Source organism: Lampetra planeri, chromosome 6, assembly GCF_965212315.1.
Source record: "Lampetra planeri chromosome 6, kcLamPlan1.2.h2, whole genome shotgun sequence".
NCBI classification, from domain to species: Eukaryota; Metazoa; Chordata; class Hyperoartia; order Petromyzontiformes; family Petromyzontidae; genus Lampetra; species Lampetra planeri.
Genome location: NC_136112.1, coordinates 10,523,838 through 11,100,553, shown reverse-complemented (window position 1 = coordinate 11,100,553; position 576,716 = coordinate 10,523,838). Strand labels below are relative to the sequence as shown.

Genomic DNA, 576,716 nt, shown 5'->3' with positions numbered 1-576,716 from the left:
TAGTACCCAGGTTGATTCACATCTATAGGAAGCCCTAAACTGTACATAAATAAATGTTGCCGCTCAAATGTTTTTTTCATCGAAACTTTGTCAATATTTTTTTCCACACAAAGAAGTTAGGTAAACTGCCTTTTGACAATCTTAATTTTTGGAGCTTTCGTGACTGCAGGAAAGAACCAAAGAATAATGCCTTTTGACACTTAGTGTGCTTATTGCCTATATATTACCAATTTAAGAAATCAAATAAAAACATGTGGAGAGGTGCATTCAAAAGAATAGAACATTCACATATCCGAGCGGCCTGTGGAGAGCTGCCTCAATATAGCAACGTGCTGACAAAACGCGAGGCAGATGGATAACTTTACAACCAGGCAGAGTGACAGAGCATCAAGACCATAGGATTATGAGCAAAGAGAGCCACCGATTCCCGCTTCCCATAAGCCACAAATCTTGAGCTGCCATCCTTGGCAGGATGTTTCCATATTTTTTTTGTTCACTCGAAATGGCCACGTATGTGGGCTGAAATTCAAAATTCTCTTCGTCTGATTTCACTTCACATCCTGGCACAATTCCTAACGTCAGTTGTCGGGCCAAGCAAATAGACCTTACCAAATATGGAACAAAGGTGTTTTAAGTTGGATGTATAACGTAATTGTATGTTGAATTTAATACAAAGCATTTTGTCAGCAACGCAGTGTTAATATTTTATATAGTTTTAAGCTATTTATCAAGGCACTGCTGGATGAAGGTCTCCCCATTCCTGTTGGTCTTGAGCATCGCTTCGACCATACTTCACCATACTGATCAATGTGGATTGGTGAAGGGGGTACCCTGCAGAACTGGCTCAGGTATCACTCGCCACTACTGTTGACAGTGGCTGGGATTCAACGTCAGGAAACTGTTCATAGCACAGTGTGATAATGTTCATAGCACAGTGTGATCATGTTCATAGCACAATATGCACAATGTGCTATGAACACTGATTTATTTGTAGTCTCAGGAGTATTTCTGCGAAAGTCTTACTTGACGTGATTTTGGGAAAGACTCGTCCTACTCATTCGATAATTTAATAAACTCAACCCCATCTCCATATGCTCCGTCTTCCAGGCTCCGTCCATAGTAAATCAAGAACTTTGCATTAGCTACATCCAGTTGCATATAATTTTCACAATTGCTTACGGAACTTCATTTTCTGTATTCTACACATTATAGTACCTCTAAATTTCCCAGTCCGAACGTTAGATTGAGTCTATTATTTGCTCATTATATGTCCAAGAAATCTAACAATCCTTCCTAGAATTATTCTTGTTATCTTTTTGACATAATACTCATCTTGTTTGCCTATTAATTTTTTTATATCCTTCTTTAAAAAATAAATTTTCAGCCAACTCAAAATGCAGACTTGACTCAACTCGAGTAAGTTGTTGCATGGGAACCTGGTGTAAGAGGCCATCAACTGTATACTGTACACTGTCAATTGTCTAGAATGTATAAAAGAACACATTTAACTACTGGATATTTTCTTCTTGGTTTTTTCCGGTAAAGTCACGTATAAGGGAAGTAATAAAATAATAAAAATAAAACATAATAAAATAATTCTCACGACGTTTCGGCTACAACGCAAGCAGCCGTCTTCAGGTGAAGAATGAGACACTGCCAAGCTAGGAGCTTATATATAAGCTGGGTTGGAGGTGAAAGAAGAGCGCCTTAACAAAAGAATGTGAATATCAAGAGGAATTTAGCATATTCATGGGAAATGCGTAGGAGGTGGGCGGGGGAATTTCAAAGTCATATTATGCCCATGCGTTATGCAGGATCAGCAGCACCAAAGGGAGGGGGCAGGGCGTAGCATTAACAAAGGGAGGGAATGTTAATAGTATGTAGAAGCAATGAAACATGTGAATGGGAGAGTGGTGGCAGGAGACCCGCAGTGGAGCAAATAATGCATTCCCTGTGGAGAACACAAGATACACAGTTAATGCCAGTGAGTGGACTGCGGTCTGAAAGTCACTGTAAACGTGAACAACAATCAGTTAAGATCAGAAATTGTTTATTACGTCCTTCCAATGATTGCTGAGCCAGAATCCATCTTCTCGGTTGAAATTGTCTCTGTGTTTGTATATGTGGATCGCCTCATGAACGAATCTCTCATGGTAGCCAGATGGCTTGCAGGGAACCTCTGTCTTGTAGAAGTCAATGTCATGTGAGCCCACTGAATTGTAACAGTGATCTGCCACAGCTGAGGTGTTTGTCCTACCGTGTTTCAGGTCTGCTTTATGTTCACGGATGCGGTCCGAGACATGTCGTTTGGTTTCTCCAATGTAACTGCTACCACAGAGGCAACTTAGTTTGTAGACGCCAGGGTACTGTATGTCTGGAACCACGTCTTTTACTGGACATCTGTGAACCTGCTGGACGTCTGTGAACAAGAGCTTTATAGCTCATTGGATTCCTCCAGTATAAATCAATATTATGATTCTGTAACTATTCTATTCTCGTACATTCAACTAATAGTCTGATAAAAAAAGTTAAACAATGAACTCTCAATTGAGCCTCATGCACTACTTGATTTGCATGAAAGCTAAAAAAGACAAATGAGAACTTGAATTACAATTGTATAGTCTATGCTCAAGTACATTATAACAAGCTGCCTATGCCATCAGCCACGTCTCCTAAAAACACACACAGGCCTGCTGCTGCACCTGATCAAATAACGAGCTGCTCACCTGCTATTGCTCTGAGCTTGCAAGCTATTCGAGTAAAACCTCTCAAAACCAGACTCGAGTAAGTCGGAATTTCGCACAAGTCGAAAGGTCACATAAGTAAATGTCGTCGGGATATTTTGTTGTCAATATCAAATTTGTCTTTGTGCTCTTCGCCTTTTACCATTTTTTGGTCTAACACTGGTGATACAAGGCCATGAAAGGATGCTCTCTGGGACAATGCATGCATTATCAAAGCATGTTTGTTGCGTATTTTACCACAAGCATGTGTGATTAATGCAGACTTGATGCCTTTGTGATAGGTGTCTATTTGGTATTTGAACATCTTAACACCTACATTATTGCGGGAAAGGGCAAAGCCTATACACTTTTTTTCATCATCGAGGTACACTTTTAAACATTGGGAAATGTAAGATGCTATCCCCCCGTTCATTGTAATACACACTGTAAAATTTGTGTTTGCACACTCACAATTCAAAAAAATGTGTACCTCTGTTGTATGGCATTTTGGTGAATATCTTCCCTTTGACGCCACGTGCTCTGGCAAGTACTCTCTCAATACAAATGCATTTTAAATTGATTTAGCAAACAACCAAAGTGCATCCTTAAAACCCATTAGAGAGATTATTCAATTCCATTTTCATTTCTCTGCTTTCCGTCATATTTTTGCAGATTCTGGAAGCTTGTCTTATGATTTTTTTTTACCTTACTTTCGAATTATGGGACATTGTTGATTCTTAGCGAGTAGTTTCATCTTGTGGTTATAGTTCTTGCACTGTTTCTTTATCGTTTGCATAGCACGAGCATGTGATTCATTTGATTTTCTAAGGATAATACGTTATTGGCAATCTGTGTTTTTTCCATGAATATCAAGTACATTTAATTTTAATTTCACAATATGGCCTCCTCTGCGTCCCTTTTCTAGGCTTCTCATTTCCAATAAACATGTCCATTATCTTCATATCACTGTTAGCTGCAAACTGCAAGACTTTCTCTTCTCTCATGTGTCTCTGTAATGACAAATGTACCAATCATCTTTTCGTCTCTGCTCAACTTACCTACCTTTGCATTGCAGTCACCCATAATTATTTTTTTGGCGGTGTGTTTTAATCCTCAAAAACAACACCACAAATGATCACAACATTTAAACATTTTCATCAGTTGTCCAGTGAAATGACGAGAGCGTGATGCTAGTTGTAATCGGTGGAGGTTCAAAAGGTAAAGAAAGGCAGCCTTTGCAAAATGTGAATCCATGAATGTAAAATGCAAATATACCCAGTGTCACTGAAAGTCATTCAACCACTTCCTAAACTTCGATTTAAAGCTTTCGTGACTGCAGGGATTCATCTGCTTGGTTTTTTCGGTAAAGTCACGTAGAAGGGAAGTAATACAATAATAAAAATAAAACATAATAAAATAATTCTCACGACGTTTCGGCCACAACACAAGCAGCCGTCCTCAGGTGAAGACCAGGTCTGTCGAGGCGACAGCGTCTAAATGAAACACCACCACGCTTGGAGCGTCTTTTTAAGCTGGGTTGGAAGGGGGGGAAAAGTGCGCCTTGACAAAAGAATCTGAATTCGTTTAGCATTAGAAGAAGTTACAGCAGCAGATGTTAGTGTAAATGCGTTTGGTATTACCTTAGAGTCGCGGCATCTCTTCAGAAAGGTGAGAGACTCGATTAGCTGAGCCTTCTTATCACGGAGCTTGTTGAAGGATCTCAAAGTTATGTGGAATCCCTCCCCGTAGAGGCAGTTAAATTTCGATTTAAAGCTTTCGTGACTGCAGGGATTCACCTTCTTGGTTCTTTCGGTAAAGTCACGTAGAAGGTAAGTAATAAAATATTAATAAAATAATTCCGATTCTTTTGTCAAAGCGCACTTTTCCCCCCTTCCAACCCAGCTTAAAAAGACGCTCCAAGCATGGTGGTGTTTCATTTAGACGCTGTCGCCTCGACAGACCTGGTCTTCACCTGAGGACGGCTGCTTGTGTTGTGGCCGAAACGTCGTGAGAATTATTTTATTATGGTTTATTTTTATTATTTTATTACTTCCCTTCTACGTGACTTTACCGAAAGAACCAAGAAGACATTTCCTAAACCTCTGATATAAAAAAGACATGTATTGCAGTACTTCTCTAAGAGAGTGTGTTTCTCATTTATATATACATCCACAGCAATGTGACATGACCATCCAGTTATTATGGAACCGTTGTCTAATTTTCATTGATGAAAATAATGACATCCATCAGTTATGGCAAAACAAAATGCAAGGGTTAATCATAAAAAAGTGTGCTGCAGATAAATTAATTTCAACATCGTATGTTTGTCATTGTACAGAAAGGGTTTAGAGCCGTACTCTCAATTCAATGAATAATAAACAAACAAAACGTACCATGATAACCTGTGACTCCACACCAGCAATGGAATTAGCTGAATGCTCGCGAAGCATATACGCACGATGTTGTTGAACTGTACACTGTTTCCAAGTGACATTACAAACTGCAGCTCTCTAAATGGCACAATATGGCTCAGCGCATTGGATTAATAGGAAGATAATTCAACCAAGTAATCCTTGAAGAAATCGGTTTCACATCTGCAGCTCGAGTCTACTTTACACGTCATAAATTAGAACACGCTCTGAAATTTAATCAACCACAAACAATAGGTTTATTTGTATTCCCGAACCCCATTATTTATTCTACACTTCATTTTGAATGATATGTGGCCAATGCTGTATGCCATAGATATTTTCATGCCAAGATTGTTGACAATTACATCTGGTAGTTCAGTTGGGAGCCTGCATACTTTTCAAAGACGCTATCCCATCTGGAGGATGGAAGCTCTCTGTACTGATGTAATAGAGTTCACGACTCTTGGACGCCGGAGTTGGAGGCACACGGGTTTATTCACACAGCACAGTTGTGGCATACAACACTAGAGGGGGTGTCGGCCCCCTCACCCGGCTAGCTGGGGATACACGCGCTAGCTACTTCCTAGCCTGCCTCCTAGTCCTCCTCTAACGGGCTAGGGGAGGCTATCTGGCCCGACACTGGTAAGTCGGGCCCGGTACCCTGAGTCCCAGACCAGCGCTGACAAGAGCACCGGCTCTGGATCTCGGGACCACGCCGCTGGCTCGGTCCTGTTCGGCCCTGATAAGGACAGCGAACCAGGGGAGTCCAGGGCTCTAGCTAAGACGTCTTCAGTCTTCACTGGTTAGCTTAACAAGAACCCCGAGCCCTCCGCTACATCCCCTTTTATACCCAACCCCCCGCTGAGTGGTGGGGCCCCGGGGGATCATAACTCCGAATCAGCCCCCACGGGGTACCTGGCGCGGACGTCGTAGAGAGCACCTCCCCGTGCACTCACGTAGCCCCGCCCACTGTGTTTGTTTGCCATAAGCTGCCATGCATAACGGGCTCTCTCTCTAACACCCCTACATCACCCCCCCCCCCCCCCGCATAGCTTGCAGCCGTCCCGGCTGCCAACATACAAAAAAAATGACAATAAAAGCGCATTTACCCCCTGACCGCGCGTGTGCCTCACTATTTTTCAACAATAACAAGAACAACAACAAGAACACAACAAGAACACAGCAGCGAGAAGAGAAACAACCCGACGCACCCCCCCCCGAATAAATACAAATTCCGTAAAAACAGCCTATATACAATTTGCAGGGAATCCACCACACAACAACACATGGCGAACCCAACATATGTACATCCAATGAGCAGGGAACACACCACTCACACAACACACAATGAACACAACCTATGTACACATGTTCCGGCCTCACAACAGTCTGCGCATTTTAGCGCGCGTCCTTGCAGCGGGCCCCTCACACGGGGTAACCCCGGGTGGCGGACCATCAGGTGGCAACTGTCCGTCTTGGAGTGAGTCCTCATCCGACGCCGCGTGACCCTTGGCATCCCCAGGAGGGGTGATCGGGCGTGAGCCCATCACTCCGGATGCACCTGGAGGTGGCACAGCCGGCAAGGCATTTGATGAGAGCGACGGAGACGGACCCAGCGAGTCGGTCGACCCCCCACATGTTTGGCCACACGTGTGTGAAGTGGGGATGTGTACCGCAACGAAGGGTTTTAATCTAGAGGGGTGCACGAACCACCGCCGCTTCCCCCATTTGATGCGCACGCACTGCGGGCGCAAAACCTCGACCACCTCCACAGGGCCCCGCCACGGCCGCACCAGCTTAGAGGAGGTTGCAAGTGGCACCTGGGGACAGTGCAGCCATGCCTTGTCCCCCGGCTTCCACTGCAGCACGTGCGCCCGACCCAGTCTGAGCCGCTCATTCGCTTTCTGACGGAGGTCAGAGTTTTGCATGGCAGCATCCCGTGCCTCTGTTAATTTGGCCAGATTAAATTTTACATGGTCAGCCAATTTAGTTTTTCCCTGCGGCGCGGGGATCTGCAGCTGGGCACGAACAGGCGGGTCAGGTTCGCGGCCGTACATGAGGTAGAAGGGGGAAAATCCCGTAGCTGCATGGGGGGCCATTCGGTATGCCACCAAGACCCCTTGAATTTGCAGGTCCCAATCGGTCTGTGAGTCCGAAACCTGCTGTAACAACATTGATGTGATGGTGCGATGCAGACGCTCGACCATCCCGTCAGTTTGCGGTTGATACGGGGAGGTACGAATTTTCTTCGTGCCCAGGAGCTCACAGACTTGTTGGAGTAGTTTGCCGGAAAAAATTTTGCCCTGGTCGGTCAGCAGCCGCTCCGGAGCACCTTTGTCCAGGACGTATCCCTGAACAAAGGCCTCCACGATGGCTGCTGCCAACTGGTTGGCAAGGGGCCAGGCCATAGGCCAGCGCGTAAAATACTCCACACCAGTCAACAAATATCTATTGCCCCTGGGGTGGCGGGGAATGGGCCCAAAATATCCATCAAAGTCCTGGAGAATCTCCAACCATCGAGACAATTGTCCCGATGGTTGTTGAACTCGCAGGGCGTACTGTAGTGCCGCATGATCTGTGCGGACGGTGAAATGCCGACGGTACAGATATGGGTGATACTGTTGGATGAAATAGACAATTGCCAACAGTTCCCGACGGGTGACACAATATCTCTGCTCCGCAGGAGACAACACCCGACTACCGTACGCGACCACCCGTTCCACGCCGTCAACCACCTGGGAAAGCACGCCCCCAATACCCGTGTTGCTCGCATCGGTGTCAAGCAAAAAGGGCCTAGAAAAATCGGGGTAAACCAAGGGAGGAGCTTTCACCAGAGCGTCCCGAAGGGAGCGGAAAGCAGCCTCCTCCTCCTGTCCCCAGTGGAACCGAACCCCTTTTGACGTTAAAGCGTGTAGGGGTTTCGCAATCGTAGCAAAATCCGCGACAAATCGTCGGTAATAGGACGCGAAGCCAATGAAACTCCTGACCTCCCCCACCGAGGTGGGAGTCGGCCAGGAGCTGACGCACTGCGTTTTGGCGGGATCGGTAGCAATACCTGAGCGTCCCACGATGTGTCCCAAATAACGCACCGATTCGCGTAAAAGATGACATTTTTGGGGTTTGAATTTCAAATTAGCAGCCCGCATCTTTTGGAAAACCGCCCGCAACCTCTGGAGATATTCGTCAAATGTTTTACTAAAGACGATAACGTCATCCAAATAAATCAAGCACGAGTCCCATTGCAATCCAGCCAAAACTAATTCCATCAAACGCTGGAAAGTTGCCGGCACTGAGTGGAGTCCCATTGGCAACCAGTTGAATTGGAACAGGCCGTGCGGTGTGCGGAAGGCAGTTTTAGGCTTTGAATCATCGTCCAGAGGAAGCTGCCAGAATCCCGAAAGTAAATCCAATGTGGAGAAGAATCGCGTTCCCGCCAAGGCGTCAAGTGATTCGTCCATCCGTGGGAGCGGGTATGCGTCGGCCACCGAAATTTTGTTAAGGCGCCGAAAATCAACGCAAAACCGCAACGAGCCGTCCTGTTTCTTAACTAGGACGATCCGCGCTCCCCAAGGGCTGGTGGAAGGAGAAATGATGTCGGCGGCTAACATGTCATCAACAGCCGATTTGACATGGTCCTTTTCGGCGGGACTTAACCGAAAAGGATTCTGGCGTATTGGCGCGCTGTCACCCGTATCAATATGGTGACGCAGCAGATGAGTGCAGCCCAAATCGTATTTGTCCCGACTGAAAACGTCGGAAAATTCCCGCAGTAGTGTTTTAAGCTGTTGACGCTCTGAATTTGACAGGTCCGTCGATCCCGCACAAAGCGCCTCGAGCCACCCTCACGTGATTCGCGACGGGTTCCTCACAGGGCACCGGCGTTGCGTGAGCAAGCACGGTCCCCTGTGGGACCACCACCGTCTGCGAGCCCACATTGAGGACCGCAATGAAGGGGTCTCCGTCCCCTCTCACTATGGTCTGGGCCGGAAGTAAATGAGGTCCACTAACCCCGGCCCTAGACGGCCCCAGCAGAACCCCCTGGGCCCCAACGCCCTTAGCGAAAGGCCGCCGAAGTTTCAAAGGAATCAACATTTGTGCCCCGGAGGAACGCGCACCGTTCTATCTACGAACGCCGGCACCATCGCGAACGCCGTCCGACTCGTAACGGGGGATGGTAGAAACGCCATGCGTCGGCCCGACGGGAGCTCGATGCATCCCTGGTCGATTAATATCCTAATCGGCATTTTGGCCAGGAAGTCCGTCCCCAGCAGGCACGGAACCGCCAGCGAGGAGGAAACAAAAATCGGCCCAGACAATTTAATATCCCCGATACAAATTTGGGCTCGAATTTGTCCAATGATGCCAAGTGAGCCCCCATTAGCAGCATAGAATGGCACGTTAACGGGCATCAAAGGACGGCTCTGGACAGGGAGAATATTGTAAATCAATTCCGAAATAATGGTCGCCGATGCTCCCGTATCGACCAGGATGCGCACTTCAACCCCGTCGATGTGCCCCACAACGGCAAACGACCCCGACGATGCGGCTACAACACGATGGGCCAACACGGACCACTGGCTGGGTTCGATATGAGTACCCAGAGTGGTGCGTGTTGGTGCGGTGGTGCGCGATATCGACCCCCCCTTCGCCGCGGTGTTTGAGTGTGTGACGGGCGTGTGCGTGGGCCAAACATGAGGGGTGCCGCGACTCGCCGGGTTATGATGACGGAGCTTGGGAAGAGGGCCGGCGTCCCGTCGAGGTGTCGTCCCCCGCTGCCGAGGAGAGCGGCACCCCGAGGCGACATGGCCCCGGATGCCGCAGTTGTAACAGCGCGGGAGCGCTGGCGAAGACGATGGATGGTCGAGATAGCTCGAACCGCCCCGGTCCGCCCGTACTCCCGCTCCCTGCTGCCGTTGATGGTCGATGGCACAAATCTCTTCCACCGGGAGGGTGGCTGCAGCCACGGCACGCCCGCTCGCCGCCTTGCTGGCCTTCCGTCGTTGCGCGAGCAGGTTTGCGTGGAGGAGTCGTGCCGCTTGGAGGGAGCACATCTCCGCGTCGTCTTGTGCGACGATGACGATCTCCAAGTCATCCGCCAGCAGGAGTATCTTTTCCGTGACCATGGCATCGACACCTTCGATGTCCATCCGTGGAAAGGCCGCCTTCGCCAGTGCCAGGAGGCTTGTGCGGTACGCCAGGGGCGACTCCTTTGCCCCCCGCTGGCGATCGTAAAAGAGTTGCCGACAGTCCGACGGCGGACCGTAGACCGCAGCCAGCAGCTGCATCGCCGTCTGCAGCGTGGAGCGCCTCTCCTTCGGTGCCGATGTTAGAGTGGCAAGGGCGTCGCTGTCGAGGAGTGCCGGCAGCGCGCGGAGAGCCTCGGCGTCCGTCCACTCCGCCATTTCCTGGTGAGCGAGGAAGCGCCGCTGGAAGCCGCCCCAGTCGCCTTCCTCGCCCACAAATTCTTTGAGTGGAGGTAGCCGCTGATGTAACGCGGCGGCTGCCGCGGAAGGTCGCACTCCCCCGTCTCCCCCACCCGGTTGTGCCGCAACTCCGTCTCCCCCACCCGGCTGTGCCGTGACTCCGTCTCCCCCACCCGGCTGTGCCGCGACTCCGTCTCCCCCACCCGGCTGTGCTGCGGCTCGAACAACCGATGGCATCGCCGGTCGCACCCGTGGTGACGTGCCGTCCGTTGGTGATGACGCGGCAGGTACTGTATGCCCGCCGTTGGACTCGATGCCCAACCCGGCCACGCCCTCAACAGCAGCTGCGGCGATGGCAGGATTTTCAAAATGGTGCTCCATCGAAATGGCGGGAAGGCGCTGTGGTCGCCGGCTGCCGTCGCCCCGTGGCGATCCAGCAGCCCCCAGCTGTGTGATCTGGTCCAGCATGGCGGCAGCGGCGTACAGCGGCTCCGCCAGCTTAGCGTGCGCCTGCCTCAGCCCCTCTGTCGACGGCTCTCCATTCTCCTGTTGCTGCGGTGTGGACGCATCCGACCCCGACTGCTCCGTGTTTTCTTCAGCCGTCCCGGGCTCCCCGACTGCAACGGTGTCCTCCCCCTCCGGTACCCTGACTCGAGCTGTCCGGCGCGTGTCCATGTTCGTAGATCTTTACTTCTGACACCAGATGTAATAGAGTTCACGACTCTTGGACGCCGGAGTTGGAGGCACACGGGTTTATTCACACAGCACAGTTGTGGCATACAACACTAGAGGGGGTGTCGGCCCCCTCACCCGGCTAGCTGGGGATACACGCGCTAGCTACTTCCTAGCCTGCCTCCTAGTCCTCCTCTAACGGGCTAGGGGAGGCTATCTGGCCCGACACTGGTAAGTCGGGCCCGGTACCCTGAGTCCCAGACCAGCGCTGACAAGAGCACCGGCTCTGGATCTCGGGACCACGCCGCTGGCTCGGTCCTGTTCGGCCCTGATAAGGACGGCGAACCAGGGGAGTCCAGGGCTCTAGCTAAGACGTCTTCAGTCTTCACTGGTTAGCTTAACAAGAACCCCGAGCCCTCCGCTACATCCCCTTTTATACCCAACCCCCCGCTGAGGGGTGGGGCCCCGGGGGATCATAACTCCGAATCAGCCCCCCCGGGGTACCTGGCGCGGACGTCGTAGAGAGCACCTCCCCGTGCACTCACGTAGCCCCGCCCACTGTGTTTGTTTGCCATAAGCTGCCATGCATAACGGGCTCTCTCTCTAACACCCCTACACTGACATTGAGAAATCTCGGTCCATGCTATGTTTAGTCTATGTTGCCATGCTCCTTGAAGGGTAGCACCAGCATGTACAGAACTAGTTTTCACACCCGAGGTGTTTTCATTTCTTCAGCTTTGAGAAGATGTATTGCAACCCAACAAATAAACTTACATTTCACAAATGTTCTCCCTGTGTTGCATCTCCTGAGACACCTCTGTATGTGTTATGCATGTATACTTAATAATTCGCCAATAGTTGTATTTGGGAGGATTTAATAGTCCTTTGGTGTTCTTTTAGTCTCATGCTGATCATTTGTCCTGTATGGCTAACATAGCATTTGCCACAGGAGCAATTAATCCTGCACACACCTTCTGTTTATAGCTTATTTTATCCCTCTATTTAATCCATTGTATTACCGAAGCACAATGTATTACTGAAGGTATGATGTTGATTACCCTATGAATAACCCAACCGGTAATGGATATCCATTGTAAATCATATGCACAAATACCCCCCAGCCCCTGGCCTTCGCATCTGATTATTGGTGAATTATTTTCACCATGACCTATACATTTTATTTGTTTCGAATTTGAAGGGTAGTCAAGATGTTACAAGAAGAAAATAAAGACATATCACCAATGAAACTAGTTATTCAGATTTTGTAAAAGTAAAACAAATAATTGGAAATCTGTCAATAAAGCAACCAGAGAAAGTGGAACAATTATAATGCACATCGAATGACGAAAGTAGCCGAACAAGTTGGCGCATTCCATTTCTTGCACTGATTTTACCTTATTTTGACTGGTCAGAGCCTTGGATGCAACCAGCAAAACCAAGAAAAAGGAATGTCATATGTGGGCTTTTAATTAATTTTCACGATACTGTATCGTCTATTTTATCACATATAGGAATAAGCACTTGGGCGGTGACTCATGCGCTATACTTCACTTGGCGTGAGCAAGCATGCACTCACATGGGCGCCACTGTAGCGAGATGTTAACTACCTCACCTGGTATACAGGAGCTCCTGGGTTCCATCCCGTCCCTGATGCCTGTATATTTGGAATTTGCATGTTCTCCCCGTGGTCACGTGGATTTTTATATGCAATATATAATTACAACATAATGTGTTCAGATATCCCAATAACAACTCAAACTGATGGCTGTGATAACAGATCCGCTAAAACATGTACACGTATTTTTACACAGTATAAACAACATTTAATACTTTTGTATCAATAGTTACTTCCATTACTTTGTACGTAACATAGCAAAACTGCAAGTATTTCACATGGTGGAAAATAGTATCTAGTAGACTTACTCAGAATAAGTTTGGTTCCTATAGCAGTTAGAAAATAAGTTGTTTGTATTTCAGTGCAGGTGTTTGAGATGGAGGCTTGGAATTTCATGGCAAGACAGGACAACCATTGCAGGCAAGTGTTGTAGATATGTTAACCCAATTGCAGAAGGCTGTGGGTTCGATCCCAACCTTGACGCCTGTATATTTGGAGTCTGTATGTTCTCCATGTGGTCGCAAATATTTTTCTCCAGGTCCTCCAGTTTTTCCCTCCACATTTAGAACATACATTTACAGTATTTATTTCTAGATTTGAAGCTTTCGTGACTGCAAGGAATCATATTCTTAGGTTTTTTCGGTAAAGTCACGTAGGTAAAACATCAAAATTAATGAAAATAAAATAAAATAAAAACAAAAATCACGACGTTTCGGAGGCAACACAAGTCTCCGTCATCAGGTGGGACCGTCACAGCCGAATTAGCTGCATCAAGCAGCTGCATCAAGCAGCTAATTCGGCTGTGACGGTCCCACCTGATGACGGAGACTTGTGTTGCCTCCGAAACGTCGTGATTTTTGTTTTTATTTTATTTTATTTTCATTAATTTTGATGTTTTACCTACGTGACTTTACCGAAAAAACCTAAGAATATTTACAGAATTTGTCTGGTATAAATTTACACATAAGCCACTTCGTCGAGCTATCATTAGTGGCCACGTCGATTCTTAAAAAGAGCTATGTAGCTCAATGGGCTTTACTTGGTAAAATAATACTAGTTTAGTACGTAAAAACAAATTGTGCGTTGTTAAGGTAAGGTGTGGCCCGCAATTCCTTGCTCACACCACTGCTGGAAAAAAGGTATTCACTCGTGCAAACTTCGAGAGTGTTGTTTAATCTTCTATATTGACCAAATGTGTTGAAAGATGTGGAAGTACCCACACTTAATCCAAGCACACGTGACCTGCCAATTTACTTACTGTGGTTGCACCCAGAGGTGGGTGCGGGGGTGGTGGGATTTGAGAAATATTACCAGTTGTTTCGAATCAAACCTATAATATTTGGATTACAAGTCCAGTATGCTAACCATTATACAATGGCAGCTCGCCTCATGCAATTAACACAATATATATTTACACATATATTAACCACTGGTATTACAGATATATACATGTTTTTGCTGAATTATGGTGCAGTAGTGAGTGCAGTGCTATGAATCTGGAAACCTACGTTTCATTCTTGGCCACTGGTAACATCAATGCCAAAAGATATCTGAACCGGCCCCTCGTTCTGGCATTCCTCCAGCATAGTGAAGGCTGGTCAAACGTCTAATGACCCAGAGGGATCTTCATACAACAGAGATTGACAAAGGCATGGACATTATCAATATATAATTACATGTATTTTTATTTGACATCATTCTGACAATAAAGTACTGTTCACCTCAATAGTTCTAAGAAACTGTAATCGATTTATAATATTTTGCTACTAATGATTAATTTTTATTTACGTGGAGAAAAAAAACACGGAAATGCTATGTAATTTTAAAATAAAATATTAATACGGAATTGAAAATTCAAGGTTATGGGGAAATAACGTTGGCAAAGCTATGAAAACAAAGATCATAACATTGTGCCTTATAGCAATGTATGCACAAATAACAAGCATTCACTTGTAATTAATTTAGTCACTTTTCGACATGCCCATTGAGCCTGGTATTCTTTGAATTGACATAACCACTTGTATCAGATATATGAACGTGTCATTAAACAGGAATTTCAGATGAGCTGGCCTAAATTGTTGACATGTTGCTGCAAGGCATGTACAGCACATGGACATGTGGATTTTTGCTTGCAAGCCGCTGCGGTTCTAAGAACGTTCACTTCGTAAATGGCTCATTACTCCCCCAAGGCAGAGCTCAGTTACCCAATGATTAAGGTGATGTTCTTTGTGAACATAACCTCAGATCCAGTGGGTTATAGGTCTATGTGGAATACAACTATTATTTGTTTCCCCTTTTTATATCTGCTACAAAGCACTTGTGTCAATGGCTATATTGTAAAAGTCACCGTGATGTACTGCCACAGAAGGGTCTACATTTACAAAGACTCCATAGTATAAGACATACTCCCACAAAACGTCTGATACATTTTTCAGAGCACTTGCATCTCTCAGCAAACCAACTGTGATGTTTTATTTACAAAGTGAGCTCGGTCACTGCATTAACTATTTAATCATGACGCGACAACTTAAATGCTGCACTAACATTTTGATATCATACAAGCATATTTTGCAGAATAATTAGCCACAAAGCCCATATCTCATAGATGCCAAGCAAAAATTAAGGCAAACTCTTCATAATTGTGGAATCAAGGTCACACATATTATTGTGCACTATAGTGGAGTACATTATAAATTGCCATGTGGCCTTGACAAGTTTTGTTGACTATTCACCCTTAGAGTGTCACGCACATTTGTGTACAAAAGGAACACAACTCATTGTACCCTTTACGTTCGTTTGCATGGAGGCTACAATGAGTTTGACAAATGTGGACGCTGATCTACACCCGGATCTCTGCAAAGACGCCAAAATATCTCTAGCAGATGGAAAGAAATCTAGGCAGCTTGCCATCAGCACCCAGGCTGAAATGGACGTGCATTTTTTTCGCATATCGTCCATCTGTTCATTCATTAGCCAGCTGGAAAAAAAAATACTCAATCGCATAAACGCTCAGGAAAAGTGGTTTTACGAATCTGGTCGTTCACGTTTGAGATGGCATCATGTTATGATCGATAAATATAACTAATGCTTGCTGGATAACACATGTGTTGAAAGCCTAATGGCTGATGGACTAAAATATTATTTTTTTACACGGCGAAACGGGCAGAAGCATTTTTTTGTATCGCCATAATGCTCCACAGGAGTTGGGTAAATCATGGCAGTGAAATATTAAATAATGATAAAAACAACTCTCAACAGCAATATGACCACAGAGCAACAAAGTAAAACAAACAAGGAAAGTATGCAACGGATTATCCGAAGCCTGCTTTCCATGTTCCATGAATGTGTTCTACTCATGACCATTATTAAAAATGAAATACAGACACGCAAAAAAATAGGAAAACAGCCAAGAGGAGATGCAGTGATCTATTCAGAATGTATTTTTTGTTGGCAATCAACCACCGACAGTGCTCGTGCCCTGTCTCATGCTGACAAGGAAGCAGTGCCGGATTATATCATATCAGCAAAAGAAGCATATGCTACGGGCCCCGCACTTTCCAGGGCCCCGTGCTAAATTGTTTTAAGCTATCAATTTCGCACTATGAGACCTCCTTTACCAGTGGCAAAATATAGTAATAGGTTTTTACCCTTTCAACTGGTACAGAAACTGACACCTTTATACAAGGCATCATGTTTGCAATAACCACAGTACAAGCAGTCAAAATGCAAACAAAAAGAAACTCTGATGATGATAATGATATGCACTGTCCTTGAAGTTGATTGGTCCACACCTGAGACAGCATTTCTTAGAGCCTAGTCTCTATTGGTGTTGGACCAGATGACGCCAAAAGGCGTACAACTCAAAGACAGCGCACTATCAGAGTTTTGAGAGCTCGGGGTAAGCATTTTCACTATGAGACCTCCTTTACCAGTGGCAAAATATAGTAATAGGTTTTTACCCTTTCAACTGGTACAAAAACTGTTTCTTTTTGTTTGCATTTTGACTGCTTGTGTTGTGGTTAATGCAAATATGATGCCTTGTATAAAGGTGTCAGTTTTCATGAGAGGTGGCAGCAGCTTGCGGAGGCCTTCATCCAGCAGTGGATTAAACATGGCTGAATAATGACAAATAAAATAATACTACATAAATGCTGTCGTTATTGATTTTACATTTTAGCACCCACATGTCAACGAACACTCATGACGCTTGTTTTCGTGACACATTAACTTGGTATTAAATAGGTGCACCATTGGAATTACCAGCCTGATAGATCGGGTCACATGTATGTGAGCTTTTCCAAATATATATTTTAAATCCTGATAAAAGTAGCATTTCAAGACGCCTCTGGTGCGAAACGCCAGCTGGAGGTGAGAAAAGATGGTAACAATTGCTCCTGACGAAATACAGATAAGCCTGTTTGCCATATTTCTCCAGTGAATCTTAAAAAAATTCTCAAACTAAAAACATATCCATTCAAAACGGTGTATTATTAGGGGATACCTTGAAAGGCGTATTTCTTGTTCTCGTATTCATTTTATTTCCTGAATATAACCTGTTATATCTCGACTGAGTGTTGTACCATAAATGCTCCAGCAAGAGGCAGTATTACACCGTAAGATTTACACTGCGGTGACATTTCAAAATAATGACCTCTCGTGTTATAATATCACGTTTTACTTTAAATGGTCGTGTAGAACCACAAAAGCTTTCCATGTGGATGCATTCGGAGCATTGTATCGTCAAGCTTCTGATAATTAGATTATTATCGACAAAGCGAGACCTTGCAAGATGGACAATGGACGAATGTAAAGCTGGTGGCCTTGGCATTGATTGGTGACCAGTCTAGGACTAGTCTTTCCCCTGCACCCTCGATCATAACGGTAGGCCACGTACGGTGTGAAATAAGTTCAACATACATATAGTGAGTGGAGGTGAGGGAGCTCAAGATGTGTTTTGGTGAGTCATGTTTGAGGATGACATTGAACCAGGTGAAGCACTTTCACCCACGTGCTTTTTTTTCAATTAGCTCCTCCAAGATCGACAGTTGTGTCGATCTTGTTTTTTTTAGTTTTTATTACTGACAATCGTACGATGCTATGTACGATTGCCAGTAATAAAAATAGGGGCTGTATAAATAATACCGCTTCTGACGCACCGAGACATTCTTTAGATCGACAGCTGCCACCCGTGACAAGCGAGCGTGAGACGCCCGCCGAATTCGCGAGATTTCATCAGAGGTCTGCAACGCTCAGCGGATGATTAGTGTTTATTTTTCTCAACGGGAATGTTACAAACGTGCAGAGGTGTGGACTCGAGTCATGTGACTTGGACTCGAGTCAGACTCGAGTCATGAATTTGATGACTTGCGACTCGACTTGGACTTGCATAACAATGACTTTGTCCCACCTATGAGATGTGGACTCGAGTCATGTGACTTGGACTCGAGTCAGACTCGAGTCATGAATTTGATGACTTGCGACTCGACTTGGACTTGCATAACAATGACTTTGTCCCACCTCTGCAAACGTGCACTCAAAAGGTGCGCGGCTTCTCCTTCCTTTTCATCTGTGTATTTATAATTTAAAAAAGGGATGCAGCAGCACACACACGTACAGTATAAACATACCACAGTAAATCGGAATTACAGTACTTATGTAGAACATCACGTCTGTCTATTTTTTAAGAGTAAACAACAACAATATTGTATTTATCAATCAGAGGTCAGATACAATTGTTACAGCACAGCGTACTGAGCCGAACTGCTTTTTTGTATTTAGTTTTTGTCCTTCCCCCGCACCTTGAATTAACACGGTTGGCTACGTACGGTGCGAAAGAAGTTCAACATACATATACAGTACTTAGCTTCCACAAGACGCTCTTTGGGGATGTTACATGTATAAATTATAATAATTAAAATACTGCCACATTAAAATGGCATAATTCTTTCAAGTATGCTAGTTATTTAGCGCAATATTTCAAATAAATTTTCTTAAAATACTTCGCGATTCCATATAAAGTACTGCTTTACCATACCTACAACACATTTACTGGCAAGAAATAAAATAAGATGAGACGTGAGATCAGTGATGTATTTTGATTCTAAAGTGACTACTTTGAGTGTGACACTTTCAATACTACATCAGTCGCAATTAAGCATTCCTGACAAGAGGAAATTGGAAGTAACTATACTTAAACCAGCAAAATGTAATCTACGTCATTCATTCATGACAGACTAAATACAGAGGCCAAAGGTTATAAACGGTATTGTTATGAAACTGTAATGAAGCTATATTTAAGTAATAATAGGCTTGCATCACTATTTCCATATATACACACTACACAGTAAATACTGTAAACACAGAATTTGAAAAATATAAATATGTAAATGTACAATGCAATGCATCAACTGAGAGATGAATCTGCTGGTTTTGCTATAATGCGATTCCACACAAAAGCAGGTCATGCCATATTCGCTCAGCCCAATGTCCTCGTCGAACACAGAGTAATCTCGGTAAATGGTGTCTCCTAAATTACCTCCTGCGTGGCTAGTCACCGACAACTGCATATTGCCAGTCAACGTGACGGATAAAAATAATGACACACTGCTTCCACCTGTCCGAAAATGAGATTGAAAATAATAATGCCTTCAAGCTGGGGACCGGAGAGCACCATGGTACAATTCCAAAGGTGTCACTGTGTGGAAAAACAACCAATGTATTGTTGCTGTATTGTATTTTAATATAATGCATACCATCCTGAGTTTAATTCCCAGTTAAAGCGAACAGCAGTGGTGAAAGTTATCGGAGCCGGTCTTCACAAAACCACACTGACCAGCTTAGTGAAGTATGATAAAACAGTGCTCATTACTTGCACAACATAGGAAGGCTGTAATAGCAATACTGTGTACACAAAACCTCATAGTACAGTTATGTATTCATTTTCCATTGGCTTATTATCTCGATTGTGGATTAACCATTCTTGCGAAAAACAAATGAAACATGTTACGCGAGTGCTTGTTTAATTATGAGCTGCTCCTCACCCGTCGAGGTTCAGCGACTCAATCAGTGCCCACGTGACCACACAAATAACTATTACCTTAAGCAATAATAACCCTGAGGGCATTCATCTTCACCTCTAGTCTACATCGGTAAACTAAATGTTGTTCATCTAATTTACGTGTGTTTTGCATTATCTGTGTTTTTGTTAAACCCAGACCACCCCTTTCCCAAAAAAAGAGAGTTGGCTGTTCAAAATATATAGCACAATAGATAAACAAACAATATTTCCATAGAGCTGTCTCTCCACGTTAAAATGAAGACAATGCAAATGATTGAATCGTGAATATCATCGTGAAGTCGCACACGCCGTTAGGCAGCACTAAAGAAGAAGAATCCCCTTCGTTGTTGATTATGTATTCTGCTGCTTTGCTACACTGTTTGGGATGCAATCGTTGAAGGGACACACTGACCTGAATTATTTAAATATTCATGGTTATGTTTTTGTTTTAAGAACATCTCCATACCTGATCATCTTCTGTATAAATTTGCATGATTACCTCGTGCTTATGAGTAATTTACAGGGTGCCACTGCACTCCAAAAATCAATACAAGTGTCGTGAGCGACTTCCAACACACGTCTAGTAGAAGGCTTCTTATTTATTAGGAGCACACAGGGCGATACACTCCGTAACGTGGCTACACCTAGGCTGTCCAAACACGCAGCCCATCTCTGTCCCATGCTATGCAGCGGCGACGGAGCTGGTCTTGGAGAAGAACAGCCACGGGGTCGAAGACGAAGAGATGACGATGGCAGCGACGTAACCAGGACCCAGACCCCACGCTAACAGTCCCGAACCAAAGGTTCGGTGCTCCTTATATCTGCCTGGCGCGGCCAAGCTCCACCTCTGGCCATGCCCCCTTTCCAGAACCTTCGGGTGAGTTCCCGGAGCTTCTTGACTGACTTCACCCTTGACCTTTACCCCAGATACGCCCCTTCATAACAAGACATTATGTATAGCAGCTATAACCGTAATTACCCCTACAGACCGGCAGGTGTTACCCTGTCATTACACAAGGATCAGAAACCCAACAGTGGCCATGGCCTCAACATGGCAACTGCACATTTATTACGTAGTGTCATGTGCATACGTGACTTGATAATGTATCAGGATTAATGATAACTATTTTATTTTAAATACAATTGTAACTTATATGTAGAGGGTGACTTGAAAATGTAGCATCCATGACTGAAGACTTAATTGGACAGCACTGGGTGGTTACATGCTCACAACATCTGTTCTGCCTTATAGACTTGTGTGAGTCATCTCTTCAATGGCACACATGCATTTACACGGTGCCACCTGAGATGTTGCATTGCCAGCATCATGGCAGACACATACAAGTTTAGGGGGAATCAAGTGTCACGTTAAAGTTTATTTGTTTAACCCTGTAAGAACTCAATAGACTAGGACACATACATTTTCAAATGCGATATAAACACATGTTACCACTGCCTAGCGTGTGTACGTATAGTTTTGTCTTCCTCGCTCAAACTGCTGCTTATTATAGTTATTTAATAAGGGATGATACCTTGATGGACACTATCTATTAAACAAAGCTATAGCATATATCGAAGCTATTGGAGAGGTAAAGCAATAACGTGGTCCTACAGTGCTAGTGTGTGTGTGCCAGGATGTTTTAATCCATCTTACGGTGTGGCCATTCGTTCTTAGCGACTCTGCTGGGCTTGCACACACATCCCGGCTCCTATAATTCACATTTTATCACGTCTATTTGTCGCGCCTGACCCAAAAGGTCATTCTCAATCCACACAATCAAGTCTTTCTCACCAAGATAGCACAATTCTAGTTGACATTTGAGCTGCCTATCAACATCTTTAACAGCGCAACATAATCAATACAGAGAATAAAAAACTATATTTATAAAGAAATCCCTGCATTTTTTTATTGTAAGTTCATTCTTTTGGAATGAGCAAACGGTTTATTTTTTACATGAACAATTATTGTAGTGTATACGGTAATGAAGTTCCATTTTGAAAATAATCGCAATTAATTAGCTTTTAAGTGTAAAAAAATCAGCTTTGATGGGCAAGGAATGGTCCTTGTTTTCCCAAAATGAACACAACAAATGATTGTCATACAAAATTAAAGTAGTTATTCATGTGTACAAAAGAAAATACATTTTGTAGACTCAAGTAATGAATATATTGTAAAGCTTACAACGCACAAACAGTGACTTCGTGATAGCCTTCGTGCTATAAGAACGAGGCAAATACAAAATGCACTTAACATAACGGTACTCACAACGTGTATGCATGAGGTGTTGAATAATAATATAATTATAATAATGTTGCCACTTAAACCATTCAGTCCTGCTTGTAAAATCCTCGTCTGGAAGAAAAGATGCACAATTACAAACGCAGAGGAGAAGAGACGCTCTCTACTAAGAGCCAAACAAATACCAGTCACGAAAGCTTCAAATCAAGTTTGACCATACTATTATATTAAGCATAATGTGCTCCACTGTCATGATGAGCAATTTTAGACGCCTCTGGCATATTGAACTAAAGTAATACACCTGTGCACTGGTATCGCGTGTTGTATTGGTGTGGCCATAACGTGACCAGGTGGGTGGGCATATCTATTGTGAGTGGATACACCTGTAATACAGCGGTAGTGTAGCGGTTAGGGCGCTGCGCTAAGAACCCGGCAACCCGACTTCGATTCCCGCTCACCGCCAACCCTGGTGACGAATATCTGAACCGCGGTCCTTGGGTGTCCCCTATGAGGACTCAGCGTCAAATGAGTATCTGGTGCAGTGGTCAAACATCGCCACTGGAAAGACAAAGGCGGTCAGGCGTGGTGCTGGCCACCCCACCCCCCTCGTGTCTCGTCCCGGCCTTCATATGTCCTCGCTTCACTGAACTTGCCCCACCAGTCTGTTAAGACTATATACGGGCGATCCTTGTGTTTGGTACAGTAGTTTGCCAACTTGACCAGAAATTGATTTAATAAATACACAGTAAATCAATTACTGCCACACAAAAGAAACCCAAGGCATTAATTAGGAGTCCTTTATGAAGCCAATTAAAAATGCGACCATATGCAGTGCTCTCATTGGTCTAAACTCTAAAAGATACAAATACTTTTCATAATGGGTAATTGGAAACTATTAATTTATCATCTTTTTGAAAATTAGGTATATGCTTACCAACACATCTCAATTGTTACATGCTTCAATATTAAAATGAAATTATATGTTTTGTTCCTTCCATTAAAAACTATATAAAATATGTATTTAAATTTGTCGCGAAAATATCATGTGTGTTCCTGCATGAATGTATATCTCTGTAACATGAACCTACAAAAGGGACACATAAACACGTGATATCAGTCATTAGAGACTACATACAATATAATTGTTACTTATTCATATAACACGTTAAAATCATAACGTGTTTTATTAAGCTGTGATATTTTTCTACAGCATGTGTGGCACATTAGGAATGGACCACTCTTTTAATTATTTCCTCGTGCAGCAAGGGAGTAAAGTGTGGTTTTGTGAAAGTCCTTATGTGCTGTGCAACACATCAATGCACGTGTGTAAACCGGCATGCGATAACTGAATTGGGCCTGTGGGTGGCTGGCAGGGTTATTGATTAACCAGACTTGTACACCAGTCACGTGGTTAATGGCGACTCGGTTGAGGATTGCTGTGTGTGACACACGTGCTGTTGCATTTTAAAGGTAAAGGACCCAAAGGGTTTTTTTGATCGTTATAGAAATGTTATAGACTTGTTCTACACTTCAAGCTTGGCTTTGAATTGTTAGTTTGTGATATATTCAATAGGAGGGGTTTTGGCACTATAAAGGATGATGTACTGTAGTTAATACTTGTAATTCTCTAACCATAATACTGTTTATTCTATAACCATGCACATGCACCCAGAGTATGACTACTTGCAATGCTATTGAGAATAGAACACATGTAAAGTAGTAAGTTGTACAATGGTGACAAATACAGTACGTATACTGTACACATACAGTACAGATAATGGGTGTGAGATACTGATATAAGTGGATGGTATAGATAGACATACAGCTTAGGATTAAAGTAATATTCTAATAGTGAAGTGCAAAGGTTACTGCCAAAGACAAAGGTGGGTTTGCAGTCGTAGAATTGGGTTGAAGAGAAACTGTTATTGATTAACCTGACGTGTACACCAGTCACGTAGTTTATGGCGACTCGGTTGAGGATTGCTGTGTGTAACACGTGATGTTGCATTTTACAAATTTACCACAATAAATGTGTTTGCCCTCGATTTGGAGCACCTGCCCACGTCTTTCATTTCGAGCGTAAAACATTTTGGCGAGCCTGGCAGGAGAGTTTCTCAGAGTTCACTGATGGGGATCAACTCTTCCAACGAGACAGACCAAGCAATTGTACAGGCAGCATATGTAAAGACAGTGCAAGGATCTGACCGGTATTCACATAATGGCACTGGAACAGCTGCAGGACAAGACCAGTACTGCTTTGAATCAGCTGCAGAGAGCCCAGCTCATGGAAACATGCAAATATTTGAAGTGTTTTCATGATGATGAGACTAGTGAAGATAAAAGCAGACGGACTTTGATTCGTATGGCAGAAAGAGTACTCGATTAAGTTTAAGACTAAGAAGAAGATGATGAACCTTGTACATAGGTTCAAAACCTGCTGTCCTTCATTGAAACAATACAGCAGAAAGACAAAGACAGCAACGGGAACAGGTAAAACACTGCCACCATCAAAACTCTCTGAAGATATGGATGGTGAAATACAAGAGTCACAAGAAGAATCCAGACAAACCCTTGAGGAAAAGAAAACCTCAAGTGAAGGTGGAACAAAACCTCAGCAGCATTGGATCCCCTATGAATGACCAGACTAGGAAATGTGCCTGAAGTCACAATACGGAGATAATTCAGGATCTGCGGGCAGACTGGTGAAAGAGGGCAGAAAGACAAGTTATCTTGCACCAGATCGACACAGGAACCCGTAAGGGCCATGCTGAGTCTGACATCATTGCGGCAGTAGTCAGAGCAATCAGTCCTGGTCTAAATTTGAGGGGCATGCAGATATAAAACTGATTTGACTATTTACAAGTTAAAAACACATTTTGAAGGGACATTATAGAGAAGAAAGCACATCTGATCTCTATCAGAAGTTGATTAACATCTCTCAGCAGCCAAGATAAACTGCACAAAACTTTTTATTCTGAACTATCGAATTAAAGGACAGACTATTATTTGCATCTACAGAAAAAGGAGCGGATGACCAGTACAATCCGGATTTGGTACACAGGAAATTCCTGAGAACGATTGGCACAGGATTGCTCAGTTACCCCATACAATTCCAAATAAAGCCCCATTTGGATGACATCACTGTCACTCATGAGATAGTGATTTAAAAAGTCAATGAAGCAGCCAGCTTGGAACTTGAGAGACAAAAAAAGCTCAAACAGAATTTGGCTCCCAAAATGACTATGATGAATCAACTGCAAGCTGATTTGAAGGGTAGTAGGAATGGCTATCAGCAGGACTCACATGGACCATTTAGGGTGGTTCCAACACCAAATCAACCATACAAAAATGGAAATTCCAGGACCAAAACAGAGAAGGGCAACAAAACATCAGCAACTGAAAGGCCATGTCGAGATGAGATTGAAAAGATGGTAAGCGAGTTAAGGGCTGAAGTTGCAGTGATCAAGAGGAGGTAGCAGGATGATGTCACCCCAGATACCAAGCAAGGACACTGGAAACAACCAGCCCAAGATGGAACAATGCGACCAAGAGGCTGTAGGATGTGCCAAGAGGCGGGAGCAGGTGGTACATGTGACAATTGTTTCAATTGTGGCCAGCCGGGACACCTGGTCCGTGGATGTCGAGCCTTTCGACAGCAGCAGGGAAACTGGCGAGAGTTGCTGCAGGGGGGCCAGCAGTAACCTACACGCCAGGCTCCCAAGGGTGTCAGTACTGTTTATGTGAAGAGAATTATGTTTCAAGACTGCAGAAGTGCCAGGGTTGTTACGCATTACAGTACTGCTCGAATACCTCCCAAAAACAACACTATCAAGAGCACAAGGTACTCTACAGACCAATCAACACATTACAGAAGGAAACAGAATGTGAAAAGACACCAGAGTGGAGTATCACAAATATTGGCAAGGTTGGCTTTTTCAGGCCTAAATGCAACAACAGAGTGTTAAAGTTAATTGGGAAAAGATGCATGGTGAAGTGCTTACAGGAACACGTATCAACATCTGCCCTTTGGGACACAAGCTCAAGCCAGTGTTATAAATGAAGCATGGCGAAATGAGCATCTACCTAAGTCAAGAGTGAGACCAGCTGAAGAGCTCTTGGGAACTGGTACAATTACTGTAATGGCAGTTAACCAAACAGACATACCATTCACAGGCTGGATAGAGTTGGCATTCAGATTGAAAAGTAATATGGGGACCAGTCAGTGCGTTCTCATTCTAATGCTGGTATCCAGTGACCCCAGGGTTGCAGAATATCCCATGATTGGTTTTAAAGTCATCGAGGACATCAATGGGCTGGTAGAAGGAGGAGAGCCAATTGTGGACCCGATTAAAGTGGGGGTTGTGGGTGCGGCTTTCTCCATCACTCTGGGAGACACAAACGTCCTCATTCACCTGTTGTCTCTTGGTAAACGGGACAGTGATGGTGGGGCAGTCAAAACAGGCAAACAGAGAGTGGTGCTACCACTAGCTCAAGCCACAATGATTCGAAGTCGTGCTCATTTGGGACAGATGTAGGGAGATTAAGTGATGCTGTTTGTCTCTGAAGAGAAGTCCCAATGACCAGATGGTTTACAAATCAACGAGGTCCTGGTGACGCTGAGTAGAAGCAACTCATTCTGCATACCAAACTCAGTGATCAACACGAGCAAACACAGCATCATACTTGATCAGCGGGTCACCCTAGAACACTTACAGCTGGTGAAATCTGTGTATCCAGCAGCAGTAAGACATGTGGTGTATCACCAAGGCACCCCTATTCAGAATCAGACATGCCAACAAATACAGGGTGACCACACAACTGGTGGAGCAAAAGCTAAGGGGCTGCAGTTGAGGCCAAAAGTTCAAGAGAAAAGTGAAAAATGGGACCCACTGGTAAAACTGAACCACATAACAAATGAGCACCAATATGATGCTCAGAGAGGAATGCCATTCTTTTTCTAGGGATGACAATGATGTTGGGAGCATACCTTAATTTAAAATGCATATCACCCTCAAGGATAGGACTCCAGTGCAAAAGACGTACATTGCAGTCCCAAAACCATTGCATAATGAAGTTAAAGAGTATCCGCAAGACTTGATCAATCGAGGCTGGGTGACAAAATCAAGATCATCATATTCTTCACCCATTATCTGCATAAGGAAGAAAGACAGAAACCTGAGACTATGTTGTGATTACCGAGAGCTGAACCGGAAGTCTGTTCCTGACAGGCATCCCATTCCAAGGATCCAAGACGTGCCTGACAGTTTGAGTGGGAGTTCTTGGTTTTTTGTTTTAGATCAAGGGAAAGCCTACCATCAAGGCTTCATCGATGAAGAAAGTCGCCCCCTCACAGCTTTTATCACACCATGGGGATTATATGAGTGGGCGCATATTCCCTTTGGTTTGAGTTCAGCACAAGCAAAATTCCAGAGGAGCATGGAGGACTCCCTGTCTTTCCTTTGGGATTAAATCTGTCAGCCTTACCTGGATGACAACCTTGTTCACAGCAAGTCCTTTGAAGATCATGTGCTGCATGGACAAATGGTCTTGCATCGGTATCAACAGCATGGTGTCAAACTGACAGCCAAGAAATGTGAGTTGTTCCAGAGCAAGGTGCGATACTTAGGCAAAATTGTATCGAAAGATGGCTATACTATTGACCCAGCAGAGATTGCCCCAGTTCAAACACTTAAAGCAAGGAAGCCTACAAGTGGGAGAGCTCAGGAGATGCTGGGATTTATCTCTTACTACAGGTCGAATATACAACACTTTTCAAGTATTGCCAGGCCACTGTATGACTTGCTTTTAACAACACCTAAGTAATTTCAAAACAACAGACAGTGAGTTGGAAACGGAGGAAGGATTTGACAGAGGTTACTTCAGTTGGCCAAAAACTGTTCAGCAAGCTACAGTAATGCAAGACACGGAATCACCATTGAACCCAGAAACTGAAGAATTCCACCCTCACAAGACAGAAGGTGAACAGCAGTTATTGGCAGCAGCCGAGGAATATGTATCACCAACTGGTACAGAGAGCAGGGAGACAGATTCAGAGAGTAAATATCAGTTAAATCAAGCAATTGAGGGACAGATCTTGCCGAAGGGATCAGAATAAAGTGAGACCGATTTGGCTATAAAGTTGAGTCCAGCAAGTGAATCTGCAAGGGACTTGGAACAGAGTGATAAAGAGGATGAGAGTAGTCATCACAACAGGAGACTCCACCCTCAAAGAGAAAAGAGGCAGCCAAACACACTCACCTATGACAAGTTGGGCGAACCTACCATCGTGAGAAGGAACCCGATAGCACAGGGGATAACTGTTGGTTGCTACTGGAGACCATGGTGAAATAAGGGACTTTTGACTACACAATGGGTCATCAGGACAAATTTTAAGCTGTGGTCATATGGTTGTTAAGTTGTTTAAGATTTATTTTTCGTAAGTGTTGTGTTTAATATGTTCAGAAGGGGTATTGCTTAAGATGAAAAAAATGGTGAGGTAAAGGTTTAAAGTATGTTGGTAGGCCAATAAATAAGTACGTAAGAGCTAAATTCCACAGGGCCTTAACAAGCTGCAAAGGATTTTATCCTAACAGGTACTGGGAAAAGAATCCTAACCATTTCTGGTCAGTAAAATGTGAAGCAAGGTTTAATAATACCAGAGTGTTTGATAATTCCAAAAGCATAATACAATGCTTGGGCTCCTGTGTCTTTGTGCACAAAGAGTTGGAGCTCACCCATAATGGAGAGCTTATGGAGTGGTGCTATCTTGGAAGGGATATGATTCCTAGAGAAATTGTTTTCACGATTTCATAAACTCCTTTCATGACCAGTTTAAGGAAAATTACTGCAAAAGGTTTGCAAGGGGAAAAATGGAGTTTCGAGATGACACTCATTCTGTGGGGGAGAGTGTGGCACATTAGGAATGGACAACTCTTTTAATTATTTCCTCGTGCAGCAAGGGAGTAAATTGTGGTTTTGTGAAAGTCCTTATGGGCTGTGCAATACATCAATGCACGTGTGTAAACCAGCATGCGATAACTGAGTTGGGCCTGTGGGTGGCTGGCAGGGTTATTGATTAACCAGACTTATACACCAGTCACGTGGTTAATGGCGACTCGGTTGAGGACTGCTGTGTGTGACACACGTGCTGTTGCATTTTACAGATTTACTACAATAAATGTATTTGCCCTCGATTTGGAGCACCTGCTCACTTCCTTCATTTTGAGTGTGCGACACATGCATAATTAATAAGTGTACTCGATTGTTTAGTCTGTCATCAGTATAAGAGGAATGACACATTGAGTCAAAATATTCAGATTATCCCCCAATAATAAGCCAATCTGTTACTAATATGCACAAAGCCTTTAGATGTCAATTGAGCTTTGAAAAGGTCTTGCAGAATTCCGAAGCATACTTTGTAAAATAAGGCAACTGCATCAGTTAATATACGAAATCCAATTAAGTGCTTTCACAGCAGGTCACAAGCCTGCTAATCCACAGTGTTAATCCCCAGGGACAATCATTGACATTTTGAGGAAACGTTTTATGATTTTATCACACCTGTTCACCAAGCTGAGAGGTAGATCGCATACAGCAAAGATTTAATTAAACTATTTAACAGGTCTTCCAAATATTCTATTAGTTATATGACATACTATATCTGTGAGTGGTGGTGCAGTGGTTAGTGCCACTGCACTAAACACTATTAACTTGGCGAACAGAGTTTTATTTCTGTCATCAGTGGTGAGTTATAGCTGAACTCGGCCTCTGATACTGGCACTCCACCAGTGTCGTGGAGTATGGTAAAACAAAACATGGGTATTCAGACACTATGCTATTAATCTGGCCGCCTTAGATTTCCGGCCATGAATAACATTCGTGGTAATGTATGCTGAACTTGACTTAAAGCTTTCATGACTGCAGGAATTCATATTATTTTGGTCTTTCATAAAGTCACGTAGATAGGTTCAAAGAAAAAAACAAAAGAACTACGACATTTCTAAACGCAAACTGTTTATAAAGGTTTGAAATGGGCGTAGCCCAAATGTCAGCAACATGGGCGGGGCAGCTAATTTTAAGGTAAGTGGTGGGCAGCGACCGCGACAGTGGTGGGTTGTCAACCAATTAAAGGGCTGCCAGGTAAAAATGAGCATGTTCATGTAAAATCGGTGAGCGGCCTCCATGGCAAGCGCGCTGAGGTGGCTATGTTAATGTGAGAGATTAGCATGTCAATGGCAGATCTCAGAGTCACAAGCTCTAGGTCAGCGCGTGAAGGTGGCTGTGTAAGTATGAGAAACTTAACCTGTTAATGTAAAATCTGAGAGCCGAAAATAACAACTAACATTGGTAGGTGGTAGGATGGGAACATCACAGCTAGTTAAGACTTAAACTGGTTGATAACGTTCTGCCAATGATTGCTTAGTTTGTACGCATCTTCTCGGTTTAAATTGTCTGTGTCTGTATACATGGATGGCTTCATGAACGAATCTTTGTTTATAGCCAGTGGGTTTGCAAAAGTACCTTCGTCTTAGAGAAATCAATTTCGTGTGAGTCCACCGCATTAAAACAATGATCAGCCATGGCCGAGGTATTGGTCCTACCCTGTTTCAGATCTGCCTTATGTGCACGAACACGGTCCGAGACTTGTCGCTTAGTTTCCCAATGTAACTACTGACACAGACACAGCTTAGTTTGTAGACGTCGAGGTATTGCATGTCAGAGATCACATCCTTCACAGATGCATTTTATGTACTGTGTTAAATCGAACCTGGATCTTGTGTGGCTCATGATGTATGGCAGGGTGATGGTTGTGATTGGGTCCTCAGATGGTTCTTTCCTAATGGTTGGGTTGATAGCTTTATGGATTGTATAATCTGAATATCCATTCATCTTGAGGGCTTGATGTACGTGTTCCAGTTCACTGGCTAGGTGGTGATGGTCATAAATACATCAAGCTCGATGGTGTAGAGTTTTGATGGGGGAATTTTTCTGCGATGGATGGTGGTGGGAGTCAGGTTTTAGGTAGGCATCCGTATGGGTGGCTTTTCTATAGACAGAGTGTCCTATTGAGCCATCTGGTCTTTTTTCGATTAAAACATCCAAGAATGGTAACTTGCCATCCTTTTCCACTTCCATGGTGAATTTGATGGCTGGGTATATGGAGTTTATTTGGTTGAAGAATTGGTCCAGAGCTGGTAGGCCATGTGGCTAGATGACGAACGTGTCATTTACGTACCTCTTCCAAAAAGGACGTAGGGTGGATGCCTGGATGGCATCTGTCTCAAAATTTTCCGTGCAAATATTGGCTACAACTGGGGTACCTTCAACTTGTTTGTAGAATGTTCCATTCCAGGTGAGAGGACGTCCACCATAGTGATAGAGCAAAGGAAGCATTTCATGCACAGTCCGATATATACATTGGTTACATCACAGGACCATGGGACATGACGATACCTCGGTGAGGCCTTCATCCAAAAGTGGATTGATCATGGCTGATGATTGTCTTCAAAAGAATGCGGTTTCACTCAATAACGAAAAACATCGGCGTTAACATAAATTGATATCAACACTAACAAGCTATTATACATCGCAGATCGTGATACTATGATACCAAACTCAAATTGGGGTTGTGTATGCAAGAAAGCATGTACAGTTTTAATACATAGGGTAAAATTGTGAATTTCACTAAATTGTGAAGCAGTTGACAGCACTGATCAATCCATCACCAGCCCAACGTGAAGAACTGCATGCACTGTCATTTAACTGTCAATGAAAATAAATACTGTAGTCACTTTTTTTCTACGCAACATTCATCACAATATGGCTCTTTCCCAATTGCATGATGTTTTTAATAAGTGTAATGCGGGCGTAAGCGACCTTCCGGATGTGACGTCACGGGGGGTGGAGTCATGTGACGTGGGTGGAAGGTTCGGGTCCTTAAGCGGGTAAACCGGAAGGGGAAGTCAGTCGGGGTGTGAGCGGAAAAGAGTGAGGCCACGCGGGCGGGTGAGAAGAGGGGGGGCACCGACGGCTATCGGGAGCCAACCCCGAAGACAAGAGGAAGCTGCGGAGTGGTGTGCAGCTGCAGAGGAGACAGCCAGAAGGGCTGCGTGTTAGAGGCAGCGGTGTGGCTGCCAGGAGGAGCTGCGGAGAGAGAGAGAGACAGCACGAGGCTGCCAGGAGGTGGAGAGAGAGGAGTTGCAGCGAGTACAGCCAAGGGGGGCTGTGTGAGAGAAACAGCAGCGGGGCTGCTGTTGTGGATCGGGCCGACATTGGAGTCAGCACCGTGGAGAAGCTACAGAGTAAAGACAGCCGTGTGGGTGTACAGCACGAACCGAATAAAGGACACTGAGCCAGACATCGTGGTCCAGTCGTTTATTACATAAGGAAAAAACAATATATATACCCATATCAAAACATATCTTTCAAACAAAGTCCACGCTTGACATGTTTCACTCATTAAAGGACATGCTATGCGATCACACTCCTGTAATAGAGATATAGGAAAGACAACTCCGGAAACACTTTATCTTAGGGGCCGTTCATAAATGGCGTCACGTGATTTTGGACAATTTTTTAACCCCCCCGCCTTCGTCACGCGGCGCATTTTGATGTGACGTCACATTTCTCACCCCCCCCCTCTCGTCACACAGCGTCACAAATGTCTGACCCTCGTCCTAGGTGCGTGACATCATTTATGTACGGCCCCTTATTACCTATTAATACAATTCTAAAGTTGATATGACAAGTAATTTCACTAATATATAGTTCGATTAATGCTTGTCAATATATTTTTCTGGGGACTTAAAAACTAGGTCGTGCATTACAGTAGAACTACTATTTTTCGGTAGGGCATTATTCATCTTGTGCTTGAGAGCATGGAAAGAGTGCAATGGTGAAAAAAGCCTAAATGATGTGTAGACGACCTGCTAATGTGCTTTCCTACCAGATGTGGAAAAGCGACAGTGAAAAGAGCACCACAAAATATGGGTTATGCTGATCTGCAAGTTTTGTCAGTGAAGGTATGTTTACACCTCTCATGCAAATTGTGCTTTCGTATAAAGGCCATGCGTTTTTTTACATGCATTGAATGTTAAAATGTCATCACTGTCAACATTCTTAAAACAATCATTACATATATATTGTATGTAAAACCATATCCATATTTAAACACACAAAAGCCTCAGCAGTTTAAAATAGGACATGCCATATTTGCTTAAGATTGCTAATGTTCATACCACTTTTTTTGTTTATTGCGTGCCAATCAATCGTTCAAGTGTAATTTATTACAAGCACATGCATACACACGTGTTGCAAATCTGAAGTGACAAAACGCGTGAACCAGAACAATTCTCCAGGTTATCGTACCTGGTTGTGGAGCAACACATTTATACGGGACAAAAATCACCGCTGGATAATGTTTCTTTCCATTGCTTTGAGAACTCATCCTTGCCACCTTTGGAATCGTCAATGTCTACTGGGAAAATGTAATTTCCACTCCCAAGTCTGAAGGTTGATGCCACTGTACATCAGTCATTGATGGCTCCTGGGAGACATTTTTGGCAGTTTATCACAGCTTAGCAGCACTCAACACCGAGTAGACCGCATAATACAACTGATCGTTTCCCACTCTCCATACTATAATTGATAGTTTCTGACAATTGTCGTTCCTCCATGAACATAATCCTTACTATAATACGATCATGTATTTTATAATTTACGGAAGTATTTTTTACAACGTTGATCTCTGTTTCAAACTCAATGTATACAGTAGTTTGTTGTCAGAAAATAAGTTTGAAATTATTGTTTTGATCAAGAGGTCAGTGCAGCCAGTGTCACTGATGTCATCTCTTCCTTCCTGCCAGATCCCACAGCTGTTGGACAATTGACCCCCCTCACTTCAAATGTCCGCATTTGCAACCTTTGCAATGAACATTCCACAAAAGACAGTGTGACATGTTATTGAACCTGGAGTGAATTTCATACGTAACCGCCATTGACAACAATTTGCATAATGACTGTGCAGATAGTAAGGCCCGTTATATTGGGGTCTCAGTGGGCTCCAAGAGGTCAAGAAATATAGGACTATGTTGGCATTGATGGATTTTGTTGTTAGGAGGAGACTGATGTGTAGTGTTGGAAAAGTGAAATGGGCAGTCCTATCTTTCCCAAGGAAGAATTGGTGAGACCATAAAATCAAATAGTGTTAATGGCGACATGGGAAAAGATTTTCAAAAAATAGTATCGACACGAGGAAACCTTTTAATATAGCACAATATATTTGTATATTTCTGCTGTCCTTCCCCGCACCTCTGATTAGCACGGTTGGATACGTACGGTGCGAAATAAGTTCAACATACATACATACAAATACAGCATAATTGTAAAACAAAATTAAATATATTCGCATTCAATACTTTTCCTCAACATATTTGTAGGCTGTATAAAGAAAATGTCTAAATAGGACAGGACTATATCTTACAAAGCAATATTTCGTGGTTTCTAGAACAAATTCAGCAATTGAATTGGTGTTCTTAATTAAATTTTCTTCCTTTTAAGGCAATTGTAACATGATTAAAAATGATGCATTACAACCCTGGCATTCAGTATGTTGCGGATGATATTTCTTACTTGAAATTGTATGGTAAAAAAATCACACCTGAAAACTCACGAAGGAATGAGATGATCAACATTTTAGATATACCATATGCTTCCCTCATAATCTCTCAATAAATGTTTCCATGCTCAATTGCACACATCAGTCATTATGCCCCAAAATATCATGAAATTAACAAATGTAATGTGTAATATACTCTTCAGTAATCACTACTCACATAAATGTGCTGTGCAGGTAACTCTGGCCCCATTATGTTTTGTAAGCATCAGTCAATAAAAAAAAATTGTGGTATTTTGTAAATCATGCGTCATCTGGTCCAACCCATGTGAGACTAGGCTCTAAGGAAAGCTGTCTCGGGTGTGGACCAATCAACTTCAAGGACAGTGCACATTATCAGAGTTATGTTCTTTTGTTTGTATTATGACTGCAGGTATTGCGGTCTATTCAAACATGACTCCTTGTAAAAAGGTGTCAGTTTTGTTGCCAGATAGAAGGGTAAAGAATCAATTATCATATTTTTACTGGCAAATGAGGTTCCCATAGTGTAGTTACAGAATGTTACCACCCCACTATTATTTGTCCAAGCATAAGTAAACATAAATACATCTAAAAACAATCTGTAGCAGGCTTATATGTATTAACATTGGCGTTAAAGTAAATTATGTACTAAATGTGTATGCAAATAATGTATACACTTATATACCATTTGTTATGCTGTTGGAATATTGCAGGATTATGACCTTTGACTTTTGTTAAAAAATCCAGTTTTTTTGTCAGCTGATCCACATTTTCACACATACCAATGAACAGTTCTGCATGGTGAATAAATATGAATACACATCTAATTTATACCCCATTTAATACATGATATACATATGATAAAGCAGCGATAGGGTATGACAATTTAAATTTAAATTAGCACGACTCTAATAAAAAAAAATCATAATTAAGCAACTACCATCTGGAACAATGAATCTTGAAATAAAAATAGGATTTTTTTTAATTAAATATGTATATTATGCCAGGTAAGGTCCATATCATATGAGTATAACCCATATGATGAGTAATTACATCCTTAAATTTCGATTTAAAGCTTTCGTGACTGCAGGGATTCATCTTCTTGGTTCTTTCGGTAAAGTCACGTAGAAGGGAAGTAATAAAATAATAAAAATAAAACATAATAAAACAATTATTATGTTTTATTTTTATTATTTTATTACTTCCCTTCTACGTGACTTTACCGAAAGAACCAAGAAGATGAATTACATCCTTCTTAGGCCAATTACAGTGACAACATTCATAACGTCCCTTACATCTCTGTGGGAACATTTCACCAAATTCTCTAGCAGATATCCTGGCGACTCTCACCAGCTGCTACAACAACACCATATTTAACATCCTCAAAACACAACAGCCATCGGAGCTCAGTTCCCTGCATTAATCACCAAACACTCAATACATATGTAACGACATAAATGGGCCATTCTATGGCGACAGTGGATGTACTATACACAAGGGCTCACTAGAGGGCAGATTCCAGATGTCACAGAGGTCGGGTCAGGACATGACACCCTGGGTGAACCCGCGAGAGCACGTGACCGGACGAGGAGGCACGGGGGCCCCCAGAAAGGGGCGAGTGGGCCACGTGATGTGAACGCAGACTCTTCGCGAAGGATCGAGAAGGGGGGCATGACCAGAGGTGGAGTCCGGTCACGCCACAGGAGATATAAGCCGAGCCCCGAGAAGAAGTCGTCTTCTCCGATCTTGTCATGCCGCCGCCACGAAGCCGTTCAGCAGGCGCCGATCTCCGACCTCGCCACCACCAAGCGACGGAGCCGACCCCGCGTCCCCCTCACCTCACCTCACCTCACATGAACACACCCGCACGCATTTCCCCCCCCCCATAGAGCTCCGAGGGGAGGTCACCTGGCCGACCGGTTTTTATCCGAGAAGCCCTTACCGGGATTAAACTTTCATGGTTTCCGGCGACCAGGGAATTGGACGACCTCCCCCGATGCTACTTTGCACCGCGGCGCTGCGACCGGCCTTAAGATTGCAAGGTCGCAGCGAGGGGCCACTCGGCCACCGCGGGTGAAACGCATCCCACACACCCCACACACGCAAGTATCGACGGGGCAGGCAGAGGGAATAAGCATTGTGATGGAGGAGCATCATTAGAAAACACGCAGCGCATCTGAATTGCATAATCAGGCACCCCCGCACAGGGAGCGGAGGGACGGCATAACTACGCTCGGGCACGCAGGCACCATTGTTAGGGGAGTTAAAGGATAAGGCTGTTAGTATGAGTAATCGGGAGAGCGCGGTCACGCGGGTAGCCGTGCACAAATTCCCACGGCGCACCTTTGTGACGGACGCCGCCGCATAAACTGCGATAATGGGGGGGCCTGCGTGAGAAAGGGATTGATTGGAATTTGCGCCGCGCAGGTTGAGCATTAATTAGCATATCAAAAGCGGATTGATTGGAATTTGCGCCGCGCAGGTTGAACATTAAGTAGCATATCAAAAGCGCCCGGAACCGCGGTGCGCGTGCCAGAGGGTCGCGAGCCTATTGTCCAGAGCCGCATTCCCTTTGAGGTAGGGAGTATAAATAGTGGGCGCAAAGGGGAAATCGGGCTCTCTTCTCTCCAGCGCAAGGCGACAGGACGCTCTCCAGTCCAGCGACCCGAACGTCCGTGAGACGCATCGAGGCACGCTGCGAGTACGGGATCAACGAACCACCGTGGGCATCTAACAGGGAGTAAGAAGGTGAAGTAGGGTATCGTAAGCCGATAAATAGGGAATAGGTCCAGGGGAAATAGGATAGGCCAGCCTCGTCGACTCATACTGACATAACATTAAATTACCAGGTAACAGATAATAAATCATCAATAGCGAAGCGTGGTCTCGCGTGATCTTGTCGTGCAGCGTGAGCGCGTGGGTGAGCGTGTGTACGCGTGTGGTACTGTGTATGCGTAAGCTCGCGGCGTGCGTAATCGGCGTACCCCAGGTGCGCGATCATAACGTGAGCGGCCAGCGCGGTGCAGAACGGCGCAAGAGTGGGTATCGCGTTTGGAGCTGTATGTACGTGTGCGCGCACGTTCACGACGTGTATAATACAGGTGCGCGATCCTAACGTGAGTGGTCAGTGTTGAGTGAGTGCCGCGCAGAGCTGTGTGCGTGAGTGCGCATACGTTCGTTACGTGTCGGATACGGATGCGCATTGGTAACATGCCGCACAGGGCTATAGACGGGCACACGCTCGCAGTGTGCGAGAGCTGTACGTAGCGGTGTAAAGAGGGGGAGTGTGGCGTTTGATTGATGATGCTGTGCGCACGTATGCTCGCAGCGTGGGAGCGCGGCGCGAGGCTGTAACAGTAGGGGCGTCGCGTTCGAATGCCGGCGAAACCGTAGCGGGTAATAGGGAGGTGGGGTAACGACAACGAAATAGAGGATGCAGGTGGGAGGGACCCCGGGGGCCAACGGCCCTCACAATCTTCACTCTTCAGTACGCAATGACACGACGGCGAGTCGGCAGTTCTAGTTCAACCATACAGTGAGGAAAAAAAGTATATGATCTGCTGCTGATTTTGTACGTTTTCCCACTGACAAAGAAATTATCAGTCTATAATTTTAATGGTAGGTTTATTTGAACAGTGAGAGACAGAATAACAAAATCCAGAAAAACGCATGTCAAAAATCTTATAAATTAATTTGCATTTTAATGAGAGATATAAGTATTTGACCCCCTCTCAATCAGAAAGATTTCTGGCTCCCAGGTGTCTTTTATACAGGTAACGAGCTGAGATTAGGAACACACTCTTAAAGGGAGGGCTCCTAATCTCAGCTTGTTACCTGTATAAAAGACACCTGGTCACAGAAGAAATCAATCAGATTCCAAACTCTCCACCATGGCCAAGACCAAAGAGCTCTCCAAGGATGTCAGGGACAAGCTTGTAGACCTATACAAGGCTGGAATGGGCTACAAGACCATCGCGAAGCAGCTTGGTGAGAAGGTGACAACAGTTGGTGCGATTATTCGCAAATGGAAGAAATACAAAAGAACTGTCAATCTCCCTCGGCCTGGGGCTCCATGCAATATCTCACCTCGTGGAGTTGCAATGATCATGAGAACGGTGAGGAATCAGCCCAGAACTACACGGGAGGATCTTGTCAATGATCTCAAGGCAGCTGGGATCATAGTCACCAAGAAAATAGTTGGTAACACTACGCCGTGAAGGACTGATCCTGCAGCACCCGCAAGGTCCCCCTGCTCAAGAAAGCACATATACATGCCCGTCTGAAGTTTTCCAATGAACATCTGAATGATTCAGAGAACAACTGGGTGAAAGTGTTGTGGTCAGATGAGACCAAAATGGAGCTCTTTGGCATCAACTGAACTCGCCGTGTTTCGAGGAGGAATGCTTTCTATGACCCCAAGAACACCATCCCCACCGTCAAACATGGAGGTGGAAACATTATGCTTTGGGTGTGTTTTTCTGCTAAGGGGACAGGACAACTTCACCGCATCAAAGGGACGATGGACAGGGCCATGTACCATCAAATCTTTGGTGAGAACCTCCTTCCCTCAGTCAGGGCATTGAAAATGGGTCGTGGATGGGTATTCCAGTATGACAATGACCCAAAACACACGTAAAGGCAACAAAGGAGTGGCTCAAGAAGAAGCACATTAAGGTCCTGGAGTGGCCTAGCCAGTCTCCAGACCTTAATCCCATAGAAAATATGTGGAGGGAGCTGAAGGTTCGTGTTGCCAAACGTCAGCCTCGAAACCTTAATGACTTGAGGAAGATCTGCAAAGAGGAGTGGGACAAAATCTCTCCTGAGATGTGTGCAAACCTGGTGGCGAACTACAAAAAACGTCTGACCTCTGTGATTGCCAACAAGGGTTTTGCCACCAAGTACTAAGTCATATTTTGCAGAGGGGTCAAATACTTATTTCCCTCATTAAAATGCAAATCAATTTATAAAAATTTTGACATGAGTTTTTCTGGATTTTTGGTGTTATTATGTCTCTCACTGTTCAAATAAACCTACCATAAAAATTATAGACTGATCATTTCTTTGTCAGTGGGCAAACGTACAAAATCAGCAGGGTATCATACATTATCAGAGTTATGTTTTTTGTTTGCATTATGACTGCAGGTATTGTGGTCTATGCAAACATGACTCCTCGTAAAAAAGGTGTCAGTTTTGTTGCCAGATAAAAGGGTAAAAAAACAATTATCATATCTTTTTTACTGGCAAGTGAGGTACCAATGGTGTAAATGCTTACCCCGAGGTCTCATAGTCTGATGGTGCATTGTCTTTGAGTTGTACGCCTTTTGGCGTCATCTGGTCCAACCCATGCGAGACTAGGCTCTAAGGAAAGCTCTCTCGGGTGTGGACCAATCAACTTCAAGGACAGTGCATACATTAGAGTTATGTTTTTTGTTTGCATTATGACTGCAGGTATTGTGGTCTATGCAAACATGACTCCTCGTAAAAATGGTGTCAATTTTGTTGCCAGATAAAAGGGTAAACAAAACAATTATCATATGTTTTACTGGCAAATGAGGTACCAAGAGTGTTGATTGTGTTAAAGAATAAACGTGTTGCCTCCCAGTCTTGGTGTGCGCCTGATTAGAACCCACTACACATGTGTAGTGGCATAGAATGGATCACGATGGTGCGTAGTGCTGGGTACAATCGAATAAGGAAATATGGGTGTAGTAGCCAGCACAGCAGTGGGTCACTAGGGTGCGTGGTGCTGGCTGCTGGCAGAGAGGGGCATATGACAGAGCATGGTATAGCAGTTATCCTGCCATCACAGCAGTTAATACCACATAGTGGATCACTATGGGGTATGCTACTGGCTGCTGATGGAGAGGGGCATGTGGGGACATGTCACCACGGCTGGCTGGCAAAGCACATAATGGACCGCAGTGAAGGATGTAGGGCAAAGGCGACCGAGGGGACAAGGTGAGCATGGCCCAGGACCTTCTGGAGGGGTCCAGGAGGGGGCGTGGTTAAGGGCGGAGCTGGGCAGGTGGCACATGGAGGTCGGCCCAGGACCTTCTGGAAGGTTCTAGAAGGGGGCGTGGCCGAGGGCGGAGACAGGCCACACTGAAGGGTATAAAAGGGAAGCCCTGAGGCTAAATGAGGGCTGTCTACAGGTGGGATGGAACCCGAGGTGCTACGTCTTCATTTTTGTCTTCGTCTAATGTGTTGTGGGTCAGACAGCATGTTGGCTGCTCTGACCCGTAATTAGTTATCTCGTTTGTGAACAGTGTGTAAGATATATAGTGTAGAATAAACGTTGTTGCCTCCCACAGAAGTGACTCACTACACATGTGTAGTGTCAGTGCGTCTCTTCTGCTCGTTATCTCTTCTCCTCGACGCTCGAGGCTTGTGTGTGTGTGCGGGTGGCGTGCGTTCCGCACACACTCAGTTGGAGATGAGGTGGTCGCAGGAGGCACCGTCCTCCCCTTTTATTGTTGTTGAGTTCAGGCCACTACTCGGGTTCTCTCTCTCTCACAACCACGCTGCCGTATGACCCGTCCCAGACACGACCCTGTCCGTGTTGCACCGACGGCATTGACAGCCAACTACTGTCTCGCCACACAATGATCGGGCGAAGGCGGCAGCAACAAGGGCCGCGACGACGACAGCGACAACGAGACGAATCCAATCCCAGAACCGGCTGCCCAGAGCTCTCCCTCTCCGCTGCTATATTCTCTTCGGCATGGCTTGGCTCCGCCCTAGCCGCGCCTCCCTTGCCTAACCTTTCAGAGGGTTCCAGGGGCATCCCAAAGAAGTCTACCATGACCCTTGCCCCAGTTAATCTTCCCTGTCGGCACACCCGCGTATATGCTCAGCGGCATGTGCACTAAGTGCTCACCTGGAGTTGCAGCTGCTGTACAACAGTCATCGTTATGTCACTACATCACCTTCCCTCTGTTAAAAAAAACGCCGTCCCGGCTGTTAACACAGCAGCAGCAACTGGCAGGGAGGCAGGGCAATCCCCTTAACTCGAAGAACCTCAATGAGAAAAAAACATCCCTCACAATCCCGCAATAACCGTGACATCTTCTGAAATTAACAACACGTTCCACTGCTACCCAGTGCCCACCCGATAATGAACCAACACTCCCTTACGTGGCGTCCCTGAACTCGCGAATCGGCACTCTCTTACAGCCCCCCATCCGCGAATCAGCGACCCCCCCACACACAATGCGGCACCTCGAGCTTGCAAATCGGCACATCACCTCCATCACCCTTTGACCCAGGCCTTTAGCCCCAACACCCCTTCACCCCCGGATCCCCTCTCAGTGCAAGGGAGAGTCCCCCCAATCGGGGGATGTAGCTCACATGATCCGGGACAAGGCGCCGGTCATCCCTGTCCCAGCGGGGTCCTGCACCTCCAGAACCCGGAGGGCCAAGAGATGATGTAGACGGAGTCTTTGGCTCAAGGGCGTGGCCCCTCGCCACTCGGCATTGCCCACCCGGGTCTTGTCCCCAAGGCCTCACACTTGGCGGTCTCGGTAGGCCTCAGAGACCTGGTCTGATGGGGCTTGAGTTGACTGTGCCGGTGGCCCAACGAGCACGGGTGACTCCACCGATGTCACTCGTCACCCTGACACTCCGCAGCAGTGTGGCCCGACTGACCACACATGAAGCATTTAGGCATGGGTCTCCAAGGCAGAGGGAGCTGTTCCCGCCACGGGTCCTCCTGTGGCGGTTTTGACTCTTGAGCCCCCCTACTCTCCACCGCTGCCACCATATGTTGCAGGCTCCACGCTGCCGCCTCCCACCTTGCCTGCTGCTGTTGCTCCTCGAAGACCTGGATGGTTCTGGCCATCGTTGAGGAATAAATATCTGTGCCGATGGCGGAGGGCAGGGCAACGCTCAATCTCCTCGCCAGCCCCCACAACCTCTTTGCCACGCGAAGATCGAGCACTCCCTCACCCACGAGTGGGTATGCCTCACGTCCCAGCCCCAGCAGCGCTTCCCGGAAGGCCTAGAATGTCTCATCCTCCATCCGCTCCCTCTAAAGGAACCTTGTGAGAGCCTCCCTTGCCAGATCAGGAATGGCCTTCTGCAGCTCCGTCACTCACCGTGCCTCCTCCGCGCGCTCCCGCGCTCACCTCAGAATGGCGCTCCTTGGCCACGGGAGGTTCTCCGATGACAAAATGGCGCCCACCATGTGCGTGGTCCCCGGTACGGAGCCCCCTGCTCCCGCTCTAACGGAAGCCCCGGCTCCATTTTTTTCGCTCCCTTCCACGTCGACCCCTGGGGTCCGCGTCTCATGCCAGCCCGTGCCCTTCTCCACATGGTGGCCTTCCACTACGGGAAAATCTCGTCCGTTCTCCCCATTGACATGCAGCTCCAACTTTTTCTCCGTCGATGTGCAGCCTCTGTTCTCCTTCTCTCCGTCGACGTGCAGCCGCTCTCTCTCCGCCAACGTGCAGCTTCTTTCTCCATTGATACCCAGAAGTTCTCTCTCATTCGATGCATAGCTGCTCGCACAGTCGACACCCAGCCAATCTCTCTCTCCGTTGACGTGCAGCTTCTTTCTCTGTCGACGCCCGGCAGCTTTCTATCGGTCAACGCGTAGCCGCTCCTGCCTCCTGGCGTAGCTGCTCCCGCCGTCGACTCCCAGCCGCCCTCTCTCCGTCAACGTGTAGCTGTTCCCACCTCCTTGCGTAGCCATTCCCGCCATCAATGCCCAACTGCTCTCTCCTCGGCGGATGCGTATCTGCTCACCCCGCAAATTTTGCATAGCAGCTGTCCTGCCAATCTGCGGCAGATCCTCCGCTGCCCAGCAGCCACAGGCTTCGTAACCAGGTTTCTGGATCCCGGGGTTGTCAGAGGGTCGACTGTCTCGCTGTCCTTGTCCCGATGACATTACAGGTGGGTTTTTTTGTATACCCCACTTCTGACACCAAACGTAATTGTGTTGCATCTCTTCTGCTCATTCTCTCTTCTGCTCGACGTTCGAGGCTTGTGTGTGTGGGTGGCATGCATCACACACACACTCAGTCGGAGACGAGGTGGTCGCAGGAGGCACCGTCCTCCCCTTTTATTGTTGTTGAGTTCACGCCACCACTCGGGCCCCCTATCTCTCACGACCACGCTGCCGCACGACCCGTCCCAGACATGACCTTGTCCGCGTTGCACAGACGGCATCGACCAGGACAGCCAACTACTGTCTGGCTGCGCAATGATTAGGCGAAGGTGTCAGCGATGAGGGCGGCGACGACGACAGTGACGACAAGACGAGTCGAATCCCAGATCGACAGCCCAGAGCTCTCGCCCTCCTCTGCTTATATTCCCCTCAGCGCGGCTCGGCCACGCCCTAGCCGAGCCTCCCTTCTCGAACCCTCCAGAGGGTTCCAGGGGCTTCCCCACGAGGTCTACCATGACCCTATCCCCAGTTCCTCTGCCCTGCCGGCACACCCGTATATATGGTCAAGGGCGTGTGCGTTAAGTGCCCACCTGCAGTTGCAGCTGCTGTACAACAGTCAGCACTATGTCACTACACATGCATACTGATGCCACAATGACACTGAGGTCAATGCTGCATGCACCTAGACAGAACATAAATATTTTTTTACAGATTTACTCCACTGTACTTAACGATCCTTGTAGTTTCCATTGCAGTTTCTTGTCCATATACTCTACAAGCAGGCAACCTATCAGCATTTTAAAAAAAAATGGACACACTGCTGATGACATTCAGAAAGTTGGAACAAGTCCAGGATTAGCCTGCTTGAATAAAGTCTGTTTAAAAATGGTGGTCCAAAAGTCCTTTTTGCTCATGGACCTAACAATGATTATATTCCTTGGTGATTAAGCTGACTTGATTTTTTAAAATCAATAATTTAACATAAGGCAGTTAAATAAGAATCCACTGTTGAGTGCTGAAAAGGCCAATTATTGCTCCATTGTTTCACACACTGTATTTAGTCGTGGTCTTTAAACGATAATCTTACAAGGACCGTCTAAACTTGGTGACAATAATAACATGGATGGGAGTGGAAATAGCATGGGGTGGGAGACATTTCTCGATGGAATTTAGATGCATGCATTGGTTAGGTATGTAAATGTCAAATGGTTTTCTGCAATGAAATGTACCGCATTTTTCATCCTCGTGTAGGTACAGTTAAACATGACTAAGCGACCTTGGGGTCAAGTGTGCACAAATGGTATTGTACAATAATAATTAAATAAAATTGTGTCACATTGTCAACTGAAATTAAATGATCTAGTATCTACACACACAATAATGTAAAAATCCTGTGTAAAATCAATATACAGCTAAATAACATTTAACTATTTATTCATAGAAATATTAAGTAATCCTAATACTGTCAGCTGAAAGTAACAATTATTTTGGACGAGCATTCCTACTAAACAAAATAAGAACATCACAGCAAAAAACTTGATCTGCAACCATCCGCAGAAAAAATACACAATTTGCCAGGGACTGAGCACCCATCAGTCAAGATATGAACAAGATGTCATGCATCATCAAAATAACAGATAAAACAGGTCAAAACTTTGCAGACATAGAAAAATTATTTTCTTAGAAAAACTGTTTCTCTTTGTAAGTAATCGACTTCATTTTCTCCCTTGCCAAATGTTTTTATTTATGCCATATATTTGTTACATTTCTGGACATAATCAATTTTGAAATAGCGACCTGACCTAAGTGGCTGGAATTTTATGAACGTACGTATGTTTAAATTATTTCGCACCATACGTAGCCAACCGTGTTAATCATAGGTATGGGGAAGGACAACAAACTAAGCACAAACAGCAGTTCTAAAGAAATGAGTTTTGAATCTAGATTTGAAAGTGCATAGCTCCAGTGGCTTTCTAATATCGGAAGTAAAGAGTATTACAGACGGCCACAGAAGTGCATCTAAAAGTGTGCGATGCAGTGACTGTCTTTGTTCGATGGCTCGCCAAAGCGACTGTAAGGATGACGAGTTTGCGTGATCGTTGATGTGTATTGACGAGATCAGCAAGGTATTGCGATGACGATAGTTGGATTTCTGTAATATCTGTTATTTTAATTTAAAATTGTATATGCAGAGCTGCCCAAGTGGCTCAGAAGTAATATTGCTGAGCTGACACTGCTGAGATCCTAGGTTAAATTATTGGGAGCCAACTGTGACTGCACATGAAAAGCATGCGATTTACAATTGTTTTTACAATTACATTTTCCTAAATGCTAGCTCTGATAAATAAAGTATCTGTTAGATTGGCACATGATTGGTACACCTTGACTCTCAAATGCAGAGTAGGTAAGAATAATGTAGCCATCTACTGTATGGACTAGATATTACGTGAAAAGGTCTCAGAGGTAGCTCTGTGATATCCGCTTCTGTGGGCCAATCTCTAACATACAGAGGTCAAATATCCTGACATGATGAAGCTAGCACAGTCGGAATAACATGAGGGTAAAATGACAGAAATGTATAATGAGGAACGTAATTTTACAATGCGGGATATGGGTTGTGACACAAATGAATTCATGACAGGTTTTCAATAACATTGCACGTACATAACACCCCCCAGAAACAATTGCTCAGAAACAGGAATGGGAACCACTGATTCAATGCAAACTCGCAAAGCAGCAAACAACAATGAACACCAGGTAATAGACGCGTAAAGATTTGATTGCAATAAATTAAGTATCAAAGACAGAGTGAAAAGTAATCATCATACAAGTCTTTAGCAATAAAGTGTTGAGTTATATTGGTGCATTCTTTCCACGACCTATACATTTCCTTAGTTACGATTTGAGGGGAGGTCAACATGTTACGATAAGAAAAAAATATATATATCACCAATAACACTACAATTATTTATATTGTTTAAAAGTATTTTTTGATTGAAACTTTGTCAAGAAAGCAACCGTAGCCAGTGGAACTATTACAATGCACATCTAATAACAAAGTAGCTGATACAGTTGCTGCATTGCATTTCTTGCATTGATTATACCTTATTTTAACTCTCGCCAGATCCTTGGATACTGCCACTAAAACCTAAGGTAAAGCAACATCGTATGCGGGGTTTCCATTTAGTTTCATGATGAAGTTCATTCTATTACAAGTATGAATAAGCAAGTGGGTGGTGATTAATGCGCTTGTCCCTCACTCGGCGTGAGCAAGTATGCACTCATTCATATGGGTCCCACTATGGCGAGATGTTAACTACCTCGACTGGTATACAGGAGGTCGTGGGTTCCATCCCGTCCCTGACGCCTATATATTTGGAGTTTGCATGTTCTCCCCGTGGTCGTGTGGATTTTACTCAAAAATATGCATTGAGTATTTCACTGATATTAATGTCCACATGATAAGCCACTTCGTTGAGTAATCATTTGTGGCCAGGTCGTTTCTGAAAAAGAGCTATAAAGCTCAGTGGTCTATATCTGGTAAAATAAAAAAAGTTTATTTTATAGTTGAGTTTATATTAACGAGTTCACTGGTAGGGTCTGTGGGTTAATAATACTACCTCATGCATTTCCTACCCCACCTGCTACCAGCACCCCCCCCCCCCCTCATCCCCTACGTCCTTCCCCTGCTTGTACGATACACATTAATACGCTCGCCATTGAAAGACGATTATTTGCCAAACTGTGAACTGGTTTATAGTAGGAATAGGCCTGTTGACATGTACTACCTCAGTTTCTTGAGGGTTTCCCATGATTTTATCATTCGGGGGTCTCCCTGATTGAACCCTTTGGAGTTGACATGGATGTGTATGCGTGAAATTGAATATAGCAATAAATATATTCACCCAGTGAGAGAATTTGCAATAGAATTAAGAAAGTTCAATGTGACAAGGGAAACATAGATTTGGCTTTCCATAATAACGTGATGTGTTTATCTAATATTTACCTATCCCAACATTGCATGAGAACAACGGCGTTTCCTGTACCCAAACCTATTTTGCAGCGTGTTTCATGAAGTCTCAGAGTGTAAACACAACGACTTTGGAACTAAGATGCTGAATAATCTATGGCACCATGCAGTACACCAAGTCAACCATGAACCACACACAGAACTAGAAAAGTTAAATCAGCAAAGTAAATGGAAGGTGGTCAAGCGTGATATATATACGTTACTGTTCTCAAAAGAAAAATGGAAAAACTTACCAAAAGATAAACTAAAGAGAAATGGATGAAGGCCACCCACTCAGTCAACTCTCCACGGTTGTTGGGTCACGTGCTTGGGTTGTATGCTGACAAAACCAAACTAAGGATGAAATATGCTAAGTGAGCAAAATACAAATTAATCAAAACTCCATCTGAAAAAAACAAATAAAGGCATTGTTACGTAATTCTCCTCTGTATTTTAATGACATCCAATGCCGTTAATGCCGTCTTTAAATATGAATCCATATTATATACCAGCTGCTAACGGGTTTTTTTCCCTCGCTCTCTAAATAGAAGCTTCATCCTTCTTATTTACATTAAAATATTATCCAATGTTCAGCCGCACTATTGATCAAAGCAAAACAATGAAATGTGCAGTGTAGTCAAATCACTGTAGTTATAACAGTGTGTAATCATGAAACAACGTTATTTATCACGAGGTTCAGGCACAGTCAATAGTGAATGTATTAACTGAGCTGAATGCTCATCCATATTGGGCTAAAAACTTGTGATCCAAAAAATAATAACATGAATCGCTAACCTAATTAAATCCAAGTTATGCTAATACTATTCTCAATGGACAAATACTTCTCGTACAAAAAAATGTACATTTCCTGTCCATTGAAATTAGGTATCCTCTTGGCCATTTTCTTCAACTGTACAATTGTAATATAATGTGTTGCCTACAACTTTGATGGCTCCTCTGCCCCTGTCCTGCGAGACCCTGTGAGTGTGATTTACATATTTTCGTAGGATCACTGGCATCTCTTCATTCCGCTCGCACCTTGGATCTAGAGCAGACTTTAAAGACATTTCAGATCTGCCAAAGTAGCTCTAAAAAATCAGCAGCTGTGGGCTGGATAACAGTGGTGTCAGAACGTCATCACGTACCAGTGCCAAGAGTGCATCAAGGTGAGCATGTCACTCCCAGTGTGGTGGTGCATGTGCATACTAAGGCATGTATGGGCCCACAACTTTATTTTAATTTCGATGATGCGTCTACTTATTATCGTTTGAAACATACTAGTACCTTCATCTGGTTCTCAGAAACAATGGCAACACACTGCTCTTGCTTTCCTTTTTACTGCTTTTGTTTCTGATGTTAATTGTTGTAAATGCTGTCCTCATATCTGTCGGCTGCCACCTATCACACTCTAACGCAGTCTGTCCCAGACTTTGTGCTGTCAATGTGTGTGCCTCTTTCTTTGCTCCCTTTGCCTCTGATATATTCAATTATCTTGTATGTCTTCTTCCCCTCTCTGTTTATCCCACAGTTTATATTTGTTACTACTAGATAGCAAGTTACACTTTACTATTTAAGCCGGATTCCTGTACATATTACCTAATGGAGTGAATCTCCAAGAATTGAATTGTGACTGAACTGAAGTTCTGCTCTAGATTCAAATCTAGATTGAACACCCATATCGATTCTATTTATAATTTTAACAAATCAATCACCCATAACTCCAAAGATACGAATTGCTTATAGGAAGGAAACACTATTTGCCACATTCATCACGGCTAGTGGATGCAAAAAAAATTCCATCAGACATCTACCTGGTAATATAAACCCAATGTGTGCCCTTTCACCTATGTTTGGCTTCATCAGGCCAAAACAGGGCTCTCTGCCAAGTCTCAATGGCACATTGCCAACATCACACCCAACATTTCACAGTGAACATGGAAAAGTTTACCAAAATATCAGTGCAATAAGCTAGATCTATACATAAGAGAGAGAGATGAATCTAGATACAAACTGCCCAATTTATAGCATAAGCTGTTTAGTAAAGGTAGGACATGATTTATTCAATATTTGTAATGGAGGGTGAAATGTATTTTATCATTAAAATACATCATTGGCATATTTTATAGGGTCATTGAGAGGATCAAAAGCCACCAGTTGGTAACATTTCATATTATTACAATTACGGCTGAGCCGAGAGAGGATTTCTCAAAGATAAATGTGAATATTTATGCTTGCTTAAAGCACATTACCTTCAAAAAGAAAGGTTTATAATCTCATGTAATCCTTATTTGACCCTGATAATCATCTTCTGAAAGCCACATATTATGCCTATGCATGCCAATTGAGGGCACAGATTTTAAGAATTGTATCCACTACTATCATATCACACATATATATAGTTCATGAAGATTATAAGAAATCAAATAATTGACATGTTTAATGTCACCCAATCACATGAGCAAGCTGGATTCAGACAAGGTACTTCTATCATTGGCAAATTCCATTATATCACATAGTGTGCATGCATACGATAACCCAGTTTGTAGCTGTGATCTTTAAATTGCTGTACTTAAAATGTATAATTTTAAAAGTCTGAAACGGTGGTGTTTTAAGTAATAATTTGTATTTATTCACCAAACAGGAGTTGAAACGGATATCCCTCTAATTATGAGGGATGTCGTTTTCGTTATAACAGTATGGAGGCAAACGTTGTGTGCAAAGGTTCTATACAGTCCATGACAAGGAGCACCTACGTGAAGAAATACTCCTGTCGAAAATGACAACCTCAGTTGCAGGTTTTTATTTTATTTCCAACACTGAGATTGAGTAAAAATCGCGAGAACTTTTCAGGAGAATATGTGCACAGGACTAATCAGAGCAAAACACGACTTACTTCATTTTAGCATGCCACAGATGACAAGCACATGGAACGCTGAATTATTGCAGACAAAAATGTAATGTGTATTCAGATAATTGGTTACAGAGAGTCCATGATGCTATCACACAGGCCCGTGTGAAGAGTTGAGTTGCCATCTCATTTATTAATGAAGAAGTCAGTGCTTTTGCTCAATCTTTATCCATATTTTAAGATCTCAATTATTTCTGTGTTGAAATTGTTTTTTTTTGTCTCTTTTTTACAAGTGTGTATTTTCGAGGGGAACAGTTCGGGTAGTTTTAGGTGTATTGCATTTTTATGGTCACGTGGCTTGGTTCATATCTGATTCTGCAGATCGGATTTCAAAGCATTTTGGACGTTCCGCAGTGCCTAGATAAACCCCACAAGTGAGAGGGAATTACACTCTAATGTCTACATGAACCGTTTTCTTTTTTTAAACCTACTTTGCTATGCTGTCGTCTCCTGTCCAACTCGCATCTTATTCAGCTTTGGAGTCTCACAAATTTCTGCATGATCCACCAACCCTATCTGGAAAGCACTTAGCTACACAGCCTGCACCATGGCATTACACCAATTTTAAGAATTGATTCGTGAATTGACTCATTGCACCTGCCACACCTATTGAATTCCACATTCTCCACTACAAAAAACTACTGATTCGCAAATTGAATCACGATTTCTACAGTCATGCTTGTCCCGAGACATGTAACGATTCCTCCGAATTAATTCAAATGTGACAATTCGAATTGCAATTTAATTCAAGATTGTATTTTATATTTGCCAGACTACATGTACCATTAACATAAATACACCGTACATCTCGTTTTGTCAATCAATTGCTGCATGAGGGCCTCTGCATGCCATGTGGGTCTCAGGGGTAATTTGACCATATTTAACCACACTGGTCATTTTGGATCTATGAAGGTGACGTGAGTGCAGAACCGTGGATATTCCTGCACTGCACTCTACTGTCCACGATGCCTATTGCACTTGTATTATACGCATGTTCATCGCCTCTTCATTCCAGCACTATCCAGCCTCAAATATCCTTAGCTTCCAAGATCTGATAAGATTGGGCATATTCTTGGCAATTTGCTTGTCGGCACTGCATTTGCATACAATTTGGTATAATTTATATATATATATTCTTTGGGTCTTTCGGTAAAGTCACATAGATAGAAAAAAATAATAACAATAAAATAATAAAAATTAAAATAAAGAGAATAAAACATTATAAAAATATCACGACGTTTCGATCGCAACACAAGCAATCGTCTTTTTTCTCCGGATGACAATTGCTTGTGTTGCGATCGAAACGTCGTGATATTTTTTATTATGTTTTAATCTTCTTATTTTCATTTTTATTATTTTATTGTTACTCTTTTCTTTATTTATGTGACTTGACCGAAAGACCCAAAGAATATGAATTATTGCAGTCACGAAAGCTTTAAGTCATTTACATACATTTTAAAGCACGTTTCGCATGCACAATTTTACTTTGACATCGAAAGTGTCAAAATCTACTTCATTTGAATCCATGATGCAGCCCGCAACCAATGGGACGTCGAACCAGGGGCGTAGCCCTGTGGCTGCATAGCAACATCTGGAAGGTTCCAGGGGGTGAGGCTGATGATTGGCTGCGTGGTATCACGTGGGCCAGGTATTATAAGGGTGGAGAGAGACAGCTCGGGGAGAGTATGGAGAGGGGCTGAAGAGAGACCACGTCTGTGCCTCCTGCACGCCAGCGGCCACGTGGCAGGCCGGAGGCTGTCTTCCACACGCCATCAGCCAGCAGTGTGAGGGAGCGAGGAAGCGAGCGAACGCCACGCTCAAAGAACAGGAGTAACGGGGAAAAAGGAACTCAGCGTGTGAGGGAGCTGTGTAGTGAAGAACGAATAAAGAAAAGACAAAAGACACGATATCATCCGGAGCGGATTTATTACACATGCATTTAATTGTACAATGAAGAAAACTGTACATGTGCAATGTAGAATGATTATATCTATAAGTATTCTACAGCAACATTTATCTCAAATAATGGACTCTGTGTTGCCCATCAGAGATATTTCTAAGCAACACTTTCTGTAGTTTCAGCAAAGCACAGGGCACGATTCACCACCCAACGTTAACAAGAATGTTACCCTAATATTAGTGCTGGGCCATCCAAATATTTAAGTAATTAATCACACTGTTGATTATCCGATCAATTACTTGACTTCGCAGCACTGAGACGGCCTTGCTGAAAATCTACAATGATCTATTGATGGCCATCGACAACAGCAAGTTATTCGCATTGTGTTTCCTCGATCTTACCACAGCATTTGATGGAGTCGACCATGTTCTGCTGCTGCAGCGTCTTGAGAGAATCATCGATGTTTTTGGAACTGCATTGTCATGGTTTCATTCATACTTAACGGGCAGAACCTACAGTGTTTCACAATAGCCAGTTGTCAGTCATTGTTCAGTGCCACAAGGCCAAATAAGAGGATTTTTTTAATTATCTGATGGGTACTGAAAGCATCACCTTTGCAATCGAAAGTGAGATCAAATCACGCTGATTTTATTTGATTGCATTGCATCAAAACTGAGATTAGCCTAAATAAATAGGCACGATCGAAATACAAATCCTAAAATTGTGAAGTATGTAAATGTATGAAAAATACACAGTGTCAGTGTATACATTACAACTTGAATAAACTAGTACTGGGTGATTAGTCTGACTGTATACAAGTGCCTATAACACGGTATGGCAGCTCCGCTTTTTTTGTCGGATTTATGCACGCCTGTTGCCAATGATACGGAATCGACGACATGTTCGGTCTCGCTGCACGTGGTGATCTCGTTGTTGTTACACGAACCCCGCCTCGGGACGCATGGCGACCACCCTCTATCAGCAGTGCATGGAATTCTCTACCTGGCAAACTGAAGAACAAAAAACCTTGAGAGTTCAACCACTCCAAGAGAGGTGATCTTAAATTTAATTTGATGAACACAGCTTAACGAGACAGCAATGCGCATTCAATATGCTTTTAGCATGATTTTGCGTTTCTTACATGACTACACTACATTATGATAATTGGGGGGAAAGTCTCACCTCTGTTTGCATATGTGCCGCTGGACGGGAAGTTATGAGCGGTGGTGACATCGAAATCATCAGCCGTATTGCATTTTCATTGGCTGGTGTGGGGTTTCCCACCTTCAGGAGGAATAATGTCGTGTGGCAGCTATTTTCTAAGGGATTCAGCGTAATCGACAAGGATAAAAAAAAAGTGAATTAACTGTTTAAGTCGATCAAGGAACTTAGTCAACTAATTGTCCAGAAGTAGTTTATCTAATGTGTCATTTATACACATTTTCTGTACCTTCACATACTTCACAATCTTAGAATTTGTTTTGCATTCGTGCCTATTTATTTAGGTTAATTTTAGTTTTGATGTGTTGCAATCCAAAAAAATCGACGTGATCTGACCTCACTTCCGATTGCAGAGGTGATGCTTTTGGTGCCCATCAGATCATCAAAAACTAATCCGGTAATCAGGACAGATTTTGTGGAAATTCCAATATTGTACAGAACCAAAAGTTCACCCCTAATGTTTACATATTGAAAGGATCCTAGAACTTGGTTAAATATACGACAACTTCGACTAAATTGCAACTGTGCACATTGCTGTATTTGAGTTTGAACAAGGACGTCAAACAGCCACAGTTTGGCACGGAGTCATCATCACAGTGCCCTCTGCTAGAGATACGGGCGCTTAGAGCCCACTTGCAATGTGTACGGCTTGCTACGAGGAGCTGATGGGACAGACCCAGGTGTTGTAGATTAACTGTCTGAGATGATTGGTAGATGCCTCTTTCCCTGCTCCCTCTGTCTCTGATATGTTCAATTGTGTTGGATGTTTTCTCCCCCTCTGTTTATCCCACAGTTTATATCTGTTACAGTTTATATCACCTGATGAAGACGCTTGTGTTGCAACCGAAACGTCGTGTTCTTTTATTAGTTTATATAGGTTTATATAAGTAAGTAAATTGGCAACGATCTCCAGAGTATGCATTATCATGGGTGCTCTTAACTGCTCGACTTTGTGTTGAATCTTTAAAAGGATAATTTAGAAGTAAATTCTACGAAGCATTTACATCTAAAATACCTGGCAAAAAAATAATGCGCCTGAGAATATCATAACAATGGACAGGATGGATGCTTGTTTCATTGCGAAAACATCATCACAATCACTGCTGGGCACCGGTGGCAATGCACGCCTCTAATCCAGCATTGTGGAGGTGAAGGTCGGTGGATCAAACACAATTCATCCCCTGGCTTGCGAGGACATGAAAGTACGACATGTGGCTTTTAAAAGCATGGGGTTTTTTTTCCGGGTGCTCCGGTTTCCTCCCACATGTGTAACACCCATGAATGGAGTTGACAAAAACATCTACCAATGTAGGACCACAGATTCGGCAATTGTTGGCGCCATTCCTAGCTGTTTCCCCACTTGTCTGTAGTTTCCTGTTCCTTTGAATCCCCCCACCCTCTGACAGTGATTGAAAACCGTACGTGTGATAATTTATAAATAATTCGTATTTTATTATAAACCATATTTATCGTCGTCAAAATGTATTAATTACCTGCAGTTATGATAACAATGTTGTTGTTCGGACCTGCTGTTAAATGTTTCTCGATTCAGGTCTTTCTTGGCATCTTTTTGGGCATAGTATAACAATTGTGTTCAATAAAGACATCCCGTTGTAAATGAGTAAAGATATATTTTTTATGCTATACAAACTTATACAAACTCAATCTATCCTATACACACACACACTATGTATGCATGTGGTGTTGGTATCACTGCGCACATCTTTAGAAATTGTACTTTAAATAGACCTTGATAAGTGCATGTATCAGTGGCTAAATTATATTACCATATTCCTGCCTAACCCTTTCATCAGCTTCTGTGACGATGGGGGCCAATGAAGTCCCAACACTTATGTCTGTTCTATACTAATTTTTTTTGACTGTTCATTTCTAAACGTTTCTGCTCCATGTCCTTCGTCCGTTTGTCTATCCAGAACATTCTTGGTCTTCATCTGCCTCTTGTTTCTTCTACTCCTGTATGCAAAGTGTATGGTTGTCTTTCTAGGTCCATTATAAAACCTCTTGGATAATAATTTACTCTGTGCAAAAGTATCAGCTTACGTGTTAGTATTATCACTTAAATTGTGCTGACCTGACTAAACCTAGTTCCATAATAAAACAACATATTGTGAAAAATGTGGCGCTTGGTATTTCAATGTGCAATGCAATACATATTCCATTTCCATAGGTTTGTAATTCTCCACGAATTCTATTTCAAATGTCAAAGAAACGATGCACTATAATAAGTGACTCAATAAACGTGCATAGCCCACGGGTGACAGTGCTATTCACAACGGTATGTAAAATGTCGTTTTTTTACAGGAAAAGGTCACAGCTAAGAAACAAATGTGTGCACTCAACTCAATTATCTTTTGGCTCACCTTTTTACTCGGGCATCCGAATTCCATCACAAACTCAATTGCGTGAAATGGCTTTGGGAGTAAAACGCTCCCACAGGAGGGAGCAAACTGCACACATTTACACTCACTGCAAAATGCACGCAAACGGGAATTAACGCTTAGCTTCAACCCCCTCCCAAATATGTCGATAGACATTTAATTCATCAGTTGCGTTTGTTTTTGTGCATCATTTTCAAAACATATGACTTAAATAAGTGGTTATATGTGCTGTGTGTCAGAGGTAAAGCGTGAAACATCTAGGTGGTGCAAGATTACCGTGCTATAAATAAGACTTACATGACAGCCTAAGACAAGGGTCAGCAGGTCACATACACTCTATCTGCTTCAAACGAAAGTAATTCAAGCACTCACAATGACTTATGGAGTAAATTGTTTCATGTCAACCAAACAAGACGTAGGTTTGACACTTTTAAAGCTCTTCCTGGGAATAAAAAATATACAGTATAGGTAGAGTTTCATTGCCCTATTGTTTACACTTCTGGTTATTTTAGCGGCTTCTCTCACCTACCTCTATAATGTCTATTCAGGTTGTGCCGCTGTATGTTGTTCGGTGTGATGTACTATGTTCACTCCAAGTGCTGGAAACCTCTTCAGGAACGGAGTCTGAACGCATCAGAGAGTTATACAGCACATCCACGATAACCTACACAATAGTTACTCTCACCTACTCGATTAATCTGATACTGAATATTATTGAATTATTGAAGGATACAGTATATATGTGATTGCTGATTAACTTATTAAAAATGTACTGCACTTCATGCAAACGGCAAGGCATTCTATCTGCTCAACTACCTGCGTTTCATTCCTGGCCATGGCTAACATAATTGGTCAGCCCTTGCCACCCACTAACTTCACCAACCCACACTGTCCAGCATGGTGAAGCAATGTCATATAATCTCAATGGTCATGACAAAAGGCTGTCCATTTGTATTGATTTGGAAACAACAGTGGCCTTTCTGTTTAAGTTAATTTAATGTGTTCCATTTTTACTTGGTCACTCACCAGCTTATAAAAAATCTCATCACTGGCTTATACACAATACAGTAATCCTCACTATTGCAATGAAATAAACATCATCAATACTTAATCACGCTTTAAAGTGGCTCATGATGCCGCTGTTAATTGATTAGCTTTACATTTTGGACAAAGAAAATTGGCAGATCAATATAATTATACTTAAACAAACATAAAATACGCTGGCAGCCGTCACACATCCATAAAAATGCCAGTGAAATAACATTGCACTGTTTATACAGTATTTCATATCTGCAAATCGACAATTTGTTATTAAGAATTAACTGGTTTCTAAAATGGTTCCTTCTCTTTAACCTAATGCAGTACACATTAAAAATTCATGTTACTTTCGAGAGTGTGTAGATTTCAAAGCTTTAACCACAAAAGACTTCACAGTAGCCCTTAATTTTAACATTGTAATGGACATATGGTGGGGTGATGGCGTAGTAGTTAGCACATTGTACTTGAAAAACCAGCAAGCCAAGTTCGATTCCTGGCCAAAGCGAACATCATTTGGCGAAGGACTTATGAACATGTTCCACAGTTGCGATCCCCCAACCACACCTCCAACCCCCAAAGCCTCTATCCAGCAGTGGATTGGCAAAGGGATATACATAATTACTGTTATGAGTGGAGATGTCAGTAGCAAAAATAAAATAGAACTTAGACATATGCAAAATTTAATTTTAATGCATTTTAAGTAGAAATAAATGGTACTATATTGTTACATAAACACGTTTTGGGCGCAATAACCCCCCGGACTCTCTACAAATGAGTGTACATGCTTTGCAACTTAATTTTTGGTTATACAGCATCATCTTTGCGACTGCAATCTTCACCGTTGTTTTAAGTAAATGTTTTGACTCTTGATCATCTCCCATAAATTCCTTTAACTCCAATGGAACTTACATATATATAAATAATAAGCCAAAAATCCACTTGTCAAAATTACAAATAAGATGGCACGAATATGATTTGAGGCCATGCCTTGTTTTTGCTCTTCGTGGAATTTGCTGCATGATTACACAGATGTGCAGAAATGTATACACACACACACGAACGTGTAGTTGCACTTATGTATGTCCACAAATAATGAATTTATGAAATGATGATCCTGAGCCATTTATGTTCATTAATTCCAGTGCATGTTTTCAATTAATCAGGGAATATCAAGTAGCAGCAAGTCCACTTTTAATACTTAATTTATTCATTTAGTGAAATAATAATTATGTTTCCAGCATTTATTACTGTGTAAAACAACTACTTTTGATATACTAATTAAGCGGGCATTCATATTTCTATATATATTGTCAATGTTCGGACATTCAGATTAGGACACTTAATTCATAACTGCTGGAGGTTGACTCAGCCCATAATCTTTATGAGGTTGATAAAATAGGTACAATGTTGTTGGTAATAAAGCAGTGGTTCTCTTCTTCATAATGTCGACCCCGCCATATTTTAAATGACATGAGATTATGTACACTTGTGCCTCATTGCAAATGATAACATAACATGTATTTAAGTTTTAGCAATGTAGCATTAAAACAAGTTTTTTCCTAACAATAAATGAAACGTCGTGAATTAATTTATTTTATTTTATACCTACGTGACTTTACCGAAAGAACCAAAGAGTATGGATCCCTGCTGTCACGAAAACTTCAAATCTACAATAAATGTAACATTAAGTGAGATCAGTTAAGACTAAAAATGTATTAAGAAATTGCACCTATTTTGAATATCAGGCTCCACGATATTCTTATTATTTCACTTTTCACATGTTATTTTTTTTATCATTAAGGCATTTACAATACAGCTAATTGGTTGTTATCAACATTTGTATTAACATATACCCCAAAATATTGCAGGTGAGATATTCAGTATGATTATTTAGTAGAATTCGTCATAGTGAAGTTCGTTGTCTTGTTTTCGAGTTAAATAATTATACTTACCAACATTACCACAGTTTACAAAACATCGTGAGATTACTTTTTTTAAATAATGCTACAGTGAATATTTACTTTTAAAAGTTGTGAACTTACACTTTAGCATCAATGGTTAACTTTTTAAATCCATAACACGTTAACAAAATTAGTACGGTATGTACTGTATTACATTCATGCCCAATGCAGGTGTGACAAATGCAGTTAATTAAAGGATAATTTTTGTGCACTTCACTTTGATTAAATTTGTAATGCACAGACTGGGGCTAAGTTATTTTTTTACAAAATAGTTTCTCTAGAAAGCACTCAATTAGATTATTTGCAGTGCAGTATGTGTTACTTCTGAAGACCAATTAAAGCAAGAAACAATCAGTGGCAAAAGCCATTCCCCTTAAATATTTATTCACTTTACCACTTGAAAGGAATTATCAAAATAAACATTTTATATGTCGAGTAGTTTCACCACTTTAGATTTACTAATGGTATGAATAAGGTTAATTCGTCCAAGCAGATGAGTTATTTTTTCACAGGTTAACCCAGTTAAGCATTACTAATATCGCCATGAGCTAAATAATATGATAATTTTTAAGTCAAATTATTAAAAACACATTATAAAAGTATCATTATATTCCTCCTGAAATAATTACGTACAGCTCCAAAGCATTGGACCCTTTTTACCAGCATTAAGATGATAAAAAGAAGAGGCTTTATCCTTTCTGATAATTATGCTGGAGATGTTAAGATGTTCAAACACCACATATTACAAGGTATTAAGTCTGCATTAACCACACACTCATAGTAAAACATGAAAACAAATATACTTTAATAATGTATGCATTGTCCTTAACTTTTTTTTATTTTACCAGGTAAGGCTCACTGAACTATATAGTTATTTTTCAAAAGCCACTTGGCCACAAATTAGAGCTCAACGAAGTGGCTTACGTGGACATTTATAACAGCCAAATAGTATTATCATGATATTGTAAAATTCATGGGATAGTGTAATCAATAACTATTGTTTTACGATCCTGAGTATGCATTTAAATCCTTATTATATGACATTGCCTTCAACAATTGTGCTCATAATTGCAGTACAATTGTTAGAAATCCATAAAGGTCCAGCCATTTTTTCATTTTTTGTAAAATAAACCACTCAGGGACAATGATATGTTTAATTGATGACTCTATAGCCATATGAAAGACTATAATTTGAACTGCCTAAATACATAAGCATCGAGTGATGCGGTCTCTTCAACATTTGGAGTTTAGTTTCAAGTTGATTCTTTGTTTTATTCAGCTGAGAGGAAATCACTTGAAATATGTGTGACAAAAATCATCCATAATGCCTAGACACATTTTTGCTCTCCTGCTTAGTTATGCATAGTTCTACCAGCAAATGATGATATCCATACATATTACAGCACTCTCATTCTTTGACATCCAATTTGCTCCAAATATTAAACTGGCTGCAATTTCCTCATGCCACATAGCACATTCAGCATTGAGATTGTGCGCTACATGTTTGTGGTAATGAAGGTGCACCTCCAAAAAACATTGAATCAGGAATAAATTGCTACAATACTGGCAAAAGGGAACCAATTGATTATTAAAAATATATATATATATAACTACAGTAGTAATATGCAGGAGTGTAACAATGCATTGATTAAATCAAATACAGTTATCCCTCGATTTACGAACGTTCGATTTACAAAATTTTGTGTGAACGCAATTGACACATTATGGACACTTTTCGATTCACGAAATCGAATTTCTGCGTTAATGAAATTTCACTACAGCACGTGCAATGAGATCATCAAACAAGAAGCCACTCAGGAGGCTGCATCGTCCATCCACAACAGCGTCATGGTGTCCCTCCAGTGCAAAGTAGAGCTTCCACATGACCTTTCCAATATTGATTTGAAGCTTTCGTGACTGCAGGAACTCATACTCTTTGGTTCTTTCGGTAAAGTCATGTAGGTAGAAAACATAATAGATCACGACGTTTCGATCGCAACACAAGCAACCATTTACAGGTGAAAAGAGGGGGAATCTGCTGAGGCAGGCTGTTGATAAAGGTTTAGATATGGGCAAGACAGCTAATGTTAATGTAGGAGCGAGCAGGAGAAAACGAGTGGGAGAGAGAAAATGTAACACAATATCCAGGTTCGATTCAACACAGTACACAAATTACGTGATTTGATCCCATCTGTGTAATATGTGATTCCTGACATGGAATACCCTGGTGTCTACAAACTAAGTTGTGTCTGCGGGAGAAGTTGCATTAGGGAAACGAAACGACATGTCTCGGACCGTGTTCGCGAACACAAGGCAGATTTGAAACACGGCAGAACCAATACCTCTCTCTCTCTAACTTAGCAATCTTTGAAATACGTAATCATGCGTTAATTGTGTGTCGACCGACTCTCTGTGTTGCATTACATCACATTTCGATATTTTGCGAGGTTATTTAATTTTAGTGTGTCTTTCTCCTAATTTTCAAGCTTGCGTGCCGTGCCACGTCGTCATCTTACTTGCGCAGCAGCAACACGTTGCCGTCCACTCATTGATATGCTAATTTTGTCTGCCCCCTCCCTCTCTCCGTCCCCGCCCCCCCTCCCTATATTTAAGGGACCGTCACAGAAACGACCCCTCTCTCTGTGCCGATATGTGTCCTCTCTCTGTGTGTCCTTGTGATGTCTGTCTGTTGTATGTCTGTCTATAGTTTTCTAGTTAGATTTGTGTTGCTATTTCTCTTATGCCTGATGATGATTGCTTGTGTTGCAATCGAAACGTCGCTATTACTTTAATTCATTATTTTATCTTTAGACGTGACTTAACCGAAAGAACCAAAGAATAATTCCTGCAGTCACGAAAGCTCCAAAAATTAAGATTGAACCACTTCTACGGGGAAGTTTTAAGCTTATCTTTTTTCTCTCTCTGGCTATTTGTTCTCTCTGCCTGTGTCCTATCTTTGGAATTTTCACACTTAAATTCTAACTTAGCAATCTTTGAAATACGTAATCAACCAGGCTATGCGTTAATTGTGTGTTGACCGACTCTCTGTGTTGCATTACATCACATTTCGATATTTTGCGAGGTTATTTAATTTTAGTGTGTCTTTCTCCTAATTTTCAAGCTTGCGTGCCGTGCCACGTCGTCATCTTACTTGCGCAGCAGCAACACGTTGCCGTCCACTCATTGATATGCTAATTTTCTCTGCCCCCTCCCTCTCTCCGTCCCCGCCCCCCCTCCCTATATTTAAGGGACCGTCACAGAAACGACCCCTCTCTCTGTGCCGATATGTGTCCTCTCTCTGTGTGTCCTTGTGATGTCTGTCTGCTTGTATGTCTGTATATAGTTTTCTAGTTAGATTTTTGTTGCTATTTCTCTTATGCCTGATGATGATTGCTTGTGTTGCAATCGAAACGTCGCTATTACTTTAATTCATTATTTTATCTTTAGACGTGACTTAACCGAAAGAACCAAAGAATAATTCCTGCAGTCACGAAAGCTCCAAAAATTAAGATTGAACCACTTCTACGGGGAAGTTTTAAGCTCATCTTTTTTCTCTCTCTGGCTATTTGTTCTCTCTGCCTGTGTCCTCTCTTTGGAATTTTCACACTTAAATTCTAACTTAGCAATCTTTGAAATACGTAATCAACCAGGCTATGCGTTAATTGTGTGTTGACCGACTCTCTGTGTTGCATTACATCACATTTCGATATTTTGCGAGGTTATTTAATTTTAGTGTGTCTTTCTCCTAATTTTCAAGCTTGCGTGCCGTGCCACGTCGTCATCTTACTTGCGCAGCAGCAACACGTTGCCGTCCACTCATTGATATGCTAATTTTCTCTGCCCCCTCCCTCTCTCCGTCCCCGCCCCCCCTCCCTATATTTAAGGGACCGTCACAGAAACGACCCCTCTCTCTGTGCCGATATGTGTCCTCTCTCTGTGTGTCCTTGTGATGTCTGTCTGCTTGTATGTCTGTCTATAGTTTTCTAGTTAGATTTTTGTTGCTATTTCTCTTATGCCTGATGATGATTGCTTGTGTTGCAATCGAAACGTCGCTATTACTTTAATTCATTATTTTATCTTTAGACGTGACTTAACCGAAAGAACCAAAGAATAATTCCTGCAGTCACGAAAGCTCCAAAAATTAATATTGTCTTTTCCAATACCAAGGTACTCTGCAAACCTTCGGGCTACCATCAAAGATTTGTCCATGAAGCCATCCCGATTTATAAACACAGACATAACTTTAACCGAGAAGATGGATACAAATTAAGGACGTGATCAACCAGGTAAAGTTTTAACTACTTTGATGTTTCCTTCCTACCTGCCAATATTAGCCAACTCTCAAATTTCCGAGCCTTAGCCGAGCTCGCCCTTGCCGAGCTAACATTTACATTTACAAGCAAGTTTCCGGGCCCTAGCCGAGCTCGGCCCTCGCTGAGCTTACATTTACATGCAAATGTCTCTATCCCACTCGCTCTCTCCTGCTCGCTCCTACATTAGCTGCCCCGCCCATCTCTAAACCTTTATAAACAGCCTGCCTCAGCAGATTCTCCCTCATTTTCACCTGAAGACGGTTGCTTGTGTTGCGTTTGAAACGTCGTGATCTATTATTTTTTCTACCTACGTGACCGAAAGAACCAGTCATTCCAACATGCATATGTTTTGGTCAGTACCCTGTCAAGGTTAAATATTATTAATTAATTATTATTCAATCGTTTTCATATTTACGTTCTCTATTTTTTTTTGTATTTTAGATTTAAGAGTAAAGTTGGAATGACCGTCTGTAATGCATCCCTAATGTTTTCTATTAAATTAATGGGAAAAGCCATTCCGACTTACGGAATTTCGCTTTACTTGTGTTTGTTGAGGAATGCATCCCTTTCACAAATGGAGGAATACTTGTATTATGCACAAAATAAGCACTTCAAATCATGAGTGTAATTTAAGTGTGTGTGTGTACCCTCTATCTCATGGTTTCATGTGAACACTGCTGCCACTACAGGCAGCTGTATTCATACCAATACAAATGCATTTCATTCTGGTGCCGAATCCAAACCCCACATCATGACAATTCGTCAAGGGATGGCAGGGGACAAATTGTTACGGAACTCATTGGAGAAAATATAAAAGAAACAGTGAAAGCAATAAATAGTTACGGGTTAAAGACGACAGTGTTCACACAAAAAGGAAATTAACCTATGAGCAGTGAGCTATAAGAGTCAATGGTGAGTCAATGGTGAAAATTCCACATTCATATGGCAGAGCTCATGCTTTTGTAATATGAAAACCACTCTTGTAAAGCGAATGGTATTTTACCTTTGAATAACAGCATCTTAGCTGCTACATTGGATTTTTTTCCCGAAGGTATGAACTAGTTTGATAATTTGGGGGCTGATTCGTGAAAGTGATTTACAGTATAATCGTAAATCTAGAAAAACTAGTCACTTCTAAATCTTTTATAGTAATTTTGTATTACTTTAGTAGAAATACATGTTCATTTGGATTCATATGTTTTTTTTCTGACTTTATGTGAACGAAAAGACACAAATTCGCTCGTTTTTTTCATTGAAAATAGGTAAATTTAAAAATGTCACTGTCCTGGTCACAAAAGCAAAGTTTGTGGGAATAATAGCCATTTTCTGTACATTTGAGGCATAAGAAATTAGGAAATAACACACTACATAGGAACAAAAAAATATGTTACACAGTGTAATTGTATCTTGTATTTACCATTTTGGTTGTTAACATTAAAAGAGTATATTCACCTCCATTAACGATTACACTTTAAACCAATTCTCAAGCTTTACAACACTAATCGATTTTTTGCAGCATGTCTGTGTGTGGCAAAGTGTTGTTCAACAATGACAACTTTAATATTATTTTCATTGGCATTCAGGTAACACCTTGCACATGTTCATGGGTTTGTAATCAAGTGTGAATTTTGACATCTGTATATAGCCATAACATTGGTCGTGAAAGCATACGTGTTAAATTGATCTGTATATAGCATTGTCTATGCAGAGCTATCGTATTAAAACATGAATGCAGTCAGAATTAATATGTAAGATGGGTCTTCCGTATTTCACTGCATATTTTAAAGCTCAAGCCGTTTTTGTTCCACTGTGAGAGAATGAGACAATGTTATCCTGCTTGCTTGCACACATGAATCAGACAAACAAACTCATGGACAGACGCCAGAGTGACAGATGGACATACAGATCAATATATGGACAGAAAGATCAGATTTATGAGCAAATTGGTATATGGGACACATGAGCACAGGAGAAGATGGACAAAGAGACAGACAGCCATTAGACAATGAACCAGACAATAGGGTCATCAAATAATACATTAACATATAACCAATGAACACGTTTTTCGACTTAAGCTGATCTTAAGTTCACTTTCATGATTCACCCACTGTAAAATGGTGAAACAACAGAAACGAAAAATGTCAATTGGCATAAAAATTACAAGAAAGTAACTTTTAAATATATGAGCAATTTCCTCCCTGAAATTGAAATTGATTTCAGATTCACTGCATGCAATTTGTCCAATGGCCTGGCTAATCACATGTGCTGCTTGAGTGCCATGCGCTAGTTTATGTGCGTTGTAAAATCAAGGTACGATTATCCATACAGTGCTAGAACTCGTTTTTTTAACGTACAGTATTCATAACCGATAAATTAATAATAATAAAACCAACTATGCTATAGTGGGTAGGTTTCCTTTATACATCTACCAGACAGTAAGCTAGCACGGATAGCATGTTAAGTAGATGTGTGCTTGCGAAAAGCACCTCCCCACAAAGTAAGCGTACGCTATAAAACATTCGTGTTTTATTTGTCCCATTTTTTGTGGAATTGCTTTCTAATTTGCCGCTTTGATCTACTGGCATTCTAACCTGGCCCATAAAATGTTAATGTTATTATGAGCAGGCAAATTAGATTTATATGGTAGCATTACAATTATCTTAGTTGAGCACCCCTCAAGGCATAATTCAAATAGCATGACATCCGCATGTGATGAAGATCGCTTAGATCGCAGTTCTTCATAAATGTGCAAGCAGAGTGTTATCAGAGAATACTCATGAAACCAGTTTATCTCCCCCCAAAATTTCTCACACCCTATAACAAAATAAAAACGTTCTTTGCTCACAGCTGCATGTCACTGTCGTATTTTGGCTGAAATACTTGGTATTCAAGTCGTGGGGTTCTTTCTAAATGTCTCACAGATTAAACGTGCCATATTATCTCACACTTTACGCCGAGTTCAAAAGCTGTCCTTCAGAGGTGTTCTTTTGGACCATCCTTAATTTTCTGTTCATGCTTGATCAAATCTGACGATGATTCACAGCCCTGTCAATCCACTGCTGGATGAAGGCCTCTCAATGCTGTGTTGTCATGGGGGTTGCTTGACCATTCTTCACCATGCTGGTCAGTGATGGTTGATTAATATATCACTAGCCATTGATATTAGCCATTTCCAAGATTCAAATTCAGGTCACTGTGTTCATAGTACAGTGCCATGACCATTATGCCACCACTCCCACAATCTAATTTGCACTCAATCACACTTTGCGCTCATATATTACTTCATATGTCAGAAAGATCTTTCAAAAATTCAAACAAACGTTTATCATTTTGACAAATGGCCATTCTGAAGTTATCTTATTTACATGTAAAATTGGTTGATCGATGTGTGCAATATTTTTCGATACACTTTCCTCTTACAATGAATAAAATCGCTTCAAATTCCTGCTCATGAAATATACCAAAAAAATTGCATCATCTTTTTTTGAACTTTACAAAAAAAATACATCTTGGATAGGAATATTATTCTGTGCATTTGCCTAGGTTTTTTTCAAAACAAAGAGATAGTTTCTGGCCTTCCCAATAAACTGCAAGATATACAGTATTATACTCTTTGGTTCTTTCGGTAAAGTCACGTAGGTAGAATAATAATAATAATAATAGATCACGACGTTTCGATCGCCACACAAGCAACCGTGGTTGATATTTTGGTTGCTTGTGTGGCGATCGAAACGTCGTGATCTATTATTATTTTTCTACCTACGTGACTTTACCGAAAGAACCAAAGAGTATGGATTCCTGCAGTCATGAAAGCTTCAAATCAAAATATACAGTATTGTCTAATATTCTGAGATACCCACAACAACGTGTTGATGCAGAGTGTATAATCAGAGGTCAGACTCTTTCCATTTCACGTTTATATGACAATTATCTCTTCTTTTTATTCTCCTTGGGTCAGACACCGGCACGATACATTGGATATTGGCAGCAATTAAACAAACCTGCTTGCTTGCCGTAAAAAATGTCACGAGGCTCACCGTGCCATTAAAAATATGAAAATAAATACACTATAAAATATTTTTTTATAAATCGTTATTTCATTGAAGGAAGCGTTTTTGCAAGATAGCTCTCGCAAAAATGATCGGGTCACACCACGGCAGACTGGGACATGGCAGGCAAAACATTTTGAGAGGAAGGGACCATTTTACACCGGCTCTCGATACGGTGTTCTCAGCAAGGAATGTGTTACGGAAGCCTTTATAACTGCCGCAAAAGCAGATGGGCTGTCAGGCTCAACGTCCCCTCTAAGGACGGTGTGCTTATTGATAACGAAGCTGTAGGACATTATCAGGGCAGCCGAGGTGATAGTGGAAATCAAGAGACCTCAGTCTTGAAGGCAATCTATGACCAGGAAATGACTCAGTGTTGCTGAATACCTTATGATGAATGTCATTTTCCAGTATCATTAAATGTCCACTAATTGAAAATAGTTTTTTTGTGCTCAAGCCTCTTTATCTGATAACAAACAAATTGACTAGTCACAATGTGTTCAGGCAAATAGTAACCATAATAAACATGATTTTTAGATACACATTTTACCACTGATATATGGATAGTTTGGTTGAGAAGATATATTATAACTTGATTTGAAGCTTTCGTGACAGCAGGAATTACTCTTTTGTTCTTTCGGTAAAGTCATGTAGAAAGAAAAGAAATTAAATAGAATACGACGTTTCGATTGCAATACAAGCAGTCGTCATCAAGTAGAACTACATTTGAGAGAGAGACAAAACACAGACACGGAGACACACAGACAGACACACAAGCAGAGAGAGACACGCAACATAGACACACAGAGACCCAATGTCTCTGGTAGGTGGCCTTAAACAGAGAGGGAGGGGGGAAGAGCGGTGGGTCTGCTGCAGCAGAGAAATTAGCATGTCAATGAGAGAGTTGTGTGGAAATCTACCCTGCGGCGGCAGGGGGAGAGAAAGGCCCAGGAAGTCTGGTATTGAGAGAACAAACTTAGCAATCTTTTTGAAATTATAATGCAATGCAATGCAGAGAGTCGGCTAACACACGTTCTCCAAAGATTGCTAAATTAGAGCTGTGTGGAAATTTACCCTACTGCGGCAGGGGGAGAGCAAGACCCAGCAAGCCTGGGAAATTTTAGAGAGAGTTGTGTGGAAATCCACCCCGAAGCGGCCAGGGGAGAGAAGGAGCGAATTGACCTTTGAGAGCCTGGTAAATTTTTAGAGAGAGAAATAGGCAGTTTGAGAAAACAAACTTAGCAATTTTTTTGGAAATGTAATGCAATGCAACGCTCGGCGACCATCCCTTCGGTTCCCCGTCTCGACTGAAATCCCCCGTCCACGCCACGTGCATTGAGCTCCCCGCCACCATAGACGCCGTGACGAGTGACACCAGCTGCACAACCACCGCCCACAACAAGTCCAGCTACTCCGACACCTTCCTCCAGCCATCTTCGGGCTGCTGGTGCGGAGATGTTGCCTCCGCACCGATCGTCTCCAGTGCAGCGACCTCTCCCGCCGAGGTTTCCATAACCGGGACCACGGCTTCCGGGGTCGGCGGGTCTTGGGTTCCATTTTCATCATCGTCGGAAGGCGCCACCGGTGGGTTATGCTTCTTCTGATGTTTAGACATCTTCTGTTAACTTTCTTCTTAAACCACTTCTGACTCCAATGTAATGAACTACTTCCGTGACACGTGATGTAGAAGGTACTCTTTATTCACATTCGGGCACACCAAAGGCCAACTTTATCCTCATCCTTCTCCGAGTACACACGTAGATATTAGCATCCCTACAGGCTACACGTGGTCGATCCCACAGCATGGTTCCATCGGCCCACTCCCGGCCTCGCCGCTGGTTGACGGCATGCCGACGAGGGTGATGGAACTTCGCAGGAGATCTTCCACATGGCCGAACGACGGAGAGAGATGACGGCAAGCAGTGACGCAGTCCGGACCGAAGGCTCCCCACACCGACCACGAGTCCTCCTCCACCTCTGCTTATATTGCCGCAGGCGCGGCTAGGCTCCGCCTCTGGCCACAGCCTCTCGTAGAACCTTCTAGCCGGTTTCCGGAGTATCTCGGCCAGCCCCGTCCTTTACCTTTGGCCCAGATACCTCTCCCTTTGGGATTGGATGATGTTTATAGTGGTGCCTGTGCCCATGCTTCCCTTTTCCAACCAGTAGATGTCACTATGTCATTACACATACATTTACACAGGCATGCAGGTACATACACACACCCACACATATGCACACCCATTACGTGCAACGTAATAATGAATAACAGCAAAATATCACTCATCAGAATATCAATATAGGATTATTACTTGTGTATATGTAAGAATATGTTTTTTACAATTCAGTAGTTCTCATCCATAATGCTTCCTCTTGCTCTCTTTGTAACTGGTGCTTGTGTAATGTAGTAACTCGGCGGGAGACGACTTCACGGGTAGCACACTCTTTTATTTCACCAACTATAGTTACACGGGTGACTAACACCAGCTATAGTTACTCGGGTGACCAACACCCACTTAGTTACACGGGTGGCTAACACCAGCCTAACCCACACGGTTCTCCTGGCTACACCAATACGGGCTCTTACGCCCCGTAGCCTCTCGGAACACCCCCAGCCGGGATGTCCGTCTCGACTCTGGGTCCCACAGTCCCGACCCACATGGGCGTCGGACCACGGGTCCCACAGTCTCGCCTCCGAGCCACACAGGGCCCCGGTCCTGACAAGGACAGCGGGACTAGGGGTCTCAGGGCACTACTTCTTCAACTCCGTCTTCAATCTTCAACTGGTTAACAACAACCACGAGTGCTCCCGCGCGTCCTCTTTTATGTCCATCCTGCGGACGTCGCTGAGAGCACCCATCCCATTTGACCAATCACTGCGCGCTGCCCACGATCCCCTTTTCTCACCTCGTGTCAGCGCGCACAATCCCCTACGCCGCGCCGCCCCGTACTCACTCACTCCCGGCGCGCGCGTCCACACCACGCCCACATGCGTGCCCAACCCCGCACCCCGCGCCGCCCCGTAATCCATCACTGTCGGCGCACGTCAACACCACCACTACACTTGTACATTAAACGCATTAAGGTTTAGCAATAAAGTTATACAAAAGAGGCTTTAATTGTTGGATACACACAAATAGAAAATATAGGTAAATGTGGGTACATACAAAAGTATTCTTATTGTTGTTTGCCGTTGTGGTATATTTGTCATTTCCACAATGCTCATCATCAATATTCTAATTAATATCCGACTGTCTATTTCATGATTTACAATATAGTGTTCTGTTATTTTTTCTTCTGTGCTCAGGCAATATAAAATGGGGGTAATAAAAATAGGTCACATTTACTGTTGCAATTTAAACCTCCAAAAGGTTATTTTCACCACCCAATACCTGTATTGATTGGGAACAGAAGTGGTGTAAAATAACCACTTGACATACGACGCAATCCGTGCACAACACTAATTCTAATCTAAACTCTAACACTCGTGCCAACATACAACTTAAAGCTGACTCTTAGCAATAACCTTATGGCTGGGTCAAATGCTAACCGTAACACTGCACACACAAAGTCAATGGTCAGGAACAAAGGCTGTAGGCTCCCATCATAACAGTTGTACTTTTAGTTTAATATACCTCACGGTAAAATGCATGGGTCTATTAAGAGGGTACAATGATCCAAATAAGTTGGCATGTATATATGGATTTGTTTAATCATACACATTTCTCATTTATATTTTTATAATACACAAATATAAACAATGGTCATACCCATAGACTCAGCAATCCTTTGTTATGAATACACGAGGACACATAAATAATTAGACATTGCAATACTGTACCTTAGTATATATGTGTAATAACTTAAAACAAACGTAAAACAAACTGCAATTACAGTATATATTTATTTATTATCCGTCAAGTTCAGGAAGGAGTAGGCGCCGGATTTTCAAAAACGCTGGACAATCGCATCATTTGAAATAGATTTTTTTTGTACATTTTTATATGACATGTTTTAGGTGTTGATTATCTGTTTCTTAATGTTTTTAATGCGTTTGCTATATGGAATTGGCATAAATAATCATACGCATAGACAAAAAATACCGTACACATTTACTATATACTACTTAACACTCAAATCTTGCAGACTTCATGGGATGATGTACGCACTACGCTCTTATTTCAGCAACACGTGTTCGACGATAGCCGAACTGATGCAGCCTTGAGACCGGTACTCCGGCGAACGCCGAATTACACGCGCTTTTCGCCAGATTGCACTGTATATTTTCTGTTTTTATCTCTGTAGTTATATATACGTGCAGTATTTTCATTGTTTAAGTTTTGTATGTAGTGTATAATGTACTGTATAAAATATTCGACATTGACGCACATGGTGCCGATCACTGGACTGGCCTTTGGAGCGGTTTTGCCGGTTTCGCCGGATCGGGCCGGGACCGCTGGATAATGTTGGAAGTAGCCGGATAATCGATGACCAATTGTGCTAATGACTTTGAAATAATGATGCTACTAGTCCATTGTATGCTTGTCAAATGTATGGATAGATGAAGTTGTTGCCTGAGTGAAATTATTCAGTGAACAGTGAATAACAGGTTCATTAAAAATAATAACAGGGGTTATGTTTTGCTGTCATTGAGATGATATTTATTTCATTTCAGTGATAGCAACAAACCTATGTTATTATTTGTAATTAACATGTTATTCATATGTATGGGTAAGTCTATAAAGCGTTATTCACTATAAGAACATTTATTCTGGTACCATCGATGGTAAGGATTCTTCGATGTCTATAATTTTTGATACTTATATATTTTCAAGAATGTTCTTGACTATATCTCGGTTTAGCTGACATACCAGAGGCTCAACCAAATGCCCTATCTTTCGTAATTTTCATTATAGTGGTGTATGTATTTGATACTTACTTAGCAGTATAACTCAAGATCAGATTGCATTCCACTGGTCAGCACACTTGTCTGGAGGCAGTGGTTAGATTCTTGCAGTTACTTAGTCAATTTTGCAGGGAATTAATGAAGAGCTTCAATTTCTGTAAAATTAATACAGTACAATAATCGGATATTGTAAAGCAGGACAGTAAAACGAACTGCCCATCATACACCAGCGTCACGACAAGTTTTAAAATGTACTCTCTAAAACTAATATGGCAACATGTAACTACTGTACTGTGGAGAAATATAATGCATCTCAATATAATTGTATCTGTTTACATGCCAGACAAAGATTTAGAGCCCCTGATCGACATACCGAGCTCAAGTCCACCCATCCATCAAGCAAGATAAATTCTTATGTAATTACACAGTACAACCTTGATGCATGTTTTTAATTGCTGGATATAATTTGCATGTGACCACCTTTTCTTGAGCGTAAATGTGGATAGAAATTAAGCATGTAATGCTGAATCAATTAATTTCCAGAAATTATGTTAATACTCACGATACACAAATCATATGGTGCATGTCAGAATTCAGTATATTATTTGTATACAACGTAAAGATAAATGTGCAGCCCTGATATTACGAATGCCACTCTTGGCAGAATGCTTCCAGGAGAGAAAGCTCAAGAGGGAGTATTTGGCCTTTGTCTTGGCAGTACTCACACTTTATCCCACCACACATAACCTGCCGATGAACTTATGTTGTACCCATCTATGCTGCTGGGTGGACATAGGCGGGGTGGATGTACTTGCACTATTGTTCCAACTGCCATGCCGGTAGTCCGAATCGAACCGACGACCTCTGGATAGGACATCCAGTGTGATCACCATTACACTAAGACAGCATCTTCAATGTTTAAAAGTGATGCGAAATTGGTTCACCTATTCGCATCACATAGCCACGTGGAAGCTCCACATTCAAAACAATGGCAACAAAATTGACTTATGAACCTGAATGACCTATGAACCTCAATCGTGACAATTCATTTAATCACAAGAGGGTTGAACCATTCCATGCCGAAAATAAATCTGTAGAAAATTTTTAATAGAGGAAGAGAAATAAATTGTTCCTCTGTGAGTGCTCCAAAACAATACAATTATCGTCTAGATAGATATGAATGTGGTGGTAAAGTATTCATTCTATGCAATTTGAAATTCTGTGGTCAATGTATTGTTCAGTCGGAGTGACTTTTTTTTTTAAATCACGCAAGGACTACACGCCAGTGGGAAAAAAAAGTGCAATCTCTATTCAATAAAAAAGGAAGGGGTAGTGAACCTCAGCATGAAATTGTTACTTTGCTGCTTAAAGGAAAATATAGACCAAAAATACATATTTCATGAATTAATCAATAAATTCCAAATGAATGTATAAATATAGAATTCGATACCAAAATTAAGTTCTCATAGTTTAAATTGATGGCATGGTGGGGAGTCCTCATTTCTTTGCCAAAGTGCCCTCAACCTTTCAAAAGTTTTAATATAAAGGCCTGTGCATGCCATTGCACAATAGTAGATGTGAATATTTGATTTTCATCATTATTCAATATGAATTTGCATGCCCATAAAGAAGCCATATTTGCACGCAAATATACACACCTTTTCTACACACTTTCAAAACCATACAGTGAGGGAAAAAAGTAGTTGATCCCCTGCTGATTTTGTATGTTTGCCCACTGACAAAGAAATGATCAGTCTATAATTTTAATGGTAGGTTTGTTTGAACAGTGAGAGACAGAATAACAACAACAAAATCCAGAAAAACGCATGTCAAATTTTTGATTAATTGATTTGCATTTTAATGAGGGAAATAAATATTTGACCCCCTCTCAATCAGAAAGATGTCTGGCTCCCAGGTGTCTTTTATACAGGTAACGAGCTGAGATTAGGAGCACACTCTTAAAGGGAGTGCTTCTAATCTCAGCTTGTTACCTGTATAAAAAACACCTGTTCACAGAAGCAATCAATCAGATTCCAAACTCTCCACCATGGCCAAGACCAAATAGCTCTCCAAGGATATCAGGGACAAGATTGTAGACCTACACAAGGCTGGAATGGGTTACAAGACCATCGCCAAGCAGCTTGGTGAGAAGGTGACAACAGTTGGTGCGATTATTCGCAAATGGAAGAAACACAAAGGAACTACCAATCTCCCTCGGCCTGGGGCTCCATGCAAGATCTCACCTCGTGGAGTTGCAATGATCATGAGAACGGTGAGGAATCAGCCCAGAACTACACGGAAGGATCTTGTCAATGATCTCAAGGCAGCTGGGACCATAGTCACCAAGAAAACAGTTGGTAACACACTACGCCGTGACGGACTGAAATCCTGCAGCGCCCGCAAGGTCCCCCTGCTCAAGAAAGCACATATACATGCCCGTCTGAAGTTTGCCAATGAACATCTGAATGATTCAGAGGACAACTGGGTGAAAGTGTTGTGGTCAGATGAGACCAAAATGGAGCTCTTTGGCATCAACTCAACTCGCCGTGTTTGGAGAAGGAGGAATGCTGCCTATGACCCCAAGAACACCATCCCCATCGTCAAACATGGATGTGGAAACATTATGCTTTGGGGGTGTTTTTCTGCTAAGGGGACAGGACAACTTCACCGCATCAAAGGGACGATGGACGGGGCCATGTACCGTCAAATCTTGGGTGAGAACCTCCTTCCCTCAGCCAGGGAATTGAAAATGTGTCGTGGATGGGTATTCCAGTATGACAATGACCCAAAACACACGTTAAGGCAACAAAGGAGTGGCTCAAGAAGAAGCACATTAAGGTCCTGGAGTGGCCTAGCCAGTCTCCAGACCTTAATCCCATAGAAAATCTGTAAATGCAGCTGATGGTTCGAGTTGCCAAACGTCAGCCTCGAAACCTTAATGACTTGGAGAAGATCTGCAAAGAGGAGTGGGACAAAATCTCTCCTGAGATGTGTGTAAACCTGGTGGCCAACTACAAGAAACGTCTGACCTCTGTGATTGCCAACAAGGGTTTTGCCACCAAGTACTAAGTCATGTTTTGCAGAGGGGTCACATACTTATTCCCTCATTAAAATGCAAATCAATTTATAACATTTTTGACATGCGTTTTTCTGGATTTTGTTGTTGTTATTCTCTCTCACTGTTCAAATAAACCTTCCATTAAAATTATAGACTGATCATTTCTTTGTCAGTGGGCAAACGTACAAAATCAGCAGGGGATCAAATACTTTTTTCCCTCACTGTATATGCAAACCAAATAGTGACATTAATACAGTAATTTTTATTCCTTATCCTGACAACTTCCACTCAGCAATACAATTCGCATGGAATATAAACAATAATGCAGGCTCTCTTTTTGGACAGTAGACTGTCCCAATAAGGAAATAGATACTCTCTCCAAATCTGGATGTTACAACTTGTAGTACACCTCATCTCACCCTGCCCATAATCAAGAGGACAATTTTATCTTATACCTGTTTACACTTGGCACTCACGCAATGACGATGCAATTTAAACACATTTAAGGATTTACTTGTGAACCAATAATGAATAGACAGTAGACATGCCCACCAAAGGGGTCTGTCACTGCTCTGTGAAACAGCAATATCAACTGAAGGACAAAAGTAATGGTGCCATTTGAATGCACATACCACCCATAAAATCTTGGCAAAAACCCATCCCGTTTAACCTCCACATTTTAAACAGTGACATAAATACTGTAACTATTTCAATTAACTAGTTTCTATACTTTTTGCAGATGACATCCACCTCTAGCTACTACACCAGTGTTATTAGTGCAATTTACAGGACATATTGGGAGTCAGGGAAGCTACAACAACAAACACACAAATCAGAACATACAGATCATGATATTTTGCCTTTACAGGATCACCTGCAAGCATTGTGGCCTCAATTGAGGCCTAGATTGTATATTTGCCCAACAAAGTGCAATTTTCATGCCAATCGATGGGGTGTGATTCAATTGAGGGCTAATGATTGCATCACTATTGAGACGCGATTGCAATGTTAATTGCATAAGGTCATTATTTACAGTGAAGGTTCACGCTGTTGCACCTGATTGAGCGAGGTTGACATTTTTGTATCCAAGTGTGGTCGCAATGAAATATGCATCCCAATCAAGTAAGCAAGTTAGCCATTCGAGTACTGTAGGCATAGCATGCATATGAAGTTACAAGTTAGAACGTGAATATTTTCTGATGCTCGAAAACCCACAGACAAGAGGCCAGAACCGCCTACCCACAATTGTCCAAACCCTGTGGCCCTAAATTATACTCACAATTCCCACCTATTGGATTGTTTGGCCAACTCCATTAATGTGAGAGAAAACTGGAGCACCCGGAGAAAACCCATGCATACAAGGGGGGAACACTCTATCCCATATGGATGGAACAGATGGAGCCTCCACTTTTCTGTACAACCTTCTCCTGGCAATCCACGATGTGGCGATCACAGTGTCCCATGGGAAATACATTTTGCAACATTTGTGTGATCCACCGACCCTCGAATCTAGTGTTCGATTAATTACAGGCGTGCACCACCACATGAGTATACATATGTATGTAGTATGGAGGTGTGTGGTTATATATTATTGTGAGTTTGTGTGGGTATTAATGTATCAATGTGTGTCTCTGTCTTTACAAATCTGGATCTACATTACCGTAGTGTCAGTAGTGGCTTGTAAAATGCCAAGGAAAGGAAAGAGTAAGAACCCACCTGTAGCATCTTCAGAAGAAGAGAAGGAAGACGACCAAGGGGTCCCCCCAGCAGCCCCGGGAACCGGGGTCCTGGTGACGAAACTCGTGGGCGCATAAAAAACGGTGCCGGTGACGGGAGAATGGAAAGAGCTGGTGGCAGAGGCAGATCAGCCGTCACTGAGTTGGTGGCGACGACGGTAGCGGCGACTTCGAGGGCTGGTGCAACCGGGGATGAGCCACAAAGTCGTGCAGGGATGGTGGAGCAGCCGCCTGCGGTCGGGGTTCCTGCGCTGGGGACCACACGGTCGGGGACGGCCACCATTTTGCGGGAGGCGACGCGACCGACGGCCACCATTTGGGGTCCTGCACATGAAGCAGCAGAGGCGGTGTCAGCTCGGGCGGCGAGGTGAGGGGCCACCGATCGACCACAAAGATTGCTTTTGATTAAATAATATACAGCGGCAGTGGGGGTTTGGAGTGCCTTCACCTGCCGGTTGGAGCAGCGCACCGGTCCGTTGGCTGGACAGAGGAGGATGCCTTGAGAGCTTTACCTACGGCTCGATGATGATGGCCTCGCAGCGGTCTGTGCCATCCCTGAGGAGAAGAGGGCTACGCTTCAGGATGCCTACAGATGTCTGCAGTAGATGTCCCACTGTCAGCCCTGCGTGGTGCCTGCAAGCATACAAAACCTTGCGAAAATGGGCTTGGGTGGCTCCATAGACCGGAAAGTCTCGGATTTGGGACGAGTGGACTGGCCGACCATCAAAAATTGTCTTGGAGCCGTCGGAGGAAGAAACAGAGTCTACGGGGGAGGTGACAGTAGTGGATCGCGGAGGGGACTGGCGGCGAGGAGAGACGCCAGGACGGCACTGGGAGTTGCGATCCCAGCTCGAATTGGCACTTTCTACACAGGCGCCCAGGCTCGCCTGCTCCGCTGCAGCCAACTTCAACACTTCACGCCAGGATGCCAAGATTCGTGGGGACATCGTGGAGCCCCTTGCATCCACCGCCTTGTCGACAGCCACGGCCCAGCCCAGGTGAGTCGCGATGCACCAAACACCCGACCGCTGAAAACCACCTCAAGCATCAGGGTCATCGGGTGTCATAGAGGCCAAACTCGGACATGCAGTGGCGAAAGCCAGCATGCCGAGGAGTAGCAGCGGCGGCTGGTTAATCGGGAATGGTCGGATTTTGTGTAAGGTGTGGAATTTTGTGTGTTAGGGGACACGGGTGCCTTGGCTACTTTTGATTCTGAAGTTGTATTTTGTTACGTGGCCCTTTAAAATAATGGATTGTTGTGGTTCGCTTATGGTGATTGCGTGCGTAGCGGAGAATGGGGGAGTTGGGGTATTGTAGCCCATTTCAGATTGAGGGGAGATTGAGATATGGAGCCAGTGTTGGGTTTAAGATGCCGGCTGTGGCCTATGTCTTGGGGCACGGATTTCTGAGCAGGATGCCCTTGTAAATTGTTGCCAACCAGGGTTGTGGTCGGATGCCATCGGGGCCACGAATGTTATGTGGACTTCCCGCATCAGCGAATAGAGTACTTCGGTTCAGGTTATGTTCAAGGAATCTTTGGAGATATCCCACCGGACATGCAGGTAGTGGTCCCGTCATGTTGGAGCAGACGGTTTGACCTGGCGGGCCGGAGTTTGAGGTCCTCCTTGGCTCGTCTGGAGCAATGGGCGGTGGGCTCACACTGCTCAGGAGTAGTGGTCCGGTTGCGTTTGCGTTGTTGCGAATGGTTTGACCTGGCGGGCCGGAGGCGGAGTTCCTCCTCGGCCGGTCTAGAGTGGGAGGGCCGTGGGCTCGCATCGCTCGGGGTGCTAACACTGTTAAAGGGAGATTAGGAACCGTTCCTGCAAGTCCCTAATGTGGTATGGAATTAGCGGTGGTTCAGGCGGGAACGGTGTTAGACCGTGAGATGTTAGCGGGGAGTGACGTGTTCGGATCCACCGCGGAGTTGGGTATGGGAGAGGTGAGGCATGCTGTGGAAGCTGACGAAGCATGGAAGGATGAGTTGCGTGAGGTGAAACCTAAGTTGTCCAGGGTACAATGGGTTAAGTGTGATCCTTGTTGAATGAAGTATGGCCGTGGAAGTACACGCCTATTGATGTCCGATGGGGTCCGGCCTCGGGAAGGAAGAGACCTTCTTTGCCAGTAAACCTGCGGGTCATGCTGGATGATATATCAGAAGTATGCGAGGCAGCTAAGGAGTAGTAAGGGATAGAGCATGGCTCATCTTTTTATGATTGCCATTGCATACGTCCCTGAAATTGCACTGGCCAGGGAAATGGCCAGTGGAGGTCATAGAAATTTGACGACCGCGGTGTGTGCGAGAGCGAGTGGGATGTTGCCGCTGGGCTGTCCGAGAGTCACGCTTAGGGCCGTATGTTCATCCCCGAAATGGGTTATTCATCCCCAGTGTTTGTGCGGTTGGGGTCTGGGGTTTCGGACGGGCCAATGTGGTTGGCCTTAGTAATTGGACGCTGAGGGAAATGTGTTGTACCACCCGCAGTTTATGAATTCCTGACGTCAGGGGTGCCCCGAAGGCCCGCTACATATGAGCGGCCACCGGCAGAGGACCTGTCATACTCTCCCGTGAAGGCCTCAGATGACCTCAACCCCCCCCCCCTCCCCGGGCTTGAGTGCAAGCCCTCTTAGCAGGAAAAGGCCACAAATCCGGACCGACGTCAAGAACTGGACATTTCGGTGACGGATCGCCTGTGGAATTGTAGTTTGTGTTGTGTGTTGAAGGTCGACCGCATGTTCAAAATGTCCATTGCTTGTCGTGGCAATCACGGGGATTGCATTGCATGTGTTGTCCTGTTTTTGGCATTGTTCTTGTTGTTGTCATGGTCCTTCTGATGAGTATGATTTATTTCATTTCCTGCTCTTCAGTCCTAAAACATTGCTAATGCGTGACATTGCATTAAGCGTACGGTTCGACCTGAAAGAGGCTAATTTGAAATTGTGTTAGCTGGGACGGTTATGTTTTTAAGAGAGGGGAGGGGTGATGTAAGGACAGTACAGGGTGATGTAGGGACAGTACAGCTCCCCGTGGCCATGGTTACTAACTAACGTACCGGGAACAGACAGGGTCACGTTAGGGTAATGTGGGATAATGATTGATGCGACAAGCGTTGACAGGGTCGCGTGAGGGGAAACATGGGACCTAACGGTCATAAATTGTAATAAAGGCAGAGACAGACAGGGCCGGGTGCGGTGAGAGAGGGTTCGGGAATAGGGGCGTGACCGGGTCGTGAGAGAGATAAGAGCGGGCACGAACCGGGGCTCTGGGCTGCTGTTGAAGGGGAACTGCGGTCGCCGTCGTCACCTTGGAGCGGGTCGTCTTCATCATCCTGGAGTGGGCACCTTGTAGTCTTGGAAGGCTAGAGTTATGTTGTCTCAGAATAGAGCTATCTAAGTTACCCAAGTGTATATAGTCACTCGTGGTTACTCGTTAAGTTATCAGTGAATCGGCGGACTTTATTCATAATAAATATACATATAACTGAACAAGACGGTGTCTCTGAGAGCTACATTATAATTGTACAGTGCCATAGTGATATCGCATTGTACTATGAACCCAGTGACCTGGGTTTGGTTCCTTGTCACAGTTATCATCAGTGGCGGGTGATATATCAACCAGTCCTGGGACTTTCCTATGTCGATTCTTCCTTGAATGAGTACCTAGTGCAGCTTGTAAGCATCAGCACTGGGGAGACAAAGATGGCCAGATGTAGTGTTGGACACACAACACCCTCATTTGCAGTGCCGGCCATAATTGGTACAAGCTAACATTAATAATTGGTGCAAGCTAACATTACTTATACCACTAGTCTGTAAAGTGCTAAATTGTGGAATTTTTCTTTGCTTTTGTGAGATAATGTGTGTGTGCTCTTATTTGTGGGAATTGGTAGAGCCGCAGTTAGAGCACTGCACTATTAAACCAGCGACCTGATTTCGATTCCTGCTCATGGCCAACACCAGTGACGATTATCTGAACCGGTCCTGGGCCTCCCCTAGGTCGACTGAACCTCAATTAAGTACCTGGTGTGATGTGTACATTTCGCCACTAGGGAGACAAATACGGCGGGGCGCTTGCCACCCCACCCCCTTGTACGCGGTGCCGACCTTCATAGGTGCCCGCTAACGGCACTTGCCCCAACAGTCTGTTCAGGCTAAACGGGTGATATGTCTTAGTCTTATTTGTGTATGAATGTACATTGTATGTAGATGTGTGTAGTTCTCATTTTCAAGTTGCACCGTCCTTTGCAGCAGTATTGCATTGTTTCTATTGCACTCGGTTGTGTAGTATTTCACCTCGGATGCAAGCCAGAGCAATTTAATCAGACTCCTATCAGTTGCTCTGAAATTACATTCTCAATCTAGGTCTTTGTTCAATATCCAGTCAGCTGACCATGCAGACATGTCTAACCAAAGGCTAGTGGTGGCCATAGCCCCATTGACATCTGCGGTATCACTGGTTTCTAGGGGAAACGAGGCTCAGCAGAGACACTATATTTATCAAAGGTAAATGTGCAGCCTTCCGATTACCATGGTTGGCTATGTATGGTGCAAACGAAGTACAATATCCATACAACCCTCCATTTGCTTCCTTGTGCCACTGCTGTCCTCTATAGACACTCTCTAGAGTAGTGGTTCTCAACCTTTTTTGGCTACTTTACTGCGTGTTGCATTGTGATTCAACAGTGCTTCCTTGCCTGACTTAACATGGTTCTGAGAAATAAACGTTTGGTTACTGAACTTCAATATTTGAACCAAATGTCAATTTTGTGAGGTATCCTAACTAGCTAGTAACTGCAAGCGAAAACAATGAACGGACGCTCTGCATGCACGTCGTAATTTGTTCGTGCTCGCTGGTTACTCTTGGAAACCCGAATTGTTTACGATGATTTAGGAAGGTCTTTTATATTGTTCTAGGTTAAAATATGGACATCATTTTTTATCCTAGTTATGTTATATTGCCATATTCCTCCATGATTATTCACAAATGACTCATGTGTGATAATCTCACGCATTTATTAATCGCCTCACGTACACCCCCGCCCCCCCCCCCCCCCCCGGGACATTGCCACATATTGTACCTCGGGTTGAGAACCACTGCTCTAGAGGATATTTTGGCCCCCATTTCCATGCTGGCTGGATGTTTTAGAAGAGGTTGGATTGCCCACGTATTATCCCACTACACGTGACCCACCGATCGTCCAACTGGTCAATCCATTTTCACTGCTGGATGGACGGAGGTGGGATGGGATATACCAAAGGTGACCATTTTTTTTAAACTGCCGCACCGAGCGATCGTATTGAATCGGTGACCATTGGATTGCAAGTTCGGAGTGCGAATCTTTACACAAAGACAGCCATCCCTTGTAACCTTACTTTTAGGTTGACATTTAAATACCATATATACATGTATAATATTCTGCACAAAAAATACTCATTCTGTCAATGCAGTAATATGAATTACTTACCTTATGTGTCCCCTACAATATTGATGACAAATATTAATTTGGTTTAACACAGATGCTAATTAAATTTAGTGAGTAGTGATTGTCATCAATTTAAATGCATATTGGACCTATATAATTGACCCAATGTTTTGCCTTCGAATGCCACATTTATTTTACACTTTTTTTTATCAATTCCAATAATGCGTCCAATCTTTGTTTACATCCTGTACATTCTGTACAGTATGCCATGACAATGATTGTTTCCTGTTGTGATGGCTCCCAATGTACCTTGGGACCAAGCCCTTGAGTCCATTAAAGAAACATTGCCATTGCGAGACAAAAACAGCATTACCAAAGCACAGCCATACTGAGTGCTTTGGTCATTAGGAGTCTTTGTGTCAAAGTCTTGTGTCTAATCCATACAAACCGAGTAATTACCACATACAAAGAATGAAATTTAATATGGTAATAGATTGTATATCTTGTACATATACTGTACAGCCAGTAAAACAAAAATGGAATTGATGTATTGTTTTATCATTTCCCTTGAAGTTAAGTAGGTATAATAACAATTGTCACTTGAGGCCCCTTCCACAAAGCTCAAGGTCCTGAGTACATTAGTAGTCAATTATGTTATCACGTCACCTAGCCATAACGATTATGCTGTTATTGTTTATATTGCTTGGCGTGATACAATAGCTTTTGCGATTGTGGGGTTGTTGTTTTAAGCAAGACGTCCATATTCCCATTAACAGATCGCTTCAAAAAGGAAAACATTCCATCCGATAATATGTTTGAAACAATGTTTCTTACAGGTTGTATCCACTCATACATCTTGTTCAAATCCATGTCTAACCCTGTCACAATTAATTCATTTTATTGACAACCAAGGTAAGGGTATTTTAGCCAGGTCAGGGGTCTTGTTCACAAAATACAGATTTAAACTGAGGTTAAGAGCTATACTGCCATACATTTTTCGTCCACAAAGTTGACAGTGCAGAGCTTTATCAAGTTATTCTGCAAGGATGGAACAATCCTACAGTATTGTAAAAATTATAAATATGACAATTCCAATACCACCGCACAACATGGCAAGCCATTACACGCATGCTGGATTGTACCTTCTGACAACTTTGTTGAGCATGAGCTAAGCTGGGGGGTACGGAGAAAAGCTTCAATGAAAGTGTTACTTACCTTAGTTATTTCCAATATATATGTTAATGTTCTATCATCTGCGCCTAATGTGTTGTGATTAGTTTCTCAGCCTTTGTAAGCTAGAGTAGACAATAATTATTCATCTAGATCTCTATTTTTACCGAGTTTCCTGATTCGGGGCATCTAAGTGAGAATGCGAATAGAGGATATGTTATTCATGCTATCTTTGATTCAGAGCTCTGTGTGGGAAAGATGGGGTCTTAGGCACGGTTTGGGAAGGGTCAAGGTTAGGGTCATCTCTCCTGGTTTTCCAAGAATCACCCACATCTTGAGGAAGCTCTACTGGGAAATTTCTAAGGCTGCCAATGCATTCCACATTTGGTTCTCCCCCTCTTCCAAGAATATATATTCTTATTTATATTATATGTCCAGCTTTCTTTGTACCTTAAAAGTGGCAACCCTAGTCAGAAGAGAATACTCATTTTTGGCAATATTTAGTATTCCAGAGCGTTGCATTCAAGGCTGGGACTTTCAGAGCCAAGGCCAAGATTCAGGCCGAAAGCCACAACGCTGTGGCCGGGAGCCTTTTAGGTCGAGGCCATTTGTCAAGGTCACTCAAGGCCACATCCTGGATTGTAACAATTCATTTATTATTTGTTTTCCCAAGGAAAGCCTCCATGAGTCTTGACTCTTTTTTTCCGAAGGCTCTGCCAAGTTTCACAGTAGTGTAATGCGAGCGTAAACGGCCTCGCGGATATGACATAAGAGGTGGGAGGAGTTGGGTCACGTGGGGAGAGGGAGAGCTTTTAAGGGCAGGAACCGGAAGGGCTGGAGGAGAGTGTGGGAATAAAGACAGGAGGAGGCCACGCAGGGCAGGAGGTGGAAAGTGGCGTGATCGCCACAGGTCGGGACTCGGCACCGTTGGCCAGCGGTGTCCGGGCACGGAGGAGACGGAGAGCCAGCAGCGGGGCTGCATAGAGAGCCAGCAGCAAGTCTGCAGGAGCGACGGCAGCAGTGGGGCTGCCGAGCGGGAGACGGAGGAGACTCTGAGTGAGACGCCGTGCGGGCAAAGTTGTATGAACCACAATAAAGGACAACGGAGACAGACCCAGTGCAAGAGTCCTTTATTACACTGATGTCAGAAGTGAAACGGCATGTCAAAACAGCTCAGAAGAAAGAATATCCCCGCACCATCGTCTGCTACATCTTCCGACGACGGCGACCTTCCTCAGGCAGTGGGGCTGCCAACAATGGAGGAGGAAATCGAAGCGGGAACGAGTGGTGGGCCGGGGGTGCAAGAGGTCGCCGCGTCGGTGGATCCGCCCGCGCCGGAGGACGCTGACCAGCGATAGAGACAGATGGCGGCCCAGCTGGAGACTTTGAAGACCGTCTTGGCGCAACTGTGCGACATCGTCACGCTGGCGACGGCGTCGGGGAGGCCCGGGGGTGATCGACAGACCAGGGCCTTGCCTGCGCCGCCAGCGCCCTCTGCCACGCGGCGCGAGGACGCCATCTTGGGCGTGGCAGGGGAAGAACCGCGGGAAGCCGCCATCTTGCGCCCTCCGCGGCGGGAAGTCGCCATCTTTGACACGTTGCGGTGCGACGCCATCTTGAATATGCCACGCGACGCGCCGTCTGCGGAGGACGGCGGAGCGAGGACCCGCAGCCGTGACTTGACAACAATTAAATAATTTTCGATTGGAGACGACTGGAGTGCATTCGCCTGCAGATTTTTGGCGGCGGTGCACTCCACCAGATGGACTGACGCAGAGGCCCTGGAAGTTCTGCCAACTCTTCTCGACGATGAGTCGGTAAGATTTTTCCGTTCCATCAAGGCCGAGAAAAAGAAGACATTGAGAGGGGTTTTTGACGAGATGGCGGATGTGTACGAGCCACCGGATGACGCTCACCGACGATTCCTTCAGCGCCAGCGGGCACCCGAAGAGTCGCCGGTGGCATACAGGGGTGCTGTCTTGGAATTGGCCATGGCCGCATACCCTGAGATGGAGCCTGACCTACTGGAACCCCTGATTTTGGGCAAAATGCTTGAGCTGTCGAGAGATTTGGGGATCCCTATGCCGGTGTGCGGCCATAAGAAGTTGACGTCTCGGGCGGCTGCGAAGTGTTTGGATGCCCAGTTTAATCTGCGCCGTTGGAAGCAGGTGACAGCATGGACGGGGGGCTCATCGTGGAAGGGGGTGCCGTGGGTTGGGATCCCAAGAAGGCGGTGTACGTTCCTGAAGGGGGGGGGCAGGAATTGACGGCCGCCTCTGCGCAGTGGCCTGCCCGCGGAGGACCGGGGCCATGATCTGCGCCGCCGATGCGGGAGCATCGAGATGGGGGGAGTGCTGTGCGTCGTAATGACATCGAGTGTTTCCGCTGCGGTCGCAAAGGCCACTACGCCAGGGATTGCTGGGCCCGTATCCCGGGGCCACCCCAGCAGAAGGCCTCGACCACAGACGTGCCGCAGAAGGACCCTCCTGGACAGGCAAGTTGGTGCGCACCAGACACCCGGCAAGGCTTGGCACATCATTCATCACCGTTGCCGCGCGATCCGGGTGTCGTTAACAACGGGAGGCCACCGACTGGCCCACGTCGCTCGGTAACGCAGTGGCGTAAATTGGCATGGCAGGTTGTTGCAGCCGCTACTGCTTCGTCCACTGTGCCGGGTTCTATACAAGGGGTTGACGTGCGCATTTTAGTGGACTTCGGTGCGTCCGCGACGATTATATCTGATGTCATTTTCCATCTGTTGGGCATCCCGCCGGACACAGTGTGCCTGGTTTACGATTCCTGCGTAGCAGCGAACGGGGGAAGTATGGGCATTGTGGGCCAGGTGGACGCCAATATATCCATCGGGGGGGTATCAGCCTCGGGGATTGTGTTGATTTCGAGGTCCCTTGCAGTTCCGTGTTTGTTGGGAACTGATTTTCTGGCCAAAATGCCCATTCTAATAAGAGTTAATCAAAATTGCATTGAATTACCGGGGGGTCGAAAAATTACATTTTTGCAGTCGCCCTGGGGGCGACCCGCTCCGGTCTGCCAGGTGCAGGTGCTGTCCGAAGTATCTGTTGATATTCCACCTGGTTCACAGATGCTTATCCCCTTGCGATATCGGAAACCGGTGCCTGGTCGGGAAGGAGCACCTGGGGTTTTGTTATCGCCGTCCGCAACCATAACGGGCGGATCGGCGCTGGTCGGGGCGCAAACTATTATCCGGCCGGACCAGCAGCCATTTTTGCAGGTGCTTAATGGGAGTACGGAAAATGTTTGCGTGCCGGCCGGAACGGTCGTGGCCCATGCCACAACAGCGTTCACGGCCCAGGACCATCTGGGCCGCCGGGATGTGGTTGCCGGAGTTTCGGGCCCTGCGCCGAATTGTGCGCCGAAAATTCTTCCCTGACCGGGGAACAGCGATCCGCGCTTCGTGCACTATTGTTGAGTTATTCCGATGTGTTTAACTCCGACGATTTGGACTTGGGACGCACCTCCCTGCTTTCCCATCATATTGACACGGGGGACGCTGCTCCAATTCGGTTGAACTCGCATCGGATGAGCCCGGCGGAGCGAGACCATGTCCGTGGAGCAGTGGATGAAATGCTGGCTGCGGACATAATATCTCCGTCTAACAGCCCATGGGGCGCGCCTGTAGTCTTGGTCAAAAATAAAGACGGCAAATTGCGATTTTGCATCGATTTTCGCAAATTAAACAAAGTGTCCGTGGCGAATGCGTACCCCCTGCCGCGTATGGATGATTCCCTCGATGCATTGTCGGGGGCGAAGTTCTTTTCGACGCTGGATCTCTCTTCGGGATTCTGGCAGCTTCCCCTCAATGAGTCCTCGCGGGAAAAGACTGCTTTCAGTACGCCGCAGGGTCTATTTCAATTTAATTGTCTTCCGATGGGGTTCAATGCTGCCCCCGCCACATTTCAGAGGTTGATGGAGCTGGTATTAACGGGGTTGCAGTGGGAGACATGTCTGATATATTTAGACGATATTATCTACTTTAGCCGCACATTTGACGAACATCTACAGAGACTGGAGGCGGTGTTTGCCAGAATGCGCTCCGCCAATCTGAAATTTAACCTAAGAAATGTCACCTACTGCAACGGTCCGTGCGCTATTTGGGACATATAGTCAGTGCCGACGGGGTCGCCACGGATCCGGAGAAGACGGCGTGCGTCCGCAACTGGCCAACCCCGGCCACGGTGGGGGATGTGCGTAATTTTTTGGGGTTTGCCTCATATTACCGTAGGTTCGTCCCCAATTTCGCAACGATCGCGAGGCCTCTGCACCTCCTTACAGGTAAAGGACGGAAATTCAGTTGGGGACCGCCAGAGGAGGCGGCGTTTAAGGGCCTGCGCGATCGTTTGGCAACGGCGCCAACATTGGACTATCCCGATTTTGATCACCCTTTCATTCTGGACATGGACGCGAGTGACACGGGCATTGGGGCCATGCTGTCACAGTCAAAAGGCGGTGTGGAACGTGTGGTGGCGTACGGTAGCCATGTCTTGTCCCCCACCGAGACTCGCTACTGCGTCACTCGCCGTGAACTTTTGGCTATCGTCTATTTTCTCCGCCAATTTCGGCCGTATCTCTACGGCCGTTCGTTTATTGTGCGCACGGATCATGCGGTTTTACAATAAGCTCTGAAGGTAGACCAACAATCTGGCCAGCTGGCACGATGATTGGACACTCTGCAGGAGTTTTCCTTCCAAATTCAACATCGGAAGGGGGCGCGTCACGCGAATGCGGACGTGCTCTCCAGGTTACCGCAGGGATCCCCTTGCGCTTGCGCGTCGGGGACGCATAGGTGTACGCCGATCCAGCAGCCCCCTCGGCCTATTGCGTTAGCGGTCGAGGTGCCTGAGGCGCCAGTGTGCCTGGGACCGGCCGATGGGGTTCTGAACCTTCCACGGGCAGTGTGGATTCGTGAACAAATGCTTGACGACTCGTTGGGGACCCTGCGGAGTCGAGCTGCAAAGGGAGGGGGGGACTGGTTTCTGGGGGGACGCCGGGGGCCGCTCTCCGCGACGGACTGCTGATGTGGAGGGAGGGGTTACATGATCGCTGGCGTCTGGTTGTACCGTTGTCGTTACGGTACGAATTGATTAGGACTCTGCATTGCGACACGCTATTACACCTGGGGGTGCAGAAAACCTTGTTGATGTTGCAGCGAGACTACTTCTGGCACGGCATGACGACGGATGTCGTCGGGCACGTCCGCGCGTGTCCCGAGTGTGCCCGGCGGAAGCCGCCTAAACACCCATATGTGCCGCCGATACAGTCTATTCAAGTGTCTCGAATTAACGAGTTGGTGGCGTTGGATATTTTGGGACCCTTCCCGCCATCTGCTAAGGGTAATACATACTTGCTAGTTAGGGTGGAGTATCTCTCCCGCTGGCCAATGGCCTGGCCCTTGACCAGTCGGCGGCATCCATTACGGACGCCTTTCTATTTGGATATGTCATGGACAAAGGGGCGCTGGAGAGGCTGCTCACGGATCAGGGCCGACATTTTTCTTCTAAATTGTTGGGGGAGGTGTGCGCTGCTCTGGGGACCAAAAAGATCCAGACATCTCCCTACCACCCGCAGACGGATGGCATGGTGGAACGACTAAATCGGACTCTGTCCGCCATGCTGTGTCACACGGTTAATGAAAAGCAAGCTGACTGGGATTTGCACATCCCTGGGGTACTCTCGGCATACCGGATGATGCCTCACGCGTCCACAGGATATTCTCCGTTTTTTCTCATGCACGGTCGCGAAAACGTGCCGCCAATGGATGTGCAGTTGGGAACAGGAGTGAGAGGACCTACTAAACCTCTCCCGGATTACATTCAGGATGCCGTTCGCCGCGTCGCTGAGGCGCGGGAGGGGGCCCGAATGGCTACTGCCAAAACCCAGGCCCGAAACGAACGTTGCGCTTGACGCTCGAAGGGGAAGTGCCCCTAGAAGGTGGGGGACATGGCTTGGCTGCATTGCCCGCAGGTGCGAGCAGGGACCTCCCCTAAATTACATAAACCATGGCAGGGGCCTGTTAGGCTCATTGAGGTTCTTAACCCGCAGTCCGCGCGCGTTCGGTTCGGATCTCGGCGCTGGTACGTCCATACGTCTCGCTTGAAACCATACGTGGCCCCTCGAACGGATGCGTCATCTCCTGATGTTGCCTTGCCGGTGTCTGTTGCTGCCAACGCACCCTTGCCTGTGCCTGTTGACCCTGCAAGAGCGCCTGTCGTGCATTCTACAGACAAACCGGCCGTGACACTGCAGGAGGCAGCGGACTCTGCTCTGGGTGGGCCTACCACGGGGCGGCGGGGACACCTGGCCCCACCGCCCCTCCAACCCCACCACAGACACGGTTACGGGACGCCCCGGACTCTGGTCCTTCGGGGGAACGGGACCTTGGCATTGGCGGGCCTCCAATAGTGACAGACGGTTTTGATCCTGTCGCTCCTAAAACCCCGTCGTGTTCTCGGTCTGCAGGGGAGCCGCCGCTCGTCCGGGATGGGCCGGCGACCCGCACGCGTTCGAAGTCCCTTTCTTTTCGTTGATTGTTGTTCTCGTTCTTGTTGTTATTGTTATATTCGTTGTATTCTCCGTTGTCCGTTCACGGCTGATGGTTGGTGTTCGCTCGCATTACTTGTTCTGTTTCAGCCGAGGACGGCTGGAATTTTCTCTACCGGGGAGGGTGGTGTAATGCGAGCGTAAACGGCCTCGCGGATATGACGTAACAGGTGGGAGGAGTTGGGTCACGTGGGGAGAGGGAGAGCTTTTAAGGGCAGGAACCGGAAGGGCTGGAGGAGAGTGTGGGAATAAAGACAGGAGGAGGCCACGCAGGGTAGGAGGTGGAAAGTGGCGTGATCGCCACAGGTCGGGACTCGGCACCGTTGGCCAATGGTGTCCGGGCACGGAGGAGACGGAGAGCCAGCAGCGGGGCTGCATAGAAAGCAGCCGTGGGGCTGCAGGTCGGGGATAGAGAGGCTGAGTGAAGAGCCAGCAGCGGGGCTGCATAGTGAGCCAGCAGCATGTCTGCAGGAGCGACGGCAGCAGTGGGGCTGCCGAGCGGGAGACGGAGGAGACTCTGAGCGAGACGCCGTGCGGGCAAAGTTGTACGAACCACAATAAAGGACAACGGAGACAGACCCAGTGCAAAAGTCCTTTATTACAGTAGTGATGTTTGCTATGCATAATCGCGATTGAGTAATTTTCAAGTAATGTTGTTAAAATTTGGAAAATTTAGACCATGACGTTGACACACAATGGCCTCCTCTTGCAAATGATCTCACATGGACATCAATGCAGACCATGAAGCAGGTGTGTGTTGTTACGCAAAATGGCGAATGCGCTGCTAAACCAACCTCTAGACTGAGGTCAGTGTCAAGGTGGGTGCGCCTAGGCCGAGGTCAACGAGCAATTACAGTAATTGATTGAGCTACGTCATGGTAAGCGGTAAATCTCATTGCAACATGAGGGCATGTTTAATGTTCCTACTTCACAATAAAATTACTCTGACAAAAAATCACAAGAAAAATGTAACAATAAAAAGACAGAACCTCACATTGCCCAGTCACAGGTTTTCAGCGGTTATTTGAAATGATAAATTTTCCACAGATGGAGGATGGATTTCCCATGCCTTGAGATCGTGGCGATTGTTTGAGCATACTTGACCACGCTCGTTTTTGAGCGTTGAAGAGAGGAAGCATGGATATGGGAGCACAGAAATACGCCACAATAATATCTTTTGCTGCACTTTAGGCTGCTGCCCTTGACATGGGCTGCATCAAACAAGCAAAAAAATGAAATGAAATAAATAATAACACAATTACTTTTATATACTTATACATTGTATCAAACCCTGGGTGCCAGAAGGTTGGAGAAACGGTAAACCTCACAGATGTTCCACCACGTAGACACAAATATGAATCAGTCCAAATCCAGGGGGGCACATTTACATGACCTCAGAACCCAGAGGGTGGAATGGAGGTGGATCTAGAAATGTATCAAGCTGGGGGGACTTGTAGCTTAACCAACGCGGGGGCTGCACAGTACAGGACACACACCAGTCACGGAGGAAAGCGTGCTGCTGGCTTAGCTGATGTGGTTTGCACAGCGTTGTCAAAGCCAATCGTAAATAGAGCGTTTTCAATTGGCTGCATTGCCATTCTGGTATCAAAGTGGGATCCACGTTGCAGTGATAAGTACAAATAACTACAATTTAAACATGAGTTATGTGTAAAAGTCTTCTGGGGATTTTCTGAACATTTTATAAATTTTGATATTTTATCATGGTTATTTGAAATTTCGTGTGACCAGTTTGAAACACCTCAGAGGCTAACGTCAAGGATGAGAACTGAGAAAATGTCAAGATTTTTATTTTCATAATTTAGAATGTTTTATTTTGGATCATCAGACTAACTGTGCTGAAGTTATTTGTTTTAGTCGAAAAATATGTTTGTGCATTTTGTTTTGGTTCAAATTGGATATCAAGTAAAAAAAACAATACTCTTTAACATCGACAAATGACAGATTTGCGCCATTTGGTGTCTAAGTAAAACTCGTAACCTCATACTCTGCAAATGTACTGAAAATGTATTCAACAACTAGTCATGCAAGTGCCACACTTTCCTTGTAATTGGAATATATTTTGTTGCGAATTAATGGAATCGAGTGACCACTTTGTTCCATAATCCACGGTGCACCGCATCAGCGCCAATGTTTTCTCGCGGATTATTTGGTCTAATCTCCGCGGTGCCTCGCAGGTTACAGGATCCACGGTGATATTGCCCCTGCCGTATCAGTGCGGATTGTTGAATTTCTGTTGTAATGTATTTTGAACAACTTACCACACAATTGAGGGGGGGGGGCATGGCTTGGTGTTATTTAGCAAACAATTAAATGCACAGCACACGGTAATAAAGTGATTACTCTTCAAAACACACAATACTTTTATTTAGGTCACAAAAAGCATCAATATCTTAATGACTTGTACGTTAAAGTCATTAAATTCCATACAGCTTAGAGAGGGGAGGACGGGGGGAGGGAGAAGGATAGCGCGAGAGAAAAGTGACGAAGTGTAAGCACAAGTTAACGAGCGAGCGACACCAAAAATAATGATATACAGAGAAATACAGGCAGAGAAACGGAGAAAGGTTTTCTTGGAATTCATCAACACTGCTGAAAAAACCCCATGTACACTATATTAAGTATACATTATGGAAACATAAGACAAGATTAAACATGTAAACAGAATAGTACTGTAAATTAAACCACATACTGTATTTCAATAACAAATCGATGCTCAAAAGTTAGTGATTTTTTTTGCTACATAACGTATGAAATAACAAAGTATTATATAATTTACAACACTGAATAACTGGCTGTTATGAAAATATATCACATTTTTGGGTGTTAGATAACCATCACAATATAACAAATAGCATAGACCTCATCTCAGCTCAGTTTATACAATGTTAAGCTTTTACATACACTATCATCCCATGCAACTCCAGCTTCCATATGCTATTTACATTTATAAAAATAACCTGTACACTCAAAAGCTTGAAAGTGTGGTTTTTTTCTCTCATTATTTTTACAGAACACTTCCTTAGGCCATAACAAGGGTGAATGAGGGGGGAAGGGGGGGTCCACCAACTCTTTTCTAATTCCATTAATCGCTCACAGCCTCACTTAACGTACACCTGTCTAAAGAACACAATTATTCTAAAACACCCGACTGATGCCAAGAAAGGTGACGGATAACTTTGTTTTGACGGAGTACAGGTGGGGAGGTGGGAGGGGTTGGGAGAGGGTTAGGGTTGGATCGGTGAGTATTTAATGCAAGGTGCAGTTCTTTCACGAAATGTCTACATAATTACCAAGGGCTAGTCTTAAATCACCAAAAATGTGATCAATGCATGTGCATCGGACCATTGGGAAAAAAAGACAATCTGGATGCACGGAAACACGGCAGAATGCAGTGCACGCGTGTACAAGTCCGCAACAAATCCACAGTGCTTGCATTTTGTGACGGTGTCACGGCCACATCGGGACTCCAGCCACGGATCATTAACCACCATCACCGTGTATACACGCGTTGCCATGACTACACCATGTACAGTATACGGTGGAAAAGCATTCCGTGCACAGTGTTGTCTGCGACATGGTTACTTGAAGCACTGAATAAAATGTTGCAATCGTGGGCACTCAAGATAAAATGGGAAATATAAAACGTTTGTGTATGCCAGCCTTCCATTGTTCATCTCCTTTGGATATCCACTCCGAATAAGTATTAAATTACATGCCCAATGCAGTCTCTTGTTTTTTCCTGTTTCCTCCGCTCCTTTTAAAAGTCTCCACTTGATGATCTGCGTGCTGCAACGCATCCACCAATACACGATGCAGAATGGCACTAACCAGCAAATATGAAATACAATACCAAGGACAAACTTATGATGATTTCTTTATAAAATTGATGTACGGTGTGAGATACAACTACTTTCTGAACTCGCACATCTCAATGTCCTTATCCCTAAAGGAGCAGTGCCTTGAAATGCCGCTCCTTGGCGGAGGAAGCCTTTGTGGGACATGCTGCTGTCTCCTGGAATGGGAGTACATCTGGCTCACATCTATTGTCCACAAGCCGTTGTGGTCAATGTGCTCGTATTCGTGCGAACTCTCATTGCACGTTTCGAGGTGACAGCTTGCAGAGCTCACGTTGTCCTTCTGAGCCCGGACATGCTCACGGCTGGTTCTCATGCACGTCCATTCCTTGGTCGGGTCAATCTCATCCTGGGTTTGTGGAGCTTCCTTACACCGTCGCTTCAGAGCAAAGAAAATGCAGTTGATGTGAAAAACGACGATAGCGAGGCAGAAGACGCCGAGTAAAGTGTACATGCCAATCTGAACGTCAGAAAGGCCGGGCTCCACCTTGTTATCAATGCCATCATTCTCGACGCTAGCCATATCGTCTCCACCATCCTGGTCAAAATCTTCATCCTTTGAATCATCGTCGTTCTCGCCGCTCGACCTGCTTATGGGCCTTTCATCTTCACTCGATGGCGCTACGTTCACAACCTCCAATCCTTTCTTCCAGGTCTCACGCTGGGATTGCGTTGGTCTCGTATAGGTGACCACTGATTTTGATACACTTTCCTTTTCCATCCAAGGGACCGCTGTTTGCGGAACTTTGGTGAGGCGCTCCAAGCTATCGTCTCCAATTATATAATCGTCGCGGCTGTCAAAAAGATCTTCGCTGTCGTTCCCGAATCTGACTCTTACGTTAACCACTGGTGACACGAGTGTGGTCTTTCTGTTGGTCTTTTGACAGGCTTCAGAGATCATAAATTCTGCTTTCAGAAATCCACCCTGCCCTTCACCTTCTGCGATGACCTTGGACCACATGAACTGCTGATCGTGGGTAACAGAGACCACACGGTCATCAAGGGAGCGTAGCAGCAGAATATATTCCTCCGAATTAAATACATCAAGTGGAACCATTGTACCATCACTGAACTGTATCCATATAGCAAATGCCGCCTCCTGTGTGGGGAAAGAAAAGTTTTGGTTAAAATAAGGAAAACAGATTAAGCAGTCAAGACATATATTGCTCATGTAAATTGAATTACATTTATATTATATTTTAAGGTCATAAAATTCAGCATATGACCAGAGTTTTTTTTTTACAAACACAGCAAATCGAAGATTTTTGTGACAATGGCACATCTTATCACGTATCCCCCCCAGCCACGCAGCACCATCCCCTCCAATTAAAAAAATGCCTAGATGTCAATTGAAACACCCAGCAATATTTTCATTGCAGTAAAGCAGAATTTCAATCATTGCATATGTATTTTGTATGCGTATTATAAGCAATATCAAAACCCTAATGATGTGTTGGTGAGAAATATGTTGATACAATGTCAAACAATGGCCACTATATTCTGCCAGCTTGTCCATAGTCTGTAAAAAAACGTTCCACAACCATGGGCATCATACCCCAAAGGCAGTTGCTATATCATCACCCGAGTTGCCCGTTTTGTGATGTGGCTTTTTCTGTTGTTAGACTGGACAATAATTTATGAAATCCTACTCCTCAAAATATACAAGTGAATGCAAAAAAACGTTATAAAAACGCAATTTTCACAGCACAGCTGAGGTTTATAAATGGCAAGCAAGAGCAGTGGAGTATCCTTTGTCTCTTTGGTATTTTCGGGAGATAAGTTTTCATTGGGAGCGGGAGATCAGCTGACGGATTGGTTCAGCATCCGCAGTTTTGCGGACACAGTACCGTTCCGTGGTAGTGAAGTGGGAGCTGATTTCTCGAACAAAGCTCACGGTTTACAGGTCGATCAACATTCCCACCCTCACCTATGGTCATGAGCTTTGGGTAATGACCAAAATGATGAATACTCATACAAGAGATCCTTTCATATGTATACACGGTAAGGATTTGTGCATTTACAAACTTAAATTTTTTAGGAATTGTACACCACAGGATGCAAAAATAGGAGTACAATCAATCCTTTCATACATACAAAATTGACTATGTGTAATGCAAAGGTTATTCAAAGCTTTTTAGAGCAGCTTGTGACGGAATAAATTAAAAGTAGTAAAAAAAGCATATTGCGTGCTTTTCTACAGGTACGATATATTATACAATGACCTCTTGTTTTATTATTCCACTCTTGCTAACACATCTATATATATAAAAGGGAAATTTGTGAATGTGTGTCTGTTCGAAATGTTTAGCATACTTGCCGACATGCAACAAACTTTAAATTTAGCATGTGGGTAGCTTCCAGACTGTACACAATGCAAAAAGTATACAAATAGACTTTTGTATTTTGAGGGGGGGGGCGCAATAATGGATATATTTTGCACGGCAAGAGAGCGGTGACGTCACATGTGTGATGTCACCCGCATGCGGGAGCGTCACACAGTGTGCCTGCTGACGTCACCCATCCCCCTCACCCTCCGTGTAGGCCGTGTATTAATCCAAAACAAGAATCCAAGTCCCGGGCGAAGCCGGGTAGTAAAGCTAGTTCTATATAAATAAAAAAAACAATGCACATTTTTTTAGACCTACATCTTTCAAGCAAGTTGGCTTTCCCACCTTAAAAGTATATCTTAATTTTACGTGATAATGCAAACTACGAGACATGTACTTACACTGACTAATTGCTCTCTGAAAGTAATTACAGACATAAATGAGGATGTAGGCAAATCAAATAAACAAAGCACGTGGAACAGCAACGCTGATGACAAAAATGAAAGTCGTGCGGGAAACCAATACTTAATTTCATAGATTATATAACACCAATTCTTCACGTGTTATCTTTTCGACGGGCTTCTGTGTTAATGTTGGTATTATCTGCATTGACTTCTACTTACAAACACCAATGATTGACCATTGAGAATGAAAACCCACGAAGAACATTTGGCTCATGTTCTAAGCCAAAATTGATCTCGTATTGTTTTTTAGTTACATATTTTGACGTCATTTACTCAAATGCGCTGGGTAGCTTTCAAAAAGTGTCCACACCATTATATTCAGTGTACTGCAGCATTAACGTGGTCAGTCAATTATTCTGCACAATATGCATGGGTATATAAGCGTATTAGATGCTGTATTGACTGGGAAGTAATTTTTATGTAATTTACAAGTCAATTTGAGGCATTTCATAAACTAACACAATTAATTTAATACATCATACGCTCATGTTTCATGAGCATTGTTGAATTCCATCGTTGAAAAACACAGTATATCCCTGCTTGAAATTGTACCAGTAATAATGACAATTTGCAGCAACTCGTGCTGCTTTTTTATGCCACGTAATTCTACTTAATTATTGTAAGCCCTTACAAATAGCATTGACAGCTATTCAGTTGCATATAATGTATATGCATTTATCTGTGCATCCTGAAACATGCACGAGGAGTTTTGGAGGCTGAACCGTGTGCATTTACAGGTGTACGGTTGCATATTGCAGAAATATAAAGTGGGAGAAATGGTACTGCGGATGCATAATTTACATTCCAAGGAGCTAAACACTAAGGTTGGGAATGTATTTTAACCAGAGATTTGTTTACGCATTCTGGTGATGCGTACACGTACATTTCATTCAACATTTTGATGGAGCGAGTCGCAAACTATGCAAAAAAGTTACATGCATAAAAACTTTAAGCTCTATAACGACAAATATAATGACGGTCAGCACCACAACAACTTATGTTGCATTTCAATGAATACAGCAGAATGATGGCTAAAAAGTATATATCATTTGCTTTCTTTATTTTAGCCTTCAAAATGCATGGTTTAAAAAATATTGATGACATTATTGCAAGTAATGGATTGAGTAATTGTGGACATTAAATTAGCGGTAGCAACTGTTGAAACTTAATAACAATATCTCAATCACGTAATTATGCCTCAATCACTCTTCTGGTCAAAAAGGCAAACATAACTGATATGTACAATTACAACACTGTGGCCTTAAAAAGAAAAGTATAAAATAGGCGACGTTTGGCCGTCCTTCATAGCACATACATATCTCTAGGCCTCGGCAAGGTAAGGTAAAAGTTAAAATGTAAAAAAAACAAGCCTACCTTTACCTTACCTTTTACCTTAATACAATACAATCACTCTACCCTACCTTTTACCCTGTAGCAGGTAAGGTAAAAGGCGAAAGGTAAAAAACAACGAGCCTACCTTTTACCCTACCTTTAACCCTTACCCCATACAAATGATCCGATTACAGGGTAATTACAAGGGAACTACTACACATGAAAAAAGGTTTATAACGGTACATGCTAGGTAGAGCACTTTATTCATGTAGAATACTCTCGATTCCAATTTTACATGCTTTCTTTGAACTCACACTGTCTGTTGTTGTTGTCGTTGTATCCTCAAATCTTGTAACTCAATTTTAACCCAATTCCCAATATGGTATTGACTGCAAACTTGGTATACTTATGTCATACTGATGACAATATATTCTATAATAAAAATATATATATATTTTAAACATTATTTTTTATATGTTATGTTTCGGCTTGGGTCTAATTGTCCACGCTCAACTAACGTTGGCTGTAATTGGCCACGGTCCCTTACGTTATGGCAAGCTTCGGGGCCACTTCCTGGAGTCGTGGAGTTCTGCCATTACTAGTACATTTCATACAAGTGTAATGCGAGCATAAACGGGGTGGTTATTGGCCTCCGCGCCAATCACGCGGGCCGGAGCATTGGGGGGCGGAGCCGGGTCGACGGAGCGTGTGGGAGGAGCCACTGCTTATCTCGGCTCCAATGGGAGACGTGGGCAGTAAGGGAAGGAGGAGTCAGGGTCACGTGATGGGAAGGATATAGGGAGAGAGCCAGAAGAAATCGGGAGTTGGAACGGAGTGAGAATAGGGGGGAGCCACGCTGGGCGGAATGGGAGCAGCGGCGCCATCTGCCACGTAGTGTGCAGCGACGGGGCTATAAGGGTGTGAAGACTAGCCGAGTATGCGGGGCTGTCAGATTCTTCCGTTCCATCAAGGCTGCGAGGAAGACGACGCTGAAGGGAGTGTTCGAGGAAATGGCGGAGGCTTATGAGCCCCCGGACGACGCACATCGCAGATTCGTGCAGCGGCAACGGGCACCAGAAGAATCGCCAGTGGCTTTCTGGGGCGCTGTGTTGGAGCTGGCTATGGCCGCATATCCGGACACGGAGCCCGACTTGCTGGAGCCTTTAATATTGGGCAAGACGTTGGAGCTGTCCAGGGATTTGGGCATCCCCATGCCGGTGTGCGGCCATGAGCAGCTGACCTCCCGGATAGCGGCTAAGTGCTTGGACGCGCAATTCAACCTACGCCGGTGGAAGCAGGTGATGGCCTGGACGGGGAGCCCCAAAGTCGAAGGTGGTGCCACCGGGTGGGATCCGCCCAAAGCTGTCTACGTACGGGACGAGAAGGGGCCTGAGGAGCTGGCGGTAGCATGGACCCAGTGGCCTGCTCGAGGGGGAGCGGAGTTGCGCTCGGGCCCACCGATGCGGGATCGGCAAGATAGAGGGGGTGCCGGACGACGAGCCGACTCGTCATGCTTCCGCTGCGGCCGTCGGGGGCACTTCGCCAGAGAGTGTTGGGGTCGCTCTCGGCCGCCGCTCCAGCCGGAGGCCCCTGCCGGGAATGCGACGCGGAAAATCCACCATGACAGGCAAGTCGGTACGCATCAGACACCCGGCAAGGCCTGTCATCTCATGCATCACTGTCACTACGCGGTCCGGGAGACATTCCTAACGGGGGGGCGCAAAGAGATCCGCGTCGTTCGCTCACGCAGTGGCGGAAATTGGCACGGAGGGTGGTTGAGGCCGCTACTGGGTTGTCGACTGTGCCTGGCTCGATCCAAGGGGTCGACGTGAGCATTTTGGTTGATTCGGGTGCGTCCGCGACCATTATCTCCGATGTGATATTCCATCTCCTGTCCATTCCACCGGGGCGGGTACGACCGGTTTACGACTCGTGCATAGCGGCGAACGGAGGGAGTATGGGCATCGTGGGTCAGGTGGACGCGAGTATATCGGTTGGGGGTGTTTCGGCTTCAGGGACAGTGTTGATCTCCAGGTCTCTCGCGGTGCCATGCCTATTGGGGACCGATTTTCTGGCAAAGATGCCCATTCAGATAAGAGTGGATCAGAATTGTATCGAATTGCCGGGGGGCCAGAAAATTTCCTTCTTGCCGTCACCGTGGGGCCGGTCCGCTCCTGAATGCCAGGTGCAGGCGCTGTCCGAGGTTTCCGTTGACGTTCCACCTGGCTCGCAGATGCTTATTCCGTTGCGGTATCGGAAGCCAGTGCCGGTAATCGAGGGCGCGGTGGGCGTGTTGTTGTCGCCGTCCAAAGTGATTACGGGTGGCTTGACGCTGGTCGCAGCACAGATGATTGTTCGGCCGGGTCAGCCTCCGTTTCTGAAAGTTTTGAATGGGAGCGGGGAAAATGTCATCGTGCCGGCCGGAACGGTTTTGGTACATGCCACGACTGCTTTCACGGCCCATGACAATCGGTGCCACCGGGGCCTCATAGGGAGGGGTCTCTGCCTCGACGGCACAGGATAATCGATGGATTGCCGAGTTGTGCCAGGAAAATGCGTCTTTGACTGTGGACCAACGGTCCGCGCTTCGCGCGCTGTTGGGGAAGTATTCGGATGTTTTTAGTTCGGACGATTTCGATCTGGGACGTACCTCGTTGCTCTCCCACCATATTGATATGGGGGATGCCGCTCAGATTCGGATGAACCCACACCTGTTGAGTCCGGCGGAGCAGGACCACGTACGCGGCGCAGTGGAGGATATGCTGGCCGCTGACATTATTTCCCCGTCCAACAGTCCGTGGGGCGCTCCGGTGGTCCTTGTGAAAAAAAAAGGATGGGAAATTCCGATTCTGTGTCGATTACCGCAGGTTAAATAAGGTGTCGGTTGCGGACGCATACCCCCTGCTGTGTATGGATGATTTCCTCGATGCCTTGTCTGGGGCGCAATTTTTTTCTACTCTTGATCTCTCGTCGGGATTCTGGCAGCTTCCCCTGGATGAGTCCTCGAGGGAAAAGACGGCTTTCCGTATGCCGCAGGGCTTGTTTCAGTTTAATTGTCTTCCCATGGGCTTGAACGCCGCCCCCGCGACGTTCCAGCGATTGATGAAGCTTGTGTTGACCGGTCTGCAGTGGGACACGTGTTTGATATATTAGGATGACGTTATCGTCTTCAGCCGCACGTTTGAGGAACATCTTCGGAGATTGGACGCGGTATTTGCTAGGATGCGTTCCGCCAATTTGAAATTTAAGCCTAAAAAGTGTCACTTGTTCCAACGATCCATGCGCTATTTGGGCCACATAGTCAGTTTGGACGGCATGGCCACGGACCCAGAGAAGAAGGCGTGCATCCGAAACTGGCCGACTCCGGCCACGGTGGGGGACGTGCGCCAGTTCGTTGGGTTCGCTTCCTATTACCGCAGGTTCGTTCCGAACTTTGCCACGATCGCTAGACCGTTGCACCTCCTTACAGCAAAGGGACGGAGGTTCAGCTGGGGGCTGACGGAGGAGGCGGCGTTTCAGGGCCTATGCGATCGTTTGGCGTCAGCGCCGACGCTGGACTATCCTGATTTTACTCGGCCTTTTATTCTGGATACTGACGCTAGTGACACCGGGATTGGGGCCATCCTGTCCCAGTCTAAGGGCGGCGTTGAACGCATCGTGGCTTACGGTAGCCGCGTGCTATCTCCGGCGGAGACCCGCTACTGCGTTACTCGTCGGGAACTCTTGGCAGTAGTGCATTTTCTTCGTCAATATCGCCCGTATTTATACGGCCGTAAGTTTATTGTGCGCACGGATCATGCGGCTTTGCAATATTCCCTGAGGGTTGACCAACCGTCTGGCCAATTGGAACGATGGTTGGAAACCTTGCAGGAATTTTCGTTTGACATTCAGTATCGTAAAGGATCGCGTCATGCAAACGCGGACGCGCTCTCCAGATTGCCGCAGGGGCCCCCTTGTGCCTGTGCTTCGGGCACGAATAGGTGCACGCGGGTTCCGCAGCCCCCGCGGCCTGTTATGTCCGCAGTGGAGGTGCCTGAGGCTCCCACGTGTCCGGAACCGGCTGATGGGGTTTTGAATTTGCCGCATTCTGTATAGGTTCGAGAGCAATTGCTCGATGAGTCACTGGGGGCCTTGCGGGGTCGGGCCACGAAGGAGAGGGGTGGGCCACTGTCCGAGGGGACGCCGGGAGCTGCTCTCCGTGATGGCTTGTTGTTGTGGAGGGAAGGCTTGCACGATCGCTGGCGTCTTGTTGTGCCGTCGTCGTTGCGATATGAGTTGATTCGGACTCTGCACTCTGAGAAGTTGTTACATCTCGGGGTGCAGAAAACCTTGTTGACGTTACAGCGGGATTATTTTTGGCACGGCATGACGACTGATGTCGTCGGGCACATTCGGGCATGCTCCGACTGTGCCCGGCGGAAGCCACCTAAACACCCATATGTCCCACCAGTGCAGTCCATACAGGTGTCGCGGATTAACGAGTTGATGGCATTGGATATTTTGGGGCCCTTTCCGCCGACCGCTCGGGGGAATACATTTTTGTTGGTCGGGGTAGAATATCTTTCCCGCTGGCCGATGGCCTGGCCCTTGGCCGACCAGTCAGCGGCGTCTATCACGGAGGCCTTCCTGTTCGGATATGTAATGGACAAAGGGGCACCGGAGAGGTTGCTCACAGACCAAGGGCGAAATTTTTCTTCCAAATTGTTGAGCGACGTGTGTGCTGCACTGGGGACCAAGAAGGTTCGGACGTCTCCCTACCATCCGCAAACGGATGGGATGGTTGAACGGCTGAATGGGACCCTGTCGACCATGCTCTGTCAAACGGTTAGCGAAAAGCAGGCTAATTGGGATTTGCATATCCCTGGGGTGCTGTCCGCATACCAGATGACGCCACATACGTCGACAGGGTACTCACCGTTCTATTTGATGTATGGCCGCGAGAACGTGCCGCCGGTGGAAGTGCAACTGGGCACGCGGGCGAAGGGTCCTGTCAAGCCTCTCCCTGAGTATATTCGGGACACCGTTCATCGCGTGGCAGAAGCGCGGGAGGCGTCCCAATTGGCTACGGCCAAGACCCAGGCCCGGAACGTACGTTGTGCACGGCGCTCGCATGGTGAGTCCCCCTGGTAGGTGGGGGACATGGCCTGGTTGCACTGCCCACAGGTACCGGTGGGGACCTCCCCTAAGTTGCACAAACCGTGGCAGGGGCTGGTTGTGCTTATTGAGGTTCCTAGTCCGCAGTCCGCGCGTGTTCGGTTCGGATCGCGGCGCTGGTTCGTTCATACGTCTCGATGGAAACCCTACTTGGCCCCACAGGTGGATGCGTTATCTCCTAATGTTGCCTTGCCGGTGTCTGTCGCGGCCGACACGCCACTGACCTTGCCTGTTCAACCTGCAAGCGTGCCTGTCGTGCCTCCTGTAAACGGACCGGCTGTCATCCTGCCGGACACAGGGATTGCTGCACCGGGTGGGCCTACCACGGCGACGGGGACACTTGAACCCGCTGCCCTTCCAACCCCGCCATGGGTGCAGTTGCAGGAGGCCCCGATGACGGGCCTCTCTGGGGAACGAGACGCTGGGATTGACAGGCCTCCACCAGTGGCGGACGGTTCCGGTTCCGCCGCTCCTAAAACCCTGTCCAGATCACGGTCGGTGCAGGGGCCGGGCCACGTGCAGGACGGGCCGGCGACCCGCACTCGTTCGAAGTCCCTTCCCTTTCGTTAATTTTTGCTGTTCTAATCTCCGTTGTGTCTTGTGAGTCCTGACTGTTATGTTTTGCTCGCATTATTATTGTTCTGTTGCAGCCGGGGACGGCTGGCTTTTTCATCAGGGGGGGAGGTCATGTAATGCGAGCATAAACGGGGTGGTTGTTGGCCTCCGCGCCAATCACACGGGCCGGAGCATTGGGGGGCGGAGCCAGGTCGATGGAGCGTGTGGGAGGAGCCACTGCTCATCTCGGCTCTAATGGGAGACGGGGGCAGTACGGGAAGGAGGAGTCAGGGTCACGTGATGGGAGCGATATAGGGAGAGAACCGGAAGAGATCGGGAGTTGGAACGAAGTGAGAATAGGGGGGAGCCACGCTGGGCGGAACGGGAGCAGCGGCGCCATCTGCCACGTGGTGTGCAGCGACGGGGCTAGAGGGGTGTGAGGACTAGCCGAGTGTGCGGGGCACACGTAGCTAGGAAGTGACTAGCGGAGTGTGCGGGGCACACGGAGCGAGCAGTGTGGCTGGCACGTGTGCGGGGCACACGGAGAGAGGGAGCGGAGCGGCCACCAGCGGAGGGCGGCCCACACGGAGCGTGCGCGGAGGGGTGCGGTACGAAGAACCTAATAAACGACACAACAGAGACAAGAAAGCCTGACCGAGTCGGTTATTACACAAGCGTGTTTAAAAAAAGTTTTTTAAATATTACTTATTAAATGGAGGCCACGGACTGCGCCACGGAGCTTTTAGCGGTAAACAAGGTACCGTATTTACCGGGTAATACTTCGCGCTACCTTTACCCTACTGGGTAATTCTTCCAAGCTACCTTTACCCTACCCTTTACCTTACCCCTTGGCATGTCGACACCTTTACCCTTTACCTTTACCCTTTTACCCGGTAAAAAGGGTAAATTACCTTACCTTGCCGAGGCCTACGTATCTCCAATTTGCAGATGACATCGTCATTAAAACAATGAAAAGTAACCACTGGATTTCTTTTATTTTAAATATAATTACAAAGTATGACAATTTTAAACAAATATCAAGTACCATCGCAATAGAACACAAATAGTGCAGCATTCCTATTTTCTGTGACTACTGTATGACTTCTGATATCCATCTGCCAATCCGCAATTCTTCCAATCATCTGAGATTTTGTGAAAAAGGGGCCACTAATGGGTGATGACTCTCTCCTAGTAAAAGCAACTACATTCTTCCTACTGTGTATGATTGTCCATTGATAATAGCGTTCATGACGATTCTATTATAGCATTTGTTAATACTTTCAGGAGATAAATGCCAATGTTGAGGTTTTGCAGTCACGAGAGAACTTCAGAAGAGCATGACGTTTTGGTATGCCTCTAATGAATGAGCATAGAGTACAATTGTTTACTACATCATGAATAGTTTGCATTGCATTTCCACAATCACAAAGTGGGTAGTTTTTAAATGATTGAAATGTCTTAAAGGTTAAATTATGATGATTATAATAATGAATGACTGATGACAATCATGACATGACAGTCAATGTTACATCCCAGTACCTGCCATCTTGCTATCTCTGCCATCCAATGTTTAATGAAAATTTGTATAATAAAATAGTCAAATGTTACTGTCATAATTGCCAGTCATAACCGCCATAACGGCTTAGTGTGCAACTTGAACACATTGCTTGGAGTCCAACAATGTATTGTACCCAGGTGGTAGAACATTATATAAGAAGACCTTAGAGGTTGGGTGCTGATTGCAACAGCTGTTGGATAATCAAGGTGGTGATGGAGATAAATACAGCAATGGGGGAAGATGAAGAAGAAAAATGTGGATCATCATCATGATACAGACATAAAAAGAAATAATGTTTAATGATGTTTGGAAGAAAATAAGGATGTTGTTTGTCTTAATTGGTGGTTGCAGTCACCGCTCATGCCACCGCACCCATAAGGTACATCACACACAACACCACGATATATTTCGATTTAAAGCTTTCGTGACTGCAGGGATTCATCTTCTTGGTTCTTTCGGTGAAGTCACGTAGAAGGGAAAAAATAAAATAATAAAGATAAAACATAATAAAATAATTCTCACGACATTTCGGCCACAACGCAAGCAGCCGTCCTCAGGTGAAGAAACAGGTCTGTCGAGAAGACAGCGTCTGAATGACACGCCCCAGGCTTGGAGCGTCTATTTAAGCTAGGTAGGAGCGGGAAGGTGCGTCTTAACAAAAGAATTTGCATATCAATAGGAATTTAGCATATTTATGGGAAATACTACTTGTGAAGTGCGTAGGAGGTGGGAAGGGGGTTTAAAGTCATTATGCCTGTGCATTATGCAGGATTAGCAGAATCAAAGGGAGGGGGTAGGAGTAGCATTAATGAAGTAAAGGAATGTTAATAGTATGTAGCTGCAGTAACTCAACCACCACGTAAACAACTAAAGTATAAACTACATAGTATCATCAGTATACTAAATATACTCTCCAATAAGCTGATCTACTAACAGTAAGTAATACATTATGATTCTATGTCGCAAAATTATAATATGCTTCCAGCTAAACTTTATTCTCTTACATCACACGGGTCTACCCCCTACTATATACTGCCATAGACAAACCCAACATTAAATTATATACTGTATTACTATACACCACCCTATACCTTATACATTGTAATATTACACTATGTATTATGCTACCCACCCTACTGTATATCACACTGCTGTATATTCACTATACAATTACGATACTATATATTAATTTATACATTGTATTAAACATTACAATTTTATACTATTTATTATTATACAATCCGCTATACACTATACCATTGACCGTCGCGTGAAAAGATACTAAGAGGAAGCAACGAAATATGTAAATGGGAGAGTGGTGGTAGGAGGCTTGCAGTGGAGCAAAGAATCCATTCCCTGCGGAGAATACAAGATATATAGTCAATGCCAGTGAGTGGACTGCGGTATGAACGTCACCGTAAACGTGAACACAATCAGTTAAGATCCGAAATGGTTTATTACGTCCTTCCAATGATTGCTGAGCCAGAATCCATCTTCTCGGTTGAATTTGTCTCTGTGTTTATATATGTGGATTGCCTCATGAACGAATCTCTCATGGTAGCCAGATGGCTTGCAGAGAACCTCTGTCTTGGAGAAGTCAATATCATGTGAGCCCACTGAATTGTAACAGTGATCTGCCACGGCTGAGGTGTTTGTCCTACCGTGTTTCAAGTCTGCTTTATGTTCACGGATGCGGTCAGAGACATGTCGTTTGGTTTCTCCAATGTAACTGCTACCACAGAGGCAACTTAGTTTGTAGACGCCAGGGTACTGTATGTCTGGAACCACATCTTTTACAGACGGGACCAGATCACGGATTTTATGTACTGTGTTGAATCGGACCTGGATCTTGTGTTTTATCAGGATTTTGGAGATCTTTTTTGGGACCCCAGCAATGTAGGGTAAGGTGATGGTTTTGCAAGGCTCCTCAACAGGATCCTTCTTGATGGTTGGAGTAATGGCTTTTCGGATTGTGTAGTCGGAGTAACCATTAGCCTTAAGAGCTTGGCGTACGTGTTTGAGTTCACTGGCAATGTGTTCCTGGTCGGAGATGCATTGGGCGCTATGGTATAGAGTCTTGATGAGGGAATTCTTCTGGGATGGATGGTGGTGGGAATCCGGTTTTAGGTAAGCATCCGTATGGGTGGCTTTCCTGTGGACAGAGTGGCTCATTGAACCATCAGGTCTCCTTTAAATTAGGACATCCAAAAAGGGTAGATTGCCATCTTTTTCGACTTCCATGGTGAATCTGATGGCTGGGTGTATGGAATTGATGTGGTCGAGGAATTGGTCTAGAGCAGGCTGGCCATGTGGCCAGATGACAAAAGTGTCATCTACGTACCTCTTCCATAAGGTCGGGCGTAGAGTGGCAGTCTGGATGGCGTCAGTCTCAAATTTCTCCATGAAAACGTTGGCTACAACTGGAGAGAGGGGGGAGCCCATTGGGGTGCCCTCAGTTTGTTTGTAGAAAGTTCCATTCCAGGTGAAGTATGTGTTGGTTAAGCAGTGTCTCACCAGGGGGGGTACCCCAGTATCCAGTCCTTGATGAACCAAGTTTTCAATGATTGCGATGGTGTCAGGTACAGGAACTTTGGTGAATAAGGAAACCACATCAAAACTGACAAGCAGGTCATCTGGTTTCCTTGCTCTGCTGCAAGCCTCCTACCACCACTCTCCCATTGACATATTTCGTTGCTTCCTCTTAGTATCTTTTCACGCAACGGTCAATGGTATAGTGTATAGCGGATTGTATAATAATAAATAGTATAAAATTGTAATGTTTAATACAATGTATGAAGTAATATATAGTATCGTAATTGTATAGTGAATATACAGCAGTGTGATATACAGTAGGGTGGATATAATAATACATAGTGTAATATTACACTATGTATTATTCTAAGGTATAGGGTGGTGTATAGTAATACAGTATATAATTTAATGTTGGATTTGTCTATGGCAGTATATAGCAGGGGGTAGACCCGTGTGATGTAAGAGAATAAAGTTTAGCTGGAAGCATATTATAATTTTGCGACATAGAATCATGATGTATTACTTACTGTTAGTAGATCAGCTTATTGGAGAGTATATTTAGTATACTGATGATACTATGTAGTTTATACTTTAGTTGTTTACGTGGTGGTCGAGTTACTGCAGCTACATACTATTAACATTCCTTCACTTCATTAATGCTACTCCTACCCCCTCCCTTTGATTCTGCTAATCCTGCATAATGCACGGGCATAATGACTTTAAACCCCCTTCCCACCTCCTACGCACTTCACAAGTAGTACTAATTCCATATCTGAATTTCCCATAAATATGCTAAATTCCTATTGATATGCAAATTATGTTGTTAAGGCGCACCTTCCAGGTCCAACCTAGCTTAAATAGACGCTCCAAGCCTGGGGCGTGTCATTCAGACGCTGTCTTCTCGACAGACCTGTTTCTTCACCTGAAGACGGCTGCTTGTGTTGTGGCCGAAACGTCGTGAGAATTATTTTATTATGTTTTATTTTTATTATTTTATTTCTTCCCTTCTACGTGACTTTACCGAAAAAACCAAGAAGATGAACCACGATATATGTTTTTAGATGGCAAATGCATCCCATGACTTGCAACCACCATAGGTGTGGTGGAGTACAACGCACTAAATTAATCATATTAGCAATAATTGTGAATAAAATAAGCAGGTCAGAAGAGTTTTCTCCATATATATGGTCTGCGATTTTGAATCCTCACACCACGGATGTCCCTTGTAAAATAGCCTTAGCTCAATGGGATCATCTGCGTAACAAATAACATTAACTTCTCTGCGACAGGAGCTGTATTCTGACAGAAGCTCATTAATGTATGTTATGATAAGGTATATTATGCGAAGGTATGTATGTTATACATTTTATGTTAAAGTAAAGAATGCCGAGGTATGTTACGGTAAAATGTTTTTGTTTCCCCACTGTTTTTACGACTGCTTCTCCCCTCACTCTGCTCAAATTTGAGATTCCTTTAAACCTTCTCTCCCAAGTTATTTTAGCCCTCAAATCATATCTATTACACATGGCATAATGCTGCTTCTTTCGAATCCCTGGATGTGTTGGACCTTGAGGCCTATTCTCAGCAACTGATTTAAACACATCTTAATTTTTCCATGCCAAAAAATTCCATCAAACTATGGGAACAAAATTGGCAAAACTAACACTCATTATGATGATGTTTCTTTCATAACACATTAAAATGTGGAAAAAAGTTAATGAAACAAATAATGTTTATGTGTAGTAACAGATACACATGTAATACATTTTACATCAATCTGTAAAGAGCTTAAATAGGTGCAATATCCTTTTCATAACACTTATTTAATCACTGCTTTTACCTTCAGAAAAATCATTGTATAAATGTTCCCCTCTCGCTGATATATTAACAGGAGTGAATATACATCTCTGTTTGCATTTTTCACTCAGCAGACAAAATGTGGCTAAATGGAAGTGAAAATATATAACATTCTATTTTAATGCTTAGAAATGCAAATCTAGCACATTTGCAAGTATTACATTTTCATGTTTAAATGAAGATGATGTAAATACGTTTCAGCCACTGTCAATCGATAAAAAGATGAAGGCCGCCCCACATCTGTGATTTTTTTATATATATAATTCTCCACATTAGTTTGTTTGTGTTTATCAAGGAGGCTGAATACAGAACCAGATTTCATAGACGCACTTCACCTATTTCAATTCGTTTGACTTAAAATGTCACGAGCATTAAAACCTTCCGAGAAATCAGCTTACATCTGAATAAGTTGATGACGTATTTGTAGGTCACTTCAACATTCGTTAATACTTGTGAGCGTAGGGATTAAAGGATCTATAATTTCCTTCTCTTTTTATACAATGTAATCCGAACTTTTTCTCCAGACTTAGGATATAATATTTCATTATGCTGCATATGGGGTGGAGTGGTGGCACAGTTGGTGAGCAGTGTCCTATGTATATAGCTACCTGAGTTTGAGTCCTGGTGGTGGCGAGTAATATCTGAACTGATTCTGGGTTCTCCTTTTACCAACCACACTTATTAGCTTGGTGAAATATTTTCAAATAACCCCCATAACTGACAGTGTGAAGTCTTCATCCAGTAGTGGATTGACAAAGGGCTTAAAATTATGTTTTTGTGTTTTTAATGACATTATAGTCTTGCTTATCATGCACACAAATCTTTATTTCGTTAAACCTTTTTAGATTATCTTTTGCTGTGTACTCTTTGTAAATATTAGTAATCTAACCATTGCAGTGGGGCTTGTTAATATAGAATAATGGTTACGATGGCAACCAAATGCACGCATGCAAAACTAAAAATATAAGATAATGTCACTCTTGGAAAGGCTTCAGATATTCGACCTTTTAGGCTCACACTTTTAATGTTGGCAAAGATATGACATTTGGCATTCTGTGAGTTTTTTTACATCTACATAATCAAACCAACAATCATTGCAAATATTTAATCAACCATCACGAGTCCAGTTGGAAATGCTACCTCCCTGGAAATATATAAAAAAATAAATTGCTGTAATCCACCGACGCCACCTTGCCAATAGAAGCATCAACAGAGTGAAAATCATTTCCAATTTGTTCCGGCTCTTTCCCCGGTGGTAATGAGCAAGAAGGTTCTTTACAATCATAGTCAGTAAACATTGGGAATTAAAAGATATGAGTAAAATTTCCAGTTAGTCAGCCCAACAATAGCAGACCAGAGGTAACATCAATTATGCTTCTAACCCAAGTGTAGTCTTCCAGCTTAGGCCGTGTAAAGCATACCTTCTATCATATTTTTACCACCACACACTATTGCAGGCATCTTCAACCCCTGAAACCCTGGAGATCCTATAGTAGTGTGAGGCAAAATCTGGATAGACCACACACTCCACCAGTTGCCCAAGTTGGAAGATCACACTTGGATTACGAGTGGCTGTGAAAAGCTGTGTCCTAAATGTGTGGTTCTACCTACGACATCCAGCCTCATCCATTTCATACAACTCTAGTTTTGAAATTAAAAACGAGTTGACACACTAATCTGAAAGAAAGTAAAAAATTATAATCCAATAGTAAATTTATACTGTGCCTCATCTAACTGAATGCTGGCACATATTTGTTATTCAGTTGGTTATTCACGAAACTGTTGCTTTTGTTTTATGAGGGAAAAGGTTTTCAGTAACATGTTTCTAGAGGTCACCCATTAAAGTGTCAGTGCCCTGACAGCCAATTTACCATCTGCCTCATGGAGGGTAGAGACAATGTGTGTTAATGTCAACAACATAAACCATCATGCTTTGAATATTAAACACTGGGAAAGGATAAATATCACGTCAACATCTTTTATGATAAAGACATGACATTATTTTGACTATCACAGGATGTTCCTTTTTCAGTTGGTTTTAAGACATTCACATGTTAATGAATACCTTAGATATGATATTTAAATTAAGCTTATAAAACAATCACCATTGCACATTTTAAACTGCACTTGGCATAGTGTTTATTTTAAAAGATGATAGAATGTCAAACCAATCTTTTGGAAAACAAGCTCTGAAGGTTAGAACTATTTTAAAAAATATGATGCAACAGTGATAATTATTCTCAACTGTAGCTCTCTTACTGTCCATGCATTTGCTCTGTTATCAACTGCTATTTTGCAAATAACACTAAGTGTCCAGGTGCATCCATACATGACTGTGGATTTTTCCTCACCGGTCGTTAAAAGGACACATTGCACTCCCAAAGGAAGGCCATAAATTTTCCGCAATGCTGCTAAAGGGCAGCTAATTTTAAAATTCAATACTTCTAGTTTTGCTAAAAGTTCCACTTTGTAAAACATGATTTCAGCAATTATGTGATTATTAACTAGACGACAGTGGTGATGATGACTCTGACTATCATAGCCACATTCTTAGTGCTAGTTTATTGAGGGAGGCATTGAAATGGGCAGCAAGTTTTGCAACCAAGGGGTGGGGTCTAACAGTGAATTGTGGAAGTCGAGTGCCAACTTTGCAACAGCTGCCTGATATCGTAGTAAAATACATTTAAAAAGGCAATGATGAAGCGTGGTTGTGCCAATGTTATTAACCATAATGACCTGTGGCTATGACCTGTGATCTGATTACGATTATAATCATGATGAGGAATAAAAAAAGATATTGCTGTGACCATTACTCTCATGAGACACTGCTGCCATCACTGCTGTCGACACAAAGACTAATAATGATGATGCCGCTTGTGGTCACCGTAACTGTCAATGCCATCAATAACTTACAATTATCATGATTACGATGGATAAAAATTATGATGGCATGGATCACTGCGACTATGGAATGGGTAGAAATAGATGCAACCCCATTGCACAGTGGTCCTCGTTGTCAATGACACAACTGCTAATGACACAAATGATAAATATGATCATGACGGGCAATGATGATGATGATGGATGAATATTATGACGACTGTCATTGTCACCACTGCTACTATATCTGTTGCCAGTTACTGTTCTCACCACCTCTGTGGATGCTCCGTATATTACGAAATCAACAATCGCTATCGCTGCTGCCAATTGTAGGACTGTGTGGTAGGGGAGATAATTACACACACTTCCCAAGCATATTTTAAATGATCCATGTAGTAGCTGAATGTGGATACAATTAACGAATAAGGGAAAGTATTTGCTGTAAAAAAATGTTTTTATATGGACAGCAAGAGTCATGCAGCTTAACCTTATGATAATCCGAGAGGATGTCCACTGGTGAGATGGAGCAATGAAGTCAGCTTTTGATACTAGCGGGATTATTACATTGCAGGATCATGAGATATTTTGGTGGCTTAGGGAGTCCTTTATCCAACAGTGGATTGACCATGGTTGATGATGATGATAAATCTATTATTATTGGAGTTAATAGGTTGCCTATTACATTTTTTTCAAGCATTACAAAACGAAAATGCTTCTTGTCAACAAATGTGTTTTCCAAAAATGATGTGCCCTGACCTCATTATGTTTTACGAGTGGCCCTAAGAGTGTTTCTTAAGCAGCAATTCACGTAATTGTGAAGCATGCCTCAGATGCTGGCAATGTATTTGTAAAATTTCCTATGGTGTTTTTTGTTGTTGTGCCTTATATATATGTAACTTTCATGTATTTATTTCGAAAATTATCTCACGAAAAAAAAAATTCCTGATGAAATGCTATTTTAACTCTTGTTTTACAAAATTGCAGTGAAAGGGTTATTTTTTTAAATTGTCTGTACTACTTTTGCAAGTGTGAGAGTGAGCGTTGGAAAGCTAAAATCTCACGAAAACATTTCAAATTTTTGTAAACTTAAAATGGTGACTTTAACATCATTAGCATACTTATCTGTATGTTTATTTGATCCTTTTGTAAAACAATGTTCGGCATAAAATAGATGTTTGTACCCAATGGAAATAGTGTGCAATTTTAAATCCTCATCCTTTTGTTTGAAAAGATAAGATGTTGAGACTTTCATGTGGGTGAATTGTGTAAGTTATTAACTGCTTACAAAGTCACATCACCGTAATAAAAGCACAGAACAAAGCTATTGCACACTACACTATTCAAACAGGTTTAAACTACTCATGAAAGTAAAATAAACAATTGGGATTCTCATAAAAAAACAAAGAATTCTGCGCTATTGAAATATAATAATGGCAATGCATTATGCTTTATGTAACTTTAAGTGCCCATATAACCAGATGAAGTGCCAGTGGCTGACTGAGGTTTTCGAAAGAATATGGATGAACGGTAAAGTCTGTCTTCACAAGGAACCACATACTTGTTCAATGGTTTACAGCTATAGTGCTTGGAGTAAGCAGTACCCATTGGATTTGCTTTGTTTTTGCATTTTTTAGTTATAAAAAGATAAATTGATGTGTACCACTAAAATAAGCATATATTTCAATAATTATCCCTTAATCAAATGTGAAGAGGGATAGATGTGTGAGCCAATGTGATACTCAATGTGAGCTAATTCTCATTTCTTCTGGCACACCGCAACCAAAGCAGTTCCTATTTTTGTTATGTATGTATATATAACTTCGTTCGTATCCTATCTAGCCAATGATGCTGTAATGCGAGCGTAAACGGCCTCGCGGATATGACGTAACAGGTGGGAGGAGTTGGGTCACGTGGGGAGAGGCCCGCAGGAATTGACGGCCGCCTCTGCGCAGTGGCTTGCCCGCGGAGGACCGGGGCCGCGATCTGCGCCACCGACGCGGGAGCGTCGAGATGGGGGGAGTGCTGTGCGTCGTAATGACGTCGAGTGTTTCTGCTGTGGTCGCAAAGGCTACTACGCCAGGGATTGCTGTGCCCGTATCCCGGGGCCGCCCCAGCAGGAGGCCTCGACGACAGACGTGCCGCGGAAGGACCCTCCTGGACAGGCAAGTCGGTGTGCACCAGACACCCGGCAAGGCTTGGCACATCATTCATCACCGTTGCCGCGCGATCCGGGTGTCGTTAACAACGGGAGGCCACCGACTGGCCCATGTCGCTCGGTAACGCAGTGGCGTAAATTGGCATGGCGGGTTGTTGCGGCCGCTACTGGTTCGTCCACTGTGCCGGGTTCTATACAAGGGGTTGACGTGCGCATTTTAGTGGACTCCGGTGTGTCCGCGACGATTATATCTGATGTCATTTTCCATCTGTTGGGCATCCCGCCGGACGCAGTGCGCCCAGTTTACGATTCCTGTGTAGCAGCAAACGGGGGAAGTATGGTCATTGTGTGCCAGGTGGACGCCAATATATCCATCGGGGGGGTGTCAGCCTCGGGGATTGTGTTGATTTCGAGGTCCCTTGCGGTTCCGTGTTTGTTGGGAACTGATTTTCTGGCCAAAATGCCCATTCTAATAAGAGTTAATCAAAATTGCATTGAATTACCGGGGAGTCGAAAAATTACATTTTTGCCGTCGCCCTGGGGGCGACCCGCTCCGGTCTGCCAGGTGCAGGCGCTGTCCAAAGTATCTGTTGACATTCCACCTGGTTCACAGATGCTTATCCCCTTGCAATATCGGAAACCGGTGCCTGGTCGGGAAGGAGCGCCTGGGGTTTTGTTATCGCCGTCCGCAACCATAACGGGAGGATTGGCGCTGGTCGGGGCGCAAACTATTATCCGGCCGGACCAGCAGCCATTTTTGCAGGTGCTTAATGGGAGTATGGAAAATGTTTGCGTGCCGGCCGGAACGGTCGTGGCCCATGCCACAACGGCGTTCACGGCCCAGGACCGTCTGGACACGGGGGACGCTGCTCCGATTCGGTTGAACTCGCATCGGATGAGCCCAGCGGAGCGAGACCATGTTCGTGGAGCAGTGGATGACATGCTGGCTGCGGACATAATATCTCCGTCTAACAGCCCATGGGGCACGCCTGTAGTCTTGGTCAAAAAGAAAGACGGCAAATTGCGATTTTGCGTCGATTTTCGCAAATTAAACAAAGTGTCCGTGGCGGATACGTACCCCCTGCCGCGTATGGATGATTCCCTCGATGCCTTGTCGGGGGCGAAGTTCTTTTCGACGCTGGATCTCGCTTCGGGATTCTGGCAGCTTCCCCTCGATGAGTCCTCGCGGGAAAAGACTGCTTTCCATATGCCGCAGGGTCTATTTCAATTTAATTGTCTTCCGATGGGGTTGAATGCTGCCCCCGCCACATTTCAGAGGTTGATGGAGCTGGTATTAACGGGGTTGCAGTGGGAGACATGTCTGATATATTTAGACGATATTATCGTCTTTAGCCGCACATTTGACGAACATCTACAGAGACTGGAGGAGGTGTTCGCCAGACTGCGCTCCGCCAATCTGAAATTTAAACCTAAGAAATGTCACCTACTGCAACGGTCCGTGCGGTATTTGGGACATATAGTCAGTGCCGACGGGGTCGCCACGGATCCGGAGAAGACGGCGTGCGTCCGCAACCGGCCAACCCCGGCCACGGTGGGGGATGTGCGTCGTTTTTGGGGTTTGCCTCATATTACCGTAGGTTCGTCCCCATTTTCGTAACGATCGCGAGGCCTCTGCACCACCTTATGGGTAAAGGACGGAAATTCAGTTGGGGACCGCCAGAGGAGGCGGCGTTTAAGGGCCTGCGCGATCGTTTGGCAACGGCGCCAACATTGGACTATCCCGATTTTGATCACCCTTTCATTCTGGACATGGACGCGAGTGACACGGGCATTGGGGCCGTGCTGTCACAGTCCAAAGGCGTTGTGGAACGCGTGGTGGCGTACGGTAGCCGCGTCTTGTCCCCCGCCGAGACCCGCTACTGCGTCACTCGCCGTGAACTTTTGGCTATCGTCTATTTTCTCCGCCAATTTTGGCGATATCTCTACGGCCGTTCGTTTATTGTGCGCACGGATCATGCGGCTTTACAATATGCTCTGAAGGTAGACCAACCATTTGGCCAGCTGGCACGATGGTTGGACACTCTGCAGGAGTTTTCCTTCCAAATTCAACACCGGAAGGGGGCGCGTCACGTGAATGCGGACGCGCTCTCCAGGTTACCGCAGGGATCCTCTTGCGCTTGCGCGTCGGGGACGCATAGGTGTACGCCGACCCAGCAGCCCCCTTGGCCTATTGCCTTAGCGGTCGAGGTGCCTGAGGCTCCAGTGTGCCCGGGACCGGCCGATGGGGTTCTGAACCTTCCACGGGCAGTGCGGATTCGTGAACAAATGCTTGACGACTCGTTGGGGACCCTGCGGAGTCGAGCTGCAAAGGGAGGGGGAAGACTGGTTTCCGGGGGGACGCCGGGGGCCGCTCTCCGCGACGGACTGCTGATGTGGAGGGAGGGGTTACATGATCGCTGGCGTCTGGTTGTACCGTCGTCGTTATGGTACGAATTGATTAGGACTCTGCATTGCGACACGCTATTACACCTGGGGGTGCAGAAAACCTTGTTGACGTTGCAGCGAGACTACTTCTGGCACGGCATGACGACGGATGTCGTCGGGCACGTTCGCGCATGTCCCGAGTGTGCCCGGCGGAAGCCGCCTAAACACCCATATGTGCCGCCGATACAGTCTATTCAAGTGTCTCGAATTAACGAGTTGGTGGCGTTGGATATTTTGGGATCCTTCCCGCCATCCGCTAAGGGTAATAAATACTTGCTAGTTGGGGTGGAGTATCTCTCCCGTTGGCCGATGGCCTGGCCCTGGCCCGACCAGTCGGTGGCGTCCATTACGGACGCCTTTATATTTGGATATGTCATGGACAAAGGGGCGCCGGAGAGGCTGCTCACGGATCAGGGCCGGAATTTTTCTTCTAAATTGTTGGGGGAGATGTGCGCTGCTCTGGGGACCAAAAAGATCCGGACATCTCCCTACCACCCGCAGACGGATGGCATGGTGTGTCACACGGTTAATGAAAAGCAAGCTGACTGGGATTTGCACATCCCTGGGGTACTCTCGGCATACCGGATGACGCCTCACGCATCCACAGGATATTCTCCGTTTTTTCTCATGTACGGTCGCGAAAACGTGCCGCCAATGGATGTGCAGTTGGGAACAGGAGTGAGAGGACCTACTAAGCCTCTCCCAGATTACATTCAGGACGCCGTTCGCCGCGTCGCTGAGGCGCGGGAGGGGGCCCGAATGGCTACTGCCAAAACCCAGGCCCGAAACGAACGTTGCGCTCGATGCTCGAAGGGGAAGTGCCCCTGGAAGGTTGGGTACATGGCTTGGCTGCATTGCCCGCAGGTGCGAGCAGGGACCTCCCCTAAATTACATAAACCATGGCAGGGGCCTGTTAGGCTCATTGAGGTTCCTAACCCGCAGTCCGCGCACGTTCGGTTCGGATCTCGGCGCTGGTATGTCCATACGTCTCGCTTGAAACCATATGTGGCCCCTGGAACGGATGCGTCATCTCCTGATGTTGCCTTGCCGGTGTCTGTTGCTGCCGACGCACCCTTGCTTGTGCCTGTTGACCCTGTAAGAGCGCCTGTCGTGCCTTCTACAGACAAACCGGCCGTGACACTGCAGGAGGCAGCGGACTCTGCCCTGGGTGGGCCTACCACGGGGCGGCGGGGACACCTGGCCCCGCCGCCCCTCCAACCCCACCACAGACACGGTTGCGGGACGCCCTGGACTCTGGTCCTTCGGGGGAACGGGACCTTGGCGTTGGCGGGCCTCCAATAGCGACAGGCGGTTTTGATCCTGTCGCTCCTAAAACCCCGTCACGTTCTCGGTCTGCAGGGGGGCCGCCGCTCATCCGGGACGGGCCGGCAACCCGCACGCGTTCAAAGTCCCTTTCTTTGCGTTGATTGTTGTTCTCGTTCTTGTTGTTATTGTTATATTCATTGTATTCTCCGTTGTCCGTTCACGGCTGATGGTTGGTGGTCGCTTGCATTACTTGTTCTGTTTTAGCCGAAGACGGCTGGAATTTTCTCTACGGGGGAGGGTGGTGTAATGCGAGCGTAAACGGCCTCGCGGATATGACGTAACAGGTGGCGTGATCGCCACAGGTCGGGACTCGGCACCGTTGGCCAGCGGTGTCCGGGCACGGAGGAGACGGAGAGCCAGCAGCGGGGCTGCATAGTGAGCCAGCAGCAAGTCTGCAGGAGCGACGGCAGCAGTGGGGCTGCCGAGCGGGAGACGGAGGAGACTCTGAGCGAGACGCCGTGCGGGCAAAGTTGTACGAACCACAATAAAGGACAACGGAGACAGACCCAGTGCAAGAGTCCTTTATTACAATGCTATAACACTGCTAAAAAACACCACTAGAATAATATCAGGAAGGAAATAAAGCCTGATGTAAAGTAGACAAGAACTGAAATTAAATACTAAATGACACCCTTCAATATACATTTACAATTAAAGGTTCTACATCATGGGACCTCCTTTGCCAGTACCAAAATATAAGAATAGGTTTTTCCCCTTCTTTTCTGGCAACAAAACTGAAACCTTTTAAAGAATAAATATTGCTATATATCATCGCAATTATTTATACTTAAAAATACTAAAGTAAATAGTGAATATAGTGGACCACTGTAAATCTTCAAAACATTTTCGCAGAGCACCATGCACTAAAACAAATATACCGTGTTTTGTTAAAAAAATCGTATCTACAACCATTCTGTGGACCACTTCCCATGGCCTTGTCTATCAACAACCACAGATTGTGAACCACTGCATTTGATTGTATTTTGGCCTACTTTCCCACACTGGCCAGATGTCTTAGAAAAGGTTTAAGTGCCTGCACCACTTTGCTTCACCACATGGGACTGGCACTTTGCTCACTGTGGTGGCCAAGGGCGCAGGACTTGAATAAACATGCACCATCGTTTCACCAACTGCTGCACTGGAGAGAACTGGCAACCTCTGGATTGCCAGTCGAGTGTGCTAACAATTACACCACAACAACATCCCGATGTGAAAACACTTACAATATTCCGATAACTTATATGCTCTCACCTGCTTGGGTGTATGAAGGACATGCTGGGTGTAGGTGAATGCACTGACAATGTTGGCCTGGTATAGGCTGGGCTGCAGGCTCAGAGAGATCCCTGACACAAGCATGACGTGCAGGCGGCTTATGGTGACTTTTTCTTCACCCACTCGCACTGCTTCTTCTCCAAGAACTGCACTGGACACCGGGGACACCACCTGGACAACACAACGGGGTGGGACCAAATATGTCTCTCATCTTATCGACTGTTGGTGGACACTGACAAGATTACTTGCGTGGTGTGTGTTTTTGCATGCAATCATGGTGGCCCGTGGAGAGGGATTTATTGGAATGGTGACCGTAATTTCAAGTAAGTAAGCACTGTTTCACGTGAGGTCGCTGAGTTGTTATAGCAGTGCGGAAATGAAACATGAAGGACTGAGACTGCTGAAGTGTTCACAACATGTTTCAGTTAACAATAATCAGTTGCAAGGCAGCGGAGTTGCTCAAATGAAAAGTGAGAATCAGGGCAAAGTATAGAAGTAAAGAAGTTTGTTAAAAGAAAAAAGGGAAACTCAATAAACACAAAGGCATGTACCTGTTTGTAAAACAAAGTCAAATGAGGCATATATAAATCTGTGTTGACAATCCGTGCGAGTTCAAGGTTAGTTAGAAACACCCACCAAAATGTTGGCATCAACACTTTTAAGGTAAAACATTTGTTTCTGGCAGAGTGAAATAGACAAAAACAACTTGTTGCACACGGTCGCCAAGGAAGCTGCATGAGATACAAATATGCTTGATGGTCTCAATGTATTGACCTATGAAATACAGTCATTGCAACATTGCACTGCTGGGCACTGATGCCTCGTTTCATGTAAACATTGAGCAGTTTAGTGAGTTCACAATTGCAGGAGAAAAAAATACGCTTGGTTCATTGGTGAGCACTTTTGAAATGTACCCCAAGGCATTGCTAACACCAAGTGGTGCATTAGCTGGCCAATGAATCATACAATGCCAGCTGTTATATTAAATACACTAGAGTAAAAATTTGGTGTTAATAGTAAGAGCTCCAAATTACAAGGGTGGTTTGTACCAATCATGATTCATTCTGTGAATTCATACCATTAGTGGTGTGGGGGGAACAATATATATTCATAACATGTTACCTATTACATTGCAAATAAGCTCCAGTTCTGATTTAATGACAGTATGTGCCATTTGATCAACCGAAGAATACAAGAGCGTGCAACGATGCACAATCTCATAACGCTTGTATTAATACCAGTGTAACAAGTTGGAAAATACAATCCATCAAGGCATCCTCCCAATGCGCATATAAAGATACGCGCAAGCACACGGGAACTAGAAATCTACCAAGTGTTACAAGTCAGCAACGGTTTCCTTCGTGATGAATAAAGGCACTGCACGCACTACTAAACACTTCTCATGCCACACATGTCAGGTGCGCGTGCGGAAGCTTAATTCCACGAGCAAGGTTCCAAGGCACATGTATTCATTATATTAGTAAGCGGTTTAATGTTAACATTCAAAATATATATTTTTCAAACTATTTCAGTTGCCAATCTTATTCCAAACTTCTCCAGATTCCAAGCAGTGACAATGATAAGCTATGTTGTAAGTTTTGTCATAATTTGTTTCTGAATCTTGCAGTTTAATTTTTTTTTATATATGAAGGGTCGTCGCATGCAGGGACATTTGCCAGGTGGAGGAATAAGTGGCCTATTGGCTCCCTAAAAATATATTTTGTTCGAATATTCTTTTCCATATTTACCTTCATAGTTACATTACAAAAGAAATACATTTTCTTGAGACAGAAAATTATACAAAAAAGTACATTTACATCCTGTCATCCAGCTGGGAGAATCATTAATGTAGGATGACTGCAATGAAAATATAATCTTGTTTCTACCCTAGGGGAAGTTACAAATATTGGTCTCGTGGAGATATATATACCTATCGCCGTTTCCTCTGCAACCAGAAGCCCCAAGCCCACATTTTTTTGATGAAATTGAAGCTGTGAGGGATCTTTAACACCAGATAAAATCAAAACAAATGTAGTTCATCTAGAGAAAACATTTAAAAAGGTCTATAGTAAAAAATATACGGTAGCGGTTTCTTCATTAGGGCGATTGGGCGACGCACCACCAATGTTATTCAACCACAGAGTCACGCTAGCCGTCACTGTGCCTCTGGATATAGTCCAATCAGCGTCATGCTACGTTCTGTGGAGTACCGCCTCTTTTTGGGCGATTTCCCTCCAGCTGAGAATCGCCCCGAGTGGTCCCATAGACTTACATTCAAAGATTATTTTTTTCGAACGGGGGCGCTGAAATGCATTCTCTATGGCTTCCGGGAGGGCTCGCCCTAACGTGCTTACGTCATCATACGTGCTTACGTCATCATACGTAAGCACATTTCATCCAACAATATAATTTGTCACCACCTAGTGGAATCTTTAATAAAATAAACTTGAGTGGTTTGTTTTAATAGTGAGTATAGAAACAAACAAGATGTATTGTAAGAGTCACTTTATTTTTCATTAATATTAAAGAAGTGAAGTTGCCTTTATATGCTTAAGCTGTTAATTTATCCATTGCATGGGTGGACCTTATCCTTATCAATCATCCAGACATTTGCCCCCCGTGAGAGATTTTGCAGGAGCCGCCACTGTACGGTAGTGACCATTAATAAATTAATACAGCAATATATGTAAATGTATCCAATGATTCATATTCTCAGGTTTTTTCGGTAAAGTCACGTAGGTAAAAACATTAAAATTAATGAAAGTAAAATAAAACAAAACAAAAATAAAATTCACGACGTTTCGGAGGCAACACAAGTCTCCGTCATCAGGTGGGACCGTCACAGCCGAATTAGCTGCATCAAGTGAAGCAATGATTCAAGATGTAATCCCTTATAAGCAAGTTGAAGGGAGGTGGAGAGGGGGGGGGGAGCTTATCAGGCTGTGGTAGCCAATGAATGGAAACGTATCGGGAGGGAGGAGGAGCGGTGATCAAAGACTGCACGCAGTGCTCAACACAATGAATGGAGACGTGTCGGGACGGAGGGCGAGCGGCGATCAAAGACTGCACGCAGTGCTCAACACAATGAATGGAGACGCGCCCGGACGGAGGGCGAGCGGTGATCAAAGACATCACGTAGTGCTCAACACAATGAATGGAAACGTGGCGAGCGGTGATCAAAGAACAATGAAGAGATTACTGTTAAACACTGTGGATGTTAACACTCGGTGAAGTAAATTAAAATAGTGCCTGTCAGATAAGATGGTCCAAAAAGTGTAATTAAGTCTTTTTTGCGTGGTTAATAACATCTTTCCAGTGATTACTGAGTTTGTACCCATCATCACGGTTGAAATTATGTCTGTGTTTGTATATTTGTATGGCTTCGTGTACAAACCTTTGATGGTAGCCCGGAGGTTTGCAGAGAACCTTGGTCTCGGAAAAGACAATTTCATGAGAGCCCGCCGAGTTGTAGCAATGATCGGCAACGGCCGAAGAATCAGTTCTGCCGTGTTTCAGATCTGACTTGTGCTCGCGGACACGATCAGCAACATGACGTTTTGTTTCTCCAATGTAGCAATCACCACAAATGCAACTCAATTTGTAGACTCCAGGATACTGTAAGTCAGGAACGACATCCTTCACAGATGGAATCAGATCACGGATTTTATGCACTGTACTGAATCGGACTTGGATCTTATGTTTGTTTAGAATTTTGGAGATCTTTTTGGTCACGCCTGCTATGTATGGTAACGTGATAGTTTTGGTCGGAGTTTCATGTGGTTGTTTCTGTGTGGTGGGAGAGACAGCTTGGCGGATAGTGCGGTCAGAGTATCCGTTCATCCTGAGGGCCCGATGTACATGTCTTAATTCATCAGTCAGGTGGTGTTGGTCAGAAATGCCATGGGCTCTGTGGTATAGCGTTTTGATGAGAGAATTCTTTTGAGATGGGTGGTGGTGGGAATCCGGTTTCAAGTAGGAATTTGTGTGGGTGGCTTTCCTGTAGACAGAATGTCCCAAGGATCCGTCAAGCCTCCTCTTAAACAGAATATCCAAGAATGGTAGTTTACCGTCTTTCTCCACTTCCATGGTGAATCTGATAGATGGGTGTCTAGAATTGATGTGGTCCAAGAAGTGGTTCAATTCTGGGAGGCCATGTGGCCAGATGACGAAAGTGTCATCCACATATCTCTTCCACAGGGAAGGACGCAGGGTGGATGTCTGGATGGCGTCTGATTCAAACTTTTCCATGAACATGTTGGCTATAACTGGTGACAAGGGGGAGCCCATAGGGGTACCCTCATTCTGTTTGTAGAAGGTGCCATTCCAGGTAAAATAGGTGTTGGTGAGGCAATGCCTAACCAGCGCAGGTACATCAGAATTCAATCCATGTTGGACTAAGTCCTCAATTATTGTTAGGGTGTCCGGTACTGGGACTTTGATAAACAAAGATACTACATCAAAGCTGACGAGGATGTCATCAGGAGATAGTACCATGTCCTTAACCATAGAGACTAATTGGGTTGAGTTGAGTACTGCCGAAGAGGTCTTGCCTGTGAAGGGGAGCAGAGTATCTGATAGAAAACGGGCTAGTTTGTACGTCGGAGAGTTTATCGTCGACACGATGGGTCGTAGCGGGGTGCCTTCTTTATGGATTTTGGGAAGACCATAGAGTCTGGGAGGTCTTGCCGCCGATGGGTTTAGAGAGGGACGTTTGCTTGGTTCGATTAGGGAAGTCGAACTCGTGATGATACAATCTAAAAACGGTACTGGCCAAAGGACTAAATTTCGCCGTCACCCCTAAATATATACCAGTAGAGGATATGATTTCTCAGATTGATGTAGCCCTCAGAGGCATAGGACACATCCATGCGGATGTAGCAAGAGCTGAAATAGCTACTATTCTTAAGAATGCTAAGAAACCCACTAGTAACATCAGCAAAATCGAACGCTCTGAACTCGCGAATTTAAAAAAGAGAGATGATATAGTCATCCTCTCGGCAGACAAGGGCAATGCCACGGTCATCATGGATAAAGATTCATACAACAACAAAATCCTGGACCTGCTTAATGATGGGAGTTACTCCAAAATTAAAAACGATCCCACTAAAAGCCTAACGACAAAAACCAACAGTATCATCACGAGTTCGACTTCCCTAATCGAACCAAGCAAACGTCCCTCTCTAAACCCATCGGCGGCAAGACCTCCCAGACTCTATGGTCTTCCCAAAATCCATAAAGAAGGCACCCCGCTACGACCCATCGTGTCGACGATAAACTCTCCGACGTACAAACTAGCCCGTTTTCTATCAGATACTCTGCTCCCCTTCACAGGCAAGACCTCTTCGGCAGTACTCAACTCAACCCAATTAGTCTCTATGGTTAAGGACATGGTACTATCTCCTGATGACATCCTCGTCAGCTTTGTTGTAGTATCTTTGTTTATCAAAGTCCCAGTACCGGACACCCTAACAATAATTGAGGACTTAGTCCAACATGGATTGAATTCTGATGTACCTGCGCTGGTTAGGCATTGCCTCACCAACACCTATTTTACCTGGAATGGCACCTTCTACAAACAGAATGAGGGTACCCCTATGGGCTCCCCCTTGTCACCAGTTATAGCCAACATGTTCATGGAAAAGTTTGAATCAGACGCCATCCAGACATCCACCCTGCGTCCTTCCCTGTGGAAGAGATATGTGGATGACACTTTCGTCATCTGGCCACATGGCCTCCCAGAATTGAACCACTTCTTGGACCACATCAATTCTAGACACCCATCTATCAGATTCACCATGGAAGTGGAGAAAGACGGTAAACTACCATTCTTGGATATTCTGTTTAAGAGGAGGCTTGACGGATCCTTGGGACATTCTGTCTACAGGAAAGCCACCCACACAAATTCCTACTTGAAACCGGATTCCCACCACCACCCATCTCAAAAGAATTCTCTCATCAAAACGCTATACCACAGAGCCCATGGCATTTCTGACCAACACCACCTGACTGATGAATTAAGACATGTACATCGGGCCCTCAGGATGAACGGATACTCTGACCGCACTATCCGCCAAGCTGTCTCTCCCACCACACAGAAACAACCACATGAAACTCCGACCAATACTATCACGTTACCATACATAGCAGGCGTGACCAAAAAGATCTCCAAAATTCTAAACAAACATAAGATCCAAGTCCGATTCAGTACAGTGCATAAAATCCGTGATCTGATTCCATCTGTGAAGGATGTCGTTCCTGACTTACAGTATCCTGGAGTCTACAAATTGAGTTGCATTGGTGGTGATTGCTACATTGGAGAAACAAAACGTCATGTTGCTGATCGTGTCCGCGAGCACAAGTCAGATCTGAAACACGGCAGAACTGATTCTTCGGCCGTTGCCGATCATTGCTACAACTCGGCGGGCTCTCATGAAATTGTCTTTTCCGAGACCAAGGTTCTCTGCAAACCTCCGGGCTACCATCAAAGGTTTGTACACGAAGCCATACAAATATACAAACACAGACATAATTTCAACCGTGATGATGGGTACAAACTCAGTAATCACTGGAAAGATGTTATTAACCACGCAAAAAATACTTAATTACACTTTTTGGACCATCTTATCTGACAGGCACTATTTTAATTTACTTCACCGAGTGTTAACATCCACAGTGTTTAACAGTAATCTCTTCATTGTTCTTTGATCACCGCTCGCCACGTTTCCATTCATTGTGTTGAGCACTACGTGATGTCTTTGATCACCGCTCGCCCTCCGTCCCGGCGCGTCTCCATTCATTGTGTTGAGCACTGCGTGCAGTCTTTGATCGCCGCTCGCCCTCCGTCCCGACACGTCTCCATTCATTGTGTTGAGCACTGCGTGCAGTCTTTGATCACCGCTCCTCCTCCCTCCCGATACGTTTCCATTCATTGGCTACCACAGCCTGATAAGCTCCCCCCCCCCTCTCCACCTCCCTTCAACTTGCTTATAAGGGATTACATCTTGAATCATTGCTTCACTTGATGCAGCTAATTCGGCTGTGACGGTCCCACCTGATGACGGAGACTTGTGTTGCCTCCGAAACGTCGTGAATTTTATTTTTGTTTTGTTTTATTTTACTTTCATTAATTTTAATGTTTTTACCTACGTGACTTTACCGAAAAAACCTGAGAATATGAATCATTGCAGTCACGAAAGCTTCAAATCTAGAATGTATCCAATGAATCAGTTAATAACAAAAGCATGTGCACTTGAACGCGGTGCAATACAATGTAGACAGGGTGAACACATGTGAAGCTTATGTAGCTATGATTGCTGTCATTATTACTGGAGTGTACTCTGATCACATTATCACTGCAGACGATGAACGAAGAATGAAAGCTCACTGGAATATTATGGGACAACGTTATCCATCTGTGTTGCTCAATATGCTGTCTAGCACAGAAAGTACTAAGGCCTAAGCGGTTGAGTAAAGTAAAAATGCTCAACACAAGTATCGTCATCAGATAGCTTTAAATCAAGATTATACTTGAATCTCATTCGTACTGTTTGTTTACCGCTCGTTGTCTTCCAGCGGAGTTGTAAATCTTTTCCAGTGAAGGCTTTCACAGCCGGAAACAGGAAAGCTCCACATTGTGCATGTGTCCGATTGCTTGGCTGGCATATTCTGGATGTGTCTGACAGCTTGCCCACAAGTACGATCATGGGCCCTCAACTCGGACTGTCAACAGATGACTTGAATTGGCTGAAGGGTTCAGCCAACGGCGTGCAGTCACGTGCTTTATACATTGTGTACACATTATGGGTGACTTTCTGAGATGTCCGCTTTCAACGTATAGAAAAACATACAATGAAAGTCGGTCAAAGGACATCCTTCCCTGTACCGGGTATATTCATACACATAACTCTTACTTCCTGTCGTGAATAGTGATGTGCAGTACAGGGAAATAAACGAGGGTTTTCTTAAAGGGTTGTGAATATGTAAAAGTGGTTTTGGCAGGACCCTGTTGGTAAGTTCCGAAGCGAATTCGTAACAGTGTATTGGACGTGAAAAGGATGTTAACGCACATGGGTTTGACACGCTATATGATCCTTATGGCGGTACCCCGGAGTACAAATAATACAAAATGGCCGAGGCAATTAAATTTATTTTTTCTGGGACACTATTCTTTCCAGGGGTTTACTTAACTCCGCGACTGGGGTACCAATCAATCCGAAATCAGTGCTACTCCGCGATGTCGAAACGCAGCGAGGACGATTGCGCTGAAACCCAGAACGCTCGTATGCACCATAGTGCATCGTGTACAGCTCGTCGAGATGAGTCGATTGCCACATCACCGACCATCAACAGACTAAAAATGACTGCATCACGGACATTATGCAAGAGCTGGGGTACTATGGTACCACGGGGTACTGCCCTAAGGTTCATATAAGTATCTGAGCATATAATGCGAGCTGTAAGATTGTGTAGAAAGAGTTATTGACCAATATGAATCGTGCCCGGAGATTTGCTGGCATGGTCGAACAAATTGCCAGTGAGAGCTGCAGCATGTGGGCCTGAAGTGGGGAATTCTAAATAAGTGTTGCAAACTGCCCCTATTTCAGGACAAGGAGTCAATGCTTTTGTACATTTTCAAATCATAGCCTTAGAGAATTCAACAGGATACATAAGCGGGTTTCAAGAGAGCTTCAGGGACATGGGATTAAACTCTTAGGTTTTTTCGGTAAAGTCACGTAGGTAAAATAATAATCATAATAAAATAAAATAATAATAAATGAAAAATAACTAAATTAAATCACGACGTTTTGGAGGCAACACAAGTCTCCGTCTTCAGTTGGGACCGTCACAGCTAAATTTGCTGTATTATTTTTTTACCTATGTAATGCGAGCAAGGATTGAGGGGGGCGGAGTCTGGGTCACGTGAGGAGAGGGAGGAGTTAGGGTCACGTGGGGGAGAGGATTTAGGGAGAGAACCGGAAGGGGATCGGGGAGTTGAAACGGAGTGAAACGGGAGGAGGCCACGCTGGGCAGTACAGGGAGGGTGGCGGGATCGCCACGTGTTGGGAGACCTCGGCGCCGTCGGCCAACGGTGTCAGGGCGCAGGGGGCTAGCGGGCTGTGGAAGGCTGGCTGCAGAGCGGAGCAGTAGTGGGGCTGCAGAGCGGAGCAGCAGTGTGGCTGCAGGGCGGAGCAGCAGTGTGGCTGCAGAACGGAGCAGCAGGGTGGCTGTGGAGGATCGACGGAGGAGGAGCGGGCCTGAGCGAGGACGCCGTGGGAGAGAGATTACACGAACCCAAATGAAGGACAACGGAGATCGACACTGTGAAAGAGTCCTTTATTACACTGGTGTCAGAAGTGAAACGGCATGTCAAAACAGCTCAGAAGAAAGAATGTCCCTGCACCATCTTCTGCAGCATCTTCTGAAGACGACCTCCCTCCAGCGGTGGCGCTACCGACGATGGAGGGGGGAAGCGACGCTGGGACGAGCGACGGTCCGGGGGTGCAGGACGTTGCCGCTTTGGTGGGTCCATCCGCACAAGTGGACACTGATGAAGGATGGCGACAGGTGGCGGCCCAACTGGAGGCACTTAAGGCGGTGTTGATGCAGTTGTGCGACCTCGTGACGCCGGCGACGACTTCGGGGAGGCCCAGCGGGGAACAGCGGGCCGGGGCCTTGCCGACGCCGTCAGCCCTCTCCACCACGCGGCACAAAGCCGCCATCTTGGGCGGGGCCGAGGAGGAACGGCGGGAAGCCGCCATCTTACGCCCTCCACCGCGGGGAGCGCCATCTTGAACACGTTGCGGAGTGACGCCATCTTGTCGCTGCCGCACGAGTCACCATCGACGGAGGACGGCGGAGCAAGGACCCGCAGCCATCATTTGACAACTGTTAAAGAGTTCTCCATCGGCGGCGATTGGAGCGCGTTCGCCTGCCGTTTTCAAGGGGCTGTACGATCCGCCAAATGGACGGACGCGGAGGCCCTGGAAGTCCTACCAACACTTCTCGATGACGAGTCCCTCAGGTTCTTCCGCTCCATCAAGGCCGAAAAGAAGAGGATGCTACAGGGGGTCTTTGAGGAAATGGCGGACGCGTATGAGCCTCCGGACGATGCTCATCGTAGATTCGTACAGCGGCAACGGGCGCCTGAAGAATCGCCGGTGGCATTCCGAGGCGCCGTTCTGGAACTGGCTATGGCCGCATATCCTGAGACAGAGCCTGATTTGTTGGAACCCCTCGTATTGGGCAAGATGCTGGAATTATCTAGAGACTTGGGGATCACCATGCCGGTGTGCGGCCATGATAAGTTGACGTCCCGTGCTGCAGCTAAGTGCTTAGATGCCCAATTTAACCTTCGACGGTGGAAACAGGTGTCAGCTTGGACGGGGGGCCCCATCGTCGAAGGCGGTGCTACAGGGTGGGATCCTAAGAAGGCGGTCTACGTTCCTGACGACAAGGGTCCGCAGGAGTTGACGGCCGCCTCTGCCCAGTGGCCTGCTCGAGGGGGAGCGGGGCAGGGGTCCGGACCGCCGACGCGGAGCGTCGGGACAGAGGGGGTGCCGCGCGCCGAAACGACGTGGTGTGTTTCCGCTGCGGCCATAAGGGCCACTTCGCCAGGATTGTTGGGCTCGCATCCCGGGGCCGCCCCAGCAGGAGGCCTCGGCCACAGACGTGACGCGAAAGGACCATCCAGGACAGGCAAGTCGGTGCGCATCAGACACCCGGCAAGGCCTGTCACCTCATGCATCACCATCGCCTCGCGGTCCGTGTGTCATTAACAACGGGGGGCCGCCGATTGACCCGTGTCGCTCGCTGACGCAGTGGCGGAGATTGGCACGGAGGGTGGTTGCGGCGGCTACTGGGTCGTCCACTGTGCCTGGTTCTATTCAGGGGGTCGAGGTGCGTATTTTGGTGGACTCCGGTGCATCCGCGACCATTATCTCAGACGTCATTTTCCATCTCTTCGGCATTCCGCCGGGGAGAGTGCGACCGGTTTATGACTCTTGCATAGCGGCGAACGGGGGAAGTATGGGCATTGTGGGCCAGGTGGCCGCCAACATATCGATTGGGGGGGTGTCGGCTTCAGGGACCGTTTTGATTTCCAGGTCCCTCGCGGTGCCCTGTTTGTTGGGGACCGATTTCCTGGCAAAAATGCCCATTCAAATAAGGGTTAATCAAAATTGCATTGAATTGCCGGGGGGTCAGAAAATTTCGTTCTTGCCGTCGCCCTGGGGCCAGTCTGCCCCTGTCTGCCAGGTGCAGGCGCTGTCCGAGGTATCTGTTGATATTCCACCTGGTTCGCAGATGCTTATTCCGTTGAGATATTGGAAACCAGTGCCTGGCGTTGAGGGAGCGGCGGGGGTTTTGTTATCACTGTCCACGGCTATAACGGGCGGGTCGGCGCTAGTTGGGGCATTCCGTTTTTACAAGTGCTGAATGGAAGTGCAGAGAATGTTAGCGTACCGGCCGGAACGGTTTTGGCTCACGCCACGACTGCGTTCATGGCCCATGACGACCGGGGCTGCCGGGACATGGTAGGGGGGGTTTCGGGCCCCATGGGGCAGGATGATTGATGAGTTGCCGAGTTGTGCGGGGAGAACTCATCCCTGACCGGGGAACAACGGTCCGCGCTTCGCGCCCTGTTGCTAAGCACATTGATACGGGGGACGCCGCTCCGATTCGGTTGAACTCGCATCGGTTGAGCCCGATGGAGCGGGATCATGTTCGCGGCGCAGTGGAGGACATGCTCGCTGCTGACATAATATCCCCGTCTAACAGTCCATGGGGCGCGCCGGTAGTCCTTGTGAAGAAAAAGGATGGGAAACTGCGATTTTGCGTCGATTTTCGCAAATTAAACAAAGTGTCCGTGGCAGACGCGTACCCCTGCCGCGTATGGATGATTCCCTCGATGCCTTGTCCGGGGCGAAATTTTTTTCAACGCTTGATCTCTCCTCGGGATTCTGGCAGCTTCCCCTGGATGAGTCCTCGAGGAAAAAGACGGCTTTCCGTATGCCGCAGGGCTTATTTCAGTTTAATTGTCTTCCGATGGGCTTGAATGCTGCCCCCACCACTTTTCAGCGGTTGATGGAGCTGGTGTTAACGGGTCTGCAGTGGGAGACATGTTTGATATATTTAGACGATGTCATCGTCTTTAGCCGCACATTTGACGAACATCTACAGAGATTGGAAACGGTGTTTGCTAGGATGCGCTCCGCCAATCTGAAATTTAAACCCAAAAAGTGTCACCTACTGCAACGATCCATGCGTTATTTGGGACACATAGTCAGTGCGGACGGGGTGGCCACGGACCCAGAGAAGACGGCATGCGTTCGCAACTGGCCAACCCCGGCCTCAGTTGGGGACGTACGTCGCTTCCTTGGGTTCGCCTTATATTATCGCAGGTTCGTTCCAAACTTTGCTATGATCGCTAGGCCCTTGCACCTCCTTACGGGGAAACGGCGTTTGAGGGCCTACGCGATCGTTTGGCGACGGCGCCGACATTGGACTATCCGGATTTTGATCGCCCTTTTGTTCTGGATACGGACGCTAGTGACACCGGGATCGGGGCCGTTCTGTCACAGTCCAAGGGCAGCGTGGAACGCATGGTAGCCTACGGTAGTCGCGTGCTGTCCCCGGCAGAAACCCGCTACTGCGTTACTCGCCACGAACTATTGGCTATTGTCTATTTTGTCCGCCAATATCGGCCGTATCTATACGGCCGTTCGTTTATTGTGCGCACGGACCATGCGGCTCTGCAATATGCCCTGAGAGTTGACCAACCATCTGGCCAACTGGCACGATGGTTGGAAACCCTGCAGGAATTTTCCTTCGAAATTCAATATCGGAAGGGGTCGCGTCACGCGAACGCGCTCTCCAGATTACCGTAGGGGTCCTCTTGCGCTTGCGCGTCGGGTACGAATAGGTGTACGCCGGTTCAGCAACCCCCTCGGCCTGTTGTGTCAGCTGTCGAGGTGCCTGAGGCTCCAGTGTGCCCAGGACCGGCCGATTGGGTTCTGAACCTGCCGCGCTCAGTATGGATTCGCGAGCAATTGCTTGATGACTCGTTGGGGGCTTTATGGAGTTGGGCTGCGAAGGGAGCGGGGGGACTGCTGTCCGGTGGAACGCCAGGGGCCGCTCTCCGGGATGGGTTGCTGATGTGGAGGGAGGGGTTGCACGATCGCTGGCGTCTGGTAGTACCGTCGTCATTACGGTATGACTTGATTCGGACTCTGCACTGGGACACTCTATTACATCTCGGGGTGCAGAAAACGTTGTTGACGTTGCAGCGAGACTACTTCTGGCACGGCATGACGACGGATGTCGTCGGACACATTCGGGCGTGTCCCGAGTGTGCCTGGCGGAAGCCGCCTAAAAACCCATATGTGCCGCCGGTGCAGTCTATACAGGTGTCTCGGATTAACGAGTTGGTGGCGTTGGATATTTTGGGATCCTTCCCGCCATCTGCTAGGGGCAATACATTTTTGCTGGTCGGGGTGGAATATCTTTCCAGCTGGCCGATGGCTTGGCCCTTACCCAACCAGTCAGCGGCGTCTATCACGGACGCCTTCCTGTTTGGATATGTAATGGACAAAGGGGCGCCGGAAAGGCTGCTCACGGATCAGGGGCGAAATTTGTCTTCTAAATTATTGGCGGAAGTGTGCGCTGCTCTGGGAACCAAGAAGGTTCGTACGTCTCCCTACCACCCGCAGATGGATGGCATGGTGGAACGGCTTAATCGGACGCTGTTGGCCATGCTATGTCACACGGTTAATGAGAAACAAGCTGATTGGGATTTGCATATCCCTGGGGTACTCTCCGCGTATCGGATGACGCCTCATGCATCCACAGGGTATTCTCCATTTTTCTAATGTACGGCCGCGAGAATGTGCCGCCGGTGGACGTACAGCTGGGTACGGGGGCCTCTCCCCGAATACATTCAAGACACTGTTCGATGCGTCACCGAGGCACGGGAGGGGGCTCGATTGGCTACTGCCAAGACCCAGGCACGGAACAAACGTTGCTCCCGGCGCTCGAATGGTAAATGCCCCTGGCGAGTGGGGGACATGGCCTGGCTGCACTGCCCGCAGGTGCGGGCGGGGACCTCCCCTAAGCTGCACAAACCGTGGCAGGGGCCGGTTAAGCTTATTGAGGTTCCTAAACCGCAGTCCGCGCGTGTTCGGTTCGGATCGCGGCGCTGGTACGTCCATACGTCCCGGTTGAAGCCCTACGTGGCAACGCTGACGGATGTGGCATCTCCTGAAGCCTTGCTGGTGTCTGTTGAATCCGACGCACCTCTGCCGTTGCCTGTTGACCCTGCAAGCGCGCCTGTCGTGCCTTCTACAGACGAACCGGCCGTGACACAGGCGGATGCAGCGAATCCTGCTCTGGGTGGGCCTACCACGGCGACGGGGACACTTGACCCCGCTGCCCTTCCAATCCCATCACAGACACGGTTGCGGGAGGCCCCGGACTCGGGTCTCTCTGGGGAACGGGTCCTTGGCGTTGACGGGCCTCCAACAGCGGCGGGTGGTTCTAATCCCGTCGCTCTTAAAACCCTGTCGCGTTCTCGGTCTGTGGGGGGGGGCGTCGTTGATTGTTGTTCTTGTTATTGTTGTTCTTGTTATTGTTGTTCTTGTTATCGTCTTGTTATAATCTCCGTTGTCCGGTGATGCCCGATGGTTAAAAAGTTGCTCGCATTATTTTATTCTGTTGCAGCCGGGGACGGCTGGGTTTTTCATCAGGGGGGGGGTCGTGTAATGCGAGCAAGGATTGAGGGGGGCGGAGTCTGGGTCACGTGAGGAGAGGGAGGAGTTAGGGTCACGTGGGGGAGAGGATTTAGGGAGAGAACCGGAAGGGGATCGGGGAGTTGAGACGGAGTGAAACGGGAGGAGGCCACGCTGGGCAGTACGGGGAGGGTGGTGCGATCGCCACGTGTTGGGAGACCTCGGCGCCGTCGGCCAACGGTGTCAGGGCGCAGGGGGCTAGCGGGCTGTGGAAGTCTGGCTGCAGAGCGGAGCAGTAGTGGGGCTGCAGAGCAGAGCAGCAGTGTGGCTGCAGGGCGGAGCAGCAGCGTGGCTGTAGAACGGAGCAGCAGGGTGGCTGTGGAGGATCGACGGAGGAGGAGCGGGCCTGAGCGAGGACGCAGTGGGAGCGAGATTACACGAACCCAAATAAAGGACAACGGAGATCGACACTGTGAAAGAGTACTTTATTACACCTACGTGACTTTACCGAAAAAACCTAAGAGTATGAATCCTTGCAGTCACGAAAGCTTCAAATCTAGAACATGGGATTATGGTGCAGAATAATTAGGAAAGTGATTGTGAGTTAGTACTAATACGTTTAAATCTTTAGGATGTAGTACTTGATGTTCCTTGAACAAGTTGGAGTGATGTATATAGGCCGTGCATACGTTTTTTTAATTTAATCGCTCAGTTTTTGTCTTGCGAAGCTATCATAGAATAGATTTCGTGTCGCTCGGGGGAACGCTGCAGAATACCACTGTGTCCGGCCTTTGTAAACTATGAAAAAGCATTCGACTGAGTAGAAATTGACGCAGCTATCAAAGCTCATGAAAAACCAAGCCATAAATAAAAAGAAAATCCGAAAAATTTTAAATAAATTACAAAACAAAATTATGACACTGAGATTACATAATGATAGTACCAAAATACAATTTAACAGGGAAATCAGACAAGGTGAAATTTATTTGCACGTTATTCACGCAACATTAGAAGATTTTTTTGGCATACTGGATTGGAGAATTAAGGCGTTAATATTAATGGCAAAAACATTAACTATCTCACAATCATGATAATGCCCAATGGAAATGAACAGTAGGATATGTTAGAAGGACATAATAAAGAAGGCTGAAAAGTCAGGCAGCAATGGTCAGTCATGAATGTGGCTGATCATTGAAGTGTAATTGATGGGCAGTCTCTGTGGGTTTGCCAAGATTAATCACCTTTGTTGAGATGGCTAAAGGTGTGTGAGCGAAGTGAAGTACAGCTGAGTATGTGATCACTAGTGTTGGTTGACAACTGGGTTTTGTTTGGTCATAGCCTTGAGCAACTTTTGACTGTGATGGTTAACTGCAGAGTGCCAAGCTTGTTCGGTTGAAAAGTGTTACAGGCCTGAGAATGCAGCACTTATCCAGTCAGCGGCTAATACCCAGCTTGTGTGTAAGTATGTAAGTGCATGTACTATTGTCACTTTGTGATCATAATGAATAGTCTATGCCTGTTCTGTGTCAGAGGTGTGCTTTGCTTTATGCCTGTGGTGCACCAGGATCTGTTGGTAAAGCGGTGATGGTGAGGTTTAATTGGTGACTTCATACATTTGCAGTGCATTTGTGATTCGAATTTGGTGTGCACCCAACAAAGAATAAGGTTGCCAACTTGTGACTGTCAAGTGTGATAATTACAGCTTGGATTGAACCAATAAAAGTAACTGCTCTAAGGTTAATTGCCAGGGATAATAAGTACTTGGGACCAGAGTCTTATGCAATAGAAACATTGACAGTCGTGTGGTTTTCCTCATTCAAGGGATGAGTGTGAGAGTCCAGGTGTGGGTTCGGTGAAGAGGCTGCTAAAAACATCGCTATGAACAAGGCAAGGGACCACGCGATTATCTCATCAGGTGAGCACCGAAAAAATCGGTGCACTTGGCGAGGTGTCTTCCCTATATTCTGGCTTGGGGATCTGGGACGGTTCATTCATCACATTTATAGTGAGTTAGAATATTCCCACAGTCTTGTCACGAGCCTGAGATTGGAGGAACCCACTATGCAAGTTCCTCCTCAGCGGTGGATCCAGAGGGGGATATGGGGGCTGATCGATATTTTTTATTTAATTCACTCAGCATTTCAAAACCTCCCTCCTCCCAACATGGGAAGTGTCTAGATCCGCCTCAATTCCACCATCTGGGTTCTGAGGTCACATAAGTGTGCCCCTGGATTTGCACTGATTCATAGTTGAGTCTATCTGCTGAAACAGCTGTGAAGTTTGCCATTTCTCCTACCTTCTGGCACCCAGTGTTGCTACTTATTTTTAGAAGGGACGGAAGCAGCTCAGGTTTACTTTTCTTGAAGACAGTACATATTTTGTATATTCTCATCTCGTACATAATTCTGCATCATTAAGTGTGCCTTTGCCTAGTTCACACTGAGACACTCACACTATTGGCATTTTTGTTTTCATGTGTAATTTTGCATGACGTTTGGTTTTGTATTCCGTTGACATTTAAATGTTTATTTTATATTTCTATGGTGTGAATTTCCACGGTTGTCAACCACATGCGCATCTCTTTCTTGACTGCAGGCCAAACCTACGTACTTTTCAGTGTAATCTGATCACCTCATTAACCATTACTATGCTCGTATAAGCACCTTCATTTACCCCCATTATCTTTCATCATCCTGTTGTGATTTCAGATAACTTGCTCCCTCTCTGTTTACTTCTTTATGTTGCCCTCCACTTTCAGTCGATTGTCCAATTCTAGTTATTTATAATGGGGACATAACTTTCATCGTAATGCATATCTATGGGTTTTATTGTCACTAAGAATCAGTCGAAATTCCCCAACCTGCTCAACTTAATTTTTGTACTGTAGAATGTTTCGGTTTTTTTCTTCCAGAACTTAACATCATTCTCCCTTTTGCATTTCATCTACTGAATTAACTTCGTACAGACACATATCTTGCAATATAGAGTGTGTCCATGATAAGCAAGTTTTTTTTTCTATTTGGGTTCCTGTGCTAATTTTCCATATTCCATCATTTTAAAAAGTTGCTCTTCAATCCCTGCTGGCTGCAAACTCGAGTATATGCAGTCCTTTAATTTCTCTCTCCACAACGCAAAATGTACAAGTTACACGTATCTATACTCCTTTTACCAACAATTAAATCTCCCATTGTGTTTTTTGTATGTCTTTCAACATTTTGCATACTCCTCCATCTCTACGGTTTGTTTTTGGGACAAATATATTTTATAACTGAGAAAATCAATCTGCAGTGCTTTTATTCATTAAACTTGGTATTTGATTTTGAGAGACTCTAAGAATCCCACTACATAATTACTGACAACTGTCCTTCTGTGGCAGTATAGGCAGCCATCTTATATATATGGAATTGTCACATTTTCTCCTACCTCACTGAATCCAACTATATCCAAAAATATGTTGCATGTCCCAAATTATACAACTATTCTTAATACTCAGTTTTAAGACAATAAAACAAAAGCCTACACAACCTAATAATTGTTTTTTTACCCTTCTATCTGGCAACAAAACTGACACCTTTTTACAAGGAGTCATGTTTGCATAGACCGCAATACCTGCAGTCATAATACAAACAAAAGACATAACTCTGATAATGTGCACTGTCCTTGAAGTTGATTGGTCCACACCCGAGACAGCTTTCCTTAGAGCCTAGTCTCACATGGGTTGGACCAGATGACGCCAAAAGGCGCACAACTCAAAGACAATGCACCATCAGAGTATGAGAGCTCGGGGCAAGCATCTATACTATGGGAACCTCATTTGCCAGTAAAAATATGATAATTGGTTTTTTACCCTTCTATCTGGCAACAAAACTGACACCTTTTTACAAGGAGTCATGTTTGCATAGACCGCAATACCTGCAGTCATAATACAAACAAAAGACATAACTCTGAACATGTGCACTGTTCTTGAAGTTGATTGGTCCACACCCGAGACAGCTTTCCTTAGAGACTAGTCTCACATGGGTTGGACCAGATGACGCCAAATGGCGCACAACTCAAAGACAATGCACCATCAGAGTATGAGAGCTCGGGGCAAGCATCTATACTATGGGAACCTCATTTGCCAGTAAAAATATGATAATTGTTTTTTTACCCTTCTATCTGGCAACAAAACTGACACCTTTTTACAAGGAGTCATGTTGGCATAGACCGCAATACCTGCAGTCATAATACAAACAAAAGACATAACTCTGATAATGTGCACTGTCCTTGAAGTTGATTGGTCCACATCCGAGACAGCTTTCCTTAGAGCCTAGTCTCACATGGGTTGGACCAGATTACGCCAAAAGGCACACAACTCAAAGACAATGCACCATCAGAGTATGAGAGCTCGGGGCAAGCATCTACACTATGGGAACCTGATTTGCCAGTAAAAATATGATAATTGGTTTTTTACCCTTCTATCTGGCAACAAAACTGACACCTTTTTACAAGGAGTCATGTTTGCATAGACCGCAATACCTGCAGTCATAATACAAACAAAAGACATAACTCTAATAATGTGCACTGTCCTTGAAGTTGATTGGTCCACACCCGAGACAGCTTTCCTTAGAGCCTAGTCTCACATGGGTTGGACCAGATGACACCAAAAGGCGCACAACTCAAAGACAATGCACCATCAGAGTATGAGAGCTCGGGGCAAGCATCTACACTATGGGAACCTCATTTGCCAGTAAAAATATGATAATTGGTTTTTTACCCTTCTATCTGGCAACAAAACCTTTTGGCGTCATCTGGTCCAACCCATGTGAGACTAGGCTCTAAGGAAAGCTGTCTCGGGTGTGGACCAATCAACTTCAAGGACAGTGCACATTATCAGAGTTATGTCTTTGGTTTGTATTATGACTGCAGGTATTGCGGTCGATGCAAACATGACTCCTTGTAAAAAGGTGTCAGTTTTGTTGACAGATAGAAGGGTAAAAAAATTAACCCGTAAAAACAAAGTTTTTCACTATAAATCCTTAATATGCGTGGCGGCTAGAGTCCTCTCGTCCTCTGGCTTGAGATGGCTGCCACCTATGGGTCAGATGATTGCCTGCCACCATTAGGCAATTGGTAATTACATATGCATTTTTTTTCCTAAAAGTGTAAAATTTTGGAAAATGTTTTGTCACGAAAATTAATTGTCACGCACAACGAGTCTGTGTGCAAAATGTCAGCTCGATTGGATCACGGGAAGTGGGTAAAAAAAACGACCGAAAGATTTGCACGGTTGTAAGCGCGCAAGCAAGCAAGCAAGTGAACTTAATATAAAGGATTAAAAAAAAAAATCGCGACGAAGGTGGGATTCGAACCCACGCGTGCAGAGCACAATGGATTAGCAGTCCATCGCCTTAACCACTCGGCCACCTCGTCTCACACACTCGAACACGCAAGCACATACAACCAGAACCAGGATGAAGACTTGCACGCACATATATACAAACAGACCCCCCCACACACACACAGTCATACCATTATTTTTTCCTAAAAAGTGTAAAATTTAGGAAAAAATTTTTCACGAAAATAAATTGTCACGCACAACGAGTCTGTGTGGAAAATGTCAGCTCGATTGGATCACGGGAAGTGGGTTAAAAAACGACCGAAAGATTTGCACGGTCGTAAGCGCGCAAGCAAGCAAGCACGTGAACTTAATATAAAGGATTTAAAAACCAATTATCATATTTTTACTGGCAAATGAGGTTCCCATAGTGTAGATGCTTGCCCCGAGCTCTCATACTCTGATGGTGCATTGTCTTTGAGTTGTGCGCCTTTTGGCGTCATCTGGTCCAACCCATGTGAGACTAGGCTCTAAGGAAATCTGTCTCGGGTGTGGACCAATCAACTTCAAGGACAGTGCACATTATCAGAGTTATGTCTTTTGTTTGTATTATGACTGCAGGTATTGCGGTCTATGCAAACATGACTCCTTGTAAAAAGGTGTCAGTTTTGTTGCCAGATAGAAGGGTAAAAAACCAATTATCATATTTTTACTGGCAAATGAGGTTCCCATAGTGTACCTACACAACCTGTGTATACAAACTGCAACTTGCCTAAGTCACACCAGAACATGTTTAGGATTAGAAAGATTAAGTCAAACCCAAAAATATTTATATAGAAGTTCCTAAAAGTAGTGGAAGCAACATCCTCAGATGTCATGATTGACTGCCTTATTTACTTGCTGTGTTTTCCTATCAGTTTCAGCACACGCACAGTGTTAGAATTCTCCACTGTTATCAAAATTCCCACAGCCTCAGAGAAGACACTCATGTTCCGCTCCCCATCACCTGAATTAAGGGGGGGGAGAGAGGACACTGGAATTGCACAAATGTGCAGCCAGGCAGAAGTGCCGAGCCGGCTGAGCCTTCATCTGCCTCGCTCACGTGAAACGGATACCTAGAAGGACCGAATCCTCCATCCTGCTGGTCTTCCATTAGCCGCGCTTACATGAAACGGCCGCGGTGAAGGCTCAACCACCTTCACTGCCTTAAAAATATATCAGATACCCTCATATAAAATGGCCGCTCGTGAGGGAGGATGAAGAATTGTATGGCAAGATGGAGCTAGAGGGGCAGCTCAATGGTCAGTAGGGCTATGCCTCATCCTTTTTGTGTTTAGTTTGTTGTCCTTCCACTGCACCTCCGATTAGCGCAGTTGGTTACGTATGCTGTGAAAGAAGTTCATCATACATACAAGAGCAATTTCTCTTAGCTACTTATGCCTACCTGCAGAGAGCAATTTCTCTCAGCTACTTATGCCTACCTGCAGAGAGTAATTGATATATATTTTGTTTGCACCTACCTATCCATCACCATTATTCCCCTTGCTGAGAAAGATAAGTCAAAATTCAGATTTTAAGGAGTGTCGAGGAAGCTAGCTCCATGATGAGTAAGTATGTGATGCAAGAGGAGGACATCCAGATCGTTGTGCCATGTGTGGATGCGGCTGTGGTTTCAAAGGTGTTATTTGAACATCTGGCAAACCAGGAGAGATTTTTTTTTCTAGAGGCAATCAGACCATATTCACAGGGCAATCGAGTTAACAAGAACTACAGCAGTAGTGGTCACCCAGATGGCGGCCAATATGGGATGGTCATTGAGCAACCCGTGATCTACTTGGCCTCACTGGCGAAGTAGATCATGGTAGACATTGTGAATCCCCTGTTGGTGCCTCAACATATTCTGCCGAGAGATGATCTAATGTCTCACGGCCAAATGTTGTGCCCAGAAATGAATTGTTTTAATTCGATGACATGGAATATTGAATGCCAGACATTTAGAGGTTTAGGCTTGTCACATCCATTTGTGGAATTACTAAAATTCCCATTGGAAGTCAACATCCATGGTATACAAATGCCACTCGAAGGCATTATACATATAAATGCTTGTGAAAGAGGGAGTGGAACAACAACGTTGTGGCCTACCTGATATCGTAAATCACCCTAACAATAATTTTTACGTGACAATCGGCCTGTTTTTGTCACCATTTTGTTCACGAACGTGATTTCATTTTTGCGAATATGATATCACGATTGCGACCGGAACAATACTCACTGATTTGACGTCACGCTTACTGAGTTTCCACCTCACCCTCTTTGTCCGCGGGGACCTCGAGTATTATCATCGTGGCTCATGCTTGAAAGACGTTCCACACCCCTCATTTTACACAGTGAGAGTTGCACTAAGCTATACACGATATTGTCCGATTGTTTGTCGAATGATAATTAAAATCAACATTTTCAATTCTCTGAGCCTAATTAGCCGAAAACAAAACATTTACGTGATGTGTTTTTTTTATGCAGTCATTGGTGGTCAGACTGAGGTGGTCGAGCCCAGGATCTCAGAGGTATCACCTCCGCACTAGGACCCAAACCACAAACAGGATTTAATATATATACTAGCAGTAATGTATGTTGCAATTTTTTCGCACTATACATAACCAAACATGCAAATCTGACGTGCGGGGAAGGACAATAAACTAGTATTTGTCAGTACAGTATTTGCATGCATTTGTGTTTACTGTATTATACAGCCATTTGCACACTGGCGACATGAGTTTGATCCCTAGCCACACGATTAACATCAGTGCCAAAAAATATACACCAGTCCTCGGCTCACCCCCTTCACCAACCTGTTCTGATCACAATGGTGAAGTATCGTCAAACGACCCTCAAGACAAATACGGTGTGGGACGGCCTTCATCCAGCAGTGGATTTATAAAAAGCTATATGTTATTATGTGTATATTTATTACTGCTGCTTTACCAAGTGAGAACTATACATTGTCTGGCAATGATTATATATGTTGTATGTATGTTGTACTTATTTCGTACCATACGTAGCCAATCGTGCTAATCGGACGGAGGTGATTATACATTCTAAAACCAAATTGTATTGGAATAAAATGTTTCCAATGACAACTCATGAGCTAGCCAGTAGAAGACCCAAAATGCTAATGCACAATGCATAAATGTAATGCAAATACGTTTAATTGCAATAATAGTTCATTGTATTCAATGTGCAACATTACAATTTGGATTAAACATATTACTTTCAGTAATTAAAGTATTCAAATAGATTACCAACTTCTTGACTGTAAGCAAAATTCCAAGACAATTAAAATGAATAATATGAATAGTGGTTAGTGTTTGCACAATAAGCATATTTAGTTTAAGGTCTGTTGAAAAAATAAATGTCAGTACTTTTCTCTTTCCCTGCATCATTTAAATTCCTGCTAAGCATAAATGCTGAGATGGCGACTTTAACTGTTAGCTTTAATGACTTGGCAGATAAGGCAAATGGTCATGAAAACGCAGCACCCAGAAGAATTGCCAGGGAGACAAACTGTTGTTTAAAAAAATAAATCGACAACTTGATTGATGTAAGCCTGGCTTTGTACACACAATATGCTGCTTTCTTTCCTCTCCCATGTACAATAAATCTCATAATATTCTGTGTAAAAGTGTTTCCATTTTGTGGGACTGATAATATTCCAATGCACTGAAGCTTGCAAGAAATTGTTCATGCACTCAGTAAATTTTAAACATTTGAAAAGCCACTTTTTTATAGTCTCGCCTTCATAAATTGTATATTGCCAGCCAATGAGGCTAAAGGCTATAAAATATGAAAAGAGTACTTTGGTAAAAGTAGTGAGATCTTATTCTTTTCTGACAATTGCTTTGATAGCTGCATTTGCCAGTAGTAAATCTTTATTGCTGTTAAGTTTAAAATGTGTTTGTACTCGCATGGTAAGCCCACAACGTATATTCCATGCCCAATAGATGAAGAAATAGATATTTCCTCAAACAGACTTGTATGTATGCATGTTGAAATTATTTCGCACTGTACAGCCAACAGTGCTAATTCGATGAGCAGGCAAAGGACCACAAACACAAAAAGCAGTTTTAAAGAAATCCGTTTTCAAACAAGACTTCATGCTTCATCATGGCACTCTGATGGAAAAAATATTGTTGGGGTGATTCAAATTAGCCCTTTAACTGACGCCCCTGTCAGGTTGGGTGGGAAGTAAATGGTTTGTGACCTCTTTCAGTAACCAGCAGGGGGGTCATCGATCATTTCTCATTGCAATTTAATAAAATCAATCAAGTGTGCAACCAGCCAAGTTAGTTATCAAAAATAAATTACTCCCTTCTGAAGGGTGAAGTTCATTGCAAAAGGCATTCGGCCTCTAAGTGCAATTCCTCAAGAAAAAAAAACCTTCCTCTAAATACAGTATTTTAAATAAACAGCTTCAGCATTGATCACCACGAATGACAGAGTTCATTTTGGTAACAATCCATGGTAGTATTTAATTTTGTTTTATGAATATCTGACTGAGTTTGCAGTGGCATGAAGCTAGTCATCAGTAACGCCCAAGTTCTAACAGCTAGCCATCAAGAAAGCACTGATGTCACCAGATCGTATAACTCCTAAGCTGATAGCTAATGATATAGCTAGAAAATAGTGTAGGACATTTGTTCTAAATCATCCGGTGCACAGGGCTGTTGAAAGGTATATGAGTGGTTAATGTAGCTGAATGTCTTCAAAATGTTTCGTCAGTTTCAGCTGGGTATTGTGGACAAGTTTGAAGCTCTCACAAGCCAAGCAGAGAAATGCTAATATTCGATGAGTCGACCCGAGACGGAAGTACACAGCGGGAGTTATGCTGACATTGCGGGATGTAACAGGAGTCGCCTTGACACAGCAGGGCATAGCACGAGTCATGCCAACACAGTGTGAGTCATCCTGACATGGCAGAACACAGCGAGTCATCCAGGCACAGCTAATCATCCAAGACTAACAATTATCATCTACATCCATCCATCATCATCACCACCACCACCGTCGTCATCATCATCAACATCACGACCCCACATCAACGTATAAGAAACATCAACAAAAAAGAGTCACGTGTTTTTGATTAAATATATATCCCTCCACGAGGACCCACATGTGATTCAGGGGTATTTCCCAGGCAATGTGCGTTTATTCCATAGCCACGGATAAGCACGGATAATAGGAGGGATTTTTTTTCCCCGACACTTCCAAGTGGCTTCCTATTATTCATGATAATAGGAACGATTGTCTGACATTTAAAGGATGACTTCCTATAATCTAAGCCATCACGTGGATGAGAGGTAAACCATAGCGCACGTATAATAGGACAGGGCACAGGTGATAATAAGCACAGACAACTGAGAATCATCTTTGTTTTTACAGTAGGGAAATACAATCGAAGAAGTAGGCAGAACCCCCCTGCATAATCCGTGAGCTAAGAGATTCTCACAAGTGTGGGAGAGAAAAGTTCACTTGCGCACGTAGGCTTTTTAACGACCAACATTATCCATAATATACTTTTTAGGTTAGATTGTGTAAATATGAATGTGTCGTTAACATGCTACCACGCGACACAGCCGATTAGTGAGGTTTGTCAAGTAAACAAAACATGCAAATTTGTTACAAGTTCAGCACACCGGTGTGTTCGAGCGTAAACCCACAATATTTACCATTCAAGTACGACGTTTCGCCAGTGATTACAACCAGCCTCCTCAGGTGACAGCCACATTTGTGGAGAAATGCTCCTGTTCGTTTTTAATCAAATTGAAAAGTTCACGTCTAAAAATTAAGTGTTGCCTCCGAAGCAGACACTGCAAAGGTCATTAGATTCTCTACTTACAGGGTCTTTATAATTCTGCACAAACATTCCAAGGCTCATTGCGCTTAGCTAAATCACCCTGCACATACTTTTCACTTTCATGCTTAGGTTTTGCTATGGGTATTCACTTAAACCAGAATTCATATATCACCTGTGACAATTATTAAAAGTTGAAGAGTTCTGCATTTTATTATTATTCAGGCTATATATCTCTTGCAAATGAGCTCTTAAGCAAATTATAATGGATTTTGTTCTAATTGATTACACTGGACATGTGTGGCAATTTAAACAATCGGTCCAGGTTTCTTAAATCTCATCACATCGGTCCAACCATCAGTATAAATGGGTACACCACAGTCGATCGGCAGGTCATGTGTGGTGGGATAAAGTGGGGGTACTTAACCATCTTCAAAAACGTCTGGTCTGCATGGAAAACGAGGCCAAATGCCATTGAAAGGGTCTCTGCATAGCTCCCTCTAGCGGAGACCATTCCACCAGCAATTGTGTGGGAAATCATTGCAGGGCTATACCTTTACCTATTTTAATTAAAACAGCTTTGGTTATACCACGATTTTGTCCTGTTCACACGCATAAACCCATTGTATTGTAGAACTGCTTAGATATATTGAGTGTGAAAAAACAAGTTGGTCATTGGGATGCTGCACAATGTATGAATTACAGACCAATCAGTGACCAAGCTCGTGAGTTAGCAGAAAGGCAAATGAGTATACGTGAGCAAATTACCAATGACTCAATTAGCATTACTGCCAAGATCACACTTATATTAGCTTCTAGCTTCTTGTGTTTTGGAACTATTTCTATATTTTTTACCAGGTAAGGCCCATTGAGCTCTATAGTATAGCTCTTTTTGAGAAGTGAACTTGCCACAAATAATATTTCAACAAAAGTGGCACATCATGTAGAAATGTATAGCATCCAAATACTCTAAATACACTTGATAAAAGTAAACAGTCCTGGTTATTCATTTACCACTTGTCATCATTGAATTTTTTATTCATGTATTTATACCATATCCAAATTCACTTGGTTTAAAATTAGTTTTCTGAAAATGGATTTGCACTTGTCTACATACCCCAATATTAACACACCAAAGTACGTACAATATTTATAAAATGTGAATCAAGTGCATTCCTGTATGCACATTAACCAGTTGCGAATACTGAGTGACCATATCAAAAAGGTAATGGCGCAGGGCTGCAAGTGACCTGTCGATACACTGTGGTGTACTGATAACACGAGACGGAGCTCTAAGAAAGTATTTGTTTTGCCTATCCTTCCACAATTAGCAGATATCTTGGAAGAGTTACGAATGCCCACACTATAACTCTACCGCAAGTGACCTGTCGATCCACTGCGGTGTACTCATAATGCTTTTTGGATGGATCACGGCATTCAAGAAACTTTCTCACGAATATGCTCACAATTGCACCGTGGTGGCGTCCCCTCAGTGACGATAGGAAAATGGCGCTTGTCCCTTTAAAATATATGGTTTCAGAAAAGTTCCACACAAGAGGCGATGTTATATTTGGCCCAGCTGAATTCCCCCCAGCGAGAGGACTACACCCAGCAACGCAATGACCCGAAATGCGATTTCATCCCCCAACAGAAACAATTCAAGATAACTGAACCCTAAGCGGCTGGTTGAGAATCCCACGGCGAAGGGAGTCCAAGTGGATGAGCACGAACAGTGAAAAATGATACTGATGGCAGTACTGTTGTTTGCGGTTTTAGCACTGTATTGTTCTGTGTTTGGTTTGTACTCGTTTGCTCCCGTTCCCCAGATATCCCTTGAAAGAGAGACTCACAGTCTCAATGGGTCCTTACCTGGTTTAAATAAAGATTTGTCTGTCTGTTTACACAGGCACATGCCTGTCAGGTGATGTACATAAAGGAAACCATATATATAAATACTGTTTATTTTAATTAAAAAAAATTTATTGTTCAAATAAGTTAACAAAACGTACCTACATCCATTGTCACTTGCTTTTTGCAAGTGATAAGATGGCCTTTTTTAATACTTCAGTCAGCCAGCCCTGGCTATGCAACAGTGACATCCCAAAACGATGTTTGTCTGTTTTAATTGCTGTACGCTTGTGACACCGGAAACGTTACCAATGGCCTACATGTAACACAAAGTCTGAAATAACAGCTGTCGGTAAAGCCTTGTGTATCGAAGCCTTTCAAGGCACACGGACTAAAATGTCAAGGATACCACACACGCACTGGCTCTGCATGCTAAATGGCTATGGAGAGATGAGAAGCTATCACTGGACACAGCAGCTGAATGAATAATTAGAGTCGATAGCTAGAAAGGATATAAGCTCATACTGTTCAGTCATACTTTTGCTTTCAGAGATGTTCCAGCAATACAATGTCAGAAGTTGTTAAATGAGTACTATATCGAATGTACTGCATGACCGTATTTTCTGGGGGGAAAAAGTTATTTACACCAACGCTGAAACCACACACAAACAACACAATAACATGATTTCATCTGACAACATGGCCATGTTTTAAATATTTTTTTTATTTAAAAAAAAATCTATGGATATATAAAAGCTGTTCCAACGTTGACATACATTCCAGTATCACTAGATGCAAAGGTACAATTTTATGTTAAGAGTGTTATGCGATTTTAAGGGGCGGTGGCGTGGTGCTTGGCGCACCATCCTATGAACATAGCTTTGTTCAATTTAGTGCCTGGCCATAGCTAATATTCATGGAGAGTGATATTTGAATCAATCCCGAGTTCCCCATTCACCAACCCGCACTGACGAGCATGGTTAAGTTTTTTGTTTACCAGATAAGGCTAGAGAGCAACTTTTCAGAAGTGACCTGGCCACAAATGATAGCCCAACGAAGTGGCATACCATGTGGAAATTTATGGCAGCAAAATATTCTGAACGCATGTTTCTAAATGTGGACGGAAAAACCGGTGGACCCGGAGAAAGATCCACATGACCACAAGGAGAATATGCAAACTCCAAAAATATAGGTGTCAGGGTTGGGATCGAATCCATGACCTGTGTACCATGCGAGGTAGTTAACATCTCGCCACCATGGCACCCTCAAAAACACGAGGGTCATCTCAAAGGCACGAAAGCAGAGAACAACACAATGATCAGGTCTTATTATAGGAAACGGTACAAGTAGTGTTCACTACCATGGAAATCAAGAACAAAAGAAGATATGTATGAATGTTGAACTTCTTTCGCACAGTACATAGCCAACCAGGCTAATCAGAGGTGTGGGGGAAGGACAAACTAAACACAAATAACTGTTTTAAAGAAATTCGTTTTCAATCTAGATTCAAAAGTACATAGCTCCAGTGGCTTCATAATCTCGGCAGGAAGAGTGTTTTAAACGTCTTTTAAAATAGATTGAAAATAGTAATGAGTACTCACCTAGTTGAAAACAAATACAATAATGAATGATTAAGTAATTTGTAATCAATTAATTTAATAATCATGGTCAATGGAAATAATTATGAAAATACATCAGTGAAATGTGCATCATACACAAAGATAATCCACAGAAAAAAAGCAATATTCTTTACATAAAGCAGAAGGAATGTTTTTTCGTCCACGTGTAATATAAAAATAGCTTGCAAACGAAAGAGTTAAAATTCGAGAATTTCATCAATGCCGAATTTCTAAGTCCACCAGTTCACGGTGACTAAAAACATAAATTAGTCATTCCGCTACATCAGTATGGATTAAATTCTGACATCTATAATTGCTTGCTAATTTCCATTCCATTCATTCCTGACACTTCCAATACAGTGGAAATAACTGTTTGAGCATGAGCTGTATGGCCATCTTCCAGATGACAGCCCACTGAATGATCATCAATCAACCATTTCAATAACTCACAATGCACTAACTGCCCTAAAGGAATGCAGGGACAACATTATGTTTTTCCTATACTCTGAGATGGTAAGCCAGCATTTTGCTGCAGACAACTATTAATGAATGTAAAATTAAGCGATATTTTTTCTTTGTTCCAAAATATCGTAAAGTATATTAAGTAAGACACGTATTTAAAAAAAAAACAGAATAAAATGTGCCGCTTTTATAGATCCTTTTATATTTGCCATTTTACATTGAACAGTGCCAGGTCCTTTTTTTATTTGAAGCTGGTGATCCGCTGATGGTGCACCACAAAGTGTATTAATACAGCGTTGCTGACATTTGAAAACAATAAACGTTATCAGATGTATCCTTCTGCATCACTTTAACAATGCATTATGTTTAAGTATCTGAAACTAAATAATTCGTCTCCTCCTGTATTGATTTGCAACAAGACAATATCTAATGACCAGCCTATGTAAAAAAAAAAGTATTTCTCTGTTCTAAATACCATGGCAGAATCCAGTAGAAATTTTAGATTTTTCCAATTTACATGCTGCAACAAAACGCCATGCACCCTGTCGACATGTAAGAACATAGTTAAGCACAACCGTATGCCGTATTGAGGAATAACACAGAATGGTCTAATTTACAGCCGTTTATAAATCCATTGTAAGGAAATGGCATCCCCATGCCTTGCCAGCCATTGTTGTTTAATCATAGTTCACGATGCTGGTCATTATAGGTTGGTGAAGGGGAGAGCAGCTCCAGGACTGATTTAAATATTATTTGCCACTGATGTTAGCCATGGCCAGCACCTGTAATGGTTTACCTTATGGAAATATGTTCAGGGTGTTTTAGCTATACAACCAAGCAAGTGAATAACGTTGAGCCTTGCAGACCAATGCGATCCAAAATCTGGAAAAATACAACTGAAGTGTAAAATTACATTCTGCGCAGTTTTATTTTCTCGTGGTGACTATTCTCTTGAGACTGGTGTATTCAATCTAAGGCCTGCTTTGTTGGCTGAATACTCTGCGGCGAGAAGTAGATAACTGAACCACCTCCCTATGATGACACGTTATAAGCCACTATTTTATGATGTAATTATTATATCACAATGCAATTTTAATAGGACAATACGACACATTAAAGGCAGGAACTCTTTGACTTTTATTTTTCGATTTAAACTCTTTGACTATTCAAGTTACTAAAATGTATCAATGACCCTTTAATATCTTATAATTATAGAAGTAACCCAGTTATAAGACTCCACCCATCACCACTAGTTTAATTGTAAAACTCTGTAAATAAATGATCTCCAATTAGCATGGTTAGCAATGTACGGTGGGAAAGAAGTTCGACAAACATACATCTAGGCGCATGTTAATTTCTTAATACATACTGCTACACATACTTTGTAAAAACCTGGTTTATGCACGTTACCATGAATGAGCATCTGCTGTAACATGCTGATCCACACATAAGTCGCTAAGCCTCTGTAATTGATAACAAAATCACAACAGCGGATGCATACAAACATGGAGACAGTTACTCAGCCTTATTCATGTTGGAAAGACCATTCCAAAAAACATTCAGCTACAAATCTGAGTAAAACGAATCTCTTAATATAATAACGTTCAAAAACGAGTATTGCAAAAGCACCTGTGTATGATGAGCAGTCAAAATTAACCACAGTACAGCATAATGGGAAAAGGACATTTGAAAAAACGCAACTTTTTGATAATTGCTTGAACTGACTGGAACTAATAACAGTATCTATTCTGTTGCTTGATATGTTTTCTAGATTTTGACACATTTTGAGAACTTGCATAAAACGGAGTGATTGAGCTCAAGTGGATCGGAAATGCGGAGGCCTCTATAGGAGTGTGATGGATTGTCGTTGCGCACCTCCAGCAGCTACACTTGCAATGGAGAAGACTACACCCATCAGCGAAACGGTACTCTTATTATTCCAGTTTAACACAGGCTTTCGCGACCAATATTATCCGTAAGAGCTCTTTTTGGGTTATATCACAGAAATATAAATGTATTGTTAAACCCGCCACCACCTGACACAGCCAATTAGTAAGGTTTGTCATGTAAACAAAATATGCCAATTTGTTACTCGTTCAGCACACCGATGTGTTGGAGAGTAAACACACAATATTTACAATTCGAGTGTGGCATTTAGCCAATAATTAAAACCAGTCTTATTAGGCAACAGCCAGAAATCTCATGATGCCAATGACAACGCTTGTAATGATGCATTCTGCGTGATTTTGTGTTTTATTTTTAAATAATTCAACAATTTATATTTCATGTAACCAATTCCATTGAACTCTACAATATATCGAAAAATACATTGTGAACATGATGCTGCTTGCATAGCCGCCATACATTCTTATTAATTTGCAATCCCAGTATACTGCCAATTTGCTGTGCATGAACTAAATATGCCGCATCACTCTTCGATAGGGTACCCCACTGTACACCAATATCATTGAATGAAAACCATATCATCTGACACAAATAAAGATACCTTCCACATGCACAAGATGCATTTAGTGTTAATTAGCATAGTTCTATTAAGTTATAAATATAACAAACATGAGAGGATGGTAAAATAAAGGGCAATGTATGGTTTATTTATCACATGTGGACTGAAGTCTTAAGGTGTGCAATAATATCACCTTACGATAAACAACCTGGCAAGGATAATGTATTAAAATGTACATTTCATTACAGTGAATAGTATTTTCCCGTATTTACACTACTGTATTTTAACATCATACAATGAAGTGAATGGGCAACAGTTGCATACTAAATGCACCTAGGCTGTGGAAACTAATCTAAGTTGTGGTGGCTATAATGTCCTTCAAAACGAAATGTATACGTATTAAACAAATGCAAGTGATTTAAATTCTAATTTGAGTAAATTTTTACGCAGGCATTTCAAATCAGCAATTACGTTCCACAACCCAGTTTTATAAAATAACATAAAACGTTTGACTTCTTCAGTGAGTAAATAAATAAAGTCACCAATTTTAAGGACACATCCTCCATCAGCCTTCATCCTCGGTTGACTACCATGTGAGCGGATAAGCAATTCTGATTATTTTTTATCAGCTATTGCACTTTGTAGTGAAATCTACAACAGCCACTTTCATAACATTCATGCCCGGATGACTTGTATCATTATGGATACATTACAGGGAGTCCATCATCACTAAGTCTATATTACTCGTAAAATAACTCATTTTTTCAAATGTACATAGTTTCACATGTCAGTGTATATTGGAGGATGCATGGTTTGGGCATGTTTTAGATGAATATTTAGAATGGTTCGCATTAACAATACAATCAAGATATGATCCGATCTAATATATGATTCTACAAATGTGATCTGTATCGTTTTATATTTGAAACTGAGCCATTGGTATAAGGTTTTAATCAATGTGTAGTTAAAATAAACTATTAAACAAAACAATTTTTTATCTTACCAGGAAATAATGCATTACGCGATTCAATTAATTACATAATGATGCAATTGTGTTTGAGGTACGCGATGAACCCATACATCGTACCTGGAGAATACCACGTTCAAAATAATCAAATATCAGCACAAACCATAATTGCTGTGCTGTCTTCTGGCCATCACGAATCCATGCAAATTCGGAATTATCATGAATCTCAACATAAGATTCGAAACGTCGTAGTTTTCTGTTATTTTTTATTATTTTCTTTGAACCTATCAACGTGACTTTACCGAACGACCCAAGAATATGAATTACTGCAGTCACGAAAGGTTCAAGTCAAGATTTAACCGCATCTATGGGGAGGATTTCCACACAACTATTAGATCTTTTCACAAACTTCGAGAAAAGAAGGCCCACCTGATCGAGTCGCTCACATTTCTGAAGAGATGTCGTGACACTAAGTTAATACTGATCACCTTTACACTGACATCTGCTGCTGTAACTTCTCCCCAATGCTAAACGGATCTTGTTCAGGGCTGGCCTAACCCTGATCTCAGAGAGAATAAGATTGCTCCGATTTGAACTAGACAATATAGACAAGATTCTCCTGATATCACACTTAACATTGACGGAAAAACATGTCTACATCTGATTGGGAACATGTAGACAACATGACAGCCTCTTCAGCCGCATCAATATCAGCTAAATGCAAAGATAACCTGATTTCCAAGTTCAACCTCATTTCCAAGAAGTAGCCAGATCCACACATCAAAAAGTTAGACGTTAACAAGATTGTTATCAGAGTAGCAATCTAATTTCAGACAGCCTATAATCGGTTCTAGCCAAAGGGTTGCATTTTGCAGTCACCCCTAAACATATCCCAGTTGATATTATTGCCCAGGTCGACGTAGCCCTTAAGGGTTTGGGACACATTACTGCAGACGTGGCAAGATCGGAAATAGCTGTAATCCTCGAAAACGCAAAGACACCTATTAGCAACATCAGTAAAGATGAGCGCTTTGAGCTTTCGCAATTAAAAAAGAGATATGACATCATCATCCTCTCAGCCGACAAGGGCAATGCCACAGTTATCATGGACGAAACCACATACAATAACAAAATTCAGGACCTACTTAATGATGGTAGCTATACCAAAATTAAAAGAGATCCCACCAACCGCCTCGTTACGAAAACCAACAATATCATCACTGATTCGACATCTTTAATCGAACCCACCAAGCAGGTTTCCTTAAAACCCTCTGCTGCTAGACCACCCAGATTGTATGGCTTACAAAAAAATCCATAAAAAAGGGACACCCCTTCATCCAATCTTCTCCACCATTGACTCACCCACCTACAAACTGGCACGATTTCTGTCTGAGACCTTACAACCATTCACTGGTAAGACCACCTCAGCTGTACTCAACTCAGCTCACATGGTATCGTTAATTAAGGACATTCCACTATCTCCAGGTGATTTGCTCGTAAGTTTCGATGTGGTCTCTTTGTTTACCAAAGTTCCTGTGCTTGACACCCTTGCAATCATTGAAGATTTGGTCCAACAAGAACTGAATGCTGATGTACCGGCCCTGGTGAGACACTGCCTCACCAACACTTACCTTACCTGGAATGGAACATTCTACAAACAAGTTGAAGGTACCCCAATGAGTTCTCCCTTATTTCCAGCTGTAGCCAATTTTTGCATGGAAAATTTTGAGAAAGATGCCATCTCGGCATCCACTCTATGTCCGTCCTTGTGGAAGAGGTACGTAGATGACGCGTTCGTCATCTGGCCACATGGCCGACCAGCTCTGAACCATTTCGACAATGACATAAATTCCATGCACCCACCCATCAAATTCACCATGGAGGTGGAAAAGAATGGCAAGTTACCATTCTTGGATGTTTAATCGAAAAGAGACGAGATGGCTCAATGGCACACTCTGTCTACAGGAAAGCCACCCATACGGATGCCTACCTAAAACCTGACTCCCACCACCATCCATCCCAGAAGAATTCCCTTATAAAAACTCTACACCATAGAGCTCGATGTATTTCCGACCATCATCACCTAGCCAGTGAACTTGGAAGACTTGCACCAAGCTCTCAAGATGAATGAATATTCAGACTACACAATCTGTAAAGCTATCACCGCAACTGTTGGGAAATAACTATCTGAGGACCCAATCAAAATCATCACCTTGCCATACATAGCAGGGGTCACTAAAAAGATTTCCAAAATCATGAGCAAACACAAGATCCAGGTTCGATTTAACACAATACATAAAATTCGTGATTATATCTCATCTGTGAAGTATGTGATCCCTGACATGCAATACCCCGGCGTCTATAAGCTAAGCTGTGTCTGCGGCAGTAGTTACATTGGGGAAACGAAGCGACATGTCTCGGACCGTGTTCATGAACATAAGGCAGATCTGAAACACGGTAAGACCAATACCTCGGCCATGGCTGATCATTGTTTTAATGCAGTGGGCTCACACGAAATTGATTTCTCCAAGACGAAGGTACTTTGCAAGCCCACTGGCTATCAACAAAGATTCGTTCCTGAAGCCATCCATATATATATAGACACAGACACAATTTCCACCGAGAAGATGGGTACAAACAGCAATCATTGGAAGGACGTTAGAAACCAGTTTAAGTCATAATTGGCTATGATGTTCCCATCCGACCACCTTCCGATGTTAGTTGTGCTTTATTCCCATTTCAAATTTGCACTTTCACAGTCACTTCGCGTGCCGACCCCTTGGTTGCGACTCTGCAATCTTCCATTAACATGATAATCTCTAGATTTAAAGCTTTCGTGACTGCAGGGATTCATCTTCTTGGTTCTTTCGGTAAAGTCACGTAGAAGGGAAATAATAAAATAATAAAAATAAACAGAATAAAATACAAATACAATTGTATTTTATTATGTTTTATTTGTATTATTTTATTATTTCATCTCTCTTTAACATGATAATTTTCACCTGGCAGCACTTTGATTGGTGGAAAACGAACCCCCGCTGGGCTCGCTGCCGAACACTTACATTATAATTGGCTGCTGACATTTGGGCTACGCCCATTTCAAACCCTTATAAACAGTTTCCCTTGGAAGCTAACCCACCTTTTCCTGAAGATGACTGCTTGCGTTGCGATCGAAACGTCGTAGTTTTCTGTTATATTTAATAATTTTCTTTGAACCTATCAATGTGACTTTACCGAAAGACCCAAGAATATGATCTACCAACTCCGTCTCCAAAGTGCTGGGTTCGGATGTGATCTGAGCTAAATGAAATTGGCATCATCTGATCTTAATTCCAGTCACATGTGATAATAACACAAATTGAGTCAATAATAGCACAAATTATTCATCATTCAAATATAAAATCAAAGAGAAACAGCGTATACATAATATTGCATTGCATTACATATTCTGCAACAATGTCCCATTTCCACATAACAGTGTTGTCCTTGGAGAAAGTATTTATGTTGGTTGCATGCCTTGAAATATAAGTTTACTAATGAGCTATTGATTTTAGAAGATGTTCTACTTCACTATAAATGCAAATTTTCCTTTACCAGAAATTATTAATGTAAATATTGTTCCACACAAGACAATGGCAGCAGAATGACTCCAATATTCTTTAATTAGACCACGATTAAGTATACAGTGACCACTTTCTACTGGGACGGTTGAAGCTATAAATTATCAGATAAGCATGATTACATCAATTTAAAACAGGGAGAGGAATTTTTGTATTTATTTGTGCACATCCATCAGTGACTGGGCAGAAACCATTAAACATTCTACAATTAGAGCCCTCAAGAGATACTTCTCTTATTTCTAATGACTTCCTTTGTTCTCAACAGCTGATTTCCTATTGTTAGTGTTAACAAGTGAGTGCATTGAGATTGGCGGGAGACGTGAAATAAATTGATGTTTTATACATATGTAGTGAGATCAGGGATGTCACTGTATGGTGCCGGTCCTACATTGTGGACAGCACTGTGTGTGGGTGGCTGTGTGTAATACCAGCTCTAGCGGGGCTTGGTAAGCACTGGGATAGTGCGGGCACCACGCACAGCGTGTGGTGGGGGCTCCCACGAGGGGGAGGGGGTGAGTGTCAGCCCAGGGGCAGGGTTGCCCCGGGCCATGGTACTCTGGTTGACCCAGTAGACACGTGATCCGGAGTGTCCACACAGGGGGCCCCAGGTGGGGGGGCTAGTGGGTGATCACGTGTCCGGGGAGAGCTCTTGAGAAAGATCGAGAGGGAACTAGAATACTCGAGAAGGCGAGCGGGGCCAAGGGCGGAGCGGCCCCGACCGTAGGATGATATAAGGCGGGTCCCTGAGAGGGACCGGGGTCGCTGCATTCTACAAGCTGGAAGCTCAATACCTACAAGCGGGAAGCTCTACATCTCAAGCTGGAAGCTCTTCATCTTACGAGGCAACTACGTGGTTGGAGACCCGAGTGAGGGTCCGACCCTTCGTAGAAGTAACTCCTCTGTATAGTGTAGTTAGCTGGGTGGTCACCACCCTAGGCTGTATCGGGTAAAGGGGCCGTTACCCCTTTGTGTTACGGTGTTACAATAAATGTGTTGCCTCTAAAAGGAACAACATCTGCGACTCAGTTGGACTCACTACACATAATATATGAATATATATCCCTATTTATCGCAGTGTTTATAAACGGATTTTCCAATATGTTGCCCAACTTTATTACGATATGCCTGCTTAGTGCCATTTGTTCAAGGATGGCAGTATTTTCTGACTTTTTATTGACCAGGATTGTAAAACTTTCTGGATTTAGGCATGGATGTATTTCTATATGTATCGTACATGTGTGAGCCTCGCGGGTTGATTGATTTGCAGCTAACCAGCACTGACCTCGTGCGAAAAATGTAAATTCAATCTCCTGCTGGAGAATAACACCCTAGCACGAAAAAAATATCAAGGAAAAATTGTACTATGAAGAAAAGTGCTCACTCCCTTATTCAAGCTGCATGCACTTTCTTGACTTTCGTCTGCTGAAATATAAAGTGTTATGTAAATGATAGTGATTGATTAAGATAAACGTGGATGTACAAATTAAGAATAAAATGCAGTTAAACTGTTACTTGACACCCATTATCTCTGACTCAGCATGTCCGGATGGTATGGCCAACCCACAACACTGCTTCTCATTATTCCATATCTGCTTTCCTCTTACCTGTTATTTTGTGTATAAAAGAAAGGAGCTGCAAAACAGGTGCTCAATTATTCACATTATAATCATCTATTTTACTACTCCAGTCGCTGCCACCGTTACCACCTTCGAAAATTTACGACGCAGACAATGGTCGTCAATCACCTTGGTCGTCTTCACCAGTCAGTGCTGCAGCAATGACTCACTGGGGTGGGCATTGAAGCGGCACCCAGACAGGTCGGGAGACCACGTGGAAGACATCAAGAGGATGATCGAATATTGCAACAGGTGCGAGATGATGAATATGGGTAAGTTAAATGAAGATGGAGAAGATTAAGATGAAGAAGATTATGATGGTAGAAAATTGAGGATTTTGTCATGTTCACTTCCACACCTCCGATTAGTATGGTTGGCTACGTATGGTGCAAAAGAAGTTCAACATACGTACATTTCCAGTTTCTGTCTATACTACGACAACCAATATGTGCAGCACATTAGACTCTGCCCTGTTATTAATTCATTCAAATAGCCATGATTAATGCTAATAATTGTCACGGTTCTGTGGCATGAACTAAATTCATCCTTTTCTGTGCATTTTTTAAAGCTAACATACAGTGAAAACGGGAGTTTTAATGAAGATTTCCTGAAGAAAATTGCTCTTAAACAGTAATGGGGTCACTACAAATATACTTGTTTCATGATATTCGTTGTACAGTATGAAATAATGTATAAATATAATTAAACGAATATTTTTTTACCTCATCATCTATTCCAACCCTTGATTAATCCATCGGCCTGTCCTTATGAAAACAATGCATTTGGTATTGTTCTAAGCAAACGACATGTCTCGGACCGCATCCGTGAACATAAAGCAGACCTGAAACACGGTAGGACAAACACCTCAGCCGTGGCAGATCACTGTTACAATTCAGTGGGCTCACATGACATTGACTTCTCCAAGACAGAGGTTCTCTGCAAGCCATCTGGCTATCATGAGAGATTCGTTCATGAGGCGATCCACGTATACAAACACAGAGACAATTTCAACCGAGAAGATGGATTCTGGCTTAACAATCATTGGAAGGATGTAATACACCATTTCGGATCTTAACTGATTGTGTTCACGTTTACGGTGACTCTCAGACCGCGTTCCACTCACTGGCATTGTATTCTCCGCAGGGAATGGATTCTTTGCTCTGCTACTCTCCCATTGTCATATTTCGTTGCTGCCTCTTAGTATCTTTCACACGACGGTCAATGGTACAGTGTATAATAACAAATAGTATAACATTTATATGCTTAATACAATGTACAAAGTAATATATAGTATCGTAATTGTATAGTGAATATATAGCAGTGTGATATACATTAGGGTAGGTAGAATAATACATAGTAGTGTAATATAACAATGTATAAGGTATAGGGTGGTGTATAGTAATACAGTATATAATTTAATGTTGGGTTTGTCTATGGCAGCATATAGTACGGGGTAGACCTGTTTGATGTAAGGGAAAAAAGTTTAGCTGGAAGCATATTATATTTTTTGCGACATAGAATTGTAATGTATTACTTACTGTTAGTAGCTCAGGTTATTGGAGAGTATATTTAGCATACTGATGATACTATGAAGTTTATACTTTAGTTTTTTACGTGGTTGTTTGGTTGCTGCAGCTGCATACTATTCACATTCCTTCCCTTTGTTGGTGCTGCCCCTGCCCCTGCCCCCTCCCTTTGATGCTGCTAATCCGGTGTAATGCGGGCGTAAACGACCTCCCGGAAGTGACGTCATGGGGGGAGGAGTTACGTCACGTGGGGGAGAGGGTAGAGGTCTATAAGGGGGGTAACCGGAAGCAGTCGGGAGTGATCGGAGACTGGGAAAGTGTGAGGCCACGCAGGGCGAAGGGTGAGAGAGAGAGTGGCGAGATCGCCACACACCCAGGCCACGAGGATCGGCACCGTCGGCCAACGGTGACCGACCCCCGGGCAGCAGGAGCAGCGAGGAGGCTGCAGAGAGCAGCGGGTCTGCAAGGGAGGAGTTGGGCAGCAGGGGTCTGCACGACGAGACAGCAGCGGGTCTGCTAGGAGGGAGTTGGGCTACGTGAGCGACAGCAGCCTGGGGCTGCAGAGCAGAGAGTATATAGGGGAGTGCCGTGAGGGAAAAGAGATCGAACCCAAATAAAGGACACAAGACAGAGAGAAGCGTCCGAGTCTTCTATTACACTGGTGTCAAAAGTGTAACGGCATGGCTAAACAACTGAGAAAAAAGAATATTCCGTCTCCGGCATCGGCTTCATCTTCCGACGACGATGACCTTCCTCCTGCGGTGGACCCGACTCCGGCAGAGGAGGAGTTCCGTGCTGGGACGAGTGCGGGTCCGGGGGTCCAAGATGTCGCCGCGTCGGCGGACCAGTCTGCACCAAAGGACGCGGATTTAAGATCGAGTCAGATGGCGGAGCAACTTGAAACTCTCAAGAACGTACTTGCACAGTTGTGTGAGCTCGTTACGCCGAGGACGGCGTCGGAAGGAGATGTTGGTGGTCCGCAGGAGCCCGGGTTGTCTTCGATGTCGACGCCATCAGCCACGCGGCACGAAGACGCCATCTTGGGCGTGGCGCACGACGAAAGGCGGGAAGCCGCCATTTTGGGACCTCCGCGACGGAAGGCCGCCATCTTGTCGACACCACGCTGCGACGCCATGTTGAACATGCCACCGGATGAGTCAGCGGCTGGAGGGAACGCGCCAAGGCGTCGCAGTCGTCACCTAACGACTGTCAAGGAATTCTCCATCGGGGGCGATTGGAGTGCGTTCGCCTGCAGATTTTTGGCAGCGGTACGCTCGGCGAGGTGGACTGACGCCGAGGCATTAGAAGTTCTTCCGACTCTCCTTGATGACAAGTCCGTTAGATTCTTTCGCTCTATAAAAGCCGCGAAGAAGAAAACATTGCGTGGTGTGTTCGACGAAATGGCAGACGCTTACGAGCCACCGGATGATGCTCATCGCCGGTTTGTGCAACGACAACGTGCACCCGAGGAGTGTCCGGTGGCGTATAGGGGCGCGGTACTCGAGCTGGCAATGGCCGCATACCCGGAGATGGAGCCTGACCTGTTGGAACCTCTCATCCTGGGGAAGATGCTGGAGTTGTCCCGGGATCTCGGCATTCCCATGCCGGTGTGCGGTCACGAGAAGCTCACATCCCAGGCTGCGGCTAAGTGTCTGGACGCCCAGTTCAACCTGCGCCGGTAGAAGCAAGTTACGGCGTGGACGGGTGGGCCCATTGTCGAAGGGGGAGCCGTGGGTTGGGACCCCAAGAAGGCAGTTTATGTGCCGGACGACAGGAGCCCGCAGGAGCTGTCGGCTGCCGCTGCTCCGTGGCCGGGGCCGCGGGCTGCGCCGCCGACACGGCCGCGTCGGGACGGGGCGCCCGCAGCAAGGCGCAACAACATCGACTGTTTCCGCTGCGGGCGTAAGGGCCATTATGCCAGGGACTGCTGGGCCCGCGTCCCGGGTCCGCCCCAGCAGGAGGCCTCGACAGCGGCCGCTCCAAGAAAGGATTCGCCAGCACAGGCAAGTCGGTGCGCACCAGACACCCGGCAAGGCTTGACACCTCACTCATCACCGTTGTCATGCGATCCGGGTGTTGTTAATAATGGAAGGCCATTGACTGCGCCTTGTCGTTCGGTAACGCAGTGGCGTAAGTTGGCTCGGCGGGTCGTCGCGGCCGCTACCGGTTCGTCCACCGTACCTGGGTCGATACAAGGGGTGGACGTACGGATTTTGGTAGATTCCGGAGCGTCCGCGACCATTATTTCGGATGTAATATTCCATCTCTTGAACATCCCACCAGAGGCCGTGAGTCCGGCTTACGCTTCCTGCGTCGCCGCGAACGGGGGTAGCATGGGCATTGTGGGCCAGGTGTACGCTACAATCGCTATCGGGGGAGTGTCGGCCTCGGGAATTGTGTTAATTTCTAGGTCTCTTGCGGTTCCTTGTTTATTAGGGACCGATTTTCTGGCCAAAATGCCCATTCTAATTAGAATTAATGAGAACTGCATTCAATTACCGGAAGGCCGTAAAATTGCGTTTTTGCCGTCGTCCTGGGGGCGACCTGCTCCTGTCACCCAGGTGCAGGCGTTGTCCGAAGTGTCTGTTGATATTCCACCTGGCTCACAGATTCTCATTCCTTTGCGTTATCGGAAGCCTGTACCTGGTCGTCAAGGAGCGATTGGGGTTTTGTTGTCGCCGTCCGCCACCATCACGGGTGGATCGGCGCTGGTTGGGGCACAAACTATTGTTCGGCCAGACCAGCAGCCATTTTTGCAGGTGCTTAACGCGAGTGCCGAAAGCGTGTGCGTGCCGGCGGGTACCGTTGTGGCACATGCCACTACTGCGTTTACAGCTCATGATGATCTGTCCGGCTGGGGGTTTGTTGGAGGTGTTTCGGGCCCCGGAGCTGTAGATGACCGCTGGATTGCTGAATTGTGTGGGGAGAATTCAGCTCTTTCCGGGGAACAACGTTGTGCGATTCGTAAATTATTATCGAGCTATTCTGATGTGTTTAGCTCCGATGATTTGGACTTAGGACGCACCTCGTTGCTTTACCATCATATTGACACAGGGGACGCTGCCCCTATTCGGTTGAACTCGCATCGGATGAATCCGGCTGAGCGAGAGCATGTTCGAGGGGCAGTGGATGACATGTTGGCTGCGGACATAATATCTCCGTCTAACAGCCCATGGGGCGCACCTGTTGTTTTGGTCAAGAATAAAGATGGCAAATTGCGATTTTGTGTAGACTTTCGTAAATTAAATAAAGTGTCGGTGGCAGATGCGTATCCCCTGCCGCGTATGGACGACTCTCTCGATGCGTTGTCGGGGGCGAAGTTCTTTTCAACGCTAGATCTCTCTTCGGGCTTCTGGCAGCTTCCCCTTGACGAGTCCTCGCGAGAAAAGACTGCCTTCCGTACGCCGCAGGGGTTATTCCAATTTAACTGTCTTCCAATGGGGCTGAATGCGGCCCCTGCCACTTTTCAGAGGTTGATGGAGTTGGTATTAACGGGTTGCAGTGGGAGACATGTCTTATATATTTGGACGATATTATCGTTTTCAGCCGCACATTTGACGAGCATTTATCGCGGTTGGAGGCCGTGTTCATCAGGATGCGTTCTGCTAATTTGAAATTTAAGCCTAAGAAATGTCACCTACTGCAACACTCCGTGCGTTATTTGGGGCACATCGTCAGTGCGGACGGGGTGGCCACAGATCCGGACAAAACTGCGTGCGTCCGTGACTGGCCAACTCCTGCCACGGTGGGGGGTGTGCGTCGGTTTTTGGGGTTCGCCTCATATTATCGGAGGTTTGTTCCAAATTTTGCTACGATCGCGAGGCCTTTGCATCTCCTGACGGGTAAAGGACACAAATTTGCTTGGGGACCGCCAGAGGAGGCGGCGTTTCGAGGCCTACGCGATCTATTGGCTACGGCACCGACGTTGGATTATCCGGATTTTGCACATCCCTTCATTCTGGATACGGACGCGAGTGACACGGGCATTGGGGCGGTGTTATCTCAGTCCAAAGGTGGTGTGGAACGCGTGGTGGCGTATGGTAGCCGGGTTTTGTCTCCCGCTGAAACCCGCTACTTCGTCACTCGCAGGGAACTTTTGACTATTGTTTTTTTTCTCCGCCAATTTCGACCGTATCTGTACGGTCGTTCGTTTATTGTTCGCACGGATCATGCGGCCTTGCAGTATGCTCTTAAAATGGACCAACCATCCGGCCAGCTGGCGCGGTGGTTGGACACGCTGCAAGAATTTTCCTTCCAAATTCACCATCGGAAGGGAGTGCGTCACGCTAATGCGGACGCACTTTCCAGGCTGCCGCAGCGATCCCCTTGCGCGTGTGCGTCAGGGACGCATAGGTGTGGCCCGATTCAGCACCCCCCTCCGCCTGTCGCGCTGGCAGTCGAAGTGCCGTAAGCTCCGCTTGAGACGGGGCCGGCTGATGGGGGACCGGCTGATGGCATTCTACATCTCCCGAGGTCTGTGTGGATTCGGGAACAAATGTTGGATGATTCTTTGGTAACGTTACGTAAGCGGCCTGTGAAGGGGAGTGGGAGACTCTGTGCGGGAGGCGTGCCGGAAACCGCTCTCCATGATGGCTTGCTGATGTGGAGGGAAGGGATGCAGGAACGCTGGCGTCTTGTTGTACCGGCATCATTGCGGTACGAATTGATTAGGACTCTGCATTGTGACACGCTTTTACATCTGGGGGTGCAGAAGACGCTATTGACACTGCAGCGAGACTACTATTGGCACGGCATGACGACGGATGTCGTCGGGCACGTTCGCGCGTGTCCCGATTGTGCCCGCCGTAAGCCACCTAAATATCCATATGTGCCGCCGATACAATCTATTCAGGTGTCTCGAGTTAATGAGTTGGTGGCGTTAGATATTTTGGGACCCTTTCCGCCATCTGCTAGGGGAAATAAATATTTGCTGGTAGGGGTGGAGTACCTCTCCCGCTGGCCGATGGCCTGGCCTTTGCCTGACCAGTCAGCGGCGTCTATCACAGACGCCTTTCTATTTGGGTATGTTATGGACAAAGGGGCGCCAGAGAGGCTCCTTACAGACCAAGGCCGGAATTTTTCCTCTAAATTGTTGGGGGAGGTGTGTGCGGCTCTGGGTACAAAAAAAATACGGACATCTCCCTACCACCCACAAACGGATGGTATGGTGGAACGGCTTAATCGGACCCTGTCCGCCATGTTGTGCCATACGGTTAGTGAAAAACAATCGGATTGGGATTTGCATATCCCTGGGGTGCTTTCAGCGTACCGGATGACGCCGCATGCGGCTACAGGATATTCGCCGTTTTTTCTAATGTACGGTCGTGAAAACGTACCGCCGATTAATGAACAGTTGGGAACTGGAGCGAGGGGACCTGTCAAGCCTCTTCCTGATTATATTCAGGACACCGTTCGCCGAGTCACTGAGGCGCGGCTAGGGGCTCGCATGGCTACGGCCAAAGCCCAGGCTCGGAACGAGCGGTGTGCGCGACGTTCAAAAGGGGAATGCCCCTGGAAAACGGGGGACCTGGCCTGGCTCCATTGTCCACAGGTGCGGCCAGGTACCTCTCCTAAGTTACATAAGCCATGGCAAGGGCCGGTTCGCCTCATCGAGGTTCCCAACCCACAGTCGGCGCGTGTTCGGTTTGGTTCTCGGCGTTGGTTCGTCCATACATCTCGGTTGAAACCATACGTGGCCCCTCGACCGGATGCGTCATCTCCTGAGGTTGCCTTGCCGGGGTCTGTTGCTGCCGACTCGCCCTTGCCTGTGCCTGCTGACTTTGCTAGAGCGCCTGTCGTGCCTTTCACAGACGAGCCGGCCGTGACGCGGCAGGGGAAAGAAGACTCAGCTCGGGGTGCGCCTACCACGGCTGCGGAACCTTTGAGGCCCGCAGCCCTTCCAACCCCGCCGCGGACACGATTGCGGGATGCCTCTGATGCTGCGCCTTCGAGAATAGGGGACCGGGACGTTGCCAGGCCTCCAATAGCGACAGACGAACTTCAGCCTGTCGCTCTTAAAACCCTGCCACGTTCCCGCTCGGCGGGAGGGCCACCGACCGTCCGGGACGGCCCGGCGACCCGCACCCGCTCGAAATCCCTCACATTTCGTTAATTATTGTGTTGTGTTCTTGTTCTTTCGGTATATTATGGTGTGTTCTGTGTCCTTTTTCGTATTCGGTCGTGTTCGCTCGCATTGCTTATTGGAGTTGTGTTCAGCCGAGGTCGGCTGGATTTTCTCTACGGGGGAGGGTGGTGTAATGCGGGCGTAAACGACCTCCCGGAAGTGACGTCATGGGGGGAGGAGTTACGTCACGTGGGGGAGAGGGTAGAGGTCTATAAGGGGGGTAACCGGAAGCAGTCGGGAGTGATCGGAGACTGGGAAAGTGTGAGGCCACGCAGGGCGAAGGGTGAGAGAGAGAGTGGCAAGATCGCCACACACCCGGGCCACGAGGATCGGCACCGTCGGCCAACGGTGACCGACCCCCGGGCAGCAGGAGCAGCGAGGAGGCTGCAGAGAGCAGCGGGTCTGCAAGGGAGGAGTTGGGCAGCAGGGGTCTGCACGACGAGACAGCAGCGGGTCTGCTAGGAGAAAGTTGGGCTACGTGAGCGACAGCAGCCTGGGGCTGCAGAGCAGAGAGTATATAGGGGAGTGCCGTGAGGGAAAAGAGATCGAACCCAAATAAAGGACACAGGACAGAGAGAAGCGTCCGAGTCGTTTATTACACCTGCATAATGCATGGGCATAATATGACTTTGAAAACCCCCCGCCCACCTCCCACGCATTTCACAATTAGCACTATTCGCATTCCTGCATTTCCCATAAATATGCTAAATTCCTCTTCAAATGCAAATTCTTTTGTCAAGGCTCTCTTCCTCCTCCCTCACAGCTTAAATATACACGCCAAGCCTAAGACGTGTCATTTAGACTCTGTCTTATCAACAGACATGTTCTTCACCTGAGGACGGCTGCTTGCGTTGTGGCCGAAACGTCGTGAGAATTATTTTATTATGTTTTATTTTTATTATTTTATTACTTCCCTTCTACGTGACTTTACCGAAAGAACCAAGAAGATGGTACATGTGAGTTTTAATTTCCGTGCAAAAATCAAAGACCTTAGAAATATACACAGCCCAGAACTGTTTGTGTCACCCATAATCTATGCTAAGAAATGTTCATGAATACATATTTTAACGTATCACCTATATTCTATGCCAAGGAATAATGAACAAAGGACATGAAACTGAATGTGTTATTCATTTAAGAAGGTTGTAAAAACCACAAGCCTTCTAATGTATGGAAGCTTTACACGTCTGTGTCGATTTTTATTGCAGTGAGGTATAACACATAATAGCCACAGTGTGCCTTTTATTACATGTAAATAACGGCTGCATAATTTTATTATCAAGTCAACTTTATTCTGCATTCATCAATGCAAGAATAAACATGTTTCACTGTATGGCATTTATTACAACCTATAAATACACTACTGCCATAACTTTCTGGCTATTTCAAAAGAATCCCTCCAAGATTCCAGTATTATAGTATGTATTCTAGGTTATATTATGTATGAAATTCTCGTATGTATGTTGATGGTATTGTTGTGGAAAGCAAGGTCAAAGTAAATAGTTAATTATGAAAAATGCTTCTTATGCCACCACATATCACCATTACCTCTTTCACATAGATCCTGTAGTTACTGCAAAAAATTAATGTGACCTTGCGTGTCCACTTTTACAGAACCTCACTCTCTGGCTATCGGTCTTCCCTTTGGTTGCTGACCTCTGGATGCCATTGATGCCTGTGTCAGTTACCTGCTCTCCCTTGTCCTGCATAATATAATCTATGATATAGTCTATGTGTTGTTCTAAAATCGAAAGTTACATCCTCTACAGTTGCATGTATATTACAAGGCATATACCACATTTCTCAGTTGAAAATGACAGATTTTGATATATTAGTATTTCACTATCTTTATGATAATTATAAATGCCTTTGGTGAATGCAAGACAATGTGGGGAACGAAATACACCCTTGCCATATTCTGTTTTTCACCTAAACCCAATAGTTGTCCATCAGGCCGCACACATGTCTAATAATCCACATTATTAAGTGGTCTGCTTATCTCCCCAAGAATTCCAAAACATTGAAGTTCTCACAGCCCCATTTTCCCCAAACACATGCTTCCTTAAAGCTAGCAAATAATCATGAGGCTCATTGGGATATTATGACACTCTTCTGTATCATCTGCCTGATTATGAAAATATAATTGGTGCTACTATTTCTGGCTATAATGCTCAGATTGTAGTATCTGCCTTTTACCATAGTCAGCACAATGATGGGAGATGTCAATGCAAAGGTCGACAAGAGACGAGAGGACGGTTGGCAAATTTGACATTGGACAGAGGAATGAGAGAGGAAAACATCGACTAGACTGAGAGCCGGCAAACACGTGAGGATATTGAACAACTTAAAAAAAGCCTAGAAAGTGAACATGTAGGAGCCCAAATGGAGAATTTAAAATTAAATTAACTTTATTCCCATAAATAAACCTCAGAATGTCAAGCACGTCTCTGTCCTCAGTATATTGAACAGAGGAAATTTACACCGGCTGATTTTTTTGCATGCAATCATTGGTGACCAGGCTGAGACCATCAACTCACCACACTTGAGAACCAAGTTTAATCACAGGGTGGGCTTCCAGGATTCAGACCCAAGATATCAGCAGTGCTAGCTCAGCACTATTACCCATAAGCCTTCTGGCCCCCCTCTCTCTTTTTTAAGTCTGTTAAATAAAGATATACATTTCTTATTGTTCCTGTTTGTCTTATCATTTAAAATTTCCTCTTTCTGAATCTGCCAAGAAAAAGTCATTTTCTGAGCCATAGTTGTTTAATTGCTTGCCTTTGCGCTATCACCATGAGCCTACATTATCTTTAGCTATTCTTCAGTAGCTACCAAAAGCATCGTTTGATAAAAAGTTCCATCAGTCTTATGTCTACATTTAAATAATTGTTTTAACCAGATGAAAACTTAAGAAAACCACATAGAGTCTCATTTGCCAAAGTGACCTAAATCACCAAAAAAAAAGCAAAACAAATTAAATGAAGTACAGCAATGAAGCAAATATAAATAAGAGAAAAAAAATCAAAAACATATCAATTTTAAATACAGTAGTGCATTGCCTGCAGCATAAGTAACTTGGGTCGATTGTTTTTGACTGATAATAGTGCAATTGCAATAACGTCACAGAAACATTAAACAGATAAAGGGTGACTATTGTATTAATATGTTAACAGACAATGATACATGTACAATTCAATTGCATGCAAAATTATCATAAATAATTTACTGCAGCTTGAACATCCACCACATTTCCATCATTTTCACTGTTGGACCAATCACCCCAATCAGTCTCATCTCCAGCCAAGAATATCCTACCCACAGTGTTTAGGGTTCTGATATATTTTATTTGAGGTATAAACCGGCCCCTAGTGCTTATCTGGAATTGTTGTCATTGTAAATCTTCATCTTTGAAGTGGTGAAGTTAAGATCAAATATTGTCACATCACAATAGTTAAACTGCCTCATCAATGGAATTATCTGCTTATGCTTTGGCAGAATTTTTTGTATTTTAAAATTCGTATTCCCAATGAAATTCGCAACACCTGCTTGAAGACATCTATTAGCCTGCGTTACGAAAGGATACATCACTATATCTTGGGAATATATCCACGTTGCTTCACCAACCCCATAAATCACTACACTATACCATTTAAGCTGGGTTTAACACGTAGGCTTTCGTGACCAATATCATCTATAATACAGGTTTACTGATGATGCTGATGATGCCAACTGATGATGTCAGTTGTAATTACTGGCGAAACGTCATACTCATTATATATGTTGTGGATTTACTCTCCAACACACCAATGTCCTGTACTAGTAACCGATTGGCATGTTCTGTTTACGTGACAAACCTTACTAATTGGCTGTGTCAGGTAGTAGTGGGTTTAACGACACATTGAAATTGATTCGATCTAATCCAAGAATTTTTTTTATTATGGACCATTTAAGCCCATTATCCAGCATATTTATATATAACCTTCTTTTGGTAAATGTTTTGAAAAACTGTTGCACTCTTCTTGCTCAGGGCTATCCCGGTATTCCTTAATCATCTTACTTCGAGTGATATTACAGATACACAACAGTGATTCCTCAGCTGGAGAAATAGTGAACTAACCAACTGTCTACACCTGCAGTCGTACCTGGGGATAATGTACAGATTTTGTGCCATCATGGGATATTTAATCAGAATTCATGTCATGAAGTTGTATTTGGTGGATGGTAAAGTAATGAGCAGCAGCTCATCCTCTCCAAGTGTTGGTGGATGCCCCTAGCTTAGTGGCTTACTGGTGGCCCATCTGCCTTTGCAAATTCTACCACTCATGCTCAGGAACTTTGTGGCCGCCCTGAGCATTTGGGGTCCCACAACCCCTACATCAGACATTCAGATAGCCCTTACTCATGATGTTGATATGTAAGAAATAGGACGTTAGGTTTGACACTACCTAACAACGTCATGTAAAATCAAAAGCAAATTTTTTTTAACCCATTGTATATGATTGTGATTTTCGATGATCCAATCACGAAATGGAAAAATCAAACCCTGATCAATCTATTGGGATTATATTTGTCTGTCGCGTGTTTATATATCAGTATATGGTGTGGGTGCATTTTACTTAATAAAAAAATAAGACTTATAATTAAGTGCAAATGTTCCCTGGATTAATTATTAGACAGGAGAGCACACTTAACATTTTACTTCTGGGAAAAATAATTATTAACACATTTATATTATAACAACAACAAAAATAATCAATTCTGATTCAGAAATTGATCCTGTACTACTAGTAAATTTGTTACATGACGATGCAATCAACTCAAATGAAGTAACATTTTAGGTCATGTATTACAAACTTTAATCACTGGCAAAACATGATGTGGCAAACAAGGCAACAGCCTTCACCAGAAAGTTGCATCTGTAGTTCAAAGTTCAGATTAGACTTTCAATATACAAAAGTGCAATTCGGCGCGAATAGCATGACCCATAAAAAATATTCTGAGAGTAAGAAAGACAGGTAAGAAAGACAGGAAGCCAAATGTAGCGGTACTTAATTTATATTTACTGATAGTTACCGTATTCTCTGGATTATAATATGCTCCGGAAAGTAGGATGCATTCCAAACTTGTGTTCGGTGCCAATACAGGTATGCAAATCTGGTAACAGACACATACCGGAATACAAGATGCAACCCCATCGTTTGTCTTTAAAAAATACAGGGACGGGGTGGGGGAATAAGTGCATCTTATAATCTGGAGAGTATGCTACTTCTTTACCATTTTACTTTGGTAGTCTATGAAGAAGAAACAAATAAAACAGCACGACCACTGCAACGTAAACACTCATTTGGAGAGGCGCGTTTGTCACTCACCTGAACGAAGGTTCTCCCAGGCTGCTGTGCAACGACGATGGTGCCGTGGCGAACGCGTGCGATCGCTGGGTTCCTCACGGTCACGTGATCCTTCACAAGGAATGTCACGTCAACCAGCCAATCAGATCCCAGCATCGATGTGACCTGGCCAACGTCGTTGGAGGCAATGAAGTGGGTCCACACTTTGAGGGTTGCGTGCTGTGATTGCAGGGTGCAGCCCCGAGCCTTCCCATCTTCGTCTTCAGCCATGTAACCAGTCCCTTGCGGCCTGCCAAACACAGTGGTTTTTGAAGGAACACACGATTAACAATTTTTGTTTGAATATTTAAATGGAAAATTTTAAAGAATTATGGCGGTTCATTTGGCTGCCTTGTTTATATATATATAATTATATTTGAATTCCACCCTCTCCCCCAACACACCCCTCAAAAAAGGGCAATTAATGTGCAGAGTTCTATGTTACAATCTGCACCAACCATCCAAATCCTAGCAGAAAACAACGAGATAATGAAAGTATATTTCTCCGAATGTCTCAATTAATCAAAAAAACGACTTCCATTATAAATTGCATATTATTTGTTTCATTATTACATCCAATGCAACGTAACTACATATGAATGCTCTTTCACATCCAAGTTTTTAGAAACAACTGGAAACGTTACATATGTTTTGATAATATCATGTTATTGGTCCATGGAGATGTTTTTTTTGCAAGTTCAATTGTTGCCTGATAATCTGCAATGTATAACACACCACGGAATTACATGATAAAATATATTTCAGTGAGAAATTACCTATGATAACAAAGTACCTCCTTAAAATGTGTAAATATGATGAATTATAAATGACAAAAAATACGGCATTATATATTATAAGACAAACCAAACATAAACAATTCAGAAACATGTAGACCAAAATATTCATTTATTCGCAATTTAGGACATTCAAGGCTTTTCAATGCCATACTGTGAATGCTGTCGTTGATTTGAGGCAGTGGAGAGGATTTGTGTTGCTCTACCCAGGAAATATCACTTCTATCCAACCAACCAAGGACACTTCATGTGTTTTCATGAGAACCATAAAACTCCTACATTCATAGCTATGAAAATGACCACACAGCATACACATGCAATGCTCACACCTAAAAAGGTGTGTGGTAACATTGGTAACTGAAATAAAGGAAAAATATGCGTTATGAAAGGAAAATGTAACTTTATGCTGTGCAACATCTCGCATGAGTTAGAATTCACACGCACCTCGTGTAGCAACTTCCATTTCACCTATTTAATATTTCCAAATACTGCCTTTCCTATGCCAGTATTTCTCTAATGTCTTGCCTTCTGTTCATTTAATGCAGCTCCATTCATCATTTGCAAATCCTTTATAGCTACAAAAAACTTGATTTAATCTTCTTTGCGTTAACCATTTTGTTTTATATTTACTTTCAAACCTGGCACATCCACCGCTGTCTCAAACACAGATGTTATATACCGTTCCCATTGTGTCTCTTTGGATCTGATTAACCTGGATCTGATTCATGTACACAATTCTTTGGCACGTATCATGACGGGTACTGCAAGATCCGACCATGTCTGCTCAGTGTTCGCCAAGTTGCCTTGCCTTCCAGTTGCTGAACGAAGACATTAAGGTCGCGCTCCATCGGCCGCTTTCAGATTCACTTATGCGGCCATCTGGAACGCTCAACATTCCGATATTAGGAAGCCACTGGAGTGATGCACTTTCCAATCATCTCGATTGAAAAATTCCTGTCCTCCTTCTCCCCTTTTATGTTAGTAATCTTCCATCTTTTCTTTCCCCGACCCTCCCCCCACCACTCCCATTGAAACGTTTATTTCTTTGCTAGAGGCCCCACACCTAAGGTGGGGCAATGGGCCCAATCTTACCCCCTTCACAAAATCCTGGCACGCCGATCTCGGGCTTTTCTTCCTGGAATTTCTGCCCCCCCCCCCTCCCTTATTGTTTTGTGATCAGCACTCCGTACTGGGCTAGCGTTGAGTTGAAATAAAAACAGTAAAAATATATAGATTGAAAACTAATTATTTTAGAACTGCTATTTGTGTTTAGTTTGTTGTCCTTACCCCGCACCTCTGATGAGCATCCTTGGCTACGTACTGTGCGAAAAAAGTTCAACATACTTACATTCTTTTTCTGTATCAGCAAGGTTGCAAGATCTGAGTCTGATTCCGCAGCCATGTATCGTCTAGGCTTTTTTTTACATCTCCTGCACTCATAATGTATTCATCAGCATCTCATATGGGTCCTAATCTGGTGATGCCTGTGTCATTCTGTGTCACATTCAACTGGAAACCGGGAATCAAAGATAACTTGACGATTCTTACTGAAAAAATCGAGCTGTCGAGTTCCATTACAATTTCATTGTCCATTGTCTGCAGACTGAGTTCAACTTGTCACACCTCCATGCCTACATCTCATCCTAATATTAATAGCAGGCAGAAACTTGGCAACCACTTTGCAATTGTATTCCTAAACACAGTCCCTGCACCTGTTTAATGCTATCCATCATGTCACCTCCTTTATCAAATTGTGTAATAATTATCCATCATAATCTTAGGTGAATTCCTCATCTCATTCGATCTGTTTTTGGCAGACCTCTCAAATATTTAAGTCATACCATTTAAACTCACCATTTTAGCATCAAGATATGAATGAAGGCATTTGTTGGAGGGACACAACTGAAAAACACATCGGAGTATGTATACCTTGGGCAATTTCTGAATATGGGATAGAATAAAAATTATGAGTTATTATGGTGAGCAAGAGCAGATTGGAATGCTTTTTGAAAAAAATAGATTTTTTTTCCATAAGTGGCCACATAAGAACATATCTCAATAAAAGAGTTTCCATTCAGTGCATATTACCTGTTACGATATAAGAATAAAAAACATAGACAATAGCAATACCCCATTTCCTCAATTGGCCCAAAATCCAGTCCCATATCGACCACATGATTTCCTTCTCCATATTTAAGGTTTTCTATGGACTTGTACATGCCTACCCTTCCCCTCTCACTTCTCTCAACTCCCCATCGAGCATTTTCTGCTGCAGAAACCAAGGCTTTCTGTTGAAGCCTCAAGTCAACATTCGGTTGAGTTGGGGGGAGGGGTCACTCCTGCCTGCGACCTCACCTCCCGCCTCGAAAACTCCCTCCCATCGGCCGCTCGCACTGCCAACTCCTTGCCGGGCTGGTGTTAAAAGTCCAGGCTCAACACCTTTTGTTGTACAATGTTAATTTATTCGTACAATGTCTGGAGATGTGGTACGTGTGTAGATGCTCTAAAAATCAAAATGGTACCGTATTGTATATCATAAAGCACGAGTGGTATAGCAATGTGCAGTAGTGACTCATTTCCAAGTGTTTTTTTATGGCTAGCCATTGAACACAGACGGTCACCGCATCGCGGCCCTTTTGGATGCGTTTCTGTGGTCCCCTGGAACGCTGTTCCTTCTGATATTAGGAAGCAACTGGAACTATACACTTTTAAATCTATATTCAAAACTAATTTCTTTAAACATGCTTTTTAAATTAGTTTGTTGTCCTTCCCCCGTACCTCCGATTAGCACGGTTAGCTACGTACTGTTTGAAAGAAGTTCAACATATATACATAATGGATTTCTACCGGCATAATGGTGGCTTATTTGCCTTTGGTAGCACCGCACAAGGCCTCCCACAATCTTTTGCAGTGTGTTCTCAGGTGGTAATGTGCATTGTTCAGCACGATGTGCAATATTTAACTCCGCGTGCTTGAGCTTCTTAAAAAAACTGAAATTGAAGCTCCCAAGCACGTGGAGTTTAATACCAAACATTGTGCCGAACATCACGCGGTACAACCATGAAACACATAGGGGAGGCTTACCGCAAAAACCGACATCCTTCACAGTAGTCTGACTCATGAAGTCACGCATCTCACACTGATTAGGATCATTTGTGTAGGAATTTTGGAGACAAATAAGGGTGCATTTTAATTAAGTTTTAAACCATCCACTCATTTATATTTTATCCACCTAACTCGTGTAGTCGATTCAAATGTACTTTTGAAATGGGTCATTCACTTATTATAACCTTGGTACATTGCTAATGGCGAAGCATAAAATGTCAATGTATTAAAATGTTCTTTTGCAAATATATTTAAGTCCATGAGAGGTAGAATAACTAAAGGCAGTGCGAACTTGAAGTGAACACTTGCAAAGGTGGTGTTTACATTATGATGGTCATTGCAATGGCGAGCAGTATCTGATTATGGTGGTTACATAATGATGGGAATAGTATTTCATCATTAAGGTAATGATAATAATATGCCAATTAATCTCATAGATGTCTCACCGGAGGGAATAATAAGCATGTTTTTCTTGTATCGCAATCGCTTTGGAGGTCAGTGCTCCATTATTTTGCCAATACAATCCTCACGTGGCTCACGTGGATGGGTGTGCTTACAAATTTGCATTCCATCCCAACATATGGACCACTAAATTAGGCCCTACTTAAATAGGTTTCAGCTTCAATAGCCTGGGAATGCATCCAGATTGTTTTCCTTTTGTAATACGGTATTGTGATCAAAGAGTAAGTGCTTCAAAATATAGCTTGATGCCTATTTACACAGTTGTTTGTGCATCTATGTATGTACTTTCCAGTCCCTTTTTAATCTACTGCTGGATGAAACCATCCCTCATGCCTGGTCAGTGTATGGAGGATATTTAAATATGCTTGACCACTCCAATGAGTGAGGGTTGGTAAAGGGGACGCCCATGACCAATTTAGATAGCACTCGCATAAACTACCGTGCCATTGCTCCATTATTTGTAAATTGTATGGTGCCATACTTCCATTTATGTGCATGATCTTCCAGACATCTCTGGCTAACATTTCATATGGCCTATTACTGATATTTAATGAAAGCCCATACACCAATCAAACTATTAATATATTGCAAAAATAAAGTATTTTAAGTGTAACAAATAAACTAAGAGTCCATAAACTGTTCTCAACAAATGATATACAGTGAAACTACCACATGTGGCGATGGGTGAAGATGGTTCTGATGAATGATGAAGAAGATGACGTGTGATTGAAAATAATAGTTCTCCAACATGCTTTCCGGTTGTGCCACGTGTTGTTTGGTATGAGTTTCGACGTTTTGATCCCCGTGCTGTGAGCTTCTTCAGGAACGAAAGACTTTGTATTGATTGTACCACGGAGAGCTATGCACCACACAAGCAAAAACCTATGCAATAGTGGGATAATTAAAGTGATTAAATAAGATGATAACGATGACGAATGTGACGATATGTGATGTTAAAATAATTCTTATTGTTGAAAACAGTCATATATAAGAGGCGCTTTCGAAATAATGTAAAATACCCTTTTTAACACGTATTTTCTCAATTGTGATGAGGTTCCATCACATCATCACCAACAAGAGGCATTCTATTATGATTGAAAGGTCGTTGAAAATACAAACTAGTGGCAAGAGAATAAAACTTACACTTATGAAAATTAAAAATTTTCATTTAATTCTGATGGTGTTTTTCATCACTTTGTAGATAGCCATTGTGGCAATTCAAAGTGTGTATTTTATGAAGCAAATTTATGTTAACTTTATCCATATAATGCATTAAACTAGTTATGCATTCATGCATTACAATGTAAAAACAACCAGAATTTGGCAAAATGGTGTGTTCTATTTCACTAAACAGTAATGAGTAACACATTATATGTGTAATGACATCGCGGACGTTACTGTGTAATGCCGGCCCTAGATGGCACGGCGTGCGATGTTCACACATCGCGGACACCCCTATATGTGGGTGTAGTACTGGCCCTGGAGGGGCTTGGTGAGCGCTGATGGATAGCGCTGAGTGGCACCACGCTCGGCGTGCAGTGCCGACCCCTACAGGATGGGGTTTAAGAGTGTCAACCATAGAATTGGGTTACTATATGGCGTGGCACTCTGGTTGACCCCGGAGGACACGTGACTGGTAAAGTCTACACAGGGGCCCCCAAGTGAGGGCTAATGGTGGTCACGTGTGGGGAAAGAACCTGCTAGAAGATTCGAGAAGGTGGTCGTGGCTAAGGGCGGAGCCAGCCACGACCAGTGAGGATATAAGCCGGTTCAGCGTTGCTGTTGTCATCCTGAAGAATCTACGTTTGACGACCGAGAACAGTCACTAACACGTGGACCTGGACCCAAGCTGGGGCCCTGTCCGTTGTAGCTACTCCCAGTGTAATTATTGTCGTTAGCCTGGTGATCCGCCACCATAGGTTTTCATCTGGTAAAGGGGCAGTTACCCCTTTGTGTTGGTATCAATAAATGTGTTGCCTCCAAAGTGTGCGTCTGCGACTCAGTTGAATTCACTACATGTAACATTCCAAGCGCTCTACTCCATAATTTCCACATGGCGGTCAAGTTGTGCTATAATCTGCGCTTTGTAATGCTGGGCTTCTCACCTTCACCAACCTGCACCCGACCAGCGTGGTAAAGTATGGTCAGACAACCCTCAAGTACATACACAACGTGGGGAGGCATTAATCCAGCAGTGAATTGACAAAGGGCTGTAAATATAAATTTTAATATACATTTGTAACTATGTGTACACAATAACTGTATGCACCTTCAGTGGAAGAACACAAATGTCACATTGGCATTGAGGGAGGATAACTTTACATTGGAAGATGCAGTCATTGGTATTAATGACCATCTCGTGATTCTTTGAATCGAATATGATTCCGAGTAGAATCGTGGGGAGGACCGAGCTGCACAAAGCTCAGTGTGCCACACTAGCCAGGTGGCACAGAGCATGAGCGGCCTGCAATTTGGGATGTTGTACATTTTAATCCTGGTCGAGGGTTAACTCAGCCCATGGTCACTCTGGAGTTGATAAAATGAGCACCACTTTGTAGAGAAATCAACAGTAGTAGTACTATGGATAGATTCCCAACAGCCATAGGAATGTGGAATTTTAACCACTTTCTCGGGCTGCATGAAAGAGAATAGCACTACCTTAATGCCCAATTGAGAAGGGAATTTTATTTTTTACTTGGACCCACGGGGCCTGATAGCCCCAGCTAAACGACCACTGAAAATATGGCCAAATTCTAGTGTGTAAAATGATGATCAATTCCATATCTATTTGCATGTGGAATTCAGACAGAAAAGAAGAGCTTATTGGGGTCTGGCCATTGAAATTAATGAGGATTCTACTCGGCAATTCTCAAGGTCTCAAGGATTCCTCATTTGTTGCAATGGTGAATTCTACATCTGTATTCAAATGGAATTCTATTACGTGATTTATTCTATGTTCAAGTGAATGGAACTTTTAAGGTGGAAATTGCTCATAGATGAATCGCTATTTCTGCAGGAATCATCCATGGTGGAATCGTGGTAAACGATACAATTCCTGCAGGAATTTCCTAGCACTAATGGCCTTCAAAAATAACCCATTTGAAATGTTTTTATTTTTTTCACTAATACATTCTGGCATGGTTGCAAAAAAAAACAAAGTGCAATGCCGCGAATACAGGTTGTCACTTTGGGTTACATAATTGGCACACATAAGTGGCAACTCCCCATGGCAAGGACACTTGCTTACATACAATATAGAAACACAATTGAATTATGTGCATTTAAATTTAAGGAGCTTTTTTGTTAACCTGTAAAAGAGTACCTTTAATAAAAACAGCATTTACACAGGTAAGACAAAACAAAGGTGAAGAAATATGAAGCGATGTCATGATAGGAAATTCTATTTCATGGATGTATAATTTTGTGATAATTACAAGAGTAAATGTTGTATTGTACATTGACAGTTTCTCCTATTTTTTAGCCACCCACTCCACTCTAGATTGAAAACCCATTTTCTTTAGAACTGCTTTTCGCGTTTAGTTTGTTGTCCTTCGCACACACTTTTGATTAGCATGTTTGGCTACATACCGTGCAGAAGAAATTCAACAGACAAACTCTGCTTTTTTGCTCAACATGACTCAAACGCTTGTCGTCTAGTCTTATTTATGTTATAAAACGGTAACTGCAAGGATCTCTATGATTAAGAGACATTCAAATTATACTCCTGAGAACAATAAGAATGCGACCACAGGAGCCACTCTGTTACCAAATTATGCAAAAAATAAATTGTAAACTTTAAACGGTCACCTCTATAGTGGAGTCTGGAATATATGGGATATTGTTCTATGGGGGGCAGCATAAAACAAAAGCATATAAATGGCTAAAAACAAATGTATTTCTTACTGATGTAATCATAGTGACATTTACTGGTTGGAAAAGAGAAGCACGGGTACAGGCACCACTATAAACATCATCCAATCTGGGCCGAAGGTAAAGAGCGGGGCTGTCTGAGATACTCCGGGAATCGGCTAGAAGGTTCCACGAGAGGGCGTGGCCGGAGGGGGAGCCGAGCCGCGCCTGCGGCAATATAAGCGGAGGCGGACTCGTGGTCGGTGTGGGGAGCCTTGGGTCCGGACTGCGTCGCTGTTCGCCGTCATCTCTTTACGTCGTTCGGCCATGTGGCAGATCTCCTGCAAAGTCCCACCACCCTCGCCGGCATGCCGTCAACCAGCGGCGAGGCCGGGAGTGGGTGGATGGAACCACGCTGTGGGATCGACCACGAGTAGCCTGTAGGGATGCTAATATCTACGTGTGTACTCGGAGAAGGAAGAGGATAAGGTTGGCCTGTGGTGTGCCCGAATGTGAATAAAGATGAGAGTACCTCTACACGGCGTGTCGCGGAAGTCGCTCATTACACTTATGTAGAATTGGGGTGACATAGAATGTGTCCTCTGTTTGATTGCTTCTTAAAGTAATTGGTTTAACAATTACAGTCATGAGGGCACTGAGTGACTGATCATCAATGGGTGAAGAGTAGCCGATAATTTAACCTTATGGCGGTACCCCAGGGTACCATAGTACCCTGGCTCTCGCATAATGTCCGTGATGTAGTAATTTTTAGGCTGTTGATGGTCGGCGATGCGGCAATCGACTCATCTCGACGAGCTGTACATTATGTAGCGTCGTGTACAGGATTTCAGCACAATTGTCCTCGCTGTGTTTTGACATCGCGAAGTAGCACTGATTTCAGATCGATTGGTACCCCCGTTGTCGAGTTAAGTACACCCATGGAAAAAATAGTGTCCAGAAATAAAATATTTAATTGCCTTGGCCATTTTGTATTACCGTATTTTCCCACATATAACCCGCGCGGTATACCTCTTTTTACAAACAAAACAAGACCCTTCGGGGTATATGGAGGTGCGGGCTATCCCAAAAATAATTTACCCGTGTGACATGTCATAACTCGTTTAATCTCAATTTTGGAGCTATGGGGAAGTTTTAAGCTTATCTTTTTTCTCTCTCTCTGGCTTTTTGTTTTCTCTCTCTGCCTGTGTCCTCTCTTTGGAATTTTCACACTTAAATTCTAACTTAGTAATCTTTGCAATGCGTAATCAACCGGGCTATGCGTTAATTGCGTGTTGACCGACTCTCTGTGTTGCATTACATTGCATTTCTATATTTTACTAGGTTATTTAATTTTAGTGTGTCTTTCTCCTAATTTTCAAGCTTGCGTACTGTACCACGTCGTCGTCTTGCTTACCGTACCACGTCGTCGTCCACTCATTGACATGCTAATTTTTTCTTTGCCCCCTCCCTCTCTCCGCCCCCGCCCCATCTCTATATTTAAGGCCTCGTCACAGAAACGACCTCTCTCTTTCTGCCGATACGTGTTCTCTCTCTGTGTGTCTTTGTGATGTCTGTCTGCTTGTGTGTCTGTCTATAGTTTTCTGGTTAGATTTTTGTTGCTATTTCTTTTATACCTGATGATAATTGCTTGTGTTGCAATCGAAACGTCGTAGTATGCTATTATTTAATTTATTATTTTATCTTCATATGTGACTTAACCGAAAGAACCAAAGAATAACTCGTTTCATGTTTTCATGGTATGACTATCCACTATGCAACACTTACCTTTGACTAAATGACTGCTGAATAAACCACTACCACTAAAATTGCACATATTATCACGTTTTAAATTATTAGAAGTGTTTGTACAATGAAACGACAACGTTTGACGTGGGCGCACTTTGTTTACCGTAATACTTTCAGTGACTGTAGGGGGTGCGAAAGTTTCAGCTGAGGCTATGGATTGCACAATGGGAAGGGCCTTAACAAGCGTCTACCAGACACGTAATTATAATTGGCGAGTCCCTTAGTCCGCTGCTATTAGGTAAGCACTATACAGTCGCGACCATGAGCTTTGTTTCAAATTTCCAATGGCTTTGTTGCCAGGAGGCAATGGCGTTACCGTAGTGCCGCTATTGTCTGTGCAGTGCGCAATCTACCAGTGCTAAAACTGTACAGTGGTAACTACCGGTCCAGTAGCTGTTATATGATGAGGTCGAATGCTGGTAAGCCTAACAGTATGCTTACTTACGGTACTTATCTACCAGTTATGTCTTAAATTTGGAGCTTTCGTGACAGCAGGAATTACTCTTTGGTTCTTTCGGTAAAGTCACGTATAAAGATAAAATAATAAATTAAAAAATAGCATACGACGTTTCGATTGCAACACAAGCAATCATCATCAGGTATAAATGAAATAGCAACAAAAATCTAACCAGAAAACTATAGACAGACATATAAGCAGACAGATATCACCAAGATACATAGAGAGAGAGTAACACGATCTCCCTCTCTGTGCCTGTGTTACTCTCTCTCTATGTATCTTGGTGATATGTCTGCTTATATGTCTGTCTATAGTTTTCTGGTTAGATTTTTGTTGCTATTTCATTTATACCTGATGATGATTGATTGTGTTGCAATCGAAACGTCGTATGCTATTATTTAATTTATTATTTTATCTTTATACGTGACTTTACAGAAAGAACCAAAGAGTAATTCCTGCAGTCACGAAAGCTCCAAATTTAAGATAGAACCACTTCTACGGGGAAGTTTCAAGTTTATCTTTTTCTCTCTCTCTCTGGGTTTTTTGTTTTCTCTCTCTACCTGTGTATTTAGTGTACTTTTTCTGTCTCCACTCGTTTTTTGTCGTTCTTATGTTCTGCTCTGTCTGTGTGTCTCCGTTCCTCTTGTTTTATGTTTTGTCTCTCTTTGGAATTTTCACACTTAAATTCTAACTTAGCAATCTTTGAAATACGTAATCGACCAGGCTATGCGTTAATTGTGTGTTGACCGACTCTCTGTGTTGTATTACATAACATTTCGATATTTTGCTAGGTTATTTAATTTAGTGTGTTCTTTCTCCCTCTTTCCTAATGTTCAAGCTTGCGTAATTGACCACGCGTCTCCGTACTCATTGACATGCTCATTTTTTCTCTAACCCCTCCCTCTCTCCGCCCCCGCCCCCCTCTGTCTATTTAAGGCCTCGCCACAGAGACGATCTCCCTCTCTGTGCCTGTGTTACTCTCTCTCTATGTATCTTGGTGATATATGTCTGCTTATATGTCTGTCTATAGTTTTCTGGTTAGATTTTTGTTGCTATTTCATTTATACCTGATGATGATTGCTTGTGTTGCAATCGACACGTCGTATGCTATTATTTAATTTATTATTTTATCTTTATACGTGACTTTACCGAAAGAACCAAAGAGTACCAGTTATGTGTAACTTATGTATTGGATATTTACTTTTGTTACTTATTTACTGTTTTAAGTTCACTCGTTTCCGGTTAGTTTGTTTTCTTTGTGCACGTTATGATTTTAATGTAAAAATTTGATAGTGGAATGTATTACAAATGTAAACTTTGTATTAATATGATGGAATTAAGCTGCGGTAACGACGTTAAAGATATTAATGCATTCGGGGTATATGGAGGTGCAGTCTATCTGAAATTTGTTTTACACAAAACGCTATTTTTGCGGGTTATATGCGTATGCGGGCTGTATGCGGGAAAATACGCTATTTGGTACCCCGGGGCCCCGCCATAAGGATCAATGAACCAGTGTGCAAAAAAGTTATTTATTTATACAAAATGTTGCAAACATGGTTCATCCACAACCTAATCAACTGAGGGATAACCGAAAGTTATTATGCGTTAACTGTGTGTTAGCCGACCCTCTGCGTTGCATTGCATTACATTTCCAAAAATTAGTTTGTTCTCTCAAAATCAGACTTGCTGGGTCTTTCTCTCCCCCTGCCACCGTGGGGTGGATTTCCACACAGCTCTCTCATTGGCATGGTAATTGATCTGCTCCAGCAGACCCACCTCTCTCTCTGCCCCACCACCCCCCTCTCTATTTAAGGCCACGACAAAGAGGCATTGGGTCTCTGTGTGTCTATGTTGTGTGTCTCTCTCTGTCTGTGTTGTCCCTCTCTGCTTGTGTGTCTGTCTGTGTGTGTCCATGTCTGTGTTTTGTCTCTCTCTCAAATTTAGTTCTACCTGATGACGACTGCTTGCGTTGCAATCGAAACGTCGTATACTATTTAATTTATTTTCTTTATACGTGACCTTACCGAAAGAACCAAAGAGTAATTCCTGCAGTCACGAAAGCTTCAAATCAAGAATGTTATATCTTTCACATACAAATATATGTTACGAATCATGTATTAAGACTCAGCTAAGGGGTTCTGCGTATTACAGACCATTTAGCAAACCATATAAAATGCTACTCTGTATTGACAGAGTAACATGGTTTGCTGCTTAATAGAAATCGTTATTTTTTATTCAATATTGGTCTGCCAATACACGGACAGCTTCTGGATATAATAATGTGATTTTCACCAATGAATATAACCCTACGCATGTAAGCACAAAGCGATGTGCCCAGTTTAGTTAACACTCATATCGTGGAAATCTAGTTGTGTTAATATATGCTGAACATGTTTATTATTATTTGTATTATATTCTTTGGGTCTTTCGGTAAAGTCACGTAAATAGGTTCAAATTAATCAAATAAAATAAAAACGACGACGTTTCGATCGCAACACAAGCGGTCGTCATCAGGCAGTCGTCATCAGGCGGTCCTCATCATGATGACGACCACTTGTGTTGAGATCGAAACGTCGTAGTTTATTTATTTTACTTTTATTAATTTGAACCGATCTACGTGACTTTACCAAAAGACCCAAATAATATGAATTCCTGCAGTCACGAAAGCTTTAAGTGAAGATTTATTTGTGTTATGTTAAAATGATATTATTCTGCACGTCAGAAGACAACATAAGTGGATCGTGTGATAATGTCTTCTCATGTGCAAATTAAGCTCTCACAGAGGACTAAGATTGCCTGTAAACTCATCACATTTACATAAACCAATAATTTCACAATGTATGGATCGTAATCAATAATAATAGCATCACATTTTAAAATACAATGATACTCAAGTGAGTAAAAAAAGCGTGCATTGAAGTGCAATGCATCATCACCATCATTATTGGTTTATATAACATAACCCTCAAAGTGCATAAAAATGCCAAACATTAAACAGTGTCGAACCACATTTGATTTTAAGAGTGACTTTTACTGAAAAGTTTGATTCTGTCTGTACTGTATATTTTGGCAGTACCACAATAAACGTGAAATCCATTAACACAATTGATTTAGGTACACTGCTATTTATTGGAGTCAGTACAACCTCTGAAAATAGCTCAGTGGGCTGTGAGACACCTGGTATTATGTGCCATATACAAAATCCATTTGAAAAGAAAAAAAATCCGGGCAGAATGAGAAATCCTCCAGGCCAACTTTAGCCCACTTATATTTTCAATGCAACATGTCATGTACAGCTGCTCCCACCAGCTGCTAAATCTTCAAATGACAGCCTGTGTCCAAAAATCAAGCACACTATATTCAAGAACACAGAATCCTACAGTAATTTGTAGCAATAAAATAAACATTAATGCATTCAAGTCCTGTATATCCATACATAAATTATGGGCTAATCATAAGCAGACCCAAACACTGTACCTGGATTCATTGATGTGTTTAATTCATAATTTGCCTTGATATTGTTGTGAATTACATAAAAATAATTAGGCTCAAGCGAACAAAACACCTTTTTTTGTTACCAGGTGATCACATTGAAGGTATAACAAAACAAAAATCCCTTTACACTAGAATCTAACCTGGGATTCTAAAATCGAAGACCCATTTGACCCATGTATTGCTAGTATTTTTTATTTATTGAGGCAATATGCGGGATCGTTACATCACGTTGCGTCGCGCGTTCGAACCCGTCGACATGAGCAAACCCGGTTGTAGAGAGCAAGGGGTAAAGAGAAAAGGGAGCAGGCCCTGCTGCCCCACACAAGGCAGGGTACCAGGGCCAGATTAAGATTTTTGTAGGCCCTAGACACTTCTGTTTCAAAGGCCTTCAGTGATAACTTTCTCCAGTTGGTATTGCTGCTGCCCATGTTACTACTGCCACTGCCACTCGCTTGTTTTACACGCACTTTGTCCAGCCGCTGGACAATGTCGTTACTGATACGTTCATTATGTAGTCTGTTTCCTAATTATATGGAAGCGCGCTGCGTGCCGCGGTAAAGCAGATTTAATTAGAAATTTTTGAAAAACACAAGGTAAGCCTAAAAATATTAACTGAAAATGTCTTCAACTATTTTTTACTATGATTATCATAATCATATCGGATGATGCAGCTTTAAAAGGATGCCGTTCATTTTCATCTATAACAAATTCAATGTTCTGACAGGACGACCGCATGGCAAACGCCATATTGTTTTACTTTAGTTTCAGCTTAAATATTTGTTTGACTGTTATTTTAGACGTAACATGCCTCACTTAGAACGAGTCAACAACTTGTTACCACTGCAAAGAAATTGCAACGAACAGCCATATGAATATATTTTTTAAAAAATATATCTTGGTTACATTTTTGATCATACAAACAAAAAAAGTGGTAATTTTGTTTTCAAAGGCCCTTTAATTTTTGTAGGCCCTAGGCACAGTACGTACTAGGGACAGTACCTACTGTGCCGATTGAATAATACGGCCCTACGGAAGGGTTAAAATAGGTATTTAAGGAAGGAAAGGTGGGTGACGAGGGAAGAAAGGGGTCTAACCAAATCACCATAAAATAAAAACCATCAAAGGCGGCTAAAGAGCGATCATACTTTCCCTCCACCCATCTGAGCCCATTTCATTATCTAGTCCATAGGGGTTATACCCCGTATCATCAGTCCACATCTCCCGACTCCCCATACAGCTTGCTCATTTCAGGTGTTGTATGAGGGGGGACAATCTGGCCTCAAATCCCCCCTCCTTGCTCTTAAGAGTATGGCTCAAAATGCTCCATACCCACAATTTCTGGGAACGTACCATAACAACTATGTCCATGCGAGTGGTTGATTTTTTTTTATATAATCCAGTATAAATTATTATTCCTTGGAGAGCAAAAGTAGGGAAATCGTATCAGACAAAGGATAGTGGATGTGGTCGAGGGAACAGGAATCTTACCAATCTCTATAAAATCAAAAGTGTTATCAAGTCTAACCAGAACCTGGTTCATCTTGACCAAGTCTAATAATGCAACTCAAAGGACACAGTACACCAAATGGAGTTCACATCCTTGGAACTTATTTAATTATTCAAAGATATTGCCCATTTCCAGTGCATTTGGATATTATGATACCTGTATCAAACTTGCATAATTTGCAGCTGATAAGGCCACCATCGGAGGAAATATATATGCATAATAAAAAAACATTAACAGGTGATTTTTTTAAGTACTGTATGCCTGTATCATAGTAACGCCCATTGTGTTAGGAAAGACACATAGATATGACTGCTGCTAATGCATGTACGCATATGTATTCTGGTGAGGCTCGCAGGCTTTTGTGGCTGTTTAAAGTGATGTCTTGCAGTCTAGACAATTTTAACCTTGGCGTACATTATTTGACAGACATTTTGATGTTTTGCTTCAAACCCACTTTATATTACTATAATATAAAAAAGCACCTACATGGCTTCCCATTCCAATAAAATAAGTTCAATAATGTCTCTGCTGTTGGGTTGCAGAGGTCATTCTGCTATCTCTCATCAAAGCCTCAAGAGATGAAGCGGCACCTGTAACGTCTATGGTCCTACATGAGCATACCAATGTCAGTTATGACGTTAACATAATCCGTGACAAAATGTACAAATCCCTTACACAAAGCGCTTGTCACAAGTTATCTTTTTTATCTATATCCATTTTGGCTGGTTGAAATAGTTGGAAACATTGATCTTGTAAATTTAACACGTAGTTCGCTTTTGCAGCCAATATTATTGATTCACAATTGATTTTTTTGAGGGTTTCAGATCACATTCATAAAATGTATGTCATATACCCTTCTCTACCCAGTACAGCCAATTAATAAAGTTGTCACATGAACAAACATGGCAATACTTCAGCAGTACCACCGTGTGTTGGAGTGTTGGAGTGATTCACAACATCAAAAATTAGGTACGGACATTTTCCTCGTAGTTCAACCAGCATCATCAGGCAGTTTCCAGCATTACAAATCATTGATATTGAAAAATTCATGAAAAGGAAATGTGTATTTTAAACTAATATGAACAAAATAAACAAATGCAATAAATATAATGCATTTTCAAGCAATTCAGAAGGGTACATTGTAGATTCTACAGTACTTCCATGAGCAAATAAAGGAGTGTCTGGATAGGAAATAGCGTAATATTACTACTTCTGGGTTCACATTTAGAACAGAATGATTTGTGCTTTATTTAATTTTCAGCTGCAGAAGAAGATGTTGAACCAATGTTAATGGTACCATAAGCAATGACTTGCACTGGCTCTAATGTCCATAACCAAGAGTTGGCTAAAACCCCTAATTGTAATTGAAATGGGCTCTTTCTACAGCCATCGGAACATAATTAATTCGAATCGTTCTTCTGTTGGGGAGGAACAAATATATAGCAACCAGTAAGATGCCATGTGGCACAACGTTAGAAGAATCTGCGGCTTGCGAATGTTAAGGTGCAAGCTCCAATTCCTTGTAGAGGATTAACTCAGCCTTATGTTCCACGTAGGGATGATACAATGATAACCCCCTTAAAGGGAAAGTCAAAATAGTCCTATAAAACACTTGCCACCAGAAAACTCATATAGAATTTCCACCACTGGCTCTGGACTGATAAACAGGAAGTGTGCAATGTCGCTTGCTCATTTGAGTGGGAGACCACTTCATTTTTTGAGCGATGTAATGGCTTTGGACTGCTCGTCGCCAACAATGTTTTCTACTGGACATCTGTGAAAAAGAGCTTCGTAGTTCATCGGATTCCTCCAGTCTAAATAAAGATTCCGATTCTGGTATGTCAAGTTATGAAAACAAAGACTAATTCATTTGAGTGCATCACATATTTTAAGTCCACACTAAGGGTAACATTGTTAACAAAGAAGTGTACATGTAAAACCTCATATCGTCTGTGAAAATGCATAGAGGGACCATAATTTCCTTACACAATACGAAACCAATATAATGAGGGCATTTGAAAGCACAGTATGGGTGCTATTTAAGTGAAACCCAATGCACGCAAGCATACCTCCTGGGAGCGCAACTGCTTAATGTATTCATACGAATCATCAGCAAGGTGGTTCACGGCTCTCTGCTCTTACCAACAATGGTAAGGAGGGAACATTTCTCACAACACATTTAGTCATGACACAGCATACAACAGCCTATCTTGTTAATGAGAGAAGAGGGCATAGTTTACACCTTCGCTTTAGTGCACAGGACATCCCTTTAAAAATGCAGCATGCTCAATTGATCACAACCATTACATAAAGGGGTGGAGTTAGGGGACTAGCCAGGTCACATTGTTCTAAACGCTTAGGCTTAAAGCAGCATGTCATTTACACAGGTGTACCTCAACAGTGCTATTTAAAATACCTTACATGAACTAACTAAAGCCTCTATGGAGGGCCAAGTGTATGCAATGCTGTTTATAAGTGAAACATTTGTCAGTTTAACACGTAGGCTTTCGCGACTAATAAATCCATGATAGAGGCAATTTTTTTAGGGTTAAATATAAATGCGTCCCTAAACCCGCCACCACCCGAAACAGCTAATTAGTAAGGATTGCCATGTGAACAAAACATGACAATTAGTTACTAGTTCAGCAGTATGAGAGCTTGTACCCCGGCAATTAAATGATAAAGGGCTGTACATTATCATTACTAGACGTATTCCATATAAGTAATACTTAAATTCATATTTGATTAATTGTTGAACAACTGTAATTGGCACGTGGATATGTGCTTAACGCACCAATTATTATATTACAGCTTCCCGTTACGTTGAATAACAATTATCACAACCAAAATGTATGAATCAATGAAATACCAAAACCTATGTGTCCGGGTAAACGATACAAATGAGACAGACAGTAACGCACATGTAGTGTAAATAATTCCACTTAACATTTTTTTCCATACCTGCTTTCAGAAAATATGGGCACTCTCCAGCCCTTGACCTGGCTGAGCTGCGAGTGGGAGAGCTGGATGTGAAGCGGCAGCCGGGGCAGCCACACGGCCAGCTCCAGCCCCGCCCGCAAGTGCTCGTGGGTCACTTGGATGTGCGCACGGGTGGAGCCGGCGCTCTCCCGCCCGTCCACGTACACGTAGTCGCACGACTCGGTCACCTGGCGCGCCGACAGAGAGATGCGTGTCACAGCACCGCACAACTACACCCACCCCCCCACCGACCGACACCCCTGCCACCCCACACCCCCGAGCAGGGAGTGGCTAATTAATCGTGCGTAATTCAAAGTCAAAGTGACTCCCAGCTTAAACATGTGTGGAGTGGTGGTCGCCATCGTCAATATCTCCATGAGTAGTGATGAGGCGTAGAGGGAGCACGCTGGCTTGTATAAACCATTAAACATGCACCGTCCACTTAATGGTGAACGTTAGAGAATCCACGACGTTCTTTGAAAAAGAGTGTACCCGTGCCATGGTCAAAATTTGATATATATACTATACATATCTCTCGCTAATTGCTTAATTGTGAAAGGCATATTGCAACAGTACCAGTCACTGATAGATTCATGCCCACTTTCAGGCCGGTGTGGCGTTTACCTTGAGCCACACAGTCAAAGCTGCCACAGGGGACCAAATGCTACAGGGTGCCTCAAAATATACGACATGGGATGGGCAATATGAATATTGAATGATGAAGATGTTAATGGAGGCCCTTGGGTAATTTTAATGTTTCATGGAAGGGACCGGTCACCATAAACCAAATTCAATGTCCCAGTGGTACTTGTTTTATCAACCTCAGATGGATAATGGGTTGTATCAACCCTCGAGTGAAAAAGTTGAACTGAACCTGTGCATTGTAAGTTGAGTGATTAATGCTGCTGACATTTTCTTGGTTTTTTCGGTAAAGTCACGTAGAAGGGAAGTAATAAAATAATAAAAATAAAACATAATAAAATAATTCTCACGCACTCCAAGAAGGGCGTGGAGCTGATGGGTAGTGTTACCAAATCTTTCCTTTCTTTTTTTTATATAAAAGTCTCCGCGCTCGCGCTTGCGGGGGATTTGGCTCTCGGACGGTGGGCTCAATGTAGAAAAAAATTTGACAGGCGGCACGCCCTAAGCCCCGCGGTGGGAATAGGCTATTTCCCATCCGTAAATAAACTTTAAAGTAGTTTAATTAACGCATTTGTGCCGTTTCTATTATTAATTATTTACTTATTGTGCGCCGTCGACCGTACCAAGTGACGCCAATTGCATGGGGGGGGGGGCGGACCCTGCCAAGTCATGCGCGTTCACTTGAGCTCACGGGGGACATTTTATTTTACGCGTTTAACATGGAATAGATATACACATCACGTTGTCGATTTCTCTTCACAGTGTGATGTCCTCTTCCCCCCCCACCCCAATGCGTGCAGTTACTGATATAAAGTCCTTAGATATTAATTTAATATTATTAAAGCGGTTACATAGTATTATTCTGGCGAGGGCGGGGGGATGGTGGGGGGGGGCAACGTCTCACCTCCTCCGGCTTGCCAATCTAGGCGAGGCCGCGGGCTCTGCACGGGACGAGGCGTCACCACGCCAATGTAAAGTACAATTTTATTCTATATTTCTAACGTTTACAAATATTACAATGATAATGTTTGTGTGCACATAACAACTGTGCTTCATTCTTTACTATTATGAAACTAATAAGTTGCCTAATACTCTATTACTATAATAATGTTCATGTGCAGAAACTAAATGCGTGTGCCTGTGTGTGAGTCCATATGTGTTTGTGTGCATGTGTAGTAACGCTCACGACTCGTTCACACCGGAGTTGGAGGCACACTTGTTTATTTAACACCAACGTTGTGACATACACATTTGAGGGGGTATCGGCCCCCTCACCCGTCTATCTGAGGACACACCTCTCTAGCTAACCCTAGCCTGCCTCTGAGTCCTCCACTAATGGGCTAGGGGAGGCTATCTTGGCCCGACACTGGTCAGTCGGGCCCGGTACCCAGAGTCCAGACCAGCACTGGCTCTGGCTCTGGTACCACGCCACTGGCTCGAGCCTGCGCGGTCCTGATAAGGACGGCGTACCAGGGGGAGTCCAGGGCTCTATCTCAGACGTCTTCCGCCTCCTCTTCTTTAGCTAAACATCACTCCCGAGCCCTTCGATACAATCCCCTTTTATACCCAACCCCTCCCTGAGGGGTGGGGCCCCGGGGGATCATAACGACCGAATCGACCCCCCAGGGTGTCTGGCGCGGACGTCGCAGAGGGCACCTGCTTGTGCACACATGTAGCCCCGCCTACTGTGTTTGTTTACCATAGGCTGCCATGCATAACGGGCTCTCTGTAACAGCCCTACATCACTCCCCCCCACATAGCATGCAGCCGTCCCGGCTGCCAACATACAAAATTTGACAATAAAGGTGCCTTCACCCCCTGACGTGTGCCTCACTATTTTTGAACCATAACAGGAACCAGAACAAGACACAACAACAAGATGAGAAACAACCCGTCGCACCCCCCCGAATAAATACGAATTCCGTAAAAAAAACAGCTTATATACAACCAGCAGGGAACCCACCCCGCACACACAACAAACGGTGAACCCAACATATGTACATCCGAGGAGCGGGAAACACACCATCCACACAACAGCCAATAAACACAACAGCTATGTACACATTTTCCGGCCTCACAACAGTTTGCGCATTTTAGCGCGCGTCCTTGCAGCGGGCCCCTCACACGGGGTAACCCCGCGTGGCGGACCATCAGGTGGCGACTGTCCGTCTTGAGGTGAGCATTCCTCTGACTCCGCGTGACCCTCGGTATCCGCAGGAGGGGTGATCGGGCGTGAGCCCGTCACTCCTGATGCTCCTGAAGGTGGCACAGCCGGCAAGGCATCAGGTGAGAGCGACAGAGACGGACCCAGCAAGTCGGCCGACCCCCCCCATGTTTGGCCACGCGCGTGTGAAGTGGGGTCGTGTACCGCAGCGAAGGGTTTTAATCTGGAGGGGTGCACGAACCATCGCCGCTTCCCCCACTTGATGCGCACGCACTGCGGACGTAACACCTCCACCACTTCCACAGGGCCCCGCCACGGCCGCACAAGTTTAGAGGAGGTTGCCAGTGGCACCTGGGGGCAGTGCAACCATGCCTTGTCCCCCGGCTTCCACTGCAGCATGTGCGCTCGACTCAATCTGAGGCGCTCATTTGCCTTCTGACGGAGGTCAGAGTTTTGCATTGCAGCATCCCGTGCCTCGGTCAATTTGTCCAGATTAAATTTAACGTGGTCAGCCAGATTAGTTTTTCCCTGCGGCACGGGGATCCGCAACTGGGCACGAACAGGCGGGTCTGGTTCTCGGCCGTACATGAGGTAAAAGGGAGAAAACCCCGTAGCCGCATGGGGTGCCATCCGGTACGCCGCCAAGACCCCCTGAATTTGTAGGTCCCAATCCGTTTGCGAGTCCGAAACTTGTTGTGATAACATGGACGAGATGGTGCGATGCAAACGTTCGACCATCCCGTCAGTTTGTGGGTGATATGGGGAGGTCCGAATTTTCTTTGTGCCCAGGAGATCGCAGACTTGTCTGAGTAGTTTACCGGAAAAATTTCTGCCCTGGTCGGTCAGCAGCCTCTCCGGAGCACCTTTGTCCAGGACATAACCCTGAACAAAGGCCTCCACGATGGCTGCTGCCGACTGGTTGGCCAAAGGCCAGGCCATAGGCCAGCGTGTAAAATACTCGACACCCGTCAACAAATATCTATTCCCTCTGGGGGTGGCGGGGAATGGTCCCAAAATGTCCAGAGCGACCAGCTCGTTTATCCTGGACACTTTGATCGATTGCAAGGGCGGGTTAGACTCCCGTGCCGGCGGTTTGCGTTGTGCACATTGAGGGCACGATCCCAACAAATCCCCCACATCCCTCGTCATGCCAGGCCAGTAAAAATCAAGTTGCAGCAAGGCGAGAGTCTTTTGGGTCCCCAGGTGTAGGAGGCGCTCATGAGCGGCCCATACCACCCTACCCCGCAACCCAGTAGGGACAACCAGCCGATGTCGACGTGACTTCCCGTCCCAATGCATTAGCAGACCTTGGCACATTTCCCATGCGTCGGAACCACCACTTTTTCCCCCCGCCGCACCGCCAACGCGACGTCGCCACCCGAGGAGGGAGACATCCTCCATCTGGAGGCGCCCCCATTCAATGACGGGCAACCCCAACAGGGAATCTTTGCCCTGCTGTTCGATCGAATTAGGAACCATTGCATCGTCGTCGTTGGCGGCCGCCAAGACAGGTACCGATGTGTCCCCTGGAGGCCTGCAACGTCCAGACCCCAGGAGGCATGCACACTCGGAGGTGGTTGGCAAGCGTGACAGAGCGTCCGCGTTGGTGTGGCGAACGCCCTTACGGTATGTGGTTTGGAAATCGTAATCCTGGAGGACCTCCAACCATCGGGACAATTGTCCCGATGGCTGTTGAACCCTCAGGGCGTACTGCAGTGCCGCATGATCTGTGCGGACGGTGAAATGCCGACCGTACAGATATGGGCGATACTGTTGGACGAAATGGACAATTGCCAACAGTTCCCTACGGGTGACACAATACCGTTGCTCCGCTGGAGACAACACCCGACTGCCGTACGCAACCACATGTTCCACGCCGTCAACCACCTGGGAGAGCACGCCCCCAATACCCGTGTTGCTCGCATCGGTGTCGAGCAAGAACGGTTTTGAAAAATCAGGGTAAATCAGGGGAGGAGCGTTTACCAAAGCATCCCGAAGGGAGCAAAAAGCAGCCTCCTCCTCCTGACCCCAGCAAAACCGAACCCCTTTAGATGTTAAAGCATGTAGGGGTTTGGCGATAGTCGCAAAATTAGCGACGAAGCGTCTATAATACGACGCAAACCCAATAAAACTCCTAACCTCTCCCACTGAGGTGGGAGTCGGCCAGGAGCTTACACACTGCGTTTTGGCGGGATCGGTAGAAATACCTGAGCGCCCCACGATGTGCCCCAAATAACGCACCGACTCGCGTAACAAATGGCATTTTTGGGGCTTAAATTTCAAATTAGCAGCCCGCATCTTTAGGAAAACCGCCCGCAACCTCTGGAGATGTTCCTCAAAAGTTTTGCCAAAGACAATGACGTCATCCAAATAAATCAGGCACGACTCCCATTGCAATCCAGCCAAAACCAATTCCATCAACCGCTGGAAAGTTGCCGGCGCTGAGTGTAAGCCCATCGGCAACCGGTTGAATTGAAACAGGCCGTGCGGAGTACGGAAAGCAGTTTTAGGCTTTGAATCATCGTCCAGAGGAAGCTGCCAGAATCCCGAAAGTAAGTCCAATGTGGAGAAGAATCGCGCTCCCGCCAAGGCGTCAAGCGATTCGTCCATCCGTGGGAGCGGGTATGCGTCGGCAACCGTAATTTTATTAAGGCGCCGAAAGTCAACGCAAAACCGCAACGAACCGTCCTGCTTCTTAACCAGGACGATCGGCGCTCCCCAAGGGCTGTTGGAGGGAGAAATTATGTCGGCGGCTAGCATGTCATCAACAGCCGATTTGACATGGTCCTTTTCGGCGGGACTCAACCGAAAAGGATTTTGGCGTATTGGCGCGCTGTCACCCGTATCAATATGGTGACGCAGCAGATGAGTGCAGCCCAAATCGTATTTATCCCGACTGAAAACGTCGGAAAATTCCCTCAGTAGTGTCTTAAGACGTTGGCGCTCTAAATTTGACAGGTCCGTCGATCCCGCGCAAAGCGCCTCGAGCCACCCTTCATCGCTGTCTGAATGTGGTCGCGGTGCAGGGGCAGCGCCGACATGACTCGCGACGGGTTCCTCACAGGGCACCGGCGTTGCGTGAGCAAGCACGGTCCCCTGTGGGACCACCACCGTCTGCGAGCCCACATTGAGGACCGCGATGAAGGGTTCTCCATCCCCTCTCACTATGGTCTGGGCCGGGAGTAAATTAGGTCCACTGACCCCGGCCCTAGACGGTCCCAGCAAAACCCCTTGAGCCCCAATGCCCTTAGCGAAGGGCCGCCGAAGTCTCAAAGGAATTAACATTTGCGCCCCCGGAGGAACGCGCACCGTTCTATCTACGAACGCCGGCACCGTCGCGAACGCCGTCCGGCTCGTAGCGGGGGATGGCAAAAACGCCATGCGTCGGCCCGATGGGAGCTCAATGCATCCCTGGTCGATTAATATCCTAATCGGCATTTTGGCCAGGAAATCCGTCCCCAGCAGGCACGGAACCGCCAGCGAGGAGGAAACAAAAATCGGCCCAGATAATTTAATATCCCCGACACAAATTTGGGCTCGAATTTGTCCGATGATGCCAAGTGAACCCCCGTTAGCAGCAAAGAATGGCACATTAACAGGCATCAAAGGACGGCTCTGGGCAGGGAGAATGTTATAAATCAACTCCGAAATAATGGTCGCCGATGCTCCTGTATCGACCAGGATGCGCACCTCGACCCCATCGATGTGACCCACAACGGCCGACGACCCCGATGACGCGGCTACAACCCGATGGGCCAACACGGACCACTGGCTGGGTTCAATGTGAGTACCCAGAGCGGTGCGTGTTGGTGCCATGGTACGCGATATTTGCCCCCCCTTCGCTGCGGTGTTCGAGTGTGTGACGGGCGTGTGCGTGGGCCAAACATGAGGGGTGCCGCGACTCGCCGGATTATGATGGTGGAGCTTGTGACGAGGGCCGGCGTCCCGTTGAGGTGTCGTTCCGCGCTGCCGAGGAGAGCGGCACCCCGAGGCGACGTGGCCCCGGATGCCGCAGTTATAACAGCGTGGAAGCGCTGGTGGCGACGATGGACGTTGTAGACGGCTTGAACCGGCCCGGTCCTCCCGCGCTCCCGCTCCGTGCTGCCGACGATGGTTGATGGCGCAAACCTCTTCCGCCGGGAGGGTGGCCGCAGCGACGGCGCGCCCGCTCGCCGCCTTGCTGGCCTTCCGTCGTTGAGAGGACAGGTTTGCGTGGAGGAGACGGGCCGCTTGGAGGGAGCACATCTCTGCATCGTCCTGTGCGACAATGACGATGTCTAAGTCGTCCGCCAGCAAAAGTATCTTCTCTGTCACCATGGCGTCGACACCCTCGTCATCCATTCGTGGAAAGGCCTCCTTCGCCAGTGCCAGGAGGCTTGTGCGGTACGCCAGGGGCGACTCCTTCGTCCCCCGCTGGCGATCGTAAAAGAGTTGGCGACAGTCCGATGGTGGACCATATACCGCCGACAGCACCTGCATCGCCTTCCGCAGCGTGGAGCGCCTCTCCTTCGAAGCCGATGTTAGAGTGGCGAGGGCGTCGCTGTCGAGAAGTGCTGGCAGCGCGCGGAGAGCCTCGGCGTCTGTCCACTGTGCCATCTCCTGGTGAGCGAGGAAGCGCCGCTGGAAGCCGCCCCAGTCGCCATCCTCGCCCACAAATTCCTTGAGTGGAGGTAGCCGCTGATGTAAGGCAGCGGCTGCAGAGGAAGAACGCAGTCCCTCGTCCGCCTCACTCAACTCAGCGTCGGCACGAACCAGCGATGGCATCGCCGGTCGCACCCGTGGTGACGCGGCAGGCACTGTACTCCCGCCGTTGGACGCGATGCTTAGAGCGGCCACGCCCTCAACAGCAGCTGCGGCGATGGCGGGAGTTTCAAAATGTTGCTCCGTTGAAATGGCGGGAAGGCGCTGTGGTCGTTGGCTGCTGTCGCCTCGTGGCGGTCCCGCAGCCCCCAGCCGCGTGATGTTGTCGAGCATGGCGGCTGCGGCGTACAGCAGCTCGGCCAGCTTCGCGTGCGCCTGCCTCAGCCCCTCCGTCGACGGCTCCCCTTCCTCCAGCTGCTGTGGCGTGGATGCACCCAGCCCCGGCTGCTCGATGGCATCTTCAGCCATCTCGGGCCCTCCGACTGCAGCGGTGTCCTCCGCCCCTGGTACTCCGACTCGAGTCGTCCGGCGTGTATCCATGTTCGTACTTTGTTTCACTTCTGACGCCAGATGTAGTAACGCTCACGACTCGTTCACACCGGAGTTGGAGGCACACTTGTTTATTTAACACCAACGTTGTGACATACACATTTGAGGGGGTATCGGCCCCCTCACCCGTCTATCTGAGGACACACCTCTCTAGCTAACCCTAGCCTGCCTCTGAGTCCTCCACTAATGGGCTAGGGGAGGCTATCTTGGCCCGACACTGGTCAGTCGGGCCCGGTACCCAGAGTCCAGACCAGCACTGGCTCTGGCTCTGGTACCACGCCACTGGCTCGAGCCTGCGCGGTCCTGATAAGGACGGCGTACCAGGGGGAGTCCAGGGCTCTATCTCAGACGTCTTCCGCCTCCTCTTCTTTAGCTAAACATCACTCCCGAGCCCTTCGATACAATCCCCTTTTATACCCAACCCCTCCCTGAGGGGTGGGGCCCCGGGGGATCATAACGACCGAATCGACCCCCCAGGGTGTCTGGCGCGGACGTCGCAGAGGGCACCTGCTTGTGCACACATGTAGCCCCGCCTACTGTGTTTGTTTACCATAGGCTGCCATGCATAACGGGCTCTCTGTAACAGCCCTACACATGTAAGTCGATGGGTTTCTATGTGTGTGGGTCCATGTCTGTGTGTAAGTCTATGTGTGTCTGTCTTTTTCAAACGGACAACGCCCCGTGTGTGTACATACAAGTGTTTGTGTGTGTGTGTCAGTCCAATTGTGTGCGTATCTGTCGCTGTGTGTGTGTTAGTCCACATGTGTGTGTTAGTCCATACGTGTGTGTTTCACTCGATGTGTGTAAGTCAATGCGTGTGTGTGAGTCGATGTGTGTGCATGGCTCCATCTGAGTGTGTAAGTCAATGTGCGTTTGTGTGTATATGTGTGTCAGTCGATGTGTGTGTGTTAATCCATGTGTGTGTATCTAAAGTAGATGTCTGTGTGTCACAGTCCATATGTCTATGTGTGTGTAGGGTAATGTGTGTGTCAGTCTATGTATGTGTGTGTAAGTCCATGTGTTTGTGTGTGTGAGTCGATATGTCTGTGTGTGTCAGTCCATGGCTGTCTGTGTTAGTCGCTTTGTGTGCATGGCTCCATGTCAGTCAGTGTAAGTCCATTTCTTTGCATGTCTGTAGGTCCATGTGTGCGTGTGAGTGAATGTATGTGCTTTATTGACCTACTCAAGGCCTATGATACCATCAGTAGGCCTGGCCTCTGGGTTGTTCTTCATGCTTTCGGAGTCCCTCAAACTTTGCTCATGATCCTTAAGGACCTTCATGATGGTGAGCGGCCCCGCGTCAAACTACATGGCCATCAGTCAGAGCCATTCCCTCTACACCTTAGAGTGTGACAGGGATGTCCTCTGGCTCCACATTATTTAACATATCTTTTGACCACGTAGTTCGTGAAGCCTTCAATGCCTGTTCCCGAGGAATTACCATATGGTACAGATACAATGGGAGGCTGATCGATGCCCGGGTGCGGTCAAGGGATGCCTCCCTATTGCTCAACCATGTTATGTATGCTGATGCTCTGGTGATTGCTGCTCACTGCGGCTGAACCTGAAGCTTGCCACTAAGAGGTGTGGCCTTACCATCAGACCCACCAAAACTAAGCACCTGCCTGGGTATTTTGCACCATCAAACAATCCACCCCCACAACTCACAATTGGTGATGCAGTAGTTGTGGAGAGATTGCTGAGATTCCCATACCTGGCCAGTGTGCTCATGACTGGCTCCGGTTTAACAGCAGAGGTCTCACTCCAAATCAGTCGAGCGCCATTATCTTTTCATCGGCTGCGTTACGCTGTGTGGAAGCTACCTGGTCTTTCGCTCCGCATGAAGCTCCAGGTCTTCTCGGCCACGGTAATTCCTTTCCTTGTCTATGCTTGCGAAACGTGCACCCCCCTAATGGAACATCTTCGCCAGTTAGATACATTTAGGCTGGCCTGCTAACGATCCTTTCCTGGATTTAACCATATATGTGTGTGTGCGTTAAGTTGACATGTTTCTATGTGTGTGGGTCAATATCTGTGTGTAACAACCTCCTACCTCCTCACGGTGCCGGACGGGCAACACTGTCGTGGACATTGCTATGGGGGGAGGGCCAATGTCCATTGGCCTTTCCCCTAATGGCATCTGTGACCGCCACAGTGGCTAAACGGGGGCTCTGGACGGGTGCAAGGGGCTGGTAACCCCTCCACCTTCAATTCATTCCCACAAAACCACGACTTAAACATAAATATGTAACTAATAAGCTTGTGCCGGAGGCCCCGGGGGAACAGGCGTTTATGACGTCTCCTGGCCAAACCCCAATTGGCAGAGCCAGGAGATTGAATCTTCACCCTCGGGGCTCCTCCAGAAACAACGAAAAACCATTGCGGATAGCCACGTGGAATGTTCGAACGCTCACTGTGGAGGAGAGGCTGCCACTCCTTTGTCGGGAGCTGGACCGGTACCGCCTGGATCTCTGTGGCATTCAGGAGGTCCGGTGGACCGGTTCTGGCTCCTGCCACCATGAGGGGTGGACAGTCCTCCACTCGGGACAGGAGACTGCCAAACAACAGGGTGTGGCTCTTCTTTTGAACAAAAGAATGAAGGGGGCATGGGAGCGTGGCGGTGAGGTGTGGGAAGCTGTAAGCCCCAGGATACTTTGGGCTCGCCTTCCCATCAACCGGAGGCAAGGAGTGGTGATCGTGGTTACTTATGCCCCCACCGAAGACGAACATCCATGGAGGGATGCAGGCAAAGCCAATGAGTCAGATGCCTTCTATGACCTCCTGTCACAGGTGCTGGCTAAAGTGGCCACTCGGGACAGAGTCATCTTGTTGGGTGACTTCAATGCCCGAGTTGGTCACGATGCTGGCACCTGGTCTGGAGTGATTGGAAGGCATGGGCCAGATCAACTCAATAACAACGGTAGGAGGCTGCTAGATTTTTGTGCAGCTCATGGGCTTGTAATTACCAACACGCTCTTCCGGCATCGGTGCATCCACACAACATCATGGATGCATGCCGGGTCCAAGCAAGAACATCTGCTGGACTACATAGTGACAAACCAGCGGATGCGAGCCCATGTCCTTGACACCAGAACCTACCGTGGAGCTAATCTGCCCTCTGATCATCGACTAGTCATCTGTAAGATGCGCCTGCCATTCTTCCACTCCGGTGGTGGGTGTACACCTAGGACCCCATTCCAACCAAAAGTGGCCTGGTCTCAGTTAGCTGATGAAAGTTGCAAGCGAGAATTTCATCATCGCTTGCAGCTGGGGTTGGCATCGTGCCTCACTCCTCCTGATGTCGAGGGTAAATGGGCGAGGTTTAGGACTGTGACTCATGCAGCAGCAATGGCTGCTTTGGGTACGCGGTCCAGACCTCACCAGAAACCCTGGCTGACAGAGGAGGTGTTCAGGTTAGTTGAGAAAAAGCGACAGGCCCACTTTCATCGGCTTCAGCATCCCACGTCAGAGAATGAGGAGGTTTACCGCAGCCTTCGCTCGGAGGTTCGGAGAGCCGTAAGGCGCTGCAAGGATGGGTGGTGGTCGCGGGTTGCTGAGGAGATGGAGTCTGCCTCAGTGGCCCGCGATCACAAATCACTATTTATCTCCATAAAAAAAGTAACCTGCAGCGCCACACCTATTACCATCATTAGGGGAAAAAACGGTAATCCAATCTCCGACCCCCAGGAACAGGTTTGCAGATTTGCTGAGCATTTCTGTGAGGTCCTGGGGGAGAGGAAATCTCTCAGCCAGGAAAACATCATGGCACAAAGTGAGGATAACCCTGCTGAGGCTGCGGTGCCTCAAATATTGGAAGAGGTCACCCCCTGTGAGTGGCTGGCTGAGGTGCCATCTGTTGAGGAAGTACTGAAGGCGATCCGGAGTCTGAGACCAGAAAGGCACCGGGCAGAGATGATCTCCCAAGCGAAATGCTGAGGGAGGGTGGCGTTTGTGCACAGACTGCCCTATATGACATCATAACAACAGTCTGGACCACTGGACGGGTTCCACAGGATTGGAAGGATGCCCTGGTGGTCCCCCTCTTTGAGAAGGGGGACCGCACAGACTGTAACAACTACAGGGGTATCTCACTCCTCAGTGTGCCGGGAAAGGTCCTGGCAAGGATTATTCAACATCGCCTTGCTAGGCACGCTGAGGAGAGGCTTGCGGAGCCCCAATGCGGTTTCAGGAAAGGGCGGTCCTGCACAGATGCCATATTTTCTATCCGTCTGCTACAGCAGAGGTATAGGGAATTCCAACAAGACCTACATCTCTGCTTTATTGACTTGGTCAAGGCCTATGATTCCATCAGTAGGGCTGAGCTCTGGGCTGTTCTTCGTGCTTTTGGAGTCCCTGACCCTCTGCTCACGATCATTAAGGACCTTCATGATGGTGAGCGGGCCTGGGTAAAACTACGTGGCCGGGAGTCAGAGCCTTTCCCTGTACACCTTGGGGTGCGACAGAGATGTCCTCTGGCTCCAACATTATTTAACATCTATTTTGACTGCGTAGTTCGTGAAGCCTTCAATAGCTGTACCGGGGGAATTTCCATTTGGTACAGATATAATGGGAGGCAGATCGACGCCCGGTGCGATCAAGGGATGGCTCCCTATTGGTCAACCAAGTTATGTATGCCGATGATTTGGTAATAGCTGCTCATTCAGAAGAGGAGTTGGAGACGCTGCTGCTGAGACTGGAGCGTGCCACCAAGAGGTGGGGCCTTACCATCAGCCCCACCAAAACCAAGCACCTGCCTGGGTATTTTGTACCATCGGACACTCCACCCCCACAACTCCCAATCGGTGATGGGGCAGTTGTGGAGAGAGTGGAGAGTTTCCCATACCTGGGCAGTATGCTTATGACCGGCTCCAGTTTAACAGCAGAGGTCTCACTCCGAATCAGTCGAGCGGCAATATCTTTTCATCGTTTGCGTAACGCTGTGTGGAAGCTACCTGGTCTGTCGCTCCGCACGAAGCTTCAGGTCTTCTCGGCCACGGTCATTCCCTCCCTTCTCTACGCTTGCGAAACGTGGACCCCCCCTAATGAAGCATCTTCGCCGGTTGGAAACATTTAGGCTGGCCTGCCTACGATCCATCCTGGGTTTAACCAGGCTGGATTGTGTGAGGAGCTCACAAATCCTTGAAAGATCTGGGCAAAGTCCCATCGGTGAGCTCCTCCGGCAGGCAAGGCTGCGTTGGCTGGGTCATGTAGCCTGCATGCCCAGCCACCGCATGCCTGAACAGCTTTTGTTCGGCCGGATCGAGGGGGCTAAACGGGCTGGAGAAGAGATGGAGTGATGTGGTACAGGAGGACGTGGAGCTGAGTGGACTTGCCGATGACTGGTACCAGCGGTGTCAAGATCGGCCTCAGTGGAGGAGGCTCGTGAAGGACGCTACTGGGCAGTTGGAGGCAGTCGCCCTCCAACAACAACGGAGGGTGGAGGAGCGACGCTCACAACAATGAGCGGAGCGCCGGGTGGCTAAAGCACAGTAAGTTGGTACAGTAGGGGGCACAGGTGGTGCATCAGCCAGTCATCTCGGTCAGTCGACCCGTGGCACCTGGGTCTGCCCCGTGACCTCCTTGCCAGCGGGCGTTCGACACTTCACGTGGCCTCAAGGTGCACTTGGCCTGGCACAAGAGTCGTGGAGACGTTACCGCCACTTAGTGGCGAATGGCGGTTGTTGTTGTTGTGTGTAAGTCCATGTGTGTATCTTCCTTTTTTGCCCGAGCAACGCCGGGTACTTACCGCTAGTACTTGTATATATTATGTGGAGAGACGAATGAGATAATCTGCTTATCTTTTTTACTACATTCTCCACAATGGCACCAACCATTATTTTGTGCTGCAGTATCTAACCACACAGCTCCCATGAACATTTCAGAAAATGTTAAATAAACTTGTTAATTCACAAGCACATCTTTTATACGAATTTGTTTCAAATGACATAGACATATTATTGGGATGTTTTGTTGACACAAATATAATAAAGTAAATGTTATGTATTGTATAAGCTATGTATATTTAATACGACCGATTTACATGTGTTTTATTATATCTACATGAGTTATAGTTGATGTCACTGTTTACACAAATCTGCATGTGTATCTGTTTGTTTATCACTGTCTCGGAGTTTGTTTTACTCCTAAATATTGATGAACGTAAGGTTTCAGTGTCATTGTTATCTCTTTAGTTGTGTGCAAGTATTTTGTAATTTAATCAGAGCAAGTTTAAGGCTGATAAAGATATTATGATTCTTAATTCAAAGTGATCGCTTATATGCACATGTGATGACCCACATATAGACTCAAGATGATTTTGTATTATCGTAAGTCTCAATTCTTGTCATTGTAATTTATTGTTGTGGATATATTATCAGTATAAAGAATACAACAGTAGCTAATGATGTATATCAAATTACACGATATGTAACATAAGATAAAACAAGCCCCAATTAAAATTGTAAAAATAATGTTAAAATTTCAGATATAAGTATAAGATAAAGTCTTGAAATTCACATCATGTTTATATTACAACTCTGCTAAGAATGTATTATGTCTTCCACCTTGGTTAAGCTATCAAACGCGAACATATCACACATTTACAATGCACGCTTTCCAGAATGTAAGACCGATTCGATCAGCAGCAAAATACATTGTGTTTTTCTTAGTTTATACTTTTCATATTTGCTAAACACTATCTATGAGATTGCACGAAGACAGCAACAAAATACAAATCAGAAGAGCAGTCTAGCAACGAAATATACTCTCAACAAGGCTAGGCACAGCGACAATATAAGATAGTCGATGTGACAAACAAAAATCTCATTGAGAAATCACCTAGCTTCTCTCTCCCATGGCAACCATAGACCTCGCTAAACCACTTGAATGCAACGTGGGATATGCGTGTGTATACTTTCCACAAACGGAATATCAAAACTATGAAACTATATTTGTTTTACCAGGTAAAGCCCACTGGGCTATATAGCTCTTTTTCAGAAGTGACCTGGCCGCAATTGACAGCTAAACGAAGTGGCTTTGTCACGTGGAAATTTACAGCAGCCAAATGCTCGAAACACATGTTTCTATATGTGGGTGGAAAAAACCGGAGGACCCAGAGAAAAATCCACGCAACCACGGGTAGAACATTCAAACTCCAAAGATACAGACATCAAGGTCGGGATGAAACCCAGTATACAGTATATAAGTTTAAAAAAATGTTATGAACATTGGATTAGACAAAGAAATCATAAACATAAAGGGAGAAAATGTTAATAATATTAGACGTGCTGATTAAATGATGCAGAGGTAGGAAAATACATAAGTCAAGTTTGATACATTATAGAAAATTATTGAGGAAGCACACATACGGGAAAATAAACGCAACATAATGTTTATCAAAGCAAATTACCGACGGTGGAGCAGAAACATGCACACTGGAACAGAAATTGATGCACAAAATGAAAGGACACAAATAATATATGCCAGGAATTACACTGAGAAGGGACGAGGGACACACGGATCAGAGAGCAACTCGTTCACTGTGAATAAAAGAGAGGGCTGGGCCGGACACATCGTTAGAAAGGGTGATAGCCAATCAGCAATACTTGTAATTGAATGACAACTCAAGAAAGAAACACGCCCAAGAGGATGACTACTGTGGAGATGGAGCAATGAGATCAGCTCGTGTGCAACAGTAATAATGAACAGAGCAATGTCTGACTGTGAGGAAATGGTGATAATGTTGCCTTCATCCAGCAGTAGATAGACCATTGCTTATGTTGCTGCTGCTGATGATGTCCTTAAATAATAAACGCACACATTTCACAATATTAATGACGATATTTGCATATCTTGTTGTTTTAATATTGTGCAACGTATTGGGTGTTTGGACAGTATAAAGTGCGTTGGCTTCTATTCAAAAGGCTGAAGCATATTTACGATTGCATTTGGAATTATATATTATTGGCAGTGAAGAGAGACTTACAGATGGATTTTGTTTTGACTATTATACAGAACTCAAACCAGAACAAATCTATGCCTTGTATACAAATCTACGGCCATGTGTATAAATCTATGCAAAGGGAATAAAAAAAACCCAATATTACATGCCAAAGGTTGCTTTGTGTGCTACATGTACAATGTATTTATCAATATATTTTAGACGGAATAAAGTATGCTATTGTGTTTTAACGATGGCCTGTTGTGCATTCCAGGGACGTGCGGTCAGGGGAGGCAGGGAAGGCAGAGCCTCACCTGTCATACTCCAATGAAAATAGCTGTCACGAAAAGGAAAAAAAAAGAATAAATAAAATAAATATTACGATTTTTCCACTGATCTGTGTTCTGATTGCGCAAACCCTCAGGAACTGGATGGAGTGCGAGCAATAAGCGCTTGCCTGTTACCATCTCAGTATGTCACTAATGTAATGTTTGTAGACCCCTTCATTTCATGTCCTCGCCTTCCATACTCCAGGTAACTTATTTCACGTATGTGTATAAGGCGATTTAGGCTCGCTGGTCTCGTCATGAAACTGCAATGAAAAAGCACCAAGGGAGGCAGCTATCACATCTGCCTCACTGAGGGGGACGTGTCTAACACGCCCCCTAAATGAGGACACGCCCCCCCGTGAGGCCACGCCCCCTCCGTGAGGCCACGCCCCCTCAGTGTATGAATCTGGCTCTGACACCAGCCAGTGCCTCCCCAGCCATTGACCTCACCGCACGTCACTGGTGCATTCATGCTTTCATGAATTTTACACATTTTCTGAGTGAAGCATTGAATGTGACCAATGAACGAGTAGCAAACATTTCAATAGGTTTTTATGCATGCTCCATTCATTACATCGTCCAATCAGCAATGCGACATGTTCTAGAAAACCAAGTGTGACTAGACAATATCTGCAGATAGCCTTAACACATGAAGCTTGGGTCATCAGCCTCGTGTAACGGCCAAAAAATAAATGCATGATTTAAGAAAGACACAGTTTTCTTTATTTATCCAAAGCAATACAAAAGTAGCATCGTATTGCCTAGATTGTGAGATTGTGGCATGCTCCCAATGAATTTTGCAACACAGAGGATATATCAAAGTATTGTCTCTAAAATATATATTTTAGATATTAGATTGTTTTTCTTGTACAGTGGAATGTCATGTTACTTTTACCACATCAAATACACCAATGGTCCACCCATCACAACATAAACAATGCTACTACATACTTGCCTGGTGTATATAACTAATTATTAATTGAGTGTAAAGCAAAACTGAAATGTAAAATGTAATTTTCAGGGTAGAACACTGCTTTTGAAACCAATTTTTGATTGGGTTATACACACAGAAACATCCAATTATCTTCTTGTAATATGATTTACCGTTGCCAACAGTTTCATTGCTTTCAGCTGTCGACATGACCCTTGTGATAATCTTTAATGTTTAGTATTCAAGCCGAGGGTGGTGAGGGCTGACAAGGCACTAATAAGCTGTCTTGAAGGTACAGACAAGTCAAGTAATCAAAGATGATCAAAGTGAGGGGCATGGGTTAGAGGGGTTCGCTAAAGAAACTGCTAGTTAAATCTGGAATAATTAGCCACAACATAACACACCTGGACAATTTTACAACCACACAAGTTCCAGGTTTTTTAAGTAGGCACTATATTTCCCTTATGTTGTTATATGTACACCAACTACATTTCATTGGTGGTGTGTTCAATTTAATGTACATCTGCACATACATGCACATAATCACGTTCATTAGCTCATGCACACCTCGCACACACACATATATATGCATGAACTGTAAATTAGCAAGACTCCTTATATTATAGCTGACTTTACATGGCTTACCAATGAAAGCAACTAAGTGCAATTTATCTTCTTGGTTCTTTCGAAAGAACCAAGAAGATGAATCCCTGCAGTCACGAAAGCTTTAAATCGAAAAGTGCAATTTAGCTAATATATCTCGAATTTATACAGAAATCATATATGCGTCCATACGTTTCAAATTTAAGTTTCATTTTTTTCTTTAACAGGTGAGAACTCAAAGGGAGCAGGATGAGTCTCATTTGCAAGCATGACCTGGATCACCAGAAAGACAAAGAACGAAACCAATAAAATAAAGTACAGCAATGCAGTGAATAAGGCTAAAACCAGTGTCACATGCGAAAATAATATATTGCACAAACGTAAATCAATGTTAAATAATAAGATACATTCTCACAGCACAGTCAACAATCTACTCACCCACCCACACACCTAAAACAGTGACTTTCTGAAGCCCATCATGTGTAACTAAGGGGAGTTGAGTTTCTTTCGTTTAAAATTCCCATTACTTGACTGGAAAACTTCCACAGTTTAAAGATGCTCTGTCAGCTTTATGGATGTTTTTGTGAAATAGTTTAGTTTTATTATTGATGCTCTTGGGAATTTATGAAAAAGGAATTCAAGTAGAAATGTGTGAATTTCTGCTAGTGGCCATACGTGAAATTACAATTTCGTTGTGGGAACAAGTATGACTGGACAGACACCTTTCACAGGAAGTGTTTGTGATGATAAGTGTATAAAAACTGATATAACATTTTATGATTTACCTTTTCAAAAGCCAAAGTACTCAACTACAAATGAACAATGTGATGTCATGTACACGATTCTTTTGAGCTGTTTTTTCTACTTTTTTTTACAAATATACAGGTTCAATCTTGATGTGAAGCTTTCGTGACTGCAGGAATCCATACTCTTTGGTTCTTTCGGTAAAGTCATGTAGGTAGAAAAATAAAATAAAAAATAATATATCACGACGTTTCGATCGCAACACAAGCAATCATTGAAGACTTGGTCCAACAAGGACTGAATTCAGATGTACCAACTTTTGAAAGGCACTGCCTTACCAATAATAAACCCTTCATCCTCCATGTGTTTGTCTTATGATAATGTTAGCGGTTTTTAGGGTTTTTTGGGCATTATGAAAGGATGAATTCCTTCTTTTAATAATCCATTATTTTTCAGCCTGTGTTTGACTTCATCACAAAACGCGCAATTATTTAGATCAGCAATGACAATGGTGCTAAAGTTCACTTCACTCACACTTCAGCTTCAGCCAAATAAGCAATACAGTTCATATGTATAAATAAATTGTGATATCGGTGATTTATATGCTCAGAAAGATGGTAAAAGCACTCAGCTGTAATCTGTGCCCACTGAAACATATAATGCACAACGCCAGTGAGCGTTGTATAATCGAGATCTGGTGGAGCATGGAACTGGTACGGTTGCTGTCACACTGCTTGTGATAGTCCTTCAGAGGAAAATGACCTTTCATTTCGATGGTTTGTCAGGTATAACCATGAAGAAAGCACTGCAGTTATTGAACATATCTGTGAACGTCGAGGACAACACCAAATGCATACAAAAATATTAGTGCTTTACGAGCACAGACAGATGTGTGGGTTCATTCATCTGGATGACAACGAAGTCGCACACAAAGGCATACACATAACTCGAGAAATGTTTTCATAAAAAACTAGAGAAAGGCTCAGGACACTTGTTATAATGTAGTGCTTCTCCCAGTATTATGGTTCTGGAAATTGAGGCTGCCTATGGGTTATCAATGCCAATGTTTCCCACTGAAAATGGGCATAATATAGTGATGCCCTCTCTTCTTTTAAGTGTGATATATTTTACCAAATCAAAATCAATGGAACAATGTTGTATGAAAAAGGGTATGACGTGGACAAAACGGCACTTTAATCATTATACCTGTTTTCATTTGGGTTCATAATTACATTACAATTATCTGAAAAAACAATTACGGATCACCCTCATACCTTATCTCTGTATGGAGCTGTTTAACCATGTCAGCTTGTAATTTTAAATTTGATCACTTTTTGTGAAGGCCAACCGCAATGACTTCTGTGTGAATGCAGGCAAGCAAGGGGCCATGACTACGAGCTAAGGAATTGTCCAAACATTAGGGGTGCAATAAAAAATATACGAAGATAAAGATCCCCCGTGTAGCCTTAACAAACTGTTGGGCAAGTGCTGTTAGCGAGCATCTATGAATGCCAGCACGGTACACGAGGGGGTGGGTGGTCAGCATCACGCTCGATCACCTATGTTTCCCCAATGGCGATGTTTACACACCGCACCAGGTACTCATTTGAGGCTGAGTCGACTCGGGGGAGGCCCAGAACCAGTTCAGCTAATCGTCACTGGTGTTGGCCGTGAGCGGGAATCGAACTCAGGCCCCGGCTTCGTATTGCAGCGTGCTAACCGCTAAACTACCGCTCGCCACAATTATAAACACTCCCCTCCCCACACACACACATGCAATTCAATGAATAAACATGATTCGGGTTCACAATTCAATAGCAAGAATCAACTCTTTTAGCAATATGTTGAATATAGCGTCCTCCAGCTGCTGGAGGGGTCACATTAAGTCATTACATAGAGCGTAAAACAAAATAAATTCTTACACACGCGGTGTCATGCATGTATCATGCATGTATCATGTGCTTATGATAGATTAAACGAGGAAACGATGGATCATTACAACCCTACTTAACAGGTACGGGTCTATTTGTAGTAGCAAGGTAAAATATTACTATTTTCTAACCCAATCTGTATGAACCCTCACCTAATTGAATCAAGGATATCAATAAACCAATCACTGTCTTCCTTAGGTCTAATGCATTTGGAATGGAGCGTGAAACTTGAGCTTCACGATCATTGCACTTTAACCACTCCATCCCACCATCCCACGTGCCCATCAATCACTGTTTTATATTCTCAGTGATGTGTCTTACTTCAATGTCATTGCTTACAGTTAATTTGAAAAAAAAAACTGAAGTGTTAGATGTTTTCAGAGGTCACTCATAATAATTTCCCTGAGTTTACAAAAATAATTCCACAGGGAAAGATGATATGTCAAAATGTACACTTTAATAAAACAGTAAAAAGTGATGATGTAGAGAGAATATGCCGATGGAATGCTTAAAATGATCCGGTGGTTTCTTAAGGAATGTACCTGTACTCAGATGAAGGTATGAAATGCTATTTGAGCAAAGCATGCGGCTATTACACAAAGTTAGAAATTTGAAATCGATAACCCGGTTATAAAACACAGTCTCTGCCAGTGCTGGCTATAGGTACTGATATAAAGAAATCTGCATTTTATATTTGCGTTATTGAAATAAACAAGAAAAAACATTCAATATGTTGTTCGGCAATAATTGCCTATAAGCTGTCAATGCACCACTGCTGTCAGACCGAATGTGCATGCTTTGTGAAGCATTATCCAGTGGGTATTACACTGCTTTTTCCAAAAGGCTCAGGTTTAATGTCCAATATGCAATATGTATATTAGAAGGATAGAATATAACATAGTATATGTAGTATACGTTTGATAAAATCCATAGTATACGTTGAATAAAATACTGATCATTTATTAAAGTATAAAACGGGACATACTGTCGTAGTATGAAAGTTGTGTTGACGTTGTGACCAGAGGAAGCTCCAAACAAATTATTTGAAGAGGCACGGATGGTACCACATTCAGGAATATAGTGGTATAATACCACTCGGGTAAAAAGTACATCTGTTTTCTTCTCATATCATGTTGAAAAATAAGTGAATGACTCACTCTACTGTAGTTAATAGGAAGGCATCCACTTACAATGATCAGAGGCTGTTTCTATCACATGTTATCTCGTTGAGTCATGTCTCAATTGAGCAATCAAGCAGCATGTGCCATGTTTTATCGAGTGTTGGATGAAGGCTTCGCCATATCATTCCCACTCCCCATGGGCCAGCGATGACATACTCCATCTCACTCTCTCACACTCGATCTCCATGCGGGGTCATCCTCTCAAGCGTGATCCCTCCCCTGGCTGGAATTCCATCAGCCATTAACCACTTTAGTGGTGTGTCCTGCCCAACACACAAATCATGTTCTTAAAAGTCACAATGGGAGTCTATTTTTGGTTTAACCAGATGAGAACTCCGAGAGACCAGGATAGCCCCATTGCAAGAGTGACCGTGGGCATTCGTCTGCCACTCGGGGATGGTGATCAGCGGAGTAATTTGCAGGTAATTATTGAATTTGACAAATTTGAAACTCTGATGCCAGGATGCGATGGCCTACTTTTGCGAATTTTATCAGGGATATTTAACGTCTATGAAGCAGATGGTGCCTGTTATCATTATTACAACCACAGTAATAATCAGGGCAGCCGCTGGATTCAAACCATAAACCTCTGCAACAAGCAGTGAACACTAGGCTATGCCACCGCCCACGTTATGTTGAATTTGTATTTGTTCTGCAATCAGTTAGTTTCTATTTCTGTCTCTTAATGAAGTTCTCAGCATGCCTGTCCATACTTCTTTTGGGACATTTTAAGCTTATGTTCCATTTATTTTGTCAGTGTTCACACCACCGATCCATATGTAATTTGAGCCAATATGCGCTGCTTTAAAACTTTCCTCTTTAGGTGCAATGGTATATCTTAATTTCTATTAGAAAAAAAATATTTTGACCAATATCACTCCAACCCACTCTCACTTTCCTCTTTATGTATTAACTAGCTTTACTACCCGGCTTTGCCCGGAACTTGGATTTACCACGCCCGGCTGCCTTTGTCTCCCCAGTGGCGATGTTCACACACCACACCAGTTACTTGATTGAGGCTGAGTCGACCTAGGGGAGGCCCAGGACCGGTTCAAATAATCGTCACCGGTGGTGGCCGTGAGCGGGAATCGAACTCGGGTCGCCGGGTTCGTAGCGCAGCGTAGCGCTAACCACTACACTCCCGCTCCCCCCCCCACACAAACGCGCGCGCGTCTATAGGTACACATACACGCGTTTGCTGCACACACATAACTTTCAGGGTGCGTACGGCAGTAAACGACTGAAATAATAAAGCAATGGTGCGCGAACAACGCCTTAGACCTGCAACACATTTGTATGGCACTTTACTCGTGGAGGGTTGGGGGGAGGATGCGTGACATGAGCAGGCACACTGCGTGACGCTTCTGCATGCGCGGGTGACATGACAGATGTGACGTCACAGCTCACTTGCCGTGCAAAATATATGCATTATTGCGCCCCCCCCACAAAAAAAATATCTATATAAAAGTCAATTTTGATAATTTTTGCATGGTGTACAGTCTGGAAAGTACCCACATGGCAAATAACAAGTTTGTTGCATGTCGGGAAGTACGCTAAACATTTTTAACAGACACACATAATCACAACTTTGCCTTTTATAGTAATGGAGATATAGATTTGTGTAGGTCAAAAACGCCACGGTCCCTAAACTGTGGAATCGGCTCACACAAAACGCAAGTCCCGCGTGTCTAAGGCGCCATTGACGTACTTCTCGACCGTGAGTTAAACGAATTTGTTAATAAAACCGTTGTTTAAAACAAACTTTTTAAAACGAGTTTATTTAACTTCACTTGTGTTTGTCGTGGTCAAATATTGTAATCAAAAGTTAGTCTACTTCCTCTTGTCCAATCAATTCCAAATTTTGCACACGTACTTAGATCCAGTGACAATGCATGCCTGTATCAAAATCGGCATTAATGATTCCATTAATTGACTCTTTTAAAGCAATTAACATTTTGTATCGACGGCTGATTAATTAAATATTTATTTGGGTAGGTCAAAAACGCCGCGGTCCCTAAACTGTGGAATCGCCTCGCCCAAGAAGCAGGCGCCACGTGTCTCTTGTGATCAAGATGTTGTCCACTTCCCGTTGTCCAATCGAGTTATTTACTTTTTAGTGCACTTTAAAATAAAACCGTTGTTTTGAAAAAAAAACTTTGTTTAAGGAGTTTATCGTGGATGTAAATGTTCAAATACGTTTCTGCAGAATATGTATTGAAACAATATTTTAAATATTTGTCATAAAAAAACCTGCTTAGTTACAATCTTTTATCATCATCCGTAGATTTATCAATTGCACAAAAGAAATACAGTATTTAATTTACATCTTTATTTTTATATAATTAGCAGGAGTGAAAATTAGTTCATACTGCAAGAGTTATAAGAAGACGATTTAATATTAATATGCATTATTGTCGACTCATTACAGACATAATTGGCTGGCTTAAAAGTGTATGGATGGAATGTGAACAAACCCACTTTCACTTAAGTTGATTTGAGAAATGGTGTAACAGTCTAATGGACAATTAATTAATACATAGACACATTCATCCATTCATTTCAAAGATTCCTGAGTCGTGCGAGTGATAAAGGCAGGGTATCAGATGTAAGCAAAAGAGGGCTTTTCTCAGGTGTGAATTGTTGAAAGGTTTGTAATGTAGAGCATGATCAAGTTCAAGTTCATTTATTAGGTATAGCCCTGTGAGCCATTCGGCTCTTGAATCGGGTGCAACCGCAACAAAAAACAAAAACATGAACAAGAAAACATCTTAAAGTGACTATATGCAAACAGAAAATCCAAGAAAAGACAGCAAAATATTGCAGAAAAAGCACCATACACCAACACTGCAAAAATCCCAGTGGGATGCAAGTCAAACAACAACAACCACAAGACAACTTAGATTAAGGCCATCAGTCTAACTCTGTACTACAACAAACAAACATGGCCAAACCAAAACACTTTTCGAAAATCACCAAAATAAAGCCATAAAAGCAATGAAACAGTGGTCATAGGAACTGTGACCGAATTTTCACAATAAACGACGTAAACAACATGTACTACCAAACTGCAGCCATAGCTGGCTGCATGAGTCACTCCACAACAGCAGGAGCATCAGTCGGTGTATCAACATTTTTCAATGCACCTTTAAGATCAGCACACTAAATCAAAACACAGATCATAATTTGCAGCGATCATCCGGAGCGAAACATTGTATTTTAGGCCACTAAATTGCAGTGGCAGCTAGGGGTGTACAACTCCTCTAGAGCAGTTTTGAGTGAAGATCTCATAGGTAGTGATTCAAGTTCATAATCAACGATTTTTGGGTTTAGATCGCGTTATTTATAAATGTGTCGTAACCCTCCACCACCCGACACGGCCAATCAGTAAAAAAAGTGTCACGTTGACAAAAGACAAATAGTTCACTGCTTTAGCCCACCGGTGTGTTGAAGCGTGAAACCACAACATTTACAATTTGAGTACGACGTTTCGCTGGTAATTGCATCCAGCATCATCGGGCAATTCGCCAGAATGGTGAGGCTCTGCTGTGTCTCCCGTTCTTATATAGAGCAGCAGCAGGGTGACGTCATCATTAACTCATTAACTCATCAGGTGCAAAGATTTGAGGGGGGGGGTTATTGTAATTATATACTTGATTAGTAATAAGGCTATTGTTACGATGCGAGTTGTAGATTAGTAATCATTTGGAATGTGTTCTATTGTGATTATGCTACATTAATAATCAGTTAGTGCTTGTTTCCCTTATAAGGAATTGTAATGCATCTTATTTAATAATACGCTTCCAGGCCGCACTAAGCCTGTAGCTGTCTGAGCGATTAAAGTTATTTCTGTTTCTCTCAATCTCAATGGATTCTCTAATTAGTCTTTGCCAGTAGTAACTAGTTTTACACAACACTTCAACGTTGTCAAAATCAATTGAGTGTCCCTGTTGACAAGCATGTTCTGCCACTGCCGACAGTTGTGTTTGCGATAGTTTAATATTTCTCTGGTGTTCTTTTAGTCTTACACTAACGTTACGCCCTGTCTGTCCAATATAGCATCTGCCACATACACAATTAATCCGATATACACCTTCTGTTGATAATTTAGGTAATTCGTCTTTAGTGCACGTTACTAATTGTTGAATTTTGTGTACTGTACCAAATCTTACTGTAATGTTTTGCTTTTGCAAAACACGGGCTAATTTGTCAGTTACTCCTGAGATAAATGGTATTTTTATTGTTTTAATAATCTGATCGCTTTCAGCAGTGTTGCTTTGCGATCGTGATTTGGCATTTAGTGCTCTGTTAATTTGAGCATTATTGTAGCCATTCTGTCTTAGTGCTTCTTTAACATGTTTAATCTCTCTCACTAGACTTTCATCATCTGACACTGTTTTAGCCCGATGTATGAGCGTCTTGATTAGAGAGGATTTCTGAGCTGGGTGATGATGCGATTTCGCATTCAGATAGGCATCAGTGTGCGTTTGCTTTCTGTAAACGCTGTGTGTTATTTTACCATTTAGGCCATGCCCAAGTAAAATATCCAGGAACGGGAGTGTGTTATTCACCTCCATTTCCATGGTGAACTGAATGGCCGGGTTTTGTGCATTGAGATGATTTAGAAAATCGTTAAGTGTATCTTTACCATGTGGCCAGACAACCAAAGTGTCATCCACATATCTAAACCAAAAGGATGGTTTTAATGTGCTCGAGGCAAGTGCTCTGGTTTCAAAGTTTTCCATGTACAAATTTGCTATAGCAGGAGATAAAGGAGAGCCCATTGCTGCTCCCTCCCTTTGTTTAAAGAATTCACCTCTCCATAAGAAGTAAGTGTTATTTAAACAATGGTCAGCGAGTTTCGGAATATCTTTTGGTAAATCTGTATTCTTTACCAGTGTATCAAGTAATTTAAGCGACTCGCTCACTGGAACCTTAGTGAATAGCGAAATCACATCAAAACTCACCAAAATATCATTAGGGTTAAGCTTAATATCTTTGATCATATTCACAAGATGTTCTGAATTTCTTATGAATGATGATGTCCTACCGATGTAGGGCTGTATTTGTTTAGTTACATATTTTGCTAATTTATATGTGGCAGAGCCAATTGTACTGACTATGGGTCGTAAAGGGATGCCGATTTTATGGATCTTTGGTAGCCCATACAGTCTAGGTGGTTTTGAAGCCCTTGGCTTAATTAGGAATTGCTCATTTTTTGGGATTAATGAATTTGCAATGATTGCAGTAGTCTTACGTTCCAGAGTATTAGTTGGATCTCGTTTAATTTTAATGTAGGTACTTTCCTCTAATAAATCTTTAATTTTATTATCATAATCGGCTCTTGACATCACTACAGTAGTGCGGCCCTTATCCGCTGCTAGGATTTGAATATCTTTATTTAGACGAAGCTCTCTTAAGGCTTTTGCCTCGTTCGAGCTAATATTTACTTTCGGTATTTTACTATTCTCAATTATTTTGGCAACCTCGTGTCTAGTCATCTCTGCCTCATTATGTGGAAGAAGTCTTACTGCTGATTCTACCTCAGCAATTATCTCATCCACTGGAATTGTGCGTGGGGTAACGGCAAAGTTAAGGCCTTTAGAAAGGACAGAAATCATGTCAGTGGTTAAATTAGTGTTAGTCAAGTTCATTACGGTTTTGTTTTTAAATTGTTCGTTTTTAATAGGGATTTGTTTATTGTAAAGTCTAGAAAATTTGTTAATTTGGTTAGCATTTGTTAGATTAAACACATTATCAGCCGATTGTTGTGTTATAGTATCGATTATATTCCAATCATGCATGGACACACTATTGCTTATATTTAAATGTAAATGCTTTAGCGATTCAGAAATGCTGGATAATTCACTCCTGTTGTGTTGTATTCTCTCTATTAATAATAATTCGCTAGCTTTGTGTAGTATTTTGTTAGCTTTAGAAGACTTTATGTGATGTGTTATTTTAACTGCGTTTGGTATTACCTTCGAATCTCTGCACCTTTTGAGGAACGCCAATGAAGATATCAATTTCATCCGCTTAATGCGGAGCTTCTCCAATTTTCTGGTTTTAAGAAAAGTATCCTCCCCATAGAGGTTAGTCAGTTTAACACGTAGGCTTTCGCGACCAATATTGTTCATAATCAACGATTTTTGGGTTTAGATCGCGTTATTTATAAATGTGTCGTAACCCTCCACCACCCGACACGGCCAATCAGTAAAAAAAGTGTCACGTTGACAAAAGACAAATAGTTCACTGCTTTAGCCCACCGGTGTGTTGAAGCGTGAAACCACAACATTTACAATTTGAGTACGACGTTTCGCTGGTAATTGCATCCAGCATCATCGGGCAATTCGCCAGAATGGTGAGGCTCTGCTGTGTCTCCCGTTCTTATATAGAGCAGCAGCAGGGTGACGTCATCATTAACTCATTAACTCATCAGGTGCAAAGATTTGAGGGGGGGGGTTATTGTAATTATATACTTGATTAGTAATAAGGCTATTGTTACGATGCGAGTTGTAGATTAGTAATCATTTGGAATGTGTTCTATTGTGATTATGCTACATTAATAATCAGTTAGTGCTTGTTTCCCTTATAAGGAATTGTAATGCATCTTATTTAATAATACGCTTCCAGGCCGCACTAAGCCTGTAGCTGTCTGAGCGATTAAAGTTATTTCTGTTTCTCTCAATCTCAATGGATTCTCTAATTAGTCTTTGCCAGTAGTAACTAGTTTTACACAACACTTCAACGTTGTCAAAATCAATTGAGTGTCCCTGTTGACAAGCATGTTCTGCCACTGCCGACAGTTGTGTTTGCGATAGTTTAATATTTCTCTGGTGTTCTTTTAGTCTTACACTAACGTTACGCCCTGTCTGTCCAATATAGCATCTGCCACATACACAATTAATCCGATATACACCTTCTGTTGATAATTTAGGTAATTCGTCTTTAGTGCACGTTACTAATTGTTGAATTTTGTGTACTGTACCAAATCTTACTGTAATGTTTTGCTTTTGCAAAACACGGGCTAATTTGTCAGTTACTCCTGAGATAAATGGTATTTTTATTGTTTTAATAATCTGATCGCTTTCAGCAGTGTTGCTTTGCGATCGTGATTTGGCATTTAGTGCTCTGTTAATTTGAGCATTATTGTAGCCATTCTGTCTTAGTGCTTCTTTAACATGTTTAATCTCTCTCACTAGACTTTCATCATCTGACACTGTTTTAGCCCGATGTATGAGCGTCTTGATTAGAGAGGATTTCTGAGCTGGGTGATGATGCGATTTCGCATTCAGATAGGCATCAGTGTGCGTTTGCTTTCTGTAAACGCTGTGTGTTATTTTACCATTTAGGCCATGCCCAAGTAAAATATCCAGGAACGGGAGTGTGTTATTCACCTCCATTTCCATGGTGAACTGAATGGCCGGGTTTTGTGCATTGAGATGATTTAGAAAATCGTTAAGTGTATCTTTACCATGTGGCCAGACAACCAAAGTGTCATCCACATATCTAAACCAAAAGGATGGTTTTAATGTGCTCGAGGCAAGTGCTCTGGTTTCAAAGTTTTCCATGTACAAATTTGCTATAGCAGGAGATAAAGGAGAGCCCATTGCTGCTCCCTCCCTTTGTTTAAAGAATTCACCTCTCCATAAGAAGTAAGTGTTATTTAAACAATGGTCAGCGAGTTTCGGAATATCTTTTGGTAAATCTGTATTCTTTACCAGTGTATCAAGTAATTTAAGCGACTCGCTCACTGGAACCTTAGTGAATAGCGAAATCACATCAAAACTCACCAAAATATCATTAGGGTTAAGCTTAATATCTTTGATCATATTCACAAGATGTTCTGAATTTCTTATGAATGATGATGTCCTACCGATGTAGGGCTGTATTTGTTTAGTTACATATTTTGCTAATTTATATGTGGCAGAGCCAATTGTACTGACTATGGGTCGTAAAGGGATGCCGATTTTATGGATCTTTGGTAGCCCATACAGTCTAGGTGGTTTTGAAGCCCTTGGCTTAATTAGGAATTGCTCATTTTTTGGGATTAATGAATTTGCAATGATTACTTGGGCATGGCCTAAATGGTAAAATAACACACAGCGTTTACAGAAAGCAAACGCACACTGATGCCTATCTGAATGCGAAATCGCATCATCACCCAGCTCAGAAATCCTCTCTAATCAAGACGCTCATACATCGGGCTAAAACAGTGTCAGATGATGAAAGTCTAGTGAGAGAGATTAAACATGTTAAAGAAGCACTAAGACAGAATGGCTACAATAATGCTCAAATTAACAGAGCACTAAATGCCAAATCACGATCGCAAAGCAACACTGCTGAAAGCGATCAGATTATTAAAACAATAAAAATACCATTTATCTCAGGAGTAACTGACAAATTAGCCCGTGTTTTGCAAAAGCAAAACATTACAGTAAGATTTGGTACAGTACACAAAATTCAACAATTAGTAACGTGCACTAAAGACGAATTACCTAAATTATCAACAGAAGGTGTATATCGGATTAATTGTGTATGTGGCAGATGCTATATTGGACAGACAGGGCGTAACGTTAGTGTAAGACTAAAAGAACACCAGAGAAATATTAAACTATCGCAAACACAACTGTCGGCAGTGGCAGAACATGCTTGTCAACAGGGACACTCAATTGATTTTGACAACGTTGAAGTGTTGTGTAAAACTAGTTACTACTGGCAAAGACTAATTAGAGAATCCATTGAGATTGAGAGAAACAGAAATAACTTTAATCGCTCAGACAGCTACAGGCTTAGTGCGGCCTGGAAGCGTATTATTAAATAAGATGCATTACAATTCCTTATAAGGGAAACAAGCACTAACTGATTATTAATGTAGCATAATCACAATAGAACACATTCCAAATGATTACTAATCTACAACTCGCATCGTAACAATAGCCTTATTACTAATCAAGTATATAATTACAATAACCCCCCCCCTCAAATCTTTGCACCTGATGAGTTAATGAGTTAATGATGACGTCACCCTGCTGCTGCTCTATATAAGAACGGGAGACACAGCAGAGCCTCACCATTCTGGCGAATTGCCCGATGATGCTGGATGCAATTACCAGCGAAACGTCGTACTCAAATTGTAAATGTTGTGGTTTCACGCTTCAACACACCGGTGGGCTAAAGCAGTGAACTATTTGTCTTTTGTCAACGTGACACTTTTTTTACTGATTGGCCGTGTCGGGTGGTGGAGGGTTACGACACATTTATAAATAACGCGATCTAAACCCAAAAATCGTTGATTATGAACAATATTGGTCGCGAAAGCCTACGTGTTAAACTGACTAACCTCTATGGGGAGGATACTTTTCTTAAAACCAGAAAATTGGAGAAGCTCCGCATTAAGCGGATGAAATTGATATCTTCATTGGCGTTCCTCAAAAGGTGCAGAGATTCGAAGGTAATACCAAACGCAGTTAAAATAACACATCACATAAAGTCTTCTAAAGCTAACAAAATACTACACAAAGCTAGCGAATTATTATTAATAGAGAGAATACAACACAACAGGAGTGAATTATCCAGCATTTCTGAATCGCTAAAGCATTTACATTTAAATATAAGCAATAGTGTGTCCATGCATGATTGGAATATAATCGATACTATAACACAACAATCGGCTGATAATGTGTTTAATCTAACAAATGCTAACCAAATTAACAAATTTTCTAGACTTTACAATAAACAAATCCCTATTAAAAACGAACAATTTAAAAACAAAACCGTAATGAACTTGACTAACACTAATTTAACCACTGACATGATTTCTGTCCTTTCTAAAGGCCTTAACTTTGCCGTTACCCCACGCACAATTCCAGTGGATGAGATAATTGCTGAGGTAGAATCAGCAGTAAGACTTCTTCCACATAATGAGGCAGAGATGACTAGACACGAGGTTGCCAAAATAATTGAGAATAGTAAAATACCGAAAGTAAATATTAGCTCGAACGAGGCAAAAGCCTTAAGAGAGCTTCGTCTAAATAAAGATATTCAAATCCTAGCAGCGGATAAGGGCCGCACTACTGTAGTGATGTCAAGAGCCGATTATGATAATAAAATTAAAGATTTATTAGAGGAAAGTACCTACATTAAAATTAAACGAGATCCAACTAATACTCTGGAACGTAAGACTACTGCAATCATTGCAAATTCATTAATCCCAAAAAATGAGCAATTCCTAATTAAGCCAAGGGCTTCAAAACCACCTAGACTGTATGGGCTACCAAAGATCCATAAAATCGGCATCCCTTTACGACCCATAGTCAGTACAATTGGCTCTGCCACATATAAATTAGCAAAATATGTAACTAAACAAATACAGCCCTACATCGGTAGGACATCATCATTCATAAGAAATTCAGAACATCTTGTGAATATGATCAAAGATATTAAGCTTAACCCTAATGATATTATGGTGAGTTTTGATGTGATTTCGCTATTCACTAAGGTTCCAGTGAGCGAGTCGCTTAAATTACTTGATACACTGGTAAAGAATACAGATTTACCAAAAGATATTCCGAAACTCGCTGACCATTGTTTAAATAACACTTACTTCTTATGGAGAGGTGAATTCTTTAAACAAAGGGAGGGAGCAGCAATGGGCTCTCCTTTATCTCCTGCTATAGCAAATTTGTACATGGAAAACTTTGAAACCAGAGCACTTGCCTCGAGCACATTAAAACCATCCTTTTGGTTTAGATATGTGGATGACACTTTGGTTGTCTGGCCACATGGTAAAGATACACTTAACGATTTTCTAAATCATCTCAATGCACAAAACCCGGCCATTCAGTTCACCATGGAAATGGAGGTGAATAACACACTCCCGTTCCTGGATATTTTACTTGGGCATGGCCTAAATGGTAAAATAACACACAGCGTTTACAGAAAGCAAACGCACACTGATGCCTATCTGAATGCGAAATCGCATCATCACCCAGCTCAGAAATCCTCTCTAATCAAGACGCTCATACATCGGGCTAAAACAGTGTCAGATGATGAAAGTCTAGTGAGAGAGATTAAACATGTTAAAGAAGCACTAAGACAGAATGGCTACAATAATGCTCAAATTAACAGAGCACTAAATGCCAAATCACGATCGCAAAGCAACACTGCTGAAAGCGATCAGATTATTAAAACAATAAAAATACCATTTATCTCAGGAGTAACTGACAAATTAGCCCGTGTTTTGCAAAAGCAAAACATTACAGTAAGATTTGGTACAGTACACAAAATTCAACAATTAGTAACGTGCACTAAAGACGAATTACCTAAATTATCAACAGAAGGTGTATATCGGATTAATTGTGTATGTGGCAGATGCTATATTGGACAGACAGGGCGTAACGTTAGTGTAAGACTAAAAGAACACCAGAGAAATATTAAACTATCGCAAACACAACTGTCGGCAGTGGCAGAACATGCTTGTCAACAGGGACACTCAATTGATTTTGACAACGTTGAAGTGTTGTGTAAAACTAGTTACTACTGGCAAAGACTAATTAGAGAATCCATTGAGATTGAGAGAAACAGAAATAACTTTAATCGCTCAGACAGCTACAGGCTTAGTGCGGCCTGGAAGCGTATTATTAAATAAGATGCATTACAATTCCTTATAAGGGAAACAAGCACTAACTGATTATTAATGTAGCATAATCACAATAGAACACATTCCAAATGATTACTAATCTACAACTCGCATCGTAACAATAGCCTTATTACTAATCAAGTATATAATTACAATAACCCCCCCCCTCAAATCTTTGCACCTGATGAGTTAATGAGTTAATGATGACGTCACCCTGCTGCTGCTCTATATAAGAACGGGAGACACAGCAGAGCCTCACCATTCTGGCGAATTGCCCGATGATGCTGGATGCAATTACCAGCGAAACGTCGTACTCAAATTGTAAATGTTGTGGTTTCACGCTTCAACACACCGGTGGGCTAAAGCAGTGAACTATTTGTCTTTTGTCAACGTGACACTTTTTTTACTGATTGGCCGTGTCGGGTGGTGGAGGGTTACGACACATTTATAAATAACGCGATCTAAACCCAAAAATCGTTGATTATGAACAATATTGGTCGCGAAAGCCTACGTGTTAAAGTGATTCAAGTTGCAGTTTATTGGCAATAGCATTCCAGACCCTGGGGGCATCAATAGCAAAGGCCCTTCCTCCAGTATTTGTACGGCAATAGGGAATGTGAAGCTGGTAAATGAGCGAAGACCTTAGGTAAAATTTGTTCTTTGAAACAGAGAGGAGATCCAGCAGGTAATCTGCGGATTTTTTTGTAAGTACATCATGAATAAATAAGATCTGATGCACAAGCCGTAAACATTGAGAGATTTTAAGTTTGACCCAATGTAGAGATCACAGTGGTGAGTCCTATATGGACAGTTCAATGCAAATCTTAAGGCCGAGTGATACATTGAGTCAAGCTTCTTCAGTACAGTATGATGAGCGATTGACAAAATAAGTGAGAGACGAACACAGCTTATAACAGCAGGAAAGGTAGGATGAGTCAATAAGAGGGACAGAGTGAAAATAAAGATTGAGTGGTACACATTAGTTGTATAAAGCCAGAAGCAATCAGTTTTGACGTAAAAACATTGTTAAATTGTAATTCTCCTCTGGAGTATTTGTCAAAATATATATTGTCAGTGTAATTAAAATATTGTTTTTATTCCATTTATTAATGACATATAGGGATGATTGCATTGATATTAGTAATTACTCAAATTTAAAACCACATCACAGTAATTGTCTTTGATTAACTTTAATAATGCATTCTAAAAAATGTGTTCGCTAAAGCTTGAAAATATACTGCATACAATTCAGATTTGTTTTTCTATCTTATTACATAATTGGGAATCATTTGGAGACATTTGTATAATTATTGCAGAACACATTGCACATTATATCTTAAAATCCATTTTGAACATAACATTAAACATACAAACCTTCAATTTGCATATTTACAATGTTTATTTTCATATTATATTATCCGTGTGTGGCCATGCTTGTCTATTTTTATGACAAGACAATCATGAATTTAAAAAAAACATTACCTAATGGCATGAAACAATTTGTTCAGTTTTTGTTATAAGGTCAAAGCGTCATCATGCCTTCTATGCTACCATACCTCACGATTGCTTATTTCTGCTGGATCCTATAAATATCGTCAACGCTTGGTCTTACTACCACATGATATGAGTTTTTACTTTTTATTGCCAGTATTTTAGTGTCACTATGATTCTTGTCTCAGTGTGGTCCGCCTACAAAAAAAGTGATATTCCAAGCTTCCTAGTCGCTTACCATATCCTTCCTTGAATTTGCCACCATCTTCACAGCTCTATGACATGCACAGTAACATGACATTTATCCGTATCTGTGTCCATACAGGGTGCTTTAAAAAAATCTTAACACAACTAAAAATGTGCCTCTGGGCTCTGGAGACCACCTGGAGAAGATTCCAGGCACGTGTCGACAGTGATGGCGAACAAGTGGAGACTGACTTTTTGAAGCTATTAACATAGATTTGTTATGTTACAGTGTGTTATCTCTTCTTTTTCCATTAAAAACGATAGTCCCATGTAAGCACCCTGTATTAGTACAAGTCACCCTGTATCAGTTTAATGTTTCTGTAATTTAATTGTAATTGAACTATAATCAGTCTAAAAGTATCTGCCTGAATCGACTCATGCTACAGAAAATGTATTTATCGTCAACTTATGTTCTTGAAATATGTGTTCTTTTATTGTTTCAAAGTTTTGTTGTGCTTATTTCTACTTGCTTCATTGCTGTACTTAATTTTTTTACGTTTCTTTTGTCATTTTGGTGATTCAGGTTGCTCTTGCAAATTATAATTATAATTACTTTTATCACCTGGTTAAGCAAAAAACTCTACTTGACTGGAACATACATCACACCTGCCTCACAAACCTGTCTTTTAATACAGAAGTTTACCGCTCTTCTCCCCAAGCGGTGTATTTCATTAATCAAAAATCCATCATGTGAATGGAATAATAGTTCTTTATATATTTTACTGTGCATATCATTGTCTAATTACATATAGTCATGCACTATATCCACAGTAATTGTTGATGAAGCATAGACAGCAGTGCACAAACAAATACAAAAAAATCAGTCATCAATAACGCTAGCCATGAATGTAAAAACACAAAATAGGCGACATTTTAGGCAATGATCCTCATTTGTAGCAGATATAATCTAATACAAAATATATTTTCATGAAGATCTGAATTTGTAATGCTATAAAAAGGGTGATTACCTAAAACGTCGCCAATTAAATGTTTCCTTATAAGGCATCATTATTGATGAATGGGTTGAGTTAGATTTTTTCCGTATCCACATTCTCACTTCTAAATGACACCCGTGATAAAGATACATGGGGTACATGCCTAACCACTGCTGTCAACTTCACTTGAGGAAAGCTCTTATCGAGATCCTGCAGTTCATCTTCAGCACCTACAACTTCCCAATAGCTGCAATGCCTCAATCCACAAGCCAACAAACATGCATCACCTGCATAACCCAAGGTTCTGAATTACTCATTACCCATTGCCACACACAATATAGGACATGATTGTCTAAAACTGTCTTCCCTGTTTCTGTCTAGAAATGCTGAAGCTGCTAAATAACTGATCTGTAGCAGATTACCAAGCAGTTGCTACTCTCCTTCCAGTTATTTGTGTTTGTGGATGCTATTGTTCTGCTGGAGGCTCATATATAACAGGAGGTACTATTATTGGGATTGCATGGTGGGGCATTGGTTAGCGCACTAAGCTGTGAACCAACCAACCTGAATTAAATTCAGGTTGGTTGGTTCAGTCAACATCAGTGATGAATGACATCTGAACCAAGCCTGGAGACACATGTGACTGCAATAGTTGCACTTCATGAGGTACCATGCAACCCGAAATCTAAAGTAATTGTCCACAAATTTCACCAATTGTTAATTTTGCTGCTGCCAATTCCTCGCAATGAGACGAAGGGATAGAAGGATATATGTTACATTTTAAATTGTTATGCAAGCAGCACTTGAAACAAAAAAGACCAACAAGATAATTTCAACAGCCCCAGCTTCATTTATATGCAACAAACAATGTACAAGTCAAGCATACTGACCAATGTCAACTTCAACAAGACTGTTAATGACATTCCAAAACACACAGTTGTAAACTTATTCACAGGTTAATTTTCTCCCCAGAGGCAGTTTCAGTGGAAATTATTATGGGAAAATGTCAAAACTGGGTGGTTTTTAACTTTTGCCGACAAAACTGGATCCCAAATGTCAAAACTGGGTGCACCCTGGGTGGCCAAAAACTTGAGTTTTGGACACTCAGGGTGCACCCAGTTTTGACATTTGTCAAATACACTTGATAATTGTATACTAGCACAGTGTGCGAGCACCCCATTCATCCAAACACTTGGTATTTGTATACTGGCACACTGTGCCAGCACCCCATTCATCTAAACACGTGGTATTAGTATGCTGGCACAGTGTGCCAGCACCATATAACTACACACACTTGATATTTGTACGCTGGCACAGTGTGCCAGCACCCCAACGACCAACATTTCAAGCTACGGCTCGGACTCGGAAGTGAGCTCGGGGCGGGCTTGCGACCAGGCGGGCGCACTGCCACCTTGCTCACATTCGAATGGCAACCCTCCACCCCAAGAAGACTTTTACCACGCGCCGCGAGGCCATCCACGGCATCCAAGACTTTGCTTTGCAACAAGGCAAGCGCGCGGTCCTTGACCTCAAGCGAAGTGGCGGACGGCACGTTGCCATCGTCTGCTCTAGTTCAACACCTTGTTCCTTCAAGGTGAAGCTGACGAAGCTCACGGGGGAACGACGCGGCTTCCGCGTCTCGACGCTGTGCACGGATCACCACGGCTGCACGGGCACTACCAAGATCACGCAGCGCCAAGTGGAGGCGAACACGACAGCCCGTTCGGCCTTTCGCGCCAACCCCCGTACCTCCGCACCGACTGTCATTGCCCAGGTCGCCGACGTTGCTCGCGTCATTGTCCCGACCCGGATGATGTACCGCGCCAAGGACACGTGCATCGCGGCGAACGAGAGTGCGGCCCATGCAGGCTTCGAGTTCATCAACTCGCTGGTGGAGACGTTCGGCAAGCTCAACGCGACAACCTGCAGTGTGCGAGAAGACGCGGGCATCTTCTGGGGTGCGTTCATCTGCAACCCGATCGCACGCTCGTTGCAGCCAAGTCTTCAACACGTCGTCGGCATCGACGGGTCACACATGAAGGCGCGCGCCTACAATGGAACCATGCTCGTCCTCGTTGGGCGCGACGGCAACAACCGCAACGTCCTTCTCGCCGTGGCGCTGGTGCCGTCCGAGACGGCAGCGGCCTACGACTGGTTTCTCAACTGCTGCACGACCAACGACATCGAGCTCGACGGCACGCCGGTCTTCTGCGATCGTGGCAAGGGCATCCTAGCCTCCGACTGGAAGGACCTCATGCTCATCCACTGCACGCGGCATTTGATCTGCAACGGCGCGGACAACATCGGCTCCGCGTTCATGCCCGACCTCCAAGGCATCATCTACGATGCCCAAGGGTGCGCCTCCGAGGCCGCGTTCCGCAGCTCCTTGGGCTGCTTGGGCGTAGCTCTGCCTGCGGCAGCCACGTACTACAACAAGATCGACCCCCACACGTGGGCGCTCTACCCGCACCTGCACACGACGCCATTGTATGGCTGGCGCACGACGAACTTTGTGGAGTCCACGAACAGCGAGGCCCTGCCGGCTCGCGAGATGGACCCCTTCCACTTCCTCATGCACCACATGGAAGACATGATGACGACGGCCTTTGCCCACCGCAGCGATGCCGAGAAGTGGGCCGCTCAAGGGCATGTCATTACGCCGTACGCTCAAGGACTCATCGACGCTCAGCAGGCGTTGGCCCCGAGGTACAAGGTCTACGAGAGTACCTCGACGCGTGCATACGTCAAGGATCCAGACGCCTACACCTCTGCCAAGCGCCGAGTCGATCTCAGCTCTCGGTCGTGCACGTGCGGGTACATGAAGCAGATGGGCTTGCCGTGTCGGCACTACATTCGTGCCCTCATGGCGTTTGGGCGGATGCCCGAGCTCTACGACGCATGTGCGGTGTGTTACCAAGTCTCTGCCATCAACACGACATGGACCTCGGTTGCCGGTATCGAGCTGCCCATTGCCGAGGAGCTGCAACGCGACAACACCATGATGCCACCTCCTCGCCAGAAGAAGGCTGGCCGCCCGAAGAAGCGTCGGATTCGCAACCGTGGCGAAGGTGGCCCATTGGGCCTCACGCGGTGCTCCTTCTGTCGCGCCAAGGGCCACAACAAGCGCTCTTGCCCGTCGAAGTAGTTATATATATGTAACAAACATGTTTTGTTCTAAGTGTGCAGCACCATACTTCTCGACGCAAACACTATCTACCGTTGTTCTACTGTAGTAGGTGTAGCATGCAAGCTGGCACACTGTACCAGTATACAAATGGCAAGTTCGTGTATGTTCGCGAGCTGAAAGTGTTACTGTAGTTGCAAGCTGGCACACTGTGCCAGTATACATATGGCAAGTAAGTGTTACTGTAGTAGCGAGCTGGCACACTGTGCCAGTATGCAAACGGGAAGTTTGTGGTGCAAGGTATGGAACATGAGCCGCAAGAAACATCATTTGGAACGCTCTAAATCTGTGGCGACATATGGATGAATAACGCAAGGACCTAAACGTGTACAAAATGATACATTAAATCGTACACCTTCTTCACCCAGTTTTGACATTTGTCCACATTGAACATCACCCCGTTTTGTCATATCAAAAAGCACCACCCTGTTTTGCCTGTCGTTTTCCAAGACCACCCAGTTTTGACATTTGGGATCCAGTTTTGTCGGCAAAAGTTAAAAACCACCCAGTTTTGACATTTTCCCAAATTATTATGGACTGCCTTCATAATAAATGCAGGGATTATCCAAGGGGGAAATTTAAATGTGTGAATAGGAGCCAATGAGAACGCCAACAAGCTTATAGGTAATCTGAACAGCAATCTAAATGTGTGCAGCATAGGCAATATAAAATAAACACACATGCAAAAAGAACACAATTATACATCTATTGTGGTTGAATTGTTCCACATTTCAATGTATAGTTATCTGTCATCGGATGCATGTGCCTCGTGATGTGGTGCCATTAAAAGTGTTCTAAAATGCATAATAAGATAAGTCAAGGATCACAAAGGAATTTGTAAATATAGATTTTAAAGAATTATGTGGGACAATTATGCAAATTTATAACATCTCTCAAGTCCTGACAGGCGGACCATTTCTCAGCCAGCCCAGGAATTACAGAAACGTCCCCAATTGCAATCGTGCAAAAAAAGCTGTTCTCTCCATAAAACATAAAAACTGCTGACCGTCAAGAGACCTTCAATGTACATATTTTCCCAAAAACAAATCTGTTCAACTACCAATAAAAGCTGCTTCCTCCCAGTCAACAAATCTGATTGACTGTCCCAAACGTCATGTTTTTAAATTGGGGGAAGCATTAACCTTAAGAGAATTTGAAATTCCATACAAATTCCCTGTCTGGTAAGACTGCCATATTTAAAACATTCTGTAAGATGTCAAAATGGAGTTTCAGCCCACCTCAACACCAAGGGCTGAGGCATAAAATTTGACTATCCTTAAGTTGAATTTGAATCGTATCATTCTCACACAAAAAATAATAACATTTATAATTACACAATATAATGCATAAATCACGAGTGAGGCACCATTTTCATGAAAAAAACCCAAAGTAATGTTTTCAAATCTTAATAATTTGCACATGCTATTCCATTGTAAATGTAAAAAATGCAAACTTGCAAAAGTTGGAACCCTTAAAAGTACAACAATATCGTGTTAATGTGCAGTTATGTGGAATAGTGGTCAGCATAGTTACCATGGATTTCGGACTCCCTGCCTTACATCCAAGACTCGCATGGGCAGCGAGCGAACACTGACATGTTGGTTTAACACGTAGGCTTTCGCGACCATTATTATTCATAATATAGGTTTTTGGGTTAGATCACGTTATTTATAAATGTGTCACAACCCTCCACCACCCGACACGGTCACGTTGACATAAGACAAATAGTTTACGCGACACATTTTTTACTGATTGAACGTGTTGGGTGGTGGAGGGTTGCGACACATTTATAAATAACGCGATCTAACCCAAAAACCTTTATTATGAACTGACATGATGGTTTACGCTGTGGCAAATGGATGCCTTTTAGAAATGTAACACTGTAATTTGAAGATCATTTTTATTATTTGAGTATTCATGTGAAGATAGTGTGTATAAAAAATGAAACTGAAACGTGGCATGTCTTCGTAACATTATAACTGTATTGTGCTTTGGAATTCTTGAGTCGTTCCCAGAAAGGTACTTAGAGATTGTGTGGTACATACCAAGCTATCAAGCTGTCTCCTCTCTTTGAAAGATTTGCTATTTAAATAAACGTAGTTGCAGGTCATATACCCACGGTTTCTCTTTTAAACAAAAGGGATTTCGAACATAAATGTTTTTTTTACCCTTTTAGCTGGCAACAAAACTGACACCTTTTTTACAAGGAGTCATGTTTGTATTGACCACAATACCTGCGGTCAGAATGCAAACAAAAAACACTACTCTGATAATGTATGCACTGTCCTTGAAATTGATTGATCCACACCCGAGACAGCTTTTCTTAGAGCCTAGTCTCACATGGTGTTGGACCAGATGACACCAAAAGGGTAAAAAAAACAATTATCATATTTTGCTACTGGCAAAGGAGGTTCCAATGGTGTAAAAGCTTACCCCGAGCTCTCATACTCTGATGGTGCATTGTCTTTTAGTTGTGCGTCTTTTGAATTATTATAACTGGTAAAAATTGATAGGGCAAACAACAATTTGCCCTTTAAATGACATCTCAATTGCTCACATCACGTCTTCTTTTGCACCTCCGATTAGCACAGTTGGCTACGTACGGTGCAAAAGAAGTTCAACATACATACAACACCTCATGAGATATGGGCCAACAACATTGTGTCTATTAACAATTAAATAGCACTATCATTCTGAAAGACACACCTAAGCCATACAGAATCACATGAAAGTGAGCTTTGATGTTGACCCTCACATACACGAGACTGTGAGTTGCATTTGTATCTACATTTGGGAGTTGAGTTCTACTTTTTTTATTATAACAAGCATGTATTGATTTGTGATACAGATTAAAGTGATTTATTGCATTTATTAGTTGATTTTCATTAGAGGATCCCTTTGGTTTTGCATATCATGATTTTTTTTTGGGGGAAAAGTAAATTAATTTGATAGTTGAGTAAGTATTTTGATCGACAATATTAAACCCTAGACAATGATAATTGTTACTACTGTGTGTTTTAAATGGCTGTGCTGCTGTATATTGTTCAGCATGCGTTGTTTCCCACCATGTGCTTGAACTCAGTTCCGGAAATCAGGATTGAGTTTTTGAATTCCAGTTCTTTAATTTAAGTACTTGGATCAAAAACGTCAGACATCATCAGACAACACCTACCTGCACTACAGCTGCCTAAATGGCAGGTACTGTAGAAATTAGGTTGCAATCTGTAAATTATGGACAAAATCTAAGAATTTTCCATGGAACCATATCAGTACTTTAGGAATAAACGTACCTTTTTTCTGAGGTGTGAAGCATGCCAACACACTTTAAGGTTAAGTGAATATTACAGTAGTATATTATTGTAATGTCCATTAAAATAAATAATATATGGGACATATTCAAGAATTGTACAAACATACTGTTTAGATGGAATTCTATTGTTGTGTTTGTGTAGAGATCCTACCTCTTATGGAATCGAATAGATAAGCAATGTGTTCTTCGGACACCTGTCTCTTCACTTTTTTTTTTGCACAACCCATTGGCCCCATGGGCTTCTGAGAGCATATCATATTAGCAGCATGGATTGAGTAGAATCAAACTCTGGACTGGCATCAACACACAGTGCCTCACCAGCAGTCAGGCCCGCTTAAAGCATTGGTTTAAAATACCAATATGGATACACATCTAAATTGTATTTTGTTGGTTATTAAACAGATGTTTGGTTTATTTCGTATTAGCCACAATCCACTTTGAGGTCACAATAATATTTTTCTCAAATGTTTGTTTTTGTTTAAGCAAATTGTTAGGAACTTGGGGAAGCTTAATATGCCGATATTTCCCAATTCACAACCTCGTGAAAACACAATGAAGCAAAATATGACTGTTGGCTTGTCGGTGGTGGGGTAAAAAATGGGTACATTCACATTATCTAAAATGTAAAGGCAGCACCAGAGTTATAAATTGTATTTTATCTTTAAAAGCTTTACTTACCATTCGTATTTAAAGATAACGAGGAAAAACTCTAGCATTCCAGTAACATTACTGCACATGCATTAATGGCATTAAGTCAGCGCTTATCTAGAATACGATGTGCATAATACAGATGATATTCACAGACTGGAGCTGTGTGAAAATGCCAAAAGCAGTGATTATGCACACTGGGGCTTTGTAAACAACATTTGTCTTCAGAGGGCAAGGTTCACGGTATAAATCTGCACTTGGTCAATTTCTGACTGGATTCATGGTAGGACATCTCCCAACATAATTAACATCAGTGGCTGAAGTGCAAACAGAGGCCTTCAATTATGCCAAATGATAAACAAACTTGGGCTTTTGGAGAGAAAAAAAGTATTGGCTAAAAAACATGCTTTGGTGAACGGCTCCTTGATAAGCTTTGCAATTATGCAAATACATCAGCTATGTTGAAGGGAAAATTAGACCTGAAAGATGAAAAAAATGTGAATGCTTGACTTTTAAAGAAATAAATTATTCATTAATAGGTTTATGATTACTGTTGATTATGTGCAATCATTCAGTAATCGCATAAAAATGGTTTATTAATGTAATATGCAGTGCAAATGTGTTTTTTATGTTTACAGGGAAGTTAATCGTTTTGAAAGGTGTTTTGTGAGCATCTTTGTTTAATGAAAAAGTCAGCACAAAGTGTTCTCAAAATGTCAATCTATTAAAACGAGGGTTGTAACCCTTTTAACTAGTGGGAAAATCCAAACAAAAACACTTTAAAAACACACAAACCGAACATTTTGTTCAGTTTGTGCATTTTTTTTTATGTTTTATGATGCTTTTATCTTCTAAACCGGCATCCAGAATCTGCGGGTGCTCAGTTCCCATGTGGATTGTTACATAACATATATACATGCCTCAAGTTAACAATGACAAGTACTTCCAAGAACATGTATACGAACAACACTAACATGTCCGTTCAACCACAATCTGTAAGAATAGGTTTTACCCGATTCTTATAGTTTGTAGTAATAACTATAATATTATGGCTATTTAAATCACACCTCTGATATTGGTTTTGAAGTCAACTTTTTAGTTGATGTCGTGAGTGACAGTCGTAAGGTTTCAAACTCAAATCTCAACTGAGGATAACACATCGCCATGTATTCTTGTAGGGTAAGTAACATTGATTGTCAACAGTTAGTGCCCTATGAATATATATGCCCCCCACACAAATAGTGTAGGACTCGTACTCGGATTGTCTTTCTTGTCCCGTTCATTTGCTCAAGGTCCACACCTTCTCCTCATCACCCCTCCGTGGCCACCCTTTCGCTCCGCCACGCCATCCGCCATCAACGCGCTCTATGTCCCTCCGTTCTCTCTCCAGTTCTCCCAGGGTCCGTCGCTCCGCTGCTACCCTGCTCCGTATCTTCTCTGATGCACTGCTACCACTGCTACCACTGCTACCACTCACTCTGTCTCCTCTATCCGCTGCTACCGTGCTTGACCTATCTCTCTCCCCACTGCTACCGTTATCGTATTCTCTTACTCCTACTCTCCGCTATTCCGGGCACCATCACTCCAGCTCCCCATCGCTCCAGCTTCCACCAAGACTCCGACCAAGACTCCCCCAAAAAGCTCCCGTCTCTCTGTTGCGCTGTGCCTTTTATATCCACCCCAATTAGTCCTTATTAATTATCTCACCCCCCGATTTCCCCTCGGCCCCCAGGCCCCCAGCCTCACGTGACTTTGTTATTGCCGCCAGAGCGGCGCCACTCGTTAATCACTCACCCTCTTAACCAATCACCGGCCTGTGTCCCCGGTTGCCCTCAACACCTGTTACGCCACTTAACGCGTCTCCTCTCACACCTCAGCAACAACAGCCTCATCCTCAAATACCCCCACTGTCCACTTGCTTGTCTGCCTAGCAACAGACCCACAGAGCGCGTGGCGCGTGTATCTTAGGTCCTACAATAGGAATGCAGGATATTCACCACTGATTCAGGGCTGTAAAGCAGAGATGAGCATCAGCCTGTATCTATATAAATAAAATCGCAAATCTGTCTGTCTGTCTGTGTGTGTGTCTGTGTGTCGCCGGACCATACGCAGTTTCATTGGACGAAATGTGAGGGATTTGCGAGACACGATTGGTCCGTTTGGTTTTCCTAGCGCTGCGATTGGCCCGTTCATCGTGGGCGTGGCGGAGTAGCGCAGTTGGTAGCGCCCTCGCTTCCCATGCCAAAGGTCGCGGGATCGATCCCTGCGTCCTTCACAGGCGAATATATTTTTAAATCCTTTATATTAAGTTCGCTGCCACGCATATAAAGAATTTATAGTGAAAAACTTTGTTTTTACGAACGCGTCCACATGCAAACCACAAAATACAAAGCCTCCAACTCAGACAACACGTGAACACCAGTGCAACGCCGGGTTTTACTGCTATTTATATATATAAAAAAGGGAAATTTGTGAATGTGTGTCTGTTGAAAATGTTTAGCGTACTTCCTGACATGCAAAAAACGTGAAATTTGCCATGTGGGTACTTTCCAGAATGTACACCATGCAAAACTTACTTTTGTATTCTTTTGGGGGCGGGGGGCGCAATAATGCATATATTTTGCACGGCAAGTGAGCTGTGACGTCACATCTGTCATGTGACCCGCGCGTGCGGAAGCGTAACGCAGTGTGCCTGCTCATCACGCATCCCCCCCCCAACCCTCCGTGAGTAAAGTGCCATACAAATGTTTTGCAGGTCTAAGACGTTCTTCGCGCAGCATTGCTTTATTATTCCTGTCGTTTACTGCCGTACGCACCGTTAAAGATGTGTGTCTGTAGCAAGCGCGTGTATGTGTACCTATGGACGGGGGGCGCGTGTGTGGGGCGAGCGGTAGTGTAGTGGTTAGTGCGCTGCGCTATGAACTCGGCGACCCAAGTTCGATTCCCACTTACTACCACCACCTGTGACGATCATTTGAACCGGGCCTGGGCCTCCCCTAGGTCGACTCAGCCTCAAACGAGTAACTGTCGTGTGAACATCGCCACTGGGGAGACAAAGACGGCCGGGCGTCGAGAATCCAAGTCCCGGGCGAAGCTGGGTAGTAAAGCTAGTTATTTGATTAAAAAAAAACACTTGTTTGTGATAACTGTAATATACAAGTAAATACTTGAGTTTTGACTGACATACAATAAAGGTAACTTTTCTCAATGAAGAACTGTTTTGTCTCCATGCAAATTATGAAGAACACTCGAATATTTGACATTGGCCAGACACAGATTGCTATATTGACACTGCAGCAGCTCTCAAAGTAGCATTTTGTTTTGTATCCGTGGTTAGATTTAATTCACGTAAAAAAAAATTACCAAAAAAATCTATCACAAGTTACGGTTCATGTCTTTAAATATTTATTTACAGTTTCTTGATGAAATATGCAAGAAAAGTGCATGGGAGAGTGAGGCAGATTTGTTTCTGAAATGCTGACAAATCTCTTCCAAACATAACCCAACACAACCCGTGTTTAATACTCCATCAGTCGCAACTGACATCAATTTTGATTGAAAAATATGCACTATGAACATCCATTTGAACTTTCTTTCATTTGTTTGAACCAAAGCTATGAGCAGTTGCATTTGAAGTTTTTCAGGCGTGTTGAATGTACGTATGATAAACGATTTTAGAATCTGAAAGTTTTATCAAGGGCTTTTTGGGAAACATTCATATCCAGGGATGCTGCCATGGTGCAATGGTTAGTACAGTAGACTTACAATTCAGAGGTCAGCAGTTAAATCTCCCCACATGGCAGTTTAAATTGAGCATTTTCTTAAAAAAGTAAACCACAGTTACGTGATGGCGTGCCGTGCCTTGAAGTATGAGTACGCCCACCATTTTAAAAATGTCTGGCCAGGGTGGAAGAGGAAGGCAAGATGCCCTCTGGAGGATTTCTAGTGCTCCCTCTGGTGGAGGCCCTTCCACCAGCATTGGCCGATGAAGCAATTGCAGGGCTACACCTTTACCACCTTTTATAATTATCCATTGAAGCCCAAAGAAAATACTGCAGGGAAGAGTAGATCAACTGCCAAGAGGTAAATCATTGATTGCTATATAGCCAATACAAGGCACATATATTGGAAAGGTTGGAACCTGAGATCAAGTAGCTCAAGTTTCAACTAGATCAGCTCATTAATTAGAGAATGTCTACAGTGTAGAAGTCTAAAGTCAGACATTATGAAGCCATTTCGCAAACTAATACAGATCTGGCTCAATGGATAACAAATCTCACATTTGCAACAAATCTCGCAATAGCAGTGGGACTCATAGATGCCTTTCCAGCAACAATCCACATTCCGAAAATGTCAGAAGAAATTTTTTTTCTTGCAGAACCATTATATCTACTGCATACTTTCTGTGGTTGTCCTGTACAGCTAAATTTAGTTCCGAAAGAATCTCCAAGCACGTGAAACGAAACGTCGGACATCATACCGAACAACTTCCGGTGCAACCCGAAAACGCAAAGGACTGCTTTGTTCAATGCTGCTTGTCATTCTTTCAGTTTCTGATTCATATATCATGGTGGGTAACATACAATGATTGAAAACATTCTCCTGAAAGCACATTCGTACGTTGCTTTTCATTCTCAAAATAAGTATTACAAAATACTCCATTCTGCACTCATTCACCATTTGATCATTTCGGTCCTTATTTGTCTTTCAATTATTATGCATACATATGTAGTATAGCAGCGCTGACTTGCGACCAGGAGTTGCAATTGCGGGTGTACCCACCCAAGGGGAAGAACTGGGGCAAGGGTCATGGAACGGATCCATCTTTAAGCTCCCAGAACCAGCTAGATGGTCGGAGAAGGGGTGCGTGGCCTGGGCGGGGCCGGGCCCCGCTGGAAGCATAAAAGGGGGCGAGAGAGGGAGCTCGGGGCTGTCCGTGGAAATTAGGGTAGTCTCGCCGTGGAAGTCATCCTCGTCGTCGCCATCATTGCTGCCGCCTTGTCATCGCCCGACGTCGCCACTGCTGGATAGTCAGCCAGCTATCCAGTCAGTTAGCGCTGTCGAGCTTGGTGGTCAGTGTTATATTGTGTGCTCAGTGAGTCGTGTAGTGTGAGTACGAGTAATATAAATAAAGAAGGTGCATCTAAAGTTACTGTCTCCGGAGTCCTACATTAGACATATTCTACTCTGGTTTCCAGTTGTGTTCCTCCAACATTTTATTTTGATTTGCAAACTTTATGCTCACGGCTTGTTTTGCCCACATTTAACTTGAGCCTAACCTTGCAGCCCTATTTTTTTAATTCTTCAGTAACATATTGCAGTTAATTTCCACGAGTTTATGTAACTCGTATCTCAGCAAAAAAAATAGTGATTGATAATCATTTGTCCATTTTGTTCATACCCTTATTTCCCTAATGGATTTTTTTAAAAATATCTTCGAACATTACTGTAAATAACTTTGGTGTAAGTGTATCTCCTCGACTGATTAGCAGTGTTGCTTTATTCGTACAATCTCAGTGCAAATATTCCATCCTTTAAATCAAATGAGTATGCTGGGTTTAGGAAATCTACCTTTTTAAAATCACTGATTACATATAGTAAACTGAAAAGGCAGTTTAGTAGAAAATGATGCAAGTCATCCGAGCTTTCCCAAAAACAAGGCATTAATATTTTTGTTAAATAAAAATATGTATAAAACAAACACAACATAAAAATTAAACACATCTACATATACTGTATAGATACAGAGATATCAAATGAACCTACGATATATTCTAAACACACGACGAGCTATCACGCACCCTTAACGCATGCACAGGGGTCGGCAACCAAAATAACAAGAAGAGCGGAAATGCACGTGAATACGAGATGGTGGTCCTTAATAAATAACGGCACGAAGCAGTCCTTTAAAGAGCCGCATGCGGCTCCGGAGCTGCAGGTTGCCGACCCCCGCACATGCACATACAATGCAATAATATACACAGATGTATGGTGCAGTATATATAAGTATGTACATTCTTGATTTGAAGCTGTCGTGACTGCAGGAATCCATACTCTTTGGTTCTTTCGGTAAAATCACGTTGGTAGAAAAATTATAGATCACGAAGTTTCGATCGCAACACAAGCAATCTTCATCAGGTGGGACAACCACAGCAGTTTTTTTTCTTGCTGTGGTTGTCCCACCTGATGACGATTGCTTGTGTTGCGATCGAAACGTTGTGTACTATTATTTTTCTACCTACGTGACTTTACCGAAAGAACCAAAGAGTAAGTATGTTGATGTATCCCTCGATTTAGGAAATTTCACGTAAACCCAATGGACAAATTATGGACAGTTTTCAATTAACGAAATCCAATTTCCACGTGAAAGAAATGTCACGCGGCACGCGCCATCAGATCAAACACGAAGCACCCAGCAAGCTGCGTCATCCATCCGCGAAATCTTCACGAAATCCCCAAAGTGCAATAGCAACGCCTATACATCACCTTTCCAATCATTCCAATATGCACATCTTTTGGTGAGTTCCCTGAAAAGGTTAATTATTTTTGTTTAAAATGAATTCTTGTTCAATCGTTTTAATATTTATGCCGTTTATTATATATGTGTATGTATTGTGAAAAGTGAAATAGGTGTATATTTTCAGATTAAGAGTGGAGTTGGAATGACACACCCCTAAATTGTTGTATTAAATGCATGGGAGAACAGCCATTCCGATTTACGAAATGTCGTTGAACGCGTGTAATTTTTTAAGTTAACCCCATCCCTTTAGTTAATCGAGGGATACCTGTACTCGACGATGCACCCGTTGCTTAGCGACCCCAACGCCACCCCATCATCCCAATCTCCCCACCGGGGTGCCCCCCTCATGCGTGACAACCCCCTAGTGTCTGCCCCCCCCCGTCTCACCCTATCATTGGCCCCACACACCCCTCCCCTTCGCCCCCCTCCCTCACTCAATCCCCCCTCCCCTCTTCCCCTTGCCCCCCCACGCGCTGGACACGCGTGGGCAGAGCAACCCCACGTGGCGCGTGCTCCCAAAATGACGGCACATCACGGCAATTAATGTATCTAAACACCTCTACTATATACACGGTATATGCAGTTATAAAACCACGTGTATAATCTATAATCAACATAAATGTGTCATTAACCCGCCACCACCCGACACGGTCAATTATTTACGTGATCTAACCCAACAACAAAAAAACGTTATGAATAATATTGGTCACGAAAACCTGTTAAACACACTGCATGTAGATTATTGCAAGCACCAATTATGACCAACATGGCACAAGGAGGAGGGCGATGTAGCGAGTAGCTGGTTACACTTGGCCGTCTTTGTCTCCTCGGTACCGATGGTTACGCATCACACGTTTAAGGTTAAGTCAACCTCGGCGGGATGCTCAGGACCCTTTTTCCAGATACCGCTGTTAGCCTTGGCCACGAATCAAGATCTTGTCCGCAGGCTTTGTTGTGCAGTACGCGGAAGCTGATTTCCTACCACATCACCACTTCTCCACGCATACAAGACAAAGATCCCCCATGTCGCCTTAAAATATTTGGGGTAAGTGCTGCTGGTGAGTGCACCTGTGAAGGCCGACACTGTGGCACACGAGGTGGTAGGTGGACAGCACCACGCCCGGCCGCCTTTGTTTCCATAGTGACCATGTTTTACACATCGCACAGGTACTCATTTGAGGCTGAGTCAACCTAGGGGAGGCTCACGACTGGTTCAGAAAATCGTCACTGGTGTTGGCCATGAGCAGGGCCATGAGCGGGAATCAGGCTCGGGTTACCGGGTTCGTAGCGCTGCGGGCTACCCACTACAACACACAGGCATAAACACAACACACATAAAGGCCTGCTTCACATAGCGCTCCAAGCTGCCTTGCCTCTGTTGCCCCTCTCTCTCCTCCACTCTATCAGCATCCCCCACCATTCCCTACTGCCCCACCCTCCCTCCAATGCCCCACCCTCCATCCAATGCCCCTTGCTCCCTGTCTTCCCAGAACCGTCAAGTCAGGAGATGATCGATACATGACGCCAAGTCAGTGTGTGGTGGGGTGGGTGGGGAGGTTGAGATTGACCAGTCCTGACGTGAGAGTTGGTTCAGCAGTCCAGGAGGGACCAGGGACTAGCTGTCATTGCCTCGTGTATCTGATATGTCAGTTGGCCAGCTTTATTGGGGGGCATTGTGGTGCCCTCTCAGCCTTTTAGGCATTTTCACAACAGAGAGCACTGGAAACCTCAATGCTCGTAACGTTTTGTTTTTCCTCAGAGCCTTCTCCTGGCGCAAAAAATGCATGGAATTGTTGCTGTGTGGTTATGAGGCCACAAGAAACATATAACCCCAGAGACTCTACTCCATCCCATCTTTACACAGCAACCGAATGGCTCTGGTAGATCCATGTCGATGGATTTAGAAATGCGTTAAGTATATCTTTGCCATGTGGCCAGACCACCAATGTGTAATCCACATCTATATAGATAAAAGTTAAACAATTTATGTTTGTGGGTTTGTGTGTGGCTTTGTGTGTGTGCTTGTGAAGGATTTGGCCCTCCAACGATGGGGTTCACGTTAAATAAAAAATAAAAATATCCAGGTACCACGCCGTAAGCCCTGCCGTGAGCTAGCGTTATTCCTTTTTCACATCCGTCAACTTTAAATTAGTTTAATTAGCGATTTAGTGCGATTTTTGCGTGCTATACCTTTATTTAATTATTTACTAGCGGGAAGTACCCGGCATTGCCCTGGCAAAATTTAATTTCAAAACTTCTCTTAAAAACCTTACATGTACATCCACAGATACTAAGCTATTGTGAAAGCCCAGTGGGCCGTTTGTCCATTTCTCCACCAACAAAATAATAAGAGGCTTGCATAAGTCCAAAAAGTTATAGAAAGTGGGGGGTAAATATTTCGATTTAAAGCTTTCGTGACTGCAGGGATTCATCTTCTTGGTTCTTTCGGTAAAGTCACGTAGAAGGGAAGTAATAAAATAATAAAAATAAAACATAATAAAACAATTCTCACGACGTTTCGGCTACAACGCAAGCAGCCGTCTTCAGGTGAAGAATGAGACACTGCCAAGCTAGGAGCTTATATATAAGCTGAGTTGGAGGTGGAAGAAGAAGAGAGCCTTAACAAAAGAATGTGCATATCAAGAGGAATTTAGCATATTCATGGGAAATGCGTAGGAGGTGGGCGGGGGGGTTTCAAAGTCATATTATGCCCATGCATTATGCAGGATCAGCAGCACCAAAGGGAGGGGGGGGGGGGGTAGCATTAACAAAGGGAGGGCATGTTAATAGTATGTAGAAGCAATGAAACATGTGAATGGGAAAACGGTGGCAGGAGATCCGCAGCGGAGCAAATAATTCATTCCCTGTGGAGAACACAAGATACACAGTTAATGCCAGTGAGTGGACTGCGGTCTGAAAGTCACCATAAACGTGAACAACAATCAGTTAAGATCCAAAGTGGTTTATTACGTCCTTCCAATGATTGCTGAGCCAGAATCCATCTTCTCGGTTGAAATTGTCTCTGTGTTTGTATATGTGGATCGCCTCATGAACGAATCTCTCATGGTAGCCAGATGGCTTGCAGAGAACCTCTGTCTTGGAGAAGTCAATGTCATGTGAACCCACTGATTTGTAACAGTGATCTGCCACGGCTGAGGTGTTTGTCCTACCGTGTTTCAGGTCAGCTTTATGTTCACGGATGCGGTCCGAGACATGTCGTTTGGTTTCTCCAATGTAACTGCTACCACAGAGGCAACTTAGTTTGTAGACGCCAGGGTACTGTATGTCTGGAACCACGTCTTTTACAGACGGAACCAGATCACGGATTTTATGTACTGTGTTGAATCGTACCTGAATCTTGTGTTTAATCAGGATTTTGGAGATCTTTTTTGTGACCCCAGCAATGTAGGGTAAGGTGATGGTTTTGAAAGGCTCCTCAGCAGGATCCTTCTTGACGGTTGGAGTGATGGCCTTGCGGATTGTGTAGTCGGAGTAACCATTAGCCTTAAGAGCTTGGCGTACGTGTTTGAGTTCACTGGCAATGTGTTCCTGGTCGGAGATGCATTGGGCTCTATGGTATAGAGTCTTGATGAGGGAGTTCTTCTGGGATGGATGGTGGTGGGAATCCGGTTTTAGGTAGGCATCCGTATGGGTGGCTTTCCTGTAGACAGAATGGCTCATTGAACCATCAGGTCTCCTTTTAATTAGGACATCCAAAAAGGGTAGCTTGCCATCTTTTTCGACTTCCATGGTGAATCTGATGGCTGGGTGTATGGAATTGATGTGGTCGAGAAATTTGTCTAGAGCAGGCCGGCCATGACATTGACTTCTCCAAGACAGAGGTTCTCTGCAAGCCATCTGGCTACCATGAGAGATTCGTTCATGAGGAGATCCACATATACAAACACAGAGACAATTTCAACCGAGAAGATGGATTCTGGCTCAGCAATCATTGGAAGGACATAATAAACCATTTCGGATCTTAACTGATTGTTGTTCACGTTTACGGTGACTTTCAGACCGCAGTCCACTCACTGGCATTAACTGTGTATCTTGTGTTCTCCACAGCGTATGCATTATTTGCTCCGCTGCGGGTCTCCTTTCACCGCTCTCCCATTGACATGTTTCATTGCTTGTACATTCTATTAACATTCCCTCCCTTTGTTAATGCTACCCCCTGCCCCTCCCTTTGGTGCTGCTGATCCTGCATAATGCATGGACATAATATGACTTTGAAACCCCCCCGCCCACCTCCTACGCATTTCCCATGAATATGCTAAATTCCTCTTGATATGCAAATTCTTTTGTTAAGGCGCTCTTCTTCCACGTCCAACCCAGCTTATATATAAGCTCCAAGCTTGACAGTGTCTCATTCTTCACCTGAAGACGGCTGCTTGCGTTGTAGCCGAAACGTCGTGAGAATAATTTTATTATGTTTTATTTTTATTATTTTATTACTTCCCTTCTACGTGACTTTACCGAAAGAACCAAGAAGATGAATCCCTGCAGTCACGAAAGCTTTAAATCGAAATTTAAGCGCTTAGATAGTATTATTGTAGCGCGGGCAGGGGGATGGTGGGTGGGGGTAGCGGCCCAGCCCCCAGCCTCGGCCGGCTGGGCAATCGAGGCGAGGCCGGGGGCTCTGCACAGAACTAGCCCTCACCACGCCACTGTCAGGTGAGTACTTTGTGCTATACAGTCGATATATACTGCTATGGAGTCAGCATGTACTACTGTAGTGATAGCAGGTACCACCACAGTCAGTATGCACTGCTGTAATCATAGCAGGTACCACCACAGTCGGTATGCACTGCTGTAATCATAGCAGGTACCACCATAGTATGCGCTGCTGCAGTGAAAGCAGGTACCACCACAGTATGCACTGCTGTAATCATAGGAGGTACCACCACAGGCAGTACGCACTGCTTTCAGATTTTTAATAATAGTTTTTAAATATTTTGAAGACCCGGGCAACGCTGGGTACTTCCTGCTAGTCTAAACTAAAGAGAGGGTTTTAGTGTGGCTGAAGCTATTACTTTTGTTTCAAAACCTTCCATGTACAAATTCGCTATCACAGGAGACAAAGGAGAGCCCATTGCTGCTTCTTCCTTTTGTTTATAGAAGTCACTTTTCCACAAGAAATAGGTGTTCTTTAGACAGTGTTCAGCTAGTCTTGGGATATCTTTGGCTAAACCTTTGTTCGTTACCAGAGTGTCGAGTAATTTAATTGACTCGTTGACCAGAACCCTCGTGAACAGAGAAGTCACATCAAAACTTACGAGAATATAATTAGGGTTAAGCTTAATATCTTTCATGAAATTTACGAGATCTTCAGAGTTTTGATGAATGAAGAGGTCACCACATCTACGCCTCTATATAAGGAACGAACCTGGTGGACTTCTCTACAAATCTGTCGCCTGATGAAGCTAGTTGTAATTACTGGCAAAACGTCGTACTTGGATTGTAAATGGTGTGGCTTGGCTCTCCAATGCACCGGTGTGCTGTACTAGTGACGAATTGGCATGTTCTATTTACATGACAACCCTTACTAGTTGGCTGTCGGGTGGTGGCGGGTTTTAACGACACATTTATAGATTTACGCGATCTAACCCAAAACAACTCTATTATGGATAGGCAGCCATGATGAGATTTGTTGAGAATTTCATGATTTTTTATTTACTATCCACATTTTTATTTTAATGTGTTATTCCCCTATCATCTGTTCAGAGGGGTAGGTTATTTTGGTGAACCAAAACGCGTTGGGAAGCTTAGGCAGAAGAGTGACCAAGTTAAGTGGGGTGTATAATGCACCACATTCAACTAAGGAAATACCAGGGACTGATCATCCTCGATGTTCTCGTTTACTCATAAAGCGAGTAGCTACTTAGCTGTAATAAGGAGGCCAAGTCTTAGAGGTATACTTGGGTCCAGATGCTGGGTCGTCACATTACATTGTTGTAGCGGAAAGGTCGAGTGGCCTCTTGTAAGAGATGCTGATGGGGTTACATTTTTTTTTTACAGGAATGCTGCCATTATAGTGTGATTCGGCGGGGGGGGGGGGGTGAATGTAGCCGTTATGGGCTTAATGTAATGAATCACAAGTATAATTATCAATGGAGTTAATGATGACCATGGATTGGACCCATGGACTCAAGTGACTGCACAGGAGGCCATACCCACCAGTGGAGTAATCGATTCATGGTACAGGGCATCTATTCAGATTGGGATGTATGCTTCACAGGGATTGAGCAGTAAGGTGTGTTGTGGAGTCGATTGGTGTGCATCTGGTCATAATTACAGATGCAAGCAGAGTATCCACTCATCGCCTCCAAACTCGTCTATTATTGTTTTGTTTATTAACCGGCCTCTCCCCTAATTACGATCATGGGAGGAGAGGGATAGGGCAAGCCGGTTACACATCCCAGGGTTGGTATAAATGCTTGGCTATCCCTGCAGATCATTTGAAGGAATGTACAACAACCAGTGTTGGGACGTAACTCAGGAATTTAAATAATTGACAAATGGTAACCATGACCCATTAATATTCCTCGGAAAATTACCCTTAATTAACATTTACCTCTTCAGGAAACTAATAAAGTACATGATTTGCACATATTTTTTGAAAGTTATTTATCTCAGCCAAGGAACGGAACATGTCCAAGAGAATGTCGGCCAAGCAGATGAAGCAATGAGAGCAGTTTGTGTGCAGGTGCTGGGTGGCTGTTACATCGCAGGATTGTGAGAGTTGGTGATAGCTTAGGGAGGCCGTCATCTAGCAGTGGATTGGTCACAGCTAATGAGGATATTAATTTCAGCATATGCTTCACTAATTCTAGAGCATTCTCCTTTCACCTCTTAAGGGAACACAGTGAGTGATTGATGGAGAAAGAAACAGTAGAGCAGTAAAAAACAGACTGAGGGTGTGATAGCAGGATATATGTAATCTAAATTGTATAAAATGTAATCGATTGTGTTACAGGTCTGCAGTAATGTCGTTACTCTAGATATGCATTAAAATTGCAAAATAAAAACATCGCATGCAAAGTTTTATTCTTGTGAAAAAAATCACGAAATTATTTGACGTACACGTCGCCATCATTGTCATCATCATCAGATAGTTTAAATACAATGTTTTCAGATAAGCGTGTATCTTAGTGTATATATGTGTCTTTTATTTAGTTCATATTTAATTTTAAGTTACTTTTTCGTTTCCAGAGCTCGTTGAATCCTAACAAAAAGTACTGTTTTAATTTTCTGCAAACAATACATCACCAAAATTCCCTCTAAAACAGGCTTTGTAAATTTCATCTCAATTATTTAATTCCATCCGTTCAGGGTGGAGGTTGTCCATTCATTTTTAAGAATCATAACCAGAGGGAGAGGTGGGTTGAGGGCAGTCTAGGTTTCCAGGTTCCCAACTGGGTAAAATAGCTTTAGGCTGAGGCATGGTATAGGGAAAGTTGGCCGAGTTCATTATTGAGAGCATGTCATGCTCTATCCAGGTGTACAGAATGATTGCACCTGGCTATGAAATTGAACGTTTTGAGGAAAGTGTTCTGACACCTAGAGATACTTGCTTGTCTCATACAGAAAAATTATGTTATTTCTATAGAGGTGGACAGAGAAGTGAGATTGATGCTGTCAAAGTGTTTCGTTATTCATAAAATCAAATTCCTGTATGTCTGGCCAGGACCAAAACGTGTGTTCGTAAGCCTGAGTTTTGCCTGGTGGCCACCTTCTGGGGAAATCCGGGAAGACGTTGCTGTTGTCAAATTCTGCCCTATTTTTGTTAGTTAGGTATGCCCCGTGTAGGGATTGAAATGGAATGGATCAGAGCAGTGTGGAAGGTATGTCATTGTAGATCAAGCCTCACGCCTGTTCCCATTATGTAGTAGATACGGCCACAGGGGAAATTCCCTCTCACAGAAGGGCCTGAATGGTGTGTTATATGCAAGGAGGATTCTGTATGCCTTTGATAATTTGTATATTGGATTATATTTTTCTTATAACCAATTCAGTGATGGTGGAGCCTGTGCTCGCAAATACTTCCATTCACTTTTATTGTATTACTATTTTATAGGCATCTATGAAAGTGTGTGTTTGGAATATCAAACTACTGGACATCTGTGAAAAAGAGCTTTATAGCTCATCGGATTCCTCCAGTATACATATTCTGATTCTGAAACTTACCACTTATGTTTTAAAATGGTGTGTATGCTACTCTTTCCATGAGTAGGTCTCCCGCCTTTAAAAAGCCTGCGTTCCTCCAGGGGGCCAGCTAAGAAGGATGAGGTTGAGTATTCAGGGAGGCTTCAGATTCTGGGCAAGACTGTCAAGCAGGATGTAAGATTAAGGGGTTTCTATTTAGGGTATGAGAAATGAGTCCCCCCCACCCCGGCTCCCCAGACTCCATGGCTCCACAGAAGCCTCCTCCCACAATTTTTACATGTTCCCTGGGTTGCTGGATTGATCTATATTTTTGGAGTAAATATGCCAGTTTCCAGGTAGCATTTAAAGTTACTCCACTTCCCATGTGAATGTGGAGACATTAGAGGTGCAATTGGGAAAAGACGGTCATAGGTACTCTGGTCAAGATGGTCCTGAAGCAGTATACTATTTTGGAGTGTATTATCATCTTCATAAAATGTATTCAGTTTGGGTGCATTATTAATATACTATTCCAAATCATCAGGGAAGCGTTTACTTTCTTGAGCAGTGGAGGGAAATTTGGTTGGTATAGTTTTGCGTCGATAACCAAGTGTATGGGAAATGCATTGGATTTTGTTCTGGGAGGTGAGGGGAGAGTTGCATGATCTCAGATTTGTGCAAGTTCAATGTAAAACCCGATGTAATCGCCTAATCTTCTACCACCCCTTGTAGGGGAGGAGCTGATATCTTTATATCCACTAAGGGTTAGCAGGATGCCATCCACGTGAGGATAATCTTGTGTTCCTTTTGGGCATATTCAACTCAGTGGATTTCCTAGATATTCCCTATCCCCGTTTGATATGGAGAATAAAAGTGGGGATAGTGGCAATCCATGATTTGTTACCCTCCTTAATCTAAATCTTTCTGACACTACACAATTTGTGATGACTGTGAAAAATGGGCTGTTGTATAGGAGTCTGCACATGTCCATGAAATTAGGACAGAAACCAAAACTCTTAATGGTTTTGATAAGGAATCTCCACTCAAACCCATCCAAGTTCTTGTCTCCATCTAAGGTTATACCACGGACATCGTTGTGCACATGGTGGGCAATGCCTATTACATTAATCAATGTTCTCACATTGTGGCCGCTGGATGAAGTCCATTTGGTCTTCATCTATTTTGCTTGGTGAAGATTTTTTAAATCCGATCACGAGCGCTTTGGTGAGAATTGTGTAGTAGCATTAAGGAGAGAGATTGGTCTGTAGTTTGGGGTCAGTTGTGCATTGGGGCAGGGGAAGGGTGGGAGTTGAATAAGGTGTTAGGCATCTTAATTATTACCTATCTGTTCATCCCCCAAAAATATTTAAACAGTGATTAACAATTGCAGGTTTTTGTAATGTATACATGTCTTCAAATATATATATTTTAAGTTGGTTTACTGATACATGCATAGCAGCTTATAATGCATGATAGTTAACAGAACATATTTAAATATCCTGCGATTGAGCCAAAGTGACTCGAAAAATATTACATATTCCAATAAATAACTCTCATTGTTCTTCTATAATTACCATACCCTCAGTCTGGATATAAATACCCATGCTACCGTATGCAGATGCTGCAAAAATATAAATCAAGGAATGAAGAGTGCAATATGATTGGATTTTAGTGTTATGGCTTGAGGAAATAAAATGAGCTGGAAAGTGAAAATCATGATGAGAATTCACTTATTTGTAGAAGCAGGCAGGATTGCAGAAAATGCAGAGAACAATCAAAACATGACTGTTTGTCAGTGGATGAAATATTAATGCAAAATATGACTGTGAGCGTGCATATATGTTTGCAATACAACTGGGTTAAATTTAAAGCATTTTCATAGTGATTTTGAACACCAGTGTTCTATTAAATCAAACTATTCATATTAAATTGTACTAAAGGTGAATGCTTTCATATTATTATTAGGTAAATCACACCTGAATTATAAGTGCAATAATATTCATATTTGAAAAATAAACGCATACAATTAAGGGAACTGTTGCCGAAGTGAGAATGGCATTAGGGTTAGCATTACTTTTGAATGTATCATGACTTTAAAGTATTTTTGGATTACATGACAATAAGCACATATCTTGGAAGCAGTGATTTGTTGGCTTCTTTTAAAAATATATTTCTAAATTGTTCACGTGAACAACTCGAACGACTTTAAAAAAAATAATATTCAACCCCATAATTCCTCCACAGTGAGTACGTGCAGCTCAAGTACGTTTAATTTGTATGGATACAATTTACATTTAAATAAATATCACATTAAATACGTTTAAAATGCAAAAACCGTATGCAATTTATATTCATACTGTGTTGCATTCTAATGCAACGTCAAATCATGTCCAAATATACAAAAGGGGAGGGCAAACGTTGTGGATAATGGTGAACAGAATGTACGTGATAAACATTTGGAAGATGGGGGGTTATTAATTAGGCATAGGATAGGCGGGCGATTAGTGAATCATTAACTGAAGTTCAAAGATTTGAACTGATTATTCAGGAATTCTGACAAGAAAAGGGAGCGAGTTCTAGCCTATTAGAGAAGCAGATGATAATAAACTGACATCAACTGGACAGAGGCTGACTTTTGATATTATAAGGTGGCTGGTTACTAAAATGGAGGACATGAAATGAGAATAGAAATGAAGGAATAGGCAGTTACTATGTTACGTGAAAGGGAGCTCGTAAAGGGAACTTGGGAATGGATTGATGTGGTCACTTAGGGTGAAAAGTTTTGCAGCTGCATTTGTGGATTATCTGAAGTTCAGTGATGAAGGGCTTAGGCTCTGAAGGAGGGAAGTAGAATAGCAATTAAGAAATGTGACACACCCATGCATATGGGTCTCCACAGCAGAGGGTTAATGAGTGTTAGCTGCATGATTCTGAGATGTGTGGAATAAAACCAGATCTGAGAATCAGCGCCATCGTCAATCCTACAAACTAAATGAGTGAATTTGAATTGTTACTTCATCAGATGGATACTGAAAAGTGATTTTTTTTTTACTGAAGGCTCATTTCTCCACAAGTAGTTAATTTAAGCATCGGAAACATTTAAGTGAAATAGCTTAATCTGACCCAGGTCGAGACAATTTTGAAAAAAACATTTGAGAAAATCAGGATATTTTTAATCATAGGGTAATTAAACATCATATTATAAACATAGAAGTGAACCCATAGCTTTCACAATTGAAATAATTTGGCAATTTTGAAGGGTATAGAGACGAAGAGAGGCATTGAACAATGATATAACCTTAAGGAATGTTATGAGATAATGGTTTTGTAGAAAATGATAAACTTTGACGAGAGACATAGAAAACAAGATTGGCGGTAATATTTGACCACGAACATTTTTTCACTTATACCAGCAAAATAATTGAGGTATTTCGTGATGCTAGAGTAGTCACTGATGTCAAACGCTCGTTCAGAGAGGGCACATGACAAAGAGAGAGCCACAATCAGAAATATTATATCATCCCATGCAAGAGAGTTACATCCATGGAGTATTCTTCATGAAATACATACTGAGAAGATAAAAAAGACCATGGAGAGAGTGTAGCGTTTGCAAATGTAGAAACGGACACCGAATTTTTCAAAACAGTTTTCAGTTAAATTGAGGCTACAGTTTTAGTAGTTGTTTATAGAGATATATATGTGAAATAAAGGTGACAGATGTCATATCAAATGCTGGGTGAAATGTTCCAAAATTAATGGAATCTCTAAATTATTATGATGTAATGAACTAGGCTGGGTAAGCAAGGGGGATACGAATGATACAGGATTCAGACAATAAATTAATTTCTTTATGGTAGAGATGATCTCAGTGATGCTCTCTTGAGAGACATCTGAGGGGTTGTTAATTGGAGCTTTTGGGGAAACAAAAGAGGACAAGCGATAGAAAATGCTGCATTGTAAATGTGGTCTTAATTTTCTTAACCTGAGAGAAAGAATCTAACAACAGATGGATAATGGAGTAATGCAGATTCCTTGTTTGTAACAGATAATTAATCCTGCTAAAATGCTTTCGTGATTAATCATCAACATCTACACGCTGAAGGCAGACAAACCTGACTGGTAAGATTTGATGTAGGTCTTCCATATCTGAAAATATATTTTAGGAACAAATATCTTATACTTCCTCTCCAGTATATTCTGATGTATATTTAACTGATGGAGGGCTATCGTTAAACATGAGGAATTGGAGGAATGCGAGGACGAATCACAATCAAAATGTTTATTTATCCTGGAGAAATCCAATGAGCTATGAAGCTCTTTTTCACAGATGTCCAGTTGGGGTTGGTCAGTATGGGTCATGATTGGTGCAGAGTGATTCAAAGCATTAAAAGCACTGGACGATGTGATATATTAATGCTCAGTAATATGATCCTAAGACTTCAAGAAATACTGAAAATAAATTAATGTGTAAGATGCAGGAGCACATGAGTAAAGCTGACAAGTGCCTGATGTTGTAAACATTGCAAATAACCAATATCGAATATAGAAACAGGTGGTATACAAAACGTAAGAGAGGTGTGATGATGATCACTGACTTTGCCACGCAATGAGGATATGTTCGAGACTGGCCTTATAATGGGGATACAGAGGTTAATTGTATGGCAATGAGAATTATTCGTGAAATAAATGAGATGGAAAATATCAGGGAAGTAAAGGAAAGAAATATATTAAAGCAGATATGAAGGATTTCAACAATGTTCAACATGAATATTAAAATAAGACATGATGAATAGCGATATGCAATTACCAACGAATGAAGAAATGTTGATAACGTCTGATCAAAAACGATATTAGGACTAGCAGAATGATGACCAACAAGCCTGAGCTTAATTCATGATGTTAGGTAGAAGGAAGGAATGGTTATGTAAATAGTATAGTAGGTGCTAGGTAATGGTAGGAAAGTAAAAAAATAAGCTTGGACATACCACCAACAATCTGACAAAAAATTATAAACACTAAAAAATGTGTTACAGATCATAAAGAGTGTAAACATTGCAGGGTAGGAGGGGAATAAAATAGGATGTCACTGTTCAGCAGTAGTAACAAATCACAGATGAATTAAACAGTGGGGAAAGTTAAATATTGCGAGATTGTGAGTAGGCGGGAGTGGCACAAGATGATTAATTAATTTAAGTCATACTTTTTTATGACACATCTAACAGCCTCAGTGGAAGTGAAGGTGGGAACATCTGGAGTGATTGTGTAAGAGGGGGGAGAGAGCCTAACAGCAAATTAGAGACATTATATCGACTGTCAAGAAAAGGAAGTGCGCCTGAACAGGACATGGAATTGAGTGACAGGTAAGGGAGGATAAATGCACAAGAAATCAATCAATATGGAGATGGAGCAATGAGATTAGCCCACGTGCAAAAGCTTGATGGATTATTACATCACAATATTGTGAGGAATGGCGACGACTTTGGGAAACCGTCATCCAGCAGCGGATGATGATGAATAGCAACAGTGAGGCAACGGAATAGCACATAAGTAACCCGATAAAACCAAGAAAATATAAAGAGCAGGAAAACGGTGATGATAATATATGCAACACGTTTGAAGTGACCTAAAATGTGTGTTTGGAAATGTTACAATACAGATTTGTGGCGATACAGAATTATTAAAAACTTGTGACTGTCAGTGTGTAATATACAGTAGCACAAACATATTGCCAATGTGGTTCAATGTGACAGTGAGCACACGCGTAGGAGTTAAGTGGTGAGATCACAAGTCTAAAGGACACTGGCCCAGCCACCTGCCTGCCTCCTCAGGGAATGACGCAGGCCACGATAGATGACATGTCCAGAGAATGACCAGGAAGTTTGTGACAGAGCAATGGATAACTACGATGAAGTTAATCGTTAAATATGTGATGTGTTATTTTAATTTCTTAAAGCAATACATTTCTAAGTCATGCAAAAATAGTTGGCTACAGGAAATAAAAAGCCACATAAAAGGTATGTTACGATACCTGAAAACACAAGTTCAATAACATTTTACATACACTATATATGAATTCCTGCAGTCACGAAAGCTTTAAGTCAAGATTTAACCACCTCTAAGGGGAGGGTTTCCACACAACCATTAGATATTTTAACAGACTCCGAGACAGGAGGGCTCATCTGATCGAGTCACTCACTTCTCTGAAGAGATGCCGCGACACCAAGGTAATACCGGTCGCCTTATTTTTGTTTGCATTCTGACCACAAGTATTATGGTTAATGCAGACATAATTAGCCGAGGTATTCCTAGCTCTGCGATCTTGGATTTACTTGCAAATTCCATCTCTAGCCCCGCCTACTCTAAGCAATATATAACCTCTGGTTGCAGTGGCTCTGCATTTGGCTCAAGCAGCTCTCTCGCTATATTTCTCTCAACGGTCCGCTAGCTGTATTTGTTCACCTGAGGACGATCGCTTATGTTGCGATCGAAACGTCGTGTTTTTTTAAATCTTTTTATTATTTTTTATCTACGTGACTAAACCGAAAGAACCAAATAATATACACTATATACTTTCAATAGAAGTTGAATCAAATAACGTTATAAGTGTTTTTGCTGCATTATTAAACGTGCTATTTCAATGGCTATGAATGCAAGTAAAACTGTTATTTTATATTTAAAATATTAATAGTGTGAGGGATTATTTAGAAAAGGATCTGTGAGTGCATGCAGGAATTTATAGCAAACCAAATTCATGGTTTGGAATGCTAGCCAGGAACACAGCTGTTCTACCTGTGCCACAACATACCACCTGCATCCTTGCCCCTGAAAATCCCATCTGTCAGACTTTCCCCATCAACAGCAGACACAAATGATGCCATAAGGTCACTGGGTCCGATATCTGCTCGCTTATTTGATAAAAACATTCGAAAAACTAGGTCAAGTTAATTGTCTAAATTATGTGAAATAAGCACACTTTATGGTGACACAGCTAAGTAAACTATTTAGAGAAAAAAACTTAGTAAATTGAACACCTAAGCAATGGGGTTTTCTCATTATAGCACGTTACCTAAGCACACATCGTTTCCAGTAATAATAGCTTCCCACCTCAAAGAGCTAAACCCTGTCTCTCTCTACATTTTAACTAAACTTTAACTTTTAGCGACTCATGAAAGAATGCAAGAGGAAGGAGTCAATCAATCAAGAATGCTTCATAATTAAATAATGGGACGTAAGATTATTATAAATAATTTTGTGAACTCGGATAATACCTTTAGGCTTATGCATTTTACGATTGGGAATATTTCTCAAATTTTCCTGATTAGGATGTTTTTCTTCCTATACAGGAGATGAAAGCAAAGTTATAGACCTCATCGGTATGGAGCAAAACACGTACCTGTGTGCTGATAAATAAAAATCCACAGACGGAGATAACACTGGTCTGCAATGTTTTTGATGTCGTCTGCTTTAGAGATGAAATGTGCTGTTTATTATGGATTTTGATGTGCTGGATTCAAATATGACATTTCAAACAACTGATTGGCTACTGTTCCGAAGATATTTAAGTTTTTACATGTTACGTATGTAGATAGAATTTTACCTATAAATTCTAAACTAGGCCTTTTCGTGTTTATGGTTGTTTTACATGATAACGTGTCACCTGTCCTGTTTATATAACACTTAAAAATCAGCAAAATTGTTATATAAATAAAATGTATTACGACGCAAAAGGCTAAAACCTATTATGTATATATAAGTAAGAGGGTTTTTTTGGGTTAGATTGCATAAATATATAAATGTGTCGTTAAAAACCACCATCACCCGACACAGCCAACTAGTAAGGGTTGTCATGTAAACAGAACATGCCAATTTGTGACAAGTACAGCACCGATGTGTTGGAGAGCCAAGCCACAACATTTATAATCTGAGTACGACGTTTCGCCAGTAATTTCAACTAACTTCATCAGGCGACAGACATAGTTGTAGAGAAATCCAGCAGGTTCGTTCCTTATATAGAGGCATAGATGTATATAGAGGCGCATACAGTGAGGGAAAAAAGTATTTGATCCCCTGCTGATTTTGTACGTTTACCCACTGAAAAAGAAATGATCAGTCTATCATTTTAATGGTAGGTTTATTTGAACAGTGAGAGACAGAATAACAACAACAAAATCCAGAAAAACACATGTCAAAAATGTTAGGGGGGTCAAATACTTATTTCCCTCATTAAAATGCAAATCAATTTATAACATTTTTGACATGCGTTTTTCTGGATTTTGTTGTTGTTATTCTGTCTCTCACTGTTCAAATAAACCTACCATTAAAATTATAGACTGATCATTTCTTTGCAGTGGGCAAACGTACAAAATCAGCAGGGGATCAAATACTGTTTTCCCTCACTGTACATTATGCATTCGCATTATGCGAGCCCTTTAATCTTGCATAATGTACGTTGACTCATTAATCCCCCCCCGCCCACTTTCCGCAAGAGCGCCTCTATATACATCTATGCCTCTATATAAGGAACGAACCTGGTGGACTTCTCTACAAATGTCTGTCGCCTGATGAAGCTAGTTGTAATTACTGGCGAAACGTCGTACTCAGATTGTAAATTTGAATGTTCTGTTTACGTTACAACCCTTACTAGTTGACTGTGTCGGGTGGTGGCGGGTTTTAACGAAACATTTTATTTCTACGTGATCTAACCCAAAAAAAAATCTATATTATAGTTGAATCCTCATTCAGTGTCTACTTGGCGCTTCTTGGCTTGTCTCTTGTAATTATTAAATGGAGCATCTCTTGTCACTGCCTGCAAGCATTGATGGGCTACATTTGCCCTGATAGCGTTTCTCCATTGTTGCAATGTCTTGGTGAAATCGCTCACCATGCTCGTCGCTCACTGCTCCGCAGTTTGGTGGGAAAAAATCAAACCAAGGCTTTTGTATGCCTTGAGGAGGTTTTACACCAACTCCCTGTAGTTGTCTGCCTTGTTGTTTCGGAGAAAATTTGGCAGAAAAAAGGGGAAAAACCTATTATCATATTTTGGTAGTGGCAAAGGAGATCCCGTGATGTAGATGCTCACCCGAGCTCTCATTACTCTAATAGTGCATTGTCTTCGTGTTGTACGCCTTTTGGCGTCCTCTGGTCTAACACCGTTTGAGACGAGGCTCAAAAGAAAGCTGTCTCTGGTGTGGACCAATCAGTTTCAAAGACAATGCATATATTATCAGAGTATGTTTTTTCTAGATTTGAAGCTTTCGTGACTGCAAGGAATCATCTTCTTAGGTTTTTTCGGTAAAGTCACGTAGAAAGTAAAATAAAATAAAAACAAAAATCACGACGTTTCGGAGGCAACACAAGTCTCCGTCATCAGGTGGGACCGTCACAGCCAGATTAGCTGTATCAAGTGAGGCAATGATTCAAGATGTAATCCCTTAAAAGCGAGTTAAGGGGGGAGGGAGAGGGAGGGGGGAGCTCATCAGACTATGGTAGCCAATGAAAGGAACGTATCACGAGAGGGAGGTGGGGCGAGGCCAAAAGGGTGGGCGATGGACGTGGAAGCGCTTGTGCGCAAGCAGCCAATTACTGCACACGCCAACACAATGGAGCGATTGTGCGCAAGCGGCCAGCCACCGCACCCGCCAACACAATGGGCAGAGAGGAGGAGGGGAGGTCTAATACACATGATAGACAAAAGAACGAAAATGATGATGGGTACAAACTTAGGGGGAGCTCATCAGACTATGGTAGCCAATGAATGGAACGTATCGGGAGGGAGGGGGGGCGGGGGGGGGCGAGGCCAAAAGGGTGGGCGACGGACGTGGAAGCGCTTGTGCGCAAGCGGCCAATTACTGCACACGCCAACACAATGGAGAGAGAGGGGGGAGGGGGGGTCTGATACACATGATAGACAAAAGAACGAAAATGCCCATGTTTATACCAATGCTGGCTGAACAATGAAGAGAGTACTGTTAAAATAACTGGGGATGTTAACACTCGGTAAAGTACAGTAAAATAGTGCCTGTCAGATAAGATGGTCCAAAAAATTTTGTGATTAAGTCTTTTTTGCGTGGTTGATAACATCTTTCCAATGATTACTAAGTTTGTACCCATCATCACGGTTGAAATTATGTCTGTGTTTGTATATTTGTATGGCTTCGTGTACAAACCTTTGATGGTAGCCGGGAGGTTTGCAGAGAACCTTGGTCTCGGAAAAGACAATTTCATGAGAGCCCACCGAGTTGTAGCAATGATCGGCCACGGCAGAAGAATCAGTTCTGCCGTGTTTCAGATCTGACTTGTGCTCGCGGACACGATCAGAAACATGACGTTTCGTTTCTCCAATGTAGCAATCACCACAAATGCAACTCAATTTGTAGACTCCAGGATACTGTAAGTCAGGAACGACATCCTTCACAGATGGAATCAGATCACGGATTTTATGCACTGTACTGAATCGGACTTGGATCTTATGTTTGTTTAGAATTTTGGAGATCTTTTTGGTCACGCCAGCTATGTATGGTAACGTGATGGTTTTGGTCGGAGTTTCATGTGGCTGTTTCTGTGTGGTGGGAGAGACAGCTTGGCGGATAGTACGGTCAGAGTATCCGTTCATCCTGAGGGCCCGATGTACATGTCTTAATTCACCGGTCAGGTGGTGTTTGTCAGAAATGCCATGTGCTCTGTGGTATAGCGTTTTGATGAGAGAGTTCTTTTGAGATGGGTGGTGGTGGGAATCCGGTTTCAAGTAGGAGTCTGTGTGGGTGGCTTTTCTGTAGACAGAATGTCCCTGTCTTTTCTGTAGACAGACCCAGTAGCATATCTTGAAAACTAGAGCCAATCAACAATTTTAAGAATCATTTTAATTCTCAGTGACTATGAATTAGTAAAATTGGACTCCATTTATTTCAGAAGCATTTTGGCTGTAGACTAGTGTAATGGGCAGTCATGAACAACCTGGTCTTTCAGCTTGCCTTTAGATGATACAGCCTCTTTTCCAGGCTGTTCGGATTCCATACGTTAGTAAGGTTCCTATTAATATTTAGAACTGTGTTGTAAAACACATGGCATTTGAGTCGCAAGCAATATTTTGCAGACATACTGACTCCGAAATATCTTGAGGGCATTTGCTGATGCATTCTGGTGCAGCCCAAAGGCACCGATTTGGTTCAGTAGTGAAAACTACTTTGAGCATTTCCCATTGTTTGATTAAGCAGGGCACTTATAACCGTGCTTGCATTTTGCAAATACAAAAGACAAATGTATAAAAAATATCTTACACAGCAAGTTTTTTTTATTCCAATAGACCACATTAGATTTGTCATTTGTGAATCCATCTATTGAACTTTCATACATCCTTTCATTGTTACCACAATGAATAAAAAACAACCATTTTCATCCAGACACCAAATTCTCCGTAATTCAAATTTCATTAATAGTATTCAGGCATCCTATTTTCTAGAAGACTATTAACATGATTCACTAGTCTTTAAAAACGTAATTGCCATTTTAACTCACCATTAATTGTTGCCTTATCAGGGATTATGCCAAACTCCAGTAAAATTATACAAATGAGTCAGCATGGCATTTCAATGATGCTGCGTAAGATGCAGTCAGAAAATGAAATGCAAATTGCATGGACACTATCATGAACAAGAATTAACTGTAAGGGATATATTGAAACCCAGAGGCAAAATATAGTTGCAATTTAAAGACACATTTTTTGTTGTTGATCAAATGTCTACCACCGTAAAACTGCAGGCAATATTAGAAAAATATCACTTGTTCAAAAGGATAATCACACTCAAACCAAATAATTAGATAGTAATCATTGTTGATCTTTAAAAACAATAATTAAAATAAAATCACAAACAAATGCCAAACATCAACTACATAAACCAATTTTTACGGGAAAAAACTCCAAAAGATAAACATTCTAATTTTGTTATTGTTTATGATTAGATGGCTGTACCCACAAATTGTTATTGCTATGTTTTTTAAATTAATGTTCCTCAAACGTTTTTTTGAAAATGCATCCCTACCTTTATTCTGCTTAGTCCTAACGCTATCCTGCTGTTCCAGAGCCACCAACCAAACGCCAAAACTCAACAATTCAAGATTACAAAATGGAGATTGGAGGTGGCTGGGTGGTTCAGATCTTAGAGTACAGAGCTGCTACCACTGATAGTCCTGGGTTCAAATCTGATCAGGCACCAGTGATTAAAAGAAGGTTCTCAAGTGTAGCAAGTCGATGGTCTCAGCCCAGTCACTATACAACTCATTGCATACAATTTCGTTTTGCACTTAATTTGGCTTATTTCCAGATCTGTGAATTAAATATATTGTTTTTACTCATGGGATGTACATTACTCTCAATGCCAAATAATTATTGTAGAGTTGGCCTGGATTATTTATTCACTGTGCTTAATGTGGCTAACCGTTCAGTACATCATTTTCTACTTTAAAATTATGAACACAATCTGCCTCCAACCAAACAAGCTTATTTAAACTCACTTGAGTTACACAAATACGTCATTGCCATTTGCACACACAATATATATAAAAAATGGCAACAATATGTAAAAGTCGCTTTCTCCAAAACATTTCAACCAATATTTTAGGTTGAAAAATAACAGTAATAGACCCTGTGGCACTTCACTTGGGACTTCACTCTATTATAAAATACCAATGTGACAAGCCATTTCCCTTCCAAAATGAAATAATCCCCAACTGAATATGTTTGTCTTTCCCCCAATTGTATTCCAATTTTACTCTCGGTACCATCTCATGAGACAAAGTATCCTATCGCAAATATTGTAGAGCTGTACATCACCCCATCTTAGAGAATGGCTATCAGAAGGAGATATAAATTATCTACTTGTGAACTCCATTAAAGTTACCTATTTTATTCACATGAGTAACGCTGCACCTTGTATGCATGTATATTGAACTTCAATTGCATTGTATGTAGCCAACCATGCTCATCGTACAGTGCACCGTGGTCAATACATTTTTCAGACCAAACTAATTCAATGCGTTTTTTTGAGCATTGGTGAGTAGTCTGAGACCATCAACTCACGACATTTGAGAACCCAAATGAAATCATGACCTGTCTGCCTTCATTTGAACTTAGGATCTCAATGGTGCTAGAGTAGGGTCAGTCTTCAGATGTCTGAGCCACCTATTAATTGCATCAGTGTAAGTTGTGGCCTACTTCTCTTGTTAAAACATCCATCACAGCCTATTACACACGCCTCTGTCAAATGTCATTGAGGAAATGTAAACACACATCACATGCAACATATTCTGCATTTATTCTGTCTGCTATTGAAGGGTGTTTAAAATAAATCTCAAGTCTGCAAAACCATAAAAGAACGAGTGATCTATCCTCGTTCAGTTTATAAGAGGTTCATGTGGGAATTTTAACCTGAGGTGGGACTGTAATGTCACTGACAGGATCTCATGATACTTAGTTACGAGTGATGCTAAGGCTATTTTTACTCCTATTTTACTGATCAAATTGCACCATTATTATAATAGTGTAAGTATAGGGTACAAATGTGTGAATGCATCAATATATCTTTACATCTTAAAATACTAATCAAAATATGTCACATCATCCCAGAATGTTTACTTTTAAAACTTATCAAATGTATCTATTTATATTTTCAATCACATTTCCAGCATTGTATGAAAGAAGAAAACATAATTATTTACAACCCATTGTTAATCCACTACTGGATGAAGTCTCCCACGCACCATGTTGGTGAGGGGTTGTTTGACTGTGCATCACCTCGATAGTGAATGCAAGTTGGTAAAGGGTGGTGCCCAGGAGTTCAGATATAAATCGACTCTGATGGTGTTTGCAGCCAGTATTCAAATTCAGTTCCGTCGGTTGACAGCACAGTGTGCTAACCACTGTGCCACCGCTCCTCTTTAAATTGCATTTCCTTTCCGGGCACCTCCGATTAGCACGGTTGGCTATGTATAGTGCAAAAGAAGTTCAACATGTATAAATACATACATAAAAACACCTTGATTGAATCCATGCTATATATGTATATATGTGTTAAGCGTTAATACAATGTAAAGAAACTGAACAATCTTCTTTCATACAAATTGATGACAACAATTAACTGGTGTGAAGTTTTTGTTATTTCTCGTTTAATTTCCACGACTTCATACGCTTTTATAAAGTCATGGACATTTGTTCGTGCTTTAATTGTATCCGTTGCTTCTCATTTGGGTAAAAGTAATAGTGTGGATCTTACTTGTTGGATTATTTATACATTGATTTGAAGAAGAAAAAACTCCCCACAATTCTTCTTTGAAAAAAATCTCTATTTTCTCCATTACAGCACCCAATTTCTGATTCAATCATCACAAAATCAATATGTGAAATGCTGCAGCCACAATGACAAAAACAATTCTGTTTTTGAAGGGAACCTTATCAGCTGAAAACGCCACGTAAACTACCCATTGCATGATGGTAGTCGACTGCAATTTCAAATTGATATTTCCATCTATTTGTTTAAATCTAATTTTGCCAAAGTTGCCTTCTAATTTGCTAACTTTTATTGTGTCGCTGTTCATACTACTCAGTCATCCTTATGCAAACATCTATACAATTATCCTTAATAAATGACTTTCCACACATTGTGTAGAAAATATGCACATAGCCAAAGGTGGATCAAGTCAAGTACTTCCACTTTGAATGGCAAGTAATATTCACTGCTTTTCTGTTTCAAATAATATGGATATGTATTTATGGGATGCTGCCATGGTGTAGCGGTTAGCACACTACGTTTGCAATCCAGGGGTCACTGGTTCATTCTCCCAGCACAACAGTTGAAACAATGGGCATGAAAGAGAAGGCCAAATGACCCACTCGAAGGCTATCTCAATCTCTCTCTAGTGGCACCAGGGCTGAATCTTTATATTTTATATAGATATATAATCACCACCTAGATATAAACTATTTGCAGAACTAACTTGAAAAAAATACAAATTTTCAACATTTATATATGTAAGGTCATTCGTTCGTTTCTAAAATACGCTTGTCCTGGTGAAGGTCGCAGTGGCATCATGTTGAGTATGGCGGTCCAGACCTCCGTTTCCCTGGCGACAGACTCTAGCTCTTCCTGGCGAATTCCCAGGCGTTCCCAGGCCAACTTAGCAACATAGTCCCACCAGCGTGTCCTGGGCCGGCCCCGAGGTCTTCACCCAGTGGGACATGCCTGGTAGAGTTCCAGGGAAAGTCTATCGGGGGGGTATCATTACCAGGTGCCCGAACCACCTTAACTGGCTCCTCTCAGTTCAGGGGAGCAGCGGCTTGACTCTGAGGCTCTCCCGGATTACTGAACTCCTCACCTGATCACGGAGAGTGAACCTGGCAACCCTCTGGAGAAACCTGCTTTTGGCTCCTTGTACCCACGATCTCAACCGTTTGGTCATTTCTCAAAGCTCATGACCATAGGTGAGGGTAGAAATGTAGATCGACCTGTAAACCAAGAGCTTTGTTCGAGAACTCAGCTCCTGCTTCACTACCACAGAACGTTACAGTGCCCGCAACACTGCGGACGCCACACCGATCCGCCGTCTGATCTCCCGCTCCCACTTACCATCACTCGCGATAGAGACTCCGAGGTACTTAAACTCCTCTACTAAGGGCAGCTGTCCCCCCCCCTCAACCGGAAATAACAATCCACCATCTCTCGGAAGTGAACCATGACCTCAGATTTGGAGGTACTGATCCTAATCCTAGTCGCTTCACACTCGGCATCAAACTGTTCAAGTACATGCTGGAGATCATAGACTGACAAGGCAAACAGGACAACGTCATCTGCAAAAAGAAGCAATGCCACCTCCCTGCCCCCATACTGGATACTCTTCATACCTCGACTGCAACTTGATATCCTGTCCATGAACATCACAAACAGGATTGGAGACAAGACGCACCCTAGGCGGAGTCCAATACCCACAATGAATGACTTGATTTAACACCAAGAATACGGACACAGATCTCACTCCGGGAATATAAGGACTGGATAGCACACAAAAGCGGCACCAGTACATCATACTCCCACAGCATATCCCGCAATACATTGTGGGGGACACGGTCATATGCTTTCTCCAAGTCTACAAAGCAGAGGTAGACCAGACAAGCATATTCCCATGACCCCGCAGATATCTGTGAGAGGGAAAAGAGCTGGTCCATTTTTCCACTACCATGACATAATCTGCATTATTCCTCCTGAATCTGAGGCTCAACCACTAAGTGAAGCCTCCTCTCCAGCACTCTAACATAGGCTTTACCTGAGACGTTCAGGAGTGTGATTCTTCTGCTGTTGCAGTACACCCTCTGGTTCCCTTTCTTAAAAATGGGAACCACGACCCCAGTTTGCCAATCCAGAGGTAATGTATCTGCCTTCCATGCAATATTGAAGAGGCGTGTTAACCATAACACTCCTACACTGTCCAGCGCTTCCAACAACTCTTGGCGAATTTCGTCCATGCCAGCAGCTTTGCCTCTACAAAGGCTCTCAACCGATACAGCGACTTTAGCAGTCGTGATGGATCTGACCCCCCTACCTGTTTCCAGGGCTGCCTCCTGAGAGGAGGGCATGTCCACCGGGTTGAGGAGCACCTCAAAGTGTTCCTTCCACCTCTCAACTATCTCCTTAATTGAGGTAAATGTTACGCAACCCTTAGTGAAAACATCCTGGGTCACATCCCGTCGACACCTCCTTTTGAAGCTGCCTGCTAGTCCCTCTCCCTGACCTCTCCAAGCTCCTCCCACACACTGGCTTTCACTTCAGTAACTGCTACAGCTGCCACCCTCTTGGCAAGCCGGTACCACTCAATCGAGTTGGAAAATATTTTTACAAGCATAGCGCCGAAAGCCTGCTTATTCAACTTGACAGCTTCCCTCACCACTGGTGACCACCACCGGGTCCTAGAGTTGTTGCCATAACAGGCACAAACTGCCTTCAGGCCACAGATTTTGGCAGCTGCATCCACAATCGAGGTCCTCAACATCGTCCACTTGGACTCAATGTCCACGACCTCCCCTAGAGTGCAGGAGAAGTTTTCCCAGGAGTGGAAGTTGAAATATTTTTGCACTGGGTCTTCTGCCAGATGTTCCCAGAAAACACGCACTATTTTTTTGTTTTCTTCCACATCTATCTGGTTGGTGCTCCAAGCATCGGATCCAACTTACCACAAGGTGGTGATCAGTGGAGAGCTCTGCCCCTCTCTTATTGGCAGAATTCCAAGAACATCTTACCATTCGGGTTCAGATCAGGGGGGGGCATTCCTCCCAATCACGCCTCTCCAAGTATCTCCATCGTTTCCCATGTGAGCACTGAAATTGCCCAGTAATATTATGGAGTCGGTAGGTGGCACTCTGTCGAACACTGCACCCAACGTCTCCAAGAAGGCCAAATACTCTGAACTGCTATGCATAAGCACAGACAACAGTCAGAGATTTTTTTTCTGAGACCTGAATTTTCATTGAGGCGACCCTCTCATCCACTGAAACAAACTCCAACTGAACAGCACCCAGCTGGGGGCTTGTGAGTATTCTTACACCCGCCTGAGACCTCTCACCAGGGGTTACTCTAGAAAAGGAGAGAGACCACCCCCGATCGAGAGGTTTGGTTCCAGTGCCAATTCTGCGTGTGGAGGTGAGACCAACTATATCTAGTCAGTACCTTTCCACCTCCTCCACTAGCTCCCGCTCCCCCCCCCCCCCCCCCAGTGACGTGAAATACCATTTCCCAATAGCCAGTGTCCATCGCCAAGGTCCAGTCCGTCTCAAACCATCCGTCTCCCAGTCATACTAGCATCGCACCCGCCCCTCACCCTTCATCCTGCGGATGGTGGGCCCACAGGATGGTGCCACTTTGCCATTTCGGTCTGGGCCCGACCGGATTACGTGGGTCACCCAGCCACCAGGCACTTGCCAGTGAACACCACCCCTAGGCCTGGTTCCAAGGGCGTGTCCCGGTACACCTTGCCTGGGTGAGGTTCTCTGATTTTGGTATTTTTTAACCATTCATCAGGGGCTTTTATTTGGACCGTAAATAGGAAAACAAGTTATATAATATTTACCTTCTTCCACATCCAAGATTACTCACTTAGTTATTTTTTTATATTTCCAAAACCAGGCATCATCATTTCATATCTGGCTGATCAACCAGAATGAGCAAAACATTTACAAACTCTTGAGACAAAAATGTGTAATTATCCTTCCTGATAAAAAACAAATAACTCGTGGAACTCTATGATCATGAATTGTTTTTTACTGAAAATGGTTGAGAAACAGGGTGGGACCAAACAGTAACACGTGGTATTAGGAGTGGGAAACACGCCATGCATTCTGGCAAAATAATGTAAACTTGTTGCGTTACTCATCGTGCGGACATTTTAAAAATTAAGCTGGTGCATAACTGCATGCATGCATGCACACATGCGCACACAAAATGCATAATCGGCTTCAATTAATTTGGTGTAAAAAATATTAGTCACCAAAATTACATTTCAAACGATCGCTAGGCTTAAGTGTTTCTGTTGCACGAACTGCTAGTGAGAGGCTATGGTGGATTTATTTTCACAGGATGAACCTCTAACACATGCTGCATCTATCCACGCAAATTATAACGATAATGATGCATACATACATGTGTAGTGACATCGTTGAATGTCACTGTATATGTCACTGTGTGAACCCGGCCTGGGAGAGGCACGGCGCACGATGTATTGATTTCGCAGACACCACTGAAGGTGGATGCAGCAACACTGACTGACAGTGATGGATGGCACCATGCTCTGCGTGCAGTGCCAGCCCCGACAGGATGGAAGACGAGAGTGCCGGCCACAGTACGCGATTTCAAGGGGGCCATGGCACTCTGGTTGAACCCGGAGGACACGTGACCAGAGGTGTCTACCCGGGGGACCCCCAAAGGGGGGCTGGGGGACCACGTGTCCAGGTGTAGATCCTCCTCGAGAGTTCATGGGTGAGTGTGACTAGGGGCGGGGCCAGTCCCGCCACACAGGTTATAAGCCAGAGCCCTGAGAAGCACTGGCTGCTGTTGTCATCTTGAAGAATTGACGTTCCACGTTCTACATCCAAGAACAGTCATCAACACTTGGACCTGGACCCATGCTGGGGTCCCTTCCCTTGTAACTAGCGTAGTTAGCCTGGTGGACCACCACCATTGGTTGTTATCTGATGAAGGGGCAGTTACCCATTTGTGTTATCGTGTTGGTGTTAATAAACGTGTTGCCTCCAAGAGTGCGTCTGCGAGTCAGTTTGAACGCACTACACATGTAAGGTGACAAGCACATTTGCGCTCAAACAATTCACACAATGCAGATGTAACTTATTGCAGATGTGTCCTACTCTTGTTGTAACAAAACATAATGAAGCTCAAGTAACAAATGTGCACTATCCGCACGGAAATAGCATGCTTTGCAAAACTGTGCACCACTCGGTAATACGCCACTGGTGGGGCCATGTTTTGCAGTAAAATATATGCAACAAATTTAGCTCACAATCTTGCCAAATACATGCACATTAACTATATGTCATTAAAATATATGCAAATGTACTAATGGTTAGACATTAACATGCAATTGATGCACACAAATAGCGGTTACTGAAGATGCTTCTTACATTGTTATAGAAAACCCACCCAAATGCTTCTTCTGAAGCTGATTAGCATATGAAAATTAGTTAATCAGTATAAATTTACTTGATTACAGGAATATCACACTGACAGTTGTTTAATCAGCCCATTTAGCATATGCAAAATGAGCTTTTTTCTAATAATTACATAAATATGAAAAAGTATGCGTACATAAATATTCAGAAAAATGATTATTTAGAACCAGAATTGGTTTCATACATTACGATGATATATATGAGTTAATACATATGTAGTGACATTGCGGATGTCACTGTGTGGTGCCGGCCCAAGAGAGGCACGGCGTGTGATGTACTCACATCGCGGACATCACGTATGCAGCGACATCGTGAATGTCACTGATTAATGCCGGCTCTAGCGAGGCACGGCATGCGATGCATTGTCATCGCGGACACCCTGTAGGTGGGTGTAGTACCAGTCCTAGAGGGGGCTCGGTGAGCGCTGGGATAGCACTCAGTGGCACCACGTGTGACGTGCAGTGCTGACTCCTACAGGAGGGAGTGTGAGAGTGTCAGCCATGGGATGAGGTGACCCGAGGCCATGGTACTCTGGTTGACCCTGGAAGGCACGTGACCAGTGAGATCTACACAGGGGCCCCAGGTGGGGGCTAGGGGGTGGTAACGTGTCAGGGTGAGATCCTACGAGAAGGGTCGAGAAACGACGAGAGGTTTCTCGAAGGTGGTCGTAGCCAAGAGCGGGGCCAGCCACGACCCAGGATCATATAAACCGGGTCCCCACAGGGACCGGGGTTGAGCGTTGCTGTTGTCATCTGAAGATCCACGATCTACGTTCTACGTCCAAGAAGAAGTCACCAACACGTGGACAAGGACTCAAGCCAGGGTCCTGTCCATTGTAGCTACACCCAGTAACTAACGTAGTTAGCCTCGTGGTCCACCACCATCGGTTATGTGGTAAAGGGGCAGTAACCCCTTTGTGTTAATGTGTTGGTATTAATACATGTGTTGCCTCCAAAGAGTACATCTCCAACTCAGTTGAATCTACTACACATATTGACCTGTCTTAAAATAATAACCATATATAATTGCCAATATTTTATTAAACATTAATATTTAAGTAAACATTTATTTACTTATTGTATTTGAAAGACTGCAACTCAAATAATTTCCAAGTCATAATTGATGTCAAATATACATAACCTTTGCAGACTGAAAGACTCTCACGAAGAAGGTGCACATCCCCAAAGAATATCACCATGGTAATATAAAATCTAATTCCAAATGTACACGTGACAACCTTTGAAAAGAAGGTGAAAAATAATGAACGAGAACTCAATAAATGAACGAGAAAACAAATATATAGCTGCATGTGGTCTCTAGTTTTTAGGCATAATTGTCTAATCATAATTATCAGCCCTGTGTCAATCATCTGCTGGGTGAAGGCCTCCCCATGCTGTGTTTGACCATACTTCACCACACTGGTCAGCGCAGATTGGGAACGTGGGGTGTCTCTGATCAGTTCAGATATAAATTACTGCTGATCTAAGTCATAGGCGGAAACTGAACTTAGATCACCAAGCTCACAGATCAGTTTTGCAAACCACTGCATCACAGTCTCCCCCATGATCATATTTTTTGTGTGAACTTATTAATGGGGTTGTTTATATCTAATGTACCTCCGATTAGCACGGTTGGCTGCGTACAGTTAGAAAAAAGTTCAACATACACACATAAGTGAGTATGAGAGACATTTTGGACTGGTATGGAAATATACAGAAGTATTCATGTAAATGTGATCAGGAAAAGTGTACCTTTCCTGTGGCCCTTTAAAAACCAGCTATGCTTAACATTACTGAAATACATTAATTTTAAGCCTCATTTAAATTCGATATGCAAACAATTATGTCAGCATTGTATGCATGGGAAAAAATAGCACGTAAGATATACATGGCACAATATATATTTATTTGCCTATGAATAAGTACCACACGAAGTTCTAGTTGCCTTCCACTAAAGTCTAAATGCAACGAAGCAGACTGACATTAAATTATTTCTCATTTCCAATTTTCTTATGGGATTATACCCCATTAGTTAGAAAATGTAATGAAAATGCCAAACCGAATATTAAATGAACCTAGTATAAACAATTAAGAATGGTTCCCTCCAAATTGGGTACAATTTTAGTTTTTTTATTGTTGTTGAGGAACCTCTAGGGTTTCTCTGTAATACATTCCAATGATGTTTAAAGCACACCCAACTACCTACCCAGCCTAATAATTACTTAAATGATCTAGAGACATGTGGAAATTCACTCTGGAGGTAACGGGAGGAAGGAGTTTAATATAAAGCGATTCTAAGTACCGTGGTTTAACAGCTTTTGTAAAATATTCTTGGTATAAAAGATTTCCAAGCATTTTTTACGCAGAAAATCTTGTGCATATTAAGCAAATGCCAGTGTAAAGTGAACTGAAAAAAAACCTTAGCTATATTAGCAGCAATACTTATTCCATGGTGTAATGGTCAGCACACTGGATTTGCAATCTGGCAGCCGGACGTTTGATTCCATCTAATGTGACTTCAATTGAAACATCAAATTCCCCCGCCTCCATCTACCCAGCACAGTCATTTGACAGGCAGGTCATGCATGGTGGGGTAAAGTGTAGATGCTCCAACCTCTTTCAACTTCATGGGACCTCCTTTGCCAGTACCAAAATATGATAATACGTTTTTCCCCTTTGCTCACCCCGAGCTCTCATTACTCTGATAGTGCATTTTCTTTGTGCTGTACGCCTTTTGGCATCCTCTGATCTAACACCGTTTGAGACGTGGCTCAAAATAAAGCTGTCTGGTGTGGACCAATCAGTTTCAATGACAATGCATATATGATCAGAGTTTGTTTTTTGTTTGCATTTTGACCCATGAGAGGAGATCAAGGGAGGCCCTTCTGCCAGCAGTGGCATGTACAACTGCAGACTTGAAACCTTTTATTGTTACTAATAATTGTTTAGCCAGGAAAGCCTCATGACCGTTTCTCAGCAGGATCCTGCCAAGCTACATATATCCTAATTGAGTAATTTGTGGGTAGAATTGCAGATTTGAATCATGACGCTGGCACACAATGGCCGACTCCTGCGAACAAGGTGACATAATCGTTAGCGTCCACTGTGCAACGGACGCACGCAATTTTAGGGTAAATACACGTGCAGTATTAATCAGAAAAGCCATTTGATTCGAACCGAGAAAACTTTGCAACAAGCGGCGAACGCTGGGCCACGCCAATGCCCCTGTACTTTGACATGAGCAAGAACACTGCATGAAAGGCACACAGAAAGAGACATGCACATCCGTGCTGCGCTGCAGTGCCTTCACATGTGTTCACTGGCTGCCGTGGACATTGATGTCTTAATCTTTAGGTGAGGGTGGATGGGTGGAGGTGAATGAGGATGGATAGGAGTGGGGGTTGGAACAAGAGAAGCCGGGCTCGTGTAGCTCACCTGCAAATCGCCTGTGGTGTGAGGGCTGCGCTAGATTACCTTGAGTGTTGTAGGTGATGATGAATAAATAAATGAATAGCTTCTCAATATGTTGTGTTTAATTACCTATGGACGCAGCTGTTGCTAATTAACGAATTAGCCTGTAACGACATCATGCGGAATGTACCTGATCAGATGTCAGAAGTGAAGCAAGGTTCCGCCTGGATAGTGTTTTGATGAGCAAGCACCATGCATAACACAAGAGTTATAGGCTGTTGCACAGCTATGTTGTGGGAGGCACAGGGCAATGCCACAACGTCTATTGTTATACTGTACTAAGTATGTGGAACTTATTTTGCACGGTACATAGTCAACCGTGCTCATTGGAGGTGCTCCGAAGTCAATGCTCCCCACCATCACCACAAATCACTGATCATTTTTATGAAGTATGGTAATCGTGTAGGGTGGTGTGGAAAATATGGACTATGGATAACATGAATTCGGGTAAGAGGGCATTTATAAAAGTAGGAACCATGCACATTTGTGTTTAACCATCGTATGGTAAGCTTCATAGATGGCACTGCAATTCTAATACAGGAGCGCGATTTTAGATTTGGATGCAGTTGATATTCCCCCACTCTGTTTGTGCCAGCTTTCCATAACTCACAGAGTTTTTTTGTTTTAATTCCCGGTGTGAACTCCCATTACAAAAAGCTTAATCACAAAGCACTCCTAATTTGCATTCAAATCTACTTTCGCGGGAAACGAATAGTGGGTGGGCACGTGGGTCGTGCATTCTCTATGGCCTTCACAAAATGTGTTTGCACACACAATTTCAGCCTTTGCTTGCTCACCTAACCCATTTGACATTTCTTCAAAACCTTTCCTCAAGACTCCACAACACGAATGTGTGTTTTAACGCACCTCTGTTGAGCATGGTTGGCTACGTACGGTGCAAACGAATTTCAACATACTTACATAGTATCAAATCGCGCGTGGAGGCACGATATAAGTTCACGATTTTCATGAACATGTCCAATACATATAAGAAAGTTAAAGGTGCATCCCAGAAATTGCTTGCTTATGCCATTGCTAACAAAGACCTCCACTGGAGGGAGATCTGAACAGCTCTGGATGGTGTTTTGGCCTACTTTTCCATGAGGTAGCAGTACCCACACTTTACGCCACCATGCACGATCGACTGTGGTGCACACAATTATACTGCTGGGTGGACAAAGGCAGACTATACACAAGTTTCCCCACTGTTTCAACTGCCATGCCGTGGTGTAATGGTCAACACACTGGACGTACAAAGTTGCAACATTTTACATATTAATATATCAGCGTTGGTGGCTCAAAATTTGTGTGCATACATATTTCAAATGTCAATGGGATATCTACCGAATTTCTCATTAAATCAGAACATCTGCAGAGAAAATGAAAGGGGGAAACAGCAACTCTCAAACTACAGCGCACACCCAAGGTACATGATACAGTATTGCCGAAGCATTTATGAGATTGATCCGCGCCAAAATAAAACAAAACAACACTGCGATGAACACCACTACTCACCACGGCACAGGCATGGATGGCAGCCAAGGTCATGTTTGTTAGGAAACCGGTAACATAAGAAAAGTGGTAGAAGTAAAAGTACAGGAAAAAGTTTGTAGAATATCAGTTGTGAACACGTGATAGCACTGAGATGAGATTCTGTCGTCCACCAAACCCAATTGAATTGCTGTTTCCATTTTTACGTCTCTAGTTCCGCTTGGCCTGCGCCATGGTGCAATGTGAGCAGGAGCTAATGATGCTGGGCTTTGTGTACAATCGTTGAGTGGATGGAAAGTCTGTAGTGCCCATGGAGTTGTGGTGGTGATTTTTTTTTGAGAAAAATAGAATGCAGTACTCTAAAACAAAAATGAATAGACCCCAAATGTGTTTTGTTGTTGCAAAGACAGGCTTTGTATAATATGCAAAGAGAAGATTTAATGTGAACCGGTATAATTAGCACAATAAATTGTGGTAAATGACCACTGCAAACGTACTTTTTTTCTCAAAGTGAAAATTAAAATCACATTGCACGTTAAGGCAATGCAAACATTCGATTATTAAATTTACATTCAAATCATTGAAGTTTTAGCAATAATTAATGCAATACATGCAAAATGTAATCCCTTGTGAAAACAAGTTCTTGATAAACGAAGAACTTGTGACAGGCTGGAAATGAAACGGAAAAAAATTGGTGTCAATAAAAACTATAAACATTTCAGGCAAATAACGCAAGTTGTTTCATGAGCAAGCATTTAACGAATTGCCAGATCGTGAACTTGAAACCCTCAGGCCAAGAGCAACAGCAATACTCAGGGTGTTGAGAATAGGCACCTCCATTGCAAGCTGCAATGACATTGGTTAATTCACAGTGAGTTTTACATTAAAGGTATAATTTATTGATGATTGTTGGACACAATATTGGAAAAATTGATCATTTTATTATTAACTCATGCCTACGGCCAAATTCTCGGCCTTGGACTGTGCTCAGTGTGGCGGCGTGTTCAGGATATGGCCGCCTAACAGATTGTGGGGACTGCTACACTTCGGCCAGGGGCAAGCGACTGATGATGATCAAGTCACGCAGAATAAACCCAACTTCATCAGATCACAATTCATAACTTCGTGACAGCAAACACATTACAATGTCATTACTAAGTCAACAGTTACCATGGACACAAATTGCAAGATAAACCATTAGAATGGCATACAGACGTCCCATTGCAGACTGAATTGTGTAAAATGTGAACTCAGTGAACCGTATTGATAGAATGTCAAACCCAAACAATTTAACTTTGGTGTTATTGCTAGCGGTCATAGTGAGATACAACAAGTCTTTGTCACATTGATGATAAATTCATCTGTATAATAAGGATTCATAACCAATACGCAGGCTCACAACCTACACGCAGAACTTCACAAAGGAAACATTTGAACGAGGCACACATAATTGTATTACTTGTAGCAGCTTCGAAAAATGCTAATCGTAGAGATGTCATTGTAGATTTACAATAAACCGATTGAGACCAGTTATGTTCATTGAAAACAGTCACACAGAGACAGGCATTATAATCTGATATAAAATCAATGGAGGAGTTCTCCAGCATGGTGTATTTTGAGTTGACTGCATGCTCCAGTGACACATCCCTCTGTGTTCAGGGGTCACTGGTTTGAGAACCATTTCTCGGCCCACTTGATAATGTGTTTTGGCTATGACTGAAAAAGAAACACACCAACATAAAACTAGATTAAATGTCCTGTTCGCTCTGCTCGTCTGCTGATGTTTACAAGTTAGCACGTGTAAACATTTGCTGATTGTTTTGCAACCACATTTTAAACATGAACTATGCATGTAGGCTGAACTTCTTTTACAGTGTATGTAGCCAACAGTGCTAATGTCAAGAGACTTTCTAAACCTAGCGTGTCTTAATGAATTACACACTTAGCCATGCATATCCTGAGTACTGTATACGTAAACACATTTTGAAAGATTGCTTATAAAATATTCATGACGATCACATTGGTATTATATGTGCTAAAATGTAACAAAAGGATTATCATTCAATAGTGTAATTCTGAAATCTGAATATTTAATGGTATTTTATTTATTTATTTAATAATTCAAACATTTGCATTGCCAATATTCAGATTGATGATTAAATTATAACTTATCTATCGGCCTGTTATTGAGGATCAGTATAAAAATCATTGGATTTTCAGACAAAAGTACGAGACCTCACAAAAGGTACTTCTGATGCTCCAAACATGGGGATCCACTGGTAAGGTACACAATTATATGTTTAAGAATCATTAAATAGTGTACTGGATCATTACCTAAAGTTCTGAAAATACTGTCAAACAATAAAATATGGACTGTGAAGAGGCGTGGAGTCCTGAATTGGAAAACTATAGCAATTAGATACATAGGTGGAAACATCAGTAGTATTTTCAATTTAAAAACAAGATACAAATCATATTCTTGGTTCTTTCGGTAAAGTCACATAGAAGGGAAATAATAAAATTATAAAAATAAAACAATAAAATTCTCACGACGTTTCGATTGCAACACAAGCAATCGTCATCAGGTGTGAAAACCACAACAAGAATTTTTTTTGAAAAAAGTGGCGTTTTTTTCTTAACGTTAGCACCACTGGCAGCGACGAGCGGTTGTTCAGACGGACGAGTCTATCTATGCTCGGGAAGGAGAAAGGAATGCGGTCTGAAAGTCACCCTAAACGTGAACACAATCAATCAAGACCCGATATGGTTTATCACATCCTTCCACTGATTGCTAAGCCAGAATCCATCTTCTCGGTTTAAATTGTCTCTGTGTTTGTATATGTGGATAACCTCATGAACGAATCTCTCATGGTAGCCGGATGGCTTGCAGAGAACCTCCGTTTTGGAGAAGTCAATGTCATGTGAGCCCACTGAATTATAACAATTGTCTACCACGGCTGAGGTGTTGGTCCTACCGTGTTTTAGGTCTGCTTTGTGTTCACGGATGTGGTCGGAGACATGTCGTTTGATTTCTCCAATGTAACTGCTACCACAGAGGCAACTTAGACGTATGTCTGGAATCACATATTTTACAGACGGGACCAGATCACGGATTTTATGTGCTGTGTTGAATCGATTTTGGAGATATTTTTTGTGACCCCTGCAATGTAGGGTAAGGAGATGGTTTTGAATGGCTCCTCAAAAGGATCCTTCGAAAAATGATACAAATCCATGCGTTGTTCACATCGCGTGCGTATTGATTGTGTCATATGGATATCGACATGAACTTTGGCAGGACGTTAATACCTCTTATTAGCACGGTTGGCTACGTATGGTGTGGAATAAGTTCAACATACATATATAGCACACTTTTACATGTTTCCAAATTTGTACTTTTACATTCAAACGAGGTGGCAACTTGGTAATTGTACATGTTGCCAAGGAATGTGATGTCTGTCAGCATGGGTAGTAGTATCATTATTAAGCGATAGTTCATTTAAAACATGTATCTTACAATATGTTGTATTGTCACTCTAACGGGGGTTGAATAAAACAAAACACTAAGCAATATAATGTTTACAACAGAAGCACAGCCACTTGCATGTACAATACAATCTTGCCATAGATAGAGACAAAGGTTTGGGGAGGTGGCATACAACCCCAATTAAAAAAAAGTGGGACAGATTTCCAAGTCCAGTTTAATTATAACATTACCCCATGACAATGGGATTAGGCAGCCATCACAGGGACAATTACACAGTATATTTAACAGTTATGTACTGAATAACCTAGAAACCACAGTCGTTAGGTCAACAAGTGATGTTTGTTCGTAACATATGGCTACATTTATAAAGCAAAAATCACGCTTCAGTTGTATCTAACACACGGAGAAAACATTATTACAGAGCAATATAAATAATAACACGTCTCGTTTGTTTATGACAAGAACATTTGATGCAATAAATACTTGTCAGAAGGTTTCAGTTTTCAGTTTCATTTATTTTTGGTATAGCCCTGTGAGCCATTAGGCTCTTGAATCGGGTGCAACCGCAACAAACAAAACACAAAAACATGAACAAGAAAACATCTTAAAGTGACTATGCGCAAACAGAAAAATCCAGGAAAAAACTGCAGTCTTCCATAAAAAAGCACGATACACCAACGCTAAAGGTGAATTACTCTATATATAAACATCTCCCATTTTTTTGTAATGGCAAAAAAAAACCTAAAGGATTTTTTTACCGTCTACTGGGAGAGAAAGCTGTATTGATACGATATGAAAGCAAAGGCTAATAAATACTGAAATAGATTAATTGTAAATGCGTAATTAGTATGGCCTTAATTCTAGATTTGAAGCTTTCGTGACTGCAAGGATTCATATTCTTAGGTTTTTTCGGTAAAGTCACGTAGGTAAAACATCAAAATTAATAAAAATAAAATAAAATAAAATCTTTGGGTCTTTCGGTAAAGTCACAGATAGGTTCAAATTCATGAAAATAAAATCAACAAAAACCTACGACATTTCAATCACAACACAAGCGATTGTCATGTGGAGAAAAAAAGAGGGGTAAAGCTGCTGAGGCAGACTGTTTTAAAGGTTTAAAATGGGTGTAGCCCAAGGGTCATGAACGAAGTGGGCGGGGCTAGTGATGTTAATGTGAGAAATTAGCATGTTAATGTAAGATCGGAGAGCGGCCTCCACGACAATGGCGCGGAGGTGGCTATGTTAATGTGAGAGATTAGCAAATCTGGCTGTGACGGTCCCACCTGATGACGGAGACTTGTGTTGCCTCCGAAACGTCGTGATTTTTATTTTATTTTATTTTTATTAATTTTGATGTTTTACCTACGTGACTTTACCGAAAAAACCTAAGAATAGTATGGCCTTACTTTTATAATGACTAGCTAGTACACACACCAGGTGTGCATGTGTCTATTCGTACTGACAAAATACAATTTGTGGAGTATTTAAGAATCAACATTTCTGCTAGGTGTTCTCAGTCGCAGAATACTGCCTTATAAACTACCAAGGTTAAACAGCAAACGCACATCGGAAAACATTGATGCAGTAAAAGATGTATTATAAAATGCCACGAGAAAGTTTTCCAAATGTTGTATCAACAATTAATATGATGTCGCTAATTTGATCAACGCATTCCTCTTTCAGCCTTTGAAGCAACATTCAACAATTGAGGTAAATGATTTCATTCATGTGCCATCATCACCATCATCGTCGTCAGCCGTTATCTGTACACTGCTCCATCAAGGCTCCATCTCTCATAGACCAAGGGTGCTACGATCCATCTCACTTCCTGTACAGGAACCAATCTCATCGCTCCATCTCCATGATATTGTTCTTTTTGATGCATTCTCTCCTTTGGCTGTCACCATTCAATCACCATTCTCGTCCATCGGGCACCATTCCATCTAACCCATATGTTCTACTCAAAGCAATTAATTTTTGCAGTCATGAAAAGCTTTCATGACTGCAGGAATTCATATTCTTTGGGTCTTTCGGTAAAGTCATGTAGATAGGTTCAAATTAATGAAAATAAAATAAACAACTACGACGTTTCGATCACAACACAAGCGATCGTTATCAGGAGGAACTTTGTAAGCCCACTGGTTATCAACAAAGATTCGTTCATGAAGCCATCCACATATACAGCCACAGACACAATTTCAACCGAGAGGATGGGTACAAACTCGGCAATCATTGGAAGGACGTCATCAACCAGTTTAAGTCATAACTGGCTGTGATGTTCCCATCCTGCCACCTTCCGATGTTAGTTTTTATTTTCCCTGTGGCTTCGGCTCTCCGATTTTATATTAACAGGTAAAATTATTTCACACTAACATAGCCACCTCCACGCGCCGACCTCGACGTGGCGGCGGCTCTGCGATCTCACATTAACATGCTAATCTCTCACATTAACATAGCCACCTCTGCGCCATTTTCGTGGAGGCCGCTCTCCGATCTTACATTAACATGCTAATTTCTCACATTAACATCACTAGCCCCGCCCACTTCGTTCATGACCCTTGGGCTACACCCATTTTAAACCTTTCAAACAGTCTGCCTCAGCAGCTTTACCCCTCTTTTTTTCTCCAGATGACAATCGCTTGTGTTGTGATTGAAATGTCGTAGTTTTTTGTTGATTTTATTTTCATGAATTTGAACCTATCTATGTGACTTTACCGAAAGACCCAAAGAATATAATACATTTTTATTGATTCTTGACATGATGTCTCCGATTCGCATTTGTTCTCTTATCCATGTGTCCTGTTCTATACCTCTCAGTGTAATCCAAAGCATGAATCTTCCCATGCTTATTTCCACAGTTTTAAGCTTTTGCTCCATTTTATTTGGCAGTATGAACCTTTGGATGTGACTGTCCATATAGCCATCCCTCCCAGATAGCCAGCCAGCCAGAAAAAAATATTTAATATTATATAGTCCTGTTTCTCACAACCTTTCTCTCACCTTATTTGTAAACAACAACAACAACCATCATTTGCCACTAAGTGTCGGTGACATCACCACGGCGCTTGTGCCAGGATATGTGCACATTAAGACCACGTGAAGTGTCGAACGCCCACTGGCAGGAGGTCACGGGACAGACCCAAGTGCCATGGGTCGACTGACTGAAATGACTGGCACAGTAGGGGACACCACCTGTGCCTCTTACTGTGCCAACTTGCTGTGTTTTAGCCACCCGGCTCTGCGCTCATTGTGAGCATCGCTCTTCTACCCACCGTTGTTGGGTAATTTCCTCCAACTGCCCAGTAGCGTCGTTCAAGAGCCTCCTCCACAAAGGCCGATCTTGACATCACTGGTAATAGTCATTGGCAAGTCCACTCAGCTCCACATCCTCTTGAACCACATCACTCCATCTCTTCTCGAGCCTGCGCATGCCCGTTTAGCCCCTTCTATTTAGCCAAACAAAATCTGTTTAGGCATGCGGTGGCTGGGCATGCGGGCTAAATGACACAGCCAATGCAGCCTTGCCTGCTGGAGGAGCTCACGGATGGGACATTCAGATATTTCAAGGATTTGCGAGCACCTCACACAATCCAGCCTGGTTACACCCAGGATGGATCAAAGGCAGGCCAGCATGAATGTGTTTAACTGGCTAAGATGGTCAATTAGAGAGAGGCCACGTTTCGCAAGCATATGGAAGTCAGGACTTGACCGTGGCTGAGAAAACCCATAGCTACAACTCCCAATTGGGAGTTGTGGCTATGGGTTTTCTCAGCCACAATTGGGAGTTGTGGGGGTGAAGTGTTTGATAGCACAAAATACCCAGGCAGGTGCTTAGATTTGGTGGGGCTGATGATAAGACCCCACCTCTTAGAAATACGCTCCAGGTTCAGCAGTAGTGCCTCCAACTCCTCCTCTGAGTAAACATCAATCACCAGATCATCAGCATATATAATTTGGTTGACCAATAGGGAGCCATCCCTTGACCGCACCTGGGCATCAATGACCCTTCCATTGTATCTGTAACAGATGGACATTCCTCCGGTACGGCCATGGAAGGCTTCACAAACTACGTGGTTGAAATAGATGTTAAATAATGTGTGAGCCAGAGGACATCCCTGTTGCAGCCCAAGGTGAAGAGGGAATGGCTCCGACTCCCGGCCACATGGTTTTACATGGGCCTACTCACCATCGTTAAGGTCCTTAATGATTGTGAGCAGAGAGTCAGGGACTCCGAAAGCATGAAGAACAACCCAGAGCTTCGGCCTACTGATGGTATCATAGGCCTTAACCAGGTCAATAAAGCAAAAATATAGGTGCACCTATCCTACACCTCTGTTGTAGCAGACGGACGTAAAATATGGCATCTGTGCAGGACCACCCTTTCCTGAAACCATATTGGGGCTCTGCAAGGCTCTCAGTGTGCCTGGCAAAACGATGTTGAATAATCATTGACAGCTCCTTTCCCGGCCCACTTGAGGATCCCTAAAAGGCTTGGGACACATCCCGACAGACGTTGCTAGAGCTGAAATTGCCACCATGCTTAAAAATGCTAAGAAACTCATTAGTAACATCAGCAAAGACAAGCGCTTTGAACTCGCAAAATTGAAAAAGAGGGATGACATAGTCATCCTCTCAGCCGACAAGGGCAATGCTACTGTCATCATGGATAAAACCACACACGACAACAAAATCCAGGACCTTCTTAATGATGGTAGCTACTCCAAACTCAACAAAGATCCCACTAACAGCCTGACTACAAAAAACAACAATATCATTACCAGTTCGACTTCTCTAATCGAACCAGCCAAACAGCTCTCCCTAAAACCTTCTGCAGCTAGACCACCCAGATTATATGGTCGTCTTAAGATCCATAAAGAAGGCACACCACTTTGGCCCATCGTTTCCACTATCAACTCACCTACCTACAAGCTGGCACGTTTTCTGTCTGATACCTTGCTTCCATTCACTGCCAAGACTACCTCAGCAGTACATAACTCAGCTCACTTGGTATCTCTAATCAAGGGCATTTCACTGTCCCCAGGTGATTTTATCGTCAGCTTTGATGTTGTTTCTCTGTTCACCAAGGTTCCTGTGCCTGACACCTTAGCAATATTTGAAGATTTAGTCCAACATGGACTGAACCCTGATGTCCCTACTCTGGTTAGGCACTGCCTTACCAACACTTACTTCACCTGGAATGGTACCTTCTACAAACAAAATGAAGGTACCCCTATGGGTTCCCCCTTATCACCATTGATAGAGAATATTTTCATGGAGAAATTTGAAACAGATGCCATCCAGACATCCACCCTACATCCCTCCTTGTGGAAGAGATATGTGGATGACACTTTCATCATTTGGCCACAGAGCCTGCCAGCACTGAGCCAATTTCTCAACCAGATTAATTCCATACACCCATCCATAAAATTCACCATGGAAGTCGAGAAGGATGGCAAACGACCATTCCTTGATGTTTTGTTTGAGAAGAGACCTGATGGCTCTCTAGGACACTCTGTTTACAGGAAAGCCACCCACACAAATTCCTACCTGAAACCTGATTCCCACCACCACCCGGCACAGAACAATTCCCTCATCAAAACACTACATCACAGGGCCCACTGCATTTCTGACCATCACCACCTAGCCAGTGAACTGGAACATGTACACCAGACCCTTAAGATGAATGGATATTCGGACCGCATTATCCGCAAAGCTGTCTCTCCAACCATGAAGAAACAACCCCTTGAGACACCAATCAAAACCATCATACATAGCTGGCGTTACCAAAAAGATTTCCAAAATCTTAAACAAACACAAGATCCAGGTCCGATTCAGTACATTACATAAAATCCGTGATCTAATCCCATCTGGAAAAGATGTCATTCCTGATGGCAAAACTAATTCATCCGCCGTTGCTGACCATTGCTATAACGCTGTGGGCTCTCATGATATTTATTTTCTCCGAGACCAAGGTACTCTGCAAACCGTCTGGCTACTATCAAAGATTTGTTCATGAAGCCATCCAGATATATAAACATAGACATACCTTCAACTGAGAAGATGGATACAAATTGAGCAATCATTTGAAGGATGTCATTAAACAGGTAAAATATTAGCTGCTTTATAGTTTGCTTTTATATCCACATCTCCAGTCTCTTATGCTCCACCCTGCTCATTCCCATCATTCGGAAATTTGCTGTGCATGTCGATCTTGCAGCGCAGGTCATTTACTGCTCCCTGTCAACAGGTTATTTGCCGTTCATGTCATACTTGCTCCCCCCCCCCCATCCTCTTCATCCTTGGCTCCACTCCCACTCCCTCATCTATATAACCCCCTGTTACTAGCAGCTCTTTGCCTACTTCAGCAATTGTTTCTTGCTGTGGTTGTCCCACCTGATGACGGACGCTTGTGTTGAGTCCGAAACGTCGTGATTTAATTTTATTTTTTATTTTTACCTACATGACTTTACCTAAAGAACCAAAGAATATGGATTCTTGCAGTCACGAAAACTTCAAATCTAGAATAACTACAATTGTTCTGAATGACAACCGAAATAATAAGTAAATTCAGCAGAAAGATTAGAAAAATTTAATAATGCAATGAACTTAGCATTCGTTTGAGCAAAATGCAGAGTTTGGGAATTACTACATCGGTATTACAGAGCATGGCATATAAATGGATACACACAAGGTTTTTGTATAAAATGACAATATAATTCACTGAAGACAGAAATATGTATAATAAAGTACTGCAAAAATAGCTACATTTATATAGTATTATACAGTGCAGGAAATACAATATTTCACAAAAGTTGTATTTTCCATCAAATGTTTCATAGTAGGGACTATGATAACTTTTGGGGGGGGTGGGAGGTGGGAAGTGAACCCAGAGATACAAGTGAAGCTGCTCACATTTTCTTTTGATGGGAAGACTTTTGCAGAAAAGAAACAGTTTGAACTGATCAACACAGAAGATCAGACATGCTGGGAAGATTGCCTTTCTGCCCTTGAAGGTTTATTTGTCAATCACAGCTGTGGCATCAGGCATGCTGTTTCTCATCAGCCAAACGTGATGCAGAAAAAAGAGCGGTATTTGGAAGTGGACTGTTGTCCTTCACACCACGTTTGTGATATGTGATCGTTCATGAATATTTATGGTGACCTGCATAACATCATAAAATTAATTATTGTTTTGCATAATTACCTTTTTTCTGTTGCTGTTCAAGCTGCATTTAGGGGTATTAACAGCTATGTTCAAGCAATCAAATTACATCAATGCATGTCTTAATTATAAAACTAGCTAATGTTTTTTTAAATCCTCGTGGAAATGTGGTATTCTCAGAATTTCCATGAGCGTACCACATAGTAGCAATGATGGAAGTGTGATTAAGAGACCAAATATGCCAGCATTTAAAGCAAAACCTATCTCATTTGAAACGTTTTTGATCCTAACATTATTATTACTTGACACGAAGTTAGGGTCACGTTCTTATGTAGTGAGATATTTTTTTTAGATACACCAGCACATTTTTTTTGTGCCAAATACTAAAAGAGAGTAATAGAAATGGACATAAATACCCGTAACATTGCCAAATTTCTTCATGAGGAAATACTGTAATAAATTCTGGAAAAAAAGATAAAATACTATTTTAATGAGCAGTTTATGGATATAGTTGAATCAACAATCACAAAGAGATGCAAATGATAATTCCACACTAAAACAGTTGCTTATTTTCGTGAAAATATTATTTCCTGAAAACTGCAATGAGAAAGGTAGATGTTGTCTTCTTTCCAGCTTCCTACAGATGAAAATGAATTTCAATGAATTTAAATAATGTATTTAAATGCTAAAAGTTAAAATCCAACACTGCAGGGGAGTGTGAATAACAGTATGAGAGTGACTGCAATGGTGCTAACAGTTAAATTTCTGCTACGTTATTTATATATAATCAAGAATGCTACTGGTATCCTGGTAGCTTAGGGGTCAGAGGTCTGAGCTGGCACCTCTGACGCCTGAGTACAAATTCAGGTCGCTGCCACAATGAAACCCAGTTCCCAAGTGGAGCAAGTTAATGATCTCAGCCCGGTTATTAATGGCAGTAAACAAATGTATCACATTAGAATTGTTATTTTAAACAAAAGGTGGCTAATTTTCAGATTAGTGAAAAAAGGTGTTTTTAATAACATGCGAAGAGCAATCTTTGCAAGGCATTAAACAGTGTGCCCCAAGTGCACATACATGTGGTATGTTGATGTGATTTCAGAAGTAGTGCTATGATGTAAACTTCTAGGGCCTTTCTTTGAGTGTGATGAGAATATTATCAGCGTGTGATGGCAATGTGCCATTCATCTCATGACACAATACAAACATTGGAATATAATTTGGGAAATTATCTACACGAATTATTCATAATAATCGTATCAGTTATAGATAACAAAGAGCCTGTGGCATTATTTGCAAGAGAAGGCAAACGTGTGTAATATAATTGTAAAGATGAATTAATTATTTGCCTACATTACTGTAGACTCCCGAGACAGGTACATGGCTCAGTCAAAGAGGTTTAAGAAAATGTATTTGAAGTATACATCAACTCATACATTTTACATCATACTTATATACTACTACTAGCTACCCACCGAGAGGACAATGGCTGTCTTTGAAGCGTCGAGTTAGTTTATGACACCCTTTGTTTAACTGTAATAATAAAACAACATTTGGTATTATTGATGCAGGAGCATTCATGGCTAAACAGACCAGTCTGGCTTACACAGATCCTTCCACAGTGACCACAGGGGGTAAGCAGACAAGTATTCGTTGTCCCTCGCAGCAGAACATGTCTTTTTATGTCACTATGAAGGTAGCAATCCCCATCCATCTATCCAAGCCCTATGTGCACCACTTCTGTCCAGCTGGCCCTATGCTGAGCTAGTCCCTGCCAACCAGAGATAGGAAGGTCAAATTTCATGAGCGTAATTTTTAGGGTATCTTTCCAACAAAGAATGGGGCAACCTTTTGAACGGCTGCCTTTGTAGCGTTTGCCAGTCATGAGCTGCTGCTTTGGAATGCAATCGTCTGATATCCTCATTACATACCTGGCCCATCGCAGCTGATGCTGCCGAAGCAGTATTGCAATGCCCAGCATGCCCACCCTGTTCAGTAGCTCATCGTTGGTCAATATATCAATGTAGTGGATGTGCAATGGAACGATCATCCAAATGAGGCTTCAAAATAAATATAATATGTATATGGGCCATGTGTGAAATCTCATCCCATTCTCAATATTGTTTGTGAGTCTGCCCCTTATATATGTATGTTATTGTTAAGTTTGATACAATGTTTGTCACAAATAAGCTTACGAATATTGCATTTGTGATATTTTCTCATGGTATTTTGAGCCTTCTTAGAAAGTCTACTGTGAAACGTAAGGTCAATTTGACTGCCTTAGTATGCATTTAAGTAAATGTGTTTTTATCAAATTCAAATTCAGACAGCAGCCTCCTGAACTGTTCCAGTGACAGTGCAATACTACATTATATCATATATATCATGCACATCAAGCAATGCATATTGCACAAAATGTCATATTAGAGACATTATGGGCTGTCACGGTGACGAGATGTTAACTACCTCACCTGATATACAGGAAGATGTGGGTTCAATCCGAACCCTAGCACCTGTATATTTGGAGTTTGCATGTTCTCCCCGTGCTTATGTAGATTTTTGTCCGGGTCCTCTTGTTTTTCTCTTCACATTTATAAACATGTGTTTAGAGTAATTGGCTGCTATATATTTCCACGTGATAAACCACTTCGTTGAGCTATTATTTGTGGACAGGTCACTTCTGAAAAAGCGCTATATAGCTCAGTGGGCCTTACCTGGTCAAATAAAAGTATTTTATAGTTGTAATGATTTTAAAATAGAGTGATATGGTGGCACAGATATGTAGACAAAAAAATGCATCTTAAAGATATAGTCACTCGCCTTTAACCAATGCCATTTTGTAGGCTTGTGGACCTTAAGCACACAAGTACTAACTCAGGATTGAACAAAACCCATTTATGATAAGGGTAAGGGTTGAAAATATGGGAATAATGTCATGAGAGAATTCAGCTGTCAGCATTCCATTATGGTCCTAACCTTTGGCTGGCTGAGAGCCAAATTAATAAAATTGACTTCGCAACAAAAATAGAATAAAGCCCGAAATGAGAATGGAAGACGGAAGGAAGACATGTCGTAAACATGTAATATATTTGCATCATGTGAATGGTACATCAAGTCAAAAGAGGTAAAAGACAAAAGTGCCATAAGCAGTTAAAAAGAGAATATGCTAATCGTGAAGTGGTGATTGAGATTTTATAATCCACACTTCAAGATGACCTCGATTTCAAAGAGCATTAAACTTCACATGACACGGTTATTCACGAGACATTGGACAAAAACATTCCTGTCACAGTTGACCTTATGGAAACCAATAATCTGCATCCCCTAAACTCAAAGATCTCCAACTGTGAAAAAAATGCTCGTTTAATGACAGAATTTAATCAAGTGGGTCTTGGAGACAGCCTAAATTGAATTAAATTCAAACTCAACAGTAGAGAGGGGTTCAAGCTTCAAATCAATGAAAATAGATTCAATAATTAAAAAGAAATGTTTTGTTAGATCATAATAAATGTATAGAGGAGCGAAGGTTGCAGATGAATAATTATCAAAAAAATTACATGGCAATGTTCTGTATATACAATTAGATAATACCGATACACCAGGGCAAGCATAGTATATTGACGTTATTTATAATACTGAAAACTAAAAACAGTTTTCACGTACCCGAGAGTTGTTAATGTCTTCACTCAAGTCTTTTCTTGCAAAATCCGGAGTATAATTGTATTGTAATATAATTATAGAAAATGTATGCATTCATAAAAACTAAAATGTATGTTGGGGAAAAGGTTGGCACAAATACATATACGACCAGAAGCTCTCGTATTATGTTGTATTAAAAAGTTATTAATGAGAATGAAAACTTGTAAACTAGGCTAGCCATTTGTACATAGATTTTTGCTGTTGTAAATTTCATACATACTGCATCAATATTTCCAGCGGAGTACAATATATGGGCAGTCCTGTTATTTTGAAAGTTAAAGATAAACAAGAAACAATTAAAAATAAGTTTTGATATTCTGTTTCATTGTCACAATGGGATCAATAACTGTGAAGTCTGTAAAATTCCACATGATGGTGCAGAATTCAAAGCACAATATTTTTTGTGAAAATAAATAAATACATATTTTACATGCATACATTTCCTTGATTAACACATATCGGCCGGTCTAAGTTAATTCAAGTACACTTTTATTCGCATTAAATAAAAATGTGAGCACTTTAAAACAAGGTCACCTTAAACAGAACAAGGGAATTGCTTTCATAACTGAAAAGGGACACAAAATATATTGGTGAGAGTCTCACATCTAAATCTGGCTTTACTCCCTTCAACTTACCTATCATCACTCTCATTTAGTCAACTCAAACCTCTACAAAAAGTTAACGTTGACTTTGCATGAAAAAATATTATGTGCGTTAATGTAACTCACTATTGAGATGTGGGGAAATAATGTACGTTTTGTCAATGCATTTAATATTTAATATTGCAAAAATGCACCACATAGGCCAGGAATTTCACGTAAAGTTGAACTGTGATGTTCTGCGGCAGCATTTCTTGATTTTAATTGACCCCCATGGACTCATTAATAAGTAACATGCAAGGTGTTTTAAAGAATGATTCAACATAACTGAACATGTAAACACAACACTCTGGCATCATTTGCCAGATGGTCAGAACTATTCGGGTAATTTTTCTTCACCCTCTGACCTGAATGGTGGAATGGGTTCCTTGCTCGTGGGAATTGTGGGATTACCTGTGTTAGTGTCCACAACCTGTTCTGTTCGGCACATTCTTGGGTGAGGAATGGAGATGCGTGTCCGTGTCTAACAAGGACCTCATCAGAGATCCGTCTGTCCAGATGCCTGTCTTCGACCTCCCAAGGCGCCAGTGGGTTCAGTTGAACCGCTTCCGGTGTGACCAGGGGGTGTGTGCGTGCGCTTCTGAACATCGATGGGGCATACTGCATGGCAGCCCGCTGTGTGGATTCGGGGAGGAGGATAGTCCATGGGCTGAAACCAAAAACATCACTTATTGGTACCACCTGAGGTGGCAAAGTTTCTAGTAATGATTTTTGTAATCCTCCATGTGTGTGGGACATTCTGATATGGTAACCTTTGCGGAGTGGCAGCTTAGTTGTAGTTACCATGACTTTCATACCCATACCCTATGACAGGCGTCCGGAACGATGAAATGGGCATTATTACTGAAAAACTACCTAGACAAGCCAGTTAGGTCACAAACTGGTCTTTACTGATTTAAACACACAATGAAAACACAGGATAATAAGGAATACCATAATGAGGTAAGAAACTTCTTGAATATTATAAACATTGACATTCGCATATACTTAGTCAATGATACCTGAAATCCCAAATATATCGTTAGTGATGGGTATATGTGAAGAAGGTTACATTATTGTTATCAAGCTCTGTGTGTATTTAGATGGTGTTAACAAGGGTAACGAAGTCCAGAATCACTGCACTGTGCATCAATGTATACTACTACTACCACAGTAATACCATCAGAATCACCACCTTGTGTCACTCATCAAACTGCTCGTCTATCTTGTCATCTGACTCCCAGAATTCAAAGTCAGGTTCTGGATCATCCTGCAGTTTTTAGTTACTACAGGTATGTAACCTGCACTTGTCTGCGCATGTCAATCCATTTAACAGGCATGTGCAGCTTGGCATTTTGCATGAACGCACACACTTGCATGCTAGCAGTTCCAAGACCACATCTGGTGCGGGTGGGGAGTGCATCCAGTAAATGGCCAGCTTGCCATCATCATAACTGTCCATCCATACTCAGTAGGGCTTGGCACCACATGGTTAGCCTGCAGACAGCACTAACAGATTGCTGCCTGATAGTTGGCTCGTTGAACATGCATGAAGAGACAGTCTCTACATGGTGGCAGCTGACTTCTCCCCTTTAGGTGCAGAAGAGCTGGTGGTCCAGTTCGTTCACCTCACCAGTGCTGTTATTAGCAACATACATGCGACAGGTAAACTGCAACATTTTCTGGAATAGCTCATCACTCACATTCCATGACGGCCCCAGTGGACTAAAAGTCTATTGGCAGGAAGTGTCCTTTCTCACCATCTTCACGGCATTCAGCTTATCTCGACCGGCGAATGCACTGTCAGTGTCGCAGCCTGTGAAGGTGTGTAAGCCAATTATGCTGTCACAGATGCTGTCTCCCAAGTGGCCTTGCCAATTTGCTGATATTGACAAACCGTGTGCGATTCCCTGTCCCACACTTCTGATAGATGGGACAGGTGATGTTCTTCTGGAAGCCAAGACAAAGCACCATGACATCAGTGTCCTCAGCTGTGATAATAACTGCCTCTGAGCCCACATTTGCTGCATACAATGCATGCAGGAGCAGACGGGTGTCAGCTTCTTCAGGCATGGAGTGCAGCTCTGCTTCTTCCTCACACTCATCTTCTGTCAACTTGTAGCAGGTTTCCTTACAGATGTAGTGGTGTTAACTACTCGCTGTTCACAAACTGTGAGAGAGCGGATCGTAAACAAGGATTTCCCGCTCAATCAAACGGTCAGGGTCAAATGGGGTGAGGTAGGATCCAAACGCCAGATTGGGAAGGACCAATCACAAGGTGGCAGGGGATTGGACAACCCGGCCACGAACAGGTATAAAAGCCAGAGCGCTGAGAGCTCTGGAGGAGTTCTGCTACACGAAGACCCAAGTCGGCCGAAGACGTCTAGGACCCTGGACCAAGCCCTCCAGCCCTTGTCAGGGCTAGGGCTCAGAGTAACCAGTGGTCAGGGAGAGATCCCCTAGGTCCAGCCAGAGGACGCTGGGAGAGCAAGGAGATTAGATAGCCTGCAAGGTCCGGAGGCTGTACCTTCTGAGGGTAACGGGTGAGGGGACCATATACCCCTTAGTGTGATAGGGACTGTGTATTAAGATAATAAACAGTGTGTGCCATAAAGAAGTTTAGAAGTCCGTCCTTACAACACTAAACAGGTTATGTACAACACCTTGCCATGCAGCATCTCTCTGTATCGTGGGAGTTTCCACTCTTCCACCAGCAATTTGATGAGACTGGTCATGTTGGAGGGACTGCACAGAAATTTTCTCCACTGCTGGACGTGGTGTCCCCCTGCAAGGTTCTTGTACTGGAGAGTGGTGTCTGCACCCCGGTTCAGTCGTTCAGCATCTTTGATCGAAGTCTGTCGGTAGACATCAAAAACAACATCAATCCTCTTACTCTGTGCCCCCTCGTGGAGGACCTGGGTCAAGGCTGACTCTGCCACCGATGCAAAGGTTTTGTTGTTGCCATTCATTTTTTGGACCAGGCTCATCCCATCAATGATAGAATTAGATGGGGTTGGGATGTCTTCTGCAGGAGACACATTTTTTTAAAGCTCTCTGGCAAGTGCAGCCTTGTTTGTTTTTCGTAGGGACCCATCAGCATTTGCCAGTACCCATTGCAGTGGGCCCAGTGGGTGGGCAAGGACATCCTTCATATTCACCTTCCTGCTTTCAGCCACCAGGATCATGTGGCTGAACAGGTTTTCTATCTGCCTTCAGTACCAGATGCTGTGCTTTCCTTCCATGTGCTGTTTTTGTGCTGATATTGGAGAATGTCTTCAGACTTTGCTTGATCATCTTGTCGTGGAATTTCACAGATGGTGGGGTCTCAGCTAACCTTGTTTGCTTGAATACCTGGTAGACCTCTTCTCCTATCTCGAGCCCTCAAGAGATCCCTGGTCACATCAGGTGGAGCCATGATGCGAGTAGAGAGGCTAACCAGATATGTCTCTAGGCCTCAGCAAGGTAAGGTGATTTACCCTTTTTACCAGATAAAAGGGTAAAGGTAAAGGGTAAAGGTGTCGACATGCCAAGGGGTAAGGTAAAGGGTAGGGTAAAGGTATCTCAGAAGAATTACCCGGTAGGGTAAAGGTAGCACGAAGTATTACCCGGTAAATACGGTACCTTGTTTACCACTAAAAGCTCCGTGGCACAGTCCGTGGCCTCCATTTAATAAGTAATATAAAAAAAAATTAAACAAGCTTTTATGAAATGTACTAGTAATGGCAGAACTCCACGACTCCAGGAAGTGGCCCCGAAGCTTGCCATAACGTAAGGGACCGTGGCAAATTACAGCTAACATTAATTGATTGTGGACAATTAGACCCAAGCCGAAATATAAAATATAAAAAATAATGTTTTAAAATATATGTTTTCAATTTTTATAATAGAATATAGTATTGTCATCAGTATGACATAAGTATATCAAGTTTGCAGTCGATAACACAGTGGGAAGTGGGTTAAAATCGAGTTACAAGATTTGAGGACACAACAACGACAACAACAGAGTGAGTTAAAAGAAAGCGTGTAAAATTGGAATAATCGAGAGTATTCTATATGGTTAAAGTGATCTACCTAGCATTTACCGTTATAAACCTTTTTCATGTGTAGTACCCCAGTAATTACCCTGTAATCGGGTAATTTGTATAGGGTAAGGGTAAAAGGTAGGGTAAAGGTAGGCTCGTTGGTTTTTATCTTTTACCTTACCTGCTAAAGGGGAAAAGGTAGGGTAGAGTGATTGTATTGTGGTAAGGTAAAAGGTAGGGTAAAGGTAGGCTCGTTGTTTTTACCTTTTAACTTTACCTTACCTTGCCGAGGCCTATCTGTCTCATCAGGGGGCATAGGATTGATCCAATTATTCTCCATAAGGTCAATAACAAAGTTATTGGCAATAATTGTGTGCGTGTTATGAAAGTTTAGAATTTATAGAAGCAAAATATCAAAAAAAATTAAATTGACAAACTGAACAAAAATCATTATTTTTTACTGTAGTACCTGGCCTTAACTAATAATCTTAACAGGTACATTGACAATACATTGAGGGTAAAGTTAGCACTTCTGTTCTAGAAAGCACTCTGTTCTAGAAACATAAGAAAAACAGATAGTGCCAATCTATTCCAGACTTAACTAAGTCACTGAAATTGAAAAACAAGCGTGAATAAATGCAAGAATATGTATTAAATACATGCCTTGGAGACAAACATCCATTTTGTAAATTATTTATTGTCTTAGATAACATTAGAGGTGTTGGAATGTTTTATTTATAACGTCCTCGCAAATAGGCGTGATTGCGATAGGTGCAAAAACAGGTTACTTGCGAGACAAATTAAACAGTGCTCATTTGGAAAGGTTATCATGTATTATTTTGTTTCTGTTGGTGTAACAAATAAAATGGCACCATTGAAGTTTTGCCACCTTGGGTGGTACCGATATCTGATCTGGCCCAAGGACTAGAAGACCATGGCGTGCATCACCTCCGGCTGTGAAGTCTGTCAGAGCATGCCGGGCAGACTGGTTGTCCTGCACGTGCTGGAGGAGGAGGCTGTCACATGGCTCTGTGGCGACGTGAGATGACGTCTACTCACATATAACATTGACAAAATTTGCTTTTTTTTATATATAATTATGTTTCTTGTGTATCTGGTGTTCTGTGTAAAAGTCACTCGTAAAATCATTCGCTAAACAATTAAAACTAGTTGTGTCTTGGGTAAATTCTCCTGGGATTCCATTAGGAACCAGTTCACTTGTTTGGCCCAAATGAGAGATGTGAGAAACAAAGTCGTGAATGTTGTGACTACACTGACAAACTGTTGTTTAGCTGAACAGATATGTAGTTTTCACCCAGTATTTAGTAGTGTTTATTGCATTGGCTTACAGCCAGTGAGAACAGAGCCATATGGATTAACTCTTGGACTCTATACACTTTGCTGTGCCGGCCCTAGAGAGGCATGGCGTGCGATGTAACGACATCACGGACACCACAATGGTATGGGTGTAGTACCGGCCCTAGAGGGGCTCGGTGAGCACTGATTGATAGCGCTGGATGGCACCACGCTGGGCGTGAAGTGCCGGCCCCTACAGAATAGGGTGTGGGAGTTCCGGCCATAGAAATGGGGGTAACTAAAGGCCGTGACACTCTGGTTCACCCGAGAGGACACGTGACCGGTTAAGTCTACAAAGGGCCCCCAAGTGGGGGCTAGGGGTGGTCATGTGGTCGGGGTCCAGATCCTGCTAGAGGATTCTGGAAGGTGGTCGTGGCCAGGGGAGGAGCCAGCCACACCGCAGAGGATATAAGCCGGGTCCCCCAGAGGGGCCGGCATTGTTGTTCATCTTGAAGAAGCCTTCATCTACGTTCTACGTCCTACCGAGTCTCCAACATGTGGAACAGGACCCGAGCTGCGGTCCGGTCCATTGCAGCTAGTTATGTCGTAATCAGTGTAGTTAGCCTGGTGGTCACCACCATAGGTTGTTATTCTGTTAAGGGGCAGTTACCCCGTGTGTTGTTGTTAAATGAATGTGTTGCCTCCAAGAGTACGTCTGCGACGCAGTTGAAACCATACTCTTTGGTTCAAATCAGTTAAATCCACTACACCTCTGTCAAGTAACAAAAAGTAAGTGATATAAAATCAATAAAAGCTGGACCATCTTTGGGGGGGGGGGGAGAATTTCTAGTTATCAAGTTCAATATTTAAGTTTATTTTGTTTAACCAGGTGAGAGCTCAAGAGTTCAAGATAGTCTAATTTGCAATAATGACCTTGGTCACCAAATTGACACTTCGTAAAACAAATGAAATAAACACAGCAAAGAAGCATATATATAAATCAGCACAAAACAACTGTGTCACACGAGACATCTAACAACTGCACTTTTGCACTCAGGTTATCACTTTTCTCACTACAATCATGATTGCCCTTAGGGACCATTATTAAAAGGTGAAATGGCATGAGAGTGTTGGGAAGGGAAGATGGTAACGAGATATTCATCGACAGTGTCTAACAAGCGGACCGCGCACTCCTTGTCGACGCGGAGATGAGAATCTTAGCAGCGTCAAATTGTAGAGAGCACAAACATTATCCCTGTGTTCCGGATAACAGACCTCATTCAGTGAACAGTGTATAGCCAAAACGTCCACTCGATAAGACCTCATTCAGTGACGTTTTCCAGGACGAAATTATGTTACAAAAACATAAACACATGCAGGTTATGGGAGATGTCTGACAGACTGAAAATGAAATAGTACATCATTTAAATTAAATTAACAATAATTAACACACCATTTAATAATGTAATTACTTAATAACCACTGAATAATTACGGTATATTATTCACAATGAAATACCACTTGAGAAAAACTACTACTGTTCAAGTGTAATAAAAGTCCCTTAACCATCACAGTGAAGCACAGGTGGAGGGCTGAGGTTCTCTGTTGGAATGCTGAAGAGACTTGAAGCATTTTTTTTATTCATGACATTATTTATTTTGGTAGTCTTTTCAGCTTACCCTGAATTCTGGCTCACTCGCGTTTCACTATTGGAAGTGTTGCTATATGTTCAAATTGACAACTATGTAACGCAACACACCTGGACCAGTTCTATGATATGCTCAATAGGAATAAATAACTGGTCACTCGATAAAAAAAATTGCAGAACACCTGAATGATGCGAGTAAAATATAATAAAATGTTGACATATATGGCATCTTAGTGCAGGTGCATCTTAAGATACTGTATAGAAGCAGTGTATGCACATCAAGAAAAGCCATCAATTTTAGCGAGATATATAGATTGGGTAAACATTTGCGTTTATATATTCGAGTGGTTAGTCATAGGCAGAAAAAAACGTCCTGAGCCTACCCTTGAACACAACACGGAACATGAAAAGTATGGGTCCTCTTCTTAATATGGGTGAAAGAGCTTTCAGTAGTTAGGCACCCCATTTAGGGTGCTCCGTCAGTCGAGGATTTTAATGCACATCTGAAAACATTTATTTTCTCTTGCATACATCTGAGTAGGGTTGTTTTCTTCTTCGTTTTAAAGTCAAGGGATTTTACTTGAATAGAGGTGTAAAGCGCTGTGAGGCCTTGTGTGAATGGCGCTATATTAAAGTGAGTTACGAAAAATCCGGTTTTAAGCATAATAATAAATTATGTATGTTCACTATAATTACTATTCACAATTAAAACAATGCATTTGCTTAAAGGATTAAGTAACTCATTTCCTGAAAGGTCTTCAAAATCTATATTTCCCAATGTCAAATGTGCAAGTCAATTTACAATTGATATATTGCACATATATGGACACGTAGACAACTTCAAGTCATTACTCTAGTTATTTTTCTTTCTACGTGACTTTACCGAAAGAAACAGAGTAATTCCTGCACTCATGAAAGCTCCAAATCAAGTTTGAACCACCTCTACGGGGATAATTTAAGTTTGTTTTCTCTCTCTCTGTATGTCTCTGTGTTTTGTCTCTCTCAAATTTAGCAATCTTTGGAAGAACGTAATCAACTAGGTAGGGTGTTGACTGTTATGTTAGCCGACTCTCTGTGTTGTATTAATTCGTACCTGATGATGATTGCTTGTGTTGCAATCGAAACGTTGTATGCTATTATTTAATTAATGTTTCTTTCTACGTGACTTTACCGAAAGAACCAACGAGTAATTCCAGCAGTTACAAAAGCTCCAAATCAAATTTCTTCCAGTCATCATTTTATACAACTTCCAGAATCGCACGGTCGGCTACATACAGTGTGAAAGTATCTTCTTGGTTCTTTGGTTCTTTCGGTAAAGTCACGTAGAAGGGAAGTAATAAAATAATAAAAATAGGGAAGTAATAAAATAATAAAAATAAAACATAATAAAACAATTCTCACTGAAAGTAGTTCAACAGACATTTAGCTTATGTATTACGTATCAATGTAATACAGTGAAGGTCTGATCTAAATTAGTTTTACTTAGCTGCAGTAGTTGCTCTCTGTAAACCCTCATCCTAACTACTCCATGCAGTCTGGCCAAACATTGGTTCAGGTAAGAACGGTGCACAGATTGGCCACCAGCAAGCCAACCAGGCCCACGGGGAATCTGATTTTGCCTGAAGGCCATGTCAGAATTTCAGTGGAATGAAGTCAATGCACACACGAGTCAATGGCCATATAATTAAATGCTTATTCTGAGAGATATCCACTGGTATTACCATTGAAACATAAGGCCGACACTTCTGTAATATGTATTCTATTGTGTATTATATTATTTATTTTCTTTTCTTTCTACGTGACGTTACCGAAAGAACCAAAGAGTAACCTCTGTAATATGTTTCAATTGCGATTCTAGTGATACCAGCTGGCTGGTATTCAGGTCGATTCCAGCTGGCTGGTATCACCAGAATCACCACTGCAACAAAAGGGCAATGCCTCTGTAATGTTTCAAATGCACTCTTGTGATCAATACAAGCCAGATGATATCTGGTTTCATTCAAGCCAGCCCGTGCCAGGAATTGTTAATGTTGAAAAGTATAAATAGAGTCCCCTGGATGGTGGCACTGACGAAGAAACAACTACCAAAATCGCCATTTGATGAGATTTATATTTCAGGAAAAATTGCATTATGCCAGCCAGGCCTCTCCAGTCTTCCCTTCTTGCCTGAATGCCACACTGGGCCCCTGAGAGCCACACCGGGCCCCTGAGATTCAAGAATTATTCTCATTGCACAATACCATGAGGAATTATATTTGATTTCAGACATGGAATTGCTCTTCCCGGCTGTGATGCACAGCCCGACTGAGGTGAAGATTATTCCTACAAACATAAAAACAAACACGTATTTTGTTGTAAAAAAAAATAGAAGGCGGTTGAATTGTGATAATAATTTGTACCTGAATTTTTTTCATATTTTGTGATGGTGTTATTTGTTGGAATTATGTCGTGGTTTGTGCACTATGAGCTAAACCTGGTTCAACTCTCAGTGGCGAGTTACATCTGAACCAGTCCTGCACCGCCCCTTCATTAACCTCCACTGACATAACATGGTGAGGTCAACAACACCCACAACCGTCGTGGCATGGGGAGGCCTGAATCTCGATAAAGGGCAGTACATGGTTTTTTTTGGCAAATGGTTACCACAGGTAATGACACACAAACTTCATCAGCAATAACGTTAACTCTCACAGAGAAAAAAAAACCCTTTTTCTACCTCCTGCTTTTTAAAAATAAACTTTCAATACAATGAAATAAAAATAAGTACATAATGTAATTTTATCATTAGCTGCATTATTCGTTTACAACGTGATATAATTGAAATCCTCTTTTTTGAATATCATTATTCATGTTATGCATACGCCATGTAATTTAGCATGCATATTTTACCGGGCATGTTTGTCACACCAATAGACCATATAAAAAAAAATCACCCTTCAACGAGGAAAATAATGCAGCACTCTCGACATATTCTTGAGTGAACGCAGAACATGATGAAGCATAATTTTCTTCTGGAAAAAAAAATCAAAGCTGCTCATTAAAATATAATTTAAAGATACCCATTAAAACAAATACTTTCATTGCCAATGTAAAGTATGTGCAGTACACATATGTATTAGATTGATAACCTATTGGCTGGTTAGAGGGCGGTCTGAGCGAATATGTTTTACACGAAGAATTCCATGCATGCAAATAACTGCTTATAATGAAAATATGCAATTGGCACACGCCAAAACCTCATCTCATAAGCCTGGAAAACAATGCTTAGAAAGCTAATATTCACTGAAAAAAGAGAGTTCAGACGAGAACGATGTGAAGTAACATTGTCTATTACATGTTAGATAATAGAAATATCAATACACTTATGTTTATCATAGTCAGTGGCATTTTACAAACTTTACAAGTTATCTTTTCATTTGGCCTTCATGTAAATCTGACACTGACAATATTAATCATGAGTTACTGCTCAGAGAGGAGTTGACATTTAATTTTGTGTGCAAGCAGTGCGTGACAGAGAACACTGTGAACTTAGGTTATCTCTTTTCTTTCCTAGCCTAAAGTTCACATATACATATATTACAGAGGGTTGAAGGGTGGCGGAGGATTTCAATAGACTTCCTCTGACCTCACATACGATTGCTGCCATACATATGGTAGAAACCAAATCTGGAAAGAACAAAAAAACATATTTTAACACTTCACCTGAACTTAATGAGCACTGCCAAATGTAATACATTCATTGCTATTACTAAGAAATTTTCCATCAATTTAGGAAACAACGTATAGTCGAATAAAATCTAAAGATGCAGAACTGTGATTGGCTAATCGTGTGACAAAACAAGTGAGCTCTAAATTTCCCCTTTGAAGAGTATTTTTCCCACTCTGCAACACTGATAATATATCTGGCAAGAGGTAGGAGTACCCAGACTTCAACTCACCATGCACAACCTGCTGATCTACTAACTGGGGTGTACCCATTCATTCTGATGCGAGTGCAGTGGCCCCGGGCGGGAGTTAAGAAACGTACCAATTGTTTAAACTAAACACAAGTTCATGTATCTTATAGAGCACGGACAATAGTTTTTCATTGAAAATCAACAATAATGAATTTTCCCTTCAAACTTTATTTTTACTGACTTTCATATGACAGAATATTTAAATGTGCACAGACTACACAGGCAACATCAGTAGACGGACTTCACCTTGACTTTCAGGGAGAATATTAACGTACTGGCAAATATAAAATATCAGGTCTAACATCACCAGAAGAGAATGCTCCAGCCACATCACAGCTGAGAATTAACCAGCAATACCATGTAACCTATAAAACCATGAGTTTTATGAAAACTATCCTTTATTATATCTGTTAGCAATTCAATGTGTAGTAAAGGTTTCACTGAGTAGTTGATTCATAATACAGGAAATTTTTTGCTTAGATAGCGTAAATATATAATTGTGTCATTAAACCCGCCACCACCCGACGCAGCCAATTAGTAAGATTTGTTACGTAAACAAAATATGCCAATTCGTTACTAGTATAGCACACCAGTGTGTTGAAGAGCAAAGTCACAACATTTACAATCTATGTGCGTTTCGCCAGTAATTATAACTAGCTTCATCAGCAGACAGCCAGGTTTGTCTAGAAATCCTTCTGTTTCGTTCCTTAAATAGAGGGGTAGATGTGATGACATCACTTGTGAGCACACAACTAATACATTGTTTAAATGCATGCCTATACAGGTCAGCATACTTCTGTAGTGGGTTCAACTGAGACGTACTCTTCAACTCGGAGGCAGCGTATTTTATTCTTGAACACAGCAGGACAACTTGACACAACGACCTAGGGTGGTGACCACCCTAGCTAACTACGTGACAACTGCTAACGTGGGCCGGGGCTAACAGCGTACTGCCCGGACCACGTGCTTGAGGACTCGCGGACCGTAGAACATAGACGAAGGGTTTCTTCCCTGGGATGGACAACCAAGAGCCCTCCTGGGATTCAGCTTATATTCTCTCCAGCGTGTCAAGCTCCACCCCTGGCCACGCCTCCCTTCCAGAATCTTCACGAAAAACCTGGGATCCATCACGTGACCCTCACAGCCCACCCCCCCCACGGGGGCCCTTCTGTCATGGCCTTACCCGACCTTTCCTTCGGGTCGGCACACACCCTGCCCTCTAGGGCCGGTACTGTCCTTACAGCCAGGTGACATCGATTGATGTGATTACACGCACGCTGTGCCCCTCTAGGGCCGGTACTGCACCCACACCATGGTGGCATTTAGTAATGCTACAACACACGCACACCGTGCCCCTCTAAAGCCGGTACTGCTCCCACAGCATGGTGACATTTAGCAAAGCTACAACACACGCACACCGTGCCCCTCTCGGGCCGGTACTACACCCACAGCATGGTGGCATCTATGAAGTCACTACACTTCAATACACACAATCGACAGGAGGTACAAGAACAATGGGCTTGCATAATGTTCATGCATAATGTACTTTGATTACTATATAACAAAGCCAATCGGCAATAGATACCCATAGTCATTTATATGCATTCATTAAACCTCCCCCCCCCTCACTTCGTGCAAGAAGTGCTCACAAGTGTTAACATTCGAGAACAAACTGTAAGTGTTTGAGAACAATGAACGCACGTGTGATATTATCCGTGCTACTGGCTTGCATGAATGTACACTGTTGACCATCTGATAGAATGTGGACACAATCGAAGCAAATTGTGCAAGTGCCACTCCGCTACTTGGAAAAAGGTAATCTCATGCAAAAGTGTGAGAATTTGTTCAAATTGTAAGCATTCGCATTGGTGAAATACATCCGTTCTGCACTTATCTGTTTTCTATGTTTACCTTTTACCTTTGCACTCCACCCACCACAGCTCACATGCACAAACTACAGTATTATTTTCTTTAATAAAAAGTCACCAATAAAAAGCATTAACCAAAGATATTGTCATAATAAATTAGTCATAATGATACATGTGTCGATCGACTTGGGGGCTTTGAACGCAATCCCCCCCTATTACATTATTTATTATGAGAAATTAGTGTTCGCTTAACGCCATTTCACCTTACACCAAGATTTAAAAAACGCATCTATCGTATTAATCTGGGATTACCTGTATAAATGAGATGGTTAAAAAGGTTTGATATTTATAAATTAAAATTATATACGTGCATGTTTTGTGAATAGTGCCACTAGATTTAAGTGTAGTGACTGCGCTTGTCACTGTAAGGTGCCGGGGGCTTGCGAAGCCAAGGCCGGTAATGTGTTGTCATTACGGGCAGCCCGGGTTACGGGATGTAGTACCAGCCTTAGCGGGGCTTGGGTGAGCGCTAGTTAGCGCGGAGGCACCGCGAGCAGTATGCGGTGCGGGCTCCCGGTGAGGGAGCGAGAGGGAGCATCAGCCAGCCAGGGTTAGACTTGGGGCATGATACGCTGGTTGACCTGCTGTCATGTGACCGGATGATATTGGAGGGGTGCCACCGGTGGACGGGGGCCGTGGGGCGGTCACGTGGTCCAAAGGAGCTCTCGGGAACCTTCGAGAAGGAGCTCGAGAGCCCTAGAAGGTGGGCGGGGTGAAGGGCGGTGCCAGCCCCAGCCTGGGGGCATATAACGAGGGCCCCGTGAGGAACTCGAGGTTCTTCGGGTGCTGGTGTTAAGAAGATCCATTTCGGGGAGAAAAACGCGGCCCGGGACCCTGTTTGTGGTCCGGACCGGGATAGCGAACCGTGTCAAGTTCTGCCGTAGCGTGGTTAGATGGGCATTCGAGACCCGAGTGGAGATCGTGTTGCGTTGCATGTTAATGTGTAATAAATTGCTCCCACTATTTGTGGACTCACTACACATGTGAAGTATTGGAAAATGACGGCAGGAAACTCCTTGACGGGAACACACTTCTTTTATTAAATCTTGACTTGTAACAATACAACGCGTGGCCTCTCTTCTTCACACCGCACTTCTCTTGACTCAGGATTCTGTGCTGCCGGCTCTCTGTGCCTCGTGTAGACTCCGCGCCTCGGCTACACTCCTCTCTCGCCTCGTGTAGACTCTGCGCCTCTGCTACACTCTCCTCTCTCGCCTCGTGTAGACTTTGCCTCTCTCTCGCTGGCTACACCGTATGCATACTCGGCTCGTGCAGACCGTTCTCTCTCGCTGGCTACACCGTATGCATACTCGGCTCGTGCAGACCGTTCTCTCTCGCTGGCTACACCGTATGCATACTCGGCTCGTGCAGACCGTTCTCTCTCGCTGGCTACACCGTATGCATACTCGGCTCGTGCAGACCGTTCTCTCTCGCTGGCTACACACTACACATTACTCAGCTCGTGTAGACCGTTCTATCTCGCTGGCTACACACTATACATTACTCAGCTCGTGTAGACCGTTCTATCTCGCTGGCTACACACTATACATTACTCAGCTCGTGTAGACCGTTCTATCTCGCTGGCTACACACTATACCTTACTCAGCTCGTGTAGACCTTTCTCTCTCGCTGGCTACACACTATACCTTACTCTCTTCTACTCTCCATTACTCTCCTCTCCGGGCTCTATCTCTACACCTTCGTCTTCATTCTTAGATGGTTCCACTTCTGCCCCTTGCTCCTCTGTGCATCACCTTATATACCCCTTCTTCCCGGGAGACGGAGCGGATGCGGACCTCAACGTCGGCACCGCTCCTCCGTTACCCAATCCCCACGCGCTATCCCCACGATCCGGTTCCGCTCAGCGCGTGTTTCCACTCTCCGACCAATCACACCGCGCTGCTACCCGATCACTCCCTCTGGGCGCGTCACCGGCACACAGCCAATCAGCAGCACTACCCCCACCCGCGCACTGACGCCTGCTCCTCCCCGTCAGCGCGCGTCACCACACACACACCCGTACATACGCGCTGGCACACGACATATACACCCAGCGCGTATCACCACTACATCACCCCCTCCCACATAGCTCGCAGCCGGCCCGGCTGCTAACAACAACCAACCACGACGATAAAACGACAACCAACAAAAAAAAAAAACCCCATAACCCCCCGAGTGTGCCCCGTAACATAACACAACAACAACAACAACAAGAATAACTATGTACAGATTGACAATGAACGCGAAAAGTCAACAATAACACGATACGAGCAAATTCGAAACGAACGCGCCCCACGTCCCTGCGACTACACGCAGTGACGAGGCGCTCCAACTGCCCCGACTCCTCACGAGGCAGGTCATGCAAAGTAGCACGACCTGGCGCGAGTCCGTCTGGCTGGTCCATCGTATGGGGCGGGACACTGACGACCGTCCGGCGGTTCCGGCCGCTCCAGACGGCGCGGAACGGGCCTGAAAGGGCCGGCCCCGCCGCGGAGATCCGGCCGCCGGTGATCGGCAGCTGTCAGTTCCGAGACACCTGGGAGCAGATCAGGCGACAATACGTGTGGATCAGGCAGAGACATTTCCCCCTCTGGGTCGCCGGTCACGTCACACGCCCGGCCATCACGACACAAGGGGAGGCCATATGGAGGCGAGAACGGTTTCAGTCGGGAGGGGTGAACGTACCACCGGCGCTTTCCCCACTTTATCTGAACGCACTGGGGCCGTGCAACGCGCACGACCTCCACGGGTCCCCTCCACGGTCTCAACAATTTCGGCGACGTAGCCAAGGGTGCCTGAGGGCAATGCAGCCAGGCCCTGTCACCTGGTTTCCATTCGTGCATGGACACCTTCCGTGCCCGCAACCGTTCATTAGCAATTTGGCGAGCCCGCGAATTAAGCCGTGCGGCCTCCCTCGCCTCTGTCAGCTTATGAATATTAAACTTAATATGTTCTGCCAAATTAGAATTAGTTCGTGGAGCGGACAGGCCAAGTTGCGTTTCTATAGGCGGGTCAGCTTCCCGACCGTACATCAAATAGAATGGGGAAAACCCCGTAGCTGCATGGGGGGCCATTCTATACGCGGCAAGGACTCCCGGGACCTGCAGGTCCCAATCTACATGTGCCTCGCACACCTGCTGGCACAGCATGGAAGTCAAGGTTTTGTGGAGTCTCTCCACCATCCCGTCAGTCTGCGGGTGGTACGGGGAGGTACGCACCTTCTTGGTACCCAACAGATCGCACACCTCTTGCAACAATTTACTCGAAAAATTTTTACCTTGGTCGGTCAGCAGGCGTTCGGGAGCCCCCTTGTCCAGGACATAGCCCTGGACGAAGGCATCCGTCACAGCCGCTGCCGACTGGTTAGCGAGAGGCCACGCCATAGGCCATCGGGTAAAGTATTCGACCCCCACTAACAAATATTTATTCCCTCTCGGCGTGACTGGGAAGGGCCCCAAAATATCGAGTGCAACGAGCTCGTTGGTACGCGAGACCTGAATAGATTGCAGCGGTGGATTAGCTGCCACGGCCGGTGGTTTACGCCTGGCGCACTCAACGCACCCCTTCAGAATATGCACCACATCACTTCCCATTCCCGGCCAGTAATAGTCACGCTGAAGCAGGGCAAGCGTCTTGTTAACTCCCAAGTGCAAGAGGCGTTCGTGTGCCGCCAAGACAACCCTCCCCCTCACAGCGGAAGGCACCACGAGTGCGTTCCGCCGGGACAAACTGTCCCATTTCAATAACACGCCCCGCTCAAGTACATAGGAGCCGGTACGCTCCTGGTCCCCCTCGGGACCCCCAACCTTGCGGCGCAATGCTAGCAGCGAGCTGTCCGCCATCTGGAGGCGGCCCCATTCGCTGAGCGACAGCGAGAGCAGCGAGTCCCGACCCTGAGAGGCAGTGGAATCATCCCCACTCGGTGCGCCCGCTGTCGCAGCCAGTGCCCCCATCTCCCCCGCAAGCGTCGGTTTACAGCGCGCCGATCCCGACAAACACGCGCATTCATCACAAGGCAACAACCGCGACAAGCAATCGGCATTCGTGTGTCGCAACCCCTTACGGTACGTAGTCGTAAACTGATAGTCCTGGAGGACTTCCAACCAACGCGACAACTGGCCCGAGGGCTGGGCGACCCTCAATGAATACTGTAGCGCCGCGTGGTCCGTTCGGACTGTAAAGTGACGACCATACAGATATGGCCTAAACTGCTGCACAAAAAAAACAATGGCAAGCAGCTCGCGACGGGTGACACAGTAGCGCTGCTCCGCCGGAGACAACACCCTACTACCGTAGGCGACAACTCTTTCGACACCCCCAACGACTTGGGATAGCACCCCCCCAATGCCCGTGTTGCTAGCATCCGTGTCCAGCAAAAAGGGACTGACAAAATCGGGATAACACAAGGGTGGGGCACCCACCAAGGCGTCCCGGAGGGAGCGAAACGCGGCCTCCTCCTCCGGTCCCCATTTGAACTTCACTCCCTTCGCCGTTAGAGCGTGCAAGGGTTTTGCAATAGTGGCGAAGTGCTCAACGAACCGCCGATAATAAGAAGCAAACCCGATGAAACTACGCACGTCGGAAACGGACGTAGGTGTCGGCCACGAACCGACACAATCCGTCTTCGCGGGATCGGTGGAGATCCCCGAAGAATCGACAATGTGACCCAAGTATCTAACGGACCTACGAAGGAGGTGACATTTGGCCGGTTTAAATTTCAACTTAGCCGATCGCATTCGCAAGAACACCCCTCTCAATCGCCGGAGGTGTTCCTCAAACGTTTTACTGAAAACAATGACATCGTCCATATAAATCAAGCATGTATCCCACTGCAAGCCCGACAAAACCAGCTCCATAAGTCGCTGAAACGTCGCTGGAGAGGAGTGAAGTCCCATGGGTAACCGGTTAAACTGGAACAGCCCCCCTGGAGTCCGAAATGCTGTCTTAGGTTTCGACTCTTCGTCGAGCGGCAACTGCCAAAACCCCGATAACAAATCAAGAGTCGAAAAATATCGCGCACCAGACAATGCATCGAGGGACTCATCCATCCTGGGGAGCGGATACGCGTCAGCCACAGAGATCTTATTCAGGCGACGGAAATCAACGCAGAATCGCAGGGACCCGTCCTGCTTCTTAACCAGCACAATAGGCGCTCCCCACGGGCTAGAGGAGGGTGAAATAATATCGGCTTCTAGCATATCGTTAACAGCCGACTGAACATGTTCCTTCTCCACGGGACTCAGTCGGAAGGGATTTAGCCTGACCGGCGCCGCATCGCCCGTTTCAATGTGATGGTGCAACAAATCCGTGCACCCAATGTCATACTTATGTTTACTGAATACATCAGAGAATTCAATGAGCAACTCGCGCAGCGCACCCAACTGCGCCGCCGACAAATCGTCCGAGGCGGCACATAACGAATGGACCCACTCAAGGTCTTCCCTTGGCTCAACGTTCCGCGCGGGGCTCGAGCCCACCTGCGCAACCAACCCATCATCCCCAGGAACCTGCGCCGCGTGAGCCAGCACGGTGCCCTGCGGGATGACAGCTGGTCGCGACCCCGCGTTCAAAACCATCACAAACGGATCCCTGTCAGCCCGCACCAAAGTGTGAGCCACCGATAAATCAAGACCCCCGACAGCCTTGTTAGAAGGACCCAAAAGCATACTCTGTCCCGAAGCCTCCCTCACCCATGGTTTTCGCAACCGGAGGGGAATCAACATCTGTGAACCCGGGGGCACTTGCACTGTCTGCGTCGCCACCGCTTGTATCGTAGCGCACGCCATCCGAATGTCAGTAGGGCCCGTCAAAAATGAAATCCGGCGACCCGATGGCAGTTCAATGCATCGTTGATCGATAAGAATTTTAATGGGCATTTTAGCCAAAAAGTCAGTGCCCAAAAGACACGGAACTGCCAAAGAAGACGAAACGAAAACGGGTCCCGATAATTTGATATCTCCAATGCAAATGGACGCCCTAACCTGACCGATAATGCCCAACGATCCCCCATTAGCGGCGTAAAATGGCACATCCACTGGAAGCAGCGGACGACATTGGACTGGAAGAATATTATAAATGAGGTCCGATATAATAGTTGCCGATGCCCCCGTGTCCACTAACACCCTAATCTCAACCCCATCAATAGATCCCGTAACAACGGACGAACCCGCCGAAGCAGCCACAATTTTATGCCCCAATTCCGCCCATTCAATGTCTCCCTGGTCCCGGCCGAACCCCCCTCGCCGAACCGAATCCCCGAACCTTAACCGGCCCTCCTCCGCCGCAACGCGGCGTCCCATGTGTGCCGAATAAACAGGCCGAGCGTGTGAGGTGCCGCGACTTGCCGGGGATTGTAGAGATGACTTGGGCTCTCGGTCGTCGTCCAGCCGAGCTCCTATGGCGCGCTGCCGCGGAGCGCGGCACCCGGACGCCACGTGGCCCCGGAGGCCGCAGTTATAGCACGTGACGAGGGTCGGAGTAGATCTTGGTTGCTCCGACTTTCGGCCCGATCGCAGAGGCGACCGGGCCCCCGGCCTCCAGTCCCCTGGTCGTCCCGTGGCGAACGCCTCCTCTCGTGGGCTGACGACTTGGGGTTCGGCGACCACCAACCCCGGGGCTGCGACGACAGCAGCGTTGCAACCAACGCCTTGCTTCCGTTGTAGGGCCTCGTGCGCTTGAATACTCGTGGCGACTCTCAAAGAAGAAATATCAATGTCGTCAGCTGTGTTGATAGGGACCCCCAGGTCCTGCGCCAACTTGAGCAGCTGCTCCAAAACCATCGCGTCTTGGCCCTCCTCGTCCATCCGAGGGAACGCAGCATCAGCAAGAGCCAGCAACGCCGTGCGATAGGCCAGCGCGGTCTCCGTGGCCGCTTTCCGTCTTGCGTAGAACTGATGGCGGCATGTAGAGGGAGGCCCGTAGACCCTGGCCAACAAACCCAGCGCATCCTTCAGCGTGGAGCGGTCCGACTTCCGTGCAGCCCTGAAGGCCGCGAGCGCATCGTCGTCCAGCATGGCGGGCAATGCCCGCAGCGCCGTAGCATCGGACCACGCTGACATCTCTTGATGCGCCAAAAACCTTCGCTGAAATTGGCCCCAGTCTCCGCCTTCCGCCTTGAAGGCTGACAACGTGGGCAGGCGCTGCTGAAAAATGAAGTCATCCGCCTCGTGGTTCCTCTCCGCCTGTCCGTCGGTGTCTAAGATGGCGGCTCCAGCAGCAGACGTAAGATGGCGGACCCCCTCGCGCGCTGATGACGTCGATGCGCGCGCTTGGGAACCCACCACCACGTGGCGCTCGCCGTTCCCGCCAAAAGTAGGCCCAGGCGCAATGGCGGGAATCCCCCATTCGTTTTGGCGGGAATCTGCGGGGCGACCTTGTAAAATGTCCCCCACCGTCCCCGCTCCTCCCGACGAGCTGATCTCCGCCAAGATGGACGCGGCGGCGAGCAGCAGCTCCGCCAGTCGGGAGTGCGCCTCACGAAGCCCGGCGTCTGTCCCCGGTCGCTCGGCCGGCGCCGTCGACGGACCCTGCAGCGTGGGCAAGTCCTCTTCCTCACCCCCCGCCACCAGCGGCTCCGAGTCGTCCAGGTCTTCCTCGCGGTCAATCCCGTGGGTCCTACGGGTCTTCCTCGTCTCCATACTTGGAAGCCCGTTTCACTTCTGACGCCAGATGAAGTATTGGAAAATGACGGCAGGAAACTCCTTGACGGGAACACACTTCTTTTATTAAATCTTGACTTGTAACAATACAACGCGTGGCCTCTCTTCTTCACACCGCACTTCTCTTGACTCAGGATTCTGTGCTGCCGGCTCTCTGTGCCTCGTGTAGACTCCGCGCCTCGGCTACACTCCTCTCTCGCCTCGTGTAGACTCTGCGCCTCTGCTACACTCTCCTCTCTCGCCTCGTGTAGACTTTGCCTCTCTCTCGCTGGCTACACCGTATGCATACTCGGCTCGTGCAGACCGTTCTCTCTCGCTGGCTACACCGTATGCATACTCGGCTCGTGCAGACCGTTCTATCTCGCTGGCTACACCGTATGCATACTCGGCTCGTGCAGACCGTTCTCTCTCGCTGGCTACACACTACACATTACTCAGCTCGTGTAGACCGTTCTATCTCGCTGGCTACACACTATACATTACTCAGCTCGTGTAGACCGTTCTATCTCGCTGGCTACACACTATACATTACTCAGCTCGTGTAGACCGTTCTATCTCGCTGGCTACACACTATACCTTACTCAGCTCGTGTAGACCTTTCTCTCTCGCTGGCTACACACTATACCTTACTCTCTTCTACTCTCCATTACTCTCCTCTCCGGGCTCTATCTCTACACCTTCGTCTTCATTCTTAGATGGTTCCACTTCTGCCCCTTGCTCCTCTGTGCATCACCTTATATACCCCTTCTTCCCGGGAGACGGAGCGGATGCGGACCTCAACGTCGGCACCGCTCCTCCGTTACCCAATCCCCACGCGCTATCCCCACGATCCGGTTCCGCTCAGCGCGTGTTTCCACTCTCCGACCAATCACACCGCGCTGCTACCCGATCACTCCCTCTGGGCGCGTCACCGGCACACAGCCAATCAGCAGCACTACCCCCACCCGCGCACTGACGCCTGCTCCTCCCCGTCAGCGCGCGTCACCACACACACACCCGTACATACGCGCTGGCACACGACATATACACCCAGCGCGTATCACCACTACACATGCAACAAATCATATAAAATGTACATATTATTAAATACGTTTAAACCTTAATACATGTTGGGCTCTGTTTATATAGGAAATGCAACTTCACCTTCCTATGCTTTAAAGTGAGCTATGGTGCCTTTAAAAGTAGGAAATGCATCATTGTCTTGTTAGCATACAGATAAATGGATGCTCTCCACCATAGTGCCTCAACTGTATAATTTTAAGATTATCTGCATTGTTTTTGCTGCCTTTTGATGAATGAGAAACTATCGCATTGTGTAATGTTAATGTGTACGTTTGTCCAAAGGTATTTGCTTATAAATTTGCATTGTGAACCGTTATCTTATGACCAATGCATGAGAACAAATTTTCCCACCATTTCCTATTTTTTTGGGAAAACATAGAAAGATGTAATTATAAAATCATGAACAGGGCTTACATTTTGAGCAATTTTACATTTAGACAATAACTGTACACTGCCAAAGTCCACACCTGTGTTTAATCAACTGTTATCAATGTGTATGGACACATATACAGGAAGGGGGAAAAAACTAAATCCCACATCAACCACATCCTTTGCGACGCTGTATAACTAATCAGTTTGCGTCAATGTCCGGAGCTAAATAGGCTGACATCAGTAATTACAGCAATGTGAGTGACCAGCAGACAAAGGGTTAGGAGGCTTTGTGCAAGCGTTATCCTGCTCTTCTTTTGCTCTGCATTGCAAGCACGTACTTTAGACGTGATGGCAGCGGATGGTGATAAGTAGCGCCTCTGGAAATAGCTACAGAAAGGGCGTGTTGTGCCACAAACTCGACATTCTACGCAGTGCTGCTCCAAGTAGTGCACTGTTTGAAAGCAGATTACAGAAGGATCAGACATCGAGCTTTTCACCATTTGCACAGGTCTAAGCTGAAACGGAATACCATCGCGATTGTTTTAGTGTGCAAATTTGGCATCGTGTTCCTACTGTTTATTTTTGTGTTGCTTATGGACTGCATTTGATATTTTTTAAAGTCCGAATTCCAACTTTCTGCATTACCTGGCATTTCCACTGTTCGTCAGGTTAACATATTTGTGCCTCGGCAATGCCGATTGCGATGCAAAGGTGCTAGAGCATGGCACCCTGTTCTAAGCACTTTTGGGAGTGCACTGTGCGATGTTGCCTAGAAGTAGACAGAAATCCTACAGCACGCACCAACAACGCTCACTCTGTGCAATTGCAAACGTATGTAATGAGCATAGTCAGCTAAAATTTGTAAAATATGAATGTTATAGTCCATTCGCCAATTGGCTTTCCAGATCAATATTATCAAGCAGAAAATGGTTTAAGCAAATTTTTAGATTGGTTATCGATATTATGGGTCTCATCAGCAGTCAGATTTGTTAAATAAATGATGCTGAAATACCAAATGTTATTCGTAAGCACACTTGATGAAAACATGGAACCCCCCATTCAATGCAAAAAAAACAATACCATACACAAATGCATAATACTTTTCTGTGGAACATCATCTGTAAAGTAAAACATGAGGTCAAAACCGATGTAGAGTGTGCTTGCTTGAACACATACTGCTGAGTAATATTGGTCTGGAAAGCCAAGGGCTGATGGATTAAACAAATATATATTTATACCTAGGGAGACAGATTGAAGTTCTGCTTATACTGTGTTTTATTATACTTATAATGCTTCATGGCTTGGCATAATAAGTTTGTGCGAGATAAAGTTACAGTTTTCTATGGATGAGTAAATCGACGGCATTACCATCAGTAACTGCACACGAACATATCGGGGACCTGTGAAGAAACTGATAATTATCATGGAATTAGTTTCGTAAGCATTGTATTTGCTGGAATAAGTTTGAGGAAGTTGTGGAGGTGTTAACATGTTAACAATAGAAGCTCGTTTCGTAGTGTACTACTTAAGAGCAGTGAAGCCAATTAAAAAACTTATTGTAAAAAACATGTTTACATTATAATGGTAATTCGATAATGATGTATTTCCATCATGATGGCATTTGACAATTATATGTTTAAAAATGTATCATCTCATTTAATAAAGGTAGGCAGTAATGTTTACCAACACAAAAAAAGTAAGTAAAGCTGTAAGACATTGCACATTTTGAGGATATGTTTTAGATTTGGGAATTACAATATGTATGCACTAAGGATACTCGTCCTGGCTGCGTGGTTCAATGAATTAACGAATGGATGGCAGGTGAAGGTCACCCTTACACACAGTGCTCACAATGCTCTCACCACTATAGGCAGATGGCTTCGCTCTCTTGAGGGGCATTTAGCCTTCCACGATGGCCAGATACAGTGAAAGCGAAGAGCATACTCACAGTTTATCACATCTCAAGTGATTAACCTACTGTGGTACACTTAAATTTGTGCCCGTTGGACAGAGACAAAACATAGATAAAGAAATTGGCCTAATTTTAACCCTTGATCAAGAACAAAACCTCTGAAATGGTGAGTTTTGTGAGCTAGACTACGTATTAACATGGCAGCTCATTCAAACCGTGCTATCACTTAATACGACCATATTGCTGTGAAAATGAAATGACTATGTACCGTGGATAAGTGGACATTGGGACCAACGAATGCAGTGTGGACCATGTAATGTTGACATGTCATCAGCTGTGTGTGCTCACTGAACATGCCTGGATGGGTCCAGATGATTGTTTTTTTTCATTGAAATTCCTAGGCCATTGTCCCTGTGTGTATATGCATTTAACCTTAATTTAAATTCACAAAACAGATGAAACTTGACCTTACAAATAACCTTACAAAATTTAGACTTGAGCTGTCAATATAAAATTATACATTCAATGTTTTTATTACACTATGTAACATAATTTTTCTTCCTGGGTAGAAAGTGTTATTTCTTAATTGCTTATGCCTAAAAAGTATATAAAATGGCTATTATTCCCCACAATCTTTGCTTTTGTGACAGGATAATGATATTTTGAAATGTATCTATTTTCAATGAGAAAAAGGGCGAATTTGTGTCTTTTCGTTCATATAAAGTCAGAAAAAAAACATGAATAAAAATTTACATATATTTATACTAAACTAATACAAAAATGACTAAAAAAAATGTAGAATTAAGTAGTTTTTCGAGATTTATGATTATACTGTAAATAACTTTCACGAATCAGCCCCCAAATGTAGTCTCCCATCATGTTCTCGTTATACCGTCCTTGGTAGCGGCGTTCAAAGTCCAGTATATCCTGCTGGAAGCACTCGCCTTTCTCCTCCAAGTACGCTCCCATGTTCTCCTTGAATTTATCAAGATGAGCATCAAGGATATGGACTTTGAGGGACATTCTTCACCAGAGTCTCAACCAGCTCCACGTAGTTTTCGACCTTGTGATTGCCCAGGAAGCCCTGAACCACTGTGACAAAGCTGTCCCAAGCCGCTTTCTCCTTACAAGTGAGCTTCTTGGGGAATTCATTTCACTCCAGGATCTTATTTATCTGTGGTCCGACGAAAACACTGGTTTTGACCTCATGGAAGAAGTCTTGAAGGTACTTGAAGGGTGCCGACTCCTTATCTTACAGCTCTGACAAATTGTTTCATGAGGCCCAATTTGATGTGCAGTGGTGGTATCAGTACTTTCCAGCGGACTCCTCAGCTCCATCTCTGAAATTGTCATCTGAATCTACAACGTCTGCCTCACTCTCTGACTTGCTACTCTCTTCTAAAGACGGCTGCTCTCTCTGCGGAGGAGTGGGTTAGGGGAGCTCATCGCATTCTTGCCAGTCCGACGTTGGAAGGGTCCACCATGCAGAAGTAGCAGTTGCTTGAGTGGTCAGTGGGTTCCTGCCAAATTATTGGGATAGCGAACTTCATGGCTCTCTTTTTCCTTCTGTACCATCCTCCAAAATAAATTTTTTGCACCCATGACTAATGTGTAAGAGATTCTCGCAACATTTTTCATACCCGATATATTTTTTCAATAACACTGAAAATTGCAAAACATTTTAAAATTAAAAACTTTTACAAATGTAATTTTTTAACCTATTTTATAACATTCAATTCCAAGCAACAATTATGCATCTTACCTTCCAGAGTTATTTTGCATTGCTCGCAGGTGAAATGAGGTGCCCAGGCTTTGTTTTGATCCCCGACAGGCATGCCGAAATTTGCCTTGTAGGCTCACACATCTTAGCAGATGCTTCCACAGAGTACATTTTCGCTCTTGTCTTGATAAATTGGCCACAGACATAGAAAAATGCGTGTGCCAGATGCTTGCAGCCTCTTGTTGCCATCTCATAAAAATGCAGATATGTATCCACTTACTTATAAATCTTCTGTCGTAATTTTTGTATTACTTTAGTATAAATACATGTTAATTTTTATTTATATGTTGTTTTTTCTGACTTTACGTGAATGAAAAGACACAATTCGCCCATTTTCTCATTGAAATTTATAAATTTCAAAATATCACTAGCCTGATCACAAAATAAAGTTTGTGGGGAATAATAGCCATTTTCTGTACTTTGAGGCATAAGCAATTAGGAAATAACACTTAATACCCAGCAACAAAAAAGAAATAAGAATTTGTTATACAGTGTTATTATCATTTTGTTTAAGTATAGAGTATTTTATGGGGAGAAAAATCAAATGTTTTAAATATGTCAGCTATAAAATTTGACTACTGATTAAAATCATGGAAGTTTTAATCAAATGCATAGACATTGGGAAAACATTCTAACAGTGCAGTTGAATCACAATTAAAGAATGATTTTCAAATATACATATCAATAGACGATATTTTGTAGATTTATTTATACAGATAGGCACTCAGAAGTGTAGGAATTACTTTGGAATAAGGGCAATGTAGCACTGATAATGCACTAATGTAAGAGTGCCACCACTACTACTCAACCATATTAACAGTAAAACATATCTGTGAATTTATCAATTGATTGTGAAAATTGTTTTCATTTCATGAAAAAAACATTGCAATATCTGTGCAAAAAATTTGTTCGGTAAAAATGTAAATGCATTGCGTGGTACATGGCTGTGATGCAAAGCGTTGGTTGCAATGTTTGTAGATCACACATTTTCTCGATTGGCATGAGACTCTCATCCTGCTGGCACACAGGATCGCTTACAGATAGCAGTGTATTAAGTGAGTTAATGGCGACTTTTTAGTGTAATGGTTAGCACGTTGCACTTGCAATCCAGAGATAGCCGGTTGAATCTCCCAGCACGTTTCTTAACCCCCCTCACCCAAGTCTGAAAACATCTCGCAGCATAAATGGGTACACCACAGTTAGTTCATTGATAAGTGATATGTAGTGGACTATAGTGTGGGTACACCAACCTCTTATCTTATATATAGATGTATTAGCAACCTATTCCAAGGCAACAATTATAAACGTGTACGTAAGATAATACTGGTTGACGTAAAGAGTGGGTCTTGACTTAAAGCTTTCGTGACTGCAGGAATTCATATTCTTTGGGTCTTTCAGTAAAGCCACGTAGATATAAAAATGATAAAAATAATAAAAATATCACAACGTTTCGTTCGCAACACAAGCAATCGTCATCAGGTGAAAATATATATAGCAGGAGAGGTGCTGAAGCAGGATGTTATATAGGTTTGAAATGGGTTTAGCCCAAGGGTAAGTGGGCGGCACTAGAGATGGAATTTGCATGTAAATGTAAGATCGGAGAGCTGATATACCTCCACGACGACGCAGCTGTGGAGGTGGCCATTGTATTGTGAGAGATTAGCATGCCAATGTAAGAGAACCAACGCAACGGTGGCTGTGCATGTCAGGGATCACATCTTGATCCCATTTGTGAAGGATGTGATCCCTGACATACAATACCCCGGTGTCTATAAACTAAGCTGTGTCTGTGGCAGTAGTTACATTGGGGAAATGAAGCGACATGTCTCGGACTGTGTTCGCGAACCTAAGGCAGATCTGAAACATGGTTGGACCAATGCCTCAGCCTATTGGCTGATCATTGTTTTAATGCTGTGGGCACACACGAAATAGAGTTTTCTAAGACGAAGGTACTTTGCAAACCCACTGGCTATCAACAAATATTCGTTCATGAAGCCATCCAGATATATAAACACAAACACAATTTCAACCGAGAAGATGAGTACAAACTGAGCAACTGGCTGTGATGTTTCCATCCTACCTGCCAATGTTAGCAGTTATTTCCGACTCTCTGAGTTCCATACACGCCAAATGTCTCACGAACACAGCCACCGTTGCTCCTTGTCTTTGAGTTGGCGGTGTCCCTCGTTTTTTAACGAGCTGGATGTCTCACTAGCATAGCCACCGTTGCGGTGGTTCGCTTACATTGACATGCTAGTCTCTCACAATACAATGGCCACCTCCACAGCTGCGGCGTCGTGGGGGTATATCAGCTCTCCGATTTTACATTTACATGCAAATTCCATTTCTAGCCCCACCCACTTACCCTTGAGCTAAACACATCTCAAACCTATATAACATCCTGCTTCAGCAGCTCTCCCGCTATATATAATTTTTTTACTTGATGACGATTGCTTGTGTTGCGATCAAAACGTCGTGATATTTGTATTATTTTTCTCTCTACGTGGCTTTACCGAAAGACCCAAAGAATATAAAGAGTGGGGTTATTAAAAGTGGTCGTCTAGTTATGGTCACAGGTTGGAGTAGTTAAGGAGGGGTTGGGGTAGGGTTCGGGGTAGTGATAGGGATAAGGGTGATGATAGAGGTTAGTGGTAGGCCTGGTCGTAGCTGGGGGCGGGGCATGGAGTAGCAGTAGGATGAGCCAGGGAGAAAGGATGGCCAACATGGAAGAGTAGGCCAAAAAAATAGTATACGCCTCTTCTGCCGACAGTGGTGTTAACAAGCACTTGTAGGACTGCACTTGTATATGTGTACCATTACTTATGCCCTCATGTGAAGAGTTTTCTATAGAGGATAATAGTTTCATCTTACATTCAAAACAATAATGGTCAAAGTGATGAAAGTGGCAGGGGAGAAATAATTACTTCTTTTCATGCAAAAGATTAATGGAAGGTGAAAACAAACTGTAAGACTTTGCTGGAGTGGAATGAAACAGAAGCAGACAATGGGAAGGTGAGATCAGAGAATTGTATCAGAGGAAGGTCCTGAAATTTGAAGAAAACATTATGATGTTGAAGTTAAGCAGGTGAGAAATAATTCATGGATCGATAGGAGGACTAGTGTAGACTGGTCTCTTTTAAAATTGCCTGAAATTATTTTCCACAACGTTCAGGAAACCACAGTGCATGAGACCTGAAAGAAAAGTCGTGATATCGTTGGCAACCTAGTAAACAGGAACAACTCCACTTCTCTGCAACAGTTCAAGCAATGCATCAGCATGGTGCTGCTTTAGAAGATGCTGTAATGGAGATGTGATTTCAAACTATTCCCCTTTTTTTACTCTGTAGCTTAGGTTCCAATCCCCAAGTTTTATTTACGTGATAGTATTTACACAATGGGTATTCTGAAGAAAATGTAATCATGAACGCACACATTGACCCATTTGCGGTTCTATCCTGACTTTTTGTTAGCAGGTCATTATGAGCTGTGTCACATTCCACACTTCGTGACACAGCTGTAATTCACAATGTTGCATGCGTTCTGTGAAGGTGGTGTCAGATTCATATAGCAAATTAATTACACAAAATAATTAATGTTCCGTGCACTTTTCTGATGGCTGTTACCAATTGACTTAATTTAAACAGGTGAATGTTACAATTAGTCACGGATTACATAAAACAATCATAACATGTAAGTATTGAATTGAATTTCAGGGGCGACTTTAAAATGCTTGTAGATAAAAACAAATATATTGATTGTAACTTTGGCTTAAATTGGAGAAAGGCCACGGAATAGGAGATGAAAGATAACATATAATATCTACATTCAATGAAATATAGACATATGTTGAACTTATTTTGGACCGTACATAGCCAACTGTGCAAATCGGAGGTACGGGGTAAGGACGACAAACTAAACACAAAAAGCCATTCCAAAGAGAGTTTTCAATATATCTTCTCAGGTTTTTTCGGTAAAGTCACGTAGAAAGTAAAATAAAATAAAAACAAAAATCACGACGTTTCGGAGGCAACACAAGTCTCCGTCATCAGGTGGGACCGTCACAGCCAGATTAGCTGTATCAAGTGAGGCAATGATTCAAGATGTAATCCCTTAAAAGCGAGTTGAGGGGGGAGGGAGAGGGAGGGGGGAGCTCATCAGACTATGGTAGCCAATGAAAGGAACGTATCGGGAGGGAGGGGGGGTGAGGCCAAAAGGGTGGGCGATGGACGTGACTTTACCGAAAAAACCTAAGAAGATGATTCCTTGCAGTCACGAAAGTTTTCAATATATATTTAAAATTGTATAGCTCCAGTTGCTTCCTAATGAGATTATTAGCCACTGGAGATGTCAGATTTAAATCAACGTTGAACCTAAGATCATATAAAATAGGAAGGTTAAATACATATGTAAAATAAAATACAATTAAATAAATATTCTAAGAGTTAAAGGAGATCAGATCTTGATTCTGTGCATATGCATTTGAGAAAGATGTAGGAAATAAATTTGTTGGATGTGTTGATCACTGTTGCACATACGTCGGTAAACAGCACAATACATTTGCCACCCAGTCTAATACATTTTTCAATCGACTGGGCAAATTTAACAGTGAATAAAGGCACGTTGAAAGAAATGTAGATGTTACCAATCATTCTCCATTAAGGCGACGTGACGTTCTGCAAGTCGCAGAGAAGTTTGTTGATTTTTCAATGCATAAAGAAGTCAATTAGAGGAAAAATCAAATCGATTAAATCAGCATATGTTGGATTGTGTTGTACCCAGGTAATTTAGCTTTCAATTAAAAGTTTTTACAATACAGAGCTTTGTTAAAATTCCACATTATAACACATTTTCTATAACTGAGAACGCTAAAGATTTTGATGTGGTTTCAACACTTCTGATCAATTGCGACTTTGCTAAAGCCCTACTCACATCTGTGAGCAGTGGAGGCAACGTTTAACAGAATTATCTGTAGCTCATTAGGTTGTATTCTTTCCTAATTAGCAGTGCATTTCTACTTGGCCATATTTTTGCAATGTGTCAATTGACACACCACTTTGTGGTTGCAGAAAATAATTTTCCACAAATATAAGTGGCTTAAAAAAAACGTGCATATGTGCACAAAATTGCATGGCCCCACATGTTAAACATATTTCATGCATACCACACTTATTGGCTTGCACCAAGCATACCATTGTGCAAGGTCTTTGCGTCGTGTTATTTTGCATTCCCAAAATAAATATGCTTAAAAAATACAAATGCTGCTCATTAGATGCCCAAATAAAATGTTGTGTATAAGTAAAATATTGATGACTGGTTGCATTGTCTTGTTCCGCAGTGCTGGTCTTTACTGTGATAAAGGATTCCAGCTTTAAGAATGTGTATAGAAACATAGTGAATCCTTTAGGTATTAATAATATATTTATGCCTTTTCCAATAATTAATATTAAATGTGATGTTGTCTACTTGCATGTTATGTTTCTCTTATATATCTGTGTGCATTTACAGCCATTCCATGTTGTCTGAAACAACAGGCTAGGCCATATGTCGTTTACCACCATGGCGAGAACCTTAAAAACACAGGATATAGACTTTTATGGTTTGGTGTGATAAGAAGTGAAGAGAGCTTTTCAAGCTATCTATTGAGGTTAGTGGATATTTACCTCTCCAGAAATTAATATTAATGTGCTGGCTATTATATAATACAGTAAAAGTACATAATCCGAAAGAGCATAGGTTAAATTAAACATTAGTTGGCATTCCAACTCATGTGGTGGAAAAGGGAGAGATGAGTCCGGTAGCAGACAAACCGTTGCCAGAGGCAATAAATAAATAAATAACGTCTTGATAAAACCACATCACGTACATGTGTATTGACAGTAGAGTCAACCTGCGGTGAGTGGACTAGTGGCCATGGGAGGTAATGACAGGGGAGTCAGCCTGCAGTGCGAATGGACTAGTGGCCACGGGAGGTAAATACAGGATGAATGATCAGCACGAGACTAAAATAACATCAAAGCAATATTAAATTATCCCAAATACAATTATCAGCAGTAGCAGAACACGTGTGCCAACAAGGACACTCAATTTATTTTGATAATGTTGAAGTTCTGTGCAAAACTATCTACCACTGGCCAAGACTAATCAGATAATCTATCGAAATTGAAAGAAAAATATTTTTAACCGTTTGGATAGCTACCGCCTTAGTGCTGCGTGGAAGCAAATCATAAAATAATTCAAACGCATGCCTATAAAGGGCAGTATACTTCAATAGGGATTACTGTTGGTACGGATATTTTAATACACACAATAGACAGGAAGGACCAGATTAAAGGGCTCGCATAATGCACATGCATAATATACGTTGACTCAGTATCCCCCCCTCCACTTTGCGCAATAGCGCAGAAGCGTGGTCACCACATCTACGCCTCTATATAAGGAACGAAACAGTAAGACTCCCCCACAAATCTGGCTGTCGCCTGATGATGCGAGTTGTAATTACTGGCGAAACGCCGTACTCACATTGTAAATATTGTGGCTTGGCTCTCCAACACACTGGTGTGCTATAATAGTGACGAATTGGCATGTTCTGTTTACATGACAACCCTTACTAGTTGGCTGTGTCGTGTGGTGGTGGATTTCACGACATTTATATATTTACGCGATCTAACCCAAAAAAAACCTCTATTACGGAGTAAGCCTGCAGTACGAATGGACTGATGGCTATGGGAATTATCGGGAAAGGAGCGTGGCCAGGTGATGGAAGAGGACAGTGGAGTCTGCTGGTAGAGCGAGCAGTCGAGAACCAGCGAGAAGTTTCAGAAATGGGGGCGTGGCCTCGGACCGTATATAAGGGAGATGCATGGGAGACTCATGACTACTGCAGTGGGGTCTCCGCCTGTCCGAGTGTGAGCACGTGGCTCCTTAAATAAAGAAACCATCTCAAGACAAGTGGGTTGAAGTTGACTTTACACATGGAATAATCACAACCCCCCCCCCCCCCTTCCAATATGCAATGGCTGTATTCATTAGGCTCAATCTCAGCCCTGGAGCATCTGAGCTATAACCTCAGAGAGAAGATAGAAGAATACACACAAACATGTGGTCCATTCCTAAAACTTAGACCAGTCTTAAACACCTCCCCCCGCCTGCTCTGATGAATCCAGTGTGCCCGATACCATTGATGCCCCTGGAACTACCGAACAGAACGTCAGAATGTTCATACATACCCATCAATGTATGATGTGAGGATGTGGAATAAAACGAATATTTTATTTTAAAAATATATAACGCCATGCTTGAGTAGAAAAATGGAAGCCCGGCCATGTGTTCCTTGGATGATGTTTGGGAAAGGTGTTTTTATGATCCCTGGCATTCATCTTTATTTTCATGGCCTATCTTGGATCGGGCGAAGATATGTTACACTAGATTACTAGATTATTCAACTTTTGCCTTGCCAGGCCATCTGAGGAGAGGCTTGCAGAGCCCCAATGTGATTTTAGACCAGGGTGATCCTGCACAGAAGCCATTGTATATTTATATCTGCTACAGCAGCAGTGCCTGGAATTTCAACAGGACCTACATCTCTGCTGTATTGACCTGGTCAAGGCCTACCATCACTAGGACAGGGCTCTGGGTTGTTCTTCATGATTTTAGAGTCCCTGACTCTCTGCTCACAATCATTAAGGACCTTAATGATGGTGGGCAGGCCCAGGTAAAGGTAGGTAGCCAGTAGTTAGAGCCATTCCCTGTTAGATTCGAAGCTTTCGTGACTACAGGAATTACTCTTTGGTTCTTTCGGTAAAGTCACGTAACAAGAAATTAAATAAAATAATAATAGAATACGACGTTTCGATTGCAACACAAGCAACCATCATCAGGTACAAATGAATGAGAAAACAAATATAGTAAACTTGGAAATATAATGCAATACAACACAGAGAGTCGGTCAACAAAACAGTCAACACCCCACCTGGTTGATTGCGTTCTTCCAAAGATTGCAAAACACAAGACATAGACATGGAGACACACAGACAGACAGACTCACACAGAGACAAACAGAGAGAGAGAGACACACATAGGCACACAGAAGGAACCAAAGAGCCATTCCCTGTTCACCTTCGGGTGCAAAGGGATGTCCTCTGGCTCCTACATTATTTTACATATTTTTCGACCACGGAGTTCGAGAAGCATTCCATAATTGTTCCGGAGGAATTTCTATCTGGTACAATGGGAGGCTGATCGATGCCTGGGTGTGGTCGAGGGATGGCTCCCTATTGGTCAACCATGTAACGTATGCTGATGATATGGTGATTACTGCTTACTCAGATAATTAATTTGAGGTGCTGCAACTGAACCTGGCACGTGCTATTAAAAGGTGGCGCCTTACCATTAGCGCCATAAAAATAAGCACTGCCCATTGGTGATGGGGGAGTTATGAAGAGAGTGAAGAGGTTTCCATACCAAGGCAGTGTGCTCATGACCAGCTCTTTTTTAACAGCAGAGGTCTCACTCAGAATCAGTCAAGCGACATATTCATTGGCTGCGTAACGCTTGTGTAAGCGACCTGGTCTGTCGCTGCACACAAAGCTTCAGGTCTTCTCGGCCATAGTCATGCCCTCCCTTCTCTATGCTTGTGAAACATGGACCCCCCTAAAGGGACATCTTCGCTGGTTATAAACATTCAGGCTGGCCTGGCGAAAATCCATCTTGGGGTTAACCAGGCTGGATTGAGCTCCTCGTGCAGGCAAGGCTGCGTTGGCTGGGGCATATGGCCATCATGCCCAGCTACCGTATGTCCAAACAACTTTTGTTTGGCCGGATAGAGAGGGCTAAATGGGCACCACATGGGCAAGCGAAGAGATGATTTAATGTGATGCAAAAGAATATGGAGCTGAGTGGACTTGCTGGTGACTTGTACCAGCAGTGTCAAGATCGGCCTCTGTGGAGAAGGCTCGTGAAGGATGCTACTGGGAAGTTGGAGAAAATCACCCAAAAGAGGAACGACCCTCACAACAACAAGTGGATTGATAATTGGTTTTTTACCCTTCTATCTGGCAACAAAACTGACACCTTTTTTTACAAGGAGTCATGTTTACATAGACCACAATACCTGCAGTCATAATGCAAAAAAAAACATAACTCTGATAATGTGCACTGTCCTTGAAGTTGATTGGTCCACACCCGAGACAGCTGTCCTTAGAGCCTAGTCTCACATGGGTTGGACTAGATGACGCCAAAAGGCGCACAAAAGGTGTCAGTTTGGTTGCCAGATAGAAGGGTAAAACAAAATTATCATATTTTTACTGGCAAATGAGGTTCCAATGGAACAAGTGGATTGCCGAGCAGCTAACACACAGCAAGTTGGCACAGTAGGAGGCATAGGTGGTGCATCTGCCAGTCATCTCAGTCAGTCAACCTATAGTGCCTGGGTCTGTCCTTGAACCTCTTGTAAGCAAGCCTTCGACACTTCATGTGGCCTTAAAGTGCACATAGCCTGGCACAAGTGTCATGGTGAAGTCCCCGCCACTTAGTGGCGAATGGCAGTTGTTGTTGTTCAAGTTACCTTGAGACGTGAGTTTTGTTTATTAATCGCATAGTCTTGGGATATGGCCATTCATCTCCTCATAACTAATTAGTAGGATTTTGATGGGTAAGTATATTTGCATTTGGAATGTAGTATCAGTCTAACAAGTATAGTGTTAGTGTCATTGAGAGCTTGGTATAAATAAAATGCTTAGATTAGGTAATGTCTGAGTGGTCCTTCCTTCTTAGTCCACAAATCATATTGCTCAATTCTGAGTCTGTATCCTGCAATGAGATCTATTACTATCACTTTTTTTTATTTTACCAGGTAAAACCCACTGAGCTATATAACTCTTTTTCAGAAGCAACCTGGCCACAACGGATAGCCCAACAAAGTGGCTTATCATGTGGAAATGTATAGCAACCAAATACTGGAAACACATGTTTCTACATGTGGAGGGAAAACCTGGAAGACCCGGACTAAAATCAACACAATCATGGGGAGAACATGCCTAAACTCCAAATAAACAGGCGTCAGGGTTGGGATCGAACCCATGTACTCTTGTATACCAGGCGAGGTAGTTAACACCTCGCCACTCTGGCACCCCTGAATCAAATGACCTGGTATAATTTCCTATAATTGATGACTAGCAAGAATCAGTAAATGTTAAAGAACGAATAATTAATGTTATTATAAATAATTATGAATAACATACCTTGACAACGAAAAAAACAATTAAAAAAACTGCCATTGATGTTGAGAATTCATTTATTCTTTGAAATCAATAATTGATCTTGAACCATATCATATGCATAATTGTCCCTTATCACATGCATATTAATTGTACGTAGACGACACTTTTGTCATCTGGCCACATGGCCGGCCTGCTCTAGACCAATTTCTCGACCACATCAATTCCATACACCCAGCCATCAGATTCACCATGGAAGTCGAAAATGATGGCAAGCTACCCTTTTTGGATGTCCTAATCAAAAGGAGACCTGATGGTTCAATGAGCCACTCTGTCTACAGGAAAGCCACCCACACGAATGCTTATCTAAAACCGGATTCCCACCACCATCCATCCCAGAAGAATTCCCTCATCAAGACTCTATATCATAGAGCCCAATGCATCTCCGACCATGAACACATTTCCAGTAAACTCAAACACGTACGCCAAGCTCTTAAGGCTAATGGTTACTCCGACTACACAATCCGCAAAGCCATCACTCCAACCATTAAGAAGGATCCTGTTGAGGAGCCTTTCAAGACCATCACCTTACCCTACATTGCTGGGGTCACAAAAAAGATCTCCAAAATCCTGATTAAACACAAGATCCAGGTCCGATTCAACACAGTACATAAAATCCGTGATCTGGTACCGTCTGTAAAAGATGTGATTCCAGACATACAGTACCCTGGCGTCTACAAACTAAGTTGCCTCTGTGGTAGCAGTTACATTGGGGAAACCAAACGACACGTCTCAGACCGCATTCGTGAACATAAAGCTGATCTAAAACACGGTAGGACAAACACCTCAGCCGTGGCAGACCACTGTTACAACTCAGTGGGCTCACATGACATTGACTTCTCCAAGACGGAGGTTCTCTGCAAGCCATCTGGCTATCATGAGAGATTCGTTCATGAGGCGATCCACATATACAAACACAGAGACAATTTTAACCGAGAAGATGGATTCAGGCTTAGCAATCATTGTGTAATAAACGACTGGACCACGATGTCTGGCTCAGTGTCCTTTATTATTCGGTTCGTGCTGTACACCCACACGGCTGTCTTTACTCTGTAGCTTCTCCACGGTGCTGACTCCAATGTCGGCCCGATCCACAACAGCAGCTCCGCTGCTGTTTCTCTCACACAGCCCCCCTTGGCTGTGCTCTCTGCTGCTCTTCTCCCTCCGCAGCTCTCACAGCTTCTTGCTCTCTCTCTCTCTCCGCAGCTCCTCCTGGCAGCCACACCGCTGCCTCTAACAAGCAGCCCCCTCTCTCTCTCTCTCCGCAGCTCCTCCTGGCAGCCACACCGCTGCCTCTAACACGCAGCCCTCCTGGCTGTCTCCTCCCCAGCTGCACACCACTCCGCAGCTTCCTCTTATCTTCGGGGTTGGCTCCCGATCGCCGTCGGCGCCCCCCCTCTCCACACTTGCCCGCGTGGCCTCACTCTTTTCCGCTCACACCCCGACTACCTTCCCCTTCCGGTTTACCCGCTTAAAGCCCCGAACCTTACCCCCACGTCACATGACTCCACCCCCCGTGACGTCACCTCCGGAAGGTCGCTTACGCCCGCATTACAATTGGAAGGACGTAATAAACCATTTCGATACACATTAGGGTGAGTTGAATAATACATAGTGTTATATTAAAATGTATAAAGTATAGGGTTGTTTACAGCAATACAGTATATAATTTAATGTTGGGTTTATCTATGGCAGTATATAGTACTGTATATGCTAAGAGAATAAAGTTTAGATGGAAGTATATTATATACTTCTTACGACGTAGAATTGTAATTTATTATTTGTTGTTAGTAACTCAGCTTATTGTAGAGTATAGTAAGTATCAGTTTATATTTTAGTTTTTTTTATGTAGTTTTTACTTTGGTTTTCTACGTGGTTGTTTGGTAAATGCAGCTACATATCATTAACATTCCTTTCCTTTATTAACGTTGTTCCTTGCGCCCCCCCCGTGGTGCTGTTGATCCTGCATAATGCATGGGCATAATGGGACTTTGAAACCCCTCCGCCCCCCCTCCTACGCATTGCCCATTGGTATGCTAAAATTCCTCTTCATATGCACATTCTTTTGTTAAGGCGCTCCTCCTCGCTACACCTATATAAGCTCCTAGCTTGATAATGTCTCATTCTTCGCCTGAGGACGGCTGCTTGCGTTGTGGCCGAAACGTCGTGAGAATTGTTTTATTATGTTTTATTTTTATTATTTTATTACTTCCCTTCTACGTGACTTTACCGAAAGAACCAAGAAGATGAATCCCTGCAGTCACGAAAGCTTTAAATCGAAATATTAATTGATTGTTAATAATAATAAATAATTGCGCCATAATTCAGTAAATACAATTGTATTAACTACTAAAATTTATCACTAAATTAAATGAATTGAGTAATCATTATAATAATGTATGACTTGAATAAATAATGACAGATAATTAGTACATTAACATACACAACAATGACGGCATCATCCCGGATATGTTAAATAAATAACTTAACCTCTCACTTTCACTATTACATCATTACATCTTTTTAATTATTATTTCACAGAATATGGTTATATTTTATGTATATTTATTCACACTCGCACCAATAAACACACCATTTAGATCAAATTAATATAATTGTCATGCCAATTATAGTGGTATGGTATGACTTCTAATCCGTAACTTGTTTTGTTGAACAAGAAGGATTAAAAAAGTCTTCATGGGACATGTCCTGCAGAAAATGTGGTTGCGCATCTCTTTTCCATTACTGACAATCGATTGCACAGGATAAACAAAGATTCATATATACTTACAATAGCAGATGCTGACTTCTTGCGACTCACTTATTTCCATCCATCAATGTTAGCACTGTTATGCAAAATATGATTTGCAATTGATCGAGACCATATTAATACATGTTTATTAGTTACACTAACATGCTAATATAACAGTGGGCTCTTGCTTCGTTGTGTAGTTTAAAAATGAAATGAATACGAATATTTATTAAAATGTGAGTGGATTTTAAATATCTTTCAAAAAAACTATTTTGGAAAATTGTGTTCTCCAACACGGTCGTGTTTCGCATAATTTCACTCAATGTTATATTTACACACACAAGTGGGTTTTGTACATGTTTGTGTTATTTTCGTTCCCTTTATACTACTACTATACACTATACATGCGATGGAAACAAAAAAAAGTGATGTTTCATTGAAAAAATCCTCTTCGTAGATCAATTCCCCAGGAGAGAAGGCACGCTCCATTGTGTTGGAGCCAAGTACGTACACATCAAGGCAATCAATACGAGTGATTATTGCAGACAAACGTGCGTCATCCTATGGATCTATGCTGTGTGTTCAAATAAGTAGCTAATATATGTACACCAGTGTTGTGTTTAGACCACTAAATGAAGACATGGTGTAATCGTGAGCATTACCAGAATACGTCTCTTGTAATGATGATATAATCATTCGCAAGGCAAATAATAACAATTAATAAGCAGCAGGAAAGAGATACATTAACAACATGTGGAATTTTGTTGCTATGTATGTACGTTATGTTTATATCTTCACTAAATAAATACAGTGTACTTATGAGCATTTACAAAAAAAGAGACTCTTGTTCACTTGGAAATATATTTTTGTTCTATTGGAAAACATACACGTGAATACATGCAGATCTAATTAAGGATGAGTGTGGAATGATGCTATCCTTCTCTCATTCCACCCCTGCAATTTTATCATAGTATTATTGTGTAAAATGTGTGCATGCTGTGTTAAGCAGCAACGTTTACCACATTCAATATACGCCAACATCATTAAGTCGTTAAAGGGGGTTCTTTATATATAATGGTATATATTCGGAACAATTGTGTTGCATTTTTAAGCCCCACGTGGATGCAATTTCGTGACGATGTTATATTGTGTGAAAGAAAATGGGGTATAAATGAGACGGCAGTAATACATTCAGCTTCAAAATATGTGCCGAAAACATTTACAATTTTCTTCATCTTGGCCGTGATATTTGTAATGACAGTCTTGGTCAGTAATGAGCTGTATAACAATGATTAAAAGGATGCTTCTCCTTTTGAAAATAACTAGGGTAGCACATGCAATCCTTTGGCCATGTTCCATACCAAGCAGAGGTCAAACTTAATTGGGGGGAGAATCATAACCTTTGAAAATATGTAATTTCAAAAAACTTAACAGCATCTCAGCAAATATGAACTTAAAGTGCAAATGTGTGTCCCTACTTTAAAAAAAATGGCCAAAATACAGTAGAATGGAAAACGTGTGGTACATCTAACAAGTGATAGCAGGAATCAACAAATTGGTTTCTGCTGCTAAATAATTAATATAAAACCATGCAGTAAATATTATCCCCCTTGCTCAGTTTCAGACCTGTGCTATCAATAGCTAATCTATAACCTCAGTGCAAAACTCGTTCAAAACTTTTCTTGGTTATGCTTTAGGTGGTGGAAATAAGCATGCCCACTAATGCCATACACACCTAGGAATCGTTTGAAGATGTGATCCCAGAAGCAGTGATTTGTGAGACTGTGTGTTCAGCCTTTTTACCATTTCATATGCTCGTGCTGCCAAGCCTCCACATTCCATTATTCACACACACACACAAAAGGTTTGTAAAAGAAAATCTACAGTTTCTTGAATCATAAACCGTATAGTCACCACCTATTTTTTAAATCCAAGTTTTGTTAGCTTGCCTAATTTTTTATATAAACTAAAAAAACACCTTGTACTACATTACTTAATTATTCTAACATTTTGTGTTAACTGTGCAGCAGATTAATTTTATATCCGTATCTGCCATGTCGTCACATGTAAATGTAACATACTTCCAGTTTTCTGCTTCATTAATTCAACGACGGTGCTACACTTTGGATCTGTGGTTTATTCAAATGCATGCTTTTAGCTCATGGGAGGATATCCCCAATATAAGCATGCAATGATATAAACATATTATAACTATTTGTGAATGCCACTTTAAAACATGTTCTTGTACACATACAATCGAGTAAATTATAAAATAAATGAATAAATAAATAAGATCAACCACATTTGTTCAGCCGTTAAATTACAAAATAGAGACCTCTTATCTACATAATTCACCACTTCCTACTGCTGAACACAAACCATGTTGTCTTCAGGTTTTTTCTTTCCAAAAGCAATATTTAATGAAACGTTCAAATGCACTGTATAGCACAATGAATGGCTCACCCAGAGAAAGACGCGAAACAAACACGAAAACACACCGTACATTCAAACAAATGATGCAGTCAAGTGTAAATGTAAGACAATAATAGAGGTGGCGTGTACGTGAATGTGCGGTTTTTGTGTGGTAAGGGGAGTAGGTCCACTGTAAACGGTGCAAAGACAACGGTGCAAGTTGATAAAATTACATTATCCATTTAACCTATTTTTACATTTAACTTATTACTTATCATTACCAATTTAACCTCGGGTGAAGGTGGGGATAAAGGTGCCTGAAAAACGATCCGGGGAAGTTGGCGTACAATCCTTACAGGAGGGGGCCCTAGGGTAAGGCTCCCATAACCTTGTCAAAAATGTCCTTCCCACTTCGGGTTAGTCTGGCACGAAGATGCTGTAAGGGGACCTGCTTGACCAACAGCCTGACTCATGACTGGGCGGGTCATGCGTTCCTGCCAGTAAAAAAATACTATTGGAGTGTTTGGTTAGGTACGAGGGGTTGAGTCGTAAGAAAGAAATGGCAGAGGTTGAGAATAAGTTTTGAACCTCGTATGTGGCAGTAGTTACAATAACAGGTCATATTTGGTAACAAATAAAAAAAGGTTGAATGTTTGGACAATCTAAAAATGATTGTTTGTAAGCTTGTGGTTCGTTTGGAGGGCATCTGGGACAGTTAGACATGTTTTGCCTTCAGTTTTGGTTTCTGAAACATTTAACATTGCATTATAGATTATTAATGTATCGCTGAATGATACATTGTGTCAAAATCACTCATCTAACAAAATATGTCCAATTGTGGAAAATCAATAACGTTTGTCAAACTCTTGTTCCCATTGCTCGTGGTAAAAGTACGGTAAGTTCTCCCTTAGCACGTGTTCACACAAGGCGTTTTCGTTGTAATGCAGTTCTACCCATGAAAATGAGGAACGCGCCCGTTATAACGCGATTTCTGAGCGGTCGATGACGTACTACTTTCTTGAGCTGCGCGGCTGAGCAATGACACAGTATGGGGACTAATACAGTAATACAGCCCTATGCCCCTCAGTTATTTGTCCCACCATCTTCTTGAGTGTGCGTACATTGTATACGTTATCGTTACATTATTATTTATGGGCAATTCGTTCTCACTTCACACATTTTTTTCGCTCAACTTGGAATTTTTCAGGAATGCATTTACTGTGTTAAATGTGGACTTACTGAAGTGATTGTTTCTGGATTACTGCACAGTTTTTAGTTGTTGCTGCAGAGAGAAGCCACTATTTCAGGGTCAAGATATTCTAATAATTACAATCAGTTCCATCTCAATGTCAATCTCCTGCCCAATGAAGGCCTCTCCACAGATGTTGATCATGGAGGTTGTCACTTGCCATTGATGTTAGCCATAGCCAGCAAACTCACGTTTATGGGTTCCTCGTGTAGTGTGCTCCACACCTCTAGTTTAATATTATACGATATAACTCTATAACAGGCTATGGAACAAAAGTGCAAGAGAGCCTACCATGCTAATCTTGGAATCTATAACTTTTAAAAGTTTATGACGTCTTAGGCGGGTCTATTCATATCTGGTGAGGCTTAGAAAGTACAGCCTTGGGTGCAAAAAGAAATTAATTATGCATGCTCAATGAGCACACAATTCCATTCACTTGCATTGTTAGCGAAGGAGCGGGAAGGCGGGGGTTGGTGTTGCCATGAGACAGAGGAAAGTGCTAAACGAAAGCTGTCGGGTTCTGCCTGCAGTATGCATTACTATTCATGTGCGCATGCCTGCCACTCTGTGTAAGCTGAGGTGGAAGAGCATTGCGAGAGAGCCGTGTCACGTGTGCACAACAGCGCCTCCCACGCTCATTAATATTTGTGATGTAACAGCACGTGTTCTGTCATGAATATAAATGAGATTTCCATAAAATAGTATGTAATATAACTCCTCTGTTCATTAATCTTAGTATCTACGACACCTGTCTCTCCTTGGTCAAAGCTGGTCAAGGACAGTTTATATCATCCGCAGATCAATTCACCCTGTTATCCGTGTTCACTCCACAGTTAAAAGTTGACTGGAAGGGGTCGCAGATAAGAGAAACCTCCTGGCAAATGACTCTTATTAATCTGTAGCAGAGACTCACCTCCATCTCCGTCACTCACAGGTCCCTCCTTCATACACCGCTCTCTCCTCCCGCCACTCCTCTGACGTCCCCTCTTATCCCCACAATCCCTTTTCCCATTCCCGTCCCCCTCATCCCTGTCTCCAGCCAACTATCACGTTTCGTCACACCTCGGAAAATGTCTCATCAACTCCCCACCACCACTCAAACGGATCGTCATACCGCAGGTTTACTCAAGTAGGTGTAGGGATTGATGTCGGTGCGTAGGGGGTAAGGGAATACCGATGTTGTGGGGACCATTATGGATGACAGTTACAAATACATAACAGGTGAACCTTGTTACTCCCCAAAGAGTAGCAATATACTAATCCAATAAAATAAAACATTTCTGTTGAATCCAACAAATGATTAATTCGCAAAACAAAACGTGATTACAACTGAAAATACAGACCATACGTTTCCTGCTTTCCTTAATATGGACAATTATGGCTGCAAGAATTCCAATGCCCTGTCGTCAATAAAGGAAGAAATTAATGACCTTAATGGAAGAGTATTATTTTTTAGAGTGCCATTGAAATGCAATGCACGTGGTTTTTTGATGTTCCAAGGTAAAAAATCTCAGCCAAAAGATCTCAATATCTTAGACCAGTTCGCAGCACAAATCAATTCAATGCTATTGCATATTGCCAGATCTGGTGAGTATGGTGTGGTGGCCAACACATTCCTATAAATCTGACATTGTGAACAGCAGCCATGGAAACTCGAGGATTGTGAACTGGAATGTTGTCCTGGTGAAACAGCATTTCACATCTCAAATTTCATCACCTCTTTTACACGTACGTTTTCTCTTTCAGCATAAACTCGCTACATTACTTATTATTTGCGCACAAGCACAAATAAGCAAGAAAAACTCAACAAGTATTAATAACACTGCCTGAAAATTAAAATATATAATCACAGGGATGAAACCCAGATTCAAACCTAGGATCTTAGTCATGGTGGCAGAGTGCTCTGACTTCTGAGTCACCCGGCCACCTCACATATTTTATTGCATGATCTAATCTTGTGATTAATTCTACGCAGTAATGCACTTTCATTGTCCCTTCATTTTCCAAATAATCAGTGTGACTCCATCAGTAACCCAGAAACCTGAGGCCATTTGTCAGCAGAGGATTTAACTCAAAATTTTTATGGCACGGGTGATCCATAGCATTCCCAATGAAAACTCTACGCATTGGTTTCTAGATCAAAACAGTGGACCCATTTTTCATCTTTCATCACAAATCTGGCGAGAGAAACTTCAGTGTATCATTGGTACTGGTCCAGGAGCTCCTAACTTCTTGACTCTAATTTATTTTTGGTCAACATACTAAGCACCCATCTTGCAGCTAATTTGTTTATCTCCAAACTGCCAGTCTATTTTGTTCATTGTGGCGAGATGTTAAATACCTCGCCTGGTATGTAGGGGGTCGTGGGTTCGATCCCGACCCTGGCGCCTGCAAATTTGGAGTTTGCATGTTCTCCCCGTGGTCTCGTGGATTTTCTCCGGATCCTCCGGGTTTTCCCTCCACATGTAGAAACATGTGTTTCCAGTATTTGGCTGCTATAAACGTCCACATGATAAGCCACTTCGTTGAGCTACCATTTGTGGCCAGGTCACTTCTGAAAAAGAGCTATATAGCTCAATGGGTCTTACCTGGTAAAACAAAAATAGTGAAAAAAATATATAGTTTCAATATTGTATTGTATAAACAGCCAACGGTCTCAGGAATCTTTATCATGGTTCATCAACAGTCTTCCATAATACAGTAATTGTATTTCCATTATTAGTATTACACTTGTTTACGTGGGAAGACCTCACCAAGTCTCAAGACAGGTAATGTTTCAGCATTGGGATGTTTGTCATACACCGGTGACATTCTATGTTTTTTTTAGCTGTGGGAAAAACCCAATAACTCAAAAGAAACCCATGCAGAGCCAGGGGAGAACATACAAATACCACACATACAGGCACGCAAGTCAGGAATCGATTCCAGGCCCTTCTTGCTGTTAGGCACATATGTTTCCACCGCAGTGCCCTGCATCGACCTTGTTAAAGTTGCAGGATGGACATGCATCATCTTTACACAACTCCCTCACACTTAAACTGTATGCACAACCTAATACATTTGAAACATTATGAGGGAAACATATCTTTCTTTTGATGCTTAAAAAAATATATTTTTCATCTCATAAAATGTCTAATTCCAAACGTTGTGTTTGTATCATATCACAACACAAAGTATGCATTCAGAACTCTTGGACTTATTTTGATATTTGTATCACTGTTCTGAAGTATGCTTTCTATATTTTCAGTTAACACTTTAACAAGACTATTTCAAATACCTGTACAAAAACACAATTGGTTGTTCAGTGATTTGGTGAATCTTCTTAAAAGTAAGCACAATATAATTTTTGAACCAATCACCATCTACTGATGCTTTATTAAACCCCTCCTGTGTGTGCGAGAAATCCCATGATGCAGTACAATAATTATACATTTGGTGTAAAATGAGGCAGGATGAGCATATAGAGGTAATACATAATGGCGGGCCAAACATTTGCACAACTTGTTGCAGTAGGGTGTACTGTATTTCGATAGTCTGAGGTCTGTGCTCCGAGCTTTTCAGATATGCCTGTGCATTCATTTTGCTATGCTACACTTGCAGAATGACATACAGCAAACAACTCTTCTGTCCAGGTTTTTACACAGGAACCTAGTGTCGACAGCAACCTAGAGTTGACTGCAGGGAAAACTTCACACCCATATCTTTCAAAGGAAAACAATTGCATACCCTGTGGCTGTAAATAATGGCACTCAAGGATGTATGCACATTTTGTCAGACAAAAAAGTACTTCCCGAATGTGAAGCATTTGGGATATTGCCCAGTGACTCTCCTGAATGTCCTTTGCAGGCAGAAGCTCTTATAAGTATTGCATTATAATCCGATTAGAACACGTTTTTGTGGTACCTTAAGGACGTCTTCGTCTGCTGACTGGCAGTGTGCACGCTGCGACACATCCAATAGAATGCCACTCGTGTCAATAGCCACCACTTGTAAGGGCACTCTCACCAGCTGGCCTGTCAGCACTGCCGTATTCACCAGCTCTGGAAACTAACAGCATTAAAAATGGGATTAAAATAAACAATAAAAACAGTCAAGCACCTTATACCAACATGTAGTGACCATGTTTGATTTTTAACATTCACTTATCGTGTTATATTTACAGAGCACCTCAGCTCAAGGGAAATTTCGTACTTTAAAAATCAGTAACAAAATCACGTGACTTAGATGGTCGAGGTGTGCAAGGGATGAGGAATGAGTGACCGTAACAGAAGGCACATAAGGATCACAAAATGACAAGGGAGGGACGGGATGGAGTGGAGAGGTGAAGGGGTAGAAGACTAAGATAATGGGCAATGGATAAGAAGTGAGCATTGAGAGAGGAATGAAAGAAGGTTGAGGAGGACTGCTTAATGTAAAAGGGAAGTGTATTCCAGTGGAGGGGTGTAAAGAGAAAGATCGAAAATGAGATCGGGTACAGAGAGAAGAAGGGACAAAGAGAGATAGAAGAATGAGAATGAAGAGGACGAGAGGGGACAGCATAGATATAAGAGAAACAGGATAACGTGGGGCAAGGCCATATAGAACTAGAGTTTTTAACCCCTGGGGTAAAAAAAAACGTGACGTATCATGGAAAAAATAATATCTCACAATACTTTTAGAGGGGAGAACTACCTATATATGCATTGTGTCGAATGGTGTTTTCTTGTGCAACTGACAAAACTGGGAATGTAATGTCCTGGGTAGATCTTAATTTTAGAACTTTCGTGACTGCAGGAATTATTATTTGTTTCTTTCGGTTAAGTCACGTCTAAAGATAAAATTATAAATTAAATTAAATAATAGAATACGACGTTTCGATTGCAACACAAGCAATCATCATCAGGTGTAATGAAATAGCGACATAAAATCTAACCAGAAAACTATAGACAGACATATTAGCAGACAGATATCACCAAGATACATAGCGAGAGCAAGACAGGTGACAGAGAGGGGTGATCGTCTCTGTGTGGTGGCCTTAAATAGACAGAGGGGGGGGGCGGAGGCAGAGAGAGGGAGGAGGGTTAGAGAAAAAATTAGCATATCAATGAGTGGTCAACAGACGTGGTGCTGCGAATGCGATGGCACTGCAAGCAAGCCTGAAAATCAGGAGAAGGACACACTAAAATTAAATAACCTAGTAAAATATCGAAATGTAATGTAATACAACACAGAGGGTCGGTCAACACACAATTAACGCATAGCCTGGTTGATTACGTATTTCAAAGATTGCTAAGTTATAATTTAAGTGTGAACAATCTAAAGAGAGGACACAGGCAGATAAAACAAGTCGCCAGAGAGAGAGAAAAAAGATAAGCTTAAAACTTCCCCGTAGAAGTGGTTCAATCTTAATTTTAGAACTTTCGTGACTGCAGGAACTATTATTTGTTTCTTTCGGTTAAGTCACGTTTAAAGATAAAATAATAAATTAAATTAAATAATAGAATACGACGTTTCGATTGCAACACAAGCAATCATCATCAGGTATAATGAAATAGCGACATAAAATCGAACCAGAAAACTATAGACAGACATATTAGCAGACAGATATCACCAAGATACATAGCGAGAGCAACACAGGTGACAGAGAGGGGTGATCGTCTCTGTGTGGTGGCCTTAAATAGACAGAGGGGGGGGGGGCGGAGGCAGAGAGAGGGAGGAGGGTTAGAGAAAAAAATAGCATATCAATGAGTGGTCAACAGACGTGGTGCTGCGAATGCGATGGCACGGCAAGCAAGCCTGAAAATCAGGAGAAGGACACACTAAAATTAAATAACCTAGTAAAATATCGAAATGTAATGTAATACAACACAGAGGGTCGGTCAACACACAATTAACGCATAGCCTGGTTGATTACGTATTTCAAAGATTGCTAAGTTAGAATTTAAGTGTGAACAATCTAAAGAGAGGACACAGGCAGAGAAAACAAGTCGCCAGAGAGAGAGAAAAAAGATAAGCTTAAAACTTCCCCGTAGAAGTGGTTCAATCTTAATTTTAGAACTTTCGTGACTGCAGGAATTATTATTTGTTTCTTTCGGTTAAGTCACGTCTAAAGATAAAATAATAAATTAAATTAAATAATAGAATACGACGTTTCGATTGCAACACAAGCAATCATCATCAGGTATAATGAAATAGCGACATAAAATCTAACCAGAAAACTATAGACAGACATATTAGCAGACAGATATCACCAAGATACATAGCGAGAGCAACACAGGTGACAGAGAGGGGTGATCGTCTCTGTGTGGTGGCCTTACATAGACAGAGGGGGCGGAGGCAGATAGAGGGAGGAGGGTTAGAGAAAAAATTAGCATATCAATGAGTGGTCAACAGACGTGGTGCTGCGAATGCGATGGCACGGCAAGCAAGCCTGAAAATATCGATATTTTACTAGGTTATTTAATTTTAGTGTGTCCTTCTCCTGATTTTCAGGCTTGCTTGCCGTGCCATCACATTCGCAGCACCACGTCTGTTGACCACTCATTGATATGCTAATTTGTTCTCTAACCCTCCTCCCTCTCTCTGCCTCCGCCCCCCCCCTCTGTCTATTTAAGGCCACCACACAGAGACGATCACCCCTCTCTGTCACCTGTGTTGCTCTCGCTATGTATCTTGGTGATATCTGTCTGCTAATATGTCTGTCTATAGTTTTCTGGTTAGATTTTATGTCGCTATTTCATTATACCTGATGATGATTGCTTGTGTTGCAATCGAAACGTCGTATTCTATTATTTAATTTAATTTATTATTTTATCTTTAAACGTGACTTAACCGAAAGAAACAAATAATAATTCCTGCAGTCACGAAAGTTCTAAAATTAAGATTGAACCACTTCTACGGGGAAGTTTTAAGCTTATCTTTTTGCTCTCTCTCTGGCGACTTGTTTTCTCTGCCTGTGTCCTCTCTTTAGATTGTTCACACTTAAATTCTAACTTAGCAATCTTTGAAATACGTAATCAACCAGGCTATGCGTTAATTGTGTGTTGACCGACCCTCTGTGTTGTATTACATTACATTTCGATATTTTACTAGGTTATTTAATTTTAGTGTGTCCTTCTCCTGATTTTCAGGCTTGCTTGCCGTGCCATCGCATTCGCAGCACCACGTCTGTTGACCACTCATTGATATGCTAATTTTTTCTCTAACCCTCCTCCCTCTCTCTGCCTCTGCCCCCTCTGTCTATTTAAGGCCACCACACAGAGACGATCACCCCTCTCTGTCACCTGTGTTGCTCTCGCTATGTATCTTGGTGATATCTGTCTGCCAATATGTCTGTCTATAGTTTTCTGGTTAGATTTTATGTCGCTATTTCATTATACCTGATGATGATTGATTGTGTTGCAATCGAATGTCGTATTCTATTATTTAATTTAATTTATTATTTTATCTTTAGACGTGACTTAACCGAAAGAAACAAATAATAAGTCCTGGGTAGACTTACAGACAATCCTGGGAAAACCAGGGCAGGTGGCAACCCTATTTAAAATGTGCACATAGCGTGTTACTTGTAAATTCCTGCTCAATTGAGAGCATGAGAGCACTTATCTCTTCGTTAGAGGCCTCAGGAAGTAGTGGAAGTTCCACATTTCTATGGTGAGGGTGAGATTTTCCATTGGACAACCACTGTTGATTTCTCCACAAAGTGGTACTTATCTTATTGATCATAGGCACACACGTCTGAGTTTAACCCTCACGTACAGTGAGGGAACAAAGAATTTGATCCCCTGCTGATATTTGTACGTTTGCCCACTGACAAAGAAATGATCAGCCTGTAATTTTAATGGTAGGTTTATTTGAACAGTGAGAGACAGAATAACAACAACAAAATCCAGAAAAATGCATGTCAAAAATGTTATAAATTGATTTGCATTTTAATGAGGGAAGTAAGTATTTGACCCCTCTGCAAAACATGACTTAGTACTTGGTGGCAAAACCCTTGTTGGCAATCACAGAGGTCAGACGTTTCTTGTAGTTGGCCACCAGGTTTGCACACATCTCAGGAGGGAGTTTGTCCCACTCCTCTTTGCAGATCTTCTCCAAGTCATTAAGGTTTCGAGGCTGACGTTTGGCAACTCGAACCTTCAGCTCCCTCCACAGATTGTCTATGGGATTATGGTCTGGAGACTGGCTAGGCCACTCCAGGACCTTAATGTGTTTCTTTTTGAGCCACTCCTTTGTTGCCTTGGCCGTGTGTTTTGGGTCATTGTCATGCTGGAATACCCATCCACGACCCATTTTCAATGCCCTGGCTGAGGGAAGGAGGTTCTCACCCAAGATTTGACGGTACATGGTCCCGTCCATCGTCCCTTTGATGCGGTGAAGTTGTCCTGTCCCATTAGCAGAAAAACACCCCCAAAGCATAATGTTTCCACCTCCATGTTGGACGCTGGGGATGGTGTTCTTGGGGTCATAGGCAGCATTCCTCCTCCTCCAAACACGGCGAGTTGATTTGATACCAAAGAGCTCCATTTTGGTCTCATCTGACCACAACACTTTCACCCAGTTGTCCTCTGAATCATTCAGATGTTCATTGGCAAACTTCAGATGGGCATGTATATGTGCCTTCTTGAGCATAGGGACCTTGCGGGCGCTGCAGGATTTCAGTCCTTCATGGCATAGTGTGTTACCAACTGTTTTGTTGGTGACTATGGTCCCAGCTGCCTTGAGATCATTGACAAGATCCTCCCGTGTAGTTCTGGGCTGATTCCTCACCGTTCTCATGATCATTGCAACTCCACGAGGTGAGATCTTGCATGGAGCCCCAGGCCGAGGGAGATTGACAGTTCTTTTGTGTTTCTTCCATTAGCGAATAATTGCACCAACTGTTATCACCTTCTCACCAAGCTGCTTGGCGATGGTCTTGTAGTCTATTCCAGCCTTGTGTAGGTCTACAATCTTGTCCCTGACATCCTTGGAGAGCTCTTTGGTCTTGTCCATGGTGGAGAGTTTGGAATCTGATTGATTGATTTCTTCTGTGAACAGGTGTCTTTTATACAGGAATCAAGCTGAGATTAGGAGCACTCCCTTTAAGAGTGTGCTCCTAATCTCAGCTCGTTGTCTGTATAAAAGACACCTGGGAGCCAGAAATCTTTCTGATTGAGAGGGGGTCAAATACTTAATTCCCTCATTAAAATGCAAATCAATTTATACAATTTTTGACATGCGTTTTTCTGGATTTTTTTGTTGTTATTCTGTCTCTCACTGTTCAAATAAACCTACCATTAAAATTATAGACTGATAATTTCTTTGTCAGTGGGCAAACGTACAAAATCAGCAGGGGATCAAATACTTTTTTCCCTCACTGTATATTTGAAGTCTTAACATTATGCTTGCAAGACACACGCTTTTCTAATTATCTCACCAATTTGATACATTTATATATTCCACTGTGAAAACTTAGTTTTTCTCATTCTGGTAGAAACTCATTAATCTAAAGACCAGAATTTGTTCTATGGGAAACAGATCATTTTTGCAGCCAGGCTCTGTGATTGAGAAATTCCCTTCCTCGGTCTATTAAGGAATCTGAGTCTGTTACACTTTTTAAAATCGCATCTTAAAACTCACCTTTTTTACAGCATGCATTTTCCATAACTTGGGCTTCATGTAAAGCCCTTTGGGGCTTGGGCCAATTGTGCTATAGTTTATTGTTATTACTGTCATGCTGCACCACCTGATTGGATTAATATCTTATTTACGTATATTTTAATTTAAAACATTAACAAATGCCAATAATGTGTGAGTTTTGTCAAACAATATTACGGTTTCACGGTGAAGTCCATATCTACATGGGCACTGTGTATCAAAGAGTGCAGCCACAGGTTATTGCATGATCCAGTCTGTTCTTTAATATGAAGGTATAATCACAGTCGAGTCTGCATGCGGTGTGAGTGGACTAGTGGCCACGAGAAGTTATGACAGGGGAGTTAGCCTACAGTGTGAATGCACTAGTGGCCACGGGAGATAATGACAGGGGTGTTATCTGTGAGTGTGAAGAAACCGGTGGCTACGGGAATGATCGAGAAGGGAGCCCGGTCAGGTGACGGAAGAGGACGGTAGAATCTGCTGGTGGAGCGAGCATCCAGAGTCAGCGAGAAGGTTCGGGAAGGTGGGCATGGCCTCGGTCCGTATATAAGGGAGATGTGCGGGAGACTGGGGGCTGTTGCAGTGGCGTCTCTGCTTGTGTCAAGTGAACGTGTCGTCAATTAAGTGCTATCTCGAGAGAAGTGTGTTATGTCGTATTTACTAATGTATCTATGTTGAACTTCTTTCATATCGTACGTAGCTACCCGTACTAATCATTTGCGGGAAAGGACAACAAATGAAACACAAAAAATTGTTCTAAAGAAATGAATTTTACATCTAGATAAAAAAAATGCATATCTTCAGTGGCTTCCTAATATCGGAAGGAAGAGTGTTCCAGACGGCCGCAGAAGCACATCTGAAACCGCGCGATGCAGTGGCCATCTGCTTTTTGATACCTAGCCAAAAGCCAATGTGAGTTTAATCATATGCTCCCCATACATAGTGACACTAAACCGATAATTGACACTTGTTAAATCCAAGCACTCGACACTACAATCGGTAACACCATTTGAGCAAGGAGAATATCCCACGTGTTTCCATGAAGAAATCTCACTGCATTGCTCCCTGAGCCACGTTGCACTGATATCATGACGAGGTCTGAACGCAAAAACATCCATGATTGCTCAAATTGGCCACTAGATGGTGAGAAAGGGCCTCCTTATTGACAATAACACCAGGTGAAAATAATGTAAATACACATGCGATCTATAAATGCATAGAAATACTTCAACAAAACCTAAATATGGTAATGTAAAAAATAATAAACCGTATTTTTTTGGTTCATGTGCATGTTAAATAAATGGCAACATATAGCATTGTTATGTGAACATTTTAGCGCAGCTCATGCAAAGGAATGTTTGGTATAGTTATATCTATTAACGAATTATCAGTCAGCAAGTGCAGCCATATCTGGAGAATTACATTTAAAAAAGTAAACGAATGTGCACAGAATCAGTATGCCTCGAATTCTACACAGCAGTTAACATTTAAAGAAACACCGTGGCAACAGTAAAGGGGTTGATTGCAATGAAACATAAACATTTGCACAACATAAGTTGTTTTGGCATGAAACATGTGTGAAGTAGTTAGTGCGCTACATAATTAACCTGGCGACCAGAGTTAATTTCTTGGTCGAGGCTAACATCAGAGGCGAATAGGCAATATTTTAATAATCTTTAGCATGTCCAGCATGTGATTGTCATGAATTGACGATCAATTTGGAGAGAAACAGTGGCAAGATGGTTAGCGCACTGCTGGAATGCACCTGGTGACTCAAATTGTGTTCCTGGCCACGACTCACATTCGCGGAGAGTGATATCTGAATCAGTTTAGGCCTCTCCTTAACAGTAACTAGAGTAGTGAAGTATGGTTAAACAGCATTCATGACTGATATGGCACCGGAAGGCCTTCATTCAGCAGTGATCTGAACAAAGGGCTTTGAGTCATGTATATTCGTTTCATAATTATTCAACGTAAATATTCAAACTCTCAATGGCACGGTGCGATCACTTAGAACCAGTGGGATCATTGTGGCATCAGGTAGGAGGCAAAAATAAATTGGTAGAACGTTAGCACAAAGGTTACAGGCAGAAAACGGAAAGGAAAATGTCTGATCCTCAAATATGCCTACAGGGGGAATTTCGACATTAGGATTATTTTACATGTTATGCACACTGCTGAAAAAAATCTGTGCATCTTGCAATTAAATGAATACAAATCACGCGATACTTTCAACGATTGATGTATTGTACTAGAATTTAATTCGTAAGTGAAATACTGGTTGTTATTTTTTTTAGATAAACACGGTCAGTCAGACATCACTGCTCTCGTAGATTGAGAGTTGAGCTATATATTGCAGAATAAGTGGTTATACTTGACATATGGAATGGCAGACAAAGCAGTAAACAACCCCGGTGGGGTAGCCAAGGTGTGAGAGGCCTTCTTCCAACAATGGATAGAACATGGCTGACGATGATGATGAGAGCTTTTAGTAATTAAGTATTTTCCATCATGTCTGACAGTCTGACACACAATGACCGAATGTTTAAAATTCTCACGTATTATGTGCTAATATTTCAACAGCACAGTAGACAACTCGACTGCTTAAATACCTCTCTGTAATAGGTTGGAATATATATCTTAAGTAGGGCTTGCTTGTAATAATGGTTGTGAGTTTAGTGTCTGAGTTGGCCAGTTTTGAACTAAAATAATTGAGTGCACCCAAGTTTAACTGTTTTTCAAATATGTAAAGCTTTCCACCCACATCTAATGCAAACACTTAATAGTTCAAGAAGGGTGGGCAAGCCTTTGCTCTGTACGCTTCATCATGCTTCGTGATATGGCCTGCACTTGAGCTGCATTATGGCAGTGTTCTCACGAGCTACGGTGGTGCCACACTACATTATGAATGGCATCTTACATATGTGACTCTATGTGACTGCTGGCTAAATGCCCTGGCCAACTTTACTACAAATAAGTATCCAGAGTGTTGCATGCCATGCAGGAGATGAAAGGCAACCGAGTGTGATACTGGTTGCAAACCCACTACCCTGTGTAAAAAGGCCAAGCAACTTGAATTATCCTGAAGAACTTCGCCCCAACAGCCAATCAAGTCACTCAATACCGGGTCCTTTTTGTGCTGCTGCATATTCCACTATTTACATCCTTGCGAAGTTGACATAAGCTTTGCATTTATATGGTTAAAACATGTGTCGAATTATATTGTTTAATTTTTTTATACATGAGAATAGTGTACATTGCTTCAATAATCTACCATTGGATGAAGGCTTCTCCTGTATTTTCAGCTTGTTTGACCATGATTTAACCATGTTGGTCAGTGTGGATGTGTGAAGAGAGGACCAAAATATAAATTGCCACTTATGTTAGCTATGGCTGTGGACTCAGTGGCTCGGTGGCGCAGCGGCTGAGTTCATAGTGCAGTACGATAACCACTGCGCCGCAAATCCACCACACCCCCGTTACTTATAGAGGTTGTAAAGTTATAATTAACCTGTAGTCTGTTATCTACGAAAGCTGGCATATGATGAGTGATTCGTGCTGGTGTTTGCTTAAAGTATCTGCAAAAAAACAGTATACACATGCACCACTGACACAGAATATCCCTTCCACTGATGGAAAATGGTATCAAAAGTGTATTAAAGGACTATTTATATATATTTATTTGCTTATTACATTTGTGAAATAGTCTAACCAATATGTGAAGACAAAGATCATATTCGGGCAGATGGTTTTAATGAAATCCTATTAAGGTCGACAAAGCATACAAGGGGTAGGTGAGGTCAACACCATTCCTAAATTACTGACTCCCCATTGCTGACGATTAGATATTGCAACCAGCTACTCATTTTAAGGTTGGTACCACTTACAAACAATGATATACATGGCTTGTAATGGGCCCAAGTCACTTGCTTTGCAGCACAGTGTGTTGACTATTCCACCACCGCTCCACCCACAAAACATGCTACTATATGCTTTTCTATATGTAGCTGAAATTTAAGTTACCTTGCTAAATATATTTCGTATATTAAGAATTTGAATCTGAAGCAATAATATTTTATTAAATCTCTTTACCAGGAAAAGGTAATACGTTTTCGCACGGTAAATTTTAAGCATGGTACTCACTTATGCATTGTTTCCACAGCCGGTTTTAACTGTGCTGGCTCAGTTAACACTGTCCCCCTAGGCTCTCTTCATGCTCTCATCTTGCCCTGGACCACATGCTCTGACTGATTCTAGTCATAAAGTCACGGAGTCAATGTAGAAGCAAATTGTGCGTGCTGCAGCATCACTTGCTATGTTTAACGTCCCACCTTTATTAGTGTTGAAACTAAGTGACGGATGAAAAAATAGTTTAAATCAGGGGAGAGGGAGGTGGTGGTGGAAGGGATTGAATCTCCTTGCTGAATTGTTGTATGCCCTGTCCTTTAAATTTAACACCTATCATCTTTTTCAGTAACACTGTCTAAACCGAAACAAATTGCATATATATATTTTTCCCTTGCTTAGGCAGTGTTATCGATGAATGTGTTGAGTTATGTGTTGTGCTTTTGCAACACTGCCAACGCAGTATTAGAAAATAGTCCCTTTAAACTAAGGTCAGACCACAGGGCTGCGAAGCACACCCACGAATCTCAGCCATAGGGAGTACAGGGTGAAATGGGGTGAAGAGGAAGAAGAGGCAGGGGCCGAGCCCACAGAGCCTAATTTTCTCAAAAGCATGGAGGGCACCCCAAGCTTCAACTACTGGGCTACTCCTAGACTATTCCTGGGCCTTCCAGGGCCAGAAACAGCTCAATGCCCATTGGTCGTGGAAACTAAGCATGAGACTCATCATCTCGAGTTAAACATTACCTTCGGGAAGGGGATAATAGTGGTGAGGTTAAGCTGTGTGATGGTGATCTCCGTCGTGACCTGGCCTGGCTGGGCCTCCAGGGGCAGCCCCGGCGCAGAGGAGCCCACGTGCCAGAGGATGCGGCGCGTTACCGTCTGACTGGTGATGTTCTCCATCTCGAACACCAGTTGTGCTATCTCGCTCTTCTTTGCTATGCTGCTCACCACAGTAAAAAAGCAAAGCATGAAATAACACTCTCATTAGTAATGTGGCTCCGTGGTCCCATTGAGACGAAGCAGTCTTTGACAAAAAGGCCCGGTAATCAGAATTTAAAAAATGCCTCCAAACCCAGCCTTGGTGTGACTAATGGACCCATAAATGTGGAAGTATTTTTGTATTATTACATGCACAGTATTTCATAGCCACTCGCCAATGTCCTCTCTTAGCTACACACCTGGATGGGCAACTTTACAAAAATGTCAGAAACCACTAAGTCGTTCCGAAATATAGTCGCAATGCCAGCCATTAAATTGCACTCCAGTCTGCAATTCCAAAAGAATAAACGGTGAAAATTACTCCTAAATGAGACGACCATGGTTGGTTTGCAAATTATGTTTGGGAGGCACATTTGTTTCTCCTTGACTTCAAACTGGCAGAATGTCTAACTGGCATAGCATGGGAAATTAGCATAACAACATTGGTTCCATATATTATATTGTGTGAAGACTGTATTTTAATTCTCACAGGAGCTATAACAAACTTTCAGAATGAAAGTTGGAGTTTAAGCCCAGTTGAATTAATCCTTAAAAGGTGTTTTCTCATTGAGTAAAATATATAAATAAGTGAAGTTAATATAAAAGTACACTGTAACTTCACCATAGAATTTAAATTAGGCACATTGAAATGTTCAGAAACCTCAGGGACGTATGGTATTGAAATTAATATACTTACCATAAATGAGCCTTCAGGCAATGTATTAGTCAAATGGCCCAAACCACATATAGCATATTCTTAGGTTTTTTCGGTAAAGTCACGTAGGTAAAACATACTTATAATAAATTAATTGTTTTAAAATATATATATATCTATCAATGAAGGAACTAGATATATCAATATAAACACGAAGACACCTAGTGATTGTACACAAATGATGGAGACAAATCACCCAGATATTTTACTATCTTCCTCAACAATGCTGAATATTCATTCACGTAATGTTTTGTGAATTATTTCAATTAAAATAATTAGTAAATTAGTTAAATAAACATGATATTCGACAAGGAATCATTGCAATGCATATATACATGCAAATATTTATTCAACAGAGATATCCAAAATAAAACTATCCATATATTGAACTCCTGATTGTTACATTTTAAATGAAAAGTGGTGTAAAACAAAGAGCTAACATGTTTGCTAACCCAACCGTGAACTACATAACCAATTGCAAGTAAGGTAAAAGGAAATATAACAATATAACAACGTTTGTGATACTGTGATACTGTGTTGGCAGCGGTAGTGTGGGGAGCGGTAGAGCAACGGTTAGCTCTGTGCGATTCCCGCTCATGGCCAACAACAGTGACGATTATCTGAATCGGTTCTGTGCCTCCCCTAGGTCGACTCAGCCTCACATTAGTACCTGGGGCAGTGTGTATACGTCGCCACTAGGAAGACAAAGGTTGCCAGACGTGGTGCTGGCCATTCACCACCTCATGTGCGGTGTCAGCCTTCATAGGTGCTTGCTAACAGCACTTTCCCCAACAGTCTGTTAAGGCTATATGTGGGATATTTGTCTTGTTTGTAGTGGTGCACAAGCACAAAGACAAGAACTCAACACATTTCTTCATTATACTGCACTGAAGGGACATTGACAGATCTCTCTGATATGATTAAAAAATTAATTATAGTTATTCACATATGCATGTCTTGGACCTGCAAAGATAACTAAGGTATGACTTGATGTCCAAATAGACCACTCACTATTCATTATAAAAATACATCTTACAGAAAATACAAAATACGTCTTGCATTTAATCAGAAGCAACACAATAAAAAATAATTTGTATAGTATTCAAACATACCAGTTTAAATATTTTTACATTTCTATAGTATTTACGAGACAAAAAACGCTAAACTCCATGTTACAAAGTCACATCTACTATCAGTGGGTCACAGTGAGCTGTAGAAGCATGCTGAGATAAATGCCATGGCAATGTCCTGACATAAGCTATGTAGATACCTAGGTCCCTTGTGCAAAACTGCCTGGATTAATAACCACTGTAAATTTAAGTGTAAAGATGCCTTGAGCAAATTAAATCTTTCACTGTTAGGATTACTATATTTTACTACTCCTGGAGCTACTTCAATTTGTAAAATACTTTTGGACAGTAAAGAAAAAAACATTTAAATCAATATCTATATTATTTAGTGCGCAAACCTTTTCAGCCATTTCTGTCAGTCTGCATAGCTCTACCGAGGAATAGCGTAATAAAATTACGGTGATTCTCGTGGCCGGGCCCCCGGTGGAAGCGGGCCTGCTCGCCCCGGAGGAGTGAGGGGGACTTGCACGTGCGGCAGATCAGCCGGTTCTGCAGAGGGAGCATCCAGCAGGGCAGAGGAGCTCCCGGCGGCTGGAGCCGGGGAAGCAGAAGACGACGGCGTTTGGAGCGGTGTTAGTAGTTGCGCGGCATCGAAGGGTGGAGGCACAGACTTCTGCTGAGGGTCCACCCCAGCAGGAGCACACCCCGGCTCGTCGGACACGTTACACACTCGGACCCGGCATTGTGGAGGTGAGATGGAATAGCGCAACACAACAAAGGGCTTGAGGCGTGACGGGTGGACGAACTGGCACCAGCGGCCCCACTGAATTTGTACGCATTGGGGCCGGACGACGCGGACAATCACGACAGGCCCTCGCCAAGGCTTGAATTATTTCGGTGACGTTCCCACCGGAACATGAGGGCAGTGGAACCACGCCTCGTCACCCGCACTCCACACATGGCGAGAAGTACGCAGACCTTGTAGACGTTCATTAGCCAATTGGCGTGAATTAGAATGTACCCTGGAAACTTCCCGTGCTTCTGGATGTTAAAGCGAACTCGAATCAGAAATTTTGGATGCAGTTTTAGTAGGTGCTACAGCACGCTACGGAAGGAGAGGGGTGACTCAGAGTCCCCGCACCTCCGTGAGGCGAAGCGATGTCAGGCATTGGATGGTGGCCCATGAATCACCGCCATCCGCTGCATCGCTTGGTGCAGCGTGGAGTGCTCCGCTGGCAGGATGGTCACTAGTGCAGCCAGGGTGTCGTCGTCAAGGGCTGCTGGAAGCATCCTTAGCGACTCCGCCTCCGTCCACCCCGTCATCTCGCAATTGGTGAGGAAGCGCCGCTGGAAGACGGCCCAATCTCCACCAGCGGCGCAGAATTTTTTCAGCACCTGCAGGGGCTGTTGTCCGTCTCTCTTGGTGGGAACTCCGCCGCTCCCCCCTACCAAGATGGCGGCCCCTTGTGCCGGTCACGCCGCTGGTGATGCGGTGGTTCCCGGTTGGCGGGAACTTTGGACGGGAGCCGTGAAGACCTCCTGTTGCCGGAGATTTTCGGCGGGAACTCCAGAAGCAGCGGCGGGAGCTGCAGCCCCACGTGGCTCCGTCCTCTCCTTCTCAGCAGCAGCCTCCCCGCGGTGGATTTCGTCCAGGATGGTCGCGGCCGTGTGGAGGAGCTCAACCAGGCGTGAGTGCGCCGCTCGGAGCACCCTCCCCGACGGCGGTGAGCCATCAGTCAGCCAGCCGGCGTGCTGCTCAACCGGCAGCGTGTCTCCTCCCTCCTCTCGGGCTGCCAACCCCGGGGCTGTTGCGTCGTCTTCATCCTTCTCCGGAGAGCAGATACGTGTTGTCCGCCTCGTTTCCATATATGCTATATTTAGTTCAAAAGTTTTTACAAATCGGACCACTTCTAACACCAAATGTAGTGGGTACAAATGGAGAGAGAGGCTTCTCTGGAGGCAACACGTTTATTATAAGAACAACAACCTAACACAAAGGGGTATCTGCCCCTTCCTCCAGGTAACCTAGGGAGGTAGTCCCTCCGGGCTAACTAGCCCTAACACAACTGAGGGAGGCTGTCTGGACTGGACCCCGGCTCGGGTCCAGGTCTTGTCTTCGGGGCTTCTCTTCAGGGTGATGGCTTCATGCCTTCAGGTGAACAACAGCCCCGGACCCATTCAGGGGTCCGGCTTGTCTAATCATTCCCGGGGCTTCCTCCGCCCCGAGCCACGCCTCCCTTCTCGATCCTTCGAGAAGTACCTGGTACTGGTCCTGTGGTCCCCCAGCCCCCTCTTTCGGAGCCCCATGACCGGTACCTCTGGCCACTAGCCTCTGGATTCATCCAGAGTGCCATGGCCCCCTGCGAACCCCTTCACCGCTCCAGGCGCTCTCGCCCCCTAGTCCTCAGGGGCTGACACTGAACATGGAGTGCAACGCCGGCTTCACATGACATGGAGTGGCATCCACCGAAGCCACTACACATGTGTTCGTGTTAGTCCATATGTGTGTGTAAGTCCATATGTGTGTGTGTGTGCATTGATGTGTGTGTGTGTGTAAGTCCATATGTCGAGGGCAGTACCGTGGGGGGAGGGCGAATTCCAGAGGTGTGGACTCGAGTCATGTGACTTGGACTCGAGTCAGACTCGAGTCATGAATTTGATGACTTGCGACTCGACTTGGACTTGCATAACAATGACTTTGTCCCACCTATGAGATGTGGACTCGAGTCATGTGACTTGGACTCGAGTCAGACTCGAGTCATGAATTTGATGACTTGCGACTCGACTTGGACTTGCATAACAATGACTTTGTCCCACCTCTGGCGAATTCCCATTGGCTTTTCGTCCCATGGTGTTTGTAACCACCACAGCGGCTAAATGGGGGCTCTGGACTTGTGCAAGGGGCTAGTAACCCCTCGACCTTCAATTAATTACCACTAAACCACGTTTAAAATATCTAATGAATAAGCTTGTGCCGGAGGCCCCAGGGAACAGGCGTCTATGACGTCTCCTGGCCAAACCCCATTTGGCAGAGCCCGGAGATTGAATCCTTACCCTCGGGGCTCCTCCAGAAACAACAGAAAACCACTATGTGTGGCCACGTGGAATGTTTGAACGCTCACTGTGGAGGAGAGGCTGTCACTCCTTTGTCGGGAGCTGCACCGGTACCGCCTGGATCTCTGTGGTATTCAGGAGGTCCGGTGGACTGGCTCTGGTTCCTGCCACTATGAGGGGTGGACAATCCTCTACTCGGGGCAGGAGACTGCCAAACAACAGGGTGTGGCTCTTCTTCTGAATAAAATAATTAAGGGGGCATGGGAGCGTGGTGGTGAGGTGTGGGAAGCTGGAAGCCCCAGGCTACTCTGGGCTCGCCTTCCCATCAACCAGAGGCGAGGAGTGGTGGTAGTGGTTACTTATGCCCCCACTCAAGATGAACATCTGTGGAGGGATGCAGGCAAGGCTGATGAGTCAGATGCCTTCTATGACCTCCTGTCATAGGTGCTAGCTAAAGTGAACCCTCAGGATAGAGTAATCTTGTTGGGTGACTTCAATGCCCGAGTTGGTCATGATGCTGGCATCTGGTCTGGAGTAATTGGAAGGCATGGGCCAGATCAGCTCAATAACAACGGCAGGAGGCTGCTAGATTTTTGTGCAGCCCATGTGCTTGTAATTATCAACACGCTGTTCCGGCAAGAACATCTGCTGGACTACATAGTGACGGAACAGCGGATGTGAGCCCATGTCCTTGACACCAGGACCTACCATGGAGCTGATCTGCCCACTGACCATCGACTTGTCATCTGTAAGATGCGCTTGCCATTCTTCCACTCCGGTGGTGGGTGTCCAGCTAGGACCCCATTCAAACCCATAGTGGCCTGGTCTCAGTGAGCTGGTGAAAGTTGCAAGCGATAATTTCATCATCGCTTGCGGATGGGGTTCACATCGTCCCCCACTCCTACTGATGTCGAGGAGAAATGGGCAAGGGTTTAAGACTGTGGCTCATGCAGCTGCAATGGCTGCTTTGGGTACATGGTCCAGACCTCCCCAGAGACCCTGGCTGACAGAGGAGGTGTTCAAGCTGGCTGAGAAAAAGCAACAGGTCCACTCTCATCGGCTACAGCATCCCACGTCGGAGAATGAAGAGGCCTACTGCAGCCTTCGCTTGGAGGTTCGGAGAGCCATGAGGCGCTGCAAGGATGGGTAGTGGTCGCGGATTGCTGAGTAGATGGAGTCTGCCTCAGTGGCCCGCGATCACAAATCCCTCTGTAATTCCATCAAAAAAGTAACCTGCAGTGCCGCACCTATTACCATCATTAGGGGAAAGAACGGTGATCCAATCTCCAACTCCCAGAAACAGGTTTGCAGATTTTTTTTGACCATTTCTGTGAGGTGCTGGGGAGGGGAAATCCTCACCCAGGAAAAGAACATGGGATAAAGTGTGGATGACCCTGCCAAGGCTGCGGTGCCTCAAATATTAGAGGAAGAAGTCACCCCCTGTAAGTGGCTGGCTGAGGTGCCATCTGTTGAGGAAATACTGAAGGCGATCCAGAGTCTCAGACCAGGAAAGGCACCAGGCAGAGATGATCTCCAAAGTGAAATGTTGAGGGACGGTGGCGTATGTGCACAGACTGCCCTACATAACAACAATCTGGACGACTGGACGGGCTCCACAGGATTGGAAGGATGCCCTAGTGGTCCCCCTCTTTAAGAAGGGGGACCGCACAGACTGTAACAACTACAGGGGCATCTCACTCCTCAGTGTGCCGCAAAAGGTCCTGGCATGGATTATTCAACATCGCCTTGCTAGGAACACTGAGGAGAGGCTTGCGGAGCCCCAATGCGGTTTCAGGAAAGGGCGGTCCTGCACAGATGCCATATTTTCTGTCCGTCTGCTACAGCAGAGGTGTAGGGAATTCCAACAAGACCTACATCTCTGCTTTATTTACCTGGTCATGGCCTATGATACCATCAGGTGGCCTGGGCTCCGGGTTGTTCTTCATGCTTTCGGAGTCCCTGACCTTTTTGCTCATGAACATTAAGGACATTCATGATGGTGAGCGGGCCCGGGTAAAACTATGTGGCAGGGAGTCAGAGCCATTCCCTGTACACCTTGGGGTGTGACAGATATGTCCTCTGGCTCCCACATTATTTAACATATATTTTGACCACGTAGTTCGTGAAGCCTTCAATGGCTGTACCAGAGGAATTTCCATCTGTAACAGATACAATGGGAGGCTAAACGATGCCCGGGTGCGGTCAAGGGATGGATCGCTTTTGCTCAACCATGTTATGTATTACTCTTTGGTTCTTTCGGTAAAGTCACGTATAAAGATAAAATAATAAATTAAATAATAGCATACGACGTTTCGATTGCAACACAAGCAATCATCATCAGGTATAAATGAAATAGCAACAAAAAGCTAACCAGACAACTATAGACAGATATATATGCAGACAGATATCACCAAGATACATAGAGAGAGAGTAACACATAGGCACAGAGAGGGAGATCGTCTCTGTGGCGAGGCCTTAAATAGACAGAAAGGCGGGGGCAGAGAGAGGGAGGGGTTAGAGAAAAAATTAACATGTCAATGAGTACGGCGACGCGTGGTCAAGTACGCAAGCTTCAACATTAGGAAAGAGGGAGAAAGAACACACTAAATTAAATAACCTAGCAAAATATCGAAATGTTATGTAATACAACACAGAGTCGGTCAACACACAATTAACGCATAGCCTGGTCGATTATGTATTTCAAAGATTGCTAAGTTAGAATTTAAGTGTGAAAATTCCAAAGAGAGACAATACATGAAAACAAGAGGAATGGAGACACACAGACAGAGCAGAACATAAGAACGACAAAAACGAGTGGAGACAGAAAAAGTACACTAAATACACAGACAGAGAGAGAAAACAAAAAACCCAGAGAGAGAGAAAAAGATAAACTTGAAACTTCCCCGTAGAAGTGGTTCGATCTTAAATTTGGAGCTTTCGTGACTGCAGGAATTACTCTTTCGTTCTTTCGGTAAAGTCACGTATAAAAATAAAATAATACATTAAATAATAGCATACGACGTTTCGATTGCAACACAAGCAATCATCATCAGGTATAAATGAAATAGCAACAAAAATCTAACCAGAAAACTACAGACAGACATATAAGCAGACAGATATCACCAAGATACATAGAGAGAGAGTAACACATAGGCACAGAGAGGGAGATCGTCTCTGTGGCGAGGCCTTAAATAGACAGAGGGGCGGGGGCGGAGAGAGGGAGGGGTTAGAGAAAAAATTAACATGTCAATGAGTACGGCGACGCGTGGTCAAGTACGCAAGCTTCAACATTAGGAAAGAGGGAGAAAGAACACACTAAATTAAATAACCTAGCAAAATATCGAAATGTTATGTAATACAACACAGAGAGTCGGTCAACACACAATTAACGGATAGCCAGGCTATGCATTAAGTATGTGTTGACCGACTCTTTGCTAGGTTATTTAATTTAGTGTGTTCTTTCTCCCTCTTTCCTAATGTTGAAGCTTGCATACTTGACCACGCGTCGCCGTACTCATTGACATGTTAATGTTTTCTCTAACCCCTCCCTCTCTCCGCCCCCGCCCCTCTGTCTATTTAAGGTCTCGCCACAGAGACGATCTCCCTCTCTGTGCCTATGTGTTACTCTCTCTCTCTCTCTATGTATCTTGGTGATATCTGTCTGCTTATATGTCTGTCTATAGTTTTCTGGTTAGATTTTTGTTGCTATTTCATTTATACCTGATGATGATTGCTTGTGTTGCAATCGAAACGTCGTATGCTATTATTTAATTTATTATTTTATCTTTATACGTGACTTTACCGAAAAAACCAAAGAATAATTCCTGCAGTCACGAAAGCTCCAAATTTAAGACCATGTTATGTATGCCGATGATCTGGTGATAGCTGCTCACTCAGAGGAGGAGTTGTAGGCGCTGCTGCTGAACCTGGAGCTTGCCACTAAGAGGTGGGGCCTTACCATCAGCCCCACCAAAACTAAGCACCTGCCTGGGTATTTTGTACCACCGGACAGTCCACCCCCACAACTCTCAATTGGTGATGGGGCAGTTGTGGAGAGAGTGGAGAGTTTCCCATACCTGCGCAGTGTTCTCATGACCGGCTCCAGTTAAACAGCAGAGGTCTCACTTAGAATCAGTCGAGCGGCATTATCTTTTCATCGGTTGCATAACGCTGTGTGGAAGTTAGCTGGTCTCTCGCTCCGCATGAAGCTTCAGGTCTTCTCGGCCATGGTCATTCCCTCCCTTCTCTATGCTTGCGAAACGTGGACCCCCCGAATGGAACATCTTAACCAGTTAGAAACATTTAGGCTGGCCTGCCTACGATCCATTCTGGGTTTAACCAGGCTGGATTGTGTGAGCTCACAAATCCTTGAAAGATCTGGACAAAGTCCCATCGGTGAGCTCCTATGGCAGGCAAGGCTGCGTTGGCTGGGTCATGTAGCCCGCATGCCCAGCCACCGTATGTCTAAAAGCTTTTGTTCGGCCGGATCGAGGGGGCTAAATGGGTGCGGCACGGGCTAGAGAAGAGATGGAGTGATGTGGTAGAGGAGGATGTGGAGCTGAGTGAACTTGCCGATAACTGGTACCAGCGGTGTCAAGATCGGCCTCTGTGGAGGAGGCTCATGAAGGATGCTTACTGGGCAGTTGGAGGCAGTCGCCCTCCAACAACACCGGAGGGCGGAGGAGCGATGCTCACAACAACGAGCGGAACGCCATGTGGCTAAAGCACAGCAAGTTGGGACAGTAGGGGGCACAGGTGGAGCATCAGCCAGTCATCTTAGTCAGTCGACCCGTGGCACCTGGGTCTGCCCCGTGACCTCCTGCCAGCAGGCGTTCGACACTTCACATGGCTTCAAGGTGCACATGGCCTGGCACAAGCGTCGTGGTGATGTCACCGCCACTTAGTGGTGAATGGTGGTTGTTATTGTTGTGTGTGTTTGTCCATATGTGTGTAAGTCTATATGTGTGTGTGTTTTCATTTGTGTGTGTGCGTCGATATGTGTGTAAGTCCATGTACGTGTGTGTGTAGGTCGATGTGTGTGTGTAAGTCCATGTATGTGTGTGTCTTAGTCGATATGTTTGTGTGTGTAAGTCCATGTGTGTGTGTGGGGTGGTCGATGTGTGTGTGAGTCGATGTGTGTGTGTGTGTAAGTCGATGTGTGTGTGTGTATTTTTCGCCCGGGAAACGCCGGGTACTTCCCGCTAGTTGTCTATCAAACCGAGACACTTGAGAATCACTTATTTTCCAGAATTTGATTGATAGTGTGCACATGTGGTCGATTACAGATACACATTTCCTAACCCCTGCTTGATCCAATAATCTTCTCGAACAATTTTAAATATGCATAGCTTTGGTCAATCACCATCAAATCCCAGTTTTAATGACATTCCACTTCAGTTTTCTCTATCATTACCCAACAGTTTAGATTGCCAGGCAGAAGACAACAAGAAAGGGTTGTACCTCATCTGTCATTAAATTATAAATAGGAATAAATGCTTTGCATATTGTAATTATCCATTAAGACTGTCACTAATCATCTTACTGCAATCAGTAGGGCTGCCATTAATAACTACCTATTATTGTCTATTTAAAAATCAACTCTCGATCATTGTTGACATCTCATTCCTGATAGAAACTATTTTTACAAGGACTTTAATTTCTTGATGACTGCCAACTTATTAGACATTCTTTGCCCATGTAAAACGCATCAAGCACGTTCTCATTGAATCCTTATACCCAATAGTACATAATAAGAACGTGATTACAGAACACATTTTAAATCTTACCTATGAAAGTATTTTTTGTCTGTCTGTGTGTCTGTCTCTCTGGCTGTCTGTGTGTGGACGAAACTTGTAAAGGATTTGACTCGCGAACCGTGGGGTTTATGTTTTAAAAAGTTCACAGGTACCACGCGATAAGCCCCATGGTGAGCCAGCGCTATTCGAATTTTGCATCTGTCGACTTTAAAGTAATTATTCCCTTTAATTATATTACTCTGCTGAGCGCGCGCCAAAGAATGCATCTGAGCATGCGTGACAAAGCCGAGCCATGGTTGCTCCTATAAATGCACATGCGATCGGTGGGGGCCGGGAAAAATTATCATTCACGTTAAAAACACAAAATAAATACACACAAGACTGAGGTAAATTCTTCACAGTGTCATGTCCTCTTCCCCCCCCCCCCCACCCCAATGTGTGCAGTTACTACTATAGAGTTGGTAGATGCTACTACTATAGTCCGTAGATAACTACTGTAGAGCGGGCGGTGGGGGGGGAGAGCGGGTTAGCGGCCCAGCCTGCCAAGGTGCCACCTCGGCCGGCTGGGCAATCTAGGCGAGGCCGGGGGCTCTGCACGGGACTAAGCCTCACCACGGCACTGTTAAGTACTATATTTTTGTTTCTTTCGGTAAAGTCACGTAGATAATGAAATAATAATAAAAATAAAGTGAATAACAATAAATATAGTAAAAATAATAGAAAAATAATAAAACTAATGTAGACTGTAGCCTGGTTCTTAATTGGAGTAAGTGTACTGGCAGTCTATAATGCAGACTTAGCCTGGTTATTAAGTTTGGCGAGTGTACTGGCAGTCTATAATGTAGACTGTAGCAATGGTTATTAAACTCGGTGAGTGTACTTGCAGTCTACATTATAACCTGGTTATTAAGTTGGTGAGTGTACTGGCAGTCTATAATGTAGAATGTAGCAATGGTTATTAAGCTGGGTAAGTGTACTGGCAGTCTACATTATAGAGTTAGTATAGCTACTATTACAGCCAGTACACACTGCTATAGAGTTAGTATAGCTACTACTACAACCAGGACACACTGCTATAGAGTTAGTATAGCAACTACTACGGCCAGTACACACTGCTATAGAGTAAGTATAGCTACTACTACGGCCAGTACACTATGCTAAAGAGTTAGTATAGCTTAATTTGGAGCTTTCGTGACTTCAGGAATTACTCTTTGGTTCTTTCGGAAAAGTCACATATAAAGAGAAAATAATAAATTAAATAATTGCATACGACGTTTCGATTGCAACACAAGCAATCGTCATCAGGTATAAGTGAAATAGAAAACAAACCTAGTATACTTAGAAATATAATGCAATACAACACAGAGAGTCGGCTAACATAACAGTCAACACCCTACCTGGTTGATTACGTTCTTCCAGAGAATGCTAAATTTGAGAGAGAGATAAAACATAGAACCGGAGACATATAGACATACATATAAGCAGAGAGATATAACACAGAGATACATAGAGAGTGACACATACATAGGCACACAGAGAAACCACGCCTCTGTGTCCAGGCCTTAAATAGAGAGAGGGGGGGGGGCCGAAGAGAGAGGGGGGGGGGGGTAGAGAAATTAGCATGTCAATGAGTGGCACGGAGTCAGTATTCACTTCTATAGAGTTGGTTGATACTACTATAAAGTTGACTGATACTACTATAGAGTGAGGAGATACTGCTATAGAGTCAGCAGATACTACTATAGAGTTAGTAGTTACTACTATATAGTCAGTAGATACTACTGTAGGGTCAATAGATACTACGATACAGTCAGTAGATGCTACTGACGAGCCAGATACTATTGTAGAGCGAGATACTACTATAGAGTCACTATGTATTAATCACTCTATTGTATGTAGGGTGTGTAGGTATATATGCCTACGGGGGGGGTAAAAATATTTTTTAAGGGGGGGGGGGGAGATCGATTATTTTTGGAAACCTTTTAGATCAACTATTTACCCGCCACTTTCTATTACCTTTTCATTCAGGACTTATTCAAACCTCTTATTATTTGGTTGATGGACAAATTGACAGACAAATGGAATGCCGGGCTTTCACAATCGCTTAGTACTTGTGTATGTATATGTCATGTTTTTAAGACAAGTTTTAAAATATATTGTCCCCCCCCCCCCCCCGGGCAACGCCGGGTACTTCCCGCTAGTATTCAATAAAATGAAGATCGCTGTCATAAGCCAATATGAGAGAAAAAAATGTAATTCCAAAGTTTACTTCATATTTTTGCAAGTCGCACACATGCGACCATTGATTCAACCTAAAAACAATTGAGAAAAAATGTTCTATAATTTTTAGAACGTTCCCAATATATACAATTAACATTGGCTAATATTCTAGGGGGGTGAAGTAGTGGAGCAGTGGTTAGCACACCCACGATGTACCCAGTGTCCCGAGATTGATTCCTGGCCATGACCAACATCAATGCTGAGTAATATTTTAACTGGTATTGGCCCTCCCCGAAAGTAACCCGCACTGATTAGAGTGTAGAGGTATTGTAAAGAAAATCACCTTGACACAGTGCGGAGAGGCCTATATCTGGCAGTGGATTTACAAATTCCTGAAAATAATGTTATTACAGAGCTAATATTCAAATTGAGTTATCTAATAACATTCTTTCAAAGCACTTGGGTGCATCACCTGTTAAAATATACGGATTTCTCAATTCACCCTGCAAATTCATCTTGGTTACGACAAATTAAATTATATATGAATGTAATTCCACCCATTACCGACATTAACAAACATGATTCTTACAGCCGATATATAAACTATTGCCATCTTTGTTTCCCTTTTGATGAAGTGTTTGAAATTACTTGAATTTATTTTACAGTTCAGAGACACCAAAGTGCAGGTGAGAGTCTGGCTTCACAGCAACTATACTATCCCGATGCACCTAAAGAGATCTATGGGATTAGTGTACCCTTCCCTTGTGTTCCCATGCGTTATAGCTGCAAGGAGGTGCTTGCTTGTGTCACACAAGCTTGTGACCATGGTGGGGTCAGTCCTAAGGAGGATCACGGTCCTGTGAGTTCAACAATGCTGTGGTCAGCACAGCATCACAGAGCGTGACATTCTTCAGTCGTGGCATTAAGATGGATGGTTTGTCCTTTTGCAAGCACCGGGGGCCATTCTGTCATTTTGTAATGCCATCATAACGTATTTTATTTACCCATAAAATGAGACTCAAAAATACTTTTCATGAGGATCCTGCTTGGGATGGCTGGAAATTCCGATGTATTAATTTACAGATCTAATTTACTTATTCATTGCTTATTTTCATACTGCATTCCAGCACTGTAAATGGGTGTCCACAGTCAGTCGATTGGCAAGTAACATGAGCAACCAACAAGTAAGGCTGCACCTTTACCTTTTGTTATTTATTAGACTCAGAACATGTACTTTGTACTTTTAATGACACGTTTTTAAAGTATTATTTTCTTCCGATGGTACTATCGGCATCGCGTCACCAGGTGAAACATCCTTTTGGAACTCTCATAGAGCAGTGCATCCCGTCGTGTTAGAGAATGGCCGAGGGAAGAGGATATCACGGAACTACCTCAGAGATCCGCTGATTTAACCTCTGGTCCACACAAAGCATAGAGCACGTCCCACTCACTGTGTATGACATTGAAGTTTATCACACGACAGCCAAACAAATACCGATAATCCTACTCGTAGTCTCCACGTGTGTTGGGCAATGAACCCAATTTCTGCCCCCATCTTTGGATGCAGGAGTGCTGAGTTGGTGCTTTTTTTACCCTCTCCCTTTCTTGTGGTGTATGCCTTGTACTGGGCCCTTGTTGTGTTGCAAGAAAAAGTTTTTAAAAAGACCAGGGATTTAGTGAGCTTAAGTGCAGAACAAAATCTAATGTGATGTTGTTTTTTGTACGATGAATGGTGACTAGGTTGAGATTAACTCACTGCACATTAGGACATGGTTTAAACAGAGGCAGCTTCCTGGAATTCAAACTCCGGATATTTTAGCAGTGCCAGCCCAGTGCTCTCAAGGCTGAGTCACCCAGCTATTGCACTGTTAAATACATTTTTATTTTCTGTGAATGAGGTGACCAGATGACATAGAGGTCAGAACACTGAGTCAGTACTGTTGATGTTATGGGTTTAATTCCCGGTTTCACTCACCCATGATTAAACTGGATTCTCTGTTGTAGCAAATTAATGGTCTCAGCATAGTCACCAATGAGTGCACACACAAAAAATCCGATGACATGATATTTGTGTATTTTACTTAATTTGTCTAAATCCCGCTCTGTTAATTCATTTATTGTCTTAATTGTCATGCAAAACAATCTCAGGGCAGAGTGCATGGAAATAATGAACCTGATTGTGTAAAGGATAAAAATCCCATTAAGAATGTTTCTTAAGTCCTGTAAATAATCTGTGATGTAGCCATCCTCTGACACTTGTGCCCACTATTCTGGGATTTTTCATTGCTTGACTGATGCTGAGAGTGCAATTGGGATAAACTGGAGGTAATTTTTTATATCTTTTTTTTTATGTTTCTGGTCATAATCAAAATTATCATGAAAATACAAATGTATCTTGACCCTGCATCGTTTAATGCCATTTCTTACTATGCATTTGGACCAGAGAGAAAACAGCATAACAATTGAAATCCGTACACAATTAAACCCCTCCTAAATTCTGAGTCTATTACCACCAGAAGAAGACATCCAATGCAATTTTTTTTAAATAATTGTACATCCAGCCCATTGGCTGCAGACGGCTCTAATTTAAGCTGATCTAAATCAAAGTATTACGGTTGACCAACGATTCTGTGGAAATGTTTAATCAGCATTTTACTCCACTGTTTAGTCCCATTTTAATTTGAAATGAACTCAATTAATGGCTTACACTGTGAAGAGAAATTAATGCTCACTCAAAAAAATCTGCAAGCCCCCCAGTGTGTTTTTCTTTCATATAGGAGTATTTATCTGAAACTACTTTCATCTGGCAACAAAACTGACACCTTTTTTTTTTTACAAGGAGTCATGTTTGCATTGACCACAATACCTGCGGTCGGAATGCAAACAAAAACACAACTCTGATAATGTATGCACTGTCCTTGAAATTGGTTGGTCCACACCCGAGACAGCTTTTCTTAGAGCCCAGTCTCACATGGTGTTGGACCCGCCTTTTGGCGTCATCTGGTCCAACACCATGTGAGACTTACACACAGCAGATAATTTGCCTTTTGGCGTCATCTGGTCCAATACCATGTGAGACTAGGCTCTAAGAAAAGCTGTCTCGGGTGTGGACCAATCAATTTCAATGACAGTGCATACATTATCAAAGTTGTGTTTTTGTTTGCATTCTGACCGCAGGTATTGTGGTCAATGCAAACATGACTCCTTGTAAATAAGGTGTCAGTTTTGTTGCCAGATAAAAGGCTAAAAAAACAATTATCATATTTTGCTACTGGCAAAAGTTGGTTCCAATGGTTACTTTAAACCTTTAAATAGCACAGCAAGTCCAAATTCAAATAGAATTCCTAAAGATAATGCAGATGCTATTCTTCCAAGTTAATATAATTTTTGTATTTTTTTATACAAGTGGTGAGGTTGTTCTAATGTCTAATAGAGTCATAGTTTACACGTTCTAATTCATTCTCAGCTTCATTATAGGAAACACGAAGTTCATGAACTTACACACAGCAGATAATTTGTGAAAAGGCACAACAGTATGCAATAGTATTATAAAACTATGCTATTGTGTGTTGCTGGCTATTGCTAAGTAGCTATTTCTCATTACCAGATTTCCCCTTCTGCATAATTAATCGGTCGCAATGCCCCTTTGCTGAGATTACCTATATATAAAACATTGCATGCAGAATGACCTGCACATGTACACAAGCATTTGCTCAGTGGATGGAGTTGCTCTTTCTCCTCCACTGCCCTCACAGTAATGAACTCCCTTCCCCCTGCAATGCGTGCGGTCAACTCCCTGCCTCGATTCAGGACTAATGCCTTCTTCTTTTTCTTTGCCTACGACTAACTGTCTCAATCTTTCTTTAAAAAAAAATATATTCTTCCTTTTTTCCAGGATGCCCATATCTAGCATTTTGAGACGTGATTGTTTTAGGAGCTATATAAATCCAAATAGTATTGCAAAGATATTGTAAATACGGAGATTGCCTAGATACGAGCTTGTGATTCCATTTGAGGATGACTCAACATACCAATCCTCCAGGTTTGATGAAATAAGCATCACTTTGTGGAAAGTCAACAGCGGTCAATCAAAGCAAAGACTGAATCTGTCATATGGATGTGGAATTTAAACCAATGCAAAAAGTCTACAAACTGCACTCTCTGAGTACTAAAAATATCACTCATTTACATTTCATTTAAACATATCAAAAGAAAAAGTGTATTGTAAGTGTTGTGCAGTGCTTATGTGCAAATTTGTGAAAATTCCACGTTCATATGATGGTGACCAATCTCTCCATAAGAAGCTTCGGAGTGCTGGTGGGTTGCGTATAACAATGTTTACACACCACAAACAGTACATTCTCTTTCAAATGCCTACAAACAAATCACCCGGAATGCTGAGCAGATTAGAATAGTGGATAGTTCTTGTATGGGTGACTGCCACTCTGTACAAAATCCAGGAGTAGCAGGCGTTGTGGGCAGGAAAGGGCAGTGCATTAAATCCATTGCTGTTCTGCGCTCCTCCAACCATCAACCCACACTACGAACCGGCATGGTGAAGTATGGTCAAATATCTCTCAAAGTCCTCAAGGCATAAGGAGGCCCTCATTCATCAGTGGATTAAAACAAGCAGGCAGTACACGTGCATGATCTTTAGTATTTGTAAGAAACTATATGAACGTAATTGCACTGTAAAAAACCTTCTCTGGGGAGTTCTAAAAATGGCGGTGGCAAAATAGTGAAACATCTTCATCAAAAACAGCACTACTGACTTTCCCCACGTGCATTTCACCAATCTTACATTGGTTTTCGTCAATTACAAAAACTGCATACGTGGGTGTCCTTTGGGCTGCTGCCACCGGTGACATTTCACAACTTTCGTTGGTATATTATATACATCGGTCCTCATGCATCCTGAAGTCATTGCACATTTGTATGTCTGCACATTTTTTCCGTTTATTATAGGTGCATAACCAGTTCGTTTCAGAATCATGGTGATATGTTGTCTGTCTCGCCTGGTATTCAAGAGTTCATGGGTTCAATCCCGACCCTGACACTTGTATAATTGGAGTTTTATGTTCTTCCTGTGGTGGCATGGATTTTTCTGAGTTCTCCAGTCTTTCCCTCCACATTTAGAAATGTGCGCTTAGAGTATTTGTTGTTATAAGTAGTGGCCAAGTAGTTTCTGAAAAATAACTATGTAACTCAGTGGGCTGGAAAAAAAGTTTAAGAATATCTGCATTTTCTTTTTGGCAGTACATGCCCAAAAACATAACGTTATCATGATAATGTTACATTGTAACCACTTTATTTGAACAGCTGCTTAGTAGAACCCATTTGGTTGTACGCAGTAACCTGTTCACGGAATAAAAAAAAACGGGGTCTTTTGGCTTAGAAGACACTGTGGCTGAGAAGGTAGGACACTATGGCGCCCTTGAAAATGTTTTGGTTATTACCAATTCATAGGTTGTGTCAAAATTTTAAAAATGATTAGTTTTTCAAATAATGATCACTCCCACAAAGGAGTGAATCAGCATAATAAGTAATACACAATAATTGAACCAATAATCTTACTTGTAACGACACGTGTTAAGTGAAATTGCTGAGTGTCCCTACCCCCTTGGCTGTCGCACCTGTCAGCAATAGGGCACTGTTGTTCAAATGACGTTCACTGAAAGGTTACATTATGTTACTTTGGCAATGGTAAAGTAGTATAAGCGTAGCTTTAAAGCAACACAGGATTGATTAAGAGATTGTTAATCGATGCACAATCCGGATCTGATTTCATAACACAGATCTGATTGGGTCAAAATTTTATTCAGGTTTTGATCGGTCCCCATATTATTGACTCTCATTAGACCTAAATCATGCACCCGTGGTATCTATATCCACGTTCACTCTTTGTCTGCATTTCTACCTTTTTGTGTGTGCATTACTTTCGTGTGCTTTATTTATTTAGTATTAGTTGTTTGTGGTTGTGAATTTTATCCACTATATGATAGCAATGAAGTATATTACTATTGAATGTTAGGTCAACGCTACGAATCACTATCGTTCATCATCAACGTTGGTATATTTAATGTAAAGCATATTTTCCACTGAGTGTAAGGCAATGTCTCAACTGACCACCCAGAAAAATAAACCCCATCTTTTAAATTCACTTGGCATGCTTTCTCCAGTGCATTGGCCAAATTATGCTTACGTGAGCCATGTGTCAATTGAATGTTTACCCCAGCAAACTGCCCCTTATTTACCTCACGCATGTCTAATATCCAATATAATTACTTGAATTCATGGTGAATCCTACCTGCAAACCCACTGTCATTGAATATTGTTCTTCATCATCAAATTAAGTGAATGTTGATATGTTATCTCATTAACCAGTTGCTTAGTTTAATTTTTTTCCCTTTTTCTTGTTTTATAATTCATTGATTTGTACCCAATGTAATTAAATTCCCTTGCTATTTCTCAAAACCCACAGCCGTGTGCAGTGCACCCTACAAGAAAACACAAAAATTATAGCACTGTGCTGCAAAATTCATCATAGAAATTACGGCGTACAGCTAAACCTTTTCCACCAGGCCCACTTCAGCTGCCCAGTCTGCTCCCCAATGCCGATCGTTTGTCTTTGCGCTAATCATGTCCACTAAGCGATGGTGGAGATAAATCGTTAGCACCTTTAATTGCAGGTCCTGCTAGGAAATTTTAAATCACAGAAAGCAAAAAAATAATGCCGTAAACATTTCCTAAGCACTCCGCGACGACAACTCACCAGCGCTTGTGGTGCTGCACTTACAAGACACAGGCCATTTACTCCATTGTCGAACTAGTTTCAAAGCCAAAGCAAATCCAGGCTCTTTGCCATGTTATTTATATATCTAAATATATAATATATATATCTAAATAACTATTTTTCCAAATCCTTGAACTGAAAACTGTAAATGTGTGCCCACCACATTGAGCTCTACCCCACTGCTCATGAAGGGTATACCCCCATTTGTCGTGTCATTTAGCAGGAAAATACGAAGGAAGCGGATAAATACCCACACCTTTCTCCACTGACAGTGACCAACAAATTACCATTTGCCGATTGTATAATAGGGTAGACCAAAGGCTGAATAAATAATATCGTTGGTTTAGCAACTTTTCATTATTGAGGATTTAATCTGGTACCTATGGATTGTATGTTAAATCTGCGAGCCTCTACCCAATGTATGTGTGTCTGCAATGAACAGTATTTAAGGATAAATGTGTAAAAAAGAGAATTGTCATTGTAACAAATGCATCAACATCTACCAAGATCAATAATCTGCTGGTCTTCCCAAGCCAGCGCCATGTCTCACGGTTCTATGATGTAACAATCCACCTAGCACCTCGACACGGGATAATTTAATTTGTCCATCTCCACGGTGGACGTACTCTCAGGCACGTTCCCTCCCTTGGCTTCCACTCTGTCATTATTCATGTTTCTGAAGTATATGTCACAGCAAGCAATATGCACTGCGTGAGGATGCTATTATTTACGCACATTTATAGGTTTACTTTTCATTATACATTTAAAATTTCCAAAAGCACTTCAATATGCTCTCATTAACATCCCTATTTACCTCTTTTGATCTTGGTCCACCTTAAATAGCTGTCTTAGGTGCACACACTCTGATGTTTTTTCCAGCTGCATCCCCTCAGACAGATATCCCTAATCGTTTTAACAAGCTTGTCAATATGTTTATCTCGAGTTCAAACGTGCAGATATCTTCATTCAGTTGTCCTAAGATTTGTTAGAGCTCATTCCCATTGGACGTCATCATGGCTATGTCATCAGAAAAAACACGAGATATTCAAGTGTTGAAATATATTCATATTAACCATGATACTTAATCGAGAACCGGGCAAAAACGTGACATACTGGAACACATTCTGTGATGAGCTGTTGAATTGTTATAGATGCATATAAATGTTGACTTAAGACTTTCGTGACTGCAGGAATTCATATTCTATGGTTATTTCGGTAAAGTAACGTTGATAGAATGTAGTAGTAGGTTTTTACCCTTTTAAACTGGTACAAAACTGACACCTTTATTCAAGGCATCATGTTTGCAATAACCACAACACAAGTAGTCAAAAAAGCAAACAAAAGAAGCAACTCTGATAATGATAATAATATGCACTGTCCTTGAAGTTGATTGGTCCACACCCGAGACGGCTTTCTTTAGAGCCTAGTCCCCATTGGTGTTGGACCAGATGACACCAGAAGGCCGCCTTCTGGTGTCATCTGGTCCAACACCAATGGGGACTAGGCTCTAAAGAAAGCCGTCTCGGGTGTGGACCAATCAACTTCAAGGACAGTGCATATTATTATCATTATCAGAGTTGCTTCTTTTGTTTGCTTTTTTGACTACTTGTGTTGTGGTTATTGCAAACATGATGCCTTGAATAAAGGTGTCAGTTTTGTACCAGTTTAAAAGGGTAAAAACCTACTACTATATTTTGCCACTGGTAAAAGAGATCTCATAGTGTTGATAGAATGTTTTTATTTTTTTATTAAATTGTATTACATTTTCTATCTACGTGACTTTACCGAAAGAACCATAGAATATGTATGCATATAATCAACAAGGAGTTGAGTTTGTACGTCAAAACTTCTAATGATATTGCACAACATTGTTTGAACATTATTTTCAATCACTGGCCATTTAATGTGTGGCATTGCACAATTTATATATATTCCTTCAAAATATTCACAATTCTCACCAAATTATTTTCAGCCAAGCAATGTGAAGAGTGGTCATTGTTTACATTTAACATTGCATTAATTATGACCACCACCATCTCGAATCAAAACTGAGTTTTGCATTGTACACGTGTTTTTTTTCTCAAAGGGGTAAACATCCAACTGAGTGGTGGACTATCTAGTCCAAGCGGACAGTCATGAAGCGGCCATCTGGCGATGTCTTAATTGAGGGTAATTATACACATTTTGATACAACACTGGAACATTGTCCAATACTTGTAAGCAACACAAATTGGAATTGTATTTATTTCACAAGCTCTATAAGCATATTATTATAAGGCAGAGATGAAATCCAGAAAAAACAAACATCATCAACCAAGAATTGTCAGATCCAGCTGGTGCCCTGATTAATATGGTGGGCGTATTAACCATAATAAGATGCGCTGTATGCTTCACAGTGGACATTAAATATCCCATGATGTAATTCGCAAAAGTAGGCTGCTGTGTGCTGGCGTCATAGTCCAAATTTGCACATTTAAAAAAATGTACCGCAAATTACATTTGGAACCAACGTGGCAATCATCGGCACATTACTGCAAAAGCAAATAATCAAAATTTCTAACCAAATCAAAAATATGCAACACATGTTTAGTGGGTCCCACGGAGGCAGACACTTTTAACTTGGAGGCAACAAGTTTATTATACACCCCAACAGGGTAACTACATAAAACACTCGGAATAACTATGTGGCAACTGCCACGGAGTGAGACCTCAACAAGGTCACTATATAAACGGCTCATGTCAGTAAAGTACTGCCTGACCCACGATGTCGAATGTGACAACCGAAGCCTAAGAGCGAAGACTGAAGAGCGTAGCACGGCGGGTTTATTCCAGAAGACAGCCAAGAACGCTCCCGGTACTGCCCCTTTATCCTCCTGAGCTTGGTCTCACTCTGCCCTCGGCCACACCCCCTTCGGGATCTTCCCAGAGGGTTCTGGGACCTAACATCACCTATCCCTTTGGTCCCCTTCTGGCCCCCGCCCTTATCCACTGCAGGTCACGTGAGACTGTCACGTATACTATACATACTCTGGTGACCGAGAGAGGCTCTAAGACGTACAGTTACTCTCTTCTCTCAGTAGCTGGCACAACGCCATAGTGACTCAATATACGTCATGTATTAATTAACATCAACTAAGCTATGCATATAATGCACATATGTGTATGTACATTTACATGGTTCGTTTGTACTCCCTCATTAAAATGGTGATATTCAAGTCAACTGCATAGATAAGCCTTCACCATTATAGGTAGGACCTTCATATTGATGTGTGCCAAACACTTATGAGTTCAAAGGACTAAGAGTCTCGAGGTGATCAATCCAGATCATAAGTATTTTCAGACCTGGAAAAGTGCTTGCTTAAATGATAGCATGGCATCTCAAAATACTGCACAGTATTAACACACCTAAATGGGAATTTAAGAAGCGAAGCCCTCAAAAGCTGCATACTCACATTCAACCCACAATTTTCCACGAGAAGCACCTAGCATGTCACATCACGTGATACATTAAGCCTTTAAAGGTGAAGGTGTTTAAGGTTACCTTGGGGGTTACGCAATTATTTTAAACAGCTAGACACTAAAAAACACATAATGATAATGGCCATTAGTTAAATTATTAAAGGTAGGTACTTTCATATAATCTATAGTGCGTTTTTTTAAAGAGTAAAACATCAATGTTTCCTATGGGATCAGGCCAGAGTTTTCCATGGTTCACTTGCACACCCTCATTAAAATGGTAGCAACCATCCATTTGTATATGAAGTAAAATAAAGTGTAACCATTTTCAATCCACCAACGGATGAAGTCGGTCATGAGGGCTTTTTGACCATACTTCACCACACTGATCAATGCGGGTTGGAGTGTGCAGAATAAGCTCTGATATCACTTTCGGCTGATATTAGTGACAACACAGTGGGCTAGCCACTATATCACTGCTCCTCTCATGAATATTGTCCACCAATTATGTTTAGGCTCCATACAATGCAGAGGTAAAGGGCTCTGTGATCAAAGATATTATATGACATGGGATTATGCATATAAATTACTATTAATAATATTTTTATTATTTTATTATTATTTCCCTTCTACGTGACTTTACCGAAAGAACCAAGAAGATGAATAAATAGTACTGCATAGAGTATATGTATAGATAATAAGAGTTCAACCATGACTGTTTTAAGGATGTTTTTTTCTTTTCAGAATTAAAATGGCAGTACCTGTCACAATATCATAAGAAATACATATATAAGTAGGTAAAATAATAATTATAATGGTAATTTTCAGAGTAAAGCACGCTTTTGACCACCATTAATCAAAGCTATTAGACATACAGGCGGGCACTTGGTAAGACATCTAAGTGGGGCTATGTATAACATAACAAGTCCATATTGAAAGGTCGAAAATGAAATTATTGATTAACCCATCCCGTAGTGATTTGTTGAGAGCATGCCAGACTGCTGCTTTATGAGTGCAATGGCAATGCTGATATGCAATGTGCATTATGGACATGTTACTAGCCCTTTGATTGTATACACCATAACACGATATTACTTTAAACTTATTTACTATTTTTAAGTAGTTATGCCTTAATAAACTGATAGTTTCAACATACAATGTCCACTAATATATATGTAATGATGGAGTGTTTTCCCTTAGAAAAACCTATTTTTATTGCATTAATTACTTTAGATATGCAGAAGTTAACCTTTAAAGGTTAGTTACGTCATTTTATTATAATTGTGGTTAAATATGCTCCATAATTCAATTGTATTTACATTTTTGTTCATTAAAATGTTAACAAAAACATGATACAACACTTGATGATAGAAAATACTGCCGTTATGCCACTTAAACACATTACATTTAAAATGGCGTCGTACGGGTAATGGGATAAGGGACAGCCCTGCAATTACTTGTTGAAGCCACTGCTGACAGTACATGTCTCTAGAGAGCCTAACTCGAAGGTAACATGGCTTTCTGTTCAATGCTTGCCAGATAACTTGTATGATGTGGGAGTGCCCACTCTTTACCCCATAGCTCGTGGGTGATATAAGAAACGTGCACCATTGAATCAACTCCCATGCCAGGAGATTGAACCGTTGTAATTGCCATTCCAGTTCGCACCGCATGCAGCCAAAACCGTACTCATTGGAAGTGCAAATAGTACAATAAATCACCAAGTGTGGTATTTAAAAAAATTAAGAATGTTACGGAATAAACACAAAATATGGGTTAAAGTTGTGGAACAATTTCTCTGTGGGGAATCTGAAACATTTCACTTGTAACCAAAGAAAACTCCTTATCAAACAGCATTCGACCCTGCATGAGTTCCGTCTTGCTATCATTTCCAGTAGCTTTTAACAGTCACCAGCCAGCACTATACCAATTATGTGACGTTCCATTGCTCACCTATGTTGAGTGTGAAATACATTTTCTAAAACCAGCAAAAAAAATTGTAACTTACGTGAAAAAGGTATGAAATTGGTCACTTTAAAGTGAAACTCGAAACATATGCAGTTTAGCGTCATGTATGCTGTTTATACACTGGACACATTGAATATATTTTACTTTAAATCAATTAATAAAGCTGGCAGGACAATTCTTTAAAAAAATTTCGAACTTTCATCTCAGAATGGCATTAATAAAGTATAATGCTGTATATTATTAATATGCACACACACATATACCTCAAAGCCTTAAATGTACCTTTGACATAATTAATTTTCTTTGTTAAATCAATGTTCAAGGTTGATGCTTGTGCGATTATACAACCACACATAACTAACACGTAAAAAAGTTAGCTTGATTTACAATTCTTATTTTTCACAATGTTGGTAAACTAATTAATTTACTAATAATACAAAAATAACTAAGTAAAACCCACGAAATTATTCATGCTTGTTTAATGAGATTGCAGTCCCTGTTTATTATTTAGCATTTGGATATGCATAGAATATTCTATACATAACCCTATAATCGTGACAGTGGACTGTGTTCAATCTAAACTCACATTGTGTGTCGATGCATGTGTGGATGTTCACACATGTATCTTCTTGGGAGCGTTTGCTGATGTGGTGGTTAGTGTACTGTGCAACAATGTCATTGAACGAACTTTGATTCCGAGTATTGTAATGGTAAAGTTTTTTCGAAATCTGTCCTGTGCCTTCTATAGTATGATTCATCCTAAAATCAGTACCAAATGCAGCCTATGAAAAATGCAGCCAGAATGCTTAGCTACACCGCATAACTAATGTTCACCAACATAGCACATGCTGAGCAGTCTATAAGGCTAAATGAGAGGTCTTTGTCTTTGTGTTTGCTTGTGCTTGTCAGAGGAGAGAGAGAAAGAGACTCACAGCCAAAATTAATCATTGGACAATGCTGTCATACATTTTTAATGAGTCCTGAACTCAAGAACACTTTCATGATGAAAGGCAAACTTTTCCGGACAAAGCAAAAGCAATGTTCCATTCTGTAGAAGTCTCGTCACGCGCATATCAATGTAGAAATACAACTACAAAGACAAACAATTACAACGTAAAAATATATATACATATTCACCTTAAATAAAAGGTCTAAATCACACCCAGTGGCAGATGGAGGGTGGTGAATGGGGCCCTTTTTAAAACGCTTGTAATTTCCGGACAATCCCCCTTTGCGAAGTTTCTAGATCTACCTCAAATTGCACCATTTGATAATGATTTTCACTTCCATTTTTATTACTCTAGGCCAGATGTATAAGCACTCCAATTAAGAATGTTGACAATTACCAAACAATGGTATTGCCTTGAAAGACACAGGCTTTCACTACAAGCAGCTCCGATTTCATGACAACATGAATCCAGTCCAGCCGTTGGAGCAAAACATGTGAAGTAAATGCATGCAGATAGGCTGCTCATGGAATAAGTGATATATGTTAATCACAAGACAGATACGTCACTGTTTTATGCCGTGATTGACTCAGGTGAAATTGTGTAATCGACGTCACTGATACCGTTGCCATTTCAACTCAACTTTCTTCTTTCTAACATATCAGCCTTTAGACACACTTGATAAAACCATATTGTATGAACACAGAATATATAACAATCATAATTGCTGATACGTACGGTATATAATTACACACACACATACTTATAAAGGGCAGACACCATAATGTACAATGAAGTGTGACCCAAACATACAGTAATTAAACGCAATTAAACGTTGCCCACAATACTACTGCACTTAATTAATCCAAAAGCACCATTTTATTCTCCAGTAAGATGAATGTAATTTACCTTAGTTTAAAAGTGTTATACTCCTACTTATCAGCAGGAAGTATGACTTTTAGGTTCACTCTATTGTAATGCATTAAGGGCAATTGGCCTTCTATGTAGAGACCCACTAATTAGAGTACTGCAGTGCTTTCTAAAGGACCTTCTGCACTTTAATTTCATGACCCGACACCGAGTAGGCTGCCAATGGTACGTATGTTTCCATTACAAAGTACCCAAAAACCAATCGGCAGATTTATTTTTCTTGGTTTAACTTGAGTTGCTACACATTTTACTACTAGAATGTCATATTATACACCATTTCATTTTCATCTTCACAGGCACAATACTAACATAAGGCATGTCTTTTTTATAAACTGTACAGTATTATGCAACATTGATATACGTGTGAAAAATACCAATTCACAAGCTGTTTCACAGGCTTTTTTTGTTATATATTCCTGTGTGAAATAAATAGCAAAGAAATGTCCACGATTTCACAGCAATCACCTGTTACAGCTACAGTGAATGCAATTGCAGTCGTACATATACATGAAAGTTAACATACGTTTGGTTGTTATATATTGGTAAACATTTCGAAACCAATGCCCTTGAGTTTAAAACAAAAATAAAGCTTACCTGACTGTGCCCCTCTTCTTGACGACCTCTATCGTAGCAAACGTGTGTTTGGCACCTCGATTGATATCTGACATTACATCCCACACCATGGGATTACTGGGATGTATTGAGAGCACAGAGATGCCTTTCTTTGCTTTAAACCTGAGGGCAACAATAAACATGGAATACAGTGTTATATGTCGTTCATATTTAAAGGCATTTTGTGATATACAGCACACAAACACTAAACGGAGTAATAATTCACCTCAATATTCTTGAATTTTGATTTTAGCCATGCCATGCGTGTGCCTGCCTTTCACTGATTGCAATTAAACAACACACCACCTATTTAAAAGAAGACAGGAAAATATGTAACCGTAGAGTAGCCTCCATTTGGGTTATTTTTCTTATAAAGGGTAATTTTGTTGTAGCAAGCTTCAAAAGCTAGTGGATTACAAATCTTCACAATACCATTTCGCACTATAACAATTGAAACACTGCAATATGAATTCCATTTGACAACTCAGAGGTGACGTAAAATGTACTAACACAGACACTTCAAGGCACATATAAAGAAGCATCGCTGTTAAAAACAAGCATGTTTTATAGGATGTGAACTCAACATACATTATGCATATTCAAAAAGGGCTCATGAATTTCCATGTCTTTAGAGACAGAGTTTATGCCTTCCACGCTTTGCTGTATCCTACAAATATCTCTCAAATCCCACAACCTACCCATACGGTGGAGAAATATACATGTGTGTTATATTCCAGTGAAGAAATGGTTCAATTGAGAAGTAATAACCTAAGATAGTGTGGATTGGTTAAGGAGAAGAGGGTATGACTGGTTCTGATAGCACTTGCCACTAATGTTATCCGCAGCAAGGAATCAAACTCATGTTGCTGGATTCAAAGACTAGCGCGTGAACCACTGCACCACCACTCAACCCCAATCATATGTGCGTGGAATACTAATTGTAGACTGCACAATCTCTCATCAGCATGTCGAACGAGTTTTCGATCGCTCTTCTGATCCACCGCTGGATATGACATTTTCTTCATAAGACAAAACTAAATACTTGCAGGTCTCATCAGCTTCTCATGCAAACGTGACCTCATGTGAGTTACCCTTTGCATTACAATTCTGGGCTTTCTTCTCTGCAAAGCAAACATGGCCATATCTGGGGAATATGAAACAGATGGACAAGCAAGCAAAACCCCCACCATTCAGTGGAAGCATGCCGGGTCCACCGGGTTAGAGTCTGTCACTAACACTATATGTTGCACCTGGTACGGAGGAGCAGGCAATATATATGTACGCACAGTACCATAAAAAAGAGTTAAATCACACTTTATGAAAATTTTCAGTTATGTTTAAGCAGCTTCAAACGTATTGGTCTGCTACTGAGGCAAAATGTAAACTTGGCAACATCTGAAATGTGCACAGCACATTCAATACCTGGTGACTGTTCTCACCTAAGAAATGCTCTCTGAGCCTACCACTTACAATTTTTCAGCAATAATAAGGCAAATATTGCAGTACGGTTTTCTTATTTATTTCAGTACAGTGATTTCCTAAACTGCATAGAGTACACAAAAATACAAATATGTCCTATTTAGCGGTATATGTTAGCGGTATATGTTAACGGCACAAGTACCGTTTGAAAGGCGGCACAGCACGCAAAGAAGGTTGCGTGTTTTCACACAATGCAGCAGGTGCTAATTTGTAACTAAGTAGGCCTAGAATATGCATTGGACAAAAATAAATACCATGTTTCTATTGATGGAAACAATGGGTTCATATTATTTTAGTTTTGCTGGGATTTTGGTATTCACCCACTGTACCAGTGCTCACCACAACACTCACAGATACAAAGACAAATATCACCCGTATAACCGTACAGACCAGTGGGATAAATGCCGTGATCACCTATTAAGTTTGAGACACACACTCAATGTGCAGATACATATTCAACATGCCAGTGGCATTGCCTCCAGCGTTATGCTATTAATAATGCAGCTATTTTTCCTACTGTGGCAGTTATCATTCCCAATGAAAATTCATGGTATTCTGACATTTGAACACCTACATAGAAATGTATAGAAAACATGTCTATTAATGAAGAAACAATTGGCACATATGTACAATGTTCAAAAGAGACTTAGGTTTTAGTGGCCTCTCACATGGTCATAGAGTTCACATAGAGGCATATTGTAGAGCATGCTTGATTATACACTTGCAAATAATTACAAAAAAATTCCAACTAATATTTGAATGGATTTATTCTTAGCTAAACAGGTTTTTACAATGACATTAAAAAAGTCTTCTTCCTTTAATTTGCGAATGTAGATGCAGAGCAACAACTACAATTTCACATTCAGGTGGTCAAGTCAGACGACCGCGTCAGGAGCAGCAGAGTGTATCGCTGTTATGTCTTATTCATATTTGTGGATCGAGCATTGTATCGTTATATATTGTATGGTCTGGTCTGGATGACCACAGTCGCACACTGGAGAGTCTTTAATTTTACATTTGTGCATCAGGTTTCTGCATCTGCCATGGTTTGTGCGGATGCGGTTTAGGGTGGACCATGAGCTTTGTGGAAGATGAAACCCAGGGATATTCTGCATTGGGCCTTTCACCAGCTGTTTTAAGTTATTTTGAATTCCATTCAGCTTTTATAGCTTCATCGGGGTCTTACTTGCATTGTTGAAGTTTAAACGCACGAGTCAGAATTGGCTTGCATGACTTCAAACAATGATGAGGGACATTATTGAGGTCCTGATGAATGAGAAGACGACTGTTCTCCTCGATTTACAGGACTTCCTGGAGGGTTGCTGCATTGCGGCAGATCGGCAGATGGCTGGGGGAAATATTTGTGACAAAACGGGCAGCCAGGTTGTCAGGGTCGACTTGAGGGTTCCAGTGACACACCGCATTGCAGTGCTCAGTTGTACATCAACAAGTCGACTGTGACTACTTCTGGTCCATACTGGTGCACAGTACTTGGCTACAGAGTACACACGGACCATTGTTGCTGTTCATAGCACTAATGCTGATGCTCCGCAGCTTGTACTTGCCAGTTTCAGAACCAGGTCGTGGAAGGTTAGCGTACAGTCCACATTCACTCTGAGAAAGGTTGGAGTGGGGCCACTATATAATCAGAAAGTCATTGTTAACATCTTAAAGCACAAGATGCATTTCAATTATTTAATAAAACCCTGATGATCACAAGGATGGATTAGCGTCAAGATACATTATTTAAAATTGGTAAATTAAAAAACACAAATACACATGTACTTTCATTTATCTGCCTTTGCGATGAGGAATTACGTAAATCACCAACAGCAGGTTTTAATAATGTTTTATAGGTGTATCCAGTATCTCTAAGAAAGCAAAAGGGAATTCTATGAGTCGTACAGGTAATATACTTGCGAAGAAAATATTAATTCCAGTAATTGGTCCTGTTTCTCAATAGTACTGTGGATTTGTAAATCGCATATGGTCTTGAATGATCGCGTGTTCTGTAAATAATTGAGACGAGGTTTCAACATCTCTCTACGAAGTGTTTTTTTTTGTTCAGGTTGTATCCCGAAGCTCAAAACACGTGGAAGCGAAATAGCATACATTGCACTGAAAAAAAAAACGCACGGTATGACCCAAAAACACATCGGAGAGCTCCACAGCACACGACCTGTAACAACCCACACAGCACGTGCAGGTCAACAAGACACCGGGACTGAATCGCATAATGGAAAAAGGCAGTTTCCACTGATTTCAGGTAAAACAGCCAATTTTGTAGAAAATAGCGGCCAATTGCTTTTCTACCTACGTAGGAATCAGGTCCGTGATTCGATGCTACACACACACTGTACACACGGTAATAACACGAGCACGTGAGCAGCAGTGCAGTACTCCTTTTGTGACTAAAACGGAATAATACCTTCGCATCCTGTCTTTTTTTTAAGAGCTGACAAAGCAGAATTAAAATATATTCATGATTTAATAGAATTTATTGGAGACACAAAAGATTGAAATGGTGAAAGGCAGCCTCACTGGATTAGGAGGGAAAACGCTCGACGTTCAGTCCTTTTTCACTGACAATACGGCTGTGCTACAACGTGAATGGGCTGTGGTGGGGGAGAAAGGGAAAACAAATCTCAACATGGAAGTTATTTGTGATCGTATGAAAATTTTATGGAAGAATGAGGATGGCCCATATGAGAAAACGGCCCGCTATGTAATATTAGTTTTCCGTTACAGCCCATTTTATTAGTTTAGAAACCCCATGTGTTGGCACACACTCATTTGATTGGCTGCCCAACCTTCCGAATAGCCCAACGGCCCCGTTTTAAGTAACACGCACTGTAATTGGCAGCGTGTGCATGGCCACATAAGAGCTACTTGGGGGCATATAAATGTAAGTATTGATTGCTGAGTGTTGTAATTTTTTGTAGGAGTTTTATTGGTATTGGAAAAGACCTCTGGATTTGTCATTTATGTTGGCGAAGCATTTCCTGTGGGGTGGTGTGAGAATACAAAATCCACACTTGCTATATATGAATATGGGTCAATTGTGGTCTGAAAAATAATAAACACGATAAGTTCAAAATGAACAAGTGCATGGGCAGCCCAATATGCCCGGCTCTGGGAATCCAGTACGATCTTTCAAATGTCCTCCATTCAAGCCCCTTGGATAGATGATAAAACACGGACCCGATGCTTTTTTTTACAGAACTGCAACGCACCAATGTCTCTTTACACCCCCAGTCAGCCGAGATGCCTGAAACTCGAGCCAGCTGTCCCCAATTGCCGAACGTCTCTTGCTGTCGATGACCTGCTCTTTTTGTCCAGAAGCTTAGTAAACAAATTCCACAATATAGTGGTTTCGCCCCCTCTGTAGAATAATTTGTCCATATAATAAATACAACCTCTCCCCTTGCCTTTTTCAAACCACAAGTTAAATGTTGTTTCTCTACTTCAATGTTTTGTTGTACATTTACATGCAGGTGTTTTAAAACCCAAATTATGATTATAAACACAAAATACATGACACCTTTTTAAGGCCTGCTTACATCATAATATTAGGCTGGATGATGTGAGGTCCATTATTATGGAGCCATAAATGGCTCCATAATAATGCAAAAAAATAGTTGCATCATATACATATGAATGTATCGTTAAACCTGCCAACACCCACCACAGCCAATTAGTAAGGTTTGTTACGTAAATAAAAGTGCCAATGAGTTACTACTTTAGCACACTGGTGCGTTGGAGAGTAATCCCACAACATTTACAATTTGATTATAACGTTTCGCTGGTGATTACAACCAGCTTCATCAGGTGATTAGCCAGAATTGTGTTTATGTGACAAACCTTCCTAAATTGCTGTCGGGTCTTAATCAGCAAATAACCATTCAATAGTTGTGTACTGTATCACTGCTGTCTGTCATTCATTTACATTTGCTAACATTTATTTTTTACGGTTACTTAAATATAAGAGGACCACAATGCACTTCTTCAGGAAATGCTGATAGTTTTTGCCCATGCACAAAGTGTGTGTGCTTTCTGCACATCTATGTGTGTTGTTTGAAAACTCAAATTGGTGTTCAGAAATATTGTTTAAAAACAAGTGGAAATAATCATCCACTTTTATTCACTCTCCGATGTATGATATCTTGTGCCCAAGGCTAAACAACTGAGGGAGATTGCTTTCAAGTGTACAATGGTACAGGAAATAAAATAAAAACTGTAAACATGCTCTTTCCTGACTTTCATGTGAAGACTTAAATTGATGTCACCGAGTAACAATAGAGTGCTTTCAGTGCATATTAAAATGAGTTGCTATTTTTTTTTATTTTACCAGGTAAGGCCCAATTAGCTATATCGCTCTTTTTCAAAAGTGATCTGGCCACAAATTATAGCTCAACGAAGTGGCTTATGTGGAAATTTATAGCAGCCAAATGCTCTCAATACGTGCTTAGAGAACATGCAAACTCCAAATATACAGGGTCGGGATCGAACCCTCGACCTCCATGCGAGGTAGTTAACATCTTGTCACCATGGCCATTGAATCTGCAAGCAGAATCAGAACCTTCATTGGGTTTGAACCACCTGTCACCTCTGTAGAATGAGGATAGGTCAGGGAACAATAATGTTTTTAATCAATGAAAGTTGATGTGCCAGACATACTTCTAGACTTAAACATATCATGGCAATAAAATAAACATTTGTAAATACATTCGCTCGTACTCACTCACAATTGTCATTGTGTACATTTATGAACTGTGAGTCGATAAATATAATTATCTTCACATTTTAACACGTATTTGAATTACCGAAAAAATGGGTCGAAAGTGCAAACAGTACTTTATTTTGTAGTTAAACTATTTATGTAATTTGAGTCGATACCATTTGATGTCTGTCACTATAATAATTTATGAGGTAGATACATTATTTGTACAGCTCCCATATATTTTTTTACTATATACGATTAATTGTAGTTTGTTTTATTATGGCAATACAGTTATCCATACAGCCTGTTTGTGGTGTTTAGTTTTTTTGACCAATGCCTAATCCTAATATATGAATTATCCCGTTGAAGCCCATGAATATTAAATGTTTCGAGGGTGATAGCATTGCTCAAAGTGACGGGACTCTGCTTATCCAAACATTAGTTACTATCTTCAAATAGAGCAAGACACCGATTTGTTTAGATAAAAAGTAATTTTGAACAATTTTTTTTATCTCTTGTACACATTTTGATTAATTATATGTTGCAACCAAGACCTTTGTATACCTTGAGGTTTTCCACCAACTCACTGTAGTTGTCTGCCTTGTTGTTTCTCAGAAAATGTGTTTTGCCACCAACTGGAAGGCTTTCCATGCCGTCTTTTTTCCCTGCCACGCAGTGCAATGTAAAATGCTTCATCTCGAAGAAGTTCACGAATCTGAGGATCAACATATACACCTTTCTTTATCTTAGCTTCGCTTAACCTTGGAAATTTTCCACGGAGGTACTTGAAAGCTGCTTGTGTTTTGTCCATGGCTTTAACAAAGTTATTCATAAAACCCAGCTTGATGTGTAAAGGGTGGTAACAAAATCTTTCTTGATTCAACAAGTGGTGGATGCTAAACACGTTTCCTACCAGGCTCTAATGACTGTTGGAGTGGCCAATCTATCTTGATGTAGTGGGAATCCAGTCGCACGACTATCCCATTTGCAGAGAAAACAGTATTACTTTGTGTATCCAGTCTGCAGACCAAGCAAGAGATCTACAACCTTCAAATCGCCACAAAGCTGCCATTGATGTTGGTTATAGTTAATGCACCCCAAAAGTTGTCATAGGTTTCCTTCATATGGACTGCATGACCAACTGGAATTGATGGCAAAAATTGCCATTAAGCAGCAAAACAGCTTTAAGACTCATCTTCGATGAATCAATCAACAGTCTCCACTTATCTGGATCGTGAACGATGTTGAGGGCTGCCATCACACCATCGATTTTGTTGCAGGCTACAAGATCACCTTCCATGAAGAAGAATGGGACAAGATCCTTTTGATGTTCACGGAACATGGAAACCCTAAAATCACCTACCAGGAGATTCCACTGCTGCAGTCTGGAGCCCAACAGCTTTGCCTTACTCTTGGGTAGTTCCAAATCCCTGACAAGGTCTTTTAGTTCACCTTGTGTTATGAGGTGTGGTTCGGAGGAGGAGGATGAGAGAAAATCTGGGTCATGTGACCTTGATGGTTCAGGACCAGAAGTTTCATCCTCTTCCTCGTCTGACTCAAGTGAGAATGATTCTGGTGTATCAGGAACCAGAAGTCCTTCTCCGAGGGGTACTGGGCATATAGCTGATGGAATGTTTGGGTAATGCACAGACCACTTTTTCTTCTTTGACACACCTTTTCCAACTGGAGGCACCATGCAGAAGTAACAATTGCTGATATGATCTGTTGGCTCTCTACAAATCATTGGCACTGCAAAAGGAATAGATTTCCTTTTCAACCACTGGTGAAGATTTGTTGCACAAGTGTTGCAGCATATGTGTGGGGCTCACGCCTTGTCCTGATCTCCAATTTTGCAGCCAAAATGAAGGTGATAGGATTTCTTAACCATAGTGCACTTTTGTGATGCAAAAGTTACTTCACCACAAACATAGCAGAAGTATCTGCTTTGTTCGCACACGTGTGAGGCACCTCTGCTTACTTTTGCTAAATATAAATGTGTCCCTTTGCAAAATCAAACGCTGACAAATAAGAGAGCATGAGACTGTATGATTTCTAGAGCGGATATGGGCAATTTGTTCAGCGGAGGGATGTAAGCCTAGTTATGATTGCATCATCCATGACTTCTAGGAATAACATGATGCAATTCATATCATGTATGATGCAATAACAGGTTCAGATTGCATCATTCATTGTTTTGCTCAAAAAGCAAGTACTGTGCAAACCCAGTCATAGATTTGTTCATAGATCCAGGCAAAGATCTATTTTAGTCATTCCTAGTTTAAATTGAGATCCCTACCCTTTATAACTCACTTTTCCTCTGCCATTCCAAAGTCAAGGGTCATATATACTGATCCAGTAGCATATCTTAAAACTAGAGCCAATACAAAATTTTAAGCATCATTTTCATTATCAGTGACCCAGATTTAGTAAAGTTGCACTATATGTATTTCAGAAGCATTTTGGCTGTAGACCAGTGTAATCGTCACTGGCAATGGCTGTGCACGGGAATCGAACTTGGGTCACCGGGTTTGTAGCACAGCATGCTCACCACTACATCACTGTATGTGCGTACACATGCACACATAGGTGTGCAGCATAGGTAGGAAGTATCGCTGTTACTTTTAAATTAATGCACAGATACTTTGCGCAGGTGTATGTAAGATAAACTGGAGCCTGATTGGTCGACTGCAAGTGGAGTTTTCTCCATCATATGACAATACCTTCGCGGAATCCAATTGCCATGCCTGTGAATTATGATTAGTTGGCATATGTATGTTGAACCGGTTTATTTCCCTCCCATTATGTTGGCCTGAAAAGCACTCTAGCCCACTCAGGAATGGCAATATATTATATTGCAATAGTGGATAATTTTATATTCTGCCATTGAAACATTTGCCATGTTCATTAATTGTACTACAATTATTTTGAGCTTTGGGTTTTCACGGACAAATCAGCAATTTCATGGCAAACAAGTATAATCTTGGTCAATTCAGGGCCTTAAAGATTAATCTAACGATCAGTAACAGTTACCAACTTGAGCAGTAAGATTCAGTCAAGAGAAAAGTCACAGTAAAGTGGAGGTGCAGCCCACTGAGCTTTTAGCCCAGTGGTACAAGTTCAATTTCTGTCCATGGCTAACATCAACGGTGAGTCATTTGTGAACTGGCCCGGCCTTCGACCCAACCTGCCACCCACCTCCCACCTCAGTGAAGTATCGTCAAACACCTCCATAACTGACATAGCGTGGGTTGGTATTTTCTAAAAAATATATGAAAATCATGACTCAAATCATACAATTTCAGCCATGTTTTTGATATAAGCTTCAGAGAGCACTTTTATTAATGACAGTGCAGTAATATCCAATGTGTGTTCACAAACAAACCATACAGCAGAGGTAGGAATTATGGCTGTTGCTTTTAAGTTAATGTGCAGGTACTTTGCATTCCATGTGTTCAGGACTGAAAGCCTTGTTCTGGTAACTATTTATTACCAGTGTCCATTAACGTGATGAATAAAAAGCATCCGAACATTGTGCTGTCTTTCAATAAGAGCTGGAAAAAAGCCATTAACCAATACACCAATCAGTCAGCATGTCACTGGTGGCTGAACAAAAGAGCTTATTTGGTAGAGTGCCATCGTGCCATTCACTCACAGAGTTAGCAAATGAAGGAAATGTGAGATTAAATGTGGGTTAAAATGTGCAGTAAGTGCCATCTAACCAAGTTTGGAAATTGGTTTGTGAAAATATATTGAAGCCTACCCTATTCCAGTATAACACCTGTGGTTTCCTTTTAGTTACATTGTTTTCATTAATTGTATTGTACAAATCTTATCCTCATAAAATTACGTTGTAGCATGTTACTTTATCATATTTTAATATCGTCACCATAACATATATTCATCTTATCAAATATAGCCTGCAATGGCCAAGTAAACAATCGATTATTAATTGCAAGGGTATGACACAGTGATGGCCACAAATAAACTAATCAAATTGTAACCAGCACACCCTGTCAATGACGACACAAAATAATAATTAGCGTCCTTGTGGAGAATATCATATATTTCAGATTATTACTATTGTGCGTGTTTATTCAGGAAGGCAAGACTGAGTATCGTGATTAATTTTCAGGAGAATCCTGACAATTTTGTTTTTCCACAGGAGGGGCTCACGTTGTTGCATGTAATCCCAATTGAGTTATTTCAAGGTAATTTGTCAGCATTGAGATGTTTGACCAGTACCAGTTACGTTGTATGTTTTTTTCAGCTATGGGAGAAAACTGAAAAAACTAGAGAAACTGATGCAAAGCAGGGGGAGAAAATACAAACTCCACGCATAAAGGCACCTAAGTCAGGCACAGGTGATACCACTGCACCACACTGCCACCCAATAAGCAGGTAATATGCCAACTTCCCATATCTGCCCCACCACATTAAAAATATGAGCATTGTATTATACATTCCATCAGTCATACGGCCTCCTGGGAATGCATAATTTTATCAGTATGTTGGATTCTGCACACGAGACACTAAATGTCAAAACCGGTGCAGAGTGTGCTATTGAAGCAGTGACGTTTTCATGGCTTACATACGTAAACATGTGTTTGGGTAACATTATTATATGCAGTACGGTTAATTTTGGCCTGTTTTTGGTCATAATTTATGTTGATGAAAGTATATGTTCGTCAGAAGTTTGTCAAAAATATACAAAGTCTGAATTATCAACAAGAGAGAGAAATTGCTAGAAAATGTGAATCTAGCCCTGTATTATCCAACTGCATTACTCAGTCACAACAGATCCACTGATTCATACAATTACCTCTGTAGATAAAAGTCAGGATGTACACTATAGTACTGCTTAACAGTGGCGTTAAGCAGTGAACATTATTTTCAGCATTTTTATCTAACCTATATAATTCATTTTTTGTCTGTCTGTCCGTCTGTCCGTCTGCGTACGCTCGCTTCCGGGGGATTTGGCTCGCGGACCATGGGGTTCGCCGAGATAAAATTTTGCCGGTGGGCACGCCCATGGCCCCGCGGTGAACTTAGTCATTTCCGATTTTTCGTCTCTAAACTTTAAATCGGACCGATTATCGATTTAGTGCGATGTCTCTTTATTTATTTATTTACTATTGCCGACCGGCACGTGACGAAGCACGCCGTTGCGCATGCGCGAAGGCGGTTGCCCCTGGCAACGGGCAGCAACGCCGTCGCTGAGGGGTGGACGCCATTTTTAATTCCCGTTAAAAATATGCGCACGCATTAACACGCGACGCTGAGGTAAATTCATCAAAGTTTCACGTCCTCTTCACTCCCCCCCACCCCAATGTGTGCAATTACTATTATAGGGTCGGTAGATAATAAAATTATAGCGATTAGACAGTATTATTGTAGCGCGGGGGGGGGGGGGGGAAACGGTCCCAGCACCCAGCCTCGGCCGGCTGGGCAATCTAGGCGAGGCCGGAGGCTCTGCACGGTACTAGGCCTCGACACCCCACACTTGTCAGGCGAAGACTTTGTGCTATAAACTCGATATACCCAGCGTTGCCCGGGGGAAAATGCATTTAAAATCTTCTGAAAACTTTAAAACATAACATACCAATGAAAATACAACTGTGTAATTTAAAATTTAAAACCGACCGCGCCAAGAATCGATTCTCTGAATCGCGCAGAGGATTCGAAGCTTGTCGACTCCTTTAGAATCGGCTTAATCCCGTTTAATATATGTTGGTTATAGAGTTGATATAAACTGCTACGAATGGGAAATATCCGGCGTTGACCTGAGCAAAAATATAATTAAAAACTCCTGAAAACTTTTAAACATAACATACCAATGAAAATAAAACTCTGTAATTAAAAATGTAGCCTAAGCGCGAAAAGAAGCGATTCTTTGCAATCGTTGCGAAGGAATCGAGGGTTGGAGATTACTTTAGAATCGCCCTACTCCCTTTATAACAAACTGCGTGTCGCCAACAGACAAACACATTCACACATTTAGCTTTTACATTTAACATACAAAACGTCAGCATGTACTGCTGTCATCATAGGCAAAAATATATACACCCTCACCACTCCCTCACCACTCTCCCTCACTCACCCTCACCACTCACCATCACCACTCACTATCACTCACCACTCACTATCACTCACCACTCACACTCACCACTCACCATCACTCACACTCACCCTCACCACTCACTCACCCTCACTACTCACTACTCACCCTCACCACCACTACTCACCCTCACCACTCTCCCTCACCACTCTCTCACCACTCACCCTCACCACTCACCCTTCTCCCTCAACACTCACGCTCACCCTCACCAATCATCCTCGCCCTCACCACCACCACTCACCCTCACCACTCACCTCTCACCACTCACCTCTCACCACTCACCACTGAACCTCACCACTCACCCTCACCACTCACACTCACCACTCACACTCAAGACCTCACCACTCACCACCTCACCACTCATCACTCACCACTCACTCACCACAGACCCCTTACCACTCACACTCACCACTCACACTCACCACAGACCCTTCACCACTCACACTCACCCTCACCACTCACCACTCACCCTCAACACTCACCCTCACCACTCACCCTCACCACTCACGCTCACCCCTCTCCCTCACCACTCATGCTCACCACTCACCCTCACCACTCTTCCTCACCAGTCTTCCTCACCACTCTTCCTCACTCCTCACCACTCACGCTCACCACTCACCCTCACCACTCACCCTCACTACTCACTAATCACCCTCACCACTCACCCTCACTACTCACCCTCACCACCACTACTCACCCTCACCACTCTCCCTCACCACTCACCCTCACCATTCACCCCTTTCCCTCACCACTCACGCTCACCACTCACCCTCACCAACCATCCTCACCCTCACCACCACCACTCTCCCTCACCACTCTCCCTCACCACTCACCCTCACCTTAACCACTCACCTTCACCACTCACCCTCACCTCTCACCCTTACCACTCACCCTCTCCACTCACCCTCAGCACTCACCACTCACCCTCACCTTCACCACTCACCCTCACCACTCACCACTCTCACCACTCACCACTCTCCCTCACCATTCACCCTCACCACTCACCACTCACCTTCTCCACTCACCCTCACCACTCACCACACACCCTCACCACTCACCACTCTTCTTCACTACTCACCCTCACCACTCTCCCTCACCACTCACCCTCACCTTAACCACTCACCTTCACCACTCACCCTCACCTCTCACCCTCACCACTCACCCTCTCCACTCACCCTCAGCACTCACCACTCACCCTCACCTTCACCCCTCACCACTCACCACTCTCACCACACACCACTCACCACTCTCACCACTCACCCTCACCATTCACCCTCACCACTCACCACTCACCTTCTCCACTCACCCTCACCACTCACCCTGACCACTCACCCTCACCACTCACCACACACCCTCACCACTCACCACTCTTCTTCGCTACTCACCCTCACCACTCTCCCTCACCACTCACCTTCACCTTAACCACTCACCTTCACTCACCCTCACCCTTCACCCTCACCACTCACCCTCTCCACTCACCATCAGCACTCACCACTCACCCTCACCTTCACCTTCACCACTCACCCTCACCACTCTCACCACTCACCACTCTCACCACTCACCACTCTCACCACTCACCCTCACCATTCACCCTCACCACTCACCACTCACCTTCTCCACTCACCCTCACCACTCACCCTGACCACTCACCCTCACCACTCACCACACACCCGCACCACTCACCACTCTTCTTCACTACTCACCCTCACCACTCTCCCTCACCACTCACCCTCACCTTAACCACTCACCTTCACCACTCACCCTCACCTCTCACCCTCACCCTCTCCACTCACCCTCACCCTCACCTTCACCACTCACCCTCACCACTCACCACTCTCACCACTCACCCTCACCATTCACCCTCACCACTCACCACTAACCTTCTCCACTCACCCTCACCACTCACCCTGACCACTCACCCTCACCACTCACCACACACCCTCACCACTCACCACTCTTCTTCACTACTCACCCTCACCACTCACCCTCACCCCTCACTACACACCACTCACCCTCACCACTCACCGCTCTCCCACACCACTCACCCTCACCACTCACCGCTCTCCCTCACCACTCACCCTCACCGCTCACCACTCACCCTCACCACTCACCATCACTGTGGTGGTGGTACCTGCTATCATGACAGTAGTACAAGCTGCCGTTTTGTATGTGTAATGTCAAAAGCTAAATTAGTGAATGTGTCTTCTTGGTTCTTTCGGTATAGTCACGTAGAAGGGAAGTAATAAAATAATAAAAATAAAACATAATAAAACAATTCTCACGACGTTTCGGCCACAACGCAAGCAGCCGTCCTCAGGTGAAGAATGAGACACCACCAAGTTTGGAGCGTATATTTAAGCTGGGTTGGAGGGGGGGAGGTGGGAAGAAGAGCGCCTTAACAAAATAATTTGCATATCAAGAGGAATTTAGCATATGGAAAATGCGTAGGAAGTGGGCGGGGGGGTTTCAAATTAATCTTATGCCCGTGCATTATGCAGGATTAGCAGAATCAAAGGGAGGGGGAAGGGGGGTAGCATTAACAAAGGAAAGGAATGTTAATAGTATGTAGCTGCAGTTACTAAACAACCACGTAGAAAACTAAAGTATAAACTACATAAACAACTAAAGTATAAACTACATAGCATCATCAGTATACTTACTATACTCTACAATAAGCTGAGTTACTAACAGTAAGTAATACATTACAATTCTATGTCGTAAAAATTATATAATATGCTTCCATCTAAACTTTATTCTCTTACATCACACGAGCATACACCGTACTATATACTGCCATAGATAAACCCAACATTAAATTATATACTGTATTGCTATAAACCACCCTATATCTTATACATTTTAATATAACACTATGTATTATTCTACCCACCCTAATGTGTATCACACTGCTATATGTTTACTATACAATTACGATACTATATATTACTTTGTACATTGTATTAAGCATATAAATGTTATACTATTTGTTATTATACACTGTACCATTGACCGTAGTGTCAATGGGTGAGTCGTGGGGGGAAACTTGCAGCGGAGCAAAGAATCCATTCCCTGCGGAGAATACAATGCCAGTGAGTGGAACGCGGTCTGAAAGTCACCGTAAACGTGAACACAATCAGTTAAGATCCGAAATGGTTTATTACGTCCTTCCAATGATTGCTAAGCCAGAATCCATCTTCTCGGTTGAAATTGTCTCTGTGTTTGTATATGTGGATCACCTCATGAACGAATCTCTCATGATAGCCAGATGGCTTGCAGAGAACCTCTGTCTTGGAGAAGTCAATGTCATGTGAGCCCACTGAGTTGTAACAGTGATCTGCCACGGCTGAGGTGTTTGTCCTACCGTGTTTCAGGTCTGCTTTATGTTCACGGATGCGGTCCGAGACATGTCGTTTGGTTTCTCCAATGTAACTGCTACCACAGAGGCAACTTAGTTTGTAGACGCCAGGGTACTGTATGTCTGGAACCACATCTTTTACAGACGGGACCAGATCACGGATTTTATGTACTGTGTTGAATCGGACCTGGATCTTGTGTTTAATCAGGATTTTGGAGATCTTTTTTGTGACCCCAGCAATGTAGGGTAAGGTGATGGTCTTGAAAGGCTCCTCAACAGGATCCTTCTTGATGGTTGGAGTGATGGCTTTGCGGATTGTGTAGTCGGAGTAACCATTAGCCTTAAGAGCTTAGCGTACGTGTTTGAGTTCACTGGCAATGTGTTCCTGGTCGGAGATGCATTGGGCTCTATGATATAGAGTCTTGATGAGGGAATTCTTCTGGGATGGATGGTGGTGGGAATCCGGTTTTAGGTAAGCATCCGTATGGGTGGCTTTCCTGTAGACAGAGTGGCTCATTGAACCATCACGTCTCCTTTTAATTAGGACATCCAAAAAGGGTAGCTTGCCATCTTTTTCGACTTCCATGGTGAATCTAATGGCTGGGTGTATGGAATTGATGTGGTCGAGAAATTGGTCTAGAGCAGGCCGGCCATGTGGCCAGATGACAAAAGTGTCGTCTACGTACCTCTTCCATAAGGTCGGGCGTAGAGTGGCAGTCTGGATGGCGTCAGTCTCAAATTTCTCCATGAAGATGTTGGCTACAACCGGAGATAGGGGAAGCCCATTGGGGTGCCCTCAGTTTGCCTGTAGAAAGTTCCATTCCAGGTGAAGTATGTATTGGTTAAGCAGTGTCTCACCAGGGGGGGTACCCCAGCATTCAGTCCTTGATGAACCAAGTCTTCAATGATTGCGATGGTGTCAGGTACAGGAACATTGGTGAATAAGGAAACCACATCAAAACTGACAAGCAGGTCGTCTGGGGACAGGGCAATCCCCTTGATTGTCGATACCAGGTCAGTAGAGTTTAGTACCGCAGAGGTGGTTTTTCCAGTGAAAGGCCGTAGGATTTCAGACAAAAAACGAGCCAATTTATAGGTGGGGGAGTTGATAGTAGAGACAATGGGACGAAGAGGTGTATCTTCTTTATGTATCTTTGGCAAGCCGTATAATCTTGGTGGCCTGGCTGCATAAGGTTTCAACGAGAACTGTTTGGTCTGATCAATTAATGTGGTTGAATCAGAAATGATTTGCTTGGTTTTCGAGACGAGGCTGTTGGTGGGGTCTCTCTGCAGTCACGAAAGCTTTAAATCGATAGTGAATGTGTGTGTCTGTAAGAAATGTTAAGCATACTTGGCGACACGTAAGCAAGTTTTTTTAAAACGGGAATAGGGTGAGTGGTGGTGGTGAGGGTGAGTGTTGAGGGTGAGTGGTTAGGGTGAGGATAGAGGGTGAGTAGTGAGGGTGAGTGGTGAGCGTGAGTGGTGAGCGTGACTGGTGAGTGGTGAGGGTGAGTTGTGAGGGTGAGTGGTGAGGGAGAGTGGTGAGGGTGAGTGGTGAGTGTGGTGAGTGGCGAGGGTGAGTAGTGAGTGGTGAGCGCGAGTGGTGGGGGTGAGTGGTGAGTGGTGAGGGTGAGTGGTGAGGGAGAGTGGTGAGAGTGAGTGGTGAGGGTGAGTGGTGAGGGTGAGTGGCGGTTGTGAGTGGTGATTAGTGAGTGGTGAGGGTGAGTGGTGAGGGTGAGTGATGAGCGTGAGTGGTGAATGGTGAGGGTGAGTGGTGAGCGTGAGTGGTGAGGGTCAGTGGTGAGGGTGAGTGGTGAGTGTGGTGAGTGGTGAGTAGTGAGTGGTGAGCGTGAGAGGTGGGGGTGAGTGGTGAGTGGTGAGGGTGAATGGTGATTTGTGAGGGTGTGATTGGTGAGGATGAGTGGTGAGTAGTGAGGGTGAGTGGTGAGGGTAAGTGGTGAGGGTGAGTGGTGAGGGTGAGTGGCGGTTGTAAGTGATGATTAGTGAGGGGTGAGTGGTGAGCGTGAGTGGTGAGGGTGAGTGGTGAGCGGTGAGGGTGAGCAGTGAGGGTGAGAGGTGATTGGTGAGGGTGTGATTGATGAGGATGAGTGGTGAGTGGTGAGGGTGAGTGGTTGTTGTGAGGGTGAGTGGTGAGAGTGAGTGGTGAGGGTGAGTGGTGAGGGTGAGTGGCGGTTGTGAGTGGTGATTAGTGAGTGGTGAGGGTGAGTGGTAATGGTGAGTGGTGAGCGTGAGTGGTGAGCGTGAGTGGTGATTGGTGAGGGTGTGATTGTTGAAGATGAGTGGTGAGTAGTGAGGGTGAGTGGTGAGGGTGAGTGGTGAGGGTGAGTGGCGGTTGTGAGTGGCGGTTGTGAGTGGTGATTGGTGAGGGTGAGTGGTGAGCGTGAGTGGTGAGCGGTGAGCGTGAGTGGTGAGGGTGAGTGGTGATTGGTGAGGGTGAGTGGTGAGCGTGAGTGGTGAGGGTCAGTGGTGAGGGTGAGTGGTGAGTGTGGTGAGTGGTGAGTAGTGAGTGGTGAGCGTGAGAGGTGGGGGTGAGTGGTGAGTGGTGAGGGTGAGTGGTGATTTGTGAGGGTGTGATTGGTGAGGATGAGTGGTGAGTAGTGAGGGTGAGTGGTGAGGGTAAGTGGTGAGGGTGAGTGGTGAGGGTGAGTGGCGGTTGTGAGTGGTGATTAGTGAGGGGTGAGTGGTGAGCGTGAGTGGTGAGTGGTGAGGGTGAGTGGTGAGCGGTGAGGGTGAGCAGTGAGGGTGAGAGGTGATTGGTGAGGGTGTGATTGATGAGGATGAGTGGTGAGTGGTGAGGGTGAGTGGTTGTTGTGAGGGTGAGTGGTGAGAGTGAGTGGTGAGGGTGAGTGGTGAGGGTGAGTGGCGCTTGTGAGTGGTGATTAGTGAGTGGTGAGGGTGAGTGGTAATGGTGAGTGGTGAGCGTGAGTGGTGAGGGTGAGTGGTGAGCGTGAGTGGTGATTGGTGAGGGTGTGATTGTTGAAGATGAGTGGTGAGTAGTGAGTGTGAGTGGTGAGGGTGAGTGGTGAGGGTGAGTGGCGGTTGTAAGTGGTGGTTGTGAGTGGTGATTGGTGAGGGTGAGTGGCAGAGGTGTGGACTCGAGTCATGTGACTTGGACTCGAGTCAGACTCGAGTCATGAATTTGATGACTTGCGACTCGACTTGGACTTGCATAACAATGACTTTGTCCCACCTATGAGATGTGGACTCGAGTCATGTGACTTGGACTCGAGTCAGACTCGAGTCATGAATTTGATGACTTGCGACTCGACTTGGACTTGCATAACAATGACTTTGTCCCACCTCTGGTGAGTGGTGAGCGTGAGTGGTGAGGGTGAGCGGTGAGCGTGAGTGGTGAGGGTGAGTGGTGATTGGTGAGGGTGTGATTGGTGAGGATGAGTGGTGAGTAGTGAGGGTGAGTGGTGAGGGTGAGCAGTGAGGGTGAGCAGTGAGGGTGAGTGGTGATTGGTGAGGGTGTGATTGGTGAGGATGAGTGGTGAGTGGTGAGGGTGAGTGGTAAGGGTGAGTGGTGAGCGGTGAGGGGTGAGGCTGAGTGGTTGTCGTGAGGGTGAGTGGTGAGTGGTGAGGGTGAGTGGTGAGAGTGAGTGGTGAGGGTGAGTGATGAGGGTGAGTGGCGGTTGTGAGTGGTGATTAGTGAGTGGTGAGGGTGAGTGGTGAGGGTGAGTGGTGAGCGTGAGTGGTGAGTGGTGAGGGTGAGTGGTGAGCGTGAGTGGTGGGGGTGAGTGGTGAGGGTGAGTGGTGATCATAGCAGATACTCCTCTCATCATATCAGATACCACCACAGTCAGGATGCACTGCTGTAATCATAGTATGTACCACCACAGTCAGTATGCACTGCTGTAATCATAGAATCTACCACCACAGTCAGTATGCACTGCTGTAATCATAGCAGGTACCACCACAATATGCACTGCTGTAATCATAGCAGGTTCCACCACAATATGCACTGCTGTAATCATAGCAGGTTCCACCACAATATGCACTGCTGTAATCATAACAGGTACCAACACAGCAGTATGCACTGCTGTAATCATAGCAGGTACCACCACAATATGCACTGCTGTAATCATAGTAGGTACCACCACAATATGCACTACTGTAATCATAGCAGGTACCACCACAATATGCACTGCTGTAATCATAGCAGGTACCAACACAGTATGTACTGCTGTAATAATAGCAGGTACCAACACAGCAGTATGCACTGCTGTAATCATAACAGGTACCACCAGTCACTATGCACTGCTATAATCATAGCAGGTACCACCAGTCAGTATGCACTGCTGTAGTGATAGCAGGTACCACCTCAGTCGGTATACACTGCTGTAGTGATAGTAGATACTGCTATCGAGTTGGTAGAGACTGCTATATAGAGTTAGTAGATACTAAAACAGTCAGTATATACCACTACAGTCAGTCAATACTGCTACAGTCAGTATATACTACTGTACTATACAGTCAGTACATACTACCACGGTGAGTAGCTACTACAGTCAATAGATACTATTATAGAGTGAGTAGATACTCCTATAGAGTTAGTAGTTACTACTATAGTCAGTGGATACTACTATAGAGTCAGCAGATACTATACAGTTAGTCGTTACGACTATATAGTCGGTAGATACTACTTTAGGCCCAGTAAATACTACTATGGTCAGTAGTTACTACAGTCACTAAATACTACTACACAGTCAGTAGCTACTACTGGCTCAGTAGATACTACGGTACAGTCAGTAGATACTACTACAGAGTCAATAGATACTACTTCCTCTGTTGTATGTAAGGTGTTGTTAGTATATATACCTACGAGGGGTAAAGATATTTTTTGAGGGGGGGGGGGGGGCACAATTTTTGGAAACCTTTTACATCAACTATTTACCCCACACTTTCTACAATTTTTTGGACTTGTGCAAGCCTCTTATATATTTGTTGGTATAGAAATGTACAAACGGCCCACCAGGCTTTGACAATACCTTAGTATCTGTGTATATATATGTAAGGTTTTTAAGAAATATATTTTTCACCCAGACAAAGCCGGGTACTTCCGCTAGTACGTATATAAAATTCCCCTGTTTTTTCAGAAGATTATTTCGGTAGGATCAGATGAAAATATGTAATTATTTAAATAATTACTCAGTTATTGAGCTAAAATATCAGGGTTACTCTTAAAATTTAAAACATGGATTACGTTTCCCAGAATGACATCAGACTGCACATTATAAAAAAATGCAACTGAAAGTAGACTAATCATGTTTCTCCATACCATCAATCAAAAAATGTTTCCATGCTTTTCCAGAATTAAATGGCTGTAGGATAAGATGGTCATATTTCATTATTAACTCCAAAATGCAAATAACGGATTAAGTTTTCCCGATTTACATCAGATTGCAGACAATTTTTGAAATACAACTGTAAGTAGAGTAACATTTTTTATAGTGCTTTTTGAATATCAAAAATCCCAGGGAATTACTTGTCCTCATGATTATATTAATTTACTTTAATAACGAGGTACCAGCTTATTTAAAGACAGACACCTTCTAAAAAATACAAAAGTTAGTCCGGTAATATTTATACATCGCAGTGTCATATGCTTGCTCATGCAATAAAACGGATCTACATACTAACTGTTGATGTGCATACTAACTTCTTTATACTTACTGTTGAACATAAGAACGTAGATAGATAAGCAGAGGATTAAATATTCTGACCATCCGCAGAGCAAAAGTGGAGCTTAAACTTATGCCCATGCTTGTCGATGATGGTGATCAACAAAGTTGGAGATTTAATTCAAGCTTGTCCTTACTAGGCTGTCCTGACTTCTACGAAAAATAAATGTTTTACATCTAACACATTTTATTAGAGGGCATCACCCCTTTATGCCTTGCTTACTTCAGCGCCAGTATTAAAAGGGGCACAATGTTCAAAACACATCAATCAAAATGACCACTATATACATAACAATATGAATTAAAAGGTGATATAGACCATATTTCATATTTGTTTAGTATATTTTCGTCGAAATTTGTGTTATTTTTAAAATGACCAATAGTTTAAAAGAAACTTCAACCACTATCATTAAATTTCCACAAGGCAAAATCATTAAATGCGTGTGGCATTGAAGTCAACATCCATGGCTGTTTAGAACATATCTCTAACACGGTTTGTAAAACCTCAAAATACTATAAAAGTGACTAATTAATGGTTGAAAAAATCCCCATGATTAATGTTTTAGAAATGCACTTCAAAGCAAAATGTTGCCTTTGTATAAGAATTTAGTGAACGTGAGATGTATATCTGATGCAACTTTAAGCAGACACCAACATTTTAAATGTAAGTAAATAAATCATGAGTATATCTGCTGTGCGAGTTATCTATATACCTCTACGACTATTATGTTAAAACAAGGCTCTTATCTGGGGACAGTATGCAACTGGAAATGTGTTCTGTTGTCGTCACTGTCATTATCATCAATCATCATCACTACTACAACTTTTCAATTTATGACCAAAAGGGGCATCTTCCAGTTCATTGCTATAAGAGCGTCTATACGACCATCATCCCTCACACTCATGCATGCCTGTAAATCATTCTACTCTCAAGTGTCCCCTGATTTCATCACTCAATCTTATAAACTGCCACAACTTCGTGCAGGATTCATTTTCTTAGCAACAGTTTCTCAACTAATACATTCGAGCCTTCCCTCATCGTCTCTCATTGTTTATTGTGACGTGTTTTAGTCAATGGGTTTTCTTGACAGTCACGTGTCGTCTTATTATTCGTGTTTTCTCTGTAATCCACGCGTTCCTCTTGTCCATTGGCATTTTGTATGCAACTTTTTGGTGCTGTCATCAGTATTGCGTGTCTTTGCTAGAGGGCACGTTGCTGACCTTGGTGCAACTGATAGCAATAGGTACAGGACAGTATAACCTATCATTGGCAGGAGCCATCCTCCCTCACCATTGTATAACATGCAAAGTTAACGTTAAGATATAAAGACTAAACATCTTGACTTAAATCTTTCGTGACTGCAGGGAATTCATATTCTTTGGGTCTTTCTATCTTATGCAGTTAAAAACTATTGTGGTTTCTTAAACAATAGTTGGGAGGCTCCCATGTTGTAATGGTTAGCTCAAGGTTCAGTACTTGTACCAATGCTCTTCAATGTACGAAGGCGACATACCACAAACCAGGTCACGCAAATTTGTATACGCAGATGACCTTGCCGTGGAAATGCATGCAGTCATTTTCAACAAGATCAAATCCACACTGAACCATGACCTAAAAACCATAGAATATATGCAAAAATGTAGGCTTAAGCCAAATCCCCACAAAACACCAGTCACTGCATTTTATCTTGATAATAGGAGCACCAATCATACTCTGAAAGTGGCCTTCTGTTGCAAGACTCTACGACATTACCCCACTCCAACCTACGGTCCAGTGAATCTGGAGTAAAAGCTACCCTTCCACGACCACCTGAAATAGGGAGCTGCCAAGACAAAAACAAGGGTCAATCTGGTCCAGAAAGTGGCAAACGCAATATAGGGAGCATCAGCACCGAGTGCCACGGACATTAACAATGGCGCTTGTGCACTCTGTAGCCAAGTACTGTGCACCAATGTAGTGACATATGACGTCACTACTATGTCGGGTCTGTATACACATGACGTCACTGCCATGTTGGGTCTGTATGCGTAACGTCACTGCCTGTTCGGTATGGAGGCTGTTGATGGGTGCCACGGGGGTTGTGTCAGGCCATGGCACTCCGAGTGACCCTGGCTGGACATGTGACCGGATCCAAGAAGGGGCCGGGGGCCATGGGGAACCCTGGGGATCACGTGGTCAGGGAGTGGAGCCTTCTCGTGAGTTCGAGAAGGGCGGCGTGGTCAGGGTGTGGCCGGCCACGCCGGAGAGGCTTATAAGCAGGCTCAGCGCGCAAAGCTGGGCTGTTGGTGCCTGGGATGAAGCCGTCGTATGAAGACTCTGAAGAGAGAAGCGTCCAGTCATCACGGCCAAGCAGAAGCCCTCGTGGCTTGGCCACACTAAGTAGTACCCGAGTGTGAGTGAGCGTAGGACGGTGGTCACCACCTTATGTGTAGGGTGTGTTGCAGTTGTGTTAAATAAATAGTGTTGCCTCCACACGAGTGTAAGTGCCTCAATCAAACCATTACACCAGTATGGACCAGAAGTAGTCACTCGATTTGTTGATATCAAACTGAGCACTGCAATGCGGTATATCACTGGAATCCTCAAGTCAACCCCAACACCCTAGCTACCCGTGCTGTCAAAAATCTCTCCCCCACCCATCTGCCGCAACCCTCCAGGAAGACCTGCGAATCGAGAGAAAACAGTTGCCTTCCCACTCATCAGGACCTCAAAAACGTCCCGCATCATTGCTTGAAGTTATGCAAGCCCTTTTGGACCCATGCGCTTAACTTTGAGCAATAAAAGTTCAACCCCGATGAAGCTTGGAGACCTGAATGGGGTTCAAAAGAACTTACAACAAACACCTGGCAAAAACTCAGAATATCCCTGGATTTGATCTTCCATGAAGATTATCGTCTACCCAAAACCGCATGAGGATACCGGATGCACAAATATAAAATTAAAAACTCTCCAGTGTGCTACTGTGATAATCTAGAACAGACCATGCAACATATAACGACGTAATGCCCGATCCACACACACAAAGGAAACATTTCAGCGATACACTCCACTACGCCTGATTTGGTTATCTGGCTTGATCACCTGAATATGAAATTATAGTTGCGGCTCTGCATTTACATCAACCATATACGAATATAGAATATGGTTAGCTCACTTCATTTGCAATCCAGGGTTACCAGTTTGATCTCTCAGCTCAGGAGTTGACATAATGGGAACTTTTTTTTCACTACCCCCCACCTCTGTCCACCTAGCAATATAAATGGGTTCACCACAGTTAGTCGATTAGCAGGTGGCGGTGTAAAGTGTGAGCTGATGATCTTGTCAATGATTTATGTAAATGGAAATAAGTTGTGCATGTTTGTAATCTATGCATAAAAGCACAGTGAGGGTTGTGGTAATATACTAATAAAGGTATAGGTGCAGCCCTGAAATGGCTTGCTTCTGCCACTGCTGACAGAAAGGCCTCCACTAGGGAGCTCTCGAGCCCCCCCCCCTGGAGGATATTTGGACTACCCTTCCACACGAGCCACTTTACTCCATCACACGAGACCTGCCAATCGACCAACGTTGGTGTACCCTTGTATGCTGCGAGGTGGACAGAGGCCCGGGGGATATAAGAAACGTGCCCATTTTTCAGCTGCCACGCTGAGATGAATAACCGTTGACTGTTGATCTGGAGTTCAAGTGCAGTGCGCTAACCATTGGACCGTGAACAAATTAAAATGCAGTGTACATTACTTGAAATGGCAACCCCTTTTAAAATCCGACTCATATGTATTTATATTTCGTGACTTGTTTACCATTTTCTCTATTTTGCACTCCTATAGTTATTTTAATTGTTTGCTGTTGTTACCTGCTGACCCGCTCACACTGAACATCTGTGAAAAAGAGCATCATAATTGGAAACCATTGTGTAATGGTTTCCAATTACGATAACAATACAATGTCGTTGATTATGAATACAATGTCTCACTCATGTAACCTCTGCAACTCAAAATGTAAAAATATGTTCTAAGAGTACATGTTTCCCTCACTTTAAGCAGTAGATGCATTCCAGAGAAATGGTACAAAAATAGAAATCGTGAAGCATAGACAACAAGTCACCCAACCCACAATTCACTGCACGCGACAGCTGCCTGCCGAGTCGCGTATACAGTGCACACACAAAGCTGTCCCACGTCTGACCACATAGCCGCATGTAGAGTAAATTCAATCAACGTAGTGTATAGTGAATTTTGGATTGAAATAGGTTAGACGCATACACGCGAAATCGCACAAGGGAAACCTGTGTGCTATTTAGTTTTTTATTACTAGTGCAGCATCCTTTTATACCGCAATATACCCGTTTGAAATGTGATTTTGCTCCCAATAATTAAATCATTTTTTAGATTCAATGCAGAAAACCAAAAATGTGCAACACACTAAATTAATCACAGCCTTCATTTGCATTACTGTATAACTGTTTACTAAATATTCACGAGTTTATGCATTATAGCTAAATGTGTGCAGGCTGAATCTATTTTATAAAAGATGAATGCATAAAAAGTAAGAAATATACTTCTGCAACACGATGCATGGAGGCTCTGGTGGATCTGTAGTGACTGGGAATGTCACTGTGTGGTGCCGGGCTTGCGAGACCACGCGACAATGCAGAGAACACGCACACTCGAAATATCTGGGCATCAGGGCCGGGATCGAACCCACGACCTCCTGTGGTGGTGGGGTGTGAGAGGAGGTGGGGGTGTGTATGGGGGTTGTGGGGGCGGTGGGGTGGTATGTGTGAGGGTGAGGTGGTGGATGTGTGTGAGGGGTGGAGGTGTCTTTGGAGGGTGGTCGGGGTGTGTGTGGGGGGGTTAGTGGTGGCCTGCATAGGATCCATCCTGGGTTTAACCAGGCTGGATTGTGTGACGAGCTCACAAATCCTTGATAGATCTGGACACATTCCCATCAGTGAGCTCCTCCGACAGACAAGGCTGCGTTGGCAGGGTCATGTAGCCCGCATGCCCAGCCACCGCATGCCCAAGCAGTTTCTGTTTGGCCACATAGAGGGGACTAAACGGGCACGACACGGGCTGGAGAAGAAATGGACTGATGCGGTACGGGAGTGGATTTGCCGACGTCTGGTACCAGCGGTGTCAAGATCGGCCTCTGTGGAGGAGGCTCGTGAAGGACGCTACAACGGAGGGCAGGGGAGCGACGCTCACAACAACGAGCGGAGAGCAGGGTGGATAAAGTGCAGCAAGTTGGCACGGCAGGGGGTACAGCCGGTGCATTTACCAGTAACCTCAGTCAGTCAACCCATGGCACTTGGGTCTGTCCCGAAACCTGTCAGCGACCCTTCGACAGTTTACGTGGCCTCAAAGTGCGCCTGGCATAGGCGCCGTCGTGACGTCACCGTCACTTCGCGGCGAATGGAGGGTATTGAGGATGGGGGGCGTGACGTCACGGACCCGGTTGAAAGCAGTGGGATGCGGCTGACGACATCACAGCGTACGCACACTTGGCCGCCCATGCGCCAGCCAGCCAGGAATCCAGCCATGCAAAACTTTTTTTCCCTAATAAAACATAAACATTTTCAAGAATAACTATATTCCTCCATTATTTTATGCTATCGAATGGAAATTTAGAATGGCCACGAGTCGACAAATTTCAGTCATTCAACATGATGTCATTGTTGTGCTAAATAGTAGAGAGGGAAATTTGCTCTCCTTAGTTTTGGCCAAGGGGGAGGAATGTGGGGGTTGTTCACGTGATATGCTGCGGTAGTCCCCTCAATTGCCTTCATGGCCTGGGCCCCTAATTACTACTTACAACCCTGATATTAAAAGTTTCTGCTATGCACACTTGTAATCACATAATTGTTTACAAAATATATTGCATACGACGTTCTTATTGCATTTTAGAATTATTTAAATATATTTTTAGACATTTTTTAATGGAAATGTTTAATTGTTTGGAGTTTCTTAAGAGTTGCTTTTTTCTATTGTTAAACACTTCAACTGCAGTTCTTTCATTACAATATTATATACGTCTGCATAAGCGTACATATTCATTGGATTATGATTAATAGATCTGTAGTGAGTCCAACTGAGTCGCAGACGTTGTCTTGGGAGTAACACGTTTTAATAAACTCTTAGCACAACATACTCCAAGCTATTAACACACCCAACTAACCACGCTACGGCGGAACTAGACACGGTTCCACTATCCCGGTCCGGACCACAAGCTGGGTCTCGGACCGCGTGGCTGGAGGCTTCTTCAAGCTTGACGTGGATCTCCTGCCTCTACAACAGTAAGAATCCCGAGCCCCTCTCAGGGCCCCCCTTATATCGATCTCTCTCGCCCTTGCACGAAGGCTCTGGAGAGTTCTTCTCGGACCATGTGACAACCCGTTGGCCCCCTCCACCTGTGGTCCCCTCCAGTATCATCCGGTCACATGTCCCCAGGTCAACCAGTGTATCATGCCCCCAACGTAACCTTAGCTGGCTGACACTCTCTCGCTCTCTCAACGAGAGCCCACACCGCATGCTGTGCGTGGTGCCACCGCGCTTGACCAGCGCTCACCCAAGCCCCCCCTTTATTTTCCTTCCACATTTAGAATCAACATGGGCTTTGAGTATTTGGCTGCCTAAAATTTCTACGTGATAAGCCACTTCGTTGTGGCCAGGTCACGTCTGAAAAATAGCTATATAGCTTAATAGTCCTTACCTGGTAAAATTAAAACAAAAGTTAGTGATAACAAAAGGGTATAATTGGGTTAACCATAGTTAGTTGACGAGCAGATCACATCAATGAAGAGTAGGCCAAATACTCTCAAGAGGGATTTTATAGATTTCACTCAAGTTGAGGCCAATTTGCCAGCAATGGCCTGAGCAGGCAAATTGCAGGACGTCTTTGTGCTGCATGGCTTATTTGATGTTATCGATTGATGATTAATGTATTTTTTGTCAAAACTTTTGGTAATCTAAAACTTTAAAAAAGTTTGTCATCAAAGGTTATATTGTACGTGTTATATAAATGCTCGCGCACTGTCATTTATAAATATTCTCTGCCTGACATTTAAAAATTTACTTATCTAAGCATGCCCAGAAATTACTACACGAAGATAATTTAATGTTCAATCAAGATGTGTTATTCATTATTTTTTTTATATTCTTTTATACATGAGATAATTTGGTTTATGAATCAGAAAAAATTATGACCTTTGAACTTCAGCGATATATTAATAATGACGTGTTCGTTTTGGTTGGAGGTTTCGCGGGGTCACAGACCATTTTCGCTGCTAATTTAGTCGACAGCATCGTTGACGCAAAAAAAAATTGAGAGATTGCAATCACAGGTACAATTTCATAAACAATCTCCAAACAAGCTGACTACTGATACAATTCCACGCATGAGCGTTTGCTTCTTAACAAAAGAAATGCAAGCAGTGCTCTCGTGTTCAATGGCTTATCTTGATAAAATGATCCTGTCAGAAAATAAAAAAAAACACAAACATGACTGGTGATGCTTGCCACTTATTGTTATGTATGTTGAACAAACCCCATTCATGATACTATTGCTAAACTAATAACAAGAGCATAACAATTGTTGTTGGTTATCCCAAATTGGAAAAGGTATCTATAAAAAAGTTTTAATTTCAGAACGCTTTCAAATATAATATCAGACATCACCGAATATTACCGTTTCTATGTTGACATGTTGAACACATTATATATTTTTATTTGGTTCATCCTGATGTATTCGGGAATTCATTCTCGTAATACAGTTGTATTACGAGAATGAATTCCCGAATTGTTCAAAGAGATCTATGTAATCTATACACTTGTCCTCAGCTTCTCCCACCTGGTGATAACCTGCCATGTTAACCTTAAAGGCCCTCGATCAAAATCTTGATGGTTTATGTAGGATATCTTTGTCTTCGTGTGTGAATATTAGAGGTGGGCGATTCCAACAGGAATCCCAGTTATTCCACGGGCAATTCCCATGTGGAAATCTTAATTTGAGTGGGGTTAAATCAGGGATTCTGCTATCCAAATTTGTACATGGGAATGGGATTCTATTGCGAATTGAGCTTCATTTGTGCGAAGTGTAGCGAAAAATAATTCTGACCGATTCCAGGTGGCCAAAACACCCATCCAGACAGCCAAATGTATCTTTGAAATGCATTGCCAATGCCAAGGTAAAACATTTCAATGGTAATTCAAGAAAAATCCAGCCTGCCACAGAAAGTTATTGAAACGTATGGCTGTTGATCTGACTATACATTATTCATATAAGTCTACCACTCCGACCACCGGAACTGCTAATCAAACCAATGGGAGTCCACCACTTGGATAATCGGAACCACCAGAATTACCCCTGGAACCATCAGGGCTATGTACCATTGATGGCGAAGATGATGAAGTGGACAAAAAAGATGACAGATGATGACAGATGATAACAATGAGGAAAACATTAAAGATGAAAGGAACAAATTCAACACACACATCACACTGACAATACCGCCTATATAATGTATTTCAATAGCGATTCTGGTCAATACTGGCATCGGCCGTATAGTGAAATGGTGATTCCACGAGGCAAGCCATACACCTGGTGAAAATAGTAAAAAATGATGAAAATAACAAAGTCAACAAACGCACACCACACATCACAGTACTGCCAATGTAATGCATTTCAATGGCGATTCTGGTCAATACTGACATTGGCCATATATTTAAATGGTGATTCCACTAGGCTAGCCATACACCTGGGACCCTACCTTGTTGTCTGAATGCCACGCTGGGCTCCACGCAGCCTGCACCCCTCCCAACGATAACATGGTTCCAATCCTGTGAAAAATGTGTATTGTAATTTAAGAACTAAATCACAATTCCCGGATAGGAATCGCGATAATTTCCAGGTTCACTAAACATCGCCGGTTTTTTTCAGAGTACCATACGAAAAAATAATTATTATCCTATTCATATACATTAAATAATCTGCTAAATAATGAGATGTGTGTAAATTGAACCTGTCGCTTTTCTATAGCAAACATTTCACCTGTACCCACCACCAGCATAGACTGCATTAATCTGAACAAAAGGAAAGTGGGTTTCCATGTCCTTTCCTTGAATGGAGTCGTGAGCCCACAAAGATAGAATCACGTGAAATCCAGATCAAGAATAAGATTGCCTACACATGGTGTGTGGTGCTATAAACTGTGCAGGGGTATCTGGCTAGCATCCAAGTTCTCACGATACATAGAAGTGGTACCTGGTTTAGACTCCACAAAACCTCACGCTGAAAATGACAAATGAGCCAGCGTGTTTTTTTCCATTCAGTTTGCCAACACGAGGCATGTCCACTCCAATTAATAAGAACAGTATGGCAATGCATTAATCATTCAGTTAAGTGTATTGGCGATGACTGAGGCTGGCAAAGTGGAAAGAAAAATCTGGCCTTTTTAGGTAATTTAAGAGGAGTTCACCTTACCCTGTAGGTAATGATAATTTATGAACACATTATAAAGAAGTTAGAGGTCCAATGTATTATAAATGCTTTATGCATGCCAGCTGATTAAGCTTATTATACATTTTATAACCATATTGGATTTGTGTACACTTAATCGTATGCATGTTGATTGCATGTGTACTTGGTGTGGAGACTACTTGCTTGATTGGGCATTCCTACGCTTTCACATCGAGCATTTATGGTGTGATTGCTTTACGAAAAAAGGCACACTCGTAACCTTGTGACTGACCCTCAATACACATACATACACACACAAATAAAAATATATCCAGTTCAGGATCACAGGACATAGGTCGAATTATTGTTAGAAGGCACCTAATACCAAGCTGGCACAGTACATAGGAGGGACAGATTGAGATGACACTTAGCTGGCCAAGATATTAGCACCCCCCCACCACATCCTTAGTGCCTCCACACACACATCACTCTTGTATTTAGTTTGCTATCCTTCCCCCACACCTCCGATTATTACAGTTGGCTACATATGGTGCACAAGAAGTTCAACATGCATAAAGCATGCCACATTTTACAGCTTAAATTACATCTGATTTCCATAGGCAGATGTCAACACGATCCCTTCGGTACATTCAAACTCTGTAAAGACCATAAGGATTCTTCCAAACACTTACCCATGAGATTTCTGGCCCCACTGGTAGTCGTTCTTCTGAGAAAATAAATAGATCTCAAAGCAAATTCATAATAAAAGTTTTTTTGGGTTAGATCGGATGTTATTAAAAGCCAATAAATTCCGGATACAGGGAAACTTCTCTTACCTGTGATCCTATTACCCGTGGCTCCTATTTATAGCAGGAACTTTAGGAGACTCAATAAGTCATAATACATACGTCCTATTCTTCAATTAATAATTATATATTCGAATGTCTTACAGAGCAGTATATCACATCGTGTTAGAGAACGGCCCACGCAAGAGGATATCACAGAGCTAGCTCTGAGATCTCTTCAATTACAGTTTCCTACCTGCTCTGCATTTGCAAACAACGTTTGTCACATGACAGTCAAACGGATATTTAATTCTCGAAGCTGGAATTTATCCAAATGAAGTTCAGAATCAAATTACTGTGATGTTTTTTTTTGCAATCCTTGGTGACTGACTACAATTGAGAACCCAGTTTAATCAAAGATAACTACCTGAATTCGAACCCACCATCTCAGCAGTACCTGCTTAGCACTCTGACCTCACAGCTACCCAGTCACCCCAAGAAGAATTGATTATGATTTAATGGAATCACCACCTTCAATCATGACAATCGAATCTCTGAGGATGTGAATCATTCCACCCATACTGTTTACTATTTATACGACAATACAGACATTGCACTCAACCACAACTTGTAGACTTGTTATACCAAAGGTCAGAATAAAAAGGTTTTCGTCAGCTATACTTTGTGACTTTGGATGACCTTGTGACATCAGAATAACTCTAATGAGTAGATGAGAACTAAAATGCCATCCTTATAAAATGGCTTTGCCAGGCAGATATTTGTATAATGTATTTTTTTTCAGGAAATTATTTGAGATGGTTCTCTACTAAAGGCAATACATATAAGAACATTCTACCATACCATTGTTATCTACATGAGCAGATCGGAGCCAGTTTGGAATGTTTTGGCTGGAGTATTCGTATGACAATCAGTCCTGCCTTCTCACAAAGGGGTATTTACATTATATATAATTATCAACCCTGGACAGAAGATGGGCTGAGTGGACTAACAATTACAATTTTAACACGCAACTTCCTGATTGTGAGTTGAGCAGTATAGCCACAATGCCACCCCAGCCATATATATATAGACAAAACACATTATTTAAAAAAATGTATATTGTATTGTGTAACAAGGGCTTGATACCATGTCCAATATTCAGAGGATAAATGATATCTCTCTATTGTAGAAGGAAATTAGATCTCAAAAAGTAATGGACAGCCTTTCATCCAAGAGTTGTGCTGTTGCTTTCATATTCCATGCAAGTAATTACACATCCATTGAAAACAAATAGTTAAAGGAGACTGACATATTGTGTCATATGGCCTCCAATAGCCTCATAATACTGGCACGTGTGCTTTATAATAACCCTATCCTGTGACAGAGATTGTGAGAATCCATATGGATTTTGGCCAGCATAGTGTCTAAGTGGAGGAGGACTTATCATGTTAATGCTACAGCACAGTGTTGCATCTATGCATGAGCACTAAATCAAGTAATTTAATACAGCCATACTCTCACATAAAAGAAACCAATGCAAATGAACTTGCAGCGCTAAATTATAATGTCACCACAAAGTATATTTTCAATGAAGAATGCCTTGGTGGTGGATGTTTTCTTCTTTTAAAATGTGTTATCATATATTTATTTACATGTTGACTTTATTAAAAACAAGCCACAAGCAATGTCTTGAACATATAAAGCCCAACGACATTTTATGACTCACCAGTGCACATTATTTGCTGCTGACATGGGCTGTTTATTTTGGCATTTTCAGACACTCATTTTACATGAGGACGACATTTTTTTTTACAGAAATTTTCAGAATTACTAGCTAGGAATCACAATTCAACTCTTAGAATCAATGCAATTCTTCATGGGATCACAGGATCAACATGATAGTGTGGACTATGGGGGCAGTCCAGTACAGACTTTCACCAAAAAAAGATGATGCATGGGACTTGGCCATTCTTGCAGAATCACCATTGAGATGTATTGTATGGCCAATGCCCATTAGGCAGAATTGCCCCAATTCTATCCAAATGCCACCATGTATGTATGTATGCATGTTGAACTTCTTTCACACCGTACATAGCCAACCCTGCTAATCAGGGGTGTGGGGGAAGGACAACAATTCCTAAATGTGGAGGAAAAAATTGGAGGACCCGCAGAAAAATCCACGCAGCTATGGGGAGAGAGACATGCAGTCTCCAAATATAGACGATGCCGTCAGGGTTGGGATCGAACCCACGACCTCATGTATACCAGGTGAGGTAGTTAACACCTCACCGCCGTGGCATGACATTTGGGCAATACAGAAGGGCCCATTGCAGGCCAGATAGGGTGATCCCAGGCTGTTCTTGGAGTAATTAAGTGCGTAGCCTAGCATATACACAGGGTAGCCATGTATACATATATATAGCCTTGGCTATACACACATGCTCCATTTTTCCTGACTGTGCATGGGCAGGGGTAATGATCGTGCCCAGGCCGGCCTCAACTTGGCAATTCCGGCTCCATGGGTCTTCTCGTTTTATCTGAAGGCCATGCCAGAATCGGGTTGAAATCAAGCCAATTCAGTATACTGGGAAGTGCAATTCAATGGCAATTATGGCAAGCCAGAATTGGCAATGCTTCTTCACCTGGCTAAGTATAGCCAAGCGAAACTAAACACAGTCAAGCTTCGCTAAGCTATTTTCAAAATAGAATACCATTCTATTGCACAAAGCTTCTGTTGCAGAATTCCTGTGATGATCCCATTCAAATCAATTGTAATTTCAGCATGACAGTCCTGCTCTCCCAAAAACTCTTGTGATGTCACAATCCATATCTCTCCTGCACATGAGCTGATCCTATGACTCCATCTCCATGACAGTCATTCTCTTGGGCATGTTCTCTGTTTTGCTGCTATTCCATTACCAGTCTCATGCATTGGTCATAATCCCTTCCAGTGACGTGTCCTACCTAAGCCCAAATAGTTTTGTGAACAGTCAAAATTATGTCTTTGGCCTGCATACCATCTCAATTCTATCTGTTTTCCTTTCTGTCTCTCAATTAAATTTCACGCACGCACATCTCCATGCTTTGTTGAGCACTTTTTTGCGTTTTGTTCCATTTTCTTTGTCAGTTTCTATGTTTGATTGAAAATGTTTTTCAGGCACAATGGTATTTAGATTTTAGGTTGTTTTTGTTCAATTTCCCAAAAGCACTCCAACATGTTCTCATTGCAGTTATATGAGCTCTCACAAATCAAGGCCTAAATAAGCATATGTTGAAATAATAATAAGTTATAAGGGTGTCATGGCGATGCCAGGATTTCTTGAAATTGCAAATAACACATCAGAACGAGAGTAGAGGAAGTAAATACACTTTCGCTGAATGTATTCAAAGAAACAGATGTGCTCTAAACATTGGATTGGATAAATAAAGGGATACACGTTTATAGATAAAGTATTAACAATCTCAAATGTTCTGATGACACAGTCATTATTTCGACTGATGTAAATATATTACAGAATATTGCAGAACTAAATTAAGAAGGCTACAAAGGTGGACTCAAGATCAATGAGTTCAACGATTAAAGAAAGCTATGCAACGTCCTAAAAATAATTAAAACAATACATGTATGAGAGCATCCACATAGCCTTAGCACTTTGCAATGTGACACATATAGAAAGTTAATATCACATCATGAATACAGTACAGTACAAGGCCGTGCCATGGAGTCAACATTGGGGGGGGACCAAATCTTCCAGGGGTCTAAATTTGAAAACGAATTTCCTGCCAATTCCTGCCTAAAATATTTTTAAAAATGGTTGTTCACAGTTGCACATATCAAAGGTTGTGTGGTGCCACGGCCACGGAGCAACTCTGCCAGCGCCGCGACTCCCCCCCTGGCCCTACGCTGAGCACACACACTGAGCACCCACATGCAGCGCACACACGTATTCTCCAGGCTGGGGATCGCCTGGCGCAATGGGTTTTCATCCGAAGGGTCCCTAGGAGGAAAGTCCCATGGTTTCCCGGTGCCAGGAGATTGGCCGACCCCCGCAGGACAAATGACAATGCGGTGCTCCTGAGTTGGCTTAAAATTGTATGGGCGCAAAAAGGTTCACTGGGCCAGCAATGAGTCATTCACGACATTTGGAGAGGCTGAAGGTGGAATATTAGGCAAGAAGTGCAGACGAGGAGGCCAGAATTAATTAGCACGGGAGAACAATGGGTGAGCGGAGCAGCAGCACTCTCCGTGGCACAAGGTCCAAGTGAGTGGTATTCAGAGGTAGGCGCACAATTGGCCCGCGGCACTCCATGTAGAGGGTGCAAGTGGGCATACGACCATAGGTAGGCGCACAATTGGTTGCGCGGAACAATGGAACCCCGGGCATTTGAAGTTAGGATAATAGGCCATGCAAGAGAAGGTACAAGTGAAGGATGGCATAGGTAAACGCACGATTGGCCACGTGGTACGACGTCACCTCCGGCCCTTGAAGTTAAGGGAATAAAAAGAGTAACCAGGACGATTTTGGCTCTCTTGTCTTCAACCTCTGGGCCGCCAAGACCCACTCCCTGCCATCCTGCCTCATTGAGCCGCTCGCAGCATCCATGTGATGCCAGCGAGTGCTGCTACGAGGCAGTGATAGGTAAAGTTTTCTCTCGTCCTTCTCTCCGACTCTCACTGCGTCTTTGCGATGCCGTGAGTACAGCTTCGAGGTACATGGTAGGATGTTTGAGTGACTGGGCACTTAGGCAGCAGTAGGCTAGGCTCTTCTCACAAAATATTCCTCCAGGTAGTGTGTATTTGCGCCGTGAATAAAAGTTAGCACAGAGCATCGGTGTGGTGTCGGTGATTTTTATGAGAAGCGAGTGCATGTGGAGCGACGCGTTGGGAGAGGAGTGAACGCGGAGCCACAGTGTGTGCGGTTAAGAGGAAATCGCTCCCAGGTGTGGGTGCGGTCGTGCAGCTGTGCGCCGCATTGGAGTAAGTGGTCGTGTACACGGGCGAGTGTGGGTTAACTCCGTGCGGCAATGAGCCAGCAGTTTAGCCATGTCTCTCAGAGAGGGCGCTAGCACGGGGGGGGGGGGCGATCATCCTGTCGGCAGGGGCCTGGCGGGAGCCAATTGACGCGGTGGAGGAGGGAGTGGAAGGGGCACACGTTGCGCCCCGCCTGCCCAGCGAGGGCAGTGGGGTGGACGTCGGCCACCACAGTTGCACAGTAAAAGTATTTGGTCATTCTGATAGAAGAGAAAATTAATCAAAATTTACTGGGAAATGTTAAAAATATCTGGGCACTTGCCAAATCATAAACCTTCAACGAATAGATCAGCGTGACATAGTTACTGCATAACACATCTAACGGAAAAAAAAATCAGCATAAGAGATATACGTCAAACATCGTTAATACAAGTGACGAAGATGCATTAAAAGCAATACAGTCCTCCATTTATGGAAAAACATCCCGATATCAAACAAGGTAAATCGGAGTGGTAGCCCAATTAAACTGGTACCTGAGTTTGATTTTGTGTGTTAAATTCCTCACCAAGGCTAACAGTAGTGGAAATTAATATCGAAATTAGTCCACCCTCATCCCCAATTTATCAACTCACACTCGTTTAACAACTCACTTCAATAACAGCAATGGCGTGAAGATGCCAACATCCCACAGTGGATTGACACAGCAATATTATAAGCTATTATGCGTATTATTGTTAAATCTTGACTTAAAGCTTTCGTGACTGCAGGAATTCATATTCTTTGGGTCTATCGGTAAACTCATGTAGATAGGTTCAATGAAAATAAATAATAACAAAAAACTACGACATTTCGATTGAAACACAAGCGGTCGTCATCAGGAAAAGGGGGGTTAGCTTCAAAAGGCAACTGTTTATAAAGGTTTGAAATGGGGGTAGCCCAAATGTCAGCAGCATGGGCGGGGCAGCTAATGTTAATGTAAGTGGTGGGCAGCGACTGCGGCAGTGGTGGGTTTTCCACCAATCAAAGGGCTGCCAGGGAAAAATTTGCATGTTAATGTAAGATCACCAAGCATCCTCTACGACGAGCGCACCGAGGTGGCTATGTTAATGTAAGAGATTAGCGTGTTAATGGCAGATCATCCAGCATCCTCCACGGCGAGCACGCAAGGGTGGCTATGTTAATGTGAGAGATTATTATGTTAATGGAGATCGCTGAACAGCAACCTCGAGGATGGCGCGTGAGGTGGCGGTGTTAGTTGCGATCGAAACGTCGTAGCTTTGTTATTTTGTTATTTTCTTTTAACCTATCTACGTGACTTTACCGAAATACCCAAATAATATCGTAATAGTATTATTGTTATTTATAAATAACATGCGCTTTTATGTAAAATGTACAAAGACATACCAAAAAAGTAGACGCAATGCAGATTGCAACAACAGAAAGACCACCATTATGCAAGAAGACAAATTCTGAGATATACGTTAATTGCTGGTGGGCTTTGATCTGGATGAAGTCATTATCCTTACAATCGGCCAAGTACCAAAAATAACTGAAGCAAAGCCCCTGAAATTATGCTCTCAGCAGCTGAAGGGTTGTGAAGGGTATATGCCTGCCAAGTTTTGGCACAAAGTGAATAATCTAAATGGCACCAGCTAAATTTTAAAACACAGTTCACGCTGTGCAATCAGAAAGCATACATCCCGAAGGCATCTGCAACCCGTGTTCCCTATGACAATTCACATAAAAATGCCTTATGTTTAAAAAGGCAATATGCCTCTTATTGTGTGTTGGATATGATAAAATACTGTATTTTTAAGACAGACTGGCTTAATGCCTATTTTTTGGCAGTTAGAGTGTGGGATGGATGACAGGATGGGCACAAAAATTGGTACGTTAATTGTGTAGAGTCACAACTGTGGAACGTCTGCCTGTGACGGAAAAATGAAATGCATCCCAAATCCATGAATGTTCATGATGACCTTGTTTTGTTTACCTCATGTAAATAAGAAAATACAAAAGTAAAAAATGCGAAGTAAATGTGGTGGAATCAATGACATTGGCCATGATGACATGTCAGTCTTGAAATAATATAAATGTAATAGGTATGACAAATAATAATGCTTTGTGCAATTAAACCCAAAGTTAAAGGGCACACCTTTACTGCAATTCACATTGAGTTTTTCAAATGTTGCACATCTAATTTTTATGTAAATGTGACTTTGTTGCTTCTGTTTTGTAACAAAGTTGCACACTACTGAAGCAATTAATTCCATCATTAATTGTTCAAAATCACCGTTCATAATTGTCTTGTTGCACACACGATAGTGCTACGATTAGATAGATATGGTCATATGGGTAGCCTTGGATATAACACATACAGAATAGAACAATTGTTTCAATGTGTGATGGCATTCTAGATTTGAAGCTTTCGTGACTGCAAGGATTCATACTCTTAGGTTTTTGCGGTAAAGTCACATAGGTAAAAAATAAAATTACTAAAAGTAATAATAGAAATACAATCAAATAATAAATCACGACGTTTCGGAGGCAACACAAGTCTCCGTCAACAGGTGGGACCGGCACAGCAAAAATTACTGCATCAAGTGAGGCAAAATTCCAAGAAACCAGCCCTTAAATACAAGTTAAGGGGGGAGGGGCTTATCTGAATGTGGTAACCAGGGAATGGAACGTGGGGGTGGTGGGCGGGGCTACAAGAGAAATTGGCCAACGTCGTCAATGTGCAAGAGACCAATCGGTGTACCTCGACCTAAACCGGTGTTGGTTGAGAATCCAAATACAGAAAAGCAGTACTGTTAAACGCTGGGGATGTCAACACTCTGTAAAGTAGAAAACCACCACCACCCATCTCAAAATAATTCTCTCATCAAAACGCTATACCACAGAGCTCATGGCATGTCTGACCAACACCACCTGGTCAGTGAATTAAGACATGTACATCGGGCCCTCAGGATGAACGGATACTCTGATCGTACCATCCGCCAAGCTGTTTCTCCCACCATACAGAAACAGCCACTTGAAACTCTGATCAAAACTATCACGTTGCCATACATAGCAGGCATGACCAAAAAGATCTCCAAAATTCTAAACAAACATAAGATCCAAGTCCGATTCAGTACAGTACATAAAATCCGTGATCTAATTCCATCTGTGAAGGATGTCATCCCTGACTTGCAATACCCTGGAGTCTATAAACTGAGTTGCAGTTGTGGTGATTGTTACATTGGGGAAACGAAACGACATGTCTCTGATCGTGTCCGCGAGCACAAGTCAGATCTGAAACACGGCAAAATTGAGTCTTCCGCCGTTGCCGATCATTGCTACAATGCTGTGGGCTCTCATGATATTGTTTTTTCCGAGACCAAGGTGCTCTGCAAACCCTCTGGCTACCATCAAAGGTTTGTACACGAAGCCATCCAGATTTACAAACACAGACATGACTTCAACCGTGATAATGGGTACAAACTGACTAATCATTGGAAAGATGTTATTAACCATGCAAAAAAGGTTTAACTACACATATTTGTACCATCTTATTTGACAGGTACTTTTCTACTTTACCGAGTGTTGACATCCCCAGCGTTTAACAGTACTGCTTTTCTGTATTTGGATTCTCCACCAACACCGGTTTAGGTCGAGGTACACCGATTGTTCTCTTGCACATTGACGACGTTGGCCAATTTCTCTTGTAGCCCCGCCCACCACCCCCACGTTCTATTCCCTGGTTACCACATTCAGATAAGCCCCTCCCCCCTTAACTTGTATTTAAGGGCTGGTCTCTTGGAATGTTGCCTCACTTGATGCAGTAATTTTAGCTGTGACGGTCCCACCTGATGACGGAGACTTGTGTTGCCTCTGAAACGTCGTGATTTATTATTTTATTTTATTTCTATTATTACTTTTAGTAATTTTATTTTTTACCTATGTGACTTTACCGAAAAGACCTAAGAGTATGTGTGATGGCATAGATATGTTTATTTGCAAAACTAGACTAATCGGGGCGAATTACATACTGTACTCACTTCTATTAATGTACACGTCTTATATTCACGTTTTTACAGGTCTAAAATATAATATATGTAATATTATTATAAAGATAAACAGGCACACTTGCTTGTATCAATCTACACTGGCTTCCAAAGGGCTTTGGGCTGTGTCATCCAGGTAAGAGGGGAGGGTATTTTGCATTTCAGCATTTCCAGCCTATACATTATTTATGGTTATTATAGGCTATTATGGTTTTGAATGGCTCAACAAACAACCAAGTTTTTAGTACAGCATTTAAAATATGAGTTTATACACAACACTCATTGATATATATTGTCACGCTGTCTACAATATGTAGACCAATAACTTTTAACGCATATGAATTTACCTTCTGCTAGCATATACTTTAATATCTAAAAGCATTAATTTTTTTTATTAACTTCGTTTTTCAATATGAGATTGTATTTTTTCCATTTAAATTTCATTAAAGTTTCTTGTAAATGCTTGAGCTTGGTTTCAGATGCTAGGGTTATTATTTTCCATTAGCATCTATTGCCATTAAATGTTCAGTTCATTTCAATACCACATTAGTTACACAATCATTTTTAATGTACAAATAATAACAGTGATGAAAATAATATAATTATAACAAGAAGCATACAATAATACTAACCAATGATAGAAGCAAACTTATTTGATAATTCTATGTTTTTTGTTGTTGAACTTAGTTGTCTGCAGCCAAATAAATGATAAATAAGTAGACCCAAAGTGAAAGTGACAAGGTTTGAATGTGTTTGCTTGTGCCCTCTAAACCAGCCCCTAGCCTCGAGTCCGGTTCAAGAAGATGTTCTCAGGTACCCTCAATCCAAAGACGTTGAGGACTTGGGTGTTTAAAAATAGTCACGTGTAAATTCTGAAAATTATAACTTTCATACGAATTCAAATAAAAATGATTGCTAACGTTAATTAATACAAATATTGATTTCCAAAAATTATAGTGTGGTGAATTGGTGTTAACGTATTAGTGTTATTTCAAAGTGTACGGTAGTTTCCGTACAGCAGCATTGTCTTGCTCGCTGTAACTCATCAGCCAGCCGAGAGGATCTGGCCTTGGCCTGAACAGCTCTTGGCTTTTGGTCTCAACTTGGCCACGTGGCTCCCAGCCTCGACCTCAACTTTAGCCTCCTGGGTCACAGCTACTTTTCATAGTAAAATTTTAAATGTTTTGTCACTTAAATATAAATGTGATGTTTTCACATCCACTTAAGAATCTTAACTTTTATGAATAAATATTATTTGTTGCTTTTATTAAAATCGAGTTCAATAATAAGATGCCAATCTACTCTATGCTGATGGATAATATATGAAATCTACTCAATAGGGGGCTTTTATGACTATAAATGTACCCAGTCTTGATGAAAGTTACCATACTTTTTTACCATGAATAAATATTTCCACCTCAACTTAAAACTATTAACTATTCTGACACTGCAGATATTATATAGACACATTAAAAGGAATTAAACTAATCAGAGTGCATGCATTGATGTGATAAGTTACCTGACAATGTCCACATAATGATTATAAATCTGTTTTACAGTAAATGTGTGCAACTGTTGTAATTATATAGGAACTTGTTAACCAGATGAATATTGGGTTCTGGCTTGGGTTGTTGACCTCTGGTTACCCATGTGAGCATAATGGGGTTCTCTTGAGAATTAAAAATTAAGAAATTAATTGCTCTAATTAGAGTGCCTTTTTATATAACAGGGATATTGTAAACCCCCTTTGAATACTTAAATTCAATTGAAGCAAACATTGATTTTGATAAAACAGATCCTACTTGTCTGTGATTTCAGTAAAAAAATCAATTATTAATGCATCCCAAAATAGGCCAAAGGCTAAAGGAGCAGCAGGAAGTAGTTTTCTGCTGTATAGGAGATGCAGTACTGTATAGTATTGTGAACATCAGTTATTTATCATTAAATATAATACGTGCTGTTTTTCCAATTGTGTATTCATAATAAAATAGATTACTGTCGTAAAATAAAATTGACATGTGGTACGAAATTATGCATAAAGCAACGTCGTAAAATTAGATGGATATTGAAAGCATAAGGATCCATGTTTACAATATATATACAGTATCTATGGGGTATAAGAAGCAGGAAGTTGGGTGAACTTTCAACTGTGAAAACAAATACATGAAAAACTACACAGAATTCATGAAAGTGTAATTCGAATCATACTTTTAAGTGACCTGACTAAGGATGGAAAACAATCCATAAAAATAACAACAACATGACGTATGAAATATGCGCTTTCACCTGACCAACATAGTTAACTTGGGTTGCCGGGATAAGGAGCAGTCTCAATATATTGTGCAATACAAGGGCAACGATAATTGAATATAGCATCCTTCATTGAATATTTTAACACCGTTTTCATGACAAAATATTAGTGAAATAAGCACAACAATTTAAGCTCCAAATAATTAACTATATTACCCTTTACACATGTAGATGTTCCCGTACCACAGTGGAAAGTAAGCCGAGACTATAGTCATAGGCTATTCACTGAATTATGTCTAAGTGCTATTGGGTTTCCAGTTACAATGAATGCAATAATTATGACAGTGAATGTCAGTTGAAGAGCTTTTAAGTACATACATCTTCATTCGGACTGGAAATATAACAATACAGTAAAACAAACGTGATATTCAACTATAACATTATGCGAAACTGATATTGTGTTAATTGCCATATCGTGAGATGTGATATTGTATCAAATCATAAAAATATTGTACAGGGCATTTGGTGGAGCACGACATCATCATACATCCCTTAAACACAGTGGCTGTGGAGGTGGTACTGATTAATCGAGCATGCCATACTGAGCATGATTATATTTACGTTGTGTTCCATCGTAATGTTTTCGTGTGTAAATTTGTGGTAGCCAGGTATGAGTGTGGGCTATGTGCAATTGTGTCCAGGGGTTCATGCCCGTCTCATAATTAACTTGTTGCAATTTCGGTATCATTCCAGGCCAGTAAGATACAGTTAACATGTTAAGAGCCTAATGCTACTCTGAATGATTTTAAGTAGGGTATGCAGAAATGCACCGATTCATTGAATACAATCGTTTCTTACACTTGTGATACACGTATCATATCTTGCAGTGAAGAATCAATTATTTCCCATCCACAAACCGTTGTCGTACGTGAAATGTGTTCTCACGACCTCTATAGTGACTTGAGAGACACTTTTCTCACCATGATGTTAAAAAAATAATCATTGAACTGAATCGTGACCTCAAATAGTGACAATTTATCAAACTGTGAGGGTGTAAATTATGCAATGGCTACACTTAAGTCCCAGTTTAACCATACCTCCGTTGGCCTATTACATTATGGTAAAGCATAATGTCATTGATTATGGAGAAAATTGATAAATAAGTAACACAACTAGATTCCATACAATTTGTTAACATGCAATCCGATTTCACAGGGCAACATTTTCTTGGCATGCCCATTGCACTGATCTTTGCAGCGAAGCAATGGAGTTCCATGTAGTGATTTTTGTTTCTGTTTGAGGTGTTTGTGTTTGTATGTTGAACGTCTTTCGCACCGTACCTAGTCGAATGTATACCTTTATCACAGTTATATATACTGTTATAGTACACACGAGCATATAATCCATAATACAGTTTACACCAAAACCTCTTCTCTCTCTCTTCTCTGCTATGAGGAAGGGCCATGCCTAGTACAAGTGTTTTTCCCCTTTAAATGCAGTATTATTGATGAATGTGTAGAGATTATTTGTGAGTCATATAAAAAATGTACATCTTGCAGCAACACAAATTGAGGCTGAAAGCTTCACATATTCAAAATATATACATAGTAATGCAAGATCATGCATATATATCTGGTCTCTATGTGATGACATAGAGATATAGTGCATATTTGTTATAATACATTGATATAAAAATTAATCCACTGTTCTAGCATTTTATTTAAAATGTTGTCATCTCACCTAATCTCACAAGGGCTGGCATTTTGAAAGATATATGCATATTTAATTGTAAATAGAGACTTCTCTTAATCCAATGTTGCGGATGCAGACATCTACAATCCCCTATGCTCAATGTAAACAGTCAGGCAGAAACATTTAATTTGGCAAGGACATTGTGTCCTGCGCAGAAAAATACCCAAATGTAATTAATCCACGAGGTATTTTCCCACACACTTCTTATGGAACATTACATACATAATCAAATATATCACTGTTCACAAACCATAATATTATGAAATGTACTTTGCGCAGGAATTTTAAGACCAATCATTATTGTGAATGGAGAAAAAAATACTTCACAAATTCTGCGAAATATTAAAAATGTGATATTAGTTTTCCCTTGTTTGCTTTTTGGGGTGGTTTGCAGTGTGTAAAATATTACGACTGCATTGGATTGTTGGAGGGAAAATCAACACTGTTATACAGGTCACCAGAGGACAGCATTCTGTTTTTAGGAGTATATTATATTCACAACTGTTCATAATATTTATCCCAGCATCTGCAAACACTGTTTTTATTATATGCTGGTTAATGGGTGTGGCCGAGAGTACCCATTTTATTTTAGAATTCTTCTTGCAAGGTTCAATTCTAATTCCTTTATCCACCTGCATTGCCTCATTCATCATTTGTAGCAGCATTACTGGAGTTACATAGTGAAAAAGGCAGGGGTGTGCATGCACAACGCATACAAATGAACTACATGAGAGAGGTAGATACAAGGTTAATTTCAGAGCACAAAGCCGAGCAGGAGAAATTATGCTGGGATATATGAGCAATGACTAGAACAATTAGGGTTCAGTATCTGAAAAATGCACAGGGATTTAAAGACAGCCACAATGAACCATTCCAAAAATAGGGGCAGTGTGTCATATTCAGCCACGATTAACATGAACAAATAAGTATGCATTGCATAAACATTTCTAGAAAAGATACAATTCTGATCATGTTTTACACAATAAAAATCCAATTAAGCTTTGTTATCCAAGTTGATGCTAGATTAAATAGGCAGACAGCGAACGTTTGGCTTTAAACAGTGAATACAAGTGCAATAACTCATAGAATGTTACCTGTAGAAATGAATGCCATGCTCAATTAAATGTGAGAATGCAAAAATAATTTCAAGTGGCTCAAGCGTAAATACCACGTGAACAAAACATTAAGATGTTAGGCAATCTCTGAAGAAGTATAGTTATTTCAAGAAGTCAAGATGCTTTTGATATGTTACCAATTAAATAATGGTGAACAAAAAATCAACGACAGCAAATATTAAATAAATAACTGATTGTAACATGGAGTGGTTTTGTCAAATTTTATTTGATATTGAAATGAGAAATAAAAGTGGCTTTTGGCCAGGGCACATGACTAGAAGGGATGATGTGTCGCTGGATGACACTGGTGACAGAATGGACGCTCAAGAGGATAATGCCCAAACATACAAACGCTGCAGATAGCGATCAATTAGACCAGTTCATGCATAGGAGTGCAATGAATTGTGGCATCACTGGACCCAACAGTGCATAGAACATGGCTGGCATTAAATAAACTAAACATCAAATGAATGCTTTAAAAAAGATACAAGAATTTATTTAGAACCCACCCAAGTAACACGCTTACTAAGATTATAACCATCGTTTCAAATTCTAATAGTATCTAAGTATCAAATTCTAATAGTATCAGATAATAATTGGACTGCCTGAGTATAAATCATGTGACCTGATAAAGATTGGGTCAGATGCTGATTGGCTAATCAGATAACATCTGAACACACCATCACATATAACGCTTTATTATTATTACAAAGCATGCTATTCTTAAATAAAAAGTGTACTGCATTTCTGAGATTTGTTTTTATTTCTCTACAACGTATACGTGCAAAACAGCCTTTGACTGGACCAGCGGTGCTATCGAGACGTCCACCGTTGACACACAACGTTTCCAGTTTGAATCTGGCCTGGGGCATGTACTCTAATGCATTTTCTTCGGTAGCAAAAAATATTGCATGCTTTTCATTGATACACATCACTGTTTAGGGTTAATAGTTGTTAATTGCAACAGTTTTCCAAATGTTGTTTCTTACAGCTGGAAGGAAAATCATGTTGGATCGCTGTGCTATGCCAGCAGGTGTCTAAGCCCCTGTTGCTTTAGCACCACTGACAATAAGGGATATTTATTTTACAATTTTCGACCAATAAACAAATAAAAAAAAGTTGTGAAAAGAAACCAGTTAATATGGTCTGAACATGATTTATTTGTTGATGTTTTAATGCTTATGACGAGGCATTGTCTCCCAGCGAGGCAGTTAAACGATGGTGCAAGAGTCTTAAATCATCCTCCATGCACCCAGAAGTATAAATGAGTGGACCAAATTTAGACGGACAGCAGGTCGTGTGTGGTGGGGTAAAATATGGGTACTCTCACCTCTTCCGAGATGTGTGGCCAGAGTGGCATGAGCAAACAACCTTCACAAAAAATTATTATGAAACCAGAGAGAAAGCACATTGTTTCACACCTTTCGAAATGCCCTGCTCATGTGATAGGATTTCATATCAACTTAGACATTGTGGATAATGTCTAAAAAAATTGTTGGGCGTTTGAACACGCAATTCTTATGAATGAAGGTAACAGTTTATTTCATTGGAGGCACAATTTGTTAAGCTCAAAATCCAATCCAATCTAATGTTTGCATACATAAATAAACAAATCAGGTAATGACTTTACCATGTGAGCATTGGAAGGTGACCCAAGCAGGAGCAGGTCATATTTGTTAATCAAACGAGGTTCCATCAGTCGATCATTTGGAACAAAATAACCACACTTTAACAGAAATAGGTATATTTATTCATTGATACATATAGTACCTATGTACTGTTCATATTGACTGTAAAAGTTAGTGGGCTTGACAAAATACATTGCTTGATTGCTGTTGAACGAGACTGGTGATGGAATGACAGCTAAAGGACAGAATATACTGGAGATTGATTAAGAGACGAGATCAGTCCATGTGCAGGAGTGAAGTAGATTGTGGCGATCGCAAAGAGAGGCATTCAACCAGCAGTGGATAGATAATGGCTGATAATGAAACACAATTTACCATGTACAGTTGACCCTTGTTAAAGACAGTGCAACTTTCAATTGAAATACTTGTAATTAATACTCGAACACATTGATGAACTTTAATTACAAATGAAAATTAGTCTTTAACTGTTAAAATAAGCTAATTGTTTCCTGAGCTGGGAAATTAAACCCATATCCTTTGCATGCCAAGCAAGGCTGCCTTGTGCAAAATGACCGGGGCTGAAGAGGCTCTCAATTACAGGATGCTGCTTCAACAATTCACGTTTGTTACAACAACAAAATAATAATACATTTTCGTATATATACATGCAAAGTTCTACTGCTGGATCATGGGCTGCCCACGTCGTGTAGGGTCATGGGGGTTTTATTGCTATACTTTACCAGGCTGGTGAGTGCAGGGTTGGTTTGGATAGACAGCGTAGATGTGGCAGCATATAAGTAAAGCATAATCATAGATTTGCTGCAATGCCCTCTAACGAGTAAATGTAACGTTGATGTAATGAAATAAAGAAGATTTGTGGTTGATTGTAAAATTGTATCTCATTATGAATTAATAATAATGAACATATTCAATTGATCTCTGAGTCAGGATTAGATGTTAGCTACAGGTGATTAGTTCAATAAATGTGGATTGTATCATACTGGCACAGAATTGTATTCAGGTCTGTTCAGATCTGATAAGACCAGGTACCATCAGACATTAAGCATGCATTCCTCATGATTATGATTATTGATATGCGATGGCAATATTTTATATCATAATACAACATCACACAGTCCCATAGACCAAGCCTATTAACGCCTTGTGTTTACATCCCACAGGTGTCTATAAGGATAGCATTCATTTATAATTATAGTATTAAATCTAATGCGTTGTATTACTTTCGTTTTACTTTCAAGACTACATTTTGCATTTTGTAATGCATTATACTGTTTTATATTGTTATATATATATAGATACAATTAATTGATATAAAACGACTAGGTAATTAATGTATATAATTAAAGTATAATTTTACACTTAGTGACCAGGGTATCCAGAGGTTGACAACCAAGGGGAAGAAGCGAAGCCAGATGGTGAAGTACTCCAAGAGGACTTTGTCACTCAGTTATCGACTTAACAACTACAACATTGAGTGAAAGAAATAAGGTGATGGCACAGTGTGGTTTCATCAACAGCATTGTTCATGATGACCATCTCTTGGCCTTGGCACTATAAGTCTGATGGCCTCGTGGATGATGTTTGGTTGAAAATTGCTGATTCCTTGTAATATTAGTGGCATAGCACACTAGCCATGATGCTATCCAGCTACACATTCTAATAAGCTTAGAGAATGAATGAAAATTGTTTCAGGAGTCCAAAGTGAAGTTAATTTAAACTGCAAGGATCAATGGAGATAAATAAGTGGAAGAAAATAAATAAAAACGGTTCGTTGTATTCAATCCCATTTCAATCCCATATTGTATGAAAGCCCTCTTAAAGTTATAATGTACCAATAGTTGTGTTCATCAATTGGCATTTCTTCTAGAGGTATATACTTTATTTATTTTCCAAACGATGGTAACAATGTGTTACTAGAAATAGAACTGTTATAATTCTACTTAAGTCTAATAATTCAAAAAACATGAAAGTGAGTGTGGTCTTGAACAAGGGCAGGGAGTCAACAGCACCGTTGGATGGGTGCAGCGAGTTGCAGACTATAGTGATCTCCCATGGTGGTATTAAACTAAACACCTTGGCTTCTGGAGAGAAGTGTGAAGTATAGTAGAGTAAGATGAAAGCAGAGATGAAGGCAGCATGTAGCCCATAGAGGAAGATGGTGAGTGCAATGTGGAAATTGAAGTGGACTACTGGGGTGACGTGGTCTCATTTTTCAGGTGCGAGTGAGAAATCTGTAAACCTCATTTTGGTTTATTTAGTATTTGGAGGTGAGTGAGGTTGTAGAGGAGACCGTTGAGATAGTTTGAGTGGAGATGTAATGAAGGCAAGGATGCGGATTCTCAGCAAACAACTGAGATGAGGAAATATCACAGGTGAGTAATGTTGTCCAAATATAGGCACAATGCGATAATGAGTTGAGATATGTGAGAAGAGTTTGGGAGCTCGATACGATTTCACAGTGTAATATGAGAGTTTAGGCTCATCAGGAGGTGCACGTTCAAACTGAAGTTTTCATTGAGTGTGGACTTCAGTTTCGGTAAAATGTATCTCCAGGAATTTATAACAATTCCATGATGAAGAGCACACAAGATGTGAGAGCATTTGGGATCATGAATTCAATGGTGACATAGTGCCGGGTGGAAGTGATGATTTGGAAGGCCTAAAATATATATTGAGAATAGCAGCGAGTCAAGGATGGAAACTTGTGGGACACACAATACAGGGGTTTTCTGCGATAAAGATAATATTTGTATGGAAACTGAGAAGGAGTGGTTTTAGAGGTTACAGGAGATAAGGATACTGGCATCTCAATTGTTATGGTGGTGCTCAAGCAGGATGGAGTGAGTTATGATGTCAAAAACAACAACAAAAAGGTTAAATGAAACCATGAGTGAGATTGATCAATGGCAGGAAAGTAGAGGGTCGAATACCATACAAAGGACAGTAGTTTCAATGCAATGGGTTTGGCAAAACTCGGATTCAAGATAGAACAGAAGTATGCACGGATATTAGGGTCAAGTGTGGGGTTTTCGTTTTTGGGTTAGGAATAATAGCAGCAGTCGTAAGAGCTCACGGAATGACACTGCATGCGACTGAGTCATTGATGAGGCTAGCAGAGGTGCCAGCACACATTGAGGTGGTAGCCAGATAGGATGGCTTTAGAAAGTGAGTTGAGCTCAGACGCCGTGTGCTACAGGACTCAGCGAGACAGAGAATGTCAATAGTGCCCTGCAGGAGGTCGGAGATGAGAAGTGACTTCGATTTCATTTCGCGAACACTGACGATTGTATGGTTAAACGAGGGTGGCTGCTGTATCTGTGGATAGTGATGCACCACTCACCACTGGCTACCATGCACTTGTCGTTAAGTGCTTTGACATGCGGTTGTATTTACGCGCTGAATAAATTCACATTGCAATCTTAACGCTGAGAAAAAAAGATATATACATTATTGCAGCAAAAGCGTATGCAGACTGAGTGTATTGGTGGAAGCAGTCACTCAGTAGTGCATCATATACATTTTAAGTGATCTATGTTATAAGTGTCTCCCTGTGTCCTACTCCAGACTCGTGTATTGCTTTGCCCTATCTCTATGCCTTCATGTTTCAGGCCCTTGGCATCTGCTGTCATCTTCTGCACGATAACAGTCCATTTTCTAGACTATACCCCAGAAATTCCATGGCATATTTTGGTGCCTGAAGCTACGGAGAGGATATGGTCTGTGCATGCAGAGCAAGGCAAGAAATGCATTTCTAGCACACACACTAACACAGAATGACATTACTATACACACAGAAACACATACAATTGTACGTGCTATACATAGAATAGCATGGTTGGCTAGGTACGGTGTGACAAAAAGTTAAACATACATACATAGAATATATTGATAGCTTTAAATGTGTTCAGAGTTTGCAAATAAGAAAAGTTACCCTGGCCAGCATTAATTATTTTGTTATAAACTTGCATTGATATGTTTTTCTACGTTATAAAGGAAATATCAAGAGGACATGCCATTTTAGTTCAATATAGCAATATTATAGCTAGTAATGCATATATATTGCAATGCCTTCTCCACCAAGTACGTGATGTAGATATATGATGGGCTATTTAGTGCACATATGCTGAGATTATACATGAAAAGATGAGCAATTACAAGACTGAGTACTGAATGCCGAGAAGCAATATTGCACTTTTCTATAACTAGTGTCAATTAATTATTCATCCATCTCGAACACAATATGGGCCAACTATTCTCATCATTTGTTTATTTTATAGAAAAAACTGCAACGTATTAAAATATAATATATATAAATATACTTTAATCTTCATGAGCATTTCGATTTTTCAAATGCAATTATAAATCTTGCTAAATAAAACAATGATTGATGTGCTATTATTTCTATACGTTTTATATAAAGGTCATACACGAGCAACATCTCTCTGTGTAGAAACTAAAGTACGAACAAAAGCAATCATACATAAGCAATAACTATGTACCCATCCTTTGTGTAGTTCAGACGACAATCTAATTTAATATTGCATAGCCAAAATATGTTCATGGTAAAGGTCCACCTTATACACCTGTTATGGTATATGTATGCACTATATAATTCATGGCAACAGTATCGATGCGGTGATCAGCACACTTTGCTATGAACCTGTTGACATGAGTTCAGTTCCTGGCCACAGCTGTCATCAGTGGTGAGAGAAGGCCACAAGACAGAAAGTGAAAGGAGGTGACATTATGGTTACGTGCCAAACAAGATAGTTTATGTATATATGTATGTTGAACTTCTTTTGCACCGTACGTAGCCAACCCTGCTAATCGGAGGTGCGTGGAAAGGACAACGAACTGAACACCAAAAGCCGTTCTCAAGAAATTAGTTTTCAATATAGATTTAAAAGTGCATAGCTCTAGTGGCTTCCTAATATCAGTTGGAAGAGTGTTCCAGACGGCCACAGAATCGCATCTGCAAGCATGCAATGCAGTGACCATCTTTGTTCGATGGTTAGCCAAAAAGCTGCTACGAGGATGGCCAGATGGTCTATAGATGGTCAAGTCATAGGCAGAGGGAAAAGAGGAAAGTAGTGATACTGGACTTGAGCAGCCATGAGGAGACAAATCCAGACCATGAGGCAGCAGCAAGGGGGCAGCCTCCCATATAGAAAAGGTCGACTAGAGGTTTAGACAAGAAGGCCCGAGTCAATGAAGCAGGGGAGTTAGGGCAGGGTGAGAGAGAAGAGTTAGACAGAAGTGAAGATGGCAAGGTGACCTTCATGGCAATAGTATCGATGCAGTGATCCGGGATTGGACTGGGAGCCAGTGGAGGGATTTGAGGATCGGGTTAATTTGGTCTCCTCTATGGTTGTGGATGAAAAGCCTAGTTGCAGCATTCTGGAGTTTAGAGGGAGGGGATTTAGAGAGCCTGTAAAAGTGGAGAGTTACAATAGTTGAGCTAAGATGTGATAATGGCAGGGATAAGGGTCTCAGCATTCTATTTTTTTTTCAAACCACAGTTGGTGAGTAAAAGCTGAGAAAAGATACAACAAAGGAAATTCCTAAGTAAAAGAACGCAGATAAAACAAAAACTGTTGCATCCAACAAATATGCGCATTCAATAGAGTATGAATGAGAGGAACAAAGGTTCCAGTAGAATCAATCATTGACAATCGGAGTGGTATCAAGGCATGCAATTCTTGAGAATGGCAGTAGTAGCGATAGAAGAGTGACGAGGAAGCAAATAAGCGGTGGCGTGCGTGTGATTTCAGTAAATCTGTGAGTGTTGGAGCATCAAATGTGATTTGCTTTAGATATCTGTCAAGCAGTGGCGGCTCCTGCAAAATCTCTCAGGGGGGGCAAATGTCTGGATGATTTATAAGGATAAGGTCCACCCATGCAAAGGATAAATTAACAGCTTAAGCATGTAAAGGCAACTTCACTTCTTTAATATTAATGAAAAATAAAGTGACTCTTACAATACATCTTGTTTGTTTCTATACTCACTATTAATACAATCCACTCAAGTTTATTTTATTAAAGATTCCACTAGGTGGCGACAAATAATATTGTTGGATGCAACGTGCTTACGTATGATGACGTAAGAACGTTAGTGCGAGCCCTCCCGGAAGCCATAGAGAATGCATTGCAGCGCCCCCCGTTCGGAAAAAAACATATTTGAATGTAAGTCTATGGGGCCACTCTGGGCGATTCTCAGCCGGAGTGAAATCGCCCAAAAAGAGGCAGTACTCCACAGAACGGGACATGACGCTGATTGGACTATATCCAGAGGCACAGTGACGGCTAGCGTGACTCTGTGGTTGAATGACATTGGTGGTGCGTCGCCCAATCGCCCTAATGAAGAAACCGCCCCTGCTGTCAATCAGAGAAAGTAAACATGAGGAATTCCACCCCAGCTTCAGAAAAAAACATGTGCTATGTACCGTAGTAAACATGACAAAAACATCACAAATGCATGATATCCTGTGCAGGAATTTTTGCTGCATTGGAGGAGAATGATAGCATAGCATAAATGATGCCAACTTGATGTCATAATTAAGGAGAAGCAATGCCAAACTGAAGTTATTATTTAATGTGGACTCTGCACCGTTTTGGAAACATACAGCTGTAGAGAGTGCATGCCAATGGAAGATGAGACCCCATGGATATTGACAGTAAGTTTTGGTCCATGAAGTCAATGAGACACGTAGAGTGGGGTGACATCGGCAAAGCAGTGGAGGTGGAAAGTGTTCAAGCTGGAGATGATTTGACAAGAAGGAGGTAGGCTGAAGTAAAAAAAGAGAAATCGAGGATGAGACTTTGTGGAGCACCATAGAAGACGAGTGTCTAAGCAGAATATAGCCACTGTGTGCAGATAGAGGGATTCCCGTTGCTGCGACGCTTACCATTCATCTTTACTGACCATAGGTAGGCCTCTGCATGGTTTGAAGTGCTGATTTGTTTAAACGTAATAATTTGTTTGCTGTTTTTGCTGTCATTGTTTAAACCCAGATTTCCCTTGAAAAACTGGATTCCCATCGCAATGAGGTCGTCGGTCATCCATATATTATACTCCAGATGGTGCTTTTTCCCCATATCTCGTCACTCACTGGTGTTTGCAACAAGAGGGAGGAGATAACTCAGCTGATTCTGACTAAATACGTACTTGTGTAAGTTGAGTAACATCCTCTTTTCTAACACAGAAGTATGAATCTTTACTGGTCACCACTGGTGGCGTGTGGTGGTGGTTTATTTACGTGTGTTGCCGGTTATACCTTAACTTTAATAAAACCCATACAATGCAGCTTATTTGAAATGTAAACTTGTGCACAACCTCAAATATACATTTATTGCACAATTATATAAAGGACGCTCACATTTTTGTCATGTTCATTGGTAGGATTAATTTTTTTGAAGGGATGCACACATTTTAATATATTCTACCCATTTCCTAATATATGTTTATTTGAATAAACGACATGCATTTGAATAAAACGTTAATTGCAAACCTGGTAACTGATAAACGTGAAGGAGGCAGCCTCGATCTCACTTTACATTTCCTCGACTATAGCCTAGTGGCAATGTTGTTAAACATTACAATAGGTACTCAATTTAGGCTGAGTCGACCTAGGGGAGGCCCAGGACCGGTCCAGATAATCGTCACTGGTGTTGGTCGTGAGCGGGAATCAAACCCGGGTCGTTGGGTTCGCAGCGCAGCGCGCTAACCCCTACACTACCACTCCCCGACGAGATGTATACATAATCACCAACGTTAGTTGGAAAATGCAACCTGAGCAGGTAATTTGTGTTTATTTATCGTCCTCTGTTTCTTCACCAACGTTTGGTGAGTGTGAAATTATAATCCACATATGGGGTCTTGTTTGGAAGCAAATATATACTGTAATATACATTTTACCAGTCAAGGCAAGCTCAGAAATGTTTAATCGGCATATGATTCACCCGTTTATTCATGAAACCTTTCCTAAATATAACATAATAATAATAATATCACGCACTTGTAACACTATAATTATATTCTGTTCACACACTTCCACATGTTATTCCCATCGCAAAGCAAATCTGTGCACTCGCATGTATCACCCGTCTGCCTTGAGAGTGCCTGTCAATCGAGTGAATTTAAGTGGAACTGCAAAGAGTTATACGAGGTCCATGAAGGTCCCACAAAAATCTTCAGGACAGTTGGCAGCAGCCAGTGCAGATTCACTTCCTCTGCAGGTGTCTTGAGGGAAAACTCAATGCGCACGTAAACTCGACCAGAAAACTGACGTTAAGTTTCGTGTCATGTATCTTGTAACGGTAACTTAGCTCGACTCTTCTATGAGCCTTAGGCATTTTACACTCAATCCTGAGGATCCAAAAAGCCATGCAGGTGGACTTACTGGACTCAAGAGAAGGTATTATAACCTGGGGTCACAGAGAGCACTCTAACATGGCCGCAAGACACCCAAGACACTCATTTGCTCACGATAAACAGGCCTGCGAGCATCGCATTTTATTCACGCATGACAACAGCCCTTTAAAGGATTGCCTGCTGCACTTCGGTAAATGATATACAATCATCTCCTACGGGAAATAACATTCAGGATAACTTCTCACTCAAAATAAAACGTGTATACCTTAGGAGTGCAACATTTCTGTCCTGTACGAAAAGCATGGTATGATGTATGCACGATATTGTTTTAATTAGCCCCATTACACGTAGCTATTGCTAGGGTCGTTGCCATATGGTGATACTGTGATATATTGTAAAGTATAAGATCCACATTATTCGTATCGTCCATTATTCATCGCATCGTTATATATCCAGATTAGCATTACATATTATTGAGTATCTTAATTCTTGACAACAGATCTGTGAAATAAAACGCAATTGAAGTTCTTGATATAGATTATTATCACCCATTAAATGTTTCTTTTTCTGCATCACAACTTAAATAATAAGCCTAGACCACTGATGTATATTTTTTAATGTTGTGTAACTGACATCACGTGCATTGCACGCATCATATTAAAGTTACAATGATTAAAATACTTATGGCAGGCTTATATTGAGTGAATTGCAGTTGAATAACCTTTAAGTAATGTTTATTCACATTTTAAATACCATAAATTAAAACACATTAAGAAAATAAAAATGTGAAATACATTAAATTATGGAAAAGGTTTACCCTTTGTGGTGTACATATATGTGTTGACGGTGTTCAAACACCAAATGGACACCAATTACTAGGCATATTGTCTGATTTAACCACGTGTACTTGCGGTGTTTGAACTCCTGAACACCCGTATTGATACTGGTAAAAGGGTCCTACAGTTACGCAAAATACGATTACAAAGATAAGGATAAGTTGTCATCGTGAAAGTTGTGAAAATGTATATCGTACCTTGAATATTTCAGAAAGCCTAATATGTATCCTCTATTGTAGACCTGATACCGACACCGGCATATATCTATATATATAAAATCGCAAATATGTCTGTCTGTGTGTGTGTCTGTGTGTCGCCGGACCATACGCAGTTTCATTGGACGGCGGTTGCCCCTGGCAACGGCTAGCAACGCATTCGCTGCCGGGTGGACGCCATTTTTTATTCCCGTTAAAAATATGCGCACGCATTTGTGCTATAAACTCGATATACCCAGCGTTGCCCGGGGGGAAAATACATTTAAAATCTTATGAAAACTTTAAAACATTACATACCAATGAAAAAACAACTGTGTAATTACTTTTAAACCTGACGCGCCAAGAATCGATTCTCTGAATCGCGCAAAGGAATCGAAGGTTGTAGATTCCTTTAGATTCGGACGATTCCCGTTTACTATAAGTTGTTTAAAGTCCATATAAACTGCTACGAACGGGAAATATCCGGCGTTGACTGGGGCAAAAATGTAATTAAAAACTCATGAAAAAATAAAAAAATAATAACAATGAAAATGAAAGTCTATCATTCAAAATGTAAACCCCCAACATGCCAGGAATCGATTCTTTGGGTCGCACAAAGGACTAATCGAAGGTTGTAAATTACTTTACGATCGCGCTTCCTGTTTAATATAAGTTGCTTATAGAGTTGATATAAACAGCTACGAATGGCAAATATCCGGCGTTGACTGGGGCAAAAATATAATGGTGCGGGCGGTTGTGAGTGGCGATTGTGAGTGGTGATTAGTGAGTGGTGAGGGGAGGTTGAGTGGTGAGGGTGAGTGGTGAGGGTCAGTGGTGAGGGTGAGTGTTGAGGGTGAGTGGTGAGTGGTGATTGGTGAGGGTGTCATTGGTGAGGGAGAGTGGTGAGGGAGAGTGATGAGGGTGAATGGCAGAGGTGGGACAAAGTCATTGTTATGCAAGTCCAAGTCGAGTCGCAAGTCATCAAATTCATGACTCGAGTCTGACTCGAGTCCAAGTCACATGACTCGAGTCCACATCTCATAGGTGGGACAAAGTCATTGTTATGCAAGTCCAAGTCGAGTCGCAAGTCATCAAATTCATGACTCGAGTCTGACTCGAGTCCAAGTCACATGACTCGAGTCCACATCTCATAGGTGGGACAAAGTCATTGTTATGCAAGTCCAAGTCGAGTCGCAAGTCATCAAATTCATGACTCGAGTCTGACTCGAGTCCAAGTCACATGACTCGAGTCCACACCTCTGGTGAATGGTGAGGGTGAGTGGTGAGGGTGTGTATATATGTAAGGTTATTAAGAAATATATTTTTCACCCGGGCAACGCCGGGTACTTATGCTAGTATATGTATATAAGTATAGCTGGACAGACTGCAATATGTAATTTACCAAACATCCAAGCCAAAGCCTCCCCACAGGACACCACGAATGTAAGTGTTACTCAATTACACATTATAGGTCCATCGCTCAAGTCCTGTGGATAAACATAACTTCGATAAGGATCATGTTGTGTTAAGTATCGTGACGATTGGACGTCAAGGAAAAATGGGGAACAAACGCAAAACATGTGCACATGCGATTAATGTTTTAAAAGACCGTGCAAAATGCATTAAATGTTCCCTTCTGTCCTTCCACAGGGTACTTTGCGATGGCCGTAAATGTGAGTGTGATATTTGCTACTGAATCTCAAACATATAGATTTTCGGGGGGGGGGGGGTCAATCACTTAAACTATTTGCTAGAGCATGTTTCAACCTGCAGCCTGCCGCCAAAAGTCAATTAACAAATCACTAACAGTCACCAATAAACCTGGCTCAAGACAGAATTGTTTAAGTGCTTGATTGGCCCCTGGAGGAATGCAATTATTAATTAAATGGCCCTGGGTTTAAGCGCAGTTGCATTCACCGCAAAGCGGTGATTTTTTTTAAAAAGAACATTAAACCGAAGTGAAAACTTCAACAAGTATCGCCACGCGATAATTTTTTAAATGGTGCACGCTGCCGCTGATGGGGTGGTGGGTGAAAAAAAATATGGCCTCTGGGAGTTGATGGGCAATCACAGCTGATCTCGCCGACATTCATAGCGATCTACCGAAATGGATTCTCGAGCCTCTGATACCTTTTCATTTCCTCCAAACCCTTACCATTTCCGTTTTAGGCAGCATTCACAGCGATCTACTGAATTTGATTTTGTATTGCGAATACCTTTCAATTCACTGGAATCCTCACCATTGTTTTTACACCCCTGGATGATTCTCTCCATGCATCCCATTTCACTTTATCCCATTATGGCCCCACCACATTTTTCCGTCGATTTCCTATTTATTGGCATCTGGGGAGACCAGCTCTGTTTACTTCCTTCCATTATCATTATTACAAAAAGCCAATTATCCTGATTCACCATTTTGTTCCTACCACTCGTGTTCTGTACACTTGACTCACAAATTGGATGGTCGGGTGTTTCATATCTCGGTCAAAGGGTCAACTCAGTCAATCATTCCTCTGGGGGAAAATAAAAATATACCACTTTGCGAGAAGTGATAACTCCAAATTTTTACACTTCAAGAAAACATCAGCAGCAGCGCTTACATACACTATGATCATTCTCGGGATACCCGTGACAGTCAGACCAATAAGGCATAGTTGGATTCAATATGGGAACCACATTGCTTCGTTTCTTATTGCAACAATTTGGCTACAAACAGTCCTGTGGATCCATTGTTGTTCACTAGACTCTCTCCATATATACACACATACCTGTAACAAATTGTTTCATGCCTGTGCAAGCAAGATACAGTTGGGGGTAATTGCTTTGACCAACACGAAACAGCCTGAGCCAAAGCACGTTTATCACCAAACACTGAAACTGCCCTGGTCTCTCCAGCATTTCAGAAGCTGGTCTATGTGGCACTGCAAAAAATAGATTGAGAATTTGAGCCATGCTGGTAATGTGAAGATTATCTTATTGCATCTTCCCCCCCCCCCCACAGTTAAGAACACCGATTAAACACATTAATAATTCTCAAGACACCTGCCTACCTACGGGGACGAAAAATATCGCACTTTTACCAGCGTTTGGCTATTTAATAATCCTTGCAAAATCTACATATGAAATCCGAAAAAGGTACAAAAATTATAATCTGGTAATAAATGCTTTTAGCATACCGCACGGAGAGGTCAAAGTTATCTGATTAGATTTAATAAAAAACATCCACTGCTATTTTCCAAAGAATGGATACTTTTACAAAGTGGTGTAATTTGAGTGTTATTAATTTAATTGTGTTTGACATCGAAGAATGTCTCCGTGTCGTTAGTGGAATACATTAAAGATGTAACAATGCATCGAGTATTATGAATTCTCAAGCTCATAAACGACACGCATGAATGTTGTATGGAAGAGTCAATGATTTTTGTTGTTGTAAATGTTTGTTGTGAGTTGACATGACCCTTGCACCCCCTAGAGGCCGCTACATCCACCCCAATGTGAAAAAAGGGAACGTGTTCTTCGAATCACAACCTTGAATTTCAACAATTTATCATCATCTGGTCAGTTGGAGAGGGTTAATCATTAATCCTCGAGTTTAGAAATAAAATATTACTTCTGCTTCAATAATCACAGAGGTGTTAAGTGAAATTAATAATAAAACAATGTATGTTTCATATTCTTTGGGTCTTTTGGTAAAGTCACATAGAAATAATCTAGATTTTAAGCTTTCGTGACTGCAGGAATCCATACCCTTTGGTTCTTTCGGTAAGGTCACGTAGGTATAAAATCAAATAAATCACGACGTTTCGATTGCAACACAAGCAATCATCATCAGGTGCAGTGGCGGCTCCTGCAAAATCTCTCAGGGGGGGCAAATGTTTGGATGATTGATAAGGATAAGGTCCACCCATGCAATGGATAAATTAACAGCTTAAGCATGTAAAGGCAACTTCACTACTTTAATATTAATGAAAAATAAAGTGACTCTTACAATACATCTCCTTGTTTGTTTCTATACTCACTATTATTACACTACTTACATCACATTACTCGCTTAATACACTGCTTACTTATACTGAAATTTTGCTCTTCTCTCTTTCAAAGTAGCAAAGTGATCAATTACTCTCTCATTGAAAGCAGGCATGTTCCTGACTAGTTCCCTCTCCATGGAAAGCATAGCCATGGCATTCAGACGTTCTTGTCCCATTACATTTCTCAGGAATGTCTTGATTCTCTTTAAGGTTGAGAAACACCTCTCAGCTTCAGCAGTTGTCATGGGAGTGGTTATGAGGATGTTCAACAGAGCAACAGTCTCTGAAAAAGTATCCTGGAGGTTGTACTTCAGCAAAACCTGGTACAGCGCTAGTGCACCACAGCAGCCCTTGAATTCTGGACTCTCATAAATGACAGACAGTTCAGTCTTCAGCTTCGCCTTATTTAACATAGGGTATGCCCTGACAGTGATGTTCAGAGCCTCAACAGGGAATGTATGGCCATGCTGTTGAAACATCTCTCCTAGTAGCAGCGTGGCACTTACAAGGTGGTCGGAAAAGGAGAACCTTTCTTTGGTGTGCAATACAGTATATAATTTAATGTTGGGTTTGTCTATGGCAGTATATAGTAGGGTGTAGACTCGTGTGATGTAAGAGAATAAAGTTTAGATGCAAGCATATTATATATATATTTCTTTACGACGTAGAATTGTAATGTATTACTTACTATTAGTAACTCAACGTATTGTAGAGTATATTTAGTATACTGATGATAATATGTAGTTTATACTTTAGTTGTTTACGTGGTGGTTTTAGTTACTGCAGCTACATACTAATAACACTCCTTCCCTTCATTAATGCTACCCTTATCCCCTCCCTTTGATGCTGCTAATCCTGCATAATGCACGGGCATATGCAGTACTAGTCACATACCTGCATTTCCCATAAATATGCTAAATTCCTCTTGATATTTCATATTCTTTTGTTAAGGCTCCCCCTTTCTTCCCCCCTTCCAACCCAGCTTATATACATGCTCCAAGCACGTGTGCTGTTTCATTCAGACGCTGTCGCCTCGACAGACCTGGTTTTCACCTGAGGACGGCTACTTGCGTTGTGGCCGAAACGTCGTGAGAATTATTTTATTATGTTTTATTTTTATTATTTTATTACTTCCCTTCTACGTGACTTTACCGAAAGAACCAAGAAGATGAATTCCTGCAGTCACGAAAGCTTTAAATCGAAATTCCACTTGGTGGCGACAAATAAAATTGTTGACTGAAACGTGCTTACGTATGATGACGTAAGCACGTTAGTGCGAGCCCTCCCGGAAGCCATAGAGAATGCATTGCAGCGCCCGCCTTTCGAAAAAAGTCATCTTTGAATGTAAGTCTATGGGACCACTCTGGGCGATTCTCAGCCGGAGTGAAATCGCCCAAAAAGAGGCGGTACTCCACAGAACGTGACATGACGCTGATTGGACTATATCCAGGTCACAGTAACGGCTAGCATAGCTCTGTGGTTGAATGAGATTGTTAATGTGATTGAAAAAGTCCCTTTCACACATTGGTGGTGCGTCGCCCAATCGCCCTAATGAAGAAACCGCCCCTGATCAGGTGGGAAAACCACAGCAAGAAAAATGTTTGCTGAAGTGGGAGAGAGATGCCGTGGTAAGAGGTTATATAGGTAAAAGAGGGGGGAGGGGCAAGGGGGAGCGAGAGGGGGGTGTGGGGTAGGGGGAAGCACTGCCTGAGCGCTAGGAGGAGAGGGGACGCGAGGATAGGGGGGGGAGTAGGCGGGGCTAGGCCGAGAGAGCTGGGGATGCGGGGGGAGGGGTAACTCAGAAAAATAGACTAGTATCTGGCAGATATGATAGACAACAACCATAAAGCAGTTAGGGTTTTACCTGGTTAATAACATCCTTCCAATGATTGCTCTATTTGTATCCATCTTCTCGGTTGAAGTTATGTCTATGTATATATATCTGGATGGCTTCATGAACAAACCTTTGATAGTCGCCCGAAGGTTTGCAGAGTACCTTGTGAGCCCACAGCGTTATAACAATGGTCAGCTGCGGCAGAGGTATTGGTTCTGCCGTGTTTCAGATCAGCCTTGTGTTCGCGGACACAGTCCGAGACATGTCGTTTCATTTTGTCACGTAGATAGGTTCAAAGAAAATAAAGGCCTTTAGAGGCTAACCCCCCTGTTCCTGATGACGATCGCTTGTTGCGATCGAAACGTTGTAGACTTTTCGTTTGTTTTTGTTATTTTCTTGTTAGCATGGATGGTTACTTTACAATATGCTTGCTTCATCAACATACATTGCATGACATCCCACATCACAAGGAATGTTGTTGCCATGGTGTAATGCTTAGCACGCTGGACCTACAATCCAGGGGTCGTTGGTTTCATTCGATCTCCTCCTGCTGCCTCCGCCCCCCCCCCCCAATTCCCCACCTCTGTCCATTCAGCAGCATAAATGGGTTCACCGCAATTAATCGATCAGCAGGTTGTGCATGGTGGGGTAAAGAGTGGGTCCTCCACACGAGGGGACCTTTCTAGAGCCAGTATTAGCGGAGGCCCTTCCACCAGCGGTGGCATGAGAAAGTAGGTTCAGGGTTGCACCTTTAAAATGTTTTATACTTCATATGACCACTCAAATAATTAAGTCCTCACATTGACATTCATGCAGCAATGCATATTGTGCTTACTACAAGCACAATTGCATCAGGCATTGTTTTCAGTAACTGCGTGTCTTCTCATTTTCAGAATATGCCATATTCAGTGGCTTATTCAACCAGACTTCACACGAAGCTGCTCTCTACTCAATGTGTCTGGCTCAAAGAGACAGAACAAGCAGTGCTCAGTGGTTCATTATTAGATGATGCACAAGCCAAAGAATGTGCATCCCCCATGCTCATATAAGGAGTATGCAGTACTCCGCTCAATCAGTGTTCCTGAGCCATTGATGTAAATTCCACATTATCAGAGTTATGCATTATAACTGGTCTACGTGAACAGCACAGGTTTTCATTATTTACCGTGCATCCAATATGCGTCAAGTAATCGATAGACAGCTTCTTTTGCGCAAGTTGCACACATATCCTATTATAGTCCATGCATGTGGAGCTAAAAGCACAATCTGGCATTGGACATATTATAAACATAAAAAAACTAAAAGAAAATACTGTTGACAAAGCTGTTCGAGGCTTTACCCACAAGTATGTGTAATGATCTATGCACATAGAAATGAACACGAACTAGTTTTTTTTAATTAACATTCACACATAATTAATTAGTAGCCTGTTTGGAGCACGACGATTCCTACACTATACTGGGCCAAATGATTTCTTAGCAGCTCTTTGCCAATTCCTGGCCAAAACCGTGCGCAGCCAAATCCGAATTCTAAATTCAACAAACAAGCAAAATTATGGTTTGTGAACTACCAATGAAAATCAAGTATTGATCAAACAGTTGCAGTTCTGTTTATTAAATACCAATTGAGCACTTACATGAAGTGATGTTCAGTTCATAGAACAGGGAAATTACCATTGGCAATATAATTTGTATGTATGTTGACCTTATTTCGCACCACACGTAGCCAACCGTGCTGATCCGAGGTAAATGTATAAGCTAAATCCCCCATTAATCCTGATTAAGTTCTGGTAGATAGTATCATAACTTAAGATGAATGCCTAAATTTCACAACTTGGCCATTCAATTTTAGATACATTTCAATTTGTTTTAAGATAAACTTAATTTGTGATGCCAGTAGGACAATTTAAAACATGTTTTAAGGAAAATGTAAATATGCACTATGGATGAAATATAAGTTTCACTAACAGCTAAAACACATGATTAGCAGTCAGTGCACTGCATTATAAACTCAAAAACCTGAATTTAATTCTCATACACAGCTAAAATAAGGGGCAAGGGATACCTGAACCAACTGGTACCGATCAGTGTGGTGAAGTATAGCCAAACAGTACCAATTACCAAAAGGCACGAGAAGGTCTTCATGCAACATTGAATCCACAGAGGGATGCAAATTCTGATTATACTGTTTGTCATATGGCTATTAATAGAACATTTAGCTGCGCAGCTATTTGATAACAAACAAGGTATCTACCAAAACTAAACGTTAACCACGAAGCAGTCTACAATTGAACCATGAAGAACACTTTCAAGACTAAATATACACGACAGGAAAGCATAGCATAAATGGGGAACACATTAGTTGTCCGAGCAAATAACTGGCCTGTGGGCAAGTAACAAGACTGGCCATTTTCATTTTGCTCCGACCATCGGGAGCCACAATGGTAACTCACTGAAAGTCTGCGTTTGCAAAAGGGAGACTCTTATTAAGCAAAGAGGCAGGAAACACACTGGATTACAGTGACAGATCGATGCAATGGTGTCAATGCACACCATTTCTCCCTCTTAGGATATAAATACAATTAATTATTAACATTTATTTCACTGGATTAAGTGACAAGCTTTATTTATGTAGCCTGATTGTTGATGACCTTGTTTAACCTCAGAAGGTAGGCTGGCTTCAATCGGAATGGCAGACATCCTTCCCGGACTTTTTTGACCATCAGCAGTGCCATTTCATTTATTATTCAACAGTATCTGAAAGATATATTTCTCCCGCGGCTCTAAAGCTATATCCATACCTTGTTGTTCCTTTCAATACGTGTTATATTAGCAGAATGGCTTGGCTACTGACAATATAGCCTGTTGTGAAGAAGGACCTTGCTGTCCGCACACATAGAAGACACATGCTGCATTGCATCCACGAGAAGTAAAACTTTACCAATGTTTGGTTCACGATGTAATGTCACACTTTCAAAACGTTACTTATTACTTATCTAGTATGGATATGGCAATACAAGCTATGACACACTTATGTTAGCCTTATATGGACATACACAGTAATTGAAATGAATGCTTATTCATCCTGCAGTGGATGTTTCCCACTGTGGTATGGGAATAGAAGCCATGTGCCGGTTTCCAACCATTGTTTGTTGTTCTGGGAAGTGCCAGATACCAGTGAATAAACATCGCCAAACCCACTGAATCTGTTGTTACACGTCATCGTTTATATGTCACTGTTATAAACTTGCCGCATCCACTGTGTGAGGCGCAATCTCTACACAGACGTATGGCAATGTCTGAAAACGCTTTAGAAATTAGGGACATTTCACGTTGCAAAAATGAACACAAGGTAACAGATATTTCATTTCAAAGAGGCTTTTCTTGTGTATGGCAATATGTTCAAAGATAAACCAAGGTCACGAATTTCTTACAGACATAAGCATCAGACCATATTGCGCCTCTGTAATTTAATTTATGAACAATTTCTGGCATATGGCATATGATGTCAATTTAATTGCAAAAAAATTCAGTGAAAAATATGCACACTACGTATGTGATGCATTGTATGAGCATGTACAGTGCAGTCGTTCTTAAAGAAAACCTCCATAAGCATATCCTATTCAGGGATGCAAAAGTGCAGATAATTTAACAAAAGTTCAAAATGAAATTGATACTTACACTTTAGTATTTTGGAAAGAATAAATGACAATCATTATGACACACTGGGGGAGAAATAGCCTCATACACTCATCCACCTGCCTCATGTCCTACGAGTTGAACAATGTTCTGCTTCTGACACCGGCTCTATCATTCGGTCCCTCCATTCACAATAAGAACAGTTCTTACGACCATATTATATGTCAGGCCAAATTCTGGCATGAAAATAATAAAAGGATAGAGGCAACAATTGTATTAGATTTCATTGTCAGTCCCTGTTTAACTAGTCCCGCTTTCATGCCCATTTGATACACTTCATGCCATTAATATAACAAACAAAACTCATAAAACTCGTCATTAAAACCAGGGGGTGGGGATGCTATTATAGGAGATGTTTTGGGCAATGGTCCGTATTCATAGCAGAAAGATGGCCATCAATATAGGTCAATGTAGGTCATAATGCAATGAAGGCACAGACTTCATACATGTTAAAAGACAAAGGTCTGTCTTTAGACCATTCGTGAGCCATTTTCAGTTCAAATGAGTTATTTTGATTTACTATGCAGCTAAGACAACCTTGCACATTTGCCTCAAAGGTTGTAAGAGTATAAGGGGCGCATACAAACAGTGGGGTACTGCAAGCTACCTGGTGTGCCACTTGATGGAGAACAAGAAAAAAACCACAGTGAAGGATCTGACCATACAGGATACATTTTACAAAGAATGTTAAAGTCACTTTTTAAAAGTCTATACCGTGCAAAAGCATGTGAAAGCATGTCTATGCTATGCAGCGTACATCGACTGCAACAACCACCAGTTATAAAATGTAAATGTTTAAACAAAAACGAAAAACCACTGCACGAGCACAACCGTTTTGAAGTAGAACGGTAATAGGAAAAAAACTCGGAAGATTTAGGTACACATTAAAAATATACGAAAAACTAATATCCAGTGTATTTTGCACATTTGTTAATTGCCATTGTGAATGAAATAGGTGCTATCTATGTGTGCAGACATTAGAAACAGCACGGCCAATATGTAACCAAATTCCCAACAAACACCAATTAAGCTTTGCATACTAATTTTAAGTAATCCAATGCTTCGAACAAACATACTATTGATATATAAATAACCCAAGGGTTATGAGAATCCTATTTGGATGTCCTCGTGTATAGAAGTTTCTGTGTACTGGACACAAACACATTCAGTCCATATGCAGAGATAAACGATTGTACGTGTGAAATGCTACATCCCAGAATTACAACTCAACTTATTGTTCAGGCTCAACAGCAGCTGTGTTTAATGCATGGCGTGCCTATTTTGTACAGCACTGCACAGGCTAAGTCAAGCAATTTTGTGAGCTGAAGAGGCAGAAAAAAAATTGTGTGCAGATCAGAAATAAACGATAGTAATGTGTAAATATACTTGAAATTATCTTGTACAACAACATTCAAGAGGAATATCAGTATACCTTGCATGTCAAGATGACATCCCAATTATTGCAGACATTTTGCACACGTGCATGTGATGATCACATGCAGGTATAGTATAGACACTTGCTTGATGCTGTGATTTGTGCCTGAGGGATGTGTTTGTGGTGCATGAAAAACGTGAGTTAGAACATTTACCATGAAGAATGTATTCTCCTACAAACAAACGTAAATTATTGTTTTACATGTTCTTTAAATGTTCAGTCAAGTAATTAGGTACCTATACATTATGTTTACACAAAGTAATGAAATAATTATTCTAAAGGCAGCACAGCAGGGTCGCTATATGTTTCATTTGCATTGACCCTTGAGTCAAATTTGACCACCACAATATTTGGGTAATGAAATGTATGTATTTCAAACCTGTCAATGGTCTATGTTGTATGGTGTACCCTTTTACATTTCTGGGTGGACAGAGGCGCGGGGTTGTTTAGAAACGGGCCCATTGTTTCAACTGCCGCACCGGGAGATGGAATTTAACCGGTGACCTCTGGATACCAAGTTCAGTGCACTAGCCATTGCACCATGGAAGCAGCCACTCCCCTTTTACTGTTAGTTTTTACATGATGAAAAACTCAAAGATATACAACATTGACAAGAATACCAGTTGCCACTTGCAATTGGAGAATTGCAATAAAGAGTGCCACATTGGCTGTGAGAATAGGGCATCACAGGAAGTAATTATGTTTCCCCCCCGTCCTTTAGTCTACCACAGCCTGCGGATTATTTAGGGTAACTATAAATAATTTTTCATTGGAATACAAAATATTGTCTTTGATGTCAAAGAGAGAATAGGAAAGTGAAAACAGCTGTATTTATTTGTGTTGATATTAGAGCGAGGTGATTCTCACGACACCTAAACTGGCACCACAATTCCACTCTTAGAATTAAACATAATTTATAATGGAATCAGAATCGTCGGGTGGGGGTGCGGGTGGAGTGTGGAACTCAGCGTAACATTCAGACAAGAAGGCCTGTGGTGGCCTGGCCAGCAATCCCTATTGAAACTATAACCAGTGGCGAGTGCAAGGAACTCCCAGGACCACAATTATCGCCAATCTGACCATCTGGACTACCACCAGGATCACTAAAACTACCCATTGGCCCAATGGGACCATCACTGGAACCACCATGCCACTGGGATTCTATTCACTAAAAGTTGATATATTAAATCATGTATATAATTTATAAATACATACACAAATGATCAATAATATATGTATGTGTATATGTATTTTTTTTTTACGAGAATGACTAATATAAGAATCCCCATTCCTGTAGGAATTGTCCAGGGTAAGATCGTGTGAATTGCCAAGCTCTAATTAATGTGGTATATTACAAGTTAGACTTGATAAAGGGTTGTGGTTGTGGCTGTGGGAAGTAAAAATCTGTTATATGCTACGTTAGCAAACTCTCTTCCTCTATCCAATATGTCCAACAGAGTGAATTCATATTTGATGGAGGCTAATGTATTCATATATATATTGCCTGACACAAATATGAAGGGTGGCAAAATAATTGTGAGAGTGTGATACTAAATAAGTCACACCATCCCAATGTCATGCTTCTTTTCAAGACTAATCCTTTGCTGATAATTATACGTAAAAAAATCTGTTAGTGTGGGAGTTGCCATGGCGGGAAGATGAGTGGTACATTTGACGATGTGAAATTGTATCAATCACACTGGGAAAAAAAACGAATTAATGCCTCGCACAGCGAAGCGTGCATTATTGTAAATCTCTATGGGATATAGTATATTGTAAAAATGCTTTCAATTGCACTCTAAAAAAAGACTTGATTTCGCTGTTGCTTGTTGTGACTAAATCTGTCGTCTTCAATTGTTTACATTTTCCGAGAGCTACTGTGCAAACGTGAATATAGTCTTCTGTGGCTGTTTCTTTTACTAGAAATAGGTGTGGTGGTTAATTTTCATACCGGTAAAAAGCATCTGTTCTCGTCTCAATATGCAAGTTCTGAGAGCACCGAGACTGCTTCACGTTTTAAAACTAAATATTTTCTCACTTTTGATCACAAATATGCATGTCAAAGGTGAAAAAACGTAAAAGGTAAAATTACAGCCCTGCATTTGCTCGCTCACGCTTCTTCTGGCAGAGAGTTCTGCACTATGCGAAGCTCTATAGAGCCCCTCTGTTTGGGCATTTGGCCTACTCTTCCACACTGGCCAGGTAGCTTGGAAGAGATGTAAGTAACCTACACGTTACCCCAGCACCTGCCAATCCATGTATACTGCTGGTGAACTTTCAGGATTGTTTCAACTTCCGCACTGGGATATCGAACCAATGACCTCTGGATTCCAAATCCAGTTTGATAACCATTATGCCGCAGCAAAACAAGGTAGGCGCTCTGATCTTGATATTTTAATGATAGAAATGCATGGAATGGGAAATATAGAAAAAATGTATCACTAATTTGAAAAAAACATCTTCATTCATACATACGTGAAATTTATATTTAGATTTCACTCAGAAATTAATCTATACATTTCCTGGGTTAATTTTTTAAACATTTAAAAACACTTTTTTTATTCTCCCAAAAATACCAAAGTAGTTGGTGAGAGTTTGTCATGGTCATACACTTCGACATTTGAGGATGTTGACATGATGGTCACTATCTGTGCCAGATATACACTTTCATTCTGTGCGTGATGCACACATCTGGGAGCTTTGCTTTATTTTTATTTTCTGCAAATGGACATGATGACAAATCGCATGGAATGAATGATGCCTTGTCCAAAAGTAGCAAAAGCTCCCACATGTAAATTTATCCAACTGTTGGAGTAAGTGCTGTAAGCGAGCACCTATTAAAGCCAGCACAGAACATGAGCAGGTTATGTGGTTTGCCTTTATCTCCCCAGTTGCAACGACACACCGTACAAGGTACTTAATACAGGGAGGAACAATGTTCCACACTGCCCACCAGGGATTATTTAGCTGTCTGACTGTCTGTCTGTCGTGCATAAATAAATATATAATACACACAGCTCTTTGATTGGTGGAGACCTTACAAACAGCTCTTTGATTGGTGGAGACCTACTGCCGGGTACGGAGAGGGGAGGTGCCTAAGGGAGGAGGGTCAGGGGAGGGGCCTAAGGAAGGGGGGAGTCAGGAGAGGGGCCTGAGGGGGGGGGGGGTTCAGGGGAGGGGCCTGAGAGGGGGGTCAGCAGAGGGGACTGAGGGAGGGGGGGTCAGGGGAAGGGCCTAAGGATATGGGGGGTGGGTGCTCAGGGGAGGGGCCTAACAGAAGGGGGGTCAGGGGAGGGGCCTAAGGGAAGGGGGGTCAGGGGAGGGGCCTGAGGATATGGGGGGGGGGTGGTCAGGGGAGGGGCCTAAGGAAAAAGGGGGTCAGGGGAGGGGCCTAAGGGGGGAGGTGCCTAAGGGAGGGGGGGCGATAGTTAAGGGGGCTGTCTGCCTGGCTACCTAAAGTCAAGTTATCTTTTATACATACAGGTAGGAACAACAGGTTCCAACACTGCCCACCAGGGATTATTTGTCTGTCTGTCGTGCACGAATGCGCTGTCCAACCAAGTTCCTACCTGCCCACTCCGAAGGAACGTGTTTGTGGCTGAGTTGAGGCTCAGGACTGGTTCATATATTACTTGCCTGTTATGTTAGTCGAAGCTGTGAATCCAACTCGGGTCGCCGGGTTTCCACCACTGCACCACCACTCCACAAATGGTACCCGAAAAACACCTATTTCCATTATAAAAGTGATTAAAGAGTTCCTAGAGATGATCTTGTCATATAGGTTATTAGAAATAATCATGTCTTTACATTTATGAAGCCACATATGTATGCTAAGATTGCTAACAGCAACAATTGCAAGGCAAGGTTTCAATAGGCTATTTTAATGAGTTATTTTAAGGAAAAAAACTGTGAATAATGTTGCATCCTTTGTCAATTTACTGGTGAATGAAGACCTCTCCATGCCATTACAGTCATGGGGATTGTTAAACCATACTTCACCATGCGGGTGAGTGCAGGTTGGTTTAATAATAATATACATTTACATTTGTAAGGTGCATTTTATCTGTAAATCCCAATGTACCGTGTACGGAAATAAGGATATATACAGAACCTGGGTAAACGGCCAGAACTAAGGGGTAAAGGCCAATGTAAGGAGGTAAGTTTTCAAGACAAACTTAAATATATCGAACAACTCTGTCTTATCAATGAAGGTAAAGGATTCCAAAGCTTGGGATCTGCACTGGCAAAAGCACCGAACACCCCAGGAAATGAGCCTTGACCTCAAAGTACTTAGAAGAATATATCACTCACCACTGACTTAAACTATCTCCGGGGAATCAAACTCAGGTTTTTCCATTTCCATAATGCCGTGTGCCAACCGGTCTTTCATCTTACTACAAGCTTTCGAAAGACTCCATCAAAAGTCCATAATAAATATTGAAACGTGCTTTGTGTGTGTTGGGAATTTGTATGTTTTTGCATTAGTACGCGTGTGCAGAATTGATCAACTAAATAGAGAGGAAAAAAGAGCAACCAAAAAATGCATATGACAGCATCTAATTTCCAATGAAATGTACAGTATAGTCCTCTGGAAACTTAGATGCAAAATCGCATTGCCCATTTGTGCGCAAACAGCATTTCAAAGTGCCCTTTCTTAGAGCAGGATGTTAATATGGATTCATGTCAGCTCAGGAGATCTGGCAGTAAAATATAAAGATCCCCCGTATAGCCTTACCAGGCTTTTGGGGCAAGTGCTGTTAGCGAGCACCTATGAAGGCTGATACGGTACATGATGGGGTGGGTGGCCAGCACCTCTCCCGATTGCCTTTGTCTCTCCAGGGAAGATGTTTACACACTGTACCAAGGTGTTAATTTGAGTCGACCTAGGGGAGGCCCAGGACCGGTTAAATTAATCATCACTGTTGTATGCCATTAGCGGGAATCGAACTCGAGTAGGCAAGTTCGTAGCATCGTGTGCTAACCACTGCGCCACTGGGAATAAAAGCACACACACATAAAGATTGGCCTCGCGCATTGTGATGAAGCCACTGCTCATTTTAGAGCAATATTGAGATTTATAAAGACACGCATAATATTTTCATTGCATTTTTCATTGTGTTTTTCTATCCATCAGTGAACAGCAGAATGGTTTGTGTTTTCTAATTTTAAAGTTACATTCCCACAATGAGCAATACATCCCAGAAGGTTGTGTTCCTCAAGATTTCCCCCTCTGATTAGTGCTTTGCTGCACAAGCATTCCTGTAAAGAGTGTGCAAAGTAATTTTTTTCCCATGCATTGTAAAATGCTGACGATCTAAAAAAAAGACTGCAAAGGTCTCTGAACAAAATTGCAAGAGGTTGGGAGGTTACCATTTGCTCAGTGACTGGTAAATATCCAATCGAGATTTGTGCGTGTTGCTCACAGTTCTTGTCTTAAGAATGAATGTTTTTTTTTGTTTAATAATTTTCAACATAAATAAGCTTTCGATATCCAATTACCTGTCGTCTTTTTAATCATTAAACAATGAACAAATGCTCCAAAAATAACACTGCAATAAGCAGACCTTCACTTTTTTTTTAATATGACTCACGATGGTGATTACGGAGTGATAGAGGACATCAATAATTTAAACTGCATCCTACTGAAGCTTGGTGGGTCACTGTTTTCCTCGAGGTCAAATGAAGGGCAATAATGGGTTAAAATGTTATTTACACTTCTATTTCATGTAAACAAACCTTAAGGATTAACATTTGTTTACCTTCACAATTCCGCCAATAAGATTATATTACATGCATTGGTTATTTTAATATTTACAGAAGAGAGGAGTTCACTCCAAGGACACTTTGGTTTTGATGCAGATGTCAGTGAGGAGTATTTGACGATGACATCTGTTAGAGCATTACAATCACCTCGATAGAGCAACGGAAGAGATATTTGGTTCAGAGGCAGTTCTATATGAGGCTTAGTGTTTTGAAGATGAACTTTCATGTTTTGTTTTCAATAAAAAATAAATCCGAGCAAAGCAGACCAAAGGAACCTATATTTTTAAAGCAGTATTTGCATATGTTTGACAATTCTGTAACGGTATGTACATAAATCTCACAGTTCATATGAAGTCTGTCAAATATATAATAAAATAAGTATTAAATGCTCAACTAATATATTATTTCCATGATTTATAATTGTTTTCGTTTTAATTAGGTTAGGCCACACAATGGTCTGACCAAATATGTGTTGTTAAGACCCTCCATCAGGTGACACAGTAAAATAAATTGTGTCACGTGGTGTATAATGTGCCAATTATTATTGTTTAAGCTCACTAGTCAGTTTAAGAACAATACTCACAACTAAGAATATATATTTTAAAGTAACTTACAGTGATTCAAGCCTAAAATGAATAATAAAAATTTACGAATATCGTTAAAAGTGATCTATTATTCTTTGTCCAGCATTATAGATTAGGAAAGTTAAGAATTGTCACTCAGGGTATATTCGTGTAGCCCTGACATTTCTTTGCATCTCTTGACCAATCGATAAATTATGCTCAGGAATAGTTCAGGACATGTCTGTGTGTCAAATTCGCACACATATTAAAGGTCAAAGGCATAAGCATTCCAAAATCGGTTGTGCTTGTATACTAGTCTATTTAAGATATATCTCCTAAATAATTCGTTCAATGGATAAGGATTTATTTTCTTGTGGTTCGGTTTTTATTGCTTTTTATGTTAACATTTCAGAGGTCAAATTACAATTCAATAAAGGGGCAAGAGTTACTTCAGTTTTGATTATATTTCTTTTAAGAAATACGTATACGGGAGAGTTAAACCATATACACCCTTACTGAGGACTGAAAATACATTCCATCAAATTCTGAAAGAATGTTCAAATGATGATGAACATTTTATCAACACCTTCAAATATTAGGCCAATATGATTAAAATAGCAGTACCGTGCATTGGGAAGTGGTATGAAGTAATATGGAATGTAGAAAATAAAAGTATTTATTTTGATCAAACTGTTAATGTATATTATAATGACCATCCAATGAAATCGTATGATTATATAACCAGAAATGTGCCCGATCTCGTCAAATATAGGAAGCTAAGCAGGACTGAGCCTAGATAGTGCACGGATCTGCGACCACCATGCATTAAAAAAACAGGTGATATAGGCTGCTGTAGGGCTATATTGTCAGCAGAGGGCAGTGTGGTGAAATCTATGCTTGTGTTGTGGCGTAACGCACGCAGGGTTGCAAACAGCGGATGCATTCATGTGCAGGGTTGCAAACATCGAATGCATTCACACGCGGGGTTTGCAAACAGCGGGTGCATTTCAGGGCGAGCAGGTGCAAGCGTTAGGACATGGAACAGCCGCCAGAGAGGCGCCAGCAATTAAGGGAGGAAGGGTAATTAGGTGGGTGCATTTGGGGACAGGCAGGTGCAAGCGTGCAAACACGGAGTAGGCGCCGGCGGGACGAGAGATGGAGACGATAATGGAGAGAAAGCACGTGCAGGAGGCGCCAACTTAATAGGTGGCAACTGAGGACCCTTAATGAGGAGGGGGATATAAAGGGGTGTACGGAGAACACGAGGTTGTGTTGGTTGGAGCTGAAGGAACGAAGAGGACAAGAGCCGGAGACAAGAAGCATGGGACCTCGCCCTTCACACCTCGACCTCCCCAGCGGTGTTGGCTGATCTCTTGCTGGGTGCATGGACGAGGTGGGAGATGTGAGAGAAGGCTGACAGGCTAGCAGAGTATTCAGTACCAGGCTAGTGAAGTATAAAGTGACCGGCTAGCGGAGTAAGAGATAGAGTTTGGAGTAAGAGCGAGGAGCATCTGTGTGGAATGCGAAGTAATAAAGTGACACCGGAGAAAAGCTGACGGTGTCTGTTGTTTTTTTTGCCAACCTGCACTGATTAGTTTGGTCAAGTGATGCCCAAACTTATTTTGTTCAGATTCATATCTCATACTGGATAACTGCAGAACTCTGCTTATGCATATTGTTGTGGAGGACAAATTTTGTGGCCCGATCTTCGATAGGATTATCCACAAATGTACTCCAATTATCAATGGGGAATAATTGCAGTTAATTGGAATTCGCAGCAAAACTCCACTTGTCCACAAAATATGTGCAGATTGGATACTATTCTGCAATGACTTATGGGGAAAAAGCATAGACAGCAGATAATTGGAAGAATGGGGGTAAGAGGAGTTTTTTTTTGTGGATCTTACAGCTCTGCTTATGAATGCAACGTACGTTGCAAAATAAGTTCAACATGCATTCAATATTTTCAATAATACTTTCATTTTATATAGCATCATTCATGCCAACAACATCCCACAACGTTATATATTAATTATATTTAAGGACCAAATCCCATATGTGTGGATGACTACGTACGGTGCGAAAGAAGCCCAACACACATACATACATACCAAGCAAATACAAAAATATAGCATGCATACCTATAAGGCAATTTCTTGAACGGCATTCAGACAGTACACAGAACTGGTTTCCATGACCGGGTCCTCTCTAATTGTTCAACAAATATTTTCTGTTAATATCAAGACTCAATTTCTAGGCAACAGAATTAAGAATATGCATCGGTGATGGTCCAGCAAAGGCATGTGGAGACAAATGTAAATATGCTTCGAGCAATATAAACCTTACACATTCTACAAGGTGAACACGAGGACGGTGAAACATTTTCAATTTTTTTTCTCCCTTCCTAGTTCAGGACCATTCAACCTCATCAGATGAGTACAAGTCTTCATTCATGCATTAATGCGTGAATGATTGATAGCAAGTTCTAGTACACTAGTGTATATTTAGGTAGGCAGACACGATGTGTATGGTAAAAATGTAATAGATTAATATATCACTCTATATGTAGAATAAAATCATACATACTGTATTAGAATATTGTATGCTATAGTAATATATATTTAATATACTGTCGTGAACATTTTGTGCAACGATACATTTATAGGCGGAATTAATGAAATACATTGTTATTTATGAATGGTTATTTTGGATGTAATGCTTCAAAATGTGAACTACTATTATTTAGACTGTGATGCTTCTTATAGCCCCAAGGGAGAAAACCGAGCCTTTAGGAGCCTGAATCCCATCATTGGGTTGAAGTTATTCATGAAAGCACAATGTATTTTAAATATTCATGTTGTGATGCTACCTGGATGCGTATAAAGACCTGCTGTTAAATGCATAGCTCATTGTGTACGAATATGGCAGGCAAACAATTTATAATTTTAAGACTTTCCATATTCTAAATGACAGGAATACTGTAATATTACAATGGTTAACTTGATCTGAGACAAGATATTGAATACCAGCAGAGATCAGTAAGTCTCAAGTCTGTACGAAGACATTTCTCTATTGGCCGAATTGTAGGCAGCCATTAACGCGTCGGCATGTATAACGGATATAAGAAAAGGTGCAGCCCTGAAATCGCTTGCTCATGTCACTGCTAACAGAAGGGTGTCACACGAGAGCGAGCCCCAGATAGTCTCTGCTGTCCAGGAAGAGGTGAGAGTACCCACAATTTACCCCACTACACTTGGCTTGCCCACTGAAATAAATGAAATAAATAGGCTGTATATACAAACTAGGTTTCAATTAATGTATGGACAATGTCTAGCTTCATATCTGTATTCATATTTCTTTCACCACCACTTAAATTATCTGCAAGTAAAATTGTATTGTGGTTTATTAATACGCAATTTGACCTTTTTCAAATCGCAGTAAACCTATTATAATAACACAACAGGTAGAGAACGCAACATGCATTTGCACTCTTTGAGAGGAAATTGTCAACGTTCTCAACTACCACAGCATACAAATGCCGGATTGTATTGTTTGACATCCACTAAAAAGCATTCAAATAACTTGCACAAAAATGAAAGAGGATCTTTATCGACAATGTACATGTATTAATTATTATTGAGCCTAAGCACTGCGTGTGGTTCTGCAATTGCTTGAGATATGAGGTCAACATCTTTGGGCTACCAGGTCACATGACCCTAGCTGCTTGACTTTTATCTCTGAGGACATATCAAGACAAATGTGCGTGGTATAAAAACCCCTATTCTGCAGGACAAGAAACAAAGGATAACAAATGAAATCAATCACATTCTGGTGGATCACATTACTGGAAAGTGCTCGCTGAATTTTAACACTGTTTAACATGCGTGGCTTATAATAGCTACACAGCATACACAATGGTGTGTGTTTATATGTGTACGTGTTGGCGAAGTGTTGAGCAAATTGCAATATGCACCTGGTGACGTCAGTTAGATTCCCAAACACAGCTCACATCAGTGGTGAGTGATATCTAAACTGGTCCTGGGTCTCCATTCAGTCAATTTAGTTTCAACTTAGTATCTAGCAGTGGCGGCTCCTGCAAAATCTCTCAGGGGGGGCAAATGTCTGGATGATTGATAAGGATAAGGTCCACCCATGCAATGGATAAATTAACAGCTTAAGCATGTAAAGGCAACTTCACTTTAATATTAATGAAAAATAAAGTGACTCTTACAAAACATCTTGTTTGTTTCTATACTCACTATTAAAACAAACCACTCAAGTTTCTTTTATTAAAGATTCCACTAGGTGGCGACAAATTATATTGTTGGATGAAACGTGCTTACGTACGATGACGTAAGCACGTATGATGACGTAAGCACGTTAGGGCGAGTCCTCCCGGAAGCCATAGAGAATGCATTGCAGCGCCCCCGTTCGAAAAAAAACATCTTTGAATGTAAGTCTATGGGACCACTCGGGGCGATTCTCAGCTGGAGGGAAATCGCCCAAAAAGAGGCGGTACTCCACAGAACGTAGCATGACGCTGATTGGACTATATCCAGAGGCACAGTGACGGCTACCGTGACTCTGTGGTTGAATGACATTGGTGGTGCGTCGCCCAATCGCCCTAATGAAGAAACCGCCCCTGGTATCTAGTGTGTTGTGTAAACACCGACACTGGGGAGACAAAGGTGTCTAGGCGTGCCATAAAGGTGGTGTGGTGCTAGTGTGCCGTTCTGGACTGAATGGGGTTTGCCTGGAGTCTCTTCACGGCTGTGTGGGTGGGGATCGTTGTTTTTATGTGCAGAAGTAGTCACCCTCTAAAAACAACGTCACTCGCAACAGTGAATTTTTGGCGGATGAAGCGCAGCAAATGTTGAGTTTAGCTGACGCAGCTGGTTCCAATTTCTACCATTCAGATATACCTACACAAACTACTGTACCTTGTGTGGTCCAGTGATGCATTTTACACTCCACCAAAGTTTTACAACGCATTATGGTTATGTTGCCATAATTTAACGGTGAGAGACGGTGATTTGTTGTTTGTAAAAGGTCAAGCTGTGGAAGGACCTCCAAAGGGAGTTCTAGAGCGCCTCTCTAACAACTCGCTGGCAAAACGCCTTCGAAGTGATGAGAGTACCCACACTTTACCTTACCACACGTGACCTGCCGACAGAACTAACGGAGGTGTACCTATTTATACTGCCGGGTGGACAGGTTGGGGGGGGGGAGATTTTAAGAAACTTGCTCGATTGTTTTAACTTGCCGCGCCGGGAGATGAAATCGAACCGGAGAAGTAATCGATACCAATGATTTCTGGAGTGCAAGGTCCAGTGCGCTGACCATTACACCACTGAAGCCCAAGGTCAAGCTGGGTTAAAGTGAAAACTGTACCTCGTACAGCAATAAATATGCCAACGAAAATCAAAAACTAAGGTACACATATTCATTAAACAAACATAGGATCACATAGACAACAACCAAATGTAATTGAAATGCACAACATTGAGACAACTTGGCTGTGTACGTAATACAATAAAATAGAAATTGATGCTACGTGACATGCAAAAAATGTAAATCCAATAATAAGTGCATGCAATGGATACATGCTGAGTGAGATAATGAACTTAATTGTTTCACACAGTTTGGTAAAAAACAGTAATTACATTATAAAATGCGGAGTTAAATATTAATACAAAAAAGGGATTTTAATCATTTAGTGTTTATCATGTTTCTGGACCAGAATAGAGACAAACAGCTGCATGTTTACTGGATATACTTTCAATATCAAACCTTAATATGCAGTGCACTTGTAAAAATAACAACCATTCTTTGGTAATCTATGTATACGTGCTTTTAACAAACTTGTATTTAGAAAATGTCTTCGTTTTGAGAACAGAAATTAAGTATAAACCTTGACAATATTGGCAATGTGGTAAACTATCTTTGTTGACTATATCCAAGCTGTTTCCCCCTTACTAATTAGGATCGAATTTACCATCTTCATTATTGTGCTACAGAGAACACGACCTTCAATATCAAAGGCCACTACCAGAGTGGTACTGCATGTAAACTTGGGGAACAGCCTATAAGTGATATTAATGGGCTTTGTCTAATACCATCGGAGGATTTGACTCAACAGTAGTTATCATCTCGTCCGATATACAGGAGGTTGTGGGTTCGATCCCGACCCAGACACATATATTTGGAGTTTGCGTGTCTCTCTCCCAGTGGTCGTGGAGATTTTTCTCCGGGTCCTCTGTTTTTTTCTTCCACATTTAGAAACATGCGTTTAGAGTATTTGGCTGCTATACATTTCCGCATGATAAGCCACTTTATTGAGCCATCATTTGTGGCCAGGTCACTTCTGAAAAAGAGCTGTACAGCTCAGTGGGCCTTACCTGGTAAAATAAAAATGAAATAGTTTAGTTTCAATACAGGGCACAATATGACTATACAAACAAGTGAGCTTGCTTTGTTTTACATTGTTGCAGTCATCGGTGTCGGGCCAATGCTGACAGAAGCAGTTGCACTCGTGGAAGCTCAAGATAGCTCTTCTGGAGGAGAATTGGCCTACTCTTCCAGGCTAGCCAGACATATTTGTGGGATTATCCACACACGACCTGCCGTTCAACTCACTGTGGTGTAGCCAATGATACTGCTGGGTGGAGAGAAACAGGGGGTTATTAAAGAAACGTGCACCTCTGTTCTTACCATGCCTGTCCGGTGCTCACTGAGCTGCAATGGCTTCCAGTGGCAGAACTAATACAGTATCACACTCATTACACACTATTTCCACAAATGAACCACAATACCTTGCTGATCTCGTCAAGGAGCATAACCCATCACACAAACTCCGGTCCTCCTCTTAGTGGCTTTTGGAGAACCATCGAACAATGACGGTCACTGCATCGTGCGCTTTTTCAGATGCACTTCTGCGGTCATCTGGACTGCTCTGCCTTCCGATATTAGGAAGCCACTGGAGCTATGAAATTTGTAATCTAGATTTGAAACTCATTTCTTAAGAACTGTTTTTTGTGTTTAGTTTGTTGTCCTTCTCCCGCACCTCCGATTAGCATGATCAGCTATACACGGTGCAAAATAAGTTCAACATGCATACATAACTACCACATCGAGAGATGAAACAGGTGAACTTTGGATTTACAAGTCCAGTGTGATAACCATTACAGCACGGTAGCAGCATCCCAGTAAAACTAGGATAAAAAAAGCTCAGGATATGAGGACTTGGTTAGTCCCATGAATATCAAACCCTGGATCGAAGCAAAGCTAACTCAGCACTCTGATGCGTACCTTGACCTCCTGAGTCACCTAACACCTATCATTTCAAGTGTTTGATAAAAAAAAATGAGACATTTTATTAATGCATTATGCATGGTTCAGACCCAGTGTTGCTTTGTGCGATAGTTTTATAGCGGCGTGCAGGTTTGTGTTTTGATATAAAATTCTCTGAAGTATACAACACATGCATGTAAACATGTTTTGCAATATTTCTCTACTCTCCATCTATCAGCAGCAACAAACAAATATAAGATGGCTGGTGTGATTCATGTTAAGTCATACACCAGGGTTATAGATGCTAATGTCCTAAACATCTGTCTGTGGCAAGCTACATTACCCCTCTGCATACCATTTTTTATCTCACACTATTTATTAGCCATTCAACAATCCCAGTGCTCACTTAATATACAACATCCCGTATTAGAAAAAAATACCCGTTATGACTGAGAACATGCTAGAGAAACTGGCAGAATTGGTCTCCACTGTGGTAGTTGTGTTCTATACTTTATGTAGACTGACATCCTTGATGGGAGGTTTATGTCAGCAGTCAGGAATTTAAATGAGAATGCCGGTCTGCATTGGTGTAAATTACAACGAAATCCTGATAGTAAGCATTGGGCACCTCGAAATTACCATGTACTGGATAAAATGCATATAAAAAATTGCCCTACTACCAGAAAGGCAATACACCGAGGCAAAAGGAAATAAGTGCACAGATGTATGCAGCACCATGCACACAAGCATGTTGTTGAGCATATGCTGACAATCACAAACATGCCCATAATTGTCACTCACATACAACGAGGGTTATGTAGAAACAATGTATGTTGACAAATTAAAAAAAAAACACAGGGTTCATCCAAATGTGAAAACAGATGGCATTCATTCTAGCCTAATTCATCAAAGCTGCACACATTGGCACATAGGCGTGCTTGTAACCAGTGCTTGTAGTGTGAACGAGATTATCACAACACTAACAATGTTCCAAATTAAACACACAAGTAATACAGACGATAGAGTAGAAAAATACCACGGTGCATAGCAGATTAAATATGATTCCATACAATGTAAAGAAAAAAACAGGTAAGCCTTGACGCCAAATCCTTGACACCAAATCCGTTTATTGTATTCAACTGACAATGGAAAGGATGCAGCTTTATAGGTATCAGGCTGTCAAGCATGATTCTTTCCCCTTATTAACATTAGAGGTTGTAATATAATGACCATTGACACCTAGAATGTTGCATACAAACAGCATTATTTGTAGTTTATTCAAGAGGAGTGTTGAAAAAAGTAAATCTTTCAACGCCCAACACTTTAACTCTCCACCCACGGTTATTTTCTTCATCCGGTTGCCTGACAACCTGGAATTTGTATTAGCCTGGGCCAAAAGAGGTAGACCTTGTGACTGCCTAGAAGCATCAGTTACTATCCGACCATAAAATGTGTGGGGAATGTGCTCATTGTGTACGTCCTTGTGAGTAGACGCGGTAAGAAAAAAGCCTCTAAAAATGATGTATGGTATATTTATCTAACCCATAGGTTGATGCACTGGCCGTGTAATATGGGGGAAAACCAATGCCAATGATAACAGAAACAATAATGGTCCTACTACTTTTATATACAGCAAAAGCCCTGTCATAATGTCCCCTAATCTAGAATATTTCCACAACCATCTCATTTTTAAGGTCCAAAAAAAATCTCTCTTGACATCATGTTCAAATTTCCTGCTTCAAATGTCTCCCTAACATCTAGCTGCATACATTTCAATACATTTTATATGCTTTCTTCCATTGAGATTTTGTTTTCAAACTACCGATGTGCACTCCGACATGGTGGAATATGAGCCCTGTGTCAGATACGTGCCATAGCTTTGGTGCTTCCCTCACTACATACATCTTCCACGCTGTGCCCATTTTGTATCTCTCCCTCCCTACATCTCCTGTCTCTCACTCAACGCATCTTCTCTCCCACTCCACACATTTCCCACCTCTTGCTCCACACGTTTCTCACTCCACAAGGCCCCACGATCAACAATGGCATTTCAATATTGACTGCGTAATAGCAGGAGATATGGGGAGTCAGAGGCGAGATGCGTGAAGTGAGAAAGGTGGAGACTTGCACATTCATAAAAGGGGATACGTGCTGACGCAGCACAAGGGGCGGTATGGAATGACACATACGCTTTGAAGAGAGATGTACAGCATCTGAGAGGCAGTGAGATTGAGAGAAAAAGAAAATCAAAGTGGAAAGAAACAGACATGAAATACATTCTTTCTATGACAGGAAATATCATTTTCTGTTCCACTTTTCCTGAATGTAACATTCACATTTTCCTGTTCCCTTGAACAATGCGATACCAACTTTCCACTGCAATGTAATGCAGACTGGTGAGAGATGGCAATGACTTGGAGGAGGAGCCTTTCATCACGAAATGAATTGATAATGGCTTATCGTGATGATGTACAGTACTACTGTATCTCTTTATGTGAAAAAAACACTTACAATTGCCACAATTGCTTTCTTTCTTGCTTGAATGAGTGTAAATCATACTTTTGAGAACAACTTACCCACATTCTATACAGAGATAATATTTTACCATGAGTGATGTTCCATCTCACAGTAATATTAGTTTTAGGGCTTCCACTTAAAGGAAATAGTGATTCACGCAACTGCCCCATACACATGTTAACCACCTTTCATTGAGATTAATAATACTAGTTTTTAATCGTATACATCATTGAAATCGAAGTGACCCCCAAATCACTGAAATTAATCGAATTTCTAGGGCAGAAAATCATTAAACCAGCGTTATTATTATTATTATTATCGATACTTATAAGTAGCAATGCCAAAGAAAAATGGTGAAGTATTGCATCCACTGTTTGTGATCTCATAAGAAGGGTGCGTTAGGTGCAGGCCACACAAATGCATCATCAGCTAAGTGCTCCTGGTTTATTTAACAGCCATACACACAATGTGTATTATGAACAAGTGCACAAATGCTCGTACAAATTGGATGTATTTACGCTTATAATTTACAGCCCTTGTTGCAATCCACTGTGGGGTGAAGGCCCTCCCCCACACGATATCAGTCAACTGGGGCTGTTTGACAATTTTTCGGCATGGCTGGGAATTGAACTGAAGGTCGACAGTTTCATAGCAAAGTGCTCTAACTGCTGCCCCACCGCTCTGCCTTTATATGGTGAATAAATATGGTAAACAATAGTACAGAATATTTATATGCATGCTCTCTTAGCTTATTATGAATGCCCTGTAAACAGATACATAAGTTATGTGTACCCACTTGGTAGAGAAAATACACAAAAGGTATATCCATATAGGTAATCTTAATTGACAGTCATGAAAATACATGCAATATGAAACGCACATCTGAGATACAGATCGCGACGCTTAATTAATTATTGTTTTATAAACGTGTTTTGTATGTATTATTAAATTGCGAGTGTAGTAATTGTTAAAACAAAGTTTTGAAAAGAAAAACAGAAAAAAAACTCCCAACACGTCTCATCTGCCAAGCCTCATCCCCCACACATTTACATTATTCTCAAGAACACTGCTGTTGTACAAAATAACGCCTCGTGATACCAGAAAGTCTGCGGGGCAACCTTTCTGAGAATTATGCATTGAAAGTTTATAACTGGGTATAGATGCAAGGCATGAGCACCTGGCTCACTGCCAGTTGTCCCGCAGTTGCATTTATGTACGGGGTTGCAAACAGTGAGGTCAAGTCAGGTCGAGCAGGTGCAGGCATGTGGCCTGGGAGACAGCAGACAGATATACGCCAGCAATTAGGGAAAGAGGCAGTGATTGGCTGGCTGCAAATGCAAACACGGGATAGGCGCCACGGAGGTGAGAGATAGAGGCGATAAGGGAGGGAGAGACGCCGGAGGGACGCCGGCTTAATGAGGGCCACCTGAGGGCACTTAATGAGGAGGGGGATATAAGGGGAACGTGTGAAGCAATGGGTGGAGTTGGTTGGAGATGAAGAAGTGAAGAGAATTCAAGACAAGTCCGGGACCTCGCCCTCCACACCTCATCCTCCCCAGCAGTGTTGGCTGATCCCCCGCTGGGGGCACGGGCGAGGTTGGAGGTGTGGGTGTAGACAGGCTAGCAGAGGAAAGGCTAGCGGAATCTTTAGTCTGATTGTGATAGGCTAGCGGGGTGAGAAGCTAGCGAAGTATACAGAGAGAGAGTCCGTGACAGGTTAGGAAAGTGGGGAGTAACAGGCTAGCGGAGCGAGAGAGAGCAAGCTCGAAGTAGCAGGCAAGTGGAGGAAGAGAGGAAGAGTTCGCGACAGGAGTGCGTGGTGTTGAATGTGAGGAGCATCCGTGTGGGATGCTGCGAATAAAGTGACACAGGAGAAAAAGACAAAGTTGTCCGCGTAAATAAACACCACACCACACATGCATGCCCAGAAGCGGCCATAGCAAAGTATGATGGTTAGGCCGAGGGGCAAGGAGTGGATTAAGATAAACTGTTTAACTTGTAAAGCCACTTCCATATAACAGCCACAACATTGACTATTTTACATATAACTTATCTACCTGCTTTTGTCCCACACCTCCGATAAGTATGGTTGGCTATGTATGGTGTGAAATAAGTTCAATATATATACATACGTACATATTGTCAATTACAGATTTACATTTTGCATTGTCAACAAGAATGGATAAACCAAAAGAATGCTCATCCAGTATGTCCCATTATTTGACGGAATTAAACCGCTGGCAGCCACCAGGCCAATGAATTTACAAATCAAGTTTTGGAATGTATAACCACTTATTCTCCAGATACCTTTGCAAAACTTAACAAAACACGTGCAGTGAAATCGTGTCTCATATACCAAATTTCTCAAATCTCTGTTCAAGAAAAATGTGTGCACATATGCAGAAAATATAACCGGATGCTAAATTAGTCAAAACAACCATTGACTTAAAGCTTTCGTGACTGCAGGAATTGATATTCTTTCGGTCTTTCGGTAAAGCCACGTAAATAGAAAATTATAATAAAAATATGACGTTTCGATCGCAACACAAGCAATCATCAGGTGGAAAAATAGCGGGAGAGCTGCTGAGGCAGGATGTTGTAAATTTTTGAGATGGGTGTAGCCCAAGGGTAATAATCGAAGTGGGCATAGCTCGTGATGAAATTTGGATGTAAATGTAAGATTGGGTAAATCGGAGAGCCACCTCCACGACGACGAAGCTGAGGAGGTGGCCATTGTATTGTGAAAGATTAGCATGTAAATGTAAGATCGTAAGCCACCGCCACATCGAGGAAAACGAGCAACGGTGAATGTGTTAGTGAGACATTTAACCTATTAATCACTCGCCCCGCCCACTTTGCTCCATGTGCCGAGAACTAGGCTCTGCATCTGGGGTGACCGAGTCTTTGCATGCGCTGCACCAAGACAACGGGATGCCCTCCCACCAGTGGTTTGATCGGCGAGCTCACTCGCCATGTTTAGGTCTTCTCTAAAGACTCAGTTCTTTCGCCTGCAGGCCTACACTTCCGATGTATGACCAGTGGCCTCTGGAGTTTGTAGTATTTATATTTCCTAACTTCGTGTATGGCACACTGAGATCCCTGGATGAATTGTGACTAATAAATGTAAATTATTATTATTTCAACTTTTTAGCAACATAGTCTTAGTTGTCTAAGCATTCCGCTATTTTGTTTGTTAACAAACTAATGTTAAATAGTTTTGATCCTCTCTACCCAATTGAAAACCATAGGACTTTGTTTTATAGCACAAACCTGTTTCCAAAATGTGCTATATGCACTTTATTCAACGGCATAGTGACCTGGTAATAAAAGCATATACCACTGCATAGGTATTCGTGATGTGCTGCATGACTCTGCGATGTGTATTTGGATTGCACCGCATGTTGTTTGGCATGAATGTCTTCAGAGATGCAATTGAGGAGCTCAGTTGGGAGAAAGGAAGCTTCTCAATTCAGTTCCTGAAGAAGCTCCCAGGCACATTGAGGGAAATATCAGACAACATGCCAAACATCAGGTGGTACAACCCAAAAACAGATTGGAGAGCAATAATAACACATCTGCACGTGTTTAAATGTTTTATTTGTTCTTCATTCATATATTTGACTGAGAAAATATTTATATCTGAGTCCAGGGTGCTCATATTAGACCCATGGCAATGTGAATGTGTTTTACTCACAATCACTGTGTGAGGCTACATTTAGATGGTGGTGAGATGTTAACTACCTCGTCTGGTATACAGGAGACCTGGGCTTCATCCCAACCTGACTTCAATATATTTGGAGTTTGCATTTTCTCCCCGTGGTCGTGTGAATTTTTCCCCAGGTGCTCCTGTTTTTCCCTCCGTATTTAGCAACATGCGTTTAGAATATTTGGCTGCTATAAATGTTCACATGATAAGCCACTTCGTCGAGCTATGATATGTGGCCAGGTCACTTCTGAAAAAGAGCTATATAGCTCAGTGGGCCTTACCTAGTAAAATAAAAAAAAAGTTCAGAGTTTCAAAAGCGTGACGGGGTTATATGTACATTATGGGAACCTCAGTTTTGTTGCCAGATAGAAGGGTAAAAAAACAATTATCGGGGTTATATGTAGTTGGAAGATGTTGCCGAGCACTGTGATTGGCATCAGCTAATCAAAGTATAACACAAATCCAGCTGTGTAAAAATAAGAAAACCTTCACACATGGCATTGCCCAAATTATCCAATAACATCACACAACAATGATTGCCCATCATTGTGCCACGACGCAAACATAATTTGCTGTGCAGTACAGTATTTTAAAAATATAATATTCAGAATGAAATGAATCATTCAAAATATATATTTTAAATTATTTGGGGAGCATTTGTTTGCAAACATTAAATCTGCACAGAGATTACATTTAACAACAAAAAATTCAAGAAAGGAAATACACCTCACAATTTACAGCAAAACTATATCACGAGCCATGATCAATCCACTGCTGGATGAAAGACTCCCCAAGCCACTGCAATCTTGCTCGGTCCTGCGATGTTAAAATCCACATAGGCACCAGCACACGAGTTTATTCCATTGCTCCATCTCAGGGTTGGTCGGCCACTCTCATGCGCTCCGTTCCTTGGCTGCCACTTCTGTATTTGTCTCGACCTATAACCATCATCTACAAGTATGCATCAGCTTTGGTTCTATTTTATTAATGTTTCTCAGGTAATGTGTACCGATTAAAAATTATATTATTTAGCTACATCGGTATATTGATTTTCGTTATGAAGTTCATCTTTCCAAAAGCACTCCAAACCCACCTTTGCCTTCCTCTTAAACTCATCATTTTGATCTCGGTCCACCTTGAATAATTTAACCAGGTTTACATATTCCTGAAAAAAACTAATGAATATGCAATGCCATTATTCCTTGTCCTTGCAGACAATAAAAATGCCTTATACTCATTGTACATTAATGCAGTCATAAAAGCACTCACAAACTAAGGCTGATGTGAATTTTCTTTTTTTACATATATATGTTTAGAGGATAATTAAAACCATCAAAAAATTGGAACAGCTGCATTCCTATTACTGAAAGAAAAAAAATCGTATAAAGAGAGACATATAAGTTGACACATGCACATTCAGAAGATGTTTTGGGAAAACATCGAAAACAATTGAACAAATATAACTGGAAAAAATATTATTTATCTTGGATTGATGACAATAATTATAACAAGCAGTCAAAATGAATGACAGTAAACATTAAAATAACTTAACAAATATGTTTAATTTTGGACTCAAGGTGACAAAACAAAAGTCACAACAAGTTTGCTAAATAAGTAGAGGTGTCTGTCGGAGTGCCATAACTGGGAAAACAGCAGACTATGTGTACGTAGGACAGTTGTTGAAGTTGGCCCGGATAGTTAAAAAAATAGAAAGAGGCAACAACAGCAAGGGTGAGATGGTGGGATTTAAAAAAATTATATTTTCAATAAAAACACGTATTCAATCAGTGCACATTATCAGCATATGGATCCGAAACATGGACTGTAAACAAGAACGTGGATCAAAAGTTTAAAAGTGCACAAATTAACAGAGAGAGATGCAAATAGGAATAACACTGAGATACCTCATGGATGAAGGAACAAACACAAGCTGTAGACATTTTATTGATTGTGAAGAAAAGTAAGTGGGCTTGGGCAGCACACATCAATAGAAGGGATGATAGGAGATGCACAAGACTGGTGATGGAACGACAGCCAATGGATGAGACACACTCTTTTATAACAAACTATATAGCTATACTGTATAGCTAAAACTATTTGAGCGAAATAGCTCTTTTTCAGAAGCGACCTGGCCACAAATGATAGCTCAACGCGTTGGCTTATCATGTGGAAATTTATAGCAGCCAAATACTCTAAACACATGTTTCTAAATGTGGAAGGAAAAAATGGAGGACCCGGAGAAAAATCTACATGACCACTGGGAGAATACGCAAACTCTAAACACACAGGTGTCAGGGTCGGTATCGAACCCACGACCTCTTGTATACCAGGCGAGGTAGTTGACATTTCACCACCGTGGCGCCCACACGAGGTGGATTGTGACATTGTAGGGCCATGAGAAACAGGAACATCATGGGGGCGGGGCCTTCATCCAGCAGTGCATAGATAGAGCGTGGATGCTGAAAGATTTCACATTTAATGAGGAAAGATAATTAATGGACGAGACTAATGCTAGGGTGAATGTGCTCTTCAGCAGAGAGTAGAGCAATGTGTAGAGAATGAGCATTGATTCTTGCAGGCAGAGAAGTTAACAAATGCAAGCTGGTGGCGTATTGATTGCACCCTCCATGAGTGCAAGACTGCGTGTAACACATAACAATTAAGACCCATCTGCTGTTTTTACTACCACTTTTTACACATATATGTTCGCAACACTCACATATAAATGAGAAGTTCACAATTGCGGAATGTACCTTGTAGTCATTCACACTCAATTAATACATCTCGTAGTTTATAACCAACAGGTTATGGGGCATATAATCTCCATTTCAAGAGAGACCTAGGGGGATTGCATCTTTCAGCTAAATATAAATTTAGATACACCTGTATTTCGAGAACCTACAGATCAAAATGGTATGTGATCTAAGAGAAAACAAATATGTTGTACCACAAATGCTCATGGAACTGATATTAGCATGTTAACTAAATAAATCCATATTTTGCAAAACGGGAGTCATTCGTGGAAGGATGTAGAAAACGCTCACAAAAATCCTGCGATACCACAGGCAGCCATGTCCCCCACATCTCTCCCCATTTGGTTCCCTCTCCTCCATGAACATGGTTTATTCATCGCGAAAGCTCTTCCAGAAGATGTAGAGTGGATCAATGATATGTGTGGTAGTTACTTCCACAAGTCCTGCATTGGGAAGAAACTATCTTGTTTCCATCGTTTGATTCTCTTCTTCTGATAGATTATCATGCTCATTGGTGACTTATCTTACACTTCTGGAAAACATGTACCTGATGCGGCCTGGTTCTTCCGTTGGCTGTGTATGTTCCTCGTGAATTATTTTCATATTTGTTCATTAAATTTGTTTGCAAACTGAACATTTTAGGAAAATCTACAGCTGTTGATTGACAAACAAATTGACAATCTGTTATTTATACCGAACAGATGATATGCTACTGCAGAGAAAATATGCCATCACAATACTCATAAGAAAAAGTCCTTTAAATAGCAATAACCATGCCATGAAAACGCATATACTACGTAATGGCTTGGTGTGGGAAATAAGAGTAATATAATTAAAACACAAGATGGCTAATTCTTCAGCAATTTCTGCAATAATTACACCACATGTTGTTGGACCAGTGACTTTTTGTTGTCTAAAATGGCTGTCATGTCTGAGTGGTTCTTGTCACTGAGTAGCCATTACATCACTAACAGAGCACATTTGTCCATGCCTTAATCCACCCAGTGGAATGAGCCATGGTGGCCATAGGATAGGGCAGGGCCTAGAGAATTGGGATGGATGTCCAATTCATGAGTAGAGAAGCAGCATTAATCAAGTAAAGAGGTGGGCATAGCAAACTACTCGATGTCATTATTTAGGTGTGAATTTCACACAAATATGGCTGGAAAAATCCACCTATAAACTTCACGTCTAACCTCATCAGAACAGGACGCACCCAGGGTTGCTATCTCTGAAGTACAAAAAAACACCACATATCAAGGGAAGAAGAACGTCTCACAATACTGGAAGAGGAGAGAACTACATGTAAACACGTTGTCTTTTGTCATGGATTACTGTAATTTTTTACACAATTGACAAACACTGGATTTATTTTATGTCACAGTAATATTATATATGATTACTATCATACTTCCAAAGACAGCGACCTCAAAAAGAGGACGATCCTGGGACTACCAGGATTAACCCGATTCCACCATTATCAAACTCATTCCAGCAATGTCAATGCATTCAACAAAAGCAAATGCATTCGACTATTGCTGAAATCATATAAACAATGCTGGAACGCAACCAAAACTGTTGAATACATTCTGACACTTTGTATCGAGGTAGGAACAACGTGGTCTTTCAAAAACAAAGTTCATGGCAGCGGTAAAGGATGGGGCACGAGCATATTTATCACAGTCGTCAAAAGACAAAATGATTCGGTAGCAAAGGTGTTGTGAAGGTTGGATTTAATGTGCAAAATGCTGGTGGTGGTGAAAAGTATGGGCATGTTTTTGAAGACAGCATAAACCACTTCTGGAGAGTATTCAACTTCAGTGTTTTTAAATCGCTGTCTCAGGCTGTGGCGTTTGTGATATTGTATCGGTCAAAGAATTGTGTTTTAACAGTGCGGATGTTATTGAAACACGCTGGCCTTGGATGTGGCGGACGCAAGCCATTTCATGGCAGCATATGGTGAGTTACTTGGAAGTCTGTCATAAAACGTCAGTGGCAGCAGCCACGTTATATCCCCTGCTGTATGAAAGCCTGCTCATGTTGTCGCTATCCCTCATAGTCCTGCGATGCCACAATCCGTCTGCTGCACACGAGCTGATCTCACCTCTCCTTCTCCGTGGTGGTTACCCCCTCAGGTGGTGGTAACCCACTCAGGTATGTTCATACTATTGGCTGCCATTCCATCACCAGTTATTATTTATCAGCCATCACCCCGATAAGAAAGGTGTCCGACCCAAACTGACTTACTTTTCCGAACGGCCAATTTTATGTCCCTAATTTGCATTTATTTTCCAATCCCGTTCCTCATCTTCTCTCACTCTGATTCCCCATATTGCATTTTCCATGATTCTATTGTACATTTCAGTTTTGTTTATTTGTCAGTAACACACAGATACAATCGATATGCTATACCAGGCATATGTATGCACTCATTGAAGACTATGTTCCTCAGACATATTGTTACGCTACATTTCATTATTATTTTAAACCTTACATCATCACTCCATCCTGCTCTTGTTCTCTGTTTTATAATGTTGAAATAGCTTCACCTTTAATAATTACCAAAGATTAAATACTTTCTTGCCTTTCCAAGGCGTGTCTCTGCAAGAGGTACTTTACTTTTGTCTGTCATTACTATAATCTGATTGATATGGCAAAATAATTTCACATATTTCTCAAACATAAACCCTTAGGGAGTAAAATGGAACCACACTATATGAAAGACCATGATACAATAGGTGGAGGAATTACATGCATATTTAAATTTAATAATAATACAATACTCTGGGAAATCTTAACTTTTTTTAGATAAGGAGGACGGAAAGACCCAAAGAGTAAGGAGGAGGGTGTTCCAGATGCCACACTTGAAGAAGTAATTACTGCTCTTTGCAGTAAAAGAAAATGTAAAGCTCCCTGAGCAAATTGAATAATTGTATTTATCACCAAAGAAGCAGGACCAGCTGTGAAATCAAAATTAGCAGACCCATTTTTTTTAATGTAATGTCTACATTTAAATAAAAGTTGATCATGAAAAGATGCCTTAAGTAGCTTTACGTAAGCATTAATCAAATGAGATTTGAAGAATTACTGACCCATTAGCCTAAAATCGCACGCATACATACTGTTCACAAAGATCAGAGATAACTGAATAATATACAATTCAGATGTCATCAAAGCTGTAATTGAATGCAACTATAAATAGTGTTGTATATTTACTCAGGAAATAGAGCTTTTGGTTTAGGTAGCATGTGTTTACGATGGAGGGCAGTTTGCTGAGAGAGGCATTCGAGTGAGTTCAGAACCCAAAGGTAAAGGCATAGCTTTATACTGGGATACTTTAATCATAGACTGAGGTTAGCAAACATTGGTAGGAAGATCGTGACCAAGGTCCTCTGTACCAACAGTTGTCGGATCTGGCACAAAACTAGGAGCGAGCATGAATTGTACTGCTGTCAGCAGCATTGGTGACAAATAGCTCTTGAATTGTTTTTTTATTACGCCACTCGTTTAGCCAAGAAAGCTAAGTCTTTCAGACGTTTTCACGAGGGTGTGGCCAGATTATCACATGAGGGGGCGATGCTGCAATGTGTAATTAAATTTAATAATATGGAGGTAAATTTTTCAGCATTGGGATGTTTGGGGAATACCGGTTACATTGTATGGGGTATTTTGCCCATGGACGGAAACGAGAACCCGAAGGAAAGCCATGTAGAACAGGAGGAAAATATAATAACTCCACACAGAAAGGTGCCCATGTCAGGAATTTAACCAAGGCCCTTCTTGCTGTGAGGCACAATTTTTGCCAATTCACCAACCTGCCACCCTTGCACATGCGAGTCTGTGTGTTTGTATATATGGAACTAGCAGAAAGTTGCCCGGGCGAAAAAGACGGACACATACATCGACTTACACACACTTACAGACATTGACACACACACACAAACACATCGACTTACACACACACACATATGGACTCACACAAACATCGACTTTAGATACATACACATGGAGTTACACACACATATCGACGGATACAGATACAGCGACTCACCCACACACATTGACTCACACATACATACATAGACTCGCACACACATCGACCTACACACACATATGGGCCTGCACACACACATATCGACTAAGACACACACACATTGACTTACACACACACATGGACCCATGCACATACATCGACATACACACACTTACAGACATTGACCCACACACACAAACACATCGACTTCCACACACACACACATATGGACTCACACAAACATCGACTTTAGATACACACAGATGGAGTTACACACACATATCGACGGACACAGATACAGCGACTCACCCACACACATTGACTCACACATACATACATAGACTCGCACACACATCGACCTACACACACATATGGGCCTGCACACACACATATCGACTAAGACACACACACATGGACTCACACACACACATGGACCCACGCACATACATCGATTCACACACAAATACATAGACTCACACACACACACACATAGACTTACACACACACAAATCGAGTCACACACGCACATATGGACTAACACACAAACACACGGACTCACACACACATACACATCGACGTACACACACACACATCGACTGACACACATAGACACACAAACACACATCGACTCACACACGCACATAGAGCCACACACACACATCGACTCACACACGCACACACATAGAGACACACACATAGAGACACACACACATAGACTGACACACACACATGGACTGACACAGATTCTTGGACTTACACACACACATTGACTTACACACACATGGACCCACACACACACACATCGACTTACACACACATATGGACTCAAACACATGGACGTCCACACACACATACATCCACCCACACACACGTCGACTTACGCACACATGTATGGACTTACACACACAGACATCGACTCACACACACACAACCCCACACACACACATAGACTTGCACACACACACAAATAGATGTGTACACACATACATGGACATACACACACACATCGACTCACACACACAGACACATCGATTTAAACACAGACATCGACGCATACATGCACATCGACTCACATATACACATGGTCACACATTATTATTTTTACTAACTTAATTTTAAAATATTGGTTGTCTACACACACACCATGCACATATATCGACTCACACACACACACATCGACTTACACACACATCGACTTACACACACATCGACTTACACACACACATCGACACACACACATCGACTTACAAACACACATAGCGATTCACACACACATGGACTTTCACACACACATACATACATCGACTCACACACATCGATTTAGACGCACACACAATTATTATTTTTATTTTCACTTACACGCACACATCGACTCACACACACACATGGACCTACACACACAGGAATAAATGGACTTACATACTCACATGGAGCCATACATACACATCAACTAACACGCATATCGACTGACACACACACATATCGACTCACGCACACACACATTGACTCTCTCACACACACACACATCGACTCACACACACACGTCGACTCTCACACACACACATCGACTCACACACACAGACACATCGACTTACACATACACACATCGACGCAGACACGCACATGGACTCACACGCACACATAAAAAAATTAGTAACCTAATTGCTAAATATTAGTTGTGTACGCACACCATGCACACACATTGACTAATACACACACATCGACTGACACATAGACATATCAACTCCCACACATACACATCGACTCGCACACACATCGACTTATAAACACAAAAAGATCCCCCATATAGCCTTAACAGACTGTAGGGGCAAGTGCTGTTAGCGAGCACCTATGAAGGCCGGAACAGTACACGAGGGGGTGGGTGGCCAGCACCACGCCCGACCGCCTTTGTCTCCCTAGTGGCAATGTTTACACACTGCACCAGGTACTCATTGGAGGCTGAGTCGACCTAGGGGAGGCCCGGGACCGGTTCAGATAATCGTCACTGGTGTTTGCCGTGAGCGGGAATCGAACTCGTATCACTGGGTTCATAGCGCAGCGCGCTAACCACTACACTATCGCTCCCCACACACAACACACGGATGTACACACACACGCATCATGGCAGACAAGCACATCGACTCACACGCACACGAGGACATAGAAACACACATTAATATAGTAATATTTAGCAGCTCAATTTTGAAATATTAGTTGTCTACACACAAACAATATTATTTTAATATTTCCAAACTTATTTTGTAAATATTCGTTTTCTATCGACATGAGTTTAGCGAAAGAAGCAAGAAAATAACACTTAACATTGCCACGGTGAGGCCTAGTCCCACGCAGAGCCCCCGGCCTCACCTCGATTGCCCAGCCGGCCGAGGTGGCACCTTGGCAGGCTGGGGGCTGAGCCGCTACCCCCCCCACCTCACTCATGTTCCCCCCGCCCGCTCTGCAGTAATATCTACGGCCTATAGTAGTAGCATCTACCGACTGTATAGTAGTAACTGCACGCATCGGGGTGGGAGGGGGGGGAGAAGAGGACATCACACTATGAAGAATTTACCTCAGCGTTTTGTGTATTTTTATAGTAGTTTAACGCAAAAAAAAATTGCCCCCTCACCCCCACTGAACGCGTGTGACTTGGTAGGGGCCTCCCCCCCACCCCACCGAATGCGTGTGAGTTGGTATGGTCGATCTTGCGCAATTTAATAAATAAATAACCAAACGAAAACAGCACTAAATCGCAAATTTTACTACTTTAAAGTTGACGGATAGGAAAAAGTAATAGCGCTTGCTCACCACGGGGCTTATGGCGTAGATCCTGGCTATTTTCTTTTATGTAAACCGCACCGTTTGAGAACCAAATACTTTGCAAGTGTGCGAACACACACACACAGACAAAAAATGCCATTTATACATAAGAAAAAAAATTCAACTCTAATTCTACTCTATTGTGGCTCATAAAGCCCATTCTGCTGTTTGCAGAAAGGGTTGGAAATGTGTACAATGATTCCACAAAGTTCAAAGGATTTTTATAATTTCTCAATTACTTCCCTCTGCAAAATGGTTCCTCAAACATCAAACACATGGTTGGCCCTGCATGTGAGAGGAGATTATGCATGATGCTGTCGCAGTATTCCCCCTCTTCCTGCCCTGAAATTTGGATTGGTTGGCGATCGTAGAAGCCCGCCCTTGAATATATAAATAAAATGTGGAAATGTGGAAGCTTTACTTGTGGAAATTTCTGCAAAAACTCATGTCTGCCCTGCTCATCAATCAGACTCATAATACAAAACACAAAAGAAACAACATTTGTTTGTTCGTTTCTCAATCTGCTTATCCTGGTCTGGGTCGCAGTGGCATAATGTTAAGTAGGGCAGTCCAGACCTCACTTTCGCTGGCGACAGACTCTAGCTCTTTCTGGGGTATTCCCAGGCGAGCGATATAGTCCCGCCAGAGTGTCCTGGGCTGGCCCCGGCATCTTCGCCCAGTGGGACGTGCCAGGTAAAGATCCAGGGGGAGTCTACCGTGGGCCATCCTTACCAGGTGCCCGAACCACCTCAACTGGCTCCTCTCGATCCGGAGGAGCATCGGCTCGACTCTGAGGCTCTCCCAGATTACCTAGCTCCTCACACGATCACGGAGCATGTGCCCGACAACCCAGTGGAGAAACTTAATTTCTGCCCCTTGTACCTGCGATCTCATACTTTTGGTCATTACCCAAGGCTCGTTACCATAGATGAGGGTGGGAACGTAAATCGACCTGTAAAACCGAGAGCTTCATTTGAGAACTCACTCTCTCACTTTACTACCATGGAATGGTACACTGCCCACAACACTGTGGACGCTACAACTGATCTGCTGGCCAATCTCCCACTCTCACCAGCACTCACGAAAGAGACCGCGAGATACTTAAACTCCACCACAAAGGGCAGCTGTTCCCCGCTCACCTGGAGAGCACACTCCACCATCTCCCTGGAGTGAACCATGACCTAAAATTTGGAGGTGCTGATCCTCATCCCAGCCGCTACACACTCGGCATCAAACTGTTCAAGTACACGCTGGAGATCACAGATTGACGAGAAAAAGAGGATGTCATCTGTAAAAAGTAGCGATGCCACCTCCATGCTCCCCTATAGATACTCTCCATGCATCAGCTCGCCTTGATATCTTGTCCATGAAAATCACAAACAGGAGTGGAGACAATCCTTGGTGGAGTCCAACACCCAGTGAAAGATTTTTATTTAACACTAATAATATGGACACAGCTCTCACTCCGTGGATAGAGGGACCAGATAGCACACACAATCGGCACTGGTACATAAAACTCCCGCAGCACCTCCCACAAGACATTCCAGGGATCACGGTCGTATGCCTTCACCAAGTCTACAAAGCAAAGGTAGACTGGAGAAGCATACTCCCATCACCCCTCAAATATCTGTGAGAGGAAAAAGAGCTGGTCCATTGTTCCACTACCCTGACGGAATCCGCAGTGTTCCTCCTGAATCTGAGGCTCGACCACCGGGCGCAGCCTCCTCTCCAGCACTCTGGCATCGGCTTTACCTGGGATGCTGAGGAGTGTGATTCCTCTGTAGTTGGAGCACACCCCTCTGGTCCCCTTTCTTAAAAATGGGGACCACGACCCTAGAACATACAGTCTTAGGTTTGATGATACAACTATAAAATCAATAATTGACCTCTGGCCCAAGGTGCTCTGATAGCAAGTACACTCATGAGCATCCTTGTGTTCGAACGTGGTGTTTGTTATTGACATTCCCTGACTAGCGCAGAATTCCAATAACATCTTACCATTTGGGTTCAGAACAGGGTGGGGGAGGGGGGCATTCCTCCCAATCACACCTCTAGGTATTTCCATAGTTTCCCACGTGAGCATTGAAGTTGCCCAGTAAGACTATTGAGTCCATAGGCGGCACTCTATCAAGCACTGCACCCACCGTCTCCAAGAAAACCGAATACTCTGAAATGCTGTTTGGTGCATAAGTACAGATAACAGTCAAGAGTTTTTCTTTCTGAGATCCGAAGTCTCATTGAGGAAACCCTCTCATCTACTGGGACAAACTCCAACTGAATAGCAGCCAGCTGGGGGCTTGTGAGTATCCCCACAATCACCCAGGGCCTCTCACCAGGAGTTACTCTAGAATAAAAAAGAGACCACCCCCGATTGAGAAGTTTGGTTCTAGTGCCAATGCTGTGTGTGGAGGTGAGACTGACTATAACTAGTCGATATCTTTCCACCTGCTCCACCAGCTCTGGCGTCTTCCCCCCAGTGACGTGACATTCCATATCCCAATAGCGAGTGTCCATTGCCAAGGTCAAATCCATCCATGACCATCCGTCTCCCTGCCATACTGGCATCGCACCAGCCCCTCACTCTTCATCCTGTGGATGGTGGACCCACAGGACGGCACCACCTAGCCATTTCGGGCTGGGAATGACTGGGTTGCGTGGGTCACCCAACCACCAGGTGCTTGCCTGCGAACACCACCCCATGGCCTGGCTCCAGGGGAGTGTCCCAGTATACCTTGTCTGGGCGAAGTTCTCTGATTATTATATTTCAGAGCCAATCATAAGGGGCTTTTCTTTGAACCAACATATAAAGTAAATTAACCAAACAAATATTACTTTCTAGATCCAATTAGGAAAGGGAATGAAAAAGATAATATAATCTGTGTGAAAATGTATAAAAAAAATTGTCAAAATATGGTTAGCCTCATGGATTGCGATTCATACCAAAATTCCTGAAGATCTTATGACCTGCAATGCAGTTTGTAGTTCAATAACATTCTATATATTTTTTTCGCCCATTTGTAATGCCAACAATGGTACTGGCATCAAGTCATGAGATGCCGTATCTAATCAGAACTCTGCCAAAGTAACACACCCCACGTGAGGGAATCGCTTGCAGAAGGATTTAATATATTTGCACGTAATTGCTTCCACCATTCCTTCAAGTGACATTTTTTTTATTAAGTACCAGCCTGATAGATGTAAATTTGTCATGTGGAAGTCAAAACATAACTTTTTAATGCATTAGTTGATCAATAAACTAGTATTAAACAAAAAAAACTGTAAAGTTTAACTTCACAATGTGGAAAGGATAAACTGCAATTTCACAACATTTAAAGGCAAATTAGAATTAAGTGTGACATCATTTATACATTTCCACAAAATCGTCTTCTTAAATCATCAACATCTTGAACCAATGTTTATCCACTACTCGATGAAGCTCTCCCCACTCCAATATTGTATCTTATGTTCATATGATACTATAAAATCCATCTCACTGTTGAATGTGAATCAAACCTCTTAACTTTATCTCTACAGTTGTGATCCTCTCAGGTGCGTTCCATCATTTGGCCGCCATTCTATCAGTAGTCTTGTCCACTGGTCATCATGTCGTCTAACAATATGTCCTGCCCAAGTCCATTAAACCTCCTTTAACACTCAATACCATGTCTAATTTGTGTTTGTTCCCTGATCCATGCGTTCGTCTTTTAGGGTCTCGGTGTAATTCTGAGCCAAGCAAGCATCTCTTCATGCTCCGTGGCACACTTTTCAGATTTTTCACCCACTTTCTCTGTCAGTGTCCATGGTATGCACTGACTGAAAACAATTCGGGCACATAGGCTTACTGCTTTTCATTACCAAATTCAGTTTTCCAAAAGTGATGCATCCTGGTCTTCTTTGCTCACCTATTTATTTAATCAAGTTCATTCAGATCAATTTAAGCATTCCGGGAAACACATGTGTGTTTTTATTACTATAATTGTTTTTATTTCATTTGTATATAAGAATTTATATGACAATTGCATGAACTTTCAATATATATTATTACATCACATAAACAGCAGTGCACCGTGGTGGTGAGATGTTATCCCCCTCGCCTTGTAAATTTGTGGGTTTGATCCCGACCTTGACGATGGCTGTATAATTTTAGATTTTGCATTTTTTTCTCTCTCTTTCCGCGGTCACGTGGATTTTTTTCCAGGTCCAGTATTCATTGCACCTGGACATTTAGAAACACGTGTATAGATTATTTGCCTGCTATAATTTCCCACATGATAAGCCACTTCGATGAGTGAAAATGTGTGGCTATGTGGCCTCTGGAAAAAGAGCTAATAGCTCAGTGGGCTTTACCTGATAAATAAAATAGCAGCAGTAGTGGTGAGATGCCATATATGAATCTATATATAATTGATAAAATATACGGTATATATGTTTAACAAATATCCACATTTAATGAAAGTAGAAAGTACAATTATCTAAAGATGTATTCTGGCGTTTTTACCAATGAAAACCTTCACGTCTTTTGGGAACGTCCACCTATGAAGGTACATGGGAGAGAATTCTAGGCAAAATTTTAAATGTTTCACAGTTAACCCTTACAGAATATTTCGTCGTTGACGCTTTCAGAGAGATTGTGAGATTATTGCCAGTTATCACACAATGTATTTACAGTAAAAATAAAGTAATCGTCATTGCATGGGAAGGCCACTGTGTGCTTTAACGTCCAAAGTGGATCGCGTATTTATATCGTTAATACAACGAGCTACAGAATGTGGTCATAAATTAGCAGGTACACTGCTATATTATTATATTAATAAAAAATAATAATTAAGAATGCATCCTACCCCTATATTCGCATTAATTATAAATCAAGGAAATAAACCTGAAGTTCTGAAAATGTTATGCAAAGATATTTTATACGTATGATAATCTACACAAGTTATTCTGCAATTAAAAAAATGTAAACGTATACAATATTTATACAGTTTTTTCCACTAAATCAACCATATAGAGAGAAACGAGTGTCCCATTCCCTTCCATATATTGCACCATATTTTATTTCCTTAAGGAATGCATCGATCTGAGGTTGATCTGTAGCTTTTAATTACCTTTTACAGGTTAGAGTTATGCGTATATAACTGTATTAAATCTCAGCACAGTTGGAGTGTAAAGATATTGCAAAGGCCACGTCACTACCTACATCACTACCTACTTTTGCTAAATTTCATTTTTTTGCATTTGCTTGTGTTAGTGATGAGATGCGATGTGGTTTTTACAGCACACTTTCATCTGTTCACAAACTTCAATGGCAATTGCTATTTCCTTCTGCGCTATACTTCCCATAGACTGTATTGATGTGATCTAAAATGAATGCCCGATGTAATGTGGTCCACATCCACCCAGGGGCCGACAAAGGCGGGTAAATGTTTTGCCAGCGACACCATGCCATCACATATTGTGTGGGCCTGCAGAGGTACTCTCGAATAGCACTCATGCACTTTTAAAGGGTAAACAGAGTATCTGCCTGTCTTGATATTCCAATCCTAATGTGCCATATGCATTTGTATCCATTATTGGTTCAATACAAGTCTTCTGTGTACTCTTCGTTGTCATGCTGTTTTAAAGGAGTCTTCTCCTTCCCACCATAATTACGCTTAATAGCAAGTGCATTAGCTCGGATGTGCTTTTGGCAGGATGGAACATGCCATTGCATTACATTTGGTTGGGAACACAAGTCACATATGTACAAAATAAAACAACCCTCACATTGGAAAAGTGAAGATGAAATTCATGTTACATACAGGGGACAGTAAATAGCCCTCACAAATTGTTTTTTTTATCCAGTGAAGAGAATGAACAAGTACTTATGCAGACGCACATTTGCACGCAGCTATATTTTTCATATCTGAAAATGTTTAAATGGTGCCATTTTAAAAGTGACTATATTTTTTTATGAAACATAATTTTTAAGTTCTGAAGAACGTGTTGTATGTTTTAGTGCCAAGTCAAAGTTGTGTTCTACGAACATAGTGCCGGTTGTTGCCGGCCATTTGCTATTGTGGGCCTTTGCATCTGTGCTCAGCAACTGTGATGGAAAAATAATCTGATTGTACTTCTATACGCAGCCATGAGGCAATAGTAGAAATCCCAGTCTTATGATGGGAAAACTCCGTCCATAGCACAGCAACTATTTGCCTTCCCACAAATGATATTCATTTAATCCACTGCAGAGCGATGAAGGGCCGCATCAACTCATGACCAGAAGCAAGCAACGGTCCGATTGGAAGCTTCATGCTCTAACCGTCTGCAACATGTGGCTGGGCGATGAAATGAAATATTATACATTTCCTCCTCCCCTCAAAATTCATGTCAAGCCAAACTATTTTCTCTCTGGATAAACAACATACACAACAGGAGTTCTAGTTTTCGTATTCTTTTCACTGGTATAAACTACACGGCAACGACCCGTCTGCATAGCACGTAGATCCATTGCACTATTGTTAGAAGGATCAGAGGACTAAACACAAAATGCACGAGCAGAGGCTTAATTTGTGTTGCACAAGGCTGCGATCCTGAGTGAGTTTGCCAAGCCAACATTGTTTTTTTTATGCATTTCCTGGTGAACTGGATATGTTTAATTAAATAATTACTCACAGGACAATGTGCACTTGCTGTATTTATTGTGTTACATGAGGAACAAGTTTCAAATATCTAACACTGAAGTTTCTGTGGATGTGCATGTTTTTGAAAGAGAAAAAAAATCTGGCACTCTGTGTATACCTAACGACCCATGTGCATTGCCAGTAGTGCACTTAGCAAAATTAATGATGTCAGCTAAATAGGCTAACATACAGCTGCAATCAAAGGGGATAACTGTAGCTGAAATGCTTCCACGTTCATTTTCCACCAAAAAAATCACACAGTCCTAGTTCCAAAACACCTGTGCGATATTTTCACAGCATCGTTCATACACAAAATTATACGTTCCCATGAGCATCATTTGTGTGATATGGAATTTCTCACCGTGTTCCCATTCAACCATACATTTATATATTCGTTCTTACAAACATTACACAAATGACTTGCAAATTTAAATGCCTTGCAAAAACAACATTCATCATAACTCCAACTTACCTTTTCTTTTCATAGCTAAACAACTCCTCACGCATTTGATCTATTGTGGCCATCGATAAATTAACCCTTTCCAATAGTGAAACCCGTATTCATGCATTGAAAACCTCTCACATTGACTACTGTAATTCCCTCTTTTACTGCCTTCCATTCCCCCTACTTCCAAGCTCCAAATGCCACAATGCTAAAAGGAAAGTAATCATGCGCGTATATGCATTTCATAGCCATAATGCAAACACTCCATTTGTATAAAAATGGCAATGTATATTACTTCGCTACCGCAGTATAATAAGTGGGTGCACAGCAGTTAATCGATTAGCAGGTCACGTTTGGTAGGGTAAAATGTCGGTACTCCCACAATTTACAAGACCTTTGACCATTGTGGAAGAGTAGGCCAATCATACCCTCTGGAGGGGCCATCTAGAGCTTCCTTTATCCCCGACAGTCCAGTGGGTAAGCATTTGCAGGACTACACCTGTGCACTTCATCTCTTGTACTGCACTGTATGTTGCTTATTAAAACATGATCAAATATATAAACAAATAGCGAATGTTTAATCAGTTTTAGTTTTGTTCAACATATATTAAATATGTCCTCATCCAACCACCCACTTCTGGAAAAGAAATGCTGTATGAATCTTGCAGCATTCCCACCATGAATCGCGATTCTTCTATGGGCATTTACCTTGGTAAAATATGCATCCATTTCAATGGATGGGATTATAGCAAGGGATTCTGCCATGTAATGGGATACTCTTGCAATAATATTGTGAATATAACTTAGCTAAGCTATGGCGGTGCTTTAGCTAAACATCACTCAATCCAACTGCCCAGATTGGCGATTCAGACAAAAATTAAACAGCTGCTGTCATTAATGATGATACCTAGCGTATGGAAATGGCTGAAGTGAGGGCATTGTGGGACCTGACCATCCTCAGTGCAGCCCAGTTCAAGCACAGTGGTTCCTACCCCACGTCCACGCACAACCAGGATGCATGGAGCAGCAATATGTATTGCCAAGGCTACATATACATATAACTGCTCGGTGCATATTTGCCCCATGCCCTATGCATTGGCTCTACATTCTAATGGCAATTTCACAAAGCTATTAGAATGTAACACCATACCGGCTTCCGTGCACCTTTTTTATTACACAGTTATACTGATATGATATAATATGATTCAATTAAGAATCGTACTTATGTATAACAACTTAATTACTATTCCAGACTAGAACCATACGAATTTCCCAACTCAATCAAGATAGTTTGAAAATGAATTATAACTGGTGTTGGCTGTTGCCTGGATTCATAGTGGCACTGTGTGAACTAATGAGCTACCACTTCCCCAAATCACATATTAGGGAAAATTGTTCCACATAGATTTAACACTGAAATACATCGCAAAAAAAATCTTCCTAATAAAATAAGATTAGACTCAAAAATGCAAAAGCTTCCCTGTACTGACACTAATAAAAATATTAACTTTCACATGAAAGTCTTTCCCAAGTCTCCTTGCTTACTTTGTATAATATGTTATGGAAAACTTTCAATTATGACATGAGGCTCATGACCTTTGGTTACTTTTCACATTGCAAACAGCAAATTAAGCATTATGCAATGTGATGCATGCCATTGTGACATAGTTAACTATGCAACTTATGCTTGAGACAGATGACCATGGATGTTTGGCAAGGTCAGCAAAAAAATAAGGCACATCAATTGAATAGCTTCTAAATTGAACCTTGTCAGAAGACGGATTGTGGTCTACTCAACATCTGAAATTTTCAGAAAAATGCAGGAGTTACAGAAAATATATATAAAAGTGAACTGCTTGAATACTTCAGCTGCATGATTTAGTGGTCATGGACAATGATCATCTTTAATCTGATTGCTTCATTGCTTGCATAGGGCAAACTACGTTGGGAATGTTGCAATGAGAATGTCATGCATCCAATGTTACGCTCATTGTAAATGTTTCGCCAATACCTACAAATCCCTCTACAGAATTCACTTGGTGTTGTCATTTTACGACGTTAGTATTTGGGAAATAAAACAGGAAGTTTAGGTCAATGTATAATGTTTACATGTGTTCTAGCATACTGTACATTGTACACAAATACTGTTTCATGCAATATACAATACTGTAGTACGAATATCTGTTGTCATGATTCGCGCAAATATTTCAGCTTAGAGGAATCTGGCACAGTTGCTGTCGGTTTGCCTTCAGTTATGCCTCCATTAACCTAACCAATACATAATATTATTGTCTAAAGTGGTTTTGTGGTCATTGCACATGAAATGTATCACATTTGTTGATCATTAAATATGAAAGTAAACCGATATCACCATTTGGAGATAGTAAAGATTTGTATTCCCTTCCAATGATGGTACAGTATTGAATTCTGAGTTCAATTCCTCAGATCGAACCCACGAATGGACATCAATGATTTAAGCCAATCATGATACCTGCTAAATATGTTTTTTTTAATATTTTTGTCTGGATATCAAGACAGCTAATATTAAAATATAATCCCGTATTTGTATTAATATGTTTGAAAATAGTTAGCATATATGTGTGTGGCACCTATTTTTGCTAAACACCCGAACAATGATAATCATTTATATGCTAATTTTTCGCTTGAATTTTAGAGTCAAACTAATGTGTGCATACATGGCTGCCTTAAGTAACTGTTTTATTGCCAAATGGAGTAGGCTAAATGAGAAAAATGCTATTTCTCAATCAGTTTTACTGCAATGATTTATATTGTGAAATTCTATAAAATTACAAAAAATGAACTCTCATGGCACATCATTTTTTTCACAGTGACATATTGGAAGCGGAAAAAAAAATTATAATCTGTCTTAGGCAGTGCCGAACAAATAATTTCACAATTAGTACATAAACGTACATTTTTTACTCATATTTTTTACGTGTAAGTTCCAATCCACATGTAAAAACCCACGTTATATTTCTTGTATATAAAAAAAATTGATCGTAATTATACATTTTCTTAGAAATTTGCAGATAGTATTTGAGTTCGTGTGAGGCATGCATGGCATTAAGTTCCAGGGTAATTTAGGGAGTGTAACATTTAATTTAAACACCCCATGTAATTTCTGCTGAAAAGGCCTCGCGCACTGAAAATGTACAACCCCACTGAACAAGCGACATATTTGAATAGGAATTGGATATTCGCATACTTTTTGCAAAACCCCCCACAATGTATTAGCCAAAACTGGATCCCATAACACAGCTTGTGTGTCAGTGTATATAGGGTATCCCAACGGTGGAAAAACAAGGAGATTAAGAAGAACGGGAAAGGGTGCATAGATGAGCAAGAAGAGAGTATCAAAATCAAGACAATTGTGTTGTTTTTGCTGTGGCGTGGTGTGATGGGTAGCACACTGGACTTGCAATCCAGAGGTTGACTGGTGGATTTGATTTCCTGGCATAGCAATTGAAACAATGGAGTACGTTTCTTTAATAGCCTACCCCTCCTCTGTCCACTGAGCAGTATAAACGGGTACGCTACCGTTACTTGATTAACAGGTCGTATGTGGCGGGACAACATGTTGTTACTCTACCCTCTTCAAAGATTTTTGGCCAGAATAGGAGAGTAGGCCAAATATCCATCTAGTTGAGGTCCTTCCACCAGCAGTGAAATGAACAATAAATTGCAGGGCTCCATCTTTACCTTTTTCTCTGTTTTGTATACAAATATTATAGAGAAGTAGAATGTAAGTAAGAATGTAAGTAAAAGAACAGTGGCTTATATTAGCATAACTATGGCAATCTTAAGCCACCAGTGGCATTTTGGGAAAATATTTACCATTGTGGGCAAATGACAAATATTTACATGTGATTAGTTTAATCATCAGTCCATACATAGAATACCTGAATCCATAAATATACTTTCCATACTATCAAAATGGAATAGTTGTTAGCTTAGCGTTTCGGTTTACTCAGGCACAAATTAATGGAAAGAGTAATGGTTTAAAATTTTTAAATCAAAATGTATCTAAAATATATGTATACATTTACATCACTCATTTATATCACTACTCTTGTTACCGTTATATCACTACTCTTGTTACCTGTTATAAATTCAAGGCATGATGGACCAGCTGGGTAATTTGTATTTAATTAATGCGATAACATATCCCAGTCCAGGTCAGACGTTATTTTTGAAAGCTTGTGATGCACATGCTTTTAGAACTGATATATCTAGCAGGCACAATATAAGGCATGGAACAATCCACCCCCACAGCAACTTTCTGTGTGGTGAGGGTGGTTAGCCCAAATGTAATATTTAGAAATTGTAATTTGCATAATGCCTGCATAATTCATTAATAATGAATTCTCAAGTGCATGATTAGGTGGATCAACAGCAGAGGGATGTTTTAATTTGGTGAATGGACGCATTTTTGCTTAATTAATGTAACATTTAAAGTTGAAATATGCTCCACTGCAGATTTACAAATAAACACGGAGCTAAATAACCGCATAATAAATTCTGTCAGTTGTCTGTTTTATGATATAATTATTAGTGAATGCATCTTCATTGTGACAATTTGGGCCTCATTTGAATTACTTTTAACAGACAATTTTACATTTAAGTGATTAGTGGTCGGACATTCAAAGCTTTGGCAGAATCTATTTTGGCTTGAGTTGTTTGGCGAGATCGAGAAAATGGTAGAATGTGTAATTTATCAGTCATAACTGGTAACTCTGACAAACACACATTTTCCAAGTATTTATAGAAAACCCCGGGTGTCATTTACAATAACAAAACACATTCACTCATGGACCCAGAAAAACACCTTGATGACATTTTTTTTATATTTTTGATAAAACATAGGTATGATTAATCACGTTATACACAATGACTCTTCAGCTAGCAGATGCCCAAGCACTGCTGATGCTTTGGATGATGTCAGAATTAACATATGCAATGAAAAAAATGTAATTAGTTAAAGTAATGATTTGTTATAAAATATATAATATTCATGTAAACTATAATCATAAATGCCATGTAAATAAATTAAGTGTTGCTGATGAATGCATTAATGTGCAATGACCAGTAGCATTGTCAACCAAGCAACATAACTGTCAACGCTCAACACATTTTTTAACAATAACTCTCAGTTAAGTGTTATAAGCAAATATTAATTGTTATTGTGTTGTTCTGAGAACACCCATTCGTTCTTAACAAACTAAATAAAATAAAAACCAATGTCCAGTGGGTGGTGCTAGTGGTATGTTTAAACATATTTTAGTCATGTAGACATTAAAATTAACCTTATGGCGGGACCCCGATGTCTCATCAGCCCCCGGCTCTCGCATGAATTGCGTTGCGAAGTCGTTTTATGTCTGTTGATGGCGAACGATACGGCAATCTATTCCTCTCGACGAGCTCTACACGATGCGCTAATCAAAGTTGTGTTTATGACTACGGAAATATTGGCAACGACGGGTGCTTGGTGAAGAAAGAGAGGATTGATTTCTGGTGGATCGCGGCGTTTATGTGTGCGGTGGGACGGAGTCGCCAAAAATAAAAAATAAAAATTGCGATTTTGACTTCACTTTATTCGGGACCCCGGGGTCCGCCATAAGATTCAATTATTTTTTTGTAAGCGGAGAGATGAAGTTGGGTACACGAATACAAAACTTCACATACAACAACCCTATCATGACAACGGGCCAGATGCCTCTAAAATGGTGCGCGAGTGAATCTTTGTGAACACAACTGCACTGCAGCAGATATATCTCTTACCTATCAAGTTTTTTGTCTGTGTGTCTGTCTGTCCATGCAACTTGCGAAGGATTTGGCTCGCGAAACATGGGGTTTACGTTTTTAAAAAGTACCCAGGTACCATGCGATAAGCCCTATGATGAGCCAGCGCTATTCCATTTTCGCATCCATCAACTTTAAAGTAGTTAAATTAACAGTTTAGTGCTATTATTTTTTTATTTTTTTCCTTACGCCGCTCAGCACGCGCCAAAGCACGCATTTGCGCACGCACGAAACGCTGACCGGGGGTTGCCCCTAGAAACGCAAACACGATCGGGAAAAAATCTTATTCACGTTAAAAATGCAAAATAGATACACAAATCAAGTTAGATATACACAAGACTGAGGTAAAATCTTCACAGTGTGATGTCCCCCCCCACCCCAATGTGTGCAGTTACTACTATAGAGTCTCTAGATGCTAATACTATAGGCCGTAGATATTACTGTAGAGCGGCCGGGGGGATCGTGGGTGGGAGGGGGGTAGCAAGCCCAGCCCCAGACTGCTAAGGTGCCACTTCGGCCGGCTGGGCAATGTAGGCGAGGCCGGGGGCTCTGCATGGGACTAGGCCTCACCACTACACTCTGTCAAGTGAGTTCTATTATAGATTTTGACTTAAAACTTTCGTGACAGCAGCAATTCATATTCGTTGGTCCTTTCGGTAAAGTCACATAGATAGAAAATTTTATAATACAAGTAAAGTGAATAAAAAATTAATAAATAAAAACATTAATGTAGACTGTAGCCTGTTTCTTAATCGGAGTGAGTGTACTGGCAGTCTATAATGTAGACTGTAGAAATGGTTATTAAGCTGGGTGAGTGTATTGCCAGTCTATAAAGTAGACTGAAGCCTGGTTCTTAACCTCGGTGAGCGTACTGGCAGTCTATAATGTAGATTGTAGCCTGGTTTTTAAGCTTGGTGAGCGTATTGCCAGTCTATAATGTAGACTGCAGAAATGTTTATTAAACTGAGTGAGCGTACTGGCAGTCTATAATGTATACTTATTCTTGGTTCTTAATAACCATTGCTACAGTCTACATTATAGACTGCCAGTACACTCATTCTGATTAAAAACCAGGATACAGTCTACATTAATGGTTATTTTTTTATTACTTTATTTATTCTTATTATTTTTCTATCTATGTGGCTTTACCGAAAGACCCAACCATTACTATTATAGAGTTAGTATAGCTACTACTACGGCAAGTACATTCTGATGTAGAGTTAGTATAGCTACTACTACAACCAGTACACACTGCTACAGAGTTAGTATCGCTACTACTACAGCCAGTACACACTGCTACAGAGTTAGTGTAGCTACTACTACAGCCAGTACGTACTGATACAGTTAGTATAGCTACTAGTATGGCCAGTACGTGCTGCTATAGAGTTAGTACAGCTACCACTACAGCCAGTACACACTGCTATAGAGTTAGTATAATTACTACTACAACCAGTACATACTGCTATAGAGTTAGTAGATACTTCTACGGCCAGTAAATACTACTGTAGTGATATTAGATACTACTACGGCCAGTACATACTACTGTAGTGATAGTAGCTACTACTACAGTCAGTACATACTACTGTAGCGATAGTAGCTACTACTACAGCCAGTACATACTACTGTAGTGATAGTCGATACTGCGATCGAGTCGGTAGATACTACTGTAGAGTCGGTTTTTACTACTGTAGAGTCGGTAGATACCACTGTGATGTCGGGAGATACTACTGCAGAGAGTCAGTGGAGGCTACTGTAGAGTAAGTAGATACTGCTATAGAGTAACCAGATACTACTATAGAGTTAGTAGTTACTGCTATAGTCAGTCTATACTACTATACTACTGTAGTAGGTAGTTACTACTTTAAAGTCGATAGATACTACTATAGATTCAGTAAGTAATAGTACAGTCAGTAGATACCACTATAGTCAGCAGATACTACCATAGAGTCAGTAGTTACTGCTATAGAGTTAGTAGTTACTACTATAGTGAGTGGATACTACTATAGAGTCAATAGATACTACTATATATTCATTAGATACTACTATAGTCATTTGATCCTACTGTAGAGTCAGTATTTACTACTATACAGTTGGTTGATACGATGAAAAAGTCGGCAGATACTACTATAGAGTGAGCAGATAATACTATAGAGTCAGCATATACTACTATAGAGTTAGTACTTACTACGATAGAGTCGGTAGATACTACTGTAGAGTCAGTAGATACTACTGTAGGATCAATATATACTACTATACAGTCAGTAGATACTACTGTAGATCTAGATACTACTGTAGAGCCAAATACTACTATAGAATCACTAGATACTACTCAATCTATTGTATGTAGAGTGTGTAAATATATATGCCTACGGGGGGGGGTAAAATATTTTTGAGGGGGGGGGAGGAGATGGATAATTTTAGAAAACCTTTTAGATCAACTATTTACCCGTCACTTTCTTTTCATTCAGGACTTGTTCAAACCTCTTATTATTTGTTTGATGGACAAATAGACAGACAAATGGAATGCCGGGCTTTCACAATAGCTTAGTATTTGTGTATGTATGTGTTATCTTCTTTTGAGAAAGTTTTAATAAATCTTCCCCCGGACAACGCCGGGTACTTCCTGCTAGTTATGAATATATGGATAACATATTTTTCTAGGATGTTATATTTGTGGGATAAACAAATCTATCATGATTGTATTGATTGTAACTGACTTGTATGTCCATGATTTACATATTAACTTTGAGTTTTTTAGTTTTTTCATTTCGGCTGTGCAAAGAGTATATGACCAATTTTCGTAAAACAAACTGTTTGTGAGAATATAAAAATGCCTTCTGAAATGTATTTTTATTTTAATGGTACTTGTGCAGCAGATTTACCATCGTACTTAAAATCTGTAACACAAATGTGAAACAGCATCTTGTGTTTTAAGAATCCCAAATGGGACCCGAGTTGTATTCGAACATGTGGATGCCGCATCAATACTAACGTGTTTACGCTGTGCTTGTAAATTATGAATAACGACAAGCAGAGGCAAGGTTACACTCGTGGTTTGGGTGTACAAGACATGTTCACAGAGTTGGAATGGCTACCATTCATGAGCTTCGTGGATGGTAGGTAACAGTGTAGTTTAACCCACAGCTTCAATGAACCCTTCTGGTACTCAGCTCATAATTCCAAAGAAGATTCAGCTTTCAACAGCGCAATGAGCGCACACTGCATGTTATTGTTATTATTATAGAGTTATATTGTAATGCCTTTAGATTATATGCTATGGTTATTTCGGTAAAGTCACATAGATAGAAAAAATAATAATAAAATGAGAAAAAAAAGTGAATAAAAATATCACGACGTTTCGATCGCAACACAACCAGTCGTCATCAGGAACAGGGAGGTTAGCCTCTGAGGGCAAGTTGTTTATAAAGGTTTAGAGATGGGTGGGGCAGCTAATGTTAATGTAGGAGAAAGCTCCGACACCGGCAGTAGGTCAACACCATTCAAAGTATTGCACCTTGCTCCAAACACCCACACTGCTGACGGTGGAGGTTGACAAGAAAACACAAATCAAATCATTACCCAAAGTGGTTGATGACATTTTTCCAGTGATTGCTGAGTCTATAACCTTCCTCTCGGTTGAAATTGTCTGTGTCTGTATATATGGATGGCTTCATGAACGAATCTTTGTTGATAGCCAGTAGGCTTGCAAAGTACCATCATCTTCGAGAAATCAATTTCGTGTGAGCCAGTCGCATTAAAATAATGATCAGCCATGGCAGAAGTATTGGTCCTACCATGTTTCAAATATGCCTTATGTTCACGGACATGGTCCGATACATGTCGTTTAGTTTCCCAAATGTAATTGCTGCCGCCGATACAGCTTAGTTTGTAGATGCCGGGATATTGCATATCAGGAATCTTGTCAGTGGGTTGTGTTGTGGTTTCATCCCGTCCACAAATGGTCCATTTGACGAATAGATTCTGTTTATTTTTTTGTCTAAATAACTGGAGTAAAACCTCACTCGTAAACTTCGCATGTGGTTTCATGAGATTATCTCTTTCCTTGTTACAGATTTGCAACCTTCAATATGCGACATCAAAACATTTTCATCAAAATGCTGTGGCTCTTCATGATCCCATCGTCCCCCCTCCCCCCATTGAATTGTTAAGTTATGCAATACCCCTGGCACAGACTTTTACATATTTGGAAAATAGAATATTTTAGAAAAATTGCTCCAATAAATTGCAGAGGCAAAAGTGCACATAAGTGTGGTTGTTACATTCATCTGCATTGGCAGCCCCTAGATAGCAATGCAAGTTCCATATTTGTGTGTCTATACATAGAACAACTATTGAATTTGCTGAAAGAAAAAACTGTTTATGATCTCAGGAGGATGATGATGATTGTGTAAATGCATAATCATATGCAATGAAATCATAAAAAGCATATGCACTCACTAACTACACAGCCCATTTTATACAACACATTCGTGTATACCTAAAATAAATATTAACTTAAAGCTTTCGTGACTGCAGAAATTCACATTCTTTGGGTCTTTTGGGAAAGTCATATAGGGAGTTCAAATAAAATAACAAAAAACTACGACGTTTCGATCACAACACAAACGATCATCATCCGGAGGAAAGCTGCTGAATGCAGACTGTTTTATAGGGTGTCGTCCTAGGGCAGGGGTCGGCAACCTACGGCTCCGGAGCCGCATGCGGCTCTTTACGGGCTGCTTCTTGACGATATATACGTATGTACAGTATGTACATAGATGCATTGCGGCTCTTGAAATACTGAATTTTGTACCGAATTGGAAAGAAATGGCTCTTCTTGTTATTTTGGTTGCCGACCCCTGTCCTAGGGTCATAAACGAAGTGGGCGGGGCTAGTAATGCTAATGTAGGAAATTAGCATGTTAATTAATCATGAACAAACACAAGATCCAGGTTCGATTTAATACAGTATGTAAAATTTAATGAACTGATCCCATCTGTGAAGGATGTGATCCCTAACATGCAATACCCCGCCTGTCTACAAACTAAGCTGTGTCTGCAGCAGTAGTTACATTGGGGAAACTAAGCGCCATGTCTTGGACCGTGCTCGTGAACATAAGGTAGATCTGAAACACGGTAGGACCAATACCTCGGCTGTGGCTGATCATTGTTTTAATGCGGTGGGCTCACACGAAATGTATTTCTCTAAGACGAAGGTACTTTGCAAACCCATTGGCTATCAACAAAGATTTGTTCATGAAGTCATCCATAAATACAGACACAGACACAATATCAACCAAGAAGATGGGTACAAACTTAGCAATCATTGGAAGGACGTTATCAACCAGTTTAAGTCCTTAACTGGCTGTGATGTTCCCTTCCTGCCACCTTCCGATGTTAATTATTTATTTTCCCCCGTGGCTTCGGCTCTCCAATTTCACATGAACAGGTTGAATTTCACGCACCAACGTGGCCACCAACGGACGCCGACCTCTCCGTCGCGGTGGCTCTGCGATCTTACATTAACATGCTAATCTCTCACATTAACATAGCCACCCACGCACTCGTCGCAGACGCCGCTCTCCTATCTTACATTAACATGCTCATTTCTCACATTAACATCACTAGCCCCAATTCTAGATTTGAAGCTTTCGTGACTGCAAGGATTCATACTCTTAGGTAAAATTACTATTACACCTGATGACGGAGGCTTGTGTTGCTTCCGAAACGTCGTGATTTAATTTAGTTATTTTCATTTATTATAATTTTATTATTATTTTTACCTACGTGACTTTACCGAAAAAACCTAAGAGTATCACTAGCCCCGCCCACTTCGTTTATGACCCTAGGACTACACCCTATAAAACAATCTGCATTCAGCAGCATTCCTCCGGATAACGATCGCTTGTGTTGTGATCGAAACGTCGTAGTTTTTTGTTATTTTCCTTGAACCATCTATTAGACTTTACCGAAAAACCCAAAGAATATAGAAACCTAAAATACACCTTTACTAATATGTTGCTAAGAATTATAAACATTCCACTAGTTTTTGACAAGCCCCTGAAAACATAAATCACACAAACAACAAAAATCCCTTTTATAGCCATTTCACCTGTTGGTACAAATACGGTCAATGAGTGACTATTAAGGCTGACAGAATAGTAGACATGCACACACACACACAAAGTCCACATAATTTAATATATATAAAGGGGGGGGGGGGGGAGGTCCGCATTGCCTAAAGCTAACATCAAAAGGGCAAGGTGTGCAGGGATTTGATCTGTTTTTTTCCAGAAATGTATCCGACTGCTGGAAGCACGAGTTAAGCTCAACCATAGCATAGTGGTTGCCTGTTATCGTAGCAGCCCATGCACAAAAGGCATGAAGTGAAAGGTGCACGCGGCTTAACAGCGAAGCACACGCTGCCTTCAGGTCATAGTGCACCTAAGAGATGTCCTGCTGGGCAGCACAACCATTACGTTAATTCACATTTGTTTCACATCACGGAAATACAAAGACTCCCGTATGGCTATGTTTACACACTGCAACAGGTACTCATTTGAGGCCGAGTCGACCTAGAGGAGGCGCAAGACCAGTTCAGATAATCGTCACTGGTGTTGGCCGTGAATGGGAATCGAACTCGCACTCGCAGGTCGCCGGGTTCGTTTGTGCAGCATTGCACTACTGCTCCCCTTTACATCACACATACAACAATCGCCATTCGCCACTATGTGGCGATGACGTCACCACGACGCTTGTGCCAGGCTATGTGCACGTTGAGGCCACGTGAAGTGTCGAACGCCCGCTGGCAGGAGGTCACGGGGCAGACCCAGGTGCCACGGGTCGACTGACTGAGATGACTGAGATTATGGCTGATGCACCACCTGTGCCCACCACTGTTCCAACTTGCTGTGCTTTAGCCACCTGGCGCTTCGCTCGTTGTTGTGAGCATCGCTCCTCCGCCCTCCATTGTTTTTGGAGGGCGACTGCTTCCAACTACCCAGTAGCGTCCTTCACGAGCCTCCTCCACAGAGGCCAATCTTGACACCACTGGTACCAGTCATCTGCAAGTCCACTCAGCTCCACATCCTCCTGTACCACATCACTCCATCTCTTCTCTAGCCCGTGCCGCGCCCGTTTAGCCCCCTCTATCCAGACGAACAAAAGCTGTTTAGGCATGCAGTGACTGGGCCTGCGGACTACATGACCAATCCAACACAGCCTTGCCTGCCGGAGCTCACCGATGAGACTTTGTCCAGATCTTTCAAGGATGTGTGAGCTCATCACACAATCCAGCCTGGTTAAACCCAGGATGGATCGTAGGCAGGCCAGCCTAAATGTTTATAACCAGCGAAGATGTTCCATTAGGGGGGGTCCACATTTTGCAAGCATAGAGAAGGGAGGGAATGACTGTGGCCAAGAAGACCTGAAGCTTCGTGCAGAGTGACAGATCAGGTAGCTTCCACACAGCGTTACGCAACCGATGAAAAGATAATGACGCTCGACTGATTCGGAGTGAGACCTCTGCTGTCAAACCAAAGCCGGCCATGAGCATGCTGCCCAGGTATGGGAAACTCTCCACTCTCTCCACAACTGTCCCATCACCAAGTGGGAGATGTGGGGGTGGAGTGTCCGATGGTACAAAATACCCAGGCAGGTGCTTTGCTTTGGTGGGGCTGATGGTAAGGCCCCACCTCTTAGTGGCACGCTCCAGGTTTAGCAGCAGTGCCTCCAACTCCTCCTTTGAGTGAGCGTCAATTACCAGATCATCAGCATACATAACGTGGTTGACCAATAGGGAGCCATCCCTTGACGATACCCAGGCATCGATCAGCCTCCCATTGTATCTGGACCAGATGGAAATTCCTCCGGTACAGCCATCAAAGGCTTCACGAACTACGCGGTCAAAAAATATGTTAAATAATGTGGGAGCCAGAGGACATCCCTGTTGCTCCCCAAGGTGAACAGGGAATGGCTCTGACTCGCAGCCACGGAGTTTTACCCAGGCCCGCTCACCATCATGAAGGTCCTTAATACTCTTTGGTTCTTTCGGTAAAGTCACGTAGGTAGAAAAATAATAGATCACGACGTTTCGATCGCAACAGAAGCAATCGTCATCAGGTGGGACAACCACAGCAAGAAAAAACTGCGGAAGTAGGTGAGAGATCTGCCGTGGCACGAGGTTATATAGGCCTCGGTAGTAGGGGAAAAGAGAGAAGGGGGGGGGCGGGGCAGAAGGTAGACCCCGCAGCAGCACCCGGATCACTGGAGTAAAGTGGGCCACTGCGGCAGCACTGGAGAGGTCGGCTGCAGGGGGGGGGAGAGAGAATGGGGCGGGGGGGGCAGGGCAGAAAGTGGACCCCGCAGCAGCACCCGGGCCACTGGAGTAAAGTGGACCACCACGGCAGCACAAGAGATCTCACTTTCTGCCTCGCTTCCTTCCTTCCCTCCCTCCTATTCTCTCCTCCCCTGCAGCCGATGTTTACAGTGCTGCTGCGGTGGCCTACTTTACTCCAGTGACCCGGGTGCTGCTGCGGGGTCTACTTTTTGCCCGGCCTCCCCCCCCCCTTCTCTCTCACCCCCTACTGCCAAGGCCTATATAACCTCGTGTCACGGCAGATCTCTCACCTACTTCAGCAGTTTTATCTTGCTGTGGTTGTCTCACCTGATGACGATTGCTTGTGTTGTGTTGAAACGTCGTGATCTATTATTTTTCTACCTACGTGACTTTACCGAGAGAACCAAAGAGTATGGATTCCTGCAGTCATGAAAGCTTCAAATCAAGAAGGTCCTTAATGATCGTGAGCAGAGGGTCAGGGACTCCGAAAGCACGAATAATAACCCAGAGCCCAGGCCTACTGATGGCATCATAGGCCTTGACCAGGTCAATAAAGCAGAGATGTAGGTCTTGTTGGAATTCCCTACACCTCTGCTGTAGCAGATGGACAGAAAATATGGCATCTGTGCAGGACCGGCCCTTTCCTGAAACCGCATTGGGGCTCCGCAAGCCTCTCCTCAGCGTGCCTGGCAAGGCGATGTTGAATAATTCTTGCCAGGATCTTTCCCGGCGCACTGAGGAGTGAGATGCCCCTGTATTTGTTACAGTCTGTGCGGTCCCCCTTTTTCAAGAGGGGGACCACCAGAGCAGCCTTCCAATTCTGCGGAACCTGTCCAGTGGTCCAGACTGTTGTTATGATGTCATGTAGGGCAGTCTGTGCACAAACGCCACCCTCCCTCAGCATTTCGCTTGGGAGATCATCTCTGCCCGGTGCCTTTCCTAGTCTCAAACTCTGGATCGCCTTTAGAACCTCCTCAACAGATGGCACCTGAGCCAGCTACTCACAGGGGGTGACTTCTTCTTCCAATATTTGAGACACCGCAGCCTCAGCAGGGTCATCCCCACGTTGTCCCACAATGTTTTCCATGTCGAGGGATTTCCCCTCCCCCAGGATTTCACAGAAATGCTCAGCAAATCTGTAAACCTGTTCCTGGGGGTCGGAGATTGGATCACCGTTTTTTTTCCCTAATGATGTTAATAGGTATGGCGCTGCAGGTGACTCTTTTTGGTGGAGTTAAATAGTGATTTGTGATCGCGGGCCATTGAGCCAGACAGTTTGTGTGTGTGTCTGTGCACATGGCCTGGCACAAGCGTCGTGGTGACGTCACCGCCACTTGGTGGCGAATGGCGGTTGTTATATACATCACACATACAAAGACAAAGATTCCCCGTATCGCCTTAACAGACTGTAGGGGCAAGTGCTGTGAAGGCCGGCATGGCACACGAAGGGGTGGGTGGCCAACACCACGCCCGGCCGCCTTTGTCTCCCCAGTGATGATGTTTACACATCGCACTAGGTACTCATTTGATGCTGAGTCGACCTAGGGGAGGCCCAGGACCGGTTCAGATAATCGTCACTGATGTTGGCCATGAGCGGGAATCGAACCCGGGTCGCCAAGTTTGTAGCGCTGCTACACTACCGCTCCCCATTACATCACACATACACGCACTTACACACACAAACTGTGTGGATAATGTATTGAAATGCTTCATACTGTTGTGTGCACTTAAATCAAGAGAGGTTCAGTAGGAGTAATTTTGAACGGTTTCATGGTTAAAAATGTAATTGCCTAACATACTAATTTTTCCCTAAACATATGTGTTGGTCAATTTCACAATATTAAACTGAATAATATTGAATTGAACAACAAAAAATGTACAATGTGCTTTTTTATCATGAACTTCTTACCTCCGATGTCGTGCAATATATTTTGTAAAGCATACGATTATTCAGTACCGTACTCCACGACTGCCATATATATTATTGAAGGCCGGGAGAAAAAAAACATTCCAAATGGGATTACATTTTGAAACATTTCCACTTTAGACCCTCATACCACAATTTCTTTGCTGATGACCGAACAGATCTTCTCACAAAGGCAACAAAAAATACATGTCTCGTTTTTATAATTTTATTATATTAGAACATCGATGTTGTAGCTGTGTTTTATTGTAAATGTAAGATAATCCATCACACGAAAAGCAAACGTGAAGCCCCGGTGAGCGTAAGAGTGAAGGTGGATGTCCTGCTAATAATGACGCAAGTAAAAAAAACATACAATTTTAAATACTCCGTATTTTCTGTCCCATTTATTTCTCATGCACTGCAGCAAAATTCACAACATTTTAGGTAAATGAATGTGAACAGTATGCAAGGTTGCTGATACAAGTAAACGCATTTAGAGCAATCACATTAGCTGCACAGTAAGATGTGATGCTTCAGTATATTGATGACAGCCTGTATATTAATGATGCAGGTAGACATGTAAAGTAATGCCCACCTCATTTTAAAAAAGGCTGTTGGCTACTGTAAATGAATAATGACACAGCTGCAGTGATTTTTTTTAGCCACCATGAAGGACAATGAGATCACAATTCTCCATTCACACAAGCTCCATCCACAGAAAGGGACCGAGGTTGAAACTAAATTGACCATTCACAGGCTTCCCCACCCCCACCTCACTGTTCATTTTATTTAATTATTTTTTTCGATCAGGTTGCATTACACCCAGCAAAAGGGAGTTTTAACCTTTTATTGGAAGACATTAAAGCCAACTTGAACCGAGCTGACCCATGACCCTCACATTTAAGCGTGCCTTTAAATTTTCAGAAATGGTGGCTCCACTCCCATACCAACAAAAAAGCAATGTTCTGACTGCGAGAGTCAACGGCCGCTTCCCTGAAGAAATACCCCCCTCCCTGGATAACCTTTGACACTCCTCATCCCTACCTCCAACCTTGCACACAAGGACAACCCACACACGAAGGGAAGCCGCTTAGTGCTGGATACATTCGTGGCTCAGTTTTATACGTGCACGAAATTGTGTCCCTGACTTACAGTGAATCTGACCTGTGAAGAGGGCTGCTTGTGGATTCATTGTCGTGAACTGCGAAACGCACCGTCGTGAGAGCATGGCGCCAGTGTAATTCACAATGTGGCCATGAGGCCGCTGACTAACACGGAAGCGCATTCGCCTCGTCAACACGAGGTTTGTGTGTTGATGAGGCACGCCCCATCCACTTCACGGTGGATGTTAAAGACTTTGAGCATCATTGGCATCATTGGCATCATTGGCAATAGCAAGGACATTTCTGTGCCGGTGTCAAAGTTTAAATTTGCCAGATAACAAAAAAGATACCTACAAATAATCAAATGGGATTATACCTAGCAATCATCGCCACTGCCCCCACCACCCCCACACCCCCACTGGTAGACTAATACACATTTGCAGGCCAGGTGTTGTGTCACCTTGTGCCCAGAGGAACAGCTGCCACTGGGGGTGGCCTTTTAAATGTTTGAGAATTTGTTTAATGTAAAGCACTCCAAGACGCCCGCAGTGTATATCACGATATATCGAAAACACACAATAGCCTTTATTACGACAGAACAGTTTGAGTTCCATAGCACGAAGCACACGTGTACGGCAGATTTTTGTACATTTTGTGTTTACGAGCAATATAATGCATTCTCATACCGTTACTGACCAGGTGGCTCAGCGACAGAGTGAGCAGCTCGTAATGAGAAGGTTGTGAGTTCAAATCCTGGTTATGGGTTGAATTATCCCATACATCATTTGGGATGTATCAAATATATACCACTTTATCAACAGTGGTTGTCCTATGGGGAGACTTGTGCCACCCAAAATATTGTGGAATTACCACCACTGTTTCAAGACAGTAAATTAGGAGTTGAGGACTGCCTCAATGCTCATATGAGCAGGAATTCATTTTGACTTGGAATATGAGAAGACCCCATTAAGTGGCAGAAGAAAATATATATTAGCTGATATTCAAACAACAGATTTGGAGCACATTACTTCAATCATGGTGCTTGACAAATAATCAGTGGTCTGTGATAAAACTGGTTTCGTAAATTGGATTTGATTTGTATACATGTTTGTGATTGTTGCTCTACCTTATTTAGTCACTCTGTCGTATAGATTTCATTCGTGTTACATTTTCACCTCATTTGTTAACATTTTCTAACATGTTAAGGGTTTGTCCATGATATCTTGATCCTTATTTCCTTGTTTTCTCAATGTATGTTCAATCTCTTATATGCCTTTATATCACAGGTCTCTCTTGGTAGGAAACGTGCAGTTTGAAAGGGCTCTCACCTCGTTTCAACATAATTCATTTGACTGACTCACTGACTGGTTAATGGTATAAGAAATAATGCTCCAGACATATTTCAGGACTTCTAAGCACAAATTTGGTTAAAATGTAATTGACATTACTTACCTACACTTTGTTCTACCGAAGCATCAGTGTTATTTGTACACATATTGAAAATGTATGCAAACTCCATAATAATGGAGCACTGCATGCGTGACATTTTACGTCGAATTTGAAAATTGCAGGTCAACCACCAAATCAAATACCAATGGCCAGTTTGGAGGAAGAATTTCCCTTTGGGCTTCATTTGCGATTTAGCCCTAGATTTATGGTGAGCGAGGAAACGAAAGAAAAAATATTGAAAAAAACAATTAAGGTGCCATATTATACGATATGCATGGAACATCCACAGACCCCAGGCCCTATTATTTTAAGGACGGTATAGGAAATTGTACTTTTAGCCATCACATTGTTACGCTAATGAAATAAATGCCAGATGTTTAAATGATTCCACTTATAGTGCACTATAACTTGTGCCATTGGTTGATTTTAGTGGTCCAGATTATAGCACTGCAGTGCCGGCAAAACACCGATCACAATTGTGAATAGGGTGGCCGAAAATGGAAGCAGGCTGAGCTCCATGCTAAATCCCCATTCAGCACACAAGGGGACATGATAGCGTTCACCTGAAAACTACGCGTTGTTGAGAAGTGCCAAGTGTTTATGTCATACATATTCACTCGGGTTAGACCTTTGAGATGTATTATCATTAATAATTATCACCATTTACTTATTTTAGATCATATATAAGCCAAACTATACCCTTATATCTATCTACAGGTGTATCTTATAACCATTGAATCAGCCTAGTTTAGTGTGTGTGTGCATGTATGCGTGTATCAATCCACTAAATAATCATTGGTAAATGTTATCTACACGGGAAACATTTTCTGTCATTTGTTCAACGAAGTGTTGGATAGTATTCATGTTTTGTTATTTTAAAATGTGGTTATGCAGTGAATATAACTCATTAAATAAAGACCCCCCCCTTCCTCCCACGAATGGTCCCGTCGTGCTGAATTGGACTTATCGCAGATTTTCTGTCCCTCCCCCCTCCCCTGCAATATTCATCTGCGTATTGTACCGGGCTTGCGTTTTGTCGCGATAAAAACATATAAAAAAAACGTATTAAATAAAGAGGTTCTGAATCATCGATTGATCACTAATGACCTGAATGATATTTTCCAAATATTCCCTACTATAATAATAATAACTCACCCCACTAACATCGGGCTCTTCCTGAATCAGAATGAGTTCTGCACAATGGAAAGGCATATGGGAGATTGAGGAAAAACAATGGGAAACGAACACTTTGGTTTTAGTGGAAATTTACGAAATCTGCATCGAGGTAGTTTGGCAGTCACCATCAGCTCTGACGTCAAGCGCCTAGCACCCAGCTTAATGCCGAGACTGGCCTTGCATGGTAATAGAGGTCATTTGTGCCTGGTCTTATTTATCCTGATGGGATGTTTCCCAACAATGGAGAACAAAGAGTGAAAGTCTGCACCGTTGTCTAAAGAAACATTTACACTTCATCCTGCAATGAAAGTGTAAAAATTATGTTTCATAAACACTTGGGTTTTTTTTGGCGTGTTAAATTGCAGTGTCGTGTTAAAATTAAATCAAGTGATATTGATAGAGTAATTTTAATGAACAGGAATAATTTGTCACGTGATTCTAACTGTTCATAATAAAGTTTTTGGGTTAGATCGGGTTATTTATAAATGTGTCGCCAAACAGTAAAAAATGTGTCACGTTTACAAAAGACAAATAGTTCACTACTTTAGCCCACCGATGTGTTGAAGAGTGATTTAACATAATCTAACCCAAAAACGTTTATTATGAATAATATTGGTCGCGAAAGCCGACGTGTTAAACTGATTCTAACTGGTTAAATAATTATCTTCGAATAATAAATAGCCAAAGTGCACCAACACCTTTTAATCTCAGGACTACCGTGCACATATCTGGTATCTGCTATTCAGTTACACTGCAGTTTGCGTTGGAAATTCACATCCAAGGAAAAATGCAATCTGCTAATGCACAAATGTTCCTCTGGGAACAACACACAGAGAGAGAGAGAGGAGTGGTGTGCTGTGTAAGCAAAGCTTTCCCTCACTTTCTTTCAGCCATCACACTCCACTGACCTGCCAGCTCCCAGCTCATCTCAATCACTGCCTTAGATGGCAAATCCGGCTTTCTAGCATATTTCATTAGCTAAAGTTGCATTCCTCACGCGTCACCACGGAACAACTTTCTCTCTGCAATCAAATGGAAACAAACACTAAAACAATTATATCCGCAGTGTGCAATTTGGATAATGGCATTGACTACTTTAGCCCATTATCTAGTCAATTAATATAACGAATGATATTAAATTGACAGCAATTAATTTTCACCCGGAGACGTAGCTTGACTTTATAATCTCTTTAATGAGGCAAAATATTTCGTAATTTTTGACAACCAAAATTACGCTCCTTTTCAGGCAAAAATATAACGTGATACTAATAATCAACACCGTAGTGTTTTCCAAAATATTGTTGATTATACATATTCCAAATATAAAAACATTCTTTAGTTTTTTCTTTAGAAAAAAAAAATGCTGTATATTACGTTTTAATTACCATATTTTGAACAGCTAATATGTTCATGCTGTTTGCAACCTCAACTTTTGTTAAAAAACAACCTAAAAAATTATTATAATAATAATTTAGTGAAAGCCATAGACGTGATATTTTTCTCATCCTGTGCGTGGATCTCAGAGCAATGTCTTTCTTTACACAAGGTTTTACTTTGCCAAGGTGAAAATCACCCCTCAGCACGTGACAAACATTTTAAACAGAACAAGGAAGGGGGGGGTATTATACAATAAAATCTAACATTAAAAAGTTCCATGGTGAGATATAATTAGTATTAATATCAAGCATTCACGCTGCAATCAAATACTAGTTTAATCTAATGAGGAGAATCCAATGTGCCAAGCATTAAACTTTAGCAGCATTGCATTTCATATGGACAGCTTGAATACAAACATAATGTACAATACTATATTCCTTTATTTAAACAGGGCACAGAGACCTCGTGGTATGGATGTTGTGTGCATATAAACAACTGTAATTTATAAACCGTGAATAAACATGTGATGAACACTGCATGGTTTATATCACTACTCACTGCTGAACAACTATGGCTACCCTTGCTCATAAGTATCCAAAAAACAGATTAAAGTTCATGGCAACGATCCAAAACATAAGTCATAAAATTTAGACTTAAAACTTTCGTGACTGCAGGAATTCATATTCTTGTTTTTTTCGGTGAAGAAGACTGCTTGTGTTGCGATCAAAACGTCGTGGGTTTTTTGCTTTTAATTTAGATTTTTGTTTTCTACCTACGTGACTTCACCTAAAGAACCAATAATATTAGTCATAAAAGATTTGTGACCCTTAACAGTTCTGATAATTAACTGCCTCATGCAATGTGATACTGTATGAATTAATACATTGTCATATGCTGGTATATTTGTGTAACTTTGTTTTAATAAAAAGCCACTATAAACACGGCTAAGCACCAGTAAAGGATACATGACAGTATGAAATAATTCAAAAGCGTCCTTCTCAAAGAAGGCTGAAAAGTTGTAATCAATATAAGTTAGCAAAAACAGACAAGGTAACAGAATGCATAGAACAAGTTTTCGAAACAAAATGATTGTCCGAGGCATGCAAATTTAAAGCAGTACAACTATAAACTGAGGGGTGTTATTCAAGGCATATCGAGATCAAAATGGTGAAAGAGGTGAACAAGCAGGATGGAGTGTCTGTGGAAAAATGAACTTGATCATGAAAAACATGTATTATTGTGCAGAGTAAAATAGATTGTGGCATCGCAGAAACTTGAGGCTTTGAAATGGCATTGGGGTGGCTTCATCCAGCATTAGCTAGATAATAACCGATGTTGATGATGCTTGCAGAAAAAAAAGTGTAATCAGTGCATATTTCCTGCTATGACATATTGGTCTAATACAGGGACACTAACTATGAAAATGGAATAAAAGCTGAGAATAAACAAGGATGCATGCATAGATGCCTACAGGGAATTGCACTTTGAGACGGAAAAAGTAACACATGGATCAGGGAACAAATGAATAATCAGAGACATTGTATTGATTGTTAAGAAAGATAGGTTGGTATGGGCAGGACACATTTTTAGAAGGGATGATAGCGGATGTGTGAGACTAGTAATGGAACGATTTCCAAAGGATAAAACATACTGGAGAGGATGAACACCATAGAGATGGAACAATAAGATTAGATCATGCGCAGGATCAAGATAGATAATGTAATTGCGAGTCTCAGAGATATTTGAAAAATGGATAGTGAAAATAAAATTGTACAAAAACTTAAATGTACACACAAACAGCATTGGGATGTACACACTGAGAATTAGAAGAGATAGACAAATAGAAGAACATGAAAATCGGAGAGCGATTCTAAATAAGATACTTCATATTGAATTTTAAGGAAATAAACAATACATTAGCAGCCAATAATTCCTCTTCACATATCTGTCTCTCCACGTGAATAAATATAAGTATTTCTTACCCGACCCATCAGCTGCACGGCCTTCTGGGAGTGCATTATTTCAGCATTGTTTCAAGACGAGAAAACACTGAACCCATTTCGACACACAGCGTCTTATCGGCAGAATTGGGCTTGCTTGAAAAAATGCTGGTGATCTGCCAAACTTAAGGGCAAGTACCATCGCACTTACGCTATTGGGTTCGCAGGTTGATGCAACATTATATAAAAGATGACTCAAAATAATAATTACGACACAATTTTACAAGAAAAGGAAGTGGGCTTGGTCAGGATACATTGCTAATAGGGGTGGCGGCTGACGAACGAGACTGGCGATGGAATGGCAGTCAAATGAGATAACATGCACAGGAGGATGACCACCACCACGGAGATGGAGCAATGATATGTATTATTGTGCAGAGTAAAATAGATTGTGGTATCGCAGAAACTTGAGGCTTTGAAATGGCATTGGGGAGGCTTCCTCCAGCAGTAGCTAGATAATAACCGATGTTGATGATGAGAGCATGATTACAAATTTGAAATGCATTGTTTAGGAAACTGAGTGTAGCTTGTGAACTCATAATAGTAATCAAAACGATGTTCAATTTATACCAGGCACAACATTTGTGCAGTGAGTCACTAACACAAGTCAGAGGCATCAGAGGGTGTGGAAAATGTGTAAAAACCCAGAGTAACATCGACCTTCAAAACAAGGCAATAACGCTCAGTGGTTAAATACCGTTGTTCATCCTTGTATTACCATTTAATTTTGAACTAACAATGGACATACAAAGAATAAACTCCAGGTATAGATCGAGCATTATATTTGCACAGTCAATTACTTTAACAGCCACTGCACACTACAAAGTATTGCTTCATTTGCCAAGCCTGGTGTGTAATTGGGTCCACTTAATTTGACCCCACATAGTTTACTCTGTTCAGTGTACCCTGACAACCCATAGTCCCTTGTGTAGTCATTATCATATACAGTGCACCTTGTAGCATTCACATCAAGCACATTTTCGTGACAATTAAGAAATTACATGTATCAATGTGAGCACAATATTTATTTGAAATTGCACTTTCATGCGCACTCATAATTAAAACCTCTTGTTAAAGTAATACCTTGAGTGTGATCTCAAGTTTATATCTATGAATGCAACATACCATTGTTCATGCATGAAATGTTGAACGTTAGATTTTTTTCACGAGATAAATTGTATTTATTGCATGATACAGAACTCCTCTTATCTGCACCAATGAGGGGTAGAAATCTCGCAGATCTTGTCATTTGTGAACCATCCACATTTCTTCATACTCAACGGATCCGCAAAAATAAAAACTATTTTTCAGGATAACAGGATTAATTTGCCACTCAACTCCTCTTATTCATGAAGCAGTAACTGGAAAAAAATTCTAGACGAAGAATAATTTCATGGTATATAAATAAAAAATCATGGCGCAAGAACATGCAAAGAACATATCAAACTGAACATACATTTACATGCAATTGTGTAGCAAAGAGCAAGAGCAGATAATTAGTATTTTATTGGTAATAAATGTATCAAAATGTTCCTGGCATGCATGAATAATAGCAAGGCGTCTGCAGATAATAGAGATAATCACTACCACCGCAGCTGTCATTACTCCAATTGCCAGAAAATCTGATGGTTAATTGATAACGATGCAAATGAAGATGATGAAAATGGTCATCAATTGTTGCCATCACTCTTACCAGTTACTGTGACTGCTAGCGTGACAGCTTACTGGGACAGACATCAGACAGGCACCCAGAGACGTTGACATCCATATGTACTGTACCCACATATAAGAAATATACAAGAAGTTATCGGGCATCGGTGCCGATTGTGCAACGACTGTGGGATAATAATGATGAAGATCATTACAATAAGGATTTGGGCTCAATTACCTAACTCGAGAACCTTTCGGCACAAAGCGTATATCTTCTCATCCTCTTCTGCAGAATATGTATGTGAATAAGTGCATGTGTGAAACGGTAGTGTAGCGGTTAACGCGCTGTACTATGAACCCTGTGACCCGAGTTCGATTCCCACTCACGGCCAACACCAGTGAAAATTATTTGAACCGGTCCTGGGCCTTCCCCTAGGTTAACTCAGCCTCAAATGAGTACCTGGTGTGGTGTGTAAACATTGCCACTAGGGAGACAAAGGCGGTCGGGCGTAGTGCTGGCCATCCACCCCCTGGTGTACCGTGCTGGCCTTCATAGGTGCTCGCTAGCTGCACTTTCCCCAACAGTCTGTTAAGGCTATACGTGGGATCTTTGTTTTTGTGCGTGGGCAGCGGTAGTGTAGCAGTTAGCGTGCTATGCTACAAACCCAGCGACCGGAATTAAATTCCCACTCAATACAAAAAATACTGCTGAATATTTGAACCGTTCCTGGGCCTCCTTTAGGTCGACCGAGCCTTAAATCGGTACCTCGAGTAGTATGCAAACACCAACACTGGGGTGTGTTGTTGGCCTTAATAGGTGCTCGTGAACAGACTTTCCCCCAACAGTCTGTTATGACCTTACGGGGGTCTTTATCTTTTTGTGGTTTTGTAGAGTGTATATGTTCTCCCCATATTCTGCACGGATTTCCTCCGGGTTCTCTAGTTTCCCTCCATGGCTAAAAGCACAGAATGTGTTAGCCAAACATCCCAGTTCAGAAAATAGTCGTTGAACTAAGTGTAGCTTTCCTAGATACATAAGTAATTATTAATAACTCTACATGGTGATGAGAATGATTACTGTTATTGTCTTCACTGCAATCCCCAGCAAGTTTATTAAAGTCCTCCACCTCTGACCACCCATCAGTGTAGATGGTACACCTGAGTCGATCTGCAGGTAACGTGTGGTGAGGCAAAGAGTGGATAGTCCCAGTCTTCAAAAATATATGGTCTGTGTTGAAGAGCAGACAAAATAACCCTATAAAGGGGCTCTCGAGAGCTCCTTCTAGTGGAGACCCTTCCACCTACAGTGGTGTGAGCAAGCAAATTGCAGCGCCGCACCTTTACATTATTCTTAACTCTTAAATGCTGACCAATTCCTGCAGGAATCGTACCCTAATAACACAATTACACCGTAGATGACCCCTTTGGGAATTGTGGATCCTATATGTGCAATTTCCATATTATAATCGCCATTATCTTGAATGGGATTTATATGGGGATTCTGCTGTACAAATGACAATCCAGTCAAATCACATTTGTTGAAATGCAGACGCAGGAATTAACAATGAAAATAATGGGATTCTCTGAGAGCTTAAGTATTGCACAGTGCAATCCCCATTCATTACGTTGTGCATGTTTCCATCGACATGCAAATGAAAGGCGATGGATCAGTTGAATTCCCATTAATTTCAATAGCAATTCCACAAGAACAGCCAGGCCCCACGGAGCCCTCCCTTCTTGCCTAAACATCATACCAAGTTTTGCACAGCTCGATTCCACCCATCCAAATTCCAAATGGGATCATATTCAACTCAAATAATAAAATTACGTTTCTAGGCTGAGAACAATGAGATTCGACCGTACCATTTTCGTCTCGATTTTTTTTTGTATATGTTTCAGAAAAAAAATGTCAGTCAAAAGTACATGCAAACAAAGACAAAGATCCACCATATAGCATTAATAGGCTGTTGGGGCAAGTGCTGTTGGCGAGCATCTATGAAGGCCGGTTCAAATAATCGTCACTGGTGTTGACCGTGAGCAGGAATCGAATTCGGGTCGCCAGGTTCGTAGCGCAGCACGCTAACTACTACACTACCGCTCCCAGAAAAAAATATGTTAATCAAAAGTACATGCATACTACATGTGTACATGCACAACGTTTTGTCAATACATTGCTGGATGAGGGCCTCCCCATGAGTCTTGCGGGGTTTTTGATGCTACTGGTCAATGAAGGTTGGTGTTGGGACCATCAATGTTTGAGCATAGAAATACAATATAATGGATGTTGCTGCATTGCCCATGGTCCCCACCATAGCCACACAGCAGTCTACAACAACGTGCCGTGCATGGTGATTGCTCATCCAAGCACGATCCAGGCTCAACATTGCTTAGCTTCTGAGATCTGATGAGATCAGATTCAATCCAGATGTATTTGTTATCAGCCAACAAAAAATAGAATATAATAATGGTGAACAGGATTACTGTTCATTTATTTGTTTCCTAAGTGCAGCTTATAAGCACATTGTTTTCATAGGTAAACTAAAATACACCACAGACTAAAGCGTGTTGCATCACTCGAGGCTTTTTTTATGTAACATGACCCAAAAAAGTCATTGCAATAACAGGCTTAAAACAGCAATAACATTAGCCATCCGCCCAAACAACAAAAGCATGACTTCATCACTATACATGTATATGGAGAAGTGAGGTTACCAAGTGATATGTAAATAACGCTCTACTTTTGGGTTTTATACCTTATGCTGTAATGAAAGTTAAAATATCACAACTAATCAAAAGGTACAGCAGAGTCTCGCTAAAACTATTTAATATTTAACTAATCCTAATTATATAGAATACTTGCCATCAACCCAAATAATAAATATATCGGGTCGAGTACATACTTTAGCCAAGAGGCAGATTTACTAAATATGGGAAAACTGGCCAAAATGACTTACAATTTCTGGTACTTTGGTAATTTTCCCTCCACCATTTTTGTTAGGGCAGGGGGGAAGTATATTGTGCCATACATGTGGCATTTCAATGTCAAGGCAAATTTAATATAGCCAAGCACTTCATAGTGGGGTATGCAACGTCAACTTTTTTCAGACGGTATGTACTGTATTTGCAAAGAAAGCTCTACAAGTAAAGTATTTCAATGATTGTGCCCAGTGACAATTATAATGTTCGGAATCTGGCAGCCAGTGTATCTCACTAAATAATGAGAAGTACAAGTAGAAGCCATATGGAGTGGAAGATGACCACATACAGCTTGCAGCCCTGGTTATTGAAGATTGTGGCAATATATGTTGGTCTTCTTCTTCTCCTCGTTGTTAAATTAATCAAGAAATAAGCAGTACTTTGAGCAACCCTTAACATAAAGTATTACCACAAAAAAAACACAAAAATCATGCACCTTACCTTACTGTAATAAACCATCATCGTCGTCCTCGTCATCAGCCTTGATCTATCTGCTGCTGGATAAAGGCCTTTCCAATCCATCCCCATCTCTTATTTTGTTATGACTACACTTAATATCATACGTTTCCAACAGCTCCAAGCAGATTTGATGTCAATTTACTAGACTTTGAGCTTAGCTGTTATACATTGGCATGAACAATGAGGCCTCAAACAAACCATGCCCTACGTATTGTATATAAATACAGCTCGAGTCTTTGTAAATTCGCACTATTTTACTGACGGTTTAATTTTCCCCAGTTTACAAACTAAAACGAAACTTTTTTTTATTTCATCATGGAAAGGCCCACTGAGCTATACAGCTATTTTTCAGAAGCGACCTGGCCACAAATGATAGCTCAATGAAGTGATTTATCACGTGGAAATGTATTGCAGCCAAATACTCTAAACGCATGTTCCCAAATGTGGAGGGAAAAATCGGAGGATCCGGAGATAAATCCACATGACCACAGGCAGAACACGCCAACTCCAAATATACAGGCTTCAGGGTGGGGATCGAACCCACAACCTACATACCAGGTGAGAGGGTTAACATCTCGCCACCGTGGCAATTCCGTCTTCCAACTAGAAAACGAAAAACGTGGCGACACTGTTTCGATGGCAGGGTTCCAGGTTACAGAATGCCTTGATGATTTAGCGAATTCTTATGAACTGTACAGGTCACATGAACAAGATGGGCACAGTCGGCAACCAGCTCGTTAGCTATCTTGAGTCTGACTCAAGTTGTACCATGCTGGCTTCCAATTATTGCCTTGAGATCACAGTGCTCACCTGTCACATTTCAGTACCAGAGATAATTTTTAAAAATAGATGAAAGCTAACATTCATTTTCTTCACTTCCATTAAATTTCTGTAGAAAATGTTAATTGTTTTATTTAAGACAGCGATGCATGCTTTACATGCATTTGTTGTTAATGCGGTCATGAATGCCCATCGCATCTGATTTTTTTATTTTCACTCTTTCTGAATCACATGCAACAAGCAGTTCAATGTAGCATGGTTTTTTTTATGACTGTTTATGGAAATATTCTTCAAATGAAGTAAATAGTAAGTGGGCAGCAGAGTGTTCCAGTGAAAAGATGGTGTGTCCATACTAGACAGACATGCGTTCAATTCCTGACTCGGATGCCTTTCCGTGGGGAGTTAGTTTGTTCTCCCCCTGTTCTGCATTGGTTTACTCCGTGTTCTTCGGTTTTCTCCCATAGCTAAATCATACAGTGTCATTGGTGTTGTTCAAATATCCAAATGCAAGTGTCCCCTGGAAAAAAAGAGTTATTGTACTCAATGTAGCTTTTCTTGATAAATAACTGATTAATACATTCAAACGATGTCCAGTATGGTATTGCACGAACACATCAACATAAAAACATGCTTTGACAATGGAAAAAGGTCTTCAATTTAGGTGATGTGATGGGTGATCTTATACAAATGCCAGTGAAATCTTTGCTACTAGAAAAGCCGTAAAATTTCAAGTCAGCATTTTGTCTTTTTTAATAACAGTCATTTAACATATTCATACGGTATACATAATTCACCATTATAAACCAAACTGACTGTTATGTTACTGCATACTTTGCAATGTTGGTAACTTCTTTTGGATATAATTATGCACATCCATGTGGTGCATTTCACAACTTTACATGCCACGCCAGGCGAAGAGGATACATAATGTGTCCTCTTATAATGCGATTTGAACTATAAAATTAGTTCAAGGACATTTTTTTACTAAAAATGTTGAAGCAGTTTTTAGATAAAATTTTCGAGTGCTGTTTCCACAAAACTCTTAAGGGAAGTCACAAGGACATCCATCAACGTGGCGTTTTTCAATACATGCACAATGCTGCACACACAGCAAAAAAATATATAAAAACATCAGACTAACGGTTTTCTCCAAGCCTATACACAGTATTTGGCAGCTCAAATTATGCATAGGTGTAGCCAATAATAGCAATGACAACCTCTTGACCGTGACCATATGCATGTTTATTAACTTTGTCACGTTTCCAAAACACCTTATAAACGTATACATTTAAAATAGTTTACCAACAATACTTAAAATTAGAGGCCTGAATACAAGTCAACCCTTCTGTTTGGGTCATTCTCAAGGGATTTATGTTTCACCAGCCCAGCAACCTCTATTGCCCTTTGTGTCCAGACACGCTGATGGTTACCATAGGGTTATTGCGTTTGTATCATCAGTTGACAAATCCATACATGCAAAAAATTACGTATTGTTCAATGAGAAAAATATGTTACATTGATCTATTGTTTTTAAACTAATTTGTCAGGCATGTTATGTTTACAACACATTTGTGACGAATTAGCTAAGGAAATGTAGAACACGCTCCAGGTGGTGCACTTACCAGAACATTCTAAAATGTTTGTTTACCAAAGCAGCTTAATTGGTAGGAACAACATCTGTTAATGGAAACCTAAACTGAATCTTTCGTCACGTTTTAAAGATTTCGCAGCGACCTGGTAACACTCATTGGCAGTCACAGCCATCAACACAATTGCTTAATCTTTCACTTAGTGGGCCTTACGATTATTGATACATACATGTTTTTACATAACGCATGCTCTCTGCAATAGAGTGGTAACCATTGACATCTGCAATCATTAGCTCAGCAGTGTCATCCTTCAGAGTTAGTAGGCCCACCATTGTACATACAGTATACGCAAACAAAGGGCCCTGCTTGCATTTTTCACTATCATCAGTAATTGGTGCTGCATTAGGCATTACTGCATACAATGCAACACCCATGCCAATATGCACACGGGCATGCCTCGTGTCGAAATGCGCAGATTAATTTCCATTCTCATTCGAAAGTAAATTATTTTTGCTTAATTTTGCACACATGCAAGGGGGTGCATACACAAGGGACCTGAATTGCATCGTTTCTAAACTTACTAATATTATTTTGAATGCAAATGAGGCTTGCAATTGTATTTAAGGGCTATTCTGTGTTATTGAGCACACAAAAGCTAACATTAATATGCATGTTTCTACGATATGAATGTATCCATGTGCCGTGTATAAATAAATGCAAATGAACCCAGTCGGGACGTGTCAATCAAAAATGTCAGAATCAAAGTCTTGTTTTAGGACTGGAGGAATCCGATGACCTATGAAGCATTTTTTTCACAGATGTCCAGTAGTTTCACAGAAGTCATGTGCTAAATACAACGAGGCATTGCTCTGCACTATGACTTTACCCCGACCATGCATTGCTAAATTATGAATGCAGGATACATGTCACGATGCAGTATCATGAACCAAGTGACAGGAGTTTGATTCTTACTCAAAGTTAACAACAGAGGCAATTGATATGTGACCCCGTTCATGGACTCCTTCACCTACATCAATCAGAATCATAAACTGTATTTATACTGGAGGAATCTGATGAGCTATGAAGCTATTTTTCACAAATGTCCAGGAAACCTGCACTGACCAGTATGGTGAAGGAGAGTCAAATAACCCCCCCCAATTACACGGGGAAACTTTCATCCACCACAGGATTCACATGCGAATACCCATCTGCATCCTAAATAAAATACATATTTGTCGATATACTAATACCAAATATTGAGCAATGTTCATATACATTAGTGATGAGTCAGAAGTGAAATTCCAAATTCTTATGACGAAAGCCACTTTCTACAATAATACAAGCATTATTAACTTCCCACGACGTGGTACCCATTTGATAAATCCCAGAGTTGGCGTGGGCTCAGCTGACCACCAGCCAGATTTTATTTCAATAACTTTTGTTCGCGAGTCATTGCAAACATGTTCGGGTCGATTTTTTTCACACATTGCGGATAGGCACATACAGTAGAAAATACATGTGAGGTTCTGCATGCGCTTCATCATCGTCCTCATCAGCCATGATCAATCCACTGCTGGATGAATGCATCCACAAGCCTTTACTATCTTTCATTAATCTACAAAGTAATAGTCCACCTATCACCTGTACATTTGCATTCGTTTGTGAAGAATGGCTAAACGACCTCTAAAGTTGCTATTTCATAAATATGTTCATGCATCTACAGTTGTGATTTGTGTACAAAAGCATTGCATTTAAACTCAAAATGACTGGACATTTGTTTCCAGACATTTAACAGCAATAATTTCAAGTGTCTTGCAAGATGTATGAAGCATGTTTACACGATTAATGTATCACACATCTGATATGCAAATTCTCTTACAAGCCAAAATCACTCATCCATTGTAACATCTAGAAACAAAAAATAAATGTTCAACGAATATTAAATCCCAGATATCTCATTAAAGGTGTGCTTTATCTAGATATATTTTAATGAAAAGTAGATTACACTTTAAAAGTGTAGAAGTTAAAAATGTTGATATATCTGTGTATGCGTATCTATATATTTTTTTAACGATGATGCTATGATGTAACGGTTTGCACAATGGATTTGCAATCCAAAGATCACCAGTTTGATCTCCTGGTGTGGCACTTGACAATGTGCAAGTTTGAACAACGTGCAAGTTAATTAAATCACCCCACCTCTGTCCATCCAGGAGTATGTATGTACGTTGAGCTTCTGTCTCACCATCCATAGCCGACCGTGCCAATCAGCGTATAAATGGGTACACCACAGTTAGGCAGGTCGCTGGGGGTGGAGTAAGGTTTGTTGTCCTTCCCCCGCACCTCTGATTAGCACGGTCGGCTACATACGGTGCGAAAGAAGTTCAACACATACACACATACGGTACTCCCACCTCTTCCAAGATATCTAGCCAGCACAGAAAAAGAGGCCAACATCTACCTCTCTCCGGGGGCCTCTAGAGTTCCTGCTCATGGAGGCCATTCCTCCAACAGTGGCGTGAACAAGTAATTTCAGGGCAACATCTTTAACTTTGCCTCCTTTACACATTTCTTTTTAATCAGATTTCATAACCCATTGCTACACAGAGTAAATATTATACTTCGCAGCCTTGCGATTGTCCATCAATCAGCCTTTGTTGCCGAGGGGCTCCACACTAAATTCTCACGTGGTTTATATTTGTTGCATTATAGCTCTCGAAAATTACACAATAAACGGCTAGCTGATTATGTAAAGGAGTTATTAAATCATGCTTAAGGCAGTTGCGTCAATTACAGAGAGCAAAAGGCAAGGCAACTTAGTTTATGGATATAGGCCATCTGAGGATAGATAACGAGCGAAGAGCCTTGTGACAATTCCATCGTCTGAATTGGCCATTACGCCAGGTATGCCATTGTGTTGAACCCGGCTCTCCAAGGGCCACACTGTTTTGATTCGCGTTGTCAATAGGCATCCCAAAATATAATGCTTTCTCAGCTCCAGTATACCAGACATTTACTCTCATCTTCTCCCTGGTTAGTCTGCTCAAACAGTCAAGTGTGCTCACAAAAAATATATATTTGATATTCATTTTGCCACATAAAAGACAACGTGTGAGACTGCTAGAAATAAAAAAAATCCCCATAAATTTAAAACATTATTAATTTTAGGATAATTAAATGTTAAAAACGAACACCTGTTAATCCAGCACTGTGGAGGCGAGGGTTAGTGGATTGGACAAATGGGCATGGAGATGCAATACCATGGCTTGCCATGCCTAATGCAGCACAACAAAGTGTGGACCGATAACATCTGCCCCTTCTGATTGGGATAGTGTTTCCCCCTCGCTCCGGTTTCCTCCCACATGTTTAAACACTCAATAATTGGCTGAAAACATCTTAACATATAGAAAACAAAGAATATATAGAAAACTGCAGAGCAATTGTTGATGTTGGCTCACCGCCTGGCATCTTTCCAGCTTGATCTGTGGTTCCTTGGTGATTGCAATTTATATGAACGATGCCATATAAAACGAAACATTACATTTTTATTCGGTAGGAATAATTAACATCAACACACGAGTGGGAAGGCTGTTGCGATTCAATTGTAATTCATCCCTTTAAAGGAATGTTCTGCTAAATTCTAGAGTTTCAACTTAACAAAAATTGCAGCGGGTTTTGCAGGAGAGGCGTGGTCCCTCAGATCTCTTGTCATTCTGGTTCATCCACGTAACCTCAAAGCCATTGGTTCTTAACCTGGGGTGCACGCACCCCCCGGGGTGCGAGATGACCTTTCTGGGGGTGCGAGACATGACTTACCTTCTAAAAAAATCTGGCCATCAAAACACAAATTTCTCACGGGCACGTAAGTACAAATACTTTGTTTTATCAAACCGATGTATTTTATACATTTTTTTCAACGACTGAGAACCAGAGGTACAAGGCTGCAGTGAATGTCAAGAACGAGTGCTCTAAGCAGTTCCAGGGCCAATAACCACATAAGTCCAATTATTAGGTCAATTGTAATTTATTCTTCATAATTCTCACCCCGTTCACATAAAATAAATATCTAAAGCTTGGATACGAGACGTAATTTATTTGAAATACATGGAGTGGTCTAAGTGAAGTTCTCCAGGCAAATATATACATGATACAGATGAACCACTTATTATGTACATTTCAATGTATAGATATTGCCTCTATTGTCGCTCAGTAATTACTTTTCAATAGTCAATGACAACTTGATAGTGCTTCAAGTCTTACAACAGTCACTTAACCTTTTCTACTGCTATTATTTGAGGATATCAACACAAAGACATTCAATCCATTAAATATGAAATAGCAATAATGAAAGGGATTCATCCAAATATTAACTTAGACAAACAGCTGCGCATCTGCATCCTGTTACTATTTGAGATAGTAATCAAGTGAATCACAGAATGGTTATTTTCAGAGTATTAAATCAAATCGAGGAAGCCTCATCTCTTTAATAACAAAAGCTGATGTTGATCGTTTTAATTGCCCGAGATAAAGACCAATGTTCCAGTTATCTATACAAGCCCTATCTTATTTATGATACAGTTATTGTCACAATGCATGTATTGGTAGATATTTGAAGGCTTTCACAGTGGTATTGCTGTTCTGTTTACGTGTACAGAATGTGACAAATAACTAGCCTTTATCTTTCCATTAAAATGTACAAAGGTTACCGATTATAGAAATGTTCCTCATGGTAATATCTGACATTTAAGATCACTGGGTTCCCCCCCCCACCCCCTTAAATGCACTGCTCCCGAACTTTACCCAACCGTGGTAGGGCACGGTTGGGGTAATTTTGAGGGTGTATTATTACGAGCTTGTTGCACATTATCCATTGTTTTCCCCCTCTTTTTGAAATTCACATTGTATTCGTGGTTCTTTGATGACACTACAATTTTTTTTCAATAAAGGATTTGTAGACAGTGTGTCCACTGTTGGATGAAGGCTTCCACAAGCCACTACCACCCCTCGCAATCCTGCAATGTGATAACCCACCAGGCACCTGCACCACATGAACCCGATTTAATTCGCTCCAGCTCCTCATTGAACGAGTTCCATTCCTTTGCTGACACTCCATTATTACGTCTTGACCATCGTTCAACATGCATTTTAAGAAAAAAAAACATGCTGTAAAAACGCTATTAATAGGACAAATAGTTGCATCCGATTATTTAAAATATTTGTGTCTGGGGACTTTTGGCATATTACGTTTTCAGAGGTTATTATTAGGAATGTGTGCTCAATTGTAAACCAGACTCTGGAGGTGTAGCTAATAGCCATTAATACATTGTCAACTTTGCAATTGTTTTGGGTTGATTTATTTACGAATGGAAATTCATTTTTGACTGGTTTACATTTTAAACCCTTCAGTATAGTCACAATAATTAGAACATCGCTGTATGACAGACACTAATGAACCTGAAAAGCACACGGCTGACCCTAGGGTACTCTCATACATTACAGAAAAAGTGATTGCCAGAGAGGTGGCCCCACAACCCCAATTTACTTGTATGTTTTAATATTAATCCCAATCTCACTCCGCAGACGCCGCTTAGCGCCAGCCAACCCTACACTATTCTATTCCCATTGAAGACTTAGTTACACTGAATAAAGATGAGTGACATCGCTGACATATGGTGCCTTTCACAGCAACATACAAATTGTGTTTCACTGTAATCCCAAAACAACCGAACTTCTAACAAGCACAATAATTAGAACCACTGCGCAAGCATTGTATGTGCACAACAGTGTACTCAGCTTTTCTAGATTTTAAGTTTTCGTGACTGCAAGGATCCATACTCTTTGTTTTTTCGGTAAAGTCACGTAGGTAAAAAATAAAATAAATTAAAATGAAAAAAAAAATCACGACGTTTCGGAAGCAACACAAGCAACCGTCATCAGGTGTGACAGTAATTTTGCGGGAGCAGTCACACCTGATGACAGTTGCTTGTGTTGCTTCCGAAACGTCGCGATTAATTTATTTGTATTCATTTTAATGTATTTTATCTTTTTACCTACGTGACTTTAGCGAAAAAACCAAAGAGTATATACTCAGCTTGTCTGTATTGAACACACATGTCAGCAAGTCAGGTTTGCCTAAAAACTACAGGAATATAATTATTCTATTAATGTGTATGCCAATATGTTCAGGGGTTAAATGCCAATGTCGAGTTCTGCAAGCCGCGACGAGAGGACTTCAGGAGAGAGTAGGGTGGGAGATGGTCGCCTTCTCACAGCCCACCTATTAAGTGTTTTAACGTTAGCCTGAACACAACTAATACTGCACTATTAACCAACTGCACTTTGAGCTCAGCAGCCTAGATTCGGTTAACGTCAACAGCTAACGTCAGTGGTGAGTATCATCCCAACTGGTCGTGGTTCCCCTCTTCATTAACCTGCACGAATCAGCATGGCGAAGTATGGTCAAACAACCGCCATGATACATGGGGGCAAGGTCCTCATCCAGAAATGGATTGAGAAAGGGCTGCAAATTATTATTTGTATTAGTATTAATAATTGTAATGTCATATTCTTGGGTCTTTCGGTAAAGTCACGTATATAGGTTCAAAGAAAATAATAAAAATAACAATAAACTACCACGTTTCGATCACAACACAAGCAGATGACGATTGCTTGTGTTGTGATCGAAACGTCGTAGTTTTGTTATTTTCTTTGAACCTATCTACGTGACTTTACCGAAAGACCCAAGAATAAGAATTCCTGCAGTCACGAAAGCTTTAAGTCAATATTTAATTGTAATGTAATGAATATATTATCTCGATTAAAAGTGCATGCAATTGTCAATATGGCAGTCGGCTTGTGGTGGGGCATGAACGGCTGATGCATATGTAGCTGGAAACACAGTAGGCTGTGGATAATCATGAGGAAAGGCTAATGCATACGTTAGTGTGAATACATGAGAAAGTCAGTAGACTATTCCTGACTCCTGTACACTCATCTGTGCCCTCTGTTTGAGCTCTCTTTATATTCAAAACGTATAATTGAATACTGTACAATGCAAATTTCCGTGGAAAATCCTGTAAAATAAAATGCTGAAGTGAGTGTTTTATAATGTTTAGCAGTTGCATTTACTGTAAAGAGCACTCTGATAATAAAACAATGACGATTTTACAAATAATTTAATTCATTTCCAATTATAAACCTTACAGATATTCGCATAAACAAATGTGCACGTGTGTTTAGTACACCACAGTGACTTACATCAACAACACTAAACAATTGATTTTTAAGACAAACCCACGTGACTTAGTGGGCTACTTCCACGCCACATCAGAGCACTGGGTCAGCACTGCTGATGTACTGAGTTCCAACCCAGACAACCGTTCATAGGTTCTCACATAAAGTGCATCATTGGTCCACCATAAGTTGGCATATTTAAATTTCCGAGGACTTAAAACAAACATCTCTACAGCAAGAAGGGTAATAAAGTGCAGCGTTGTAAGTGTAGATTAAAGGCATTTGAAGGGGTCTCAGAAATAGATTTGTGATACAAGCTTCGACAGGCCATTCTCTAACATGGGCGAGTTGTCGCCTTCTGCAGGAGTTTAAACTGGGAATGTCTTCATTTCGCCACACAATGCCAATACGCTCAACTAGAATATAGTTGGGCAAGAGACAGAAAAATAGCAATAATGACTCAATGCTGCATAATCACACTGCCTGCCAGGTCACACGAGATGTGTGCAATTAAAGCTGATGCGTTCCCCATTGACGGAGAAAGTGTTACCACACAAAAACTAACCAGTAATCAAAGACAACGACCAGAGGCATGTGGCATTCTATTATGACAATTTGTTCAGTATCTAAATGCCAATGCCAAGGTCTACAAGCCATGAGAGGGCCTCAAGAGTTTGTGTAGTTTTGTTATTTCTCCACTGCTGAAGTGAGCTGAAGCTACAGTGGTTTACTATATCGTCCAGTTTGGATGGTCTGGCCACAATCACACTCTGGCTTGTCGCGCACCTCTGTTTAGCATGGTTGACGACATACGGTGCGAAATAAATTAAACATACATACAGTCACAGTGCGAATTGCCATGCACAGCTATAAGGACTGTAAAGTCTTTGTTTTTTTATTATTAACTCTGTGATGACATTCACTTTGATTTTATGCTGAGGTTTGTAATTCTACATCGAGTTCACCAAAACGAAAGGTTATGTTTGCGGTCCACAGATCAGTTTTTATCAAGATTTGTATTTTATTCTGTAATGTGAATGCAGCTGCATTTTTGACATCAATGTTATATCTAGAATAAAAATCATCACTTTAACTTATTTTCACTTTGAATAAGCTTTAAACGTTGTGTTCTTGTAAGCTGTAAAATGTTTTGATAAGTTATGTACCTGATTGACACCGACTTTAAAATCCCTCAATTTAGTGCAAAAGCCATAACCTCTTCCCTTTTAACACGTGTCACATCATCCTCTCTTCATTTTCGAGGCAATGTCTCCATTGCCATGTATGTTTAATATCTCTACCAAGGAACACGTATTATCTTGCCCCAGATGTCTCCCTGAGCATGTTGGTCAACTTGTTGGCCTTAAGTGTCTGATTAGGGAACTCTGCATGGCAAAATCGTACCTATTAACGTCATTTTTTGTCTGTCTGTGCATGGACGAAACTTGCTAAGGATTTGGCTCGCGAACCGTGGGGTTACGTTTAAAGTACCCAGTACCACACGTTAAGCCGCGTGGTGAGCCAGCGCTATTCGATTTTCGCATCCGTCAACTTTAGAGTAGTTAAATTAACAATGCAATGCTATTATTTATTATATTACGCCGCTCAGCACGCGCCAAAGCACACATCTGCGCATGTGCGACAAAGCCGAGCCGTGGTTGCCCCTAGCAACACACATGCGTTCAGTGGGGGGAGCGGGGGAATGTCCTCTTCTCCCCCCAATCCCCAATGTGTGCACTTACTACTATAGGGTCGGTAGATACTAATATTATAGCGATTAGATACTATTACTGTAGAACGGGCGGGGGGATGGTGGGGGGGGGCGGGGTTAGCAGCCCAGCCCCACCCTGCCAAGGTGGCACCTTGGCCGGCTGGGCAATCTAGGCGAGTCCAGGGGCTCTGCACGGGACTAGGCCTCACCACTACACCCTATGACAAGAGTACTATTATAGAGTCGATATATACTATTCTAGAGTCGGTATATACGACTATAGAGTGAATATACACTACTGTAGAGTAGGTAGATACTACTGTAGAGTTTGTAGTTACTGTAGAGCGGGCGGTGGGGGGGGGCAGTATAGCAGCCCAGCCCCAGCCTGCCAAGGTGCCACCTAGGCCTCGGCAAGGTAAGGTAAAAGTTAAAAACAACGAGCCTACCTTTACCCTACCTTTTACCTTACCACAATACAATCACTCTACCCTACCTTTTACCCTTCAGCAGGTAAGGTAAAAAGCAACGAGCCTCCTTTTTACCCTACCTTTTACCCTTACCCCATACAAATTACCCGATTACAGGGTAATTACTAGGGAACTACACATGAACAAGGTTTATAACGGTAAATGCTAGGTAGAGCGCTTTATTAATATAGAATACTCTCGATGATTCCAATTTTACATGCTTTCTATTAACTCACTGTCTGTTGTTGTCGTCGTCGTATCCTCAAATCTTGCAACTCAATTTTTACCCACTTCCTAACGTGGTATCGACTGCAAACTTTGTATACTTATATCATACTGATGACAATACTATATTCTATCATAAACAAATATATATTTCTTAACATTCTTTTTTATATGTTATGTTTCGGCTTGGGTCTAATTGTCCACGGTCAACTGACGTTGGCTGTAAATCACCACGGCCCCTTACGTTATGGAAAGCTTCCTGGAGTCGTGGAGTTCTGCCATTACTAGTAACATTTAATAACAGCGTGTTTTTGAAAAAGTTTTTTTAAATATTACTTGTTAAATGGAGGCCACGGACTGCGCCACGGACCTTTTAGCAGTAAACAAGGCACCGTATTTACCGGGTAATACTTCGCGCTACCTTTACCTTACTGGGTAATTCTTCCGAGCAACCTTTACCCTACCCTTTACCTTACCCCTTGGCATGTCGACCCCTTTACCTTTACCCTTTTACCCGGTAAAAAGGGTAAATTGCCTTACCTTGCCGATGCCTAGTGCCACCTCAGCCAGCTGGGTAATCTAGGTGAGGCTGGGGGTTCTGCACAGGACTAGGCCTCACGACGGCACTCTGTGAAGTTAGTAGTTAGTGCTATAGAGTCGATATGTACTGCTTTCAAGTCAGCATGTACTACTGTAGTGAAAGCAGGTACCACCACAGTATGCACTGCAGGTACCACCACAGCCGGTTTGCACTGCTATAATGATAGCAGGTACCACCACAGTCGGTAGGTACTGCTGTAGTGATAGCAGGTACCACCACAGTCAATATGCACTGCTGTAGCAATAACAGGTGCCACAACAGTCAGTATGCACTGCTGTAGGGAAAGCAGGTACCACAAAAGTCGGTATGCACTGCTGTAGTCATAGCCGGTAACACCAGTCAGTATGCACTACTGTAGTGAAAGCAGGTAACACCATAGTCGGTACGCACTGCTGGAGTGAAAGCAGGTACCACCACAGTCGGTATGCACTGCTGTAGTGATAGTAGATATTGCTATCGAGTCGGTATGCACTGCTGTGGCGATAGCAGATACCACCAGTCGGTATGCGCTCTGTAGTGATAGTAGATACTACAATAAAGTCAGGAGATAGTACTACAGTCAGTAGATACCACTATACAGTCAGTAGAAACTACTATAGAGTCAGTAGATACTACTGTATAGTTAGTAGATACGACTGTAGAGTTAGTCGTTACTACTATAGTCAGTGGATACTACTTTAATAAGAGAGCACACCGACGGTCGCCGACCGGTGGGATAGGCTCCGCCGTTTCAACCATTAGCCAATCAGATGGGATGGTATCATCTGGGCCAAAGTTCAAGGGCGGAGCTCAAGGTTGCTCACGGGGAACCATCGAGAAGGTTCGACAGGGGGCGTGGCTGGAGGCGGGGCTTGGCTACACGTGAGGGGGTTATAAGGGGAAGCAGGAAGAGGCTCGAGGTCAGTGTGGGAAGTCTTGAAGCGGGACCACGTCTCGCGCCTCCGGAACACGCGCCGTCCGCCAGCGGTGCGCAGGAGCAGGGAGCGAGCCGTGCGTGGGACAACATCAACTCACGCCGCGCAACAAAGAATGTGCAGTAATTTACTTGGAAGGGAACGTGGAGCTGTCCAACCGTTAAATAACTAAATAAAGAAGACACAAGTCAAAGATCGTCGTCGAAGTGATTTATTACACTACTATAGAGTCAGCAGATACTACTATAAAGTTAGTAGTTACTACTATTTAGTCGGTAGATACTACTTTAGTCAGTAGATACTACTACAGTCAGTAGATATGACTGTAGGGCCAGGAGATAATACTACAATCAGTAGTTACTAGTCAGTCGATACTACTGTACAGTCAGTGGATACAACAACAGTCAATAGATACTCCTGTAGAGCCAGATACTACTGTAGAGTCAGATATTATATTACTATAGAGTCACTCTTTGGTTCTTTCGGTAAAGTCACGTAGAAAGGTAAATCAATTAAATAATAGAGTACGGCGTTTCGATTGCAACAGAAGTAACCATCATCAGGTCGAATTAAATTTGAGAGAGAGACAAAACACAGACACGGAGACACACAGACAGACCCACAAGCAGAGAGAGAAAACACAGACAGAGAGAGAGACACACAACATAGACACACAGAGACCCAATGCCTCTTGTGTCGAGGCCTTAAATAGAGAGAGAGGGGGGGGGGGGCGCAGAGAGAGAGAGGTGGATCTGCTGGGGCAGCTGCTGGAGCAGAGAAATTACCATCTCGATGAATCCACCTCGAAGCGACCGAGGGAAAGAAGATCGAATGACTCTATGATAGCCTGGTAAATTTTAGAGAGAGAAATAGTTTGAGAAAACAAACAATTTAGCAAATCTTTTGGAAATGCAATGTAATGCAACACAGAGATTTGGCTAACACACAGTTAACACATAGCCTGGTTGATTACAATCTCCAAAGATTGATAAAATTAGAAGTTAAGTGTGAAATTTGACAGAGATACACAGAGAGAAAACAACTTACATCCTCCCGATAGAGGTGGTTCAAACTTGATTTGAAGCTTTCATGACTGCTAGATAATACTTACTCTGTTGTATGTAGGGTGTGTAGCTATATATGCCTACGCGGGGGTAAAAAAAACATTTTGAGGGGGGAGGGTCGACAATTTTCGGAAACCTTTTAGATCAACTATTTACCCCCCACTTACTATAACTTTTTGGACTTCTGCAAGCCTCACAATTTTGTTGGTGGAGAAATGGACAAACGGCCCACCGGGCTTTCACAATAGCTTAGTATTTGTGTATGTGTATGTAAGGTTTTTAAGAGAAGTTTTGAAATATAGTTTTCACCCGGGCAACTCTGGATACTTCCCGCTAGTATAATCTAAGGGTCTGAGAGATTACAAGAGTTATTCCTATCAAATGGACACATCAGGTGCAGGAAATTAGTGCACACTCCTGAGTGAGGGTGCACATTGACATTAAAACATTTCCCAAGATTTATTTCTCAGAAAGAAATACATTTTTAGTAAACATTTTACAACATATGATCAATATGTACTTGTAATATTCAGGATCTTTATACACTTCACACATGACAAGGGACTGTACCGTTATGTAATGCTGAGGACACGATTTAATCTCTTGGTGTGGCAGGTGAAACTACGGCCAAGATTCTTCTTAGTGTAAATGGATTCACCAGTTAGTCAATGAACAAGTCGCATGTATAGGGGTAAAGTGTGGCTCCTCCCACTTCTCCCAAGATGTATGGCTAGTGTGGAAGAGTAGGCCAAAATACCCTTTAGAGCTTCCTCTGATTGCAACCCTTCCAACAGTAGTGGCATGAGCAAGGCATTGCAGGGCTGCACCTTTACCTTATTACAGGACACATGGAGAATATGTTTTCTATGAACATGAACCCAAGCGAGAGGTCCTCTTACTCAAATATTTGTTAAAGCAGTGCGGTATGTTATTATGCTCACTTTGTGAAATAAAATTGGCACAATCAAAACCATATTACAATTCAACGGCCAAATAAAAAGCATATTGTTTGTTTTGACCTTTGAGCTTCGTTTGAGAGAGGCCTTGGGTCTTCTCTTCTTTAATTTTTCCAGGAACACCATGACAACAACAGCATCCATTGATCTCCTTTTGAAAATAACATCCTTTAATTGCACCATATTCATGACACTTCCTCCAAGGTTGGAATGGGCTGTTTTATAATATCCCCACAGCAGAATACTATGTGGGAAACCAATAATGGAGTCCCCCTTATTGGAGTCACAGATTCGTGAATTCTGGACTTTCATAAATCCATACAAAGCAACCAGGCCTTTCAGTCTGCATATACATGCATGCAGCATATGGGGACAATTCACATTTACTTGATCCTTAGATACCTTAGTCATGTGACTATCGATTGAGGAGTTAAAACACATTTGATAACTTTGCCTGGATAAAACCGTTTTGGACCTTTCTGGTGTATTTGCTATCAAGAAGGACCATTGTCCAAAACGTCACCTATTATGATTTTTCCGTTTTAAAAGGCAGTTTAATTGACACATTTATTGAGTTTATTTTTTTGTTATTTGTGCTAGTGCACCACTGCCAACGCAGTGTCACCAAAATAACGAATGTTTAGATGGATCATTGCACCTGCAGGACTGTGAGAGATGGCGGTGGCTTGGGGAGGCCTTCATCCAACAGTTCATTGCACCATGGCTGATGATGACGGACACTATTTTAATCCAAAAAAAGTACATGTAAATGTTTTACTGCAGACGCGTGACAGTGTTTGTAATTCACTGTCATTTTGCTTTACAGTGTAGTAAGTGTCAAGATGTGGAGAGAGCAGAAGTGCAGTGGTTAGCATTCTTCCCTCAGCCACGGAAGTATAAATTCGATTTCCGTGCTAGGAGAGACTCGTTATATGATGAAAAATATTTTATCTAAATAATGCTTTTATAAAACCTTCGCAAGTCATTGTCACCATGACGAATATTTGATATACCTGAATAAAACATATTTCAAAAACCTAAAATAACTCCTGTGTGAGCCTTTACAAATGAAAAAAAAGCGATCAGGCCATATTTAATTTGGAATATTATGCTTTCGCCTGTCAAAGATGCATCTGTGGTCTAAAACAAAATAAAAAAATGTACATTCGTTTCTTTCTCGTACCACAAAAATGAATAAAGGCCTCCCACACCATGTCAGTCATGGGGTGGGGGGGGGTTGACCATACTTCACTATGTCCATGGTGGAGTGGCTAGGACCAGTTCATATATCAATGACCGATGTAATTGTGGTTTATTTGCAGAAAATGTTAATCTAATTGTTGTATTGCATATAATATATTATGGTAGGTACTCGGTATTCCCCACGTGATTCCCCATACATTGTATTCATCTTTTTCCCAAACTCCTGCTGAATCTGTCTATCTGTTGTCCCTAAAAAACAGCCTTGTAATGAAAACATTTTATGATCTGAATTGAGATCTGCCAGGTAATCGTGCTTGTTTATAAAAAAAAATCATAAATACATAGCCATTATATTACAAAAGTTCAACACAATTCAATGGCAGAGGATGTTCAATGTATTTACAATACAATGGCCAATATATTGTTGCTCGACTCTATGATTTGTTGTTTGTAGTTACGTCTCCATTTGGAAATGCTGTTTCGTTTTTTTTTTATACAAAATGTAGGTGCTATACCAACTTATGGTTAAAAGCCAAGTGATGTGACTTTCAGCTAAAATGCGCTTTGAGACGATAATTACAGTCCAGAGCCAGTGGAGGATATTCCACATTCTTAAGGTTGGGGCAAGTCTCACCACAGAACAACCACAGTTGGGTTCTCCACAGACTGGTACTCCATTTATCTACCGTGGAGGCACGATTGGGCTACATAAACCTCCAATGAGGATTTGAACTCACAACCTTGTGATTGCGACCCACTCGCTCTAACTGAGGCCACCTGGATTACTGCATGTAAATTAGGCACCACAGCATTCATTAAACCCATCTTAATGCCACCAATGTTTGAACTACTGTCCAGAGGGAAGAAGTTGCCCTTTTCTAAACATTAATGCAATTAAATGACATCCAATAGTCCATATGTTACAGCAGCATAATAATAAATATACCTCGACTGAAATGCATTGCAAATTATTCAGCTAATGTCCCTTGCAAGGATACTATATTATTAGGTGTCACGAGAATCACTCTGACACTTGGGCAGTATGTAATATTTTTTGGTGTACTTGAGAAAAAAAGCAGTTGAACTGCACACCATCAATGTGCATATTTCATTTGCTACATCGCCACGGTACGAAGAGAAAAACACTACGATTTAATGATAGGTTTCAAATTAAAGTGCCGCATGTGTTTTCATTTACAAGAGCTGCATTGCTCAACAATCAGCCAGAGGGGCACTCCATGGTCCAGCTTTCAAAGCTGACCAATCAATAAAAGTGTTCTACGTACAGTGAAAAATTTACATATCAATTGGATACCTGCTTTGCATATGAATGCAGCTAACCAATATACTCAGAAAACTCACATCCTATAAAATGTGCCAGACGTTAGACACAACAACAGAGATAGATCAAATGAAGAAGAGGCTTAAATACATTTTTAAAAATGCTAATACCTCGTATTGTTTTTTTTATTGTTATTATCATCTCACTTGTTATTATTACATATGTAGTCACTGTGGTGTTAGCACGAGCCACTGTGAGAAGAATGTAACTGTGCGTCTTAGAGCCTCTCTGTCACCAGAGTACGTATGGCATACGGGACAGGCTAGGTGAACCCGAGAGGGCACGTGACCAGGAGAGGATAAGGACGGGGGCCAGAATAGGACCGAGGGAACATGTGATGTGAGGTCCCAGAACCTTCTGGGAAGATCTCGAAGGGGGCATGGCCGAGGGCGGAGCAAGGCCATGCTCAGGGGAAAAGAAGGGGGGGGGGTCCTGTGAGCCGAACGAGGCTGTTCTCTGGGATCAATTCTTCGCGCTTCGCTCTTGGATCTTCACGCACTACATCGTGGACCAGGCAGCGTGTTTGCTGACCTGGTCCAATTATATAGTTATTCCGTCAAGTGGTTAAGTAGTTACCGTGATGGTCACCACCCTATAGCGTTATCCCGTCGAGTGTGTATGTAGTTATGTAGTTACTCTGTTGGGGTGTATAATAAACGTGTTGCCACCAAGTTAGAAGTGTCTGCCTTCGTGGAACCCACTACACAAACATTATGTAAACGGTGGAGGATAAAAAAAAAACTGTCTGTATACCTGTGGTTGTGCCACGTAAAGTTTGAGTCATGTTTTGAAGAATTGTATTCTCTGAATAGCAGTGGTGAAACTGAACATAACATTGGTGAAAGGCTATGAAGACTATACGTCTCTTTTTAGAGGGAGGCTTGTTTATTGAAGCCATAGAGTACACATATAATAAAAGGTCAAATAGTCACGGAAAGAGATGGCTGACGCATTCGGCAGGTAGAGAACAGAATCCTAAATGATTAAAATGATCAAATTAATATGCTAACATTTCAATCAAAACCTAAAACTTTGATGAAGTGCATTTTTAAATGAGAAATGAGGCATGGTTCATAAGCACCACCTGTTCTGAGCAGAATGGGAGGACATGGAGTGTTTTTACATACGGTAATATTGTTCCCTATACAAGGAATATTGAGCAAGAGAGAGAGGGGAAAAAAAACGTTGAACATTTATTATTTACCCTTGGGTCTTAATGTAGGAGTTTTGAGTCACATTTTTTTCAATTGATCGTGACGTTTATCGCCAGTCCCAGGCCGGCGTTAATTCAGTCAGCATTTTTCATTTGAGTCTTCGTCTAGGGGACGACAACCTGTGAAAGTTTCGACAACCATCGCCGTCTGTGGATTACATCGAGCCCATCTCTCAGTCTACTTGGCTAAATCCATCAAACATTTATTCCAACACTCTTGGCATTAAATGTGTATGTGATGACGGGTGCATAATTCCCCCATCCCTCCACCCGCCCTACTCAAATACGCCACCCAATTACCACGATGTTTGGTCTTCCTCAGCGCACTGCAGTCTCTAATGACGTTACTTCATTCAGACTCATTAAGTTCGTCTCATCACAGTCGGACGAGCTTTGGTCTCTGGTGGTGGAGCATTCAGTCATCGTCGCGCTCCAGGATTTTCGTCCACTCTTCATCATGAAAAATTAAATGAACACTGGTGGTATATGTTTCCGTTGCTAATCTCGTTAACGAAATTAAAACGGGCACCAAGAAAAGTAATCGTCGTTGCTTCCTACAAAAATAAACGTTTGTACAAAAAAAAGTGAATTTGATTAAGCTAGTTGTAATTACTGGCGAAACGTCGTACTCAGATTGTAAATGTTGTGGCTTGGCTCTCTAACACACCGGTGTGCTGTACTAGTGACGAACTGGCATGTTCTGTTTACGTGACAACCCCTACTCGTTGTCTGTGTCGGGTGGTGGCGGGTTTTAACGACGCATTTATATATTTACACGATCTAACCCAAAAACCTCTTTTATGGAAAATAAATGCAAATGTAGTGAGTCCAACTGAGTCACAGACGTTATCTTGGGAGCAACACTTTATTCCGCATTAACACGTAACACAACACGATCTAAACTCGGGTCTCGAATGCCCATCTAACCACGCTACGGCAGAACTAGACGCGGTTCGCTATCCCGGTCCAGACCACAAGCTGGGTCCTGTACCGCATGGTTAGAGGCTTCTTCTCCCCGCCGTGGATCTTCGTAACACCAGCACACGAAGAACCAGAGCTCCTCACGGAGCCCTTGTTATATGCCCTCGGGCTGGGGCTGGCTCCGCCCTTCGCCCCGCCCACCTTCCAGGCCTCTCGAGCTCCTTCTCGAAGGTTCCCAAGAGCTCCTTTGGACCACGTAACCGCCCCACGGCCCCCATCCACCAGTGGCCCCCCTCTAATATTGTCCAGTCACGTGACAACAGGTCAACACACCATGTGCGACCTGCCGATCAGCGAATTGAGGTGTACCCATTTTACTGCTGGATGGATAGAAATTTGGGTATTTAAGTAAATGTGCCCACATTTTCTAAGTGGGTGTTTCACAAAGTAAAGAGGCAAACATTTTTATGACATTTGTTATCTGCAACATTACAGACTATTTATCCACGTAGTTGTCACCCTTCACCTAATCCACGTATCCCAGCAGCTCACATGATACTATCTAATGTTCACATTCGAGTAGTCATACGGTTGTTCCTCAAGCCACGACTGCACCACTGCTTTCACAACCTCGTTTGATTGCAACCATTTTGATTGCACAGTTTTCATCAGATATCTAAACAGATAGAAGTTCGAAGGAGGGATATGTTTCAGCTCTATGTCGAATGTTGCAGCACTTCTGATACAAACTTTTCAAACAATTCCAGAAATTTATAAATTCAGAGTTGAGACTATATTCAAGCTTAATGTATCCAATGAATTTCACTTATCTTATACTCTAATAAGACACGAAACAATTATAGGGACGAACTTAAAAGGTCAGCTTTGAGCATAAACCTCTCATGGATCACATGAATTAGATCATAACATTACATTGGCCAAACCCGAAAAACAAATATGGTTAAGAATAACAGCGTTTATCTCTGTTATTGTGTAGTAAAGCAAAGGTACCACCAAATATGGTCACTGAATACGTTTTTTCACATAGAGGCAAAACAAGGAGAAAAAAATATTGCCTATGAGTGTCATGGTTGTATCCCATTATTAATCCATGTTTTACAAAAATGTTTTACCAAAATCCCACTGACATGGGCTAAAACGATGGATTAAAACACTCTTCACTTAAAGAAACGTCCCCATACCATTTTACCATCTAGATATATATCTCAAAAATACTTTTCCTGTCTGATGTCTCCTTGGAAACTGTTCAATCCACGTAATATTCTGGCTATCTGGCAGCGTATTCCCCATTTGAACTGATTTACGTTTGAGCACTCTATCCATAACCCCCCCATGAAAAACAATCCTGCAGAATTTCTGTTGCCACATCAATATGACAATACGTGTATATAAGTCGGTCGACTCGGCCTCAAATCAGTACCTAGTGCGATGTGTAAACATCCTAAGAGTGGAGATGAAGGCGACCAGATGTGGTGCTGACCAACCACTAGCTTGTGTGCTGTGCCAGCCTGCAGAGGTGCATGCTCACAGCAATTGCCCCAACAGTCGGTTAAGGCTATCCAGGGGATATTTGTCTTTTGTATACGAGTCCGTGTATGCATATGGACAATTAAATGTTTTTGTGCAAGACTTTAGAGTATGCTGTAGAGGTCTATGAAGAAAAAAAAGTAATTCATTCAATGAATGTTACATTCCAGACCACCTTTTTCACATTAATTCGAGACAATACTGGAAACAGAAAAGCGCAAGGTCACAACCAGCAGGGAACGTGGTAAGATTGATGCAATGGGTAAACCCGTGCTCTCGTGGACTCTGCGAGTGGCAACCTCGCTCTAGCACGTTTTTGGAGAGTAATAAAACAATTAAATACGTGAATATTACATCGGCTTGTTCAGAAATCTGTCAAATGCATTAAAAATGAAGCTCGTTTCACAAAAAGGAGTAAATCATCAGCCTTCTATGCTTGAAGAGTTGGTGATGGCTCAGATTTAACGTACGTACAGAGTGATGTATGGGAAGTGCTTAACTATACATTGTAAATATTTATTTAACAGTTAAAGTAAAAAACGTATTGAAGCCAAACTCAAGCAAGCCAACATTCGGGGCGAAATGGAAACAGTACCATACTAATATATAAACACCCAGGTCTGTCATTCTGTGACTGTCCCTAACGCGGCACAGATTGGCTGAAGTGCGGCACGGATTGGCTGAAGTGCGTCACGTGACCGCGAGCAAGCAACCAACCAGAGGTGCGCCCCTCCCAAATATGTACACCCACGGATTGCTTGAAGTGTGTCACGTGACCGTGAGCAAGAGACAGATGAGTGAGGCAGAGCCGCGCTCTGTCCACTGCTGGCCTGGGGGAGAGCCGCGCTATCTCCACTGCTGCCGTGAGGGAGCCACACGCGCTCTCTCCACTGCTGCCCTGAGGCAGAGCCGTGATCGGTCCACTGCTGCCCTGAGGGAGATGGGTGAGTGACAGTGAGGCAGAGCCGTGCTCCATCCACTGCTGCCCTAAGGGACCCCCGTGCTATCCACTGCTGGCTTGAGGGAGAGCCGCGCTGTCTCCACTGCTGCCGTGAGGGAGCCAGACGCGCTCTCTTCACTGCTGCCCTGAGGCAGAGCCGTGCTAGGTCCGCTGCTGCCCTGAGGGAGACGGGTGAGTGATAGGGAGGCAGAGCCGTGCTCCGTCCACTGCTGCAAAGAGGGACCCCCGTGGTCTCCACTGCTGCCGTGAGGGAGCCAGACGCGCTCTCTCCACTGCTGCCCTGAGGGAGAGCCGGGCTCTGTCCACTGCTGCCCTGTGGGAGAGCCGCGCTCTGTCCACTGCTGCCCTGAGGGAGAGCCGCGCTCTGTCCACTGCTGCCCTGAGGGAGAGCCGCGCTCTGTCCACTGCTGCCCTGAGGGAGAGCCGCGCTCTGTCCACTGCTGCCCTGAGGGAGAGCCGCGCTCTGTCCACTGCTGCCGAGGGAGAGCCGCGCTCTGTCCACTGCTGCCCTGAGGGAGAGCCGCGCTCTGTCTACTGCTACCCTGAGGGAGAGCCGCGCTCTGTCCACTGCTGCCCTGTGGGAGAGCCGCGCTCTGTCCACTGCTGCCCTGTGGGAGAGCCGCGCTCTGTCCACTGCTGCCCTGAGGGAGAGCCGCGCTCTGTCCACTGCTGCCCTGAGGGAGAGCCGCGCTCTGTCCACTGCTGCCCTGAGGGAGAGCCGCGCTCTGTCCACTGCTGCCCTGAGGGAGAGCCGCGCTCTGTCTACTGCTGCCCTGAGGGAGAGCCGCGCTCTGTCCACTGCTGCCCTGTGGGAGAGCCGCGCTCTGTCCACTGCTGCCCTGTGGGAGAGCCGCGCTCTGTCCACTGCTGCCCTGAGGGAGTGCCGCGCTCTGTCCACTGCTGCCCTGAGGGAGAGCCGCGCTCTGTCCACTACTGCCCCGAGGGAGAGCTGCGCTATCTCCACTGCTGCCCTGAGGGAGAGCCGTGCACTCTCCACTGCTGCCCTGAGGCAGAGCCGCGCTCTGTCCACTGCTGCCCTGAGGCAGAGCCGTGCTCTGTCCACTGCTACCCTAAGGGAGCCCCGTACTCTCCACTGATGACCACCTGAGGCTCGCGCTCCCGGGGTGCGCTCCGTCGCTTTAAGATGTTCTGTGTTCATATTTTTTTGTTGCGGTTGCACCAGACTCAAGAGCCGCATGGCTCACAGGGCTCTACCTAATCAATGAAACTTGAAACCTAAGACCCCTTAAGAGCTTCCAAATAATCCTAACCGTTTTTTCACTGATTAATAAGTGATAGCTCTTAGAAGTTAATGTCAACATCACAACTACAGTTTAGATACATTTTCATTCATTCACGGGATCGTCAAAAAAAGTATGTAGAGTGAAAGTTTTAAGTGAAAGCCGCGTAAAGCCGCTCTTATGCGACTTAATAAAAGTCCTCAAGTATAGCAAAGCTGTTCGCGTTGTTTTTTTATCGTAATTCACTATCAGCCGTACATCCGATCGTCTCTCAAGCCATTAGGTTAAAAAGTAGTTGAAGGTCAATTCTTTAAAAATTTTATCTGACAAACAATGCACACGGTTCTAATTACATTAGTACTGTAGTTTTTGGGGTGCTTAAATCCACTGCTGGATGAAGGCCCACCGCACGTTGTGCGAGTGGATCATAAGGATTTACTTGACAGGTCTGTTGGGGGCCGCCGCACGCTGTGGTTGTTGGGGGCGCCGCAGGCAGTGGTTGTTCAGGGCTGCCTAAGGCTGTGGTTGTTTGGGGCCACCGCAGGCTGTAGTTGTTCGGGGGCGCCATAGGCACCCCCCAACAACCTAGTAAATAAATAGCAATAAAACCTGGCACACTCTTTGCATGTAAGTGACGCTGTGTGCACACGTGGTATGATACGGAATTCTGCCATCAATCTTCATGTGATAATGCTCTTTGCCAATCAGGTATAGCAAGTTGAAGATGTGCTCGTCAACACCTCATATTTGTGGAAAACTGAACTCAATAATATGGAACACAAGAAATGGTACATCAATTGTATTGATGTGTGCGTTTGTCCACTTGCAATTATAAAGATATACTAGCGGAAGTACCTGGCGTTGCCCAGGCACAAAATATATTTCAAAACTTCTCTTAAAAACATTACATATACATACACAGATACTAAGCTATTGTGAAAGCCCGGTGGGCCGTTTGTCCATTTCTCCACCAACATAATTATAAGAGCCTCGCAGAAGTCCAAAAAGTAATAGAAAGTGGGGGGTAAATAGTTGATATAAAAGGTTTCTGAAAATTGTCGACACCCCCCTCAAAAAACATTTTTACCCCCGCGTACCTGCACACCCTACATATAACAGAGTAAGTAGTATATGTTGACTCTGTAGTTGTATCTACTGACTGTACAATAGTATCTACTGAGCCAGTAGTAGCTACTGACTGTATAGTAGTATTTGCTGACTGCAGTAATGACTGACCGTAGTAGTATCTACTGACCCTACAGTACTATCTACTGACTGTAGAAGTAACTACTAACCGTAGTAGTATCTACTGGCCATACAGTAGTAAATACTAACGCTATAGTAGTATCTGCTGACTCGATAGTAGTATCTACCAACTCGATAGCAGTATCTACTATCACTACAACAGTGCATACCGACTGTGGTGGTACCTGCTATGAAAACAGCAGTGCATACTGACTGTGGTGGTACCTGCTATGATTGCAGCAGTGCATACTGTGGTGGTACCTGCTTTCACTACAGCAGTGCATACTGACTGTGGTGGTACCTGCTTTCACTACAGCAGTGCATACTGACTGTGGTGGTACCTGCTATGATAACAGCAGTGCATACAGACTGTGGTGGTACCTGCTATGATTGCAGCAGTGCATACTGTGGTGGTACCTGCTTTCACTACAGCAGAGCATACTGACTGAGGTGGTACCTGCTTTCACTACAGCAGTGCATACTGACTGTGGTGGTACCTGCTATGATTACAGCATTGCATACCGACTGTGGTGGTACCTGCTATGATTACAGCAGTGCATACTGACTGTGGTGGTACCTGCTATGATTACAGCAGTGCATACTGACTGTGGTAGTACCTGCTATGATTACAGCAGTGCATACTGACTGTGGCGGTACCTGCTATGATTACAGCAGTGCATACTGACTGTGGTGGTACCTGCTTTCACTACAGCAGTGCATACTGACTGTGGTAGTACCTGCTATGATTGCAGCAGTGCATACTGTGGTGGTACCTGCTTTCACTACAGCAGTGCATACTGACTGAGGTGGTACCTGCTTTCACTACAGCAGTGCATACCGACTGTGGTGGTACCTGCTATGATTACAGCAGTGCATACTGACCGAGGTGGTACCTGCTTTCACTACAGCAGTGCATTCCGACTGTGGTGGTACCTGCTATGATTACAGCAGTGCATACTGACTGTGGTGGTACCTGCTATGATTACATCAGTGCATTCTAACTGTGGTGGTACCTGCTTTCACTACAGCAGTGCATACTGACTGTGGTAGTACCTGCTATGATTACAGCAGTGCATACTGTGGTGGTACATGCTTTCACTACAGCAGTGCAAACTGACTGTGGTGGTACCTGCTATGATTACAGCAGTGCATACCAACTGTGGTGGTTATCCTGTTATGATTACAGCAGTGTTGATGTTCCATGCCTTCAACCTGGTGATCCAAGTTGGATTCCCAGCCATGGCTAATATAATTGGCAATTGATATCTGAACTGATCCTGTACTTTCGCGAGATTGACTCAGCTTTAAATCAGTGCCTGACACGGTGTGCAAACATCAACACGAGGGAGACAAAGATGGACGAGCATTTTGCATGCCACAGAACCCTCTTTTGTGCCATACCAGTCGATTTCGGTACTCACTAACAGCACTTTCCCCAACAGTCTTGGTTAGATGGGGAATCTTTGCCTTTATGTGCAAATTTGAGTAAGTACAGGTGACAAATTGAGCCTTTGGGGGGGGGGATTAAACCGTTACATTTCAAAGGCATTTTCTAGTCATCAATAACAGGCAAGAAGGTGAAAGTAAAAACTTGGTAGTAGGCAATTAATGAGCAGCATGATTCATTTCTGGAAAAGAAACCGAACTTGGGTTTTAATTTATTGAGGACAGTTTGAATTTGCGTGTGTCAAATTATTAATGCGAATTAAGGAAAATACCCAGGGGATTTTAGGATTTGATATTTTAGATAATGAAGCTGCAAACCAACATTAAACAACAAACTAAAATTCATCAATCATAGTAATGTCTTCACTGGATGAAATAATTTTCAGCTGACACTATGATTTTGGTGCAGCTGAAAATAACCTTTGAATATATATCATCACAGTTATGTGTATGAACATTTATAATTAGTGGATGCACCACGACTATTTGACAGTGTGCTAAAGTTTCAAATATTCCACTAAGAGATATTTTCAGGGTTTTTTGTTGTTACACTTTTAAAACACAGCCAGCCAGCCAGGGATTTGATATAAAAAAAAACTGGAGCAAGAATTCCAACCTAACAGCAGAAATTGTCATTCCTCTCTCCTCCTAACAGTTTACAACCACACATAAAACCCACAAAACAAGATATAAAAAATGTTAAATGAAAAGAGATTCATACTGACAAACACCCCTGGGAATGCATGTGATGTGCACAGAACAAAGTGTTCTCCCTCAGAAGCATTTGAGGGAGGTGGAGTTCTAAACCGCCCATGTGCTGAACCATGCCATGAAAAGCTGTGCCCTGCTGTCACACATAGAGGCTTCACCAGCTGCTGCCGTTGGACTGCACAAGTAATTAAGAAGCAAGTGCCACATAATGCAGACTGAAAATTAAGTATCCGTGTACAGCAATCTATTAATGTGACAATGTGAAATTCATATTTGCATTACAAAATGCTGGTAAGTATAATAAAACGTTTTCTAGAAAAGAACACTCGAGCACTAGTGCTCTAGTATTTTCTCGTTCTAATGTACAATTCTAGAATGGATTTTCCCATATATTTAGCCTCACTTAAACAATTAAACGTATTGGGCCAATGTGCAAAAAGGAAGGTGTTCCTGTTATGCACTCATGCCTAGAAATACCAGTGCAACAAATGTACATTTATTTCATGAGACCTCCTTTGCCAGTACCAAAATATAATAATAGGGGTTTTCCCCATTTTTCTGGCAACAAAACTGAAACCTTTTTACAAGGAATCATTACTTTACCATGCTGGTTAGTCTCGGTTAGTAAAGAACCAATTAATATATTACTCACCATTCATGTTTCCCGTGATGGGGAATCAAACTCAGTTCACCGGGTTCATAGTGCATTGCCCCAACGATTGCACTACTGCTTGAGTCCAGTAACTTGATATTGGTGGCATAAGCTCTAATTGTTTATCACCCAATGTAGCCACAATTAGGCATTTGTTTTCTCTTCATTTCCAGATTTGAATTCATCTGACTTACTCGAATTAGACCATTTCTCTCTATTAGGCACCCATTATGTGTGAAACTTTATAATTTCCAAATATATTAAGGTTTCATCCCTTTCTGTTTAATCACATTGTTTAAACATTATATGTAGCCCTTTATTGTAGCTTCAGTTTTCATCCCTAGCTTCTTCACTAGTTATATTTCCATTGACTTGATTGTGCAAATCTTTCGGTCGTTTTTTAACCCACTTCCCGTGATCCAATCGAGCTGACATTTTCCACACAGACTCGTTGTGCTAGACAATTAATCTTCGTGAAAAAAAATTCCCAAAATTTTACACTTTTTAGGCAAAAACATTTTTATTTTACATATATTCAAATAGAACTCATTCATGGCTTTGGCTGAACGTCACAGTATAAGAGCCCAGAGCGTAACCCCCCCACAGGCCGTGGCGGAGTAGCGCAGTTGGTAACGCCCTCGCTTCCCATGCCAAAGGTTGCGGGATCGATCCCCGCGTCCTCCACAGGCGAATATATTTTTAAATCCTTTATATTAAGTTCGCTGCCACGCATATAAAGGATTTATAGTGAAAAACTTTGTTTTTACGGGTTTTACTTATTAACAGACGCCCAGTGTCGGCGGGTCAGCAAGTCACAACAACAAAGAATACAAAAAAGTATGATGCATGTTGAACTTCTTTCGCACTGTATGTAGCCAACCGTGCCAATCAGAGGTGCGGGGAAGGACAACAAACTAAACACAAAAAGCAGTTCTAAAGAAATAATGGTGAAGGGAGAAGAGGCGGGGTATTTGTTTTCATATGTTTGAGGAAATGAACGTGTGCATGGCAGAGAGAAAAGGGAAGGTTTTATGTCTGGACTTAAAGGCAGTGAGGGAATCAGTATTGCGAATGTCAAATGGCAAGGAATTTCAGACATCAGAGGCAGGAGATTGAGCACTATCTTACAGTTTTGAGAATGAGTTTAGATTTGAGCAAAAGGCTTAGGTTGCTAGAGTGAAGTATGTGAAAAAATGTGTAAAGTGAGATGGGGGGCGGTGAGATAGGCCATACCAAGACAATGTACGGTCTTAAATTAGAGTGAGGTTAATCTTGCAACTGATTATATATAAAATTAGGAGATAGATGTCAGAATTGCTAATGTCATCTTGCTTGCGAGTGCAAGTCAAGATTCTGGTGGCAGCATTCTGGATAATCTGAAGTTCGTGGCAAATCGATTTGGGGAGCCCAATGTGAGAAAGATAAAGAGTTGTATTAACTGTACTATAGAATTTAATTATTTAACATGCGTTCCATTTTTTATATATGGCACAATACCAGCAACCACTCTACATTTTTAGGAATATCTTGCAATTATCTTAGATATATCCATACTGGACATCATGAAAAAGATCTTCATAGCTCATTGGATTCCTCCAGTCTCAATAAAGATTCTGATTCTAATCTTTCGTGCTTGTTGACTTTGTAACCTTATAGGAGACAACGTTTTCAATGGAATAAAGATCCAAAGAATAAACCTACTTGGAGTGTACCTACACCTGTTAATTCCTAAAATTGCATCCTTGACACAGCATTGTAGTTATTCATTATTTGCAGTGGGAAGGCTAAAATCACACCGTGTTACAGTGCATGTTAAATAGCTGTCCGCATGCATGCATAACTCAAGCTCATTGCATAAAATCTCAACGTTAAAATATAAACAGAGGAATGAGCATTAGGATTTTAAACCATGACGGCAGTGTGACTTTTTACATGGAAGCTGCAGTGCATAATCTTGGCAGTTTGTCACTATGGGTATAGCACTCTGGCCTGCCATTGACTACTACTCATGTGTATAAATTGTGTCCACTGTGGGGCACATGATAACAGTAATAGCGTCTTACTGAAGTGTGATAACCTACAACCCCATAAATTCTGCAGTCCCAAACATGTGCCACACATAAACTTTTTCTATTTTTTTTGCTATCACCAACATAGATGCTGCTGTGTGGTTAAGAAAAACACGCTGGACTTGTAATCCAAAGGTTACCCAATTCCATTCTATTTCCCGGTGCGGCAGTTGAAAGAACGTTTTTTTTTTCTTAACTGTCCCCACCTCAGTGCACCTAGTAGAGCAGTAAATTGGTCCAACCACAGTAAGTGTGTCCACAGGTCATGTGCGGTTAGGTAAAGTGTGGTTAATTACAACTCTTCCAAGACACCAGAGTTGGAGCAGTCAGTGCACTCTACATGGTATTGGTTTTCATTATAATCTGCCGGTGTAAAACATTACAGTTTCTTTGATAGAGTAATCTTATACTGTATTAGGTGCTCTCTTTTATAATTCCATGAATACTAATTTATAAAAAGCACATTTATGTTACAGGGATCACTATTCCACAACTTTCCTAAACCAAATCGAAGTCTACCCTATTTCATTTAAAGGTTGGAGGATCAATTGTTGTTTGGAACAACCTATTAGGGCCAGCACAGCAAACAATGTGTTGATGTGACTAGAACCACTCCTAACCACCTTTCTCTGTAGTTCTGATGTTCAAACACTGCCCATGCAAACAAAGTGAGACCAAGAAAGCTTCAAATTCCAATTGCCAGTGATAATGTGCTATTATCATATGTGGCCCGGATTAAAAAATGGGTAACCCAGATTTTAGTGCAGTGTCCTGACCACTTACAAAGATCCCCCTTATAGCCTTAACATACTGTTGGAGCAAGTGGTGCTCGCGAGCACCTATGAAGGCCAGCATTGCACATGAGGGTGTGGGTGGCCAGCACCATTCTCGGCCGTGGTAATGGTTACACATCTCACCAGGTACGCATTTGAGTCGATCTAGGGGAGGCCCAGGACTGCTTCAGATAATTATCGCTGGTATTGGCCGTGAGCAAGAAACAAACTCTAGTCACCGAGTTCACAGCGTAGCAGACCAACCGCTACTCACACACACACAGTCACAAACTTGTCTGGCCACAAAGCACACGCAAATACACGTTCACACTGGCCAATTATAGCTTTAAACTCTACTTTATAGAGAGCTTCGCTTCAACAATTGACTTTACACAAGTGTGCCGGAGCTTTATAATCATAAGTGTTTATGTTAGTGTGCCCCAGTGATGATTATAATCCATATCACCTTGACTTTAAAAGCAAAAAAGCTAGTGAATGTTCCAGTTGTAAACCTGTTTTACACTTTGCATGGCAGAAATCACTCCTGAGGGAGTTGTGTGCTAATTACTCATTCCATCCAAGCTTAATGTAACTAATGGCACCAGTCAAACTGATAATGGAAGCTACAAAACCATTTACATTCATGACATTTAGTTAAGACTGTTACCCCTGAGCAAACAGGGGTATCACAAGGTTGAAATAAAATGCCAGATCTGTAAGATAGATGCCGACAAAATATACATCTGCTTTCAGATTATCCAGATATAGTGATTATGCATTTGCCAAAAATATGGATCCTAAGATCGCTTGTCAATACTGCAGTGTCCAAATTAACGTTGCAATAAATGTCCTTGCAAAAAATGTATACCTGCTCCATACAAATAAAAACAGGAATGTAAAGACGTTAAACGTACTCCCTGTCTGCCCCTAATAAAATCATATAGAATTGTACCCGATCTCATCACAGCTCCGAAGGTAAGCAGATTGAATGCACACCTGTAATCCAGCACTGTGGAGGCAGCGAGGGTTGGTGGATTGTATCAATGTTGCAAAACTCCCTTCCTTTGGGCGTCGAGATGTCATACCCAGGCTCACCAGATGATTGCAGTGCAGCTAAAAATTTCGACTCCACTTGTTCCATTTGTATGGGATAAAGTGTTTCCCCTTGCACACTTGGGTTTTTTTCTGGATGCTCCCCTTTCATCTCGCATATAGAATGTCATTAATTGCCTTATAACAACTTGATATTATTAGCTCGTCACGTGGCTGCCTTCCTGCTTGTCTTCACCTCCCAGTCTCTCTCTATGAGAGGAGAGTGAATATTATACTCGTTATAATTTTAAATCAAATGCTATCGTCTGTAGTGGGGCTGCGTTGTGGGCAACATGTGGTAGTGCAGCAAAACACAATGTGGTCCTTCTACCATGCTCCCCAATGTGTGCTCCCTGCATTCACCAACCTTCAATGACCAACATGGTGACTTAAATAACCACCACAACCCCCGGTCTGCAGTGTGAGGAGGCTCTCATCCGGCAGTGGTTTGACAAATCATCATGTACAACCTCTCTGTTGGCCATTACGGTAATGTAAAATTGTCTATTAATATTCATATATTTTGTTCCTCCAATGAAATTGATTGCACTTCGAATGTCACAGTTAATAACTTTGTCTGACTCTCATTTTAATGTTTGGTATTTTCTTCATGTCATCTCATTGTGGATGTTCCATTTTTGTACGTTATTTTTTTATCATTATCAAGTCTTTTTAACCAATGAGGAGGCTGCCAATTTGGGTTCAGGTTAAATATGAACAACACAAGCAGGGAACATCAGAGAGAATGTCCGCCGTGGAGATGGAGGAATGAAATCAGCTCGTGGACAGGTGCTGAATGGATTATTACATCTAAGGACCATGAGCGATGACGGCAGCTTGGGGGAGGGCCTTCATCCAGCAGTAGATCGACCATGGCTGATGATGATGATGAGCTTGCAAAATCCTGCCTGAGCTGTCTGTGGACTCTTGTAAAGAGGAAAATAATCTGATAGTTTAGCCGCTGAGGATTATTCTCCAAATGCTGATATAACATGTTTGATAATGCTGCTTCAGAAGGCTAAGGTCAGGTGAGTACCTACAAATCCTCAACCTGAAGGCAAGCATGCAGAACAACACAAGCGGTAGGATTAAAGAGAATAAAATAAACTGGGGCTCACCAATGTGAAAATAACTGCAGAGTATATGAGAAAAGAGAGACACTTCACACAAAAAGGTGTTGGGTTATGTGGAAAAGATTACAAAATGAATTGGCTTATAGCAGTTTAGGAGAGTTGGATGTCTTGAAAAAGATGACAATCTATGATTGTGTTGGAGAGGCCCTGTGCGAAAAGCATGACAAACTCTGCTAGATGGTGCAGTGATTTGTGTACTGCGCTACAAACCTGGCCTTGCCTACATTCAATTTCTGGCCACGGCTAATCAGTGGTGAATGGTTTCTGAACTGATCTGAGGTTGTTCTTCACCAACCCGTACTGACAAGCATGGTGAAGTATGGTCAAACAACCTCCAAGAGCAACAAGGCATGGAGAGGCCTTCATCTATCAGTTTATTGACAAAGGGCTGTAAATATTTTTTATCAACTTAATATTATTTTATGAAGCTGGAATTATTTAAATTAAGTTGGCGATAAAAAACTCAACTAATTAACCTTATAATTATTGGAGAGTATCGTTAAAAATATCCGACTTTCAAGACTGTGTAGAGCTTAGAGGTGAAGAGAGGAGGGATGAGTTTTAAAAGAAGACTGCCACTGCACCCAGGCCTAGACCAAACATAGGTTCAAGCTGGCCCATCCAATATAGAGCAAAGGAGATTCTTCATAGGGTGAGGTGACTGACCAGGCACAGTGGGAAAGGCCATGGCACAGCAGGATCAAAACTGCCTCAATCAGAATGCAGTAAGGCACTGGCACTGCCAAATGAATCTTGTTTGAAGGTCTGCCTCCGCTCACACAGGCCAAGGCATTTTGAGGGGCCTCATAGTGAACAAAATTACATTTCAAATACACATGACAAAAATGAGGAGGATGGCGTTCCAGGCGTTAAATGTGGTGGAAATAACCACTGCCCTTCGCAGTTTGATAAAATGAAAAGCTCCAAGACCAGATGGAATAGCTATGGTTAGCACAGCTGCTGAAACACAATGAGTCAATATATTTTCTAAATGCTTATACAGAAATTACTTATTTCAATCATGGAATGATGGAGAAATCATTCCTCTTTTATAAAGAGATAAAACTGATTTGAAAAAAATACCATCAGCCTCGTTCTGCACGTGTATATATTGTTGGTAAAAAAAATCTTAAGGAACTGAATTATTCAAGCTACAGATGCCAACCAACCATGTGAGCAAACTGCATTTCTAACTTTTTTACACCACTTACACACTATCAATCAAATCCTGGAAGTGATAATTTAATATAAAAGTTGATTTATTTGACTTTTTATCGATTATGAACAGGCATTTGATTCAATGGAAAACTAAATAGTCATCTAAGCTCTGACAAACCAAGGCAGTAATATTTTTTTTTTATGAACATCATCAGAAGCATTTACAAAGATGGGATTTCTCCTTAGAAATTGCATGAATAGAGTGGTAAAATACAAATGAGAATTGTCGGGTAAAAAGATACACCACCACCAAGGTTACTTTTTTTGAAATATTAGAAGAAATATTAATAAATTGGCCATGAGAAATTAAAACTTAAACATAAATAAAGATGGTTTTATCTATCTCAGATATACTCATGATAATCATTTAATAAACAGTGAAAATGTATTCCAAGAAACGATGAATGAACCTCGCAAAAAAAAAAGCTGTTTTCAATATTTACAATAAAGGGACACAACGTCAATAGCTAGAATAACTACAATAAATAACAAGGAAGGAGTGCCTTTGGAAAGTTGAACACAATGATGAAAATGCAATAATATGAATGTGTCTAAAGATCACAACATATTGTGAGTTATGACATATGGATCAGAATCATATAAATTTACAATTCAAATAGAACACAAGGAATCTCATAGAAATACAGTGTTTGAAAATATACCGATATTTGTATAAAAAGCAACATCCATCAGGAAACAAACACAAATCAGACACCACATTGACAATTAAGAAGTGTAAATTGGCTTGGGTAGGACACATCACAAGGAGGGATAATGGCCAATGGATGAGATTGATCAAACAATAGCAGCCAAAAAATGAAAACATGTAGAATAATGTGTCCACCACAGAGATTGAGCAATGAGACTAGTTCACAGTTCATGTGCAGTATTGAGATGGAAGGATTCTGAGTGGTGGTGATGGCATGGGGAGGCCTTCGTCCACCAGTGGCTACACAATGGCTGGAGATGATGATATGCTTACTCCAACATCAATGTGACAAGTCTGTACGTTGTGTTCAGTGGTTCATTAATTTCCTTCCATGTATTTACCAACAAGCTTGTGGCTTTCTCAACGTGTATTATTTCTCAAATATATTGCCTCTATGCAAGTGCTAAGAATACAATACGATTAATTACATGCGATAATAAGGTTTCACATAAACTAGTAGAGTACCCGTTGCTCTGTAATTTAAAATAAGAGCGCTATCATTTGAACTCTTCTCACAATTCTCCTGTACTCGAAGCACTAAAAGTAATCCGCCTTTTTACATAATAAAATTCCAATATAATACATATTGTGAGATATCGTTTTTTATATTCCCCAGGACTTAAAGAATATTCTGGCAAAATAATTCCATTAATAGGAGCAGCAATTGAAAAGTTAGAGCGATTCTAAATGAACCGTGTCAGTCTTCTGTATATTCCAACCCCCTTTGATGTCCTTGTATATTATGTTTTCCAAACTACTTCTGCCGTTTCAAATGAATGTTGATTTGTTACATTGAAATCCCGTTCAGCCAGTTACCCACCTAGTTTCAAACGGGACCGCAGCCACAAACATTTATTGTTGGGGCGAGGGAGGAGGCCAGCCAGGTGCCAGCTGGGAAATTCGAGGCATAGATTATTTTAATATTGCATAAATAATCCGATATAATAGTAATAGGGTTTTACCCTTTCAACTGGTACAAAAACTGACACCTTTATACAAGGCATCATGTTTGCAATAACCACAACACAAGCAGTCAAAATGCAAACAAAAATAAACAACTCTGATGATGATAATGATATGCACTGTTCTTGAAGTTGATTGGTCCACACCCGAGACAGCTTTTCTTAGAGCTTAGTCTCCATTGGTGTTGGACCAGATGACGCCAAAAGTCGTACAATTCAAAGACAGCGCACTATCAGAGTATTGAGAGCTCGGGGTAAGCATTTACACTGAGACCTCCTTTACCAGTGGCAAAATATTGCCTGTCAGTTTTTGTACCAGTTGAAAGGGTAAAAACCTATTACTATATTTACATTCTGTGTTATATTTGCATGAGTTATATCGGATTTACACTATGAGACCTCCACAAGGTGTCAGTTTTTGTACCAGTTGAAAGGGTAAAAACCTATTACTATATTTTGCCACTGGTAAAGGAGGTCTCATAGTGTAAATGCTTACCACGAGCTCTCAATACTCTGATAGTGCGCTGTCTTTGAGTTGTACGCCTTTTGGCGTCATCTGGTCCAACACCAATGGAGACGAGGCTATAAGAAAAGCTGTCTCGGGTGTGGACCAATCAACTTCAAGGACAGTGCATATCATTATCATCATCAGAGTTGTTTCTTTTTGTTTGTATTTTGACTACTTGTGTTGTGGTTATTGCAAACATGATGCCTTGTATAAAGGTGTCAGGTTTTGTACCAGTTGAAAGGGTTAAAACCTATTACTATATTTTGCCACTGGTAAAGGAGGTCTCATAGTGTAAATCCGATATAACTCATGCAAATATAACACATCATGTATTTGTCATTAAATGATTAATCATTGCCAAAATGTTGATCACAAAAATAATTAAGCAGTATAGTATTTATAAGCATGCAACGTATGTGTGAATAATGCACTGGAGACAGAAAATCTGATTAAATGAATCTAGTAAGCCGTTGAAATTACGCACTTAAAAGTGGTTTTACATTCAAAAGCAGTTTTGCATTTGTTTATGTACACAAATCAATTGATTTTTTTGGTTGGATAAAAATAGTGAGAATAATTGCGGATCCCTTGCTGATCAGCTACAATAATGTGTTAGCCTGCTGTTCCCTGCCTAGAGACCTCCTTTCAAGGTAACATTGTGGTTTGTGTATTCCACTGTGCCAGCCCCAACCACCACCTTGCCAGCCCCAACCATCACCTTGCTGGAGCATTCAAGCTTTCTCACCACATTTTCCACTCTCACAAATTACACTTTTGTTGCTGAAATTAATTTTCTATCAGTGCAATTTCGATGCATGCTGATTAAAAAAAAACATTACAGAAGATGCCACCCCAATGTCATTACTTCGTTTCAATTATAAAAGGAGTGTGTTATATAATAATTTGGAGCCTTTGGTAATTTGACCATATGTCACCATAATGATGAGTGATGGTCGATTGGTAAATGTGGGGGAAGGGGGGGCAGAGGGATGGGATATGGCGAGGAGGGCAAGGCAGTGACTTGGTAGAGAACTGGTACAGATGCTACTCACAGCAGACAATGGCTGTGGGCAGCAGACACTCAGGTCTCTGGGTACATGATGCAGGGCGAAATAATAATGACGATGATAATAATAAAGTGAGTCTTATGAAGTGCCATTCAAATGGTAGCATGCAGAAATAATTGGTACATTGTACAGGATAATGTGTTAGCAATGTATTTTACTTATAGTTGTATGAGAAATTGGATAGCTGGTTACAATTATCAAAAAGGAAACAAAATGTGAAATTTCTAAAACGACCATTTCATCTTTATTCTGCTAATACAATTAGGTTGCTAATTATCATAATCAAAAATCAAGCCACTGTTGGACGAAGGCATCCCCAGCCATCACTATCTCTCACAATCCAGCAATATAAAAATCCACATTGCACCTCCACGCACGCTGAACGTAAAAATAGTCTGAATATACGACTGATGTTCAGTATGTGTTAGAATGCTTTTTAATCCAAGTGAAGCCATATTTGATCATGTATGACAGCTCAACATTCATACATAGAAACATTCCAATTGATGTAAACCTATTAAAAAATACCACCAGCATATATTGTATGATCATTATGGATCATGTGGATTGCAGCATAGGCAGAGAAGCATCACTGTATGCCTAAAATCATTGTTATGCATACGCCACAGCTTTAGGATACGCTAATGAGAAAGCAGAGCGAGGCCGTTCCACAAAGAGCAAGAGAAGCAGGCACACAAATATGCACACCAGAGGAGATAGGGCTGTTTTTATATATATGAAAAGTATTGGCCAAAAAGAGTCTTCGATAAAATTTGGCTTAATATTCCCCAATGATTTCATGGAGGCCCCTGGGCAAAAAAGGTCACTAAAATGTCTTCAATCAACCGGGCTCAGTTCCAACCATTAAGATAAAACGTTGAGGCATTGCAGAATTGTAAATGGGTCCTTCATGCAAAAAAGCGGTCAGCATGCAAAGCTTCACATCCTCTCATGATTTCAGGCTGTCTATATGCGCTTTACATTCCTCCAACTCCCCAATTTTTCTTGGCAGGCGAATATACAAAGATATATAGGGCCAGGCCATTTCTGTATATAATCATGTCAGTTTGGTCATGTTGAGAAAAGGTTGATATCGTAATGGCCAATGCCATTGATGCCACCATACCTTATTCTGTAAGCATCTGAATATCTTACGAAGTCAATAATCTGACTTGCAATAAAAGTTTTAATTCTAAGTCAGATATAAAACAAAAAAAACCTGGTTGACTAAAAAATATATTCAGGAGAGATGGACTTTGAAAATATTAAAATGCTTATACATACAGTACTTATAATCCTGTCTGAAAACTTTCGCAATTTTCCCAATTTGAATAAAAAAAGCTAAGCTTTGGCACTTTTGATTTTATAGGGACCGGTAAATATGTAACTCAGGCATACTTTGTAATAGCACAGTAGAATATTTATTCTCTGTTAAATATTAATGGGTGGCATATGACAAATATAAAATAGCAATCAAAATTCATTAATATCCATTATTTCTATTTTTACTGTACATCATCAATTTGATAGTATTACATAATTTGTATACATGTTAGTAATATGAATAACTGAAGACGTAATGTAACAATTGCATGTATTTTTTTTATACTGTATTAAAAAAATGTACTCATGCATCAAGCGATTTATTCTGTAATTAATGTGATTAAAACACAAAACTAATTATACCACGTGTGGACTCGGGTTGCTTGTATTCTGCCAGTCATGTTGCATTGTTCATTGCATTCAAATGAAGCTTGTATTTAATTGTGCCCCACTTCATTTATCAAGACTGTAATCTGGCAGCACCTAAATATATCACAGTAATAATTTTCAAATCAGTTATATCTGAACGAGGAAGAAAATAAATTATAATTTCACAAACTGAAGGCTTGTTAAAATTCGTGCAATGAAAGTATACTGTACAGGATATTGTCTGAATGTTTAACATTTCCTCTTTATCAGATTCTCTGTCATGGAAAAAAAAGTTCTGCTACAAGAGCATGCCATCAAGCAGGAGTATTTAACCACATCACCCGATATATTTGCTGCAGTCACATTGTGGCTGGAGCAGCTGTGAAGACTGAGGTCCTGCTCTCCGTTGCCTCAGTACTAGGTCAGCTAGATTACATGACAGTTACCAGGTATCCCTGTATAATAATGCACTGTCCTCACATGGGAAACAAGTAAGGAGGATGTGCGAGCAACCGTGCTGCCGTTGTGCTCCACATGGGTGGCGCAAACTTGTATAGGTAAAAAGTGCAACCCCGCAATTACTTGCTCAAACCACTGGTGGCAGAAGGGCCCACGCTCGAGGCAGCTCTGCAGAACACCTCTCGCGAGTTACTATTTTACCTTCTCTTCCACACTGGCCAGACGTCTTGAAAGAGGTGGTAGTAACGACAATTTACCCCGCCATGTGTGACCTGCCGGCAGACTAAACTATGGGGAACCGCATGTGTAACTGCTGGGTGGACAGAGAGATTGAGGGGTTTAAGTGCTCCATTGTTTCAACTGCTGCACGAGGAGGTCTAACCGGTGACGTCTAGATGGCAAAATCCAGCCTGCTCGCCATTACACGAGAGCAGCATCCCCAAAGGGTGATGTGTTGAATCGGAAAAATACCACAACACGTGTATGTCGCTGGCTCGTTCTCACAAGATGATTTCCATGGTGAAACGTGACTTCCAAACTGTACGATTTTTTTGTCTATCCATAATCTTCAGTGCACCCCCTCTTCAATCCGCCTCTGATGAAATTGTGCATTAAGTTAAGTGATAGACATCTCTAAAAACTCAGATGAAATATTTTTTTTACATAAATGTATGCTTTTCTGTCTGCAGCATAATATGATGTGGCTTAAAATCCAAAACTAACAAATGTAACTCATTCTGTATGAAACCAATCGATTATTTTTCCGGATTCTGCATTCAGACAAACGTGTTTTTTCTGAACTGACATATACTTTTACTTCTTTATTTCTATGATTAATGAAAAAACAAATGCATTTGGATGGAGCTTAGAATGATGTGCTTCTAACAATATCCACTAAATCAAATCCTCAGTGGTAATGTAGGAGTAGACAATGGGGGAGTTAGGAGGAAGAGAAATGTGCGGCGTCGGTCAGCCAGTGCTAATGTAGGAGTAAACAATGGGGGGAGGAAGGGGGTAGAGATACGGGGAGAGAGAGGGGGGGATAGAGATAGGGGGAGAGACGGGGGGGGTAGAGATGGGGGGGGGGTGCATTGTACCTCGCTACACACATCCACACTGCTGACGGTTGAGGTTGAAAAGAAAACACAAACCAAGTCATGACCCAAAGTGGTTGATGACATTTTTCCAATGATTGCTGAGTTGAAAACCGTCGTCTCGGTTAAAATTGTGTCTGTGTCTGTATATATGGATGGCTTCGTGAACGAGTCTTTGTTGATAGCCAGTTGGCTTGCAAAGTACCATCGTCTTAGATAAATAAATTGCATGTGAGCCAGACACATTAAAATAATGATCAGCCACGGCAGAAGTATTGGTCCTGCCATGTTTCAGATCTGCCTTATGTTCACGAAAAGGATGGCATGCTACCTTTATTGTATGCCTTAATCAAAAAGAGGCCAGATGGCTCACTGAGCCACTCTGTCTACAGGAAAGTAACCCATACTAACGCCTACCTAAAACCTGATTCCCACCACCATCCATCCCAGAAGAATTCCCTCATAAAAACGCTACACAATATAGCTTAATGTATCTCCGACCATGAACACCTGACCAGTGAACTCAAACACGTACACCAGGCTCTCAAGGAGAATGGATATTCTGACTACACAATCCGCAAAGCGATCACCCCAACCGTGAGGAAGGAGCCATCTGAAGATCCAATCAAAACCATCACCTTGCCTTACATAGCAGGGATAACCCAAAAGATTTCCAAAATCTTGAACAAACACAAGATCCAGGTCCGATTTAACACAGTATATAAAATTTGTGATCTGATCTCATCTGTGAAGGACAAGATTTCTGACATGCAATATCCTGGCATCTCCAAACTAAGTTGTATCTGCGGCAGCAGTAACATTGGGGAAAACTAACATGTCTAGGACCGTGTTCGTGAACATAAAGCAGATCTGAAACACGGCAGGACCAATACTTTTGCCGTGGCTGATCATTACTTGAATGCGGCTGGCTCACGTGAAATTGATTTCTCTAAGACGATGTTACTTTGCAAGCCGACTGGCTATCAACAAAGATTCGTCCACGAAGTCATCCATATGTACAGACTCAATTTCAACCGAGACGAGGGTTTTCAACTCAGCAATCATTGGAAAGATGTCATCAACCACTTTGGGTCATGACTTGATTTGTGTTTTCTTGTTAACCTCTACCCTCAGCAGTGTGGATGTGTGTAGCGAGGTGCAATGCCCCCCTCTCTCTCCCCCTATCTCTAACCTCCCCCCTCTCTCTCCCCCTATCTCTACCTTCTCCCAACTCCCCCATTGTCTACTCCTACATTACGCCGCGCAGCTCTCCTCCTCCTCCTCCCAGCTCTCGTCCCCCGCCCACTCACTTTGGAAACCCTTATAAGCAGTTGCATTTGGAGGCTTGCCTCCTCTTTCCTCTCCGTGTGATGAAGACCGCTTGTGTTGCGATCGAAACGTTGTGAGTTTTTGCTTTTATTATTTTCACTTCATTATTTTTATTTTTTATTTACATTTTATTATTTTTATTTTTATTTTCTATTTACGTGACTTTACCAAAATAACGAAAAATATACCTTAGTGTAGGTTAATGTGTATTAGTCCACATTTTTTGGTGGGATGAAGTGAGTGTATTCTGTGTCAAAATCTACCTTTAGTAAAATTGCATTTGGAGTGGAACAAAGCACAAATAACAAAAACTACAATTTTGGTCAAAATATAAATACAATATAGGTGGCGTGTTAGGTGACAGAAACACATGCGCAGGTCTCACATATATTGCAATGCACTATATCTCATATACACAGGATATGTTAAAACATTTCATATAAATGTATAATATAAAGCAATTAACCTAAAGGGGAAACAAATCTGAGTCAAAAGCCATCATATTTTCTCTGGCAGAAATAATGAACAGCTGAATAACTTCAAAGGCCTCTCAAGGTGAGTTATTAATGCAGATATGCGTGGGAAGCAACCAGGAGCACCACGTCACACACTGCTTAGTGTGACTTACCATAAATATAATTAGGTATACATGAGGTTATTGCATATATATTCACGGCAGACAAGTAGCTTCATAAGTAGGCTCTGAAATTAAATGACTTTCACGTAAACTTGTCTCGGTGCAGAAAATTATGAACTAAATATAGTAAATACTGTGTAACATAGGCATTCACGACCAATACTATCTACTAGCCTTTTGCCCGTCCAAGGACGGGTGTATTGCAATAAATCTGAAACTTGCAAGTGAAAAGCAGACCGCGACGTGATATTCATTGCATTATTGCGTGTGCAATTTGTAAGGGCGTGGTGACACAGACCTATTTCATTTTAAGGTTATAATCCCTTGTTCATCATGACATCCTTTTTACTTTTATGTCTCAATAGCGTTACGGAGATCGCGTGACGTGAGGGTTCTGCCTTTGTAGTGAGGGTTGTAAGTTGATGCTGAGGAGGGGGGAAGAGGCGCCTCGGCCCCCCATGTGGAGTGACGTCGGCCGCTAATTATTATGAATGGGGGGGGGTGTCCATTGGGAGGATGTCACCTTATGAAATTTAAATGAGGGGGGCTGTTTAATGTGGAGTGACGTCACCTGCTCATGATTATTAATGAGGGGGGCTGGTCGACGTGGAGGGACGTCACTTGCACATGATTATTAGTGAGGGGGGAGGGAGTACTCCATATTGAGTGACGTCACCCACTCATGATTATTAATGAGGGGTGGGGGTTGTCCATTTGGAGGACGTCACCTACTCATGCATATTAATGAGGGGGGCTGGTCGATGTGCAGTGACGTCACGAGCGTTAAGAACATACATTCCTGGGTGATTACGACCCATCGTGTCGACGATAAACTCTCCTACGTACAAACTAGCCCGTTTTCTATCAGATACTCTGCTCCCCTTCACAGGCAAGACCTCTTCGGCAGTACTCAACTCAACCCAATTAGTCTCTATGGTTAAGGACATAGCACTATCTCCTGATGACATCCTCGTCAGCTTTGATGTAGTATCTTTGTTTACCAAAGTCCCAGTACCGGACACCCTAACAATAATTGAGGACTTAGTCCAACATGGATTGAATTCTGATGTACCTGCGCTGGTTAGGCATTGCCTCACCAACACCTATTTTACCTGGAATGGCACCTTCTACAAACAGAATGAGGGTACCCCTATGGGCTCCCCCTTGTCACCAGTTATAGCCAACATGTTCATGGAAAAGTTTGAATCAGACGCCATCCAGACATCCACCCTGCGTCCTTCCTTGTGGAAGAGGTATGTGGATGACACTTTCGTCATCTGGCCACATGGCCTCCCAGCACTGAACCACTTCTTGGACCACATCAATTCTAGACACCCATCCATCAGATTCACCATGGAAGTGGAGAAAGACGGTAAACTACCATTCTTGGATATTCTGTTTGAGAGGAGGCCTGACGGATCCTTGGGACATTCTGTCTACAGGAAAGCCACCCACACAGATTCCTACTTGAAACCAGATTCCCACCACCACCCATCTCAAAAGAATTCTCTCATCAAAACGCTATACCACAGAGCCCATGGCATTTCTGACCAACACCACCTGACCGGTGAATTAAGACATGTACATCGGGCCCTCAGGATGAACGGATACTCTGACCGTACTATCCGCCAAGCTGTCTCTCCCACCACACAGAAACAGCCACATGAAACTCCGACCAAAACTATCACGTTACCATACATAGCAGGCGTGACCAAAAAGATCTCCAAAATTCTAAACAAACATAAGATCCACGTCCGATTCAGTACAGTGCATAAAATCCGTGATCTGATTCCATCTGTGAAGGATGTCGTTCCTGACTTACAGTATCCTGGAGTCTACAAATTGAGTTGCATTTGTGGTGATTGCTACATTGGAGAAACGAAACGTCATGTTGCTGATCGTGTCCGCGAGCACAAGTCAGATCTGAAACACGGCAGAACTGATTCTTCGGCCGTTGCCGATCATTGCTACAACTCGGTGGGCTCTCATGAAATTGTCTTTTCCGAGACCAATGTTCTCTGCAAACCTCCTGGCTACCATCAAAGGTTTGTACACGAAGCCATACAAATATACAAAAACAGACATAATTTCAACCGTGATGATGGGTACAAACTTAGTAATCATTTGAAAGATGTTATTAACCACGCAAAAAAGACTTAATTACACTTTTTTGGACCATCTTATCTGACAGGCACTATTTTACTTTACCGAGTGTTAACATCCCCAGTGTTTAACAGTAATCTCTTCATTGTTCAGCCAGCATTGGTATAAACATGGGCATTCTCATTCTTTTCTATCATGTGTATCAGGCCTCCCCCTCCCCCCTCTCTGTCCAATGCGTTGGCGTGTGCAGCAGTTTGTCGCTTGCGCACAATCGCTTCTACGCCGTCGCCCACCCTTTTGGCCCCGCCCCCCTCCCTCCCGATACGTTCCAATCATTGGCTACCACATTCTGATGAGCTCCCCCCCCCTCTCCTCCCCCCTCAACTCGCTTTTAAGGGATTACATCTTGAATCATTGCCTCACTTGATGCAGCTAATCTGGCTGTGACGGTCCCACCTGATGACGGAGACTTGTGTTGCCTCCGAAACGTCGTGATCTTTATTTCATTTTATTTTTATTAATTTTGATGTTTTACCTACGTGACTTTACCGAAAAAACCTAAGAATATGAATATGATTATAGTCGGTATAAGAGGTTTTTGGGTTACATTAACCCCCCTCCCTTCCCTCTGGCTTTCGCACCTGATTGGCTCAAAAGTGACGACATCAAATGTATCCCTCTATTTCAGACCAGAACAGGATTTCTTCACAAATCTTGCTATTGCCTGATGATGCAAGTTGTTATTACTGGCGAAACGTCGTACTCGACTTGTAAATGTTTGTGGGTTTACACACTGGTGTGTTGTACTAGTAACGAATTGGCATGTTTTTATTACGTGACAAACCTTACTAATTATCTGTGTCGGGTGGTGGCAGGTTTAATGACACATTTATACTTACGTTATACAACCCAAAAAGTTAAGGATAATACATACTGCTAACATTATTATTTGGCTCTCATAAAAAGGGCAATTCATTTTTATTATAAATTTGTTTTGTTGTCATTTCATTTACCAACCTATAAAGATCGTTATATATGTTTTATATAACTACTTTTTTAAATTAAAGTATACATTGTTACCCACAAAATATGCACACATTTGTGAAACAGTTTTTTCAAGAATTAGTAAATTATTTTCATCGTTTATGGCAGTCACCCAAGCTATTACCAGTCAGTCCATTTTTTCCATCCAGGTTATACAGCAAAAGCAATATCAATATTGCTTTAAAGGGCAGGCCATTTTCTACAAGTCTAAACAGCTTTGTAGTGAAGCTAGTTAATCAAGACCATAGGTCAGTCATATTCATACACCCTGTATTTCTGCTCCAACCTTTCCGCAGCTTACGAAGACGAGGCAGACAAGGTGAATAGGTCACTAATACAGGTAGCTTCTAAGCTTGTATAACTAAACAGAATCAGTATATTATCTCCAAAGTAAGTGGTAGGAAGTCTCTCGTGCATTTCATAGGACTGTATTCACATTGATTAATTATCATTTTGTCAAGTGTGTCCTTCCCACCAGGGAAATAGATCACGTGACTTGCGTTTTGAGAATTAATCATATAAACAGAGCAAATTACTTGGCAGATAGTCTATTGACTTAGGATCTTAGCAAGAACACTCAGGTTAAAGTCCTTGCTCTGTGGCTAAAAATGTCATCATATATCACAGATGTGACCATGGTTTATGGTATTTGTAATATAAACATAAACGGTGCAAAGATGGTACTACACTGCAGTACCCCCATTCACTGTGCAAGGGCATCAATATATTTATATAATAAGATATTTAAATCCCAAAGGACAGCAGCCACGACAAAACAATCAACATTATATCCTAAAATCATGTAATGTGCTAGCCCCCCAGTTACAGACAACATACAAACTTGCTTTACATCCAGCAATAGATGAAACCAGGCTCTGGAAAGCTGATGTTTAAAAATGCATGGGATTTGTTTTCTGCGGCATATAGAGGAAACATTAATTTTATGAATGTGTCGAATGTATTTGAGCATTATGTAAATATCATTGATAATATAATGGTACAAATGGTGTATTTTCTATCTAAATGTTATTTGCATTCCGCATATCAATGTTAATATACTCTATGTTTTACAGTGATGAATACGGCACTCATTAGCATATGAACATTTGACATACATACAGATATATAATCCATCAAAAGGCATTGTGCCAATATTAAATGTGAGCTAAAGTACTGAAACATTGAGGGCAAGGGAAACACATACCCAGACCCATGTTTTAAGTATGATTGATAGTGTTGGAGAATTAGATTTCAGAAACGTTAGCAATACAAAAAAATATAAAGATTTGTTTTACTCACAACTGACTGGTAGCAGCAGACAACAAAAGCTACAGACGGTACAACATGAACACTCCTTTTGCAATATTTTCGATTCCCAAGGAAATTTACAAAATGAACAAGATTGGGTTTCAGAAAAGACTCCACCTTTGATATATACTGTCAAACTTTTGGACAACGTTTTTAAACTGACTCGTGCCAGGAGGAGTAACTCTCAAACACTGCACACGTAGGTCAGGAACCTTGATGCTGATGAGCGCATCATCGTCTTTTAGGCGGGTGTCTCACAAAATGGGTCGTCCAGAGCTGCATGATCCACCAACATCACCGTCCATTTTCTGGGCTGCATATTTGGTGCCATCGAACTCAACAATGTTGAGGTAAAACACAAAAATCGTATTCAAACGTAGTTTCCTCAATGTCATTGGTCATATTTAGCATCTCCAATTGCACACTATATTAGTGAAAATGCAGTACTGCACGTGGTTAACATTTAAATAATACACTTTTATTTTTGTTATAAGTATATAAATCCTCTAAGATACAAAAAAAGCTAAATTCATAGATTAAAGCAAAGTTATTTATACTTGAAAAATGTCAAGGTAACTCCGAAAGTGACCTGGTAAACTGCTTTACACATCGCGGATTTTATTGTGACAACCTAATTAGGTTCCTTGGCATTACTTTGTTTTCCCATGACCTGTCGTCTTTGGCCAAACGCCACCACTGTAAAATTTGAGATGTCACAAACTATATTGCACTAAAGTGCCCTCGAAATCCAATACAAAGTCAAGTACTCAAAAGTCATCTGCATTGGTTAAAAAAAATAATTTTCACCACTTGTAACAGGTTAATAATCCCGCAACTCCAATTACATTGGTTGGTTATGCACGGTGCGAAAAAAGTCCAACATACATGTTGTGCATACAATATGTATTACCTGATAACTGAAAAACACATAAATGGAGTTGAATTTTCACAACACTCATCACATTCAGTCTTATCTGGAGCAGCATCACATTTCCATCATCCGTTCAGCACATAGTAATTTGGCACTGTACCGGTTTTGCACGTGTTTTGAGACTATACATCTAAATGTCAGAATTGCAAAAGATAAAAGTTTGACAAGACACTTTTCTATATTTTATTTTATGCATTATGACGGCTTATATAAATGTAAAATTTCTGGCACAAATTCTCAACCCAAATCCTAACCACACCATAATTGTACGTGTTGTTTATTCATTTTGACACTATATTGTGAATAACAATAGTGAGCACGTGACTGTGTAGAACTATGAACAAGATGCATAAATGATGCTTCAAAAGTAAATGAAGAATACAATTTCAATGTGAACAAAGCGGCTTACATTTTTTTTTTATTAAACTCCTACTTTTTAAGTTGTCATTAGATTGTAGCTGTACATTGAAATATGTGCATACGGGGACTATTCAGTATACTTCTCAATTGTACTCTTATTGATGTTTAGCAAACACATTATCCTGATAATTTAGTGCACTCGTTAGCATTTAGTGCATTGGTATTTAGTGCATTATATAATGCATTACAAAACATATATTACAATTTACATTGCTGACTTTAATAATTAATCCGATCACAAATTAAGAAAAAGATGCAAACGACAAAACCAGATGTGTTTGGCGTCTTTTTTTCAACCATCTTAATAATACCAAAGCAATTCTCCGTCAATTATTTCACCAAACAAGAAAATAAATGTAGTTACTAACCTTAGTGTAAAATGCTGCACCGCTGAATTCTCCATGAGCTTGACAGGCACGTCAATGACTTCTTCAGGCCTCAGAGGCTTCGTAGGAAGGTATATTACCACGTTTTCATCGAGATTAATTTCGTGGAGTTTTGGCGCTTCAGGTGCATGCTGAAGGTAAACTGTTCCAACTGGGCTCAGATTTTTCTTTGAGACGGTCTTGAAGGGCCTGATGATGGTCATCTTCTGATGCACGTTAGGACTGCAATCTCCGCCCCCAACAGGCTGTAAATTGTAATACAATTCCACGGTGGTGCTGTTACTTAAACGATCTTCTTGCTTCAAGTTGTCAGTGTACAACAGTGGCTCAAACCAAATTGAAGGCAGCACTACTTCAGCCAGGCACATTCCAAGATCCCCCTTGAGCTGACATGAAGTTCTGACCTCTTGGGTTTCGTGAAAAGCATAAAGTCTCACGCAGGGTAATGCATCTGTCTCTGCTTGATTATCCCACTCCTTCCTTGATATGTAAAACAGGACTTGAACCTTGGCATTATTGGAATAAATGTACTCCTCTGCGACCAAAGCCTGAACGTGCCAGTTAACTCTCTTGGTGGCTGATGTCGATGGAAACACAGTTTTGGGTCCCAACTGGTCTTCGTGCAGTGTCTTCCAAGCACTGAAAGGGCCATAGCTGACATTTACAATTGGTTCTGCTTTGGTGTTACCAAATATCAGAAGGTGCTGCGATTGTGTCTGCATGCTAGAGTTATATTTTACAACATCTTTCTTCAAGTTCTTTAAGAAAAAGAATGTCTCCGTGTTTAACACATTGTACTGAAGTGGCAACCAAAGCGGCGTTCTTAAGGAATTGTCCACGCTTGACGTCACAGTCCCTATGGTCATTTCACCTTGTTAATAAAAAAAGACAGAAGAATGCATCAGATAACAAAACAATGCAAAGCAATGCCCAGACCACGTGCAACTAAAGCCCATGTATCCCATCAGCAGTCCAATCAATGTATTACAATTTGATGCAAATCTGAGGAAGGAGGAACATATGTTAACGTGTACACAACATATTTTTGTGTGTAAATGCAAAGCATAATTTTTCATATGCTTAATTTGCAACATTGAGCGCGCACAATTTGCATGCAACTCAAATAGCTTCATATAAAGCAACATCAAAGCACATTGAATACACGGCATCGATACATTGCTAAGAACACATTAACAGCAATTGCAAATTTTAATCACGAACTTAACTGTGCACTTCTACAACTGGCAACACCGAATGCTGCGTCTCATTTCCCATTCACACTATTAATGTGCAACAAGGCCGTAGCCATGGAGTCAACATTGGGGGGGACCAAATCTTCCAGGGTGTCTGGGGGTCCCAACCCAGAAAAATATCTAAATTTTAAAACTAATTTCCTGCCTAAAATATTTTAAAAATTCAATAACACATGGGATGGACTTTGTATTTATTTTTTACAATGTCTAATAGTGTATTGTATTACATTGCTCTGTTTTAACTTTTTTACCATTTCTTGTTTCATCGTATGTAATGGCAGAGATTAGGGATTATTAAAGTACAACCATAACCACAATCATATAAACAGAAATCTACGCAATGATTTATATGAAGACAAGTCCAGATATTGTGGCCAAGGTTGAGCAAATTGTTGTTTTTATTTACATAGCATAGCAATTTTTTTATAGCAATATATTGGGGGGGGGGGGGGAAATTTTGAGCATATATGAATATTGGGGGGGGGGATGTGCCCCCCCCCAATATATATTATAATTACGGCCTTGATGTGCAATGCAGTGCCAGATAGTCCGGAAAGCTGCCTCTGCAGGGAAGCATACTAGCCACGTCCTCTACAACAATGCAGTTTAAACGTCAGTTCAACGTTACTTGTCATATTGCACATGGCATTCAAAATTCCTTGCCATTCTTTTTATCGAGGGGCTACATCGACACAATGAAAAATGGCTAAATGACTACTGCCTTGAAGAGTGTCTTGGCGTTTTCCAGAACACCATCACAACGGCACGTACAAACTAACTCGGCAAACTAAATAAGGGAGACCTCTGACCAACCACTCAATCCTGGGTAGTGTGGCTGCTTTTTAAATCTAAGTCAATGATATTCATTTGGCGTCCATTTAAATTCAGCTGACAGATGTCGATAATCAATAGCACTGCTGAGCTCTGCTGCAGTTAGGCATGTGATAAAAGGCAGAAATGAAAAACATGCGACCTAACATTTTAATCCAATTCATGTACATTCCGACTGTTTCAATGGGGGAGATGAATTGATTATATGCGTATGTGAAGTCCAATCATGCCCATGAAGTGTTGAGTGTCGGGTGGTGCCCATCTCCACCGGCGGTCCTGAATCGGCAATAACAATAACCTGTTTGTCTGGGTGTAACCAATCTCTTCAATCGAGAACCAAGTTGTAGTGTTGACTCACTAGTAAACAGTACTAACCGCAACTCGGTTGAATTTAAAATATTACACCTAATTGGGTGTCTGTTCTGTTCTGGCTCTATTATTGTATGGACATCACATTAGCATAACATCAACAGTGACAGCTAAAGCACTTGGACAACGTCCATCGGACACACAAGTTAGGTGGCATGTGACGCGTCGAACATTGAGCAGCAGCTTTCACTTACATGAATATTTTCCCCCGTGCCGTGGCGTGAAAACGCATGGCATTGACTAGGATAAAGACGATGACAATGGGACGTAACGATCACTGCCGTAATGACTGATGGATGATGGTTCTTTACATCTCGCTGATGGCGAGGGCGGTGCTCTATAGTCAATGCAGAACATTTATAGGAATTGGAGATTGCGATTAGCGATTTTAATCTCGCGCCTGAGTTTGAAATGTACTATCATAATATAGATTTCTTTTTTAAACGTCTAGACGTATTGAATACATCAATAAGCAGGGGGCGATAATTAATAGCATTGGATTACTTGACAATAACTTAAATTGTGTGATCTACGTATAGGCTGCAGAGTATAATTATTAGTCCGCTGGCCAGGATTCCGAGAAAAAATATATACAAGTCCGAATTAATATGTCGCTGTTAATATCAACCATGCAAATTGTGCCGAAGCGTGACAAATGAGGTGGAGTCCATTCATCGGCAGGCTAAAGTGACCGCTTCAATAATGAAGATGTTGCCACCCATCACACCGCAGTCGCAAACTTGCGCATAATGGTGCATTGCATATCCCATATCCTTTCTTCTTCTGAGGGCGATTGTGCATTCTATGATGGGACATTATAATTCTAAATGCGTTTTTTATATCAATTTAGTTGAGCGATTAAATGTTTGGGGGAATCTCTGCAATAATTAATGAGAGTTGCACTTATTTTATTTAACCAGCGAAACAAAGTAATGATTAAATAGTCTGCAGATTTTCCATACAGTTGCTTGTGTTATATATTCCCCCGTGATATGAATTCTAAATCTTGTGATGCTCCCTGGTATACATTTACAAAAGCGCAAGGAATCATCTGTGCAGCTAAAGCCCAATCCACTGTGTGCTTGAATTGAATGTACAACACTCATACGCGGAATGCATATGCATACATATAAACACGCATGTAATGAATCCGACACACTTGCACGTTTAACACACGAGGTGCACACAAATGTAAAACACAAACGAAAACTAATTAATATTCACAGGAAACACGCTCCGTTTCTAGTCAACGGAGCGCGCACTGCCATCGTAAGCGTTTAACATTCAACGTGGGACGCTTACAAAACGTGACTCTTCCCCAAAATCAAAACTGTCTACCGGCACACACAAACAACCGAGAATAACATCTCTGCGAATGAGGCAGCACGGGAACAAAACAACACACGAGTACACTCATCCAGGAGAGGGGACCGCAAACCAAATCGCATAAGCGCAACCGAACGCGACATATCCGCCCCGCAAGGAGCCCGCTCCACTATCAGCGGGCCAACAGCGCAGGCGACGCCAAAACAACCCGAAAGCTCGCATCACCATCATCCAAATCATCATCCTCATCATCGTGGCCGTGCTCTTCTTACCTTTCAGCGTAGCCAGTAGCAGAAACAGCCCAACGATTCCGCTCTTATCCCACGCAGCCACTGTTTTAGACGAACGGAGCATGTTATAAGCCAGGCACTGCTTAAGTCATAAATAAATAAATTCTATCACTCTTATTTTCTCCGGATCTATTTTTTCCTTCCCCCCCCCGCTCTTATTCTCCCGTCTTCTTCCTCCTCCTCCTAACCCACTCGCACAAATTGATGCAGCAAGCTCGAGGCTGAAATATGCTATTCCCTCTATTGGAAGGCGCTCGACGTCGCACGAACGAGAGTTGAGTCCTCTTGCCCTGCTCGCGTGGTCGGCGGGAGGCCGGCTTGTGTGCACATTGCGCGATGGTACGGGACGGTGCGTGCGTGCGTGCGGCGCGCGTCTCTGCAACTCTCAAGCATCCGCGACCACTTGCGCTGCACTGCCCTGACAATAGCGGGCGCGCTGCGCTCGACGAAACTCGTGAACGCACAGCGGACCCCGCTCCTCCTCCTCCTCCGCGTGCTGCTCTTCCCGCAGCAGTAGCAGCAGCAGCCACACAATCAGAAGCAGCAGCAGCAGAGACCGGGGTTGGCAGCCCCGCAACGTGAATTTTCACGAAAGGTGTACGTTCGCGAATTGAAGCGACTGAGACTACGTGTGCGTGACTGAGATCGTTGGATACCCAGAGCTTGGCTCACCTTGGTTACCAGCGAGGAGGCTTACGCATGAGTGCAACTGAGCTGCAGGCCAATGACCACACCCACCAACCCACCCACTCCCTACCCTCAAGCATGAGAAAGTCACAAACACACTCACACACCACCCACGCCCCGAGAGAAGTGTTGACAAATGAAACGTTTGTGTGGTACTGCGTTGTCAGTACTGTAGCGCAAATCATAAATAATAACAAACTCAATACATTCGTCAATAACACTGCTCTATACTGTAGTATGTAACGTTCCAACTAATAGCCCTTCTTCATTGTAGATAGGTGATACATAATAGCCATAAATCAAACACCCTGAATGTGGCTAATCTCATCAGAGCTTTGAAAAAAAGCGGGGTTGATGAGCCGATTGGTATCTGGATACGTGACTCCCAGCGCTTGCCAGGTGTTAGAGGCATGGGGCTGTGAGGAACATGACTGGAATGACGTTTTACCTCTATTATGTCTAAATGTGTTCTGGATTTCAATTAAGGCAATATACATAAAGTGTTAGCTTTTTAGTAATAATTCATTTTCATTTCGTAATTTCAAATTTGAAAATAGGCATTTTACTAGTGGATCGTAACATGCCTTAAAATGGCATGAACCACAATCTGACGTGTCTAATAACGCATGCATATATAATTGATAAACATGACAATTAATACATGCATGTATGAAAACATCATGCATAGATCAGGTCTGCCTTTATACGTGTTAATATGCAGCAAAGACTGTTTATCCAGTCAAGCAGTCGAATACACCTTTTGCTTGGAATTGAGTGTTTTTTTCTTCCCATTGGTTTATACTTTGTAGGTTTCTCAAACCTGCCAACAACGGTCTCAGTCTGTATCCAGACATGCCAGATACACCCTGACAATCGGTCAATGTTGGCCAATGCTGGCCCAATAGGCCCGATCTTGATACAACAAAGCATGGTAATTGGGATGTTCATCAAGGTCACATCCTTCCCCAGTCAATGAGTATCCTCAGCAATCGAATATCTGTACAGATTGTCTATTCAAAATTGTTAGACCAACATCATGATTTTTTCAACAGACATTTGCTGTTATCATGGATATTTCTCGTCATTTACACGTTTTATTAACGACATGAAGACATTCCAGTTTAGAGGCATCTTATGTTTATAAAAGAACCAGCATTCAAATGTATTATGTTTCCTTTTTTATCTTGCTTGTTTATCCACGAAAGCCTCACTGATTCTCAAGACTCTTTTTCAAGGGGATCATGACAAGTTTTCGCAGCGCGGAGCAATGTTGATATGTATATCCCAATTAAGTAATTTGTAGGTATTTTATGAGCATTACGATGTGACATTTTTGTTCCACATTGATTCCAGTAACAAGCAGATATGTGATCAAATAAAATAAGTGCCCTTGCACAAACTGTATATTGGAATAATAAGGATCTGTTATTGTGTTTTGTCCTCTCACGGTGTAAACACAATACACATTTATTCTAGAATGAAGTTCATATGGTGACAACTGTATCGACTGGGGTAACATTTACAAATTGGTGGAATGACTGAAATGAGAACATACGCATGTTCACGATGATCACATCACTCTTTAGGTCAGCTCATTATTCAACTCCAGCCAACGTCACTAATGTTAGTTTGATGTTGTATGATAAGTAGAAATTAAGCACATGTTGGTGGTCATAGGTATACGCGTGAGGACATTTAATACAATCATCCAGGATACGTTTATTTCATAAAGTGTATCTATCGGGGTAAACATTTACACTATGAGATCTCTTTTACCAGTGGCAAAATATAATGGAAGGTTTTTACCCTTTTAACTGGTACAAAACTGACACCTTTATTCAAGGCATCATGTTTGCAATGACCACAACACAAGTAGTCAATAAAGCAAACAAAAAGAAGCAACTCTGATAAGGATAATAATATGCACTGTCATTGAAGTTGATTGGCCCACACCCGAGACGGCTTTCTTTAGAGCCTAGTCCCCATTGGTGTAGGGCCAGATGACACCAGAAGGCGTACAACTCAAAAACAGTGCAATATCAGAGTATTGAGAGTTCGGGGTAAACATTTACACTATGAGATCTCTTTTACCAGTGGCAAAATATAATGGAAGGTTTTTACCCTTTTAACTGGTACAAAACTGACACCTTTATTCAAGGCATCATGTTTGCAATGACCACAACACAAGTAGTCAATAAAGCAAACAAAAAGAAGCAACTCTGATAAGGATAATAATATGCACTGTCATTGAAGTTGATTGGCCCACACCCGAGACGGCTTTCTTTAGAGCCTAGTCCCCATTGGTGTAGGGCCAGATGACACCAGAAGGCGTACAACTCAAAAACAGTGCAATATCAGAGTATTGAGAGTTCGGGGTAAACATTTACACTATGAGATCTCTTTTACCAGTGGCAAAATATAATGGAAGGTTTTTACCCTTTTAACTGGTACAAAACTGACACCTTTATTCAAGGCATCATGTTTGCAATGACCACAACACAAGTAGTCAATAAAGCAAACAAAAAGAAGCAACTCTGATAAGGATAATAATATGCACTGTCATTGAAGTTGATTGGCCCACACCCGAGACGGCTTTCTTTAGAGCCTAGTCCCCATTGGTGTAGGGCCAGATGACACCAGAAGGCGTACAACTCAAAAACAGTGCAATATCAGAGTATTGAGAGTTCGGGGTAAACATTTACACTATGAGATCTCTTTTACCAGTGGCAAAATATAATGGAAGGTTTTTACCCTTTTAACTGGTACAAAACTGACACCTTTATTCAAGGCATCATGTTTGCAATGACCACAACACAAGTAGTCAATAAAGCAAACAAAAAGAAGCAACTCTGATAAGGATAATAATATGCACTGTCATTGAAGTTGATTGGCCCACACCCGAGACGGCTTTCTTTAGAGCCTAGTCCCCATTGGTGTAGGGCCAGATGACACCAGAAGGCGTACAACTCAAAAACAGTGCAATATCAGAGTATTGAGAGTTCGGGGTAAACATTTACACTATGAGATCTCTTTTACCAGTGGCAAAATATAATGGAAGGTTTTTACCCTTTTAACTGGTACAAAACTGACACCTTTATTCAAGGCATCATTATTATCCTTATCAGAGTTGCTTCTTTTTGTTTGCTTTATTGACTACTTGTGTTGTGGTCATTGCAAACATGATGCCTTGAATAAAGGTGTCAGTTTTGTACCAGTTAAAAGGGTAAAAACCTTCCATTATATTTTGCCACTGGTAAAAGAGATCTCATAGTGTAAATGTTTACCCCGAACTCTCAATACTCTGATATTGCACTGTTTTTGAGTTGTACGCCTTCTGGTGTCATCTGGCCCTACACCAATGGGGACTAGGCTCTAAAGAAAGCCGTCTCGGGTGTGGGCCAATCAACTTCAATGACAGTGCATATTATTATCCTTATCAGAGTTGCTTCTTTTTGTTTGCTTTATTGACTACTTGTGTTGTGGTCATTGCAAACATGATGCCTTGAATAAAGGTGTCAGTTTTGTACCAGTTAAAAGGGTAAAAACCTTCCATTATATTTTGCCACTGGTAAAAGAGATCTCATAGTGTAAATGTTTACCCCGAACTCTCAATACTCTGATATTGCACTGTTTTTGAGTTGTACGCCTTCTGGTGTCATCTGGCCCTACACCAATGGGGACTAGGCTCTAAAGAAAGCCGTCTCGGGTGTGGGCCAATCAACTTCAATGACAGTGCATATTATTATCCTTATCAGAGTTGCTTCTTTTTGTTTGCTTTATTGACTACTTGTGTTGTGGTCATTGCAAACATGATGCCTTGAATAAAGGTGTCAGTTTTGTACCAGTTAAAAGGGTAAAAACCTTCCATTATATTTTGCCACTGGTAAAAGAGATCTCATAGTGTAAATGTTTACCCCGAACTCTCAATACTCTGATATTGCACTGTTTTTGAGTTGTACGCCTTCTGGTGTCATCTGGCCCTACACCAATGGGGACTAGGCTCTAAAGAAAGCCGTCTCGGGTGTGGGCCAATCAACTTCAATGACAGTGCATATTATTATCCTTATCAGAGTTGCTTCTTTTTGTTTGCTTTATTGACTACTTGTGTTGTGGTCATTGCAAACATGATGCCTTGAATAAAGGTGTCAGTTTTGTACCAGTTAAAAGGGTAAAAACCTTCCATTATATTTTGCCACTGGTAAAAGAGATCTCATAGTGTAAATGTTTACCCCGAACTCTCAATACTCTGATATTGCACTGTTTTTGAGTTGTACGCCTTCTGGTGTCATCTGGCCCTACACCAATGGGGACTAGGCTCTAAAGAAAGCCGTCTCGGGTGTGGGCCAATCAACTTCAATGACAGTGCATATTATTATCCTTATCAGAGTTGCTTCTTTTTGTTTGCTTTATTGACTACTTGTGTTGTGGTCATTGCAAACATGATGCCTTGAATAAAGGTGTCAGTTTTGTACCAGTTAAAAGGGTAAAAACCTTCCATTGTATCTATCGGATGCCAATACTATTTAATGGAAGACCATAGAGCTAAAAGCATGCACATTTGTTTTGCTTTATTTTCAAGATTGCTACTTTAAGGCAAGACACGTTTCTGTCTCTAATGAACCCATATCATTTACTATATTTGTAAACATTCCCATATTCCATGCAGTGGTATTCCGTCATTGATAACAGCTTCAATGATGTATTTCAATGTCATCATATTTGTTTTCATTATCACCCATGGCCTCATCATCATTGTTAATATTGTCCACAATAGACAATGACAGTGACATCATCCATCAGTATCATCCGACATAATCTTACTCATGGCATCTGGCTAAAGTGATAGTGGTGGCAACAACAACCGTTATCTTTATTATCAACCGTCATTAGCGATAGCAGGAGCGATGGCAATAATCGATGGAGGTGGCAGTAGTTTCACCAACCATCGTGTCATCACCCACAATAATAATTATCATCACCCACAATCATATCCGCAATGGTGACAGAGGCCACATAATTTATATCTATCATCATGGTTATCTTTATAATTATCTAAAATCGTTATTCATCATCATAGTCACCATCAAGAACAACTACAGTGATTTGTGATGGCAGCAACATTAATGATAATTTCGATCATCGTCACCATCATTCATTGTCAATATGGTCATTATTGATGATAATCCATCATTAATGGAGACAATGGCTGACATCATTGTCATAATCATCGTGGTGATGATGACAATGAAAATAATTATCATTCCAGTATTATCCTCATCCATAAAAAAAACGTCATGAGGCATATATCAGATACATCAGACATGTGCTTAATAAAAAAAAAATCTGCAAAGCAAAACTATTTTCTGTTTGCCGTAATTGTTTAATCCCCAGGTATCGACGGATATGATTATCTTAGTGCTTGAATTTAACTCACGAAGTTCCACAAGCGATATCAAAGCTGTACTCCCTGGCCTGCTCTTTACGTTTCAACCATCGAAGATAAGATACAGACTACTACTGGGACTATTTTGTCTGTGCTTGCCCAATACTTTATTTTATCCGTAGACATGTCAGATAACAGGTAGGATTTTAGCAGCCACTTTGATCTTACCTGCAAGCCACCGCATCTGAATTCTAAAAGAGCAACAAAGGGGTTTTAAATTCACGTAAAACCAGTTAAATCCACATCTGCTGTCGGCTCGAGCTGTGAAATGGTCATAGAATGACGATCCAGCAATAGATTATGGAGTACAGTATGTGTGTAAGACTAATCAGCTGATGGAAGAAAATTAGATATCTCAATCGTAAAGACAATCGAAAGCCTATGTATGGTATTGCTCATAATAAAGCACCAGAGCGTTTGAGCGTTTCTGTTGCACGCCTGGGTTTTCTCTGGGTACTCCGGTTTCCATCTGTAATGGCTTATGTGACACAGGATAAGTTGGAGGCAACACGTATTTATTACAAATAAATACAGTAACAACACGGTAACGACCCTAACACTTGAAGAGGTAACGGCCTCTTCACCCAGTCTTTATCAGGAGAAGTGCTCCCCAGTTAATGCCCACATTAACTGCCTACTTCCCCGCTATTCCAGACCTTCCTCCTAGGAGGCTAACTAACCTGGCCCAGCTTCGGCGCAGGTTCCGACCCTCAGCCACACGAGTCCGACCCTTAAAAGGACCTCGCTGCTCTGAGGTCGCACCACTGTCTTGCCCTGCTCGGCCCTCACAAGGACAGCGAGTCAGGGGAGTTCCGGTCTAGCTGGCTGGCCTTCAGTCTTCACTGGTTCTTCATCTTGACCTGTACCCAACGACTGCCTCGAGCTCTCTGGCTCTCCACCTTATATACCAACTTGCCATCGAGGGGCGGGGCTGTGTGGGATCACAGCACACCCCCCCACACAGCTCCCCAGGGTGTAACCGTTTGCGGACGTGGATGTAGACACCCCAGTGTAACTGCCCGTTTCCCCCCCACGTAACACCCCTACACATCCACGGGAGAAGCTAAATACTAAGAGAACTGACCAAACATGCCAATACACAACCCTTTTGAAAATCACCTTAATACTCAACGAGGCCTTCCTGAATAAATCAAGATCATTAGTTATCCCTGAAGTTAAGGTGGTATGGCTCTGGACAGTGCTGGGAAGGGTGATCACCATAAACAATGTCACGTAAACCTAGGCTGTGTTGTGAGCAACAGAGAGCAGTGCAATAAAAAATCTGCCGTCAGTCCAGAGATCACTGATTTTGATAAATTACTGGCAATTGCCTGATCATGTTTGTCGTATCTACCAGCGAAACGTCGTACCTAATTGTTAAATGTTGTAGATTGCTCTGCGATATATCCGTGTGCTGAAGTAGTAAGAAAATGACACGTGCTATCACGTGGTAACTTTATAAATTGGCTGTGTCTTGTGGAGGAGGGTTTACGATACACATTTTACTTATGTAATCCGACCTAAAAATCTACAATAAATCGTAATATGCCTGAATGTAAAAAAAATCCGTTGTATTTTACTTCTATGCTCCTGCCTTCACCGATCCGTCATTGACCAGCGTTAGTGAACCCTCGCACATCAGTTGATTGACAAAAGGGCGGCTGTGTATGTTTGACGTTACCACTCCAAACAGTGGAACCCGGACGTTCGGAATAAACACCGAATTCGAGATGCAAACATAACACCCCTCCTCGCTTTGACAATCCTCCTCGAAGACACTGGTAGAACCATCAAACGAATGCGGACATCAACAGGCCGATGAGCACACTAAAGACACAAGCCACTGCAGTGGTAATGCAACCCAAACGATGGACCATACAGGCGTATTACCAGAGATACATTAATGACGATGCACAGTTTGTGCGATTGTGTTCGTGCAAAACAAACTATGGACCATATACAGTAGTCATGAACGACTGTAGTTTGCACTCCTTTCAACGAAGGAATGAACAAATTCCTGCGGAGGGAGCTGGTAGGAACGTTGGGTTGCTCGGTCAATAGCCAGGGTCAACGGCGGCGTGGTGTATTCCGCAAAGGGCACAAGCCGGCGTGAGTAGGTTAAACGTTGAGACCACGGGGTGACCAGCCCCTCTCCTCCCCACCCAGCCCCACCCCTCCCACCCCCCACCCAGCCCCACCCTCCCCACCCAGCCCTTCCCCACCCTCCCCTCTCCACCCAGCCCCACCCCTCTCATTTTTGGATTCACGACGGACGGACACAATAATCCCCTGTGGGCTGGTGTAACCAGGAGGTTCCTACCAGTATAAACTACTCCAACTCTTGCTCTCTCCTGAAGCCCTCTCGTGCGGCGAGAAGATCTTGACATTGGTCTGTATGAGGCCAAACATATTGCTGCCGTATGCGAGGATGACACTGACGACGCCTGTTGTATATTTGTGTGCTCTCTCACCGTGGTCGAGTGGATTATTCTCGAGGTCACCTCCGATATTGCTCATCTACATTTTAAAAAAGTGCGTTTCGATCATTTGCCTACGACTATGCATTTCCGCATATGCTGATATCAACCACTTCGGTGGGCGATCACGCGTAGTCACGTCTCCTCTGGAAGACAAGAGCCAACAGCTCGGTGGGTTTTACCTGCTAAAATCAGGGGCCATCCATTTAGTACGTGCGCATGGAGGGGGTTAACCCAAATGCGTACGCTCGTGTATGGGGGGTATACTGACAATGTACGTACGCATAGGAAACAGGAGGGCGTATGAAGCCTCGATAATAATTAGTCTACATTGGCCTTCAAATTAGTTAGATAGTCCGGCGGTGGACTATCTGCTTAAACACGTTAATATTATTAATCCTTGATCGTTTCTGCGTGGATTAAATATCGGCCGTTCTATAGGATTGGGGCGGGTGCTTTAACCGTACGTACGCAGGTGGGGGGAGGTGTAAAAAGTACGCGTGCGTACAGGGAGGGGGGGGTCAAGTTTTGACAGATTTTTGCGTACGTACTTAAATGTATGGCTCCTTAAGATAGTAGTCGTGGCGCACAGTGAACCGGTCACCCCCACATCTCGACGCCGCAGCAATTCACGTGCGAGGGCTGCGGCTTGCCGCGCGGCGCGAGCTGCATGCGAATCGCAGAGCGGCGGCGCCACGTGGCAGCTGCCGTCTCCCTCCCCGGCGGCGAGCGGCCGATTCCATGATAAATCCTCACGCATTGTGTCCTCATTGCACGCCCGGAGAGAGAGAGAGTTGTTTTTTGTGTGTGCGTGCTTGTGGGCGCTCGCGCGCGCATAACTACTTTTTTCATTGTAGATAATTGCTTGCTAATGCCTCTTCCCAAACTCGGCGGATTATGCCGTTGACATAAGTGTAAGCATTACCACTAACACGTGGTTCACATGTGTTGCAAAGAGTCAAAATTCGTTCGTATGTATGTTGAACTTCTTTCGCACCGTACGTGGCCAATCGTACGAATCACCAGTTATCATTTGTGTCCGCTTTGGCCTATCTACTGCTTATCGGAGGTCTCCACAAAGCCGGCACCCCATTAATCGTGGTCTTTGGATGCAAAAAAAAATTAACCCGTAAAAAAGTTTTTCACTATAAATCCTTTATATGCGTGTTCAATGGGCCACAACCCAGCCCACATTGGTCTTTGAAACGGGCGGCTAGAGTCCTCTCGTCCTCTGGCTTGAGATGGCTGCCACCTATGGGTCAGATTATTGCCTGCCACCATTAAGCAATTGGTAATTAAACATAAAAAAAAATTACCTAAAAAGTGTAAAATTTTGGAAAAAAATTTCCACGAAAATAAATTGTCACGCACAACGAGTCTGTGTGCAAAATGTCAGCTCGATTGGATCACGGGAAGTGGGTTAAAAAACGACCGAAAGATTTGCACGGTCGTAAGCGCGCAAGCAAGCAAGCAAGTGAAATTAATATAAAGGATTTAAAAACGTCGTGTTGATTCATGACTGATTTTGTTTGGGTCAGATTGCCAAAGTGAAGTGCTAATTACTGCTTCAACAGACCGATGTGTTTGAGATCAATCCACATTTTATCAATTGCTAAATTGTGTGGATTAAATATTGCGAAAGCATATGTGTTGAAATATACAGGGTGTTTCAAAAAGACCAAATTTCAAAGTATATTTCACGATGGTAACATGTTACAATTACTAAAAAAGTTACAAACGGTTTAATGAGTTATCAAGTTTAACTAATCATTTTATAAATGCTCTATGTGCCCTCAACCTGATGTACGGACAACATCGAGAAAATAGTTGAATTCATCCCAAACGCCTCTCAAAGTGTCTTCTTCCACTGAAGTCACCGCTGCCGTGATTCTGTTTTTGAGGTCATCCAGATTAGTTGCTAATGGTGGCACAAAAACACTGTTTTTGACGTATTCCCACAAGAAAAAGTCGCAGGGTGTGATGTCTGGGCATCTTGGGGGCCAGGATTGTAGCGCCAAGTCTTGGGGTCCCGTTGAGGCAGTGTGTCTTGCGAATGACTGAGGATAGGGGCTGTTTGTGCGCTGGGAGAGGCAGCTAGCGATAATAATTGAAACTCTATGCCCCGCTCTTTCAAGTGGCAAGAATTTCATTCATGGGCGGTTCGTGGTTGCAGAGATATAGCGATTTGAAATTGGAAACGCCCTGTATACAATATTGTAATATCCACTTAGTTCCTATCTTAACATCTGTATTATGACCAGAAACGGTAAAGACTTCATGTTTCATCCATAAAAGAGGCATGTTTTGGATATGAATGTAAAACAAATCCCTTAAATGTATTCGTGCTCATATCTATATAGAACTTATTTTGCCTACTTTGACCCTTTTTGTGAATATAACCCGCTTAACGCAATTGTCTGAAAACGAATTATACATTCTGTGCGAATTAGATCTTACAAAGTTTTGGTAAATTAAATCTTTCAACTTGGTTTACAAAACTTACATTTCCTGTAATGTCATCAAGATGTTCAAGTCACATTTCACGAGTAATTTCTATATGTAATAATATACATGAAACAGGTTTAACAAAACTGTTGACAAAATGTTGGAAATAAACTACATGTTTTTCTCGGTTATAAACTAATGATTTTGAGAAATAAATAATGTTAGATTGTGTATATGCTTTGGTCAAATTAGTAGTTTTCACCTTATGTAAATATGTTTAATCCAACCGCGTTGACTGGTTTTCCAAATTAAAACGACATCTTAATTAGGAAGGGGCTCCACACTTCGTCGTGATGTTACCCACTAAAGTAGCGTATATTGTGGTGTGTTTGAGTTAAGTTTAGCAGGGCACATGGACCCACCTTGCATGGCAGTGACCACATTCTCAGGTGTCGGGCCTTAGCTGGAGCCGAACCTTAGCAGAAGTAGTGGTGTGCATTGTTGTATGTATCTGTCTATCAGCAAAGTGAGTCACAAACTAATTAGACAGGGTGGCCTGTACAATTGTACAAATGTGTCATCATCATTAACAATTCTACATAATTGTTTTTACAAAAAACTTAAGCTACCCAGCCATAGAATTTCCATCCGATAAATGTATATATATAATGTATATAGGTGTATTCATTACACTATGTAACGCAATTTATTTTCCTGGGTAGTAAGTGTTATTTCATAATTGCGTATGCCTAAAAAGTATCGAAAATGGCTATTATTCCCCGCAAAAAAATAAAAAAAATGTATTAAACTGCATTATGGCGATTTAAGCGCTATGGGAATTCACTCCAGCACAATAGCTGCGTCAAGCGTCACCAAGCATTTAGGAACACTGAACTGCTCTGTATGCTATACAATATATGTATACAATTTATAACACGTAGAAGAGCATTGAAAATAGCTGAGATTGCAATTCCGGTTTGCAAGCGCCTTTACTTCTTAAAATTGTAAGTTTATTCATGTCGCCGTATTAATGTAAAATTGCGACATTAAACTCATATCAATGTCCACCCATGTATAGTTTATACCTTTGTTCGCTGGTGCAGCATTTTGTGTTTCTCAAATTCAACGGTTGCTTTGATAGAGTTGTGAATAAAATGTAAACTGGCAAATGAAAAATGTAAAGGTTACGTGCTGAGCAATACCTAAGAAATCCTTATAGCTTCATACACGCGACTCAATCGCAGTCTCTCATTTGCCGTATTATGAATGATCACTTCAACAGAATAGCAATCGCTCTTAATGTGTGGTCGGCATGGTTATCGCACGTCTGCTTCTTACATAGGTGCTTTCAACATAAATCAGCCAACGTATTTCCTCTAATAATAAACCTACAACTATTATGAACACAGAAATTGCCAAAACACGTGAGCGCAAACAGCGTGCCAACCATTATCACCTCCAATTAACACGTGTTGCTGCGTACCGTGCGAAAGAAGTCCAACATCAATCGCGCAAGTCCAGGCAAACGTATTTGTTAGATCGTAATGGATAGAGGAGTCGTCACTAAGTATGTTAAACGGTCAAGCGATTTAATTTACAGTTGTGCCGAATTAAATCGCACGTGTGACTTAAGTCCCCGTCTTGAAGGTGTGACCAATGACCAATCACCAATCACCACGCGGGCATGGAACAGCACCACCGCCCGGACAGCTCGCACGCCTGCAGCCAATACCTGGGCTCCTCCAGTACGCGCACTCAACGCATCAGTTTGGATAGACACAGGGGGTGGATTGTGATCATTGTGTTTGGAGTCGTCGTGTGTTTGATTGTTTGTTTCATTTTAGTGGAAGCGCATGCCCGTAATGTGGTAGTGCACGCCTCCAATCCTGCGTTGTTGGAGGAGGCGAGGTTTGGTGAATCGCATAAAATGTTGTGAAATTCCCTTCGCGTGGGCATCGAGGTGCTTATATCTTGGCTTGCCAAAAGGCAGTACAGCAAATGTGGACCTCACCTTTACCGTTTGTAAGGGATAGAGTGTTGCCCCCTCACTTAGGTGGATTTTATCTGTCTGCTCAGGGTCTATCCTACGTATAGACACTAATTAATTGGCCGATAACACCTTAATAAACATAAATAAGCAGGGCTTGGGAATTTTTTACCACCGGCTGACCACGTGGCTGCCTTCCCACCTGTCTGCGGCTGCTCATTCTTCTGAGATATTCTCTGTATTCGAGAGTGAGTGAATATTTAGCGCGTTACAAATCATAATTATTGTATTTCAAGGACCATTTTGGCCACATATGGTGTGCTGTGTCGCAAATTCTGTTCACGTTAAGTCGCCATCGTCCAGAAGATTATAGCCTAAAATGCTGCTTGCTCCTCTGCTGTTGCTTATGGTGGTGATTATTATCTAGACCTCCCCTGCTTTCCCACGAATTTCCAATTCATCTCACCACCTTTATACGTGACAGCCTTTTAATACTCTTAATTTAGCAATATAGACGATGAAGGATGGTTGGAATCAATAGCCATGATTGATTGTTAAACCGGATTTCATAGGAAATTACTGAAATCTAACAATAAAAATAGAAATTGCTATTTCATGACTTCATTTAGTGTCTTCAATACAAAAAGCAATATTCTGTATGCATACATCTCAAGGGCACACATCATGCACGCAATTAGTCACTTAATGACATTTGCTGACAAACATCCATGCAAGTTTCTCGTTGAGAAAAAAAACATCCATTACTGTATATTCGTTTTATTTTTTTCTCGTCTTGTAAGAAGGTCTTACGTGTGAAATATTGTTTTTTTTTAATTTTCTTAATAACATCCCCTTTTTGCACTATTAGGTCATCAGATGAAAGGTACAGCCTACTTGGCTAAATCAAATGTCAGCAACATGATTCCAAGATGCCATCTGGAGTCCCTTGCTGCCCAACTACTCTCTTGGTAGTGTTTGGCACAAGGGTGGGTTCACCTGACCCCACCTCAGCCGCATTTACTATTACACCTCACTGCCCCTGGCTACATTATAAATGTTATGTTTTTCAAATAGCTGGGTCCAAGCAAGTGAAACATTGGTCCACATTGTGTGTGTTATCGCTGCACATTGTTTTCAGATAAATAAAACTGCTCTCTGGATTGTCATACACCGGAGCTAGCTATGCACTTTTAAATCGAGATTGAAAACATTTTATTTTCGAACTGATTTTGTGTTTAGTTTGTTGTCCTTCCCTCGCACCCTCGATTAGCATGGTTGGCTACATATGGTGTGAAAGAAGTTTAACATACGTACATTTACTGCAGATATAGGCATATATATAGAATTATGTGAAAACATATATTTAGAATACATGTACAAATATATGTATATTGAATACTCTAATATGGAAATGTCCGAGTTCACACGAGCTGTGTAATAATATATTTTACCCATCCCCTACCACCCTTCTCATAAAAATCCCGTCATTGCCACAAGCTACCCTTATACCACTGAAATGAACGGATTTTAATTCATTTATATTTTCAATTTAAAGCAAGGAAGCGAATTAACATAACACCAATTTTTGCGATCTAGATCCTCGAGAACAAAGATTTTTGAAATACTCTGGCATAAAACCATTCCGTATCTCTAACTTCAGCTCGCGACTCGCTATGCACGTTATAAATATGACATATAATTAATTATATTTCTGCCGGTTACTATTTATGTTCAAAAACGTTTTTTTTTCAGTTTTTGCAAAATATTAATTAGGCACTTTCGTCTAAGTTCAAAGTGACAGGGCCAATTTCATGAAGCATTTCTGGCTATCTTCCCCCTATTTTCTGTGGAATGAAAACCGTTTTTTACATAAAATCAAACCCATTCCACAACTTGAAATTCATAAGGGACTGGTTTCACCCTTGGAGGAGGACATGACACCCCTCCTCATTCTGCACTCACGGAATGGGTCCAATTGGATGGGGTTAGGACAAAGGCAGAGACAGATTTACAGCTGAGATACAAAAAATCACAATGCTTTCACAATTGTTCGTCCATAATTCTCGCGGAACAATTGTGTCGAACAAAATTGGAGGGCGTGTCCAATTAAAGAAGGATGGAGTGAGCCTTGGCAGATATGGAGCACCTTAGCTACAAGCTGAAGAGAAAAGAAGGAGAATACGAGGCGACGTGGACCTTGTCACCTGAAGAACCCCGCGTAACACGAAACACCTGAGCTGAAGGAGGAAAGACAATGATGAGTGAGAGGGAGCTGAAGAGGAGGATGGGTCCGTAGACACCACGCTACTTTGTCACATTCTAAGAGACTTGTTCTGAGGAAGGAAAAGGAAGAACAAGACATCGTGCTCATGTTATTTGTATTTCCCTTGTTGTTTATTCGGTTATTCACCCTATCCGCATCTCCACCCGTCCTTCCCTCCACCTCCCTCCTCTAATCCCCTCTCCCAATCTTTGGCCCTACTGTTTGTAGGGAAGAGAACCCGATGAACCCTAACCGCCCCCATTATGGGGACAATTACCCAGAGGATGTGGCTTCTGTCCACATCTTCCCCACGCGCGAGTTTGTTCACCCTCTGTTGTGTTTGTGTTGCGAGTTACATAAAATTTGTATAAAAAAAATAAACACGTAGTGGGTATACTGACCCCATCAACACTATTCATGGATATTTTTAACACCTCCATTCACAGAATTACGGTGGACAATCCACAAGAAATGTTGAGTACTTAAAAGCCCCCAAAATGGGGTTAGATGAAGTGTAAAATATTTTTACACAAGATATGAGATGATGGTGAATATTGACAATGGTGATAATAATCATCGTGATAATAATATTCCTTTTCAATTCGTGTTATGAATATGGATGGTAACCAGAGTACCCAGACAAAATGCACACATGAGGAGGTACAGTGAGGGAAACAAGTATTTGATCCCCTGCTGATGTACGTTTGCCCACTGAAGTAGAAATTATCAGTCTATAATTTTAATGGTAGGTTTATTTGAACAGTGAGAGAGAATAACAACAACAAAATCCAGAAAAACGCATGTCAAAAATGTTATCAATTGATTTGCATTTTAATGAGGGAAATAAGTATTTGACCCCCTCTCAATCAGAAAGATTTCTGGCTCCCAGGTATCTTTTATACAGGTAACGAGCTGAGATTAGGAGCACATTCTTAAAGGGTGTGCTCCTAATCTCAGCTTGTTACCTGTATAAAAGACACCTGTTCACAGAAGACATCAATCAATCAGATTCCAAACTCTCCATCATGGCCAAGACCAAAGAGCTCTCCAAGGATGTCAGGGACAAGATTGTAGACCTACACAAGGCTGGAATGGGCTACAAGACCATCGCCAAGCAGCTTGGCGATAAGGTGACAACAGTTGGTGCGATTATTCGCAAATGGAAGAAACACAAAAGAACTGTCAATCTCCCTCGGCCTGGGGCTCCATGCAAGATCTCACTTCGTGGAGTTGCAATGATCATGAGAACGGTAAGGAATCAGCCCAGAACTACACGGGAGGATATTGTCAATGATCTCAAGGCAGCTGTGACCATAGTCACCAAGAAAACAGTTGGTAACACACTACGCCGTGAATGACTGAAATCCTGCAGCGCCCACAAGGTCCCCCTGCTCAAGAAAGCACATATACATGCCCGTCTGAAGTTTGCCAATGAACATCTGAATGATTCAGAGGACAGCTGGGTGAAAGTGTTGTGGTCAGATGAGACCAAAATGGAGCTCTTTGGCATCAACTCAACTCGCCGTGTTTGGAGGAGGAGGAATGCTGCCTATGACCCCAAGAACACCATCCCCACCGTCAAACATGGAGGTGGAAACATTATGCTTTGGGGGTGTTTTTCTGCTAAGGGGACATGACAACTTCACCTCCTTCCTCAGCCAGGGCATTGAAAATGGGTCGTGGATGGGTATTCCAGCATGACAATGACCCAAAACACACGGCCAAGGCAACAAAGGAGTGGCTCAAGACGAAGCACATTAAGATCCTGGAGTGGTCTATCCAGTCTCCAGACCTTAATCCCATAGAGGCATAGACAATCTGTGGAGGGAGCTGAAGGTTCGAGTTGCCAAACGTCAGCCTCGAAACCTTAATGACTTGGAGAAGATCTGCAAAGAGGAGTGGGACAAAATCCCTCCTGAGATGTGTGCAAACCTGGTGGCCAACTACAAGAAACGTCTGATCTCTGTGATTGCCAACAAGGGTTTTGCCACCAAGTACTAAGTCATGTTTTGCAGAGGGGTCAAATACTTATTTCCCTCATTAAAATGCAAATCAATTTATAACATTTTTGACATGCATTTTTCTGGATTTTGTTGTTGTTATTCTGTCTCTCACTGTTCAAATAAACCTACCATTAAAATTATAGACTGATAATTTCTTTGTCAGTGGGCAAACGTACAAAATCAGCAGGGGATCAAATACTTTTTTCCCTCACTGTATGGAGGTATCTGAGGCCCACATTACCAATTTGAAGAACTTGATTATTTCCTGACCATCTCCTTACCACCTATCAGGCTAGCAGGTTTAGATGTTTACCAATATCCATGTGATCCTCCAAACCAGAATTCTCAAGTGCTAGATTGTAGGCATATACTGGTGCTGATGTTTACTTGGAGCACCAAGTTGTAATTGAAGGCTAACTTAGAGAACAACCAGGACAGGTTCAGAGACAACGTGTCCTGATGTTAACCATGTCGGGATTTTAAATTGAGTACAAAACCATTGTGCCACCATTCCTCAATGATACACTCAAAGATTAAGGGCTTCAGAACAAATACAAATATTATAAGGAAGTGGTAAAGGTTGCTAAGATAGCATGCTTGGGTAACAACAATAACTAGTTTGCTAGTTAAAGCGCAGGTGAAACGCTGCCTACCCATTTGGTAATAATACAAACTTATAATAATTTACAGCTTTTTTTTATCAACCACTAACCTTGCCAATACATTTGATTACTGGCCACAGCACACATCAGTGATGAGAGGTTTCAAGTTGCTCGGAGCCTCACATAGTCCTTGAAGTGGATTTCATGACAAAAAATGCTGTTAATCTAATATTTGCTTTTTATTTATCGAACTAAACCATACATTATACATGTAAAAGTATTAGCAAGCAGGTGCATTTATTGTTAGGGCCTATATAATCTGATACTGTATATGCTTTTCATAATAAGAGCATGATTTGTAAGATTAATGTATGTACAGTGATAATTTACATCAGTCCTAAATATTTTAGTAACCACTGTGTTGTATCAAGAGTTAATTCAGTATGTTCCACTTGGTGAAAGAGATGAATACTTGATTAAAACAGAATAATATTCAAGTACGGGTTTCTGGGTCGGGCTGCATGATGAGAATTTCTTCTCTCAAGATTTTACCCAGCACTATTGCAGGAATCTTAAATCTTGAGAAGTTGAATAAGCTATGTAAAACGTATGTGTTAAAGAGTGTACGATTGTTGGGTTTATATATGTACTGTATATAGTTAATGAGGCAATACTGATGAATATGTAATAATTAAATGTATACATTCTCGACAGCAATTCATAATAAAGTTTATTTTATATGATAAGAATGTAGCTACGATTTAGCAAACGCGCACATTTTCCAGACAAACCAATATTTTTCTTTTGAATACGAATTTTCATTTGTCTGAAAATGGTATCTTAAAGTTTAGCTTCAAAGTGAAGGGGATGTTTTTTTTAAGTTAAGAATTCAAATTAAGAAATAGCAATTCTATTGCAATAAATGTGCAAAGCATGCCTGAATGATCAGAGCACACACCTTTTAGCATGACAATGCGGAGCATATGTGTAATCTTGTATTTTATTATTGCGAATGCATATACAGCATATGGAATGGATTGCCATACTGTATATAACATTGTGACGTGAAACGATCGCTTGTTATCTCAACAGAATGCGTTCAACCTCGTCGGAAGGCAGAACTCGATGGGCCCAATTCATGGACAATTTGGTCCCAAT

At 42.5% G+C, this 576,716-nt stretch overlaps 1 protein-coding gene and 1 non-coding gene across 2 annotated transcripts; both read right to left on the bottom strand.

Annotated features, from left to right (window-relative positions):
* Positions 1-92,665: 92,665 nt before the first annotated feature.
* Positions 92,666-558,172, bottom strand: LOC144719522 (transmembrane protein 132D-like). The gene is made up of 9 exons (XM_078595520.1): positions 557,634-558,172; positions 553,565-554,453; positions 372,013-372,153; positions 344,276-344,471; positions 333,686-333,829; positions 190,006-190,211; positions 171,549-171,816; positions 120,028-120,219; positions 92,666-95,290 (listed from the first exon to the last, which is right to left on the bottom strand). The coding sequence occupies exons 1-9, from the start codon at positions 557,713-557,715 to the stop codon at positions 94,244-94,246; spliced, it is 3,165 nt and encodes a 1,054-aa protein (XP_078451646.1). The 5' UTR covers positions 557,716-558,172; the 3' UTR covers positions 92,666-94,243.
* Positions 140,099-140,180, bottom strand: TRNAS-GCU (transfer RNA serine (anticodon GCU)). The gene has a single exon. It is a non-coding gene; the product is annotated as a tRNA-Ser (tRNA).
* Positions 558,173-576,716: the final 18,544 nt, after the last annotated feature.

What these genes read in the sequence shown, in the direction of transcription:
- LOC144719522 (XM_078595520.1), bottom strand. Translation starts at nt 557,715, where the DNA reads ATGCTCCGTTCGTCTAAAACAGTGGCTGCGTGGGATAAGAGCGGAATC. An exon ending in GTGCAGCATTTTACACTAAG is followed by an intron (nt 372,154 to 553,564) that starts GTTAGTAACTAC and finishes TGTTGCCCTCAG; the next exon opens with GTTTAAAGCAAAGAAAGGCA. An exon ending in TCCTTCATACACCCAAGCAG is followed by an intron (nt 95,291 to 120,027) that starts GTGAGAGCATAT and finishes TTCCCCACACAG; the next exon opens with GAGGCGGCATTTGCTATATG.